The sequence below is a fragment of the Thermobia domestica genome, chromosome 2, assembly GCF_964235325.1.
Source record: "Thermobia domestica chromosome 2, izTheDome1.hap1.1, whole genome shotgun sequence".
Classification (NCBI taxonomy): Eukaryota; Metazoa; Arthropoda; class Insecta; order Zygentoma; family Lepismatidae; genus Thermobia; species Thermobia domestica.
In genome coordinates this window covers 378,019,932-378,575,932 of record NC_137455.1, presented here as the reverse complement: position 1 = coordinate 378,575,932, position 556,001 = coordinate 378,019,932, and the positions used below count along the sequence as shown (strand labels likewise).

Below are 556,001 nucleotides of genomic sequence, written 5' to 3'. Positions count from 1 at the left end.
GGGTTAGCTCTTGTCGGGTCACTCGGGTCGGGTCGTCACATTCTTCACTTATTTTCTATACGGAATACTATAAAGAGCTTTGTTGTGGAATTCAATTCGAAGTTGGTGAATGAATGATAAATGTGACTAATTGAAGGTGAAATAGTAATAAAATTTTAATTTTACCCTATATTAACTAATTGGTATTGTAATTGTAATTAATATTACTACTGACTTTTTTCCTTTCTGCGTTTCTATGTCAAGTTAAATGTCACATTAAGTGAAATTGAAAGGAAATATCTAGTTAACGTCCCACGTTATGCACCAACGCTAAGAGAGACAGTGATGATGAGAAATAATTGAAGTGGTTGAATGAAGAAAGTGGGAGGAAATGGGAGAACACCGAGAAAACCCATGCACATGGGGTTTGTCCACCAGAAAACTTACTTGGTACGAGCTGGAATCAATACCCATGGACCTTCGGGTCAAACATCTGCCTTTGGGCAGGACACATTATTATTATTATTATTATTATTATTATTATTATTATTATTATTATTATTATTATTATTATTATTATTAGTAGTAGTAGTAGTAGTAGTAGTAGTAGTAGTATGTACCACTTGTAGTCCATAAATATTGATATTTTATATTATGTATATAGGTTTTTCCACTTGACAGCTTTTTTAGGCAAATTGTCCTCTCACGTGGTGTAGTGGCTAGCTCTCGTTCCTTTTGTGTTCATGGTCGCCGGTTCGATTCTAGATGGAAGAGCATTAAAAATATGAATGCATTACGAATGTTCGGGTTCCACCTTAAGAGGCCCCATCACAGCGAAATTAAAATATCCCTAATTTTACAATAATTATGTGATATCTTCAAATAGATAAAAGATTATCGAAAAGTGGAACAAGAGCTCCCTAGACAATATTAATTTACATGAGATATCATTATCACGACTCATTTATCTGCTTTAGATTTCCAGCCATTCAGAAAATCGGTATTTATTTTCGCGTTTCTAAATGGTTACAAACGGAAACCCGATGACTCGTGATAACAGTACGTCATGCAAAACAACATTGACTAGGAAATTCTTGTTCCACATTTCGATTATCATTTATCTATTTAAAGATATCACATAATTACTGTAAAATTAGGGATAATTTCTCAATGATTAGGCCTCCTAAACGATTTTTTTTTGGTACAAATTGTTTTGGCAATTCATTTGTACATTTCTTCCATAGTGCAGATATCTTTTAAGATTCATTCTTTTATTGGAACCCAAGGTAGCTCAGTGGTAGAGTGTTCATCTCTAGTGCATGGGGTCCTTGGTTTGATCCCCCTTGCGCCAAGTGATTTTTTGGTGGACTAACACCGTGTGCGTGGGTTTTCTCAGGGCTCTCCCGTTTTCTCCCACCTTTTTATTCCACAATTTCACTCGTTTCTCATCATCACCGTTTCCTTTAGCCTAGCCGACATAACCGAGGGACGTAAAACTTAAATATTATTTTCATTTTTATTGTTATCTAGCTATGTTTATTTATGTGTTGAAATTTAGTGTCCTACCGGGAATCAAACTCTGAACACGTACACCAAAGGCAGATACTCTAGCCATTAGGCCAACAGAGAGAGATATACCGTGTCATTAAACTTTAGATTTGAACACAAATAGAAGAAACTATAATCCAGAGATTATAAACTAACGGAAAGGTTTGTATATGTCTACAGTATTTTTTTTAAAAAAAATGGAATTTCGTGTTAAAAATTGGAAGTTTTCTATTACAATTCTCTACAAAACATAATTGGTTCTTAATTAAGCAATAATCATAATAATACGTGATTTTCTTTAGCAATACTTGATCCAAGGTTAGTTAACCAATCCCGTATTAATGATACACATACATAACGTTAGATAAATCATCGGTTTGTTGAATGGTCAGAGAAACATATATATTAAAATATAGCTCCAGTATATTATCTTCTTATACGTAAGAGAGTGCCAATAGGCTAATAAATAACGCGCTTATTCACTTGGTATGGTCTTTAAGAATACATTAGCCTAACGGAACGAGTCGTGACTGAGTGGAACTAAGTAGAAGAACGTGCTCGTATGCAGTTGGAATGGCGGAGATAGTGCGAAGTTACAAATGTCGCTCATCAGCTGAAAAAAAAAGAAGTAATTCTCAAGGTCATAGCTTAACTTGCATTTCTTTTAAAGCTGCAAAGCATCACGTGAAAGTATTTATTGATGATTACGTACCCTCCAATCACAGTTCTTTGACACCAATTCCGAGTTTGCAATACCCTTTGATTAATATCAGTGATGACGTAACTGGTTAGTATCGACTACGTAAGAGAATACAGTTTTAAAAAAAAGTCGCACGAATGCATGAGATTCATATTGTGTAGTTCGTGTATGAAAATAGTTAAGTTAAAATAAACGGTGTTACAAAATTGTGTCAGAATAACTCGAGAACAGATTTCTCAAATCAAAATAAAGAAAAAAAAAAAAATCGTATAGACCTGTGCTCAAAAGTGAATAGTTTTCGGAGTTATAGGTTGCCGAAAACGTGAAACAAGTGAATTTTAAAAAGTTCATAGCTCCACTTCTATGGGACCTATCGTAGTCAGGTCAAGACATTATTAAGGAACTGGTATGTGAATTAGCCAAATACCCGTGTTTAAGAGTCTTCATCCCGGCGAAATTAAAATACCGCTAATTTTACAGTAATTATGTGATATCTTCAAATAGATAAAAGATAATCGAAATGTGGAACAAGAGCGCCCTAGACAATATTACTTTACATGAGAAACCGTTATCACGACTCACTTATCTGCTTTCGATTTCGAGCCATTTTGAAGATCGGCATTTATTTTCGCGTTTCTGAACAGCTGAAAACGGAAAGCCACTAGGTGACTTGTGATAACGGTACCTCACGCAAAACAATATTGTCTAGGGCGCTCTTGTTCCATATTTCAATTAACTTTTATCTATTTGAAGATATTACATAATTACTGTAAAATTAGCGGTATTTTAATTTCGCCGGGATGAAGACTCTTAAGAATGCTCTAGTAGTTGCACAACATTTTTCAGAGAGGTGAGTGGAGTGTGACCAAGTACTTCCAAACAGTCTCTCTAAAAATAATTGAACAAGTATCGGAGGTTTTGAAAGGTGGATATTTGGATGGTTCACTTACTAGTTCCTCAGTGATGTCTTGACCTGACTACGATCGGTCCTATAGTAGTGGAACCATGGACTTTTGAAAGTTCAGTTTCTCACGTTTTTGGTACCCCATAACTACGAAACAATGCACTTCCGACCACAGGTCCATATAAACTTTCTTTTCTTATTTTGATGTCAGGAATCTATTCTCAAATTAATGTGAAATTTTTTTTGGTAACATCCTGTATACATAATACAGAACGAGAACTTTCCGCTACCTAAGCGGCATGCAATTTTAGATTTTACCAAGAAGAGGGGATGATGTTCTCCATCGATATAAATAAACTTTCAATTTTATGATTAGTACGTTTCTGCAGGACTACTATTCATTAAAATGTTTATCTCACACTCAGGGGAGATAATTGCCCTCTTGACCTCTAAAATGACACCCCATCACCCAATATGACGTTTTCTAGAAACATTTTATCGGATTGAATTAATCCAAAAAACTTATAGTAAACACTACTTTTGTAACATATTTCTAATGACTGAAAGATCGATCGGGCGAGTTACGATATTTCTTATACGACAAGAAATCAATCAAATTCGACTCTGTGATACGTAGGGAAACCATTTCTGGTGTGAATTGTATGAGACTAAGGAGAAAACCTAAGTTAAAGATGTTCGTTGAAATAGTAATGGTCCGAGAGCAAGTCCTTGAGGGACGCCAGAATAGTAAAGAGTATTGAGACACCGGAGAGTAATGTAACGGAAGCGAAAAACTTCAGAAATGGGGAGAAAAGTAGGAAAAGCCTGTAAGATCGATCAGGAAGAATCCATTAACCCCCCCTAATCACTTTTCTGGAAAGAACTTTGAGTGGAAAAGTAGGGGGTTCTCAATTCTTTTTCTTTTCTTCTCCACGTCACGACGAGAAAAAAAAAACACTTTTTGGTGCTTTCTTTTTCCCTAACGTTATTCCGTAAAAGGAAACGAATAAAAAAGAAGAAAAGAGATTTGGTGAAGCTGAGTGCACAAGAACGAACGAAACGAACGAACGCAGAAGAAAACGACGAAGAGAGAAGACGGCTCGTCGAAACGAACCCTCACCCTGCTCTGTGTTACTTCTTCTTTGCTTCTTTTTCTAACCGCCTCCACACACACACACACACACAGACACATACTCACAACATATCTACTTCCCCCTCCTCTTCCACATTTGTAAGCTTTTCTCGCAGTCGACTGACAGGCCTTCAGCAGAGATGCTATTTATTTTCCTGACATGGTTTTCAGGGACCCAGCGCCATAAATCTTCGCTTGAGGTCTATCGCACATGGTCTTCTTCTCCTCCTCCTCCTTCTCAGCCCACCCTAAAAATCCTACCCCCTCCCCACTTTTGTGCTTGCTTCCCTTCTCTCAACATCCCCCTTCATACAAGGGCGGAAAAAGAACCTCCCTGGTTTTTCGATTTTCTTTTTGCCTTGCAGGATTTTTTTTTTCGGAGTAAGCTTGCTTTCAACCTCTCCCGGGACGCTGGTCAGATTAGCTAGTCCATCATTGGTCAACGGCACTGTCGGACTTTTGCCTTACCAGTGACGGATCGTCGTCTTCTACAGACCCCCCTGAAGTAAAAAAAAAAATCCATTTTTTGTGGTTCTAGATACTTCCTGTTTCAGAAGAGTTCCTCAAAGGATGTGGCATTCCTTCTTATCTATGTTACTATCCTGACAATTTTCAGTATGTCCTTATCTACACTATACCCTGCCTTTGTGCTTATATTTTGAATTATGTTAATACCAAATTCTTAGAGCTTGGCTTGGTTATGTTTCGGAAGATGAATATCATATATCTCCTATAGAATATGTAAATTCTAAGAAATAGTGGTGATAATGTAGTCCCTTGGGGAACACCAGTATTTGAGAGCAATTAAGTTATATCTTTACCTTGACGTTTTATTCATTTTCAACAATTTTATGGGAAAATAAAAATTAGCTTTATTTTCTATAATTTCTATAGTTATCACCGGCCCAGGATTCGATCCTTGGCGGTAAAATTTCCATGTTAAACTGGTGTATGTCTTCGCATTATATAGCTTTAGTGCTGTATTATACAAGAATAACGATGGACATTTTATGTAACTCAAATATATTCAACAGATTGTTTCTGCTAAGAGTATCGTGAAACTAACCAATCACGGTGGTTCAGAAGGAAGAACGCCTAATTATGATGCATGAGCTTACTGGTTCGATCCCTGGCGAAGTAAGTTTGTGGTGAACAACATTTTGCCCATGTGTTTTCTCGAGGTACTTCGGTTTCCTCCCACATTATCAATCTACTAATTCTACCATCATCATTCACTTGGCTTAATTATCCGTCTCCCTTAGCCTAAAGGGTAATCGTAGGACGTTAAACTCAAAGATTTTCATTTACTCAATCAATTCTTAATTGATTTCGAAGACTGTTTAAAACATAATTAAAATAAGAAACATTGAAAAGAATTAAGATGTAACGTACGCGCCTTTGGCGCGGAAGATCCGGGTTCGATCCCCGGCGGGAGCTCATGTGGTTGGGATTCCACGTTAATCAGTAGGTCCCGTCTCATATAGCCTCGCTGCTGAAAAGGACGTTAAACTCAAAATCAACTCGAACTCAGAATTAAGATGTCGATTGAAATTTCATCAATCTTTCTACGATACAGGCCGTTCCCCATAATGTTATCTAGCCTTCTGGAGAGCTTAATTACAGGACTACCACGAGTTCTCAAGTATACCTAATATCAAGACAAATAATGCAATATGGCCAGATGAGAACAATTATTCAGGTCTCGCCCACCTTTAAAAGATGAATTGAAATCTTTCAGTTTAACGTCCCACGATTACGCCCTCTAGGCTAAAGGAGACAGATGATGAAGACAAGTGAATGATGATGGAAAAATCGGTGGAATGAGAGTGTGGGATGAAATAGGAATGCACCCGAGAAAACTCACGAGCACGATGCTGTCCACAACAAACTTACTTTGACGGGGATCGAACCAGGGACCTCATTTACCAAAGGTAAGCTCTCTATCAATGACCCACCGTGCTGCCTCACCCCCTCTTCAATTTAAGTTTTAACCTCAACTAGGGATGCGCACGAGACGAGTAGAGACAGGATTTTCCTGACAAAATTCGAGTCGAGACACGGCTATTCCAATAGTGAAATATACATTTTTCGAGCCGAGACATCAATTTTACAGCACATTTTCGAGACGAAGCAGCCACAAATCTTGTCTCGTGCACATCCCTAACCTCAACTTTAATCCTCGCCTTCAAAAAATTAACCTCTCTGGAAAATCATTACCGTACGTATTTGATCTATTGTGTACAAATCATGAACACATACGACGAATACGTATAATTTTAGCTAGATAATTTATTTCACCGTCAACTCTGTTATTGCAAACAAATAAATATTTTAAAAAGTTCAAAATTACAAGTATTGATTGCTGTTTGTGACTGTAGCTGACAATTGTAGTTTTCCATTTACAACTATAATCAGAAATTACATACCAACTTCATTTTTATAATCCAATAACCTTAATAACGATAATAGACCAATTTTTCGTTATCTCAATAAAATATGACATTAAACTGAATTTTGTACTAAATAAGGAAATTAATTATTCTAATCTACATTCAAAGTTGTCAATTTCTGTGAGAATCGACTTCCTGATTTATACCTTGGTTATGACAACTGATTTATCGAATCACATTATTAAAATTGACTACATTTGGACCTAATTTGTCCAAATACTATCAAACAAATTGTGTAGACTTTTTTTAAAAAAATATATATATATATATATAGTTAATAAACATGTTGTGTAGGGAAAAGCTTTGCTTATGTTATACGCAGATATACATATCAAAAATCCAGATAATACATTAAATTGCATTTTTTAAAAAAAATAGGAATTCATGCTTATATGAAACGTTCATTTTACTAATCAAATGGTGTAAAATTGATATGTTTGGTTGTACTTTCGTTTCAATATTTCATATATTATAGAAGAAAATATTCACTGATCAAACTAAGTATATATAAAAGAAAAAGTGAAAGAAATGAGCTACAATACTTCACTTTGTGATTTTCTTTTTGGAGCATTATGATAAATTCAAATATATATTAAGGATAGTGTAAAGCCACAAAAATTTTGTTTCTGTGATAACAGATGGCATTGCTTTCGATCTGCCTGTACAATGTAAATTAATAGTACAAGAAATGACAAATATCTTCCTATGAATATTAAATTATGTTGTTCGCTCTCAGTCTATTTCAAGATAATAACTGTACGCAACAATTGTTCCGTGCAGATTTTCGAAGTTCTGACTCATTCATTGTTGAGTTTAGCTAATTGTTGCAGAGGAATTCAATGCCTCTACCGTTATCGTTTGTTCTAGGATTCTGAATTTCTAGCATTTAGTACAATATAAAGTAATCTAGAGTTCCCAAGGTTAAAAATTTTCATTTTGCCTTTTCCATTGTTGTAAGCTTTTAATCGTTGTGGAAAAATCCGATGCCTCTTTCATTATCGTTTGTTCTAAGGCAATGAAATTCTGTCATTTAGTGCAAAATGTGGACTTAGTACAATATCTAAGAGAAAACTATGATCTTATTATTATTTTAGAAAAATATTTCTTCTATATATCCTTTCCTCTCTTGTGTCTTTTTTTTTTTTTTTTTTTTTAATTTTACTTCTGATACGTTAATTTCCCGTACATACATTCACCTTTACTGTTGTGGCGTCCCTTAAGGATTTGCTTTAGCACCGTAGCTTTTCCAAATATAACACCTTAAGCTTCTGATTTAAATTTATCTCATATTTGAGTTTGTGATGTTAATTCATTAGAGAATATAGTTGAATTGGATTGATTTCTTATCACATAAGAATTTAATAGTTCATTTTTTAAAATTGATATGAGGATATTTTCCTACACCAGACTAACGTTTAATTTGAAAGCATTTACATTAAATTTTTAGTTTTATTCAAAAAGATAATTTTATTGAAAAAATATCGTGTGTTCGAACACATACAGTATAGAACACATCTTATAAATAGTTGTTGTATACATGAGCTTTAATAAGCATTTATAATATTAGGGATTCTTCGTCGTACAAAACGACTGTTGTCTGTATGACCTTTCTGTCATTGACTGATTGATGTGTGTGTACGTCCGTAGTCACCAGCAAGGATATATGGGACAATACCTCAAGTTAAAATTGGATTTGAACAACTGAAGCGTGTTTGATTATTCCCCAACGGCAATCGAATTTGCGATTTCTGTTCTAAAGACTTTAGTGCTAGCCACCAGACTAGCGTGGAGGGTAGGTGGCAAATTTGGTCTAATTTCTTCCTTAGGAGGCCTAATCACTGTGAAATTAAAATACCTCTAATTTTACAGTAATTATGTGATATATTCAAATAGATAAAAAGATTATCGAAACGTGGAGCAAGAGCACGCTAGACAATATTATTTTGCATGAGGCACTGTTATCACGAGTCACCTAGCAGCTTTCTGTTTGCAGCCATTTATAAATGACGATTTTCTAAATGGCTGGAAATCGAAAGCAGATAAGTGAGTCGTGATAGCGGTATCTCATGTAAAATAATATTGTCTATTGAGCTCTTGTTCCACTTTTCGATTATCTTTTATCTATTTGAAGATATCACTAATTACTGTAAAATTAGCGGTATTTTAATTTCACCGTGACGGGTATTTTAATTTATTTTGGTTTGCAAATAGCAAATTCATATGAGACGTAAACACCTACAGTTTATCGTTCTCTTCGAGTCATATGAACACGCTCAGGATCGAACTTGTGTCCAAGTTTATAGAAAATATACCTACTAACTAATAATTAAACTACTCTGGAGACAATGATATAGAATACCGCCTTCATTACTAATTTCAAGGAAAGTTTGCATATACCCTATGCATATAATTTTTACTGTCCAGTACATGTATATTTGTTTACCATAATATGATAATGTGCGTTTTGTATAACCACTTTCCATATCTTTATAATGGTACAGTCAGTTTGGTTAGTTCGTTCGGACCTATTTTATTCTCCGTCTCCAGTCATTTTTTTTTTAGTTTCTTCTGTCTTTAGTGTTGTATCTATGTTCCCTTCTCGTCCTCTTCTTCCACTGCTGAAGGTAACCCTTCCCCTAAAATCCTTCCTGGCTCTGAAAACACCTTTCATTTTTTTTTTTTTTTCGTTTTCCTTCTTTCTGAGATCCATTCGTGACGAGTCCGTGAACAGGCAGTTGAGATAGAGGTTTTGGAGTTTTAAAGTTTGATTAGTATTCTGCATGTGGCAGAAGGCCTTCTCGAATGCGTCTTATTCCCATCGGTGCTGTCTGCCCTTAATAAGATTGGGGAATAGAACCATCCGATATGATTACTATGTAAATCCATTTAAATCCCATAGATAAAAAAAAAAAAGGAAACGAAAAAAAAAACATATAACTCGAACATTGTACTTCAAACTCTGCGCAATCATGTAAAGAATCGGAATTGCAAATAAGCTGTCACAAAAGTTAGTCTTGTGTTGAGGAGGTTAACGGTTCTGTGATGAAAGATTAAAAAAAAAAAAAAGTTTAGAAAGGGGTGTATGATGTTTGGATGAAAATTCAAGCCAATTTTAAAATATGGGAGGCAAGTTGTTTATGCATAAATCCTGGCTAGTTCGATGACGGGGCGGGGGGAGAGTTAAAGTGTTTAGCATACAGTAGAGTAAATACCTCCACAAAGATTGTCTTCTTGAGTGTAAGATGCGCTCTATATTGGAGTAGTATTGATCGACCTATGCAAGTGGATACCTATGTAATAAAATCATAATTAGACCTACTCAATCTTTGATATAAATACAATGTTAAAAATGAAATGAAATTTCTAATTGTACAGTCAGGGACAAAAGTTCTTTCCGTTTAAAAAAAAATATTTTAGAATAACGGTAGTACGGCTGGAACGTACAGAAAATTACTTTTTAAAAATTTACAAAGAACTGTACTCAAATTGTCCTTCCATTCCGAGGTTATTTACGAAACTAATTTTATCAAACGGAAATAACTTTTGTCGCTGACTGTATGTTCCTTGTCTTTGACTTGTAAGCTAAAGGATGCGGTTGATTAATGATAGCGGTTGATACTAAACTGAATTGGTGGAATGAGAATGTGGGAGGAAATGGCAGAAAACCCACGGATACGATGATGTCGAATACAAATTCACAGACTTGGGATTGAATCAGGTACCTACTGCACGAGGGGTGTGCTATCTACTACTGAGCCACTATGCTCTAATATAATAATCACAATGATGTTCATCGTCACAGAACCAGAAGAACACGATTGTATCATATTCTGGGTCAAGTTATCCAATTGGCACATGTACCTCCTCAAGGTCCTATTTTATATTACGTACCTTTACCCATTTGGTAGAAATTCTTTACCCATAGGTTTCAAATTAACTCTGTATTACCCTGTTTGAATTTCCTATACGGGCAACTTAATCCATTCATTTTAAGCGCCTTTATTTAATTCCTAATTTCATTATCATGCAGACTTTTGAATTACATAGGAAAGAAACTAGTCATCTTTTACCTGTCCTATTGGCTTAGTATCCTTGATCTTAAATAAATGGTTTAGGACCTGTCTTCGGGAAGAATACTCAGACAATACTACTACAATCAAGTGTCTGTTGATTGATTGGGAGTTTAACACCTCTGTTTTGAACACGGAGGCTATATGAGACGGAGTCTAGTATGTTTAAAGTAGGTTCTCAACCGTCATTTTGATTTTATTCGAAGGAAGTACTCCTATTAAGAATCAATCCTGGGGTCTAGATCATTTGTGAATCACTCCTATTGAGAATCATTCACGTAACCCATTTGGCATTAAAGTAACATGTAAAATACCTGTTGGACACATTTCTTCGAAATAATCACAACTTAGTTGGAAAAGGCAAGAGTTAAATATGTCAAATAGGAAATGAATGGCAGAAAATGAAGTTCTTCAGAAATATCCTTGGAATTTGGCGCATTAACGAGAATCATATTACAACGGTATTTCCATTATTGTTAACTTCAGAATTCATACCATTTTACTTCTAATTCAGTAGAATTCCTACCGTTTTAACTCAAGTTTAACAAAATTCATACCATTTTAACTCTAATTCAGTAGAAATCCTATAGTTTTAACTCTAATTCAGTAGAATTCCTACCGTTTTAACTCTAATTCAGTAGGATTCCTATCGTTTTAACTCTAATTCAGTAGAATTCCTATCGTTTTAACTCTAATTCAGCAGAATTCCTGTCGATTTAACACCTGTTCAATAGAATTTTTATCATTTTATCTCCTATTCAATAGAATTCCTATCATTTTAATCCCAATTCACAATAACTTTCTTCTTCATTTAATTTCATCTCAGTCTGATTTTGTACCGATTTAACCCCATTTCCTCTAGTGGTTAAAATATTTTAACTCGCATTCAGTCTATTCCTTTCCATCTCTATTTTAACTGTTATTCGGATCAATTTCTCCTTTTGTAATTACTATTTACTAAGGTATAATAATGAATTTTAAGAATCACGCAGCGCAGGTAATGACATTTATATCATCAGGCAAGCATGCGATAGTGCAACATCTAGTAGCATCGAACAGGCATGTGATAGCGCAGGCAGTGACATCTATCAGCAAGATTAGGATCAGCATGGTGCATAGAGTAGACATTTATCGTTTATTATTAGGACTAGATAGTTATTCAAGTTAATAACATTTATTAAGTAAATAAACTTCATAGCAAACAATTCCGTGGAGCTGAACAATTTGGGGGCCACCACATAGTGAATGCAAACTTATTGTTTTCATTACAAAAAGAATCATAGTATATATTGGCTTTAAAAAAGTGTTTAGTCAGCAAACAACTTTCCATTTCTACTTCAGCCGTTCTGGTATAGGTAAAGAATATTGGTGTCTCCATAAAATTACTGTTTCTTTACTTGATCCACATTGCTTTCCAATTTTGTATGGTTATATTAGGAGGATTTACTTCTTCATCCACCGGTAAGGGCAGGAATCGGAATGTGAGAAAGCAGGCGATCAGTATAGAGGGTTAGGCACCCAAAGGAGTAGAGGCGGCGCTATTTGCTGTCACTATGAAAATACCTTAAGAGTCCCTATCACTGCGAAATTAAAATACCGCTAATTTTATATTAATTATATGATATCTTCAAATAGATAAACGATGATCGAAAAGTGGATCAAGACCTCCCTAGACAATATTATTTTGCGTGAGGTACCGTTATCACGAGTCACCTAGTAGCTTTCCGTTTGCAGTTATTTAGAAACGCGAAAATAAATGCCGATTTTCAATATGGCTGGAAATTGAAAGCAGATAAATGAGTCGTAATAACGGTATCTCACGCAAAATAATATTGTCTAGGGAGGTCTTGTTCCACTTTTGGATTATCTTTTACCTATTTGAAGATATCACATAATTACTGTAAAATTAGCGATATTTTAATTTCGCAGTGATGAGGCCTCTTAAAGAAGTTCATGTAAGGGTTGGAGCGTACTGATTATGTAATGTTTCCCGAATTTAGTGCATTGGAAATGACCCCTTCATTGCTTAGGCTACTTCTACCGTATTATTGTAGTTAGAAATATGTCACCTAGATAAATAAGTTTCTTAGACATCAGTATTTCTTTATGAAATAACAGATTTTATTATAATTCTGGCTTCCATAGTGTCCACCTGCCTCAAAAGAATATATATATTTTTTTAACGATTCTGCTTATATTGTATACGTATAACATATTCAAAGTTGAACAACCTATATTTTCATCCGAGAGCTGCCAGCCATAGAGCCATCCCTATCGTCTGTGAAACGGCCATTTTTCATCCCGTCATGCTTATTAGTGATCAGTAGCTCCTGGTTTAGGCAACACGTGGAACTGACGTGATCGATGCATCACTTCAGAATGACGTCATGAAAATGGGTTTTCGTGCCTCGGGGATTGACAAAATGATGGAATCGACAGATAGACACTTCGCTGGGTGCTCTTCTCTTCAACGTGATGTGCTCGCTCGTTCCATCTGAAGAGAAGACTGATGGGAAGATGTTATATATATATATATATATATATATATATATATATATATATATATATATATATATATATATATATGGGGATGCCAGGATAAATTTCAAGAATTTTCGATACCTGAACACTGAAGAAAAAAACATGTTTTTATTCTCCCTGAAAATATTATTTTATACTTTCAAAACGCAAGAAACATAATGATCAAAATTTCAAAATTTAACTGGTGAACTTAGAAGCAATGAAGAGCGTCCATCAGACATCAAACCTAAGGCTGTAATGTTACAAAATCCCGCAACGATTAGAAAAAGAAAAAACAATTTTAATTCTATAATAAGCGAAATACTATAAGATAAAATTAGAGCCATAGTAGCTTAATCGGTAAAGAGTCACTTGCCTATTAAGAGGTCCGGGTTCGAAACCTGTGGTGGCGATATTTTTTCTCCTATTTCATTCCAATATGGTCCTTAAGTTCACCAAGTCTTCTTAAAATGAATCCCTGGGGAATACCTGGCGAAGTTACATCCCGAAAAAGGAGTTTCTAGGTATCTGTATACTGCCGTTCCTCGTGATAAATGTAGATCTATATTCGTTCAGACGCCGTATTATTTAAACTAACAGGACCAATGTATATAAGATTCTCTAGGAGGGTATTCGAATTTTCCTCCTAACCTCATAAATAAGGGTGAATGTAAAACTAATTTCTTTTTTTTTTTTTTAATGCGACTTTTGCGAAAAAGATCAACGATTCTCTTTATTTTTCATAAATCAGTTTTCCAGTGATTTTTGAATCAGTATTCTACTATCCAATGATTCATTACTCAATGGCGTAACCTCTATTTGATTCTCCTCCAAACTTCTTCGGATCCCTTGTGAGGTTATTCCCCTTTTTTGTTGATATTTGTGTATGGAGTTCAGTTCTCATTTTCTTTACCAAGACCATGCAAGACGTATATATATATATATATATATATATATATATATATATATATATATATATATATATATATATATATATATATATATGACAGAAATTTTACTTGGAATCTCTACCACTAGAATTTCAACTGAAAATCGAACAGAAAACGTTTACTATTTCCACAGATACTATACTTACTGATTAATCAACAAATTATCACATCTTTTTTAAAAATTTTTTTAAAAGAATCATCCGAATATTTGCCAGGTAATGAAAAATCTCATTACAGATTGCCATACGCGGAATTCCAACTCAACACCTGATTACGAAGTAAAAATGACAATCGTTTATCTAATCTAGAATGGAAATTTCAGTCCATAAATTACATACAATATTTCCGTTTCTATTTCATATATAATTCCTCATTATTTAGTTAATTAGCTATTAATTATAACCCATCTGGCAACGCTGTTTTTCTCAACTGCTTGAGAAGACAATGTCAAGAGGCTTCGTTGATCCCAGATCCAGTCACGTGAGATGTTGTGCTTTTATTTTTAAAGGTTGGGAAGTAGGAGGGGTGTATTCTCCTCCGCCCCTCTTGATACATACACACATTCACATGTACTCTCGAAGATAGGTTTTTGGCATGGGAAGGGATTGGGAAACGTAAGAAAACCCGTAGGCAAAACGGGTTGGGTAGCTAAACATAGTTCTTGAGTTGCCTCCCCCGACATTTTGTTTGCTACCAACATATGGTTTGGGATTTTGGTCTCTCTCTCTCTCTTTCTTTCTTTCTTTCTCTCTCTCTCTCGCACACATATCGCCGCCATGGCGTCTCCACTATTTTCATACCCTCATCAGAAAGAGCTAACAGCAACAAAGGAAGACCTGAAAAATTTCATTCTTGAAACTCGACTGTCAAAGTTTAGGGCAACACAGCGGAAGTTGGGACTTCAGGGCTGATCCCAAAGAATTCAGCCTGTCGTTGTTATTTTCCAAACACCACCCCCTATGATTTTTCAGAAATTCAGGCTCTAAGATACCGGCCGCCGCCAAAGTAAATCCACTTTCTGTGATTGGCAGGACCAACCCATATACGATGTGAATAAAATTTCATCGAGAAACAAAACAAGAGAACATATGTTACGTGATTGTTTTCAATTCTAGGTACTACTTAATGTCTCTCTGTCTCTCTCTCTCTCTCGCTGTGTGTGTGTGTGTGTGTGTGTTCAAAGGTAGTTCATTTAGAGACGTTCTTTCAATATCTTTGATTCGCCAATGCCTTACATCATTTAATAATTTTTATGAAATTTGAACCTGATATTTTATTAAAAAAGGATAATTCATTAGAAAGGGGTTCAGTTCCTAGAGAACTGCTCAGATGATTTTTTTTATTGTATTTCGTAAATAATTATTTCATTGATAAATTTAATAACATTGCATGAATCATTTTTCTTGTATAAAAACCCAGAAAAGTTTTGTATGGACAACCTTCTCAAAAGTGGTTTTAGCTATTTTGCAGATATGGCATAGTTTTTAATAGTTCAGTAATATGGCATAATTTATCACTCAGTAAAAATAGGCGTATAATCATAGAATTGAATTTCTCTTAGATCCTAGATAAAAATTCCAGTTTTCATGAAAAATCCAACAACAATAATAGAGTATGATTATAGAATTTAATTTATCTATTCGTGTAGATTAAAGTTCTGGTTGTCCCATTCAAGAATCACTTACCTTTGCAAGACCAAGCCTCAAAGCAGTTTGAGATACCATTTTTGAACTCTATTATTCACAAATAAAACAGAGGGGAAAAATTTGTCTCGTGGAAACAAATATTTTATAAACTTGTTAACACGAAATAAAAATATTAAGCATTTGATCACATGCATTCACGATTACAATCCCAAATTTCAAAAGTAAGACACTTTGTAGCAACCCTGGTTCTGCTTGGGTTAACCAAATCAAAATACTCGTATGGTTATAAAGTTGAAATTGTCTAGGGTCCTAGATCAAAATTCTAGTTATGCCATTGAAAACTCTATTTAAATACATCTCTATTCAGTATGGAAATCACAAATTTGATACTTTTAAAATTATTAATCACAATCATTATTATAATAATAAACCAATGTAAACCCATTGCTGGATGAAGATGTCTCCAACTCTTCTTCAAAAATCTTAATTAATTCCTTTCCACGTTACTGCACACTATTCCATTATTTAGTTGTAGAAGAACGGTTTCTAGATCTCTTCGTGCCTCTTGGTGTCCAGTCAGTAGACACTCGTATTCCAATTTCTTCAACTTAGCAAGATAACATTAATGCATGAATGTTGGTATCATCAAATTTTTGATTTTCTTTATGTTCAAGACGACCAACTTCCAGTGACGTAGTAATATTAGTTTTTTACGCGTCCATTTTCTATCGTGCGAACGCCTGAAAAAGAAAGGTCAATGGAACATGTCTTTTCCTTTGATTTATCAGTCTTTAATATATGCCTTTCCATTTTCTTCCGCTGATCTGTGTATATATAAATGGGGGACCATACATTTGTATACCTGCTCTGTAATAGTAGCACTACTATATGCTAGCATTAGCATGACGAATCAAGACGTTACATTACTATTAAAGTTTTTTTTTTTTTTTTAAGAAAGATTTGAGAATCCAAACAAAGACGACGAAAGAAGATAGAAATGTACAGAAAAGGAGAAAAGAGAACCCCAACAATGGAAATATCATGTGGAGTAATTTTTCTCCTGATTTTTCTCTTAATTCATCCATCTAGGGACTTTTTTTATCTGGTTTCTGAATCTTAAAGAAAGAAAAAAAGAACAGAATGTGATATTTGTGTGTGTGTGTGTGTGTGTGTGCAATCCTTTTCCCGTTTTCTTTTCATCTTTCTTCCAATCCAATTCGTATAACTGAACAGTGTGGCCAACTGCTAAGTATTTAAAAATATATAGGTTTATAACTAAATGAAATGAAATCTTCGAGTTTAACGTCTCATATTTATGCCCTTTAGGCTAAGGGACACTAATGATTAAAGTAAATGAATGACGTTGGAAGAATTGGTGGAATGAGAAAGTGGGAGGAAACGGGAGTATACCCCGAAAAAACCCACGGGCACAATGTTGTCTACCACAAACTTACTTTGCCGGGGATCGAAACAAGGACCGCATGCACCAGAGCTAAGCGCTCTACCACTGAGCCACCTTGCCCTCTTAAACTAAATAGACAGAATTTTTGAACTAGTAAATTTTTCCTATTGCGGAGAAAAGCATTCTTAATTGATTTTTTTTTACTAACGATTTTTTTTATAATATTGCACATTGCCTTAACAACATACGGAATCAACTGTCTTATCATTAACTTTGTTAGTCGCCAAAATTAACGTTAACTAACGGCTTTGTTTACCTGAAGTATATTTTGTTCTAAATAGTAATTAGAGATCCCTCTCCCGACGTTTGATTAATTCTGAGCCATAACTTTGCTGTCCCATAACTCGGGTACCAAAAACATATGTACCATTGTATTTTATATGCTTACTAAGCTCGTTCAGATCTACCACCATGCCAAACGGTCTGGTCAAGATCGATTGCGTATGATATATAGCTACTATCCTTTGTGACTATTTTTTTTAATAAAAGACAATTTCTCTTTCAGTTTAACGACTCACTATTATGCACCGAGGCTCAGCGACGATAATGGTGAAAGTGGGAGGAAACGGGAGAACCGCGACAAAAAGCCGTGCACATGGTACTTGTCCACCACAAAAGCCCACTGGGTGGGATTTGGGATCGAACCAGGGACCCCATGTGTCAGATCTGAGTGCTCGACCACTGAACTACCGCAGTCCCCAAGACAATCAAATTCAAGACGAAAAACATCCTCTAATACAAGGATTTTAAACACTTTCGAGGTTCTGGTATATTAAAAGATGCATTAAATACTGTGCGATTATTCATAATTCTTTAAATTTACCGACGAAGCATACGTAAACAAGTAGTTAGGGTTTAGGATAGAGAAAGTTGGGTTGATAGGTAGGAAGACGTTCGAGACTTAAATTCCTCGATTGAACATCATAACTGAAGTTTTCCAGGATTGTCCCTCAGTTCAACTAGGAAAATGATTTGATGGAACCTTCTTAAACCATGGCTAATCTTCCAAAATGTTATCTTATTTTGTTATTAGTTCCTTCCAGTTCAAACTCCCATGGAACTGTGATAAATGAGTCCTCATTTGTAATCTTGTGATTAGCAGACGCGGGTTCGATTCCCCTTCAGACATGGATCCGATGTTAAGCTGTAGGTTCAGATCTCATGTAGCCTTGGCGCTGGAAAGAAACTTCAAATAACAAATCAATTCACGTATTTGCCACTACAAGTAATTTGATTTTGATTTGATTTGATTTCAGTTTAGGGTCCCTTTTAACAGTGAGGCTATATGAGACGTGTTCCTCTAGCTTAACGTGAATCCGAATCACATGAGCTCGAACCCGGGTCTCCCATGCCAAAGGCGCGTATTACGGTAACCGTTTAGCCAGGAGAGAGCTGACCATAATGTAATTGATTTCTTAATTAGTTACAATCTCTTGAGTACCGAGGCTATATGAGACGTAAACCCAGTTTAAAAGTGAGATTTGAACCGTCGTACTCATATTTATATCAAGAGCAAGTACCGGTCTCTACCGGGAATCGAATCCAAAACCAAAGAAAGTATGAGTGTTGTAGTCACTTTTCCAAGAAAGGACACATAATTGATTTTATACTCATAAACATTTATACAGAAACCGTTAGCTAAGATCTCAAATTATAGGAGGTTAACGTTAAAATGACAGGAGTCACAATTAATTCTAACAGTATTTATAGGAAAGTGTTTTTAAAATTGATCTCGTGAAAGTAATAGACCTAATAACAGAATAATGGAAAAGGATATTATGGGCAAGCCTGAGATATTTTTTGCAATTATCATTAGCTAAAATTGTATTTTTGCTTTATCAAAAATTTGTTTTCATATCTTGGCTTTGTTTTTCTGATTTCTGAACTTTCTCCCTCTCCGATCCCAATCAGGTTAAGAACATGAGGTTCTCGTACAGTCAGTCAGTCAATGCAATGTTATAACGTAAAAGTCACCTTTGTTACGTTAACAAAGTGTGAAAAGTAACGATTAAACAAAGAAAAACTAGAGAAAATCCATGATTAATGCAAGTAAAATACAGTTAATTGCACAATATTAGTTGCAATGTATGAAAGTACAATAACTAATTGGTTCATACTAGCTCTGGTATCTTAAATAACACACTAAAAATACTAATCGCTGAGCAAAACAAAGTTTATTTAAAACTGTCACACATTATTTTTTTTAAAATAAACGTTGCTTTGTTCAGAGATTTGTATTTTTAGTGTAAATGTAAAAAAATAGTGTAAATTTTTAATTTTAGTGTAAAAAAATTAATTTTAATTTTAATTTAGTGTAAAAAAATTAAAACTAGCCATTTATCTTCCTTGTAATGATCATATTATCGTAACGTGTAGGGGCCATTGGCGCTGAAGACCCGGGTTCGATTTCCGGTTGGAGCTCATATGGAACTCATATGATTAAATTCAAATCAAACTCAAAGGGGACACGGTGACTCAGTGGTAGAGTGCTTACGTCTAGTGCGAAGGGTCCTTGGTTCGATCCCCGGACAAGAAAGTTTGTGTCGGACAACATCGTGTCCGTGGGTGTTCTCGAGATACCCTCGTTTCGTCACATATTCTCATTCCACCAAGTCGTCCATAATAATTGACTTCCTTTAATCATCGTCTCCCTTAGCCTAAAGGACACAGTCGTGGGACGTGAGATTTCATTTCATTTCATGTTCAAATCAAATCCAAAAAGCAACTGTACATGGTTGCCTACGACATGAGAGTTGAATTATCATTTAAAAAAATAAATAAATAAATAAAAGTTCTAAGAGAATCTCGTCTTGAAAAGCGTATATTTTTCTATCGGAAGAAGCCTGTTTGCCTAGTATAAGGTTTTGCAGCACCAAATAAAAATACTAGGCTATCAATAATCGACACCATAAAATAATAATAGTAATTATAATGATACATTTTTTTTAGTCTATTGAGATATTTGCTGGCAAAGTTCCCGGTTTTTTCAAATGACTCCCTGGTAATACTGTTTCACGGTGTGGCTTAAAATGACGTAATTTTGCACTAAATCGCAAAAAATCGCTAAATCTGACGGGAAACTGTTGATTTTGGCAACTCTGCGTATAACAGCATGCATATATGTGTGTGTGTTTGTGTATTTGTTATAGTGCGCGCGCACCATAGAACGACACACAGAAGAAAAAAAACTGATTACCTGCATTAGTTCAGCGTTCTCATTGACATTTTTATTAATGTTTGCGCCCGACCCACAGCTCTCAGTTTATTGTGTAACCCGGAGTAAAATCGGAAAATGAAAAATACGCCGGCGTCTTCTTAAAACCCCCCTTTTCTTTCTTTAAGGAATGGTTGCTCACCCCTATCCCTTCGAACTGACGAGGAAGAATATAAAAAGAAAGCTTTTTTCCCCATTCTTTTTCTGTATATTTTTTATGTTCATCCTGTACTTTTTTTTTAAGCTTTCCCTTTTTCTCCTCACATCTCTGTGACGTATATCCTTCTTGGGAGTTTTGCCTGGTGATGTTCGTCTCTTTTCTAGTAGACAAGCTGACGTTTACAGTGCTGCCACCTAGAATCATGTAAATTTCCTATTTATAAATGAGGTGATAAGGCGATACCCTGAGGTACACTATTATTCATAGCCGTCCTAAAGTTGTTTTTTTTTTTTTTTTTTTTGGTTAACCCTTTTATTTGAACCACTGCAGTCTTCAGTTTCATTATTGTCTAAGAGAGAGAGAGAGAGAGTCAGATTGTGATTTTATGATGTATCACATTAGGTTAAACTAGTGTATTATTTTGTCCAGGGAATATTTACATTTTTCTGTGTAAATTTAGACTGAAATACTGACGATTAGAGACATGGAATTTTCACCGTAAAATTTCTTGTATATAGTTTCTCAGAGGGTTTAATATTGTTTGAAAATAGGAATGTAGTTTCTCGCAATCAGTTTAGTGTGGTCACTCAAGAGCCCCATCACTGCGAAATTAAAATACCGTTAATTTTACAATAGTTATGTGATATCTTCAAATAGATAAAAGATAAGCGAAATGTGGAACAAGAAATCGCTAGACAATATTATTTTGAATGAGGTACCGTTCTCACGTGTCACCCAGTAGCTTTACGTTTGCAGCCATTTATAAACACGAAAATAAATGCAAATTTTCTAAATGGTTGGAAATCGAAAGCAGATAAGTGAGTCGTGATGGCGGTATCTCCTGTCGAATAATATTATCTAGCGAGCTCTTGTTCCACTTTTCGTTTATCTTTTATCTATTTGAAGATATCGCATAATTACTGTAAAATTAGCGATATTTTAATTTCGCAGTGATAAATAAGAGGAACTGGTGTTTTCATTGTGTAGAGAGGCAGAGAGAGTATTTCCAAATAGGTGACTAATTAATGTTACTTCATCAATCTTTCCTTTAAGTGAACACCTGTGAAATTCCCCACCCTCCACCCATGATTTTAAGAGGAAAATTTCAAACCCATAAGCAGACTTAGTTTAACACCTCACGATAATACACCGAGGCTAAGGGAGACGGTGATAATTAGATGTATGGTAATGGTGGAATGAAGAAATAGGAGTTAAGATAACAGAGGTAATCCATGCACATGGTATTTGTCCACCTCAAAGTTTCCTTGACGTGGGCTAGTATCGAACCAAAGTCCCCACGCTCTACAGGTGAGTGCTTTAACACTGAGCCACCGCGGCCTCGAAGTGGAAAGTTTGAATTGATGGCAAATATACATTGCATGCAAGGAACTACAATATACTTATGTCTATAGTGCATACACTTTTGCCAATTATAGTAGAGGTTATTACATGGATACGTCTAAGTTACGTTAAAAAGTCTGTGGAGAAAGACCTTCTTGTGGATCTAGGGTTTACAAGATAGGAAGATAATGTAATTAATAGGAATACTAAGCGGATCGTTTTGACACAAAAAATTCAAACTGAAAGGGAAATGGGAAAGGGTAGTGTTTCTCAAAATGGGTCCACAGATCGAACTAAGGGAATTACAAACATTTATTAGGTGCTAACATAAAATAATTCTTTTTTTGTAAAGTATAGGTATTCTACAAAAAGTACTTTTTCTTCACTTTTATCATTAAATGCTCTATAAATTGCTTGTTGCTTTCCTCTGTGGTAGAGAACTTACCTCCAATACGTGGGTTCCTTGGTTCGATCCCCTGTCAAGTAAGTTTCTGATCAACAATTTTGTATCCGTGGGTTTCCCCGCGGTACTTCTGTTTCCTCCTACACTGTCATTCCACCAATTATTCTTTTATCAACCACTTGCCTAAAGGAACTAATGTTTTCATTATTTTGAAAGTAAATATATGCGTATATATATTTGTAAGCATTCCTTCTACGTATCTTTGAATTCAAATATGAATACTTGAGTGACATCATTCTTTGTTTTTCCTTTTTAAAATTACCATTCACTGCTCTTCATTTTAAAAAACTAACCATTCTTTATTTTCTTTAAAAAATTATCATTCTTTGTTTTCTTAAAAATCACCATTCTTTCTAAATTTATTCTAAATTTGCTTCACAAATTATAATGAGGAGTTCGTTTTATTTATTCTAAAATTATTTTTGAAGATTAAACGATGCAGTTTTTGTCACTATATGTCAGTAATTTTAAATATCCATCGTAATGGGTTCGCAAAACAGTTTTCGAACTAATCAAGGATGTCATCTAACCGAAAAGTTTGAGAACCACTGCCCTTCAAAGTTTTCAAATATGGTTGGTACGGTTCGTTACTACGGGAAATTATTCTCGCAATATAGGTGAGAGTACTAGACTATTAAATGCAATTATGCTACAATATGATGGCAAATTTTTGTTTCCGCGACGATGAACTTTTGAGCTCTTTAAACCGTAGCTACAATTAGTTAGTTATATTTAAGAAACATTTTTTTCTTCTTGTAATTTTATTTTTTTTTCGGAATTATATGTAATTTACATGTAGTTGTCTACACTGAAGTTGGATTTTCAAGAAAATAAGTGACACCGAAGAAGACTGCGTGTATGTATCCATTCTCAGTTTGTGACTCTAATGTTCGTGTTTGAATAATGAGAGTCAGCATTGCAAAAGACCTTGCTATTCTTACAGAGGGACCTTAATTCAACATTCAAGGGAAAGGAGGGAGAGGGGGGAGAAATATGATTAAGAAGCCAACGGATGTTTTTGTGCCCATCAAGCAATGTTTTGTGATTTCTTTTCTTCCGCAATTTTGTCATCATCATTATAGTGACGTGTGGAATTTCATTTATGTGTATGTGTGTGTGTGTGTGAAGAAATGGGCAGATGGAGGAAAGGAAAAAAGAGTCACTGTAAATTTTAGACTTTGGAAAATCATTTTCCAAAATTTAAAAATTCATTTTTTTAAACGGATGTTTTCGATAATGCTACACCTTAGATATGCAATGGGCGGTAAATAATGTGATTTTTTTAAAAAAAAATAAATAAAATAAAAGAAGAGAAACGGTTCCCAAACTGTTGTTCACGTTCCAGTAAAGAGCTGCGAGTCATCTTGAATATACTACAACAAAGCTTAGAGACAGAAATGCAATGAAACTTGAATTAGTTGTTTGAGCAACGCGACTTGTCCATGAAACGCTATTTTCTATCCAATAATAATAATAACAAGTTTCATGTCTTGGACTACACTGCAAAAAATACAGAAACTAATTTTAGGCACAATAGGATACTGTACATATTACCGACACTCTTTGAAAACCTTCAAAGGCTCTAAGTGCTAGAACACTTACTTCTGGTGCATGGGGTATCTGGTTTTATCCCCAGCAAAGTAAATTTGTGGTGGAGAACATCATGTCTGTGGATTTTCTCGGGTACTCCTGTTTCCTCTCACATTTTCATTCCACAAATTCTTTCATCATCATTCACTTGCCTTAATCATCCGTCTCCCTTAGCCTAAAAAGAACATAAATCGTTAAACTCAAAGATTTTAAAAGATCACTTCTAATAGTACTTGAACAAGTACAGTTTTACGAGGCAGGCGATCAAATCACTTTGTGTTAAAAGGGACTTGAACAAGTACAGTTTTACGAGACAGGCGATCAAATCACTTTGTGTTAAAAGGGACTTGAACAAGTACAGTTTTACGAGACAGGCGATCAAATCACTTTGTGTTAAAAGGGACTTGAACAAGTACAGTTTTACGAGGCAGGCGATCAATTCACTTTGTGTTAAAAGGGACTATTCAAACATAATAAATCATACCTTCTTTCAATAGTGGTCGATTCACTTGTAAAAATAAATAAATAAATAAGTATCTCGTATCTTGTCATTAGATATTATAATATCCTTATAACTTACCCGTTAAAATATATATATATATATGTGTGTGTGTGTGTTTGCGAAAATAAAAATGCATTTGTATTTTACTTCAAATGGTGTTTATTAATAGTTTATATTTTTGAACGGTAGCTATTAATCCATGTGTTCTGAACAGAGTAATATACCAACCGTGTTCCTGATATTACTACTACGTGGCAAGCTATTCTTTATTCTACCCATCCCAGTGGCTGTGATGTAATAGATATACGAGGTATCATAATTCATCAGTGTTATTGTTTTTTATTTCTTTTTTTTTTACACAACACAGTTTTTTGTACTTACGATATGTGTCATTTTCTGATGCTCCACAGTACCATTGTTGCCAGAGACACGGTGAGGAATTGTTTTGTCCGTGGCCGCCATTGGTAACACCCGAGTGGGTCATTTGTACCCGCCAAAGGGTAATAATAAGGTGATATTTGTTAACCTAGTAATCAATAACAACCCGTGAAAGTCCAGAGATTATATATATATATGGAGAAGCAAGCGAAGAGGATAGATTGCAATTTGGTTCGTGAGAGAGATATGAACAAGCGAGCCTACAGAGGTCTCTGCTATCGCTTGTTGTTGGATGGTAAGTGTGAACAGTGTTACAAACTGCGCCAAACAATCTCTGCAAAACAATTGTGTTAGCCGTGATAGACCAGGAGATCAATTTCAATGAATTAATGTACATAATAAACGTTTGTAATTAATTTTATTCTGATAAGCTGATTACACCGACAGAAACACTATCATAAAGACAATACACAATATATAAGTTGATGAGATGGATTATTAGTCAATGAAGTAACTAGGGGGGTCATAGGATTACAATTTCCAAACCTAACAGTTGGTATTGTATATTTTCGTATGGGTAAATAAATTTCTATTATTTATTGTCTATAATTGCTTGTAAATCTTATTCGAAAGGTTCTGAAATAAGATCAAACTTGATAGAGAATTTTCCAGGGGTCTGTCATGGATACTTGTGCTGGATTGGTTACTACAGAAATTCAGCCAGGTATCTTTGAGCGGCCAAAAACATTTGGTTCAGTGGCGTAGGCAGAATTTCATCAAGAGCTCCAACCTCAATATCATATTCTTTCAGGACAATTATTTTTTCATAATATCTTGCTCAAGAAGGGTTTAAGCCTCAAAACCTTCTTTTGCTACGCCACTGATTAGATTGACAATTATAAAATCTATAGGTTAAAGTAGATAGTGATTCTTAAGAATAGAGAATAAATGAAATGATGTAATGAAGAAAGCGAGAGGAAACGGCAGAACCCTGAGAAATCCCTTGCATACGGTTCTTATAATACTTCTTGAAGTGTCGTGCATGGCAAATATTTGTTTCCTATAATAATTATGGAGCGGTAGAGATATTTTTAAACAGTAACTTTCAGCTTTGAAAAAAAAAAAAAAAAAAAAAGGAGATTTACATTGGACCCATATAATAATTGATATATTCTAATTTCAAATCAAGGACCTTTATAAAAAAGATCTGTGCTACATGAAAAGAAAAATTTACTTACATTACAACGAATCACTAACAAAATGCATGATGTTATATATTATCATAGTTAAATTACAGTGATATTTTTACGAGATATATCATTCACTTTATAATCAATAATGACGAAATTACTGTAATTTAACATCACAAAGACAGACTGGCAACTTGTGTGTCAGCGATCCAGCGCACCTGAATTCAAACGCAAGCAGGTGATCAACATTTTTAAATTTATTTATAACAATTCAAATCGAAATTGTCGTTTGTGTAAATACTTATCCAATAGTTCCTAATAAATTGAATTCAAAGCGTAATATTCTTGATTTCAGGCTACGGAAACTCGTATTGTGTACGTGATTAACCTAATTAAATTTTGTTTTGAATTTTTGCTTCGCCAAGCATGGGAAACTCCGATTTGCACATGTTGTTTTCGAATCCTTTGATCTGGTGTTTTTGATTCATACTCAACTATGTTCTGTGTTTAAAGGAAGATGCTTCTCGTGTAGAGAAATGACAGAATGTGTGTGTGTGCTATGGAACTCACCACTTAGTTACTTTTTTGATTAGTTGTGTTGATCAAAGTGTGTCGCTTCACTTGAAGGATATTAATGGGGTTTGGCTGGCTTTATCGTCGAGTTCTCATATGTGAATATGTGTGAGTGTGTGTTCGGAAAAGAAGGGTTATTTAATGACCTCATTCCATAGCTGATAAACTTTTTATTTTATTTTTTTTAAAAAGAATTTATTTATCAGACAAGACGAGAGACTAATTCGATTTTAAGTTTCAAAAACGTAAAACAAATGAAAATTTTCAGCTTTATTTTATATTTCTCATAACAAATTGAAAACAAAAAAAGCACACGAAACCTTTAGTTAGTTTCACACTGAACTCGCAACATTAGAACAACACCGTTTCCCGCTCAAAGATACGGCCATAGGGCATAGTGTTATTAAAATCAGAATTGGATATCAAATCCGTTGGTCGAATGTATTTTTGAGACGCTAGAATGAAGGAATTTGTGGCAGGGGTTAGTAGGTTTGTCTGTCTCGTCTCATACAGGGTGGCACACTTAGTATTCGGACGGACATTACTGATAAGTATTCTATTTATTATTATGTTATGGACGTATTAGTTTGGTTTCCATCGGGTGGCACTCTCAGAGCTCCGGGGGAGGGGGGGTAATGCTCGTCTCATATCTCCTCACGAAAATTATATGTCGTCGACAAGCCTAAGGAGAGGGGTTCCCAAATAATGTTACTTACAAGACGAGACAGATCTCTTTCAATAGAAACATAAAGGTTTTGAGACGAGAAAATGAAATGAAAATGAAATCTTTGAGTTTTACGTCCCACGGTTATGCCGATTAGGCTAAAGGAGACGGTGATAAGGAGAGATGAGTGAAATGGTGGAATGAAGAAAGTGGGAGGAAACGGGAGAATCCCGAGAAAACCCACGAGCACGGTGTTTGTCCACCACAAAGTTCACTTGGCGGGGGCTGGGATCGAACCCGGGACCCCAAGCACCAGAGGTGAACGCTCTACCACTGAGCCACCGCGCCCCCTGGTTTTGAGACGAGATATCACCTTCACGGTACATGTTCGAGTCGAGGCAGTCTAAACTCTTACCTCATGTACATCCCAATTCACAAGAGTATTTTATTAACTTATCTGCCAAAATTTAATTTAGTTCATATTGTTTCTTTGGTTTGAGTAATATCATCCTTATGACTACGCCACTGAGATACAAGTACCATGCAAAAGTCCTTGGAAGAAGGTAACAATGAAGAGGATTTAAAGTATAATAATAGTCTCCAACAATGAAATTAGCAACAATGTAAAACGAGGACATGTGTAATTCCTCAGATATTTCAATCGTAAATAGGTGTGCAAAGTTTGGTCAGTTTCTGGTTCGAAGTGTGAGATATACAGTTGAATGTCTCTTTCAACAAAGATAGTCTCCAACAATGAAAGTAGCAATAATACGTGAAATCGACATGTACCACTCTTTAGATATTTCAAAAGTAAATGGGTGTGCCAAGTTTGGTCAGTCTCTAGTAGCAAGTGTGGAAGATAAAGTTGATTGTTTATTTAACAATGCTGGCCTCTAACAATGAAACTAACAGCAAAATGTAAAATTGGCATGTATCAGTCCCTAGATATCTCAATCATAAATGGCTATGCCAAGTTTGGTCAGTTTCTGGTAGCAAGTATGGAAGATAAAGTTGATTGTTTATTTAACAATGGTGATCTCCAAAAATGAAATAATAATAATAATATGTGAAATCGGCATGGCATCATTCCCTAACATCCGTTAACCGGACTGTATCCGTTTTTGCTTAGTTTTTGAATTATTCATTTTATTTTTGATTGTTTTAATCATTGGTGATGGTGGCGCCATCGCCTGTGTTAAGACACAAACTATTTGGACGTTAATTGAGTTCATAATGAATGACAAATATTAAAATCAATTTTCAATATGAAGTGGAACTAAATCTGTTCCAAAATTTGAGAGAAAAAAAATAAACTAATCGATTATTTATGTCTTCACTTGATTGATGTGTTGAATATTTCCTACTGTAACAATTATTTGTTTTGAAAAAAAAAGGTTATCTTAATAATACCAGTAAATCCACATCGTGTTAAAAATGGAGACCTTTCTGCTGCGATTCTCATCCAAGTATTTACTAGTTTTTAAGTAGCTGACGTCATGGTTTGTATCAACGAGGTTTTGGACAACTCTTACTTTCGTCGCAAGAAGGTAAACATTGCTGAAAAAAAAAAAAACATAAAGGGTGTCCCATATAGAACGCAACTTTTGAAATACCCGCCATTTCTGTTCTAGTAAGTTGGCAACACTGAAGTTACACGATTTTCATCTTTTGGATTTATGACTAGTACTCACGAAGCACCGAATAGCGCTTGTTTTCTGTACCGGTATAGGAATGGAGCGGTTCATGAAGGAAAGCGTCTTGTCACAGTGAGAACTTATAAATGTAGTGAATTCCTATCCTTAAAAAAAGAACAGATGATGATCAAGCGCTGATTGGCGTTACACGACTTCTAACAACAAAGACATCGATGAAAATCGTCTAACACTCAGTGCTGCCAACGTACTAGATCAGAAATAGGCATTTCAAAAGTTGTTGTCTTTATGGGACACCCTTCATAAATAGCTTATATCATTTCTTATATGTCTTTAGATGATCCTAAGAAGAAATGCTGCAAACTTCCCAACCGTGCACGTTAAACTAGTTATGGATGGTGACACTGTTTGGTAAGTACATATGGAAATGTTGTTCACTTCAGCGTCTCGTGATGTCATAACTAATCATTGATCAGTTAACGTATAATTTTACTTATTGTAAAATCTCTGGTTTATGTCTAGTGTGAACAGGTGTCTAACAAACTCTGCGATGGCCATTTATGGTAACAGACTTAAATCACATGTAAGAGGCAGGATATTTCTCCCATTTTCGTCTTCTTACAGCTTTATCTGACGTTTTTTTCTTTTTCTAATGAAGATTTATAAGAGCTACACAGCAAAGTTGACGAGGTATCATTGGTCCTTCCATGATATTGATTTAAATTACAGTCCAACATCACCAACGAATATATTTGTTTTATAGAAAAATAATGATTGGTCGTTATTCTAATAACAATCATTATTAACTTAAAACTATACATGCTTATTGTGTTACACTCATATTGACAATAAATTTGTCATAATTTTGTAGTAATTTCAATAAAATCTATTACAATGTAGTTGACTTGAGTCGAACTCTTGACACGACTGTGGTGCTGTGTGATATGTAATAAAATTTTATTGGTTGTTAATTAACACCTTATGATCTTGCAGGTAAACAAATGGTAAACTTTCAGACAACCTGTGCTCTACGGTCTTCTTTAAATAGTCACAGCCACCGATCTCACTAACAAAAAGCCATGTATTAATCCGTAAGTTAAAATAAAGAAATTTTTAAACCTTTTTACGGTGTTTATTTTAAAGCAAAATATAGAATTCTCCTACGTACGGACATTAGAATATGTTTCCTTAAAGCGAGATAGGTGCCCAAGATTTTTTGATCAAGACTATACATTGTTCCATAAATAGTGGCCAGTTGGTCAATTGTTTCACAACTAAAGAAGTGGTCAACTTGAGATAAAACCACTTGAGTGGTCAACTTGTAGTTAATTTTGTGTGAATACAGGGCAGTGACGGGAATTAGACTTTAATTACGGGGGCAAGACATAATCTTAATATTTGTGTATCAATGTTAGTATTCCTGTTTGTTTCTAACGCTTTGTTTGACGAAAGGTTGTATAACTAATAGGATACTATCTTTGTCAGTTAAAATACCGTATATCGTATTTCATGTTTTATTTAGTAAATTGACAAGAGCAACGCAAGTAAGTACTAACCCTTTGTATTCTTAAACAACGAAAGTGTAAGAAGAGATTTTATTCCTTGCTCATGAATATCTTAAAATTCTGTCTGGGAAAATTGTGTAATCAGATTATTTAATAACAAATTTAGAAAACAAATAAATGGAAAGGATAATATTAATCATAGTAATGAATAATGAGGCTTGTTTTGTAGAAGTTACATTAAAACTAGGGGATTAATAAACAATTTTTATTTTTAATTCCACACATGCTATTAAATGTATGTTATTACTCTTAGAAAATGAAAGTAAATACTACAAGCATATGCTACGACATTTAAAGAAATACGAAATTGCAATATTAATTGCTTTGAATTGCAATTAAAACGCAATTTCTGTAGCTTTCTTAACTGAATGAGAAAACAAATAACCAATACGTACTCAAGCAAGGACAAATATTATATGGCACCACTTTTTTTTTTATGAACCAATAATATATACAAAAACTTTACATTTGCAAATGAAACTATATACATTAAAGGATCATTTTAAAAAAGGGGGGGCAACTACTACCTCTTGCAGCCCTAATCTCTGCCTCTGATACAGGGATACGATCAATATAGGTTTCAGCTGTAATTGAAAAATTAGTATTATTGATGTCAAAATACAGCTGTACAATATTTTTTTTTCGGCATAAATAAGTGAAAACAAATTAAAAAAAAATTGTAAATAAATAAATAAATAGATAAATAAAAAGGTGCACATGAGGAGATGTACAGTAGACCGCTTTATGAGTTGCTTTCCTTTCAGCCAGTTGCTCAGCCTTAAGTGAGAGGCTGTAATGGAGAAGAGTGGAAGAAATCCATTGCGTTTTGCGCTCGGAAGATTTGTTGCTGTAGCTACGAGCAGGAGGTAAGGGTATTTGACCTGAGACATAAATAATTTTCAAAGAGGCCGCAGAGAAAAGGAAAAATGAATAAGTTCTGGTTTGCGTAAGGACGTAATAGAGACGTGTGTGAATATATGAGCTCTTGTATATATTAACTTGCTCTCCTCTATATCTGCTATATACGGAAGCTTCACATATATGTGTTGTGTATACGGATAGGTAGTTATAATAACCATATTATACTTACATATGAAGGACATCTTACATGTTTTTAATGCGATAATTTGTATAATTTATCTTCCCCTTTTTAAAATAATATTTATGCTTTTTCCTTTTGATATGATACTACGACATTAATTTCAAAATCAAACTCTCCAGAATTTCTTGTTTAATTTTGATTTGTTAATGTGGTCCCGTTAAGTGAAGTGGTGAGCCTATTAGCAATTAAAATCTTAAGGTTGTTGAGTAAGTGCGCCATCTTGTTTTTTTTAACTCATTGATACACCAGATCCGCGGATGTAGACCTATAAGCTACGGTGACGGATCTAACCTGGGCCGGAGGGATCTAGACCCCCCAGTTTTTTGAGTAACAAAATAATTTGTCGTATTATTTATTTATTTTTCAAAGTTTATGGTAAACTCATTATGTACTTATCATAGTCTGGGGTCTGGCTGTCATCCTAGTTTTTATATTCTAAATCCGCCTCTGGTAAGCCGCACTCTTTAATTTTAATAAATACTAATTTAAAGATACTGAAGAATAGTTTTGAGAAATATGTAGAAATTGAGCTAGGTGGTATATACAAAATGTGATTAAACAAACTAATAACTATTATCAAAAATTTTCTTGTAGAACAGAAATTTGGGTGTGTAGTTTATGATGTCATAATAGATCCCCAAATTTCTGCATTATAGGACAGGTTTTAGAAACAACTCATTAATAGAATTTTGAATCATCCATTAAGAAATGTATTTTCCTTTACTGTCATTTATTTTACTGGAAAATAATAAAAAAAATCGTGCAAAATGTAGAGAACAACTCTCAACACATAGTTGTGTGGTCCAGTGTTCGATTCCTGGTGAAAGTGTACGTAGTTTTCTATGATGTCTTAGATTATTGTGAGTTACTTGTATTCAGAGGGAGAAGAGTCTGATCTCAAGAGTTATAGATAAGAAGCTGTGCTGATCACTTCTTATCGAATCTGAAAAAACCGCAACAGTTTTACGATTAGATCATAATTAATTTCGGGTTATGGATCTTCTTTTTGTTCCAGGAACCTTTTGACTGGTTTGCAGCAGTTTTCCCCTCTTCTCTATTGTGTGTCAGACTTTCATTTGTTTGTAGATTTTCATCCTTATATCTTGTATTATTTGGTCCGTATATTTCAATCGCAGCCTTCCTGTAGGTATTTTTCCTTCTGCCATTCCGTCTGCCTAACTAATAGGGCGATTTCTCAATGCCTCATAATACGAGAGTATTCCCAAAAAATTCCCGCCTGACACTGTAAATACGCGACACTCTCAGATAGTGCCATCTATGAAAGAAATAATGCATCAATTCCAACTGTCTAACTGCGTCAATTCAATGGAGAGAGTGATTTGAATCAGTCGCTACGTTGAGCTCGCTTAATATTACTGCATGATAATGCTCCAGTCCACACGGCTGCAGTGCTGTCTTGGCAATACAAAAGTAGGTGTTGAACCTAGAAGCTAGTCTTTCACTGTGCCTTGGCGCTATATGGACTAGAGCATTGTCATGCAGAATGCGACCTGAACGCACAACGAATTTCAAATGACTTACTCCAACGAACTGACGTAGCTATACAGTTGAAATTAATACATTATTTCTTCCATAGATGGCACTATATACCATAAAACAGTTTATTGCTGTTAGTCCGAAAACTTTTGGAATTAACCTCACATGTTATGGATGTTTTCGTAGAATAAATGTGTTATTTTTTCTCTAACCTATTACAATTTACCTTTTATTTATTTTTGTTTTGCAAAACATGTGTTATTTCAGCTATTTAATAAACATGAAACTTCCACTACATTTGGAATCAAGACGCAAGGTAAGTCACCAAGGAACTACAAGGTAATAAGGTAATGCTACTGTACCCAATGTCACGTGAAGACCTTTGGAGGCAAAGAAGACATCACCTGTTGATGGGAGAAATGTGTAAGCTATTTAAAATTATGGTTATGGTATGGCGTACCAACATTGTATAGTGAAGTGATCCTCAAATTTTTTTGACAGGCAACACACTGCCTACGACATTGCGACAAACAAAATTTCTTTTTAATTTCTAAAATTTCGAGACACTTATCATGGGATTGAGCGTCATACCTGTTGAGACTCTCTGGCGTAGTGACCTGCTGGAAGTCAGAAAAGAAGTTTTCCCTGATTTCCTCTATTATGCCAGTTTCAAATTCTAATCATAAGATTGATTAGGTATACAGAAGTGAGAAAGGACATGTTTATTTCAAGTTTCAAAAAAATCAAAACAAAATTATAATCCCATAATAATCGAATAATATATTTCAATATTAAAAGAAATATCATTCAAGCATTAATTAAAACAATAAATAAAAATTCAAATAAATTGTTCGATTAATAAGTAATTTTTTTGATCAATTGTTTGATTAAGAAATAAATGTTTGAATAATTTGTTTGATAAATACTTATGTATGTTTTAAAATTCGAACAAAATAATAATCCCAGATATAGAAAACATACCAATTTAATACTCAAACAAAGTATCATTCAAATAATAGTTTGAACAATAAATAAATATTCAAATCATATGCTCAATTAATGACGTCATTTTCGTTTAGTTGTTCGATTAATAAATAACTTCACAAAATGTGTTCAATTCATGAATTAATGTCAAATAATTTTTTTGATTAACAATTGTGTGTTCGAACAATTTGATTGAGTGTTCGAACAATTTGTTGATTTAATAATAAACTAATTGTTTGAATATTAATTCAAAATTATTTAAATATTCAAACAAAGTATCATTCAAATAATATTTCGAACAATAAATAAATAAATATGTAAATAATTTGTTCAATTAATAAGGACATTTTCGATCAGTTGTTCGATTAATGAATAATTGTTCTAATAATTTCTTCAGTTAATGAATTAATGTTAAATAATTTGCTTGATTAATGAATAAGTGTTCGAAGAAAATATCATTCAAATAATATTTCGAACACTAAATAAATAAATATTCAATTAATTTGTTCAATTAATGACGACATTTTCGATCAGTTGTTCGACTAATGAATAAACGTTCGTATAATTTGTTCACTTAATGAATTAGTGTCATATAATTTGCTTGATTAATGAATAAGTGAATTATAACCTAATTGTTTGAATATTAATTAAAAATTTTCCAACATTAACGTACATGCTCTCAATGATAAAACGGCAATAGGTTACTAGTTTTCAAACAAAAAAATATGAAAATTTAATGAAAAAAAAAACATCCAAGATATACAATATTTCATGAAATTCACAAATTACAACACTCTTTTATATCATTGCTCTTCTTGCGTTCGGGACGGTTGTTTACTCCACTGAAGGCAGCACTGAAATAACTATGAATGTTAAAGGCTAATACAGGTATGTCAATACTATGCACAGAAGATTGTCAAGTACGCGTTGAACGGAACAAGAAAAATGATGACAAATTTGGGAATTTGGTAAGGCATGTTTACTGAAACAGATAATTGACAAGAGAGAAATACCGAAAAAAAAGTATTCAAATGACTCGAATAATTTTCGTATCGAAGTTATTTGTTATTTTAGTAATTATTCAACACTTAATTATTCGAACACTTAGTTATTAGTTATCAGTAATTGGATATTAGAAGAGTACTTATTAGTTATTCAAGTAATATTATTCGAACAGAGTGATTATTTCCCATAGGAGAGATTAATAAGAACATATAGTTATTCAAGCAATTATTAAACTAGTTTTTTATTCATTACTCATATTAATTATTAGAAGAGTTATTTCTTTTTCCATTAATATTAGAACAATTTGTTTCTAATCTTTCTTATTAATTAATTATTAGAAGATTTAGTTATTTCTCTTTCGATTAATAATTCGAACAGTTAGTCATTAAATACTTAAATAATAATTAGAATACTAGTTATTCACTATCCGAGTAATTATGAAAACAAATTTTTATTTATCATTCTGGTTATCAGAATATTTAATGATTTATTTTTAGCAATTACAGTGTTAGAACAGTTGGTTATTCCTTGTTGAAGAGACAAATCGGACATTTAGTTATTTGATATTTGAGTAAATTTTTAGAACAATTGATTATTTCAATAACGTTCAAACAATTGTTCATTGCTTGAATAAATGGAATAATATTATTCAAAAAAATATATATTAAATTACGTTTTTAGATAAATTTCTTGAATCATTATTAAAGATGTTTATATTCAAATAATAAAGTAAATGTTGTTCAAACATTCGAATATGTGAATTTTCGAAATGTAAGAAAGCTAACAATGAAAATTGACATAATGTTGTTATAAATTCTATGAATAATTACTTGAATACACGTTTGTTCCAAAACTTATTATTATTATTTTACTTGAATATTGAACGAATAAATGGTTTAAATATGTCAGCATACGAGTTTCAACTGCAGATAGTAGAAACCATCCATTTTTGTTTAGGTAAACATTTTTCCAATAAAAAGTAAATAAGTTAACAAGTTCACGTTTAGTGTGTTAATTATTTTAAACTGTAAGATGTCTATCACCTTTCTAGAAATTCATTTAAGTGTGTGGCTTCTTCATATAAGCATTGTTCAGCAGTTATGATTCTCTTGAAAAATAGGTATGTAGGGGCCAGCAAAACCTGTTAGGGTGAAAGCTACGGAAACTTCACCGGCGAACGATGGCTTCATAACAGGCGGAAGATTTCAGAAGGACTCCCGCATTTCTCGCTCAGAAAGTATGGTGGAGAACATGGAATCATGTAATTAGGTTTCTCAAGTATGGTAAGAAAAATGAACGGAAGTCTTATATTTTTTCTTAATTTTTATTAGCAATAGAAAGATAATAAATGGTAAAAGTATTGTGAAATATGTTTTTTAATTGGAAAATTCGATTGGAAAAAGCGCACAGAATGATTATGCGTAATGTTATTGAATTCGCAAGTTTACATACAGCACATCCAAAATTGTAACTATATTATGTAAAGACCATTTCAATTGTTTATTAAGTTTTCTAGTTTGTTGGCATATTTTTCTGATAATAGTAGTTATAATAATAATAACAACAAAATTCTTTAAAGTACCCTTTCAGTACAAACAAAAATAGATAAATAAATTTAAAGATATGCGTAAAATATACCAAGAAATTTTTAGTACTGATAAAATCCAATACCTAATTTGTCCAGTGTTTCAAGGATATTTTTCGATTTAATAACATAAAAGAAATTAATATTTTACAACATAATTTTTTAGTATGAAAAAATGTTGAAATCTAAAGAAAAAAGTTAGAACGTAATTTTTAGCCTGAAATAATGTTAAAAAAAATTAAATAAAGAAATAACATTAAAGTTTTACAACAGATATTTTTAGTTCTAACAAAATAGTATAAATAAAACTGTTTTGAACGAGTTTGTTATTTGTTGACTAGAACGTCACAAAATATATGACACCCTACTTAAATTATAGTAGTATTCATGAGCAACATGTGATTCCCTTAAAAAAAAAAAATAAGAAAAACTATTTTAAATTGGTAAGTAGTTTGGTTGTAATAAAAGATCACATTTTAAAAATTTTATCTTGAGTTCAAAGCACTTTGTTTGTACTAAAAGGCTACGTCGTAAAATTTTATTTTAAAATTATAGCAATTTTTTTGTATTAACATATTACGTTCTAAAATTTTATTTTTTGATTATAGCATTTTTTTTGCACTAAAAAGTTGTCATAAAATTTTATCATAAGATTATATATCATTTTGTTCATACTAAAAAGTTACGTTGTGAACTTGTACTTTTGGATTGTAGCATATTGTTTATATTAAAGAGTTACGTCATAAAGTTCTATCTTCAGATTATAGCATTTTGTTTTTCATTAAAAATTTACGTAGCAAAATTTTAGTTTTAGGTTTCGTCATTTCGCTCACACTAAAAATTACGTTGCAATTTAAAACCATCTTTAAAGTATTGCGTTTTGTTTGCACTAAAACATTATGTTGAAAACAATTTAACATTGTCTTTTTTTAATGTTTGGATAAATGTGAAATTACGTTTAATAATTCAAATTAGGGTTGCCAACTGGGCGGTTTTTCACCTGCTGTTTTTTTGACTAAAGCCGGTGACATGTACAAACTTCTTACCAGCCTCTTTATGGCCCGTTTTTTTAATTGTATCTAGTTCGAAGTAATTTACTCTAGTACGAAGTATAGAATTAAAAAGTAACTTTCATTCTGTAAATCCAAAACTGACATTTTTCACCATCTATCAACAAATAGCATATTTTGTTCATCCGTTTAGATAATTTTAAAGAGATGACAGGAACTGCATCAGGGACAGTTTAAAATTTACTTGTAAGAAATTTTATACATTCACTGAGAGTGACAAAAGGCTTCTTAAGAAGCTTTATCACTGCGAAATTAAAACACCGCTAATTTTACATTAATTATGTGATATCTTCAAATAGATAAAAGAAAATCAAAATGTGAAACAAGATCGCCCTAGACAATGTTATTTTGCATGTGGTATCGTTATCCTGAGTCACCTAGTAGCTTTCCGTTTACAGCCATTTAGAAACGCGAAAATAAAAGTCGATTTTCTAAATGGTTGGAAATCGAATGCAGATCAGTAAGTCGTGATAGCGGTATCTCATGTAAAATAATATTGTCTAGAGCGCTCTTGTTCCACATTTCGATTATCTTTTATCTATTTGAAGATATCACATAATTACTGTAAAATTAGCGGTGTTTTAATTTCGCCGTGATAGGGCCTCTTAAAGCAATTTCCTGTAGTTGAAATATAAGTTTAAAGAATAAATTTCATTTCCCAAATCCAAGATTGTCACGTAAAGATTAATATACTTTTGTTCATCTGTTTCGATAATTTTAAAGAAGTGGTAGTTACTGGTAAATACAATAAAATGGTCAATGACGATTTCAGTTTCTCATTTATAGCACAATGTATCTATTAAGCTTATTAGTGAATGTACTAAGAATATGCAGATTACAGGTGTTAATGCACTTTTGTCCACGATAATACATTTCCTTCCCATGTATGAGTCCGAACAGAGATACTTCACACTTACACCTATGTCAGAGGAAATTTTGAGGGGAGTGTCGGATAGTTTTATTTTCCAGAATTGGCAACCCTAATTCAAATACCTTTAATTTTTCACACAGGGATGAATTGTTGAAACAGAAAAGAGTAAACTCCAAAAATATTTTATAACCTGCAGCAAAAGCTTCAGTGTGAGCATTTCACAACTTTTCCAAATGTCATGTGTTGAAAAACGATGGGTAGTAAACTGGTAAGTTTCCTGAAAGAAGCAAGAGTAAGTAAAATTTGAATTTTTGCTTAGTAGTTTCAATACTATATATGTTATAGCTTATTGTGTGTGCATTGTTAAATAAAGACTCGCTCAAGATAGTCTATATCGCATAACAAGAGCTTGTGTTTCCAGGAAAGGAAATTTTGCTTTCTACAACTATCAAAGTTTACTTTAATAAGACTTTGGATCTCGACACATTGATCCACTCCTGTCTACGCCACTGGTTAAGAGTGGCACCATTCTGCATAATATTTGACCTTTGAATATTATCTATATATTTTACGATGTTCTCCCATGTACTGTAAATTGTAAATGGTTATCAGGCATGTTTTTGGTTCACGTAGTCCGGAGTTCAATTACTGATAGAGACGCAGAGTTCTTGGCGTAAACCCATCAGTTAAGGGAGGTGTTATTTGGATTCAGATTTTTTTTTTTTTTGTTCTGGAAAATCAAAATTAATGGCTATGAGAAATTTCCTAGCTGGACTAGAATATTGTTTCTCGTGTAATCAACGAAGTCAGTGTTGGGTCTGGTCATTGGAAACATGAGTGATCGTTCGTACTCTCTAGATAGCGTTGGCATTGTGGCATCGTGAGGACAATCGGGGAGCTAGAACTTCTGTCTAGAAAGCTAGGTTTAACGGGGTGATAGTCGGTGTACTGACCACACATCACTCCAAAGACAAGAGTGTCACAAACCGGCTCTTATAAGCCCTGGCTCCTTCAAAGCCAGGAGTTTATTTTTTACTTTTATTGGTATTGGAAAGTGATCCCCTAACATCACATTGTCAGCTGAAATCCATTTGACCAGCAAATATCTTTGTTCAGATATAATTACTTGCATTTTCTATTCAAGTCAAATTTTTACGTGTGCAGCAGCGTTATTTGAGATTTTGCTAGAGGAGCGGGAAGGCAATATTATTCACTCAGAATATCAGCCTTTCTCTTAGTGTATTACTATACGATTGATTAAAACATTTTCTCAAACTTGAGTCAGGGGCAGTTGTTCCCGCCTGCTTCCCCCAAATGACAATGTAAATTTGGATGTTTTTAGTGAAATAAAGAGACACTCAAATATCTGTACTAAAACTGGAAGTGATAAAATTAAACTTTAGCTTTTAATATTGAGAATATATCACGCCGTACAAACCAAACTTCTTGCCGTGGTGTACTGGCGACACTGCTACTTGTTAGTTAATCCGTATAATTACTTAAGTATATATATATATATATATCTTTGTAGCAAATTCAATAGTAATTTTGTTCATTAATACCGTAGGTGGCAATATTTTAAGCTGGTAAGCACTACACCTCATATCTTGTAGTTTGTAGTAACACATAATTGAGGCGAGCGGGTGGGCAACTGAACAAACCCCAACTTGTGCAAGGCTGGAAATTTCAGTTCATTAGGCCTATCTAGATTTAGGCTTTCTCTACCACGTCTCAGGGTCTGGTTTCTCGAAAATCGCTAGATAGCACTTGCAGAATTATTTAATGGAACGAACTGTTTTTTTTTTCTTTCTCTCCCGAACAATTTGCTGTGTGGCGCTTGTTCCATTATTCGACTTCACACCTTAATTGTGGCAAGAACACTTTTTCAGAAATAATGGTTTGAGGAATTTGTACTGTAAATACGTAATTGATGTAAGTAGAAACAATGCTCGTAAGATATGAAATAAAGAAATAAACTTAACGAGAAACTTCATTATACCGGGTGTATCAAAACTCTGGGACTATAGACTATATGTGAGTAATCACCATTATAGGTATTCTGCCATTATTGCCAAGCTTTTGTTGCAGGTGAGAAGCTTCCATGCTCCACAGTCTTGCGCTAACCGCATCATTTTCGCGTACGATTTTTCTGTGTTGATACTGTTCATGAATTGTAGTATCCTCTGCCTCTCCCTCCCTTTCCTGCCACCATACCCTCTCTCATGAATTATTATACAGTTCCTTCTCATTCAATGTCCTAACCACTTTCTTTTCCTCTTTTCACTCATATCTAAAATTGCTCTCTTCTCCCTCAGCACTTCTAGCACCCTCATTTCCTCTCAACCCCGCCAATTCTCTTTATTCTTCTCCACACCCACATTTCGAAAGCTGACAGTTCTTTTAATAGCTCTTGCGTAATGTTGCTTCCCTCATGACTAAAGATATATAAAGAAATATAAAGGAAAGGATAGTTCCTGGAAAAAATAGTTTTCAATCTACAACAGTTGATTTTTTTTTTCAATTGCATCTATTTTGGCAGCACATTAGTAAGTGCATGAAATTTGGCCACACTGTAAAATATAAAGAAACTACTTTTAGTCACAGTTCGACACCCTACACATTACCAACACTCTTTGAATACCTCCAGAGTATATGTATTCACCCCTTGTAGATACTGTGTTGTCCAAGTATGTCCCAGATGTATGTACAAAATATGCAAAATATATGTCATCACTTTATTTTCGAACTGTTTGCCGAGAAAACGTGTTTTAAATATGTCAAACTAGATTTTTTTTTTAAAGTAACGCTTTTAGACACGCGAAGCACACTTTATAAACACTATTTCATCAATATTTCCCCTCTGTCCTAAAATTGTATACATGGTGTTTCATTTTATACAGTGTCGGTGGAGAATGACTAGCCGGACATACCCTCACGTTCTATTGGATAGACCTACTGAAATTGGTAGATCTAGGTCAAGTTTCACGACTCGTAGAGTTTTTACACTTACCTTAACAATTTGACTGACGCCTGTGGGCTGCTAAGATAGACTGCTGAATTTCGAATTGTTTTTTTATGGGGTTTTCATGTTATGTATACTCAATTTTTGAAAAAAAAAAAACGCGGGCATCGATAACGAACACTGCGAGCTATGTTCAGAAACTGCTCAATTCTAAGGGATTTTGTATTAACTTCACTACAGGACAGAATTCTATATAATCGCAATTATACTCATTATGTTGAAAACGTATTTAGGGTGTTCAAATGTCAGAAATAAATTAGTAGGTCATCACACTAAATGAGGGAAAATATGTTTATCAGGATACATCCGTCAGTTGGAATGGTGGGTACAATGCGGAAATAATTAAGTTAAACACTTCAATAGAAGAAATGTACTAAAATATTGTATTTTATTTTTACCACTATTATTTAATTTGTACAGCATTAATTTAGCAAGGTAACTGAAGATATATTCAAATATTCAATTCTGAATAAGAAGTATGAAAAACGTCAATCATAGTAGATACTATAGTCTACATATTTAGAAGTAGAGTAAAATAGAAAATTAGGTCTACACTGTAAAATTACAACGAATCGCTGATAAATTTACTTCTGAGATAAGATTGTTAAATATATGTTAGCTTGTTAAACATTGGAAAACAAATAAAATAATAATAAATTGTGTTTGAAAGGACGATCAACTAAGGTGTTTTAACTTTAATATCGACAATGTTCCTTATTGTCCCAAAGTAATTTTGTAGCACTATACATTGGCAACATATTTGTCGGATCTTCATTGCAACTTTACAGTGTAAGTATTGGAAGTCAGTTATGGGGTGTAGTGGCATGCATTTGCGTCAAATGATCCTGATATTTATGCCAAGAAGGAACATGACGCAAGATGAGTCATTGAAAATTTTATGCAACCAAATTGAAAATTTAGAAAAGAGTATTGTAGTAACTATTAAAATTTTCAGCGAAGTGTGGACGTGTTACTTCCCCTGAGTATACAGAATAGTCATTAACATAAATAATACAGTGATAATTTAATAATTATAAAGAATACTAAAACTGATACATTAAATATTAGAATAAGGTATTAAAAGTAACAGTCCCTTTTAAGTCGAAACCACACAACTTTGTCGAAAATATTATACAAACATTTAAATTTTTAGATAGTTTTAAAATTAATGGCTTTTTCATGAGGTAGAGGAGTTATGGAAGATCAACAGTCTACTGACACAATAAGTACACTGCAATAAATAAATAAATAAATGTTTCTACATTTTATAGAAAAGATTTTTGTTGATGGTTTAACATACCAAAAATGCCTGAAAGTGGCGTATCAATATAACATAATGTCTAGAATGCATCTCAACAGTTTTTGTTACCAAAATATACGTGAACATTTGATGTGTCTAATGTGCAAATGGGCAGAAACGATTTGTAAATGTGTAACTGGTAATGGTTAAAGTGTCCTAACACTATTTAAAAGTCGTTTGTTTCTGTGTCCGTATACTCATTCGACCCATCAGAAGTTCAGGTACATTTTGAACACTCTAAGGGCCATTCTTATTAACCTATTGTTATCAGTGGCGGATCCAAGGGGAGGCTATAGGGGTACATTGGATAAAATGGGCTTCAATCCTGCTTTACACTGGATAAAACGGCAAAATATGGTTTAGCCCCTCCCTTGATCATATCCTGGATCCGCGCCTGATTGTTATTAAGCATTCTAGACATTAGGTAATGTGTAAAGTTTTGTAACAATGTTTAAAAGGAATTTCTGTGATTGTACACTCTTTGTACACATCAGAAGTTCAGTACATTTTGAACACTCTGAGGGCAGTATCTATTAAACCCTGTTAGAAAGTATTGTAAAAAATTTTGTTCACAGATAGGAAACTTCAGAACTCTTTTTCACACATTTAAAAATGATCAAGAAAACTTCCCTGTATTTCTAAATTTTGTCCAAACAGTGATTTGTTTTTCGCAGTGTAGATATTGCCTTAGTGGAAACACTTTTATTTGAAAGTATGTAGAATGGTCATTGGGGAAGATGGCATCTGTATACTTATGCCAAGATTAAATTTGTGTTTTGGATTTTAGTTTTGCTCCGTTTTCGTAGTAGTAGTGTCCATTTTGACTCCTGTTATTCAGACATTTCTCTGTTTTTCAGGTTCTTCGATGTTCGTCATGTGGAACTGACATCAAATTACATTAAACAAATTTTTTTTTTTTTTTTTTTTTAAGGAAAGAACTTGTAAAATCTTTTGTACTCCATAAATGTCGAAAATAAAGAAAATAAACAAGAAAAATATAGTTGTAATGTATTATTCGATACCCATTTCAGACCAAATTGCGCAGTTGGTTGACTCAATCTAGCTGGGTTTACAAGTTATCAATAGCACTTAATATGTAATATGTACAGTTTTGTTTAAAAAAAATATCCCTATTTAGAAACGTAGTAAACCAATGTGTACAGAGGAACTCAAGAACGTATATACACTTTCCAGTAGCAGCTATCTATGTCCTTTTGAAAAGCACAGGTTGACTTATGGCGGCAATGTGTAGTGTTATTCTGTCTCTAAAGATGTCGCTAGTGGCAAGCTCGTCAGGAGAGTGGTAAAAATGGCAGAAGCATGGAGAGATGGTGCATATCCCTACTGAACGACGCCCCCCTACATTACGTGAGGGGGAAATAAATAACATATACCGTACACTGGTTGTATTATGAGGTAAAATCAAACTATTATATACAACAATTCCTAGGAAATTGTAGTCAGTGTTGTTTGTACAATAGGTTGACGAAATCAACAGTGTCTGGATGCTAATGGTGCAAACAATGCATGAGTCAAACAATTTCGTCATTGTCAATGGGAAATGAATTGAAGGTTCCAAAAATTGCATTTTCGGTTTCAAACAGCATGGGTATGCACATATTATGTATGAAAACGTAAAGATGATTTTTTTTTTTAATAGCACTTCACAAAGTGTAGGATAATAGTGTAGTGAACAGAAGGACTATTTGGTATGCACTGGGAGGTGTGTGGTACAATTATGCAAAACATTTGTTCAAACCCTTATTTTCAACAGACTTCTCCTACTTCTTCTTTATATTCAGGGGCCACGGTGGCTCAGTGGTAGAGCGTTCACCTCTGGTACTAGGAGTCCCGGGTTCGATCCCAGCCCCCGCCAAGTGAACCTTGTGGTGGACAAACACCGTGTGCGTGGGTTTTCTCGGGGATCTCCCGTTTCCTCTCACTTTGTTTATTCCACCATTTCATTCATTACTCATCATCACCGTCTCCTTTAGCCTAACCGGCGTAACCGTGGGACGTAAAACTCAAAAATTTCATTTCCTTTCTTCTTTATATCCATTAAATATATCATCATCATCATAGGTAATCTACCATCACTGCACAAATTTATATTCTACAATGCACAATGTCTTCCTCTAATGTTAGTTCTAACATAAGATTTATTCTATTTTAAATAGAGACTATCAAGTGTTTGTTTCCCTCTTTTACCTTCCACCACAGTTTTTTTTATCTCATTCCTGATAGAAACATCTCTTCTCAAATAGTGGCCCAACCACTATCCTTTCCTGTTTGTAATCATCTTCAACATATGAAAGGTGCATATAGGGAATAATACCTGATAAAAATTTGATGTCATAAGAAGGGACTAGTGAGAATTTCTCTACACAGAGGAAGAAGAACGCTGTGGAGAGTTGATAGCCCTACAAGAATCATCATGGATGTACAAAAATACTTAGAGTCATGTATGAGTTGCAAACGGGAAAACGTTCTGGTATACACCTAAATCAAACTAAAGAAACCAGTTATACATTTTCGATACAGAATGGTGGTTAGGGATGCGCATGATACAAGTCGAGACAGGATTTTTCTGACAACATTCGAGTCGAGACACGGCTCTTCCAATAGTGAAATATACAGTTTTCGAGACGAGACAGCCACAAATCTTGTCTCGTGCGCATTCCTAATGATGGTTTACATATTAACTCAATATTCCTATTTTATTCTTGTAAGATCGCTGAACACAACACACTTTTTCCTACTTTGTGACTTCCAGAGTAGGACCTATGGCAGAGCCACACTTTGAGCATTTTAGTATGGCTCATGCAACCGAGAGAACTGTTTTCAACTTACCGTTAGAACATAGGAAGGAGTACGCCCGTATGTTTCTTGTCTCTGCCCATAGAACTTTAATTTCAATGGAGAATATAAGAAAAACATGACTGTGTATTCCTAGTATGTGCCCATAAAACTCTAATGTCAATGGAGAATGTAAGAAGAGTCTCAAGGGCTCAAGGTGTCTCAAATTCTTCAAATTTTATTTAGTAAATAAAAAGCAATCAGTCGAAATTATAAGAAATATAGGCGATACTCAAATGAAATAGAAATCGATTTATAGAAAGATAAAATTTGGAGTGCCACAAGGCTCGGTTCTAGGTCCACTCTTGTTCCTACTATATATAAATGATTTACCTACCAATTAGATACCAAAATTATACTGGATGCTGACGATACTTTAGTTATTATTAAAGGAAAAGAAACAAAATCTCTTGTTAATAATGTACAAGACAAAAAAAATAAAAAAAAAAGCTTCAGTTTAATAACACGAAAACACAATATATACTTTTTCACTCACTGCATGCTAAAAATATTAATAAAACCACAATAAATCTAAAGGACACATTCATACAGCTAGTCAACGAAACAAAATTTTTAGACATTATAATAGATGGAGTAGTCATATCTGAACTCGAGGGTATATGCTCTAAGAGTGCTAAAAGACACATTAACTCTAAAAGGCATAATACAAATCTACGATAGGTCCAGACATCTTATCATGAAATATGACGTTCTATTTTGGGGAACGCAGTTGAAAGCAAATTTTATGTTTATTACACAAAAACAAGCCATCCATACCATTGCGAACTTACATTACACAAACTGCAAATCGTACCTAGAAAAGGATGATATTACAGTTCCGTCTGTTTACATTTATAAACAGTTTCGAAGTGGAGAAAAAGCAGAGGTGGTATGTTTTATTACGATTTTGACTAGACATACCAGCTATCTAAATATTGAAATACAGTGACTGTATGTTGCCTAAAAGATTGCGTTTCTATTTACATAATGACTCAAAACTATGGGAGAGCCTCTCCGCAATTATGTGGAGAGAGCTGGGAGATCCTTTGCCCTCGCCCCCAACTCAGAAAATATATGTATATATATCCTTCCGTTGTATTATAGATAATTTCTAGGTATATTTCTATACGAAAATGCTCAAAAACCGACTTTTATATTAATAATTTTTAAACAATTTCCCACAGGAGAACTCCCAAACACCCTACTCGACTCAGGGGGCATTCCAAACTGCCGGACGGTCTATGCCCACAGCAGACAAACTCTAAATCCGCCCATTCTCAAAACATGTCATTTATATGCATTAAAGGAAGAAGACACACATACATAAGAAAAAAACAATTGAGTATGGCACAGCAAAATAAAAAACAAGATATAACTAGGTGACCTTCTTTGTAGACACCTCATTTTTAAAACAAAGGGTAGGAAAAAGATAACAAAAATATCGGTATTGGCATCTTAGGAATTATTTCTACATAAGAAAGAGCATATTTTTACATGCGAAGCTATTCGTCAATTACTGTGTATAAAAATGGATTTATTAAAAGTATATTAGCATTCACTTTCCAGTGACGGTATGTCTTGATCACTGAAAAACCAGAGGCGGTAAGTCTTCATTATTGAAAAACCAGAGACGGTATGGCATACCATCGCATACCATCTCACTTCGACTACTGTTTATGAAGCATCTGTTTTCAGTCTAACATAAAATGAAGATGAGGTAAAAAAAAATCATCATTATAACACTATATGAATGAATGAATAGGGGGGGGGGTAATTGGGACGTGAGCAACGAGGCTATATATAATAACGAATAGTCTTACTTTAGTAGATTATCACTGGTACAACAGGGTCCCAGATATATGACAATGGGGCGAACCCCTCTAAACGCTACGTTTTTTTATAGATCTATCTAAAAATTATTGCATTACTTTATTTTGATTTGACGTAAAACTCCGTATTTCAAACCCGCATTCATCATCCAAATGGCCATCCGTTCCCTTCATATGACTCTTCTGGTTTACTTAGTGTCACAAACTTACATTGTGTGGGATCAAACGAGGGACCTATCATAACAGAGGTAAGCGCCCAATCGCGGAGCAACAGTTGCTGTTTTACTACAACGAAGTTCAGTAATTCTAAATCGAATTAGTCCCTCAACTGCCTCACCGAAGACTTTATGTCCTCAGCAGGAATTGAACATGAGATCATCTTCTCTAATCATTGTTACCAGTGTCTCAGTAATAGAGCGCTTATATGTGGTGCGTAGGGATCCTAGTTTGATCCCCGATTAAGTAAATTTGTGGTGGACAATATCGTGTCCGTGGGGTACTCCCGTTTTCTCCAACTTTCTCATTCCACTAATTCTTCCATCATCATTCACTTGTCTTAATCATCATCGTCTCCGTTAGCATAAAGGGCATAATCGTGGTACATTAAACTGAAATATTTCATTTCTATTGTTACCTCCACGTGCCTATATTATATTAATGTTTCACGTAATATAAACACTTCCGACAAACACATTTTAACTAAGAAGTAGTTCTTACATAATTTTAAACATAAACACACAGTGTTACTTCTTTTATTCATTGTAGCATTATATTCAGCGACATCTTTATTACGTGGTTATGAGGAGCTAAACAGTTTTATTTCCTGCGCTATTCTTCAACTGAAAATTATGGCAAGTACTTTGATCGTTTAAAAAAATTTATGGCCGTTGGAAACAGTTTTGATTATGATGCTGTGTATAGTGGTTTGCTAGACCTAAATACTGTTTTGAACCATCATATTTTCTGTAGGAGAACTAAGGAAAAGAAAAAACATCGTGCAGTGGTAATATAAAAGAATAATTCTAGAGTTGAGATAAGACGAGATCGACAGAATGATATTTAGGTCTATGTCATTTTTCTTGCTATTTGAATGGAGTACCCCAAGGTTCCGCTCTAGGGCCTCTGCAATTGTGTACCGATACTGAATAAGCCAACACGAAAAGTCAGTGATGACACACCAAAGTATAAAAGATTATTTTTCACACTAAAAGAATATAGAAGAAGCCATCTTTATAGTCCTTGCAAGGATTTTGTAAGCGTATTTTCTTGTTCCTCTACTCAGTTTCTTTACCCTCAACGAGATATACAGATAGGGAAGAAAGGTTGACGTAAAGGAATATTTTTCTTTTTCATTCAGCTGAGTTCGATCTCCCGCCCCTTTAGAAATGTTTCGTTCCAACCTTGATGGAATTTACCGCACGGGTGTGTTCCAACAATGGTGTCGCCGTTCATCCCTCTGGGTCTCGAGGAAAGACTTTTTGGCTTCTTTGTGTGTTGTCCATGTCACTCAACAGAGAATGGAAACTGCTCACTGGTGCTCTTGCTGTGTGTGACTTCAGAGAGATGACCTTTGTCAATCGACCAACGACCATTAATCATTTTTTTTTTTTTTCGTTCTTCTCCTGCTGTTGGCTGTTACATGTATGGTTTTCCTTCTTCTCCCCATCCTCCTCTCGTATAGCCCAACCTGCAAAGACGACAGAAAATGATTTATAGCAGATTGGATTGGTGGTGCAGCACCCATGTGCATGAATTAAAGCCGTTAGAAAAAAAAACTGTAGACAGATAAATACAGTGGCGTCTCGTGGAATAAAAATTTGGTAGTTCACCATTAAAAGCAATACAGAAAAATCAAATAGAATATTACTCTGATTACATACGAACTTATGCCACTTTCTACCAGTTTAAATGTACTCGTAAAATAGATTTAAAAATGAAAACCATAACTAAATATTAAATCACTACAGAAATAATATTCCTTAAGAGGCCCCATCATGGCGAAATTAAAATACCACTAATTTTACAGTAATTATGTAATATCTTTAAATAGATAAAAGATAAACGAAAAGTGGAACAAGAGCTTGCTAGACAATATTATTTTACATGAGATACCGTTATTACGACTCATTTATCTGCTTTCGATTTCCACCCATTTAGAAAATTGGCATTTATTTTCGTGTTTTTAAATGGCTGCAAACGGAAAGCTACCGTACTAGGTGACTCGTGATAACGGTATCTCATGTAAAATGATATTGCCTAGCGAGCTCTTGTTCCATATTTCGATTATCTTTTATCTATTAAAAGATATTACGTAATTACTGTAAAATTAGCGGTATTTTAATTTCGCCATGATGGGGCCAATTAAAAATGGAAACCGTTACTAAATATTCAATCATTGCAGAAATAATAGCATATTCCTTAAACACTCCATTATACTAAAGTTCCTACATATTTGTAAATGGTAAACCAAAGAGGAGTTATACGGATTTTCTCTCTTTCTGAACATCAAATTTATAATGAACTAGCGTCAATTACCGCTTCACTGGGTTAAAATAAGTAATATTAGTAATGTGTACCGTTAGTCAGTAACTTTTTGCTATTCTTGATGTGCTTTGAAATCGATAGAAACAAAGAAAATATAATGAAAAATCAGAAAATAGTAAATAATCTATAGCTAATTTTTTTTTTTTTTTTTAAATAAATTTTACTTTTGTGGGCTGAATTTGGATTTAAACGGCATTTGAAGTGTCACTGTTCATCTCAGCGATCTCAAAAACTATGGATTCGACATTACAATCCGTCATTATAGATCATTTTTATATATATATCTCCCCCTTCCCCAAGTTGCGGAGATTGCTCGCACCAGATAGAGTCAAAATAAGAATTATTCAATCTTTTGGGGTCTAGTTTACTTAATTTACCACATTTGACCATACAATAGTTGTTTTATGCTATTGAAAAGAGTTGTTCCAACAAAAATTTACACTATTTTCCTTTAGTGGAATATGATGCAATTATTAATTTAGAAAATAACTTTTTGGCCTCGAGAAATTTTAGACGTGGCCGACAAGCCATGATCAGACTGTTTTTTCTTGAAAGGGGCCTGTTGAGAACGGCACATCATGTGTCAATTTAAAAAAAGCAATGAATTTTCAATGTCGAAGTTTGAAAAGAAACTTTGAAGACCACGGTACGGATGTGACACTTCACGTCATGTGTGAATTAAAAATTACAATCCAATAAAATGTCAATGTCAAAGTCTGAAAAGATACTTTGTGGACCACGGCACGGACGGAGTACGGCACGTCATGTGTGAATTAAAAATTACAATCCAATAAAATGTCAATGTCAAAGTCTGAAAAGATACTTTGTGGACCACGGCACGGACGGAGTACGGCATGTCATGTGTGAATTAAAAATTACTATCCAATAAAATGTCAATGTCAAAGTCTGAAAAGAAACTTTGTGGACCACGGTACGGACGGAGTACGGCACGTCATGTGTAAATTAAAAATTGCAATCCAATAAAATATCAATGTCAAAGTCTGAAAAGAAACTTTGTGGACCACGCTACGGACGGAGCACGGCACGTCATGTGTGAATTAAAAATTACAATCCAATAAAATGTCAATGTCAAAGTCTGAAAAGAAACTTTGTGGACCACGGTACGGACGGAGTACGGCACGTCATGTGTGAATTAAAAATTACTATCCAATAAAATTTCAATGTCAAAGTCTGAAAAGATACTTTGTGGACCACGGTACGGACGGAGTACGGCACGTCATGTGTGAATTAAAAAATACAATCCAATAAAATGTCAATGTCAAAGTCTGAAAAGATACTTTGTGGACCACGGTACGGACGGAGTACGGCACGTCATGTGTGAATTAAAAATTACTATCCAATAAAATTTCAATGTCAAAGTCTGAAAAGATACTTTGTGGACCACGGTACGGACGGAGTACGGCACGTCATGTGTGAATTAAAAAATACAATCCAATAAAATGTCAATGTCAAAGTCTGAAAAGAAACTTTGTGGACCACGGTACGGACGGAGCACGGCACGTCATGTGTGAATTAAAAATTACTATCCAATAAAATTTCAATGTCAAAGTCTGAAAAGAAACTTTGTGGACCACGCTACGGACGGAGCACGGCACGTCATGTGTGAATTAAAAATTACTATCCAATAAAATGTCAATGTCAAAGTCTGAAAAGAAACTTTGTGGACCACGGTACGGACGGGGTACGGCACGTCATGTGTGAATTAAAAATTACTATTCAATAAAATGTCAATGTCAAAGTCTGAAAAGAAACTTTGTGAACCACGGTACGGACGGAGTACGGCACGTCATGTGTGAATTAAAAATTACTATCCAATAAAATTTCAATGTCAAAGTCTGAAAAGATACTTTGTGGACCACGGTACGGACGGAGTACGGCACGTCATGTGTGAATTAAAAAATACAATCCAATAAAATGTCAATGTCAAAGTCTGAAAAGAAACTTTGTGGACCACGGTACGGACGGAGTACGGCACGTCATGTGTGAATTAAAAATTACTATCCAATAAAATGTCAATGTCAAAGTCTGAAAAGATACTTTGTGGACCACGGTACGGACGGAGTACCGCACATCATGTGTGAATTAAAAAAATACAATCCAATAAAATTTCAATGTCAAAGTCTGAAAAGAAACTTTGTGGCTCACGGTACAAACGGGACACATAGTATGAGAACGGCACAGTATGTGTGAATTAACCTTTACAATCACACACACATACACAAAGATAAGCTACAGTTTTAAATAAGTGATCGTCAAAGTTTAATCGAGTGAGCTTGCAAAACTTGACAGTAGAATACAAGATATACTGCTGAGCTAAAACAGCGTTTTTTTTTTTTTTTTTTTTTTTTTGTACAGTCGATGTTTAAAGACCACTATATTATTTTACACTGTGGTAAGGAGAATTAACATGAAATTACATCTACAATGTTCAAGATATATTATCTTGATCTTAAGAAATGTCACGCCAGGAACCAAACAAATTAATATTGGAGCTCGAGTAGTGAACCTCATTAGTCAACTACAAAATTGTGCAGTAATGCTGCAGATATGATACATCGGTTGCTTCTGGATCGCGAATCCTTTCGGGTCACTGGATCTGTCTAGATCACCCGGTATGTCCATGTTACTAGATCTGTTTTGATCACTGAATATGTCCATGTCACTGGATCTGTCTGGATCACCAGGTCTGTCCAGGTCACTGGATCTGTCTGGATCATCGGATCTGTCCAGGTCACTGGATCACTGGGACTGTCCGGGTCACTGGATCTGTAGGTCACTGGGTCTGTCCGGTCACATGGATCTGTAGGTCACTGGGTCTGTCCGGGTCACTGAATCTGTTTGGATCACTGGATCAGTCTGGATCACGGGTCATACAAGATCTGAGTAACAAGACCCAGCATCATACGTCATGGACAAAAGTCATGACCTAAGTGCTAACCCATGACTCATTCCATCAACTATTTTACTGAGACCTTTTTCAGCTGATTGGGATTCGGATGATGCATGACAATAATGTCGGACCTGCAGATTAACCTCCAAACAAAACAAAACCACTTGGCTTAACTGCCCGATTTGTGGGCCTGAGCTGCTCCACGCCATCTGTTAGCGGTTAGTGGGACTACGTCCAGTCTAGCAATGAACCAGTGGTCAGCGCGCAGCGTTCCTCATCGCTAAACGGCGTATTGGGAGCTTTCCAGACCTACTGGCTGTCACGTGACTTCCCAGTTTCCCTCACGACGGTGCGTGGACGCCGACAATTGGGGGAAGCATTGGCCGGGAATCGAACCCGGGACCATACGACATGAATCGAACGGTCTAACCACTAGACCACGGTGTCCCCCCCAGATTGACCTCACCCTGGAAAAATGAAATGACTTCATCGCTAAACAGAACATGCTTAGGAAACAAAAACTGCTCATTGTACAGTGCCACGTCCTGTTCTTGCTTTCCTGAGTCATACTTGCTTAGCTGTTGTTTTTGTGTGCTGCACTCGTATGTACAGACTTCCTTTTTTAGGCCTGTTACACATGATAACTATGATCAAAATTCTTCAGAATGGCTGCCACAAGCGATGTTACCATCTTCTCAGTGGTAGACGTCTTTAGGAGTTTGTTGCGGTCACAACTCACTAGCATTACCTTGATCCGTTGTAAATCAGTTGACGCCATGTTGTATTACCTGGAAAGAGGCATAACAAACCATTATCTTTCGGAAATTTCCAATTTCGACAGTCAACATTTCCTTAAATAACAATAGGTTATCAAAATATTCAAATTTGGCAAAAACCTAAAACAACATGTTACACATCACCTTCATATTCAAAATTTGAGAGCTAAATTCAAGATGTTAGCTTTCATGATTTTCGTTATGGTACTAATACCTCATATAGTAGACCCAAATTCTTGGCACACATCTTTTAACTTTTAAGAGTTCTCTGTTGCCTATATGGTTAGTGTAGGCGCATTCGGCATATAAGATATTGATTCGGTTCCCGGTTCATGTCTCATAGAGTCTCTATACTGAATGGGGCGCTACATTCCAATCAATATATCCACGTTTTAGTATCTCAATTCGTGTTTCTGGTTTCAAATTACATTGGCTTGACCCAGTATCATTGTTATTGTTACATTTATTTTAATATAATTGATTGTGATTTCTATACGAGCATTCGAATTACGAAAGCGATTGTAATTTAACACCTTGTCATTGGCAAAGCATTTGTCAGTGAGACATAATTTAATGGTTTGTGTTTAGTATATAGAGTGAATTACTTTATTATCCAATGGCAAAATTTTCATTTCTGTAGAGATGAAACTTGAAATTGTCTTTGCCAGTGTTTCCTGAAACAAACATTAGAATGAAGCACTTTCCTTAGAAGCAAAATTATCTCCTTTCGTAGCGTGAAACTTAATTGATGGTCAAAAGAATTTCGTAAGATGAGTCTCGGCCATAATGTAAATCCCGCAGTGGTAAACCAAACGACCGCTTTTGTAGCAACTTACAGGCTACAATCCAACAAGTAGCTAGGCAGCTTCCTTCTTTTCCTTTAAAACACGAACGCTATGAGCATACATTGTATGTAATAATTCAAAAATAGTAGCTGCATAAAGCGTAGAAAACTTAAAAAGTACGTATAATTCTGCCCGTTTGCTTCCACCATAAATTTGAATGTTGGTCGCTAACTTGTATACAGAGCAGAGACTGGAGGTTTTTCAAATTAAAAACCTTGAGGAATGATTTTGAGATTGCGAAATGTCATACAATGGAAATGTCACAAATAACTTAAAAAGCCTTTAGAAAAAATCACTGAATATTGTGCTGATAACTAGGCGGGACATATGCATGATGGTACGAGTAATTTAGGTCATGATTCGTGCCCGATTCACCGGTTATAGGTATCGCTTCTTAGTCGCAGTGTCATCCAGTGACCGGAACAGCTGAAATATGAGCTCTATCACAGTAGAATTTTACATTGGATTACTAATGTACACTAATCGGACTTGAATGTTTGTTGTTTGATTAGTGTTGTGAAGTTATTAACCAAGGTACCATGTTCATGAATATCTCATATGTAATGTCATGCTCATTCGTCTTCCCGTGCTGAAAAATTATGCAGTAGTTTCAAGCACAATCTATACAAAAAGATTTAACAAAATACTGTTTGAGCTTGGAGCTCAGCGGCACCTCTTAGAGTCTACCCAAGTTTTATTGCCTCGCTCGATTAAATTTTGACAATCCCTCGTAGGAAAAGCGTGAATGTTTTTTTTTTCTGTAGTTCTCGCTAGCTTACATTCTAGTAAACCTTACAGTTATCTTTTAGTGCAATCTTGTTATACTCACAGACGAACACAATAAGCGAACGAAATTGTAAATTTAGTGAGGAGAGTAAGACAGAAACGATTTTTTTTAAAAAAATAACGTTAACTACTTCATACATATTTCTCCATGTTAATGACGATGTTTCATTGTTCTCTAGTTGCACAGGGCCATAGGTCGATCCGATCTCAGTGCTTGCATCACTGGTGAATATGAAACTTTGCCGGGAAACGGATCTCACATTTAATAATAATAATAATAATAATAATAATAATAATAATAATAATAATAATAATAATAATAATAATAATAATAATAATAATAATAATAATAATAATAATAAGAGAAGTATTGTTTTAATTGAGGGGACACTGTGGCTCAATGGTAGTGCCCTCACCTCTGGTATATGGGGTCCCTGGTTCGATCCCAACCAAGTATGTTTGTGGTGGACAATATCATGTCCGTGGGTTTTCTCGAGGTACTCCCGTTTCCTCCCACTTTCTCATTCCACCAATTCTTCCATAATCATTCAGTTGACTTAATCATCGTCTCTCTTAGCCTAAAGGGCATAATTGTGGGACGTTAAACTGAAAGATTTCATTTCACCTTTTCATTGGTCAAATAAAATTCGAAGTTATTGCTAGGCGAATATCTAGCTTTGAGAATACTACTGATTGCGACTGTACTAGACCAACGAGAGTGGTATAGATTAAAAAAAAAAAAAAAACAGAATTGTTATTTGAACGTTCCATGATTACGGTTTATACTTATAGGTTAAAGGTTTCCTGGAATGAAGAGTATGAGATAAAGTGAAAAGATCTTATAAAGGAGGGTAAGAAATGAAAAAAGGTTGGAAACCTTTGGGATGTGAACATTTTATATAAACACCGGGTGCATGGGTTTTTACTGGGATCTCCCGTTTCCTCCCACTTGCGTCATTCCACTATTTCATTCATTTCTCAACATCACTGTCCCCTTTAGCCAAAGGCGCCGATTTCAGGGGGGCTTGCCCCCTTCCCAAAGCTCATGTGGGCCCCCACATTGAATTTATGAATGTACAATATTTGGTACGTAGGCAAGTCAAGAAAGACTTGGACTGATTTTTTTCCCGGCAGTTCTATTAACGCTAGAGCTTCATAGTTTGGCATACAAGTAGGGTGGGTCTTGCTGTGCATATATATAAAATGTTGTTAAGGAATCATTGTATGTTTGGTAACCACGACTTTTTATTGCAGGTGATGTTCTGCGCCGCCTCTAGAAGTCGTCTGTGGAAGAAATGGAGTCATTACGAGATGAACAATTTGCAGCTATACGGTTCTGCTATCGCCTGGGGAAAAGTGCAACAGAAACTCTAGGAATGTTGAGAGCAGCCTACAAAGATGACGCTCTGCCACGAAGTACCGTGTTCTGGTGGTTCAAAGAGTTTAAAGAGGGCCGAATGACAATCACGAAAGCTGGTGGACCAGGTGTATCAGCGTCAGCTGTTACTGAGGTGAACATTAACACGGCAGCAGTCATTGTTAGATAAGATCGCCGCATCAGTATCGACGATCTGGCAGCCGCACTACGCATATCTCATGGCAGTGCCTTCACAATTTTGCATGACCACCTCCACATGAGCCGAGTGTGTGCTCGATGGATTCCGCGACTCCTGACACCAGAGCAGAAGGCCGTTCGAGTGGAGACTTGCAGGGAGCTGTTGCAAAGGTTTGAGGATGGTGGAGACGCCTATATGGAGTCAATTATCACCGGCGATGAGTCATGGCTTCATCATTTCGATCCTGAGGGCAAGCAAGCCAGTACGCAGTGAAAGACACCAGGTTCGCCCACACCAAAAAAGGCAAAGATTGTGAAGTCGGCAGGCAAGGTGATGGTGATCTCGTTCTTTGATCATCTTGGTATGGTGTATCAGCATGCTGTTCCCTCCGGCACTACTGTAACTGCAACATATTACGTGTCAGTCATTCAGACCTTACGGCAGCACATTGCGAAGAAACGACCAAACCTTCGCAATGGCGGCTGGAGACTCCACCATGACAACGCGAAACCACACGTGGCACATGCTGTCCTCGAATACCTACATCAGCACAATATCAACTGTGTGCCACACCCACCGTATAGCCCAGATCTCGCACCGTGCGACTTTTTTCTATTCCCTGCCCTAAAATCCAGACTGCGTGGACGCCACTTCTCCGATAATTCCGAGGTTCTGAAGGCATCGGATGCGGTTTTGAAGGACCTCTCAAAGAATGGCCTGCGACACGTGTTTGAGGACTGGAAGACTCGAATGAAAAAGTGCATTCAAATGGGCGGGGACTACTTTGAAAAGGATCATGTGCCTGTTGCTGAGTAATAATAAATTGCCTAGAAAAAAAAATCAGTCCAAGTCTTTCTTGACTAGCCCTCGTATAATTGGTAAAGAAAAAAATCGTCATATTTGCCTTCTGCATCTGAATGCCTCCCTCCCCCCCCCCCACACACAAATTTATAGAGAAATCAACGCCCTTGCCTTTAGCCTAGCCGGCGGACGTAAAACTTAAACGCTTCATTTCAATTTCTTTTCAGGATAACGCGAAGTTCAATAAATATTCTAATTTACCTTATTTCAAGATTTAAAATACTTTATTAGTAAAAGAAAAAAAAAAAGAAAAAAACTTTTAAAGGTCTCTTATCATCCTTGTAAAACAACAGTTGTTTTGAATAAGATGTTTACATTTGAACTGTTATTTGTTAGCTCATGTAATATTTCTTCAATAAATAAGAAGGCATTGGCCCCTCTGTAAAATTTTTATATCAGTTTAGAATTAAGAACTGACAAATATCCTGTCATCACATTATCGTTAGATTTACCAACAATGTAACGACATTGTAGTTGCTAGTTATTCATTGTAAAAATAAATTAAAGCGTTCTAGTGTGTTCAGAAATATGATCAAAATTGTTTATTATATTATGATGTGAAGTCATTTTGTTGGGTAAACTAATGTTATGAACTAAGGGTATATATAAAAGTAGAATCGTACTCCGCCCAGATGATCCAAAGGGTCCATCCAACAGCTTGGAACGCTGCCAATGGAAACCAAGCAACGGCAGACGAGCTAGTTGGTCTCTCGTTGTAGCCAGACCGAAAGTGGGATGGCGGGGGGAGGGGGAACAACTCTTCGTTAAAACAGCATTCACTTACCCTGTTACTCATCACACAAGTATTTGATTGGCCATAGTTTCTTCCTGATGGGATTAAGTTCCTAATCATTGCATTAATAATCAAACTGTTTCATTATTCTTCTTTATCAAGTTTACATAATAAAATGTTCACATCCCAAAGGTTTCCAACCTTTTTCATTTCTTACCCTTCTTTATAAGATCTTTTCACTTTATCCCATACTCTTCATTCGTGGTATAATCTTTAACCTGTAAGTATAAACCGTAATCATGGAACAATTCTGTGTTTTTTCTATGCTACTCTCGTTGGTCACTTGGCGCGAGATGGGATCGAACCAAGTACCCCATGCACCAGAGGTGAACTCTCTACCATTGAGCCACCACGGCCCTGTGTTATCCTGCAATTCCTATAAAAATGCTGTTTTAAAATTCGAATATTCGAATCGCGAACAATTGTTCGAACAAATTTGAGTAACGGATAATTTTCCAAAAATTTTCATGTAACTAAAAGTTCTGCGTTTCCTTTTGTTTCGGGTGCCGGGTTCGGCTCATGGCGTGTGCATTTGTGGTTCTGATCCCACGTTCGGCTCTAGGTACACACATTATATAGCCTTGATGTTAAGACTGGAATTTAAACTCACAACGAAAAACTAATAGGTCTACATGTTTGTGTAGCAACTGTTCCAACAAACAAGTCAATTATTCGAATTACAAGCATTAACATATGCCTATGCATCTAATCGTAGGCTTAATGATGTAAAAATTAGAAGCCAACACAACACAAAACAACATAATAATGAATCCTAATCCTAAACGGAATAGATTGATTTGATTTGATTTTGAGTTTATCCTCCCATTCAGCAGCAAGGCTATATGAGACGTGAACCTTCAGTTTAACATGGGATCCAAACCACATGAGGTCCTGCGTTTAATCGAACCCGGGTCTCCCACCCCAAATTGCGTACGCTAAATGCTTAGCCATGAGGGAGTTCCCTAAATGGAGTAGAGTATTCATATTTGTCCATTAATTTTCCTGTTATGCTATAAACGGCAGTCAGTTATGCTATAAACGGAGGTATTATTATTATTATTATTATTACTTTCTAATTTTGATACACAAGTTACATATTTTCGATTAATACTATAAAATTGTTGAAATCTTTAGGAAACAAAATTTCTCATGTAAAAAAATCTTACAATTTGTTTTGAGTGTTTTGACACTAAACATGTGCCCATGGACTACAAATTGAACCATGTATCCATCACAATCATCTGTATAGCAAAGGCAAAAGTATTATGAAGAATTAATTATTAATATTTTGATTTACAATTTCAGTACGCTTTGTATAAAGACGAATCTAAAAAATATCTATCAATTACTTTAAAAAAGAAGCATTGTGCTTTTTTCTCTTAAAATAACACGAATATCTAAAAAATATCTATCAATTACTTTAAAAAAGAAGCATTGTGCTTTTTTCTCTTAAAATAACACGAATATCTAAAAAATATCTATCAATTACTTTAAAAAAGAAGCATTGTGCTTTTTTCTCTTAAAATAACACGAATATCTAAAAAATATCTATCAATTACTTTAAAAAAGAATCATTGTGCTTTTTTCTCTTAAAATAACACTAGCTTTTCAGAACGTTACCCAATTAGCATTGTAAATATTGTAAAGTATGAGTGAAGGGTATTTTTTTTTTATTTAACTATTCGCAACAATAAAAATAATGTAAAAATATATTAACAATAAATATGTAGTCTCAATAATGTGTCCTTTTCAAGTATAAAATCACATTGTTTGTGTATTGGGTGTAGATGATCTGTTAACGTTCTTGCTTCGTAATTCCGAGTTTTTTGACTCCTACAGACTATCCTGATTAAGAGTTTTCCTAGGGCTTTCTTTGCCTAACCGACCTATTACAAGTCTTCGATACATTTAATATTATTAGTCTCTGGCCGATGTGCTTTCCAAAACTCCTTTCTGTTTTTCATTATTTTTAATGCTTAAGAATGAAACTGTCCGTAACTTTTTCTGTCTTATTTGGAGCTATGCTAATCGCTGTTAATTTTGAAAAATAAGCGTAAGTGGATAAAAAAAAATGTTCGACATTGTAGCTTTGAATTCTCGAATTAAACTTTACTTGGCTAATGTATAATGCAGAAAGTTGTAATTTTCCTTGTCATTTTGTCGATGACTTAGTTATACGTGGTAGGATGAGGTCTGTTTATAGATGCAACGTGAAGTATTACCATCTTTCAACAAACAATCTAAGATCCATCTACTTGTATAAGTACTTCTTGACAACACGAAACCAGACACATGTACAAAAGTATCAGACGATCTTACACAAGATACAGATTAATATCTTGAATACAAAATCTGCTCTTTACTGTTTTAGATTACATTTATCTATACGGAGCCCAAATAAATCTATCTGCATAAACAGTTTTTCATCCGCAGCATCAAATATATATTTATATTTGGTTTTATTTAGTTGTTTCCATTCGTTCTTGATTCTTTGCCATTTGTTTACACGCGCGTTTTTTTTGAATTTTTGCTCTTTTTTCCTCTTTCCTCTGCGCAAATGAGATGATGGTCTTCTGCCCACCAAAAATGTCTCTCTTTTTTTTTTTACTTTTCCTTTTGACCAATTCATCATCTTATTTTTTCCCTTCCGTTAACTTCCTTCCTTTTACTCTTACTACATCATTTCCCTTTCGCCCTTGCAAGTCAGCAAACATTCCCTAGTCATCACGGCTGCCCCGTCTTTATTTTTGCCCCATCTTACCCTTTATAAAAAATATACTGTATCTAGAAGACAAACAGTCCAAGAAAGAAAAATCAGTTCTGCTTTCAAAAGAGGAGGGATTTTTTTTGATCTAGGAGGGAGTAGGATTGAATAGAAGAAAAATAAGCAATGTGAATATTACCAGAATATGAAGGGCAGTAACTCACACTCTTTGCTCGAACCATCAGCACCCTCTTTTTACATTATTATTATTTCTTTTTCTTCTGTCTTGCTTTCACAGACGAAAAAAAAAAGAACTGACTTACATTCAGAAATCTTTTGTCTCCATTTGAGCTAAAGGTGGCGGCAAGTCTGGTGTATATACTGAAAGAAAACTGATAAAAAATAGCGTGATTGATAAGAGAGCTTTAGTGCTAAATCAATCATCATCGACATGCATTTCTTCAGCTATACTTATACTATTATTTTTTTTAGAGATTCTTTCTATGTAAACTACGAATAGAATATTAAATGATAAAAGCAAAGGGAAAAATGGGATCTTTTAGTTTAACGTCACACGATTATGCCCGTTAGGCTGAGGGAGACAATGACTAAAGCAAGTGAATAATGACATAAGCATTGGTGGAACGAGAAAGTGGGAGGAAACGGGAGTGCCCGAGAAAACCCACGGACAACCACAAACTTACTCAACTGGGGATCGAACCAGGGACCCCAGACACGAGATGTGAGCGCTCTAACACAGAGACACTCTGCCCTCCAATGATAAAGGAGCAAATTATCTTTTATTATTATTATTATTATTATTATTATTATTATTATTATTATTATTATTATTATTATTATTATTATTATTATTATTATTAACTGACATTTGATTGCAGATAAACTATACGGAAACAACGTTTGTTGTAACGTTGATTCTGGGCATGGGCAGATCCAGGGGAGGAGATCGGGGCGATTGTCCCCCTTCGTTGAAGGGAAAACTTTCTTAATTTATATATAAATAAACCCATCCATAAAACGTTTGTAGCTCTTAAAAGTAGCTCTAAGTATCAGTATTACTACCGACCGCCCCTCCCCAGAAGTCCGTCCTGGATCCGCCCCTGATTGTGGGAGGGTTATTACGGAAATTAAACTTACATCGTGTCTGAACTTTCATACATTTTCGTTTTATTACGGATAGTAATTGTATCTTCTTTGCAATTACAATCGGATTGAGATATGAACTACAATCTTAGTCTCTACACACCAGGGGCGGATCCAGGACCGACTTCTGGGGAGGGGGCGGTGGGTTGTCATACTGCTACTTTTAAAGGCTCCAAACTTTGGGATGGATTTTATTTATATATATATCATCATCATCATAGGTATTCTGCCTTTATTGGCAGGTCACTTGCCGCAGCTGAGAAGCTTCCATGCTCCACGGTCCTCCGCTTACCTTTTCGTCTTCGCGTATGATTTTTCTGTTTTAATATCATCCATTAATTGTAGTCTCCTTCGCCCCCTCCCTCTCTTTCCCGCCACCATACCCTCTAGGACGTCCCTCATGATACAATCTCTTCTTAGGCAATGTCCCAACCAGTTTCTCTTCCTCTTCCTAATAATATCTAAAAGTGTTCTTTTCTCACCCACCATTTCTAACACTCTCTCATTCGTTTTCCGCTCTACCCAACTAATTCTTTCCATTCTTCTCCACACCCACATTTCGAAGGCTTCCAGTCGATTTTCGTCACCCTTACGCAATGTCCACGTTTCCGCCCCATACAGCACAACACTCCACACGAAGCACTTTATGAGTCTTTTTCTCAACTCTTTGTTCAAGGTCCCACAAAACAGACTTTTCTTTCTTTTAAAGGCTTCTTTCGCCATTCCTATCCTTGCTTTTATTTCACGTTCGCATTTCATGTCATTACTAAGAACACTACCCAGATATCGAAAACTATTCACTTGTTCTATTTTCTCCCCTCCTACTTTTATATTTGACACAGACCCCTTTGTTCCAATCACCATGGCTTTTGTCTTTCTAACATTTATTTTCATCCCATATTCTTCAAAGCCCCTTCTCATTTTTTCTAACATTTTATTGATTTTCTTTTCAGATTCTGCAACATATATAATAAGAAAGTTTCCTCTTCTGGGGGGGAAACGATCGCCCCCCTGGATCCGCCCCTGCTACACACTAGGATTAATATAAATAAAACTTACAAAAGAAAGGTTTTGAAGGAGATATGTTCTTTGATTCTACTTTTCTTTCTTTTTAGTTTAACGTCCCACGTTTGTGCTCTAATGTTAAGGGAGACGGTAATAATGATAAACCAAATAATGGTATGCAAAAAGTGGGAGGAAACGGGAGAATCCCTAGAAAACCCATTCACGTGGTATTTTGTCCACCACAAAACCCACTTGACGCGAGCTGGGATTGAACCGAAAGGACCCAATACCAGAAACGAGCTCTCTACCCCTAAGCATTGAAGCCGCAAAGGAGAAAAGTGTAGGATGGTTCGTATAATATTCTGATTAATAAAAATAGTCCCCAGTTTTTTTTTTTAATGGAACAATGTTAGGATATGCAATCGGATATGCAATATTAGGAAATTTTGGAATCTAAATGTTTGGCACAATTAAACTTTTGTAGTATTCAGTGGCGCAGGTAGAGTACTCGATTAGGTTTTGAAAATCTATTAGCCTAACGTTGGAGTTAATAGCAATCAGACTGAATACACCATTAGTGAGGCACGTGTCATAACCTCCCAAAGATCCCTGGACAAAAGTCCAACTTCCAGAGCAATACGCATGGTAACTGTTGTTTCCTTCGCTAAGGCTATACAACAGCGTCATTTCATATTTTGCTTTCAAAGGACATGAGGTGAGTGGACATTTTTCACCGATTTGAAGGGGGCATGATGGCTTAGTGGTAGAGAGTTTATTTCTAGTGTGTAAGTTCTCTGATTCGATCCCCGGCCAAGTAAATTTGTGGTGGATAACATTATATATTTGGGTTTTCTCGAGATATTCCCACATTCTCATTCCACCAATTATTCCATCATCATTCACTTGTCTTAATCATCCGTCTTCCTTAGCCTAACGGGTGTAATCGTGTGACGTTAAACTGAAAGATTTCATTTCATTTCTAACCACCGATATAGAAATAGACAGTTTTGTGTTTCTAATGTTTTATTTTGTTTTGTGTCCTACGATTATGCACCGACCCTAAGGGAGATCGTGATGATGATAATGAATGAAATGGTGGAATGAATAAGTGGAAGGAAACGGGAGAACACCTTCACGCACAAGTGTCTGTCCACCCCAAAATCCACTGGGCGCGAACTTAGATCGATCCATGAACTCCACGCACCAGAAGTGTCATTTTCATTAATATATTACAATACTGTTTATTTATTTATACTGACTCCAATTGTCCTCCTGCCCTTCCCACATGACTCTTCCCTTAGACTACACACTAAGTCACAACAGAGAAGATGATGGTTCATCTGTCCAGGGACGTACACAGGGGGTGGGTCCTGGGGTCCGATCCCCCGAAATTTTGACTTTGGTGTAAATTTAGCCTAATTTTCGGGGTGATTTTAGGAATTTTAATTTAAAATAGCCTCATATTGCGTTTGAACCCCCCCCCCCGAAATAAATTCCTGCGTACGCTACTGCGTCTGTCCTTTCTTTCTGGATTTTTTTTTTTTTTTTTTTTTTTTTGGTAATAGAACTTCTATCTTACTACACACAGAGAATAATACTTAATCAAAATAGGCGTTGGTAAATATAAGTGAAGTTTCTTTTGTAATTTCTCCCCAAGGAGTTGTCTGATTACACTATTGGTATTAAGGTACCCAGTAGTTAACTATTCTTCCTGAAAGATCCTATACATGAGACAGGGGTGGATTCAGGTGGGGGCGATCGGGGCAATTGCTTCCCCCCCAGAAGAGGACACTTTCTTATTTTATATATAAATAAAACCCATCCCAGAATTTGGAGCTCTTAAAAGTAGTTCTAAGTAGCAGTATTACAACCCACCGCCACCACCCCCAGAAGTCCGTCCTGGATCCGCCCCTGATATGAGAGAGAGAGAGAGAAATTTAAATTCCCTATCAAAAGCTACTTGAGGACAATTTCCCATTTATTAAATAACTGTTTTCCACAGAACATCTTAATTCCTGTCGGGAAAAAAGAAAATCTAGAAAAGCTTGTCTGTGAGAGTATAAGGAAGAGACAAAAGGTCAAACGAATAAATCCTACTAACCGTAGTCCTTGTACACAAAAATTTATAATACGCTTGACATAATCCAGAACTAATGATAAGGTATAACTCATTTTGGTTCATTTTTTTTTTCTGGTTGTATATAAATACATTCCGTTCTTTCTTTGCAAGTGTCACCCTTGTCGCCTTCACATACAACCGGATCTTATATGATGCTACCATTGGTTTTCTCTTTTTATCTATTTTTCCTTTCTAAATAAACCCCATGGCTCGTTCTTCCCTGTGGACGCCATGTTTATTCCTCTTTGCTGCAGCTCCTACCGCTGCAGATAAATTATGGGGAGGCATCTCTCGACAGGACATATATTAATTAGCGATCCTGTGTATATACCTGCTAACCATGTACTGAAGAAATGCCAAGAATTTGACGTCGAAATATGCTGATGCGTTCACGTGGACAAATGAGACATAGGTCATATGTGTCCCTCTATGTGTATGTGTGTGTGTATGTATTTGGTTCGGGGGAGGAGGGGAGAGGGAGTATATGTTGCTTGGTTGCTCGGTGGGCGACCAGGAAACTGTTGTTGTACCTACGAACATATTCAATTAAAATACACTGTTATCAGCAAATGCACTAATTTTTTTCATCCTAACAGCTATAAGAGAGGCTGGGTTCTGCTCAAAGATAAAGATGTGAATGCGAATAATTTTTTTAGAGGGTAGTGGTTGGAGCTAACACTTTATTTCTGTATACGGAAGTATGAGGGCATCTTATTATGAGTGGAAAAATCTTTATTTTTTTGGTAATTTGAATAAACATTAGTTGTATATAATCTGCCACTAGAGGGTTTCGCCCTCTCTCTTGGCCTGGGGTTTGAGATCATCAATTATTCTTTATTCATATTATGGTCGGTCAAGGAGCTGTGAAAGAAATATTTATTTTAGTCGTTAACAAAATCAAAATACAAAGATTATATCAAAATAAAATATTAACTTTATATATTAATATCATAAACAAAATGAAATATGTAAACAAAATGTTATTAAACAAAACAATATTAAACAAAGTATGAAACTAGTAAACAAAGGTGCGAGTGCAGAAAAATAACATAAGTGCAAAAAAGTGATAATAGAAGTAGAGCAGAAAAAAATTTTGTGAAATGTATAGAAGGTACTGTTGAAAGAAATTATAGTACAAATTTATGACAAATGAATAGTGATGAGTGAGGTGCTCTGGACGTCACAACACAGTAGATGGATTTTTTCATTCTAGCTAGTATGCTATATAAGGCAACAAACTAGGTATCTTCCAGTGAACGTTAAATATTTGATATCATAGTCTTTTTCGTATCTATGTAGTACATTCTGAAAATTAAGTTACATAAAACTTAATTATTTTTGTTCATAACCTTTAGTTTAATTATTCACAATTCTTATTGACAAGTTAGCTTAGTCTAAAAAAAAAAAAAAAAAAAAAAATCATGCGTCTCATAAAGGAAGCCTAATCTCCTATTTCTGAACGGTGATTTAGTTATTGACCATACTTAGTGGCACATATTAAAAGGGCACATTTTAAGACATGAATAAAAAAATCTTTTCATGTTTTGCGTTAGTGACGTAACTAAGAGAGACAAAAGGGACTTGTGTCTTGGGCTCCGGATTTGGGGGAGGGGACGCAAAACTTGGAAAATATTTGTTTTCACTACAAGGCAAGGAAAGGAGTTTTAGCAAACTAAAGATCATAAAAATTACCTCAGAAACTTAACAGGACAACAACCTTAGGATCATATCCATGGAGCATAAGTTAGTTTCTATGCTATCTTTAAAGGGAATTGTAAAAGCCTTTGCAGCCAAAAGAGCCCGCAAAATTAAATTTTAGCTCCAGCTTTTTGTGTTTTCATTTACCTAACTTACAGCGATTTAAGAGTCTTCATTCCGGCGAAATTAAAATACCGCTAATTTTACAGTAATTATGTGATATCTTCAAATAGGTAAAAGATAATTGAAATATGGAACAAGAGCGCCGTAGACAATATTATTTTGCATGAGGTACCGTTACCACAAGTCACCTAGTAGCTTTCCGTTTTCAGCCGTTTAGAAACGCGAAAATAAATGCCGATTTTCAAAATGGCTCGAAATCGAAAGCAGATAAGTGAGTCGTGATAACGGTTTCTCATGTAAAATAATATTGTCTAGGGCGCTCTTGTTCCACATTTCGATTATCTTTTATCTATTTGAAGATATCACATAATTACTGTAAAATTAGCGGTATTTTAATTTCGCCGGGAAGCAACAGACTGTTGATTCATTCTTCACATATGCATATCTCGATATAATACCAAAAACATTGTTATTTGCATTTATTATGATAAGACTATAAGAATATGTCAAGCATGCTACTCTCAGATTATTTGGCAATCAAATATTAATTAGTTTGGCGTTTTATCATGTATTAAAAATTAAATTATGTACTGCAATTTTGAAATCAAGTGTTATCACTTAAAAGAAAAAAATGCAATAGAAGAATTACTATGTGATGCCAATATCAGGTGTAGTCGAGTAACGTTTTAGTTTGGTTGGTCAAGGGGATAGGGGATGATAAGGTAAGTTCTTGCCCCGGGGGACAACTAGCCTAATTGCGTCGCTGTTTTGCGTACAATAACTAAAAATATTCGTCCCGAGCGACAGCAAAGAGGATAAGACATAGCAAACAGAATTAATAAAATATCATCTTTCACGATAGATAAAATATGCCCCAAAATGATTAATTGTTAAAAAGTATACCCAGAAAAACAATTAATTTGTTCTACTTTTATGTTTGGTAGTAGATAAAAGCATACACCAAAAATGAGTTTAATTTCTTGTTTCACTATAACTAAACATTTTCCCTTTTTTTTTTTTTTTTTTAATGAATTTGATTTCATGCTTCGTAAATGCTGAAAGTATTCCCAAAATGAAGTTTAAATTAGCGTTTCACAATAAGATTAAAAAAAAATATATACACCATAAATAATCAAATTTCTATTTCATAAAAGCTAAAATTATACCTAAAAAGGAATTATAGGCTACTTAATTTCATATATGACAAACAGCTAAAATTATACTCTGAAAAGACTTTATTGAACTTTTTTAATTTACAATAGCCTGAAATATTGTCGGTGGAGAGGCGTAATGACGTAACTCAAAGACATGATTTTGAGTTATGGCCACCATGTATCCTTATTTAACTTGCTCCTATCAACCAGAAAAGGTTCATAGCTGGATTTCCAGATATTAACCGAGATATGGACTTTTTGAAAATGGTGTATCTTGAAATAAGTAGTATAACGTTAAACGAATCATTTTAAATCTCACTTCTGTAAACTTATAAAAATCAGGATTCGCCATTACGCCCCTTCACCGAGGATATATCCAAAGGAAAATGAGGGCTAATTAATTTAATTAGATGCTTTTATGAGCAGTCCATGCTTTTCTATATTGAAGCATAAAGGCTCTGGGTGAAGCGCTCACCTTTGGTGCGCGGGGTTCATGGTTTCATCCTAGTCTATGAAAGTTAGTGGTTAACAACAGGTTTTCTAAGCTGTTTCCATTATAGCACAAGCACGCTTCGCCACTATTGCTTCACTTCTACACTGTATGCAATACTTCATACAACAAGGCTAGTAGAAATTGTTCATGCTTTGTTAAGCGTTCCGCCATTTTTAGCTTATCTTCTATCCCTGGAAAAGTAAACAAAACATGTATCATTAGATTTCTGCAATTGGAAAATACAGTTTATTTAGTGTAAAATTCAGTTTGAATGAATAAAACTTCGAGTTATAGAGGTTGAATGAACAAAACTTCGAGTTATAGAGGTTGAATGAATAAAACTTCGAGTTGTAGATGTTGAATGAATAAAACTTCGAGTTATAGAGGTTGAATGAATAAAACTTCGAGTTGTAGAGGTTGAATGAATAAAACTTCGAGTTATAGAGGTTGAATGAATAAAATTTCTAGTTGTAGAGGTTGAATGAATAAAACTTCGAGTTGTAGAGTTTGAATGAATAAAACTTAGAGTTATAGAGTTTGAATGAATAAAACTTCGAGTTGTAGAGGTTGAATGAATAAAACTTCGAGTTATAGAGGTTGAATGAATAAAATTTCTAGTTGTAGAGGTTGAATGAATAAAACTTCGAGTTGTAGAGTTTGAATGAATAAAACTTAGAGTTATAGAGTTTGAATGAATAAAACTTTGAGTTATAGAGATTGAATGAATAAAACTTCGAGTTATAGAGGTTGAATGAATAAAACTTCGAGTTATAGAGGTTGAATGAATAAAACTTCGAGTTATAGAGGTTGAATGAATAAAACTTCGAGTTGTAGAGGTTGAATGAATAAAACTTCGAGTTATAGAGGTTGAATGAATAAAATTTCTAGTTGTAGAGGTTGAATGAATAAAACTTCGAGTTGTAGAGTTTGAATGAATAAAACTTAGAGTTATAGAGTTTGAATGAATAAAACTTTGAGTTATAGAGATTGAATGAATAAAACTTCGAGTTATAGAGGTTGAATGAATAAAACTTCGAGTTATAGAGGTTGAATGAATAAAACTTCGAGTTATAGAGGTTGAATGAATAAAACTTCTAGTTGTAGAGTTTGAATGAATAAAACTTCGAGTTGTAGAGTTTGAATGAATAAAACTTAGAGTTATAGAGTTTGAATGAATAAAACTTTGAGTTATAGAGATTATATAGTCACTTTTCATGAGAAACGCGAAACGTCCATATCTCGAATTTTTGTCGTGGCAACCTTGTTAACTCGAATCTTGGTTATTCAAAAAAACTCGATAACTCGAAATTTTATAAATTCCTTTCAGCTTCGAGTTATCGAGGTGCTACCGTATTAGATTCTAGTAGAATATTGAAGTTCAGAATAAAGTGTTTCCTCAAGTGGAGAACGAGATTAAGTGAAATTTTACACCAAAACAAAAATTGGTTTTGTACCTATTTATTAGTTTGGGGTACATTTTTTCTTGTCTGACAGTTTGAAACTTAGAAAACTAGCGAGAAAACATATATCAAGATGTATAGCTTCCAGAGACTTCACAAGATGATTAGGCAACCAATATGACATCTGTGATGTGATGGGTTGCATAAAACAGTCTTGCTGGTTACGAATGCAATGCCAATTTGAAAACCACTGAAGACAGCCAGCCCTGGACGGAACATATGATTGTTCCGTACATAGTCACAGGTAGGTAGTGAATATTGTAAATGTAGGTCTGGTGTCTTAACATAGAAGAATTCACTAGAAAGAAATCAAAGTCGCATTTGAATAAGAAAGTTGCAAAAAGGCAACAAAAGCAAAAATTTACGTACTTTTGGGCAGTGGCGGATCTAGCCTGGGGAAGGGGGGCGTTTTTTCAATGACAAAAATAAATGAAGTTATTATTTATATATTTTCGAAAGTTCATAGTAAACTCATGATACACCTATCATAATATGGGTTCTGGAGGGTCCCCCTAGTTTTTAACTTCTAGATCCGCCACTGCTTTTGGGTCTGCATAACGCATACATAAATAATGCAATATGATTTAAGAATAATAAATTAAAAAAAACAGTTCTCCCTAAGCACGAAACCATGCTACACCTCTCCTGCAAACGTTGCGTTCATTAGGCACTAGAAACGTACTCAGGGTTTAGGTCCTGAGGGTCCGAACTCCCGCAGAAATCCCGACTTTTCTGTAAATTTAGTTTAATTGGAGGAATGATTTTACAAATATTAATATAATTTATCCTAATATTGAATTTGGAACACCCTCTAAAAGTTTTGGATCCCCCCCGAAATAAATTCCTGTGTACGTGCCTGATAAGCGCTAGGGATGGCCACCTTTTTTCGCAAAATACTTTTTCGAAAACAAAAAACGAAAAATTTTTCGAAAAACGTAAAACGAAATTTTTTTCGGAAAACGAAAAAACAAAAAATTTTTTCGAAAAAGCGAAAAACGAAATTTCCGAAAATCGAGAAAGAGATTTTTTGAAAAAGGCACATCTCTAATAAGCACATTTTTTCTCCTACTCTTAGGTTAGTTTTGCAAAGTGATACTAGATCCTACTCCTAACTCTATTATTATTATTATTATTATTATTATTATTATTATTAATAATAATAATAATAATAATAATAATAATAATAATAATAATAATAATAATAATAATGTATAAGAGCATATTTGTATGTAAAATTCTTCGCCTACACAATGACTTAACAATGGAAAAGCGTATTTCCCGCGTAATCTAAGCATGAATTGTCAGTCCCCTCTGCCTAAGCAAAAACAAATGGAAATTCTTGATGTCTTTTGGCCAATATAAGAAACTAAGAAATATTAGCCGGTGTTAAAGTGACGAACGGACAGCGTGTGTCACATGTCGTCTTCGTTGAATGTATTGGAGACTCCTTGACAGACAGACTTCGAAGATGAATTGGAACAAAGCAGCTTGAAATACACGGAACTGTCTTCCCTTTGACACGTACAGCAGCCGCTGAATTGTTTTAACATCTCGAAAGGCGTGCCGACAGTATATATATATATATATATGAAGTTACAAGAACACATTCACGTTTTGTTTATCCATGGATGCGAAGTTTTTCTAAGTTACCACAAATAGATTATTAGGAAACAGTTGGTGTAATTAATTCAATATGTTCCAGTAATTCTAAGAAATGATTTCATGTATAAAATTAGTTTAATATCTCTTCGTTTTAAAGTAGTATGTGCCCAAGCACATTAAAAAAAAAAAAAAACAGTGAGTTGTACAGGGGCGGATCCAGAACCGACTTTTAGGGGGGGCGGTAGGTTGTCATACTGCTACTTTTAAGGGCTCGAAACTTTGGGATGGGTTTTATTTATATATATAAAATAAGAAATTTTCCTCTTCTGGGGGGAGGGGCGATCGCCCCCCCTGGATTCACCCCTGGAGTTGTATTAGTTTGTGAAAACAAATACAACAGAATTTTGAAGCTACGGTAAATCCAATACGAAACGAAAGGCTCTACTACTTCCGGTTTCAATATAAGGATAAGGACACATCCGATTCAAATAGATGAATAAGAGATACTTCCGGTTTCAACCAAGGAATACGAACACTTCCGTTGAGTTGATTTGAAGTTTAACGTCCCTTTCAGCAGCGAAGCTATACGAGGCGAGACCTACTGATTAACGTGGAATCCTAACCACATGAGCTCCCGGCGGGAATCGAAGCCCGGTCTCCTACGCAAAGGACAGTTGTGGTTTAAATAGATGGGTAAGAGTCACTTCCGGTGTCAATGGAGGGATAAGGACACTTCCGGTTTTAATAGAGGGATAAAATTTACTTTCAGTTTGAATGGAGAATTAAAAACACTTCCGGCTGTTCAACGTTGTAAAAATAATTGCAACAGAATTTTAACTATAGAAAATCCAATACGAAACCAAAAGGTCTATTACCTTCCCTTTCAATATACGGATAAGGACACTTCCCGTCTAAACTGAGAGATATAATATACTTCCGGTTTCAACATAGGGATAGGGACACTTCCAGTTTAAATAGAGGGAGAAGAAATATTTCCGGTTTCAATGGAGAGATAAGAACTGAGAGTTAATATACTCCTTGGATGATGAATCAATATATATATATATATATATATATATATATATATATATATATATATATATATATATATATATATATATATATAAAGTTGGGGTGACATCTCTTTATGGGCCTGAGCTGCTCCAACGCCATCTGTTAGCTAGCGGCTGAAGTAAGTCCAACCTAGCGACGAACATGTGGTCATAGCGCTGCGTCGCTTTGTCACTAACAGGCGTATGAGGAGCTTCCTAGACCTAGTGATTGTCACGTGTTTTATTCAGGTGACTCCCCAGTTAGCCTCACGCCGCTGGATGGATGCCGAAAATTGAGAAGCATAGGCCAGGAATCCAATCCGCAACCACACGGACATGAGTGGCAATAGGAAGGTTGAGATCTTCGCTAGCCAGCCCCTCGCTGTAGGCCTGGGAAGGAGACAAGACTCTTCAGAAATGTAAGCATTTTCACGTTTGTCATTAGTATATCAGTACGTTATTGGTTTTATATATATATATAATCAGACGTGAACCCAGAAATTTTTGGGAGGGATCCAAGTTTTGCGGGAAGGTCCGATACTAGAAGCCACTAAGTCTATGTAGTAATGAACGTGTATTATTCTGCACCCAAAAGACGATAAGTAATTGTAAAATACTTCCACCTATATTTTCAAAAAAAAAAAAAAAAAAAATGATTGTTTTTATAAAGGAAAGAGTACAGATGAAGTGTAACACATCAAATTTTCGTTCTATAGCAATCATTTCCCCCACTTTTTTAGAAAGTGTACAAATATATGTTGAGTTAGGAAGTTTTTCTGGGGGGGGGAAGGTTCGAACCCAGTGGATTCGCCCCTGGCAATAAGTCATGAAGACAATAGCAAGATCTTCTTTTTTGAGAGTGTGCTGCGGCATGAAAAATATTTAGAGACGCCACTGTTTTTAAAATAAACTTATGCAAAAGATGAAAAGTAATACTGTAGAATATACAGTATTTCCGAAAGGATTTGAGAGGAATACAATGCCGCTGTCAATATGACTGCTTTGAAACATTAGCCCTAAAACCGGAAGACAAAAGAAAAACGCCAACACACACACACACATACATACATACATACATTTTAGTTACAAAGGAACAAAGAAAGAAAGAAAGATGTTGAATAAATAAAAAAAAACAAGGAAAAAAACAATTGTAAAAAGAAATGTATGTTGTTTCTGTCTTTTGAAAATTTTTCACATCGTTAGTGAAATAATTGCAGAGTCGACAGTTTTTGACACAGACGAAAACGCTCCCGAGGACACGAGCACACACTATTTGTTTCCTGTGAAGAATCGTTGTACGGTCTCTTGTTTTGTTTCTTGCTTCTCAGAAAATGAAAACAAAGACATGGCAAGATTAAGATAGAATGCTTACAAGTTTTCTAGAAGATAGAAAGATCTTTTTCGTCCAGTGAAAAGAGCTTTTTTTTTATTTATTTTATTTTTAATTCTAAATTTCCACAAACACCTTCAGAACAAAAATAACACGAAGTCCCAAGATTGATTCTTAAATTGTGGTCATGCTGTGTCTCTATGCTTGACAAGCATTAACATTTTCCTTACAAAAATAAAGGAAAAAAATGTTTGTTGTATTTGTTTCAAAGATACTTTATAGTCAAGACAATGAATCTATAGAATATGTAGAGCCGACACTAGCGCGGCGTGTTGGTATTATCTTGAAATAATCTACTGTATAAACTTCTGAATGCGGATACGCGAAGAATTAAGAAAAATCGCCTGCTGCACTCTGAAGAATTCATGAATTCTCATTTACATAATAATGAGCTTAGATGGCAGGGGAGTTTCACACCTTTCAATTAACGTATTCCCGATGCTTTCTTGTTTCATCCACTAGGCGTAGCCATTTTTTGTTTCAAGTTAACAATTGTGGAATTGGCCATGTGCAATGGATAGTTTACACATACAATGATTATATTGTTGTTTCCACAGGACATTAATCTCAAGCGTGAAACTCGGACTAATCTTGTCCTTGAGTTTAGGTAAATAATAATGTTTTTAGCACACTCTATGGTCTATGCAGATAAACATGGTGTTAACGAAAGCAAGATACCCTAAGGAGCATTGCACATAAGTTATGAGGAATTATGTCTATAGAGCACTGGTTCCCAAACTGTTTTTGACTCACGACACAATTTATCTAACGTTCCTGCATCACGATACATTTATTTGATTTTTCATTTATAACAATATATTTCCAAGGGCGCCCATCAAAGAGGGCAAGGTGGGGCGCTTGCCCCCTAAGAGGAAATTGTTCTTGGGAATATCTAAAACCCAATAGAATTTTTACATTAGTTACAGCAAAATTTGAAACTATATTTGAAACTTTGCTTACTTGCCCCCCTTGGAAACCACAACATGGACGCCCTTGTATATTTGTAAAATAGAATAGTGTAACACTATAATTTTGTGTAAAGTAGGGACTTTAGTACTAAGCTTTGTTAGTGTCGCTGGAGGCATTGGGTGGTACAATTTGTCTCAAAATCGACATAAACTAATTTTTGTTTCAATATTTTTACATGCAAATATTTCGCGACACACTTCATGGGGTTGAGCGATACACCAATGTATCGCGACAGACTTATTGGGAACTACTGTTGCGTACCGTTTCATTTTGACGTAACTTCATTTGAATACAACTTGATCTGCCGCACTCAATTCTCTGTTGAGTTGAGTTTACCATAATTTTTTGCGAGAGTGCGAACGCATTATTCAAAGTCTATACTGAAGTTGTTGCGAGACTGCGTACATATTGTTGACAGGGCCGGATTTAGGGGGAAGGGGTGAAAAGGTGCACGTATATCTCCCCTTCAAAGAAAGCAGAACTTTGCAAAAGCAAAAGTTTAGTCGATTTTCTAAATGTATTAGGAAAAGGATTCACCAAGCAAAATAATATAACATTGTCAAGTAGGGAAGAAAACATAACCCAGAAGGAGATAATATTTTTTTCCTGCAATCCTCCGTTCTGCAAAACACTTTCCTCCGTTCTATGCATCAGTGTTGTCAGGAGTAAAGAATATTGTCACATGTCACTTTGAAGAGTTTCAGTGTGATTGGTTATTTTGGTAATTATTGGTGCAACCCCTCAGACAATCCTGGATCCGGCCCTGTTTGTTGAGTTTCTGAGTTCACCGTGAGAATGAGTAGGCATTATTGAAAACCTTTGAGTTATTGTATTGTTGGGACAGTGCGCACGTACCGCTGAAAGTCTTCTGTATTTGTTTGTGAGAGTGCACACGTGTTGTTGAGAATCTTCCTTTCTCATAGGGTTACAATTTGACAGACTTTAGAGAAGGAATACATTTTTAGATTTCATAGATTCACATTACTCGACAAATCTCATAATTAAGGCACGGTAACTCATTGGTAGAGCGCCATATCTCTGGTGCTAGGGGTTACTGATTGGATCCCTGGGGATATGAATTTGTGGTGGACAGCACCGTTTCCCGTGGGTTTTCTCGGGTTTTGTTCCGTTATCTCCCTCATTATCATTCCACCTTTTCCTTTTATTTCACTTTTATTAATCATTGGTTTCCCTTATCCTAAAGAGCTTAACCGCGGGAGGTTAAATTTAACTCTTGAAGCCATTTTGACGTAAACTTGTACGGATCCTTATAGTGCTTCTAGAATCGGTTCGACGTACACGTATACGTCCCTTGTAATAGTGATGAAATAATGCATATCCTGTCATCTGTTATTTTCTTACATGAACGAAAACGCATGTCACTCAAGAGTAGACTGCAATATGCTGCCATCTTTTGGTTTTACAAACTGCACCATTCAAAATTTGACTTCTAAACTAACAAGAACACAAGACAGAAGGAGTACTTTGAAAGTGCAACATGTAAGATTTTGTTTTATTATTATTTTTGTTATAGCATTAATGTTATTATTTATACATTTTGTGTAGTATAAAATTTCGTTTACAAGTCCTGAAAATTTTATAGTATTTGAGCAAATGTTATTAAAGATATGTTGAATTTTGTGACAAAATTGCTGTTTTGGTCATTTAAAATTACCGCCTCTCGCAGCGGCTGATGGGTATTTAACTCCCGGCTCAAAGGGTTAAAGAAAACATTTTACTGGCATAGGGAATAAAATTTTGGTAATAAGAGCTGTAGATGTAGTATTTCCTTGGAAATTGAATGTTGCAATAACATTAAAATGAATATCTGTATCCCAAAAAGAGGATGTCTAATAACCCTTCTTTTTCAAAATTTGATTGGGGAGGAGAGGTTCCATCTCCCAAATGGGCGATTGATACATTTCATTGTGTCCTGTGAGGTATCTCAGCACGTAAAATTGAAGTACATCGGGCTAAGGTTATGGCCCCCTTGACTTTCAGGGAATCCAAATCATGGTTAGATTTTCCCAAATTGTGTTCATACCGTGGGATTCGGTATCTTGCAGTGTCTCGGCACCAAAAGGGGATGTGAGCCTGCCTTAAGAGACTCCATCACGGCGAAATTAAAATACCGCTAATTTTACAGTAATTATGTGATATCTTAAATAGATAAAACATAATCAAAAAGTGAAGCAAGAGCTCGCTAGACAATATTATTTTACATGAGATACCCTTATCAAGACTCACTTATCTGCTTTCGATTTTCAGCCATTTAGAAAATCGGTATTTATTTTCGCGTTTATAAATGGCTGCAAACGGAAAGCTACTAGGTGACTCGTGATAACAGTACCTCATACAAAATAATATTGTCCAGCGCGCTCTTGTTCTACATTAAGATTATATTTTATCTATTTGTAGATATCACATAATTATTGTAAAATTAACGGTATTTTAATTTCGCAGTGATTAGGCCTCTTAACTCTTCCATGCCGAAATTTGAAATGTTGGGGACTCGCTAGGAAACTGGCCTTGGTTCATTGCGTAAATAGGAGTAACCAATTACCATTCTTCAGGTATGTTCTTGTGCTTAGCATGCACTTTAGAACGAGCAACCAGTAGTACAGACTTGCGAACACAGGTCGGTTTAACGTTTTCAGGTACCAGTCTTGAACGAAGGTGTTTTGTCCATTCTACCACAGGTAAATAAAGTGGAGTGGACACTTTCTCCTAAATGTATATTCATCACACACACTACTTTCAGATTTTGTTTTCAGTCAAACTACAAAAATAATCTTATCTTCGCAGGGAAACAAATATGAATTGTCTTTAGGTCATCTGGTGTCTTGGACATAGACAAACGGACGAAACAGTGCTTCCTTACACTTAATACACAAGAAAAAATTTTTGTATTACATCACGAAAGTAGATTTTCATAATGTAAAATTTATTGATTCTTCTTTATGAAGAAAGCAAGGGGTAATGCCTTCGCTAAAAAAAAAATAAAAAAAATAAAACTTTTTCATCCCAGCATCTTTCCTCGAAAAAAAATCTTCATCTCTGCATTTTTCCATTTCTGTCTGAAGTTTTCATCAAATGTTTCGTCCATTTCCTTCCCATTTCCCTCATCATCTATTTCGTGAAGGAGGAGGTAATGGCATTGCTCAATGATAGGGGTTGTATATTCCCCTCCCTCCCCTCTCAACTCCCCGTCCTCCTTTGAGAATCTCCGAAAATTCAACCATCTTTCTTCTTCGGCAAAACTGGAAGGGAAAGGAAGAAAAGAACATATAACGAGAATTTCATTTGATTCTTGAAAGAATCGAATTTCAAAATGTGATTCTGTTCCGGAACTTTTACGAGAAAGAAAGGGGCATCAAAATTGTATATATCAAAAAAAGTATTTTGGGGAGAGGTAGTGATACAGAGATTTTTCTCTTTGTAAGTAACACATCATATCAACTGTCTTGAGGCTTTTCATTGTAGACATTTAGAATCGTCTCTGTCATAACGGAGGTAAAATTTATACAAATAGATATTTTAGGACATATTTTATAGCCTACATGGAGCTGAGAATTAGAGCGCCCTAGACAATATTATTTTGCTTGAGGTAGCATTATCGTAAGTCACCTAGTGGCTTTCCGTTTTCAGCTGTTTAGAAACGCGAAAATAAATGCCGAAATTCAAAATGGCTCGAAATCGAAAGCAGATAAGTGAGTCGTGATAACGGTTTCTCATGTAAAATAATATTGTCTAGGGCGCTCTTGTTTCACATTTATCTATTTGAAGATATCACATAATTACTGTAAAATTAACGGTATTTTAATTTCGCCGGGATGAAGACTCTTAATGCACATGGAAGCAGGCCATCTCAGGATTAAAGGCGAGATATTGGATTCGAATCCTGGTGAGAATTTTTGTAATTCGGAGCCTGGGTTTTAAACTAGCTGAAGAGGTTCACATCTTATATAGCATCGGTACTAAATGAAGCTTTAAACTTCCAAATAAGTAAAGTCATCATGGCGCTCCAGTCTAGTGTCTACGAGATGAGACTAGAGACGAAGGGTGCCTTTCTAAATTCGAAGAGATACAAGAAATTTCAGGAGCCTCGTCAGCAACACTAGTTCACCAGAGTCTTATATCTCAAACACTGTTTTGGGGGAGGCACGGTGGTTCAGTGGTAGAGCGCTTACTTCTGGTGCGTGGGGTTCCTGGTTCGGTCTCCGAAAAAGTAAGTTTTTTTGATGATCAACATCGTGTCCGTGTGTTTTCTTGGGGTTCTCCCGTTCCCTCCTAATTTCCTCATTCCACCAATTCTTCCATCATTTTTCCCTTCCTTTATTCCATTTCTCTTAGCCTGAAAGGCATAATCGTGCGACGTTAAACTTACAGATTTGTTTTCATTTCATTTCAAACACTGTTTAAATATTTTATGACTCATGGTAATTCTAAAGCTCTAAATTTGATAAAATGGTTGTGAAATAATGAAAGAGCATTTATCAACGATATTAAAGATACGTAAGTTATTATACAACATAGTCTGTTTTAATAATAAACATAATTTACATGTTGTTATACCACACCCTTACTGGACCTCCTGTGACTCAGAAGGGTTAAAATCAGGGCATAAATTTTCCACATAACGAGACGAGACGAAGAAACCATATTTCTCGTCTCGTCTCGTCTCTTGGGCAATACTATTCCAGCCGCCTTTACCCCCAAGTTTCTCTAGCTACCTAGTGATAATTTCAGGATTCCCCCAGGGGAAATTACAGTACACTGGGGGTAAAAAGTAGTTATGCAAAAATACTTCGAATTCGTATTGAACACAATAGGAATAGTATGGCCCCTGGAGAAAAGGAGGAATTTGTAGCTCGAATTTAAAATTCAAGAGCCACCCCCTCAAGTCCACCACTGCAGGTACCCATTTTACAGACACAATTGTTGACAAAACGAGAAAAAAACTCCCATCAAGAATAAAATCTAGATTGTTCAGTTAGTAGCTAGAGGTCATATTGACCACATTATCAGGACTCTTGGAATTCAATCTGAATTCATAGGATGTGTGGCGCACCGCGTTTTTTACTAGAGGTTCTGGGCTCATTCCCGAGGAAAACATAACCAAAGGTTGGGAAGTAGAACACATATAGGGGTCTATATTATAAAACTAAATAATTGAGTGTACTTAAGTACTAAAGTAGTTCGCGATTGTATGTGTGTCGTTCAGTTCCGTTAATATAGTTGCTAAAGACAACACCGTACTAGCACGAAAGTTTCTTCTAAAAAAAATTTACTTTTGAGGAAAACGAAATGAGGTAACACTGAAATGCACGAAATAGAGGGTTGGCTGGTTCGAAAGGGGTTGTTGACTCACAGAAAGAAAGGAGCGTGGGGGTTTCCTTTTTCTAGAGGGTTTGTTCTAGTTGATGAGACGAGATTTAGAATACAGAAAGAGACCAGCAACGAAAGAGTTTTCTGTGTGTCTCTGTGTATGTATGTATGTGTGTGTGTGTGTGTATTTGTAGGGTTGCAGGGTCTGGAGATTTGAGAGACAGAAAGAGAGGGTGAAAGAGTGAGAGAGTTTTGTCTGCAGAAGGCCATTCCCTGATTGGTTCTCGTGAAGCATCATCCATCATCAAGTACGGAGCAAAAGAAATAGGAGGGGAAACATGAGGGATTTGGGTGGGTGGATGGAAAGACACACACACACTAACACACGTACGCAAACTCAATACACACACTTTACAGAAACGGAAGATGATGCAGTTTTTTGTGTGAATTACGTAGTTCAAGCTTTTGCCTCATCTACACTCGGCGCTACTTGATCTTGTCACTTTGATTGGCACATCCTTTTGTTGGTAGAGATACGTTGGGAGACATGAAGGAGCGCGGCGAGAAGATTGAGAAACTGAACGCATGAGGAAAAAAAATAGATGGATCAACCCCCTTCTCTATGTTCTGTCTGAGCCTCTTCCAAACTCCATAGGCTTCAAGAAAACTTACGAAAAATACAAAAGAAAAATGGAAAAAAAACATACCAAGTAGAATGAAAAAAATATACTAGGAAGCTCCTAGTCTTTCTTCTCTGTTCTCGTTTTTTCCCTTCCAGAACTTCCTGGAAAATGACTAACATTTGTGATGTGAGCTTCCAGTAATGGAAAGTGCCAGACACTACTAAGAGGAAACGGATCGATCTATATGGAAGCAGTAGGATGAGGTAGAAAAATACAATAAAAAAAAAGAAAATAGTACTAAAAGTAGAAAGATGGAATGGGGAAAAGCACATATAGACAGTTACCAGAAAACGTGGCCTCAAGGGAAAGAGAGAAAGAGGGAGAGAGAGAGAGGAAGAAGAAGAAGAAGAAGAAAATATACCAAAAAGCAGTAGCATCAACTTTTGTGAAGACGAAAGAGGAAGGAAGGAAAAGGAAGGAGATGGAAAAGTGGAGATGATTGATGAGGATACACAGAATGTTGATGGCAAGAAATTGAGGCAAAAGTAAAGGAAAAGAGGGACAAACGGAAACAGGAGTGGGGGAGTGAATTGTAATGTGTACTTATCATTAATCTGGTCCTTTGGTTAACTCATCTTGGTGGTAATGACACTTGTTACCGATTTCTCTTCTCCAGCTTTTTCAACGTTAATGAAAATATCGTAATGTGTATGTTTGGTAATTGTAATATCGTCAAAGTTGTTGGCTTTAGTCTCCGAAGAACCCTGTCTCTCTTGCAAAATAGAGAGGCTTTTACCAATTTTTGGAACCAAATTTTCATTGAGATAAATGTGCTTTAAACTTCATCCTAAGTATGATTCCTTAAGAGTCTTCATCCCGACGAAATTAAAATACCGCTAATTTTACAGTAATTATGTGATATCTTCAAATAGATAAAAGATAATTGAAATATGAAACAAGAGCGCCCTAGACAATATTATTTTGCGTGAGGTACCATTATCACAAGTCACCTAAAATGGCTCAAAAATGGCTCGAAATCGAAAGCAGATAAGTGAGTCGTGATAACAGTATCTCATGTAAAATTATATTGTCTAGCGAGCTCTACTGTAAAATTAGCGGTATTTTAATTTCGCCGGGATGAAAACTCTTAAGTCAGAGTTTCTCAACCTGGGGGTCGCGAGGTGTTTCATGAGAGGACGCGAAGATAAGAGGAAGAGATAAATATAACTAGAATCTAATACCGGAAAATATTTTTAAACATTTTGAATTTTGTTCTGATAAGCATATTTTTGTTTTTATATATACTGTTAAGAACAACAAAAAAAATAGGTCTACTAAACATTTTCAGCAGGTGCAGAATTGTTTAAAAATCAATTTAAATAAAAGAAGTACGATATTAAACTAATGAGAACTGCATATTGAAATGCCAGAAAAATACAAATGCAACAAAACCTGCATATTGAAAAACAATTAAAATTGAAAGCTAGTGAGATACCTGAGCGTGTGATTTCACAAGTGCGGGAATATCCGATTCAATCTTTTTCTAACAACTGTCCAAGTTTTTTTTTTAAACCGAAATTAGAAATCACTTTATTTTTTTATATCATATGATCCACTTTATTTATTTATTTATTTATTTATTTTAATCAAGGGAGTTATGAAGTTTTAAAATTTTCAAACAGCCTCCATTTTGAAACAGTATGACGGATCGGATTCGATATTTGTAATATGAATGAACTGACCAAATTTGGTTTTAATCCATTCGCTTTTAGGGAAGTTACTGTATCCACTATGTACAAGAAATCGATTCAACTATTATAGAAATAGGTGGATATCGTGAGAACTCCGCAATAGGTATATTAAAGATCTTACACCAACTTATTACAAACCAGAAATCATAAGGGGGTCGCTGGCAAGAGGATGTGATAAAATGTGGATCGTGATAGGAATTAGGTTGAGAAACACTGCTTGCTCTAAGTGAACTGTAAGATCTTCAGTAAAATTAACAAGAAATTATTGTTAATTATTTTGTCATATAGTCATTATTAAATTATTATCCATCATAGACAAGAAATGCAGTTCATATTAAATTAAATTAATTATTATTATTACTATTATTTGAATTTATTAAGCGTGTCCTCCGTATGACGTAATTGTAATGTAACAGTGATAATATGTCTTACTCGTTCAGGCTCTGTGACTCAACTGCTGCCACCTGGTAAACTGAACCTATGCTTCTTAGAGGCGACGGATGCATGCAGGTCTTCGATGTTGCAATTGCTTTCCTGAAATGACAAAAATTGTGGACATTAGAACAAAGCACCATGTACTTTTGATGTTCACCTCGTATTTCTGGTTTTCAGCTAATTTTCTCCATTCTTTTTCATAACTACAATTCGAAAGCATTTGAGTCATTTTTCATTGGTATTATGTAAAGCGCGGTGAATTGTAACCAGGGGTGTAACCAGTAGATTTATTTGGGAGGGATCTGTCATTTTTGATGGAATGTACAAAGCCAAAATATATATTTTTGAGGCCTTAAAAACCAGAACATTTTGGTTTCCGTCCGCAAAACTAAAAACACAGTTTTCTAAGCTTTTATTCTCCATAAATATTATGTACTAGGTAATTTTTATTATGCTTTCCTGTGCACAAGATAAACAAGCTTTTCTGCATGGATTACTGAGACCACTGTTGCCAAACAACAGAAGTTTTCCCATGTCAAGGAATTTGATACATCCCTGTTCTAAAAATAACCACAGTGGTCACGTTTCCGTTCACGATACTAATTCTCGTATTGGCATAGATTGATAATTATTTTAAAATAGGCCTATATAAAATATTTTCATGCTTCATATTGGACATTATCTGCACAGAAGCACTCGATCAATCGATTGTAGCAGATGTGGTAGCAAGCTGTGCATTTGGTCATTCCGTACACGGAAGAGATACCATACTATTTTTCGATCGGTAAATAATTTACCGTAAATTTCTAATAATAACTTATGTAAATTTTGTTATTTTCAAATGATTGAAGCGAGGTAATCTTACGATGATGTTTTAAAGTTGGTCATTTGGGGGAACCAGGAAATCATTTGGGGGCCTGGCCCCGATGGGCCCTCCGTGGCTACACCCCTGATTGTAATGAATAACAAAACATTGATCACAGAAGTAAAGAATCCTTCGTATTACGCAATGAGGCTTTTCACTCTAACCGACAAGTAACTGCGCATCTCAATTTCATAGCCCATTCAAAATAACCGGCCTATACAGGATGGCCCAAAAGTAGGTATACAGTGCCGTACTGATCAGCTCATTGCATTTTATATTTCTTATTGTTATCCATCAGGTGGACTTAGTTTCTTCATTATTTGTTCTTAGTGTGTTTTTACTTACATCTTAAGCTCGGAAGAGCCGTAGCAAATAAACTCATAAACTAGAATGTTATACTTGATCAATGCAGGGGTGTATACCTACTTTTGGGCCACCCTGTACATTAAAACAGGTAGAATGTTGTACTGCATCTATCTATAGCTACAAATGAGGATGGGAATTCTAAACATAATTATATATCAAGTGTAAGGCAGTCTTTCTCAAACTGTTCTCCTCGGTTCGTTTGGAGATTCGCCATCTCTTTTTCAACACTGAGGCCTTATGGGATGCGGACCTAGAATTTACTGTGAGTTTCGAACAACATGAATTCTCGCCGGAAATCGAACCCGGCTCTTCTTCACCAAAGGCGCGTATGCTAACTATATAGCTACGAGAGATCCTCTTAGATTGAACATTAGTACTTTTAAAAATAAAATTAAAGTGAATCCCGTATCATACACTTTTCTTCAGAATCTCCAACGTATTTTGAAAATTACGAATATGATTTCACTTTCTCACCCAGGACTGACATTTTATATTGTCCCTAGAACATTCTGACTAATAAAACTGGACCCCGTTTCAAGAAAAGTTTTATAAAAACTGCTATAAAATAAAGCTAAAGTTATACCTTCAATTCGGGACAGGCCAGTGTACCCAATAGGTGGTGCTAAAGCAGCGGTAGGCAATCATTTTAGGTTTTAGGGCTATTTTTAATTTCAGAGATCACTGGCGGTCTGCTTATCTGCTCACTAAAGGGCGAGTTAAGCAGTAACAGACGATCGCGGTCGACACGTTGGCCATCCCCTGTGCTAAGGTAATGTTCTATACTTTCATTACCTCGGTACACAGAGGAAGTGACATAATCTTGGTCATTTTAACCCAAACTTTCCCCAGATACCCAATGTGACGTCTACCCCGTAAGCCCTTAATCAGTATTTCAATAAGGGTAAAGGAGAGTATAAATTCCGCCGTCACCAGAGGTCGAACTAGGGCCGTTCGGCTGATGACTTGATGGCTTATTGACAACTCTACATTATTTTACTACCAATTAGAGTATTACACCCAATAAAAAAAAAAATTCTAATATTTTTAAGAAAGTTGATATCTTTTCAGATTAGAACACCAGTGTTCCAGTGATAATTTGGGGTTATGAATTCGTTTAGGGACAATCCTACAATGGTGACAAGCACCAATCAAAGACCACTCACAGATGTCGTTCTTGAATATAAGATGTAATGTCAGGATTCTTTACTAATTGCTTATGCAGAAATGGTAAGTACCTAGGTAAACACAAATGAATTAACATAGAGTTATATAAATAAATAAATAATGAACTTCTAAACTCGTCCATTAGTGTACTATTGAAACGGTATTGTGTAGTTTTTATATAATAACTTGTATTTACGGGCAAAATGTGCTTTTAAAATATGCACAAGCTGTTCAAAAGGAAGAAGAAGAAAATATAAAGAGAAATAGATGTAATTTCTTTTCTGTTATTATGATTGATGTTCTGTTGTGATAGTGATATGACATGTTTTGTAAATCGTCATAGCAACGGAAAACATATAATATATAGAGAATCCATCTTGTGATATATACATGTACAATATTTAAAAGTGTGTAAATGCTTAATTTATTACGTACTACAATAAAAAAAGGTAATATCTAAATGAAGTGGGTTTTGATAAAACAGTAACCTAGATTATATATACGGACTGAGGGCTATAACGACATTTAAAATATGCAAAACAAGCATTAAGCTAATTACAAACTGGTATTTTTCATAGTAATACACCTTTAGTGGTCGTTATACTATCAGCAAGTTTTTCAATACAATATCTAAGCAGGGAGCACAACATTTACGCTGTACGCCTTTGTATTATGGAATGGAATCTTTGAATTTTACGTCCCACGGTTATGCTGGTTAGGCAAAAGGAGACGGTGATGATGAGAAATGGTGGAATGAAGAAAGTGGGAGGAAACGGGAGTATACCCACGAGCACGGTGTTTGGCCACCACAAAGTCCACACGGCTCGAGCTGGGATCGAACTAGGGACCCGAAGCACCGGAGGTGAACGCTCGACCACTGAGCCACCGCGTCCCCCCTACCCTTTGTATTAAATCTAAGTTAATACTATTAACATCATGTTCTATAATCTATACATAATTTCCTTGTTTCTTTATAAATGAAAGTATTTAATTGAAAATTGCATTGCTTTGTAACCGTATTTCACTAATGGACATTTTGGATTAATACTCTACATTTATCGCTGTTATTTGTGAGGAAAAACTACATGCGTTCTGTATAAAATTCCATTTACGGTCGAAACCAGTTATAACGACTTCTAAGGGACTGTAAATTTACGGTCGTTACAGCTTATAATCGTACAAACTGTTTTTTTTTTTTTTTTTTTTCATTTCTTGCTCAAAATTTCGTATCTAAGTCTTAGGTTGTACTATAAACTTACATGTTAATGAACAGAATAAAGCTAAAAATTAATAATAATAATAATAATAATAATAATAATAATAATAATAATAATAATAATAATAATAATAATAATAATAATAATAATAATAATAATAATGTACAGTACATACAATACAATAGTTGTGGAGTGGTACTGAAGAGAATTTTTTTCTTCTAATGTTTATAGAGTACGTACACCAATAATACTGTATGGCAATAAAATATAAAAACTTATAATAAGTGAGGAAAAAGTAACAATAGTGAAAGTGCGATGTCTGCCTGGACAATTTAACAGACATATTAATTTGATATTTATAATATGTACTGAAATCAAGAGTTTGAAAGCAAACTTTACATTGTTGTCAGCAATCTCCAAACATGGAACAAACAAAGATCAACATTGAACGTTATAGCCGATACATTTCTCCTATAATGTGATAAAAATACCGTATTTACTCGCGTAATTTTCGCACTTTTTTAGACGAAAAAAGTTGCTTTGAAACAAGGGTGCGTAAATTATGCGGGAAAAAATTAGCCACATCAGTGAACATCATCTAATTTTTCCCCAGTCAAAATAACACGAAAATACCGGTACACATTTTCTTTGTAGCAAGAATTGACAACAAACAACTAATTCTAAATTTATAGAAAAATAACATTAAAAATTGAGGAAAATAAAATATACAGAAAATACCCTTCAAGATTGGGATGCGAAAATTATGCGGGGGCGAAAATTACGCGCGTATTTACGGTAAGTCGTTTTATAAGTTCGTAATAAGCAATGTACTTAGCGATTTTTTAAATACAGTTTTTATTTAGGGTTTAGACGGGACTATATGATTTCGCCGTTATACCCAATACGTCGTTAAAAACGATGTAGTTATAACCGGCTTTGACTGTAATTGATTTTTATATTAGTATTTTTGGGAATGTTGAACAAACTAATGGGCTCTCCATTATTTTAAATGGGAATTAATGAACGATTATTACCTCTGGTTTCATCCTCAGTCAAGTAAGTTTATGGTGGGCATCCTGTCAGTAGGTTTCCTCGGAATACTCCCGTTTCCTCCCACTTTCTCATTCCCTAATTCTTCCATCATCATTCACTTACTTGAATCATCGTCTCCCTTAATCTAAAGGACATAATCATGGGAAATTAAAGTGAAAGATTTTATTTCATGAAAAGTAATAGAGTACGGTATCCATTGTTTTATGTGGGAGGTAATGTAAGCTCCATTATTTTATATAGGAATTAATTCAATCTTCATTTTTTATATAGGAATTAATTGAATCTTCATTATTTTATATAGGAATTAATTGAATCTTCATTATTTTATATAGGAATTAATTGAATCTTCATTATTTTATATGGAAATTAATGGGATCTCCTCAGGGCTGGATTAACTCATCTGAAGGCCCGGGGATAGAAAAAATATGTGGCCCCTGCTGACTACACATAAGTACATTTCTATGAAAGTACAATAGGAAAGTTAAGGGAATATATTTCATATTTTTGGTCATATTTTATTTTATGATGATGATTTTATCTTCAAGATTTTTTCTAGAAAGCCAGTTGAGATTTTGATAAGAGTTGAGGTTCCTCTCCACCTAGAGGCCCCCCTAAACCCCTCCCTCAATATGGCCCTGGATCTCTGTTATTTTATATGAAATTATATATGGGAAATCTGACATTTTCGTGATGAAAATAACTCCCTGCTGCGGATTCTCCTAAATTGAGGTATCAATATAATATATTGTCCCATATTATTAGGCAAAATTGGTAATCATTAGGAAAGGATCTAGTAGGCTAACGAATTTCAAAACAACCTCAAAATACACTCCGTTTCTCTATTTTCCAGCCCTGTTCAGTTCTTAGATAGAAAACAAAGTCATAGGTTAATTGTTTCATTGGAAAAGTCAACTCATTAGTTTAACGTCTCTTGATTAGGTTCAGTATGCTAACTGATACAAATGATAAACGCAGGGCGCAAAATTTCAAAATCAGTCGCATTCGTCAATCCAAAAATCATGCTAGCCAGTATCTCTCACATACAAATTATGAGAGTTTCTCCCCTCCCCCGGCCTTTGGTTTGACAAAGTAAGAGATTACATCAGGGCATAAAATTTCAAAACTAGACAATTCGATTATTCACGATTGGATTGGACAATTTGAATTTGACAATTCATATCAGTGATAATTATTTTCTCACTCAGTCACAATTATTTTCGTGCGAAACAGAAACTGCGCTGTTCTGTGAGTTTAGCGAAACAGAAACCATTCCCACTCAATACTGGTCGCCAGCTCTAAATTTCTAGTCGCCAATGGCGACCTGGCGACAGGAAATTTTGCGCCCTGATAAATGTATTTGAATTATAAGGGAGTGATTGAAATTAGAATGATAGAACGAACAACAGAGATATGAGAAAATCTCCAGACACGATATTGTTTACTGGTGATTCACATTGCCTTGAGTGGGCCCCTGTAGCTCAGTGGTAGAGCACTTTCTTCTGGTGCGTTGGGTCTCTAGTTCGATCCCCGGCCAAGTAAGTTTGTGGTGGACAACAGCGTTTCCGTGGGTTTTCTCGGGTTACTCCTGTTTCATCCCACACCATTCCACCATCATCATTACTCATCTGTTTCCCTGAGCCTACACAAAGACGTAATCGTGGGACGTTAGACTGAAAGATTTTACATCTCCTTGAAACGATTCAGAAACCGTTTATGCAGAGCGACAGTAGAAAAATTCAAGTTAATTTTACGGTACTACAGCATGCAAGATCTTAATTTCCGGGTATTTTTTACAGAGGAAGTAAATTGAAAGTATGATATCCTAATCAGGGGCATACGGAGAGAGTGTGTCCTGAGGGTCCGGATCCCCCCCCCGGAAATCCCGACTTTTTTTCTAAATGTAGTCTACTTTTAGGGGCAATTTTAGAAATGTTTATATAATTTAGCCTCAAATTGTATTTGGGCCCCCCGAAACGCTTTAGACCTCTCTCGAAATAAATTCCTGCTTGCGTCCCTGTTCCTAATTGCCAGATATTTCACAGTAAAATTAATTTTAAATTTGTATGATGTGTTGATGGTATGAGGCTAAATCTAATTAGCTGTTAAATCACCAATGGTGTGGGACTGAGGCAGGGGCGGTTCTAGAAGGTAAAAATTTGGATGCCATCCAGACCCTAGGCTATCTATGATAGGTACAGTATTATTTCATGAGTTCATTATACAGTTTCAAAAATATATAAATAATAGCTTAAATTATTTTTGTCACTCAAAAACTGGAGGGCCTAGGCCCCTCGGCTAGAACCTCCACTGGACTCAGGTTGTTAAATGAGGTTGAGAGGGCCAATATGTGATTTAAGATAGAATTTGTTGCTGTTTTTGGAAAATAGTCACCTGTGACTGTTTCTTACAAAGTAAAAGAAGAAAAAAAAAGTTACGTGGACCATAGTTTGAGAAGAATTACACAAAATCGACAAGTTACATACATATTTACAATGAAAAGAGTTGGATAGCGTTACGGTACTTCTGCTTTATCCAGCCATGGAAAGCGATGGTATCAATTAATTTCATTGACTCGTAAGAGATGCAATTCCGCTCCCATCACTCATTAGCTTTACAAATACGTTATCCTCTAGATTGGCTTTTGTTCCAGTGTGTGTGTGTATCTGTGTGTGTGTTTTTGCGTGTATGTTTGTGTATATGAAACGAGTGTTTTACTCTAATCCCACATTCCCATTAGTTCGATTCAGAGTATTACAGCGCCTAACCAGGAGACAATTAAGGTATTGGAACAGACCAACCGACTGACCAATGTAATTGCCACGATTAGCATTTCAATCAACAGATTCCGAGAACTCGCGAGGGTCGTGCTCGGAGGGAGGGGGGGAGACCAAACTCCTGGACAAAATCAAACGAATTAATGAGACAATCCTTACAATCCGTTTTTAGCTTTCTGCACTATACATACGTATATGCACACACATATACACACACTTGTAAATACATATGTTTATAGATCATATGAGTGATTGGTTTCAGTATCTGGTATCGACCTATAAATAAATAAATCTATAAATGCTGGTGGTGTGAGGTTAAGCCTTCTATAAAGCTAGACATGTGTAGGTACTGTGAGGTTTTGGTACCTGCTATGTGCAAACTATACTGTATATATAAGTTATTACTAGGCTAATGCTTTTATAAATGTATAACATTTTTTTGTATCTCTTAGAATTCCTTTCTCCTTGCTTTGACTCGGCAAAATCTACAATCATATCTTCAGAAGTCCAGCTTCCTAGCCAAGGACTATTCGAAGGATAGAAATGTTAACCCTTGTAGTAATTCTTTAACTCACGAAATTTCCCAGATAAAGTACTATTATTATTATTATTATTATTATTATTATTATTATTATTATTATTATTATTATTATTATTATTATTATTATTATTATTATTATTAGGTATTAGATATACAAATCCCAGGTAAGTAAATGGAAACAAATAAAAAATTAAGAAGAATGGAGGCCTTGTAAGTAAAACGTAGGCTATACAAAGTCATCAGTGTTCAAGAAGATGCTGTCTACAATGCACTGAGAAGAATGAGTCGATGGTCGTAGTGAGTCGGTGGATCATAATGTGTCGAAGAGTCTGAGTGGGTCACGGTAGGTGGTGGGTCGGAGTGAGTCATGTCCTGTTGACCAACGACCAAAATGACCCACTCGTTCTCTAGACCCTATAGCTTGGGATCCTAACTACATGCTCTCGTATGGAAACGAACCTGGGTCTTCCAGTTAAAGATGCGTATGCTATCCCCATTGCCACAAAAGAGCTCATAAACCTGAAAGAACCCGGTCAGGATGATTGGACATACGATTCGAACCCAGTACTTTCGATTCAGAAATAAGAAATGTCATCAACAGACTATGCTGTTCGTAACATGTTTGTAGCCTACGAGGATGTCCATTTTTTTTGCAGGTAAACGAGTGTAAACCTCTTTGAACCCCTCCGCAATATTAGCACATTTATTTACATGTTTACTTAAGTCAAACATCACCAAACTATAACGATAAATAATTCTACAATCACAGACACGATATCTTAATTGCTGTTTCAACACGAGTTAAAGGTTTATAATGGAAAATTCTCCAGGGGTACTGAATACAACAAACTTATAACACGTTCTTGGTAGAGCATTTATTATGACAGAAGAACAGTGTATCTTTGACAAGCGAAACGCTTCTTGTGATTTAAGTAACAACCTTCCCTAATAACGTCTGTACACGGAGTCGCCTCTGTTTAACTGCAGTGAGCATATTTTGCCGAGGAACGCGCGCTCGCCATCTTGGATTCAACACAGCTGGGTTCCCCTTGCGCCTGTAGAAAAACAAGCAACTTCGTTTCACGACCACTATAGCAAGAAACGAGAAAAGAAAAAAATAGGTAAGTTAACACATGTTTTAAAAATATATAGAATTCGTCTAGTTTTCTTTTTTTAATATCTAAGCCTGTTTTTGCATGTTTAGCACACTGTTTGATTATCTTCATCTTCCTTCTAGCCGTATTTCGTCATGCGAACGTGATATTCTCATGTGATTTTAGTGGTTTTTCTTTCTCTCTCTGTGTGTGTGTTTATTTCTTTCAAATAGGACACGTGTATAGATTGTAGCTTGTGAATACCGGTGACCAGTTCCTGAAAAATCAATATGACGTTATCACTAGAAAATGTGACGTCCTAAGCTATAAACAATAATTCAGTTAAAAATAAACTAGTGTTTTGATAAAGAAAAACCATTGTATTATTATTATTATTATTACTGGATAGCAAAGTCCAAAGGTGAAACAGACACATGTAATCGTACTGAGCAGATCGAGACCGCCGTGGCTCAGTAAACCCTAATCCCGGGTTCGATTTCCGGTGAGAGAGCCTTTGGAATTTTTTGTTCTTAGTCTTTCTGTGTTAATGTCTCTCTCTTCTTTACAACTCCTGAACAGTTAACGAAGATTAAAAATAAAAACCTAAACTTCTTTTATTTTTTTTAAAAGAGTAGTAGAGCTCAACTCTGGTACATGAAATACCTGGTTCGATCCCAGCTCGCACCAAATGAGCTGTGGACAAACACCATATGCCTGGGATTTTCTCGGGGTTTTTCCGTTTCCTCCTACTTTCTTCCAGGGCCGGTTCCATCATATGCGCAACACGTGCATTTCCACGGGGCAGCAGGTTCCGAGGGGCAGCACAACTATATTATTTAAAATAAATATTTCTTGTTGGAAACAGACTTCGTGATGATGGTAATTAAATTTACTAAGCTGAACTTCTATTTGAATACTACATTCATAAATCATGTTTAGATCGCATTAGTTTACGGGTACATAGACAGTGCTAAAGCAAGTGATCAAACAAATTCCAACATGAATTACTTGATTGTTGTCAAATACAAGAACACAATTCTCGAACAGTAGCGAACACCTGTTCCATTTAGTTAGTTATCACAGTTTTGATATGAAAACTAATCTTGTCTTTGTCACAAAAAAGTCCGAAACAAGTTTTTAATTTTTTTAACAGATGTAGAAGGAAAATCAAGAAATAAAGATAAAAGAGCTAGTTGCACTGGAATTGCAAACTAATTTATTGAGATTGAAGCTCTATATTGACTTCTATAAAAAGGATTACAATATTTCCTCTGCAGGTATGTTTGCTTTATCTTTCACTAACATAACAGATTATTATTTAAAGAAAAAACAGACACAACGAGATTACATTTGTAGTGTTTATGCCTTTCTGAGTGCGAGTGCATTTACCCTGTCCTTCGTTGTTAATGTTAGGCTAGCATACTTAAAATCGTAGCTTTTAAGATTTGTCCTTTCTAGAGAAAGGGAGGGTGACAAATAATGCCATTGCAGGGGGCGGTAAATTGCGTAGGGCCGACCCTGATTCTCATTCGAGAAAATTTAGAATACATGCCGTACAATAACCACCACACGTGTTAGAATAGTATGAAACTGATACTTAAAATATGTCATCATCAAAGTTTCCATTTTGACATTTGTAAGACGACAGAGTGCGCAGTATACTGTAGTTAATGACAAATAACCGCAGATGGGACGTATTTCAATCAAAATGTCAGATTGAGCTTAACAAAATAACACAGTCAAAACGTAAATTCACATGCGTAGTTTTCGAAAAGAACCAGAGAAACTAATATTTATGGCCCTAAAAATGTCTATCTTTGCTTGTCTAGCTTTTTTTTTTTTTTTTTTTTGGTGTAGCAGATTGTTTATTTGCTTATGACTGTTTATATACTATTTAAAAAACACTGTTATATAGCAGATAGACCCCTAGTGTGTACCGCTGTTGTTTTCTTCCATCGATAGCACGTACAATTCTAACAATGACACAGATATTCCTAATATCAATACACATGTTACTTGTAAGATACGTGTCTAAGATCAAAAATCAAATTTAAAAAAAAAAAATCTCTTTGTATTCTCATTTAGAAGTAAACGGACACGTTGGCTGAGTAGTACAGAGTTCTTCTGTCTATCAAAGAGTTCTTAGTACGATCTCCGGTACGAAAAGTTCATGGTCGTGGTCAGTAGCGTACGCAGGAATTTGTTTCGGGGGTGTCCAAACTCAATAGGAAGGTATTTTATATTAACATTTCTAAAATTGCCCCTAAAATTAGGCTAAATTTATAGAAAAGTCGAAATTTCGGGGGGGGGGTCCGGACCTCCCAGGACACACACCCTGCGTACGTCTCTGGTCGTGGTGTTTCAACTTTTTCTCATCATCCACTTTTTGGTATCATCATCATCACCCCTCCCTGTTTCTCCTTATTAAGCCTACAAGGCAGCGTTTCTCAATATGTGGTTCTAGAGGTTTGCACTTGTGGTCGTTTTAGATTGAAAATTAATTTTTGAAAAATGACAGCAAACATTTTAATAATTACGTATTTACTTGATAATATATTATACCTCTAAAAATGACTTAATATGTATTTTAAAACTAATAGGTATTAATTTTACACCAAGATAAAATTAATGGAACCCTAATTAATATTATTTAAATATATAAATATATTGCTCAGTATATGCTCAGAACATTTTTAAAATGTTAAAGTTTTTGAAGGGTATAAAAGTAAGGTGGTCCGTAGAATTTTTTGACTTATTATAAATATAGCCTCCAGTTGAAATAGTTTGAGAAATGTTGCTATAAGAAACAACCGTGAAATATTGAAGAAAATATTTATTTATTTATTTATTTATTTATTTATTTTTTATCAGTGCGTATGACTGACTCAAATACACCGTAGATGCTGCTAGTTGACACAATTACATTTACTTTACGGAGAGCTTATCTTTTTTCTTCTGCTTATTTTAGCCAAATACAGACAGTACTAGTTTGATAAGCTTTCTCTTCAATATTGAATAAGTACTTTAAGAAAATTTTAGAAACAGCACGAAAGAACGAAAAGACCTCGAAAACAGACGCATCATTTGGGGCAATTACCTCCTTGATTTTGAGGTATATATGCATTTCAATCAATAAAATAAAATAAAATATTTAAGTTCGACGTCCCACGTTTATGGCGGCTAGGCTAAAGAAGACAGTGATGATAAATGAATGAAATGGTGGAATGAAGAAAGTAGAAGGAAACGGGAGAACTCGGGAAAATCCATGTACAAGGTGTTTGTCGACCACAAAGTTCACTTGGCGCGTGCTGGGATCAAACCAAGACCCATGCACCAGAAGTGAAAGCTCTACCACTGAGCTATCGCAATTTTAATCAATAGTATGTACTAATGAAAAATACTACGGTACTTACCATGCTTACCGTACCTACTTATCGTATATTGAAATCTTGCTTTGTTATGGACCATTGGAGTTGGATATCCCGAATTCTAAAGAACCTGACAGAGGATATGGTGGAAAGGAAAAGGGAGGAGGGAGAAGCGTAATGCAGAGAGGTATTTAAACAGATATCCTCCACTAAACTACCCTTATTCATCTTATGAAAAGCTGAAATTTAAAAATTTAGTCAAGACACGTTGAGCGGTGTGGTCTTTAGGCAAGAACATCAGGGCGAACAGAATCTGAATTCTTTTGATTGTGTAAATTCATTAAAACCTGGAATTCGGATTACTTTATGATCACACTCTGTGCTTGCCTATAGTCGCTAGAAAGTAAAAATAAGCAGAAAAATTAGTAACCTGTATCTTGGGTGTACCAAACAATTCGTGGAATATACCTGCAACCTTTATTTTTTGGCGCTGTAGAGTGCAATGGTTGGCTTTGAATTGCACAGGTAATGTCCAGGTATAAGCGTCTCGAGTATTGTTACAAATCACAAATCGTGCGAAGCCCGAAGAGGTAAACAACAAATAATTGACAATAATGCCAGAAGAGGTCATTGACTGTCCTTATACACACCTTTATTGCTTTGCTTTCATGAAAACAAAGTTATACTGAGGAACAAAGACACGGAAAAGAATACGCAAAGGAAACACATTCAATGAATTCTTGGTTATTTCTGTAGTTGAAGGACAACTACAGAACTCCTTTCCAGTTTTATAGATATTTTTGTATGCCACCTGTAAAAGGAAACAAGTAACAAATAGGTGCAAAACTGCCTTTCTGAAAATTGTCTTTTTTTTTTTTTCGTCTGTCAACTGTCACAAACGCGATACAAAACGTTTAGGAATGGGCACGAGTCGAGCTAAAACTCGACTCGACTCGAATTAGACTCGAGTTTCGAGTCGGAATCAAAGGCAATTTTTTCGAGTTGAGTTTCGAGCCTAGTCACTGTTTTTGATGTCGAGTTTCATAAATGACTCGCTCGTTGAGCTCGTTTTAACTTGTTTTGTAATCCTGGCCTGATTAGACTCGAAAGCGAAACCCATGAGAAATGTAAGCAGTAATGTGGAGTACTTTTAGTGTTACTCACCAGAGGGAATACTAGTCGCGTCTTGTCTTGTCTTGATATCGAGACGATAATATATTTTTATAAAGAGACAGCCTCAAATGTCATGAGCACCAATTAAGTACTAGGTCTATTGTAGCTCTTACCATCAAGACTGAAAATGAAATGAAATCTTTAAGTTTTACGTCCCACGGTTATGCCGGTTAGGCTAAAGGAGACGGTGATGATGAGAGATGAGTGAAATGGTGGAATGAAGAAAGTGGGAGGAAACGGGAGAATTCCGAGAAAACCCACGAGCACGATGTTTGTCCACCACAAAGTTCACTTGGGGGGGGGCTGTGATCGAACCCGGGACCCCAAGCACCAGAGGTGAACGCTCTACCACTGAGCCACCGCGCCCCCCTACCATCAAGACTGAGACCTGCAGGTCGAATTTTTGAGGCCAAACAGAAATCCAACCCGGGCAGTGATGTCAACCGTCTCGGCTCGGTTCAGCTGAGCGAACAGCTCCAGCCTCTCAATTGGGATGAGCCATCGACTGGGCTTAATTGAGCCGATGTCTCGAACCGGCTTGGTTAGGATAAGCCACCTACTTAGGCTCAAGTGTGGCATCGGCTCGATCCGGCTCCGTTGAAACAAGTCCATCGACTCAGCTCGACTCGGCTCAACTAAGCCGGCGACAAAAGCGGCGTCGTTGGAGTGAGGCATCAGCTTGGTTCGGTTCGGCTCGGATGAGCCATCGGCTCGAGCCGGCTCGGTTGGATGAGCTGTTGGCTCGGCTCACTTCTCGGTTCGGCTCGATAGTGAATGAGTTGTGAGCCGACTTTTAACAACCCTAAACTCGGGTAGAGCAGTTTTGAACATGTTTGGCCAGTGGCCTATAATTTTAAACAATTTTTGGCTCGAGCCCAAATACTTGCTCCTCCTGAACTCAAACCCACAACCTGGTAAACGATGTCATTGCCTCCTGAAGACTTCCAGACGACCGAGTTCGTCAGGTAACTAGTTTTTAATATTCAGATACAAACCGCATATCTTTCATGGTTACATACGGTGTTATAATAATAATAATAATAATAATAATAATAATAATAATAATAATAATAATAATAATAATAATAATAATAATAATAATAATAATAATAATAATAATGTAGTACTAGTAGGCATATCATTCATAATTATATTGTCTATGTAGTATACTTAAAGAGAGTACTTGTAACTACACACAAGATTTACGTGCCTGAAGTTGTCCCCCCCACCTCTCCCAAATTACACCAAACGTTGCACATCGTTAGTGCATCGTTAGTGCACGTTAGTGCACTCAGAACTAACGTTAGTGCTATCAGCGTGTACAACATATTGAAGATTTTTGGTGGGGGGGCCAACTTCATATGAAGTTAGCCCCCCACCCACCTTTATGCAGACACATTTTCACAAAACTTAGCACATCGTTAGTGCATCGTTAGTGCACTTAAACACACTAAGCACTACCGTTAGTGCTACCATATTTTAGGATTTATTCAAGATTTTCGGTGGGGGGGCCAACTTCAGAAATATCAAATTCTATACAAATAGAGGTAGAAACATGGGTTTAACGACAATCGTTAGTGCATCGTTAGTGCACTTAAACGCACTAAGCACTAACGTTAGTGCTACCATATTTTGGGATTTATTCAAGATTTTTGGTTAGATGTCAACTTCAGAAATATAAAATTCTATACAAATAGAGGTAGAACCATGGGGTTAACGGCAATCGTTAGTGCATCGTTAGTGCACTTAAACGCACTAAGCACTAACGTTAGTGCTACCATATTTTGGGATTTATTCAAGATTTTTTGTGGGGGGGTGCAACTTCAGAAATATCAAATTCTATACAAATAGAGGTAGAAACATGGGGTTAACGGCAATCGTTAGTGCATCGTTAGTGCACTTAAACGCACTAAGCACTAACGTTAGTGCTACCATATTTTGGGATTTATTCAAGATTTTTGGTGGGGGGCCAACTTCAGAAATATCAAATTCTATACAAATAGAGGTGGAAACATGGGGTTAACGGCAATCGTTAGTGCATCGTTAGTGCACCTAAACGCACTAAGCACTATCGTTAGTGCTACCATATTTTAGGATTTATTCAAGATTTTTGGTGGGGGCCAACTTCAGAAATATCAAATTCTATACAAATAGAGGTAGAAACATGGGGTTAACGACAACCGTTAGTGCATCGTTAGTGCACTTAAACGTAGTAAGCAATATCGTTAGTGCTACCATATTTTGGAATTTATTCAAGATTTTCGGTGGGGTGGGCAACTTCAGTAATATCAAATTCTATACAAATAGAGATAGGAACATGGGGTTAACGGCAATCGTTAGTGCATCGTTAGTGTACTTAAACGCACTAAGCACTAACGTTAGTGCTACCACATTTTGGGATTTATTCAAATTTTTTTGGTGGGGGCAACTTCAGAAATATCAAATTCCATACAAAGTGTCAGTATTTTCAGGAAGCACTAACGAATGCACTAATTACTTTGTTAGTGCTTGAAGTGGACGCAAATTCACGCTGACCACCAAAGATATTTTACTTGTAGCACCTACACTAATTTAGCACTAACGTTAGGGGTTGGTGCACGAAGAAGCACTAACGATGCACTAAGGATTGTACTAGGAGTGATCATTAGTGCTTTTTAATTTGGTAGAAATTTGACACAGTGAAAAACTCCCCTTAAATTTCTTATGCGTTTTTCCTGAGATGTAACTGGCCATAACTATACTAATAGTGTTCGTTATTGGTTGAAATGGGGGCGCCAAGTTCATGAAGGCTTCCAAAGTTTTTTTTTTTATTTACTTGTAGGACCTACATTAATGAAGAAGTAACGTTAGGTGTTAGTCCACTATGAAGGAGTAACTATTTCAGTAGAAGAGGTCATTAGTGCTTTTGATTTTGGCGGAAATTTGACGCAATGAAAAATTCTCCTTGAATTTCTTATGGAATTTTTGTGGCATAAAATTGGCCATATCTACAGCATTAACAGAACTATGAGTGTTTTGCAGAAGCGCTAACGATACATTAACGAATGGACTTATTTTTCGTTAGTGCTTGAAGTGAGAACCAAGTTCACGCTGGCCCGCAAAGGTTTTTTACTTGTAGCACCTACACTAATGAAGCACTAAACTTACGTGTTGGTGCACTAGTGTGTCGGTTTCTTAAAATAATAGAAGGTTTCTTTAAAAAGTTGACTTGCTGTCATATCTTACATTATTCAAATATGTGGAGGTTTTAAAAAGGAAGGAAAACGTTACTATTTCATTAGTGATATTCTAATGTGAGTAATTGGTTAGAAACCTGATTTTGGTAGTATAGTGGTTTATTATTTAATCTTCATTAATTATATTTCAATTTGATACAGATTTATGAAATGACAAATCAAATATTATAAAAATAAAACTTCACCAAGATCTGAAGGATCTGGTAGTATGAAGTGGCCTATCTGGAGACCTCCATGAGAAATGATAAATACATTCTCATATCAATAACAAATTCAACTTAAATAAAAGGTTAACTTACATGAAATAAAACGGATAATTCTCAACTCTCATCAGCCAGAAGTACTTCATGTTTCTTTCGTAGCTATTTCGTCGCTTCTCTGTCCCTTCTCTGTCGCTTCTCCCCGACAGTAAAATTTGGGAAGTATTTATATGAAAGATGAAGTACTTTCACTGGCTTTTACTACAAAACAACTAGGACGTCATACATCCTTGAGTTCTATTTCTAAGTTGTTTTTGTATTTGAAAGTTTTCTTCACAGTCTATCTATACACTATATATATAATATCTGTACATACATGATTAAAAGTTTTTTTTTTATGCCTTTAATTTTAATGATAAAAATTTTAATATTTCATAGATTTTTAAACGTTGTTAACAATAGTTAACACATAGCCCTCTCTTCGTTTTAAAAGTTCTCTTATTTGTATAATTTTTGTATCAAATAACGAAGAGAACGACTTTTTAATATTTCATAGACAACATACACTATGGGTGGTGTCTATGTAGTGAGGTTCCACTGTATGAGATGTTTGTAAAAGCACTGAAAGCACTAGAAAACACTTTCACTAAAGGAAACACTGAACACAAGTGTTTGTAAACAAGGAGAAAGTTTGTTGACAACCATCAATGACGTCATGTATGCAACGGTAGCTGGAGGAACAGCAAGAGTTGTAAATGGTGGAGTGGGTGATACTTGCCCATCTGAGAGGATGAAGATAAAGATGATGATGACGCATCTAATCTTTGATTGAAGAACCTTGCAGTGAATCTCATAACGTCTGATTCTATGGGACGTCTTCCATGAATCACGTGGAGAAGGCTCTGGCAGGGGCGTCGACTGGGTGAACGTTGGACACATCTAATAGGAGGCGGTGATCTTCTAAGATGGCCAGTCTCGAAGATAACTGCGACGAGCGATGTGTGAGGAGATGTTGTAACATCGGTAGGATGCGAAGAATCAAAGTCTGGACCCTTGCTGGAAACTTGTCCTTAGCTGGAGAACCAATAATGACGAAAGGACTAGGTTGGAAACACTGCTACAGTTGATGATTCTGTCCTTAGCGCGCTTGTCAGGAACAGTGATGCAGGGTTGTTAAAGATGCGTAGAATCATGGTGAGCGAGAGATGATGAATCGGAAGCTTGGCGTGATACGATGCAGATGTAGTTACTGCCTTGCTCTCAGGCTGTAGATGATGCTGGAACCGGAAAACTGGAACAGCGGCTGGAAGGAGCATCTTCTTCTCACTGGAACTAGGAGTCAAACCTGGTAGCGGAATGACGATGGAGAAGACATCTTCTTCTTCCTGAGACCATGTGTTATCAATCTTGGAAACAGATTGATGGCGTCTCCGGGGCTGTGAAGTTCTCTGAGATCTGCTACTGGAACTGCCATGAAGTCGGTTGAACTCTGGAACTGGGTCTGGAACTACCATGGAGTCGTCTGGATACTGGAATGGCGTCATCTGGCGTCTGATTGCGATGGACATCTCGTCTTGGGAAGAGGTCATCCGAGGTCAAATCGTTGTCCCCAGGAAGGCTAGTTGATAGCTTCTTATTGCGGTACTCATATAGCAGTTGAGTGTGTAGAGAGTGAGATATGAGAATTAAAATTCGATAAATACTAATATAAAATATATATATATATATATATATATATATATATATATATATAAGGAAAAAGGAAAATTGGGAATGGGTTGGTGACCCGATAATGTAACTAGGATGGGATAATGGGATATTATTATCAATATCCTTATACACATAGTAACTCAATATATGAATGTGTTATATATTTACATCACATATTACACAGATAATACATTCTGTGCAAAGAATCTCAGAATTGATATATATGAAAATTAAAATTGAAAATATATAAATAGAGACATATTACACTAAAAGATCTATATATTTAAGAATATAGTGAATATAAATTTCATTTCTTTGGTTATATTATTGAAAGTAAATATCAGATGCGATAACTAGTAAAAATGAAATAGGAAAATGAAAATTGAAATTTTAATGAATTGAAATAAGCTAAATTGTAATGTAAGTCACTTAAATTGTAATGAACCTTTTCTAAGGAATATTTATAACAAAATATTCGTATTAATTTTCGTAAAATTTTGTTTTGCATAAAAGAAATAAGGCATTTAAACAAAATACTATTTTAGGGTGGGAAAATTAACCTACTAAGTTTTGGGAATTGAACGAAAAAGAAATTATAAATAATTTCGCCGAAAGTGAAAACTGTATGCGTGGACTGACTGAACGCACGTGACCTAGTTAAGGCGTAGAACTTTCGAAACTATGACTACAAACATTACTTATTAAAAGTGAAATGGCTATGGAAAGTGAAAGTATGTGATAATATGAAAAGATATACGAAACAAAATAAAAGTAATCCAACACCATAAAAAAATTACCATATATATATAGATAAGAATAAATGATTAATAATAATACTAATACTAAAATAATCTCATCTCTACTGAAAGGAAATATCTATGTATTTCTATAAACAAGGAATAAATTAACATATTATGTTTAGATGATTAGAGATAATATATGTGTTTAACAGAAAACACTAAAATAAACTCGATAAAAGAGTTTTGTTTGAATAGGATTATTTCGAGGCTTGATTCGCCATAAATTTGCGATATTTGGCCTGAAACAATGGATCATGCGGAACATCTGGAATGTATAACTTAAGACGTTCCTGTGCAATATTCTGTAAATTGCCGTCAATATCTAAAATATATTGGTTATTGTCATTCGTCTTGGCTTTAATGGTATAAGGCCCTTGATATTGTTCTCGAAGACTAGGAGACTCACCACGTTTTGTATAGAGACGTCGAACCATGACCTGATCACCTGGTGTGTAGGAAACTGGTTTGTTTTTTGACTCTATTTTTTGTTTAAGTTGTTGGAAGGCCCTATGCTTATGAAAGTTAACTAATGAACGTAGTTCATCCAATTGTAGTAATCTGTCATTTACATCTGGATCTTCCTTAGGAATTCTTAGAATATTGTCTACTGGATATCGAAAATTCACTCCAAAGAGGAGGGAAAAGGGCGATGTTCCTGTCTGAGTATGCGGGGTATTATTGCAGAAACTAACAGCTTGTTGGAGATAATGTGACCATTTTTGATGGTCTAACTTCGTAAGAAAACGAAGAGCGTTTTGTATCTTTTGTGCTGTTTGTTCTACAGAGCCTATAGTTTTGTGTGATGCTGGAAGTGCATAACAAACCTCAATATTTAATGATTTTAAAAATTCTTGAGTTTTCGCTGCATGATGGTTTGGACTTTTGTCAAGATATAATTTACGCGGAACCCCATATTTGAGAATGATCTCATTCTGTACGAAATCTATAAAAGTGGTAGCCGTCATATCTTTGACAGGTTTACAGATGGAAAATGACGTTATAGCTTCAGTAGCTATGTAAAAATAATTATAACCATCTGAAGTTGGTAATTTTCCTACAGCATCTATAAAGAACGTATCAAATAGGTTGGTGTGGTTGTGAGTTTGAACGTGAATATGGTTGGGTCTATAATTTCGTTTAAATTTATTACAGTCAATACAAGCATTTATCTTCTTATGCAGCCATTTTTGAAGATTGGGAATGTAATAACGATCTTTTATAAGATATTTTAATTTTTGAAATCCAGGGTGACTGTCAGCATGAAATTCTTCAAAGATGGTATCTTTGAGAGATGCTGGTATGCATAGTCTTAGTTTAGGAGCGGACGGTGAGAAAAATAGCTTATAAAGTTTGTGATCTTGTATCACGTATCCTTTAGACCATTTTGCATATTTAGAATGATCTTTTTCATCATTTTGAAGCACTCTGTATATAGTAGAGAATGTAGGATCCTCTCTTTGTAATGCTGCTACATCTGTGCTGCCATCTAACACAAGTAATGTTAGTGGATGCTCTTGTTCATCTATCAGCTCATATTCTTGTGGAGAGAGATAGAGCGGATGACGAGACAGATAATCTGCTATGTTCTTAGATGAACTAATGTGGCGCACTTCAAAATCAAATAGCTGAATAAAAGATAACCACCTTGTCATTTGACTTGTCAAATTCGTGGTCTTTTTAACGGCTGTTAAAGCAAGGTTGTCTGTAAGTAATGTAAACTTACCACCTATCAGATATTTATAAAACTTCTTAAGGGCAAGAACTACTGCAAACAGTTCGATTTGATATATAGGTCGAGCTTTAATTCGTGGTGGAAGAGTAGCACTGGCGTATTGAACAACAGACCAATGCTTTTCATGGGGCAGTTTCTGAAACAAAGCCGCAGCCGCGCCTATCTGAGATCCATCCGTTATGACCATGTGTTCTGCAGCTGGATTGTATATTTGCAGTATTGGTGCTGTTGTCACCATCTTTTTAAGCTGCTCAAATCGATCCTCTAATTCAGGAGTCCACTGAATTATCTTTTGTTTGCTAGCTGCTAATTTATGTAATGGTGCTGCTACTAAGCTAATTTTATTATAAAATGCACGATGAAATTGCATCATAGCAAGGAACGATTTAAGTTGCTTTACTGTCTTTGGACGTTCTAAGGCGGTGATTGCTTTAACCTTATCTGGATCTTGAGATATCTGTCCTTTATTTATTATATGGCCGAGAAATTTAAATTTTTGAACACCAAATTGAGTTTTCTTTAAATTAAACAAAAGACCATATTTTTCGGCAGTGGTGAGAGCACGTTCTAACACACGCAACATGCCTTCAAAGGTGCTGCTTTTAAATATTAGGTCATCAATGTAATTTAGAAAGTCTTGTTCCGAAAAATCTCGGTATATTTCTTTTATGATTCTATGTAAAATTAAGGTAGAAGTTCGAAAACCTTGGGGCAATCTACGTAGTTTTAGCAATGTATGGGAAAAACCTAATTGACTAACACTAAAACTAGTTAGATCTTGGTCTATTTCATCAAGCGGCACTTGGTAGAAAGAATTCGAAAGGTCTGCTAGACAACAGAAATTTGCATTGTATAACTGGTCTAATACATCTTGTGTCCCAGGCTGTACTCATTGATAGGTTGCGACCTCTGTGAAAGAACGCGTAAATCCAAAACAACACGAACATCTTTCGAATTTCTCTTTGGAATCACCAATAAGTTATTACGATATAAAGCATTTGATGGAGCTAAAATGCCATTATCTAACATTTCTTGTATCTTTGCCCTAGCTTGCTCACGAAGCCTAAAAGGTATCGTATAAGTTGGCACTGTCCACGGAGTACGATCCACGATATTAAGGCTAGCAGAAAAGCTATCAATGCTTTGAAAATCCCTATCATGCCATTGAAAGCAAGTAGGATGCCTTTTGAGTACATTCAAAATTTTATCTTGTTGTTCTTGGGGCAAATCAGGGTTAATTTGAAATTTGGAATGATCTATGTGCTGCTTAATTTTTTCAAAGCGTGCTGTGACTCTCTGTTTGACCTGTTGTTTAGTAGGTTCAAATAATTTCCTAACTGTATATATTTCTGATGTTTCTACATCTTTTGGAAGAAAAGCGCCTTGGGCTATATGCAACCCTTTTGCAAAATACTTCCTACATGGAGTATGATTAACTATTGGGAGAATCAAATTATTCGAACTTACTGCTGTGTGAACAAAAACACATGATTGCATATTTTTGTATATTGGTGTATGTACAAGAAATTCTGTGTCAGGAATATGCGTATCTAATGTGAGCCTAACATACCGCACTGAATTGGGTGGGATAACGACACCGTGTCGCACACAAAAGTTAAATTTACAATTTTTACAGACTTTGGCCGAAAGTGAAGTTTCTTTATTGAATTCTTTTGGCAATCTTTGATTATTACCGAAATGCACTAACTGTAAAGAACCGGCCTGATAATTTATATTAGCATTATGATGCAACAGAAAATTATTTGACAAAAGAATTGGAATATTTGCTATTGGTGAAATTCTAAAAAGTACTTGAAAATTTTTGCCTTCTATCTCGATTGGAAGAATTACAGCTTTTGTAAGATTTAGGGGAGTAGAAGATATTCCATATACTTTGGTATGTAATGTAAACTTTTTACAATTCTTAGGCACTAACGAATAGTGAAGCAACGAGGCTTGTGCACCTGTATCAAGAAGAAAATTACATTCTGTACCATTTATTTTTCCTCTAATATACGGCAACTGATTTTTAAACAATAATGGAACTGTAACCGTATTTCGTTCATTAACCTCCTGTTTATGAGTTTTATTATTACAAGTAGTCATCACTACATTCTCAGCGGATGTTTGAGTAATAGGAAAAGCATTCTTAAACTGTTTATCTTGGTCATTAATTTCAGGCGTCCCGGAGGAGATAGTGTGGTGGGGAACGGCCTTTTCTATTTTATTGAGCTCGGTATCCACATCTATAGACTGAAAATTCGTTTGCGTTTCAACACTAATTTGTTGCTTAGTATTTTGTTCTAAAGGCTTAAAAGTATGATTAGTGGCTTTTGCACTAAAATTGTGGGAAACACCACTAACAAGGGAATGGTCTACTGATGACTCTGTTACACTAGTGTGTGAACCTGAAACGGATTCCTGAGTACTTTTTGTGTGCAGATCAGTGACCAAGTCTTTAGTCACAGTGGTAGGAATCGCCACGGAAGTGGGAAACGCCACTAAGGTAGACTCTTGTGCTTGAGCCTTGGTGCTAACAAATGCTGGTGCATTTGGGTTAAGCCTACTGAACGAAGTATGTGGTTTGTTCACAGAAGGAACCGAAACAGAATTTTGCCTAAACGTGTTAGAAACTGTATAAATGGGTAATGTATTGGAAAAACCCAGGGGTTGCATCCGAGATTGGGTAAAATCAACCCCTAATGGTACTCGTTTTTTGTTGTATCCTCTATGGCTAGAAAATTATTCCTATGGGATGAAGGCGGGTGCATCACAGGATATGTTCCTGTATTATACAATATGGGATGCATATATTGAAATGATTGAGGTTGATGTACAAAATATTGAGAATAAAAGCGTTGAGGGTTTTGTTTTCCTTTGGAAAACTGGTTGTTAACTTTTGTCGTCTTCCTATTATTTTTGTCTGGTCCGCAGTTATGTTTACAACACGTATGTGTCTGCTGTATAGAACTGTTTTTGTGAGTAGGTGATCGTGACCTACTTTGTTTCCGTAGTTTGTTTTTCTTCTTACCTTGTTGTATATGCCTGGAGGGCTTTTCAACCGCTACTGCAATTGTGTTTTCATCTTCGTTTTGCTTATTGATTGCTATCTGTAAAGCTTTTAACTGGTTAGATATCGATTCTAAAGGATCTGTGTTATTTTCAGTATTAGAAGGAGGTATCTGCAAAGGAACTTCCTTTTCTTTCTGCATGCGATATTTGACTAATGTCTCGGATTGTTCTATGATTTCCGCTTTTGATATAACCTGAGAAAAGTTGTCAAACGTATGCTGGCTAAATAACGGAATATATCTAGGCAACAAGGAAAGAATAGTTTGCAGTACAAATGATTTGAAAGGCATTGGGGGAGAAATCTTTTGTGAAAGATCATATTTCTCGTATAGAAACTGGGTTAACCGGTCTCCTTCGGACTGATGTCGTTGCTGAAATAGCAATGTAGCCTGAAGGGCTGAACGGGTTGGTGAGAACTGATCCAAAAATTTCTCACGCAAATCTTTCCATGATAAACTTAAATATTCTGGATTATTAGCTAACCACGTATAAGGGAATTTACTCAAAGAGAGTTTAAATACCTGTTTCTTTGTGTCTTCATTCCAATTGTGAATGAGCGCAAACCTATCAAACCTTTGTAAAAATTCTGAAGCATCTTGCCCGGCTTCATTAGAAAAGGTTTCAAGAAAGGAATTATACGAAACAGGAGTCTGTACGGAAGTACTGGAAGGCGTACTTTTAGAAGTTTGATTCTTATTTCGTGACATTGTGATGAACTCTAATGATAGACACTTTCTCTAATAAAAAAAAAAAAAAAAAACACACACACACAAGAAAAACAATCTATGCAATATAAGATGCAAAACTAACACTACATGTATAAAGACATTGATAAAACGTGTTGAGTTTGCTTGTGTGAGAATGTATTTGTCTTTTTATATTATAAAGCATGAAAGTATCATATCAAATGATCACATCACACCACAATAGCTGAATGCTAATTTCAGTGGTTTAGTCTAAAAAATTGATTATAAAAATTGAATTTGTCTTTTACCATTCGCGTCGGAGCCATGTGTCGGTTTCTTTAAAAATAAGGAAAGTGTTTTGATCTTCATTAATTAAATTTCAATTTGATACAGATTTATGAAATGACAAATCAAATATTATAAAAATAAAACTTCACCAAGATCTGAAGGATCTGGTAGTATGAAGTGGCCTATCTGGAGACCTCCATGAGAAATGATAAATACATTCTCATATCAATAACAAATTCAACTTAAATAAAAGGTTAACTTACATGAAATAAAACGGATAATTCTCAACTCTCATCAGCCAGAAGTACTTCATGTTTCTTTCGTAGCTATTTCGTCGCTTCTCTGTCCCTTCTCTGTCGCTTCTCCCCGACAGTAAAATTTGGGAAGTATTTATATGAAAGATGAAGTACTTTCACTGGCTTTTACTACAAAACAACTAGGACGTCATACATCCTTGAGTTCTATTTCTAAGTTGTTTTTGTATTTGAAAGTTTTCTTCACAGTCTATCTATACACTATATATATAATATCTGTACATACATGATTAAAAGTTTTTTTTTATGCCTTTAATTTTAATGATAAAAATTTTAATATTTCATAGATTTTTAAACGTTGTTAACAATAGTTAACACACTAGGAAGCACTAATGTTACAAGTAAAGAAAACTTTCGAAATTAGCGTGAACTTTGCTCCCACTACAAGCACTAACGAAAAAATTAGTTTTATTTGTTAGTGCATTGTTAGTACCTCTAGAAGATACAAGTAGTTTCGTTAGTGCTTCACCATTAGTGTAGATATGGCCAATTATAAGTCACAAAACTCCCATAAGAAACACATGGGGAATTATTCATTGTATCAAATTCCCGTCGCATTCAAAAGCACTAATTACCTCTGTTAGTGCATCGTAAGTGCTTCTTAGAATACAAACGCCTAACGTTAGTGCTTCATTAGTGTAGGTGTTACAAGTAAAAAAAAACTTTGATTAAGTCAGCGTGAATTTCGCACCCACACTTTAAGCACTAACGGAAAAAATAGTGACATTCCTTAGTGCTTCTATAAAGCACTAACAATTTAGTTAGTGCCTCACTATTAGTGTAGTTATGGCCAATTACATATCACGAGACTCACAAGAAATGTATGGCAAATTTTTCATTGAATCAAATTTCAAATTCAAAATCACTAATGATCTCTTCTAGAGCAATCATTAAAGCATTGTTAGTGCTTCTTAGTGCATCTACACCTAAGGTTAGTGCTTCATTAGTATAGGTGCTACATTTAAAATACCTTTTGACGCCGGAGTGAACTTAGCGCCTCACTTCAAGCGCTAACTAAAAACTTAGTGCCATTCGTTAGTGCATTGTTAGTGCTTCTAAAATACACTAGCTGTTTAGTTAGCACTTCACTATTAGTTTAGTTATGGCCAATTACATGTCACAAAACTCACATAATAAATTTATGGGAAATTTTTCATTGCATCAAATTTCCGCCAAATTCAAAAGCACTAATGATATCTTCTAGTGCAATTGTTAGTGGTTCTTAGTGCACCAACCCCTAAAGTTAGTACTTCTTTAGTGTAGGTGCTACAAGTACAATATCTTTGGAGAACACGATGAACTTGCCCTAACTTCAAGCACTAACAAAAAATTAATGCTATTCTAGAAAGCACTAAAGGTTTGTATGGACTTTGATATTTCTGAAGTTGGCCCCACCAAAAGTCTTGAATAAATCCCAAAATATGGTGATGCTAACGTTAGTGCTTAATGCATTTAAGTGCACTAACGATACACTAACCATTGCCGTTAACCGCATGTTTCTACGTCAATTTCTTTAGAATTTGATATTTCTGAAGCTGCCCACCCCACCGAAAATCTTGAATAAATCCCAAAACATGGTAGCAGTAACGTTAGTGCTTAGTGCGTTTAAATGCACTAACGATTGCTGTTAACCCCATGTTTCTACATCAATTTGTAAGGAATTTCATATTTCTAAAGTTGACATCTAACCAAAAATCTTGAATAAATCCCAAAATATGGTAAAACTGACATTACTGCTTACTGCGTTTAAGTGCACTAATGATGCACTAACGATTGCCGTTAACCCCATGTTCCTATCTCTATTTGTATAGAATTTGATATTACTGAAGTTGCCCACCCCACCGAAAATCTTGAATGAATTCCAAAATATGGTAGCACTAACGATATTGCTTAGTACGTTTAAGTGCACTAATGATGCCCTAACGGTTGTCGTTCACCCCATGTTTCTACCTCTATTTGTATAGAATTTGATATTTCTGAAGTTGGCCCCACACCAAAAATCTTGAATAAATCCTAAAATGTGGTAGTACTAACGTTAGTGCTTAATGCGTTTAGGTGCACTAACGATTGCCGTTAACCCCATGTTTCTACCTCTACTTGTATAGAATTTGATATTTCTGAAGTTGGCCCCCCACCGAAAATCTTGAATAAATCCCAAAATATAGTAGCACTAACGTTAGTGCTTAGTGTGTTTAAGTGCACTAACGATGCACTAACGATTGTCGCTAACCCCATGTTTCTACCTCTATTTGTATAGAATTTTATATTTCTGAAGTTGGCCCCCCACCAAAAATCTTGAATAAATCCCAAAATATGGTACCACTAACGTTAGTGCTTAGTGCGTTTAGGTGCACTAACGATGCACTAACGATTGCCGTTAAACCCATGTTTCTACCTCTATTTGTATAGAATTTGATATTTCTGAAGTTGGCCCCCCACCAAAAATCTTGAATAAATCCTAAAATATGGTAGCACTAACGTTAGTGCTTAGTGCGTTTAGGTGCACTAACGATGCACTAACGATTGCCGTTAACCCCATGGTTCTACCTCTATTTGTATAGAATTTGATATTTCTGAATTTGGCCCCCCCACCGAAAATCTTGAATAAATCCTAAAATATAGTAGCACTAACGGTAGTGCTTAGTGTGTTTAAGTGCACTAACGATGCACTAACGATGTGCTAAGTTTTGTGAAAATGTGTCTGCATAAAGGTGGGTGGGGGGCTAACTTCATATGAAGTTGGCCCCCCCCACCAAAAATCTTCAATATCTCGTACACACTGATAGCACTAACGTTAGTTCTGAGTGCACTAACGTGCACTAACGATGCACTAACGATGTGCAACGTTTGGTGTAATTTGGGAGAGGTGAGGGGGCCAACTTCAGGCACGTACAAGATTTAGCTCAATTTGGCTCGTTTTGACTCGAGTCGACTCGAAACTCGACCCGAATTCTAGTCGAGTTGGAGGAGCCGAGGGCGGACAAGAGAGGTTCTAGTGTAATTGAATCATGCCTTTTCAGCGCGAATCTATGTTATTAGGCGGTACATGGTACTTCAACTAGTTCCATCACTGCTTTGGCAACATCCACACCAGCAGGACCATATCCACAGAGGCATGGGGGCTGGGCCCCTTTAAATTTTCCCGGTAGGCATGCAAATGAACTATAATATGGTTGGATCGGGCTCTCCCTACATTTTTGGGCTGGCTACGGGCCTGCACACCAGGAATCGAATCTGGCACTACGGACGTAGAAAACACACTGAACGATAATCACATTGCCACCAAGATTTGTCATTACTATTGTAAATATTATTGGTAAAGTTTAGAGTCCCCTGTATTTGGGAGGGCCATTGAAGACACAAGAACTTGATAGCTCTCCAATAAGTGATGTAGTGAACACCACGATCCACTCGCTTCTATTCTGTTGGGCTCTCCAAATACCTATTTTACAGAGACTGGGTGAATCTTTGATCTACAGTGGAATGGCGATAGAACGAGAAACGTTTTCGGTCCCCACGACGAATTGAACCAAGTTCACTGAGTCAGAAGAAAGATACATTACCAATTACGCTAAGTACGGAAATTATCAATGAAATTCAACAGGCTACATGGCATAAGTACGAATCATACCCAGGTAATCTTTCGAGTATGTGTTTTACAGGTCACTAAACGAATAATACTACAGTATCATCAAACAGTAGGATAATTGAAAGATCTTTCAGTTTAACGTCCCACGCATGCCCTTTAGGCTAAGGGAGACGATAATTAAGAGTCTTCATCCCGGCGAAATTAAAATACCGCTAATTTTACAGTAATTATGTGATATCTTCAAATAGATAAAAGATAATTGAAATATGGAACAAGAGCGCCCTAGACAATATTTTTTTGCGTGAGGTACCGTTATGACAAGTCACCTAGTGGCTTTCCGTTTTCAGCTGTTTAGAAACGCGAAAATAAATGCCGATTTTCAAAATAGCTCGAAATCGAAAGCAGATAAGTGAGTCGTGATAACGGTTTCTCATGTAAAATAATATTGTCTAGGGCGCTGTTGTTCCACACTTCGATTATCTTTTATCTATTTGAAGATATCAAATAATTACTGTAAAATTAGCGGTATTTTAATTTCGCCGGGATGAAGACTCATAAGACAAGTGAATGGTGGTGAAAGAATTCGTAGAATGAAGATGTGGAAGGAAACGGGAGAAAACTCACGGACACGATGTTGTACACCACAAACTTGCTTGGACAAAGATCGAACCAGAGACTTCACGCACCAGAGACGGGCGCTCTACTATTGAGCCACCTTGCCTTCTTAGTACGATACTTGTTAAGACATTAAAAGCTATAATAACGATATTTCCTTTTTAAAAATTAGTCTTAAAATGTGAAAAAAATATTATGTTTTTATTATGTTTAAAAACATATAAATATTAGGTGTTTGTGCATTTGACATTGAATTTCCTACTACCAGGTAAACGAGTGTTAATTTATGCAAAGATGGTAAAATTTCAAATTACAGTCATTATGTACAGATCAAATTACGAAATTATATGGAAAGAGGTTGTCGCTTTTTTTTTTAAGTACGGAAGAGGGTTAACTTACGGCTATTTCATTACAAAATTCTCCACCTTACTTCAGAAGATGCTTCCAACAGATTCTTTTTTCCTTACTTGAAAGATAAGTTAAAAAAAAAAGAAAAGCGTCACGACCATGTCCCCAACCCAAGATAGTGCGATTCCCAAGCAAGTCCCCTCTACCTGATCAACATCCAAGGCAATTACCTGTGCGTAGTGAACCATGTAATTAAACACGCCCTGGCAAAACTGTTGGACCAAACGGTGCGTTTTGGATGGCTTACGAAAGATGGGCGTTGAGGCAAGGCTTCAAACCACAAGCAAAAAGGATTCAAGATATTTTAAAAATGAAGCGAAGAAGAACTACATGTAAAAAAAAATAACTGACGTAGAGATTGCAAAAAAATTAAAAAAAAGATATTGATAGCGCTATCATTTTTAAAAATATATTTACCTACTATCCTTTATGAACGCATATCTGTAAAAAAATAATAATAAAACCTCTTGCGCAACTATCTTTAGGGTCCTACTAGTCAACTTGAGGTAGAGCTTCTTCATGGCAAAGGTGTTAGCATACGCGCCTTTGGCGTGGGAAACCCAGGTTCGATTCCCGGCGGGAGCTCATGTAGTTCGGATTCCACGTTAATCAGTAGGTGCACGCCTCATACAGCGTTGCTGCTGAACGGGACGTTAAACTCAAAATCAACTCAATTCAGGCACTCTTACCTTCTGGACTATGTGTGGTCAGATCCCTTCTCCGATAATGCTTGCTTTCTAGACGAGAGTTCGCCACTTCTTTCTTTGAATTACCTCCGCATTTGTCCTCTCGACAGTGGCTCTGGGCGTCGCAATACCAACACCATTTGGTGAACAATGTTTCCCACAATACTAGTTGAAGAGAGAAATAAGGTTTTCTAATCTCGTGTCTATTCTCGGATAATACTTTTTCGTCATGTCTCGATTCTAGAAGAATTCTTTCTCGTCTCGTCTCGATTCTAGAAGAATTCTTTCTCGTCTCATCTCGACTGCAGAAGAATTCTTTTTCTTCTCGTTTCGATTCTAGAAGAATTCTTTCTCGTCTCGACTCGACTCTAGAAGATTTTTTTTCTAATCTCGTTTTGATTCTAGAGTAATTCTTTCTAATCTCGTCTCGATTCTAGAAGAATTCTTTCTCATCTCGTCTCGACTCTAGAAGAATTCTTTCTCGTATCGCCTCGATTCTCGAAAAACTTTTCTCTTCTCGTTTTGTATATGTCGTATGTGTAACTTGTCTTAGTTTTTTTTTTTTAATTTCATCTACAACTTAGAATCGTTCTGCGTCATGAGAGGTCCATGAAGGGTGTGATATAACATTTAAACCATATTTATTATAGGTGTATATTGTATAATGACTTGCGTATCTTCACGTTAATGAAGACTCTTCATTGTATTCGTACAATACGCAGTAGAGCCATTTCAAATTTTGCCATTTGCCAAGGGGGGTAAGATTGACCACTGGCAAAAAATTTTTCCCAATATTTATTAGTATCTTAGCATACAATTTATTGGAAAAGATGCGCTTCTGAAACTCAGAGAGGGGGCGATTACTCACCCTTCATTCCCTAGATGAAGCCCCTCTCGTACAATCATATTATCAATTTGTATTTAAACACTAAAACCAATTCTGAGATCTAACAATTGGGTGCAGAGCCGATCTTAGCCAATTTACTGCCCCGTGCAATGGTTTAATTTGGCGCTCTCCTTTCTCCAGAAAGAACAAATCTTAAAAGGCACGATTTGAAGTATGCTACCCCATCATGAACAACGAAGGGGAGGAAAAAGCACTCGTACTCAGAAAGGCATAAATACTACAAATACAATCTCGTTGTGTCTGCTGTTTTTTTCTTTAAATAATAATCTAATATATTAGTAAGAGATAGCAAACACACATGCATAGGAAAGATTGTAATCCTGTTAGTAGAATTCAGTATCGAACTTCAATCTCAATATATCAGTTTGGAATTCCAGTGCAACTTGCTCTTTTATCTTTATTTGTTGATTTTCCTTCTATGTCTGTTAGAATTTTTTTTTAAAAAAACTTGTTTTTTCCTTTCCATGATAACGAATGACAAAGATAAGAGTAGTTTCCATATCAAAACTGTGATAACTAACTAAATGGAACAGGTGTTCGCTACTGTTCGAGAATTGAATTTTTGTATTTGACAAAAATCAAGTAATTCATGCTGGGATTTTTATGACCATTTGCTTTAGCACACTGTCTATGTGATCTTAAAGTAACGCAACCTAAACACGATTTATGAATGTCGTATTCAAATAGAAGGTCAGCTTCGTAAATTTAACTAGCATCATCATGAAGTTTATTTCCAACAAGAAATAGGGTATATTTATTTTAAGTAATATAGCTATGACAGATTTTGCAGTCTCTCGAAACTTGCTGCCCCATGCAAATACACGTGTTGCACATATATGGTAGAGCTTGGGTGATCTAGTGTGGCTCACGAGAGGCATGAAATTTCTAGTCCCGTCTCGAAACTGAGACGAGAATTTAAAAAGGTACTCCTCGTCTCGATTCTTTTGTAGTTTTTTAAATACAAGATTCGAGAACTAGACGATAAATTTCCACGTATGCAACACTGTTGGTGAGTAAAAACGGTCATACATCTTTCCTCTGACCAGACATGACTGCATAACTTCGTTGCTCTCACGAAAAGCGGTATTCCTATGCGAATAATACTATAAATATCCTTTGGTTTGGTATTAAGCCTACTTGTGTATCTATCGTTATTCATTTTTTTATTTTATTTCATTTTATTTTTACAGTGCAATCAGTAGCACATCTTGCAACAAGCTGTGTGTGTTTGTGTCTTTTAAGATCTGTTAATAAAGATGTATTTGTTTGTAGTTTAACAGAGTAGGTTTTCTTCCTGCAAATACGGAAGACATCTATCATGTCTTAACTTATATCAAAAGCATTAACAGAATTCTTAACACATCTAACATGCTGGACTAACGAAATGTATATAGCAGCTTGCATATCTAATAGTTCAGTCTCCAGTTCACAGAACCAGATCAAGCTGATACCTCTCTTGAATTCTAAGAAGATTATTTCTTATAAATTAGAAAATAAAAAGACGTTTTACAATTTTAAAGTTCTAAACATTCATTAAAAAGTTTGATTAAAGACATATAACCAGTCCTAACACGAATAAACACTTTAAGGAGATGCTAATCTTACATTCAATATAATAATAATAATAATAATAATAATAATAATAATAATAATAATAATAATAATAATAATAATAATAATAATAATAATAATAGCAATCAAGAAATAGCAATGAAACAGAAAATGATAGCAGAAGAAGTACCCTATTACAAATATCAACCGAAAGCCATACTAGAAACAAATAGAAAACAGTTATCATGACTCACTTATCTGCTTTCGATTTCGAGCCATTTTGAAAATCGGCATTTATTTTCGCGTTTCTAAACGGCTGAAAACGGAAAGCTACTAAGTGACTTGTGGTAACGGTACCTCATGCAAAATAATATTGTCTAGGGCGCTCTTGTTCCATATTGTCTAGGGCGCTATTTGAAGGTATCACATAATTACTGTAAAATTAGCGGTATTTTAATTTCGCCGGGATGAAGACTCTTAATGGTCGTTTTCCGATTCGTCTTCCAGTTAAAACTTTGAAAGCGTTCCTACTTTCTTCCATTCTGGCGGCATGACCTGACCACCTAAGCTTCCTAAATTTCATGATCTTAACAATGTTTCGTATAAATTATGTAGTTCCTCGTTATGAAGTTTCCACCACTTTCTATTCCTGTTCCTCTTGGGTCCGAATAAGTGTAATTATATATTAGGACTCTTTGAATCCATGATAGAAGACACTGACGAATGTGATATTCAAACCAGAGTTTGTGCAGCACAATATTATCGAAATCTTAAAAGTTTTGACTTCAACTTTTTTTTTTTATTTCAACCGTTTTCTGTTATAGTATCAAGTTTTTAAAAAACGCTCAATTTCTTATAAAAGAAAATTCATGGTGTGGGTTACTGCAGAAATAAAATAGATGAGTTTGAAGAACATCTAACAATGTTGAGAGACAGTTTCGATTATTTTTGGTAGAAAATGGAAAGCACTGAACAATTTGAACAGCTACACTGCTCAAAAAGTTCAAGAGCAAATGAAGTTGGGTTTGACAGAAAAAAGAGAAGAAAAAAGAAAATAAAAGTAGCCAATGTCTGTACTTTGAAATTGTTGATAGGAAGAAAGAAAAAGTGAGCACTAAATTTTGTGATGAAAATTAAAGAAAATGAAATCTCCCAGTTTAACATCCCAGGATTATGCCCTTTAGACTAAGGGAGACGATAGTTAAGGTAAGTGAATGATAATGTAAGAATTAGTGGAATGAGAATGTGGGAGGAAACGTGAGTAGGTCCGAGAAAACCCACAGACACGATGTTGTCCACCAGAAGCTTACTTCACCGGGATTCGAAAGAGGAACCCCACACATCAACAGTAAGCGCCTTACCACTGAGCCACCATATCCCCCTTTCCTGATATTAAGAAAGTAGCGTTACTTGCAGTATCAACAACCGGTATAATAATTGTCAAAGCGTCACGCTACGCCACTGCGGTCGATCATCGGTTGTGCTAAATCGGTTTGATATAAATTAGCGTAAGAAAACACACGTTGAGGAAAACATGAATATATGTATAACGGAGGGAAATAGTAACACAATTGATTTCCCAGGGGTATTTCCTTGCATAAATGATAATCTTCAAAAAATCGTACTAATGTAATTCGGTATGTACGCTTCAACCCAACTGTACTACAAGTTCTTACCTCCCTGTGATCTAGTTTGTATAACCTGAAATCAGTACAAACGATAAATAAGAGAATATTTATAGTTTTTCAAGGAGAACATTTGGAATTCAAGGGGGGGTAATTAATCAAAATACGAAGTTAAATAGATATTCACACAAGGTTGAGTAAGTGAGAACTCTCTAACAACTCTTAGAAAAATCAAACGAAGATCAAAGAGAATGAAAAACTGAGGAAGAATAGATAAGAAACGAGAGGAATGGAAGAAAAGAAAGAAAAAAGGATATCAAAAGAAGCTTGAGAGAAAGAAAAACGAAATCAAAAGAAACTAAAGAAGAAAGAAGTAGAATTGCATTGTGCTGCTCTGGGACACCGAGGCTGAAGCAAGTACTAGTGGAGGCTAGAGTGGGGGAATTTGTGACGTTTGGGAATGACAGGCTCGTTTCTTTTTCTGAGCTTTCTCGTCAGGTTGATCGATGTGGTCTCCAAGAAGCAGACCCGCACCAGAGTTAAGACGGAATTAAGATCTTGTGTTCGGTTCCATAGCTCCACCTGGGACTAGCGGATACACTGCGCTCCTCACCATTTGTATTAATACCCTGGACCCAACCGCATTTATCTATGTCTGCCGGATTCGTTCCGACGAACAGCACACAAGCAAGGAATGGGAATAGAGATGGAAGCGACGGAGGAGGGGTAAAAAGGGAACATGCCCCCTCCAGGGAAGGGGGAAAACAACATTTGAAAATAATGTTGAGTGTGATGGGACTAGTATACAGCTCCCTCCCTATCTTCCGTACTGCTTTATGCTTACGCCATGCAGCATTAATATATCATGATTTTGTGTTTATACTGCAATAATATCTACAACATTTTAGACATTTATTTATTATTAATGAGCATACTGTAGCAGCATATATTAATAGGCCAACATATATTATTTATAAATATGGCCAACATAATCTCCGGTCGAAAAAGAAAGAAAAATACAATGGAAGACAACGTGCTGGCCACATATTATTGAACCAAAAAGTTATTGTGGCCGGCCATACCCTTTCACAGCTCTAACGATACGGACATTAATAATTACTATAATATATCCATATACGGAGATAGATTAACCATGAAGCAGATTTGTTAACGTACTACATGTATTTGGAATTTATTTTTCAATTTCTGTCCATATTCAAAGATTTAAATTTGTAAATAATTACGAATGATAAAGTTAGTATAGCGAGTATCTTCGTAAGAAAGTGTAGAGACACGCAAAGACAATGTGCAATTGAAATTGTACTTAAAAAAAACGGAAACATTAAAACCAATAATAATATTGGGAATAAAAGGAAGATAACGTCATTTAAGTTCCTAGGGTAATTGTGTTAGACACTATAAAAGTTCACGATAAAAAACAGGAAACAATAAAAACCGACAATAATATTGACAATAAAAGAAGATAAGGAATTCAAGTTCCTAGAGTAATTGTGTTAAGCACTACAAAAGTTCACGAGAAAAAACAGGAAACAATAAAAACCGACAATAATATTGACAATAAAAGAAGATAAGGAATTCAAGTTCCTAGAGTAATTGTGTTAAGCACTACAAAAGTTCACGAGAAAAAACAGGAAACAATAAAAACCGACAATAATATTGACAATAAAAGAAGATAAGGAATTCAAGTTTCTAGGGTAATTGTGCTAGGTACTACAAAAGTTCACAAAAACTTTTGAGCAATAAAGGAAATTATAGAGTTGACTATCAATTATCCAACCTAATTAAAAATATATCCAAAATAAATTAGTATTTTTTGTACAATCTGCTCGACTTTTAATGCCTTTATTTCTCAAAAACTAAAAAAGAAAAAATGTAAGCTTTGACTTTTTATCTTAGGATTGCCTTTTCATATTTATGTAATAATTTATCAGGGGACACTTTAATCTAGTGGTTATATCATTAGACTCACATCTACGTTATTCTGGGTTAGATTCTCGGCAGGTACTTCCCAATTATCGGCGTCTATCCAGCGTCGTGAGCCAAACTGGGGAGTTATGTGAACAAAAGATGTGATAAACCTGATAGAGACATTCTGACCATGTGTTCGTCGTAAGGCTGAACGTTGTTCAGCCGATTGCTAACAGATGACGTTGGAGCGGCTTAGGCCCACAACGAGCTATCACGCCAGTGGTTAGTTAATAATCAAATGGATAGTAAAATAGGTTTATTTTTTTTTCTAAAAGTCTGGCATAATTTTACGTTAGCATTTAGTTTATTTTAAAAGTATATATATTCATATTGTAGCTTCATATAATGTACATCATACTATTTTTCGTGCAATTAAGTTAGATATGATAAAATGTATTTTAAAACGTGTACTTTTATTAATTAGAATTCCTTTTTCCCGAATAAGTTTTTAAAACACATACTATAATATGTAACGAACATTTAGACCCGTATCAAGAACTGGCCTGTACTAAGAGATCAGAAAGCATGAATAAGAGTGGGTTTTGTTATAAAAAGTGCGTTTTTAATTGTACGAGAGTAGCAGGAAGTGAGTAATTACAAAACTACGGCCTATCTGGTTTCCTTGTTATCCGGTCCTGCCCTTCCTGACCGGACATTAGACCAGACAGACAGGAGTTTACAATATTAGAAAACAAACTCAAAAAAAAGAAAAGAAAAGAAAAGAAAAGAAAAGAAAATTCAATGAAATACCTACCTTAGCATAAAGAAATAAAATTGAATAGAAACATATGCGTTAAGCGTAACTGTTTGCAGACAGTTTTTAAAGTACCATGTTTTTTTCCTAGCAGACAGAGGATTGTTGGTAGTTTTCAAAAACTCATATAAAACAATTCATTTAAGTTGTTTTCATTTTAAAGGTATTTATGACGTCTTTCAGTTTAACGTCCCACGACTATGCCTTTTAGGCTAAGAGAAACGAATGATTAAAACATGTGAATGATGATGGAACAATTGGTAGAATGAAAATGTGGGAAGAAACGGAATACCTCGAGAAAATCCACGAACACGATGTTGTCCACCACAAACTTACTTGATCGGGAATCGAACCAATGACTCCACGTACCAGAGGTAATCTCTCTACCATTAAACCACCGTGCATTGTTAAAGGTATTTATAAAATTTAATGACAAGCAGCCCAAAATGAGGACTAACTTCTTTAATTTTATATTTTACCACTGTAATATTGTTCAAAGATAAAACGTATACAAGTCGATATATTACACTGAGCTGAACTAAATGATATTAAAGAAGATAAATTTTTATGAGTACTTTTTGAGAAAAACTCATTTTTATGGCGTTAGAAAAGCATGTCGTTCTTTGCCAATCGAATACAATTATATTATCTTTATTATCTGGAATATTTTTTAAAATTCATTTAAGAAAAATATACACTATTGTATTATTATCTATTATTATTGTTATTTCGTTTCTTCTAATAATGGGACACTAATAGAAAAGCATGTTGTTCTTTGCCAATCGAATACAGTTATATTATCTTTATTGTCTGGAATAATTTTTTAAATTCATTTAAGAAAAATATACACTATTGTATTATTATCTATTATTATTATTTCGTTCTTCTAAGCTTTTTCTCGTCTCGTCTCAAAATTTTTTCTCTTCTAATTTTGTAAGTTTATGTAAAAGAAAAAATACATCCCCTAATGTCTTCTCAATTTCACTTAAAATTCATCAGAAATCCTCCGCGTTACAAGAGGTCCACGAAGAGTGTGAGATAAACATCGTTTAAAAACATATTTATTATTGGGGAATATCGTCTAAATAACTTACGCATCATTAAACGTTGATAAATACTCCTCGCTATGTTCGTCGAATCACTTTATCAATTTATAGTGTTTCTATAGTACGGATCGTGTAACACTAAAACAGTGTTGTCCACACGAAACTCGAGAAATTTCACGTTTCGTCTCGAATTTGGAATTCACTTGAGTTAAGTTCCGCAGATGGCTCCCCCAAAACTACAAAATTTACGGAGAAATTGAGAGATTATATGAAATTTAAACATCAGGCAAACAAAAAAGGTAAAGAAGGCCATCTTTGTACGGTAACTAGTTACGGAGAGAAATGATGCTTAATCTTTCACTGTATGAAGGTGCGTAGTGAGGGCATATTAGGCAAAGTGACAATAGAGCATAACATGTCAGTGTTACAGACCCATTGTCTTAGTAACTAACCTAGGAAAGGTGTGATGCAATGAGGTAAAGAAAGGTGCCGATCAATTCTAGCAACACTTCACAGTTCCCAAAACATATTGTCCCTTCGAGATTCCACTGCAGTTAACTTGACTCGAATACTCCAAAGATTAGTTTCAGTGTGCGGCGGTTTGGAAGAGTAGCGTTGTTTTCGTGATTTCTGTGTATGACAGAGTTTGCAACACTCAACATTTGAAAAATGCTGCTTTTGTTCAGCTATACAACATATGTAAACGCATACATATATATTTAGGAAATAAAGGAAAGCAGAAAGTTAATAAATATTTACGAAATCGAATTACTAGGGATAGGGATGCGCACGAGACAAGATTTGTGGCTGTCTCGACACGAAAATGTGCTGTAAAAGTGATGTCTCGACTCGAAAAATATATATTTTTCTATTGGAAGAGCCGTGTCTCGACTCGAATTTTGTCAGGAAAATCCTGTCTCGACTCGTCTCGTGCGCATCCCTAACTAGGAAAGTAGGGGAATGAAGCAAGAATCACTGTGAGTACGGTATATTAACATAACCATAAGTAATCACGAAAATAGCGTTTAAAACAACTTCTTATGTTCCTCCGATAATGAGGGATGGACATCAGCGAAACCGGAGCCATGCACTTCTCGCTTTGTGGGAACTACTCCTTAGAGTGATACACATACTCCTATTAGTAGGGGCGTGCTCAGGAGTGGGCCTTAAGGGGTACGAAACCCCCGAAATCCCGACTTTTTCTGTAAATTTAGTCTAATTTTAGGGGTGACCTTTTACAGATTTTAATGTAATGTATCCTTATATTGAATTCAGACCCCCCACACACACAATAAATTCCTCTGTACGCACTTGCCTACCAGTATACTAACACTTATTCTCACTTGTCAAAGGTAAAAGTGAATCTGAAAAGGTAGGGGGCACATGACGTCAAGCTATCCCCCGTGCCTATCTTTGTCCATTGTAACTTTTTAGGAAGTAGAGGAACGCCATACCCAGTGGCGTATTTAGGGGGTGGCTTCCGGGCTTAAGCCCCCCCCGAAATCTTACTTTAGTAAAGTATATGAAATATCTTGCAGAATTTTCACATTTTCAGGCAAATCCCCCCCCCCCCCCGAAAGTTAGCAAAGCCCTCCCCGAAACAAAATCGTAAATACGCCACTGGCCATACCTATAAATATTTTTCGGAACAACGTCCCCCGCGTTCCCCTCACTTTTACCCCTGCTTATACTGCACGTAATATACTCATTAAATTCTTTGTAACACTATTTTGTTCAATTAAAAAAAAAAATGAAATGTTATACGTATATACGTGATGTTTATGAGGGAACTTTCACATATTCACTTCTTATGATTTTCGTCCAAAGATGTCGCCGCACAATCAAATTCTAGTTAAAGCAGTCAACAACTGTAAATACAAATAAGAACAAACATCGCGCCATGGATGGACACGCTTAATTATAACCACTGTCATAAATATCCTGAAAGGTCAAGGTAAAACAATGAAAGAGCCACAGACGTCAACGAAAGACAAAATCTAACTCAATGGTGCATAACATTGTTGCAAGTGTTTTGTTTACCCACCGATAATTGGTTTTTAACATTCTCTGGCAACCAAGAAGTGTTTAAATTAAAAATCCTGGAATGCCTCAGCACCTTGTAGGAACTCATGCACAGCTCAGTATGTTACACACGATCAGTAGAATAATGGGTACAGCATTTCGTCAATGCAATGTGTTTCACATTGGAAAATGAAAGATTTATTATACTTAACACCGTTGTTGGATTGTTAAAAGCTACGCGGAATGAAGCATGTTAAGTGCTACTCGTTTATCGTTTCTCTCTTTTTCTAATCTATCTTTTAAATGTAAATTAAGGATGTTTAGATGGGAGGGAAGGTCCTGTGTCCTACATCCTGGATGTTTGAATTCTACAACCTTTCAGTTGATTTGGTTCAGTTTCCCTTCTTTCCTATTTTGAGTCAGACTTTTCATTTTCTTGTAGTTTTTCTTCCCTATATCTCGCATTATTCAGCACAGTTTATCATTCTTCCCTATTCTGAGCCAGATTTTTCATTTTATTGTAGTTTTTCTTCCCTATATTTCGTATTATTTGGCTCAGTTTTACATTCTTTCTTATTCTGAGCCAGACTCTTTATTTTCTTATAGCTTTTCTTCCCTATATCTCGTATAATTCGGCTAAATTTTTCTTTCTTCCCTATTCTGAGCTAAAGTTTTCATTTTCTTGTAGTTTTTCTTCCCTATATCTCGCATTATTCCGCACAGTTTTTCATTTTTCCCTATTCTGAGCCAGATTTTTCATTTTACTGTAGTTTTTCTTCCCGTATTATTTGGCTCAGTTTTACATTCTTTCTTATTCTGAGCCAGACTTCTCATTTTCTTGTAGGTTTTCTTCCCTATATCTCGTATTATTTGGCTGAATTTTTCATTCTTCCATATTTTGAGCTAATGTTTTCATTTACTTGTCGTTTCTCTTCCCTATATCTCGTTTATTCTTCTGTTTTTCATTCTTCCTTATTCTGAACCAGATTTTTTAAATTTTATTGTAGTTTTTCTTCCCTTTATCTCGTATTAATCCGTTCAGTTTTTCATTCTTCCAGTTTCTGAGCTTGACCTATAATCAGTAGGCTAGCCTGCTGAAATTAATCGTTGTATGGAGCAGCATATTAGTCTTCATTTCTAGCTTTCCTAAACCAAAATTGTCTTACCTCTTAATTTAAGTAACACCCGAATTAACAGAGTTAATTCCGAAAAATTGTGCCTGCTCCAGGAATTGAACTCGAAACCACTCCTAACAAGAACTACGCTGAATATAATCAGTAATAATATTGTATAGTATATAGGTCTATTTTAAGAGTAAAAATGGCTGTCAAAGTATCTGTAACTTCAGAGAATAGTATAAAATTAACCTCAAGTTTCATGTTTACCCTGAAGATACTAATGTGATAAATCATTCGCATGCAAGGAAAAATGATGTATGTGTATTTTAAATCAAGTGCATTTAAAAATGGCATTGCATAATCTAATAAGCATATTGGTTACAGAAGCAATTCTGCTGTTAGATATATGTTTGTATATAATGGCAACCGGTAGCTATGGTAGGGGGTGAAGAACGTATAGGAAAAGGCAGTCACATGCGCTGACGGAACAACCTCGCCAGTGGTAGACTGCCGGAGGGTAGAAGGGGAGAGGTCTGTGACGTAAACATGAACAGACTGAAAAGATCCAGCGAGCGGCAGCCCTTCAGCTGAAAAGGGACCTTTACAAAAAATGTTGAATGCTATGCTTCAAGGCGAAAAGGGTCGGTTCTTCATTACTTGGGTTAGAGTGTGTGGGGAGGGAGTGAAAGGCAGAGGGACAGTCTGTCTGTGATGTGGCACTCGCGGTAGCCATAGCAATCCCATGAGGCTCTAGGCAGTTAACAAATCACTATCGCCCTGCACTTGCTATAATTCTTTTCCTCACAGAGCACGTAAATGCATGTTTACCCCTTTCCTTCGACCTTAAAACGATTATTATTTAACCTTTTTAAACGAGGAAAACATTTATTCTTAAAATTTCAGTGGAAATAGTAAGAGTTTCGTTTTTTTTTTTTTCTATAATTTTCAAAGAAAATAAAGCTGAAGAAACATAAACCCAAAAGTTCAAAGTAATGAGGAAAGAGATCTAATATTAAAGTACTGCATAGAAAATGGCCACTATAGGCCTATTTGAGATATATTTTATTTCGCCTCTTAATAGTTCCAATTCAATCATCCTCTTTTGTTTATATACATAGGGTGTTTCAAAATAACATCCACAACGTTTGTGAGGTGATTCCTGACACCAAGATAAGACAAAAAACATAGACCAACGTGGGTACACAAATGCTCCCTTTCGGAGTTATAGGCTGCCGAAAACATGAAAAAATTAACTTTAAAGGTCCATAGCTCCAATACTTTGGGACCTACCGTAGTCAGGTCAAGACTTCACTTAGAAACTAGTGTGTGCCCTATCCAAATATCCAAGTTTAAGAATTCTGTGGTACTTCTTGAACAATTTGGGTAGAAGTAATTGGAGGGTACTTAAAATTCTATGCCCGTAGCCAAACGCCCTCTATAAAAATTACTACACCCGCCAAATGCACCGGTTTGCCTTGGGGCTAGTTAGAAGCCCACACTAATAACACCCCTGGCCCTTTATAACATAGTAGTGCATAGTTAACAAGGGAGGGTCACGAAGTGGCTCCGCTGAGATTCGAACGAAACAATTGAGTTTGCATTTGATATGTTATAAATAGACGAATCCCAAAGTCATACGTGCAACCGGGCGGGATATCGTGAGTTACAACACATTTTGTAATGTAGAAGCTACAAAGCTGGCAGAATAGTTTGAACCGAGTGATTTCTTCGGAAACGGTTGGGTAGATGGTAACCTCGGCGAACACGTATCTTACCATTTTCAAGGGCAAGTTTGCACCCGGGTCCCCCACAGGATCTCAGACGGGGTCCAACTCAAAAGTTTCAAACTGCAAGGGGGATTAAGTAGCACAGCATTTGAAAGCTGTTGTTAAACGAAAGAAGATCGAGCAAGTCTCGACTCTCTACGATAATCTTGTGCAAAACGTTGGCGGGTCAAATTGTAAAAACAAACTTAATTAAAAAATCTATGACCACCTTGAATTCAAGATGGCCGCTTAAAACCTATGTCATTCATAACAGTACAAATCTAAATCTCTATTTTTCTCCATTATGTATTAGAAACAATAAGAAGACTAAAGAACAATTTAATTTCGATTCACTTCAACTGTTATTTCATTCCGTAACAACACTCGCTGATTATTTCAAAAGTGACATAACTCAATAATCACCCTTATTAACTTATGGGCAGAAAATAAAAGGTAATCTTGATGTCTAGGTCTGCTAAAAATTTCACAGATGTGCTTCCAAAACTCTGCGCTAGAGAGCTGAGTTCTTGCGCCCTCATTGCGTTTTGAAACTTTAAACGCTTATCCTGAAAAGTTAGGAATTTTGAGTTATGTCATTCTTGAAATAAACAGGCGATGTATGTTTTGTTCCTAATGCACTTTCGTCACAGTTCTCTCGATATCATTTACGTGAATATAACAAATATGCGAGGAACACATAACTCTAACTCCATATTCATACTGCGAAACAAAAGTTGAATACCTTCGGGTATTTTTCTAATTTTATCATACGTAATTGATGCATAAAGGACTTGCTGCACCAGTCAGGTTGGGTTCTCTATTGGTTACATTTGTATACCATTCGTTGGTTTGATCGCAATATTTCAAGCAATACGAAATATACAAAAAACGTTAATTTATAAGATTAGCGAGCAGTACCAAACCACGTGTAAATCATTTCAGTACATCGAGCTGCGTCAAACTTTGTGGTTTGGTCACAATATTCCAAGAAATAGCATATTTATATACAAACTCATTTTTCACGCTGTCAGCCATATTGGATTACAGATGATACTCTTTGATATTTTGTGGATATCTACTATTGACCATAAACGTAAATACCACATTTCGCTTCTCCAACACCATTGGTTTGAGCTGGATATGCGTTCGATACATATTGCGGCATTTTGAACTCAAGACGTCGCGTTTTTCGTCACCTACTGATCAACATTCATGCCAAATTTGGTTTTCCTAGTTTAGCAGTATGGTATGCCCATCCTTTCGATATAGGTTTTAAACGGCATCTTGGATTCAATGTGCCCATAGATTTTCCAATTAAGCTTTTGTTTACATTTTGACCCGCCGCCATTTTGCACAGGTTTGTCGTAGAGTCGAGACTTGCTCCATCTTCTTTCATCAAACAACAGCTTTCAAATGATGTGCTACTTAACCCCTCTTGCCATTTGAAACTTTTGAATTGGACCCCACCTGGGACCCTGCGGCAAACTCTTTTACCCTAAAAAGTGTGCCGTTGAAAATGATGTTATGTGTGTTTGCCGAGTTTTCCGTTTACCCGATCGTTTCTGAACAAATGACTCGGTTCAAACTATTCTTCCAGGGTTTTTCTTTCTCTTTTTCTTTTTCTTTTTTTAGCTTCTACATTACAAAATATGTTCTAACTCACGATATACTGCCCGGTGACACGTACAACTTTGGGATTCACATAGTTATACAGTAGACTAACATATCAAATGCAAACACAATTGTCTCATTCGGATCTCAGCGGAGCAACTTCGTGACCCTCCCTTGTAAGGATTCCAAGTCAAAAACAAAGTTTCATTGTTTAAAGAACCATCTTGTTTAAAAACTAATTACAGTTTTTTCATCGACATACGATACAGAATAATTACTGGACGCAGGAAAGAATTTTTTAAAAATATCTGTTTCAATAAAGTACAAAGAAAACAAATAATAATAATAATAAAACTATTATAGTTGAACTTGTTCTAATCAGATTTAAGAAACAACTAGAGAAAAAGACTTATGATTCAATCCATTCCAACAAAATGGATATAAAGAAGCTGAATAAAACAATACAAACTATTATCAAAACAAATTATTTTTAAAAATCTTGTTGCAACTTGTTTCCGTAACATAGAAGCATACTAAATTATAGACAAGGGTTTCCCAAACTGTGCGTCGCGGTGTCCTGTATCTTGACTGATTTATATGAGCGCGGGTACTTAGTTCACAATGATTTCGAGCTCAACCATATTTTCACTAATTAGATGTTTATCTTCTGAACATTATAACGATAACATTCATAAATATGCATATGTTGATATGGACAACCGTCTGTAACGTATGATAGCAATTTCTTCTATGTCCCAGACCTGAATATTGAACTTGTTAAGTTGTGCGGTCAGACATGTATAAACATGTTTTTCTAAACAGTTCTGATATAATACGTAAAGAAGCCATTAATAGTTAGTGGGTGTATTTTCAATTACAAAGAAGGAATTTTCTGTAAAAGAAAAGGTAAATGCAGAAAATCTTCGGAAAAATATATCAGTTTAAATATATTTTATCTTTAGTGTTATTATTGTTCATTTAGTGAGTATACGACGTTTCAATTAGTTACACAAATTCTAATACAGGGTGGCCCAAAAGTAGGTATACACTCCCATATTGATCAACTCATCGCTTTTTATATAATTTCTTATTGTTATTCATCAGGTAGACTTAGTTTCTTTATTATTTTTTCTTAATGAGTTTTTACTTATATCTTAAGCTTGGAACAGCCGAAGCAAATAAACGTATAAGCTAGAATGTTACACTTGATCAATGCAGGGGTGTATACCTACTTTTGAGCCACCCTGTATTACGAACTTAGGGCTAATATATAGATGTTATAACCTATGTATAACCTATGCAATTTTCACAAAATGTTGTTAGTTTCAGACATACGTATGTTTCATTACGCATGAATGTGTGTGTGTATATTACGTGCTTCTATGTCATTCTAAGTTGGGATGCTGTTGAAAAATCGTGGGACATCAAGGGTGCCGTGAGCCAAGAGTTGAGAAGGTATAGGCTATTACGTCCCAATTTATTTGAATAAAATAAAAACAAACTTAGCAAAAAAAAAGTTAGTATTGACATTGTTGAAACAAGATAGATATAAATTCAATTTCAAAAATAATGAGAACCATTTTATAAAAAAACATACACAGAAAAATATAAATCAACAAAAATTTTAGGAATGATCCAAAAAGTGCATCAAAAGATTGCGATCTTGACCAATACTTAGTTTTTGAATCAGGGACCACAAAATTTTTGAATAGCCCCTAAATCGAGTTTTCGTACTTTTTACGGAATAAGCATATCATACTGAGTTAAGTGATAGTTTGGGTTTATCTACACTATATGTAGTTCCCCAGATATAAGGCGTACAAGAAAATTTTTGCCCGAAATATAATGGATCTTTTGATCCAAAAATATATAACTATTATTATTCATGTTATCTCAATAAGATTAAAATAAACTAAGCTACAGAATGAATCATTAGGATACATTATGTTATTAAGATATATTTAGGTAAACATATATACACCCAAGCTCATTACAAATCAACACAACGATAACTTACTAAACAAAAATAAAATAAATAAATATTCCAACTTGTTCTTTACTATAGCAACAAACTAAACAAAATCATACACTATTTGGTCTTATACTACTAAAATATAAACAAATGAAACAAAATTAAACTGCTATATTCTAACATATATTCAAAAAAAACGTTGTACTATCATGTACAGACATGTCCTCATGACATTAAAAATAAACATTAAAATGTATGTTTGAACTTGAGTCATCAAAATAGAAACAAATTAAAACTAGTTTAAAATGCTTACAAACTAATATGTTTCAAACTTGTTCCATTTACATATAAACAAATTAAGCTACAATTATGTTGTGACTTGTTTCATTAAGACAAGGAAAATTTTCATTCAAGAATTACCGAAGTTTACCTTCGTTGGCATTCTTTGAATGAAATTTTACACACAAGAAGATTCAGTTCTCAAGGATGAGAGAGAGAAAAGAAATTAATGGTTGAAAGGAATCCAGTGGCAAAACTAATTGTTAAAATTTGCCTTTTAAGAAATGACGTTTACTGATTGGTTGATGAGAGAAGCCTTCAACAAACATTTTCCCTCATTTTCTTGATGATTCAACTTTCTTTAGCTTTAACTTCAACCACTAATAATGCTACTTCTTTCCAGAGAATGTTTTTTTCTCTCTTGTTTTCCTTTTTCGTCGCAAGAAGGCCTCAGAGTGACAAATGTCTAACAATCATCATTTACGTCTAAATCTGCTCCCCATCATATTTTTCTTTACGAATGCTTTAATTGTTTCATTAAAGAACTTCTTTTCCCCTCCTTCTCTCCTCTTTCCGAATTCGTTCTACGGGTATCTATCTATCTATCTTAAATACCCCAACCTTTTTATACTTGCAGAAGCGGGCAAGGAGGATGAGGTAAATTGTCTTTTAAAAAATGATTATATTTTTTAAAAAAGAAAAAACCTACAGAAAGGGAGACAGACGATCTGTTATGAGGTTTGAACTCTTTTGGCCTTCCATTTAAAAACATCAACTCTTTTGCCTTACGTCTTATGATGATGACGATGAGCTTTTTATTTGTCGAAACGTCATCTTGTAATAGGATTCCATTATCAAAAAACACACCTAACACCCATACTAAAACACAATATATATACATAAGTTATGTACAGTTTAACGTGAATAACATGTTTTTAATGATTTTCTAAGTGTCTAATATTTATTTTCTAAAGTTAGTCTTAAGAGGCCTAATTACTGCGAAATTAAAATACCGCTAATTTTACAGTAATTATGTGATATCTTCAAATATATAAAAGATAATCGAACGTGGAACAAAAGCGCGCTAGACAATATTATTTTGCATGAGGTACCGTTATCACGAAATACCTAGTAGCTTTCCGTTTGCAGCCATTTAGAAACTCGAAAATAAATGCTGATATTTTAAATTGCTCGATAAGTGGATCGAAAGCAGATAGGTGAGTCGTGATAACAATATCTCATGTAAAATAATATTGTCTAGGGTGCTCTTGTTCCACTCTTCGATTATCTTTTATCTATTAGAAGATATCACATAATTACTGTAAACTTAGCGGTATTTTAATTTCGCCGTGATGTTGCCTCTTACTGTTTCTCCCCTGAAATTTCTTCCCATTTCCTGTCTTATAATAACTGGGTACAATATGACTTGTCTATATATGTAGCCTATTCATTCCCACTGCTCTTTCTTCATCATCCTTGCGAAAATTGTTTCCCTTACCTATCTTTGGTTGTTTAAAAAGTAGATCTTGGAAACTTGAAGACAAATTTTCAAACTCATTAAGTTAGAATTTATTAATTGACGATGCTTTTCGTTAATGGGTCAAATTAAGGAAGAGATGATGAGAGTCCTCTTTCGTAACAAATGTTGCCACCTTTATGTTTACAAGAATGATTCCGATTTCTTCTTTAGTGTGACATTCTTCTATTTTCTATAATTATTCCTTATTCTTGTTTCAGTTGGTATTGAAAACATTTGCCTTGAATGATCAAGTGATTAAACAAAACAGCAAGTGTTACTTTATATAATCACTTAATGCTAACAAAACAGTTATTTTTACTTTTCGTGATCAAGTAATTTAAACGAAACAATTATTATTACTTTTGATGAAAAGTGAGCCAAACTAAACAACTAGTTACTTTTTAATAATCAAATAATTTAAACAAAAACAATTATGGTTACTTTTTGATCAAGGAAACTAAACTAAACAATTATTTTTACTTTTTATGATCAAGAAATGTTACAAAACGATTATTTTTAGTTTATGATGAAGAAATTTAAAGAAAACAATTAATGATATTTTGTACATGTGGAAATAAAATTTAAAGAAGCTACAGATGTATAGATTTCAGAAAAATTCTTCTGACAATTATTCAAGAATCATATCACTAGCTCTATGTCTCTTTTACATTTTATTTAGACATATTAAGAGATCTCATCACTGCGAAATTAAAATACCGCTAATTTTACAGCAATTATGTATTATCTTCAAATAGATAAATGATAATCGAAAAATGGAACAAGCGCTCGCTTGAAAATATTATTTTACATGAGATACCATTATCACGACTCACTTATCTGCTTTAGATTTCCAGCCATTTAGAAAATAGTCTTTTATTTTTCGAGTTTCTAAATGGCTGCAAAGGGAAAGCTACTAAATGACTCATGATAACGGTACCTCGTGCAAAATAATATTATCTAGCACGCTCTTGTTGTTCCACATTTCAATTCCACATCTTCTCGTTCCACATCTTTTATCTATTTGAAGATATCATACAATTACTATAAAATTAGCGGATTTTAACTTCACAGTGGTTAGACCTTTTAAAGGTCTTTGAATTACTTGACCATGTAAAAGTAACGTTATTCATTTTCTGATAAAGTAACACTAATCTTTTATTTACATTATTTGCTTGAACAAAAGTAATATTATTGTTTAATTCTTGCTCATATTATTTGCTTGTATTACTTTCTTTAAATCACGATATTTGTTTTAGGATATCTTTGCCATAAAAATTATCATTTTATTTGTATAGAAGTAATATTAACATTTCAATATAAAATGCTTGAATGAAAATAAAGTGGAAGCAGACATAGTTATAAAAGAAGACAAATATATGCCCATTTATTCTTTAATGATATTTTTAAACCTAAACAATAAGTTTTGTTGTATACTAAGCAATAATATCCAATATAAAAATTAAATGCGTATCATAAAATCTACTATTTCTACGCACAAAGACATGTTCAAATAATATTTTGTTTTTTAAAAGGAAAGTTGATGTTTAATATTTTCATATTTAGTAATGCAACATTTTCTATAACAAATTGCTTATGTAAAATAATGTTTTTTCTAAAAATTGTTAGTACACTGTTTTTTTTAAATAAAAACAAATAACCTAAGTTCAACATGAAAGAGTTATTTAAAATACTTGTTCAAACAAAACTCTTATGATTTTGTAAAGATCAACTAATCTAGAGAAAATAAATATTGTTACTTTTGATGATCAAGTAATTGACAGAAAATAATTATTGTTACTTTGATTATTAAGTAATTTTAAGGAGATGATTGAAACTAACGTGGAACGTTATCTTGAAAGCACTATACTCGTACAATATTAATTAATAATTTTCTATGTGCTAGTTAATTAGTGTCTTTCAAGTATTTGCTCATTAGAGGCTAATTAATATTACTTTTACTGTAGTTGGTCCTTCGCAGTATCACTGTATTTTGCTGTTAATAATGTAATTGTTTCCTTTAAATTATTTACTCATATAAAATCAGTATTAAATAATTGTTCCCTTTAAATTATTTACTCATATAAAATCAATATTAAATAATTGTTTCCTTTAAATTATTTACTCATATAAAATCAATATTAAATAATTGTTTCCTTTAAATTATTTACTCATATAAAATCAATATTAAATAATTGTTTGCTTTAAATTATTTACTCATATAAAATCAATATTATATAATTGTTTCCTTTAAATTATTTACTCATATAAAATCAATATTAAATAATTGTTTCCTTTAAATTATTTACTCATATAAAATCAATATTATATAATTGTTTCCTTTAAATTATTTACTCATATAAAATCAATATTAAATAATTGTTTCCTTTAAATTATTTACTCATATAAAATCAATATTAAATAATTGTTTGCTTTAAATTATTTACTCATATAAAATCAATATTATATAATTGTTTGCTTTAAATCATTTATTCATATAAAATCAATATTAAATAATTGTTTCCTTTAAATTATTTACTCATATAAAATCAATATTATATAATTGCGTCATTTAAATTATTTACTTATATAAAACCAAAATTAAATAATTGTTTGCTTTAAGTTATTTACTTATGTAAAATCAATTTTAATTACTCATATAAAACAAATATTAGTTGTTCATATGGGACCAATATTAATTGTTTTGTTTCCTTTTAATTATTTATTCACATAAAGCTAATAATAGTTATTCATGTAAAACTAATATAAAATAATTGTTTCTTTTAACTTATTCAAACAAAATCAACGTTAAATGTATCTTGAAATGTCAATAGGTTACTGTATAATTGTTGTCTATAAATTAATTATTTTGGTCATACAAAAGATATAGGTCTATTGTTTTCTTTGTATTATTTGCTCATACAAATCCAACACCGATATTAAGCTTTATCTTTCCAAATATAAAGAAGCTTACTTCTATCTTTAAATCAGTTTTAAAGGTAAGTTTAGTAAAATTGATTTTGAAGTTATCTTTAAAATTTGATCTTATGAAAATCGGATATTAATTGTGAAAAAAAAGTACAGGAGAAACACTGATGTTATAGCATAAAGATAAAATCAACCTACGCCAAAGAAATGCGACGATCATTTGTCAGTTTCATAAGAATGACAGAGAGAAACACAAGGGGGGAATACAAGAATATGTCAAACATTCGTTAAAATAATCAGTGAAATAATATATATAAAACAGACGAGAGGTGAGAGATATGTTTAGAAGATGATTGGGCTAAACGCATAGGGTTGACAGTGGCATGGAGGTTGAGAAAGAGGTGAGCGGAAGAGCTGAACAGTTTTTGGTCAATGTAACAGATCGACAGAGTGGATAAATGGATAAATATATGTATGAGATGAATTGCAAAAGGGATCGTACGGTCAGAAGGTCTTTGTGGGTTGAAACGAAACAGTTAATGAGGGGTGATTAAACACTCGCTCCCCCTGTTTCCCTTCATCTCCCTTTCCTCGATGGAGATAAGAACAGAGAGTCAGGAAGTGTTCACAATTTGAATGAGTAAGTGATAGACAACCATAGTGCATTTTTATTTACATGTATTTATGTTCTTGCGGCTCTGTATGCTTTGTGCGAAATGCGTTGATTGATTTCATGTCATGTGCATGGTGCAAGAGAAGAATTTATTTATAAACAATAGTGAATGATTGTACTGATTAAGATAGCGATACATGCAAACGAATGCAGCAATGAACAAACGTTATCTTTAACAGCAAAATATATTCATGTATACACCTAGAATCAATAGAATGCGAAGTGAGAGTTTTCTAATCATCTAAATATAGATATAATAAATGGTTTTACCTGTGTTCCTCCTAACGTGTAGAAAAAAATATTCAAAAGTATATATAATGTTCGGATTCAGTCTTACAAAATGTAGGTAAACGTCTCGTATAGCCTAGACACTTAAATGGGAATCTAAACTTTAATAAATAAATAAATAAATAAATAAGCAAATAATAATAATAGTAATAATAATGGAAAATGAACTGTCTTACAGTAGATCCTAATTCGCTTGTTCATGACTAATGCTTGAACCGTACCATATCATATTTTATACAAATAATTCAGGATAATTATGATTTTTTTCTATATATCTATATGAGGCGTTCAGACTCCAAGTGATTAAAAAATGAAATGAAATCTTTCAGTTTAACGTCCCACGATTATTCCCTTTAGGCTAACGGAGACGGATGAATAAAGCAAGTGAATGATGATGGAAGAATTGGTGGAATGGAAAAGTGGGAGGAAATGGGAGTATCTCGAGAAAATCCACGCACACGACGTTGTCCACCACAAACTTACCTGGCCGGAGATCGAAACAGGGACCAATACACCAGAGGTAGGCATTGTACCACTGAGCCACCGTGCTCTCTCCAAGTGAATAAGTCCAATTGCTGAAGTAGGAAGAAAAAGAGACATTAAGTTTGTACAGAACACTTAAGTACATGCATAAGTTATTGTTTTTTTATGATGTTAGTGAAAGTTATTAACAATTTCTGGACATAAATCTTTTATGATCTGAAAGCAATTTCAGAAAGAGATCTTTTTATTAAAAAATGAAATATATCCAAAGTGATTAAAAAGTAGATCCATGTGTTCTCAACTCGACATATCAAGTTTTAATGTGTTATACAGGGTGGACCAAAAGTAGGTGTACAGTCCCTTACTGATCAACTCATTGTTTTTTTTTTTACATCGATTCTTATTGTTATCCATCCGGTAGACTTAGTTTCTCTATTTTTGTTCTTAATGTCCTTTACTTATATCTTAAGCTGGGAACAGTTGAAGCAAATAAGCCTATAAGCTAGAATGTTGAATGCTAGAACAGTTGAAGCCTATAAGCTAGAATGTTATTACTTGATCAATGTAGGGTGTATACCTACTTTTGGGCCACTCTGTATAACTAAAACAGGTCACAAAGGTTTATTCTGATCACATTAGTTCTCATAAAGTTTAGTAACATCTATTTGGTTAACACAGACCTTCGAATAAAGAAATTGGGCGCGATTCTCGGTGGGGGCAATTGTTGTTCGCATCCCATAATATTAAGCTGCAATTCTATATATTATATATTCCTAGTAGTGAAAAGGAATATGAACTTCAAATTAATGACTAATATTAACTCTCCTAGCAACTATTTGTGATTTCCTAGACTGAATTTAGTTATTCTATTAATTAGTAAGTTTAAACGTTAATTTTGGAAAAGATGTGCTCCATTGAACACAGAGGTTAGGATCTCAGGAACTATAAAAGCGACCTTACTGCTAGGGATGCTTATAAAAACCGGAAACCGGTTTGTAGAAAAACCGAAAAAATCAACATTTCCATATTCTTCAAGACCTGTTCGTTTTATTACCGAAATCGATTATTGACAGAAAACCGAAATCGGTTTTGATAGACAATTGAGCCCGATTTTGGATAGAGAACCAAAACCGGTTTTCTGTCTTTCAAGAACTGGTTTCGGTATCTCTAAAAATCGAAATCAGAAAAACCTGTTTTTGTGCCCACCACTACATTTATTTTTTCTACTACTCATTTGGGTTTACAGATTATATCTGCAATACTACTACTACTACTACTACTACTACTACTACTACTACTACTACTACTACTACGAATAATAATAATAATAATAATAATAATAATAATAATAATAATAATAATAATAATAATAATAATAATAATAATAATAATAATAAATGCTGCGAACAGCTTTTAGGCAAAATAACTTTGTAAGATATCGAGTACGATAATTCTGTAACAAAACAATCAACATTTCTAATCAGACTAAACGAAATGTATGCGTGACCGTGTCATCATGCTTATTTTTCGAGACAAATCCTGCTCCCGCCAAGTGAACTTTGTGGTGGACAAACACCGTGTGCGTGGGTTTTCTCGGGGTTCTCCCGTTTCCTCCCACTTTCTTCATTCCACCATTTCATTCATTACTCATTATCACCGTCTCCTTTAGCCTAACCGGCATAACCGTGGCACGTAAAACTCAAAATTTCATTTTTTTTTATTTTTCGAGAAAAATCGACTTTTAAAAAGAAAATACTAAAAATTGATGTTTTATGATAGCCTTTCTACATACGAAGACGAAAGTGATGCTGAAATATACCTTTATGAAAGTTTTCATCATGACACTCGTAAACGAAATCATATCTTTCAGTTGAACGTCCCACGGTTATCTCCTTTAGGCTAAGGGAGACAATGATTGAAGTAAGTGAATGATGATGGGAAAAATGGTGGAATGAGAAAGTGGGAGTACCCCGGGAAAAGCCACGGACACTATGTTGTCCTCCTCAAACTTACTAGGCCGGGAATTGAACCAGGAATCGCACGGACAAGGGGTAAGCGCTCTCTCTACCTCAGAGCCACCGTGCCCTCATTATGGACACTCGTGATAATATATTTATTATAATCTAGTTGTCAGGTGAGCAAGTTAAAACTCTTTTGAAAATGAAGAATAAATACAAAAATCTTAAGTTCAAAACGATTTTAACGTCAAGGTTCAAATAAAAAATGGTTAATGTTTTATTAGGATACTATTTTCGTTCAAAGTAATGTGATTAGAACTGCATGTAAAAGGAATGAGTTGAACTTCTTAAAGTTTCAGATCCCGGAAATAAATATAACAATAACATCAAAGGTTAGCAGATAATTACTTGTCTTCGGTCCCGGGTTCGATTCTCAGTGGAGACACTAAGTCGCAAAACTGTAAAAGGTTTTTCAGGACAGCCATTCTCAGCAAGGTTTTCCTGGGTTTTCCTCATTCAAGCCAGGCAAATGCCCGGATGGTACCCTACATATAGCTCCCTGGTCGCTTTCTTCCTTTCCTTTCCTCGGATAATGTGATCGCTGAGGGACGTCATCCCTCGCACATGACGGGCTAACATAGGCATAGATGCCGAAAGCCTAGAAATCTAATTTCTAATCTTAACTACTTATCTTAATCAGGGACGGTTCTACCATATGTGCAACACGTACATTTACACAGGGCCGCATGTTTCGAGGGGCGGAAAAATCTGTCATGACTATATTATTTAAAATAAATATTTCCTTGTTGGAAACAGGCTTCATGATGACGGTAGTTAAATTTACTTTGCTGACCTTCTATTTGAATATTACATTCATAAATCATGTTTATGTAGTAATGGTTTAAGGTCACATGGAGAGTGCTAAAGTAAATGGTCAAACAAATCCTAGCATGAATTGCTTGATTGTTGTCAAATATAAAATCTCAAATCTCGAATAGTAGAGAACACCTGTTCCATTTAGTTAGTTATCACAGTTTTGATATGGAAACTAGTCTTGTCTTTGTCACAAACAAGTTCCTTATCATTGAAAGTAGAAATAAGTTCTTTTTTTAAAATCTTTTAGCAGATGTAAAAGGAAAATCAAGAAATAGAAATAAAAGAGCTAGTTGTACTGGAATTACAAATTGATATATTTAGATTGAAGCTCGATATTGAATTCTATAAAAAGAATTACCATCTTTCCTCTGCAGTTGAATTTGCTTTATCTTTCACTAACATAATAGATTATTATTTAAAGAAAAAACAGACCCAACGAGAATTGTATTTGTAGTATTTATGCCTTTCTGAGTGCGAGAGCACTTTCCCTCGCCTTCGTTCTTCATGATGGGGTGGGGGTAGTATACTCGTGGCTTTTATGATTTGTTCTTTTTGCAGAAATGGGCGGCAAATAATGCCATTACATAGGGTGGCAAGTTGTCTAGGGCCGGCCCTGATCTTAATACATTCTATTTAATATGTCGATTTAACTAACATTCTGAGTTATATTTTTTATAATAATAATAAGTTATTTTAATGTTATGTTCCTTCTCTAGCGTTTATATATATTTAAGATTTTTTGTTGAAAAATAAAAGAAATCGTTGATAAAGTACGAGCCGACCTTGTACAGTAACTACACAGAATTTAAAGTGACTGACAACTACGCTATCTCAAGATGGATGACTCAATTTCCAAGTCTAGCTTGCTGAAAACACAAAAAACAAAAACAAAAAAAATTTCTTTCTTGCGGTTACTACTTCATCTTCCTTTGATATATGATATCAGCTGAACAGAACTGGACAAAACTTGTTTTTATTTGTATTTTTTTTTAATTTTATTTTTTAACCTTCTGGTCGGCGATAATAGCTGGGTCTCTGATTGAAGGTTCGGGTTTGGTGGTGTACAATATCAGAAAGCCATACTTAACGCAAACGCCGAACCTAGCTATTACAGTTGGTAGATACAGATATATATATATATATATATATATATATATATATATATATATATATATATATATATACTCTCGTTCCGAACAAAAAAGAAACACCATACACTGCTCTAAGCGAATGCTAAGTAGGGTGAGTATGATGGATGAATCGAAGTTTTTTTGTAAGAAAGAAAATAAGAAAAAAGTAATAAAATTCATGAAATGATTGTGTACGATTGAGTATAAACATTTTTTTCATTTCTCGATATTTTATACAAATATTTCCTCGTTTTCAAGTAAAAATAATACACAAAATGATCTCTATATTTACGTGGTATTACTGAGAAAATTGGATGATAAGCATCTTCAAATAGATGCCCAGATTGCTTTATTTTGTGCGGAATATATTTCAGAAATATGTGTGTGTATAAACTTCACGGATGAACGGAATAATAATATGATAATTTGTAGCGCTTAGATTGCGGTGATAAAATTACTGTTATGGGTGGATATTATTTCTTTATATTCAGTGTAATACTTTCAGACAGTGGCGTATAAAGGGTTTCATCAGGAGAGGTTTAAGATCTGAAGTTCATATCGTTTCAGGGTTTTTATATGCATATCTTAATATATCTTCTAATGCCATAAATTGAGTGGCTCCGCCGAACAACGTTGCCAGTGACAACAATCCAAGTTTACAGAAATAAAAAAATAAATAAATAAATGTTGATTATGTATAGGCTTTAAATTTACTTTTTAAGTTTCAAACTATGCTTTTACATCAAATGATGTTACATAGAATTGGAACTTCTATTACAGTGCCGTTGTTCTGTTAAAATCTCAATGTGACAGAAATTGTTGTCGCTTGCAACGTTGTTCGGTGGAGCTATAGAATTTTCTTGTTTTTTAATTTAAATCGAATACTCGATAAAAAAAAATATCATGTTTTGACTCAAAAAGATTTTTTTTTTTTTGAAAATTTATCACTTAAACTAAATATTCGATAGAGACAGGGGTGTAGCCAAGGAAGGGCCCATCGGAGTCAGGCCCCTCAAATGGTTTCCTTGACCTCCCTTGACCCTTTGACCAATGGTAAAAAAATAACCTTATGTAATTCAATTTCAATTACATTCAAATTGGATGGAAAAGTTTTACGTAATGGAACTATATTATTCCACATATTTTATAATACTAAATATTTTGTGTGTGTAATTCTTCTTTAGATTTGTGTCACCATAAACTGCATAATAAAGAAATGGACTTTGAAAAATACTTTTTGTTTGTGTGACAGCAGATTACACAATTTACGATTTATATTTGACAGTTTGAAGTTAAACATTTTAAGAAGCTACTATAATTACTGCCATAAAACAATGGTACTTAACTGGTAAGTACATTATATTTTATATATGCTATAACTAGTGTTTTCCTTTTCTAAACATGTTTTCTACTAGATGGAAATTTTGGTAAAAAACAACGTTTTTAATAAAATAATTGCGGTGCTTCTCAGTCACATATAATAAATAAATATTTTTCTCAGGAAATAAAGAAATTAAGCAAAATTTCAAAGAAAATCAATCTTCAGATAGATAGGTTCTGTGTACTGTACAAGGACTTAAATTGAAATAGTTATGCACAAAGTAGTTCTTGGCTGAGCATAATAGAAACTACCTGGTATATAATATGTAGGGAGAGAAAGAAGAAAAAAGCTTATAACAACAGTGCTTTTAGTTTTCCGGACGGAAACCAAAATTTTCCGGTTTTATCAGGCCTCAAAATAACTAGCTGTAACACTTTTTTGGGGTGGGTGGGAGGGGAGCTTTGTACGTTGTAGCTGCCTCATAACTAAACTTGCTGGCTACACCCCTGAATAGAAATATATTTCTCATCTCTTGATTCACAATTTTTGTTTATTAACACAAATCAAACATTCGATAAATGTATTTATTATCTCTTGAATTGAATCAGTCTCGAGATCAGCCACAGACGTTTGAAGGGGCCATGAATATAATGTGGGGGGGGGGCAAGTAATTAAAAATTCTCTTACAAATATCTAAATTGTGTACGTTGTATTAATAATAGCATTTTGTATTGAGGTCTGGAGGGACCACGAAAAGTTTATGGGGCACCAGGCCCCCCTAACCTTCCTCTAGTTGTGGACCTGATTTGAATCGTCTTTTATATATGTTTTATTGTTATGTGATATTATATAAATAAAGGATTGCCAACCTCTTGATATAAAGCTTCATTCTTGCCAATAATGCCAGACATCATGTAGAACTACATTTATGTACTGAGTCGTGGTGCTAAAGCACAAAGAGGGGGAAAAAGTGCTGAATTTATATTCAAGATAGTAAGCAAACCCCACCTTCGTTGCAATCTATTCTGCTAGAGAAGGAAAAACAAAATAAGGGCTACTTTCATACATATTAATTAGGTACAACAGCCCCCGTCTCTGTTGTATCCGGAATATTTTTACCCGTAGAACAATCTTATTTTGTGAACAACATAGAACTGACTCATGACGGAAGAGTCACTCAGAAAGGTCTTTGCAACCAATGACTCATGGAGAAAACCAAGACAAAGATTTAAGGGGGTTTTGAGAGGAAAGAGGGTGCTTCCGGAACAAGGGAGGAATCAATAAAACAAAATGGCGAACTGAAGAAGTGAGAGAAGTGTAAGCGAGAATTGATCAATGAAGCAAATCTGTCACTTTTGATCGTTGAACGAAACAGGAAGTTTTCCAAGAAAAATACGATGACGTATAAGAGTATAAAAATATATTACTTTTCTTAAATCTATTTTCTATTCCTAACTACTTACTGTACACTCATGTCCAAAATGATTGTCGCATATCTATAGCTGTCTTCTTGTAAGAATATAATTTGATAATGATTTTGCAGGGTACTTTTGATACTGATACTACATGTATAATCGGGAAATGTATATTTGTAGTAAATTTCAGAGGAAAAGAATTACAAATACGAAAATTAGAATGAGTAAAACAAAATGTTGCTAAATGGACAAGAAAGTTTTATTTTCGTTTAATTGTTCTTATTTACTGCTCTTTTGACATGAAATTTGCCACATACATGTCTTTGCTGATTATACACATACTAACATTATGAGAAATACCGGACGAATTCGTTATCAAATTATATTCCTACAACAACATATTTATAGACATACGACAATAATTTTGGACATGAGTGTACATATCATCTTTTTAGAGACCGGATGATTAGGCATTAAAATATTGGAAAATAGGCAAGCAAATAGGCACTTAAAATTTAAAAAACAGGCACTAAATTATAACTCGAATTAATACTCAATACAATTAATAAACAAATTCAAGTCATAGATAATGTTCAAAGAATATAGAAACATGCCTGTTTGTTAATATCTTCTTTTACTGTATAAATAAAAACTAAGCTTAACACGTATTCCATGCATATTTGATAAATACCTTCTCTACACCACTTTATCACTACACATAACAGTCCAAATTTTATACACTTTATCAGTACTCATAGCAGTCCAAAGTTTTACGACATCTTATCACTACAAACAACACTTATTCTATACGGTATTGCTCGGAAGAGGCAGAATCCTTTCCTGAAATACTAAATTGTATATATTTTCCCCAATAAAATCTTATTTTGAAGAAAATACATAGAATAGACAACATTAGGCACTAAAAAAATTATTTAGGCAGGAATGGGCGAAGTAGTCAAAATAGGCGTTATAAAATTGGCTTAAATTGAAACTATAACCCCCATATAAACTTTGAAACGTTATTTTTGATCATATCTTATAGGCACATATAAGAATATTAAAGAATAGGCATTTTGCCTAACATACGGTCTCTACTTATAATAAAAGGCGAACGTTTCAGTGTGTGTGTGTAACGCTAAAATGTAATTCTTTGTGAACAACAGATATTTCATTTTATTTCTGATCCGAACTATTTTAATGAAATGAAATATTGTATAACGTTTCACAGCTCAGCTCTTTAGCCATAATGTACTGTATGATTAAGGCAAGATTGTGAGTAATGAGGGATATTATTGAAAGAATGTGAAGAAAATGCAAGGAAAATAGTCTGTGAATCCCCAGGGACATCATAATTGTCTCAACACACCATCCAGTAATATTTTTATTGACAAATAAACTGTTGTGCTATATGATTTGTTTATTATGTTTCAAAATTTCTGGTTTACTTTATTATTATCTAGTATTATTATTGTTAAGGGGCTTCTTAGTCTAGTAGTTAGAGCGCTGGACTGATATTCGCGTGGTCCCGGGTTCGATTCCTGCCCAATGCTTCCCAACATTCGGCGTCCATCCAGCGTCGTGAGGCAAACTGGGGAGCCCCATGAATGAAAGACGTGACGGCCACTAGGTCAAGAACGCTGCTGATATGAGATCGAATGCAACGCACTGCCCATGTGCTTGTCGTTAGGTCGGACAAGTTCAGCCGATCCCTAGCAGATGGCGTTGGAGTGGCTCATGTCCAGAAAGGGCTGTCACGCCAGTAGTTAGTTAGTTAGTTATTATTATTATTTGTTGAAGTTTAGCGTTTCCTTTTCGACGATACATGGGTCCAGGACCTATAGTTAAAGGTGGAATCCGGACCATCGAAACGCGTCGGATGTTTTCCAAGTGGGAATCAAACCCGGGACCCCTTATACCGAAGGCGCAACGCACTAACAACTAGACAAGCCTGAAAGGATTGGATTTATTATTGACTTAAAAGCAGAGTATAATAGAAAATTATCCGCTTTACATCACAGATAATCAGCCATAACGAAGAAGAGGAGGTCTGGAGCTTAGTTCAATACTGAAATCTTTCAGCTTAACTTCAACGATTATGCCTGTTAAGCTAAGTGAATGATAATGGGTGAATTGATAGAATGATAATGTGAGAGGAAACAGGAGCACCCCGAGAAAGACCATGGACACGATGTTGTCCACCACAAACTTACTTGGACGGGGACTCGAACCAGGAATCCTACGCACCAGAGATAAGCGTTCTACCACTGAGCCACCGTGCCCATTGAAGAGCTCAATTCGTTACATTAGAAGGTAAATTGAACCATAATTATAACTATGGAAGTAAAGGCACATCTCTTATTCGGAATGGCCATTGTGGCTGGCCGTCAATGTGAAAGTAAGACGTCATACTTCCTTAACCTGGCTACAGAGATAAAGTGATGTGGCTAGCATCAGCTTCAGCTATCTTTATCAACCCTCAAGTTTGGTCAGGTATAAAGTTTTACAGATGCTAGATAAACTCTTGGCCTCACTTGGAAGAGTGTAGAACGCGAAAATGTATCACTTCCCGCTGAGATCGAAGTCGGGTTCGGCTGGTTGGTAGGTAGAAGTAGCACAAACTATAGCATCGGTAGTCTTTATAAGTGTAAGTAAACATCATCAAATAGACAACTAGTTTTTCCGAAAGAGATTGTATCATTAATTTTCTATGCAACATCACCAGGAAAAATAATACTTTACGAAATCAAATTTGCGTCACGCAAGAAATCCATCATGATTCATCTTTTGGTGCCACGACTAGTCCGCTAGCATTTTGATACTATATCACTAAAATGTATTGTGTTTATCCTGACAAGTAGACAACCAAGTATACTCGTATGGATGCGGGTTGCGGACTCACAATTTTCATTAAAACATCATGTTGAATGATAGTGTAATACCAGAGAAGCTGTTGTATTTTAAAAGCATATTTTCTCTGGTGAAAGTGTAGCATTTATTGTTAGAATGTGTTAATTCAGTTATTACAAGAGGACTTGGGGAAATTTAATAAACATGGGAATTCCCTCTTGCAGTTTTCTTAAATTCTCTTCAAATCCCTTCCTGTCCCATGAATCATCTCTACTTGCCGCCTTCTTTACCCTATTCTCCTTTCCCCCCTCTCTTCTACCTTCGTTTTCTTTCTCCAGTTGTTCTTCCCCGTTATTTTCATCTTAATTCCCTTGTTTATCTCCTCGTTCTTTACAATTTATACGATGTTTGCATATTAATCCCTACTTCTTCTATTACTATATTCTTTGTTTCTCGCTTGTCGTAGGAGGTTTTTGAAGAAGTAATAGCTGTCTACTGGCCAGTGGCGTAGGAAAGGGAACGGCAAAGAAAGGATGACACCTCAAGATTAAACAAATATCTATGGAACTTAAGTAATATTGTAATTTTACACATTCATAACTGTCCTACGCACAACTTCTCTCAATTACCTACGTTACCATCAATAATTTTAATTCTCTGTTAACTATACTTATATTAGTCGAAGACAGATGTTCCAACTATCTTGGGCCCCTGAGAATCCGATGATTTCTTAGTTGGTTAATTGTTTTACTATTACTATCATTGTCACCTGATTCCCCAATTATAACCTTCATCCAAGTAACTTGAGCCGGAACCGGTGACATGGTATTGTAAACCCAGCTCTTTTGGAGGTGATTCGAGGTGGTGGGGAGCTATCTATTCTGTGAGAATTGATGTTCCGTGATAGTCTGTTAACTGCGAAAACAATTTGGCAATGTGGTAAAAAAGTTCGAAAATTTTACACAAAAGCATTGTTTGAAAAATTTTCGCAGAATTTTGTAGTTAGTAAAATTTTAAAAAAACAAAAAAGTTTGAAAATTTTACAGAAAAAAATTAGTTTGAAAAATTCAAGCACAATCTTTTAGTTTTAAAAATTTTAGTATATTTTTTTAGTTTGTAAAATTTTACAAAAATTAAAAATTTTACACTTTTGAAAAATTAAAAAAATACACAAAAATATTTAGTATGAAAAATTTTAGCACAATTTTTTAGTTTTAAACATTTTACAAAAATTAGAAAAGATTACATTAGATTGAAAAAGTAGACAAAAACTTACACAAAAATAGTTTTAAAAAATTAACAAAATCTTGTTTGAAAAATTTGCACAAAAATTTGAAAAAAAAATCACAGAAATTTTACTTCAAAAATTAATTTAGGACCTTTAATTTGTAACCTTGGCATTGTATAAGGCACAAAACACAGAAACTCAAATCAAAAAGTCTAAAATTGATTGTTGTGTAGCTAGTTTGTTCTTAGCTTTAAAAGTAATTTGAATTTATGTTACAAAAATCAGCAGAAACCTTATAACAGAAATGAGAATAATTTGCCACACTACAAGGTAGGAAAAAATATTAAATTTTTCCTTTTCAGGCACAACATAAATTGTAGACTTATATATAGAGTAGGACTAATACGTCTTGTACTTCGAAAATAGATAGAAGTTCTGGTACAACTCTTACAAATTACTAAGACAAAGTGGGAAAACGCTAACACACTTACATTAGAAATTGAAACCTTCAACATTTATGCATAAGGAATTGATAAAACGAAAGAAAAAAAATCATATCGTATAGTTCTAATAAAAGGGATCGTCTGTAAAGTGACACAGAAACAAAAGTAATTAAGAATTCTTAGATATTGCGGTAGAATTTCGTTTGATGTCTCTGATGATCTTATTGTAAAAATGTTCTTATCACATATTCTTGGTAAAATGAAAGACTTCTTCAGGCAAAACTGAAACTAAGAATAAAAAATCTGATTAGCAGTTATTGAATGAATTATTTATAAATAGTTCTGTTTTATTTGAAATCATCTTTCCTACAGCAGTGACTTTAAAGTTTAATGTCATTTTGTAATTAAAGAGTCACTGTCATATTCACAGTTCGAGCACAGTTAGTATAAGGACAGCCGGTCTGAGACCTTTGATATGAACAGTACGAAAAACTGTAAGATCTTAATAATTTATGGAAATTATATCTTAAATGAATGAAAAAAAAAATGGGAAAACTAACTCAATATTCAGGCCCTACTCCTATAGATAGAAACGTGAAATTTGGACAAAATACTCGTTTTGGCACGGAAGTAATGGAAGAAAAATGATTTTTTTCTAAATATACGGATCATATAAGGGAAGTAGAGCTTTTTTTTGGGGGGGGGAGATGGGTCAAGGATAGAATATCTCACAAATTCCCGTAGTTACGAAGATGAAAATCGCCACACAATTTCATTAAAAAAAAAGTGTTTTAGCGTTTTAGAAAATTTGGTTTTAAAAGGGGAAGAGATAGATGGTTGGAGTTTAGCTACCCCTAATTTAAAACGGAATCTGAACTAGCGTTCAAATTTCAAGAGTTTCTAGCGGAAACCAAACTCGGTACTTCGTGTACCAAGAGCACAAGCGCTAGCAACTAGATCAGTGGATAGCATGTAAAAAAACTGAAAGGCCATACATTTTGTAATGTTATAATTCCAGCTTTTATATTCAAAAGATATAGAATATGAGGATACGTCTAAATGAAATGAAATCTTCCAATTTAACGTCCCTCGGTTGTGACTGTTGGGATAAAGGAGACAGATGATTACGGCAAGTGAATAATGACGGAAATATTGCTGGAATGAGAATGTGGGAGAAAACGCAAATCTATGGACACGATGTTGTCAACCAGAAACTTTCTTGGACGGGGATTGATTCAGAGACCTCCTCCGCTCCAGAGGCAAGCGCTCTACCACTGAGTCACCGAGCTTCCCGATAATTCGTTGAAGTTGGAGCTATGAAGTTCGGTACGTACGTAAATTATTATTCATTGAAAATAAGAGAGAACGTGTTTCAGCTTTTTCAAAAACTCCGCTTCTAAATGGGGAATGAACGCCAATCCATAATAGTGCTTCAAAATCATAGCGTACTACATATATATATATATATATATATATATATATATATATATATATATATATATATATATATATATATATATATAGTGGCGGATCCAGGATATGATCAAGGGAGGGGCTAAACAATAATTTGCCATTTTATCCAGTGTAAAGCAGAAGCCCATTTTATCCAGTGTAAACCTGAGCGTCAAGGGGGGGCTATAGCCCCTTAGCCCCCCTATATATACAGTGAAACCTCTCTAAAGCGGACAGCCGTGGGGAATCAAAAATTGTGCGCTATAGGGAGGTGTCCGCCTTACAGAGGTTTCAATATTTTCTTACGTAAATTAGTAATCAAGGTGATATGTAATTAGAAAAAAATATTTTTGCATGAATCCTGTATTTACGAATATTACCAAATGTTACGATACCTGCATTATCCTCCGCCATCCATCGAGGCATAACATTGAAATAAGATGCTATAGTTCTCTGCACTTTACACTTATTACTACTTACTACGTTTTCAGTATGTCGCTTTAATTTGTAGGTTAATTGCAGACCAGAAGTGTCTTTTTGAGACAATATGCGTACTCGCGGGCAAAAAAAAAAGAAAAGTGATCTGCTAGGTTAGAGATTCCAGAGGGACAGTAGCATAACATGTCATCCCAAACGACGGGCAACTGTCAATCACTTTTGTGTCTAAAACAGCTTGGATGGGAGTAGGATGTAAGGAAAGGACATCAGAATGTTGATAAACAGAGACGCATCATCTGGGTTGCTGAGCAGACAGTTAAGGAAGCTAAATGTCACATTGCTTCCTTGGTGACACACATATGAATTACTAAAAATGAATTTTTACTATACTTTTTAACTTGTTTCTAGAGAAAGTGTCCGTAATTTGAAGTAAATAATACATGTAAAAGACTGAAAAGAGTGTCCGTGTCCGTACTAGAGAGTGTCCGCTTTATAGAGGTGTTCGTTAGTAGAGGTTTCACTGTATATATATATATATACATATATATATATATATATATATATATATATATATATATATATATATATATATATATATATATATTCTTTTTTAAATTTCGGTGCGAATAAACGATTTATCTTCTCAACCTTGATAGAGTTTAACTCCATGCAATGGCGTCAAAAAGCCTTAAAGAAAGCACACATTACATTATATTAAAATTCTAAGTGAAACTTAATGAGAAAAACTATTTTCTTATCGAATTATTTAAATAAGGGAACTTCGAAGTTTGGAAGAACTCGTAACCAATGAGAACAATCGAAGTGCGTTAAAGCAACTGTATTTGATCCACATTAAATCTTCTTATTTTCGTTATTTATGCTGCAAAATTATTTTTTGTGTATATGTGCAAATTTTCAACATAGGAGAGATCTTACCTCTTTATTCTTAATGGATTGCAACCTCAAACTATGAGTTATCTTTGCAAGCTAAGGAAAGCACTTACCAAGTTTCTTTAAATTGCAATAAGTTTTGCAAGAGTTATCGTGGGCAGACGAACGGATAGACACACAAATGCCGACCGTGTCAATGCTAGAAGCTTCAGTACACTCGCTTCAGTATTACTAGGACCATGCATTTTATGATGGGTAGTTTTAGGCTATGAAATTGATTTTTTTTCTTGTTAATTTACTGATCACGCTGGGCGTTATTATGAAACTCCTGAAAGAGCTCGCTTGTCCTTTCTTAGTCGTCGTTTTCATTTCGTTTCTAGTTTTCTAATCAAGACTCACAGGAGGCTCCCCGTTCGGTTAGTCCCACAGTTTATCACCTGAGGAAACCGCGTAGATCAGGCTTAACACCTTTACATTTCCCAGGGTGAGTAATCTCCCTCGCCTTGTCTTTCGTTCCCCCCATCCTACCCCCACACCACCTTTTTCTCTACAACACCGTTAAAGAAACTGCCTATGAAGAGAAAAAGAAAAATAAATATACAAAGTTTTTTTTTTTTAGTTATTTCATTTTTAAGTTCAGTGGCGAAGTCTTCCTTCAACCAAAAAGGGACATCACCCAAGCTAGAACTTGAAATGAAATAAAACGAAATTTCCAGGTTTGCGTCTTACGATTATGCCCGGTGGGCTAAAGTAGACAGATAATTAATGCAAGTGAGCGATTATTGGGTTGGATTAAATTTGAGTTTAGCGTCCCCTTCAGCAATGAGGCTATATGAGACATGGACCTAGAGCTTAGGGATCCGAACCACATGAGCTCATAAGTGAATGTTATGGGATAATCATGTGGAGGAAACAGAAGAAGCCAGAGAAAAAGTACAGATATGATTGTCCACACAAACTCAAAATCTTAGAAATCTTTGACTTTAACGTCCCACGAATGTGCTCTTTAGGCTAAGAGACACGATGATTATTATTATTATTATTATTATTAAATATTCTCCCTTTCGGCAGGTCCTGAGACTAAAGAGTTTTTTTGTTTTTTTTAAATTTTAGATTTAGGCCTGGAAATGTTTCTTCCACGTTTTTCGATCCTCAGCTTCCTCTTTTAACTCCCAATATTTTCTTCTGTTTCTCAAATCATCGATCGGTTGTGTTCTTCTTTCTCCTATTCCTCGCTTTCCTTCCATCTTTCCTTCTATGGCGGTATGAAGAAGACAAATTCTTCGCAAGATGTGTCCAATCCAATTGGTCTTCCTACTAAGAATACTGGTTAGAAGTATCCTCTTCTCTCCTATCCGTTTTGAAACATCTTCGTTTGTTGCTCTCCCTGTCCATTTTATCTTCTCCATCTTCCTACAACAGCACATTTCGAAGCTCTCTAAATATTTCTTCTCTAAGTTCCGTAATGTCCAAGTCTCTGAACCATACAGTCCAATGCTCCATATATAGCACTTGACCAACTTCTTCTTAAATCCAATATTGAGCCTGCTAGTTAAGAGTGATCTTTCCTTGTTGAATGCCTCTTTCGTTGCGGCAATTCATAACGTGATCTCTTTGCTGCAGTAAGCGTCTCTTGTCAAAATACTTCGCAGATACTTGAAATTCTCGACGTCTTCAAGTTCTCTTTGTTCTACTTTGACCCGTAAGGACGCGTTTCCTTAGGATATTCTCATAACTTTCGACTTTTCGATGTTGATTTCCATTTCATATAGTTTTTCGGTATCAACTATTTTGTCAATCATCTCCTGTAGTCCTTCGACTAAAGCAAGTGAATCATATTGGAAGAATTGGTGGAATGAGAAAGTGAGAGGAAAGGGAGAAAACCCACGGGCACGATGTCCACTACAAACTTACTTGACCTGGGATCGAAGCAGGGATCTCACGCACGAGAGGTGAGTCCTCTGCCACTGAACCCCTTCCACACAAAACTCACACGCCCTGGGGTTGAACTACGGACTTCTTGCACCAAAAGTGAACTCTATACCACTGACCTACCATGCCTCCAGGGTTAACTTTCGTAAAGTAAAACTATCTTATTATTATAGATATATGAAGTTCATGGAATTACATAGGATGCCTAAACATGAATTAAATAACGATTTCTATAGTAATATGGCTACCATGACATGCACGGCACGTTAACCGAATCGATCTCTGAATAGGATAGCGTCTATTTAAGTTCAAGTTTCCACATTGCCTTAACATACTGATTCAACACCAACATTAAACGACTTGTTTTGTTATTTCAGTAATATCACATTGATCCACATCCTTCATATAGGACAAGCTCAAGTTCTGAAACTGTTTTACAAAGACCAAGGATTTTCATTCAATAAGACCTTAGATTTTATTAGTTTGTTGATTGGTTGAGGTTAGACCCTTTTCAGCACGGAGGCTACATGGGAACTGGACCTACAGTTTCAGGTAGAATTCGAACCATCATAAAGTTTTCTTTGAGTTTAACGTCCCACGATTATGCTTGTTAGACTAAGAGAGATGATTAATGCAAGTGAATGATGATGGAATAATTGGTGGAATGAAAAAATGGGAGGAAACGGGAGTGCCGCGAGAAAACCCACGAGCACGATGTTGTCCACCACAAACTTACTTCTCCAGGGATCGAACCACTGAGCCACCGTGACTCCATTCCACCACAAAGCATTTAAATTTTAAGTGTCTCTAAGCGGATATTGAACTCTGAACTCCGAGCATCAAAGACGTACACGCTAGCAACTAGACCAGCTGAAAGTGCACTATTTGTTGTGTGTCCTTGAAAGTATTCTGCAGGAAAAATGGTCTAGATTTCAGGATAAAGAACGCAAACGTGTTTAAGCGTTTTAAAAGTTTAGTGGAAAATATACCAATTCAGATTTTTGATAGACTGCGCTTCCAAAACTGGTACGGTTTTCTGAAAGGAATAAATAAATAAAATATATGATAAAACTGTTGGAAATACACAATCTCATGAAATCCGTCTTCAAACTCATGAAGTTTAACATAGGGTACGATTAACCTTACATTATCACTCATAGATTTATGACTTAACATATATATATCGCAATCAACTACGGATGATGTGCACCTAATCGGAATTAGACTAAGGTCGCCTCGCACCAAAAGAAAGCTTTGCTTCTCAAGACAGTATTTCCAAGGATAGTGCGATAATCTAGGAAGACCTAGGCGTAGATGAAAGGTCAACATTAAGATGGATCTCGTATAAATAGGAATATAAAGTAGAAACTGGATTCAGTTGGCTAAGGATGGAAGTCAGTGGAGAGCTTTTGTGAACGCGACATTGAACTACCGGGTTCCATTGGCCATACATGCATATACACAGTAAAGCATGGGTGTTTTTTGATTGATTAAATCTTTTTTTCTTTTTTTGTATCTGTTTGAAGGGATTGGTTCGAATGTAGAGATTTCATACATATTATTCGTTACTGTTTGGTAATGTGTACTAGTCCTTACGTCAGTTCCCCCCCCCCAAAAAAAATATTAAATTTAATAGTAAAATTTGGAATCAATAATATTAACAATCAATTATTGTCTAGTATCATTTACTTGCCCTGTTACGGATGTTGTAATTTTACAGCGACATAACGGCAAATCATTTGACACATTGTCGCTGCGTCGCAATGTGACATTTTTGTCGAAAATGAGTTATGCCGTGCACATGAACCTGAAAGCTGTCAGGCAGCGTCCCTTATAATGTGATAAGTGAATATTCAATTGTTTCGCCACAACAATGAAAATATAATAGATTGAAATTAAAGTCTTCAGGTTCTCATCACGTACATATTGATTAATGTATACAAATCCTCTATATGCTTATCCTCTAAGGCGCATAAGGTAAACCGACATGTGTCACATAAACACAAAAATAGTAAAATAATATTGTTGAAGCAAGCTACAACAATGTCCAGTGCATAATATACGCATATTTTTCAAGTGTTTCCGTGTATTTGGCAAAATTTTAAGAGTTTGGAATGTTTTTTGCTTCCCCTGAAAAGTTGTGGTTTTTAACACATAACCGTTCTTCGAAGCGCAGCAATGACATACTCGTTCTAATTTTATCGAAAAATTGACAGCGTTAATGTTTTTCAAATTAATATTCTAAAAACAAATAAGAAATACTCTGTCAAAACATAACCTGAAGCTTCACTAGTCGTAAACTGCAATTAAACATACATCCTGGTCGAACATTTCTAAAAGTTCTCTCGTTACAGTTCGATTAATTTCTGCTTACATGAATACAATCTAAATATAAATTCATTATATCTTGGACGGTCTTACACTAATATAAATACTATAAAGTTTTTTTATTAATAAAAAAATCTTCTACATCAAACAGTGCAAACAATATAAAGTTTTAATCATTTGAACGGTCTTACGTTAGTATAAGTATTATAACATTCTTTTCTAACGTAATGTAAATATTATAAATTCTTTTTTACTTGAACTTAATGTAAATAGTTCATTATTATTAAACAGTATTACAACAAACATAACTTAAACATCACAAATTCCTTATCACTTAGACAGTTTTAGTTTAACATGAATATAATGACATTTTTATAGCTTGAACAGCTTTATATCAAATATAACGTAAACATGATAACATTCTTTATCACTTGAATAGTCTTACATTAACATGAACATAATAACATTTTTATTATTGTAATACTTTTATATCAAATATAATGTAAATATGATAATATTCCTTGTCACTTGAACAGTCTTACATTAACATGAATGTAATAACATTTTTATTACTTTAATACTTTTATATCAAATATAACGTAAACATGATAACATTCTTTATCACTTGAACAGTCTTACATTAACATGAATATAATAACAATTTTATTACTTTAATACTTTATATCAAATATAACGTAAACATGATAACATTCTTTATCACTTGAACAGTCTTACATTAACATGAACATGATAACATTTTTACTATTGTAATACTTTTATATCAAATATAACGTAAATATGATAATATTCCTTGTCACTTGAACAGTCTTACATTAACACGAATGTAATAACATTTTTATTACTTTAATACTTTTATATCAAATATAACGTAAACATGATAACATTCTTTATCACTTGAACAGTCTTACATTAACATGAATATAATAACAATTTTATTACTTTAATACTTTATATCAAATATAACGTAAACATGATAACATTCTTTATTGCTTGATTGTTCCTGCATTACAGTGTAAACGTATTTTAATAAATTTTATGCAGATGGCAATAAATTAGCTTTCAGCACTCAGAAACAACTACAATCCCTTGTTGACACGTGCAAGGGTAACTCACAACAATGAACTTACAGGGATTGTTTTGAAAAGAGATTACAACGAAACTTAGGAGAAAAGTTTATGGTGTTAACAAAGGGCGGAAGGAAACGATCTCTCTGTGTCATCCTCCCTCCCCTTCTCTCCCGCTGTACAATCTCCTCACCCCTATCCCCCTGCATCTTTACCCCAATTGGGTTTGAGTTCTAGACCGATTGTTGTTGTTCCAGAAAGCGGGTAATGTATCAACCTGAAGAACGCATGGAATGTGCGATCTACGACGGGTAAAGAATGCGCGGGCATTATCAGAAGCCACTGAACCAAAAGCCGATCTTGATTAGTTTTGCTTGGATTCAATTACGCACTCAATATGGATTGAAGCTACTGGAGGGACAGGGGCGGTAGTAGAAGAGTGGTATGTCGGTCGATATACCAATGGGATAGCGAATAGCTGACTTGTATTGCGTATGAAACACGGGGAAGAAAAACACTGAATTGGGGTTGTTAGATTAATTTCCTTCGGTGTATGTGTGTTGTAACTTGCATAAGAATTAGATCACTGGAAACTTTAAACAGAAATATTTATTCATCACTTCTTGTTATTGCAAGATATGTATCTATGATGCTCTAACGTATCCTCTGTAACCATTCATGATTTATCCTAACTAATAATTTAATGACCTGTATGGTTGATTACGTAATATACAGTGTTGTTTATTGTTCTTTCGTCTACAATAGTTTCTTTTGGTTGTCGTGTATGGGTTCGATTACAAGTCAGGTCATATTTTCTCGTCTCGTCTCGTCGCCTTTTGTAAATTTATGTATGAAATTTGTACCCTGATTTTATCTTAAGTTCATTTAGAAATTATTAGAATCCTTCCGCGTCGCAAGATGTCAGCAAAGGGTGTTATATAATCAACTTCAAACCATATTTATTGTTGGAGTATATTGTGTAATGCCTTGCATATCTTTAAACGCTGATACATGCTCTGCATTTAGTTCCTACAATCACTTTATCAATTTATACTTTTTATACTCTGAATTATATAACACTAACACGTAAGACAGTGTTTCAGAGCGAAGAGTTGAGTGAACTAAGTTACCCACAAAACTCAAGAATGTCTCGTCTCGTGGCAACACTAATAGTGGGAGCGCGATGCCTCAGTGGTAAAGAGTTCACCTCTGGTGAATGAGGTCTTTGGTTCGACCTTAGCACGCGCCAAGTGAGTTTTGTGGTGGACAAATACCGTGTGTGTTGGGTTTTCCGGGGTTGTCCTGTTTCCTCCCACTTTCATCGTTTACTATTTCATTCATTTTTCATCATCTTCGTCTCCTTTAGCCTAGCCGACATAAGTGTGGGACGTATTACTATTTCGTTTCATTTCATTCCATTTCAACACTACTAGTGAGACGAATGGAGAGTTTCTTTAATTAGGAGGTAGCAAAATCTAGTCTAGGAAGCCAGGTGTATCGATGATGGAAGTCGACACTACCTAACAGACCACCAAACGCTTTTTCTCTGATCACAGTCCTTTATATAGTACCAGACGATTTATTTGAATGTTTCGTGTCAATAATTAAGCCACAACTTTATTTATTATTGAACAATCACCCTTTTCTGCTAGTCTAGTGGATAGCGCTTGTGTGTGGTCGATTCTCGGTTTGAACGCATTGAAGGCATGACAGTGGTTCGGATTCTACCATAAAATGTAGGTATACGTCTCATATAGCCTCAGTGCTCAAAGGAGCGTTGAATTTCAACAGATATACAACTATAAATTTAACAAACAAACCATTATCTAACAATCTTACATCTCACAGTTATACTTTAGACTAATGAGTCACAGACACAATGTTCTTCACTACTACCTTAAAACTGGGTCTCTTCTTAACAGAAATACGATATCTATCGTTAGATTACCGTGTCTTCTCAAAACGTTATAACGTTTTCTAATAACTTCAACACGCATAAATATCACGCAAATATAGCAACTTTCTTTATCACTTGAACTGTATTACAACAATATTATAACCATTTCAAATTTTTTTAACATAAACAGTTTTCACACGTAAACACTCCTTTTATCATTTCAATAATCTATTATTAGACACTGTATAATGTAAATATCATCTTGTATAAGATTCTTTATCACTTGAGCAGTCTTACAACAATATTATAACCATTTGAAATTTTTTAACATAAGCAGCTTTTACATGTAAATACTCTTTATCATATCAATAATCTATTATTAGATACTGTTTAATGTAAATATAATCTTGTATAACATTCTTTATGATTTGAACGGTCTTATATTGACAAAATCTATTGTGAAAAAATGAAATCTGTGAGTTTTACGTCCCACGCTTATGCCGATTAGGCTAAAAAAACGGTGATGATGAGTGATGAATGAAATGGTGGAATGAAGAATGTGGGAGGAAACGGGAGAACCCCGAGAAAACCCACGCACGCGGTGTTTGTCCACCACAAAGTTCACTTGGCGGGGGCTGGGCTCGAACCCGGGACCTCAAGCACCAGAGGTGAACGCTCTACCACTGAGCCACCGCGGCCCCAAAATCTATTGTAAGGACTAAAAATTTGTTATACTGTATTCACATGTAGGTGACAATTCTCTTGCGGATTCTGTTTGAGTGCTGAACGTAATAAGAATAAAATAAACTAGCAGCAACGTAACACGAAACTTAAGCATCTGTTCATAAAACAACCTAAGGAATAGTAGTTTAAATTTTATGGATACTAAAAGAAATTTTGAGTAGATATTAAAGCTCTCGGTATTTGCACGTTAAGGAAGAATTAGTAGGGACTACTATAAATTATTTCATGTTCTCCGTGTTATCATTTAGATATTGTTGAAACCATGGTGTTCGCGGCATACAACGATTTCCTGATGAGAAAGACGTGTGAGCTGTAAGATGTAACCTTCTTTTATGATGTAAAATAATAAAAGTTTGTTATTTGATAAATAGAAATGTAATTCACGAACGAAATCCGTACTATTCTTTGATTGTATTTCATAATCATGATTGTACGAAAACAGAGATTATACGAGAAGACTGGATGTAAAAGACTTTTGCATCTCAATACAAACAGATCAAGTGTATATAAAGGAAATTGTAGATGGTTTCTTGAGAAAGTTTGTGCCTCTCTTCATGCAGATTTGAAGAAAGTGTTGGGTAAAGTATTAAGAGAAGACAAGGAGGCATATCCTCGTGGAAAGTCTTGTGCATTGGAAGGGGGGAACGAATAAGGATGGAGAAGGGGTTATTAATACGAAGTTTGTGACGAAGAAGAATTTGTTAATATCATCCTGGTCACGTCTGAAAAACCTGCTCGCGGTGAAACATCTTCCTTTACACTTCTTACTCCCCCCTCTTTCATCTTCTCGTTCGGTCTCTCTCTCTCATCATCATCATCTTTTCTTCATCATTTCTTCCGTTTTCGACTCTTGTAGCTGTTTCCATTTCCTCTTCTTTTCACACGTCCGTCTCGCTGAGACGACATCTTTTCACAAGTTAATACCGCTGAAGAATTACCTTAAAATCCTGGTTCCCTGCTTCTCATCTCCAGCCACTAACAGCGGATACAGTAGCCCCCGAAAAGACTTTTCCTTTATTCAGATGCATCATTCCTTATTTCATATCTTTCTACTGTCGGAAAGGTTACCGCCCTGCTCCATCTTTTCACAGAGAAAGAGAGACTTAACACCTCAAGGTTCTCTACACAAGAAGAATAATCTACCTATTTATCTTAAGGCGGTGTTTAGAAGGTGAAGATGCGACATACATACTCACTCTCTTTCTACGGGGAAGACAGGGCTCTGTAACTTAAGCCTCCCCCCTTCTCCCGCACATCAGATCTTGGTGCCTCCATCCCAGAACCTATCTATCTACATTCCAGTTCACTCTTTATGTCTAAATCTGCTTATATTATATACGGGAGTAAAAGATGTCAGGTCAGCTTATATTCGAGTTGTATAATTCTTTATGAATAATGTACTGGAAAAGACAAATTGAAGACGTGCAAAGTGTTTCCTAGTATCAAAATTTCTTTTTTCTCTCTCTTTGCCTCTATTTACATTATCTTTCTTCTATCACTTTATCTTTCTTTATATTCTTTTTGTTCCTTTATATATCTGTTTACCAACAAGATTTTATTATCATACTTTTCCAGAATGAGAACCCGTGCTATAAAATACTATAAGATAAGTATTGTTGAAGAATAAAAATAACTAGCTATGTATATGGAGGACACCATAGTCTAGTCCGCGTGGTCCCGAGTTCGATTCCCGGCTGGTGCTCCCTAATTTATCCAGTGTCGTGAGGATAACTGGGGAGTCACGTGAATAAAAGACGTGACAGCCACTAGGTCTAGGAAGCTTTTGATACGCCTGCTAGAGACAGGACGATACAGTGCCCTTACCACGTATTCACCGCTGGGCTGGGCTACTGGAGTTCAGCCGCTCGTTAACAGATGGCGTTGGAGCGTCTCAGACCCATAAAAAGGACTGTTACGCAAAATGGTTTGGTTTTAGCTATGTATAGGGTTTAAGCCAGTGTTTCTGAAATTGTGGTTCTACTTGATTGAGCATGAATTCAACAAGAAAAAATAACATTGAAGTGAATTGGGATTTACACGCTATAGGTGGGAATCTCTAACACGTATAAATTACAGCTACATTTTGATAAGGCAAAGATATACTATTTCTAATATCTGTAGCTTATATACAAAAATTATTTTTAAAAAAATCTTCATGCTCTTCAATTATTTTCCCAAAAAATGTGTATTTCCTTGTATAAATACCAATATAGAATTACTGGATTTAATTATAGTATTAAAAATACTAGTATGTTACTGGTATAGTACTATATACTCAGATTTTTTTTGGATAAATTTGCTTGTGAAGAGAACAAGGGTGCAGTGGTCGGTAGAATATCCTGATTAATAAAAGTGGTTTCCACTTAAAAAAAAAAAAAAAAGTTTGAGCAACGCTGTTTTAAGAAATTCAATGGTTCATCCCTACAGAAAGAAAGATCTATAGTTCAAACAGCTTCTGTCCCACACTGCAAAAAATAAAAGAGTAATTTAAACACTTTTATAACAGATTTTAATGAGAAAATCGCAGACTCAAAAAAGTGTTCAGTACTTACCCAAACAATTGCTAATTCTTGAAACTTTTGTTCCATCAAGGTATAAACTTTACCATGTTGAGTACTAGAGCTCCTTCGTGGCTAAGCGCTTAGCGTACGCGCCTTTGGCGTGGGAGACCAGGGTTCGATTCCCGGCGGGAGCTCGTATGGTTCGGATTCCACGTTAATCAGTAGGTCCATGTCTCATATAGCCTCGCTGCTGAAGGGGACGTTAAACTGAAAATCAACTCAACTCATGTTGAGTACTATGAATACAAAGGTATGTTGTATTATTACAGATAGTTAAACATATAGGGTGTCTTGGACACAGAGCCGTAGCTAAGGGGGGGCCAGCGGGGCGCCCGCCCCGGGCGCTGATAGCAAGGGGGCGCCGAACGAGCAAGGAAAAAGAAAAAGTGGTGTTGGACATGAGTAAAAGATGATTCGCGCCCAGAAAGTATTGGCGCTCTATTAGATTAATATTGCTGTCGGTTATCAATGAAATATGTAGATTTCTTTAAAATTTTCTTGCTCGCTTCGCTCGCAATCCAAGAGATTAAATAAGTCACAAGTTTTTACTTATTACTTGAAGAGTTATTATAGATTATTTCTTAATGACATGTGGTATACAAGGTGCCGAGTAATGACTTATAGCGTACGCAGGAGCATTTTCAAAACCAGAAACGAGCAAAGTCATATTCGGCGTTTTGACAGTGATGATTTTGCTCAGTTCAAAACGTTTTTCTACCCAATCGGATTAATCACGAAGCACAGTAGGGCCAAAGCACTGAATTCTTGGCAAAAATAAGAATTCGTAATATGAAGCAGAAAATTGAAAGAAAACCAATTAGTTCGGTGTGTGCAGTGGCTACAATAATGTTATTTCGACATTATTTCATCAAAAACATAGTTTTACATCATAAAAGGAAATATTCCTTATATTCGCTCTTAAATTATGTAACAGATTATATGAATGGCTTAAACAAACGCGTGGGCAATATGCCTTGGTTTGTCAATTTACGATTGGTTTACATTCTTACGCATGAAAGGAAAAAGTGTACTTATTCATTTTACAAGTGAAGAGTAATAAAATTGAAGAGAAGTTCTTGCTTCTCAAATTATTTCAAAGTTGTGGAGGATTCGTTATGACAATGAAGATGCAAGGACGCTTCAATATAAAAATTATTTCATCACAAGTTCTCGACATGAATATATTATCAGATGTATTAAACATATTATGATTTACACGCATCAGTAACCTGTTTCATATATTGCATCGTGCATTACGTGAGCTCATTTCAGGGCTTGATTGGAACACTCTGAGTTCGAGCGAGCGGAGGCTCATTATTAGTTGATTTCAATGTCACTTCTGTACACGCATCACAAAAAACACAATACTGAATTGATAAACATCATTTTTAATATTGATCTATCTTATGGTCCATAGATTGTTTATATGCTTTCAGTACCACAGTATTTTCCAAATATGATATTAAGTAGGGGATTATCTTAGTGATGTGAAAATGATATTAGCATTTGAAATATGATTATTGACTACACATCACATCAACATTCTAAATATACAAAACGATACATACATATCGGCTGTGTCACCATTTTCGCCAGCCGCTGAATATCTACATGCAATGGAGGAACAGTCGCATTCAAAGTCAATTTCCTATCTTCTGTCACTAAGCAACGCCTCTCCGGCTTCAGCGGATAACCAAATTTACACGTCCCATGAGTTCATTGTAAACTGCTATCACTTCTTTTCCTGCACACTATCTTATGTGTACACTATTAAGGTTTCATTATATCGAGTCAATCTTTTATTTCATTTTTCGAGTTTTTGCTAAGAATTGTCTGGTTTGGCCCCACTATGCGACGGTGAGAATGAAGGTATGAAAGTGAGAAGAGTGAAGAGACACATTCAAGCTGCTGTTTGCGCGGGAAAATTAAAAATAAAGGTAAACGAGGGGAACAATAACATTTTCGAATTTCAAACAGTTGTAGAATAGGGGCTTAAGGGGTCAGAACTTAGCCAAACGAAATTCGACTTTTTCAGACTCTTATCACTACCAATGATTTATTTTTAAATTCCATTGACATATCAAATGCTTCCAATTTGGAGGTATTTATTGAGGTCATTTTTCATCAATTTTTTTTTTGTATCGCCAGCATATTATTTTGTGCATAAGTGTCTAGTTGTGTGATGTTTTTACCTATCTACATACATATAAAAGATAATTACACACACTCTTTATGTATGTACGTGTTAGTGTATTTTAATATGTTAATTAATAATAAATACCTTAAATTCAGAACTTTCGTTCATTAAGAAATTAAGTAATTACTATAATTTCAGACATTTTAGCAGCCAAAGTACATTTTAGATTTTAAGTACAAACATTGAACATATTCTTCACCTCCATCGATCAATATTTAGAAATTTACAAAGAAGGTTCCTTCTGAATTTTCATTACCTTTCACAAAATATTTCTTACCGTAAAAAGATTGAAATTAAAATACTATTGATGTGATCACATACAGAATAAAATTAAAATTTTACAATTATTACTGGAAATTAATACTGTCACCCATTTCGAACAATTTAAAAACACATAGTTTTTAATATATTGAAATTTCATTTCTTATCGATAGTATGAAACGCTGTAAATAGTCGTAACATTCCATAACTGTTCTCCTAGTGAATCTGTATACAACTAAAGGTAGTTTTCTCAAGTTTACCAAAAAGTCCAAAATAACACTCTTGAAAACAGCTCTTATTTGAAAAAGGATACATAATGATCGTTTTTAGTTGTTGCAATGGTCTTCTAAGAAGATTAATAACAACAAAGGCTTCTTTTCTTATATATATACAGGGCCGGTCCAGGATTGTCTGAGGGGGAGTGCACCAACATCCATAGGCGCCGACTTGAAGAAAATATTGGGGGGGCCAAACAATGAATAAATATAGTGTCTATCATTATATTCAGTCGTTTTATATCAACTGCTTGATGAAGGCCCCTTCTCCCCTCCCCCCACGGACCTCTTTCCGCTGCATCCGCTCCGCTGGGAAATTCACGACCTAAGTCAAATTTGTCTCAAGGCATTAAAACAAATTCAAGTTCAAAATTTGGGAACTTCACTGGAAGTTTACACACCACATTGATCTTCACTTTTCATATCAGTGCTGCCAGAGTGTTGGTTGAAGCTTCAGTGCTCTATTAAACACAGTTTTGAAAATGATGTTTTCTATCGAATAAGAAGACTGTTCTTAATATTGAATTAAAGGCACGACAAAGTTTACGACAGAAATTCTTGCTCCTCTTTGTTAATTTTTCCTCGACTTTTTTATATTGGGGGGGGGGAGAGGACCCTACCTTTAAATATTGAAGGGGCCAAAAGTGTTCTGCCCCCCAAAGTCGGCGCCTATGCCAATATCTACCAAAATAACCAATCACACTGAAACTCTTCAAAGTGACAGGCGACAATATTCTTTACCCCTGAGAACTGATCCATAGAACGGGGGAGGGGGGAGTATTTTAAAGAGGGTCGCAAGTCTTATGCAGGAAAAAATGTTCTCTCCTCGTGGTTTCTGTTTTCTTCCCTACTTGAGAAATGTTATATTGTTTTGCTTGGTGAATACTTTCCCTTCAACCTTTAGAAAATCGACTTAAACTCTTTTTTTTTTTTTTTTTTCAAAGCTCTGTCCAAACGGAAACACGATAGAAGAAAGTTTCGGAAAGTGTTGCTATTTTCACTGGTAGCTTCTCATTTTAGATACTGTATATTTACAACGAAGGGGGTTGCACGTGCACCTTTGCACCCCCCTAAATTAGGCCCTGGATATATATATATATATATATATATATATATATATATATATATATATATATATATATATATATATAATGATTGGTAAGATGAGTGTAGGGGGCGCCGAATTCTACTTCGCCCCGGGCGCCGAAATCTCTAGCTACGGTTCTGCTTGGACATAGTTGGAAAACACAGTTATCATAACACTATTTTGGCCTAAAGATAAGATCAGTATATCTAAAGATGGTAATGTATTTTGCAGAGATATAGTTGGACATATCTTTGACATAGATGGAAAACAGCAAAACACAATTATGGTAATAATGATTGACTTCTTGAACTGTGAAATTTTTGTATGTACAAGGCAAGCTGACATGATGGTGATTTGTGTGTAGAAGCAACGTACAGACAAGAACTGTACGCAACGTCAGTCGGGCCGTGAACTGCGCAATATGTGGCACATTTTATCCTGACGATGACAGGCCGTGCAGAGTCGTCTACTGTGTCCGCTGAGCGCTGATCTTTTGATACATACTTTTGAGTTGACTTCAGCTGACCCAGAACCACAAAGTCCCAGGCTAAAGAGGCTATAATGGGCGCTTGAACACCATTGGAGGTCGTGTTTTCAGACGAATTCCGATTCAAATTGTCCTATAATGTCCACATATATCTTTGGCGCTACTGTAATGAGTACAAGCTACCAGCGTATATTGGCAAGTATCATAGCAGCCGATCGATAGATATGATGATGTGGGGCGGTAATTGTGCAATATCGCTAGGGCCTCAGAAATGACTGCAACGTCAGGGAGATTTTAACAACAAGACCATATTCTTTCTTCTGTCAACTCCGGACGCCATATTTCAGTAGGAAAATACCCGGCCTAATATATTACGCAATACGCATGTCTTCTTTAAGCGGATTGCACACTACGGTACAGCTGGTTTGCTGGCCTGCATGGTGGCCTGACATGAAGCCAACGGAACGTATGCGAGATATGAACACCATGTTTATTAGGATCCTCCAGAAGTCTCTCCATGTCTTGTGGATTCGCATACAAGAATACATTCAGTGTCCACTTCATTCGATGCCACGACGTATACAGACCCTGATCGCAGCACGTAAGAGGTCTAACGCTATACTGATTTATCAAGATTAGAGATGTTTACAGCTTTGATGTTCTAATCATTTCTAATTAATAATTTTATAACATATTTGTGATGTAAATCAGTGGCACGTGTCTTTCTTAATGTTGCAATGCTGACAAACAGCAATGCATTTTAAAAATGGATTTGACAGGCTTTTCCTCTTAAACCCTTCAATTACAATGGTTGTATCAGTCTGCAAATGCTAGCTTAAAACGTACGGTAAATACAATAGCTGATAGAGAGAATTGACAGTACTAGGACACAAAAATTGTAATTTCTGTCATTGTTTTTTTAAAAATAATTATCAAGAGATCATTATTGCGTATTATGTTATAATATTAGTTAATAATTATAAAACGCCTTGAATTTGGGCTACTTAGATAAGTTCGAACAAAAATAGCGGTAGACAGATGAGAAAATTGGGAACAAAAAAAAAACTGTTTCTTTAACAGAAGTCCTTGGCTTTGTTCCTTCGTTGTTCACAGTGTGACAGTTCCGTTAGAATCGTTTCCAAGCGTCAAATTAAAAAAAAAAAAAAAAAAAACGCAAAAGTTTTTACATTACGAATCCTTTGACATGCGTCTTTTAAATAAATTAACAAATAAATAATAAAATGAAACTGATATTAAGAAAAGTATGCAATTATTTCATTTATGATTTTTGGTACTTGAATTACGCAAATTTCACTCTAATATCCTGTTTGTAATTTATATTCTTTCTGCCCTCCTATGAATGTAATGGAATGGAATTACTGTAATAGGAAAAAAGAAATATTTAGTTTCACGTCCCACGACTATGCCGGTTAGTCTAAAGGAGACGCTGATGATGAGAAATGAATGAAATGGTGGAATGAAGAAAGTGGGAGGAAACGGGAGAACTCCGAGAAAACCCACGAGCACGGTGTTTGTCCACCACAAAGTCAACACGGCGAGAGCTGGGATCGAACCAGGAATTCCAAGCACCGGAGGTGAACGCTGTACCATTGAGCCAGCCACTGCGCCATTAATAACTATGCTTCAAGTATGGATGTATCAACTGAGTGGTGTTGTATTGCCAGATAGACAATCTAGTACGCATAATTTCGTCAACGGGTGTTTAAGCACTCAATTACATAATCTTTTAGAACAAGCATGATCTTTGTTTACAGAGAGTTTCTAAACAACACCGACAACGTTTGGGAGGTGATTCCTGACACCAAGATAAGACAAAAATCATAGACCAACCTGCCGAAAACATGAAAAAATTAACTTTTAAAGATCCATAGCTCCAATACTATGGGACCCACCGTAGTTGGGTCAAGACTTTGTTTAGGGGTAGTTGGCGAGTTCTTCAAATTACATACCCATAGCCAAACTGTCTCTATAAAAATTGTTGCTTGAATACCTTAGGATTCTAAAACATGTATTTTTGAATAGCGCAAATATTAGCTCCTAAGTGAAGTTTTGACCCGATTACGGCAGGTCCCATAGTTTTGGAGCTATGGACTTTTAAAGTTCATTTTTCATGTTTTCGGTAGTCTATATAACTCCAAAACGACGTATTTCTGTACCCAGCTTGGTCTATACTTTTTGTCTTATCTTGGTGTCAGGAATCACCTTCCAAACGTTCTCGGTGTTGTTTTGAAACACTCTGTATACATAGTATTCGTTTATTTTTGCATACCTAGTTCTATAAAACTCCTTATGTACGTTATTGGATGCACAAAGTTCTCACATTTGCGTATATAAGCCTCTATCGTAATTTTTGATGATCTTTAGAAATGTGGTTAATGCGCAGTGTATACAGGATTGGCCCAAAAGTAGATATTCAGTCCCGTACTGATCAACTTATTGCTTTTTATGTAATTTCTTATTGTTATCTATCAGATAGACTTAGTTTGTTGATTATTTGTTCTTAATGTATTTTCACTTATATCTTAAGCTCGGAACAGCCGAAGCAAATAAACCCATGAGCTAGAATGTTATATTTGATCAATGCAGAAGTGGATACCGACTTTTGGGCCACCCTGTATATTAAACATTGCTGTAGACACGAATACTTCTTCCAAAAATATTTCATAATTAGAAACTTGAAAATAAATGGGCTAACACAGTTTGGTTATTAATTATTAACCAATTATGCAATTAACAATATTATAGTTTATACAGATTGAAACCGGATAAAAGCTACCTAATTTTGATGATTGATTCACTGATTATTAAACAAAGAAAGAAAAAAAAGCATGGTGTACGTCTATATTTCTTCGATGTTTAAAAGTAATCTGTATTGTTTAAAGCTGAAGTTGATCAAGGACAAGTATATAGGTCTACTTAATTGCTATTCATTGACAATGTTTAAAAATAAATCGGTCAGGAGCTATGTATAAAGTTACGATTCCATCACACGCCTGTTAAAACTAACAAAGGACCTTGAAAATAAAATGAGTCCCAATGGCCATTCTCTGGATTCAAACTAAGGGTCTACTGATTGAGAAAAGAGAACGCAAATTCGGAGAAAATCAGTTGCATTATGCAGTTCTTTTGTTTTCCTACAGCTATTTTCAATTAAAATAATTCATATCACACCAAAAATTTTTATCATTTCTCTTGAAACATCCTGTATATTCTTCTCGTTGTCATATTGGCAACCTATACAGCATTTACTGCTGCAGGATTATATGTGATAGAAATATACCTAGGTATTCGTCTCATATGTACCGGTATTGGTGTTGTGTAGTGTGTGTATTTATGGTATATATACTATTCGGTTTGGTTGGATCATTGCACTGTGTATAGAAGTTTCGTCTTTTGAAAGCAGAGCGTGTTTCTGTGAAATCCACCAGCAGATGTTTGTTCATTGCTAATAGAGAATGAGATCCAAGAAGACTCAAACACACACATACACAAAGAGAGAGAACATTTTGTGGTGAGAAATGAAAAGAAGTTGACAGACCCAGATAGACGATGGAATTCTATCTTTTCTTTTTTTTGTACGTTTCAAAGTTCCTTGGTACCTTTTTTTCTTTCTTTTTTTGTTGTTGTTTTGGTTGGGTCGCAGCAGCATCCGCCATCTTGAGTCGGCATGCAAGCGCTCTTTCGGCTGCTGTCACAGAACCGACATTGATCATTGCCACAGAGCGAGATTTAGGGGTTCAGCTTCTCCTGTCAGTCTTGAAGCGTTCAAAAGGGATGAAGGATTTCTCTTCCAAGATACATGCAAATGAATTAGGATGGGTTGGAAACGGGAGACGAACGGGATTTTTTCCCCTTTTTTTTCCTGTGGAGAGGAATTGAACTCCCTCCCTAGACAAGGTTCTATCCCGCCCCGTTTCTGAAAGATCCAAGTTGTTTTTTTCTTCTCTCAGAACTCTGAGTCTGTAGGGTAGTCAGAATGACATTAGCTCCTCCTTATTCCAAGAGGCACTCTATACAATATTTTTATCTCTTTTCTCTGAATAAGATTCAGATGGGTGGCCAAGAAATTGTAGATTTTAGATGAAAGATATTTTACATAAGGATCTACATAAAAACAATTATGAGACTGAAAAGTATGTATATATTACCCTTTTACTTTGCTCTACGAAATGATAATAAACAAATTTAACGTTTCGTTCTACATTATTATTAACATCTCATTAAGGCCATTGACTGTTTATTTACGTATGTTTCTAATTATTGATTTAAGAGTGTCAATTACTCGTTTCGTTGGGTTAAAATAAAAAGTTAGTAACGTGTTTCGTTAGTCATTCATTTTTCACTATTATTGAAACGCTCTCTGATATCGGTCATTTTCGATCATTTTTATATATGTCTTACTCCTTTTCCTCCCCTACGTTGAATGATAAAATCCATCCCAAATCCGAAGCTCATCTATGTTGAAAATTTGATCGAGATCGGTCCGGTGGCTTAAGAGGTATGACGTCACAAACATGGTCACTTTCATATGTTTATTTATAAGTAATATGTGCGAAACTACTATGAAGGCGTGTGTCCCTGTTAGAAATACGTGTGTCATTGTTAGTAGAAGAGAACAGTAGATACATTCAACTACTTAACAGCTTATTTTTTTTATACAGGGTGGCTTAAAAGTAGGTATATAGTACCGTACTTATAAGCTCATTGCATTTTACATCATTTCTTGTTGTTATCCATCAGGTAAACTTAATTTCCTTATTATTTGTTCTTAATGTCTTTTTACTTATATATTAACCTCGGAACAGCCAAAGCAAATAAACCTGTAAGCTAGAATGTTATACTTGATCAATGCAGGGGTGTATACTTACTTTTGGACCATCCTGTACGTGTAATAAATAAAAAATAAATAAATAAATACACAATCTGTTCGAAGAGAATAAAACTACTATTGGGAAGGGATGATCTTTTCTTTAGCGCCACAAAAACTCGTTTTTAACTCGATCTTGTCGAGAGCTATACATGAGAATTCATGGTCAAACATTTCATTTTGTTTTGATCAGTGTGATCTATCGATTAATGCAATATCGGGTGTTCTACTTAAAACCGTTGAGTTGAGTTGAGTTGATTTTGAGTTTAACGTCCCGTTCAGCAGCGAGGCTATATGAGACATGGACCTACTGATTAACGTGGAATCCGAACCACATGAGCTCCCGCCGGGAATCGAACCCGGGCCTCCCACGCCAAAGGCGCGTACGCTAACCGCTTAGCCACGAAGGAGCTCTCTACTTAAAACCGGTACACCTCACTTCCCTTCTGGCGTTCATAAATAATTGGGCGTTGGCCTCACTGCTTGCCAGGCTAATATAGTTTGCTACACTGAAATATCGCATTACTTCTAGGGAGACGTAGATGGAAATCGATAAAATATTAATAGATGGCGCTGGACAACTACATGCACCGTACTTTTTGATCATATCTCGTATTTTATTCAGCTCAATGAGATTTATCGTATGATATTTCTCTCGTTTTTGGACTTTTTTCTTTTCGTTAAACAGTAATAATTATAATTGAAACCGTGACTTTCACAACCGCACAAGTCCAGCTGAAGAGATATTGAGAAACTCAATAGAAACTGAATATTTGTTGGAAATCTGAACTTGGAAATTATTATTTTTTTAAAATACTTAGTGACATTTGTTATTGTATGAAAAAAGTCTGATTTCCAAGTTCAGATTTCAAACAAATATTCAGTTTTTACTGAGTTTTTCAGTATCTCTTCAGCTGGACTTGTGCGGTTGTGAAAGTAACGGTTTCAATTGCAGATTCTTTCTTACTCCGAGGTTTTGAAAGATGAATTTCATTTCTTATACCAAGTCTAGTACAGTAATTTTAAAGTATACTAATAAGTTTATTATTATTATTATTATTATTATTATTATCATTATTATTATTATTATTTACTTAAAGCAATGCCGGCTGCAACCATGATATGTCATATTAGCAGTAGGAAGTGAACAGGAGGTCTCGAAGGAAGATGACCAGGGCCTGTGATCGATTGTAAGTACAATTAATTATGTTTCATTTCGGGTGGCAGATATGGCATAAAAAGTACGCAAACATTGTTGTTTATGTAACAGTAAAAAAAAACTCAAAAATCCTTGCTTGTCTTTCAGTTTAAACAGAAAATTGTTTTTTAGCGCCCTCATCTACTCAAAATCTCAAAAAGAAGTTGAAAAAGAAAGAGAATTATGATTCCTCCCTTTGGCAATTTAATCAAAGTTAACTGTGTAGTTCTAGTTATGTAATTATTTTGTAAAGACCTTTGAAAATGACATATTTCAATTTAACGACACACGATTATCCTTTAGGCACGTCCCTTTATGCCCATTAGAACATAGCTGTTTGACGTAAAACTAGAAATTTTATTTGATTTAATTCGTTTAACGTAAAACTAGAAATTTCATTTTATTAGTTCGTTTAACGTAAAACTAGAAATTTCATTTTATTTAACTCGTTTAACGTAAAACTAGAAATTTCATTTTATTTAATTAATTTAACGTAAAACTAGAAATTTCATTTTATTCAGTTTGTTTAACGTAAAACTAGAAATTTCATTTTATTCAGTTTGTTTAACGTAAAACTAGAAATTTCATTTGATTTAATTTGCTTAACGTAAAACTAGAAGTTTCATTTGAATTAATTCGTTTAACGTAAAACTAGAAATTTTATTTTATTTAGTTCGTTTAAGGTAAAACCAGAAATTTCATTTTATTTAGTTTGTTTAACGTAAAACTAGAAATATCATTTCATTTAATTCGGTTTTACTGCATTTCAGTAAATTTTAGGAGATGTGTAAAATAAAAAAGTTGGATATTCTGCTCCACACTCCAGTCTATATGTAACAGTGTGTGTGATATGAGTCAAGTCTTTGAGCTTTGGAAAGGAATCCGCTTTGCCAGCCGAGTACATCTTCAGCTTTCTTGTGATCCAGATCGGCAGTACGACTCCATTTATCATTGGGTGCTCGTCCTGTTCTCAGCGAACATAGGGGCCTTGTCTTATTTTCACAAGGAGAAGTATATTGCTTGCAAACACACGTGGTTCCTCCTCATATATAACTGTTCAAATTGGGAGACAAGGGGGGAAAGGAGGAAGATCCAACCAGCCAAAGGCGGAATTCCTTTTATACTCTTCATGCAAAAAGAATTCCATCTTCCTGTCAAAACATTTGGATCTGTCGGTCTACTTTATCTATTCCCCCCTTCCTCTTCTACCTCCCACCAACACACAGAGACTACGCATGCAATTAGGAGTTAAATGTAATGATGCCAAAAATTCATTTCAAGGGAATTATTTTTAAAGCATTCGCACGCTTCTTAACTCTAAAAATAATGGAATGTTTTCAAGGGTTTTGTAGACAAATCTCTATTGATAAGACAGGATGTGCTGTTTGTCGTAATAAATCAACTAAGCCTCGCATTTTATAGATTAGATTCGAATTTAGGACTAGGTAGGAATTTATATACGTATTACTTCTACTACTACCACTATTCCTATTACTACAGTATTATAATTATTAATAATAATACTGTATAACATTTCTCTTCTTTGTGTGGCTAAGAGGTTATGCAACCCGAATGATATTATGTATAATGGGTTATATAAAATCTCAGGCGTATATTCAAGTATCAATGGACATTTCGATTGACTTTTTATTATTATTATTATTATTGCGCTATAAAATACTTCAGAGCTAGCTGATTACGGAAAACTCTTCCCTCATAAAATGATTCTAACTTGCCGAAATTTGCAATTGAAAAAAAAAAGCATTGCATTTCTACATAAAATACAAACAAATGTTGCAATTCTAGGAAGAAAATTTTATGAGTGGAACAAAAACTCAGTGAGCAAAATGGTATTACAAGTCTTAGAAAGGAGGACGATATTGAAAATAGCTAAAAAGGACAGAAGAAAAGCTAGTAAGGATATTATTTGAGAAAAAGAAGTTATTTTCGAGATGTATACGAGGTATTGTAGATTAAAAGAGGGAGGAGAAGAATAATTCTACAATTAATAAACTATGTTAAAGATGTAGTTCTTATAGCAAAGCTAAGAGAAAAGCGACGGACCTTCTTGTATGGTAGCCTATCTACTTATTTGTAGCACTGACCTACTGATGATAATGACAATGATGTATCTATTTAAAAGAACAGTTCTGGGGCAATAATCCTTAGGGGACCAGATTTAATCAGCCGTCTTATGGCATTAATCCCTTTGCGAATGTGTGGTCAACACATCGGCTTCCCTCTCCGTTAAGAGGCCTCATCACTGCGAAATTAAAATAACGCTAATTTTACAGTAATTATGTGATATCTTCAAATAGATAAAAGATAATAGAAAAATAGAACAAGACCTCCCTAGACAATATTATTTTGCGTGAGATACCGTTATCATGACTCATTTATCTGCTTTCGATTTCCAACCATTTAGATAATCGGCATTTATTTTCGCGTTTCTAAATAACTGCAAACGGATAGCTACTAGGTGACTCGTGATAACGGTACCTCGTGCAAAATAACATCGTCTAGGGAAGTCTTGATCTACTATTCGATTATCTTTTATCTATTTCAAGATATTAGATATATAATTACTGTAAAATTAGCGGTATTTTAATTTCCCAGTGATAGGGACTCTGAATGCTGCCTTTCTAGACAGAAGATCGCTACTGCTTTCTTTCATAGAGCCTATTTCAGGTGTGCCCTCGAAAAATATGCGAATCATACTTCGACCCCGCCCTCTGACGGAGAAAACCCTCCCTTTGTTTGGGGAAAAAGAAGTGAACGGCCTCAGCTGTGTTGCCCATTTGTCATTCAGTCGTTCGGTTTTGATGACTGAAGATCGTAGGCTACTTAGAATGACTAACAAGACAGAGCAGAGACGCCCCGCTTCGGCATCCAACAATTGAAAGATCTTGACCGCAGCAACTTGTCTCTCCGCTTTCGAGCGGGGCACGGGAAAACGCACATCAACAGCAACGCCAGAACGGGCACACTTGAAATACAAAGGCTCTAGCTCCCCAATTGTCCTCACGACACTGGGTGAATGTCGTATTGCTAACATTGCCCGGTGAGTATATGAACAGTCACTCATTTTTTCTCTGACCAGACCCAACATTGCTTGATTCTTCGCTGATTTCACAAGAATCGGTTCTCCAGTGCGCCTAAGGTGTTCGTGGTGTATGTATTTGGATGATGCAAACCATTCAATATTATTGGACGGCAGCTCATTGTGCCCTTCGACTAGATACGTAAATAAATAAATAAAGACCAAATTAAACTATCGGTAAATATAAAGCTCCTTTTTTTTAAAAAAAAAAAATCTTAAGCTTAGAATCAATTTTCGACGAGGGAAAAGAAATTATTTACTTGGTTCCTTGTAAATCTTGATGATGAAAAAAAAAATATATGTTAGTGGTTTCAAATAGCGTCCATGAATACTTGGAGAATAAACTGAAGGGACATATAAAGAATAGGCATTGAAAGGGGGGAGGGGGAAACTTGTTGGCTCTAAGCCACCCTAGCGCCACCGGAAGTTAACGGCGAAGAAGAGAGAAAGGAAATGTTTGGCAAGAGTACAGACGTTTCTCTTCATATCTTTCTTTCTTTCTTTCTTCAGTCTTTTTTTTTTTACCTTCTCCCTCAGTTTCTCTCCATGATTTTGCCATCTTTATTCTTTCCTGGGGAAACATGCGGGGGTAGCGGTGAAGGAAATCAAACAGTGAATCATAGACCAGATAATTTACGTTGCAACGTAGGGAGTTGCCAGAGAAGCAAAATCTATTATGTTACAACTATGTAGTCTTCTAGTGGCCGTCTTGTACGGTTTATTATTGGAACTTCATTGCAAGAACAGATAAAATGGCATTATATACTAGATATGTATTTCAGTAGAACATCCAGCATGCTCTGAAACTGTCTTCCCATAATATAATGTTTCAGTAACAAATTAACCTTATTATAAACGAAGGACAATATATTTCCTAGTGTTAAGAGGCTTCATCACTGCGAAATTAAAATACCGCTAATTTTACAGTAATTATGTGATATCTTCAAATAGATAAAAGAAAATCGAAAAGTGGAACAAGACCTCCCTAGACAATATTATTTTGCTTGAAATACCATTATCATGACTCATTTATCTACTTTCGATTTCCAGCCATTTAGAAAATCGACATTTATTTTCGCGTTTCTAAATAACTGCAAACGGTAAGCTACTAGCTGACTCATGATAACGGTACTTCATGCAAAATAACATCGTCTAGGGAGGTCTTGATCCACTTTTCGATTATCTTTTATCTATTTGAAGATATCGCATAATTACTGTAAAATTAGCGGTATTTTAATTTTGCAGTGATAGGGACTCTTAAAGCAGGAATTTGTTTGTTTTAATATTAGCATTTGATTGATGAAAGTATAAATTAACTGCATTTGATCATCCTAAAGAGAGATCGAAAAATCATATTGGTTTTGTAAGTATTTTTTTTAAAATTCATCTCGTGTTAAAGACACGAGCGTCGATTTAAACCTTGATTTTTAGAAATTCATGCTGTAGTTCGTGTAGTTGGAGTGTAATGGTTGAAATTAGGACGTAAAAAATACTGTGCCTATTTTCTCATGTATAATGTCTACCTGAATTGAAATATTTAAGTTTAACGTCCTATCTTTATGCCCATTAAGCTAATGAAGAAAATGATTAAGGCAAATGAATGATGATGGAAGAATTGGTGGAATGAAAAACTGGGAGGAAAGGAGAGTATCCGGAGAAAACTCATGGACAAGATGTTGTCCACTAGAAGCTTACTTGGACGGAGAAATGAACCAAGAATCCCACGCGCTTTACCACTTAGAAACCGTACCCCGAATGTCTACCCGCCCAAAGACAAGTTAAATCTATGTTCACAGGATAGTCCGTCATTTAAAATCAAGAGGTAAATGTTGAAACTTCTTTTTTTATTTTTGAAGATAAATCAATGATAAATTGTTCTTTAAATTCAGTTTGAGAGACTATGTTAAGTCTTAATCCCGGCGAAATTAAAATACCGCTAATTTTACAGTAATTATGTGATATCTCCAAATAGATAAAAGATAATTGAAATATGGAACAAGAGCTCCCTAGACAATATTATTTTGCGTGAGGTACCGTTATCACAAGTCACCTAGTGGCTTTATGTTTTCAGCTGTTTAGAAACGCGAAAATAAATGCCGATTTTCAAAATGGCTCGAAATCGAAAGCAGATAAGTGAGTCGTGATAACGGTTTCTCATGTAAAATGATATTGTCTAGGGCGCTCTTGTTCCACATTTCGATTATCTTTTATCTATTTGAAGATATCACATAATTAATGTAAAATTAGCCGTATTTTAATTTCGCCGGGATGAAGACTCTTAAGTAAAATCTTTCAGTTTAACGTCCCACAATTGGGCTATGCCCGTTAGGTTCAAATAATACTTTCGACAAAGTGGATACAGTAGGAAGTCGAAAATCCGAACTAACTGGGACCACAGGTAGTTCGTATTTTCAAATTGTTCGGATTTTCGAAAATGACCAAGTAAATGCCATTTAGGCTTAAATATACTGTACGGTATGCTCTTTTATCGATATAGTGCTTATACAGTACATGCAGTAATTACAATACCGTAGGTAAGGCTACTTACATTTAATGTTTCTGAAGAACCTGCTCTTATAGTAAATTACACTGTTCTTGTAAGTCACGCTTAAAACTTAACTTGTATAGGCCTAAGAGAAAATGACCTACAATTACATATAAATGACCTTTTGTAAAAACACTGACTCCACACAAAGAAAATTAAATTAGTGTACTGTCACTAGCTTCTAGGGACCGCGTTCGGATTTTTGACGTTCGGATTATCGACGTCCTACTGCACTTTCAAATATCTAGGATCAATATTAACAGACGAAAATTATATTCACGAAAAAATTAAGTGTCGACTAAAAGCAAGGAATTCGTCTTATTATTCAGTTCAAAATCTCTTATCGCAAATACTGTCGAGGAATTTGAAGCTTAAAATATATAGGTCTAAAACGATAATCATGCCTGTTGTGCTGTATGGTTGTGGAACGTGGTCGCTTACTCTGAGGGAAAAACGCAGACTGAAAGCATTTGAAAATAAAATCCTGAGATGAATATGAATACGGGACGAGACGGGAATGGCGGAAGCTCCATAACGAAGAACTGCAAAATTTATAGTATACCGTTTAAAAAACATTCTTAGGGTCATGTGGGCTAGGAGGCTCAGGTGGGCAGGTCATGTGGCCAGAATGGAAGAAAGTAGGAACGCTTTCAAAGTTTTGACTGGAAGTCCAATTGGAAAACGACCATTAGGAAGACCTAGGCGCAGATGGAAGAACAACATTAACATGGGTCTCGCAGAAATAGGAATACAAAGTAGAAACTGGATCTAGGTGGCTAAGGATAGAAGTCAGTGGAGAGTTTTTGTGAACGCGGCATTGAACCTCCGGCTTCCATAGGCCGTAGAGTAGTTAGTTAGTTAGTCAGGCTAAGATAGACGACGATTAAGGCAAGTTGATGATAATGGAAAAATGGTGGAATGAGAAAGTGGGAGGAAACGGGAGTACCCCGAGAAAACCCAAAGAAAATATGTTGTCCACCACAAACATACCTGGCCGGAGATCGAACCAGAGACCCTCGTTAGCTCACTCTACCACTGAGCCGCTGTACGCCTAAGATTACGTTAAGAAATACACTTTAATTGACAGGTCAGGCGAGCCCGCTGAAAAAGTGGAGGAGACCGGTTATTGCACATGGCTAGTCCACACAGATAGCAAAAGTATACGTAGAAGGATGAACCAACTAAGATATTTTGGCGTATGTTATTATTCTACGAAAGTATAAGATATATGTGGTGCCCCTGTGAGTATCTTTAATAAATTATTAAACCGTACATATATTTTTCACTAGAACTGTCCTGTAGATTTGGTGTTCATGGTTCTGTTGTGACATTGGTCTGTAACTCTGGAGAGCGATGTTATCGAAAAACCTTGACTTTTAGAAGTTCGTCTCGCCAAAAAGGATAAGACAAAACATTGTCTATTATATTCACTTCTCGTTTGCTTCTTTTTTCTTTGAGACTGAACAAAATAAGAGAAAAGAATAGGGCAAACAACAAAGTAGCTCTTCGTTCAGTTACTTCAACAAAGTTCAGTTGCTTGTTTGGTTGGTACCTGTGTATTCTTGAGCGGGGGGATCTGAAGGAAGAAGGGGGGGGTTGCCACGACACTCGAATGAAAAGGCAAACTTATTGAAGTCGGAGTTCCTTCATTGTTTCTCAACAATAGAAGTGTACAGAGAACAATGCTGAAATGGAAACAATGACGAAACAATAGATTACTGCCTGCGGGGGTGGTTCTTTCTTTTTTTATTTTTTCCTTCTTCTTCTTTATTGCCACTCCAGTTCCCTTTTTAAATCAAATCAAAAGGAACAAAAGCATTTCGTGGACGCGCCGGGAGACAGGAGGTGGATGGTGTTTCTGAGGCGGGGGTCGTATAGATTGGGAAGAATTTGCGATTTGTCAGGAAGTGCCAGTAGGGTGTCTGCAATAAAAAAGTACGAATATAGTCTAATCTTATCTTCTTTTCCTTTTCTTCTTTCATGTTTAGCTCGTCTTAGCTATTCCTATTTCAAATCAACACTTTCGATAACGTATTGCAAATTCAACATAAGAGAACTGCATTTCAACTTTATATACTATTTACTGAAATCCAATGGGCATCTAAATTTTCAGTATCTTGAAACCAGAAGAAATAGTTCTTGCTGGCAAATATATCCCCTCAAATTTACCATTCTTTCCCCAAAATGTATCATTCTGACCCCGAAACTTACCATTCATGCCCCAAAATTTATCATTCTGACACCGAAATTTATCAATCTTCCCCAAAATGTATCATTCCGGTTCCGAAATTTACCATTCTTCCCTCAAAATGTATCATTTTGACCCCGAAGTTTACCACTCTTCCCTTGAAATTTACCATTCTTCCCCCAAAATTGATCATTCTGATCCCAGAAATTTACCATTCTCCCCCAAAATAATTTATGTGATCCCGAAATTTACCATTCTTCCCCGAAATTTATCATTCTGATCCCGAAATTTATCACTCTTCCCCAAAATTTATCATTCTTTCCCCAAAATTTACCATTCTTTCTCCAAAATTTTTATTCTTTCCCAAAATTTATTACCTTCCCCTTAAATTTATTATATGAAAAGGAAACAAAACATTTAGAACCTGACAGAATTGTGATGAAAAGTTAAAAATAGAATGTGACAGGATTGTAATGAAACATATACAATGTGACAGAATCGTAATGAAAAGGAAACAAAAATCCAGAATGTGACAGGATTGTAATGAAAAGGAAATAAAAAATTCAGAATGTGATAGAACAGTAATGAAAAGGAAACCAAAAATTTAGAATTTGACAGAATTGTAATGAAAAGAAAAAAAAATAGAATGTGACAGGATTGTAATGAAAGGAAAACAAAACTATAGAATGTGGCAGAATTGTAATGAAATGGAAACAAACAATAGAATGTGACAGAATTGTAATGAAAAGGAAATAAAACATTCAGAATGTGACAGAACAGAATGAAAAGAAAACAAAAAAATTCAGAATGTGACAGAATTGCATTGAAAGGAAACAAAAAATTTAGAATGTGACAGAGTTGTAATGAAAAGGAAACAAAATATTTAGAACATTACAGAATTGTACTAAAAAATTGAATTGCAAAGGAAACAAAAGAAATAAAAATGGGACTGAATGACATTGGAAACAAACAATATTGTAGCATGACTTTAAAAAATATTGAGGGGAACATATTTAAGATAATTTGTAAAATATTCGTATTTTAAGTTCGAAAATAAAACTGTGAACATTCGCTGGTACTGCAGAACAATCATATAACTTCTAAACAAACAAGGAAGCTCAATATATATATATAAAACTTATATGTATATTAGTGATATGACCTGTCCCTTTACATCTGACTCAAAATTATGGATCTTCTTTTTATTCATATTAATTAATACACATATAAAACTTAGTGGGAGTGTTCAAAATTTCAAAACTTGTGTTGTTCCTTTCAATTTTTTAATAAAACTTGACCCAAATCCGTACTTCACTTGGAGTAGCACTAATTTAAGAAATCTCCAGAGTGCAGATTTTGAAGAAATAAAAGAAGAAAGAATGAAAGAAAGAGAAAAGAAGCAAAATATATTTTACAGAAACTGAACATATTGTTTAGACAGAATGCAATTATATTGTTTCTAAGGCATAATCTTCATTGGTTACTTGTGTTTGTTGTTCGTTCTTAATACTATTGAATATGTAGACCCTATACATTGTGTTTAATTAATATCAATCAATGGGTTCAAAAAATGGGATGGTGCAGATCTTGAACAGTCTGAAGCTTTATAAAGATGTTTTACAGTGCCGGATCTAGGAGGTAAATCTAGGGGAGCAGCCAGATCCCAGACTATGATGGGTATATCTTGAGTTTACTATAAACTTTCAAAAGTATATAAATAATAACCTAAATTATTTTTGTAACTCAAAAAACTAGGGGAGGCTAGGCCCCCTCCCCCGGGCTAAATCAGCCACTAATATTTCAAGAACGAAACATGCAATTTTCCATAGATAATTTATCCCTAAAGATTCATACATTTTCTTTTAAAACTATATCTATTAACACCAGACAATATTGCTACGAATACTATCCTACATGATTTGAGATGAATTGAAGTGTTTTGAAGAGTTTCTTTTTACTCTTCTGCCTTTCTTTTTCCTTTTGAAAAAGATGTTTTAATATTAAGTACATATAATAATATTGATGTATTTGAATCGCTATTTTCTCTTTTTGAATATTTTGGTGTACATTATTATGGAATGTTTTAATCGGAATGTTTGCTCTTTTTGAATATTTTCATGTAGTCTGCATGTATTCGTATTGATATATTTGAATCGACATTTTCCTCTTTTGTGAATATTTTGATATCATCTGCATACATTAATATTAATGTTTGTTTAAGTTGAAATTTTTATCCTTTTCGAATATTTTGATCTTATGACATATGTTTGAATCGGCATTATTCTTTTATTGAAAGTTTTAGCCATTGATTAGTCAGGGGTGCCCACAAAGGGGGGCTATGACGCAAACTGCGTCATTGAAATATTTGGAGGGGTTAAAAATCTATATAAATATGTTTGAGGGGGTGTAAAAATTAATCGAAAAGATTTTTTTTTCATGGAAGAACACCTATGAATAGACAATTGGGGGGTGCGTCATGGACATAAGGGGGTGGGCACCACTGGATTAGTATTGCTGTACTTGAGTGGATTTTTTTCTTTTCGGATATTTTGTTGTTATCTGCATGCATTAGTATTGATGTTTTTGAATCGGCATCTCTCTCTCTCTCTCTCTCTCTCTCTTTTTGATATATTGATGTCATCTACATACATTAGAATTGAATATTTGAACCAATATTTTCTCTTCCTGAACATTTTGATGTTATATTTATGTTTTAAGAGGCTCCATCACGGCGAAATTAAAATACCGCTAATTTTATAGTAATTATGTGATATGTTCAAATAGATAATCGAAAAGTGGAACAAGGGCTCGCTAGACAATAATTATTTTAGCTGTGATAACGTTATCACGACACTCTTTTTTCAATTTCCAGCCATTTAGAAAATCGGCATTAATTTTTGCGTTTATAAACGGTTGCAAACGGAAAGCTACTAGGTGAATATTGTCTAGCAAGCTCTTGTTCCACTTTTTGATTATTTTCTTTATGTATTTGAAAATATCACATAATTACTGTAAAACTAGCGGTGTTTTAATTTCACAGTGATTAGGCCTCTTAATGGCGGTTTTTTTCTTATTGAATATTTTGTATCATGTCCATACGTTTGTATTAATATATCCTATTTGAAATTGCAGATTCCGAATCATTAACCCCGGGTTCGATTACGGATGGGAGAACATTAAAATTTGAACTCATTACGGTGATCCGGATCCCACGTTAATGGTGTAGGTTCATGCCCTATATAGCCTTGGGGCTGAAATGGACGCTATACTTCAACAAATAAACAAACCATTAATGAAAATTGGGAGCTGTAGTGATTTTAATGGAAGCTCTGAAGTGTACTCTTTAAGTAACTTTACTCTACTCCTGTATTATTATTATTATTATTATTATTATTATTATTATTATTATTATTATTATTATTATTATTATTATTATTATTATTATTATTATTATTATTATTATTTCTGTACCATGTATACAGCCTATTGGAAAAACATACAGCACTTCATCAGTCAAAAATAGACATATATTGCATACAATATAGCCTACTACTGAAACTATAAAAAATAATAATAAAATAAAATAGTATCCGATTCCTTGTCAAATTAATACCAAATATTTTTAGTCTCAAAATAGATACATCATGAAAAATCCTACAAATAGGGTCTAATATTTGCCGAACTTTAAAATTTATGCTTCTGTACTGGTAAAAATAAATGTTTCAAATTAGATTAAAATAATTGACCATTTTTAAAATTCAAGGAAATTGAATCTTACTATTTTCGATTCAAGGAACCTAATTTTGATCCATTTCTCAAATTGTTCATTGGTACCCTTATATCTATGTTAAATAAGCAGTATTCACTATGGTATCCATTAGCTAATATTTTCTGAACAAAATCTCTTTCAATAAGTTTTTTCCTGTCACCTAATGCTTGTTAATTCCCAAAATTGATTCCAGTATTCATAACTATGTGAGTAATAATCTCTATTCATTTTACGGCATAGTAGCCCCATAAAATAGTTTTGAATAATAATAATAATAATAATAATAATAATAATAATAATAATAATAATAATAATAATAATAATAATAATAATAATAATAATAATAGGTCCGTATCCAGGGGGGTCTAGGAGGGGCCGGGCCTCCTAAATTTTTACCGGCTCCCTAAAATTTTCACGGTAGGCCTGAACAACAACAATAATAATAATAATAATAATAATAATAATAATAATAATAATAATAATAATAATTTCTAAGCAGTAAGCATACACCTCTCCCTCGTTAATGTCAAGGAAGAAAATATTGTCTGCTCCTTACGAAGTTTCTTACATGTGGAATTTATGAGGGTTTTGAAGCATCGTTATGTTAACAGTTGCAAGTGGCGAAGGTAAATAAAATAATTGCGCTCTCTCACAGCGTACTGCTGTTTAACAGATCATTATCTCCTCATAGCTATATTTCTTTATTACAAGAAGGCATGAACTTGTAGATGGCCATAAATTTGCACACACGCTTTGCACGTAACAACAAAAAGGAGTTTGCTAGACGTCAGCCATTGGTTGAACATCCATCTAAATTGGCAACACTTGCCGCTAATGAAAGAAGCAGCACCATGCGAGACGAAGACCGATGTTGAAAACGCCAGGAGCTTTAGGAGAGGGAAGGAGGAGGGTTGAAGTGTCGTCAAAGGAGGGATGGGAGGCACCCTACAGGGACCACGGACGAAAACATCTCCCCTGTATGCCGCCGATTTTCTCTCGCGCGTCACTCCACGTAATCCCTCCTCCCTCTCCCGGTCCCAGGTTCCTGTGGTAGGAGTGAAAGCGAAGGAGACAGATGAGTTCCCCATCAAATCCCCTGGGAAACAGACACCGCTCCAGAACTTCCAGCTCCAGGAGATTCTGGAAGAGAGACTATGAAGAATCAGAAGAGATGCTGAGCTTTTGAAAAAGAGACGGCCGGCCATGATTGCATAGTTCTGTCTAGGGATTGTCGGCATTGGCATCCCCTGCTGTGGGAAATTGGATTTCGGCTACCAAAATGCAATGGATGCACGGCAGGGGAACAGGACAGACGAAAACCAGGAAATCATGGGGGGATTTGGGAGGGGGATGGGGGGAGATCAAGAATCAGTAACCAGAAAGACGGAAATGGAATACCGGAGCACAACAAAGTAAAAGAAAAATACGAAACAATACAACTGCCTTTCACGTAAATGGAACATATTGTCGCGCCTGGTAATTCGCTGAAAATATGCTGATGGAATGGAATATATAGCAATTTTTCTTTTTGTACAAGCTTTGCTTCCTTATTGCTATATCAGCAGCACTCCCAGCTATAGCCTAGGAGATCCAGGTTCAATTCCCGCTAAGACTTCTTGTGGCTGTAGGTTCATGTTTATACAGCTTCGGTGTCTAAAGTGACAAAAACAAATTAATCATTTAGTACAAATAAAAAAATGATAATCAGAAATCAGTTTGTAAGCATTAGGTGTCTAAAGTGACAAAAACAAATTAATCATTTAGTACAAATAAAAAAATGATAATCAGAAATCAGTTTGTAAGCATTAGGAGATATTAGATATGAATACACACATGTTTAATTTTTCTTATCATGAAAATAATATTAAATTAAACAAAATTATTGTTTATTATTAGAAGTATGAAAATTTTGCAATTTCTATTCAATAACGTGATTACGGCTTTAACATTTAATCCAGCGTTTCTTAAGAGTCAGCGGGACTCAAGTGACCTTGACAAATCGAAGATATCAGCCTTCCTCAGTTACAAAGTGTTTCCTTATTTTGGCAACAGATGGGGTTGTTGCTGAAATGCCGTCAAAGCAAATGGCACCATTCCTTTTCCTTCTTTACCCTCCATGTGGTCAAAGTTGGACAGCGCAGGAGGGGGTGGTTACGGCTGCAAATGAGACAGAAGAGTGAAATTCCTTGTTTTGGTTAAAAGAGAAACAGAACTGAAGAAAAAGAAAGAGGGACCAACATGATATCAGCCCTCAGCCCCGTGTCTAGAGAGCCACTCAAATATCTACAACGATCACAAACATACCATAGAGAACTAAAGCACTTGTCGCCTGTCTCTTTCTCAAAGAATTCTACCTATGGTAAATAACAGAATAGTGCGGGAAGAGTCTGATATAAAATGAAGAACCATGCCAATATTAAAAAAAAAAACAAAAAAAAACGGAAGAGTCGATATTCTAATTTATTTAGAGCCTTCGTGGTTTAAAAAACTTGGAATTGAAAGGCAGAAAACCCAGGCAAAGATTTGAAATGTATTGACAATGTGACTCTTTTTTAGTGGAATCCATTTCCTTATTTTCTTTTCAAAATATGACCACCAGATATACCCTCTCACCTTCACATTCGATACCAGTGGCCGACAATCCTGAGTTTTTCCTATCACAACAGGAAAGGGCCCCAATGTTACATTCAGCCTTGGGGACCGGCTTAGAAGGACAGGAGGGAGCATATGTCCTGCTTGGTGTTGGTTTTTATTTGGGGAAATAGACCACTTCATTAACAACAGAATTAAAAGATGTGTCACCTTCTTCAGGAAGGTACACTCATGTCCAAAATTATTGTCGCATATCTATAAATATGTTGTTGTAGGAATATAATTTGATAACGAATTCATCCGGTATTTCTTATAATGTTAATATGTGTACAATCGGCAGAGACATGTATGTGGCAAATTTCATGTCAAACGAGCAGTAAATAAGAACAATAAAACGAAAATAAAAGTTTCGTGTCCATTTAGCAACATTTTGTTTTACTCATTCTAATTTGCGTGTTTATAAATATTTTCCTATGAAATTTACCACATATACATTTCCCAATTGTACACATAGTATCAGTATTAAAAGTACCCAGCAAAATCATTATTACATTATACTCTTACAAGAAGACAGTTATAGATATGTGACAATCATTTTGGACATGAGTGTACAATGACGTAACAGGTGTTTGTTTCAAACATTGAATAAGTGTTCGTATAAATTGAACTTATTTCCTAACGTCATAGAACTAACAAGTAAGAACTGTTCCAGAGCGACGTAAGTCCGATGACAATACAACATTGCATTGCTACTTTCATACTTTGCAATATATCTATTTATTTTAAAAGCAAATTTTAATATGTTTTTATTTTCAACTTCTTTATCCTAAAATAAATAATAGTCTTTAACCAGCCCTGGTTTCCCTGGTTGCATATCACTTTAGGATTTGGAAAATTTGTCCAACGAATAAAAAAATGATAAAACACCTTTTAAACACATTCTTTTGTTAATCAATTCGTACTAAAAAGTTAAAAATAATTTTATTTGTGCAAGACTAAATAAAAAGAATGGGGCGCGTCATTTTAAGAATTTATAAAGTAACTTTAAGCCTATGTTAGAGAGCATCTCTCTCTTTTTGGGGGGTCATGCATAATCAAAATTGTTTTTTAATTTTAAGTGAGACTTGATTAATGAAAGAATTTCTTTAAAATGTTTATTATTATCTTTTTATTATTGTTAATGTTTCCATCCTTGGCATAGGGTGTTTATTTTGGTAAGGTACCGTATGATGCGTTTCTATACTACTAGAGTATATTAAAATTTAGTTTCCTATGCATTACTACATACATTAAACAGCACTTTTTTTTTTTAAAGAATTACTACCGAATATAGAGTGTTTCTCCGCCAATAAGAGGGAGATAGATTGAGGATACCAAACACCCCTACCGTTGATTGAGAAATATTTAGGTGTCGACACTGATGAGCAACATCTACATTTGAATTTGAATGTTTTATGGGCTTTAGACAATTGATTCAGACCGGGATACATAGGGGACAGAATGTTGGAAGCAATTAGCCCAGTCCCTAGTTTGAATGCCTGGAATGAGTAAGGACTTTTCCCCCCTTGGTAAAACCTGCCGGAATTGGAAGCAATATCAAAGAAACACTCGAAAAGAGAGGGAGCAAACATGCATAAATAGATAGTCAGAGTCGGATTTAGTTTTAGTGGGGCCCCAAGCTGTTTAAGGTAATGGGGCCCTTTATGTGTCCAGATGAATATAGGCACCCTACATACAAAAATAAAGAAACTAGAGATAATTTAGGAAGGAGACTAGCAGAAGGAGCCCCATTATTTACATGGAGCCCCATGAATGTAGGGTACACAGTAGGAAGCACTGTTGCTACGTATATTTAAATTTAATTTAATTTTTTTTTAATGTTCTTATATTGTAGAAATGTATATCCAGTTTTTCTTTAGATTTTGGTGCCCCCAAGAGAGCGGGCCCCTAAGCTATAGCTTGTTTATCTTATACGTAAATCCGGCACTGTAAATAGTATACATATACAGGCGCGGATCCAAGAGTGGCTATAGAGGCTATAGCCCCAACCCCCCTTGACGCTCAAGTATACACTGGATAAAATGGGCTTCAAGTCTGTTTACTCTGAATAAAGAGGCAAACTATGGTTTAGCTCCTCCCTTGATCATATCCTGGATCCGCCACTGTATATATATATATATATATATATATATATATAAAGGCTGGCCTTGGACCGATTGCTCCCAATCGGGCCCCGCGCTAGAGTCGTCTACTCTACTGTCCAGTCTAATCTACTCTCCAGTACCGTTTTAACAGTATATTAAGCTCAAAGCAAACAAGTGTGTTGTGGTCCCTATGACTAAATTTTGCTCCTAATAAATGCCATTATGTTCGCGAGGACCCGTCAAGTGAATCTGTTCTGCTACTCTTGGTTATCAAGTACACACAACAGCATATTACAATACAGGTATATCCATGGATCTCCCTAACAAGTAAATGAATAGTTTATATTAAGTTTCCCGGCATAAGCAAATATTTTCTGAATTTAATGCTGAAGTAGTTTCTTTAGTTTGTTTTTTTTTTTTATGTTTATAACTTCTGTTGTAAAAATAGATATTATGTCTAGGGAGTATCTTGCACGCCTTAACACTCCCCTAAATTTCCTTACACGCATCCCTGGGCTTAAAAATATTGTTTTCTTTGAGTTTGTGTAAAAATGTATATCATTATTCTGGGTGCACACCCTTTTTATTTTGAACACCCCACTAAGTAAAAGTTCCTGGCATTTTTACTGATTACGTCATGTCATACTACCGAGATAGTATCAAATAAATCAGCCTCGGTGCGAGCTCTTTGCATATCCTTTCTCTTATTATAGCTATATTAAAAATACAAAACCATAGGACAAACTTTGCCCTCTCCTGCAAAAAATCCCGTGGATTTTTTTTTTTTTTTTTTAATGAAGTCAGGAAAAGCGAATGTATACTCGTGCATACTGAATAGGTGGCTGCTTATGAAGGTTTGTGTTCTAACTCAAAGAATCCAATGGAAAATGTCATTCATCTGCAATCAGTTCCTTGAAGTTTGTAATCCTCTCATCACCATTTTATTTTGTCTACAGTCGATGACGATTTCAAGCTGATTATACCTTTCATAATTAGCTACCTACGATGTTCTCACTAGCGTACTTTAGGTTTCCCTGACTTCAATTGTTTTCAAAAAGATACAGCTGTTAAGGAATCTTTGAACCAACTAATTTATATCAATGTGTATTTCAGTATGTCTTACAAATATAAACTTATGGAAACATAGACTGCACCACTGTATTTCTTGTAAAAGTCTACCCCAATTTGATATATTACATGTGACCACCTTCCTATTAAAAAGAAAATAGAAGTTAAGTGAGATACAAGATGGCAGCCATGATAAGCATACCCTCAAATAGATGTCTACTTCCCCCGATGCCGGTTAATGTGGTTTTGGTTTTCATCCGTTTACCCGTTTTACAAATAAAACGAAATTTTCAAATTTAAAACGCATTGTTATGGCTTGTTCTGGTCAGTCAGGTTTTTCGCCACTGCGGCTATCTTTATGGACAGAAGCACTTTAAATTTTGCTTACGCTCGTTTCTTGATATTCTACATTTCTCCGCCAAGTTGATCAAGAAACTAGATTTCGACATCGATAATTTTACTTGTAAGAGATGAAAACTATGAAATACTGGTACAGAACCTTCTTTAAAAATTGCAAAGCACAAGGGTGAAACGTATTTTAAAAATTCATTCACTGTCTGTATTGACATTTGAGTTAGACCCTATATATATATATATATATATATATATATATATATATATATATATATATATATATATATATATATATATAGGCTCTACAGACCTTGGTGCAAATTAGTTATAAACCCGGTACCCCACAAAATGTTCCCAATCGGGCCTCGCACCACCTAAGGCCGGCCTTGATGTATATAATATGTGTGTGTCTAGTATTGTACGATGGAAGCTGATGAAAGAGCTCTATATTATTCTTGATTTTTTTTTGACAGGTAAACAAAGAATATTTCGGGGATTAATCTACCCTAAAGATTATACTAATGTATCTTATCTTTTCTCTTGCATGTATATTCTCAGTCCTGCAGGAAGTTTTCATTTCTTTCTTGGAATACATAAACGAAGACTTTGGTTCAGCTTCTCCTTCACAAATCTTTGTCGAAGAGTTGACTTCCTAAATTACTTCTTATAGAAACCATCTAGAAATACACTGTACTGCTGAAACAGAAACCATCAACTAAAGAGGTCATAAATTTTGCCATTCCTCGTGTTTGAAGTTCCCGTTCTTCACAATGATTTCCTTCCTCCCGCCCCTATTGAGAAGTTCAAAGTAGGTTTTCAAAAGGACTGGCTCCCGCTGGGAAGGAAAGTGGGATGAGGAATGACTATAGTGCCATCTAGCAGTTAGACGGCCAAGTACGTGAACACGAAAAAATCTGATTTCTGATTTCTGTAGATTCAATGATGAAGGATATAATTTCTTATCGATTGTGTAATGGATGTATTTGGAAACAGCGAAAAGATAGTACAGTAGCGCACAAATACAAAGATAGTACTCCATTCTCAAAAAAGTCCGAAGTTTTTAGCTCTTTTCCTTACTGTAAAAAAACAGAAGAATTTTCCCCCTAATTTTGATCATTTTCTTATGGGAATTTGGATTATAATTATCTGTATTTATAAGAAAAAAATATCACGCACAGAGTTCAAATTGCACCTTTAAAATGAGATGCATCATATTGAGTGAGCTATTGAGACATTTTTGCGAAACAACGAAATGAAACCATGATTTCCCTAAAAAATGGTTGAGATCCCATGTTAAATTGAACACCAATATTCCGGCCGCTGTGGCTCACTCCTTCTCCCTCTTAAGAATTGGTGGCAGTGTCGTGCCGTGGAAAATCAGCGCCCAGGGCGAGAGTATACGACGGCGCCCCCGTACATACGCGTGAAGTCATCAGACCAGCCGCGAAACGTCACCATGGTTGGCGCGAAGCGTAAGAAAAATTTCAAAAATAAACTCCGCTTTTTCCTAACATGAGTAATATTATAGGACCACTTCCTAAAGCAGGAAAAGGATTTAATTACATACTAAAGATATACCACATTGACTTGACACCTAGTCTTCCCTTCCAAGCGCTGCTATCGGCTGAAGGAATTCCTCTCTCTTTCGCTAAGGCTCTCTAGCTTAGCAACAACTGAACCTCTATTGGCTTATCGCTGGGTGTGTCCAGGGTGTGAGCTTTAGTTCGCATTTTTGCCACGTCTCAAGACATTTTGGCAGCACTATAGCAATATTTCAAGTAATTTTTCCTCTCTTTTTTTCTTTCCTTCTTTTCTTTTTTCCTCTCTAATTTCGTGGGAACAAAAATAAGTTTCTTTTTGTTTTGTTTTTAGTTTCCAGTTTTTGGTCAGCTTATTTTTAATTAATAGTTTACTAGTGGTGTCCAACACATCCAAGTGAGAGAATGAAGTTTTTAAGTAGGGATAGGGGATATGATTCATCGTCTTAACCTTGACAAGTTTCAACTTCAAGCAATATGTGTAATTATTCATTGTTATAAAAATCAGAAAAAAAACTACCGTTCTGGGATCAACAGGAGAAAAATTACTTCAAAGTTGGGGTAGTTGAACTGCTACCCAAGTCAATGGTAAACGTACTCAGGTTTCAATAAATTTCTAATTTTTGTACTAATTAGAGGACACTGAATAAAAAACAAACCACTTGGAGTAGCAGCCCTTTTGTGGGCCTGAGCCGTTGTAGGACTATCTGTTAGCGACAGGCTGTCCTACGTCCAGCTCAGCGACGGACACGTCGCCTTGTTTCTCTAACACGGATGTCAGAAGCTCTCTTGACCTAGCGGCCGTCACATCATTTGTTCACGTGATTCCCCAGTTTGCCTCACGACGCTGGGTGGACGCTGAAGGAAGATGGACAAAATGCAGTATGAAATTGTTGTTATCCGTGAATGACAACAAAATGGCGATCAAAGCAAAGTGCACCTACCATGATTGTACTAACCTCCGAGACAGTGTGGGAATTAAAGGATATTTTACAGACAGGCTGAAGTGTAGACCCTACATCCGAGAAAATTAACATGGGGAAATTCAAAACTTACGGAAAACATACAGTTCTACAGAGGGGAATTTTCCTCTCATTTCCCTGACTTTTATGTATTTCTCAACATCTTTCCTAGCTTCTATCATTATTCCGGTAGGCAAGTGTAAAATTCCTTTCCTCCACTTTCAGAGCTGTCTAGCCCCGCCCCTGTCAACTTCCGGACTATATACCATATAAACTTTTTTGCTTGTTTTGGTGCCAGGAATTTGTGGTTTCATTTTTCGCCATTACTTTTGGGACATCCTGTATAATACAATGTTTTTTTTTTAAAAAAAAACATTGCAACTGGAGGTTGTAGAGGTGTATATAACATTGATTTTTCTGCTTTTAAGTAACACTTTACAAAATATTTCAATAAAACAAAAAGAGAAAGATAATGAAAAAGTGTTCATCTAGAGTAAGAAGGAAAAAGAGAAAAAAGTAAAAATGGAAAGGAAATGGAAAATGATATTTTATATAAAACAATTTGTGAAAAGAAAGCTTGTATAGGGGGACGTGGGGTAAATCGGTGCAGCATTGAATTTGACGAATGGCGCTCGCGAGGAGAAAGGAAAGGCACTGCGACCAAATGGAAAAGAAATGAACAAACTTGGACAAGATCAATGCGTAGCCATTACGAAGATGGAAACTGCGTATTTTCGTTCTTTTGTAAAAGCTTTTAGTGTTCTATATTTCCACTTTTTACCTCTCGTCCTATCATTCTTAGAGGAAGGAAAGAAAGAAGAGGAGATATTTCTTTTACTTTCAGCAATATTTTTTACTTGTTTCCTTCAACGTTTACGCAAATAAATATTTTTGTTTACTATCGAAGATAAATTTCATTTTGACTGAATAGAAAGTTGGATATCAATTTAACTCATAACAAAAAAGAAAAAAAAAAAGGTTTACTTTCAGTAAAGGTTACTACAACAAGCTACTAGTGAAACTTTCCACCATTTTGTTGTTATTAGACTTCAAAAAACATGAATATTAAAGTGAAACATGATTGATTGTTATCCTAACATCGACCATTGTTTACTTTGATGATAACACAGCCACACACACACACACATAATAAATAAACAAAAGTTCTGTACACCGGACCCCAGGAGATGAATTCAATGTATTTTGTTATGTATTACACAGAATTCAAATTTCGAAACCCCAGGTCGATTGAGCGTGTCAATTTTTTTTGTCGGTGAAAAACTTGAGCAATTTTGGATAAAGAGGATACATATAAGACATCAATACAAAAAACAAAAGTTCTGTTCTGTGTACTCCAGAGTATGGATTCAATGTATTATATTATTCTGAGTCAGAATCCAACTTTCGAAACTCCAGATCGATGGACCGTGTCAACTTTTTTATGGACGAAAAATTTGAACGATTTTGGGTAGAGAAGACGCACGTTTTTTTAATCCATAAATAGGATTTGACAACCGTCAACCGTCCTGGGGTTTCTAAATTTGGATTCTGTGTAACAAAATACATCGAATCCATACCCTGGGGTTTCTAAATTTGGATTCTGTGTAACAAAATACATCGAATCCATACCCTCGGGTTTCTAAATTTGGATTCTGTGTAACAAAATACATCGAATCCATACCTTGGGGTTTCTAAATTTGGATTTTGTGTAACAAAATACATCGAATCCATACCCTGGGGTTTCTAAATTGGGATTCTAAGTAACAAAATACATCGAATCCATACCCTGGGGTTTTTTAATTTAAATTCTGAGTAACAAAATACATCGAATCCATACCCTGGGGTTTCTAAATTTGGATTCTGAGTAACAAAATACATCGAATCCATACCCTGGGGTTTCTAAATTTAGATTCTGAGTAACAAAATACATAGAATTCATACTCTGGGGTTTCTAAATTTAGATTCTGAGTAACAAAATACATCGAATCCATACCCTGGGGTTTCTAAATTTGGATTCTGAGTAACAAAATACATAGAATTCATACTCTGGGGTTTCTAAATTTAGATTCTGTGTAACAAAATACATCGAATCCATACCCTGGGGTTTCTAAATTTGGATTCTGTGTAACAAAATACATCGAATCCATAGCCTGAGGTTTCTAAATTTGAATTCTGTGTAACAAAATACATCGAATCCATACCTTGGGGTTTCTAAATTTGGATTCTGTGTAACAAAATACATCGAATCCATACCCTGGGGTTTCTAAATTTGGATTCTGTGTAACAAAATACATCGAATCCATACCCTGGGGTTTCTAAATTTGGATTCTGTGTAACAAAATACATCGAATCCATAGCCTGAGGTTTCTAAATTTGAATTCTGTGTAACAAAATACATCGAATCCATACCCTGGGGTTTCTAAATGTGGATTCTGAGTAACAAAATACATAGAATTCATACTCTGGGGTTTCTAAATTTAGATTCTGTGTAACAAAATACATCGAATCCATACCCTGGGGTTTCTAAATTTGGATTCTGTGTAACAAAATACATCGAATCCATATACTGGGGTTCGGTGCACAGAACATTTATTTTTGTGTGTATGGCTGTGTAATCAACAGCATTCACCATGGTGTAAGGAACATGGTGATGATGCAATGGTAGAGTTCAACTCTGGTGTGAAGTTTCCGGGTTGGACCTCAGGTTACTTGAGTTTGTGGCATTTCTTGGGTATTCTCCCACATTTTCATTCCATCAATTCTTTCATAATAATTCAGTTTCATTAGAGAATACCTGAAAGACATAATCACATGACGTAACATTGAAGATTTTAATCCATTTTCATCTGAATCGCTTACAGAATACTACTGAAGTGCTTTCTTGTACTTAGCGTACGGTTAGAATACACTTTTTCGAAGTTGAGAGCTGTTTCGATTCCCGGTATGTGGCTCGGATCCCAGTATTTGGGCTCTGAATGTTGCTGTTCAGACGACAGAAATACTAATTTTGATTTTTTTTCGACAAAAGTTTTTTTAAAAAAATAGTTCTCAAAGATTTTCAATTATTTCTTCAGTCTGGACATAAATTCTGACTAAAATCAGAACTAATTTAAGGTCAGCCACCTTGTCATGAAATAAAATTTCAATTAACATTCATAAATTAAACTTTTGTTACATTGTATTGCAATTATCATTTATTTATTTCATTGTCTTTGTATTCAATTATAGTTGCGTATTATTTATTCATTTCAAAAAGTTTATTTAATTTTTCTCGATGTTCAATTCTTAATTAAAATTAGTTAAAACTTTCTGGATGAAACTTGGAAATGAATGATTGGTTCAATCTGGTAATTTTGTCCTAAATCCTCAACGGGAAGAGTTTTAAAATTTACTTTATTGTAAAATTAAAATTGGTTAAGAGCATGGAGATCTCCTCCTCAAATTAATGTATTAAAAATTAAAAATTTTTGTTAATTTCATGGGAAATTAAATCTTGTAATTAATATCATCTGATAAAATCTTGGTTAGAGCCCTCTTTTATTTTGAAATTTAAGTCTTAACTAAATTGGTTAAAAGTTTGGTTCGACGTCATAACATTAGACACACATCTTTCTTCTCTGTGTGTGGTATCCGTTAGGATTTCCTGAGAAATTTTGAAGTTTTCTGTAAAGAAAATATAGTGGACGCTCTATAATGCGGCAGATATTTTACCAGGTTTTACCGGATTATGGAAATCGTCAGATTATAGGAACTTTAAACTGTGGACTCTCACTAGTCTGCCAGATATTAGATAAGGTTTTTACCGGATTATTGAAATCGTCGGATTCCAAGGACGTTGAAATGTAGACTCTCACTAATCCGGCACATATTAGATAAGGATTTTATCAGATTAAGGAAAAGTTCCAATCCAAGGAATGTTAAAACTCTCAGTTATCCGGCAGATATTATGTAAAGTTTTACTAGGTTATAGAAATCGCTGGATTTCCGGAACGTTGAAATGCAGACTTACTAATTTGAGAGATAATAGAACAGGTTTTACCGGATTATGGAAATTGACGGATTACAGAAAAATGTTGCATTTCAGAATAACATATACTATTGTGTATAAACGGTACAGTAAAGTACCTATTCTTCTTAGAAAATGGCAAATAAATTAAGGAAATAAACTGCTATATATTACTGTATATAGATTCTCTATACTCTGGCTGTGCGTAACTCAGGTGCTTGAGTTTCTGCAGCGATATGTCCTTCATCATTCAGTTTCTCGAAGACCCACCAGAAAATGCCGGAGTATTGAAAGGCTAGAGCAGTGGTTCTCAATCTTTTATAACTGACGACACAGAGTTTGATATATTTATTGTAAATAATAATAATAATAATAATAATAATAATAACTATTATAACAGTGAAACCTATTAGTTTCTCTAATGATTCTATATAGCACTAAGCATTATTGCTACCGCTAGAGGTGTTGATTGGTACAGTCTGTCTCGATTTTAATTAATTATTATTAAATTCTTCATGACTTCTAAATGACGGGGTTAGCGCAACAGTGGTCTAACTCACATTTTTAAAAATGGAGAAAAATCAAGTTAAACATGTTTTTTTTTTTTTTTTGTACAATATAACAAAAGCAATCACAAGTGGTTGAATGTGTCATGCATTGTACATACATATATTGTACAAAAAACCACATGTGTTTAAGTTTAACGTGATTTTTCTCCATTTTTAAAAATGTGGGTGAGACCACTGTTGCGCTCACCTCCTCAAAACGTTAAAATTTTGCGACACGTTAGGGGAGTGCTTGACACCAGTGTGTCGCGATACATCGATTGGGAACTACTGGGTTAGAGTCGCGTGAAGCCGGATTATTAAGAGTTTACTGTAATTTTATTATTATTGTACCAATGTCAAATATATGATACAAAGGACATTGGCTTATTGGGAATTCTGATTCAATCGATTATTCTTGGTTTCTCTTCCCACTGCATTAAAAAAAAAAAAGAAAAAAAAGAAAGAGAAGGTAACTTGCTAACCACATGCTGTTTTTCCTCACATTCCCTTCTGCATGTTATTCACCTGACTGTTTATTATATCTGTTATTCGTCCCATCCCACTAGTCTGCATAACAATTCGTGTTTTCCAGTTTTTCCTTCCAGATGTACAGTACGCGAGGACAATACTTACCTCTGCTTCTTGTTGCCAATCATTATTCATGAAGCCAGAAATCAATTTCCATTATAAGTCTCTCCTACCGGTCTATGACCTCCCCCCTTTCTTACATCAAGGTGAGAGAGAGAAAAATAAGGTGTGGTAAATAACAATATATTCCCTCGTCGATATAGAAGACACACCAAACACAACCCACGCGAACACATAAGTAACACATTCAAGCGACACAAGCAACACATTCCTCATAGAAATACATTTTCACCCCCTACCTGAAACTAGTGTTGCCATATTTAAGAAGATAGTGTTTATTCACAGTATGGTACCGCGTACGAGGATAGTTAGTTCATGTTTCCAGGATAATTTCAAGATTGGAATAGAGTTTTCAGATTCACGAGGTCAGAAAAAAAATCAAAAGTTCCGTGAGCAACACTACTTCACTCAAATCTTTGATCTCAGATATTGTTTTAGTGTTAAATTATTAATAATATAACAACTATAAATTGAGAAAGTGTTTGTACGAACATAATGAAAAGCATTTATCAACGTTTAAAGGTACGTTGATATAATAATAATAATAATAATAATAATAATAATAATAATAATAATAATAATCTGGTTTTCTGTCTGTGGACATATTTTCTCCTATAAAAAAATCATCAAAATGTTGTACGCAGATAGATTTTCACTAGTTCTAATCCTGTATGAAACTTTTTTTTTTTTATTTATTTTAGGTTCCGGAGGGTGAAATATATGTGCGGAAACTTATGCGAGTTTCTCGGTTTTCTAAGAATGCCTTGCCTGTATGCAACCCAAAATACATCATGGTTGTGCGGGCTTATATAACAACATAGGGTAAATTCCGGGGAATGGAATAAGGACCTTCTTTTCCCCTCTTTTTTAATCGTGATTCTGAATTAAAGAGTTGAATGATTACTTCTTTTAACAAGGCTCTAAATTAAGGCTCCTTACAGCTAATAATAAATATAGTTAAAATGCTGTTATATCACATCCCTCATGGAGTTATCATGACGCGAAATGATTCTGATATCTCATAGATAAATTTAAGAAAGCCAGAACCAAACCACTTGGCATAAAATACCTTTTTGGGGCCTGAGCGACCCCAACGTCATCTATTAGCGACCACCTGAACTACGTCCAGAATAGCGACGAACAGGTGGTTAACGCACTACATCGCCCTCTCTCTAACAGGCGTATCAGAAGGTTTCTAGACCATTTAAGAAAAGCATCATGGCATAAACTTACAAAAGGAGATGGTAAAAATTTCGAGACGAGACGAGACAAGCTTTTTTTCCAGAATCGAGACGAGACAAGAAAGATTTCTTGAGGAATCGATATTTCTACAAAAGTTTGCGAGACGAGACGAGGAAATTCTATTTCTCTTTTCGTCTCGTGGTCAACACTTGTTGGAACAGAATTTCTAATTTCACTCAGCATCATAAGGCGATAGGAAATCTATTGAATTAAAAAGGGTTGCGAAACTAAAAATAATGGTAATTGAAACCGTTGTGCTGTTGTGCTGAACACACATTAGGTAGCCAAAAGCAGTCCGGGCAGCCATAACCTCAAGAAAGTTCACTTAAAAGTTATTTTCCAACCTGAACAAAATTTTTCATCTAACTATAATGACTATATATTACCATAGAACTATCTATTAGAAAAACGGAAACAGCTGTCAGCGTTACTAATTTGAAGTTTTTATACCTAATTTGGTGGTTTTTGGAGGACGCCGTTGTTCAACAGAAGCGTACCTGCCTGGAATCGAACGAGGGATCCAGAAGTATGCAATTGACCAATGAGTCACAATATCCCTCATAAAGTAAGTGCAATTAATAAAACCTAATAATTATCTAATTAATAAACTAAAGTGTGCCCTTATTCAGGACGGGCCATGTGAAGCCAAAGCAATGTTCTTTCACGAGATGAGAAATTCTAGAGTTCGTCTCGAAAAGGTGAGACGAGATAAAACAAAGAAATTTTACTAGTTTCGTAGACAACACTAGTTGATCCAAGTCTTAGATATCAAACGCTCTTTTAGCGTTATCATGATTGATAGTATAAAACCTATAAATTGATAAAGGGTTGTACGAACACAATGAGTTGAGTTGAGTTGATTTTACTTTAGCGCCCTTTTCTGCAGCGAGGATATATCAGACGTGGACTAATGTTTAACGTGGAGTCCGAACCGCATGAGCTCCCGCCGGGAATCGATTCCGGCATTTGTCAACGTTTAGCGATACACACATTACACAATATATTCAATATGGCTGAAATGCTGTTATCTCACACCCTTCGTAGACCTCTTATAACGCGGAAGGATCCTGATAACTTCCGGATAAAATTAAGAAATATCAGACCACACATTTTGTACATAAAATTACAAAACGGACGAGAAAAGTTTTTTTGGGAATCGACACGAGTCACGAAAGAATTATTTGAGAAACGAGATGATACGAGACTTTTTTTTTAATAAATTTTACGGGACGAAACGATAAAATATTATTTCTCATCTCGTCTCGTATCCTTTTATGGGCAACACTTAATTAGTAAAGAAAACCATAATTATGGGTTTACTTAAAACCATTAATTACCATTAATTGATAAAACCAAGTAAGACAATAACTGAAAAGGATTTATTTCTTGTTAGAGGGTGATTATGCTGGATTTTAATCAGTGGGGGATCTAGAAACTAAAAGTTAAGGGGGGAGCCAGCTAGAACCCAGACTACGATAGGTTTAAGTACGTCATAAGTTTACTGTAAACTTTCAAAAATTATAAATAATATCTTCAATCTTCAATTATTTTTGTCATTCAAAAGTCTCGTCGCGGTGTAGCCCCATAGCCCGGCCTCGGGCTAACTCCAGCACTAATTTTAAACTTTACCTAGATTGCAAGATTTTGTTGGATTTTAAGCCTTAACCTAGTCCAATGGTTCTCAACCGATGTGTAGCGACACACTGGTTTGTCACGCACTTCCCTAAAGTGTGTCGCGAAATTTTAGAATTTAAAAATCATGAACAATTTAATAATAATTAGTTAAAATCGAGATAAATTGTACCAGTCAACATCTCCAGCTTAGCAATAATGCTCAGTGCTATATAGAGTCATTATAAAAACTAATTGATTTCACTATTATAAAAGATATTATTATTATTATTATTATTATTATTATTATTAATAATAATAATAATAATAATAATAATAATAATAATATCAAACAAATGTGTCACGATGTCCAGAAAGTTCAGTAAAGTGTGTGACCAGTTAGAAAAGGTTGAGAACCACTGGTCTAGTGGGAAATTTTCATGATCGGCTAGAAACACTGATAAGAAGAAGAGAGCTTCGATCAATTTTTCTGCATTATTTCTATCAGCTTTATAAAACTGCAAATCAACAAAATTTTGTAAGTTGGAAAAACCTATCTTTTGTCCTGCGTAATAATGATACGTTTTCATATGGTTAGACTGTTGTTCGCATACGATAATACTGTACGATAAACACCAAGAAAATTACAGGATCTGTTCCTCCCCCTTTCACCCGTACCCCATGAAATGTTCGGGATCAACTAAAGAAAACATGTTTTCATACAATACAAGAAATTGAAATTTCAGCGCTATCGGAAATTCTTCAAAGCTTAAAATAGAAATAAAAAAAATACTGTTGTATTGTGTGCTTAACAAAGAGGAATCAATATATAGGATGGAACATATGCTGAGACATTTTCAGCATTTTGCATTTAGTATTAAATATTGATCGTTCTTCTTGTTTTGAAACTGAACTCAAATAGTTATTGACGCACAACATTTTTAGTAATAGTTTAAAAACTATCAGTTAAAAAACAAAACATGGTATCAACATACATACGTCTTCACAAGCCTATTAGAAATACGTGCGCATAATCTATTATTTTAGGTTTATTTATTTGTTACGGGCACAATGAGTGCACTATTTTTTTATAAAACTATTAACATTACATGCGCACAAGTGGTTGAATACTTTTTGACACGACTAAAATACAGTTAGGCCTTTGTAATTCGAATCTGAAAGGAATAGACAAAAATTCAAACTATCGAATTTTTCGAGTAATCAAGGTTCCAGTTATCAAAGTGACTACAACAAAAATGTGAGATATGGAAGTTTCGCGCTCCTTATGAAAAGTGACTACATAACCTCTATAACTCGAAGTTTTGTTCATTCAACCTCTATAACTCGAAGTTTTATTCATTCAACTTCTATAACTCGAAGTTTCATTCATTCAACCTCCATAACTCAAAGTTTTATTCATTCAACCTCTATAACTCAAAGTTTTATTCATTCAACCTCTATAACTCGAAGTTTTATTCATTCAACTTCTATAACTCGAAGTTTTATTCATTGAACCTCTATAACTCAAAGTTTTATTCATTCAACCTCTATAACTCAAAGTTTTATTCATTCAACCTCTATAACTCGAAGTTTTGTTCATTCAACCTCTATAACTCGAAGTTTTATTCATTCAACCTCTATAACTCAAAGTTTTATTCATTCAACCTCTATAACTCAAAGTTTTATTCATTCAACCTCTATAACTCGAAGTTGTATTCATTCAACCTCTATAACTCGAAGTTTTATTCATTCAACCTCTATAACTCAAAGTTTTATTCATTAAACCTCTATAACTCGAAGTTTTATTCATTCAACCTCTATAACTCGAAGTTTTATTCATTAAACCTCTATAACTCAAAGTTTTATTCATTAAACCTCTATAACTCGAAGTTTTATTCATTCAATCTCTATAACTCGAAGTTTTATTCATTCAATCTCTATAACTCGAAGTTCTGAAAGATGAGTAGGTCTAGTAAAAATAGGGGACATCTTAGTCCAGTGGTTATAGCGTTGTACCCACTTGGTCCCGGGTTCGATTCCCGAACGGTGCTTTCCAATTTTCAGCTTCCACCCAGCGTCGTGAGGCAAACTGTGGACTCGTGTGAATAAAAGACATGACGGTCACTAGGTCTAGAAAGCTTCTTATGCGTCTGTTAGGACAGGACGTCACTAGAGTGGACGTAGTTCAGCTGGTGGATAGCAGATGGCTCTGGAGCAGGATTACGCCCACAAAATGGTTTGTTTGGTTTGTTTGAGTAATAAAAATAAAATACTAGACATGAATGAAACACAATGACAATTGCGCAAAAGCATATAGCTATAGTTTTGAGCTATTGAGGTCACATCAAGAAAAAAATCGACTTATAGAAGGAAACTTCGACTCTTAGAGGTTCGCAAATATGAAAGTTCTAGTTCCCGAGGTTTTTGAATATGATTGTGAAACCCTTAAAATTTCGATTTATCGAGTTTGTAATTTTTAAACAATCGACTAACAGGGGTTCTTTTAACATTGAGTGTTATGGAGAGTTCAAAGGAATGTGACAAAAATCGAATTATCAAGGAGTTATCGAGGTTCGGGAGTATCCCGGGTATCGAGCTATTGGAGGAAACGGGTGTACCCCGAGAACACCCAGAGGCATGATGTTGTCCACTACAAAGTTACTTGACCGAGGATCGAATCAGGGACCCCACACACCAGAAGCAAGCATTCTACCACTGAGCCACAGTGTTTCCCCTATTTAATATACCAGCGGGCCAAAGCAATGGTAACATTATACGTATGTTGGATACTTACAATTAAAGTACGTATAGATATGCGTGTAGTATGTCATGAAAAATTTAACATTTATTAAATTTACAAGTGAAGATTTAAGGGTTAAGTCTTTTGCAGCGTATTTAGATATTAATAATCCATCCAAGGGAATTATATTCGGAATAATTCATTAAAAGACGCAGTTGAGAAGCGGGGGTAGAGTGGGACGAGGAGGGAGGAGGAGAAGAAGAATATACATCTCGCGTCATCACCATTGATACAAAACTAAAGAAAAGTTTTCTCTTCATTATAAATTTTCATGCGCTCAACTTTAAATGAATGAAAAATCTTCTTGTAGGAAACGCAAGAAAGAAAAAGTTCGTACTGTAAGTTAAAGAGATAAGATGGAAGAGCAAGGCACGAGGAAAATATGATTAATCTACCAATCTGAGAGCATCATCGTTAGCAAAGGCAAAATAATTACATTTTCCCATGCTCAAAGAAAAAGGAAGAAAATATATAGGGGAAGTCAGGGCAAGATGAACAACAGGGAATTATGGCAATCAAAATGGAAGAAACAGTTGAATTCGTTCTCTTCCTTCTTTTTCTTTTGTTTATTTTTCTTCTTTCTCTTATGATGTTCGGATAATGTTGTTGTTCTCTTTGTTTTCTTTTTTTTCTTTACTTCTTTAACTCAAATCGAAAATTTCGCCTGTTTCTTCTATTGAAATTTCAACTTGTCTTACTTTCTTGTCGCTGTTACGCCATCATTTGTTATTCGTTTTTCTTTTCGCCGTGTGGTGGAGTGGTTCTAATGTGCTGTTTCTGCGTTTTTGGAGCATTCCGCTGAAATTAGCGAATACATTTAGTTAACCTTACACAACCCATTTTACGGGTAGTGTCTGTGGGGCGGGGGAGGAAGAGGGGCAAGCAAGGTTAGAGAAAAGGCAAAGTCAGCGTTAACACAAAACAAGCTTTGGAAAAATGATTGACGCTAACAAATATAAAATAAAATAAGGGCGCCAAGAAAAGAGGGAAAGGAAAGGGTTTAAGAGTATGTATTACGGATTAGACTTACAAAAAGAAAAACTTGAGATGAAAATAGACCCAATCGAAGAAGAAGAAGAAGAAGACGATAATTCTTCTACGTCAAGTAAACTGTGCAAAAATGTACAAAGAAAATGCAAGAATGAAAGTTGACTTTTAGAGTATAGAAGAAGGCGAATGAAAATGGTAAGGAGAGGAACGTATATATATATATATATATATATAAAGCAAAGTGGTGGGGAAAGAGAGAAAGCAAAAGACCTGGGTGTGGTGCAAAAGTGGAAAGATACAAAGGAAGGAACTTTAAATAGAAAGAGAAAGAAAGAAAGAAAGAAAGAAAGAGAGAAGACTTGAAGAACAACAAGGAGCAAAGAGAGAAAGAAAGATAGGTTGAAGGAATTTTGAAGTGGAAGTCTAAAGAAGGTGGCGAGAAAATGAATATAAATTATATAGTCGTTAAGGATTCAGATTTTAGACAATACGGTTGGAAGGAGGCTGACAAAAGGGTTTTAGAAAATGATGTACGACCTCGCTTATAAATCGCTTCTCTTCTTTATGTATTCTATTTTCATGAATTTTTAGAAACTACTATTTTTTCACCTTTTATTTCTTTCACCTACCGCCATTTCTATTGCTTCACTTTTATATATATATATATATATATATATATATATATTACAGTTTTCAGAGATTTTGATAGAAAAATTCTATCTTGGTTTTCTTTCAACACAATGCATATATATATATAACTCTTTCATCCCTCCCACCATCAGTGGGATCCCTACATTCCAGCGCATATTTGGGGTACAATAAACTGAAATAGATTTGAAGAGGCTCTGATATTTTCATAACAATATACATACGATGACTCCTTTTTCTATGTTTTGCTATTATTCTCAGGACCTCTATTTTTCATTTCTGAAAAACAAAGTGCAGCACTTTTATTACTGTGTATGTGTGTGTATGTTATATTATCTCCTATCGCTAATGCCAAAGCCTTTTTCGCCTACGTAACAATACATATTGTTAGTGAGGTCTTTACAGGGTAGAAAAAATATTTTAGTTTAAGTTTTTCATCATTGTTGTATTTAAAATCTGGCTTTTCTGACAAAAGCGAATACTTCTCATTACTAATTTGTGGTACCGTTTCGGTAAGATCCCATTGTCTTCATCAAACGAACGATCTCTAATGTGTCTGATAGTAATGGCATGTGTTGGCTTTGGCTAGATTTTATTTTATTATTTAAATCATTGTTGTATTGCTGGAGTTATTTTCTCTTGAATAAAGGACAAAAAAAAAAAAAAATGAAATCTTTGAGATTTACGTCCCACGGTTATTCCGGTTAGGCTAAAGGAGACGGTGATGATGAGTAACGGATGAAAATGGTGGAATGAAGAAAGTGGGAGGAAACGTGAGAACCCCGAGAAAACCCACGCACACGGTGTTTGTCCACCACAAAGTTCAGTTCACTTGTCGGGGGTGGGATCGAACCCGGGACCCCAAGCACAAGAGGTGAACGCTCTACCACTGAGCCACCGCGGCCCTTGAGTAAAGGACACTGTAGTCCAGTGGTTAGAGCGTTGTTCTCACGTCCACCCAGCGTCGTGAGGCAAACTGGGGAGTCACGTAAATAAAAGACGTGACGTAACGGCCATTAGATGTACAAAGCTCTTGATACGCCTGTTAGAAATAGAGCGACGTAGCGCGCTGACCATGTGTTCATCTCTATACTGGACATAGTTCAGCCGGTCGCTAACAGATGGCGTTGGAGTAGCTCAGGCCGATTAGGGCTGTCATGCCAGTGGTTAGTTTTAGATATCCTGATTGGAAAGCTATTCAATGATCCCAAATCGATAGTACGGACAGAAAAATGACCTTAAAGCTGGAAAGAATCCTTAGATTTGTAACAAGTGAATAGATAATCAAAGCATAATGTTAGGGAACACTTGGCTCAGTGATAGAGCGCCCTCGTGTATTGAGTCCCTGGTTCGAATACCGCCCAAGTGAGTTTCTGGTGGACAACATCGTGTTCGTGGGTTTTCTTGAGGTACTCTCATTTTCTTCCACATTCTCATCCCACTGATTCTTCCATCATCATTTATCTGTCATAATCATCCGTCTCCCTTAAGAGTCTTCATACCGGCGAAATTAAAATACCGCTAATTTTACAGTAATTATGTGATATCTTCAAATAGATAAAAGATAATTGAAATATGGAACAAGAGCGCCCTAGACAATATTATTTTGCGTGAGGTACCGTTATCACGAGTCACATATTAGCTTTCCGTTTGCAGTTATTTAGAAACGCGAAAATAAATGCCGATTATCAATATGGCTGGAAATCGAAAGCAGATAAATGAGTCATGATAACGGTATCTCATGCAAAATAATGTTGTCTAGGGAGGTCTTGTTTCACTTTTCTATTATCTTTTATCTATTTGAAGATATCACATAATTACTGTAAAATTTGTGGTATTTTAATTTCGCAGTGATGAGGCCTCTTAAGCTAAGGGATAATTTTTCTATAATCGTTGCAAGTTAAACTGAAAAATTTCATTTTCATTTAGCACATAATATTAATTGATGTTTTCAGCTCAAACCAGTGTAAAGGATTTATCCTCGATTTTATCACTTATATCCTACTCATGCTGAATGAAGAAGAATTATAAACATTCACATTGGAGATCAAAATCGTGTCACTAATCTTAAAAAATCTGAAAAATCAAAAACAAAACGAATTTGTTAAAAAAATGTATTTTGTCACGAAAAAAAGGCCTACATCGTTGAAAAAAAAAAGTTTCCTGACCGAAGTCAATTTTACCAATTATACTGTAAAATCATGCGAGTGTGCTTAGCAGTCTAGAGTTCATTGGTGTTAAACTACTTACATCATGAGTGCACAAGTTTTATTTTAACGTATTTCGAAAGCCACAATGCTGACAGAATACTGAGTTTTGCTAGCATTTGCTAGAAAAGCAAGGAATTGAAATAAATATAGAAGGATTGAAATGTGAGTACTATCTAGAGTACCTAAAGTACTACTAGAATACTATCTCGAATGTTACCTACAAGACGAGACGAGGCAGCTTTTCCAATAGATACTTACGAGGTGTGATCGAAAAGTATGATGAATCATTTTATTACGAACAAAGTAATAAGCGCATCAAAAAGTACGATGAATTATTTTATTACGAACAAAGTAATAAACGCATCAAAAAGTACAATGAATCATTTTATTACGAACAAAGTAATAAACGCATCAAAAAGTACGATGAATCATTTTATTACGAACAAAGTAATAAACGCATCAAAAAGTACGATGAATCATTTTATTACGAACAAAGTAATAAACGCATCAAAAAGTACGATGAATCATTTTATTACGAACAAAGTAATAAACGCATCAAAAAGTACGATGAATCATTTTATTACGAACAAAGTAATAAACGCATCAAAAAGTACGATGAATCATTTTATTGCGAACAAAGTAATAAACGCTTACATCAAATATGAGTCTTCAAAGTGCTTCTCCCTTGGTTTGCGATGCTCTTATTGCAACGTTGATTCCACGATTGGATGTACTTCTGGAAGTCTGCTTTCTTCAGGTTTATCAACTGCACTGTCGTCAGTCATTCTCTCAATGTTGACATAGGCACCGAATTTGGGGGCGGGGAGAAAGACGCTTTTGGCCCCCTAATATTTATAAGTAGGGTCCTCGCCCCTCCAATATAAGTAGGGTCCTCGCCCCTCCAGTCGAGAAAGAATTAACAAAGAGGAGTAAGAATTCCTTTCGTAGACTTCGTAGTGCTTTTAATTCAATACAACAAGAGCCTTTTTATTCGATAGAAAACGCCATTTTCAAAACTGTGTTTAATGAAGCACTGAAGTTTCAACCAACAATCTGGCAGCACTGATATGACAAGTGAAGATCAATGTGGGCGCATCCTTGCAGTGAAGTCCCCAAATTTTGAACTTGAATTTGTTTTAAAGCCTTTAGGCAAATTTGCATTAGGTCGTGAATTTGGATGCAGCGGAGTGGATGCAGCTTACCGAGAACTTGGGGGGGAGGGGGGGAAGAGGGCCTTCATCAAGCAGTTGAGAGAAAACGGCTGAATAGGATAATATATTTATTCATTGTTTGGGTCCCCCCAATATTTTCTTCAAGTCGGCGCCTATGAATGTTGGGAATGGTGAAAAAACGCCTTTCTTTTAGCACAGTTTAGAAAAAGACTCCCTAGACTCCTACAAAGAGTGAGAAAATTGCAGGGCTCACTTTGCTGATGACCAAGATTTTTATTTTGAAGAATATTAAGTGTATTCAAAGATTTTGTAAAATAAAGTGTGTTTTCTATAACCATTCTGCTTACGTTCAAGACAGACCCTATATATGCACAAATTTGATGTTTAAAAACTAGACAACTCATGTCCTTATATAGGTAAACAATAATGTTTTTAATCGTACTCGGTTCCAGGTTTGATTCCCTTCAGGGGAATTTTCGGTATTCCTCTACAGATCGAAAGGTATGGAGAAGAGTAACTTACGTTTAGAAATATCAAATCCGGACCAAGAAGTCAGAAATATTGAAGTCGGAAGTCGATGCACAGACCACTCACTATCCACTTGAACGTGCGCTAATTGACCGGTCGTAGATCTTGGTAATGAAGAAGCGTCAGTGATGATTAATTAATTTCTGTTTATGTCTTTTATCAACAGCGAGGCTGTACAAGACAAGATCTATGGATTGAAGTGGGATCTGAATCAATCTAGTGCATTCAACTCCTTCACACAAGAATCAAACCAAGGACTTAATGCTTCAAACCAGGCCATTAGGTCAGGAAAGAATTTAGTCTATAGACAGAAGATAACTACCAACTTCTTCTGATCAAGTTACACTTGATAACATATTTTGTTCTCTATTATACAGGTTACACCTGGTAACATATGTTTCTGCTAAATACTAAAAGCATATTAAATGTTCTCAGCTATACAAGTTACACTTGATAACATATGTTTCTGCTAAATACTAAAAGCATATTAAATGTTGTTCTCAGTTATACAAGTCGCACTTGATAACATATGTTTCTGCTAAATACTAAAAGCATATTAAATGTTGTTCTCAGCTATACAAGTTACACTTGATAACATATGTTTCTGCTAAATACTAAAAGCATATTAAATGTTGTTCTCAGTTATACAAGTTACACTTGATAACATATGTTTCTGCTAAATACTAAAACCATATTAAATGTTGTTCTCAGTTACACAAGTTACACTTGATAACATATGTTTCTGCTAAATACTTAAAGCAAATTAAATGCTGTTCTCAGTTATACAAGTTACACTTGATAACATATGTTTCTGCTAAATACTAAAAGCATATTAAATGTTGTTCTCAGTTATACAAGTTACACTTGATAACATATGTTTCTGCTAAATACTAAAAGCATATTAAATGTTGTTCTCAGTTATACAAGTTACACTTGATAACATATGTTTCTGCTAAATACTAAAAGCATATTAAATGTTGTTCTCAGTTATACAAGTTACACTTGATAACATATGTTTCTGCTAAATACTAAAAGCATATTAAATGTTGTTCTCAGTTATACAAGTTACACTTGATAACATATGTTTCTGCTAAATACTAAAAGCATATAAATGTTGTTCTCAGTTATACAAGTCACACTTGATAACATACGTTTCTGCTAAGTACTAAGAGCATATTAAATTTTGTTCTCAATTATACAAGTTACACTTGATAACATATGTTTCTAATTATTGGTTAGTAGTAAAAACAAATTAAATCTCGTTCTCAATTAAGACTTGAACTATCTATGTCATTGAACACCATACAGTTTTAGAGGTAAGAGAAACTAAGGACTGTCTTTTCATACATTCTAATCACATATGAAACTTAACGTTCAGAAAAAGAATCTCATTGGATACTGCCCTCCCTTTCCTGATCATTATTATCTGACAACCAATTGCTTGTTTTCTTTTGTTAGCTAATGACAATTCCACCCTCTCCTTCTTCACAGAAAGTTACCATACTCTCTCCTGTTGACCGTTAAGCAATTTTTGTCCGTGTCCCAATGGAATGTACATTAATGCATTGTTTCATTTGAGTTTCACGGGGATAGGTGAGTGGAATGAGGGAGTATTCACAATCCGTCTTTCCCCTATAGCGTCACTAACCATCAAAGTTAATACAGAGAGAGAGGAGAGATCCTTGGGGAGTTAAGCAGAGTAAGGGAAGATCCATTATCACTTAACTGAAACAGTATTTCGTCACTGACAATGGCAAAGACGAATATCTCACGGAATAAGGTCGAACGTGTAAATTGATGTCATTTGCCAAGTGTCTACCATGTTCGCCTCACAATCAACGGTAAAGCAACACTGAAGCGTAGGACCAATTACGGGAAACGGTTTTATGCAATCTTCCCCCTTCAGCAGGCGTAATGCCTGAGTTGCTAATATATACCAAAGAAATCATCTCACACTTGAGGTCTTCCTTCAATTTTACAGAGTTTGCTAATACACACCAAATAAAATATCTCACATTTAGGCCTGTTCCTTCAGTTTTACATGATTTGCTAACGCATAGCAAAGAAATAATCTCACACTTACGGTTTTTACTTCAGTTTTACGTAATTTGCTAATATCAAAGAAATCACCTCACACTTGAGGTATTTCCTTTACTTTTATATAATTTGCTAATATACACCAAGGAAAATATCTCCCATTTAAGCCTTTTCCTTCAATTTTATATTGTTTGCTAATATATACCAAAGTAAATACTTTACACTTCCTTCAGCTTTACATGATAGAGTATTTTCAGTAAATGTTCAAAATATTCTTACGCCAAACAAATAATTATCTCGTACGTACTTATACTTTTCCTTCAGTTCTACATGATACAATATTTTGAATAAAGGTTAAAAATATTCTTACATCTAAGAAATAATAATCTCACACGTATTTAATTTTTTCCTTCAGTTTATATGGTAGAATATTTTCAGTAAAGGATAAAAATACACTTACAATCTATAAAATAATAATTTCACACATATTTAAGATCTTCGTTCAGTTTTGAAAAAATGAAATGAAATCTTTAAGTTTTACGTCCCACGGTTATGCCGGTGAGGCTAAAGGAGACGGTGATGATGAGAGATGACTGAAATGGTGGAATGAAGGAAGTGGGAGGAAACGGGAGAACCCCGAGAAAGCCTACGAGCACGGTGTTTGTCCATCACAATCGTTCAGTTTTCAGTTGAGCTCAGTTGATTTTGAGTTTAACGTTCCGTTCAGCAGGCTATATGAGACGTGGACCTATATGAAAAGTGGAACAAGAGCTCGCTAGACAATATTATTTCACATGAGATACCGTTATCATGACTCCTTATCTGCTTTGAATTTGCAGCCATTTAGAAAATCCACATTTATTTTTGCGTTTCTAAATGGCTGCAAACAGAAAGCTACTTCGTGACTCGAGATAACGGTACCTTATGCCAAATAATATTATCTAGCGCGCTTCTGTACCATATTTTGATTATCTTTTATCTATTTGAAGATATCAGATAATTACTGTAAAATTAGCGGTATTTTAATTTCGCCATGATGGGGCCTCTTAATAAGCTACTAAGTATGAAGAAAAGAAATTGAGACTTAGTTATTTCTTATTTAATTCTTGTTAATTTATAATAGGTAAGGTATTGCATCAACTAAAACTTACTTATGTACGTTAGTTACAAAACATATAGGAATAACACTGCAAGAGAATATGAAGACAGTGGACAGACACGTCAATGAACGAGAATTTAGTGGAAAAAACTTAAAGGGCATAATGTTCAACGACATGTAAAACGTAATATTGATATTATTTATAAATCAACTATTATCCTGAAAATTATTCCAGTAACATCACTGAAAGTAGAATGTATTGCATATATTATAGGATACATTTGATTGGGTTTGCTTGAAACAGAGAATATTAGTGAACTATATTAGCAAACTTTACAGGAAATTAATAATATTCATGTGGACCAGTGGGGGAACGTTGTTGAGTTGATTTTAACATCCCGTTCAGCTACATGGCTATATGAGACAGGACTTACTGATTAACGTGGAATCCGGATCACATGAGCTTCCGCCGGGAACCGAACCCGGGTCTCCCACGCCAAAGGCGCGTACGCTGACCGCTTAGCCACGAAGGACCTCTGGTGAAACGTGCATAATTTCAGAGCAAGAATCATTTAAATGCATGGGTATATACATTGAAACACACGATGTTCCGAACACGAAGAACTATGAATTTGGTGATCCCTAATACTTCTGACTTCCCCTCCCCACCCGCCGACGAACTTAGTGATCACTGCTGACAAGGCTTGCTTTCTGCCTAGTTTGGATCCAGCTTTAAATCCGAGAATATATGAGAATTCTTTTGGTAGCATGTCTGGTAATTAAGTCGTGTAGGAAATTCCTTGCACATCCATTGCACATTGCTCGAATATCTATTTTTGGATGGTGTGTGTGATTTTCTTTACACTGATATGGAGAGTTCTCTCTTAGCTAAGCGGTTAGTGTACGCGCCTTTGGCGAGGGAGACCCGGATTCGATTCCTGGTAAAAACTCATTTAGTTCGGATTTCACGTTAAGCTGTAGGTTCACGTCTCATAGCCTCGCGCTGCTGAAAGGAGACTAACCTAAAAATTAAATCAAATACATTGATATGGACTGCCTCTTCATGGTTTCTCGTGTTGGAAATAACGAATACAAAATAAAATATTGCATTTTTCACGTTTTTGGACGCCCCTAGCTCTGAAACCGTACACTTTTCCCCGTAAGTACTCGTACATATGATTTTTTTTTCTAATTTTAATATAAGAAATAACCAATCACAGTTTGTCGGTGTAGTTCATTAATACCCTGTATAAAAATTGCTTATCTTTACATAAACATTCTGTAATATCAGAATTTGGCTAAAGTTGAGTGTTGTACTTGAATAGTGTATTTGGGAAGAGAGAATCACATTTTCTTGACCTAGTACAAGGAAGCGAACTGTGGCCCTTTTCCAGTTCTCGTATAAAGTGAGCGAAAAGGGTGCCCTGCCAGAGGATGCTCGCACATTTCCGTGACATTTACGATCACTTGACTCAAAGTTAAGAGGCCATAACACGACCCTTGGGTTCTTCACGTTACCACTCCACACTCATCTTCGATAACGACTCCGAAGAGAAGGATAAAACGATAAAAGATTCTTCCCAACCCACTTCATTCCTTACAGCTACAGGTGTTTCCAACAACATTTGTAAAACTATTTATGGTTTTCGCTTTTATGCCCTTTCACTTTTGTTTTTCTTCTTCTTTGTCTTAAGTGTTCCAAGCGAAAGAAATTTTTATAGCTGCAAGAACAGCGACAACAAAGCATTACAAACAAGCTCCTTTTAACGCTCGTAAATCTTAAACAATATTATCCAGTCAAACAGAGAATCGAATTTACCCTACATTGTATGCAACACACAATACTTGCAATGATTCTGATTGGAATAATTTTCAGGATAATTATTGCAACAAAACTAAAATCAATATTTAGTATGTCCGTTAAAGCGTACGGGCCACGTTAACGGTATGTCCTGTAAGCTTATTAATGAAGTATAAAGGTAACCAAGGAAGTTCTGTTGCTTTTTCACCCACCACATTCGAACATCAATATGCCACCTAAGATGTACCTGGAAGATCAAAAATAGTCTCCGTCAACATCGACGACCTTCTGCCAATGTTCTAGAAGGCCATGGATTCCATCGCAGTAGAACTTGGTGGGCCGCGAAGCAGAGAATGTATCAAGTGCATTCTGCACCTCTGCTAGGGACATGAACTGACGTCCTCTAAGGTGAGTATCCAAGGAATGGAACAGGTGATAATCGGATGGTGCAATGTCCGGGGAGTGTGGCTAATACAATAGTGTTTCCTATCCAAGGCGTAGAATGGTGTCCCGGGTCATTCTTGCCACCAGCTGGTAGCAGTTCCCGATGCACGATGCCGCGAGCAATTCACCAAACACACAGAAGGAACTTCTTCTGGTGCAGTGCTGGTTTCATCTGTTTTAGAAACGATCCATGGTAGACTAAGCAATGATTACAGCGCCGTGGAGTTTCGTACAGGACCCACTTCTCATAACGTGTCAACGCCTTGTAGAGAAATGGCTCCTTCCTGACATGGAGACGAGACAGCAAAGAAATACAGATGTCTGCTCGCGTTGCCTTCTGGCCCGGAGTCAAATCATGTGGGACCCATCGACTTAACTTGTAGTACTTCCCAAGTTGATGGAGCTGCTGCCGAATGATTTCTCTACTCACACTGAATTGTAGTCCCAGTTCCTCACATGCCTGGCCACTGTTCGCCTGAAATGCTACCTGGAGATCTTCATTTTGTACATGTGTTGGTCTTCCTGCACGTGGTGCGTCTTCAAGTGTTTCGTCACCGTCTTAAACTTGTTAAACCTCCGCTGCACTGTCTGCCTAGTCACGATCCCCTCACCAAAAGCCTACCATATCTTCCGCCCCACTGCAGCAGCGTTTGACCAAAATTTGAACTCGTACAGCATACACGCCCTTATGACGCTCTGTGGAGGTCCCATGTTCACTCTGTCCTTACGCAAGTTCACGGTGTAAGTGAACTGCCACAACCAGGTAGTACGTTGGATATATCCATACCAATAACTGACCTTCGCCTTATCTTAATTCGCCTTCAACTCACGGTGTGAGGGCCAATCGAACACAGACCTTCACAAAAAGCGACAGAACTTTCTTAGTTACTTTTATAACAATTCTATTAGATTCATTTTAAACATATATAATAGAACTAGTGTTGCTCAGTCCATGAGATGTGACTTGAGGCTGTCTCGTCTTCAAAAAGTATTCACGAAACTGATGTCTCATCTTCTAATAGAAATATTTCTATTTCTATTAGAAGAGTATCTATCGTCTCATTTCGTGAGCAACATTAATTAAAACAATGAGAATTGCATCTTAAAAAAGATCGCCCGGTACTCTCTCTTGGTAACTTCGAAGGGAAAGCGATGAAAAATTGCAGCAGTAAGGATGGCCAGCTGCGGGATTCGAACTCTAGTCAGGAGTGGATTAGTCATTAAGCAAAATAAGCACGTGCTTAGGGCGTCAAGTGATGAGGGCACCACAAGAAATGCCCATAGCAGAATTTAGTATTGTTCATGGATCATATGGTACAATACAGCAAATGATGCAGCTGAACTAGGATCCTCACAAGGCGCCTCCCCCAATACAAATATATATATATATATATATATATATATATATATATATATATATATATATATATATATATAAAGGGCGTCTCATAAAGAATACAACTTTTGAAATGCCCGCCATTTCTGTTCTAATAAGTTGGCAGCACTGAACGTTACACGATTTTCATCTATCTTTCTGGTCAGTAGTCATCTGTTTTCTGTACAGGTAGGAATTCACAACATTTATCACATTTGAAACAAGTTTTCACTATGACAACACGCTGTTCCGGCTTGGAGCCACCCACTCCTACCCATGCAGAAAACAGATGACTACTGACCAGAAAGATAGATGAAAATCGTGTAACGTTCAGTGCTGCCAACTTATTAGAACAGAAATGGCGGGCATTTCAAAAGTTGCGTTCTTTATGGGACACCCTATACAATAATAAAAAGAGTGCTCAGAGAGTGCAAACATCTGCCAATAGTCATGAAATCAAGGGACCCAAACACATTAATAAAAGCAAGTGAAACTTTGTGTGCACAGTGTGTGAAATTTATATAATTTCTTTACAACGTCAGTTGGGGGAAAATAATAATAATAATAAACATATACACATTCTCTGCCCGAAACATAACCTGCTTGGCGGAAGTATAAATGATATAGTAATTATAGGGATAATGACTGATGATTGTTCTAGAACTTTCCAACTTAAGAAAAAGGAAAAATCTCTTTAAATGAAATCTTTAAGTTTTACGTCCCACGGTTATGCCGGTTAGGCTAAAGGAGACGGTGATGATGGAAGATGAGTTAAATGGTGGAATGAAGAAGGTGGGAGGAAACGGGAGAACTTCGAGAAAACCCACGAGCATGGTGTTTGTCCACCACAAGGTCCACACGGCGCGAGCTGGGATCGAACCAGGGACCCCAAGCACCGGAGGTGAACGCTCTACCACTGAGCCACTGCGTCCCCCTTTAAGAAAAAGGAGAAAACTTTTAAAATATAAATCGACTGGAAACTAAATGTTATTTTCCATCTTACTCTAAGTTTCATTTAATTTAGGTAAATAAAATTTTACTTCATAGTTTGTATATTTTGACGTACAGTCTTGTTCTAAAAATCTTGACCATCCACTTAGCTTTAAAATACCAAATTATGGCAACGGCACGTAGGAATTCAACATTCTTTGGCTCTTAATAAGTATCTCAATCTGCCACGGAATATTGATATATTCCTACATACTTACAAACAACACCATATGCTTCTGCACAAGGATCACTAAGCATCCGATAGATGCATCTCCGAAGAAATACGAAGAGAACAGGAAGAGTCACGAAGAGAACCCCTCCACATTCTCCGCCTCCAAAACTGGCTACAAAAGAGGACACCTAGGGGCAGAAGACATCAGCTATCAACTGGTCACATCATATCTTCTCTCCAAGCTGCTCTGGGCGGAAGAGACTCCCCTAACCTTACCTCTGCATTGCTTCGGACAAGAGATTCTTTACCAATCTCCACGCTGCACTGGGCAGGAGATAGTATCCCCTTCTGCGCTGCTCTGGGCAAGAGGTTCAACTTACAAAGGATTATTCGAGACATTATTTATTTGTAACTCTATGTACAAAACCATATAGACACTTTTATAATAAAAAAGGTGAAGAAAAAAACCATGTACCGTTTCTCTACCATACATTATAATAACCATACTTGTTTGATTTAGTTCGAACTGTAAGTAATACTACAGGAATTTTCAAGAACAAGTGACTGGCCAGTTTTTTGGAACAAGATTGTACATATATTTTTCTACATATGAGGCGTTGGATGGAAAAATGTCGTAACTCATTTTTTTTATTTAAAAAATGATATTAAGTCATTTCCGTGAACTTGAAACCATATCCTGTTGTATGGCAAAGTTGCGTATCTCAGTGCTAAAAGACCAGGCCATAGGGCCAAAACATGGCAGCACAAAGAACCGATCTTGTCCGCTTTTTCTATATCGATTCTAATAAAAAGTCTCAGCATCTTACAATGTCCCTAAACTGAGTTAGGCCACTTTGACATCCAACGCGTCATATATGGGAGGGCCTCTAAGGGTCTTAATCCGGCCCTGACTCTAGTTCTTTTGATCATGATAGGAGAACGCAATCACTCTTATCCCATTGAAGCAAGTGATTGTGTATACCTAATAAATACAGGGCAAGTCAAAATGATGGACCCGTTTTCAAGAAATGTATTCTGTGAAATCTAATAAACGAATGTTATTGTGAGACATGTACTAAGAAAGACAACTGTCAAGGTTTTCTACAAACACATCACAAATATTCCATGTGAGCACCTCGCGACAACACATATCAAACCGATAGTCTATCTTCTGCCAAACCTTTTATGGCATATTCTCAGGACAACACCATTTTCCTTAAGAGGCCTCATCCCCGCGAAATTAAAATACTTCTAATTTTACAGTAATTATGTGATATCTTCAAATAGATAAAAGATAATCTAAATATGGAACAAGAGCGCCCTAGACAATATCATTTTACATGAGATACCGTTATCACGACTCACTTATCTGCTATCGATTTCGAGCCATTTTGAAAATCGGCTTTTATTATCGCGTTTCTAAACAGCTAAAAACGGAAAACCGCTAGGTGACTTATGATAACGGTACCTCACGCAAAATAATATGGTCTAGGGCGCTCTTGTTCCACATTTCAATTATCTTTTTATCTATTTGAAGATATCATATAATTACTGTAAAATTATCGGTATTTTAATTTCGCCGGGATGAGGCCTCTTAACCGCTCGATGCTGACTCTTAGACAGTGGAAAAAGTGCGTGGAAACTAAACTTCGAAAGTTAACATTTGGAAGCACCTGTCTCACAATAACATATGTTTGTTAGATTTCTCAGAATAAATTTCTGAAATCAGATCGATCATTTTGACTTACTCTGTATATTGACCAATTTCTTCTGATATGTAAAGTAGGATGGGAACATAGTTTAAGCACTCACTAAAGCAGTGGTGCCCACCCCCCCTTATGTCCATGACGCACCCCCCAATTGTCTATCCGTAGGTGTTCTTCCATGAAAAAAATCTTCTTTTCGTTTAATTTTACCCCCCCCCCATCAAACATATTTATATAGATTTTTAACCCCCCCAAATATTTCAATGACGCAGTTTGCGTCATAGTCCCCCCTTGTGGGCACCCCTGCACTAAAGAATGCTTACATAGAAAAAAAAGACGTCTTGTGACCTGAAAACTGATTGGTACGAACCGAAGAAGTTTCTTTCTCTGTATAGGCCACAGGTAAACATTTTTTTTTTAAATGTAATGTTGCATCACGTGTCAAAAAAGATATGAATATAGAAATGAATCGGAACAAGTAGTAAAATTGTTCTTTCAGTTGTTATGATATCGCTATTAAATTAAGTATGAGTTTGATTTTGAAATGATAATATTAGTTTAAAAATCAATAATAAAAGCATTAGGGTCTAACTGTTTATTTTAATCACCAAGACTGTCATAATATGCTTGGACAGATGCGGTCTCCCGCTTAGCTGGACAAAAAAAAAAAAAAAAAAGATCAATTGTTTTTCGTCTAGCATCTCTATGTCCTTACACCTAGTTGTTATTGCAAACAAAGCCCAACAAGAAACTGTAGTCGCTTGAAAAGCGGGGCACATAGACATCAAGTCAATTTTATAGAAACCTTGATTGCCTTTGATGCTCTCAAAAAAGACGAAACCAAACCACTTGGCGTAACAATCCTTTGTGGGCCTGAGCCACTCCAACGACATCTGTTAGCGATCAACTGAACTACATAGTGCCTAGCGACGAACTGCCTAGTGGTCAGCGAGCTCCGTTGGTCTGTCTCTAACAGGTGTATCAGGACCTTTCTAGACCTAGTGACCGTCATGTCTTTTATTCACGTGACTCCCTAATTTGCCTCACGACGCTTAGGTGGACACAGAAAATAGAACCCAGGACCACACTAACACGAGTTCAACGCTCTAACCATTAAGACAGCGGTGTCCCTCTAATGCTCTCAGGTGATGTCAATTCGATCAGCAAAGCAGAATGATAAAAGGAATACCTTCATGGTAAGCACTCATACTATAATATACTGGAATTTCTTGACAAATATTTTTGTAAAGCTGTTATACATATAAAATCCTGGTTACTTAAATTTTATTCATTCATGAGCGGTCCTGGGTTCGATTCCCGGTGGGGGTTCTCGGTCGAAAAAGTGTAAAAAGCTTTTTCTGGTTAGTCATCCTGAATGAGGTCTTCTTGGGTGTTCCTCATTCACACCAGGCAAATGCCGGAATAGTACCTAACATACAGATCCCAGGCCGCTTCCTCCCTTCCTCAATCCTTTCTAGCTTTTCTTTCCCCGGATAGTGTGTTCGCCGAGGGATATCATCCTTCAAAACGTGACGGGCTAACATGACCATAATGCCCAAAAGCTCAGAAATCTCAGTCCTAAATCCTAAACCAATTTTATTCATAGATATTGTAATTTAACAACAAACTTATTGCAGTATATTTGTCAATAATTCACTGTAATTTTACTAAAAGTATCCTATATTGCAACCAAAAAATGTAAACTTTTTTTATTTATTTTTTTTAATATAAATGAACATAAAAAGAAAGATATATAGTGCACAGCCATAGTGTTAAGCAAGGCAAGCATCTTTTCAGGGTGGAACAAAATAGCTGCCATACATCATTAAAGCATCTTTCTGGAAGATGATTTTATTAAAAAAGAGAAAAAAAACTATAAGTGATGAGAGAAAAGGGAAAGAAGCGGGTTTCATGGCTGCCAGAAGAATGGCTGGCGATGAAAAGAGGCGGAGGAATGATGATAGAAGCAGGGGAAGTAGAAAAGAACGAAGGGAAGTTATGATAAAAAAAAATATCTAAAGTCTTAAGACGGAAATAAGATTTTTCTATAGCGAAAACGAAGAAGCTGACGTTTTAGGACCAAAGTAATTAAACTCTCGTTTTTTTTTTTTTTTTTTTTTTTTTTTTTTTTTTTTTTTAAGGCAGGGAGATATGAAAAGAAGATGGATGGTATATGATGTCTAACTTGATTGAAAAACCTATTAGCTTCCTGCAAAATCAGCTCTCTTCCTCTACATTGTTTCAGACTCAACATCACGCCCTTGTGATAATAATAAAATAATTTTCAAGAACTATGATAGTCCAAAGGCTTTCATAACCATAACATAAAAGAGAATATTTTATTACAAGATTTTTTTTTTAAAAAAAAGTTTGGATATCTTTCTTTAAAGTATAAACAACTTTGGTATTAATAATTGGGCAGGTTAAATTGTTACCACGACTTTATACTGGTATCCAATACAAATGAGAGCAACGTCGTGGTGTGAATCCTCAGAGATTTGGAACCTCAGTCTTCCATTATTGAAACATTTTAAAATTGTATAAATTGCAGTTACAAGGCCAATAGTGTGTTAGAAGTGAGTGAAGCTGATTTCACGTAAGTGCTGTGAAATTGAGTGAATATAATGGTATAAGTGTGCTGTGAGATTGAGTGAAGATAACGGTATAAATGTGTTATGAGACTAGGTAAAGATAGTGGTATAAGTATGCTGTGAGATTGAGTGAAGATAATGGTATAAGTGTGCTGTGAAATTGAGAGAAGATTATGGTATATATGTCCTGTGAGATTGAGTGAAGATAATGGTGTAAGTGTGCTGTGAGATTGACTGGAGATAGTGTTATAAGTGTGCTGTGAGACTGAGTAATGGTATAAGTGTGCTGTGAAATTGAGTGAAGAAAATGGTATAGACCCTAAGTGTGCTGTGAAATTGAGTGAAGATGATAGTATAAGTGTGCTGTGAGACAGTGATATTTTAAGTGCTGTAAAATTGAGTGAGAATGATGGTACGTAGGTGCTCTGATATCGAGTGAGAAATCATACGTAAGTATTGTTGGTACATGAGTGATATGAGATCCAGTAAGATTGTGCTGTGAGATTGAATATGAATTATAATACGTAAGTGCTGTGAAATAGAGTAAGATTGATGATATGTAAATACTGCAAAATTGAATAAGATAAGTGGTACGTAAGTGCTGTGAGTTTGATTGAATTCATGCCACGTAAGTGCTGTGAGTTTGATTGAAATTGATGCCCCGTAAGTGCTGTGAGTTTGATTGAAATTGGTGTCATGTAAGTGCTGTGAGTTTGATTGAAATTGATGTCACGTAAGTGATGTGAATTTGATTGAAATTGATATCAAGTAAGTGCTGTAAGTTTGATTGAAACTGATTTCACGTAAGTGCTGTGAGATTGAGTAAGTTTGATGGTGCATAAGTTTTGTGAATTAAGGTAGATTGTAGGTAAGTACTATAATATGATTGATTTAAATGAAATTGATGCTAAGTAAATCTGTAAGACTCACTAAGTCTGATATAATAAGTAGCTAAGTTCTGTAATTAAGGTAAATGATATGTACGCGCTCTTAAATTGAGTAAGGTTGATGGCACGCAAGTACTGTGAATGTGAGTGGTACGAAGTAAGTGCTGTGAACATGGGTGATAGTGATGGTACGTAAGTGCTACGAGGTTGATAGTATGAAAGAGCTGTGAGAGTGAATAACGTTGGTTGATACGCAAGTGTGTAACTACTTAAAGATACACGTACTGATGATAAAAATTGTATAATAAGTTATGTAAATTTGATATTTAATACATGGCCACAATTTTGGCAACTGTTAGGAAATGTATTAATACAAAGGCTAAAAAAATCTGCTTAAGGGGATGTCTGCCCATCATCACAAGCTTCAGAATCTCCATAAGGTAATATGTAAAATTTAATTCATAAATATCTTACAAAATACTGCACCTAGAAACTTGCAATTTTCTATACGAATGCCAAAGAGCAATACAAAGGAGGTGGTTACCTTAATTTTAAACTTAATAACTTAGATTAATTGTAATGATTACTTCCGTAATGACGGAATCATTACTTCAGATAAAGGATCAAAAGACTACTTTCATACCTCATAAACTACTACGGGTGACACTCTTTAAAGAACACATGCTGGGAAGGGATGCATTGTGGCAATTTGAAAAGCGAAACTCATGTCCACCACCTCCATTTTCATAATCATTTACGCTTTGAGCAGTTTTCCTTCCCAGACCCCCACCCTTACTTCCCTACTGAGTTCCTACAACTTTACGACGGCAACTTTAGAACAAAAATAATGATCTTTGAAACCTCAGTATCGAACATATGTTTCCGAGTGCTTTTCTACATCTTTTGTTGCTTCAAGCTGACGGATTCTCTCTGCCACTGACAACTATAGTATACTATACGGGTTACATGCACAGGACCGACACGGCGTAGGATCGACACGGCATAGGATCGACACGGCGTAGGATCGACACGGCATAGGATCGACACGGCGTAGGATCGACACGGCATAGGATCGACACGGCACAGAACCGAAACGGCACAGGATCGACACGGCATAGGATCGACAGCAGAACTTTCATACGATCGAAATAATAAAAAATACATTATTTTATAATTACGCAATATTAAGTAACAATTATTTTCTCAAGGATATATAGGAGAGAACCGTCATACGATCGAAACGGCATAGGAACGAAACGGCGTAGGATCGACACGGCATAGGACCGAAACGGCACAGGGCCGACACGGCATAGGACCGAAACGGCACAGGATCGACACGGCACAGGACCGAAACGGCATAGGATCGACACGGCACAGGATCGACATTCTGTAGGGTGGTCAACACTTTCTGAAAATATCAATATCGCATATCCCTCACCTTGAATTTGTGGATATAAAAAATTGTAAGGATAAATAATTCTAAATGGTCTATTTTTTAAAAAATTATATATATATATATATATATATATATATATATATATATATATATATATATACAAATTGTATAAAAGTATTGTGCGTAATATATCCATGCCGTAATAAATACACCTTTAATTTTGTGATATTAAAAAAAAAATACGCTAAATAACTCCAATAGTTGATTCGAGGTTTTCAATACCGAATAAATAATATTATTTGTCTGATATTTTTATAATGCTGTAATTTTTTATGGATACTAAGTTGAATTATGTACATGTAACTGCAATTTTAAAACTGTAGGCTTAGAATTTGCGTTTGGATTTTTTTTTTTAAGCGAAGCAATGCACCTATGTTAAGTTGCCTCCTTTCAAATTTCGAATTGAAATCGGAAGCCAATCGTTTGTTTTTCGTTTGTTATTGACTTTTTTGAAGAAAAATAGTAAAAATCGTATCTTTCTTAAAACATAAAGAGATGTTTACAAAATAAAGTTGGTATATGGCCAAATTTACCCTTGTTCCTCCACTTAAAATTTTGATTGAAAATCAAAATCAATTGTTTGATATGCGTATGCTACTAATTATTTTGAAAAAGAATAGTCTGTTTCGAAAAACATAAAGAGTCTTTTCAAGAGAAATGGGTGATGGAATTTCATATTGGCTCCACTTTAAAGTCTCGAATCAAAACCGAAGCCAAGCGTTTCTTATTGGTTGTTTTTAAGAGCAAATCGCTTGTTTCGAAAAAATAGAGAAAGAGATTTACAAAATAAATTTAGAATGTGATCAAATTCAATCTGATTCCTTTACTTACAAATTTCGATTCAAGACCAAAATCAGTCGTTTGATATGGATTTGTTGTTGCTTGTTTGGAAGAAAAGTAATTTGATTCGAAAAACATAAGAATATAATTAAGAAATAATGTTGATGAAGGTGATTTGTTTCGGGGCGGTTTGCTTATTTTGAAGAAAAAATCACTTGTTTCAAAACAACCAGTAAAATATATCTATTTCCAGGATACATTTGGTGGTTAACTTCATACTGTTTTTTCTGCTTTTAAATATCGATTCAATACTCAAGCTAATAACATGTTTTCCTTTCTTATTGATTGGTTTGAAGAGGAAATAGTTTGTTTTGTAAATTATTAAGAGTCATTTACAAAATAAGGTTGGGTGGGCCAACTTTTTGGTGGTATTTCAAATTTCGATTTAAAATCAAACTCAATCATTTATTTTTCGTTCGTTATTGATTGTTTTGAAGAAAAACTAAGAACCATTAAAGAAATTTTTATAGTAAAGGTGGTCACCTTCACAGGGTTCCTGCACTTCAAATTTCGTTCAAAGCATAAAACGGTTAAAATAATAAGAGAAACACAATCAGTACTCTACGCAAATGTTTAGGGGGTTCAGGGGCTTTAGGAACACAAGTTTATATAATATCAAGTGTTTATATATATAAACGTGCTAATATGATAAACGTGCTTAATTTTGCATAATACCTTGCTCAAGGGGGGTTTCAAAGTCCTTAATCCCTTTACTTCAGTACGCCACTAAACATCAATTATAAGTCATTCGTTATCCAAATTGTACTTCTTGTACTGATTCAATCCTTAATTTTAAAGTTCAAAATTATATGAGCACTTATTATGCTATTGGAAAAGAGCACATATTTTATGACAGTGCAAGGTAGTTTCTTGTTTTAACAATTGAAAGAAAGGAAAACACCAATAAAAGTAATAATAATACCTGACACGAATTCCGATAGTAAATCATATTTTATTATCTTATTTGAAACTTTGAGAAAATTGAAGCTCTACACCGAATACAAATTGGATAATAAGCAATGCTTTATAATTGCTTGATAAATTTCAAATTGAGAACAAAGAGAGTGATACTGTTTAAAAGAAAGATTGGATAAAAACAAGAATTTTAGGAATGATCTAAAAAATGGATCAAAGTATTATGATCTTGGCTAATATTAATTTTTGGATCATTTACCATAAAATATTCGAACGGTCTCTAAATCGAGTTTTCTCCAGATATGTAGTTCTCCAGGTATAAGGAGTACAAGAAAAATTTCGATTAATTAAATATTTTGGATTTTTTTTTATAACGGGCCACAAAATTTTTGGACGGTCCCTAAATCGACTTTTCATATTTTTTACGCAATAAGCATATCACACTGAGTTAAGTGATATCTTGGGTTGGGTTACACTATATGTAGTTCTCCATATATAAGACATACAATAAAATTATTGATTGAATGAAATATATTGGACTTTTTGGATCAGGGGCTACAAACGTTTGGACGGTCCCTAAATCAAGGTTTCGTATTACTTTCGGAATAAGCACATCATGCTGAGTTAAGTGATAGTTTTGGTTTGGCTGCACTATATGTAGTTCTTCAGATATAAGACGTACAAGATTTTTTTTTTTTATTGAATGAAATATATTAGATTTTTTGGATCAAGGGCAACAGAATTTTTGAATGGCCCCTAAATCGAGCTTTCGTTTTATTCAGGCACTAAGCACATCATACTGAGTTCAGTCATAGTTTAGGTTTGGGTACACTATATGTTGTTCTCCAGATATAAAGCCTACAAGAAATTTATTGTCTGAAATATATTGGATCTTTTGATCCAATAATAGTCCTTCATCCTCCATTTATACATTAAGCAAGTAACAGTATAACGTGTACATTACGTGATACACTTTGTATTTTATGGTGTGATGTTTAATAATAAATTATTAACAGAATACCCGTTCTTCGCACGGGGAGAATAGTTTCATTTTGAGCATAAAGGGCAATGGAATCTGAGTATGGATTTAAACTGCATCGGGAGTGTTACTGTTCGTCTGAGTGACTCCAAATACTATTTCATCGACACTAATATCGGTATTATTTTTTTATCATTATATATATAGTGTGTAACTTCATTAATGTAATGAACGTCTGGAGGTGATTCCTGGACTCGGAAGAAGAATTTAAATGAAACGAAGTCTTTAGCTTATCATAATTATAACTTCTATGCCAATGGTAACGGATGATCAATCAACGGCTTCCTGTTCAACTTAAGAGTGTGTAAAAATGAGAAAAAAATAACTTTGATCCAGAGTAGGTTTATAACGACTGTGCATAAGACAGTCAGGGGCAAAAGATCATGTACGATGAACTAGAGTATAAGGGATTCTTCACATAACAACAGTGATTCCCACAAATTATGTGAATATAATTTGAGCCAAAGTAAGCTAGATTAAAAGATTTCCTCCCCGTAATGCGTAAATTCGTGGAAGATAATAACTACGAGTACAGAAGGAATGAAACTCGACGATACTCAAGGTTTTGTGCGTGTTGCACAAGGAAAGAAAGAAATACAATTTCAAATTATCGATTTATTCTGTTTCGGAGAAGGTAGGATAACTGAAATACTCAGAGGTACCTTGTACAGTATTTGTGCAATGCAGTATGTGTACACGAGACAGCTATGAAGAATAACAGTTCACAGTCTGATATTGTCGACCGTTGACCGCATTGCAAAGATGACATCGGCGAAGCAAATTTTTCCGCGTGTGATCAAGCACATCTGAAATTTCGTAGATGATTGCCGCAGCTATATTACATCGAGCTACAAGTTCTTCGACTGTCGTGGCCGGAGTTTCATACGTATCCCCGAAATAAAAAATCAAGCAGCGTGAGGTAGAATGAACGAGGTTGTCATAACACAGGTTTTTCTCTCCCAATCTGGGAATGTTTCATTTAGGTAAGTCTGCATATTCCTGTCAAAATGTGCAGGTGTACTATCATACTGAAATCACATCTGCTGTCTTATGTTCAAGGGCACATGTTCTATCAATTTTGGGAGAAAATTACGTAAAAATAAAAGATACGTACTCCCACACAGGCAGACCGATAATAAATAAGATCCTACCACAAAATTATCCACCACACCACACCAAATTTCTACTGCTGATCGTTTACTAGAGTTGCATGTGGGTTTTTATGCCATACACATGATAGTTTCAAGACGGTTTTGATCATTCGACGTACGCTGTCTTCAAGTTCAGCTGTCCATATGGGGCTATTTCCTCCGATTTCACGTACGAGAAACCGAAGGGACCCCTCTCTCGAAGTCGAATATGGAGGCGTGGAAAAATACAAGGAAAGTTACTCTCTTTTGAGGGCGACGGTCACGATATAAACGCCTCACTTCTGGGCTATTGCCCTTTGCTACTCCATAAATGAGTTGCATATCTGCCAGCTCGTGGACAGGGTAATCTTCCATCGCGCAGGCGTGTACAGGTTAACACAATCAATTTTACTTAAACACCAACGTCTACACTTTTACACGACCTTAAATACCTGGACACAACCCTCTACCGTTGAACACAACATTTCCCATCCTGTTATACAGCAATTACACGTGTAACAGTAGAGCATCTGACTATGTATATCACTCACAAGTTGCGCAGATGCTTATTACAACTCAGCCATGCTAACTGAAGCCATTCCACAATAAAACTTCAAGACAGCCTTCTGTAAGCCACTCGCAATTGGCACACAAGGGACGATAGTTCCGTAGGTATTCCTCCGTGTAGGTATTCCATACAGCTCTAAGGTATGTACATTAGAATGTCGAAAAAGACTATCCTTTTTTTAAAATGTACTTTCAACGAGCTTCCTTTGAGAAAATTTCTCCGGCAATGATAAAATCAAAATGTAAGTGGTCTACACTAGGATAGTATTTTGGTATATTCACAATAGCAATGAAGTTTTTCATAGCTCAGGGAAAAGTTGAGGTTTGCCAACTCGAAGGAAGGGGAAAACGCCATCAAAAGTATTCCTGGGAGAAGATTCATCTAACGGATAAATCAAGTATACTATTCCAGCGCACTTCTTGGTATCGTTATGCAACGTGTACAACATCCCTTGTTTCTCCACTTTTGTTGCTTCTGTGCACAGAAGTACCATATTCCACGGAATTACATATTACGAGGAAGAAACCGTTTAATGCAGCTTACTTTTGCCCCATATCTATTCACACAATATTTGGAATCCCTGGGTCATGTGGAGAATTCCTTGTACACTCGTTCATCACATATGATCTTTGCATTTTTCGATGTTATATTTATTTACATGCCGCCTGACTGTCCTATGCACAGTCGTTTTAAACCTAATCTGGATCAAAGTTATTTTTCCTTTTTCACACACTCTTGGACAGGAAGCCGTTCATTTATCATCCGTTACCATTAGCCTAGAAGATATAAGTGTGATACGTTAAAGATTTCGTTCCATTTAAAATCTTCTTCCGAGACGTCATTATGTACTGAGACAAAATAGATGAATCACACATGTGTATCTCTCTTTCTTTCGAATTCTGAGTGTTCTTCTAACTTGAACGATGCACTATTATTTTTTAATGTTAAATCTTGTACTTGATTGATCATTTCTTCATTCAACGTTTGATAAAATACTCAAAGGAATACTCCAGTTTCTTTGGAAGTCATCCTTGCATCGTCACTGTACACTAATCGAATCTACGACTAAAAACAATGGACATTCTTTTGCCCGATTTCAATCCGACGTTTTGTTCATGAGTTATGGCGGTTTATACATTTTTCCGACAAATTTTCGGGTGTTACACCCAGGTTGTTGTATAGTTTTTGTTTTATTTTGGTGTCAGGAATCACCTAACGACGTTTGTTATATTAATTAAGTTACACCCTATATATATACGGGCACCATTTTATGTATTAAAAAAACCAAATTTGTTTAGTAACGTAAATAGCTAAACTATGAAAACGTATTTACTAGAGAAACACTTTTTAGTTCTTGTAATAATTTTCTCTCAAACAAACTGAAGGTAAATATATACCAATAAATCAATACAGCTATATTTTAGAAAATGAAATGAAATCTTTGAGTTTTACGTCCCACGGTTATGCCGGTTAGGCTGAAGGAGACGGTGATTATGAGAAATGAATGAAATGGTGGAATGAAGAAAGTGGGAGGAAACGGGAGAACCCCGAGAATATCCACGCACACGGCGTTTATCGACCACAAAGTTCACTTGGCGGGAGCAGGGTTTGAACCCGAGACCCCATGCACCAGGGGTGAACGCTCTACCACTGACCCACCACGGCTCTAGCTTTATTTTAGAAATACAATAGGCACTGATTTTTCGAAGACTGCTCTAATACATAGGAACAATCAAATTTGTAAATAGAGAGTTTTCTTTTTAAATGAAACAAACTGAATTGCTTAAACTGCGCTATATCGATTGGTTTCAGCATCTGATTTTTTAAAAATAAATAATTAGCAGCACGAAAAAATCCTATATTATCTTCGAAAATAGACCTACATGTTAATTGCTTTACTGGCTTTATACATTTTTTTTTTTTGAAAAAGTGATTGTAGGGGAAGATGGGGCTAGTTGCAACAATTTTCAGGTCTGTTTTTTTACTCGAAAATTATTATAGATATAAAAACTATATTGAGTGTACTAAAAGGTACATGCCTTAACTACATACCAAAAAAAGAGAAGTGCAAAACATCGAACGGCAGTTTTGATAGCATCCACTTTTTGAACTAAGTCCGACTGTTGACACTTGCCCCACCCATGGGGTAAATTGCAACATCATCTGGGGTAAGTTGCAACAATCGGATTTGATTCAGAAATTTAATGCTGTCAAATCTACAGCTTGAACATCGCTTCACTCATTTTCACTGTGGCAGTCAATGTCTATAATCTATACAGATGTAGTACGGATTTCTCTCGGAACACGACCAATGAGACCACTTCTCACAACATAAACACTGTACCCAGTCTTCTTCTGTATCCTGTTCTTCGTACGGTTCTTCAGAAACCAAACAGACGACTTGAGAATAAATTCTTCTCAGCTGATGATTTTACGTTTTCGGTTGCTTTTAGATGCTTCTTTTTCATTTCGAAAGTACTTTTTTCTAGAGTGTCTGTGAGAATAGCACATCTCTTCCTTTTCCGAGCTGTCAGTTTTCTAGTTCCAGGTTTTGGATAGAACCATACATGTTCAGGAGATCATCTGAAGGATTCTACACTATCTTCTTAGATGCATTTGCAGGTGATCCATGAAGCTCACTTTGACCTGCAGTCTGAAATTCTAACTGAGAAGATGAAAGGAAACAACTACTACTAGGCACTGCAAGCAATAAGCCATCACTGTTGTCCTATAATAATAATAATAATAATAATAATAATAATAATAATAATAATAATAATAATAATAATAATAATAATAATAATATGATAGTTTTTACGTCCGAGCCATTTCGGGTACTGTGCATTTGCGGTAATGCTCGGAAAATAGAATAGAAACTGGACCGCACGTTGGACCGATATTATATTTTTACCCGTATGAATCGGGTTTGCCCGATTGAACCGTATGAATAGGGATGACCTGATAATCCCGTTTTTATGAAAAGTTTAGTCTGTCATTATGGTAAATGATGTGTTGTTTCACTTTATTATCATAACACAAATTGTTCTAATTATCATGTACGAACTCATAACGAGTCTATCGGTACAAACGGTACAAACAGGACAAACACGGGTCAAACGGGTTTATCAGGTCTAAGGATCGAGTATACCAAACGCAATGGGTATCGGGCTGATACAGTTTACCCGAAAAGTTCAAGCACTAATTATAGGTTAAAGTCAATACTTAAGAGCTCTAATTGTTTGCATTCACTTTTTTCTTTCTTTTTTTAGGTAGCCGACCAACGAACTTGAGGATACATAAATATAAATGCTCAAATCTAAATTATTGTATTATATTATTGCAATGAGCATCAACGTGATTTACTATTAGGAGTTAGCGTGATGCACTAATGTTAGTCTTATAAATGTTATTATTATTATTATTATTATTATTATTATTATTATTATTATTATTATTATTATTATTATTTGTTTGTGCCCTTCATGCAACTTAGAATCAATCTCACATAAAGTACTATATCAGACCTGATTGAACATTATTTTGAAAATTCTCATATAAATAGATAAAATTAACAATTGGAACTTAACACTTCAAGAGTTCAAAACATGTCCTCGTTTTCGTTTTCCTCAGTTTCTGAGGACGATTGAACTATCTCGATGACAACATGATCTTTGTCTCCAACAAAAATATTTTGCAAGACACGGTAACTTTGTTCAATGTCCTGGGAAAACTATTATTATTATTATTATTATTATTATTCGACAGGCCATCTGTCTATAATGACAATTTAAAACTTTATTTTTAAAGAAAGAAATGATTAAAAAGCATTCTATTAAGTATCTAAATCTTATATGTATTAATGTATGCAGGTTAATATCTGAGTAATAAAGCTATCATTATTAATTTCCTGTGTATAATGTTAGTATCCTAATTTGTAGTTTGTCCAGTTTTTATATACGTGACGAATCACATTAGAAAGAAACTGATCAATTATATAATGACCTCTATAACTATATCTTAAAGTTAGAAATAATATACTTACAAGCAGAGCACATAAACAGGCAGAATCTTTATTAAGCCTATTACTAATATTACATATTAATATTAGCAATAATAATAATGATAACTAAATTCATGGCGCAACAGCCTTTAGAAGGCATGGACTTATGGCACTCATTTCTGTGGGGTAATGTGTTTATAGGTCTGCACGGGCTCGGGCTACTATGATAACCGTAATGGGGTTAGCCATACTGAGAGCTTTATACAGTTCTACCTGAGTTAGAGCGGCAACGCCGGAATCTGGTTACAATGAAGGATATATGGTAGGGACAAGTTAACCCTTAGATCTTTACTTACTATATATATATATATATATATATATATATATATATATATATATATATATATATATATATATATATATATATATATATAGATAGATAGATAGATAGATAGATAGATAGATAGATAGATAGATATCGAGTGTTGCAAAATAAGTGTTACAACTCTTGAGAGGTGACTCCTGCCACTGAGACAAGAAAAAAAGTTCTCTTGAAGTTTCGGCTATCGGACATAGTTTCGGATCTACAAAGCGTGGAAAAATGAGTTTCGGACGCCAATAGTTCGGAAGCTAACCAACATAAAGAGGGCGGGTAAAAAATTCACTGAAGAAGTCATACCTGCTCCATTGAATTTTGCATGTTTCACAATCCTACCATGCACGCGCAAGGGTTCCCCAAAGGAACGTAGGGAGTCCCGGATAATCTTCCAAGTGAAACTTGGTCTAAATGGATATGAATTGATAGGCTTGTACCAGGTAACAATAATTCGTTTGTATTAAGTCGATATCTGGAACAAATATAAAATGGCGGACACCATGCCCGTTGTGTGTGGTTGCATAATCGCCAGGTATGGATGCCGGACAACAGTGATGTTCTGAGTATTAAGTATAGCGAATTTGTACTCAAATGCTCTAGAAAGACATCTGCAGTGTCGGTAGAGCATAACAGTGAAGCAGGGTGATTCAAATGTGTGGAAACACTTTACGAAAAATCCCCAGAATGCACTCATACTCAGTAAACGTGAGTTCAAATCGTCGGAAATGTAAGGATTAGCGTCAAGAACATGAAAGCCATTGCCAATTCATCAATAATATTCCCTCAAACTGATGCAATGTGATGTGCACGGTTGCATACCAATAAGGATGCGATAACTGAAGCCAAGTTACTTTACATATATATGATTGTTATTAGTAAGAAGATAAATAAGAAAATAATCAGGCAGTATATTATAAGGAAAGAACATTAATGATCATAACGAAGGATTAGGTATAGAATGCACGATACGTATGATATAGTAATGGGCGTGAGTGATGTGGCGAGATGCATACACAGGACAACACGTGGGTGATATTAGTTAGACAAATGAGCTTATCTTTAGCCTAGAGGTTGCTCTATTCAATGATGAAAATGAATGAGTCCCATGTTAGTAAATAATGGTAATCACTGTGCTGGAAATGATGGGTGAATGAGAGGAAGATGTTCATGAATGACGTAATCGGCGATGATAAGTAAAGAGGGATCTAACGGTGGTAGATTATAGGAGCGAAAGTGGAGAATGATAGTAACGGTGAGGTGTTGGGTGAAGTGCTAAATAACGCATTGTATCCTGAAGTAAAGGATGTCGGTTTTCGAAACGTCTGGTGATATATGTTAGCCGAAGTTTTCCAAGAAAGTATTGTAAGGTCGGAAAGGTAATTTGGCGGAGTGTGCAATTAAAACAGTTATCGTGGAATATGAAAAGAACACGAGAAGCTGACTTCCAATACGAGGCCGAAACGTGTAAGTAGCCAGTAATGAAATTTAATGCATAAATGATATATTTACTCTTAAAACAATTCTAAGCGATATAGCCCAAGGCTTATCCTATGTCTGGCGTGTTATTTCAAATCATTTTGCTAATATGATAATCTTTGTAAGTCAAACAAAATATCTATTATTATTTTAAACTCTGTTAAACTAACCTTTGTGACACACAGAGTTTGACCCTGGTTTAGCAGATACACAGTAGTGACCAACAGATTCCCTTTTGTTGTATGTATACCTTATGTAAATAAACTATCATCATCATTATATATTTTCTCTCTTATTCCATTTTGCAATTGTTAAATAAGATTAACAAAAGGTTGTAAGAACTAATAGCGTTATATTAACAAAGGTTCACCAAGTAGTTTATAAAATAATATCGTCCTTATTTGTAATGGAATTGCAGGGGCTTATCGCCCAGCCTTGTTAGGAAGAAGAAGCATATACAGTTTATTGCATTGCAGATAGCATACCCTACAGGGAAATAAAATCATAGGTCACACACTATCACTGTACTACCAAACCAAACTAGTAATATTCCAAGACAAGAACCATTGTCTTGTTCTAAAAATAACACTAGACTAGTAAGTGATAACACAATACGTGTACAGAAACCAATACATAGTCATTCAGGGTATAGCCAGCAAGTTTTTCTAGAGGGCCTTCATTTTTACAAACTAAAAACAAATCAAAAGTTTCTTTCAAGATTATGAAAGAATTAATAACACATAGATGCATATGTATTTCAGAAGTACATATTATTATTATTATTATTATTATTATTATTATTATTAATAATAATAATAATAATAATAATAATATTATAATTATATTATTATTATTGTTATTATTGTTATTATTATTCTTATTAATATTTAGTAGTAGTAGTAGTAGTAGTATAGTAGTAGTAGTAGAAGTAGTATATTTCATATATGCTACATTTCTGAGACTTGAGTCTTGATAGTACGTGAAGTTTAAATCAAAGGTTATGTTACGGACGGCAAATGATGGCTTAACACCAAAAACATATTCTGGCCGGGACCGGAGGTTAGTCTGTTTTATGTTTATTAAACGTGTTTAATAATTACAGCAAATGAAATATGTTTATAATAGAATGTGAAAGAATACAGTTTTAAAAGAATTAAACTACGTCAACATGTTAAAATAATTAAAAGAACCTAATTAATCAGCCACTTTGTACTCTCGTTTGCTTAACTGGATGAACCGAGGCCTAAAGGAAAAAGAGTTTTCTGCCCAAATCTCATAAGCAGTGGGATATTTTAATATTATAGAAACTGACCCTCCTTTCGCTTAGAAGTGTAATTTTCAAGACGCTGAAACATATAGTATTTTATTACTTTTAGTTAAAAGTTCAAATGCCGAGTTTCACGCATCTAGCTTAAACAAATCCTTCCTTAATTTATTTACATATTTTCTGAGTAAGTAATGGGGAAATCGAACATAAAAAAATGTGCTCCCTTTGCTCTTTCCCTTTTATGTGTTCAATTTTCAATTTTCAATTTTCAGTTTTTTTTTTTAATAGGAAAGCTTATATGCCAAGTTTTATTTTACTAGCTTTAGAAACTTGCGAGATACACTACCCTTTAAAAAAATCTTACCCCACCCTTTTTACGATACTTATTTCCAAAAATTCTTTCTTATGTACTGCTTTCATAAGAAAATTATATTTTATAACTAAAATTTATCGACTCTACTTGTAGTAGTATGCCCAAAAATCACTCATCTTTACTCTTTTATATAAGAGTACAGAAGATATATACAGTCAAACAAATGGACTTCCATGAGCAGTTTTCGATTTCTAATAACTAACTTATTCGTACATTTCCCACAAGCTGTGGTTTTAAATTTACGCTCTGTCAAGGTCCAGGTTTCAAAAAGGAAGTAACTGGAAATACAATAATATTATGTACTTATGTACATGTGTAATATGTATAAATTTATTGTCTTATTGAAGCTTTCGTAATCTGAAAATAAACTTTTGATTTGCTTTTAATATATAAAAATCAAGCTCCCCTAGAAAAAATTGCAGGCTACACCCCTAAATGACTATGTAGTAATTTCTGCAAAAATGGCACAGGACCTAAAATTTAGGTCTAGTGCCTATATTTTTAGGACTTGTGCCGTTTAGAACTTATGAATGTCACCCAATGTATTGCATAGTAAATGTTCTTTGTTCAATTTTAAATCTACTGCGTTCTTTATGTATACCGTTGGTATTTAATGTTCACTCGTGAAATGTCTAGTGAGCTTTTGTCTTAATTAAGTAAACTTTGGTGGATTTTTGTCTTACTCTTAATAAAATTCGCTCCACACAGTATATATTGAAATTCTGAATGTTTTCTTGCTTTCAGAAGTCTGGTAAAATATGCTTTTTAAACATTTTTTCAATTTTTTATTTATTTATTTTTGTTTTAGGAATTTGTCTTGGGATTCTCGTATCTCCATTCGAAAGAAACGAATTTCTTAACTAATTATGTAATTAATTCTTAGAATGAAATAAGTTGTATTATGTAATTCACGTATAAGTGCAGAACAGATAGTGATAATAATAATCTTAGTAGTACAAATATAGCTGTTATTGTTGGAATTAGCTACGTTCGTGACATTATTGCCAACTTTTCGTGGGGTGGTGGCGAATTTCAGAACTAAAGCAAGTGAATGAAAAAGGCACAAGACCTAAACGGCACAAGTCCTAAAAGGCAGAAGTCCTAAACGCCAGAAGTCCTAAAAATCATATCGCGGCACAAGTCCTAAACGGCAGAAATCCTAAAAATCATACCGTGCCACAAGTCCTAAACTGCAGAAGTACTAAAATTCAGGTCTAGTGCCTATATTTTTAGGAGTTCTGCCGTTTAGGACTTCTGGATGACACCCGACACATCATGCTGCCTCAGTGATGGTTTGGTGGGGAGTGAGCTACTCAAGCACAACCCAGCTGTATTTTTGCGAACAAGGTGTTAAAACATCTGCCAAGGTATACCAGAACACAGTGCTAACACCTATAGTGTAACCACTATCTGCTACCATGTTCCCTGGAGAAAGATGGACCTTCCAACAGGATTCCGCTCCAGGCCACACAGCGAAACCAACTTAGGACTGGCTGGCGCGGAACGTCCCTCACTTCATTTCTACCACTGATTGGCCTTCTAGCAGCCCGGATCTTAACCCGTTGGACTACAAACTTTGGGCAGTACTTCAGGCAAAGGTCTGCCATAAACGGCATCCATCTGTCGACAGTCAGAAACAATCTTGGCCCGAGCAGTGAACAATTTTCCCATGGACAGTTTTGGGTAAGTTACATGTAAAAATGTAACGCGTTACAAGTTACTTTACTTTTTCCTAAAATGTAACGCGTTACTTGCCCCCAAAAAGTAACTGTTACTTTACTTCGAAAGTAACGCGTTACTTTTAGGTCTGAAACTTAGAATATGTGAACAAATGTTATCACTTCAATTTTCCGTACTACTATTACTATCGCTTTTATTATTATTATTATTATTATTATTATTATTATTATTATTATTATTATTATTATTATTATTATTATTATTATTATTATTATTGCCCTTTCTGAATTGCTTTATGTAAATGCAAGGACACATTTTTACTTGACAGCTATAAGTTATGAATATTTTCATATAAGGTAACATTGGCTAAAATGCCATACTGCGTTACTCGTAGAGATGGGCTAGGGTAACCAGACGTACTGATTTTCGCAGTACAGTACTGTTTTTCAAAGAGCTGTCCTGCGTGTTGCGAAGATGTCTAGGAAATCGAGAAATATCCTTCTTCTTTAAAATGTCCTGCGAAATGTCCAGAGTTAATTTATTTGCAATATCTTAATGTTTCATTCTTTATTCACAATATTTTGAATCAAACACACTCTTTTCCTGAATGATGAACCGCTGTGTTTTTTAACACTCCTCAGAAGACTAGGGATGGAGAACAATCAACAAACCATTTTTTACAATGCATCGCTTTTACTGAGAAGGCCTTGTTGAGATATCGGTAAAGTAGGAAAGGTTTCTTATTGAACTTATGACAGTGATGCTAACCAAGTTAAATAGAAGTTCCTTTGTGCCGGTCTAAATTTTCTTTCATTTCTTAAAATAATACCACGCTTCGAAATTTATTATTATTATTATTATTATTATTATTATTTAGTCCAACACGAACTTTGACTGTACGTTCATAAAATAAACCAATTTGTTATTCATCAAAGCATTTGGAGTTGTGTTTAATTCCTTTAATAATTTTGTTCAGTGCTTCTTCTTAACAAAAATGTTCATTAACTTAAGGTTAACATTAATTGAAATAATGATATGCGTATTGCCGACGCAGTAAGATATCATATACAGTACTATTATACTTGTGTCCTACTTTTCGATTGTTAGAGTGTGGTCATCCTACGATGGGCACGAGTGAGTACGAGCGAGTATTCTTTGAAACTCGATTCGACTAAAAACAGACATCTTTGAACGCGATTCGAAAAATTTCCTCCAACTCGACTCGAATTCGGGTCGAGTCGAACCAAATCTGGTTTGTAGTTTCGAGTATTCTCTTCAAGTATCTTGCATAGACAATATAGGTTATCAATGATACTAGTACTACTACTAGTACAACTTTTATTATTATTATTAATAATAAATAATAATAATTATAATTATAATTATAACAACACTGTGTTTAAACATGAAAGAAACGCGGTCTGTGTTTGAATACTAAAAAACTAGTTGATTGCTAACCTCGGTAGTCGTGAATTCTAGGAGTCAAGGATATTGTTCACGAGCTTGTGAATTTGGGTTGAGGGTTTAGGTTGAGTATTCGGGCTCGAGCCAAACATTGTTAAAAGTTATAGGGCACTGGCCAAATATCTTCAAAACTGTTCGGCCCGGGTTTACAATTGTAAACAACTTGAGCAGCTGGGCTCACAGCTCACTCACTATGGACCCGAACCGAGAAGTGAGCCGAGCCAACAGCTCACCGAACCGTGTCAGCAAGAGCCTTCGGCCCAGATGAGCCGAACCGAGCAGATGGTTCATCCAACCAAGCCAGCTCGAGCCGATGGTTCACCCCAAGCGAGCCGGCTCGAGCCATCGGCTCAGTTATTACTTCCCAACTGAGCTTCTTATTAAAAAAGTCTCTTGTGGTCTCGATATCGAGACGAGAAGACATGCGAGCATGTTTCCTCTAGTGAGCAACATTAAAAGTATTCCATATTACTACTTAGCTTACATTTCTCATGGCTTTCGCTTTCTAGTGGAATCAGGCCATGATTTCAAAACGAGTTAAAACGTAATAATAATAATAATAATACTAATAATAATAATAATAATAATAATAATAATAATAATAATAATAATAATAATAATAATAATAATAAATATAAGTATTCCATACATATAGAAATGCTTTTGACCAAGCACACAAGAAATTATATTTTGTCCATTTAGCACTATCATTCTTTTGTCACTCACAATTATTAATATTCATATAGTAAATATCTTATAATTCTTATATTTTAAAATCAATTGACAGGTCTCTGATTGCTTTTATGAGAAATAAATATTTGGTTTTATAGATACTACGCAGTGGGGATGATCGTGCGTCGTTTCGGTCCTATGCCGTTTCGGTCCTGTGCCGTGTCGATCCTGTGCCGTGTCGATCCTGTGCCGTTTCGTTCCTATGCCGTGTCGATCCTGTGCCGTTTCGGTCCTATGCCGTGTCGATCCTGTGCCGTTTCGGTCCTATGCCGTGTCGGCTCTATGCCGTTTCGATCGTACGTATTCTATGCACATAACTTGCACAGGCATAGAATCGACAGGAGTTTATAATTTGTAAGAGCAAAGATTAAACAGATAATAAAAATATTATTTTTTTAGGCACATGATTAAAAGTTAAATTATTTCAGAGCAGCGGCGTGAGAGCAAAACGGCATAGGATCGACACGGCATAGGACCGAAACGGCACAGGATCGACACGGCACAGGACCGAAACAGGTTTCTGAGCTGAATTGTCGGTCGTATGCCGTGTCGATCCTGTGCCGTGTCGATCCTGTGCCGCATCCCCTACTATACAACCAAAGAAAGTCTACATGTTTCTTATTTGCCTATTTGTTTTGTTATCTGGTTGGATAGGTTTGTTTTCGTTTTACATTATTCATCACTGAAAACCACAGTATGATATTTCTGCGGTTAGAACGAAATGAAATGAAATGAAATCTTTAAGTTTTACGTCCCACGGTTATGCCGGTTAGGCTAAAGGAGACGGTGATGATGAGTAATGGATGAAATGGTGGAAGAAAGTGGGAGGAAACGGGAGAACTCCGAGAAAACCCACGCACACGGTGTTTGTCCACCACAAAGTTCACTTGGCGGGGGCTGGGATCGAACCCGGGACCCCAAGCACCAGAGGTGAACGCTCTACCACTGAGCCACCGCGGCCCTCCGGCGGTTAGAACGAATTAATTGTATGCAGGGGTGGCAGAAAACAAGTTCGCAATTTCAAATCTAACTTCTTATAAATCTATGAAATTATAATTCAGAAGATAGATTCCACGTTCATCTTTGAACACATGAGAATCCTATTGTTGTAACTAGTTAAAAAAAATAATAATTTCTCATAATTGAAAATACACTGAAGAGATTTTATGAACTAAATTTTAATTAAGTTAATTTTTTATTCACAACAAATTCCGGGACATTTTAAAAGAAAAAGAAAGTTTGCAATGAGTTTCTAATGACAACTGGTCTAGATTAATTTACAATTTCGTTAATAGTTGTCGCTGTAATCGATTAGTGTTTACACACATAGTTTATGAAATATTTAATTGTTATTTTCTAAACATGCAATGTTAATTAATATACATACCAAATTCAAAATAGGGAAAAACCTTGAATGCTTTCTACACATATTATAACATACATAACCACTTTATTTTAATATTGACTCATACATAAATAGTAATCTCGTGTACTATTCATATTCTATAATTCACATTTCATTTCTTATAATAATTATCGTAAAAAAAATCATACTTATTTAAATACATATCCATCTTTTCTCGATCACTAAACATGGGTCTGTACCAGGAACTAAAAAAGAAGGTAATCAAGTCTAAATATTTGTGAGACTTATTTTTGCGAACACCAGCAAAGAACAATTCTAAATAAAAATAAAAGTATCCGTTAAAACTGTATTTGTTCCATTGATATTTGTCTGTTGTGAAGACATGTGCAATTATAAGTATTATTATTATCAGTGGCGTGTTTAGGGGGAGCGTCCGGGCTTATATTAAAGTACATGAAATATCTTACAAAATTTCCACATTTCCAGGAATAAAGTTAGCAAAGTCCTCCCACCGGAAACAAAATCTTAAATACGCCACTGATTATTATAGAACAAAACTAGTTGAAAGAATGTTATCATTAATATAAATTTCAACTCATTCAATGAAAACACAAAATTACATTTTTTGTTAACCAACACTTTTTCACTCTGACAAAATATTTATAGTTTTGATATGCAGCAAAATATTGTGCAATGCTCGGAAATACAACCATTTCACTCTGTGGATGGAGGGAGTAAATTGAATTAGCCACAACTCATGTTCGTTGCCTTTTCCATGTACCCAAAATTCAACTTCTGACTAGCAAAATTAATTTGAACTGCACTATTAAAATCTCCACAACATTATATCTAGTTTACTGTAATTTTGAAGAATTTTTCAACCAAAAGAATGTTTCAGCTTACGGTACTGGCCAAGATTCACTAATCAGCAAGCAGATGAAACAAGTTATGTCACTGGTGAAATCTTCTCACAAGATTTCACAGGTACTTGTGCACTTGAGATAATTTCCCAATTGTTTTATGTAATAGATTTCCAGCCACAATTTCAGTTCAGTACTTACTTTTGATTTTAATAATTAAATTTCAAGTGTCTAACATACTTTACTTCTGCCAAAAACAGTTAAATTGCAATATATGTACAGGAGCTGACAATTGATACCAGTGGCTCCATTTACAAGCCATCATCTTGTACCAAATCTTAATCCCAGCAGTTCAGTAAATTAGGAGTTGACACGCCTGTTTTCATGGCGAAGTTGCATTAAAACATATGGGAATGTAAACATATACAAAGGCTATGAATATTGTAAAGTATTGTCCCATATTGGTATAGGTAGAGCGTTAATAAAAAGAGTGTCCGGAATCGATCTTCCACTACCAATTTTATTAGAAAATTTCTCTATAAAAGTATTTCCACAAAATACTGTACAAACTAATCTCTCTAATATCAAAGGTTAGCTATAGGTGATCTTTGACCGTAAGGTCGCAGACAGGATCTCTGCAGAGCCCCGTGCAGGCTAAGCGGAGTGGTATTAGGTGCCGAAGCAAGCAGTGGCTCAGGCTAAGCGGCTGAGGTTGGGATTCCCAGTCAGAGCCTCGAGCAGGCTAAGCCAGGAGATAGGATAGGAGTAGTCCCGAAGCAGACTAGAGGCCCTGGGGTTAGGACACTCCTAAAGTCCCGAAGCAGACTAGAGGAGGGTCACCAGAAAACTGGTACTGAACTGACTTTGTCCATCCAATTTATAGGGTTCCTTGGGTGGCGGTGGCGCTGCTGCTCCGATGTCGTCTTCTGCTCCGTGGGAGGGGCCAGAAGCCGTCGTCTGCAAGTGATTGTAGATTCATCTGGTGTGAGGTCTTCTTGCCGAACCACGTGGTGGTGTTTGTAAACACTGACATTTAGAATTGTTTGTTTGCAACATCACATGGTATATTACAATATAATCCACCTATTTGTAATAATCATCGAAGTTTCTGATTAAATAATTTTGAAAATATTTATCACAATTAATTAAAGCGAATATTTAGAATAAGACAATACTAAAGTAATATAAATTCACAGAATTTAGAAGAATTTTCCTAAATATATGATTTTCAGTGGGAAGCAAACTTGATCGTTAGTATCACTACGCCCACATATAGACCTAAGCTAGTTAAATAACGACATGACTAACTAATTAGCATAAACGAAACTTGGAAAATTAAATAATTATTATTAATATACGAAACTGACAACAAAATATATTATTTAAAAAATAAACACTATGGAAAAAAATTAAAAATGAGATTCCCACAAGGCTGTGAAATTGAGTGTGGCTGTTGGTACGTAAGTACTATGAAGTTGTTGGACTTTGGTAGTACGTAAGGCTGTGAGATTGAGTGAGATTTTTGATACGTAGACAGTATGCTTATCGAATCCGAAAGGAAGAAATATCGCTGAGAAGAAACGGGGAAGATAATCATTTATAGTAAGACCTTTGGGAGGTGAATGAAGAATCCTCACTGGATTGTTTTAATCAGACAAAATAAATAAACTTTTATTCCTGCGACGATGAAAATTCGAATTTATTAAGCTAAAGAATTAATTAGTATGTCTACTTAATATAGCACTGAAAAATACTGTAATACCTTCATCTGGAACACTGTAATCTGTTGCTTAAAAAATTACTCTTTTTGGTTACCATCATATTCGCTCTTTATCATGCACTGCTGGTTATAATGTCTCGCCACTTTCGTAGCAGATCTCTCTCAGCTGCTTTTCTCGTTCATGTGTAATTCTTGCAAAATTAATTACTTTATTTACACATCTTGTGCTGCTTATTCAATCCACCTAATGGAATATTTTATCTTCTTTGTCTCATTTCATTCACCTAGTCATTTTTTACCTTCTTTCTCTCATTCCATTCACCTAATAAAAATTTGATATGTGTTTCATTCCATTCACTCAATGGAACATTTTACATTCTTACTCTCATTCCATTCATCTAATGAAAAATTTACCTTCTTTTTCTCATTCCATTCACCTAATGAAACTTTTTATCTTCTTTCTCTCATTCCATTCACCTAATGAAAGATTTTATCTTCTTTCTTTCAATTGTTCTTTAATTGCTTTGACCTGGTTATTTCCAAATTTGTGTCCTTATGATCTTGATCACGACTTTTACCTTTATTTAAAAGTAAATCCACTTTGTTGTTTTCTTGTCTCTTCTAGTCCTTCCTCACATATGCCTTTGGTAATAAGACAGGCACATATAAATAATGAGAATAGCCATGCATAAACAAATTTAAAGTAAGAATCCATATTTTACAACTTACGAAATATTGGAAATCTAAATAGGAAAGAATACAGTATATGTATGTATAAACAAACGTTACAAATAAATCTGCCAGAATTTTATCCGAAGTACATAAAACATACAGCTTGTAATGGCTAAAATATACATACATAATATCAGTTAACAAGCTTTTTATCACTTTGTTTTTTTTAAAAAGGCCATATATTATTACAACAACACTTTTTTTTTTGTAATGTCTTGTGATAACATTTTCATTTTAAAAGCCGCAAATATAATTTATTATGGGTTATATAGGCTCATAATTGAAATGTTTGTATTATTGAATCATCATTCCTTTGGAAGAATTGATAACATATATCGGAACATGTATCTATAGCCCCTATGTACGGATATGGAGGGAAAAAATGGGAGGGAGGGAGGGGAAGAGAAAAAACTCAATACCGAGAGAACCGGAGGAGAGCTCTTTTGGTAGCTGTATACGTAATGATTTGTGTTTCTGTTCTGCTGACAGGTTTATGTTTCGGTTGAATGAATGTTGAATGGAGATAGTCAGAGTTAAGGCTTTCGAACTCATTTGTTAACTGTCTATAAACACAGAGCTCTAACAATGTATTTACACAAAGATCTATCGTTTCTAATAGCGCTGACACTCAAATGAGTTTACGATGCACGTAAGTGATATTTGGCCAGTAGCGAAACGGATTAGGCTTGCAATAATGTAATAATGCAATAGCTGGTTTCACTACGGATGTGTGTTACTGAAATTTTAAAGGCAAGTTTGAGTTTCCCTTTTTGCATCCTTATGCAACATCAACAGTGGCGCCGATTTCTTTTTAGAACTTTCGGTGTAAGAGGACGTCCAGATACAGGAATGTTTCGTGTTGCAACACCAGCAGTGGCGTCGATTTCTTTTTAACTTTCGGGGGGAGGAAGGAGGCGTCCAAGTACAGGAATGTTTCGTTTTCAAATATCAAAAGATGCAAGTAACAATATCCAGTTTCTGAGGGACCCAAGCTAACTTTGCGAGGTGGTCGATATCTGATGATCGTCACTCTCGAACGCCGAGGTTATTAAGAACTAACTTACTACTATCGTGGGCTCTGAATCACGAACGGGCTTCAGTTGGCGAACGCATAGACCATTATACAAGATCCACTCTCACGCAATTACCCATCACACTATTGGGGCAGCGGTAGCTCAAGTAGAGCGTTTTACTTCTGGTGCATGGGATCCCTGATTCTGGTTCAATCCCAGCTCACGTCAAGCGGATTCTGTGGTGGATAAACACCGTGTACGTAAGTTTTCTCGGGATTCTCCCGTTTGTTCTCATTTTCTTTATTTATCATCATCACCGTCTCCTTTAGACCAGTGCTATTCAACCGGGGATACGCGTACCCCTGAGGGTACGCGAAGATGCTTCTTGGGATACGTAATCCTAAAATAAATATTTCCAATATTTATTGAATTATTATAATTGGAGAAATGTTGTTCTTTCCAATGGTTTCTCCGCGTTAACATCAATAAAAACGAAGCACAGAAATTGCTTGAATCCAGAATCAGCTCTGATTCTCGCACTCTCAAACATTCGACCAAGAGTCGAAGAGTTGGCGTTCTGGGAACAAGCTCAGTCATCTCATTAACAGGTTAGTTCTAGAGTTAGTTTAAGTTTTTGAATTATTAACATTGTCCTCAGTGAGCGAATTATCAGGGAGAATGAGAGGAAAATCCTCCTCAGTAGAACTGAATATCTCCTATATGTTACGAGATTTCCTATGTTAATTTTTTCGGATATGCACTTTATCCCCCTGTAAGTAGTCTTTTGATTGGCACACTGATTGTCCTTTTGTTGGGTCTTATTGGTTCCCCTTTTTAATCAACAGAACACGTGTATTAAGTTTAATAAGTTCATTTCGATTTAGTTTCTTTTAAACAGCTTCAGGGGTACATAATTGGATGGTTAATTATGGCTAGAGGTACGCGAGGGGAAAAAAATGGTTGAATAGCACTGCTTTAGACCACACGGCATACACGTGGGTGGGACGTAAAATTCAAATATTTCATTTTGTTTCATTTCCATCACACTATTTTGCCTACAAGAGAAAAAAAACGAAATCTTTAAGTTTCACGTCCCACGGTTATGCCGGTTAGGATAAAGGAGACGGTGATGATGAGAGATAAATGAAAATGGCGGAATGAAGAAAGTCAAAGGAAACGGAACCCCGAGAAAAACCCACGAACACGGTGTTTGTCCACCACAAAGTCCACACGGCGCGAGCTGGGATCAAACCAGGGACCCCAAGCACCGGAGGTGAACGCTCTACCACTGAGCCACCGCCCAAAAATAGGTATATAGTCCCTTACTGATCAGCTCACTGTATTTTATATAATTTCTTATTGTAATCAAACAGGTAACAATTTCTTTATTATTTGTTCATAACGTCTTTTTTTACTTACAACTTAAGCCAGGAACAGTTGAAGCAAATAAATTCATAAACTAGAATGTTACACTTGATCAATGCAGGGGTGTACACCTACTTTTGGGCCACCCTGTATTTCATTATTAAATATCAAAGTTTTTGCGCCCAAGCTTTCGTCCCACTGTGTATTATATGTTATGGGTTAAAAGGTATAATTGTTTACATGGAACAATTTTAAAATTATTTTGAGTTTCTCCAACAATCTAAAATTCCATACCATACCGTATTTTTTTAATGCAATTGTTCAGAAATTTCGTTACACAACAATGCTACAGGTAGCACTATCTGTTAGCAGACAAGTGATAATGCACGTCGTGACACCTTTTAGCGCGAATATTTACTATTAACAACCAGTATGAAGCTCTAAATAGTTTTCCATATAAGGTATTCGCATTTAGCCCCATGTCTTTCTGCAACCAACATTACAAATCTCATAGGCAAGGATGTATAACATTGCAGGATAGATGACATTAATATCTGCTACTTTTATAATTAAGATGCGTGTTTACAACTTTTGCTAGTTAACTTTAAACAAATATTATACCTAATCACAAAGGATTTATTGCACTTCCAGGTGTTTTATAGGTCCCTATATTCACAATGTTAATGCTTCTGGTAAGTCTGGCGATAATGTAAAGTTAATCTGAATTCTTTTAACGGATTAAGAAATCTGACAAGTCTATCACAGGGGGTAAATTCCTCCTCAACCTCCGTTGATTCCAACCCTGCCTTTCCTTTTGTGTTCCATCTTCTAAATGTACATGGCGAGCATTGAATCTCGTACTTTTAAATCAGAAGAAATTCTAGTTTCTACTTAACTAATATATCTATTTTGCCTTATGTGCGAAGTTGAGAATGGATTTTGTTGTTGTTGTTGTTGTTTTACATGATCAGATGAGAATTTAACTTAAAAGTGAAAACGACTTCTTTTATTATCGAATTGCCAAATGCGCAGAAGCGGACACTTCTTTATGTTCGAGGACAATGATGACCTGGCAACACTGTTCTTCTCAGTCCACCTACCTCTTCCCTTTTGCCACGTCGGAACAAAGAAGAAGACATTTGTTAGATTCGCCCAGTGGCGTAAAGAAAAGACAGAAGTTAGGAGAATGAGGATGAGGAGGTAAAGAAAAAAATAGACAGTTGAAGATCGAAAAGCGCCAAGAAAAGAATGAAGATACGGTAAAAAGAATGACCAAGAAGACGAACTTGTATCCCTCCCTACCACCGCCCCGCGGAGCACTTCCAAAAAAAGAAAATGTACAGAAACAGAAAGAATCGCGAAAAGATCGAAAAAGCAGAAGTTGGAACTTCCGCCCTTTCCCATGATGCAACGCGCTCTTTTCTTGTCCTCCTCTATAGCTGGAACCAAGAAGCGAATAAAAAAGAAAACATCGCCCCCCTTGCTCTTTTATTCTTTGTTTTTATTTTTCTGTTGCTCCCGAAAACGTTCCATCTTCAGTATAGAATTTCCTTGAGACTTGGGAGCTTCTGTTGTTTTGCTTAGATCGACGCCTCACTGCCTCTCATAGTCTATTTCGAGTCTTTTGTTAAAGCACAATGGATGAGAAGACGCCATCTTGAAGAAGCTTTTGTGTTTATTTATTACTTGTTTTTTTTTATTTCCCCCCAAAAATCAAAATCTTGTTGTTTAGTTCCTCAGAAGAATAAATATGTTCAAAATTAATATGAAAAGTTTCTTTTTTTTTAAATTAAGAGGCTTTATCACTGCGAAATTAAAATACCGCTAATTTTAAAGTAATTATGTGATATCTTCAAATAGATAAAAGATAATCGAAAAGTGGAACAAGGCCTCCCTAGACAGTATTATTTTGGGTGAGATACCGTTATCACGACTCATTTATCTGCTTTCGATTTCCAGCTATTTAGAAAGTCGGCATTTATTTTCGCGTTTCTAAATAAGAGCAAACGAAAATCTACTAGGTGACTCGTGATAACGGTACCTCATGCTAATTAACATCGTCTAGGGAGGTCTTGATCCACTTTTCGGTTGTCTTTTATCTATTTGAAGATATCACATAATTACTGTAAAATTAGCGGTATTTTAATTTCGCAGTGATAGAGACTCTTAAGACCACTGTAAAATCTAATAGTATTATTTATTCGATAGATGACACTCAATTTCTTGTTATTTTCATGAAATATCGTTTTGATAAAGCAGTGTTTCTCAAAATGGGGGGCTTGACCCATAGAGGTGTCACAAAATAGTTTGATCGGGGTCGCGAAGATAAGCGAAAGAGATAAATATAATTAGAATCTAATACCGCAAAATATTTTTAAACATTATTTTGAATATGTTCTGATAGGCATATTTTTATTTTTATTCATACTGTTAACAACAATAAAAAATAGGTCTGCTAAACGTTTTTAACAAGTGCAGAGTTGTTTAAAAATCAATTTAACTGAAAGACATACGATATGAAGCTAATGAGAACTGCATTTTGAAATACCTGAAAAATGCAAATGAAATAAAACCTGTATACTGAAATACAATGAAAATTCAATGCTTATGATATACCTGAGCATGGTGTGATTTCACTAGTGCGGCAATGTCTGGTTCAATCTTCGTGACGCATATTATCAAGTCATTTAAGATACTCAATAACTTTTTTAACAACTGGCCAAGTTTTTTTTAACGAAGATTAGAAATCACTTTGTTTTTTTTTTATCATATGACCCAAAATTAAGGGAGTTATGAAGTTTTAAAATTTTCAAACTCTCTCCATTTTGAAACAGCATGACTGATCAGATTCGATATTTGTAATATGAATGAAGTGACCAAATTTAGTTTTAATCCATTCGCTTTTAGGGAAGTTACTGTATCCACTATATACAAGAAATGGATTCTACTATTATAGAAAAAAGTTGGGTATCGTGAGATCTCCGCAATAGTTATATTAAAAATCCCAAACAAGCTTATTACAAACCAGAAATTATAACGGACGTCGCTGGCAAGAGGATGTGATAAAATGGAGGGCGTGATAGGAATTAGGTTGAGAACCACTGTGATAAAGCATCGTATTTTTTTGTTTGTTTGTTTTCAATAACAGTTTTTTTTAAATAATAAAATAACGTTAACACTGAAACATCCCTGGAGATATAAGTGTCATTTCTTATAGAGACGTGTTTCAATTACACTATACTCTATAACAAACATTGCTTTGAAAGTACTGAATAATGCCAGAAAAAGAAAACATTTCTGTCTGCTTTATGATTCGCATAATTTTTTGTATCTAGCTTGTGTATTGTAGTTTCGCATCGAAATTCCAATTACCCAACACTATGTAGGAATAAAAAGTGATTGAAGAATTTTACACGATCGATATTAAAGCCGATACCCTCCAGCACTGCTAAGTGGGATCACTTACAAATTTTACCACTACTTATATAAAATACTGCTATGCATTACTATAAATTCCCTACAATTATTGTGTATTCTTCCTGATGGCAGGTCCTGGTACTAATGAGTTTTTTTTTCTGTCTTTATTAGAATCAGGCCTGAAAATGTTTCTTCCACGTTTCTCGCTTTTCAGCTTTCTCTTTTAACTCCCATTGTTTTCTTCTGTTTTCAAATCCTCAAATCTTCTGTTGTGTTCTTCTTCTTTCTGCTTCACGCTCTCCTTCCATCTTTCCCTCAATAGCGGTATGAAGAACACAATTTCTTCGCAAAATGTATCCAATCCAATCGGCGTTCCTACAAAAGATGCTGGCTAAAAGCGCCCTCTTCTCTCCTATCCGTTTTTGAACTTATTCGTTTGTTACTCTCTCTGTCCATTTTATCTTCTCCATCTTCCTACAACACCACGCTTCGGACGCTCTAAATATTTCTTCTCTAACTTCCGTAGTGTCCAAGTCTCTGAAGCATACACTCCAATACTCCATATATAGCACTTGACCAACTTCTTCCTAAGTTCAATATTGAGCCTGCTAGTTAAGAAAGATCTTTTCTTGTTGAATGCTTCTTTAGCTATGGCAATTCTTGACCTGATCTCTTCCGTCTCTCGTCAAAATACTTACCAGATACTTGAAATGATCGACCTCCTCAAGTTCTCTTTATTCTACTTTGACCCGTAAGGGCGTGTTTCCACGAGGTATTCTGATACTTTCGATATTTCTGCGTTGATTTCTGTTCCATATTGTTTCCCCTATCAACTATTTTGTCCATTATCATCTCCTGTAGTTTTTCTTCGGTTCTAGCTGCATTAACCATGTCATCTGAATACTTGATCTTGTAAATGATCTGCCCTCCAATCTTGAAATGTTGCTAGTATTGTCGTCTCCAGTAGCCTTCTTCTTTCACAGGACTTTGATGGTTTGTACTGCTTCACTTTTCAATATACTGGACACTTCTTTTTTTCATCAATTACATCTTGCTCTGCTTCGATCGAGTCGAGTATCTTTTCCCTTGATGGTACAACGAGATACTTTGTATTGTTTAATAATTACCTGTACCTTGGGCAGAAAGTGCTCATACTCAAGCACTATACTTGATATAATGTTAATATAAAATAACAAAAGAAGAATGTTTTTAATATATGTAAGAAATATACATTATTATAGAATTCGTTGCTATGTAGTTGTTTATAGATACCTAATCAACATGTATGTTTGCAAGACAGTTTGAGTGAAAATACGTTAAAAGAGTATCAACTAATAAACCATTTAATATCGATCATCGACTTGTAATTTCGATAGAAAAGGTGAGAATAATAGTGTATATAATTATTGAAGATATTTTTATGTGTAAACAATTAATACCACTCAAGATTTACTTATATCATTAGCCGAACCAGGTTGACGACTACCTTTGGTGAGTCGTTGTAAAAATTTTGGCTTACCTCACCCGGGATATTTGTAAATTCATATCCTGAAGTACAAAGTAAGGGGTGAATTTACTTCAGTAATAAGGTTCATGTCTACGAACTTTACTGTACTTAGAAGTGGTAGAATAATCACAAGAAAAATGATGATCGGTGAGGCAATGGACAAAGAAACTGGTGACAATGGTAACGAAGAACAAAATACAGCTCCTGTTGTACCTGAAGTGTTGACCTTTGAAGACAAAATCTTAATGGCTTTACAGCGACAAGAACAAAATTTGGCTCAAATGTCCAATGAATTAAAGCAGACTTCCAGCAAACAGTATGAGGAATTAAAACAGACGATGGAGCGGAAATCCGAAGAATCTAGCAAACAGTATGAGGAATTAAAACAGACGATGGAGCGGAAATCCGAAGAATCTAGCAAACAGTATGAGGAATTAAAACAGACGATGGAGTGGAAATCCGAAGAATCCAGCAAACAGTATCAGGAATTAAATAAACGATTGGAGAAGACATCCGAAGAGACGAAACAATTTATTATCCAGGCGGTGAGTGACATCACATCACAGTTCGATGAGAAGTTAAGAAGAGTATCAGAAGATTGCCAAGATAATTACAACCATACAATTCAAGAAGTCAACTGTGTAAAAAAGGATTTGGAAGTAATAGAATCTTCTGTACGGCAACAAAAGATTCAGGTCACGGATAATTCTACCAAAATACGTGCGAATACTCAGTTGATATCTGCATTACAAGAGGAAATCAGGATGCTACAGATTAAGGACAACGCATACCACAACATGGTTAATGATCATCTGGAGTTCCCTTGTTCACAGGAGATGACCTCGCATTCACCCGTAGCAGATCAACGTGGACCTCACATTATATCATCTTCAAGTAATCCATCCGATGAGGACATTATTTTGGAAGGAATTCATCCAAGGAATACAGATGGGCGTAAAAGAGATGGTGGAACTACACATCCCGCAGTAGATAGGAATTGTTACTCAACACGAACACGGAATGGTGAAAGAAAGGTAAAGTTAAGTGTAAAGATGAGTGAAATACGTGCTATGAGTAAGTTCAGTGGTAAATGTAACGAAAATGCTACTTCTTTCCTAGAAAAATTTCAGGATGAGTGCAATATAATGTGTATAGATAAATCGCAATATATGAAACTAATCCCTCATTTATTACTCCCACCATGTTCTTTATGGTTTAAAGCAGTACGAGATCACGTCAATACATATGAGGAATTTAAAGCTGCGCTGATTGCAAATTACGAAAATGACTTTTTGCTTGCAAACAGAGATGCCACGATTAGAAATCAACCTTTCAATCCTCGGTTGCACAAATCTGTTGTTGATTTTGTTGTAAATACATATAACGAATTAAAAGTCGTAAATCCGTTGCAATCGGAATCTAGAGTAATTGCATCAATTCGAAATTTGCTACCGTTTAAACTACAACAGATCCTGTTTTCTACCCAGTGTATGAGTTTTAATCATTTATTAATGCTTGTACAATGTTATGAAACTCAATACCACGCTCAGAATCATCAAGCAGGAGAAGGGAAAATTAAAAACAATCCAGATCACTTTGTACCTGTTCGTAATCTAAATATCCGTAATGCGAACGGTACGGAACACAACCTAAATCGAGTGAATTTAAGCAATCAGAACGAGCAAAATAGGCAAAGATATGTTGGGAATCAACTTAACCTAACCAATCGTGACAACAATTATGTCAGATCACTTAATCGGAGTAGACTTAAAAACAGTCAAAATACATGGCGAAATTCTAGGAATGCTATCAATCCTATGGATAGACATAATCGTAGTGCAAGAGATGGCACTTCATATCAAAATCAAAGTCATGACGCAATACATGTACAAAATAATGTGGGACATAATAACGATTGTGCAGTACAATGTACTTTATTAGAATCATATGCAAGTACGAATTTAAGCTGACTACAATTGATGGAGTAAGGGTTAGACCCATATCAGCTATAGATTCTCATGAACATTTATCTTCAAATTCAAGCGATAATGTCAAACCCATATCAGCTATAGAATTCCTTGACTACCAAATTGATGCGTCTAGTGAAAAAGATTAGTTGCACCTGACATTCTTGCTCAAATTAATAAGAATGAAGGAGACTCAGAGAAAAAAAATAAAAGAGTGTTTTCTGTTTGTGTAAAAATAGATTTATTTTCTTCCTTTTGTTCGTCCGAACGTAGGTTACGTTTAATTTTTGATTTTTACTTAGTTTAATTTTCTTTAATTCTCGTTAACCAATGATAATTTTCAAATGATTTTAATTCTGTCTTGTTAATGTGAAGAATTATAATTTGATTCATAATTGATTAAACACAAAGGTTATTTACATTATATTGATCTGTGTTGAAACTTTGTTGTCAAAGATGAATATTAATAGAATGAAAGATTTATTATGAATGTATCTATATATATGAAATTCAATGAAGATACATACGAGGGGCGACCAAAATGTAAAGGACATAAGTAATGTAATACTATTATTGTAAACGGACCAGTGGTTCTTAAATATAAAAGCCAAGCTCGCTTGTAACTTTTATATTCAGTCCCATCGTCGGGCGACATTTTTATACAACGAGATACTTTGTATTGTTTAATAATTACCTGTACCTTGGGCAGAAAGTGCTCATACTCAAGCACTATACTTGATATAATGTTAATTTAAAATAACAAAAGAAGAATGTTTTTAATATATGTAAGAAATATACATTATTATAGAATTCGTTGCTATGTAGTTGTTTATAGATACCTAATCAACATGTATGTTTGCAAGACAGTTTGAGTGAAAATACGTTAAAAGAGTATCAACTAATAAACCATTTAATATCGATCATCGACTTGTAATTTCGATAGAAAAGGTGAGAATAATAGTGTATATAATTATTGAAGGTATTTTTATGTGTAAACAATTAATACCACTCAAGATTTACTTATATCATTAGCCGAACCAGGTTGACGACTACCTTTGGTGAGTCGTTGTAATGGGTTATTCAGGACATATAGATCATTTATGTATTCCTCCCAGATTCCAAGGATGTTACAAAATAGAGGATCTGCCCATACGTATCTTCATCATATGAAATCAATGAAGCCAAAAAAACAACCGAGCATCGTCTGATTGGCTACTCTCGTTTCCGGCATGATTGTTGGCTCGAAACATTGCGATCTTAGTGGCGCGGAGTGGGCAGAGTAGGGGTGGCAAAGCTGTGACGTATGGCTTCACGATTTTGTTGTATGGGCAGATCCGCTATTTTATAACATCCTTACCAGATTCTAAGGGTTCTTTGTTGGCCAATGGCTACATGACCTTGATGATATTCGATTCCAAGCGTTCGTACACTTTTGTTAGCTTTCCCTCCTAATTCTTGTGCTTTCTGATATCTACCGAGATATCTACAGATCAGATGATATCTACCGAGCCTGAACACTCTGTATAATTGAAATGAAAGAGTATCTTTTCTTTTCTTTGGGAAGGGGGAGATAAAGCACGATATCCACATAGTAGACTACTGTTTAATGCTCTATGTCTGAGATTATTATTCTCTATTTTGTGATCGGGGGCACAGTGGCTTATTGGTAGAACGCTCACCTCTGCTGCGCGGGATCCCTGGTTCAATCCTCGCCCAAGTAAGTAACTTTGCGGAGAAAAACATCGTGTCCGTGGGTCTTCTCGGGAGTACTCCCGTTTCCACCCACGTTTTCATTCTACTAATTTTTCCATCATCATTCACTTGCTTTAATCATCCAGCTCGCATCAAAGTCGAGAGCATTAGCAACTATGCTACGCGGGGTCACTAAAAGTCATCTGTAATTCTTTAAGAGGCCTAATCACTGCAAAATTAGAATACCGCTAATTTTACAGTAATTATGTGATATCTTAAATAGATAAAAGATAATCGAAATGTGGAACAAGAGCGCTCTAGACAATATTATTTTGCATGAGATACCGTTATCACGAATCCCTAGTAGCTTTCTGTTTGCAGCTATTTATAAACGCGAAAATAAATGACGATTTTCTAAATGGCTGGAAATCGAAAGCAGATAAGTGAGTCGTGATAACAGTATCTCATGCAAAATAATATTGTCTAGCGAGCTCTTGTTCCAATTTTCGATTATCTTTTATCTATTTGAAGATATCGCATAATTACTGTAAAATTAGCGGTATTTTAATTTCGCCGTAACGGGGCCTCTTATAGTAAAAGCTGGCAGGTGCAGCTATTAGATTGTTAGAGGTGTTAGGTAACATTTTTTCGTTCTTAAGGAAAACTCCGTAAAAAGAAGGAGAGCCTTGTTCACTTCCAGTTTATCCTCAAATACTACCTCTCTTTGCATTCTGGATAAGGACCATTGTTCATTCCTTAAACACACGAAAAAGAAAGAATGTTTAGGGTTGAGGGGGAAAGAAAAGGGACAGAAAGTGGACAAAACTCGAAGAAAATGGTGACAAAAGAAGCTAGGTCCAACAAACCGGAAGTCGCCTCTTTTGACTTATTTCCTTTGTCCATCCTACTTCTCATGGACTGAAAATCTCTCCGCCCCTTTTCTCTTTTCAGCAACAAAACGGAAAAAGATCCTTTTTGTGAATTCTTCCTTTGCACCGTCCCATTCTCCTTAACCCTTCTCTGCCCTCCAATCCGTGGATGCATCAAATCTTTTTTGGAAACATTCTGACCAATGAGCAAATAAAAGTGTTCACGACATAGTCTTCCGACAGAAGAAAAAGAAAGTTGTCGAAAATCCTTTTGTAAGATCAGTGTGATGGTGTCTTTCATCACACAGAATTCTTGATATTTCGCTGTTGTTTTTATTCTGAAGATGCGATTTTTTCCTTCTGTTTTTGGGTTTTGATACTTCAATAGACGTCAGAGTGAGATTTTGTCACGAACTTGTACATCATCAACCCTCGTCTTCCTCCCTCACAGCCACGACAAAAGGAGTCTACAAAAATACAAAAAGAAATATGTGGTTGAGATCGATTTCAACCGTTGTTTTCATCTAACGTAAGTCAAAGAATCAAAGTGGAATCCGTCCGGTAAGTATATCTGTGCGTGTCTGATTGAGAATTCCATGTAGTGTCCACAAGAACTAAGTCTTCTTTCTTATGTCTCACATATCAAACACCCATTCATCATACACACATAGGGTCTATATATAGGCCTACAAACATAGTGAAATTTGTCTAAATTGATGGCTTTTGGTAAAGAATAACCAACTTACACCTGAGGCCAACTTTATAGAGTATAGGACTAATCTGGAATCTGCATCTAGAGAAATGGGCAATTTAAACATACAGTAAAACTCCAATTATCTGTACTCTAGTTATTCTAATCGCAAATTATTCGGATCAATATCACAAAATGAAAAATTACTCCTCCCGAAAAAACACTTAAAAATGCGAACTGTGTTGGTAATCTCGTCGCAAGAACAAGAAAGCTCTCCGTGGGTGGTTTCGGCAATGTCCGAACACTCGTATCCCCTTACTAGTGACATTGTAAGTAAATGTGTATCCACCAACGTTGCCATAGTTTTGGGTCTCTGTTATACTCTGATTTATGACTTACACATGTGGGTTTAAGAGGTCACTTTCCTCTCTTTCTTTTTCCCCCTTGCCGTGGATTTGGGATTCCATTTTGCTCTTTTCTCCCCCTCGCAAACGAAAGGTACATGCTCTATTTTGTGTTAATGCTAGTTAAAAAAAAAAAAAAAGAAATAAAAGATTTTTAAGTACACGGCCACATCGCATATAATGCAAGAAAATTAATTAGGACGACCTATGCTTTGGTGTAGAATTTTATAAAAATAATCGATGTAATACGCGTATAATGTAATTATGTAATAAAGTAATTGAATATAATGTAATAAATGCAAAATATAATTAAAATACATTATTCATAATTTTCTGATCTCATGTTGCCCAGTGGCGTAGGGAAGGGGGGGGCAGCCCCCCCCCAAAGAGGTCCGACAATGTACTTTGGTACTTTGATGTTTGTAATTTTTTATATATTTTATGTTTATATATTTTTGTTTGTAATTCCTCTATATGTACCTATAACAGCACTTGTCCCCCCCAAACACACATCCTGTCTACGCTACTGATGTTTTAAGTTTTACGTCCCACGCATAAGCCGGTTAGGCTAAAGGAGACGGTGAAGATGAGAAATGCATGAAATGGTGGAATGAAGAAAGTTGGAGGAAACGGGAGAACCCCGAGAAAACCCACGAGCACGGTGTTTGTCCACCACAAAGTCCACACGGCGCGAGATGGGATCGAACCAGGGATCCTGAGCACCGGAGGTGAACGCTCTACCAAATGATTTATGAAACACGAAAAGAAATTCGTTAGAGTAGTTTTTGAGTTTGAGTAGTTTGAGACAAATTTTGATTTTCATCTTTCAGTAAACTACTCGTAGTTTTAGAGGTGTTAAGAAAATTGGAAAATGACGCTAGAGAATCTTGTAAAAAACCTTAAGTTTAAAATTATGTCTCGATACGCTGAACCGTAGACATGCCCTCTAGGCAACCGAACATATTTTCACTGGGACGAACAGAACTCCGTTTTGAGACATGTAGGGATCATCTAACGTACAAATCCGTTTAAATCTAATTTTTTTTCATGATTGCTATACTTTCTTATTTCCTATCGTCACTCGAAAGTAAAAAGAAAATTTTGTAAAGAAGACAATCGAGACTATCTTCTCATCATCACGAGAAAACTGCTGAGCCGTTTGGAAAGAATTTTGGAACATTAGCACTTGGCTCAAACTGGGCTTTCCAGGTCTCTTTCATTATAATGAGTTTCCTAAGAGGTATGTGTCCTCCACACTTAAAATGATGTTATTTGTCATCATCATGAGAAAAACGGATAGATTGTTTCAAATGGATTTTGCAAAGTAGGTAACAGTTGACTGGAGTCGGATTTCTTTCATGTCACTTTCATTAAAGGCGTATCCTAGGGGGAAAGGGTTCAAATATAGAATATGTCAAAAGCTGTTAAACAGTTTAAAATCAATTTTTGAAAATAGCACTTGGGTGGCCTAACCTTTTATAATTTAATTTCCATTTAAATACCTAAATGCGAAAAAAGGGTTCAAATATGATTAACATTTCAAATATTCTCCATAAATCTACTCTTCCCGTGAACACCGGTTCTTCAGCCAGTTAATAAATAATTTTTTGATTAGCGGTAATAAAAATAATAATTTAATGTTACAACGAAGGCAAGTTGTGTCATGTGTGGTTATCACTTGCTTTCTTTATTGTTGTTCTAGGCCAAGGTTCCCTCTTTCTTAATTCAATTATCTAAAGATGTAGATTAAAAACTGAAAATTCTGTGTTTGATCGGGAATCAATCCGAAACAAAGCATATTACATTAACTATAATAGTAAAACAATAAATATTTCCTGGTGCTAAATTTCACATTACAATTGGAAAGTTTACAGAATTATGCAACGAGAAATCTTGACAGAATTGTCCACGATTTTCGTTTTCCTCTCAAACGAATTGTGAGATACTACCTTTTACTTATTATTTGTCAGCATCCTTTCCAAAATATTTCCCCATTTCTCATTATAATGTTAAAATTCATTCAAACTATACCTAGATCACTATTAAATACGTAAATACCTCTCAGCAATAATAATAATATAATAGATGAGAATAGTTGTTCCGCTAATAACTAACCATGGTCATCCTGGGTAACTCGATCTAAACCCCGTGGCCTATACATAACACTGTCAAATACCGAAGAGAAAGAAGAAAATTTAATATTATGCCTATGTTCTTCCGGTGTCATGAGGAAAACTCAGTAAAAGAAAATTAATTTAGACGGCCTATGCTCTAGTGAAGAATTCTATAAAAATAATCGATGTAAAATATAGTGTAATTATGTAATAAAATAATTAAAAATAATGTAATTTAATAAAATGTAAAATATAATTGAAATACACTGTTTGTAAATTTTTGATATCTTGTTGCCTTATCTATTATGTAAATGAGAAAGTTACTTCTTCATCATGCATTTCAGATATTATTATTCGACTAGAATTGAAGATACTTTTATATAGATTAAAATCTTCCTCGTGTTTTTTTTTTCAATAGATGCATTCATGTTTATCTTTTAAAAAAATGCACAGTCCAAAATGTGTTTCTTGCCTTCTTTGTTTATTTCATTCTTTCTATATAGAGAACAGGGAGATGAACAAACATTGACCAACTGGCAGGAAATATGGTTCGCTCCTTCTTAACGGAAGAAGAAAGATATTCTGTTGAAGTGTCAAATAACAAAACAACACGAAGGACTCGCAGCACGCAGGACTTTTTTCTTCGCCAAAACATTTAAAACATTCCATTCCTTACTCAAGTAACGGAGATCAGCTTTTACTCACCCCCTCCTATTTTAGCTGAGAGCTGTCATGGAGTTCGAATTTGTTGGCAACATCGGATTTCGGAAAAAATATCTGTTTCACTACCATGTAATGGGCGGAGAAGGGTAATAGGTCAAGTTTCTGGACCTCACCCTAAGGCCGTCATGAAATTTCCAATAGTATATGTACAGTAGGTCTATCCATTTGTAACAGTTATGATTTTAGGTGGGAAGGCAATTACCCCCATGAATTTAAGAAACACATACCTTTTTAATAAATTATATACTAATAAACTAACAAAAAATGTAAAACTCTTGTATTGGTGGATGATCTTGACTCCTGGCAAAATCTGCGATTATCCTTAATGTAAAATTTCCAGCGTACTTGCGTTCCACTTCCAGCGTACTAGAATCTTGCCTCTGCTGGGAACGCTGAAAGTATTGTGACTCTACATGTGAACAGAACGTGTTCTATTCTGGCCACCGAGACCACCTGACCTAAACTTCTATTATTCTATTTCTTTCTGGGCTGATAACAAAGAAATATATACGCCACGTGACGCAAGAATGGTTCGATAGAGCGTCAATGCGTACAGTTACTACAATTGACCAATAGGTGTTACAGAACTTAAGGGAGAAATTAGAATGTAGCAGCCCACCCCACTGATCTAGTGACTAGCACGCCTCCCGGCAGGAGCAGTGTTGCCAAAACATTGAAACAAAACGTATCTAAACGAGTAATGAAATGACTCCAATTCTGGGTAAAAGTCACCAAAAAACGTTTCGTGAAATTCCGTGACTATATACAATTTCAGTTTTTGGGATGTAGTTTGTACAATGACTTATATTTTCGACAAGGTCAACTAATTCCACAAGGACACACACTCTCACACACACACATTATACATATAATGCACAAAAATCAGTCCTAAAAAATAAAATCTAATATCCACTTCACTTTATGTCACGCTTCTCCCTTCCTGTCGGTATTCGGTAATCCTGTATTACTTGTGCTTTGTAAAGAGCTCCTCCGTGGCTAAGCGGTTAGCGTTCGCGCCTTTGGCGTGGGAGACCCGGGTTCGATTCCCGGCGGGAGCTCATGTGGTTCGGATTCCACGTTAATCAGTAGGTCCACGTCTCATATAGCCACGCTGCTGAACGGGACGTTAAACTCAAAATCAATTCAATCAATTGTGCTTTGTAAGCTATGCAAACAAAAGGGCGTTAAAGGTCGAAATTCTTCTCCGTTAGAAGGCAGGAGTTAACAGAAAACAAAGCAGGATTATGGAGAGGTGGTCAGATGCTGCAGCCCAACTAGCTGTCGTTTGCACTGATTAAAATAAACCAAAAGAAAACAACATATAGGCTATCAAAATTGTTTCGAATTAGAAGTTCTTGATTACAGGACAAGTTGTTTGCAGCAGAAAAGTTGCCAATCGGAAGATTTTTTTTTTTTTGTATCTTGGAAATTAAATTCCCTGATTTTAGCGACTTTCCCCCCAATTGGCAACACTGAATAGGACTGAATAGACAACAGTGAATAGGCCTTAAACTTTGAAACCACTTTGGTGGTTCGCATTCCACTTTAAACTGTAGGTCCATGTCTCATACAGCCTTGGTGCTAAAAAGGGACGTTAAACTCCATCAACCAACCATCGTGCGTAGTGAAGTTCTGCCATCTGTTGTGTCTGGAACGAACGATATATTGAATGTCTATCACATACACGGACTTGGTGAGCTTGTGCGTAAAATGATAGACCTACACATTTTTCTCTTATGGACGTCTGTTTTTATTTAGTTCGGAAATATCGAAGGAAATTACGTTACTGTATAGTATTAGACCAGAATAAAGATAAGAGTAACGAAACCACTTCTGGTAGAGAATTTTAAAGATGATAAGAGAAATGAAAAGACATGCAAAATGTCCATTTCTTCAGTTATCAATTTCATTGTTTTAATTTTTGATCTGTTAGCATAGCATTAAACTCACTACGGCTTAATGAACTGGGTCAGTTCTCATAACAGCCAGAAATTAACAGAAAAAGAGAAGCCGTACATAGTAAGAATCTCCAAATGACAGAGCAAAGTCCATTTAATAATAAGGTTCTCAAAAACCGATCATCCTACGAACGGAAAAAGGAAATTCTAATTTTTTTTTATTATGTTACTCAAACAAAAATGGCAAGAAGAAACGGTTTTCTCTCATCATGAAAACTGAAGGATGTTTTACCTCACTTCTAATTAGTTTAAACAATATTAAAAGGGTCAAGGGATCGTAATGAGGGACTTAAGAATCTTTTGTGTCTATTCTGAATTATAGATGGCACTAATCATTCAAACTTCCAAACTAACAAAAGAGAATACCAGCTAGGTCTTTCAACAAGAATTTTCTCTTGATATTTCGGATTAAAATAAACCTATGAGAGGATAACCAAACAATTACGTCATTTTTTGGCCATTTTCTGACCTTTTGCTCCGGTAGTTTGTCACACTGATATCTATCTGATGGAAAATTTTGATAATAGTTTCATTAAAAATTTTAAATTTAATTCATAAGGTTATAAATTTGAAAACACAAAGAAAGTTAATCCCTGCAACAGACACAATTTTAAGCTTTTTGGTTTACATCTCGCAGCTTTCGGTAGAAAATCTTTCCTCAAAGTTCTATCTCAGCTCTTACCAGGCAAATCCTTGGATGGCTCTTCGAAATTCATGCCCTATCAGCATGGGTGGAGTTATGAGGGACATTGCCCCCCCTCCAACTTTTTGACCAAAAAAAAATGCCACCTATAAGAAGGCCACGTACCAAGACCTCCGAGACCGACCAAAAGGTCTGCCCCCTCCACTGCCCCGAGCAGACAATTCCTAGCTCCGCCTATGCCTGACAGACTTTCCGCCCCCCTCAAAAAAAATTTTTACATTTCACTAATTGTTTGCAGCATAAAATAATTTCCGAAGGTATCCGAAATTTATCACGGGTTTCTGACAGCGAAACACAAGCACCTTTGAACACATGCTTACATATTTAGTTTAATAACGTACCTCACAACTATGCTAACCACATCTATGGGAAATATTATAAAAGGGTATCCCATAAACAGTGGCGTATTTAGGGAGGTGACTTCCGGGCTTAAGTTCCCCCCGAAATCTTACTTAGTATAGTAAAGTAAATGAAATATCTTGCAGAATTTTCACATTTCCAGGCAAAGCCCCCCCCGAAAGTTAGCAAAGCCCCTCCCGATACAAAATCGTAAATACGCCACTGCCCATAAAGAACGCAATTTTTGAAATGCGCGCCATTTCTGTTCTGGTAAGTTGGCAACACTGAACGTTACACGATCTTCATCTGTTGTCCTTCTGGTTAGTAGTCACGGAGCCCCAAATAGCGCATGATCGTCAACTGTTTTCTGTACGGGTAGGAATACAGGGTTTCACGACAGAAACGCGTGTTGTCATAGTGAAAACTTATGACAAAGGTAGTGGTGAGCACAGAAACCGGTTTTTCGGTTTTTAGAAAAACCGAAACCGGCTTTTTAAAAATTATTCAAAACCGGTTCGGTTTTAATCGAAACCGGTTATCGGTTTTCTCCAAAACCGGCTGTTTTTTTTAATTTGTTCTATTTCTGACGAGAATAGTGTTTCGTTGTTATCCGGAAGCAGAATCTGTTTCCACAGAAATAGTTTTATGTGTTTTCCAAAAGTTTTTACCGAAACCAGTTTTGGTGAAAACCGAACCGGTTTTGAAGCAAATCGAAACTGGTTTCAGTGAAAAACCGAATCCGTTTTGAAGAAATCCGAAACCGTTTTCGGTGAGAAACCGAAACGGTTTTGGAGAAAACCGAAATGTCGTTTTTTCGGGTTTCGGTTTTTCTAGAAACCGGTTTCCGCTGCCGGTTTCCGAAACCGGTTTTGCCCATCCCTAGACAAATGAGATGAATGTTGCGCAGGGACTATTCGCAAACCCCGTGGAATATTTGTTAAAAGTAATGCACCAAACAAATCGACTGCGATTAGCTTGATTGCTAAATTTAAGGAAACCGGTTCGGTTGTGGACATAAACCCTTGGAATGTTCCCGTATTAGTTGTTCTGCGGAAAAACATCGCCAACGTTCAGTGATAATGTTGCTATTAAGTCCGGTTCAGAAAACAGATGACGATCATGACGATAAGAGGTAAGTGCTCTAATAATGAGCCACCGCGACCCCGTTTTTGATTTGTAAATTTATGAATAAAAAATGCCTTGATTTTATTCTTAATTTCGTGTAGAAGTTATCAGCCTCCTTTCGTATTACTGGAGGTACACGTAGGGTTTTATATATCAACATTTGAACAATATTTATTATTGACGTGCCACATAAGTGTTGAAAGACGGAGACAAAGAAGATTTTGTAATGACTTTGGTGTCTTAAAACGTTGATAGATGTTCTTCATTATGTTCGTACAATTACTTTATCAATTTTTAGTGTTTTATACTATGACTCGTAACACTAAAACAGTGTTTAAGATTTGAGACTTAGGAGATCTAATGTTTCCTAAGAAAGTCGAGAAATTTCATATCTCGAACCTGCAAATGGTCTTCGCGTCTCGTTTTCGAGATGAGAATCGAGACAAGACGAGAGATTTTTCGTCTCGTAATGAACACTATTAATACCTGTGATATTTTTTTTATATTTATATATAATTGATTAGACTTGTACCGACTGTAGGCTACGAAAGTAGAAAATAGCTTATATGTCGTCAGGATATCCGGTCTGATAAGACTGATTTATCAATGTATTTCCGGTATTGGTATACACTATGTTATAGAGACCCTATGTTTTTGATATCAATGTTTTCCGGGTGTTGATAATGATAAAGGTTAATTGGATGTAGTGGAAGGGGGTGAGTGGTATGTTGTTGATAAGTAGAAAATGATAATAATAAATTATACACAAGATAAGTTTCGGAAAAACGAAACGCGGCGCGGGGGTGTGGGCGCAGGGACGCGAACAGTAAATATCCGCGGGCGCGGGCGCGAGCGCATGACGTCATTGAAAATTTTTCTTTAAATATTACTGTTAAAATTTGAGTGTATAGTTTTGTCAGCCATGGACAAGCATCACTTGGTTGAAGAACTTGTTGAGAAGCGAAAGTCTGAAGATGAGAATGATACATCTTGTAAAAAGAAATTAAAAATAGAAGACCATCCAGATTCTCCCGATTCATCATTTAATGAAACGTTGTTAGAAAGATATGCAAATAATGTAGAAGTTTATCCTTGCTTATCATCAGATAGTGAAGAAACAAATGATTTATCCGATGACGAAGTATACGAGTTTTCGGAGGATCAATTGGATTCTGAGGCGGAATCACACGAAGCCGTGGTATCAAATGTGGATACGTCGGCACCATCACCTGCTGCATCGGAATTAGCTTGGAATTGTGAATGTAGTGATAACCAGGTGGATGTAAACTGTATTAGAGATTGTATTGTGAAATGGATTCCCGATGGTTATGTGATATGTTATGCATGTTATTGGAATGAAACATTTCAGTGGGCTCATGAATGTTTTTATTGTGAGGATGACATTTTAGGTATACGTGCATGGTCTGTGTTGATGACTCCTCGTGTACAAGACGAATTGTTTTATATTTACGGATTAACTCATGCTATTGGTCCATTAACAAGAGACTATTTTAATATTACATATGGTGAACTGACGGTTGATATGAATGCACGAGAAGATCTCGTACGCATATTACTTGAAAAAGACAGATATAATCCTGATAGTGAATGTGATTGAACTGTGTTAACAAAATGTCTTGCGAAAATAGTATATGTGTATATTGTAGTGATGATGAAATTAGTGAACAATGTGTTTTGAGAACTATAAACGTATACTTACTCTTTAATCCAATTGTACTGAATTCTGAGAACGTTGGTGATTTTGCAGTGCAGTATTTATCCAATGAAATAACTCTTATTGATTTGTTTGAAGTGTTTGAAGAAAGACATAGTGAAATCTCAAGTATAAACTTTATACGAAAAACGCGTGAATGTTTAAAGAACACTGAATTTGTTGGACAAATTATTCCATTTTTATTGCAACGTAAACATGAAATTTCACCATTTGCTAATGAATACATTATTGACATACAAGGTTTCAAGATTTCAAATCATGAATTTATTATTCGTGAATTTTGTTTAACTGCATGTGATGATACAGTAAATTTGCATTGCTTAATAAGATCACCAATAGAATATAATTTACTACCGTTAGGTTGTCAAAAACAAATTGATTGGTTAACATTACACTTACATGGACTAAGTTGGAATGATAAATGTGGTTATACTGTATCACACATACGTAACCTTGTATATCAACTTTGTAAACAAGATGCAACCTTTTATTCCAAAGGTGCAGAAAAATCAGTTTGGATTAAAAAGATTTTTGCATTAGATAATGTTATTGATTTAGAAAGGAAACAATGTCCATCATTAAACACATTGCATGCGAACGTATTTAATGATTTGTGTTCGTTTCATGAACAAAATATTAAACTTGAGAAAAAATCCGGATGTGCATTTCGTAATGCACAACAATTATGTTCTTGGTGGAAACATGTAAGATCAACATCATTAACTAATGCATTTGCAAGAATGTGATTATTGTTGTTGTTGTAAATAAAAACACAAGATTTAAAATTGTAAATAAAACATTTTATTAATCTAATCTACTTGTTTTATCTTTTTTAATATTTTGGTTACATGGTTAAATACAATTTTATCATTTTGTTTAAGATTATTTTTATTGAATAAATTTAAACATGCTTCAAAACTTTTCTTGCGTACAATATGATGAAGAAAATATAGAACGAAATATCCACACAAGATTGAATTTCCATCTTGATATGCGGAACTGTTTGTAAAATATATTTTGCAATTTTTATTTAAAAACGTTTTTATTTCTTTTGGAATTGGTAATGCCAGGCTATCAAAGTAATAGCCTCTTTGATTTTCATCAATGAATATACACACCCAATGTGATCCAGTAGAAGCAGAACTGTCCAAGTTTATGATAAGTCCACCCGGTGGTTGCACATTTTTAGGTATTCTATCAATTGCATAAATTCCAGTAACACTTGCACCAGTGAGTTTATCACGAAGTAACACTTTTATTATTTCGTCCGTGTACATGACTTTTTGGAACACATCACATTTTATACATACGTGCGTATATGTTGGAAGACTTAGTGACGTATATGAAATATTCTCATGAATTCAATTAACATATTGAAAATATTATTGACAGATATTTTTATAACTTTACCAATAATTATAAATGGTGCTAACGATAGGAAAATACTTTTCACACACTTCATGGTATGACACCTTGCAAACTCTTTTAATAATCAGACAGTATATTACAATATAGAATGTCTAGCGCCAACTTTGTACCAGTAGAACACATGTAATTTGATTGATTGATTAGAAGTTTACAGTTATACTTCTTTTAGTAAAATGATAATTTTAAAAAGTATTATCGGTATATATATTCCTATCTTTATCAATTTGAATTAAGGAATCGAACTGTGCATATACAATACAAGTTATAGGTTCAGTTAAATTTTCAGAAAAAGAAACTTTGATATTTACAGGTGCATCATGCACAAGGTCCCAAGTGCAGTCATCTAATGTTGCTGTAGGTGATAGGATAAATGCATAAAGAGTATAGCCGTGTGGATATTCTTCAGGAGTAATAGTATGTGCATCATCTTTATAATATAAACCAGTACCGGAAAACAGAGAATGGTAGCTTAGAAGGTACAAATCATTTTTAAAATCAGGGGTAAGAGGGTTGGGAGGAAAAGATTTTGATCCGACCTGTAGCTGCAGTTTGTTGACGTTAAAGTGTTGAAAATGAAATGGATTTAGTTCAGATTTTCCATTAAATGCCGAATTAGAAACAAAGCCAATAACGAGACCTTTAGGTACGTTACCCAAGAAAATATTATCAAGATTGTATGAATTAACATTTGCAGGAATAGTATAAGATCTGGTTTGAACTCTTGTGAGAGGATATTTTGTTGTTTCCCGAACCATGTTAGTATTAATTTCCATTGCTAAATGGGGTGCAACATCTATACGTCGAATATGTAAAGTTACATCTTCAAGTTTTACTTTATAAGAAGTATTTGCAGGAGACATTAAACAAAAAGCATCTTTAGTACGATGCAATTTTATACGAAGACCTACTTTATTTACCAGTGCTCGTGGCAATCCAGCAATGTCTGTATACAAACGACCATACATTTCAAACGATTTACTATTTTTAACATAATTAGCACGTTGTTGAAAACCTGTATTATCAGCAGTTAATGTATCGAATTGTTTTGCGGTATCTTTGTACCACATACCTAATTTTAAATGTGTATCAGTAGCATCACGGGAATAATTTAATAATGTTTCAATGTATGCACGATAAGGATAAAATCCTGATGATGAAGTAATTAATTTATCATTTAATGAAATGTCAATTTGACTAAATAATGAATGTAAAAAATTATTGGTTGGTGCTACCTTATCATTTTCACCTAAAGGTGTATCATCGGGTTTTGTAATTTTACAACGAACATATAGATAAAGATATGCAGTATGAATAAATTCACCTGTTTCACCCGGTATAAAAAATTCAATAGGACCATCAGAAGTTAATGTAGAAATAGGACGATATTCAGCATTGATTGAAGACTCAATTGCAGTTTGTGTCATTGGCGTACTAAATAAATCAAAATCATTGGTGCAACATTCTACACTGCCTGAATTAAGTAATGCCATTATGAAAATATATCTTTAACACGTTTTATTTTCCTTTTTCGTTTGCTTTTACTTTTGTTTGTGCGTTTATGTTTTGTTGGAGGCCCAAATCGAATAATGGTCGGAGCTTTACGTTTGCGTGCCCGTCTCTTACCACTTCCAGTTAATAACTGACCAACTTTGTTAGCAGCTTTTGTCTTTAATGTTTCACCAGCTTCTTTTACACGTGCGCGAACAGACTCTTTAAACGGTTTATTTTGTAATACATCACCCGCTACTTGTATTCCCGTTTGTAATGCTTGACGACCTATCGTTTTTGCACCTTGTTTAAGAAATGGTAATGCAAATCGAAATAAACCTTGGAAAAAACTACCTATGCCATGTCCCCGTTGATATACAGGTCCTGAAAAGTATGGGATACCATGCCCGTAATGTCGTCTAAATTTCATGTTTTAAATAAATTATATTTTATTAGGAGCACGCTTAAAATGAAGTGTTACACTCAGCGTCCCAGAACGAAATGGCAAATTTCGCCCTGCATGGTCTTTTAGTAGTATTTCAATAGTGTTGAAGGAAAATTTTGCAAGTGGTAAATAATGAATATCTTGAAATGTTAATGTTCGCACTTTACCGTATTTCACATTTGATATTGTTCCAATACGTAATAAAGGTGCTTTTGTATCACCTAAAAACTGATATTGTATGATATCAGTATAAATAAAAATTTGATGTGGATAACCAATATCAACGTACGGTTGTTTAATTCCGCGAGGATAAATTACAAGATTTTTATTTTCAGGAAAACCTAATTGTAACGCTAATGTTGGTGACAAAGTAACCGATTCAACGCGTTCATTACAATCTACTTGCACAATAGTTGATAGAGAAAATTTTATATCTTTTGATACTTTATTTAATTCATCAATGATATGATGTACAGATGGATAATATCCACTTACAATTTTACTTTTTTGCGGTTCACCGTTCTTTAGTTTATACCAAATAACATTTTCACCATCGGTAACATTATAACATGTTAAAGGAACGTGTAATTCAGTTAATCCTACATACCAATCGGTTTGTGATAATTGAATATTATTTTTTAGTTGATTTATAAAATGTGACGGATTATTTTTAGGATACACATCGGTACTAGCATTTGAAACTAATGTGATGTAAAAACTATCATCTATACTTTCAGAAATCATTTTCGTTTAAAGTGAAGTGTCAAGTTTGAAGTTCCAAATTGAAATGGCAATTTTAAACCGTGCTCATCTTTTAAGTTTACTTCAATTGTGTTAAAATATGATTTTTCAACTTTTACATAATGTGGTGTGTGAAATAGAAAACATTTTACATGCCCATGTTCAATATTATACGCACTAATTTTACGAAGTATCGGACCAATATTTTCTTGCTGTTTTACAATATCAACACAAACATTAATAATGTTTGGTATATTGTACTCTAAATTACATGGAAATTTTGCTCGTGTTATTGATGGAACTTCTATATTAAAAGGTTTTAGAAAAACAGTATCGTGAGCATAGCTTGTATTTTCATTTAGAAATCCAAGGATATGTTGTAATCCTTCTGTTATACCAATTATACATTGATCTTTTAATTTTAAAGAATGCTTAATGTTAATTTGATTTTTATTTTTATAATATTTTAACATGCGTACATGTTCCGGAATCATATCTAAAATAGATTGAACGGAAGAATAATATCCTGGTATTATATGAATATCATTAATTTCAAGTTCATCATCAATGATGCTTTGAATTACAATTTTTTCCTTTTCACGAACATTATAAAAGCTAAATGGTATATTAAGTTGTGTTAATGCAACATACCATTCTCCTTCATTTAAGTGAATAGGTTGTGCAAGCTTTACTATAAATGATGACGTTGTATTATTACTAAAAATGTCACTACTAGCATTTGAAGGAAGAGTAACATAGAAATCATGTTTTATCGTTGAACTCATTTTGAAGACTGAACAGAACTTGTTTTAATCCATGAATTCATACTTGACGGATAACCTAACCATTTTACATACATCATATCTTTCTTTCGTTTTAAGACTTTTTCAATTAAAAATGTTTTGTTTGAATTAAGATTTACATTTTGTAATTCTTGTGTATAAAATATACCTTTAATTTCTTCCCCATTCCAATCTTTTAATTTATACGTAATAGGATTTGTTGGAATACATTTATCAATAATAAAAATTTCCTGTGACCATTTTGGTAAATACCCCTTTTCAAACTTATGTTTATATTTACTAACACGTACATAATCACCTGGATGAAATTTACATATTAATTTCTTTTTATCCAGTTTATCACCGTATAACGTATTCCACACTTGATCTACATTAGAATCATTTACTTTAGCAGGTGCCATTTTAATACTTCTGTGATACGTATGATTATAATTTTTTACAAATTGATCTAAAACATCTATATAACGATATGTATTTTTAGCAGTAAAATAACGATACAATTTTTCTTTTAATGTTCTTATAAACCGTTCTGCTAATGCACATTTAATTTCTGAATGCACACTATAATGATTAATTTCATAGTCTTTAAATAAACGTTTTACATGACGATTATAAAATTCTGTACCTAAATCAGTTTGTACATTAAACACGGGTAGTTTAAAGTTTTTTAAAATTTTTGTGATTGCTTTTACCATTTCAGGACCTGTTTTTGTTTTTAAGGGAACACAATACGCGTATCGTGAAAAAATATCTATACAACACAAAATATATTTATAATTGTTGTTATACTTTGCAATATTTTGCATATCTGCTAAATCCATTTGTAATGTTTCATTTGGTGCACTAACATAATATTGTTTACGTTCAAATACTTTACGTGCTGGTGCATGCAATGTATAGGCATCTTGAGAAGCTAACCAATCTTTAATTTTCTTTTTTGATAATTTGGTTTTCTGTTGTATTGTTTTAATACTAGATAAAGAAGCAGGATTGGTATAATCATAATATAATTTTGATAATTTTACCATTTTCACATTTTATAATCTTTCCAATTTTTAAATATATTGGCTACTATTGACGGACTTTGTGATTTTTTAATTTTATTATGTGATTTTACTATAGGAGTAGAAATAAATTCACGTGGTACATTAAGATCATCTAATAAACTTTTAAATTCATGAATGCCTATTGGATTTTTTGAATATTTTCATATACGTACAACATCATTTATTAAATCTATAATATTAGAACCTGGTATTGTTTTTCCTTGAATACGCACTGTTCCTGATTGATCCCAATGAATTTTATTGGAACTTGTTAACTGTTTTAATAATAGGTCTGTTTTCCTTCGTTGTGTTTTTGGTACTGATTGTAAAATATCAGATACAAAGGGTAAAATAGAATTATTCTTTTCTTCAGTTGTTGTTTCAACAACATCTTTTTCAATAATAGGTAATGTGATAGGATTTTGTGAAACTGATGAAGTATAATTTAAGTACTGTTGCAATGCTTGTTGATACAATTTCCATTTTTCATCAATACTAAGATCATTACGTTTTAAAATATTATTCATATCTTCATCTAAACGAGATTGATGTGAATCTATTGATTTCATATTTGTATGCATTTGTTGCATAGCATTTTCAGGAACTAATATCATTTTACGAAATTCTGACATAACTACCTTCCAAATAAACTACTTGCTACTGCACCAAGTAATGGTCCTAAGATTAATGGTAAAAATGCACCTCCTTTTTGTAATAAAATTTTCTTTTTCTTCTTAAGTGATGAACGTTGCGCAGATAAAGCACGCAAGATCTTTTTATGTCTACGTAAACGTTGCTTCTGACGCGAATTTAACGGAATGTTTCCTTTTATTGTATTTTTAGCAACTTGTGAAATAGTACGTATTAAATCACCAGACGCATGTTGAATCATTTGTTTCCGCTTTGCACTTTTGCATTTGCACAAAGCACGGAGACTATCAATGTGTTGTTTCACCTTCAACATCTTGAACTAAACTAAACGTAAACTACAGAATTACTGTCTTTTACATTTGCATATACGTGCAGTGTTTCACCAGGAAAAATATTTGTACGTAATCGTAATGCATCACTTGTTTTTTGCGTTAAATCAAATAACAAATAAGTGTGAGGTTGGCGTGTTACTTCTTCGAACACATTTACAACTTGTTTACTATATCGGGGCATGATTTGTCTAGCTAAATATTGTATTTGTAATTTATCACGTGGATTTTTAAATACTATAATATAATGTGCATTTAAACTTATATCACGTGCATGTTTTCCTTTTGGAAATAAATTTTGTACGATGAATATAACAGTTAATTTTTTATGATGTGCATATTTTGTGAATAAGTTTGCAACATCACCATTGGTTTCAGACATTAAGTCATCTAATATTAATAATGAATTTTCTTGTATTTCAAAATTATTCATATCTGGAATTCCTTCTACGAATCTAATTTGTGCACTTGCATCCAAATTTGGTATTACTGCACCATAACACCATACAATTTCATTAAACTTTATAGTAAACATTTCATTGCGTTCATTTAATAAACGGTTCACAAAACAGGTTTTACCTGCACGTGAAGGACCAGCAATTAAAATAGTAGAAGGATGTTGAAACTTTAACATCTTGTATTAAACTGAATGCATACAACAAATACCTTACTTTATATACATTCAATCAAATACATATACACTCACTCAGAAAATGAACAAAATAATGACACTAAGTGTTCTTAAGAGTTTGTGTAACAAACGATCCGTGAAAAATAGAAAAATAAAATATAAAAATAAATTAAAAATAAATTAAAAAAATAAATATTAAAACTTCAAATGACTAGAAACACAGCATAGCTGTTGTTATGAGTATGCTTTGGCCTACAATTTATTTACAAGTTCACAGAAATTTTTAATATTTTTGTAATCAATTTTAACAAGGAGTTTGCACAGCAAACGATAAAATGAATAAATAAAATAGTAACACTTTACAAATGTTCTGTTAAAAATAAATAAAAGCAATCACTTATAAGCCATGCTAAAATTATTATTGTACATATCCATGAGGTAAACTTCGTGTCTTTGATATAGGTCCAGTATAATGTATGTCGTCAATTCGTTTTCGTTTTTTGTTTACTTCCTGGTGTGTTTTTGTTTCTTTACGTGAAAAGATCCTGAACCCCTGTTTCCGCACAATACTATTTGGATTCTCTATAGTTGTTGAATTTATTTCACCACTAACTAATGCATAGAAGCTCTCAAAGTTTATTTTTTGAGAAGTTCTTTCATTCAATGTAATTCCCCTAATTTTGTGTATATATCGAAATTCCCCAGAGGCATTTTTAAGCCTAATACTGTAGTTTTTGGGCCCAAGACCTATAAATGTTACAAACTCCCACCCTTCTTCTATTTCATCAGTGAGATCACCCAAATAGTTTCCAAGCTTTAACGGAGGTTCCTTATCTTTTCTGCACGTAAACATAATACTGTCAGTGTCACAGTAAATAGCGTCATCAGGTCCTACAGTTACAAGCAAGTCATATAATTCTAGCCTAGCCCATGAGGTAATAAACCCAGCAAGTATGACGTTGGAAAATTCCAGAGGTACATTCTCAGTTTCCAGGTCTTTATATGTGAGAATAAGATGTTCGTCACCAACTGGAATAACACTATGAACCTCATATCGCGGTGTTGTAAGATACCTATGGAACTCTGCCCCACTATCAACAATCACACACTGCGTCATATCTGTACGTTGTCCCCATTTTCCGTATAAGGAATTGAGGTACAACTTTGCGCATTGCCTAAGTCCAGGGTTCGTCCTAATATTTTCTTTATTTAATTTGATGCCTTCATGAGCATAATAATCGTCAATGTATTTTTGTTTGTCTTCTTCAGTTTTGCACCAAGCAGGATAGCCTGAAGCTTCCTGCTTCATTTGAAGAAACGTATTCACATAGTCCCGGAATAAACTAGGTGAATTCCGATCTTCTGAACCCATAAGTTCGAATTCCCAAATTTCATATATTTTGACGATTTGATAACCGTTTTCAAGAGCACGGTGAAGCTCTGGTGTACAAAAAGTTCCAGTCATTGCGCGTTCAGAATCGCTATGTGTGCAATTGTCAATACTTTCTTCTTCCATACATGTTTTACAAAGTCCAAATAGTAATCGACCTTGTGCCACGTACGGGAGAATGGGAAAAAAGAGTTGTTTTGGAGCCAATACAGTACATTTTATAATCCCATTTGTTTTTCCCACATCTGGGAAAACTGGCCCCTTATGCACCTTAGGTGGTCCCACCGGAAGAGGTTTCCTTGCCATGACATGGGGGTATAACGATGTAATATCGTAATATTTTACGGTTTCATTATCCGTACAATCCACATACGAACGAAAGACTTCTGTACGTCCTCCGTTATAGCAACTCTTAGGAATAAGAAAGTCGCTTGCATTAGTGCAATGTTCTTTAAGGAACTTTTGCAACTGTACATCTGTGCGAACTTTATCATCCCAAGAGCACTCCCATATTTCATACAAATTCATTTTTAGAATTTCCTTGAAATATTTACGACGGAGTTCCGTATGTTCGTATCTTTTTTCGAATGTGCTATACGGTCCATGTGTGTTATCTACTACGGCATTACGGTTATACGGAAAACAAAGCCGGCACCCGTGCCAAAAACATCCCAGAAATTCAAAAACAGCGTTAAGCTCTGCGTGGTATCCGTCAACATTATACCTTCCAAAAGATTGTTCTCCATTTCGTCCAGCATGCTGGATTTCTATACCCAATTGGTGTTCCATATATGTTAGCCATTTTATTGCTTTTTCACTAGTTTTAGTTTTATGATGGAACCCCAAAGGTGGTATAACAGAAATACTTTCTTCAGGAAGATATGATGTACGATACGTTTGCATGGCTAAACTTGCAATTGTAGACGAAACAAGAAAACACTGTAACCCATCCGTTTTCTCTTCTATAATATTAGTAAATTTGATAACAGCTTCTGTGAGAATTCTCACATCGTTTTCACAGTACTCCAGCATTTCCTTTTGCAAATTAAATTGCTCTCCCAAACGCACACGTTCTTCGTGCCATGCCTCCAACCGCTGCTTTTCTTCAGCACTCCGCGATTCAGGGTCATAGTATTTTATTTCCGGATATGGTCCTACATAATTTTGATTTTCTAAAGTATTAAACAAATATGGGAAATCTCCCTTCTTCAAATTTTCAGAAAGGCCTAATGTCTTTGGTAATTTGCTTAATTTGCATCCAAGGAAAAGAAAAGAATCTCTAAAAATGATTTTATCTCGAATAGAAATACTAAAAATCTTTTGACCCTGAATTAAAGTTTTTGGAATAATATGCTGGGACTCAATGAGAGATCTCAAACAGAAAATGTTGTCATATTTACCTCCATTATGTGCCACTACGCAAATCTTAATAAATAGAGGTCTATCTAATAAAATATGCGTAATAAACTCATCAATGGTTTTATAAGAAAACGAACGATTACCGTTTTCATCACCACATGTAGTGCAGGGCTCATCAATGTTTTTGTTTATGCATACATGGCAAACATGTCTAAGGCAAACTAGGCAAACTTCATGTTCCCTTTCCCCACGCTCATTTTCCGGCTTGAGCATGGTTTCCACGTCATAAACAATATAAAGAAACCTCTTGATATGAGTTGGTTTCAGTTTCTTCACATAACATGTGTGACCTTCCTGTACATGTTCATGACATGTACTACAAAAGTATTCCCCACATGTATGATCCGATTTCCGTCTTCTTAAATCATAGATTGCATTACAGTTGGTGCAAACTTTAACATATTCACACACACTTTTGCCAACTTTATTACCTTTTAAGTGATTGTCAAAACATTCACCTCTAGTAAAGTATCTGTTGCATGCATTACATTTCATTTTATACATGTTAATATCTCGCTGATGACAATGTTCACAAGATGAACACACTACTTCACACTTATGTGTTCGAGGATTTCCATTATAACCAACTAAACAATGTAAACAATACTTTCTCCTTCTTAAAAATGAAGTAATGGTTCTAATTGGCCTAAAATGACCAATACTCCCCCTTTCGTCATAATAAATGTAAATTGGTTTTGCACCCTGTAAATCTGTTCGCTCTACTTCTGTTCTTGGGTAACGTACTCTAAATTCCCGTATTGTTTCCGGAACTTTTTCATAAATAATAATTTGATAGTTTGGACTTAAATGTTTTTGCAATAGTTCAACATCATTAAAATCACAACCATTTCTTCCTTTAACACTAACACCTGCACGTGTACAGAGGGCAATAGCTCTATGCTTTAATGTGTTTCGATCCGGCTTTGTTAAATTACTTAAGTTTTTCCGGTCTTCAGTATGCTTAGCTATGCCCCAAGCGATACTCTTTGGCAAACAAAGTTTGTCCGTATCGCTCCCCGGAAGATCTACTAAATGCTGAACTAAAAATTCGTTCAGGGGTAAATATTTGTTCAGTGAGGAATTATTACTTCTACTTTTTCCAGCACCAAACATTACGTTTACTATTTGAAAACGAAACAGGACATGATGACCTAAAAGGAAGTCTTCATTACTATTTAACACTCTAGTAATAGAAGCTAAGATGGATTGTGCAGAAATATCTTTGCGGCGTCTCCACGGAACATACATTGCCTTGTTATCCTTACTATTTGAGGAATCAATGTACATCCCAACAAAATCATTAGGTCTCGCATCAGTAAGTACATTATTTAATGCGAAGTTCATTAAGTTTTCAATATAGGCCGCAGGATTTCTAATGTCTTGATTTCCCCTTGGCCTAACCGCAATTTCATGTCCCACCAAGTTAAACTTAGTGAAACTTTTTCTGCTTTCACGTACCACTTCGAAGTTACCTTCCCCTGTATTTTCAACATCTTTTTGTGCGCTACGTTGCACCATAGGGACGTACCCAGACGTCCCGGGCTGTGAAGACCTCATCCCGTAACCCCGAGTATCGCGTGAACATTGTAAACTTGATTGTTCTATTTCTTCAGGTACAACATTCACTTGATTTTGTCCAATTTCAGATAATTCATTAAACAAGGCCTCCACATAGTCAGATGTTCCGTATTCATCACGATTCACAACCACAGCGGAATTTTGATTCATGTGTGTACCATCTGTTTCATTTACTAAATGTTCATTAAGAATTTCATCAATTAAATTAAAGTCTTCTTCTTGAAGTGTATTTTCCAAGGGTTCACTTTCTTGGTGGACCGAAGTTACGGGATTCTGAACAACAGATGGCACCACGTTATTAATCGAAATAAATCGCGAACCATATCTACAAAATTCGGCTACCTCCGCTGCATTTATTCTATCAACCTGTCCTTGATTAAAATAATTTAAATGTATAAATTTGTCATGTGCCCACTGGTACATAACTTGTTCACGGAAAAATCCGTGTGTAAACAAATCAACAATGTCAGCACTAGACATTGCGTATTGTAAGATTACCGCCTGATCATTTTGATAAAAATTAAAAAGAGTGGAAAGCAAGGTATCATACCTTTCAGTTCCCCGTAGGCCTTGGCGTTGCTTGTCCATAATACGCCACCAAGTCTCCAACACGCGCTCCTTCGTGTGCAGGCCTTCTATAACAGCAGCCAGGTAAATTTCGTCGATTTCATTAAACTCGTTTACCATCGATGCGCCGAGGAATTCCATCTGAAAATATACATAAAATAATTTTGAGTATTTTATAATCAAATACATACAACATATACAATAGAATTTTCATCTTAAAAAATCAACATCAAAACAGCTATACTGTGAAAATATTAAAATTTTTAATAAAACACTTAATGAGTGTCAACCGAAAAATATTTAAAAAATATGATTTCAAAATAATAAATACATGTGTTCGCTAAAATCGTTATACATAAATGTATTAAGTTTAAATAATTGTATTGCATTATTCAAATACTCGCATATATATCAAACCTAATAATTATAATTTGCATTAACATTCAATATTTCTTTCAAAATCAATATTAAATAATCAAGTATGTATAATATAAATGTATTTACGATTTTCTTCTAATTTAATCTGCTAACTCTGCTGGAAGTCTGACAACAGTTCTTCTTTTTCCCCTTTAGCGTTTTTTTTATGATGTCTCTTACACTCTCTGCTATTCTTAAAATCTTCCTTTTATATGTACAACTGCAAATATATAATGAATATTACAATACTTCTTTTATGTATTAACTGTGATATCTTTATTATAAAATATTAGCTTAAATTTGCACAAGCAATAAAACACGTCATGCAGTTGTCCTCGCCAACAAATCTATGATAACATTCCCTGAACAATGCAATATATATACACTACAAGATAATAAACTGGTTCAAACCAGTTTCAGCATGTTTCAACACATCTGCCAACACAAACAAAAAAAATCGCTGATAAAACAATAGTAGGGGAAAAAACAAACAAATGCCGCGCCAATAAAATACTTTACTGATAATAAGGAGGAAAATACCAAAACAAGCATTCTTTATACCGTCAATCAAAACTTTATTAATGGTAGAAAAAAACAAATTATTTGTTACTTTACTATTACAACTTTCAGTATTTTTCAACCTTTTTTCTTTATGAGCTTCTATACAAGCGATTCAACTATTTGTAGGTTCACACTGTAAGTGTTCTTATGAGTTTCTATAACAATATCAAAGATTGTTCAGAGCTTCTATAAGAAGCGATTTATTTACAAGTTCGAAACGTAGTTTCTCTTTATGGACTTCTATAAATAATCACAATCTGCGATGGTTCTGAGCTTGCTCTGCAAGCGATACGTAAAAAATTAATGCAAGCGCTATTCTTAGGAGTTTACGTAGTAAAACGATCCAACTAAAATTCGAAACATATAATTTTATTCGATCACAATCAAAGATTGTTCAGAGTATGCCATGCATACGATCCACCTAAAATTCAAAACGTATTTTCTCTATATGAGCTTCTTCAGAAGCGATCCAATAAATAACCACAATCTACGATTGCTCAGAGCTTCTATAAAAAGCAATTCAACTATTTATAAGTGTACAATGTAAGTGTTCTTACGACTTTTTATTTAAAAAAGGAGAATATAAAATATAAAAAACGATCCGTAAAAAAAAATAGAAAAGGACTTATTTATAATTTCGGAACATATAATTTTATTCGATCACAATCAAAGATTGTTCAGAGCTTCTATAAGAAGCGATTCAATAAATAATAACAATCATAGATTGTTCGGAGCTTCAACATGAAGTGAACCAATTAAAATTCAATAAAATACTAAAACAGTATTAAATAATCAACTCGATTAAAATATATATATGTACTACATCCTATAGTACGCACAACATTCACATTAATACTAACCGGTACGTATCCTGTGCATTCCACTTACAACAAACTAATATATTCCCAATACAAATTAATATGCACTGTACGTATTTGCTATACGTACGATAATTAAAAATCAAACGTAAAATAAAAATGGTGGAAAATTAACTAATTTATACTGTACATATACCAATCACTATGACTATTTTAATACGTACAACATATAAAACAAATGAATATAAAAAAATGGCGGAACATGAATACTAATTAGTAACCAGTTGCTATACATAAACAGAAGTTAATATTTATTTACTATAAATGTTATCGTTAACCACTACAGTGTATAATATATCGGATAAAAAAGTCAATAAAATATGTTTGCCGTATAATAAGCCAATAAACCTCATACAAAGTGTTAGTGTGTATACGTGCAATGGTATATTAATATATGTATTATAAAATGAACATGTAAGCTTCATACAAAGTGCTAGCCAACCATTGTATATATTTCCTATACACATAAAATAAAAAATCTGTTAATATTTCCTTGCTGTCTACAATATGAGTCGGTATGTATTAAATAAAGTGGTAGCTGGTATACGTTCATTCAAATAGTAATATATGTATGCTGTAAACCTAATACAAACTGTTTTGCTATCCATTCACTGACATAGTAAAATTATATGGCCCGTATGCCAACCACTACGGTTCTGTGCTGTGCTTTATTCCCATTAATATTAGTACTAACTGATATCCGGTATGCATTAATCATATCTACTATACTTTATTACATATAGCGCCTAAAAACGTACTAATATAAAAATGGCGGGAAAGTTTCACAATTACTAAAAGCTAGCCGGGCAATGTGTCAATGTACAATGGTCTACTAATACATTATTATAGTAACAAATCTCCAATACTTTATTATATTCTAATATAAACCCTTTATGCTAATATTACATATTATGCGGTATATTTCCCATGTATTATGTATATCAATATATATACGAGGCATAAAAATCAAATTGTGCCAATACTAAGTGGTAACCGCCCCTATTTGCTATACATAAACAAAATCAAACTAAATTATAGGGTATCCATCCCACCCAGTGTACACCAATGTCTGTATTATGCATGGTCGCCATGTTTATTACATATAATGCATATAAGGAAATCCTCACGCTATTCTTTTCTTATGTTATACGTTTACTGATCATCCATTAGCAATAATGTGTACTATGTACACGATACCACTCGCTAACATTAATAGTGTGGCACCTACTGCGTATACTATCAGCTATACGTCTACTTTCCGCATCCATAGCATCTAATGTATACTATGTACACGATTGCAGTTGCTAACATTAATAATGTGGAAGCTATTCCATTTAGTACGCGCGTTGCGTCTATTTTCCGTATTCATAGGATCTAATGTATACTATGTACACAATAGCAGTCGCTATCATACCGCCACTGTACTAATGCTGTATCTTTCATACCATGTTACTCTCACCCTCTATACAAGTAAATTACATATCCATAAGTATAATTATATACGTCATCCCTTAATATCATTCTCAACCATCATATTTACTAAATGCCATGCATCTATTTTGCATTTTTCGTACGCTATATCCGCCTTCCGTTCATGCTGTTGTCACCCATTACATCCATCTATTTTTTACCCTTCCGTACGCTATATACATCATCAATTAATACTAGTGTCACCCAACACGCATTATACATGTATTTTGCATTTTCCATACGATATATACAACACATCATGCCTTCCCGCTGTTATCCATTAAATTTGCTATACACTGTTCACCCATTTGCAATATTGTATGCTGCATATAGCACAACATCTATTGTTGTGGTCATTTATTACCATTACTACTCACGATGTACCTATATGCAATATCGTATACTGCATATAGCACAGCATCTATTGTTGTGCATATTTAATGCCATTACTACTCATTATGCTCCTATACGCAATATAGTATACTTTTTACAATGTGACATTTCTTGCCAATAATATTTACTGTACATAAAACTTGGCAATGTCGGCCATCTTTGTTTTAAATCTGCAGCTTTGCATGCCATAGGCGGTCATTTCCACAAATATCTCTTACGCACGCTTCACCATAATACGCTACCGTCAAAAACCATATACGCAATGCCCGCGTTTTTTTCATCGCACCGCGGCAAAAGGCGGGTCGCATATACTTCGTCACAAAAATGGTAATCACGCAAAACAAATCAAGTTCCGTACACAAAATCATTCACAAAAGTATATTCCGCATGCATATAAAATCAGTTTACTATAAATCAAGTAAATTTCTATGTTCTTTCATTCAAAACATGCACAGTTTCTACTATACATTAGTATCAGTTACCATAACGTAAAGTGTGTTCTGCCATATGGACATTAGGTAAGTAAACTATTTCTTGTTTTATTCCACTATTCATAAGTTCGGACCAACACGACAACATACTAACTTAAATTTCATTATTGTCTGCAAGCTCGCGTAGCGTAATGACACTCAACACTCTCGTCTTTGGTGCTTGGGGGTTCCTGCTTTGATCGATCCCAGCTCGCGCTAGGTGAGCTTTGTGGTGGGCAAACACCGTATGCGTGCATTTTTTTTTCGTGGATCCTTCCACTTTCTATATACTTTTTTCTTTACAAGTTTCATAAAACCATTACTGCAAAAATTAGTGTCTCCTTTTACCTCACCGGCATAATCGTCGGACGTAACACAATAAAATCATTACATAGTTCTCTCAATATTTCCCCTTCTCCGCCCGTCATCGTTCACTTACTTTAATCATACGTCTCCCGTTAAACTCACACATCTCATTTCGCAAATGTACCATACTTTGTATGCCAAAACAGTCTCTTTTTTTCCCCCTACATATTTAAATAAGGCAATGTCATTTAAAACTTGTACACCATTTATTCATTCATTCAAAATCTTTATGTTCGCCATTGCTTCTTACTCTGCTAAAAGAAAAACAAAATGGTGGAAAACCACCAATGACCAATTTATCTTAACCGACACTCCACCCATTAAAGTCAACCCTTCTGTCAATGTCTTCAACACCCTCTGTAAGATAGCACTATTTTCAGCCCCGCCTTCCTGTCAATTTTCAACAGCTTAAAACTCCTTCAGGTCAATTTTCAAGAGCTCTGCAAGATACCAGTTTTCAGCCCCGCCTACTGTCCTTTCAACAGCTTAAAACTCCTTCAGGTCAATTTTCAAGAGCTACGCCCTCCTGTCATTCAACGCTAGTGATAGTTAACAACACTTCAGCCATTTTAAAAATCAAGCAAAGTCTCTTCATTATTTTTATAATTCTGTTTTAAAATTACATGTAAATAGTTTCTTTTTCAAATAAAGCTCTTTTAACTTCCGCGCTTAGCTTCAAACCCCAACACCAAAATAAACATCCGTTGTGGCTAGCGTACGCATTTTTTCCGTAAAAAATCCAAATTCCATTCCCCCGCAACAGCTAACATACGCATCTTTGCCGTTGCAAAGCCGGGTTCCATTCCCGGCATTAGCTAACGTGCGCGTCTTTGCCGTACAAAAGCCAAGTTCCATTCCCCGCGGCAACGGCTAGCATACACGTCTTTGCCGTAGCAAAGCCGGGTTCCATTCCCAGCGTTAACTAACGTGCGTGTCTTTGCCATAGCAAAGCCGGGTTCCATTCCCGGCATTAGCTAACGTGCGCGTCTTTGCCATAGCAAAGCCGGGTTCCATTCCCGGCGCCATCTTATGTCTTTCAAATTGTTAATATAATCATTATAAGCAAAGTCTTGTAAGCATATACAACAATATAGCCTCGCTGCCAATAATTAATAATTGCCAATAATTGAGTTAATTCAAAAGCAACTCAACAATCAAAGTACTACCATTATATATCTAATAACAGGGCATTTATCTCATCTTATATTTTTTTAATATTCAATTCATATAAATAAATAAAATTCCTTACCTTCAATAATAAATCCAACCGTTCCAATCAAATTACACCGTCTACAAACAACTTAGCACTTAAAAACACAACATTAAAATCATGTAAGGCAATATACTTTATTTATAAATCAGTTTTTGCTTCTTATCCACAAAAGGAGGAGGGATTTATCTTCGCCCACGTATTTCATCCCACGTTCATGCAAACGAAATCAATATCTCTATGCTTATTATCCAAAACTTCCCTTTTGCCCACGCAAAAGGAGGGAAGTCTGCTCCAATTAAAACAAGATGATACACATATCATTACTTCCTTTGATATTCTAATCAAACACACAAGTTACGTGACTCAAAGCATATATTGCTTTCCGTGACTTTATTCATATCTTATATTCAGTTTCCGCTACAAAAGGGGAGAAAAGAAATCATATCACAGCCTCTTCCGCTCTAATTAAAATTATCATAAAAGATTTTTTCAAAGTATCAAACTTTCTTCCGCTCCAATTAAAAATTATCGACTCACAAAATTAATCATTCTTGATAATTTTTATCACTTCCGGGTCTAATCTCCCCCAGTGCTATTCAAGGGGAACACAGTGATAATTTCCACTGTACACTATACGATTTAATATGGGAATTAAAGTCTTATCGAACCCGGACTTCCTGACGACATATAAGCTATTTTCTACTTACGAATTCCTTCGAAACGGTCAAAATGGGAAACTTAACTAGAGTGACATATCGTAGATCCCTTGACACTCAGAACCAGAGGAATTATTTGGTAAATGCTTAGGACTTGTGCTTTATTATGGAAAGCGGAAATTAAAAGTGATAACTCATGCATTCAACAGATAACTCTGGCGCTATGTTTCATGAACATTTCCCGAAAAAAAAAAAATCCATACCATTCCTAACTACCCCTCACCCTCCAACTCTCCGAACTCTTTTTACACCCAAACCATTCGCTTAATACGTTCATACTAGGGCACTCAAACCCTTTCCTATCCTTCCGCCAACTAGGATATCCTCCCACCATCCACCCCCTCCCAAACCCCCAGCTTAAGCACAACCTCACTCAACCAAAATTTATCTACTATACGAGTTTCAAATTCATGATTTAGAACTTATCTGATGTACGTCATTTGAGCAGAGGGAAAAATGTTCCTAGTTCATTTTTTTTCGTTTACATTTGAGACACGTAAAATGTTTTAGACATGGTAGATTTACACAGCCGTGATATATATATATATACATATATATACTCTTTTCCATTTTCATATTACGATTTTTACGAATGTGCATATATCTTTTTTGCACACACACACTCCAATGAATTGTTATATTATTATTATTATTATTATTATTATTATTATTATTATTATTATTATTATTATTATTATTATTATTATTATTATTATTATTAAATAAACTTTGTAAGATTAGCCATTTCTATTTTGGTTTCCCGTCTTCCTTGACACCTGAAAATTCTAAATGATAAAATGAAATTTTTCAGTTGAATGTCCCACATTATGCCATTCAGGTTAAGCGAAATGGATAATTAAAGTGAATCATAATGGAAGAATATGGTGAAATGAGATTGTTGGAGGAAACAGGAGTACTCCTAGTAAACTCACGGACACGACCTTGAACAGGGGCGGCTTTAGGAGTTTAATTTTGGGTAGTCCCGCTGTCTCGCTTATGAATATATAGGCTATACAAATTTGATTGATTAATGACAGTAGGAAATTACTTTTACAGTAGTGATTGATGCTATTTGTAAAATAATTATCTACCATTAATATAAATAGTGCAATACTCTTTATTGTATCTTCTAGCGTTTATATATTTTTCAAAATTTTTGGATAGGCACGTGCCTACGTGTCTTACCCGCTAAAGCCGCCACTGACCTTGGAATTTGATTACACTACTTTCTGTACATAAGACACTATAGGGTTGCGTATGACGAAAGAGTTGAGACTGTCTCGTCTCGGAAAGATGTTGTGAAAGTATGTTTCGTCTCGGAAATCTATTTCTGTTGGGAGAGCTCTGTCCTGTTCCAAAAAGTCTGTTTCATTCTTCTCGCGGGTAATTCTGTAGTACCCTTACTAGATTCTAAAATGAATAGTTCGACTATATATATATACAGTGGCGTATTTAGGGGGTGGCTTCCGGGCTTAAGCCCCCCCCGAAATCTTACTTAGTATAGTAAAATAAATGAAATATCTTGCAGAATTTTCACTTTTCCAGGCAAAGCCCCCCCGAAAGTTAGCAAAGCCCCTCCCGAAACTAAATCGTAAATACGCCACTGTATATATATATATATATATATATATATATATATATATATATATATATATATATATATATATATATATGTAGGTGTTCTAAAAATGGCGCCCACGGATCACAGAGCGCTATTCTACAGGCCAAAATAAAGCGAAAATGTTATATGGTGGTATACCCTCCGGGGCCTCCTTCAGCTTCTATGGGGAATCAAAATTTCACAATGTGGCAACGTCGCAGATTAACTTGGAGCTATTAGCATTACTCTACAAGCAGTTGAATAGATTGCTACACTAATAAGTGGTACTAGTGTCAATCAATATCGACTTTAGCTGCCATCTGGAAAGAATCGATATAACTATTTGATAGATTGATAGATATAATCTATGGTTCTTTATTTGTGACGTTGCCACATAGTGCAATTTGTGTCTCTACACGAGAACTCGAAAGGTATACAAATATATATTTGACTTGAAGAATGATGCTCTGTGGTCCGTGGGCACCATTTTTAGAACACCCGATATATTTATATATATATCTTCAGATTTAAGGCTCTTTCACCGGAAATCGAACCTACCTGCCGAACGCGCGCTAATCACCAGACAAGCAAGAGAGAGCACCTTTATTATTGTTATGCTTCAGGAGACAGAAAAATGAGAATAAGTAACCCACTGAAAGTGACTTGCCCCCAAAAAAGAACAGGTGAGGATAGTACTGTTCATTCATTTTTATATTTTATCGTTGGAAAGCGTATAAATAGATCGATGATATTAAACCGTTCTAGTCGTATTTTACAATTGGTACGGAAGCTGAATTTGTTTGAAAAGCCCGCCATCTCCTCTCTTACCAATCGGTACTTTCGCTAAATACTTTATCACGTTGCCAATAAATGAAACAGCTATAAATGTAATCCAGAAAAGAGATGAATGTTGCACATCCAAAGGTGCCCAGGGAAGAAGGTGGGGCGCTCGCTCCCCCCCATTTAGAGGAAATTGTGCTTCGGAAGATGGAAAACCCAATAGATTTTTTTAGAATGGCTACCGCAAAATTTGAGACTACATTTGCAATGTCGCTTATACTTGCCCCCCCCTTGGAAACCACAACATGTGCGCCCTTGTACACATCCCAGCATTCGTCTGGTAGAACTGAGAGAAAACCGTGAGATAAGTAGCTAGGATGTAGAGCGGGAACCTCGGAATATGTGTCATGAATTGTAGTAGCTAGCATCTGTGTCAATTGAGTTGATTTTGAAGCCACAAATAATGGCGAAATCGCCCAACTGAACGTACGTCATCTGTCTGGCCACATACCTTTTTCTGGGTAGCATAAAAAAAATACACATTGAGAAGATATCTTTAAGATATTCAAGAAATTGGTTGAATTTTTAACTTCATCTTATATTGAAAATAGCATTTTTTTTTTTTTTTTTTTATCTAGCCATCATGGTAATACTTGTGCAACGAAACTTATTTACAAACCAATGACTTAATCTAACCTTATACATTCATTATCTGGCGAAAAGAAATGATAAATATTTTGTTGACTTCCCCTTTTTCACTTAAGGGCTATTACTAACAGCTTGTAATTACAACATTTCATCACAGATGTCACTGCAGATACATTCATCAACTCTCAAAACTTCCCTTATCTTTGTCTGAAGAAACTTTTCCCATTACAGCATCATTTATTTCCAAGTTTCATCTCATCTGTTGCTGGGATACTTAGTGTATCTTGTTCTTAATAACCAGTTTCTAAAGTTCTTAATTACAAATATATTTTTACATATGAAACAGTGAGATTAAAAAATAAAGAACTAACTCAGATCTCAGTGCTTACAATACATACAGTTTCAGTTTAAGTGTATTTATCAGAAAGTAGCTACCATATAGTTAGATTTCTAAACTTTTGCTATATACAGTTATCGAAAATGTATTATGGAAAGGCTATGTTTGCCCTATATCGACAGGCAGTGATGCCAATCCGTGACAAAATTCCATTTTGTGGGATTTTTTGACACTTAATTTTTCGAATAGGGAAAAAGGGAATTTTCGTCAAAATTTGCATCGTAAGTATATGGGATTTTTCCTATATTTATTTCAACGACGCCAACAGAGTTCTCTCTGATCAGGAAATATGTTAATGACGCTTTAATCAACATGTAATCAGTGTGTATTGTCAAATTTTGTTATTGGAAAGTGTATGTTAGTGGGAAAGTATAATAGGCCCACTAGTTCATTAAGTTCAGTAGAACAAAGGCTCGCAACCAGAGGGGAGCTATGGGGACTGCTCCCCCTAAACGTTTCGTGGCCCCTCCAGACCTCATTATAAAATGCACAATTTAGATATTTGTAAGAGAATTTTTAATGACTTGTCCCCCCTAACATATTCATGCCTCCCCAAACTTCTGTGGATGGTTTCGGGCCTGGTAGAACATTACGCAGTGGCGGATCAAGAAGGCAAAACCTGAGGGACCAACCAGAACCCAGACTATGATAGGTACCGGTATATCGTGAGTTTATTATATCTAAACTTTAAAAATATATATAAATAATAGCTTAAATTGTTTTTGTCACTCAAAACATTGGAGGGACTATGCCCCCCAGCCCTTGGCTAGATCCGTATCTGACATTATGGCCCCAAAACGTGATGGATATACTAAATTCTGACAACAAAAATGTGCTTCTTTTCATTAACAATTTTAATAGTCTCTTTTAATTAAGGAAAATATTTATTAGGGATTTAGTAGATCGGAATTTATGAATAAATCATTCAAATATTGGAAAATAAATTAAGTGTCGTATAGTAGTTTCAATGTTTATATTTTACAAATTTTGACAATTTTGTAATTAGTATAGTGCGTGAGAAGTTTAAGACCAAAATGGGAATTTCTGCCTTTCAAGATGGGATTTTATAAGGTTCCAGATTGGCAACACTGTTTACAGATATCAGCGAGAGAAAAAAAGGGCAAAGGGATAACAAAAAATAATTTTCTTGTATGGATTCGGCGTCCCAAAAATAATTTCCATCTTTTTAATTGTATCTCTATTGCAGCCGGAAGTGGTAGACATCTAATATTTCCGATTTTGATATTGATCACGAACATAAATGATAAAGGATAGAGAGAATCGTTGTTGTGATGTAAATTCTGTGTTCAAATAACCCTTTCAACTAAAACCGGAAGTTAATAAGATATACTGTAACTTCCGGTTACAATATTTATACCCACAGGGCACACACAGTAAACTGTACTAGAAACAGCATTTGATATTAATTTAATGGTCCAAAAGTACGTTTTATCTCCGCTCTAATGTCTCTATTGTCCCCGGAAGTGGCAAAACAAGATCAGTTTTCTACATGGTGGCCGCCCATAGAACTCATGACAACACAACATCGCTGAAGAGTGTTAGAAATTTGTCACGTACGCCTAATCAGTATTTCATATTATCTCTCACTGCCATTTTAAATGGTCTAGTGGCTACCGCGCTCTCGGGTTGGACTCCCGGTGGGATAGCATTGGACACATTATAGTAATATGCAGGGCCGGCTCTACCATAAAATTTGCAACATGTGCACTTGCACGGGGGGGGGGGGCAAGTTTCGAGAGGCGGAAAAATCTACCATAACTATATTATTTAAAATATAAATATTTCTTGCTGGAAACAAACTTCGTGATGATCGTAGTTAAATTTACTAAGCTGACCTTCTATTTGAATATTATATTCATAAATCATGTTTATATAGCATTAGTTTAAGGTCGCATGGACAATGCCAAAGCAAATAGTCAAACAAATCCTAGCATGAATTGCTTGATTGTTGTCAAATACAATAACTCAATTCTCGAACAGCAGTTAATACCTGTTCCATTTAGTTAGTTATCACAGTTTAGATATGAAAACTAGTCTTCTCCTTGTCACAAATAAGTTCCTTATCATTGAAAGTGGGAATTATTTATTTTTTAAAATCTTTTAGCAGATGTAGAAGGAAAATCAAGATAAAAGAGCTAGTTGCACTGGAATTACAAATTGATATATTTAGATTAAAGCTCGATATTGAATTCCATGAAAATGACTACCATATTTCCTCTGCAGGGTGTTTGCTTTATCTTTCACTAACATAATAGATTATTATTTAAAGGGGAAAAATAAACACAACGAGATTGTATTTGTAGTGTTTAAGCCTTTCTAATTGCGAATGCTATTTCCCTTACCTTCGTTGGTCATGATGGGATAGCAATTAAAGTCCTGGCTTTTAAGATTTGTTCTTTTTGGGCAAAGAGGCGACGGAAAATGATAGCATTGCACGGGGCGACAAATTGCCTAGTACCGGCTCTGATGCTATGCATTCCACTTTAAATTTTAAGTCCACATATCATATATCGTTGATGCAGAAAAGAGAAGCTAAACTCCCCCCAATCTGTTAATGCTCCAACTTTGAACTACCGCAGGATTCGATAATATGAATATTTTTAGATGGAGATTATATCAGTTCCTAAGTAATACTTTAATATACAGGGATAGGACATATAGCTTTGGCGCTGTGCAGCACTGTAGTTAGGAATGAGCACTGGAGAAAAATTGAGGATGCCTCTTCTCGAAAATTTTGTTTGTTTTTATTGGAAGAGAATCGCCTCGTCTCTTCATGAAAATTCTATTTCGTCTCGTCTCGTCTCGTGCACAATCCTACTTAAGATTCATTTTCCTCGATGTTCGGCAGCCTGTAACTTGGAAAGGATGCTATTTTCGCCCATATTTACTAAACATTCTTTGCTTCTTGCGGGGTTACCAACATGATGGCTTCGTTGTCACCATTATTTCAGCATATGTGTATGCATTATTTCTTTAAGAAAAAATGTTCCGTTTGCGGGGGGGGGGGACGCTTAGTATTCGGAGGAGCACATACTATTTTCACACAGTGCTATTATATTTATTATTATACCCTGAATTGGCAACATTGCTGATGTTTCAGTGCATCAAAAGGTGTGTTATAAGAATCTGTCTACATTATTCAATTCCTGAAAACAACGAAAAAGAAACTTTCAAATTATCATGATAAAACTTTTACTTACATACACTCAACAACACTGCTACTATCAGAAATGAATTACCAGCTCTGCAGCAGATGCTAGAAGTGTCCCTGTTTTGATTCAAACCCTGGTTCACACGTTTCACCAGGTTGACAGCAACTTTACGAAGATTAGAAGTGTTAATTTTCTCCTATCACTATGAATGTTCGTTTCCATGTCTTGAATAGTTCGAGAATTGTTCTTGTATACCTCTTGCTTTAAGTAGCACCATAGAAATGAATAGCAGTGTTGCCGGGTGCATGTAAGTAAAAGTTTTATCATGATAATTTCAAAGTTTCATTTTCGTTGTTTTCAGGAATTGCATAATGTAGACAGATACTTAACACACCTTTTGATGCACTGAAACATCAGGAATGTTTCCAATTCAGAGTGTTAATTTATGAAAACTACGATTTCCTTAGTTCTCCCTTACAAAGGCATCATCCGATTAGTTATCGGTGGAAATGAAAAATTCTTTTTTCTGTGATATAGATTACAAGCTACTCCAACTTAAAAAATATATGCATGAACAAGGCTTCCGTTTGGTATAACCATTATTTGTGTATCACTTCAGGTTCAAAAGTTCTACTATCCCAAACTCCGGGTTGCATTGTATATTGGACACCCTGTATTATAGACGTATTATTTCGTTCTTTTCAGGGGTGCAGTCTCAGAGCTCCGGGGGGCAGTGCCAGTCAAAAGTATGTCTGGAAGAAACAGCATGTGTGTGTGTAGTGCGTATTGAATAGAGATCATACAGAATGCACAGAAAACAAAATTAATTCATTGGGCAGTTTTTCATGTCTTGTGTTGTTGTAAACATTTCGGATACATCTTACTCCTTCCTTCTTCATGGTTTCGTTATTAGAGGAAAAACTAAAAACTAAGGCAGACAAAGGAAATTGTACTCAATGTATTTATTTAGTTTTCTAAACAAGTACCTTTCATTCCGGGATAAATAGAAACACAGGATAACGTGTACCGGAAGTTTATACATATATATATATATATATATATATATATATATATATATATATATATATATATATATATATATATATATATATATGGGTGTGTGTGTGTGTGTGTGTGTGTGTGCTTTTAACTAAAAAACACCAGATAAAGACTAAATGCCCGGAAGTAATTATAGAAATGGCTTCGAAAATCGATATGTATTAAGTAAATACATATGCAGACACACATTACACATACATACGAGTTGGATGGTATATGACATTTAAAAATACATCACCATATCCAATATTTTGTACTATTGACGACCAAGAATCCAATTGTTTGTGGAATGTGTTATTTTATTTCCTGGCTTTAGTGAACACGCATTCTGAACATTAACATATAAAGTCATTTGGACACATGTTCTTCCACTTCTTTGTTATAAGTAAAATATGCAATTAAATGGAGACTACGCCAGGACAGTGTCCCCATTACGTGAATGAAAAAGAAATGTTTAATGCATAATGTGATGTCACATATATGTTAGTAGCTTATTGCGAAGGAAGGCTGGATATTATATATTTATTGAATGAAACTGTTCCAACAAAATGGTAGAGATATTAACCCAAGGGCAGCGTTTCTAAGTAACGAGGGATTCATGATATTATTATTATTATTATTATTATTATTATTATTATTATTATTATTATTATTATTATTATTATTATTATTATTATTATTGGGAATCGAACATTTAGTGCAGAAAGACTTTTAAATAGGCTCAAATACTTTTGAACAACAATTTTAAAATATTACCTTAATATTTTATGTACTACACATATTTTGACAATTTGCAAGCATTTTCTGTTCTTTTGTAAACTTATGTGTACTGTCTTCCTAAATAAAAACCAGGTCACTTGCCTGTCTTTAAAAGGTTCTGAAAGTAGACGAAATTTTGAACTTGAGATTTTTGTAAGACTCCCCCCAGTTGTTTTACTCGAATTTTATTTCTATTCCGAAAATGAAATAAAATCTTCCAGTTAATGTTCCGCGCTTATGCCCTTTCGACTAAGGAAGACGAAGATTAAAGCAAGTGAATGGGGTGATGGAAGAATTGGTGGAATGTGAAAGTGGGAGGAAACGGGAGTACTTGGAGAAAACTCAAGGACACGATGTTATCCGCCACAAACTTATTTGACCGGGGATCGAACCAGTGACCAGAAGTAAGCACTCTACCACTGAGTTACGTACCTCCTCGAACACTCAAATATTAGAATAACAACACTATGACATATAGCTAGCTAGAATTTACTGTATTAGATTTTCTAAAGCCAATTTATCGCTTTTTTTCGTTTCTAGTTTTTTTAAACTATTACATTTTACGAATATCTTAACTTGCAGAACCATTTTTCTTTCCTCTTGTGAATACAAATTGGTTGGACCCATCCTCCCATACAAGCGTTGCAGACAACACAAACAAACAACCAGTCATTTATCTATCTTTGTTGCTTCCTTAATTATTGCAAATGTTTACCGTTAAATGCTTAAAATAGATAGGCGCCATTTTACTTCCAAAAGAGGATGAATGTTTTTTTTTTCTTTCTTCAGTATTATTTTCCGAAAAAGAATTTCACATCCAATGAAACTTTTTTATTTTTTTTAAGTTGGTGAGAACGAGAATAATTTTTGCAGTTGTCCTTCTAACGAATTGCTGTCATGAGTAGCGTTTTTTTTTTTTTCAAAACTAAAAGTTTGCTTTTTTTTTTTTTTTTTTCAACTTCGTTCGCTCCTCAACAGCGGAAAATCTGTAAATGTGATCATTTTTGTACGTAATTTTTCATACGTGGAGTTTTGGGAATCTTTTTATTATCTTCTCTCCTTTTTTTTTGTCATAGTATTCATATGTTCTAAGCTTCTTTTGTGCTTCTGTTTCGTCCGTCTAACATTCCTCCTTCCCTCCCTCCCGAAAACTGACAGACGCCATTGCCCCTCAACTATAACACAATATAGAAAAGAATGCGAAAAAAAAAAAGCAAAAAGCTTTGGGGGTTGGAAAAGAAAAGCAGGGAATGAATCTCGACACCAGCCTATGCAAGCAAAGAGATGTGTCGGGTGTCGAGATTAACATCTCTCGTTATTCCAGCGAGAATGGTTGAAAGTAGTATGAAAAATTGCGGTATTCTTTTCCTGGCGTGTATCATAGCTTACGAGGTAACTGACTGTCCCCGTAACAGAAGAATTGTCATGCTTGCTGCGTTATATTTCCTTTTTCTTCTTCTCTCTTTGACTGTCCTGGTATTTCTGACACAGACATACACACACAAAAAAGATATTCAACTGTTTGCTAAGCTTATTGTAAATGAGCGAAATGTGTATTAATAATTCAGAAAGATATGAAAAGAAAGCAAAGATGGTTTCAACCATTTTTGGTTGTTTTCTACCGTTACATTTTGCGCTTCTTTTCTCCTTGGATTGATACTCAGGAGAGAGGAAGACAGAAAAATAAAAAAGTATGGAAAATTTGTGGTTCAATGTGCGAAAGGATGACAAAGTCGCACAATCGCAAACATGACGTAAATACTTCAGATTTTATTGGCTTTTTTTCTTCTCAAATTTTTATCATTTATCTTTTCAAATTAGTTACTTTTTCTTTCTTTTTAAACTTTCCAGCAACTTTTGGAATCAAGAATATTGTGCAATGAAAATACTATATTTCGAAATATTTGAATACATTCAGACGATCTTCGAGAAACATAGATGGAAATTTTGCACTGGTCTTGCTTCGGCTCGCGTTCACTTCTTTCAACTGTGCTCATGCACATTCGGGCTCGCACTCACCTGTCTCAACTGGGCTCACGATCACTCGGGCTTGCATTCACTTCTCACGATTGGGATCACGCTCACTTCTTTCAACTGGACTCACACTCACTTATTCCATTGCTGCTGGGGCTCACTCTGGCTAGCTCTCAATTATTGAGCCCGAGTCCGGTTGATTGTGAGTGCTGAGCTCGCGAGTTTGGACACTTATTCTGAGAAATTCTATAATCGGAGGTGATTATAAATTAGAGCATCTTGGAAACATTCATAAGGTACATATAAAATTAAACGAGCTCTAGGAAAGAGACCTTTGGGTTGGCCCAGAGAAAGATAGGGCGAATAATATAAACATGAATATTAGAAAGATTAGGAGCAATTAAGTTGATTAGCATAGTTTGGCATAGGATAGAGTCCAATCGTGAGCAAGATTGCCAATTTAGTGGTTTTCCCACCAGATTTGGTGAACTTTGATGTTTAAAAATATCCAACAATTAGCATGAGGGCAATCGTGCGCGCCGACTATGTTTTTGCACGTAGAAGATTGAAATTTTGCACAAATATTCAGTCCGCCTAGTAGTATTTACCAGATTTTTTTCAGATTTCTGCGTTAAAACAGGGGGGTCCAGAGGGGTTAAAAGTTGAAAAAGGGATATATTTAGACCCAAAAAATTCCTTTTTTCGGGATTTTCCCGCCTTAGATATATGATGGAGACATGTGGATGGTACCGCCTGAAAGGCAGTTCTATTCTGAAGAGAATGATTGGCGGATTATAGTCCTAGGGTAAATAGAGATGTCTCAGGAATTTTTTTACCCGAGATCATGGCGTTTTGCGGTAATTTGGGGCATTGTGGGGATTCTTGATAAAATTTCTCCCGCCCTTAGTATTCAAGATAGAAACTTGAAATTTGGCACACACATTCAGTCTACGAAGTACTATTTATCAGATTTTTTGAGGTCTCTACGTTCACACAGGGCCGCGCCAGAGGGTCCCAAAGTGTGAAAAAAAATTCCCTCTGAAATTTTCGCTTTGACATCAATTTTCCCTCTTCTGGTATATGATATGGGCATGCAATTGGTACCATTTAAAAGCCAGCTTCATTCTGAAGCGAATGAGGTATGAACCATGATCCTAGGATAAATAGTGACGATGCAGTAGCTGCTTGACTGAAAGTCTAAAAAATACCCCAAAAACCCCGAATCTCCAAAGGGTTAAGAACCATATAAACTGGTCCTTTAGAATATTTCTGGTTTACAAGCAATGAGCTTTGGCCGGTCAAGCACCTTGTTAGCTAGCACATAAGCCACTATTATTACTATTTTGAGCTTATCACAAGAAGTATTAAATTTATGTAACACCCTGTACTTGCCTCATGATGTTGCTTCGAACCTAGAATCGCATTTTAATGAGATATAAGTTTTACACGAAAAAAAAAAGTTTCATTGTATATTTTCCTTACATACCCCACAAGAGCATTAACTTATAAATTTGTTTTGACCCGAACACCACTCTTAGCTTCCGTTCTGTTCTCCTACAAATTATGAGCTTCTTTATCTAAATTTTTGGATTATAACGTCTCTACTTTACACCGTAGTCTAGTGGTTATAACGTTGGACTTACTTCTGTGTGGATCCGTGTTCGATTGCTGGCCAGTGCGTCCACCCAGCGTCGTGAGGAAAACTGGGGAGTCACGTGAATAAATGACATGGCGGTCATCGTTCTTAGAAAGCTCCTGAGACTCGTGTTAGAGATAGGGCGACATAGCGCACTGATCACATGTTAGTTGCTAGGCTGGACGTAGTTCGGTTGGTCGCTAACAGATGGCGTTGGAGCAGACCAGTGCCACAAAGTGCTGTTACGCTAAGTGGCTTGGTTTGGTTTGATTTGACCTCTCCTCTTTGTGAGGGTGGGCATTCATATCTGCATTCATGTCATTATAAGAAGTGCGCCGATTTCTGTAAAACTTTGAGGGACAAGAGGATCCTTCGGGTATGTGGTTTCGTTGTCAAATATTTCAACAAAGATACCAAGATCCTCTCCAAGCAAACTTGGCATGGGGCATGGGGGCATGGGTCACTCGTGCCCCTTCCCAAAAGTCATGTCCGAGTCCGGGACCCTCACACCTATATAGGATAAACGTAAAAGGCGACTTTTCCCCGCAGTACTTTCACTTAACTATTTGGAAGACATTCTAGAAACACAGGACCTACGTCTACATAAAATTGTTAATAAGTATAATAACTTACAACTGTGTACCTTATAACTGTGATGTCAAATACGCTCTGTACAAAAAAAGTTTTGGAGACAGTAGAAAAAAAAAGCAGTAATTTAACAGCATTTAAAATTGATTTCCAATATCTTCTTAATTGCTGGATCGCTTATTCATATAGGAAGTTTTTTTTTCTACGGGGGCGGGGATAGAATTAGCCAAACTAAAGTAATTAAATCATTCAACATAGATATAACCGAGTTGGAAGAGATATGACTAAATGAACTAATATTTATTCATTAAAAAAAAAGAGTAAACTTAGTATCGTGGGGTGGGGGTGGGTGGATGAGAGTAAACTGAGTTTCCAGACACTGATTGATTGATATTTCTGATTACATCAAACTAATTACCCTGCATTGTAGCTTATATAGAAATCTCATTTCGTTTGGAGGAATACATCAATATATTGAAAAAAATGATGCTTTTTACAACATTCTGTCGAATTATTTCTCGTTGAACAGCGTTTTATCCCTAAATATTTAATCTGTATAAATGTTGCTCCAAGCAAGTTAAGCTACGTGGAAGGAAAGCCTATAGTCCCGCAGCAGACTAGAGGCTTTGAGGTTGGTTTTTCCTAGAGCTCTAAGCAAGCTAGAGGAGGGGAGGCCACAGGCCCGTATCCAGGGGGGTCTAGGGGGGGCGGGCCCCCCATAATTTTTGCTGGCCCCCTTAAAAGTTTCACAGTAGGCTTGCAAAAGAACTATAATATGGTGATGAACTATCATATGGTTAGATCGGCCCCCCTAACTTCAGCCGGGCCCCCCCTAAGTTTTTGGGCTGGCTAAGGGCCTGGGAGGCCAATTGAAGACTGGTGTCTATTTGTTAATTTTTCCGCTCCGGAGGCAATGGCGCTACTGCTCCCATGTCGTCATGTGACTTGTAGGTGGTGCTAGTGGTCGTCGTCTGCTTCTTGTAGTAATCCAACTTGTAATGTACTCTTGTAGTAAACCAACTTGTAATGTATTCCAACATAAGTACATGTGGTTAATGTTTACAAACAGGAGCACGTGTGATTGTTTCCCGTCGTACATTACAATATATATTAGATCACATAGAAAGCCACTTATGTTATATTCATCCAGGGTTGCAGACAAACTTTACATGGTAGTGAAACTAGGAAGGCTTAACTTAAATGAAAATCATTACATCTTAGCTCAGAATACTCATACATTAAGCTGAGTTAGTTAGATTTGAGTCTAGCGTCCCTTGCAACAACAAGGCTATATGATACATGGACCTACAGCTTAACAAGGGATCCAAACCACATGAGATTCCATAGGGAATCGAACCTGGGTCTCCCGCTATCCACATCCACGAGCGAGCTCATATATTAAGACACAAGAGTCGTCTTTTTTTTTTTTTTTTTTTTTTTTTTTGTACTTATTGACTTATGCAAAGGTAAATCTTGAGGGTAATGTAGAGCAAGGTTGCCTGCGAGACACATTATAATTTTTGTAACTAAACGGAGCTCTTCTAATAGATATACATCATACTTATCGAAATGAGACATTACTTTCCTGATACCTTATCAAGACTAGACATCAGTCTCTCTTAGCCTAAAGGGCATAGTAATCGTCAGAGGTTAAACAGAAACACTTAATTTATTTTTTCGAGACGAGACGGCATCAATCCTTCACTTGACAGTAGCTGGGTGAAATCCTACCTATCATTCGTACTATGCAATGCGGAGGAGGGAGTCGGTAACTCAGTGGTAGAGCACTTCCTCTGGGGCAAGGGCGCCGATCGTGGGGGGTACGAGGGGGCCCGGGCCCCCCAAAAGCACATGTGGGCCCTCGCATTGTATTTATGAATATACAATATAATGCAATTTGTTTTAAAATCCCCATATATATGCCTTCTGCATCTGAATGGACCCCCCCAAATTTACAGAGAAATCGGCGCCCTTGCTCTGGGGGCGGGGTTCCTGGTTCGATCTCCGGCCAAGTAAATTTGTAGTGGACAACTTCGTGTCTGTAGGTTCTCTCGGGTACTTCTATTTCATTCCATATTTTCATTCCATAAATTATTCCATCATGATCCACTTGCTTTAATCATCCGAGTCCCTTAGTCTATAGGGCGTAATCGTGAGACATAAAACTGAAATATTTCATTTCCGTAATATACAAGAACGTCTTCACCAAGAGATCGTCCAGTTGATGGATAGACGTATTTTTTAACTAGTGTTGCACAAGAGACGAGACATTTCTCGTCTCATCTCGATTCTCGTCTCAAAAACGAGATGAAACTCCAGGCGAGAATTACATTTTCAAAATCGAGGCGAAACGAGATGTTTCACAAGTCTCGCGAGTATCTAATACTAGTTCATTGAAGTTTGAGATTCTACGCACAGTTCTAATGTCACATAACTCATATAAAACTTTAAATTGATAAAGTTATTTTACGAACACAATGAAGAGCTTTTATCAACATTTAAAGATACGCAATCCATTACAAAATATACTCCAATAATAAATATGGTTTTAAATGTTCTTATTTCAGACCCTTCATGGATCGTTTTCAAACTTCTAAGTGGATTTAAGAAATAAGCGGGGCATAAATTATGTACATATAGAAAATATTTACAAAACGAAACGACAAAAAAAAAAAAAAAAAAAAAAAAAAAGAAAAAGAAAATCGAGACTAAACGAGAAAAACTTTCCGAAAACCGAAACGAAATGAGAATGAATTCTTCAGAAATCGAGACATGACAAGAATTCATATGATGAGACGAGAAAACGTTTTCTATCGTCTCGTCTCGTGAGTAATAGTATTTCAAAGAAACCACCATCGACTCTCTACACTGAATTACTTATAGTATGATCTTATATACGAATAAAATAAATATGGGGGAAGCGTAGTGAAATGACCTTTAACAAGCATGTAATAAGAAGAAAAAAACGCGTTGGGTAAACATAAACAATGAGGTGATATTTGTCTTGTGTATGTGTCATGGGCACACACGTAGTCAGTCATAAACATGTATTGTGAGGGCGTTTAGGAGCATTGACATTGGACGATAGATTCCTAGATAACTTAGTAAGATATGGCCATTGTTAAGTAAACACTAGAACAATCGTCATATATTACTCTATCTGTTTACATTGTTATTTGGGTGTTGAGTATGTGCAGAGGGAAAAACATAGATTTAAGGAGAAAGTTCGCTTATAATAAACAAATGATACTAAATGTTTAGTAGACCAGAAACGTAAATATGGACAATTGTTTTGAGTATAAATAAATCAAGTGAATCTAAACTATTCACTCGTGTTAACAATAAGTAATTTGAGAACGATATTTTGACAATTTTTTTGTCAAACCTTTCTTGTAATTTTACTAAAATTTTTTATCATTGATGAAATGCAATATCTTCTGGTATCAAAGCATGTAAAATTAATTTATAGAATGTAAATATTCTTCATCACCATTCTGTTCTCATTGGCAGATCATTTGCAATAATTGACCTTTTTTCTTCTTTTTACAAGCAGTTTCAAGGTTACATGACGAATTGGGATTTAAGCTATTGTAGTATGTTCAACACTCTTCCATCTGGAATCGAATCCAGGATTCCATGTGTTAAAGACAAGCACATAACTAGTATGGTTTAAGAATTTCGGTTTTAACATGGATCATTGATACATTTCAGTACATATCTCGGGTTTTTTGAAGTATTCCAAAAAAAAAAAAGTACACTAGTTCTATGTAAACGATAGATTCAGATACTGCAACTGTAATTTCTTATGTTAAGAGTCAATTACTTTACGGTCTTTTTAATTAACAATATAATAAATTGAAATTTTAATATACTCATGTGAACTTTAATCGATACAGTTGGATCAGCCCTTTTATTGGGTCACCTGCTGCTTTGAACGATTGACCATAATTTGGGCATTTTTAGAAACAACTTTTTTTGGTCATGGTTTAACACAGTGGTTCCTAACTTTTTCGACTGAAGACACACTTTGCTGGACGCCAATGACTCCACGATGTACTTACTTGATCTTTTTATTAATTATAATATAAATTATTGTAGAGTAAGATTATAAATTTCTGTGAAGTAATGGCTCTATGTAGTACGGAGCACTGTTGCTGTCATTTGGTACACTCTGTCTTACAATTGATTTTAAGTAATTATTAATTGCTTCATAATTTTTAAATTCTAAAATTTTGCGACACGCCTTATGGAACTACGCGACACACCGGTTGGAAACTGCTTGGGTTAACATGTCTAAAAACATCCTAAAGTGTTCTATCGGTGATCAAAAATGTTTAGAATGCATTCTAACAGTACTTTATAGGAACTGTCCTAAGAGTGTTCAAAATGTACCTGAACTTCTGATGTGTCCATTGAGTGCACGGACACAGAAGTGACTTTTGAATGGTATTAGAACACTACAAATCATCATTTACACCCTTGCAAGTCGTTTCTACCCGTATACATTGTACATATTAGAAGTTCAGGTTCATTTTGAATACTCTGTGGTCAGTTCCTATTAATCAATGTTAGGAGGCATTCTAGATACCAGGTAATTTGTAAAGTGTCCTAACATTGTTTAAAAGTACTTTCTGTGACCATATACTCATTGGACATATTAGAAGTTCAGGTACATTCTGAAAACTCTTAGGGTAGTTTCAATTAACTACTAATAGAAGGCATTCTAGACACTAGGTAATATGTAAAATGCCTTAGCACTGTTTAAAAGTCACATCTGTGACTATACTCATTGGACATATTAGAAGTTCAGGTACATTTTGAACACTCTGAGGGCAGTTCCTATTTATCGCTGTTAAAAGTTATTCTAGGGACTAGGTAATATATAAAGTATCTTAGCACTATTTAAAAGTCATTTCTGTGGCCCATTGGATATACCAGAAGTTCAGGTACATTTTGAACACACTAAGGGCAGTTCCTATTAACCATTGTTAGGATTCATTTTAGGCATTTTTTGTTCACTGATAAAACACTTCAGGACATTTTTGAACGATATAAGCAATGGGCACAAGTTGTTTGTAAAATATGCTCGAATATTGATGTTTATTTCAGTAAATAATAAGTCTACATCTAAAAGACTGGATCTCTATCCCTCGAGATCGGAGAAATCTTTTATTATTATTATTGAGAGCTTCTCTAGTCACTCTCTCATATACATTGTAATCTTCTATTGCGTCTAAAGACGTGCTTTCCATTAATGGGGACAATGTGTTGATCAAATTGAACTATTATACCATTAAAAAAATAATAATAATTGCCCAAGATACATAACGAAAAGGTTTAGGTCCCATGATTAATAGAAGCTGCAAATCCATACGAACTGTTATCCACTCTTGCTTCCTTTTAAGATAAATTAAGTGTTCGTTATTAACAGGGCGTATGTTAGTATAATATGTAGATATACTATTTGCAATAATTAGCAATAATATATATACAGGGTGGCTCAAAAGTAGGTATACACCCCGACATTGATCAAGTATAACATTATAGTTTATGGATTTATTTGCTTCGACTGTTCCGGGCCTATAAGTAAAAAGACGTTAAGAACAAACAATAAAGAAACTAGGTCTACCTGTTTGATAACAATAAGAAATTATATAAAATACAGTGAGCTGATCAGTATGGGACTGTATACCTACTTTTGGGTCACCCTATATATATACTACTGATGATATATATATATATATATATATATATATATATATATATGTGTGTGTGTGTATATGTGTACATATGAAGATTCGTGTACATACATCATAGAGAGTAGGATTGAAGAGAGCAAATCAAGATTTCCCATCAGCTGGCCTTCGTCCCGTCCCCTTATATCATATCTGCGTTATTAATCATGTTACGTCCATCCCAGGAAAACTTGTACCAGTAAACCAGTTTAGAAAATGAGTCCCATCATCAAAATATACTTTTACTTTCTACGATTTTTTCTTTTTAAATTTGTGTAACAACAATCCGTTTGATTAAAGTTTTTAAATCTCCCTTTCTAATATATATATGTATATTGTTTGTGTGTGTACTTGTGTGTGTGTGTGTGAAGTTAATAAAGATATCAAGTGTAGGTAGGAAGAAATTGACAGAGGGAAAAAATATATATAAAAAAGAACATAACAAGGAGTTCATCTCTGATGAAACAGGTAGTCTGTTAAAAATATAGGAACACAAGAATGTACGATGATATATAATCAAAATATACATACACTAAAAAATTGGTTTTATAATCATGACTAACAAACGTGGGTTCAAAGTACACGGAAAAATGATTTAAAACGAATGATTTTTTTTTTCTTTTAATTAGCGGCGAATAAGTTGCTTTTGCAATGTAACTCTTTCTACTGTTATTTAATTGCTTTCTACCGTTACTACAAACGTAACTTGCTGCCGTTACATTCCTCACGGAAAAGTTAACGTGTTATGTCTATTTAAGCTTAGGGTTGAAAACTTTTGAAAATGGAAATAGCGGACACCCTCCTGGAGTACGTATACTCTTAAGATTGTGACATCATTGCTCGTCAAACATTTGAACAACGTGAAAGTGCTTACGTCACATAAAATTGAGCGACTCAGAATTCGAATTTTATTAACATCAGTTACTTTTGAAGGGGCCGCAGTGGCTCAGTGGTAGAGCGTCCACCTCTGGTTCTTGGGGTCCCGGGTTCAAACCCTGCTCCCGCCAAATGAATTTTGTGGTGGACAAACACCGTGTGCGTGGGCTTTTCGGAGTTCTCCCGTTTCCTCCCACTTTCTTCATTCCACCATTTTCATTCATCTCTCATCATCATTGTCTCTTTTAGCCTAACCGGCATAACCGTGGGACGTAAAACTCAAAAATTTCATTTCATTTCATTTTTCAGTTACTTTTGAAGCATTTATTCAACTTATTTATTCCGGTTTTGGTTGAGTTGGCATATGTACTTCTGTGGTCTGTCATGAATAAACATCACATTTAAAACAGAAATGCAAATGAAATTGGCAATATAATTATGACATGTACAAAATATGATTATGACATGTAAAAAATATAATTATGACATGTAAAAAAAAAGCCTTCCAGCTTCGTAGGGGCTGATAATGTCTCACAATGCCTACATACTTTTACTGGATTCCGATGCATTATTTAATTGGAAGATATAGTTGAGGATGAAACAGTGTTAGCTGCGCTCTTGAAAATATACTTTTGTTGATCTTTAGCAGTTTTGATAAGTTCAGTAAATTTTTCTGCCTCCAACTCTTCAGCAAATTCCGCGCACAACAGGTCAATATCAATATCAAAGCGAATTATTAGCTCTGCTTTAACTATGTTCATCTACAAACGATTCGTTTCGTCACTCCAAAATCATCTGAATACAACAGAGAATAGGAGTAGTAACAAGGGAAATTTACCGATCATTTAACGTCCGGTTTTGAGGTTGTACCGGATACCGGACAAGGAGGTCAAAAACTAAACCATCCGGTAAAATACCGGACGGTTGCCAAACCTATTTAAACGTTATGCCTAGTTGTTAACTTTTTGAGAAAACTTCTTCAAATTAAATCTAGATGGAAAAAAAAATCTTTTGTTTCTACATTTTGGCGAAGAATTAATCGTAATTACAAATATTTTGTGCTTACAAACAAACATTGTTTTGCTTTCAAATTTCCTTTACTTACGTAATCTTGTTATGAAAACACATTTTTATTTATTTATTAAATTATTTTTAATGATTTTACTTTCAATCATTAGAGATTGACGCGGACATAAAATATCGTATCTGCATCCGTGTTCGCTAACATCTCTGCTTCTTCAGATGACGAGATATTCAGTTTATTCATTTTTTTTCTGTGTAGAGCGTAGAACTCTCATCTTTGGTGTGAAGTCTCTAGTTCAGTCACGGGCCATGTGAGTTCTTGGTAGGCAACATCATGTACATGGGGTTTTCTCGGGTTTCTCCCGGGTTTCCTCTAACATTTTCATTCCACAAATTCGTTTTATAATCATTTAGTTACATTAATTGTCCGTCTGGTTCAGCCTATGGAGAAGAAACGTGAGACGTTAAACTGAAAGATAACATTTTCATTTTTCTAGCAATTATTATTTCAGAGACGTAATAGTTCTGAATACCTTCTTTCTAGTTTTGTGGATACTGTAAGTTATCAATCAAATTCAAGCTAAACATTAAATGCTTGATTACAATCAAAAGGAATAATAATAATAATAATAATAATAATAATAATAATAATAATAATAATAATAATAATAATAATAATAATAATAATAATAAATTATTCACATCGGGGAAATCTCAATCATGCTTAATAATTTCACTTTCTTTGGCAACTCGAGAGTAAAGTTAAAAAAAAAGAAGAAGAAAAAGAAAGCTCGACAAACTTTTTTTTTTAAAAAAAAAAAGACTGTATATCATGTGTAAAGAAATCTCACAATAAATAAAAATTTTGGTTTGTATAAATATAAATTTGTTTTATGTAGGCTTTTGGGATTAAGCATCTACATTCTTTACTTATAAGTGTTTTTCACCACTATGTAGTATAAAAAAAATTAATAATAATAATAATAATAATAATAATAATAATAATAATAATAATAGCTTGCATGTAGAACCTTGGTATTTAGCATTGCCTTTTAATTTTTATTAGTGCAACAACGGACATTTGACCTTTTAATTGCAAAGTAGAATCTGCATTGACTTCCCGCAAGGAGAGGGGACGAAGGGGGACCGTGAGTCGTTTTCTGAGAATCAAGTGAATCAATAAATTTGGATTAGGTTTCATAACAGTATCGATATTTTAAAAAAAGTTAATTCTTTTTATTTCTGTATGTTTCCAACTTCTGTTGTTAAAAATATCTTTATGACATTAACTGGACACCAAAATAATTAAGGACTTCACTTTTTGGTGAAACTTATGCCGTTAAATACCGAGATGGTACCTTGTCTCTCAGCGACTTCATTAAACGTCTTTTACCCTTCTCCTATTCGGAACTGAGAGAAACCATAAATTATTTAAAAAAAAAAGGTACTAAAACTTTGCCCCCTTCTGCGAAAATCTCTGCACCCATGTTCATATGCATCTATAGACTATTCATGTTCGTCTTATTCATGAAAAGTAGATAATTATCTGCAATTCTAAATAATCAAAACATTTTAGAATGAATATGCATCATTTCTCTTTTTATCAAGCTGAGTCAGTCACCAATTTAATGCTTACTGCTCTAATGTTTCATTTGCGAAATAAGGAACCATATTATCTTCTATTAGTATTTCAATGTAATAAACAAAATAAAAGAAACGTATTTACAGAGAGAAAAAGAACATGGCGCACGGCTTAGTTCTGTTTCGTTTACTGCACACCTGGCAGTGAACAGTTATCGGCGAACGTCCATAGACACTCCCGCCATCTCTGTTTCCCGAATCAGCGCGTTCGTTTGGGAAGTTCCAACAAGGAGAGGCGTTTCAACCGGTTTTTTCAAGCTGTTTTGTCAAAACATTTCAGATTATTTTAATTTAAAAAATCTGAATCTTTAGGTGACTGTTTTACCTTATAATTTATAATATTTTTAATTCTTTTTTTCTAAATAAATAAACTTTATTTTGTCTACCAAGTACTGCTTTCTAACCTAAAAAGACACAAAAAGAAATTTAAGGATTTACTTACAGAATTATAAAACAACTAATGGTGATGTAAAAAGCTCGTAAGTTTCCTTTAAATATGTGTTGGGGAATAAATGTTTTGACTTCGTTTTGTTGAAAAGCTTCATAAAGCTAAACAAACCAATGAGAGATTGTGAATAATGGCTTTTTAATGTGAAGTCAGCATTTGACGAATAGGTCCTATCTTTGGTGTTATTGGATCAAACGACAAACATATTTCAGGCAAAAATTTTCTTGTAGGCCTGATAGCTGGAGCCAAACTCAAACTATTACTGAACTCACTATGATGTGCTTATTCCGTAAAACAGGGGTCGGGCCTTTCAAAAACTTTGGGGCCCCTGATCCAAAAACTAATTATTCGCTAAGATCGCAATCTTTTGTTCCATTTTTTTGATCATTCTTAAAATTCATATTACTCTACTGCAACCAGTAGTTATAGATGTATTACTTGAAGTTTCACTATTGAATTCTATAGTTTGGAAGTCTACCATAATTTCACACTGTGAAACAAACATTATTATTATTATTATTATTATTATTATTATTATTATTATTATTATTATTATTATTATTTTGATTAACTAGCCAGGAGTCGTTTAGACCTGTATATCGACCAAGAGATAATTTTGATTAATTTTTTAAAAGTTCTTTTTGGGCATAAAATGTTTTTATAAGTATTAATCATTGAACGATTAAGTTTGGTGCTTTGGATTTTGAGCATCCTATGTTCGAATCTCGGCGTCGGTCATGTTCATTAAACTTGTTACTTAGTCTCAGTAGGTGATCGTAGAGATGGCGTCTTTCTTCTAAAGTAATACTTTGAAATAATATTGTAATGTTCCATTATATATATGGTCGGATCCAGGATTTTCTGAAGGTGGGTGCACCAATAACTACCGGCACATTTGAATTGAATTGGAATTTTTAAAATGTCTTTAGGCATTTGTGATGTGAATGAGGAACTGCCCTCTAAATGCTAAGTGTCTGTTCTCGGTGAATTCTTTATATATATATATATATATATATATATATATATATATATATATATATATATATATATATATATATATATATATATATATATATATATATATATATATATATGCCGGTACTTTTTTGTGTAATCTTTAATGGAATAAGAAAAACAAAGATGTAGCGTGCATAAAAGTTGTGGAATCGCCGTTTCTCCTCAGAAAATAGAAAAATGTATTAAAATGAGTAACGCAGTAGTGGTTTAAGAATAATGCATTACAAATAACAGCACATTATCTAAGCAAAAAATAAATAAATAAATAAATAGATAAATAAATAAATAAATAAAAATAAAAAAATATACGCCGCAGATATGAAGACAAATACAATAGATAATTTCCCTTTCTGTTTTCTTTCATCCACATAATATATCTTGACAATGTTTAAAAGAAGGAATATTTCCAAAACGCAGGATTTACAAGGGAGCAATCGCATTTTCTAACAGACAAGTTTTGCTGTATATAAAACGAGTCTAATGATAAAATTTTATCGAATAAAAAGAAATGCCGATATCTGTTGCCGATGTATTGTTATACACAACATTACACCGAGCGAAGTAGTTCAAGTGGTAGATTGTTCGCTTCGCATTCGGGAGATCGTGGGTTCGATTCCCGCTGCCGATCATTCTGATTGGAATTATCCAATTAAAAAATGAATATTAAGAAAACAGATATTGCACCTCATATGAATCCTACTAAGTAAGAGTACAGACCAGCACTCTAAACTTTTTCCTTCCATTTTCTTATGTTGAATCAAGTCATCGTCCAGTTATTACGGAAACACGAAATATGAACAAAATTAGGCCTATAATAGACTTTTTTTTTTTTTGGAAAACTTCATCTGAAGAAAATTCGGCATCCAAAGTGCAATCAACCTTTATAGATTTTTTTTTAATGAGGATTCACTTAACCGATATCATACCGTTATTAATGAAATATTTACTGTATTTTTGAAACATTAACAAACAATCTGAGTCGAAAAAACTCACCCACAAAGTTAGACCTAAGTCACGTCTTCTGAATATTTTTTTTTCCTTCAGAAAAATGACTTCATCATATTGTAAGATTCTTGATGCAAAAAATTTATTTATGAAAAATAGACGTTAAAAAACAAACGAGAACTAAACATAAAAACCAGAAAACAAAATAGATCTGTTTTTGAGAAAATCAGATTTTTTTAAAAAAGAAAAATGTTCATCCATCAGCAAATTACTCTTATTTTTGGGAATAGGAAGAAAATAGGCGAAAAACTGATAAAGATAAGAAAAAAAGAAAAATTATCTTTTCGATATATAGGGGCTATAAAACGTGTAAATAAGTTCAAATTTCAAATTCTATTTTTTTTTTTTTTTTTCATAAGTATCATATCTCTTATCATTGCTTAAAAACAACAACAATAAAACAAAATGGTAATTATTTCTATAGAATAGTGTTGGCCAATTTCTAACGCTCCGCGGGCCAGAATAAAATAAGAACTAAACTTAGGAACTATTTTCCACTTTCCTTACCGCCTCCCTCCCCCATTTAATGTTACAGTTCGCTACATGTGCCGTGAGTCATACATTTTCTGCTTCTTTGTTATATTCTGGGTACCCCCTGCTTCTTGTTTCATTGTTCTATAGGTCTAAATTAGGCCAATTAGAGTTTGATCTATGAACATTCGAAAAAGTAACTATGAAATATCTATTTTTCTTAAAAATCGGGCCTGGTACCAAAATCCTATTTGTAGGGTGTTCTAGGTAACCAAAAGATAAAAAAAAAAAAAATACTTGGACAGTTAAAAAATAAAATCTTGATTCAGTTATATTAAATCATGATGGCTTGTCCCGCATGAACGTTAAAAAAAATCCATTTTGATTCGCATGCCGCCATTTTGTCATCACTGCTGTAGAATATTGCTTTGAAAAGTAGGCCTATATTTCCCTGAAGTTTTTTTGTTTCTTTTTTTTTACCGGAGATTTTCTAGACGGTCTAGCTAGGCTTTATATAAATAAAACAAACAAACAAACAAACAAAATAATCAACTAATACGTCAAACTGGTTGTTTCTAACCGCTGTGTCCCTCATCCCATGGGATATGACGCGAAATATTTGAATTTTAAAATTATGAAGCATTTAATAATTAGTTAGAACTAATTTTGAGACAAAAGATACGAAATCAACGTCTCCAGCAGCATCAAAAATGCTCAATATTACTCAAATATTTCAAAGAAATTTGAACTATTTTAATTTATATTATTATTAATAATAAATTAATTAATAAAAATCAGAAAGTGTATTGTGATGTCGTAGATCTTTGGTAAAGTGTGTCGTGAGTCAAAAAAGGTTGGGAACCATTGCGTTAAATTATAAGAGGGCAGAAATTTGACCTCCAATAAAGTATAAGGTCTAAATGTGTTACTTCATATTTCGTTACAATCAATTAAGTTACAATCAAGTTTTCAAAAATGTCTTTTATGTTGATGATTAAGACTTTTAACATATTTTCAACTTCTAATGAGGCATGCTGGGAAAAATATAAGTATACCCAGGGGCGCAACCACGAGAGGAATCCACCGCACCCCGCCCTGCCAAAACTTCCTAACTCAACATACATTTAGGGAAATGATTGATGTTTCATGAAAATATGATCTTACACTTCATCTGTACTCTTTCTCTTATAAAAACAATCCAGTTCTATCATTTTCCTTCTGAAAATATAAGTGGAAGTATTTTTACAATTACTTACCCGGTATCGTCTTTTCGGGTGTAGAATAATACCCGTTCAATACTACATAGGCGTAGTGGCATTGGACCCCCTCTACAAAAATTTCTGCATGTGCTCCTGAATATGCTAATTAACAATCTATGCTATGATGATTTTTTTCTTTGTTCTTTTATGACTACTACTGCTAAGATTTAATACATTAAAATAACAAGAAGAAGAAAACAAAAGGAAGAGTTATAAAACATATCTAATTCGTTTTTTTTTTTTTTTTTTTTGGTTCGGCGAAGTTTAGTATTTCAGTTAAGCACTGTGGCTATACAATTTGTGTGAAATCTAAGTTACAAGTATTCCCACCGAGAATCAAACCCGGCTCATCTTTACCAAAAGGCAAGAACTCGAACCATTTAACTATGAAGAGATTCTTAAATATATGACCTCCTTCTTCAAAGAAATGAATTGTATAATCTTCAGCAAAATAAATATTAGTTAATAGTTATGTTTGTGCATCGATATTTAATTTTTTTTAAAAAAAATCCATTTTTATCACATATTGTACAGTAAATGAGATTTTGTTACTTTTAAAATACACTGCAAAAAATAAATATTTGGACTTTTTTTTTTAAGAAACGAGTTTCGATCGTTATTTAACATGGTCAAAAATATTGTAGTATTCTATGTTAAAATAAAAAATGAAGAATGTCTCCTAACGGTGCTTAATAGGAACTGCCCTCAGAGTGTTCAAAATGTACCTGAACTTCTCATGTGTCCAATGAGTATACAGGTATAGAAAAGATTTCCAAACAGTGTTAGTACATTTTACCTACACTGTAAAAAATAAAACAACATTTAAACACTTTTAGTACAGATATTGAGGGGAAAATTGATGAAATAGTGTTTATAAAGCGTGCTTCGTGTGTCCAAAAGCGTAATTTCTCTAAAAACAGTATCTAGCATAACATATTTAAAACACTTCTTCTCGGCAAACAGTTCGAAAACAAAGTGATGACATATTACAAATACATCTGTTACATACTTGGACAACATAATATTTGGAAGGGGTGAATATGTGTAATCTGGAGGTATTCAAAGAGTGTCGATATTTTGTAAAGTGTCGAACTGTGTCTAAAAGTAGTTTCTTTACTTTTTGCAGTGTAGTATCTGGAATGCCTCCTAACAGTAGCTAATAGGAACTGAACAGACTGTTCAAAATATGCCTGAACTTCTGATGTATCCAATGAGTATACGGATACAGAAATTACTTTTAAACAGTGTTAGGACACTTTACACATTACCCAGTTTCTAGACTGCCTTCAAACACTCGTTAATAGGAACTGCCCTTAGAGTGTTCAAAATGTATCTGAACTTCTGAGTGTACGAATAGTACAGGTAGTACTATACGGGTAAAAACTACTTGTAAATGTATAATTATATTGTGTAAAGTGTCCTAACCCTGTTTAATAAGTCGTTTCTGCCCATATACTCATTGGACACTCAGAAGTTCAGAGACATTTTAAACACTCTAAGGGCGGTTCCTATTAACAACTGTTAGGAGGCATTCTAGATATTTTTTGTTCACTGGTTTAACATTTCAGGAAATTTTTATACTTGCTAAACAATGTCCAAATACTGATTTTTTGTAGTGATAAAATTAATTCATTTTAGACAGGACCATTAGAGATGAGTATTAATTCTTGATGACTTCAAACTTACTGACTAGTATTAAGCATCATACGATACATATCTGCTGTATAAGATGGAGTCGCAAGTCATTTTAGTTTTGTTGTCATCAAACGTCGATATAGCTAAAAGCAGGGGTTACGCATTTTGAAACGTGTCCGAGATCACAGTTCTCAACATTTCAAATATCTTAGATACAATAAATGTAACATTGTATGCACAACAAAATCTTGTTTAGTGTTCCATGATATATTGTCTTTCCTTAGTAATATTGTGTACGAGAATATATTTAGTGCTGTTTCGTCTCGAAATGGTGTCGTGAAAGTATTATCTCGTTTCGAAAAGTGTATTTGTTTTTATTGGAAGATACCAGTCTTGTCTCCTAGATATAGTCATTCAAGGATTCTTCTCGTAGACAACATTATGTCTGAAGAGTTCTCTATAGCTAAAACAGTTTGGGGTCCGCCGGTATGACCTTTACCCTTTAATTTAATGCAAATAAGAACCACTGCAAAGTCATCCACGTAGTTCTTGAGCGCGTTGGGACACTGTCATCGAGAATATTCTTAGAATTGATTCCCGAGTCTTCGGTTCCTAATTCACCTGGCATTATTGACTCAATTTGGTAGCTATTTGTATACAGTGGGGTACACAGCATTTCATCAAGGTGGTTCAATTATTCAATTTCATATTCTTTGTGATATATATATATATATATATATATATATATATATATATATATATATATATATATATAGTATTTTTTACATAATCTCTTGTTTAAGGGGGTTTTAAACCCCATTCACTTGCAATTTTGATAGCACCTACTGCGCTAACCATAAAGGGTAGCCCAAAAGTAAATATACACCTCTGCATCGATTAAATATAAAATTTTAGTTTATGGGTTTATTTGTTTCGGCTGTCCCGAGTTTGTGTATAACTAAAATACATTAAAAACAGATAATTAAGAAACTAAGTATATCTGATGGATATCAATAAGAAATAATGTAAAATGCAATGAGCTGATCAGTACGGTACTGTATACCTACTTTTGGGCCACCCTGTATATTGTCCAATTGCAAATATCTCACCAAATGGGCAGCCATATCCTTGCATGGGCTCTGTAGCTCAAGAAAGATTCATTTTTTGAAAATATATTCTTGTTAAAACCTGGTAAATGTAGATATTGCACTTGTATGCCATTTTGAGCTGTATCGTGGTTACACTGTTAACATACGTGCCTCATACAGTCTCGGTGCTGAAAAGTAGCATTGAACTCCAAACTAGGGATGCACACGAGACAAGATTTGTGCCTGTCTCGTCTCGAAAATGTGCTGTAAAAATGATGTCTTGACTCGAAAAATGTATATTTTTCTATTGGAAGAGCCGTGTCTCGACTCGAATTTTGCCAGGAAAATCTTGTCTTGACTCGTCTCGTGCGCATCCTTACTCCAAACCAACCAAAAATATAATTTCGTTTATATTTATCGAGTTTCATAATTTTAAATATACAGTAAAACTTACGTTTCACGGAACTTGTATTCGGTGCAAACCTATCTTTATATATTTGATACTTCCATGTGTTGTGAAAACAATGCAATTGCAGGAATTGTAAGGATGCAGGAGAAGTAAGAGGAGGACACTGCAGTCTAGTGGTTACAGTGTTGGACTCATGTCCGCATGGTCCCGGGTTCGATTTCCGACCGGTGCTTCCTAATTTTCCGCTTCCATCCTGCATCATGAGGCAAACCACTAGGAAAGTTCCTGATGCAGCTGTTATTAGAATTTATTAATATGTATATGAGTACAAAACAGTTACTTCGCCGAGCTTCTGCTGTTTGTGGTTCTCCCTTTCAGAATTTATTTACATATTATAGGATGGCGGGTAAATACTTAATATATGTAGATAACACAAAGTTACATGAGGTTATAAATACTTAATTAGTTCATAATAAAAATAATAGTAATAATAATGACACATTAACATGGTATTGTTAGGGTCAGGGCGTTGCAACACTCTGACCACATGCTCGCCACTAGATTGGTCATAGTTCAGCCGGTTAGAGGATGGCGCTGGTGTAGGCTTAGGCTCTTAAAATGAGCTGTTCCGCCGTTTTTTTTAGAAGTAGGAGTATGCATACAAGAGAAATAAAATTCCATTAAAGACTAGTTTTACTGTATTTTTGATTGCTTTTTATTTTATTTAACTAGGTTTTAAAGAAAAATAAACAAATCAAAATTATCAAAAAAAAAAAACAAATTTCCTCCTACTATTTTAGTTAAATACTTGATATTTTTTTTATTAGCTCATTAATTCTATGATATATGACAGATAATATATAAATGTACACCAGTATTCTGTATATCTTAACACATCTGAACTGCAATAACAATTATCATCAATCACGTATGATCATATGAATTCCTTTCTTTTTTTGCTGTGGTCGTGTCTCATGGTAAATGTTTATAATACAAACAATAGCTTTAAGTTTATATTAGACACACATTAACGCGTAATTGTAGGACTTAAAAGTGATTCAAGATGACACATGGGAGCTATAATCGCGTCTTCAGCAAATATGGCACGTGTTCTTTGTACGTTATGGCTTTTAAAGTGGCTATAAAAGCAAGCCAAAGGTCTTATAGAATAGAAAAAAGAAATCACATAATTCACAAAAGCTCAACTACTACCCTCTACCGGCAATTTTTTTTAGCATTGAGATTGTCTTGTTATTCAAACTCAAAACACATACACGCGCGTCCCATAAACAACTCTTTTTCTTCTTTTCTCACTAAAACATTACATCTTTATAGCCTCAACAAGACGATATGTTATATACTAAAGTAGTAAAATAAAACCCTGACCAGCCTCAAATGAACTGTTGAGGTTTTTTGTGACGTCATCATTGTTTTACGAGCCAGAAGAGGGCGTTAGTGATTTTGCCCGGAATTTCTCTTCTCTCGCGCGCGCTTCTACTCTATTCACGGTGCTTTCGGACTGTTTCTGTGTGTGTGTGTGTGTGTGTGTGTGTGCTGCGCCCGCCAGAAAGAGAGAGAGAGAGAAAAGCCGAGCCCCATATTATGGCCCCATAAAGATGTCAAGACGGTTTTTTTGTGGTCGTAAACTTAACTCAAAATAACCACTTTGCTCTTAGCGCTATCGTAGCAAAGTCTGTGTTTCATTCTGTACTACGCTTGTTTATGAGGTGATACTACGTTCGTCTTACGGCTTTTATAATGGCTGTTGTAGTAGAATGAATGAAAAAAAAAATAAAGAATGAATGCATAGAAGTAGGAAGGGGGGGGGCTATCACTTGTAGTAAAATATCCTGACCTTTCTCAAACTTTATTGCTCGACCATATGATTCTAATAGCCCCTTCTTTTTTTTCTTTTTTTTTTTCAGTATATAGACATTTAAACACAGAAGCCATGTTGTTTAACTGCTTTTGATCTAGGGAGGAGTCTAGCCACCTCGTATATCTTTGGCACGTGGGTCGTTTATCCTTTATTTCCCTTTTCTCTCAATGGATGTCGCTTTTATCGTTCCGTTCCCTTTTCTTTATTATCTCTTTCTACTTTCAGACAGCAATAACACTCCGCTGCCGTATTTCAAATCTAAAATGTGTTTTGTAACTTTATTGACGAAATAATTAATTAGATAATTTTGATATCTTTATGGTTATGTGCTACTAATCACTTCCAGGTGAATAATATAAAATTCTCTTATTATTTTAGATCTACAATTATGAGAACATAGCAATTCAAATAAATTCTTTAGGCCAACATATTTAAAATTATCAAAAAAAAAAAAAAAGCTTCGTACGCCCGAGCATCTATTGATGAAACAAAAAAAAAAGTACAACACCAAGTCTGGTCGGGTTGCACACAAATTTTCGAAATCCAGTTTCAAAGGGTAAACAGAAACCGAAAGTAATTGTTATACAGGGTGGCCCAAAAGTAGGTATACAGTCCTATACTGATCAACTCATTGCTTTTTATGTCATTTCTTATTGTTATCCACCAGGTAGACTTAGTTTCTTTATTATTTGTTCTTAATGTGTTTTTACTTATATCTTAAGCTCGGAACAGCCGAAGGAAATAAACCTATAAGCTAGAATATTATACTTGATCAATGCAGAGGCGTATATCTAGTTTTGGGCCACCCTGTATAGTAGGGATATTTTGTATATTGTGAATGGTATGCCAAATACTGGTGTTGCCATCTAGTGACTGGGACCGCTGTTTTGTTACTAGTCTCAGACAAGTAATCCCATTGCAAAGTGAAAGAATACATTTGATTGGCTCATTTTTATAATGAACATCTTTCCCGTATATTTAATTTATTTGTTCTGATGCAGTTGCTATAACAGAGAAAACAATATACATTTGAATTGAAAATAATATGAGTGTTTATGTATAAACTCGACAATTAAAACATTAGACTGCTTCAGACTTAAGCGCAACATTTTCCAGAATTCCACGCAAATGAAACAAAGTTATTTTCTTTCTTTTAAACGCGACAGTAGCCTAATTCCAACTCATCTGCTCATTTGTATTAAATTTTAAGTTGATCTTATGCCGAAAAATATGATCCTTGATGTATCTATTACCTCTCATAAATAACTTAACATTTCATAGGTTCAATTCATATTTTCACAAAGCCTCAAGAAATATGTAAAATGAATTAGTATCACTGACTGCCATTTGTAAATAATGTTTCATTTTTATTTTCATACTAGCAGCGTTCACCCCGCTTCGCTGCGGTCACCCCGGAACGCAATAAACTTTGTTACTTAGATAATTTTTACTTTTTCGCTTTCAATTCGCCTGTCATTTATGTTAACCCGCCGAGTGACACGGTCATGCGGGTTGCATATACATACGTTTATTTTTACCTATGATGAACTAATAACAAAGGATTTGTACGTATGGACACTTGAATGGTCAATTATCTCAAGACACTGGTAATTAAAAATTAAAGTGATATGATAAAAACCATCTAGGGTCCAAATCCTAATAACCCCCCAAAAATAAAAGAAATTGGTTCAGCCGTATTAGCGTGATGAGCTAACAAAGGATTTGTGCGTTCTCTTTTATAATATAGATTTACAGGTTAGAATTATAGAAGTATTAATCTTCATATATTAAATATTGATTATTTCTTTTCATATTATAATTGTTCTAAATGAATAAGGTCTTAATAATTCGTATTTTACCATTTTGGAGTTAGTTACTTAGTTTTCCCCAAGTTTCTTTTCTTTCTTGATAACTTTTTTTAAATCAAAAGATCAATTATATTTCAATCAAAAATTTTCTTGTGGGTCCTTTTATCTGGAGAACAACATACAGTGTAGCCGAATCCAAACTATCACTTAACTCAGTATGATGTGCTTATTCCGTAAAAAATACGAAAACTCGATTTAGGGGCCGTTCAAAAATTTTGTGGTCCCTGATCCAAAAACTAATTATTGGTCAAAATCGCAACCTTTTGATCCATTTTTGGTTTCCCTAATTTTCTTGTTTGATTGTGTTATTTAATTGATGACGATGATTTAATTAACACAATGAGATTATTTATATTAAGGTTGGATGAGAAAAAAATATAAAAAATTATGTAGATAAAATTACTAAACAACCTCATACACTTCACGAACTCGACTTTCATGCCTTGTTCATGACTTCCGGACTTGAGCTGCTCCCCCCTTCAGAAATCTTACTATATTAGAGTAAACGAAATATCTTGCAGAATTTCCACATTTCCAGGAATAAAGTTAGCAAAGCCCCCTCCGAAACAAAATCATAAATACGCCACTGCCTTGTTGTAATGTCCAACTTCTAGGACAAACTTAATGTCGAAGAGGAATAAACGAAACATAGATTAAGAAACCGGCTTGGGCCACAAGATGGCGCTATTGTCAATAGAAGGCGGAAATAGTTCGTTCAGTGTGTTCCAGTCTATTATTCCGTGGGAAAAGTACAAAGCAACTTCTACTAACATTTTTTTCCTCTCACTTTGGGAAATGTCAGTGCAAGAATTATTTAATTGAAATAATGTAAATCAAGAAGAAGCTAAACTAAAGATTCACACAAGTCTTTGGGCAGTTCTAGCTACAGTGCTATTCAACCAGGGGTACGCGAAAATGTTTCTGAGGATACGTAATGCGGCTTCTAGGGGTCTGCTAGAAATGTCTCTTGACAGTTCACTGCAAATGAAATTCGATAACTTGTCAGTTTGTGACTTTTGTATTTATGCTCGAATAGAGTACAATGAAATTAGTGATAGTACTATTTCACAACTTCTTTCATTTCCACCAACATATTTGTGTAAACAGCTTTTCTCTGCATTGTCAATGAAATCGAAGTACAGAAATTGCTTGAATCCAGAATCAGCTCTGATTCTCGCACTCTCGAAGATTCGACCAAGAATCGAGGAATTGGTGTCCCGGAAACAAGCTCAGTCATCTCATTAACAGATTAGTTCTGAAGTTACTTTTAGTTTTTGAATTTTGTAACATTGTCCTCAGTGTACGATTTATCAGGGAGGATGAGAGAAAATCCCCCTCAGTAGAATTGGATGTCTTCTACATGTTTTGAAATTTCTCATGTTAATTTTTTCGTACACTTTATCCCTCTGTAAATAGTCTTTTGATTAGCACACTGATTGTCCTTTTGTTGGGTCTCTATTTGTGTCCCTTTTAAATCAACAGAACATGTGTGTTAAGTTTAAAATTAACTTCTTTTCAGGAGCTTCAGGGGTACACAAGAGGATGGCGAACTGTGTCTAGGGGTATGCGAGAAAAAAAAAAAGGGTTGAATAGCACTATCTTAGCATATAACATTTTCTGGTTTTAGAAAATATTATAGGCTAAGGAAGTGCTACAAAATAAAGTGAAAGCGTCAACGATATGTTGCTTCGTTAACGAACAGCTTATCACGGAATGGGTGCAATAAAGGTGAGGGGATTCCGACCATATATTACTTGGGGTCGCAAAATACCTAAATTCGCCACTGTGTTGGTCATTTTATTATTCTGTAAATTGTTTACTTGTCCACGAAACAAAGATTGCCATCTTAGACAGGTTTCACTGTATACTTTCGTGTGATTTACTTTGTATTTTATATGTAGGTTTCCAAGCTAGTAAATTCACGTCTAAAGGAACAACTACAAATATATAAACATTAAAAAAAAGAAAATATTACAGACGGAAAGAAACGTCACAAAAACACAAATAAAATGAAAATATCGTAGTTAGCAGTAAATGATATAGGAACGTCCCCCCTTCATATTGCTTTTATACGAAACCCACAGACGAAAAAAAAAACACAAATCTGTTTTTGAAAACAAGACATGCGAAACAGCATAAATTTATGAAAAAAGAACATGCATAGGCTAAAAAAAAAAAAAAACTAGAAACGTACAAAAATTGAAGATTTATCTATGTTTTTCATTGTAAGCGGGGTTGCAAAGAAAAAAATGGGGGTGAGTAGGGTAACTTTCGCAAGATAAATAGAGAAAATCCCCCTTCTGGGCCTTACTTTTGCCAACCCCCCCCCCCTTTCAAGAAAAGAAAAAATCAGAAGGTATACACACATATATTTCAACGCCCCGTAAATACTTACATCTTTATATTGACGCAGTGTTGTGAAAACTGTTTTTAGATGAGAATGCTACTAGTATATATTATGGCTGGCATCTCTTGGAAAAAAATGGAGAAGGGGGACAAAATATATGGTAAGTTGGTGGATAAGGGGTGAGTTGGGGGCAAAAGAAGACGATCAAGCATAAGTGGATTTGTGTGTGTGTTTTTTGAGTGTGTGTGTGTGTGTGTGTGTGTATGAGCAACAAGAATATTACGAGCTGTGACTCCGAAGGTTGGAGCAGCACGGAGCGAAGACGCTTAAGACGCCGTAAATCAAGTGTACGGCACTCACCGCACAAGTCCTGGGTAACCCAACCCTAATAAAAGTCTAGAACTCCTGTTTTTTTGTGTGTGTTTCTTTTCTGCTACTTCCACGGGTTTAAAGAAATATATAGAGCAAAGAAAGCTAAACGAAAAACTTTGGCTTGAAAGGTAGAGCGGGTTGGAAAGGGGGAGACAAGGAGGTAAGTGTGATCACAAAAGCAGGAGATACCAAATATTTTATTCCAACTGTAATTTCCACGTTAAACAGCCAATACCAAATATCTGTAATTGCTTCATAACTAGATATAGTGTTAATATTGAAACCTACACACAGAATAAAACTTATGTGCCGTACGTAAAAACGTATGTTACCTGTGTAAATCTTGTAGTTTTTGGACTTACTTTGGAAGTACGACAATATACGACAATATATAATATCCTACAACAAACACATAACTAAAAAGTATGTTTTATAATACTTTTTGTATAAGTGTTCCATCTATACGTACTTTCCGTATGATTAAATGTAGGCGGTAAGGATCTCATATACAGATGGACGTATATAACATATAGATGACGTAGATATGTAACATACGTATATGTGTGTAATTTAAAGAAGATTGTTAAATGTTAGACATCCTGCAGCTGTATGGTGTAATATCTAAGAGGGAAAAAACAGTACGTATGTACCATATGGATCATGTATGCTCCGTAGATTTCTGTAGTAAACATATAGATTCCGTATATTTGTACAATTTACCGCTGTCCGGATAACGGATTTTTCTCAGTGAATGTCCGTCTTTGGTATTCGACTTACAAAGTGCAGAATGGTATTTTTCCTAGTGAGAGGAATAGAGACTTGCTTTATTCTTGGTTTATTGTCCACACAGACTACTTTCCTATCACTTGTTTTACTGGTTTTGTCGACATCTGTACTAAAAAAAAAAATACAAGACCGTACTATTTTCCCTTCATATAACGACCAGCTAGAACACGGGATAGAACACATAATAAAACAGGGCAATATATATATATATATATATATATATATATATATAACTCATTTTTGAATGAATGTGTCAAACAAGGTGTGTTGTAAAGGACATTCTTAAAGAGCACAATTTTGTTTATTTGAAAAATTATTCAGAGCCGTGGTGATGTGCTCAGGAAGGCATCTATCTATAGATTATTACGGAATTTTACAGAAATTTTCCCACCCTCTTCCCTTAGAAGCCGGGACCTGTACAGTGAGCGATAAAAGTCATTTCCTTTTGATAAAATTTATTTTGGAAATAATGGTGGTATGGCTAGAATGTACAACGATGGTATGCCTGGAACGTAGAGGAAATTACATTCTTTATAATTTACTGAAAACTGTGCTCAAATTGTCCTTCCTTCCAAATAATTCTGGTTATTTGCGAAGCTAATTTCACCAAATGGGAAGAACTTTTGACGCTGACTGTAGAATCATTCTTGAGGAGTTCATATTACTGGTGGGCACAAAACCCGTTTTTTTTTTTTTTTTTTTTGGTTTTCGGTTTCCTCCAAAAACCGGTTCGATTTTTCACCGGATCCGGTTTTGGTTTTCTTCGAAACCGGTTCCGGTTTTTTCGAAAATTTGTTCTATTTCTGACCAGAATAGTGTTTCGTTGTTCTCCGGAAACCGAATCTGTTTCCACATAAATAGTTTTATGTGTTTCCAAAAAGTTTTCACCGACCGGTGAAAACCGAATTGGTTTTGGAGAAAACCGAAATGTCGTTTTTTGGGTTTCGGTTTTTCTAGAAACCGGTTTTTATAAAAACCGGTTTTGCCCATCCCTAGTTCATATACTGAGATAGATATCTCTAATTTGAGGGCCTCCTTCTAAGATAATTACTCAATTTTTGGCATACAGTTTGTACATTTTTTCCGCTCTTTCCCTAGAAGACACATTTTAATCAAAGCGACATACCGTAGTAAAAACCCACTTCAAGGTAGGTACAAACTATCGCCCAACATTAATTTCAAACTGTTCAATTGTGTGAATTTGTATATCGTTCAAACAAACTAACTAACAAATATTCAGCTTTACTTATAAATTTTGGTGAATTCTACAAGTTGGAAACAGGCGCGCACCGAGAATTTTTTGTCGGGAGGATACCAAGCTTTAACAGGGTGGTCCAATACTAAAAGCCACTACATCTAAGTAGTAGTGAACAAATAAAAATGAAATGCAATCTTAAAAGTATTACGTCCATAATTATGCCGGCTAGGCTGAAGGAGACGGCGATGAAGAGAAATGAATGAAAATGGTAGAATGAAGAAAGTGGAAGGAAACGGGAGAACCCCGAGAAAACCCATGCAAATGACATTTGCCCACCATAAAGTTCATTTGACAAGAGCTGGGATCGAACTGCGGACCTCATTACACCAGAAGTGAATACTCTACCATTGAGCCACCGCGATCCCACATATTGAACACGTATTATTCTACACCCGTAAGGACGATAAGTAATTGTAAATTTCTCCTTTTTTATTTTCAGAGGGGGCTACAGTGGCTCAGTGGTAAAGCGTTCGTCTCTGGTGCATAGGTCCTTGGTTCGTTCCCAGCTTATGCCAAGTAAGCTTTGTGGTTGACAAGCTTCGTGTGCGTAGATTTTCAAGGGATTCTCCCGTTCCCTCCCCTTTATTCCACCATTTCATTTATTTCTCATCATCACTGTCTCCTTTAACTTAGCGGCATAACCGTGGAACGTAACACTTAAATATATATATTTTCAGAGAAAAAAATGAAGCAACTAGGTTGGATTTATGACAGAAAGAGTACAGGTGAAATGTGAGATCAAATTTTCATGCTACGCCAATCATTTCCCTGTTAAACAATTATAGTTTTATTGCGAAAGTGTACAAATGTATGTTGAGTTAGGAAGTTTTGAGGAGAGGATCTGAGCCCTGGACCCGCCCGTGGGTACGCCCCTGGTTTGAAAACAAACATTGTTTCTCAACTAGACATTGAGCGGCAGTAAACATATTTGTAAAGAAAACATAAGCTACTCCGAATTCCACATAATTTAATATTACATGTGTTGTGGTACCCATGTACACAGTAATTACATTTTCTAAAAAAAATAAAGACTAACTGCTAACTACCATAATATCACAATAATGCATTCCTTCACTCTTAACATGTACTTTCTAAATATGTGAAAAATAATTTATGAGATTCCATAAAAGAGTCTCATATTTTCTTTTTCACTATTTTGAAACATAATATTTATTAATTTTCTCTACCACAAAATTACCAGGGGAAAAAAAAGAGAATAATACTGGAAAACAGACCTTCCGTTATATTCATCACTCGATCACGACCTGCCATGGTAAAAAAAAAAAAAAAAGTAACCTAGAACAGCAGGAGAAAAATGATAACACGCCTATTATTACTATTACCCTTATTACACTGCATTACTCTTATTTTTGGAAAATATTTATTTTAATGCGGAAAAATAAGTCATCATGAATATTATAACTTAATTTTCTTTTTTGTTGTTGCAACACATTCCCGCTACTATAATAATAGTAATATTGCGACATGCCAACAATTTGGCCTACAAGAAAGATGGGTTTACATTATCATTTGTGAAACAGTGTTGCAAAGTGAAAAATTGAGTGGAAAAGAAAATATTAATAATAATCAGTATGATAATATTCAATAACACACACACACTAAATTAGGTTATATACATGAGTATATGTGTATATAGCTGACACACATACTGACTGAAACTGTCAAAATATAACGATGTTATTCATTGAAGTTATATTTTCTTTTTTGGGGGGGAGGGGGATGTACCTATGCGTATATTTACTACATATCTGGTGTTGATAAACAACATGTTATGTATAGAGTGATTTCAGGAAAGAAAATATACATAAGTCTTCATTAATTTTTGAGAAAATCTAATTTGAACTCTGAAAATTATAAAAAATACCTGTGTTTTTTCTTTCTTTTTCTTTTTTAAAAATTTATTTCCTTATTATCTTTTGTTGGTGGTTGTTAGGGATAGGGAGAACAGTGAAGCCAGCTTGTGTACAGGTAGAAAAATCACGCGATTATCAAAATGGTCATACCCTTACGTAATAAACAGACAACTCGCAGAAATATTCTACGTATGTGAGTGTGTGTGTGTGTTGGTTTTGTGTGGCTTTTGGATATACCAAAACGAACTGCCACCATTAGTTATAACTCAAAAGTTCATAAAACATCCACCTACACACATGCAGACCCAGTATATCGTATATATAAAGTTTATGGTAATGTAATAGAGCTACGTTAATATCGTTGGTGGCTGCAAATTCATATCAAAAGATATTTTCCCGGACACGAACAAAGAAATATTTCATGTCGTAGATTTATATGTTTATATATAATAAATGTATTAATAGGTCTATTGGACTTTGTATGTAGTATGTATACCTTTATCCCTACTCATTCCACACTCTTATACTTAAATTGTGATATATATACATACTCGCCCCCTTCTGTGATTGGTATTTATTCTGTGAACCGGTCAGTTGTGTGGAAAAGCAAAGTGGTGTCCTTATATTTCATGTATACAGTGAATTACAAGCCCCTTGACGAAAGCCGTATGTATTCTTATTAATGTCTTTTTTTTATTATCATTATAACTTATATGAACTTTATGGTAGTAAAAGGCTAAAAGAAGTACTATTTTTTAATATCTTGTTGGTTCAAGATTATTTATATACCTTTAAATATACATTTTTTATCATTACTTAATTATCATGCATGTAAGTCATAGACAATATGTACGCTCAAAAGTCTCAGAAGAGAATAATAATTTCTGAGTATTATGACAGAATCCTCAGTGACGTGAGATCATGAGTTCGATATCAGATTACTTTAGCCAGGACCACATTTTAACGTTTTGACTGTTCTAGGTCCCAAATGATATCCCACTATAGAATTGGGTCAGCTGAAAAAATGTGAGAACTAAACAGCATACAAAAAGCTGCATGTCCACTACAAGCATGCACTGCAAAAAGTAAATCAGAGTTTGAACATCGTTTAGAAAATACTTTTGATCATTGTTTAACATATTCAAAAATTCGCTAAAGTGTTCTTTCAGTGAGAAAAAATGGCAAGAATGTATCCTAACAGTAGAATAGTTAGAATGTATCCTAGTAATTGATAAATGTGGAAATGGTAATGTGTGAAGTGTCCTAACACTGTTCAAAAGTACTCATATCCCTAATGAGCATACTGTGTCCGCACCTTTATTGGACCCATCAGAAGTTCAGGCACATTTTGAACACTCTGAGGCAGTTCCTGATAACCAGTTTTAGTAGGCATTCTAGACACTAAGTAATGTATGAAGTGTCTTAACAGTTTTAAAAAGTCGTTTCTGTGACCGTATGCTCATTGGACACATGAGAAATTCAGGTGTATTTTGAGCACACTGTGGGCAATTCCTATTAACCACTGTTAGGAGACTTTTTTTTTTTTTTTTTTTTTTTTTTTTTACTGATAGAACTTTTCAGGGAGCGTTAAACAAGGACCGAATGCGTTTCTTTTAATGTCAAACCATATTCAAACATTGGTCGATGTTTTGAGTGTGTCGAAGTTCATGAAGTTAGTCAACATTTATAAGCATTTGATATTGAGAAAACTGTGGATCTAAATACGGTGTGTAGGTTGGATGCACAATTTTGTGCATCGCAAAAGAGCAGCCGTTAAGGATGAACCTTGGATCCGCAGATAAGAAATATTCACCCGTAGATTCTTTTCGTCACATCTTATTGGCTGCATAAGTAACAGCCAATCAGATTCACATAAGATAGAGATAGAGTGGTGCTGTTGTCGGTTACCTATTAGGATTTGCAACAAGCAAGGACATGCATGCATTCGAACGTGAGAGAATCTCCGAAAATATTTATCCTTTTTTATAAGTGGACATAAGAAATTATATTCCTGGGCATTACTGAAATTTATGGCCTAATTCAGTCACGTAAGAGGGTTGATGTCTCTCGACGATCATGATAGCTGGAAAAGTGAGGAAGGAAGATAGCGGCCCGGGGTCTTTATGTTATGTACAGTCCCGGCTTTTGCTTGGTGTGAATGAGAACATCTCTGGAGAATCTTCACTCAGGATGACTGATCTATAAAACCTTTTACATATTGTAATGACTTTGGTAGAGTCAATAACGGACCGAGATTTATCCTTTCACTCATTTTATTATAAAATTGAGTCTTTTGGGTTTACAAAAAGTTCTAACAATAAAGTGTCTCTTTAATGACCTAGGTATACAGGTTATAGCGTTCTGTACGGGTAACCTCTTAGATTCATAGCAGCCTCCGGAATTTTCAAGGATTTGGTTTTAGGTAACCTCGGCTCATAGCAGCCCTCACGAGGTGTGGTATTTAAGGTGATCTCCTTAGCTTCATCGCAGTCTCCAGGGATTAGTTGTGATTAGGATGACCCCTTAGCTTCATAGCAGCCTCCAGGGTTTAGGACAAGTTACGATCAGTTGGTCGACTGATGCTTGGTCTCTTGGTGGTCGGGCTTTTATCTGCCTTCTTCGGGTCCTTCCGTGAGGTCCGTCTTCTTTCGGTGAGGTCGGTCTTCTTTCGGTGTTCCTCGGTGTCTTTCATGTGGGCTTCTCTTCTGCTACGCTGTTTACAATCAATAGCACGTGTTGGGTTGACATGTGCTTTTGTCGTAATGTGGGAATCCTTACAATATAGGCCCTATTGAACCGAGTATCTCCAACGTGAATGGAAGCTGGAATCGCTCGCACCAAAGTCGAAAGAGCTAATGACTATGAACAGGTGGGATTTGTTTTACCTTGTAGAACTACGGTAGAGTTTCAAACTATCGGGATTCAAGATTCAACCATAAAGGGTAGGCCTATCAATTTCACTTCCAATAGAAAAGTAAAATTTAAAGGTAGAACGTGTTCTTGGGACGTTGAGTCCATAAGAGAAGCAGTTTCCAGCTATCACTTATTTTTCGCTTTATGGGAATCAATATTAAAACCGGAAGTTGTAGATTCCTACCACTTCCGGTTTGAATAGAAAGCTAAGGGTGAAGACAGAGCAATTTTTGGAACTTGTTACTGTTTCTGTTTTGATAACTATCGGCAGACAGACGAAGGGACGGACATAGTTGTTGTATTTAAAAAAAAATCCCATGTAGAGCAGTTTACTAAAACCTTGCGCTAACGCATTCTGAAACGATTTCCATCTTGTAGGTTCCGTTTAGGGATGTACGCAGGAATTTATTTCGGGATGGTCGAAATTAAATCTGACGATAAATTATATTAAAATTTACAAAATTATCTCCAAAATGATACTAAATTTACAGAGAAGTCTGGATTTCGATATGAGCCCTGCGTGCGTCCTTGGGTCCATTAAATTGTGTAAAAGAATTGATAGGGCTATTACTTCGTGATGCGCAGTTTATTTCTTTTCACCAGAAAAATATTTTTTGCTTGTATTTAGTTTTTTTCTTTCTTCACGGCACGATTCTAGTTCTTTGAACACGACCGTACATATTGAAAACGATTTTTCACTAGTGTCCACTCTCCTTATACAAAAAAGGCAGGCTTAAAGTTGTACCTATTTTAGTTTTAAAAGAACTCCAGTACAATACGAAGTGACCATTACAACAAATGGATGACCTCCAAGGTGCTTTCATGGGTAGTTCGGGAAGTTCCAATGATTGTGTAACACTCAAAACAACTTTTTGGACTTTAGCCTACATAATAAGGAAAGAAAAAGAAATTACCTGTATGTTTCAGAGTACAAAACAAAATGTGTCTTCTTTGACGAATTTCGGGGTGGTTGAACTTTGAATGTTATTTTGGCTCTTTCACAGGTGACTATTCCCACGGATTTTTTTTTTCGACGTACAAACACATGCAACTAAAACATTTTCTATACAATAGGAAGACTCAGACTGAAATCAAAGAGAACGCAGTTAATGTAACAAGGAGTGTCTGATTTTTTTTCAACTTTCAGTTCGTAACTTAAAGCTAAGTTCGTGTCTTTGGAAATACTCTCTGCGACTTTTACTTTTGAATACTTACTGCGCCATCTATGAAGCGTAATTAAACTACAAACAAAAGAGTTACGTTTCACACTGTGAAAGTACGTTTGAATTTCAAACAATACGAGATTCAGTTCTAAAACAAAAGTTATAGATTTGTCAGTTGTGGTTCCAATAGCCTGATAACGGAAGTGGTGGAACCCAGTAGTGGACTGCCCGGCAAATTTCCGGGTGGGCAATGCTGTTATAATGTACCTATTTCTTAATTAAGTACCTATTTCTAGGAAAAATATTTTATTTGAAAATTTTACCTTAATCACTAATGCTAGATAAATATCAGGCAGGATATTTAGTCAGTAAAGATTGTACTGTGCTTAACGTTTGGAAATAGTGCAAACAATAGTCTTTGTAGATTAACTTACTGTTAGTAATAGAGCCAGTGGCTGCCGGTGTCTAAATCCAGGATAACTCACACGGCGCAAAATTAAGTGACAATTTTCCTCGAGGTTTCCAAGCCAGGGGCGGATCCAGAGGGGGGCGATCGGGGCGATTGCCCCCTTCAAAAGACGAAACTTTTTTATTTTATATATAAATAAACCTATCCCAGAGTTTGGACCTCTTAAAAGTAGCTCTAAGTAGCAGTATTACAACCCACTGCACCCCCCGAAAGTCCGTTCTGGATCTGCCCCTGTTCCAAGCATATAGGCTAATATTCTAACGAACTGGAGGATATATTCGTATCCTATTTGATTGGGTTGCCCAAAATTAATGTAGAAATTCGACGATCGAAACAAGGACCGCATGCATCATAGATAAACGCTCTACCACTGACCCCCTTGCCCCCCTTGACGTAGGTACATTATAACACACGTCCGGGAGAACAGACATTTCCACAATAGAAGGGCGCTCGACCCCTTCTGTCTCCTAGCGTCGTCACTGCTTATCTATAATATAGACTGGAAGTCTAAAATGAAATTAAGTGTGAGAATTTTTGTTCCTAAGATGGAGTCCTGACAGCCCTAAAATACGCAAAACAAAGAAACGCATAACAGCTAATTTTGTATTTGCTTCGATTTTGTGTTTTTATCATTCCATGTCGTTTCCTAAGAGAAGAAAACAAATAAATCCTGAGAAGTTTCGGTTTTTTTTGTTTTCCCTTTTTTCTATTTTTGAACAATGCTTTAAATTTATCCTGCTACAGAACAAACCATCCTTTTGTTAGCATATACTGTATATTCATTATTTAAATGAATATTATCTTTATATAATATCTTTTCACCAACGTGGTTTCATTGATGTTGAACAATTGAATGTAATATTAACAAAACATGAGCTTCGTCGAACTGATAACCTTCATTTGTTGCCAAGAGATGGCAGCACGATTTGCAATTCAGCGCCTCAAAGAATGTATAATAATTATGATCATAATTGATGCTATTCATTAATTATCCTGTTCTATTGTAGTACAACCGACACATTGTTCATTTTTCATGTTCTGGCAGAATACAACAAGCAAACAAAGCCAAAACTCTAGTATACATGAAAGTAATTATTTGTTTCACACGTTTGGCGATCGAGAGACAGAATAAAGTTATTAAAAGACTAGTGTTTTAGCACAAAATTTTGATCTAAGATGGCGCACTAATAAAATTATCAATACCAATTCACTAACTACAACATTACAACGTAATATTTGTATTTAGATGTGTAATAAGAAAGACAATTTTATTGTTTGCTGCCAACTGCGTTCATTTTTTAAAAGATCTTTGCTGTGTAATTGATTGGAAAAAATATATAAAAGAATTGTTTAACTATATGAAAGGAATAGCCTATATATTGGGTCTAATTGAAATCCTGTTACGTGTGTGCTTGTATTTTGCAGTGATAGAAAAAATTAAAACGCTACTACTTTAATCAAAAGTATAGTAATGAACAAAGGAAAACAATTTACTATTAACATGATTGTTTTTAAAGTAGGCTATTGTTCTTTTTCCGGGTTCAATTCCCGGCCAATGCTTTCCAATTTCCGGCGTCCATCCAACGTCGTGGGGTAAACCGGGGAGTCACGTGAATAAAAGACGTGACGGACACTAGGTCTAGAAAGCTCCTGATTGGCCTGTTAAGGAGAGGGAGACGCAACGCGCTAACTACGTGTTTATCGATAGGGTGGACTTAGTTCAGCCGGCCAGTAACAGATGGCGTTGGAATTTGCTTAGGCCTATAAGAGCTGTCATGAAAGTGAATAGTTATTACTTTTTTAAAAAAAAAATGAAATTAAGTTAAATTTTCTGTTCAACGTCCCACGATTATGCACTTTTGGTTAATAATATCAGTGAATAAATTCTCAAAAGAATTGGTGGAATGAGAAGATCGGAGAATCTCGAGAAAACTTTATGAGCACGATGCTCTCCATCACGATTACTCAGGGTCCGAATCTGGGAACCTCATACCAGAAGTAAGCGCTCTATTACTGACCCACTATTCCTTCTCTCCCACTACATATTACACTAATCAGCATTTCTTGACTTGTTTTTTGTTTTGAAATAAAAAAGGTGTAATATCGCAATGGATTTTCCCCCCACAAATTCCGAAAATTACCATAATTCTGTATTACGAATGGTTTTTCCACAAATTACAAAACTGTGTTTTTTTTTTATTTTAAAAAACTGTAAAAGATATTTTATTATATAGTAATAACATCCACTCCTACATTCTAGTTGCATTCTCCACGACTTTGAAAGAGACGTACGAAAACCTTAATTTTTTTGTTAGAAATGGAATATCCTTCGGTCTACAAACAAGTTACACCAAATTCCCTTGCTTTTTGTGTGAATTGGAGTTCAGAGCAAGTACGAAACATTGGGTTGAAAGCAGTGGTAAACTTCGACAACCTTGTTGCCAACTTACACATATAACTTGGATTAATAAAGCAATTCATGACAGATTTAACCAGCGACAATAAATGATTTCAGTATCTTGGTGTTTAGTTTCTATCAATCACTTCTGAAAAAGTTAAAGCTAGCATGCATACAGACTCACAAATACGAATACTAATGACATTCGAAAACTAAAACCTATAAGTGAGTCCGAATTGCAAGCATGGATATCATTCATAAATGTGGTACAAAGTTTCCGTGAAGGCTGCCAATTACATCATTTTAGTCGTCGAGATGCTGGAATCCTATAAACTGCTTGATTGCAACAGGAGCGTCGAAGTCCACTTTCTTCATGCTCACCTAAATAACTTTCCTGGCAATTTTGGTAATTATACGGGAGAACATCGCGACCTCTTCCATCGGAATATCAAAGTGATGAAAAAGAGATACCAAGGAAAGTGGATTCCGTATATGATGGCTGACTACTGTTGGATGTCGAATAGAGGTTGTACAGTAGAATACCGAAAAAAATCCCAAGACGAAGTTTTAAGGGGAGCCTAGTGACGAATATTAGGTATATTTGCTTCAAAATATTTGTATTTGTGTTTATCTATTCCTTATAATTCGTTCTGTTCGTCCTAAGACATATTTTCATGCGTTACAAAATGTTGCCATGTATCAATATCATTAGAAAATTACGTTTTTCTTTCAATTTTTACTTTTTCGTGGTTTTTAGTAAAAAAAAGAAAAAAGAAAGAAAAAGAAAAGAACCCTCGGTGCAAAATTTTGAAGGTCATTTTCGGAATCTGTGACGAAAAAAAAAATCCATTCCGATATATCTCTTCATTTCAAAACAACAAAATGTTGCATGAGCAGGGAAGTAGGACATTTTCTGTGAAAAAATAAATATTATAGGCAACTTCAAAATAGGTGCACTCATGTCCGAAATGATTGTCGCATATCTATAACGGTCTTCTTGTAAGAATATAATTTGATAATGATTTTGCAGGGTACTTTTAATACTGATACTATGTGTATAATCGGGAAATGTATACTATATTTGTGGTGAATTTCACAGGAAAATAATTATAAATATAAAAACTAGAATGAGTAAAACAAAATGTTGCTAAATGGACAAGAAAGTTTTTTCCCGTTATATTGACCTTATTTACTGCTCTTTTGACATGAAATTTGCCACATACATGTCTTTGCCGTCCATTCACATACTAACATTATAAGAAATACCGAGCGAATTCGTTATCAAATTATATTCCTACAACAACATATTTATAGAAATGCGACAATAATTTTGGACATGAGTGTACATTAAAAGAAGTTTAGTTGAAGTTTTATGAATGAATAGAAATTCTTTCACGTAAAACTAATTCATTAATCCAAATAAACCATCAAATGATCTTTCAACAACCAGATGATGAAATACGTTCTCATATAAAAGGAGGAGAGAGAAGAAAAAACTGCCCTAAAGAAAATCTTGAAAAATAAAAGGAAAGAGATGAGAACTAATGAAAAATAAGGATAAAAAGAAGCAGTCTTGTGATAAATTCAACTGAACCAAAACCGTTACGCTTCGAGGGTTATTACCTACAAGCGTTCTTAATATCTGTTGTCTACGTCTACTCTACTAAAGAGTGTTTAAAATAAAAGAGAAAGAAGGGGATTGTGGCTGTGTTCGCAGCATACAGTCAAATATTTGAGACTCTGTACTGAAACGAAATCATATCAAATGAAATGAAATCAAATCACATCAAATGAAATCAAATCACATGATATAAAATCAAATGAAATCAAATGAATTGAATTGAATTGAAGTTAAATCAGATCAAATAAATTCAAATGAAACGAAATCAAATAAACAATCTGTTTCAGCTGAATAAAATCTATCAATTATTATTGGGATCAAACGAGTTACTGAAAGTGCTATCATTTCAATGCATCCTTTACAAACAATAGTCTATTTGTATCGCTGTTAGGTCTATGTGTGTCACCATTAAAGAGTAAACAACAGTAAATACAAATTCAGTGCCGTGCCATGGAAAATCAGCGCCCATGGCGAGAGTATACGATGGTGCCCCATACATATATTCCAAGTAATTTTTCCTGTCTTTTCCTTTTTCTCTCACGAATTTTGCGCCACCTTATTTTGGCGCCTGGGGCCATCGCCCCGCTCACGACACGGTACGGTACAAATCTACTACTTAACGCTGTTTGTTTGTTTGTATGAACAGTACATGAATAAACAATCTGAGCTCCCTCGTGGCTAAGCGGTTAGCGCACGTGCCTTTTTTTTGGTCTGGGAGACACGGGTTCGATTATCAGCTGGAGCTCATGTGGTCCGTATTTCACATTAAGCTGTAGGTCCACGTCTCATATAGCCTCGCTGCTGAAAGGGACGCTAAACTAAAAATGAAATAAAATCAAAATCAAATAAAATGAAATCAAATGTAATCAAATGAAATGAAATAAAATCAATCACATGATATCAAATAAAATAAAACAAAATAAAATAAAATAAATTACATGATATCAAACCAAATGAAATCGAATCAAATTACATGATATCAAATACAAATGAAATCAAATCACATATCAAATCAAATAAAATCAAATGAAATCAACAATTTGTTTCGGCTGAATTCTTGTTTTTATGATAAATAGTATGAGGATATGGGGGGATGGGGTATGTAAGGGAGTATATTCGTGTGTAGGGGTATATATGTGTGTACATACATATGCATTAATGTAGTAATTGTAATCTTTATGGATTAGATGACAATGGTAGTATGTATATCTTGTATACATTTTAGTTGGTTGAGTGTAAGAAAAGGCAAATATAGCCTTAACTCTGCCGTTAAATAAATAAATAAAATAAATAAAAATAAAAAAATCAATTATTATTAAGAACAAACGAGTTAATTTTAAGTGTCACAAAAGTTCGTCGTTTTTTTATTTTCTCAAAAACTACACATGAGAATTTACGCTCAATCAGCTCATTTTGTTCAGGTCGATGAGATCTGTGGATTGGTATATCTATCATCTTTGCTATCTATATCATCATTTCAGCTTTTGGCAGGGGAAAGGGGTAATATAAGGGTTTTCACGTTTTTAATAGTATATTAGTAAAGATACAATTTATTAAAAACCATGTCTTTCTCAAACTCAAGGGCAAATTGCCCCTCCTCTCCCCAAATGACGCCACTGCGTGGAACGTTAAACTAAAACTTTTATTTCATTTCAATTTCAAAATGCAAACATCATGGAATTTAATTTTGAATGTGCTTACCGAAAGATAGAGAGCTTATACATATTTTCCCAACCTATGAATACTGGATGGAAGATGGTTTTAAACTTCCAAAATATGGACGGAGAGTCTTTGGGGCTTGACTTGGCATTCCTAAGGGAGATAATAAATATTTCAGTGTTTTATTTTCTTTTTTTGGTTTGTGAAGATTTTAGTTCAAAATCTGGAAGAAAAAGAAATAAGTTTTGTTGCCTCGTTTTTTTTTGTTTTTTTTTTCTGAAACGTCAATCACGAGAGATCAACACGGAACCTTACCTTTCTGATAGAATTGTTGATGCTAGTGGCCTCTAGTGGTTCAGATAAGAAATAGGAGAAACCCTCCCGCGGATCACGAAGTTAGAAATTCTTTGTTTTTCATTCCTTACATCCTTCATCAATTCTGCCATTTCCGAAGCTCTTTCGTTTGTTTGTTTTTTTTTTTTTTTGACATTTCTTTCTTTGGAAAATAAAAATAAATAAAAAAAAAATACAAAAGTTTTGCTATAAACAACTTTGGGGAAAACTCACGGAAAACAGCCAACTGTGTTTGGGGGGAAAGAGCTTGTGAAATCTTCTCAGCGTACTGAAACAGAAGCAGATGCTTAGGGTATTTTCTTTGTTTTTATTTAACGAAAAAGTTTTTAAAACAAAAGATATTGAGAAAGGCTTTTTTTCTCTATAAACTTATGGTATTTTCAACGGGGAACATCCACAGAATATAAATAAAGAGATTTGCTCAAATACTTCATATATACCGTTTATATGCCGTATTTATTGCTTTTTTCCTTTGTTTTCGAAACAGATTTACGCTTCAATCCATCTTTATGCACCAATACCAATTGCTGTTTAGTGTACCTACATTATATATGTAAGAAATTTTTTTGAGGGTATAATTTAAAAAAAAATGTTTTAAAGGAAATTTCAGTTTCCGTTCTTTTTCAACTATAGTTTATTTTACTTGAGTTATACTGTGCAGCCCCGGATTCAGAGATCCAAACAGGGCGAATAGGCGAATAGAGGGGGGGTGGCACGGTGGTTCAGTAATACAGCGCTTATTCTAGTGCGTGAGTTAATTGGCTCGATTCCCGTTCAAGTAAGCTTGTGGTGGACAACAACGTGTCTGTGGGTTTTATCGGGGTACTTCCGTTTCCTCCCACTATCTCATTCCACCAATTCTTCCATCATCATTCATTTGCCTTAATCATCGTCCCCCTTAGTCTAACGGACATAAACGTGGGACGTTAAACTGAAATATTTCATTCACAAGGCCAATAGGCAGTTAACAGAGTCGGCGCCCTTTTTGGTAGTTTAACAAAAAACAAACTTTACATTTATTTATTTAACGTACTTTGACTAAAAAATAGGCAGCCAAACGTCGTAATTCAGTAGACTACACTTTTTTCTTTCTGCACTTTACATTTTTAAAGTTGTTTGTCTGTTTTAAGTTGTTTCAAGTAACAAAACTTCCTTATATATTTTTGTGTCTGTCTGTGTGCCGGTCCGACCGTTCGGGACACAAGAAATCTCAAGAAGTACGTACATGATGGATCATTATCGATTTCGTCCAAGATTCATTGGTTTAGACAATATTCAAATTGGCTTTCTTTATTGAAGCAACACAAGTGTTGCACTTTAAACATACTAATTTATCTTTTGGCATAACAAAGGCAGTGTTTCTTCCAGGTCCCTTTCCCAGGTTGGAGATAAATTGCAATTACATTTCCTTTTGCATCCCAGTGAATCCACTCACATTTTAATTTTGGCCCTGCCTCCCTGGTCAACATTTTTTGTAAGAAATCCTGAAACAAGGAGAAACAGTGTCCCCATTCTTTTTATGAAAGTAGTACTTTATTGACCTTTGATTTCAACTAATTTTACCTCAGTTAAGACTTACAATAAAAGGCGATTGTTGTGTACGATTCCTTTTAAGATAATATCACTGTTTCTAAAATGTTTCGCGATGTAAACAATACTCAGTAGCCATCGACTGTCTGGGCAATTCTGCAATACACCATTGTTGTTTAAACTGATGCCCGACAGGTGTGCTGCCCAAAGGTTAAAATATCTTTTGGTAATCCTCAAAAATATTGGTGAGGTTAAAATTTCACACACTTGGAGTATGAGAGGCTATATGTCTCACATATTTTATATATGAGAGGTTATGTCTCATATTCTATACTTCAAATATGAAAAGCTATTTGTCTCACATTCTTGGCGTATGAAAGGCTACTTGTCTCAGATACTTGGGATATCAGAGAGTATATAAAACGTAGAGTATTATCATTGTTTGACACCAGTCTAACCTCAAATATAAGATTTTTGGTTAAACTTTACAAAATATTGGTGAGATTAAAACCCACATACTTGAGGTGTGAGACAAGTAGCCTTTCACATTGGCCTCACATACTTCGGATATGAGAGACCTTATATCTCACATACTTGGGATACGAGAGGCTCTATGTCTCACATACTTTGGATATAAGAGGCTATATAACTCGTATACTTGTGGTACTTGAAGTACTTGAAGTATGAGAGGCTATATGTCTCACATACTTGAGGTTTGAGAGGTTATATGTCTCACATACTTCAGGTATGAGAAGATGTATGTCTCACATACTTGCGGTGTGAGATGGTATATAAAGCCTAGAATATTGTTGTTGTTTGGTATCAGTTTAACCTCAAATATAAGATTTTTTGGTTAAACTTCAAAAAATATTGTTGACGTTAAAACCCACATATTTCAGATGTGAGAAGCTGTCTCACACACTTGGGTTATGAGAGATTATATGGCACACACACTTGAAGTATGAGAGGCTATATATCTTATATATTTGGGGTATAAGAGGCTATGTGTCATATAGTTGGGGTACGAGAGGCTATATAACTCGTATACTTGTAGTATGACACGCTATATGACTCACATACTTGGAGTATGAGAAACTATACGTCTCACATACTTGGGACATGAGATGTTATATGCCTCACATACTTGAGGTAACAGAGGGTATATAAAGCTTAGAGTATTGATGTTGATCTTTGGCATCAGTTTAAATTTAAATCTAAGATTTTTGATTAAATTTGAAAAATTGATGAAGTTAAAACCCACATACATGGAATATGAAAGGATATACATAATACTAACCGATTCAATTACCAGCATATCTTCATTTATAAATTTTAAATTTCACATAATCCACTTGATTACTTTCCCTAAGTCTATTCATAACGTAGTTTGGAAGTCTGAAAACCAATTTGACATAAAATGAAACATATTTACTGTTTTACATTCTTGAAATACAATATTAACCAAGTATGTATTACTTTATTTAGCAAACACAGTATTTCATCTGTAGTTTTTTTTTTTTTTTTTTTTTTTTACTTTTTGAAAGAGAAGCCACGTATATTGTATATACCCATAACGAGATTATTATTCATTTTTCTATTCTAAGTGTTGGAACAAACACTAGATGGCAGCGATGTCGAGGTAAAATTCCCGAGGTGTCTCGTGTAAAAAGCGAGCCTTCAACGTCATGTTGGGCTGACAGATCTTTAATGACATTTCGTGGTCCCACTATGATACACTGACAGCCGTTATTGATGAGAACGGAAAACAAATGACTAACTGTCACTGGCAGAAAGACAGATACGAGAACCTATCCCCCTCCTCCACCAACCCTGCTCTCTCACACACACATACATACGCCCTTCCTCTTCTGTTTTACTATCCCTCACACGCACGCACACATTCATACATATAAAATTCACCCTCCAACCTTTTTAAAAACCAAATCCAGCACCATTTTCCCCACTTTCAAAATTTGCCCCAGCCTACCCTACGCATACTCAACACACAATCGTAGTCGAAAAAAAACCTCATACATATCTACACATACCTAGTTTTGTATATACGTATATGTGTGCACAACAAGAGTGAAAAATTTCACACACTAACACTGTGACAGTGTCCCTAGCTAGGGCTGGCAATGATGGAAAATAATCTGCAAACAGCACACATGAAGATGAGTGCATTTTTTGAGAGGAGCCGTGAAATCAAGTGTAAAGTATTTTTAAAAGTGATCAATAGTTTGTCTCCGAATTTCTCTTCGAAACTTTCGAGGAAAAAAAAATATTTGTAGCTAATATTGCCCGCGAGACAAAAATCTCGTCTCGTAATTTATCTGCAGAAATACCGTTTTGTCCCGATTTTTGGAAAACTTTTTACGTTCTTGTTTTTAAATTTATGTACAGTCAATGACAAAAGTTCTTTCCATTTGGCAAAATTTATTTTTGGGAATAATTTTTGGTATGGCTAGAACGCATAAAAATTACATTGTTTTTAATTGACTGAAAAATGTATTCAAATTGTCCTTTTATTTTGAAGTTATTTATAAAACTAATTTCATCAAAAGGGAATAAGTTTTGTCGCTGACTGTACAATATTTATACCCTGTTTTTTTTTATTTAATCTAGAAGATACCAGTATTTTTCTGCGACAGGAGAGGCCCACGAAAAGTGTGATATAACAACATTTAAATTGTATTTATTATTGGAGTATATTGTGTAATAATGACTTGTGGAGCATACTGTATCTTTGAACGATGATAAAAATTCTTCATTGTATTCGTACAATCTCTTTATCAATTGAAGGGCTGAGCTCCTTCGTGGCTAAGCGGTTAGCGTACCGGCGTGGGAGACCCGGGTTCTATTCCCGGCGGGAGCTCATGTGGTTCGGATTCCACGTTAATCAGTAGGTCCACGTCTTATATAGCCTCGCTGCTGAACGGGACGTTAAACTCAAAATCAACTCAACTCAACTCAATTGAAGGGGTGGATTCCAAAAGAATCAATTTTTGTCAATTTTGAGATATTGGTTCTCTTAAGTTCCATTTCAGCATCTCCGTATATTAAACTGGAATTTCATGTCAAAGCTCCATAAATCAAATTAATTGTAGGCAAAAGAAAACACTGTTGTTTTCCAAAATATCCTTAGTCAACAGTATTCTCTGAAGTTATTTTCTGACTCATGCCTGAAAACGCTTATATAACTCTTGCTACAGATGATAATTTCACCGTTATCTTACGAAAAGTAGAGAATTACAATTTTCTTTTATGTAGATTACTTTTCTTTCACAGAAATAGAATGATAGAAACACACACAAAAAATTGTCTCCTGAAAAACTGACTTTTTTGACAGGCTATTTTGAAATCCACCCCATCAATTTATGGTTTCTATATTATGACTTATGCAACACTAAAACAGTTTTTGAGGTAAAAAGACTTGAGTGAAATAGCGTTGTCCATGTGTGTCGAAAAAAATGTCTCGTCTCGTCTCGAATTTGAAAATGTGATTCTTGTTTCGTCTCGTTTTTGAGACGAGGATTTTCTCCCTTCGTTGGCAACACAACTTGTAGCTAAGTGATGCGTATACGCATCCTTCCAACTGCATATAGACTCTCACATACGTCTGCATGTGATTGATTGGGAGGTTAACGTTGGTATTCAACACTCAGGGTATATGAAAACATTTTGTCTACAACTTATGTGGAATCCAAACTGTATCAGCGAGCTCGAACCGGAAGTCAAACCCGGTTCTATTGCGCTGAAGGCTCGTGTTCTAACTAATTAGCCACAAAAGAGCTCTAATTTTTCTATTTATACAAAGTGTGTACATATATCGCAGACACCCAAAATCATGCTTATCTAATTGTATACATGGCCTGTGATATGTTTTATTAACATTGGATGATATTGGAAAAAAAAAGTAATAATGAACTGATTGCATTGCAAAAAATACAGAAACTACTTTTATATACAGTAGGACACTGTACATATTACCGACACTCTTTGAACACCTCCAGATGACACATATTCACCCCTTGTAGATACTGTGTTGTCCAAGTATGTCCCAGATATATGTACAAAATGTGCAAAATATATGTCATCGCTTTGTTTTCGAACTGTTTGCCGAGAAGAAGTGCTTTAAATATATCACACTAGATACTATTCTCAGAGAATAAACGCCTTTGAACACGCGAAGCACACTTTATAAACACACACTTGATATACAGGTTGGCCCAAAAGTAGGTATACTGTTATGTACTGTTCAACTCATTGCTTTTATATATTTTTTTATTGTTATCCATCATGTAGACTTAGTTTCTTTACTATTTGTTCTTAATGTCTTTTTATTTATATCTTAAGCTCGGAACAGCCGAAGCAAATAAACTTATAAGCTAGAATGTTTTACTTGATCAACGCAGGAGTGTATACCTAATTTCGGGCCACCCTGTACTTCCCTCTCAACATCTATTCTAAATAAAAAGTGTTTAAATGCTGTTGTGATGAAAGGACAACTCAGAGCACCCATATCCGGAACGGGATTCGAACACATGACAGACAGGTCTTATGATCACCAGAGTAATGGTTTGGACTGCGCAATCGTGGCAACCGACTTCAAAAATTATAATATTTTACCCCTATCTTTTGGAGTGCAATACTAGGGAATAGGGCTTCCTCTCCTTCAAATTCTAAAATTTACACAAAGTATAAATTCTAAAATCACTGTTCAAAATGATTCTCAAGTTTCCGTAATGTTCTCTTGCTTTCCTTTTCTCTCTTAATGAACGACAATTTCCTCTAAACTCTTTCTGGTTACGATTGCCTTACTGTTAAAAAACAAACAAACAAATAGCTACTTTCAATATCCCGCCCATACAGCTCAGTATTGAAACAAAATTCGTAGCTGAGGTACCATTAAGAGGCCCCACCGCGGCGAAATTAAAATATCGCTAATTTTACAATAATTATGTGATATCTTTAAATAGATAAACATAATCGGAAAGTGGAACAAGAACTCGATGAAAATATTACTTTACATGAGATACCGTTATTACGACTCACTTATCTGCTTTCGATTTCGAGTTAATTTGAAAATCGGCATTTATTTTCGCGTTTATAAATGGCTGCAAACGGAAAGCAAAAGTGACTCATGATAACGGTACCTTATGCAAAATATTATTGCCTAGCGCGCTCTTGTTCCACATTTCGATATATATATATATATTTTTGTCTATTTGAAGCTATTACATAATTAGTGTAAAATTAGCGGTATTTTAATTTTGCGTTGATAAGGCCTGTTAAGCCACGGATGACCAAGCTGTCGATCGCAAAAATTTTTAAGCGAAAAAGCAACATTATCTGAAAAGAAATCTAACTCAGCAATCGCTTAGAAAAGTTCCAACCGAGAGAAAATGATTTGCAATACAAGAACGAGAAAAAAGCTTCCATGTAAAATGAAAACACTTCTTTGTTATGTTAAAGGATAGACGAGTGTATTTGTTGTGTGAGGCCTGTGTTGCTCTGTTAAAAAAAAAAAAAAAAAGGCAAAGTTTGGATTGGCGTTTGACCCTCCCCACTTCGCGAAGAAGAAATACAGCTCCGACTTCTCTCCTAAAAGCGAATTAAGAGAAGTGAAAATGAAGTGCCAGTTGTAATTGCGCACAGGTAGATCGTCAGAGATATTTATAGCCTGAAGTAGATCACTAAATAAAAATTAATTTTCAACCCCTGCTTTAAGCTATAGGCTAGGGTTATTGTATATAGCTGGACAGCTATATGTTTCTGCGCAGGTCACCAGGTTCTATTCCTAGATGGAGCTATTATGGTTTAGCCAAAGCTAAACTAATTCCACGTCTCTTATAGCCTCAAAGCTGAAAAGGAGCTTTGAACTTCAAATCAATCAATCAATCTAAACTTCTTAAAAATTATATATAAAAAAGCAAACCACTTGGCGTAACAGCCCTTTTTTGTAGGTTTGAACCGCTCCAACGCCATCTGTTAGCGACTGGCTGAACTACGTCCAGCCTATAGCGACGAACACGTGGGTCAGTGCACTGCGTCGCACTGTCTCTAACAGGCGTATCAGGACCTAGTGACCGTCACATCTTTTATTTACGCGACTCCCCAGTTTGCCTCACAACGCTGAGTGGCAGTGGCGGATCTAGCCCGGAGCCGGGGGGCTACTTCCCCCCACTTTTCAGGATGAAAAAATTGTTTATATATTTTTGAAACTTTATAGTAAACTATTGATATACTTCTCATAGTCTGGGGTCTGGCAGGTCCCCCCACGTTTTTACCTTCTAGATCCGCCACTGCTGAGTGTACACCGGAAATTGGGAAACACTGATCGGCAATCGAACGCTCTATTACTACGCCGCTCTATTACTACGAGCCATACTGTTCTTATGGTGTAATACAAGAAGATACTTTGGTTCTGCAATTTTACGAGAACTCTTTTTTACTTGTTAAATATCTCCATTTCGACTAAAGAAATCAATAGTTTTTTCGAAAGTATGTATATATTTTTTTTAAAAAAAATATATATGAAATATTATGGTAGAAAATGCAACAAACTTATGTAGCTATATTTCTCAGCCCTAACTTAAAAAAAAAAAAAAAAAAAAAAAAAGTAGCGAACATGCATGCGTTAATGTCTGGTAATCATATGATTGGCAGGAACAATGTATTCTCAACACTGGGTCGCACGGCGTCCTCTCACAATATGCATTTGCAAATACACATATATATGTATATATATTTCTGAGTATGTTAAAAATTATATATGTGCAGTATATATGTGTGTTAAAGGGCAGAAGGAAATGTATGTGTATGGTACATGAACAACCATTAAATATACCAGGGACCTCAGAGTATTGGAACATGGGCTTGCCTCTGTCGGAACAAATGGGTGTCCATTACAGTTAAATGATGTGTGGTCGTTTCAACCCTCCACCCCCCAATTCTTAATTTACACTAACCTTCTCTTCTATGTCATGAATGTACAGGACAAAGTATGTACTAGTTTCTGCTCTCATGTACGTACGTACCTATCACCCTCTCCTCATCCCAACCCCCCAGTTCTCCTGAATTTTTCATTTTTTAAAAGCACTCTTTCAGCAGCCGTACTTTTATCCACTAAACTCACGGTAGATAATGTATTTTTTGTATGTATCTGCTATAACAAACGTAAATTATTATATTCCTTATTTGAAAAGAAATCTCGGAAGTTTGCGGAGGATACTTTTTATTTAGCTTCTTATATATACATATTAGCAGTAACAAGTATTCTTACATTTCTTATTTGAGGGAAATTTAGGTCTGTAGTTTGAGCTGGCCACCTTTTATCTACCTTATTTCATCTATTGATAACTTTTTTTGTTTCTTATATTAGCAATCACAGCTATTATTATATTTCCCGTTTTAGGGGAAAAAAAGAAGTACGTCTGGAGCTTGTGCAGGCCATTTTTTAAAAATTTTAGTTTCTTTTATTTGTTGGTAACTGATTTCTTACTTCTATGACCAATAAAAGTAAACCAAGCATATCTATGGACACTCTCAGCTCCAAAGTCTCATAGATTCATGGAGGCGCAAACGTAAAGCTTATATCTAATTGAATCCTATCCTGTGATTAACCAATGTAATCGAAGCTCTTACTTACCTCCTTCCCTAAGATTCAACTATATACAAGGTGAGCACAGAAACAATCCCTGATTTCAAGATGCCATATAATTAATAGTTATAGGAATATTTTGGTCATATTTTGTTGGCAGTTCTGTGAATTCAAAATAATTTCATACTTTTCTCTTCGGAATCTCTAGTTCAGATTTAGATAGGTAGAGGGCAGTGATGTCGGAAATGGAGTTTACTCCGCAGCAAAGAAGCTGGTATGTGCTAGAACTTGCCAAAACAAGCAGGGTTGCGACAGTGCAGCGTGCATTTAAGCGTTTTAACGAAAGGTTGATGTTGATCCACCTACACCCAAATCTACTGTGAAGTGGCATAAAACATTTCTTGGAAGTGTATTCGTGTTTTTTGTGCTGTGTCGGACAGTACGTTCTTCTTTGGGGAACAAACAATCACAGATGAAAGATGTTTAAGAGTGCTACGTGAGGGTTAATTCCTCAACTTGCTGCAGAGGAAGTGACTACATTTTACAGCAAGATAGTATAGAGCATCTCCACACTCTAATCAATCTGCATGCAGCTTTCTGAACAACAACGTGCCAAACCCATGGATCGGACGAGTTGGACCGAATGATAAGCATTTATGCAAGTGGTCTCCACGATCACTGGACTTAAATGTGTATGACTTTTACCTCAATTACCACCTCCATGTTTGCCGCGTGACAGGTGGAGTGCACATCGAGTGTTCATGTTTCTAATCAAAATTACCAAAAACTTTTTTGAATTTTGTAAATATTGCAAAAATGTGTACAGGATAGTCCCTTCGGTATTAAAGTTGTGTTCTTTCAAAATTGGAGACTGTTTTGGTGCTCATTCTGTATATCACCTACTATTTTCTTGGATTAGGTTACTTTACCACCGGCATCGCAATTAGCCGAGATAGGCGTACACTAGTTGATCGCAATCAAGAAGCTACGATTCCGAATCCTATGTGATGGAAGGTTATTTTGAATGTGAACAATGTATGCTAACCGTCTTACGTGAAACGTCTCGATCTTGTTACCCGAATAGTATTCGGTGAAGCTTCAAACTGCATCTTTTACCATTTACCACTTTATTTGTATATGTATTTCTTTTTACATAAAATATTTCCCTATACATTAGTCAACACATCAGAAATGATTTTTTCTTATTTTACAGGAAACATCGAATTCAGATCTGGAGTTTGCGTTGACCACTTCTTATGGTACTTTCGTCCTTTACCTGATCTGGGATTTCCTAGTTCCTTGATAACTAAGAGGTAAATAAAACAATTTGGAGTGTAAATATACTAATTGAACATAAATATGAACAGTGAATAAGGAATTCTGAAAAATGTAGAAATGCTAAAATCATGTGGTGAATAACTTGAGACTGAGAAATGTTAATTAATATAGGTAAGAGGAAATCTGCCCGATGTAGTATAATCATAGAATCAATTAAGCACTTGGCATGTTACCTTCGACTTAGATGGAATCAAATAGTTCTCATCGCTATGGCGCCACAAGTGGTAGTGCATCACTGCCATCTATACGTGTATATATTAACTATTTTTGATACACCAATAAGGTCGTTCACAACAGAGTCGCTACTATCAATTGAAAGCAAGCGAAATATTGTTTATTAGGCTTTATAACTTTTACCATTGTTAGAATTTAACATCAATAAGTTTAAAGAAAAATATCAACTTGGATAGTGGATCAACTCTTGAGAGAAGTCCCATTAAACTTCTATTGCTACAAGAAAAGGAAGAAAAATTTTCTAATGTTCTAATTCTAGTATACATGCATGAGAACATTAGGTAAGTCAGCGTTTCCCAACCGGTGTGCCGCGGCACACTGGTGTGCCGCGAATAGGTCACTGGTGTGCCGCGAGGAAATCGAAACAAAATTGTTAATTCTATAGGAATCAAATTGCAAGACATAGGAAAAAATATATTTGTATTTCACATTACTATGAACCTCTACTATGAATCTACAAAAGTTTCATACTGTGTTACTTTTCTGTACATTTTTAATGTTGAGAAAAGTATTTGTTATCATTGTCATGACCATTATTGCTTCATTGTTGTTGCAGTTTATTTCGTAACTTGAAATTTTAAAATATCATTCAATCCTTTTGACAAAGCAAACATGCGTAAAAATTACCTACATTTGTCTTTAAATGTACAAGAGACATATTTATTCGTTCGTTATTTAGTGATCTTCCTTTCTAGTGAAAGGTTGGATACAGTTTTCGAAAGAGAAAGTGGATTTTTAAGAAAACCCGAGTCCTACTGCAATTGTTTACTGTTTTAAAATTAGAATGAACAATAAGCATAATGATTTGCCACAAAGAAAAACCAGTCATCGAGCTTTCTTGTCTGTGACAAGATCAGTAGGCCTAATCACAGAAAAAAAATATCACGGTATTTCATATATACAAATAATATATATATATATATATATATATATATATATATATATATATATATATATATATGAATGTGCCGCGAGAATTCAAGTTACACTTGTAGTGTGCCGCAAGTTGAAAAAGGTTGGGAAACGCTGAGGTAAGTGATCTTCCCTTGGTTTATAGGAATAAAAGAAATATTTTTTTACTGATATGACATCTCTCAAGAGCCGCCCCTGAACATCAAATTATTTTTTAAACACATTTTATTGAAATATTATAATTAAAGTAGAATTGTATGCATGCCTAAACTGTGGGATTTGAGACCTTGTACACGTTAACGGATTGAATTATTTAGAGAATCGGTAGATACTAATGCAAGCGGGGACAAAACGTCCTTAGGCGCCAGAGGCTAACTGCTTCGTATATGCAGTCACTAAACCTAACTGCTGAAAGCATCTGGGCCTTGCTCCTGGTGAAATAGATTATATTAGCTAATCGTAAAGGGTAAATAGAAATTAATAACCTGAGTTATTCTTCAGTAAAGGTATCTGGTTACATCTTTACAGATATCGTTGGATTTTGTTATGTGGTATTACCAAAGCTTTTGTATAAATAAAAGCGATTATCGCGGTAGCTCCTACAATTTAACTATTGATGCGCTCGCATGTCGAGTAAGGCCCTCACAAACTTTTCTATTCACATAGCCTATGTGTGGGGGCAACCGCGACAGTAAATGAAAAAAAAAAAAAAAAAATCCGAATGAATTTAGAATTAACAACACAGTGCGTTCAATTACTATTTCACGCGTGTCAAGTTAGACCAACCACCACCACCAAAACGACCGGAACATATCTCAGAATTATGGGCTATTTATGGGCTAATTAGTTGCTCCAATCCCGATTTTTGGGCTCCTACTGTTTAGCGGGAAATCGGATTCAAAGTGGGCGAGTCCAGCTTGATGTCAAGCTAGAACCCCCCATATGGTTAGAATGGCCCGATCGAAAAAATTCAAACGCCAGAATTATGGGCTATTTATGGGCTAATTAGTTGCTCTAATCCCAATTTTTGGGCTCCTACTGTTTAGCGGGAAATCGGATTCAAAGTGGGCGAGTCCAGCTTGATATCAAGCTAGAACCCCCCATATGGTTAGAATGGTCCGATCGAAAAAATTCAAACGCCAGAATTATGGGCTATTTATGGGCTAATTAGTTGCTCTAATCCCAATTTTTGGGCTCGTACTGTTTAGCGGGAAATCGGATTCAAAGTGGGCGAGTCCAGCTTGATATCAAGCTAGAACCCCCATATGGTTAGAATGGTCCGATCGAAAAAATTCAAACGCCAGAATTATGGGCTATTTATGGGCTAATTAGTTGCTCTAATCCCAATTTTTGGGCTCGTACTGTTTAGCGGGAAATCGGATTCAAAGTGGGCGAGTCCAGCTTGATATCAAGCTAGAACCCCCCATATGGTTAGTATGGTCCGATCGAAAAAATTCAAACGCCAGAATTATGGGCTATTTATGGGCTAATTAGTTGCTCTAATCCCAATTTTTGGGCTCCTACTGTTTAGCGGGAAATCGGATTCAAAGTGGGCGAGTCCAGCTTGATATCAAGCTAGAACCCCCCATATGGTTAGAATGGTCCGATCAAAAAAATTCAAACGCCAGAATTATGGGCTATTTATGGGCTAATTAGTTGCTCTAATCCCAATTTTTGGGCTCCTACTGTTTAGCGGGAAATCGGATTCAAAGTGGGCGAGTCCAGCTTGATATCAAGCTAGAACCCCACATATGGTTAGAATGGTCCGATCGAAAAAATTCAAACGCTAGAATTATGGGCTATTTATGGGCTAATTAGTTGCTTTAATCCCAATTTTTGGGCTCGTACTGTTTAGCGGGAAATCGGATTCAAAGTGGGCGAGTCCAGCTTGATATCAAGCTAGAACCCCCCATATGGTTAGAATGGTCCGATCGAAAAAATTCAAACGCCAGAATTATGGGCTATTTATGGGCTAATTAGTTGCTCTAATCCCAATTTTTGGGCTCCTACTGTTTAGCGGGAAATCGGATTCAAAGTGGGCGAGTCCAGCTTGATATCAAGCTAGAACCCCCATATGGTTAGAATGGTCCGATCGAAAAAATACAAACGCCAGAAGTATGGGCTATTTATGGGCTAATTAGTTGTTCTAATCCCAATTTTTGGGCTCCTACTGTTTAGCGGGAAATCAAATTCAAAATGGTCAAGTCTAGCTTGATATCAAGCTAGAACCTCCCATTCGGTTACGGTTAGATGGTCCGATCGAGAAAATTCAAACGCCAGAATTATGGTCTGTTTATGGTCGTCTAATTTGCTCTAATCCCAATTTTTGGGCTCCTATTGTTTAGTGGGAAATCGGATTGAAATGGCCGAGTCTAGCTTGATACCAAACTAGAACCCCGCATACGGTTAAAATGATCCGATCGAAAAAATTCAAACGCCAGAATTATGAGCTATTTATGGACTAATTAGTTGCTTTAATCCCAATTTTTGGGTTCCTACTGTTTAGCGGGAAATCAGATTCAAAATGGGCGAGTCCAACTTGATATCAAGCTAGAATCCCCAATACGGCTAAAATGGTCCAATGGAATAAATTCAAACGGCAGAATTATCGGCTATTTATGGGCTAATTAGTTGTTTTGGTCCCAATTTTTGGCTCCTACTGTTTTATCGGGAAATCGGATTCAAAATGAGCGAGTGCAGCTTGTTATCAAGCTAGAACCCTCCATACGGTTAAAATCGTCCGATCGAAAAAATTCAAACGCCTGAATTATGAACTATTTATGGGCTAATTAGTTGCTCTAATCTCAATTTTTGGTCTCCTACTGTTTAACGTGAGATCGGATTCAAAATAGGCGAGTCTAACTTGATATCAAACTAGAATCCCTCATATGGTTACGGTTAGAATGGTCCGATCGAAAATGTTCAAGTGCCAGAATTATGGGCTATTTATGGGCTAATTAATTGCTCTAATCCCAATTTTTGGGCTCCTACTGTTTAGCGGGAAATCGGATTCAAAATGGTCGAGTGCAGCTTGATATCAAGCTAGAACTCCCCATACGGTTAAAATGGTCCGATCGAAAAAAATCAAACGCTAGAATTATGGGCTATGTATGGGCTAATTAGTTGCTCTAATCCGAATTTTTGGGCTCCTACCTTTTAGTGCAAAATCTGAATCAAATTCTGCGAGTCTAGCTTGACATCAAGTAAAAACTCTCCATAAGGTTAGACATCTCGAATCGAAGAAAATCAAACGTCAGAAATATGGGCTATTTATGTTCTAATTGATGCTGTAATTCCGAGTTTGGGGCTGCTACGTTTTAGCAGGAATTCCTTATCAAATTGTGAGATTTAGCTTAACTTCTTGCTATAAACCTAGGGCTATAACACTCCGATCAAAAGAATTAAAACGTCGTAATTATGGGTTATTTGTATTCTAAATTTTTGCTCTAATGTCGAGTTTTTTCTTCTATCGTTAGCAAGAAATCTCAAGCAAGATTGGTATTGATTTTTAGATAATTTGGGATGATACTTTCAAAGTTGCAGTGAGAAAACATCGATGTTTATTAACTGAAAATTGATTTATTTGCACTCTCCGCAAATGTAAATCTATATCTCTACAAGTAAATCCATGAATTCTTTTTTCACGTGTTTATGTTCATTATGTTTTTAAGTAAATAGTGTATATATAGAATTTATATAGTGAAATATCATTATTTTTTAAATCAATTTTTTTTCTAAGGAAAAGCCTCTTTGCCGTTGTTGGGGGCCGCAGTCAGTGGCACAGTGGTAGAGCGTTTGCCTCTTGTGCGTGTGATTCCTGGTTCGATCCCAGTTGATCTTTGTGGTTGACAAACACCATGTACTTGGGTTTTATCGGCATTCTACCGCTGTGCCATATGATATTTCACCATATAAATCTATATTATAAAAGAGAACGTACAAATCCTTTGTTCCCTCATCACGCTAATACGGCTGAACCAATTTCTTTTATTTTTGGGGGGTTATTAGGATTTGGACCCTAGATGGTTTTTATCATATCACTTTAATTTTTAATTACCAGTGTCTTGAGATAAGTGACCATTCAAGTGTCCATACGTACAAATCCTTTGTTATTAGTTCATCATAGGTAAAAATAAACGTATTTATATGCAACCCGCATGACCGTGTCACTCGGCGGGTTAACATAAATGACAGGCGATATAATGTTAACATTTACTGCAATTTGAAAGCGAAAAAGTAAAAATTATCTAAGTAACAACGTTTATTGCGTTCCGGGGTGACCGCAGCGAAGCGGGGTGAACGCTGCTAGTTCTATATATACACTACTTGCTTCCAGACATACTGAACATATAAACTTGAAAAGCCATTTCATAAATTTACTAGTAGAGATATATATTTGCATTCGCGGAGAATGCAAAAAAATCAATTTTCAGTTAATAGATATCGACGTTTTCTCACTGCAACTTTGCAACTATCATCCCACGTTATCTAGAAATCAATACCAATCTTGCATGAGATTTCTTGCGAACGATAGAAGAACTAAAATCGACATTAGAGGAACTAATTAGAAAACAAATAAACCATAATTCCGGCATTTTAATTATTTGATTATTTATAGCACTAGATTTATAGCTAGAAGTTATGCCAAATCCCACAATTTGATGAAGAACTCCTGCTAAACGGTACCAGCCCTAAACTCGGAATTAGAGCACCAATTAACCCAAAAATAGCCCATAATTCCGGCGTTTGAGTTTTTTTTTTTTTTTTTTTTTTTTTTTTTTTGGATCGGACCATTGTTACCGAATCGGAGGTTCTAGCTTGATGTCAAGCTAGACTCGCCTGTTTTGTTTCCAATTTCCGCTAAACATTAGGATCCAAGAAATAGAATAACAGCAACACATTAACCCATAATTCCGGCGTTTGAATTTTTTTGATCGGACCATTCTAACCCTAACTACATGGGGGTTCTGGCTTGATATCAAGTTAGACTCGCCATTTTCAATCCGATTTCCCGCTAAACAGTAGGAGCCCAAAAATGGGGATTAAAGCAACTAATTAGCCCATAAAAAGCCCATAATTCTGGCGTTTGAATTTTTTCGATCGGACCATTCTAACCGTAACCGAATGCGAGGTTCTAGCTTGATATCAAGCTAGGCTTGACCATTTTGAATCTGATTTCCCGCTAAACAGTAGGAGTCCAAAAATTAGGATTAAAGCAACTAATTAGCCATAAATAGCTCATAATTCTGGCGTTTGCATTTTTTCGATCGGATCATTTTAACCGTATGCGGGGTTCTAGTTTGGTATCAAGCTAGACTCGCCCAATTTTGAATCCGATTTTCCGCTAAAAAGTAGGAGCCCAAAAATTGGGATTAGAGCAACTAATTAGCCCATAAACAGAACATAATTCTGGCGTTTGAATTTTTTTCGATCGGACCATTCTAACCGTAACCGAATGGGAGGTTCTAGCTTGATATCAAGTTAGACTCGCCCATTTTGAATCCGATTTCCCGCTAAACAATAGGAGTCCAAAAATTGGGATTAGAGCAACTAATTAGCCCATAACTAGCCCATAATTCTGGCGTTTGAATTTTTTCGATCGGACCATTCTGTCCGTAACCGTATGGGAGGTTCTAGCTTGATATCAAGCTAGACTCGCCAATTTTAAATCCGATTTCCCACTAAACAATAGGAGCCCAAAAATTGGGATAAGAGCAAACAAGTAGACCATAAACAGACCATAATTCTGGCGTTTGAATTTTTTCGATCGGACCATTCTAACCGTAACCGAATGGGAGGTTCTAGCTTAATATCAAGCTAGACTCGCCCATTTTGAATCCGATTTCCCGCTAAACAGTAGGAGCCCAAAAATTGGCATTAGAGCAACTAATTAGCCCATAAATAGCCCATAATTCTGGCGTTTGAATTTTTTCGATCGGATCATTCTAACCATATGGGGGATTCTAGCTTGATATCAAGCTGGACTCGCCCACTTTGAATCCGATTTCCCGCTAAACAGTAGGAGCCCAAAAATTGGGATTAGAGCAACTAATTAGCCCATAAATAGCCCATAATTCTGGCGTTTGAATTTTTTCGATCGGACCATTCTAACCATATGGGGGGTTCTAGCTTGATATCAAGCTGGACTCGCCCACTTTGAATCCGATTTCCCGCTAAACAGTAGGAGCCCAAAAATTGGGATTAGAGCAACTAATTAGCCCATAAATAGCCCATAATTCTGGCGTTTGAATTTTTTTGATCGGACCATTCTAACCATATGGGGGGTTCTAGCTTGATATCAAGCTGGACTCGCCCACTTTGAATCCGATTTCCCGCTAAACAGTAGGAGCCCAAAAATTGGGATTAGAGCAACTAATTAGCCCATAAATAGCCCATAATTCTGGCGTTTGAATTTTTTCGATCCGACCATTCTAACCATATGGGGGGTTCTAGCTTGATATCAAGCTGGACTCGCCCACTTTGAATCCGATTTCCCGCTAAACAGTACGAGCCCAAAAATTGGGATTAGAGCAACTAATTAGCCCATAAATAGCCCATAATTCTGGCGTTTGAATTTTTTCGATCGGACCATTCTAACCATATGGGGGGTTCTAGCTTGATATCAAGCTGGACTCGCCCACTTTGAATCCGATTTCCCGCTAAACAGTAGGAGCCCAAAAATTGGGATTAGAGCAACTAATTAGCCCATAAATAGCCCATAATTCTGGCGTTTGAATTTTTTCGATCGGACCATTCTAACCATATGGGGGGTTCTAGCTTGATATCAAGCTGGACTCGCCCACTTTGAATCCGATTTCCCGCTAAACAGTAGGAGCCCAAAAATTGGGATTAGAGCAACTAATTAGCCCATAAATAGCCCATAATTCTGGCGTTTGAATTTTTTCGATCGGACCATTCTAACCATATGGGGGGTTCTAGCTTGATATCAAGCTGGACTCGCCCACTTTGAATCCGATTTCCCGCTAAACAGTACGAGCCCAAAAATTGGGATTAGAGCAACTAATTAGCCCATAAATAGCCCATAATTCTGAGATATGTTCCGGTCGTTTTGGTGTTGGTGGTTGGTCTAACTTGACACGCGTTACTATTTCACACAAATAAATATTGAATAGGAATAGTAGAAAATAGCTTAAATTCATACAAGAAATTTATGATGTAGATGACAATAGTGCTTGACTAAATATTATCAAATTGGATAAGGCGATTGCCTATATCTTTATAACATACCTATGGAGAATCGCATCAAATTTAAAATATAAAGAATATAAAATTCACACCCATAAAATTTGTTTTTGAAAATTAAAATAAATTTAAGCGCAATAATAAAATTTAAAACTGTTAATTATTTTGAATGGATATTTTTATGAATAAATCAAAATGTTGAAGGTTACGGAAAAGCTAACAACCAAATAAATCATACATTTATTTATTTTTCATAATTCATTTTTGAAACTAGCAAATAGAATAATACACTTGGATTATGTCATGAAATTCTATCGAATTAGTTTTGAAAATACAGTCTTGTAAACAAATCAATAAATAAAATGTAATAAAAAAGTTGGCCTCATTCAAGAAATAATTCAACTAAAACAGAGTTATATATTCTTTTTGGTCATCCGAAATCTTTTTCAGACCAAAATATTAAAATTTTCTACATACGGTGAAAAGAATATGGTGACGTGCCTATTTAAAAACAAGGCAGGATTGTAAAATTCAATTTAATATCTTGGTGGTGTCACTTAGCAAGAACAAGACTTTTAAGGGGAAAAAAATGATCAAAAGATTGCGTTCTTGACCAATAATTAGTTTTTGGATCAGGAGCCACATTTTTGAACGGCCCTAAATCGAGTTTTCGTAATTCTCCAGATATAAAGGCTTACAAGAAAATTTTTGATTGAAATATATTGGATTTTTTGGGCCAATTGCATCAGGGTCCATAAAATTTTTGAACGGCCCCTAAATCGAGCTTTCGTATTTTGTACGGAATCAGCACATCATATTAAGTTAATTGATAGTTTGGGTTTGCTTAGTAGCTCTCCAGATATAAGGTCTACAAGAAAAGTTTTCATTGAAATATATTGGATCTTTTGATTCAATTACTTCTTTGTACATGTCCGCTTTACTTGATTAACACTGTAAAATTTAAATTAACTGGTAAAGAGCCTTTTGGCAGCAGAAATTGACAGTATAAAGGCACTAAATTAAACTGCAGAGCACGCGTATATTTATTTATTTATGTTAATGTCTGTTCATAAATTTATCTTTAGCAATTTCATTTCTCGGAGACATCCATATATTGTACTTTTGTTTAAATCCTAAATGCCTGAGAAACTTTCTGATTAATAATAATAATAATAATAATAATAATAATAATAATAATAATAATAATAATAATAATAATAATAATAATAATAATAATATAAAAAATTGTGATTGTATAATATTAATAGAATTGTATATCTTACTATGTTAACATTATTATTAGTATTCAAACACTCAAATATCACTCGATATTTCTTTCAAAAGCTTCATTATTAACAAATAAGAAAATAAACATATAGGGTTTAATTTATTTAATGCTTACATGTTCATTTTAAGTTCCACGTCTATTGAACATGATTCTAGAGAAATAAGGTCAGAAATAGATCACTCCTACTGGATTGTATCAAGAATGTGTTCGGATGGTTGGCTCACGTTCATCTTGTCCTGGGTTTGATTCTCAGTAGGGATATAAAAGTAAGAGTCCTAGATTCGATCCTTGAGGTACTCCAGATCGAACGTCTATCTACTTAAAAATGTTCATCCATGGTTGTTTATTTATTTATTTATTTATTTGCCATCAACACAACAGGCATAAGCCCAATTATAGTGTTGGTGTATTACATAATACATTTACAATAGTTTTCTTAAACATAGAGTTCATATTGCAGATGTCAATTTCTTTGTGTTTGATACATATTTTGTTGTAAGTAGAACACATTCTCCAAATTGGTGATTTCAATAATACGTTGGTCCTTGCTTTTTTGCAATAAAACAGACCAGAGTTATTAGCACGAGTTTTAAGTGTCGGGACATGAAAATTTAATGTTGATATGAGATCCGTACAATTAAATTCGTTTTGGAGAAAAATCAAATCTGTCACATTTCACCTTTGCTCAAGTGTAGGGATACAGAAGTTTTCTATTAATGTTAGATAATTTTCATAATATGGATAGATTCCAGTTGTCTTGTACATCAAGTATTTGATAAATTTAGATTGGACCTTTTCCACTTGGTGTCTGTATTGCTGTTGTGATGGGTTCCAAATCACAGCAGCATATTCCAGTTTTGATCGGACATAGGCATAATACATTTTTGTTAGTGTAGTACTATTGTTAAATTCCTTTCCAGTTCTAATTATGAACCCTAACATTTTGAGAGATTCGTTAACTATGTTCTCTACATTGTTAGGCAATTGGGAAGCTATTTAAATTAAAGATACTTCATTGGTTGGTTGGATTATTATATAGCGTCCCTTTCAACATCGAGGGTATATGAGACGTAGACCTACAGTTTAAGGTGAAATCCAAGGCACTGTAATACTTTCCCACCGGGTTCCCGTGCATCAAAGATAGCAGTCTACTATCGAGGAAGGAAAAATTAAAGATGCAGATAACTTGATACAAGCTTCTACATCTAGTATACTTCTATACTTGTATAGAAAGTAATGCTTGTGACCTAGAGCCACTAAATGTAGTACACAGACAGATTTTCGTCAAATCTAATTCTGTACGAAGCTTTTCATTTCGATTTTCGACTAGGGGGTCAAATTTGGGGGCTGAAAATGCATGCAAAAACGTATATACGTTTCTCATGATTTCTAAGAACGCCTTGTATGTATGAAACCCCATTACACCGTAGTTGTGCAGGCTTACATAACAGCACAGGATAGAACACCGGGAAGTAGAGTAAAAATATTTTTGTTCTCCGTTTTAATCGATATTCTGAATCGGGAACTAGGATGCAACGCCTTTTATCCAGATTCTAAATTAAGAACCTACAACAAATAATAGTGACGAGGATTAAATGTGCTAATATGCGGAGCACATGTCATTCGGGTGGAACATGTTCTTTTCATGGTGGTTAACTAGTGGGTTCCTATTCAAGGGAGATTTAGGTGTCCACATACATGTTCCAAGCTCCTTTCCAAACCAATAACAACATAGTTATATACACTTTGAATTCCCAGTTGTTGTACTGAAAGTATTGTATTTAAAAAGCTGATTAAAAAATAAAAGATGTTCAAGGTTGAGAAAGCCATAAAGAAATAAACCGAAACGTACTCATGAGCCTAATCTTATTCCATTTTATGTTGTAAAGGAGCTACGAGAAGATATTAAAAACTCCTATCCACATAATAAATGTGTAAGTTAAAAGTTCGAAATTTCCGACTAGATGGAAGGAAACCATTGTTTGTCCTATTCCGAAATTCTGCTCTGAATGTGAGATAAACAATTACAAACTTATTTTTATTCTTTCCTTCTTTGGAAAAGTCTATGAAAATATCTTATAGAATTGTCGTCCTGCTATCTCGCCATATTAACATGGCTTTTTAACACAAAGATCAAAAATTTCAAGTTTAACATTAATTATATACCTTTTGGTTACAATTCTAGATAGTGGTGAACAAATAATGTTATATGCACTGATATAGCAAAGGCATTTGACACTGTCGATCACGACATAAGCTCAGTCTCTTTAATTTTATAAAACCTGCTCTAAAGCTTCTGTGTTCATATTTAAAAGATCGTAAGCAGTCTATCCTTTATCGTGAGCACATATCTAAGTTGATAGACGTTCGATCGGAGTACCTCAAGGATCGAATCTAGGACCCTTATTTTCATAGTCTTTAATAATGACTTACCACTTCTGTTAAAACATCAAAACAGTTATTATTTACCAATGATCTTAAAATATATGCAGAAATTAAATTGATTAATGACTGTATCAAATTACAAGATGATTTGGTAAACGTATTTAACTGGAGAATAGAAAATAAACTAAATATAAGTATTAACAAATACAAATCCATTTCCTTAACGCGTAGTAAAAGTAAATTCGATTTTTTCTACATGTTAGCACTTCATTCAGTAAAGAAGAGATGGTTAAAGATCTTGATATTATATTCGATAGTCATTTGTCATTTGCAGTACACATTTCATTCATAGTAAACGAAGCTTTTAGAATCTTGGGTTGGATTAGAACAGTTGGTAAGGATTTCAGAAAAATTGAATCCTCCAAAATACTTCATTTCGCGTGCAACAGGTCAAAAAGGGAATATGCTTCTCAAATATGGGATCCGGAGTACATAATATATAGCACTAAGATCGAAAAATACAGTCCAAAGTTTTAAGATTTTTTAACTTTCAATCAGGTTGAGAACAAAATATCTCAAATATGATTCAGCTTCCCAACTAAATGCTAATTTTCTTTTACCAACCTGGGAAAGAAGAAAATTTACTCATTATCTTTTGTTTTTACATAAAATTGCACGCAACAGAACTGACTTTACTGACTTGTAAGAAAAGATAATTTTAGGGTTCCTCATCGAAACATGCGAGATCGAAATAAACCTTCTGTTCTTTTGGAATAAAGCTAAAACAAATATCTTAATTAAGAAGTTCGCTACATGGCGGATGTTTGCTTCCTACAACAGGATTCACTACTTTGGATCGCCAATACATATTCTTAATGATAGTGAGAGTATATTGAAAATACAACTTGATGAATTATATTTAGATATGTTATAATCAGTATCTTGAGTATATCTTATATTCTAATAACATACATGAGTAGTATTTATTAATCAGGGGCGTCATTTCAGACTTTACTTGGGGGGGGGGATAAGAGCACCACCGAAGGAAAACTTTCATGTTTTATACTAGTATATTAGTATTATGATCGACTAAAGTATATGTATTCCTCAAACTCTTGGAGGGGCAATTGCCCCCTCCTGCTCTCCCTAAATGACGCCTTTGGTCTTAATAAAATTGTGTTACTTTCTTATATTAATTAGATAATGTATAATTACTGTAACGTAGAATACTGTAATTGGGCAGTATGTTGTATTGTTCTTTAAATAAATAAAATAAATTTTCTGAATAGTTTCATAAGGTAAAATTATGTTAGTTACTTTACCAAGCTTTTGTCCACAGAATCGATATATTGTAACTATGAGGCTGTATTTATCATAATTATTACATGGATAGGGTAATAATATTAATAATAATAATAATAATAATAAGAAGAAGAAATCTGTCACACGATTATGTCCCTTAGGCTAAGAGAGACGCAAAGGCAAGTGAATTACGATGGAAGAATTGGTGGAATGAGAATGTGAGAGTTCCTTCGAGAAAAGCCACAGATACGATGTTGTCCATCACTAACTTACTTAATCGGGGATCGAACCAGAGAGTCCACGTACCAGAGGTAAGCGCTTTACTACTGAGCATCCGTGTCTAATATGTAAAAGACATTTCATACATGAAAACTGAAGACTTATGTAGATGTTCCTATTGCCGAAGCCTCTGAAAGGAAAAATCTGAGTAACATTATTAGCTCGTTACTTCAGAGAGTTAAGAGTCTTCATCCCGGCGAAATTAAAATACCGCTAATTTTACAGTAATTATGTGATATCTTCAAATAGATAAAAGATAATCGAAATGTGGAAAAAGAGCGCCCTAGACAATATTATTTTACATGAGATACCGTTATCACGACTCACTTATCTGCTTTCGATTTCGAGCCATTTTGAAAATCGGCATTTATTTTCGCGTTTCTAAACAGCTGAAAACGGAAAGCCACTAGGTGGCTTGTGATAACGGTACCTCACGCAAAATAATATTGTCTAGGGCGCTCTTGTTCCATATTTCAATTATCTTTTATCTATTTGAAGATATTCACATAATTACTGTAAAATTAGCGGTATTTTAATTTCGCCGGGATGAAGACTCTTAATTAATAAGGTTTGAACCCAGTACAGGACTTCATGCATACAAACCCAGCTTAATAACCACGAACCGCTAGTGTTGATAACATTAATAGTAATTAAGGGTACTTACCTATTAAAATATGTTCTCTTTATAAACACATTCAAGAAGCTAGAATGAAAATCGAAGGAAACAAATACAGTTCGAATATTTTAACACTAAAAATAAACATTATATTAATTGAAAACCGTGCGAGTATCGCTTACACCAACTGCAATGTAAGCTCATCCGAACACAACTGAAGAACAAGGAAATTTTTAGTAAAACCCCCCAAAATACAACAGAAAACCCCTTACTCCTCCAAAACAGAACATTTATTTTCTTGTAATCTTTTTTTTCTTTTATGTTTCTGTGTTGTGTGAAAACAAGCCATATTCTGTGAAAACACAACACAAGTCACATTAGCCAGCCCCCCTTTTTTGGAAACTACAACCCATTTTTGGACAATCCATATATATTGTTCGTTGTTCCTCTATTGAGGGGAATATAACAGTTGTGAGTCGTGCCGCACTAAAACCATTTTCGGTAATGGTTCTTTTTTTTTTCTTTCTTTCTTCCTGAACCCCCATCGATGGTCTATTACCTTTAGCTGCTCATAAACTAGAATTCTTACGTAATTGCCTTTCCAACTTTATGACCTAAACGGTTCAAAGAACCACATTTTCAATTGTAGGGTTGCCAGATATCGCAAAGTTACTAGGAATATTTAATACTGACAGTTAACCAAATTCCAATAATTATTCAACCACACTATTTTACACCACAGTTAACCAAATTCCAATAATTATTCAACCACACTATTTTACATCACCTTATTTGAACAGTGGCGTCATTTGGGTCTTCAAGGGAGGGGCAATTGCCCCCTTTTTTGAGATATGTATAAATTTTCATCAATAGTATAAGAAAGTACTAATGAAAAATGAAAATTTACTTATATTGATGGGTTTTACTCTCCCCCCCCCCTTCCCAAGTAAAACTTGATGTAACGCTACTACATTTCACAGCAATATTCCAGTTCTTGGAGAATGAGACAAAGGGGGGGGGGGGATATATGCAAAAACTTCATTTACTGTAATATTCAAAGTTCAAACTGTGGCATTCTAATAAAAATTTTGCCAATTCATGTATTGGTATGGTATGATTTTGAGTTTAGCGTCCGTTTTCAACAGCGGAGCTACATAAGACATGGATCAAGAGTTTAATGTGGGATCCAAACCACATGCAGTCCAACTGGGAATCGAACCATGGATGTCCGTGTCTGGCGTGTATGCTAACAGTGGCGCCCGAAGAAAATTTTCTAGGCGGCATCTCCAGGGTTGCTTGTAGGGATGCGCACGAGTCGAGTCGAGACAGAATTTTCCTCAGAAAATTCGAGTCGAGACACAGCTCTTCCAATAGAAAAATATACGTTTTTCGAGTCGAGACATCACTTTTACAGCACATTTTCGAGACGAGACAGCCTCAAATCTTGTCTCGTGCGCATCCCTAGTTGCTTGCTATATTATGTCTGGTATTTCTGGTTGGTATACATTTTCGTGACCCAATGTGGCAGTCCCCTGCTTCCCTTCTGGCGCCCATGTACGCTAACCATACAGTCAAGAGAGAGGTTCTGATTGCTGAATTGTAAAGCATTCATGCTCACTTATAACTATTTATTTATTTATTCCTGTTCGAAGTTTAACGTCCATGTTCAACACCAATTGTTTATGAGACACTAGCCTACAGTTTAACATAATATTCGAACCACAAGTACATCACTGGTAATAAAACACACGTATCTCGTCCCAAAGTCCAGGAGTCGATTCCCGTTAGAAGTTGGTTGGTTTGGGAGTTCCACGTCCCTTTTAGCACCGTGGCTATAGGAGACGTGGATCTAGGCCCTATAGCTTAACGTCGGGTTCGAATCACATCAACTCCCACTATGGGAATTGAACTAGATTTCCCTTCGTTGAATGCGTGTATGCTAACCATATTGCCGATTAAAAATGCAAACATGGCTTTTATACTCGTATCCCTCACCTTTTGTTTTCCCTGTTAAAGAAGGCCGTTTGGTTGTTAACAAAGTGGTTAATATTATTATTATTATTATTATTATTATTATTATTATTATTATTATTATTAATAATAATAATAATAATAATAATAATAATAATAATAATAATAATAATAATAATAATAATAATAATAATAATAATAATAATAATAATAATAATAATAATAATACAGAGAAGTTGTAGTGCGACATCTTCAAGTTTAAATTTTAACCTTCACGGTGACTCAATGGTAGACCGAAGGGCCGCGGTGGCTCAGTGGTAGAGCGTTCACCTCTGGTGCTTGGGGTCCCGGGTTCGATCCCAGCCCCCGCCAAGTGAACTTTGTGGTGGACAAACACCGTGTGCGTGGGTTTTCTCGGGGTTCTCCCGTTTCCTCCCACTTTCTTCATTCCACCATTTCTTTCATTTCTCATTATCACCGTCTCCTTTAGCCTAACCGGCATAATAGTGGGACGTAAAACTCAAAGATTTCATTTCAATGGTAGACCGCTTACCTCTACTGCGTGGGGTCTTTGCTTCGATGTCCGGTCAAGTAGGTTTGTGGTCGACAACATCGTGTCCGTGGCTTTTCTCGGGGTATTCCCGTTTCCTCCCACTTTCTCAGTCCACCATCATCATATTCTTGCTTTAATCATCGTCTCCCTTAGCCTGAAGGTTATAAACGTGGGACGTTAAACTAAAAAAAATGTTATTATTAACTATTGTGTTGCCAAAATGTCTTGAGCCATGGCAAAAATGCGAACTAAAGCTCACACCCCCACTCGTTGAGCCAATAAGGGTTCAGCTGTTGCTAAGCGAGAGAAAGGGAGTGGAATTCCGTCAGCCGATAGCAGCGCTTGCAACGAAAGATTAGGAATCAAGTCAATGTGGCATATCTATAGTTCTCAGATTTTTCAAATCATTGCGTCAGTAATTGGTCATAAAGAAAACGAGACATTCTTTCACATGAGCATGTAACTTTCCCGCTACTTAAAATAAACCTGTTAAATTGGTCAGAGAGGCAAAACATCTTTCATGACAGTGAAGTGCTCGCTTCTGGCCCTAGAGGTCCCTGGTTCGATCCCTGACTTTGTGAGTTTGTGCAAGACATAATTGTATCTATCGGTTTTCTCAAGACTCTCCTGGTTCCTCCCACATTTTCATTCCAAAGATCCTTTCTTCGTTAAATATTCGTCTCCATTCGCCTAAAGCGCAAAAGCCTGAAACGTGAAATTAAAAATTTGATTTTTTTACTTTCATTTTCTTAATTTGATCGTTTTCTAACTTGGCTCCCTGCGTAGCTTGGCCATATGTCCTTAATTCGTTCATTCACCATCATTGGTTCTACTAAAGAAATGGTCAGGATTCGTCTTGTTTTGAAAATTTTTGCCGACTGCTCATCTCGTCTCGTTCTCCAAGAAGTTTTCTCGACTCGTCTCAATTATCGGAACAGCTTTGTCGTCTCTATGCTTAAATTTCTTCACAACATCTTTGCCATGATTTTCTTTCTAAATTTATCTAGAAGTTTTTATAGAATCCTTCTTTGTCTCGAGAGGCCCACGAAAGGTGTGATATAACAACGTTTAAATCATATTTATCATTGAAGTATACTGTGTAAAAACTTGTCTATCTTTAAACGTTTATAAATACTTTTCCTTGTGTTCGTATAATCACTTTATCAATTATAGTTTTTATACTATGAATCACGTAACACTAAAAACAGTGTTTGAGATCTAAGACTTGGTTGAATTAGTGTTGCCGACGAGACTCGAAAACTACTCGTCTCGTCTCGAAAAAGAGACGAGAATTATCATGTTTCTTGTCTCGTCTCGAATTTGAAATTAAGACTTTTAATCTCGATCCTAGTCAGGTTTTCGAGGCAAAACGAGAAATTCCTCGTCTCATGAAGAACACTAGCCAGAATTGTCCATGATATAAAAATTCAAGCCGTCCCGTCTCAGGAAGTGTCTGTTTCTATTGGAACAGCTACGTGTCGTCTCATATTTCGTCAAGGTAATTCTGTCTCGTCTCGTGACCAAGCCCTAATAATCGTGCATACCTATATGAAGATAGTTGTATGAGGATATGTAGCCAAATAGATTTTAGTGTATTTGCTTTCCGATTCCCATCCAAACACGATAAAATAATAAAGAATGGCTGGCAACCTGTGTAGTTAGGTAGGAAACTACAAGAAGAATTGGTTGAACACCCGTCATTCAGTCCAGCAACATTCTAAATGGTTTAAATAGGCTCCATAAAACCAAACCCAACGCTTCCCTCTCGGCGTGAACAGTCAAATTGCCCATTTTGTCCTGTTGCAGGAAGTAGGTTAAAAGGAACAACGGCGAATATTTATAGCATACCCACTGAAGAAATTGAATATTTCTTTTGTAAAGAAATTCTTTTGCTTTTTCTTCTCTCTCTCTCTCTCTCTCTCTCTCTCTCTCTTTCTGGAACTGTTTACCTAATTTTAACCTACTGAAAACACTTGTTGGTTGATACCTGCCTTGTTTAGTTCTTGACAAAAAAATATTGTCAATGTTATAAAAATGCTAATGTTGTTTTGTGTACCTATTTGAAAGTTGTCCAATAATTTTAATAATTTTCTTGTTCTTTTTTTTTAAATGAATAATTACAACTGTTAAAATTCTACTCGTCTTATAATTGAATACTAGAAGAACATACACTATTTCAGTGGCGGCTCTTGAGAGAAAGCATATCAGTGAAAATTAACCTTTTATTGCTTCAAATTCAAAATAAGGGAACAAAATAACAGAAGTGTGCTTAATTTAGTCTTCCTCCATTAGTTTGACGCGATACAAACGACCTAAAAATAAAAGATAGTTAAGAGATAAAGGCAAAAAACACTTTCAAGCAAGATATACCTAATTTTCACTGCTGTGACTTTCTTCAATTAACGCCACTACTTTAGAATATTGACTTTTTCAGGGTCAATTTAGGGGAAGGTTGCCTATACGGCACCACTTTTAGTAAAATTGAATCTAAATGATAAATATGGTCGCAGTTATACAATATAACAACAGTATAACAGAAAGACCAGTATCTCTGCTATTAGTGAAACACATGTGTGGGATAAAGATAAAAAAAAAAAAAAAAAAAGTGCCTCGTTTAACTACTTTTCTGAAAGTTTGCAAACTGTGCCATTTAGGCGTAATGTATGCAAAATCGCATGAGGGAGCCAAAATCGCACTCAAATTAAATTAACAAGAAAATTATCTGTAAACATAATAATAAAAAAGAAAATCACAAAGTAAGAAATATATGAGTATATTTGTCAATATCTAGAATCTACACAGTAAGATTATGTGACTACGAAGCGTTCGATAGACTAATACATATATAATTTCCTAGAGAATATCCGTCTGTTATTTAGTTATGTACTCATCGTAACTGTAAAGTATTGTCGACCCTTTGTGACCAAAGGTGTACCTAGCAATAGAAATGTTTTCTGGTTGCCTTAAACTTAATACAATATGAGAATTCATGAAATTAATCCATTTTTGCCTACTATTTTATTTTCTCTATTGAAAGGATTACGCAGATGAGGATTCGCTTCCAAAATTTTGTATGCTAATCTGCTAATATCATCTCCTCAAATTCCAATATTATGCCCACCAATTCATTTTTGGCCTGTGTCTCTTCCATTTGCTGCATCTGTCCAGGTACCACGTGTGCCCCCCTGAACTTCACCTTGGCAATGTCTTAGAAAGTCTTTTTTTGGTATTTCATATTTTCTACACACTTAATTTAAACCTGCTTCCTTATCCAGAAAGTCTTCGAAAGCACGATTCATGTCCTCTGCATTCCATTTACCATACCGTCAATTTGCCATTCTGAGATCAAATTAGTAACTACTGAAACGAGACAAAAATAAAAGCATAATGTAAACAATTGCGTAAGATTTCAGCAACCCTTGACGGTGCGATTTCAGACAACATGCTATTTTTCGAATTTACAATTTTGTATTTCTTTGTAATCTAACCATACACGTATCAAGAACACTACTGTAATTCATAATGCTCAATAACTTTAAATAGCACTGCGAAACTCATAAAACAAAACATAACCTTGTTGTAATTTGCTTACTACGAACGTCAAAATCTTCTATCGCAATGGCACAAAATTTTTCATTGTTGATATCAACTTCTGCTTCGCACTCCTTCTTTCTGAAGGATTGTGGTAGTAGGTTAAGCTTTGCCTTGCGCTCAATAGATTGTTCGTATCATTTTGTAATGTGATCGAAGTGGCCAGATATTGAAATGGCCGTCCCTTTTTTATTTGAATGACATATTTTTTTTCTTGGTTGAACAAAAATGGACAAAAATTGGACAAAATTCTGAGCTGGTAAAAATTGAAATTTGAAGATGTCCCACTACAACTAAATGGATCCACTTTTTCAACAGTTCTCCCAACAAAGAATACCTGTTTCAATATTTACGGAATAATGAACGAAGTAATTGATTATTTGCTCAATAAGAAACTACGAAGCGAATATTTATTTGAATAATGAACAATTGGTCAAGTAATTATTTGAAATAATTTAGAAATAATGTTCTACAATACTGTAAAATTTTACAGGTTTGATAGTAGGTATTGTTTTATCTCCAACAAAGCTCAGGAAACAAAATGAAATATGAAGCAATGAAACAAACTAAATGAAACTTGTTTCGAAGAATTTGTTTATTATTGTTGAATATCGTACGGAAGAAAATAACATTAAAAATAGAGAAAACAAACTTAAACTAGTATCCTATATTAAACCTTTGCGTATAGTTGTCATTAACTATGAGGTGTATTCAAATTGTAACACCTATTTTTCTCGCACTAACTAACCACACGTGTGACACTCGTGTCTCTTCTCGATGTAATCTCCTTGCAGCCATACGCATTTTTGTTAACGTTGATGCCATGATTTCATGGTCGCTGTGAATGTTTCTTTAAGGAGTTTGTTTTGATCACTGGGAAATTGATGATGCAATAGCGGCACGGCTAGTGAGTATGCAACCATAAAGAGTGTCTTTCATTGTTAGAAACAGCCAAAAGTCTCCTAAGAGTCAAGTGAGTAGGGAGCATGAGAAGTCATTTCGAAGTTCGCATTCATGACACCCACCTGGAGGACACTTTTCGTATTTTCAGATATTTATGCAGGATTGTGCACAGACACCACGGAAATGCCGACTTTGAAGACGATGTGTTCTACATTCATTCGGCAATCCTCGAAAACAACTTTCTTCGTGGAGTGGCTGACATTTAACATGCGATACCTTGCAAACGGTACAAGATACGAGAAAACTCACTACATCAGTGAATTTCCGAGAAAATCGTATATACATTTGATGTATCACTTGCTACCTAATCCCATTTGGAAAAACGAAAGTTGAATTCAATATGGCGAATCCAAGGTGGCGACTGGGGTGTGAACATATGTCAGAGAAGCAGTACATGACAGAAATTCTTTTGCATATCTCCATATGCATGTTCATTTACATCTGAAGAAATTAAAAGCAAATTTGTGTCCGAGCCTTATAATAGTTTTATGATTGAATTTCGGATATATGAATTTTCATAAATAAGCAAATTACCAGTATGGGCCACTAAAATTGGTACAATAGACATTGGACCGCGGAGAAGTTTGCATTTGAATCAATTTTACATGAATCCCAAGGCGACAGTTTGCAAGTATGCCTTGTAAGAATGACACACTACTTTTAATCTCAAATTCTTTTTCAATTGAAAAAAATCTTAGTATTAGAAATATTCCTAGTCCCTAATAAGTTGGCGTATTATCTAACAAATTTGTTCTGTATTTAAATTTACATACTTCTTCGTTGATCAGACGTGAAATAATTTACTTTGTTTAAAAAGGGAAAAACACAAAGAAAGGCGAAGATAGATTTTTTTTATAATGACAATTTTAGTGCTTTGGAATTAAGTACAAAGTTGAGAAACGAAGAAAAGAAGTTTGTAAAAAATTACAACGCTTGAAGAAGACAACAATGCTAAGAAAACTTCAGTTGTAGCTTTTTTCCCTAATCCTTCTTCGTTTCTCAGTGTTCTTTCGAGTCACAAGAGTAAACACTGCAATTCATCTTCTTACTTACGCCTTCTTTTTCATCTTCTAGTTTCTTTCCTTTTTTTTCTCCTCTCATCCACATCTTTCTTCCTCCTATTTCTTCCTCAATTTTGGTCCCCTTTTTATTTTTATTTTTGCAGTTACTGCAGTCGCCTTCTAGTCATTTCCCACACAGTTCATCCTCCTTCCTAGAGTAAAGTAGCTTTTCAACCAAGTGTCGTCCCCAACAACGTCCTCGCTCCACGAAACAAACGAAGAAGGATCGTAACGAGAGTCGATGCACTGTCCGTCATTCAAAAGACGAAGACAAAAGACTTCGTTGCTTTCAAACTAATAGAAAACAGCCAAGAAAAATTGAAATTAAGTAAAATGTTCATCATTACTTATAACACCACACTTTTTCTAAGAAAAATCTTCAAAAGATACAAAGAACTTTGTTAATAGGTTATTACTTATAATATCATCCTTCAATATAAACAGAGAACTATGTTCTTCATTACTTGGAACACCACATTTAAAAAAATCCTTCAAAATAAACAAAGAATTTCGTTCTTCCTACTTATAACGAAAGTTTCTTTCAGAAAAACATGTTCTAGGGGGGCACACTTAGTATTCGGGGAGGGCACTGCTGGTACTATTCTATCGAAAAATATGTCTGGAAGAAACATTGCTTATAACACTACACTTTTAAAAGATCCTTGAAACTAAACAAAGAACTTTGTTCTTCGTTACTTATAATACCACACTTTTTTTTTAAAAAAATCCTTCAAAATAAACAAAGAACTTTGTTCTTTATTACCTATAACACCACGCTTTTTTTAAAAAAAAAATCCTTTAAAATAAGCAAAGAACTTGGTTCTTCATTAGTTATAACACTACACTTTAAAAAAAAAACCTTCAAAATAAACAAAGAACTTTGTTCTTTATTACCATAACACCACACTTTTTTGGAATATCCTTTAAAATAAGCAAAGGACTTAGTTCTTCATTAGTTATAACACTACGCTTTTTAAAAAATCCTTCAAAAGGAACAAAGAACTTGGTTTTTCATTAGTTATAACACTACACTTTTGTAAAAAAAAAAAATCCTTCAAAATAAACAAAGAACTTTGTTCTTTATTACCTATAACACCACGCTTTTTTAAAAAAAAAATCCTTTAAAATAAGCAAAGAACTTGGTTCTTCATTAGTTATAACACTACACTTTAAAAAAAAACCTTCAAAATAAACAAAGAACTTTGTTCTTTATTACCATAACACCACACTTTTTTGGAATATCCTTTAAAATAAGCAAAGGACTTAGTTCTTCATTAGTTATAACACTACGCTTTTTAAAAAATCCTTCAAAAGGAACAAAGAACTTGGTTTTTCATTAGTTATAACACTACACTTTTGTAAAAAAAAAAAATCCTTCAAAATAAACAAAGAACTTTGTTCTTTATTACCTATAACACCACGCTTTTTTTAAAAAAAAAATCCTTTAAAATAAGCAAAGAACTTGGTTCTTCATTAGTTATAACACTACACTTTAAAAAAAAACCTTCAAAATAAACAAAGAACTTTGTTCTTTATTACCATAACACCACACTTTTTTGGAATATCCTTTAAAATAAGCAAAGGACTTAGTTCTTCATTAGTTATAACACTACGCTTTTTAAAAAATCCTTCAAAAGGAACAAAGAACTTGGTTTTTCATTAGTTATAACACTACACTTTTGTAAAAAAAAAAAAATCCTTCAAAATAAACAAAGAACTTTGTTCTTTATTACCTATAACACCACACTTTTTTTTCGAATATCCTTTAAAATAAGCAAAGAACTTAGTTCTTCATTAGTTATAACAATACACTTAAAAAAATCATTCAAAAGGAAGAAAGAACTTTGATTACCGATAATCTTTAAGGACTTTGATTTATTGAAAGTACTTTGCGTATTTATCGTGTCTGTCCGTGCGTTCGTCCGTCTGAGAGACAAAAAAAAACCAAGAACTACTTGATGGAGAGTCATCAATTTTCACCAGGATACAGATGGTGAAAAATCAGGAATCGGGGTCCTTGATGAAGGTTCTATTGAAATCGAAAGAAGAAATAATCCATTTCCAGTTTTAACGTTGATCACTATAGAGCAGAAACGATCATGGATAGTGAGAGCTGGTATCTTCGAATTGAATAAGAGTCCCAAAAATACATTTCATTTTCATCTTTAAATATTTTTTAAAATGCTAGCATTAAGACTAGCTCCTCCAAAGAGTTATGTTCTTTATATGGGAAGAAAAGGAGGAAAATTGTGGATAAAATGTATACACTGTGATTCGAAGAGTGTATTCTTTATTTATTAGTTGTTTAAATAACAAATAAAAACAAACAAACAAATATTCACATTGTAGGTAAATATACAGGGTGGTTGTAAATTCAATAACTATTTTTAATTATCCTAGATTATCCTAGAAACTAGCTTCAGCTCAAGGTGCTGTGTAATACTGTGTACTAATGTGAGGTTTACCATTTATCATTTTCAGAAGTCCATCCAGTGAAAACTGCAAAATGGCTGGTGTATACAGCGTAGAACACAGAGCTAAAATTGCCGCCAGGTATGAAGGTTGGAGGTCGGTGACGCAAGTGCAGAGATGTTGAACGATATTTGGAGATGCTTGGAACGGCTGTATGGCCTGTGATTCAAGAATGAGAAAAATGGAAGGGAATTGCTGTTCGTGCAAGACGGAGCTCTGCTCCAATTCCAGTGAGAGCATGGTTTGATGACGATTTCCCTGGCAGATGGATTGGTCGCCGGGGACCTACAGAATGGCCTTCAAGCAGCCCCACATTGAAATGTAACTTAATAACGAGATGGAACACCCAATAATGTATTCAATGAAAATAAAGCTGTAATACACTGAGAAAAAACTAGAAGGTGGCGTACTTAAAAAGGTAGGTTACATAGGTGTCCATTGGACAATGGAAAACAGTGTATGTCCTCGTCTGCCAAGCACCCCAGTGTGGCAGTATTGCCAACCGATCCGAACATTCAAGATTTTCGCATGAAGTCTACCGCATTGGCAAACATAACAACATGGGTGCTTGTGGGTTCACCAACATACTACAAACCTAGTATGGGCCACAGTCTAATTATATCTGCCACAGCGAGGTGTTTGGGAGATGGGGACACTCACTATCTTTTCCATTGTCCAATGCTGCTTCTATCACTTTTGTCATATATTCGTTCAATGACATTCATGCCATTTTCAACATTGTGATGTTTACACTTGTTGGCAACACTGACAACCTAGAGTGGTTTGGAGACGGCCATACTCAACATCTTTTTTCTATAGTTCGTGTGATGTTTCTGCAAAGCTTGGTGTATAAACGTCTCATCGTACGGAAAGTGCTTTACAATTTCTTATTTTTATTCTTGGTTAGCAACACTGATAAACTGGGGTCCTTGGAAGAGGAATATGTCCGAAGTATATTTTCTCTAGTGACGAATGATGTTTATGCTGCATTTTCATGGATATACATCGAGTGGTACAGAAACCATCTGCCACGTTGTATTTACAATTCGTTGGCAACACTGACGAAATGGTTACGTTTAGGTGCAAAGTGATATTATCAAACCCTTACCCGAGTCACGTTCTAGCAGTGAGATAAAACAGGAACATGATGGGCTCAGGGGCTTACGTGTGATGCATTGTAATATTCATTTTTATTTCTGTCGAATATACCTTACATAGGGTCACAAACACCAACAAACTGGCCCTATATAGGGTCAGTTTGCGGGTTTGCCCGTGATTTGAAAACGGTTTCGTACTTCTCATGGCAAGAGCTTTCAGAAGATATATAGGTTTTCCCCAGGTACTTGGTCCCGGTATGGAATCATCCCTAGTTAGTAAGGAGAGAGAAAATACAAATGGTTACGTTTCTACTTTTCATCTATCCGAAATCCTAACTTATGATTAAGAATAGTTTCGGTGTAGCATCTTAGTCTTCGTCTGTGAACATCGTCTCGATGACATCGTAGTTTCGATTCATCATGATATCAGGAACGAAGCTACTGCGAACTAATAAAAGCACAACCTCAAATACTTGTGAATTTCGGTGTCCTTCAAGTATTTTTGGACGTATAAAAAAAGGATGTGGGGTTTTTAAGACATGCAACCTTTATTAAAATACAGTTAAAAGACAATGAAAGTTTGTGTAATATACGATGAGTGATCGGAAAGTAATGGAACGTGCATATGTCATTTCATACAACTAATGCAGCCAACAGGTAGTACGTACATTAGGTAATAATTCGACAGAGTCTTCATATCGTTAGAGGTACTTATCGCACCGTGAGATGAGTTTGAAGATTCCCTCCTGGTAAAAATCCTGTTCTTGCGTGTTCAGCCATGTTGTCATAGAGTGTTTCACCTCCTCGTCTGAAGTAGGGCCGCGGTGGCTCAGTGGTAGAGCGTTCACCTCTGGTGTTTGGGGTCCCGGGTTCAAACCCTGCTCCCGCCATGTAAACTTTGTGGTGGACAAACACCGTGTGCGTGGGTTCTCCCGTTTCCTCCCACTTTCTTCATTCCACTATTTCATTCATCTCTCATCATTACCGTCTCCTTTAGCCTAACCGGCATAACCGTGGGACGTAAAACTCAAAAATTTCATTTCATTTTTCCTCGTCTGAAGCGAAGCGACGGCCTCCTAGGTGCTCCTTCAAACGCAGTAGCAGGTGAAAGTTCCTTGGAGCGAGATATGGACTATAGAGAGGGAGGTTGATTGTATCCCAGCTGTGTTCAAATTTATTAATGCTGCGCTGGGTCGGCCACTGCACTTCTCGTTGGTGACGTTTTCTCTACCATCCGCAAACTTTCGACACCATTCTGTAACGTGCTAACAAGACATTACAGTCTCTCCATAAACTTACACCAGCTGCCGGTGAATTTCAGCCGCGGTTACAAGTTTCGTTCACAGAAATCGAATAACTAAGCGGACTTCTTCGCGAGACCAGTTTTGCAAGCGAGTTGCCATTTGTATTTATATACAACTTGCGCCGTAGGTGATGGGTGGCTGAAACTCGGCACAGTTGCTAACTCTTTGTATTAAAATTACCGCACACTCCCCATTCCTCTACAACTAACGAAACTCCAGAAATATCGGCACTGTAACCTTAGTTTTTGATCCTCCCTCGTACTTGGTTGGTTTGATTTGAGTGTAGTGTCTCTTTCAGAACTGAAGTTATATGAGACGAGGACCTAGGCTTAACGTGGAATCCAAGTCATATGATCTCCCACCGGAAATTGTAATATACTTTGTGTGTGTGTGTGTGTTTTATATTTTACAACTGTTTTTAATGGAACTGCCAAATTTCAAATAAGAATTATTCTACCTTACTACCTGAAACTGTATATTTTTGTACGTGTAAATGCTTAATACTACATGTCTTTCTTTCTTTTTTTTAACCTAAAAGTTGTAAGATATTCCTGCTTTTTTCCTCCTTGAAAAATCTGACAATCCTAGCTCATGTATCTGATCTTGCTAGAATCGTAATAATAAGCTTGGAGAAGATATACTTCAGCATGTCATTAAGCATACGGTATACGGTTATCTTGCTAGAATGGTAATGAAAAACTTGGAGATGATATACTTCAGTATCTCATTAACCATACGGTATACGGTTATTTTGCTAGAATGGTAATGAAAAGCTTGGAGATGATATACTTCAGCATCTCATTAACCATATGGTATAGGTTATCTTGCTAGAATGGTAATGAAAAGCTTGCAGATGATATACTTCAGTATGTCACTAACCATACGGTACACAGTTATCTTGCTAGAATGGTACCGTAATGAAAAGCTCGAAGATGATATATATATATATACTTCAGTGTCACTTTTATAGTAGTTCTCGTACTGCACCAATTTTCAGGTTAACAATATTATTCGTTCTTTTTTCTGATTTCCTCAAAAAATTACGCATGAATTTCTATACTCATGTATCGTATATCACTTCATTCTGCTCAGTAATATCTTTCAACTGGTATGTGTCTCACATTTAGACTACTTTCTCTTTAGGTAAACGCTAAGAGAGGTACTATGGCTTTAGTGGTAGAGTACTTACACCTGGTGCGTGGAATTCCTGGTTCGGTCCCCGACCAAATAACTTTGTGGTGGACAACATTCTACTCGTAGGTCTTCTCGGATACTCCCTTTTCTCCCACATTATCATTCTACCAATTTTTCCATAATTATTTACTTGTCCTTGTCAACATAATCGTGGGACGTTAAACTGAAAAACTTAATTTATTATTTTTAAAACCTAAGAATAGTATAGATTTAAAGTAATGAAGGGTGAATGAGTAGGTACAGGTCAGGACACCTCGACTCGAATTTTGTCAGGAAAATCCTGTCTCTAGGGATGCGCACGAGACAAGATTTGAGACTGTCTCGTCTCGAAAATGTGCTGTAAAAGTGATGTCTCGACTAGAAAAATATATATTTTTCTATTGGAAGAGCTGTGTCTCGACTCGAATTTTGTCTGGAAAATTTTGTCTCGACTCGACTCGAGCGCATCCCTACCTGTATCGACTCGTCTCGTGCGCATCGCTAAATGTCTCTAGGTATAACAACTGTTCCTTGGTACGTATTGGATATGTAGCTAGGGATAAAATGACTTCGTAACCAAAAAATGCTCTAGTGTTCTTCTCATTGGTGCAATTCACCTGTTATTTTTACAATAGGCTATGAATCTGAAATAGCAAGCTTTTAGGATTTTTCCCATAACTTTCCACAAATGTACCCATTTCTGTAAAGCGAAATACAATATATATCCATAGGGTAAGCAACTTTCTATGCTATGTGGACTACAGAAGACGCATAATTAACGAAAGTTAAGGCTTGTGAAAAAATTATGGTGAAATGAGAATGTGGGAAAATCCCGAGAAAACTCGGGAAAACACAAGGTTGTCCACTACAAAACTCATATAGCCCGGATCGAACCAATGATCCTTCACATCAAAAGTGAACGCTCTATCATTGTTCCATCTTGAATGAAATTCAAGTATTTACTCCAGTGTAAATCTGGATTCCGATCGACATAGTTTTCTTTTTCTGTCTAAGATGAAGTACTTCGGTTTCTACTTGTAGTAAACACAGTGGTTCTCAACCTAATTCCTAACACGACCCCCATTTTATCACATCCTCTTGCCAGCGACCCCCTTACAATTTGTGGTTTGTAATAAGCTTGTGTGGGATTTTTAATATACCTTATTGCGAAGATCTCACGATATCCATCTATTTCTATAATAGTAGAATCCATTTCTTGTATATAGTGGATACGGTAACTTTCCTAAAAGCGAATGGATTAAAACCAAATTTGGTCAGTTCATTCATTTTATAAATATCGAATCCGATCTGTCATACTGTTTCAAAATGGAGGCCGTTTGAAAATTTTAAAACTTCATAACTCAATTAATTTTGGGTCATATGATTAAAAAAATAGTGATTTCTAATTTTGGTTAAAAGAAAACTTGGACAGCTGCTAAAAATGTTATTGAGTATTTTAAATGACTTGATAATAATGCGTCACGAAGATTGAACTAGACATTGCCACACTAATGAAATCACACGATGCTCAGGTATATCATAAGCTTTCAATTTTAATTGTATTTCAATATACAGATTCTGTTGCATTTGTATTTTTCTGGTATTTCAATATGGAATTCTCATTAGTTTCATATCTAGGGGGCCGCGGTGGCTCAGTGGTAGAGCGTTCATCTCTGGTGCTTGGGGTCCCGGGTTCGATCCCAGCCCCCGCCAAGTGAAGTTTGTGGTGGACAAACACCGTGTGCGTGGGTTTTCTCGGGGTTCTCCCGTTTCCTCCCACTTTCTTCATTCCACCATTTCATTCATTTCTCATAATCACCGTCTCCTTTAGCCTAACCGGCATAACCGTGGGACGTAAAACTCAAAGATTTCATTTTTTTTTCATATCGTACCTCTTTCGTTTAAATTGATTTTTAAACAACTCTGCACCTGTTGAAAATGCTTAGTAGAAATACTTTTGGTTGTCCTTAACAGTATGTATAAACATTAAAATATGCCTATCAAAACAAAATTCAATATAGTATTTAAAAATATTTTGTAATTATATTTATCTCTTCCGCTTATCTTCGCGACCCCATGAAACCCTGATTTAATCAGTTTACGCATAACGCTTGTCATTTGTTCTTAAATTAAGTGCTGATAAGTGATTACTCAGTGGTGCCCACCCCCCTCATGTCCATGACGCACCCTCCCTCAATTGTCTATCCGTAGGTGTTCTTCCATGAAAAAAAAATCTTTTCGATTATTTTTTACACACCCTCAAAAACATATTTATATAGATTTTTAACCCCCCCCAAATATTTCAATGACGCAGTTTGCCCCCCCCCTTGTGGGCACCCCTGGACTTAACCATGTATCTAGATCCTACTGGATGAGCTATTAGCATTCTTCTGGACGTTGTCCACCTGCTCAAATTGGGCATTATTTGTAGAATCAGGAGTATTACACAAGACACATTTTACTGTAATTTTCTACTGTGAACAACATTCATTAAATTCCAATTGTGATGTTCTTTCATTTTTTACGTTTGTGTTTTAGCTGCAGAAAGTGTTGACCATATACCATTGCAAACATACAGAGACATCTATCGTTATTTTTCTATTTCAAGTTCTAAAGAATGTAACATGATTAAAAAAAAAAAAAAGAATGAATCCAATCCAATCTACTTGAAGCGAACAACGCACAAAACAACCCCTGGTGGCGTTTGATAGATCACTGCATATCCGTCTGAACAAAGACATCAAAATGATAGATTTCGTCCATCTTAAGTCACGACGAGATACGGCCATATTTCATGTTCTTAAGGTAATCCTAAGCGGGAAGGGGAGGGGAACAGGCGGAAATTAAAGGCGATGCAGTGGGAGACGAACCCGTAAGCAATGGTGGGAGGAGAGCTTGATTTTAAACTTTCACGGCAGCAAAACAAAGGAATTGTAATGCAACGGTTGTGTGATGCCTTCTGCCTTTTAAACTTTCATTACATTCTTGTTGCAGTGTGGACTGACATCTGTCGGCCAGAATTTAAAGTATGAAGTTTTAACAACCACTTACGTTACTTACCTGTATCTTTGTACTATGAAATTTTCAAAGCTGTTTTATTCAGTTTTACAGTGGGAAAGGACTAAAATCATTACAGGTAAACGGTTAGTGCTATTGCTCTCCAAATGGGTGGTTCCTGGCTCGAATCCTATTGTCAGTAGACATTCTCATTAAGGTTTTCCTTAATTTATTGAAGTCCCAACAAACAAATACTTTGATGGCGATACAAATACAATAGAGGACTTGGTCGACTTTGTTTCAAGTCCATTAACATTGAGTCATTGTAAATCTACTGATGGATAAAGGTCTCCACAACTATCTCTCCAGCGAACCTGTTTTCCATCTTATTTGTCAATGTTTCTTGATTTCGTTATGCTGTCTTGTATGATTTCATTTCCTGGAAATACTTTCTGTCTCTTGGTATCCATAGTGTTACGATATTACAAACCTTAAAACGAGGATTTTTTTTTTTTAATATTTCACATATTCACAAATATAATTAACCTACATTGCTTAGGGAGTCATGTAGGAGGTGGGTCCTTGGGGAGTGGATCCCCCGAAATTCCTACTTTTCTGTAGATTTAGGGTAATTTTAGGGATGATTTTTACAAATTTTAATATAATTTACCCTCATAATATATATAGGCCTATTGAATTTGGACTTGCCCGTTGCCCCGAAAACCTTTGGACCCCCCATCGAAATAAATTCCTGCGTATGTGCCTTTTTATTACTCAACAAACCTCTTAATGACATTTTGGAAAAATTAAATGTGTACAACTAAACCTCCACAACACCGATTGCGAAAATATTAAATTCCTTATCTTCGAGCTTGCAGCTGGATATGTCGTATTTTCTTGGAAATTCAACATCTATATTAACATATACATACAGTGGCGTATTTAGGGGGGCTTCAAGGCTTGAGCCCCCCGAAATCTTACTTACTATAGTAAAGTATATGAAATATCTTGCAGAATTTTCACATTTTCAGGCAAATCCCCCCCCCCGAAGGTTAACAAAGCCCCTCAGAAACAAAATCGTAAATACGCCACTGACATATATTGGGTACTCGAGAACCAGTCCCCCGGCCCCCTTCTACTCTAGGCTTCAGTATCAGAGACAGCATTGTCAGTACACGTTTAGTTTATTTAATTAGTACAAAATGTAGTTAAGTAGTTTTATATATCAACTATGTATCTAGTGGACCTGTATGTGCTCTATCATTCTATATGCGTCTCCAAGACATCTTTCACACATTGAGAAGCACTTGATTAGTTATTATTCGAAAGGCTTGTTCGACACTTCCGAGCAATCTTCCTCTGTCTTGTATTGAGGATGGGAGATATGCAACTTGATTACTATACCGCACAATGAATTGTCTAGTGTTGTAAGGTCCACTCTTCGTGCGGGCCATTTCTATGAAGATAGAAATGTTAGGGAACCACGTCCAATCCAGAGGTCCAGAAACTGTTCATTATGGAAAACATGCACCTGGAGAGCAAGGAGTCGAACCATACGAGCTTCCACCAGGAATCAAACCTAGCACTCCAAAGGCACATATGTTAACCACATCGGTAAGTCTGTCCCTCTGCATGTTCACTACGAAATGTTTCTTCGCGATCAACTAGCCAAGTGGGTAATTTTTGCCTAACTTCGAGTTCGACACCTGACGAGGATACTTACGTCGTTTTGAATGGTACCGGTACTGTGTGTCCTCTATGCTCTATACATAGTATTCTCTATGCTGAAACCAGATAATTTTTACTAGGCACAAATAGGAATTCAAATCATTTGATGCATTTCCAATATCCACGTAAGTGAATGTGTATTTGGAAAAACTGATTCTTATCACTTATATTCATTATTGTTCGTATTATTTTCAGAATATTGTATATGTAAGAATGTACTCTTTATTCGCGGTAAGTTAGTTTATGAGCCATCTATTATCTTTATAACAGGAAGATCAGGCGGAGTCTGAAAAATCTCATGTGTTGAAATCAAAAAAAGTGTATATATTCCTCAGAAATCCATATAAAATGGAAAGAAAAAAATACATTAACATATACGATATAATGTGTTATTTGATACTAGACGCTATCCACTTAATACGGTAAAACGTTTTTATTAAAAATTTTGTTACTATACAGTAAATCATGTTGATCACTTCGAGTAATAGCTGGCAACACTGATTTCTTAAATGGATCTAATGCATTCAACGTTCAAGTTGGTATCATGACTGATTCAAAATGACAAAAAATGCGTCTCGGATGTATTTATTAGAGTGGCACACGAGCACGACGAATCTAATGATGTAGGTCGAAACTTAATAAGAAGGAAAGGAAGTAGTAAAAACCAGAATTTGTCAGGAAGCCTAAGATGAGAGGGTAATAACTGCAAGTGTACCCACGAGAGTATTTAAGTTAAAACGATATTTTCCAGACAAACAACCGAAAGACACGTATATGTGAATTTCCTATAGAGACCTCGCTACTCCCCTTAGAAACAAGTGGAAAAAATATCTTAGAGGGGGAAGGAGGGAGTGTTTTGTGTGTGTGTGCATTTCTAGGAGGAGATAGATACAGTGAGACCTAAAAAAAAAGAAAAGAAAAAAGCTCATTAAAGCATACATGCAAATTTCAACTTTACGAAGTTCCCTTGATGGACGTTTAACAATCAGATTGCGTGTTACATGGGTAAATTCATGCACATACTGTTTTTTTTTCTTTTATGCATTGAATAGTATGTGTATTCTTACTTATGTAAATTATTTGTCGATTAATTAAGCTAGTTTGTAAAACTTTTCTTCCTTCATAGAGTTTGCTATACACAGTGTATAATTTCATACAATTAAAAATGGTTTTAAATTTAGAGAAATCTTCCAGATGGCAGCATTTTTCTCCAAATTTATTTTTGTCATTTCACTTTTAAAAATAAAATGAAGTCCTAAATTTTACTTCCCATGGCTAAGTTCTCTGGGATAATTGAGACGGATTATTGGTGGAAGTGAATACTTATGAAAAAAATGGGTAAAATGAGAATGCGGGAGGATACAGAAGAACCTCGGGAAAACCCACGTACACAATGTTGTTTACCATGAACACATTTCTACTTTTTGCCAATATAACTATATCGTTGTCTCAAATTAAAGTAATCTACATTAGTCTATTAGGAATAATCGGAAAGTAAGGTTACAAACCCTGCAATGTATATATTATTTCATACAACCAATACAGCCAACAGATAAAACAGACATTAGGATACTTTTCGACATAGTCTCTATATCAGTTAGACAGATGTCACATCGTGGGATGAGTTTGGAGACTCCCTCTTGCTAAAAATCCTGTCCTTGGATTAGAGGTCTGCACGGGCATGAAGTTTTAGCCCGAACCCTGGCAACACTGATTTCTTAAATGGATCTAATGCATTCAACGTTCAAGTTGGTATCATGACTGATTCAAAATGACAAAAAATGCGTCTCGTGTGAATTTATAAGGTGAGGCCCAACCCGAGTCCGAAATATGTTTTAGTCTTGAGGCTCGAGCCCGGTCCGAGACTATGTGATACCCAAATGAGCCCGAAATAAACCCGAATTACAGAAAGTTAATGATTATCATAAAATTGTATTTTCATTTACAACAATTAGAGATTTAATTTTGCAGTTCTGCTTTAAATGTTCTTCAGAAAAAACGATCCGATAAATATCGTTGTAGAGCATATTTACAAAGTTAGACCCGAAAAGACCCGAGAAATATTGTTGTATATTTAAAAATTTACGGCCCAAGCCCGAAGTCATATTTGCTTTGTAGGCCCGAGTCCGGCCCGCGTGCTCTGTCCGAGCTCGTGCAGATCTCTACTTTGCGTGTTCAGCTACATTGTCACCAAGTGCTTTTACCTCCTCTTGTGAAGCAAAGTGACGGCCTCCGAGGTGCTCCCTCAAGTGCAGGAACAGGTGAAAGTCACTTGGAGCGAGGTCCGGGCTGTAGGGATGGTGGTCGATGATGTCCGACAAAAGTGCTTCCACAGCGTGGTGGTCGGCCTCTGCACTCCTCGTCGGTGATGTTTTCTTTACCAAACCGCAAACTTTCGACACCATTCTGCGACATGCTGACGAGGCATTACAGTCTCCCCGTAAACCTCTATCAGCTGCAGATTAATTTCAACCGTGATTACATATTCTGTCCACAGAAATCGAATAACTGAGCGTAGTCCTTCGTGACCGCGAGACCAGTTTTCTAAACGAGACACCATTCGTGTTTACCGACAACTAGCGCCGTAGGTGGCGAGTGCCTGAAACTCTGCACAGTTGCCAACTCCATGTATTACAATTATCGCACACTCCTTATTCCTCTATAACAGAAGAAACTCCAGAAATATCGGCCTTGTAACCTTAGTTTTTGATTCTTTCTCGTACATGCAAGTAAAACAATAAAAAAAAAAAATGAACGGTCCTTACGTTAGTCAATATGTAGGAAATAGAGGGAAACCTTGAAAACGTTTACGAATCAGAGCACCATTCCGGTTCGCTCTTGTTCATTTCGAACCCTGATAATAAACACACATGTATGCCCCGTTCTGTTGTCTTAACCCAAGAGAATCAAATCATTTCGTTCAAATTTTCAACAAAACTCACTACTACATTAAGGTTAGTGTAAAGGGACAAGTTTTGCCGATAGATGTCACTACAGTCTTCGTATCCCTCCCATTTTACCTTTCATGAAAATTTATAATTTCTTTTACAAATTTCAACTTAGAGACTTCAATTTTTTAGAGAAGGAACTTCGTAACCTATTAAAGGGAACAATCTGTGCCGATTTTTTTATTTAGAATTTTCTTCACTGTTGAAACAGTTCGATTGTTAAAGGTTTGGGTATCCATTTCAACAATCAAGTCATTTCAACAATGAAGAAAATTCTAAATAAAATATCGGCACGGATTATTGCCTTTGAAAGATTATGAAGTTCCTTTTCTAAAAGTGATAAGGCTCTAGGTTCAAATTTATAAGAGAAATCGTGAATTTTGGTGAAGGATAAAAAATACATGAGAGAGATACGAAGACTGTAGTGCCATATATCGGCAAAACTTATCCCTTTAAACCAACCTTAAACTATATCTTTCTGACTAGAAATCACAGATAGGGCCCGCCGTTGGCAATTCGCCACTCTGAGGAATGGAATCATTTGTCCCCCCTTCTAGAAAAAGAACAAATCTTAAAAGCCATGAACAACTCATGGGGAGGGAAAAGTGTACTCGCACTCAGAAAGGCCTAAATACTACAAATACAATCTCGTTGTATCTGTTTTTTTTTTTTAATTATAATCTATTATGTTAGTGAAAGATAAAGCAAACATATCTGCAGAGGAAAGATGGTAATCCTTTTTGTAAAATTCAATATTGAGATTCAATCTAAATATATCTGCTTGCAATTCCAGTGTAACTTGCTCTTTTATCTTTATTTCTTGATTTCACTTCTGCATCTGTTAAAAATTAAAAAAAAAAAAACTTGTTTCTACCTCCAATGATAAGGAACTTGTTTGTGACAAAGACAAGACTAGTTTTCATATTAAAATTATGATAACTAACTAAATGGAACAGGTGTTCGAGAATTGAGTTCTTGTATTTAACAATAAATCAAGCAATTGATGCTGGTATTTCTTTGACCATTTCCTTTAGCACCGTCCATGTGACTTTTGAACTAATGCAACGTAAACATGATTCATGAATGTAGCATTCAAATACAAGTTCAGCTCAGTAAATTTAACTACCATCATTATAAAGTCTGTTTCCAACAAGAAATATTTATTTTGAATAATAGACCCTATAGTTAGGGTCTATGACAGATTTTGTCGCCCCGTGCAAATCCAAGTGTTGCAGATATGGTAGAGCCAATCCTGATCACAGAATTTAAATTCTTTGTGGATTTTCAATCCAGAGTTTGTATGCTCTTGAGAGGCCTCATTCCGGGCGAAATTAAAATACCACTAATTTTACAGTAATTATGTGATATCTTCAAATAGATCAAAGATAATTGAAATGTGGAACAAAAACGCCCTAGACAACATTATTTTGCGTGAGGTACCGTTATCACAAGTCACCTAGTGGCTTTCCATTTTCAGCCGTCTAGAAACGCGAAAATAAATGCCGATTTTCAAAATGGCTCGAAATCGAAAGCAGATAAGTGAGTTGTGATAATGGTATCTTATGTAAAATGATATTGTCTAGGGCGCTTTTGTTCCACATTTCGATAATATTTTATCTATTGAAATATATTACATAATTACTGTAAAATTAGGGGTATTTTAATTTTGCCGGGATGAGGCCTCTTAACAGAAAGTTATTGAATTTAAATTCGGTACTACGTACCTTCAGCAGTGAGGAGTACCTTGACAAGTTACAAGGAGACCAGTTCCATCATCTTGACTACAACGAAAAAGTATCATTAGAACAGTAACTTGATGGTAAAGTTATGCCAGTTAATTCTATGCCTGTATGACTAATACATTTGTTTTGTTTTTGTTGCATGTAATTACGTCATTAATAATTTAATTATAAATTTTCCAAGTGGTGAAAATATGCATAAACATTAGTCAACAGGCAGACGTAACTAATGGTTTGTTTTCAATAAGCGTGATTGTGCCCTTTGTTCCAGTTTTACCCGAATCCTATGAAAGCTTTTAGTGTGGAGTTAATGAGCGTGGTTTTGTTCAGACACTGGGAAATATATATCCACCAAAAGAGGAGGGGGTGGGGTTGCGGGGAGAGATGCCTCTATAGGGCTTTTTCCCCCGTCATCCATAAATTTGAGATTACGTCACTGGATTTGCAGGGACCCGAAGTGTCGATATGTTTTAGAACTGAACCTGTGCACCCTCAATAGGTTTTGTGTGTGCTCTCTGTTCCCCTTCTCCGAGCCAACCCTATGGTCTTCACCGGTTTTACACATACATACAACAAAGCTTTTCCGAACGCTAATTACAACTTGTTAACAACAAACGAAAGCTTTTCACTCGCTACATTTCTAGGTTTATCAGATCAAATGCAATTAACTGATTTCGTAGAAATGCTTAAAAACAAAAATAATTCATTTCCTATAGACATTTTTTTAAAAAAAGTATTTTGTTTATATACGAAACTAGTGCTACTAATTTTAAGAAAAATACCATTATCATCTACCAATTCTCTACTTTTCATATAGTTACAAACAGGGGTAAAAGTGGATCTGTAAAGGTAGGGGGACGGATGACGTCACACTGTCCCCTGTGCATATCTTTGCCCATTGTAATTTTTTTTTTTTTGAAATGAGAAGACGCTATAATTTTTTTTGGAAGTAGGGTAACGGCGTCCTCCCGCGTTCCCCTTTACTTTTACCCCTGGTTGCCAACAATATGAGAATTAGGTTGCACAGTGGATCACTGGTAGAGTGCTTACTTCTGGTGCGTGGGGTCCTTGATTCGATCCGTGGCCAAATGAGTTTGTGGTGGACAACATCGTGTCCGTGGGTTTTCTCGGGGTACTTCTGTTTCCTCCCACTTTCTCATTCTAACAATTCTTCCATCATTATTCACTAGCCTTAACCATCGTCTCCCTTAGCCTAATGATCATAAACGTGGGACGTTAAACTAAAAGATTACATTTCATTTCAATATGAGAATATTTAAGTGTAGGTTACTTAAATCCTCTCAAAATGGTATTTCTCGTAAATAAACTAATATTTTTGTTCAAGATTTTCCATAGTAGAGACATTTGAGTTCCGGAACATTATGACGTAATTAATTTTGCACCGAAATTTCTGGCCAATCGAAGAGACCCACAAACAGATATTAGTTAATTTGAAGTGAAATGAAATCTTTCAGTTTAACGTCCTACAATTATGCCCTTCACGCTAAGGGAGACGAAAGATTAAGGCTAGTAAATGGTGGGGGAAAGAATTGGTGGAATGAGAAGGTGGGAGAAAACAGGAGAATCCCGGAGAAAACCCCCGAACACAATGTTGTCCTCCCCATACTTACTTGGTCAGGGATCGACCCAGGAGCCCCAACGGACCAGAGTTAAACGCTCTACCACTGAGCACCATGCTCCGCATTCTTTTATTTAATAAAATTTGATAGATATTGCATGACTATAGATAATATATTTGATTTTCACTCCTAATAGAATGGAAAGTGTCAAAGTTTGGGAACGCTGTGCTAATTTCGAATTCGATTGAGTTAATGAAAATAAAAAAAAAAAATAAACTGAAATGATATCTTCGTAGTGAAGATGCGCACGAGACAAGATTTGAGTCTACTCGTCTCGAACATGTGATGTCTTGACTCGAAAAATGTATATTTCTCTATTGAAAATGCTATGTCTCGACTAGAATTTCGCCAGGATAATTCTGACTCGTCTCATATCGTGCGCATCCCTACTTCATAGGCGAAAGCTATGAGTGTCTTGATGTTTGCACAATGGCCACTTGGTTCTCCCGATGTAACTCCTTGTGGTTTTCTATGTAATTGTATCAAGAATAGTGTGTACAAAACAAAAATGGGGTTTATCCATTCATAGGGGTATATCAATGATAGTATGTAGAAGACAATGGGTAAGTTTATCTAAATATAGTTTGTACACTTCACAAAAGTACACACTACTGTTCACAAAAACCTAGGCTGTCTTACAGAGCCCCAGTCCAAAAAGTTGAACTTAGATCCTTACGTCCCTTGTGTCTGCTTACTAGGGAAATCTGTTTTAATTTCATATATGGAGTAGTATGCGAATTCTTTTAGACCCTGTAGAAGTAGATTTGTACATTGTTCTTAAGTAAATATACAAGTAGCAATGTAAAATATGACAAAAATGGTCTTTAACACTTAGACTGGCGCCATAAGAAATTTTTTTTTGATCCTCCCAGGTCATGAGCAATGCAGTATTTATCATCCTGCAGTGTATAATCAACATGTATTACTCTTCTGATTAAATACATTTTGTATATTTTCCTTGCAAGTGTTTATTATATGAGCAGGCCGGCTAAATAAAGCTATCATAAAATCCTGGTAATTGATGTGCACACACCGAGGGCTGCTTGGCCTGAAAAGCAACATTTCTATGTGCCCACATGGTGGGATGCCCGGCATCCTGGTATAAAACAGTGGTAGCCCATGATGTGGGCAACACGGTTTAAATAAAGTAAGAAACTGGCATTCTACATGTTACCAAATTCAAGGTTGTAGAGAGTAAACCGTGAAGAGAACAGTAACAGAAGCAAACGGAAGATAATCTGAGTCATAAGCTCTCAGTGTGTCACTTTTCGTTTTGGAATGGGTTTGAAAAAATGAAATGAAATCTTTGAGTTTTACGTCCCACGTTTATGCCGGTTAGGCTAAAGGAGACGGTGATTATGAGAAATGAATGAAATAGTGGAATGAAGAAAGTGGGAGGAAACGGGAGAACCCTGAGAAAACCCACGCACACGGTGTTTGTCCACCACAAAGTTCACTTGGCGGGGGCTGGGATCGAACCCGGAACCCCAAGCACCAGAGGTGAACGCTATACCACTGAGCCACCGCGGCCCTTGGAATGGGTTTGAATCTTTGAATCTTATCTACAGAAAGTAGTTTACTTTTTCAAAATAAAGGATCTCCGTTTTATTCACAAAGAGCATCTATATACGAATGCAAGAAATTTATATCACAGATAAGTAATATAGCATATTAGAACACTTATTATAAATATACCAATTCCTTCCCCTTTAGTCTCTAATAATACTATTACCCCCCCCCCCAAAGAAAAATGTGGAAACATGTTTTATCCTAGAAAGTATTTCTTTGGTACTTCGCGCTTGGGGAATCATCGTATAGAAGAAAAATGACCATTACATTACATCAATACTAATAGAAGTGTTCGTTCTGAGCACGAAAAGAATAACACCCTCCTTTCCCCTTTAGAGTATGCATTTTACTAAAAGTAACATGATAGAAATACATTCCAAGCCTAGCTCTAATTACATTCAGAAATTCATTTCAAACGTGTCACCTGTTTTGCTATGATGATGAGGCAGACAGTCTTGATATCATTTATAGGTATATTGAGAAAAAAAATTAAAATTCCACTTCAGGCTTGGTTACGCTCGCTTCAATTGCTTTTTATGTTCATCAAATATCAGTATAATAATGTTTTACAATGCTCTAATGCATTAATCTTCGCAAAACACGGTTATATAACTTTGTTTCGCAGAACAGCTTTACAAAACTTGGAAATATGTGTTGATTTTGTTACGTAAAAAAATACGCTGTCTTAATATTGCTTGTGTTAAACTTTTGATTGGTTCAAACAGAAATTCATAACATTTATCAAAGAAAAATAGTAAACAAGCTGTCAACAGGACCAGTGGAATGATCGTCAGTTGTAAACGAAGTACTACCTGAAAAAACAGAGAAAAAGTTGAAAAGTGTTTGCACGCAGCATAATGTCAATATCATACAGGTATTGGCATAAACTTATACATACAAAATATTTTCTTAAAATAATTGAAGGAATTGTACGTAGTAGCTTCACCTAAACAGATTAAGCTAACACAATTTCCATTTATAACTTGGAGAAAACGCAATAAAATATCCTTCGTTTTAATATAGATACACTGAGCTTTAAAAATGTAAGGTGTTGAAAGCAATCTTTATGCACAAGAAATTTCATAAATTGATAACATCATTAGTGTAAAAAAAAAATCATTGTTTTTATTTAAGTCAATCCTTTAAAAAGTATTATGCGGAATTTATTTTATATATGTACACCAGCCAAATATAATTAAAACTTTACTGAACGAGTAAGTTTTCGAAAGTTAAAGAAAAACATATAAGAGGGAAATTGAATTGGAATCTAAGAGTTATAATGCAAAAATCTATATCTTACATTACTGTATTTGAGGCTACTAGAATTGTATAAACTTTTTAAATGACAGTTTTGCAGTTTCGAATGGTTTAAAAGTAATCATCTGAAGAATAGTGAAATACATATATAATTGAATAAAGATCGTCAGAAACTTCTCATACGTATGAAATCTTTGATGTTTTAATTTATTATTATTATAAACATCATTAGTGCTTCAAACTTAATACTGCAAATAAATAACTTTAAATCTCAGTTATACCTTGTAGAAAATTAAAATATATATATAAGAAAAACAAAATGGGAATAAAAAACATAAAATGGTACGCCAAAAAAATAGCATCACATATTCACTGACACCCTGCTACCTAGGTTCGAAGCCTGGGCAAGGCAGAGCCTAACGTCCAGCGTGAGTTAAAACTACGAAGCAGTGTGTCAGTAAATATGTGATGCTATCTCTTTTTATGGCGACCCATTTTAAGTTTTTTATTCCCATTTTCTTTTTCTTATATATTTTTAAAAAATTTCTACAATTGGCGACCCAGCCAGGATTTTTTAATTTCCATTTTTAATTAATTATTTTTAAACTTACTATAACCTGTTTGATGATTAACATTGTTACAATGTAGGTACGATCAAAAGTGATTCTGAACGAGCTGCAATCACTCACTTCAACAAACATTTTAAGATTTTATTTAAATATTTTTTGTTTTTATTGTATAGGATAAATTCGAACACAATCGAATTGAAAGTTTTTTGTATGCTTCTGCACATCAGCGCTTACCAGCTTATTGTACGGAGAAACTTGGTGTCGATCTTCACGCTAGATGACCGTGCATTTTTTTCACGTGTATGAAAACCGACAGCATTTAACGGAATACAACTTTTATTAAATGGGTTATTAAGTGTTTTACATCCTTGTACAACATCGAGGCTATGAAGGACAAAGGTTTCTATTAGCGTGATCTCCGAACCACGGCCGAATTACACTATCACTAGATCAACTCTCACTGAATAGATTGTGCCTACCAAAATGAGGCTAATGCTATAACATGCATGTGTCTAGGTAATCTTTGATCAAAGAACGTTAGTTTCCCAGATTCACCGAATATTCGTCAATAATTATACGTATTTCGTGTCTGATTTCTTCTAATTGGGCATATGGCTGACGCCAAGCTCTCTTTGCGCGCGGTGCCCGGTTCAATTTCCGGTGTGGATACTTGACTAGGATTAAACCCTGATCCCAACCCTTTGGATCCCAGTTCAAAGAGACAGATGCGTCTCCCATACAGAAATATTGAATTATTGAAATATTGAATAAACTATTAAAACTGTTAATAGGTACGAAAGCAGTTTTTATTAACTATTAGAAGCATTGAAGATGCAAAAACTTCACTTAATAATTTTCAATAAAATTACGTCAATAACTGTCAAATATACTGCCATAATATTATTGTTAAATTACATCGTAACTCCAAGAATACTTGTGATAGCAAATTAATAGTCTACTATTTATCACAATATTAAAATAAGATTAATTATAAACACAATCCATCATTATAACTTACCATAATCAGTTAATACTTTTGAGTTATTCATTTTAATATCAACTGTATTGTTCTTGTCACGTCACGTTGTGATAGCACAGCTGTGCTATGCTAAGGAAAAGTGTTTATGACGTTTAAAGGTGGACCTCAAATTCCCTTTAAACACTATTAGGAAATAAGAAGACTGCGGTGTTGCCACGTGTTTGTCAACCCTCTTAAATCAGAGAACGAGATGTATCAGATTTTTTTTTTTTTTTTAGAATTAGAATTAGAATTAGAATTTATTAATATGCATATGAGTACAAAACAGTTACTTAACAATCTTTATAGCGATTCAGAGAGAGGGCAAGCTTCTGCTGTTTGTGGTTCTCCCTTTCAGAAATTATTTACATATTATAGGATGGCGGGCAAATACTTAATATATGTAGATAACACAAGGTTACATGACGTTATAAATACTTAATTAGTTCATAGTAAAAATAATAACAATAATAATGACACATTAACATGGTATTGTCTCAATTTTTTAAATACTCGTTCAGCTGTTTTTTTTTTTTTTTTTTTTTTTAAATTTGCTAAAAGTTTGTAGTTCTCTGATACCTAGGGGAAGGGCATTCCAGGCCTTAATACATTGGTACCTGATGCTTTTGATGCCATAATTTAATCGTCAGTCAACCTGCTTGCGCTGCAGTGGGTCTTCTTAACCGTTTGGCAACGTCGCATCACATCATTTTGTTTCACTTGCCGAGCTCATACATCATCCACTGTGTCCTAAGCTTTAGTTGCTAATGATTCAATGCAATTTACTGTGAATCTTATTCTAGACTAGCAGCGTTCACCCCGCTTCGCTGCGGTCACCCCGGAACGCAATAAACTTTGTTACTTAGATAATTTTTACTTTTTCGCTTTCAAATTGCAGTAAATGTTAACATTATAGCGCCTGTCATTTATGTTAACCCGCCGAGTGACACGGTCATGCGGGTTGCATATAAATACGTTTATTTTTATACCTATGATGAACTAACAAAGGATTTGTACGTTATGGACACTTGAATGGTCAATTATCTCAAGACACTGGTAATTAAAAATTAAAGTGATATGATAAAAACCATCTAGGGTCCAAATCCTAATAACCCCCCAAAAATGAAAGAAATTGGTTCAGCCGTATTAGCGTGATGAGCTAACAAAGGATTTGTGCGTTCTCTTTTATATAATAGATATGACCATATTCTATCAGTAACTTCTTCACTAGTCTAGTAGTAACTTCTTCACTAGTAGTATTCTATAGAACTTCTTCACTAGTCTAGTAGCTAGTGTACGTTCTTTGGGTTTACGGAGTCCTGGATTCGATTCCCGGTTAAAGAGATTTGAACACAAATCTCGGTGGTTTGATTGTACTTTAAATTTTATATTCGTGCCCTAAAACATATACCCTCGGTTCTACACTTCAGTAAACAACAACGATTATTAATAACTACTATTGTGTCCAGAAATTGACTACGTTCGATGTACCTGTTTTTCAGATAGAAGAGTGCCTAGTTTAGACAGGTTTTACTGTAAATAGGGACACCGTAGTCTAGTGGTTAGAACTTTAGACTCATGTCCACGTGGTCTTGTGTTCGATTGCCGGCTTGTGCTTCCTAATTTTTGGCCTCCACCCAGCGTCGTGATGCAAACTGGGGAGTCAGTGATTTAAAAAAAGCTAAGGCCATTAGGTCTACAAAGCTTCTGATACGCCTGTTCGAGACAGAGCGACGCAGCTGGACGTAGTTTAGCCAGTGGCTAACAGATGGCGTTGGAGCGACTCTGGCCCACAAAAAGGGCCAAGTGGTATGGTTTACTGATATATATTCCAAATATATTTCATTGAATTGTATACATCAAAATAAAGCGTGTTTTAAACTAATTATTTAGTTCAATCTAAATTCCTGATCTATGAAGGCGCTTCCGTATCGTTAATATTATAAATGAGAATTTTCATCTTTTGTCTTTGACCGACAGTGTGACAGGAAATATTATTTTCCTAGTAGTAGAAGATGATAGCTTGGAGACAAGTGTTGTTCTTTTAGAGAAAATAGACCTTGTTCAGGTCCGCACCTAGAATTTTTTGCTGGGAGAGGTCCGAGCTTTGGAGGGTGGGGCACAACATCAGAAGCAGCTACATCTATGCAGTATTGAACGGGTATTATTGTGCACCCGAAAGACGATAAGTAATTGTAAAATACTTCCACCTATATTTTCAGATATGAAATTATAGAATTATAGAATGTTTTTATAAGAGAAAGAGTACAGATGAAGTGTAAGATCAAATTTTCATGCTACATCAATCATTTCCCTGTTAAACAAGTATAGGTTTATTGAGTAAGTGTACGAATATATGTTGAGTTTCGGAATTCTGGAGGGGTTTAAGCCCATTGACCACCGGTGGGTGTGCCCCTGCCCTTGTCTCTCGACTGTAAATGGTTTCGTTGTCGTCTGTCAGAGTCGAAGAACTGTTATTGAAAAGCTTTGGGTATATACTTCCAATAGCCCAGGGGTGCCCACAAGGGGGGGCTATGATGCAAACTGTGTCATTGAAATATTTGGGGGGGTTAAAAATCTATATAAATATGTTTGACGGGGGGCCGGGGTAAAATTAATCGAAAAGTTTTTTTTTTTTCATGGAAGAATACCTATGGATAGAAAATTGCGGGGGGTGCGTCATGGACATAAGGGGGGGTGGGCACCACTGAATAGCCTATTTATAAATTATAACATTTATTTTTGATGTTTCTAATCTCTTGTCGGAAAACGAACTTGGGTTTCCTGCCTCGAAGCATTTAGCGACGTGGGAGCTCGAGAAAGTTTTCTCTAAAACTTGAAACTGTAATAAATGAGTCCTAGGTAAACCTCAATATTGTCTAAAATTTTCAATACTTGTTCTGAGGAATTTTGTGAAAGTGTTATGAAAAATTCGTTTATTTTAAGGTCTTGTGAATTTTACACACACACACACATACATACATACAGTATATATATATATATATATATATATATATATATATATATATATATATATATACAGTGGCAGATCCAAGGGGAGGGCTATAGGGGCTATAGCCCCCCCCCCTTGACGCTCAGGTTTACACTGGATAAAATGGGCTTCAAACTTGGTTTTCACTGGATAAAACGGCAAACTATGGTTTAGCCCCTCCCTTGATCATATCCTGGATCCGCCACTATATATATATATATATATATATATATATATATATACGTATATATATGTATATATATATATATATATATATATATATATATATATATATATATATATATATATATATCAGTGGCGTATTTAGGGGGGGGCTTCCGGGCTTAAGCCCCCCGAAATCTTACTATAGTAAATTAGATGAAATATCTTGCAGAATTTTCACATTTTCAGGCAAAGCACCCCCCGAAACCAAAACGTAAATACGCCACTGATATATCTATATATAGGGATGGATCCAGGATTTTCTGACAAATAGTGCAATAACAATCACACTGTAACTCTTCAAACTGACATGTGACAATCTTTGCCCTGACAACGCTGATGCATAGAACGGAGGAGGGGGGGGATATTTTAAGAGGGTCGCAACTGGCGTACAGGAAAAAATGTTCTTGTCTCCTCCGGGCCTCTGTTTTCTTCACTACTTGAGAAGTGTTATATTGTTTTGCTTGGAGAATCCTTTTCCCTCTACGTACAGAAAGTCGACTTACACTGTTACTTCAAGTCCCAAACGGAAACATGACGGCAGAAAGTTTCGGAAACTGTTACTATTTTCACTGCTAGCATCTCATTTTAGATAGTGTACATTTACAACGAAGTGGGGTGCATGTGCACCGATGCACCACCCCTAAAACCGGCCCTGTATATATATATATATATATATATATATATATATATATATATAGTCGCGGATCCAAGGGGAGGGTTATAGGGACTGACTGTTAAGTTATGAGAAAGAAACACAATATACTGCATTCGGAAGTTGAAAAATACCTCCAAATGCCATATAATAGGATAAAAAAAAAAAAAAAAAAAAAGACTCCAGAAGGAACTCTTACCACACACCAAAAACTTCAGCAATTTCGGGAGGAAGTTTCGGAACAAGTCAAAACAACTTTGAAGGAAGAAGGATTTTTCGACAAAGTGTCAAAAGTTTCCAGGAAGAAGGCGAACTTTGATGGATTTTAACACTATCAAAAATCTTTTCTTACATCTTCCCTATTTTTTTTTTCGGAGAGTTGAGTTTGGAAAGTGGTGGTGGGTGGCGAGAGGGTTTTGTATTCTCCCCCCGTTTTTTGTTGTTCCTTTTTCTTCTTTGAGTACTTTTGCCTTTCATCCCTCCACACAATCTTCCAAAACTATCTTCTGGGAACACATCTGGCCTCAACTTTTCCATTGTGAAAGGGGGGACGACTCTTGTGAACATCTCAACAGCTGGCCTGATCTATAGAAGTAAAGTCAAACTGTTTCTTGGGAATTTCGCCCCTTCTCTCTCTCTCTCTCTCTCACTCACTCTGAGTGTGAATGTGGCAGAGGGAAGGATTGTGTCTTTGATATCAAACTTCATTTCCAATATGTTTTGTGATATGTATATTAATTAATATACGTACACACAATTTCCGTATGTACAAGTGTGATGCACGTGTTCAAGAGTTCAACTCCCGATGGGATCACAGTATATTCCAATGTAATGTCGAAATTGGGGACCTACTGGAATTAAGAGGTAACAAACTCAGGTCTAGAAAGCCAAAAAAAAAAAAAAAGAAAAAAAAGAAAAACGGCCTAGGGGAAAACGTGTTGACTGCATATCTTCCCATGAAAGTCGTTTGGGGGCACACTCAACTCTTTTAAAGGTACTGTTCTAGCTTTCATACTCTAGGATAGTCTGAAATTTTAATAAGTAATTTTACCAACAAAGATCTCGTGGCCAAAGAAATTTCAGTTTATTTAGTTTAATTTAACCTATAGATAAAAAGTGAAATGAAATCTTTTAGTTTTACGTCCCACGCTTATGCCAGCCTAAAGAGGCGGTGATGATGAGAAATGAATGAAATGGTGGAATGAAGGAAGTGGGAGGGAACGGAAGAACTCCGATAAAATCCACGAACACGGCGTTTGTCCACCACAAAACCCACATGGCGCGAGCTGGGTTAGAACCAGGGACCCCACACACCAGAGGTGAATTAAACCACTGAGCTACTGTGCCCCCACCTATCAATAAGAGTACAGAGCCTTGCAAAGGAGATAGGTGGGAAACATGTTTTGATTAAGGCTCATTTTGTAGATATCCAGTGAATGTTTTGAAGCTTATATCTCTAGCCTCATGGCTACTGCTGTGTAATGACACATGTCTAGTTTAAAAAGTGTATCTTCCAGGCGTACCTGCTGGCAAGGGCTCCGATTTCTCTGTAAATTTGGGGGGGGGGGCATTCGGATGCAGAAGGTATATATATGAAGATTTTAAGACAAATTGCACTCAAATTATGCCAAATATTGTACACTCATAAATACAATCGGGGGCCCACATGAGCTTTGGGGGCTCCCTTCGCCCCCAGGATCGGCGCCCTTACCTGCTGGGGAGCTTTGTCTTTATCTATAATACCTTCTCCTCTACAGAGTTGGCTCCAAAACTAATATAAATTAAATGTTAATTACATTTTATTTTCACACCTTCCCTAGCCAAACTTTTCTAGAAGAAAACATGCTTCCAAATCGTGCTAAAAGTACATTTCTTATATCTAAACCTGAGTAGTGGTGTTGTTGAGTCTTTCACAACCGTGCTATTTCTTCTGAACATACAACATAGAATCACAATATCACGCTAAACTATCCAGATTGGGTAAGTGTGACATATTTTCGTCTCCTGAATACTCAGTCAATTTTACTCTCAAAAAGAAGAAATAGGTGAAAGACGAAATCACAACCTGTATTCAGTGCGCGAGGAGAAATAAGAGGGAAAGAACCAAGGTCACCGATCCTTGGGGTAAAGGGGGGGCGGGCTCCCCAATGCTCAAGTAAACCCCCATATAATTTTATGAATATGTATTTTTGGATCAAAAAATCATATATATATAATCTAGGCAAAAATTTTCATGTAGGCCTTATATCTGGAGTAGAAATACTACACATAGTACTACAAAGTCCCAAGAATATGGCTTATAAACTAATGAATGCTTGCCGTTGCAAGGAGTCGAACCCTGGAAACAAAGGGATACAATAAAGGAAAACACACAGGCAGCAAATATGCTATTCGTACAGTGGCGGATGTAGAAAGTAAAAACTGTTGGGAGGAGGGTAGCCAGACCCCAGACAATGATAGTTTTACTACAAACCTTCAAAGGTGTATAAATAATAGCTTCAATTAATTTTGTCATTCAAAAAACTGGGAGCCTACGCCCCCCGGCCCCGAGCTAGATTCGCCACTGATTCGTAATTACAAATAACATTTCAAATATTGCTCCAGGTACATGACAGATGATCAAGAGAAAAAGTAACATCAGGTTAATAAATAAATAAAAAAAAAAATTACACTTATATTGCATTCCTTAAATACGTAAATCGAATATAAACAACTTGAAAGACACTTTTTTTTTCGCTTTTACGAGTAATGAACTTTACATGAGTCATTGAACGTAAGAATCTGTTGTTATTTCGTAGTTTGGAAAGCCGTAAATATGAAGGCGAAGACCAAATCTATAAAAGAAGAAAGCGAGACGGGTTTGAGATTAAGAGGAGTTGTGGCAATCGCGCACGAGGTTTGCCCCACCTCCTGCATCCAGTATAAACCTCCAACGCGAACCTGACACACCTCCCACAGCCAGAATCCCTCGACCTCTTTGGTTCGGCTGGCGAGCGATCCATCACCTGTCACTCGCTTCCCGTCCCCTCGGCGGTCCGCGCTGCCTGCCTCATTTTTCTCCGCAGTCGGTGCGATCACTCTACGTCACTCGAACCCCCGCCTCCAGATCCTCCTGTGACGTCAGACGACGTTGCCACTTCGAACTAAAATTATGAGCTCAGATGATTATATTGTTACGTACATAATGTATGGAGAACAACAATCCAACTTGCAACAATGTTTTCGTAGGGGGACAAACATATCTTTGATTTGCTTCATATATATACCGTGTGTACGAAACAAAATATTAAATACAAACCAATAACAAAGTTCTTAATCATGACACGCCAATAGATTATAATCAAAAATATATTCGTTTCTGACGAGTCGTTGCGTCTGTGAAGAGAGGGGACAATGTCCCTAACCTGTCCTGTCCGTTCGTCTGTCAGAATGATTTATGTTTAAACTTGAAGATTGATCTCCAAGAAGATTATGATGTTGGATCTTACCCCTACTCAAAAATACACAGACGATACATTATTATTCTGGAATTCTATACTGAAGGGAAATTTATCTTTATTTGTGGAGAATTTTCAGGAACGTTACTCAGCTGTTTCGCGTCAGACACACGGAGGTAATAGAAATTAGTTGCATGTTCCGTTCATACATAATAAAGAAACGCTATAGTTGCGTCGCTAGAAATAAGATTTTGGGCAGTCAGCGTGAACGTAGGATAATAATAATAATAATAATAATAATAATAATAATAATAATAATAATAATAATAATAATAATAATAATAATAATAATAATAATAATAGTCTACTAATTATAGGCCTGGAGTAGCGGCTAATCTTCTTGGTTTTCAATCGGAAGTTCCGGGTTCGAATCGAACCCGCTCGTTGAGGCTATCCTTACTTAAGTTTTCCAGGTGAACACCGGGACTTCGATTTGGAAAAGTTTTCTCTGTTTGACAGATTTCCATTTACTCTCCCAATACTGTTTACGTGGGATCATTATTGTAATTTTTAGCATCAATTGGCCTCAAGTTGTCAAATAATAAGCAATTTCAAATTGAAATGAAAATTAAATTTTTGAATTTAACGTTCCACAATTATGTCCTTTAGGCTAACGAAGACGGGTGATTTGGGCAAGTGAATGATGAAATCAGAAAGTGGGAGGAAGCTGAAGTACCTAGAGGAAATCCACGGACACGATGTTGTCCACCACTAACTTGCTTCGGAGAGAATCGAACTCGAGACCCCACTCACCAGAGGTAAGCACTCTACCGCTGAGCCACAGTGGCCCCCATAATTTCATATATCTTTATTATGCTTTCGAAATACTTCGAATGAAATATTCAATCTACGAAGGAAATGTATTTTAATAAATATACAGTGAAAAAATAGTATTTAAAATATTTAATCAGTTCCAAAAAGTGTTTTTGTGTTACTACAATTTATGTAGTTAATTTGAGAAATTGTTTCTGTGTCGCTGCAATTTACGTACTTTATATGAGAAATACTGTCAAGAACCTATTGTAACTGCTGTTATTTGAAATATCCTATCAGTGAAATTCAAAGTCCTAACAGTAACACATATAATCCCAACTCTCAAAAGTGGCACTTCTCTTCCTAACAATGACCCAACATCTACTTGCAAGAGAATAAATAACATGGAGATAGCCCCTTAAGTTACAAAGACGGAAAACTATATTTCCTTGTTTCCAGACAAGGTTGGTTAGTCAAAACAATGTGGAGATAAAAGTTACAGATACAGCAAACTATATTTCCTTGTTTTCAAATAAGGTTGGTTAGTCGAAACAATGTGGAGATAAAGTTACAGAGACAGCAAACTATATTTCCTTGTTTTCAAACAAGGTTTGTTAGTCGAAACAATACATGAATATAGTTACAGAGACGGCAAATTATATTTCCTTCTTTCCAAACAAGGTTGGTTATTCGAAACAATACAAGAATAAAGTTATATAGAGACGGTAAACTATATCTCCTTTTTTCCAAACAGGTGGTTAGTCGAAACAATATGGGGATAAATTTACACTCGGTAACTTATATTTCCTTGTTTCCAAATAAGATTGGTTAGTCGAAACAATATGTGGATAACGTTAAAGAGACAACAAATTATATTTCCTTGTTTATAAACACGGTTGGTTAGACGAAACACTATGGGGATAAAGCTAGAGAGACGACAAACTATATTTCCTTGTTTCATAAGGTTGGTTAATCAAAACAATATGGGAATAAAGTTACATTGACGGCAAAACTTAATTTTTTCGTTTCTAAACAAGGTTGGTTAGTTGATTAAGTTTAAGCATACCGTTCAGCAGCGAAGTTATATGAGACGTGGACCTATAGCTTAACGTGGGATCCGAACCACATGAGCATCCGTTGGAAATCGAACCCGCTCTTCTGCGCCAAAGTTTTCAAACAAGAGTGATTAACTATAGCAAATAGTCATATAGCAGAGGTGGTCTAGTTTGTGGATTTTACTGATCGAAACATATTTAAGTTGGCCATGGTAACTTTTCCTAGAAAATTATCAACTTACAACGATCACACTACATGAGTATTTTACAGTGAATGAAGTGGAATCTTCCAGTTTAACGTCCCGCGATTTTACCCTTTAAAATAAAGGAGACGGGTGATTAAGACAAACGAATGATGATGAAAGAATTGGTGGAATGAGATAGTAGAAGGAAATGGGAGAACCCCAAGAAAACCCACGGACAGGGTGTTGTACATCACGAACTTACTTAACCGGAGATCGAAACAGGGACTTAACTCACCAGATATAAACCTTCTACCACTGAGTCACGAAGCCTCCCAGTATTTCACTCTAAATCCTCAAGTGTATATCTAGGTATATTGTCTTTCTTTCATATGCTTTTCTTCTTTTGAATTCAAGAATCAATAGTATGATATGTTGGATATAAGCCCTTATTCATGCAAGGACCCCACAGTAAAAACATTATTTTTCATTGAAAATGGCCAAGTTACAGAGGTACATACAACTTAGCCAGGCTTTACTGTATATTCACTAGAAATTTCACTTAGGAATTATGAATTTACTTTTTGTAAGTGTATATTTACGTATTTTTTACTAGGTTTTTCTTTGTGTGAAGCTTTGTTCGTTTGTAGTTTTCTTTGTGGTTCCGAAATAAGTACCTAGGTGCATAGGAAAGAACTAAAGGCCTGTTATTTTTTTTTCTAAATATGGAAAGAGAAAAAAGCTAACATATGAAAGAGGAAAAAGAGGTGGGGTGAGCTCTGGTCACAAGGGAGGTTTTCATCACGGAAAGCCATCAGCCAATGGCAGCAAATGAGAATTTGATTGCGTTCTTCCGTCTCTTTTTCTCCTCCCTTGATTTCACCTCTTTGCATCACGTGCAAGTACATTTTCGTTAAAAAAAAAAAAAAAAAAAAAAAAACTACATAATATCGACTCCCCATCATTAGCATTTTCCCTAAATTTGACAACAACTTACGTCGTAGTTGTTCCTTTTACATATGCTTTCTTCTTTTGTATTCAAGAACTGATACTTACGATATGTTGTATGTAAGCCCTTATTTATAAATGAAAAACCCTTTCTCCTTTGAAAATACATGATTTAACACTAAACTAACTAACTAACACTATGGTCTATGGAACCCGAAGGTTCACACCGCGTACACAAAAGCTCTCCACTGACTATTATCTTTAGCCAACTGGATCCAGTTTCTACTTTGTATTCCTATTTCTGCGAGATCCATCTTAATATTGTCATCCCATCTGCCCCTAGGTCTTCCTCATGGTCGTTTTCCGAGTGGTCTTCCAGTTTCGACTTTGAAAGCGTTCCTTGGATCCGAATATTCGTCTCAGGATCTTGTTCTCAAATACTTTCAGTCTATGTTCTTCCCTCAGAGTAAACGACCATGTTTCGCAACCATACAGAACAACAGGGTTCTCAAATACTTTCAGTCTATGTTCTTCCCTCAGAGTAAACGACCATGTTTCGCAACCATACAGAACAACAGGCATGAGTATCATTTTATATATTTTAAGCTTCAAATTCCTCGACAGAATTCGCATCGACGAGATTTTGAACTGAATAATAACAGGAAGTCCCTGCTTTTAATCGACATTTAATTTCTTCCTGAATATGGTTTTCATCTGTTAATATTGATCCTAGGTATTTGAAAGTATTCACTTTATCGAAAGTATTATTTGATATTTTAACGCATCCATAATTTAACACTAAAATAACTGATAGATATTTATGTTCACTTTGTTAGATATACATCCAATAACTGCCACAGGGACTTACTGAAATATCAAAGAGATGACCTGCATTTTGTCTTTTGCATTGTTCATAGTAAACTTACGTCGAAATAATGGCAAGTTTGCTGTTACTAAACTATTCTTAAATTTCAATTAACCGCAATACTTTATTTGATTCATGTTAACTACTAGTAATGTAAATCAACCATATTACTCTTTATTGCAGCGTTAATTTTTCATGTTATGCTTTGTTACTCTTGATTCTAATATGTACACTTGATTCTTTGTATCGGGCTTGATTGTAAAGTATAGGTTCTCGCTTGATTCTTAGTGTCAAGTTTAGTTGTGATGTATACGCTTGGTTAATCGTGTTAGGCGTGATTGTAATACAGGGTCTACACAAAATTTATCGAGTTTCATGCACTCTTTCTGCAGTTCACATGCAAAACATTCTATTATTGAGCTGGTGCGATGAAAGAATATACCTGAATTTTTTTTTTATGGGGGGCATATAGATTTTCATTTGTGCACCTTTGATGGCATTGTATATGTCAACGATTGTGTTCGTTATTCGTTGTCTAAGCTTATTTAAATCTTGAATTTCTGAGCACATACAAGATCTTTTAAATGCTCCTAAAAGAAAACGTTGAAGGGCTTCATGTCAGGGCTACGAGGAGGCTAACGAATTAGTCCTTCTCTGCCAGTCCGTCTGCCAGGGTATAGTTGCACAAACATGACAATTGAACTAGTACTTCCTGTTTCTTCATAGGGTCCTTTTGTTTGGAGGCTCCTTTTGTTTCAACCACTTCCTATGCTCTTATGTGTTGGTGGGGTAATACCCAATACTTTGCGACGAGAGTAACCTTGTACAGTGATCACTTAGTTTGAATTAACCAAATAACACACTGTACTTTCTCGATTGGATTCGCTATTGCACTACCCGGCGAGCATCGCGACATCAAAATATTTATTCGAGTTGAGTGGAGGTGAAACCTGAAAACGCAACAACCCCAGTTTTCCAAGGAACTAATTTGATGCATTTCTTCACAGCCTGCAAAAAGAGAAATGCATTAACACACAAGGCAAATGATAAGCATTTAGAATTCCTTAATTCTTTTATAAAAACTACGTTTAAGCTATATGCTTGATTCCTGGTGCAAATCTATTTGTAATATATCTATACCCTTGACACCAGATGTTAAGCTTGGTTGTAATATATGTTATATAAACTTGATTCCTCATGTTAGGTTTGATTGTTATATATACGCTTGATTACTATGCTAAGCTTCATTGTAACATATACGCTTGATATACAGTACAATTGATTGTAATTTGCAGTGGCGTAGCGTGGTTCGTTCTTGAGGGACATCTTATTCTTAATCCTCAAAACACCAAACCTAAGTCGTCAACGTTGTTTGTCGAGATCCTCGAATTTTTCTTTTCTTTCCTTCAATTGTTGGTTGTGGTAGAGTACTCAAACTAGTTATTTTGAAAGACGAAGGGGGGGGGGGGGAGGTTAAAACTATTTTTCAGAATATTTTGTTCAACACTTGACAATGTTTAAAATCTGTAAGAGAACACAAAAATTAACCACCCGAATTGGAAACGTAGTTAGGATTAGGATTAGGAATTAGATTTCTGAGGTTTCGGCAACTATGATTATGTTAGCCCGTCATGAATGAGAGGTTATGTTCCTTGGCGATCACACTGATCCTGGGAAAGTGGGGAAAGAAGAAACCTAAGATCCCACATAGTGGGATTCTTCCGGGACCCCAAGTGTATTTTATTTGTTGATTTTCCGTTGTAATGAAAGAATTTTGTAGAATGTAATTATTTTTTCTGTAAGATGATGTGGAACACCAACAAAAATCAACAATAAGAAAAGTTCTTTCTCTTAAGACCCCGATTGGTATTAAGGATTAATGCATTTTTCTCGATATTTAATGCATTATTCGAAATATTTAGTGCATTATTCTCATTGCTGGGGATTATTTTAAAACCATTATTGCCATTATTTTAAAACCATTATTGTTTATTTTAACATAATATCTTGTTTATACAGGAGAAGTACTTCCACAATTTCCATAAACACTGTTACTAGTGTAGCCATATGTTTTTGAGGGGGGGGGAGAGGAAGGATTTCAAATTGATATTTTTCTTTACAAATCTCATATAGTGTAATGAGGATTTGGATACAAGTATTTGTTTCATAGAGATGTACACTCATGTCCAAAATTATTGTCGCATCTCTATAAATACGTTGTCGTAGGAATATAATTTGATAACGAATTCGCCCAGTATTTCTTATAATACTGGTATGTGTATAATCGGCAAAGACATGTATGTAGCAAATTTCATGTCAAAAGAGCAGTAAATAAGAACAATAAAACGAAAATAAAACTTTCTTGTCCATTTAGCAACATTTTGTTTTACTCATTCTAATTTTCGTATTTATAATTATTTTCCTATGAAATTTACCATAAATATATATATTTCCCTATTATATACATAGTATCAGTATTAAAAGTACCCTGCAAAATCATTATCAAATTATATTCTTATAAAAAGACAGTTATAGATATGCGACAATCATTTTGGACATGAGTGTACATTTGATATACTTATGAATGTTATGTTACGTATTTTCTTATCTGCTATCACTATGCTCTAAGAAATTCTTTGTTTGTAAATTCACTAATATTTCACAGCTAAGGAGGAAACCATTTTTTGATGCAACGTTACGTAATTAAACAAAATGCCTTAAATACACACACACTAAAGCTTTTTTTTTTTTTTTTTTTTTACCATCACGGATGGTGTATTCAGTAAATTGCTCTATGATATATTACTGTTTCCCTTCTTTGGAATGTTTTTTTTTTTAAAAAAAAAGCTTTTTAATATGAATTAAATGAGCCTAACAGGAGCTCATACATATATGACTAAACTTTCAAATATACTGTATATATATATATATATATATATATATATATATAAAACTTTTCTATATCGTATGGTAAAATCAAACAATTCATTCGTCACATGATGATGCATTACTTACAAGGTTAGAGTATTAATAGCCTTTGGAGCATAAATATGCACGCTTCTGATTTTTTAAAGTGATATTTTAGGAGTCTATATGCTTCACCAACTCACACTTTTCCCTTGTTTCCTGCAAAGTAAAAACAAGCATTTTCGTGTTATTACGTTGGACAAACAAAAGTATATTCTACCTACACTTTTTCTAATGTCTGAGCCCATATGTATATGAACATTTTTTTTTTTTAACAGGCAAATATTGTTTCTGTATGGAGAGAAAATGGGTAGATATTATCTTCAGGTAATTTACTGGTACATTTTTTCCCCTAGTTCTCATATCGTTCCGTTGCATACCAGGTCTTTTGTTTTTTCTAAGCTTTTTTTTTTTTTTTTTTTTTTTTAAAGGCATGGCACGAAAGTTTCTGGAACCCTATACACATTAGAAAGCTCATCAATATTTTTCATATATGACAACAATGGATGACGTAGAATATTTAATCATTGTTAACGAAAGATATATGTTTTGAGATTTATTTGCATAATTATCTGCTAATCACGTTTCTTGTAATGTTATCAAAATTACTTATCAGCAAATTATAAAAGAATTTGTCACAAAATAGCCAAGATACCATACAAAGAACAAGCGATAATGTATTCTTTCTTCTTCTTCTTCTTCATGTTTGTTTATCTGTACTTAGAATCGAATCATTTAGGTGCAGGGAATCAAGAGTCATTATACAGGGTGATTCTTTCAGTACTAGAACCAAGGGCGCCGATTCTGCGGGGACGGAGGGCCCGGACCCCCAAAAGCTCACGTGTGCCCACCCTTTTGTATTATGAATATACAATATTTGGCATAATTTGAATGCAATTTGTCTTAAAATCCTCATATATATACCTTCTGCATCTGAATGCTCCCTCCCACAAATTTACAGAGAAATCGGCGCCCTTGGACTAGACCCTAGAAAATTCTAATGTTTCAATGATGATTTATTGGATTTTGAATATGTATATGTGGCTGCATATCTTGCTCATAAGAAGAATGTGCTCACGCCAACTGAACTTTTTGTTGGACAAACGTCGTTTGCGTGAGTTTCCTCGGGGTTCTGCTGTTTCCTCCCACTTTCTTCATTTCTCATCGTCGTCATCTCCTTTAGCCTAGCCGGCCTAACCGTGGGACGTAAAACCTAAAGATTTCATTTCAATAGAGGAAATATTGGAAATATTCTTCATTACTCTTCACAGAAAGCTGAACGCAACACCTCATGTTTGCGAAAAGTGCCCTCAAATTTCTTCACCAAATTTGCAATGGCCTACTTTTCTAGGGTCTTCCTCTGTATTGCCTCTAAAATCTTGCTTGACATTATTTAAAGAAATCCACCACGCAGTAGTTACGAATAGCCGCGCACCTAGAAATTTTAGTTGGGAGGGGTCCAAATTTTTTGGGGGGAGGGGTCCAATATTACAAGCCAATACGTCTATGTAGCATTCAACGGGTATTATTCTGCACCTGAAAAAAAAATAAATACAATAAGTAACTGTAAAATCCTTCCACCTAAACTTTCAGGAAAATGAGAAAACCAGATTGTTTTTATAAGTGAAAGAGTACAGATGAAGTGTAAGATCAAATTTTCATGCTACATCAATCATTTGGTAGTTAAACAAGTATGGTTTTTATTAAGAAAGTGTTCAAATATATTTGGGTTAGGAAGTTTTCTGCGGGACGGACACTGTAGATCCCCGTGAGCGGGAACGTACGCAGGAATTTATTTAGGGAGGGGTCTAAAGCGTTTTGGTCGGGTCCAAATACAATTTAAGGCTAAATTACAAGAGCATTTTTAAAATTGCCCCTAAAAGTAGACTACATTGCAAAAAAGTCGGGATTTTAGGGGGGGTCCGGACCCCCAGGACCCACTCCCTGCGTACGCCCCTGACCGTGGGTGTGCCCCTGGTTAGAACGATAAATACACGCTGCTCAGTAATGTACACCATTCTTCTTTACACAACGGAATAACAATGTCGTTGCCCCATGATCCAAGGACACTGATAAACAACGTTTACGACTTAGGTTTGGTATTTTGAGGGTTAAAAATAATGTCCCTCAAGTAGGAACCACGCTACGCCACTGCAAATTACAGTCAATTGTATATCAAGCGTATATATTACAATGAAGCTTAGCATCAGGAATCAAGCGTATATATCACAATCAAAGCTGATATAAGGAATCAATATGTCCCATGCTTCTTTGATGCAAATTTAGCTTGCTGAGGTATTTACAAATTTCTTGGAACTAATATCGAAATAATTCCCCTTTATAAAACACTGCAAGATTTTCCTACAGTGTTACTTCTCTGACATAATATAAAGCTAATTTGTAGAATTTTAGTTGGGAAGCCATGGAATGTATCATATTACAATTAATTATTATAGCTTATCACACAAAAGACACTTTTCAGTAGCCACTGTATATATGTACTAACTAAATGCCAGGTCTTTCCGCGGGAAGAATAGGTTTATGCGAATTATTTGAAAGATGTGTATGAAGCCGTTCCCCCTTGACATTGCTATTTCAATTGAAATGAAATAGTGATAATCCAGCTCGATCCAAGTGCAAAAATATGTTCTCTCTTTCCTTCTGATTAACCACTTCCATGTGATTTTGTCTTCTCCTACTGCACAAAGTCTGTCGTTGGTCAAAGTATGCTTGGTTTTCTCTTCCTAATTTTCCTCGTTTCCTCGGCTACATTGCATAGTTTATGTTCCTTCTTATTAATATATTTATTTACACGTTCTGTTTTACACGGACATAAAATAATAAAAATAAACAATGTTGGCGTATCAAATATATACGATAATGAAAAGCAATTTATAAAAGACAAACCACTTGGCACGACAGCAGTAGTAAGCCTTGTACTATATCCAGCTGAGTCAGCAACAATTTTTGAGAGGTTAGAGGTCAAAGGTCAAGGAACTTTGCCCAGGGTTAATGACTTAGGGGTAGTTAGGACCACCCCTCTATATTTTGGCAGGGGTACCTTGGCCCACCCCCTAAATTTTGGCAGGGGTACCTAGGACCACCTCCTTAAAATTTGAAAATTGCCCCCCTCCCCCCAAAAAATTCTATAGTATCCTAGGACTAGCGTATGTACCTCTGTATGTTTTTGGGGTGCATCTCGTTCCCTTTCGTGGGTAAAAAATTGTCAAAAATTCAAATTTCTCAGGTTTTTGACCCAATTTATCCGCTTTAATGAGGTCTTATTACCTTATATGGTTATATGGGTATGCACAGGAGTCTATTCCCTTTCATAAGACATAGGTACAGTGGCGCACGCGCTATCTATTAGATGAGCTTTCAAAATGAAAGTAGAATTTTTGTGCGTGCTTTGAACATAGCTACACATTAAGATACAACTTCTAAGTCAGAAAATATTCTTTTTTAAAAAAAAATAGGAAATGTTTTCAAATGTACACACTGTTCGTAATGTAATTCTACATTTACATATTAGGTACAGCCCATGAGCGATGTTAGTTTCCATCAACCAACAGCCATGAAAGATAAAGTTGTGATGATCTATTTAATCATCCAAAACGTCACTGATTAATTATCTGTCTCGCGGTGTTGTTGTCTCCCTTTCGCACGCGCTTTTCTTCATCTGTTTTAATTAATTTCAATTCTCCCGTTCTCCTCCCCCCAACCTACAACAACAACCATGGCGGAAACCACACACACATACAACCCCTTTCATAACCTTAGCCTCTATCCCCCCCTCTTTGTTTTGTTTTGTTTTATTTTATTTGTTTTTCAGCAGCTGTGAATCTTACTTGACAGAAATCAGTCCTCAAAAATACCCACAATTCTACACAGACAGAGGAATATTGTTAATTGATCTTGGAAGTCAAGAGATAGGGACGGCTGTCAAGTGAGAATTATCTCCTCCTCGTTCCCCCTCCCTTTTATCTTTTGGAACCGTCGTCAGGATGTGGAAAACATTATGAGAAAGTTCAGAGATGGTTCAAGCAGACAAATGAGAAATGCTGCTTCGAACACCTTAACCAGGCATGCATTGACATTTTTTTTAAAAAAATCTTCATTTCATTTTTAATCCTCTTTTGCTACTTTTTTTTCTTTTTAAAAAATAAGGAAGACCAGGCACCGCACTTTCTTTTTTATGAAAAGGTCATATGTGTCAGAAAATTAAATTATAATTATGAGTTATTGGCTATCACCGTGTTTAGAAACGGAAAAATAAAAATGGCATCTGTAAAGTTTGAAATCGTTGACACACATGCATAAAACAGCAACCAGCACGAAGCTTTCTTTTCCACGTTCCTGCAAGTGATCTTTCGGTTCTTTATCTACAGTAGTGAGTACCTTATTACGGAAGTAAGCACTACAATTAATCTAAATGATTAGGTACAAAATTGAGACAATCATCTGAATTGAATTGGTCTTTGGCATTCGTGTACAAGATTGCAAGTTCCTAAGTGCAGTATTTTGTAAGATATTTATGAATTAAATTTTACATCTTATCTTATGGAGATACTGAAGCCTTTGATGATGGGTAGACATCCCTTTAAGGTCAATCTAAAGCCACGAAATAGTGTCGTCAGAAAGAAGTACGATTTTTCACTAGCAGGGGCATACGTACGTAGGAGATATGAGTGAAATGATATTTTTCAGTTTAACGTCCCACGATTATGTCCTTGAGGTTAAGGGAGATGGATTATTAAGGCAAGTGAATGATGATGGAAAAAAATGGTAGAATAAGAAAGTGGGAGGAAACGGTAGCATTCCAAGAAGACCCACAGAAATGATGCTGTCCACCACAACTTACTTGAGCGGGGATCGAATCAGGGATCCCACACAGCAAAGGTAAGCGCTCTACCACTGAGCCGCCTTGCCCCCATGAAACGTTTGAGCGGAAATAGTGTTCGTGAATGAACACCTTCTCCTCTGTTGTAAACAACATTATCTTTGCGTCACTTTGGATGTAGCTAGTCCACACACGATTGAGCACACGTGTGGCGCTCACAGCTCATACCACGTTGTATCTGTGCGCCATCCATGCATGAATTTCAGTACTGTTTGTGTTGCCGCATACTGTATAAAGAAACAGAGATACATCCGAAGTTTGAGAACTACGAAGGTCTTCGAAGCAAATATTCATTGCAATCACTTGAAAGCAGAACTCATTTCATATTATCTTTCTGACATAAAATACTTCATGGTGCAAAAGATTCAGAATATTTGTTATCAGAAATCAAAATTAACGTCTCACACTGAGAAAAGAAATTGTAGGTGGCGAACTTAAAAAAAAGTTTTTGGACTTAACGTACAGCAGACGTATAACTGAAAACGTATGTTTTATAATACTTTCTGTATAAGTGTTCCATCTATACGTACTTCCCGTATGAAACAATATAGGCGGTTAGGATCTCACATACAAATGGACGTATATAACATATAGCTGACGAAGGTAACATAAGTATATGCATGTGATATACGGAAAACTGTTAGATGTCAGATATCCTGCAACGGCATGATGTAACATCTAAGGGCAGTGCCTATGTAGCATACGGATAACGTATGCTCCGTACTGATTTCTATAGTAAGCAACAGGATTCCGTATATTTGTACAATATACACCAAGAACGGATTTTTCTTTGTGCATATGGAGCAACAAGATGTCATAATGCCATATTGCATCTCTCAGTGCAAAGAACTAATACATTGGATGTTTCGCCTGTCAGAAAAGTGTGTTTATTGAAAATATAATGTCACGTTGGTTCCCAGAGATAGATTTTTTTTTTAGTTGTAGACAAAATTTGATTTTAAATAAATGAGCTGTATATCGTGGTATAGATATTTTAAAGTATGAAACATAAAAACCTTTGAGTTTAACGTCCCACGCATATGCTCGTTAGGGTAAGAGAGATGACGATTAAAGCAAAGAATGATGCTGGAAGAATTGGTGGAATGAGAAAGTGGGAGGAAACGGGAGTACCCGGAGAAAATCTACGGACACGATTTGGTCCACTTCAAACTTACATGGCGGGGGATCGAACCAGGGACCTCAGGCACTTGAGATAAGCACTCTACCACTGAGCCACAGTGAACTCTTTATGTGTGAAACATTTTGCTATCGTATTATTATGCTATTATATGTGTATTTTAACGTATATTATCATTTAATGATGAAAAACTGTAAATAGGCATTTGCCTATTGTTTTCCAAAATAAAGAAAACAAAGGGAAGAAAAGAAAATCCACGGTGTGAAGTTCGGTGATAGTGATGGCCACAAAAATGTGTTCAAACAGCACTTTTTAAAATTGGTTATGCTTTTGATAAACGTGGATAATTTTTAAATATTAACACACGAAAACCATATTCACGAAGAAATTAAATATCAACTAAAAGTAGGGAATTTGTGTTATTATTCAGTTCAAAATCTCTTGTCGTCGCGAATTCTGTTGATGAATTTGAAGCCTTAAAATATATAAAATGATAGTAGTCTCGCCTGTTGTTCCGTATGGTTGCAAAACATGATCGCTTACTCTGAGGGAAGAACATAGACTGAAAGCATTTAAGAACAAGATCCTGAGACGAATATTCGGACCTAAGAGGAACGATAATGGGGAATGGCGGAAACTTCATAACGAGGAACTACATAATTTATACCGTTTACCAAACATTGTTGGGGTCATCAAATCTAGGAGGCTTAGGTGGACAGGTTATGTAGTCAGGATGGAAGAAAGTAGAAATGCTTCCAAAGTCTTAACTGGAAGACCAATCGGAAAATGACCATTAGGAAGACCTAGGTGCAGATCGGAAGATAATATTAAGCAGACATAGGAATACAAAATAGAAAGTGGATCCAGTTGGCTAAAAATAGAAGTTAAAGAACTTTTGTCAACGTGACATTAAACCACCGGGTTCCATAGGACATAGACCTCTGGAGTTAGTTAATTAGTTAGTTAGTTAATACAAGTATATGGAGATTAAAATACCTTTCTAGCACCGAGATCATATAAGTCTTGCACCTTCAACTTAAAATAGGTGTAAGATATGAACTTAATTGTCTTCTAGTTGGTATCGAACCCGGGTCTCCAGCACACTAAAGAATTACATTATTTAAAATAAACAGTGAGTGAGTGCGAAAGGAATGGAAGGAGGGTAAGGTCAAAGAGATTTGAGAGAACCATTCTTTTTAACAGCTTTTTTCTCGTTCGATTTTTCGTAACAAAAGACGGAATCCCTCCAGAGAGATTGCGCATAATCGATGGAAACATTTTTTAATCTCGAGGATTCTGTAATCTCTCTTCGAAACGGGGAAAGGGAAGGTGGTAGTGGGGGAAGGGTCTCTCAATAAAGGAACAGGGTTATCGAATGAGAAATGGAGGAAGAGAAGGAGAACATAGATGAATTTTAGATTGTAGAAGCGATTTTAGATTGTGTGGCATCATCTGAATCATCAGCAGAAGGAATTAAGAGATGGATTTCTTCCTTTCCTCTAGTTCCTATAACTTTCTTTTCCCCCCCAAAAAATCGTTCATCTCTCTCTCTCTCTCTTCTTCCTTCAGTGACTCATACTTTCTCTATCTCGTTTTGAGATAAATGTTTTTTTTCTCCTTTTGTCTTTCATTTATTTTGTTTAATAAAAATTAGCTGTGTCACGTGTCCATAACGTGAAGGAGTTTCTATTATAAAGGTAACCAAGAAAGTTCTGTCATTTTTTTCACCCATCATCTTCGAATATCGATATGTCACCTAAGACTTACCTGGAAGGTAAAAAATAGTCCCATCAGCATCGACAACTTTATGCTAACGTTCTGGAAGGCCATGGATTTCATCGCGGTAGAACTTGCTGGGCCGGGAAGGGAAGAAGGTATCAAGTGCATTTTGCATCTCTACTGGGAATTTGAACTGGCGTCCTCTAAGGTGATTGTCCAAGGAATGTAACATGTGATAATTAGACGGTGCAATGTCTGGGGAGTATGGCGGATGCAATGGTGTTTTCCATTCAAGGCGTAGAATGGTGTCCCGGGTCATCCGAGCCACTTGGGGATTAGCGTTATCCTGTAACAGGAGGATTCAGAAGTGCTGGCTCAAGAGGCATGAGTTTTTCTTGAATACGACTAAACTGCTGATAGTAAACAGTTGCATTGATTCTCTGACCAGCTGGTAGCAGTTTCTGATGCACGATGCCGCGAGCAGTCCACCAAACACATAGGAGGACCTTCTTTAGATGCAGTGCTGATTTCTGCTGTTTTGGAACCGGTTCACGGGATGCTAACCAATGATGACGGCACACAGTGGTCAGAATGACGAGAAAATATGGCGAAACTATTTGCGGGCGTATTGAAAGCGCGTTTTTTTTCTATATGATATTTTTTAAAGACACATTAGGCAATTTCCGATTGTTCTGCTGTAATGTGAATAATAATTTACCGTTTACGGTCAGTGATGCGGGCTGCGTACGTACGTGGCGAAAAAAGACATTTTCAAAATCAGGTTTACAAATACCATTTTAGTTCGTTATGAAAGAAAAAAATAGAACTTGTGGTAATATTATTCTTATTAAAATTGCAGAGTAAATTTGTCATTATAAACAAAATAAACATATTTTTGGACAGCAACGAAAAATTACATATAAATCTGAATAATGAATTTAACCAAAAGTCAGTCGGTGTAAGAAATGTTTACAGAAACAAAACTCTCTCGCAACATGCATATTTGAAAACAAAACAGTGAGAATTGTCCTATGAAGTACAATAAAAACCACACACTTCGATTGTGAAATTTATCACTTTCAAAAGTCTCTGGTGCCCAAACATAAGATTGAAATTGGCAATGGCTATTTAAAAGTTCGTAAATGTTTCATTCGGCATATTGTTATGATTCGGGGCATACTAGATCTGAACGATGAAATTGTTGGGTCAGACGATGACGAAAAAAAAAAAAAAAAAAAAAGTAGGAAGTCTAGATTTATACCTTTCCTAGAGTTTCTCCGGCATCATTTCTCGCGATACCTGCGGAAGTCAGATTTGAGACTTCTGAGCTTCCTCATTTAGCATCTCTATTGGGAGAGGAGTCAAGGGTAAATTCTCCAGCTACATGTATTTATCATGTGAGCGAAGACTTGTCTAGGTGGCAAGCCCACACGACACAACGGGACTATAGATATGCCACATTGACTTGATCCCTAGTCTTCCGTTGCAAGCGCTGCTATTGGTTGAAGGAATCCCACTCGCTTTCTCTCGCTTAGCAACAGCTGAACCCTTATTAGCTCAACGCGTGGGTGTGTGAGGGTGTGAGCGTTAGTTCGCATTTTTGCTCAAGACATTTTGGCAGCACAATAGCAGTCAGTGTCTGTGAGCATTGAGCGCGTGCCCAGACTCATTGAAGCTCACTTCGTTTGCCAGGAAGCAGATAGAGCAACTAATTCTAACAAATATTAATTGAGGGACCACAGAAAACATTAAAATCAAAATGAAATCTTGGACTTGTTAGGACAATTTTAAAAGCCTACAAATATTTAGCCAAGTATTGATTTTGTATATAGTGTTGTGAAATATCCCCAGTGCACATATGAAGTGCCTCAGAGGCCTGCTATTGGCCTTAAAGGATTGCTTTTGCTCTAATCAACAATATATCTACTAATATTTAGATTTCATAACTATCAACATACTTAAGAGTAACAAGTCCGTCATACAGAAGTGCTGACTTCAGAGTTTTGAGTTTTTTGAACACGGCTTAACTACTGACAAACAGTTGCATTGATGCTCTGATCAGCTGGTAGCAGTTCCCGATGCACGATGCTGCGAGCAGTGCTCCAAACACACAGGATGACATTCTCTTCTGGTGCAGTTCTGGTTTCGGCTGTTTTGAAACCGGTTCATGGGATGCTAACCAATGATGACGGCGTAGTGGAACTTTGTACAGGACCCACTTCTCATCACATTTCAACACCCTATCCAGAAATGGCTCCCTCCTTAGACGAGACAGCAAAGAAACACAGGTTCCGTTGCCTTCTGCCAGGAGTCAAATCATGTGGGACCCATCGACCCAACTTGTAGTGCTTCCCAAATTGATGGGGGTGCTGCCGAATGGTTTCTCACTGACACTGAATTGTAGTCCAAGATCCTCACATATCTAGCCACTGTTCGCCTTAATTGCTGCCTGAAGATCTTCATTTTGTACATGTGTTGGTCTTCCGGCACGTGGTGCGTCTTCGAGTGTTTTGTCACCGTCTTTAAACTTGTTAAACCACCGCTGTCGGCGTAGTCACGATACTCTCACCAAATGTCTAGCATATCTTCCACCCCGCTGCAGCAGCGTTTGATCCCAGTTTGAATTCGTACACCACACACTCCCTTATGACGCTCTGTGGAGGTCGCATATTCACTCAGTCCTTACGCAAGTTCACGGCGTAACTGAACTGCCACTTCCAGGTAGTACTTATGTTTATACCCACATCAACAACTGACCTTCACTTTATCTCCATTCTCATTCAACTTACTGTGTGAGGGCAAATTGAACACAGATCTCCACAAAAAGCGACAAAACTTTCTTGGTTATCTTTATATATAGCGTTATATTTTCGCAATTAATATTGAAACCGGAAGGAGTAAAAATTTCTACCACTTCCGGTTTTAATAAGGAGATTAGAGCAGAGATGGAGAACATTGTAACGTTCTCCCTATACATGAGTAGGTAGAGCTTTGGTAGAGTAAATTATAGTTCGGAATCAATTCCCACCACCGTTTTTTTTTTTTTTTTTTATTACAAATCTTCTATAAACAGTATTCTACAAGAATAGTACAATAATGTAATTTCTCTTATACAAGGTAGAGAAAGGTGACTCAAGGCCCGAACGGTCTAGGACAGGATCTCCACACAATTCCGAAGCAAGCTAAGTGGTGTGAATTAGGGATCCCCAATGTTCCGAAACAAGCAGAAAGGGTTTAAAAAAAAAGAAACAGAACCCCGAAGCAAGTGAAGTGACTGAGGTTAGGAATCCGAGCTCCGAAGCAAGCTAAGTGGGAAGAAGGAAAGCCTAGAATTCCGAAGCAAACTGAGGCTTTGGGTTGAGTATCTCTAGAGCTCCGAAGCAAGCTAAGTGGGAAGAAGGAAAGCCTAGAATTCCGAAGCAAACTGAGGCTTTGGATTGGGTATCTCTAGAGCTCCGAAGCAAGCTAAGTGGGAAGAAGGAAAGCCTAGAATTCCGAAGCAAACTGAGGCTTTGGATTGGGTATCTCTAGAGCTCCGAAGCAAGCTAAGTGGGAAGAAGGAAAGCCTAGAATTCCGAAGCAAACTGAGGCTTTGGATTGGGTATCTCTAGAGTTCCGAAGCAAGCTAGGTGGGAAGAAGGAAAGCCTAGAATTCCGAAGCAAATTGAGGCTTTGGGTTGGGTATCTCTAGAGCTCCGAAGCAAACTAAGTGGGAAGAAGGAAAGCCTAGAATTCCGAAGCAAACTGAGGCTTTGGGTTGGGTATCTCTAGAGCTCCGAAGCAAGCTAGGTGGGAAGAAGGAAAGCCTAGAATTCCGAAGCAAATTGAGGCTTTGGGTTGGGTATCTCTAGAGCTCCGAAGCAAGCTAAGTGGGAAGAAGGAAAGCCTAGAATTCCGAAGCAAACTGAGGCTTTGGATTGGGTATCTCTAGAGCTCCGAAGCAAGCTAGGTGGGAAGAAGGAAAGCCTAGAATTCCGAAGCAAACTGAGGCTTTGGATTGGGTATCTCTAGAGCTCCGAATCAAGCTAAATGAGAAGAAGGAAAGCCTAGAATTCCGAAGCAAACTGTGGCTTTGGATTGGGTATCTCTAGAGCTCCGAAGCAAGCTAGGCGGGAAGAAGAAAAGCCTAGAATTCCGAAGCAAACTGAGGCTTTGGATTGGGTATCTCTAGAGCTCCGAAGCAAGCTAAGTGGGAAGAAGGAAAGCCTAGAATTCCGAAGCAAATTGAGGCTTTGGGTTGGGTATCTCTAGAGCTCCGAAGCAAGCTAGGCGGGAAGAAGAAAAGCCTAGAATTCCGAAGCAAACTGAGGCTTTGGATTGGGTATCTCTAGAGCTCCGAAGCAAGCTAAGTGGGAAGAAGGAAAGCCTAGAATTCCGAAGCAAACTGAGGCTTTGGATTGGGTATCTCTAGAGCTCCGAAGCAAGCTAAGTGGGAAGAAGGAAAGCCTAGAATTCCGAAGCAAATTGAGGCTTTGGGTTGGGTATCTCTAGAGCTCCGAAGCAAGCTAAGTGGGAAGAAGGAAAGCCTAGAATTCCGAAGCAAACTGAGGCTTTGGGTTGGGTATCTCTAGAGCTCCGAAGCAAGCTAGGTGGGAAGAAGGAAAGCCTAGAATTCCGAAGCAAATTGAGGCTTTGGGTTGGGTATCTCTAGAGCTCCGAAGCAAGCTAAGTGGGAAGAAGGAAAGCCTAGAATTCCGAAGCAAACTGAGGCTTTGGATTGGGTATCTCTAGAGCTCCGAAGCAAGCTAGGTGGGAAGAAGGAAAGCCTAGAATTCCGAAGCAAACTGAGGCTTTGGATTGGGTATCTCTAGAGCTCCGAATCAAGCTAAGTGGGAAGAAGGAAAGCCTAGAATTCCGAAGCAAACTGAGGCTTTGGATTGGGTATCTCTAGAGCTCCGAAGCAAGCTAGGCGGGAAGAAGAAAAGCCTAGAATTCCGAAGCAAACTGAGGCTTTGGATTGGGTATCTCTAGAGCTCCGAAGCAAGCTAAGTGGGAAGAAGGAAAGCCTAGAATTCCGAAGCAAACTGAGGCTTATGGTTGGGTATCTCTAGAGCTCCGAAGCAAGCTAAGTGGGAAGAAGGAAAGCCTAGAATTCCGAAGCATTGAGGCTTATGGTTGGGTATCTCTAGAGCTCCGAAGCAAACTAAGTGGGAAGAAGGAAAGCCTAGAATTCCGAAGCAAACTGAGGCTTTGGGTTGGGTATCTCTAGAGCTCCGAAGCAAGCTAGGTGGGAAGAAGGAAAGCCTAGAATTCCGAAGCAAATTGAGGCTTTGGGTTGGGTATCTCTAGAGCTCCGAAGCAAGCTAAGTGGGAAGAAGGAAAGCCTAGAATTCCGAAGCAAACTGAGGCTTTGGATTGGGTATCTCTAGAGCTCCGAAGCAAGCTAGGTGGGAAGAAGGAAAGCCTAGAATTCCGAAGCACTGAGGCTTATGGTTGGGTATCTCTAGAGCTCAGAAGCAAGCTAAGTGGGAAACAGGAAAGCCTAGAATTCGGAAGGAAACTGAGGCTTTGGGTTGGGTATCTCCTAGAGCTCCAAGTAAGCTAGAGGGGGGGTGACCAATCACAGACTGGTAGCTGTGTGCTGCTGTGGTCTTCGTCGTCGGCAATCGCAATATTCCAAAGTGAAGTACACGTGGTTATTGTTTATAAATGGGAGCACGTCTAGAATGTTTGTAAATGCAAGCACATGGTACATTACAGCATTCTTGGAACAACACTTAATTGATTACAGAAAATCGCTTATCGCTATCTATTACCGTTTTTACTCTATAACGACCAACATTAAAACCGGAAATGGTTGATTTCTACCACTTCCGATGGGTGAATTACTTCCATCAATGAACTAGAATCCTCTGGTATGCGAGGTCCCTGGTTCGATCCCCGACCAAGTAAGTTTGTGGTGGATAACATCGTGTCCGTGAGTTCTTTCAGGGGTCCCCCTCCCGAATATAACCAATCTAATTCGCACAGTAGTGATATCAAAGTTTAGTACTCCCTCTCAACAGTTAATACGAGGTATATTCAAATACAAACAGAACTTTTGAAATAGCGCGCCAGCCGAAAGAGGGAGCGCGCTCCGGCTACTGTTTACACCTAGCTGCAGGTTTAGGCAACAAACTGCCGTTTACCTTGTTTCACTATGACCGTTAGTCGCTGAACAACATCCGCTGAAGTGAACACGTGCACAAGCTGTTCGTCGTAATAATGATACACTGACATTGAAAGAACTTGCAGAACAACGTGCATGTGTGAAATTATGCTACAAACTTGCCAAAACATTTACAAAGACATTTCAATTACTTTTCAGTTCATTCAGAGTCTCCTCGTCCACAAAAAGCACACATGAGTCAGTCTAAGATTAAGATGATGTTGGTTGTGTTTTTTAATTGGAAAGGCATTGCCCATCATGGATTTGTATCGAGTGGTCAGATGATAAACAAACAGTTTTATCAGGATATTTTAGTTCGGTTGAAGGATTTTGTGCGCAAGAAGCAGCCTGAATTGTGGCAAAACCAGAATTGGATGGTGTACCGCGCCAATGTGCTTACTTACGTTTCGCTCCTCATCCGCAGTTATCTGTCAAAATATCAAACTCCAGTTGTGCTCCATTCACCATATTCTCTGGACCTAGCCCTAGCAGAGTTTTTCCTGATTCCCAAACTTAAAATAACTTTGAAAAAAAAAACGTCGTTTCCAAACCATAGAGGAGATTCAAGACAATGCAACAAAAGACCTACACACCACTCCAGAAAGTGTGTTCCAGGAGGCTTCCTAAAAAAGAAAAAAGTTGGGAACTGTGTGTTGCCACTAGACTGGACTACTTTCAAGGGGACAGTACTTAAAATGTTGTACTGTACAATCAGCTTAAAGATGTTATAGCAAAAATTCGGTTTCTTTTCAAACACACTCGTACACTTGTCACGAGGAGTTCCTGATTCGATTCTTGTGGCGAGAATAAGGTTTTTGCTGACACAGCGAACCAGATATCACTTTGCTATTTGGACATACAATGCCTTTCGTGCGATCAGGGGCGGATCCAGAACCGACTTCTGGAGGGGGGCGGTGGGTTGTCATACTGCTAGTTTCTAGGGCTCCAAACTTTGGGATGGGTTTTATTTATATATATAAAATAAGAAAATTTCTTCTTCTGGGGAGGGGGCGATTGCCCCGATCAACCCCCCATCTGGATCCGCCCCTGCGTGCAATTATGTTTGTTTTTTAATCTTAGAAGTTAACTCCAGAAATAAAAGGGTAAATTAAACTAGGCTGCTAAGCAAGGGCGCCCATGTTGTTGTTTCCAAGGAGGGGGGGCAAGTATAAGCGAAGTTTCAAAAATAGTTTCAAATTTTGCTGTAACTAATGTAAAAATTCTATTGGATTTTCGATATTCTGAAGTACAATTTCCTCTAGGGGGGCGAGCGCCCCACCTTGCCCCTTTGATGGGTGTCCTTGCTGGTAAGGAAATTTTCATTACAGTACAAAGTAGCACAAAGAAAGACATATTTTAAAAAAATGTTTATTGTTATTGTTAAGGTTTATCATGGCGGTTTCCTTCCTTTCTCAGTTAGTTCATAAACCTTGTAACATATAATTAATGCTTGCCGAAAGCACTAATTCGACAAGCAATTAACAAATTCTTTGTCACAGATTTGCATTTTCTTCAGCAGAGATCATTCGTTCTTGTATGTATTGTATGTAATGCAGAGTGATGATAACATTATGAATAATACGTTTTATCTAAATAACGGCTCTTTGGCGCCGCTATGGCGGAAGCAAACAATGCAAAAGGAAGAGATGGACGGAGTGGGTTTTATTATCTGTCCTGAGAAGATGCGTACGCCCACGTTTTCACTCGTTATGTGGAGAATTTTTTTTTCTCCATAAACTTTCAAAACTGTTTTTTTTAAATATTCTTTTAAAAAAATATATTAAAGATGAAGGTTCTACTTTATGAATACAGCAGAAAATAATCCATCATTCACTTTGTCCTCACGAGCTCCTTCGTGGCTAAGCGGTAGCATACGCGCCTTTGGCGTGGGAGACCCGGGTTCGATTCCCGGCGGGAGCTCATATGGTTCGGATTCCACGTTAATCAGTAGGTCCACGTCTCATATAGCCTCACTGCTGAAAGGGACGCTAAACTAAAATCAACTCAACAACTCAACTCACTTTGTCCTCACGTCCCCTCATCCTCAATCACCCTCAAATCAGTACATGAAGAGTAAGGGTGAGTGGTAGTTAGAACAATTTTTTCTTTTCAGGGTGAGTTGTGTTGTCTACTAGACGAGACGAGACTATATACAAGATTGTCTCGTTTCGTCTCGTAAATTTTGTAGAAACTTTGTCTCATCTCGTCTTGAAATGAAATCTTTAAGTTTTATGTCCCACGGTTATGCCGGTTATTCTAAAGGAGACGGTGATAATGAGTAATGAATGAAATGGTGGAATGAAGAAAGTGCGAGGAAACGGGAGAACCCTGAGAAAACACACGAACACGGCGTTTGTCCACCACAAAGCTCACTTGACCCTAGCTGGGATCGAACCAACGACCTTATGCACCAGAGGTGAACGCTCTACTACTGAGCCACCGTGGCCCCGACTCCTCTTGATCTTGTCTTGTAATTTAAGTACAAAATATGAGCTCCGATTTTTCCTAATTTTATCTAGAATCCTTCCACGTTACGAGAGGACCACAGAGAGTGTGATATAACAACATTTAAACTATATTATATATGCTGACTACTTCACAACACTCGGGTTCATGTGTTCAGGACTTCTACCGGTATCTTCACATAGCATATATACACAAACACACGTATATCCACGTATAGGATGCACAAACGTTCTCCACCAACCGGTCGTCTATTAGTTTCAAAGCACAACTGTGCCCCACTTCCACACTGTACGGCTTCCGTGTTTGACGTAGACATATACTACCATGTAATACCTAGTTTTCGCCGCATTTCTGGTTCTGCTTCTTTACACTACAATGTCCTTGAGCCAATGTCTCTCTTCAACTTTCTGGCGTGTCTGCAACCAGCTCTACAACACTGATTGACAGGTTGCCTCTCACACAGGCGTTCACATCTTCATATTCCCAGTTCTCCAATCTTTCGACATTGAAATAACGATGCATCTATTTACGTTTTTTTTTTTTTTTTTGTCTCATCTTGCAAAAACGAAAAAACACGTATCACTTATTGTTTATCATTCTTTATTCTTACCTACGTTATTTGAATTCCGCGTAATAGATAGAGCTCTGTGACTGCTTTTCATCCCTGATTGGTCCATTTGCGGATGTTGTGTGTTATCCCCGTGGAAGCGCAATGTGTTATTGAAATGCTTATCGTGTCATGACAACTTGCTCCTTTACAACGTTTATCTATCTCTTCTTGTTTTCACTCTATTACCTAAAGTATGCTTTGTTGTCTCAATTTGACAGCCCCATTATACCGCCTAAATATGCGTATGGGCCGCTATAAAAAAAATGTCGCTTATTTTTTGCTGTTCTACAAACCTGTGAAGTTTGATTAAAATCGGCGTGTATCACCTGGAAAACCTTACTTGTAGGTGACTCGTGATAACGATACGTCATGTAAAACAATATTGTCTAGAGCACCCTTGTTTCAGATTTCGATTATCCTTTATCTATTTGAAGATATCACATAATTACTGTAAATTTAGCAGTATTGTTTCGCAGTGATTAGGCCCCTCTTAATGTGCGACAACAAGTGAAAGTTAAAGCCAATATCACTATGTTTGAGAGAGAGAGCAAGTGATGTATAAAGTGTGAACAGTAATGACACTGGTAAAGGGGTATGGAGGTTACCATATAAGTGTTCAGGGGTAGAGCGCTTACATCTGGTATGTGGGGTCCTTGGTTAGATCCCCGGCGGGCCAAGTATTTTTGTGGTAGACAACATCGTGTTCGTGAGTTTTCTAGGGGATACTCCCCTTTCCTTCCACATTCTCATTCCACCAATTCTTTCATCATCATTCACTCACTTTATTCATTGTCTCCCTTAGCCTAAAGGACATAATTAGCCTAAAGGGCATGGGACGTTAAACTGAAAGATTTCATTTGTGACACTAAAGGAGAGCAATTTAGAAAATCGAATGGAAGTACGAGTAAGGCTAAAAAACATCAAAAATAACACTAGTCTTGTCCTACTCTTCCGTACTGAATGTCTGGAGCAAATGCGATTTCATTTATGGAGCTCCTTTGTGGCTAAGCGGTTAGCGTACACGCCTTTGGCGTGGGAGACCCGGATTCGATTCCCGGCGGGAGCTCATATGGTTCGGATTCCACGTTAATCAGTAGGTCCACGTCTCATATAGCCTCGCTGCTGAAAGGGACGCTAAACTAAAATCAACTCAATTCAACAAGCAACTTCATTTATCACGAAAGAAAATCCCTAACTTTATGCAGAAGACCAGCGTAAATATGAGCTAAACCCTGTTCAGCCTAAGCTCTAAACTGTGATAAACAAAGCCACGTGAAAACAAATCTCGATGATTTGCTGTTGGCCTACCGACGCTTGTACTCCTCCGCAAAATAGTTCATATGATTTGATTATTAATTTTACAATGAAGCTCCATATAAAACTGCTACATTATTATAAATGACAAAAATATAATACGGATTATCTAATAAAACTGCAATCGAGTGTGGTTAATGAAACAATAGAAATAAACACTAAGCATGCGTAGTAATTATGGCGCCAATTCAACTGTGGACGCGTGTTCTGCATTTAAGTTTGAAAGACGGCTGGCGTGAATCCCGGTTCAGCGAGTGTTGGGGTGAAACACCAACAAGGTAAACCTTTACTCACTAAGCAACAATTGTGTACCAGCAAAATTCATTTTTTTTTTAAATCTTTCGAGTTTTTTTCTTTCTTTTCTGCTGCTGCTGTAAGTATCTGGACAACACGAGACAGTATTGTCAAAATGCACGTGTATAATTTGCTCTTCCCCGTGGGGAGTGGGAGTGATACATTACTAGCCAATCGTATTTGTGATAGTCAGAAGGATTACAAATATTTTGTTTATCGGAGTTTAGAACTTACGCTGAACAGGGAATAGTATGGTGATTGGAATATACATTAAGGAAAAATGTATAGGTACGAAATGTTTGTTTTCTTGGGAATGAGATGGCGCTGATTTTACCCTATCTTTTTCACGTGAATTAATTTGTACGGACAATTCTTAATAACATCTATAAATACTGAATTAACTTGTTCGTTTTCAGTATAATTCAAAGTAATATGGCTATATGCAACAATTAATACATACTTAAGAAATTTCATGGTCAATTCATTACCTTTTGCTGTAGAACTTCGAAATTTTGACATGTTGTAGAGAATCAAAAAACGTGTTAATTGTGTTGTAACTATTTTAAGACACTTTATTATCTTAATGTTTTACAAACTTTCAATCGTTACAGAGGAACTCATATCCATACTCCTTATCGTTCGTCCCAGGACTCTGATATTGTTCGATTTCTGATCGCACGTTAACCTGTATCACAAGGGAAGAGCAGATAATATTTCTGGGTTTTTAAACCGAAATTCACTATCTCAAAATCTCTTACTATCTAAAGTAACTCCTTATTTGGTAACACTGCATGATTAAAATCCGCAAATTATCCCCAAACGGGAATCGAATCCATAATCACACTTAGGAAAGGCAAGCACGTTTAATTTTGAGCTAAATAGAAGTACATAAAATATCCATTTGAGTGATTTTATTTTGTAGTACTATTTGACCCACATTTAGTTTTCAGTGGTCACGGCATTTGGATTTTAGAGAAAAAGAAGTTTGTCGCTTTAGGGTACAGACCGATTGTAAGAACAGAATAAAGAACATTCATCCACTTTTAAGATTGCAAATCATTACACAATATACTTCAATAATAGATAAGGATTCAATGTTGTTATATCACACCCTTCGTGAACGTGGAAGGATTGTGATGACTTGTACATGAAATTAAGGAAAAAAATCTGGGCAAAAATGTTGTACCTAGGTACATGTCAGAAATTCAAACTCAATCATCTTTGACTTCTGACAGTACTCGTGCCGGGCGCATTTTTGCCGATCCCAGATGTTTCAGTATTCGCGCGCTACCCTGTTTTAAGTTGATCATGTAAAGTATACAGAAAAAATTGGGCAAGTCTTTAATTTGCCCATTTAACGTCGAGAACAGAACCCAACCAACCCCTGCGGGGCTTCTAACTCGTTCCTACTACTACTATTACTTTTACTATGGATCCGTATAGTAAAACTGCACACTTATTTTAGTGAAAAAAGTGATACGAAAATTTAAAAAAATAATCGGTAAATCACTTTTTTGAGTATTATTTTCAATCTTATTTTAATGAAAAAGTGTTATGAAAATTTAAAAAATACCTTGGGCTGGGTTTGAACCCACGAAAAAACAATTTCCATTACTAGGCTCCTCAGTGGCACGCTCAGCTACAAGGGCCGACAGCAGCTGGCCTTTACTTTCTGCTATACGTAAGTCATGATTCTTGATGTCCTATCTGTATCGGCCAATAAGATCAGAGGATACCTGAAACGTTTGGGATCTGCAAATATGGGTGAAGGGCAACAATGTGGGTTGCATATCTTCCAGGTGTATCCGACTTCCGTTTTCCTCATTTTACACCAAGTTATAGGTACCAAACCATGGTCAAAATATATTATGATGATGCTGCTTTTATGGCGGAAAATAAAAGGTGGTCGCTCAAACTTCAAGCAAAAATAGTTGAATTCAAATAGTTTCGACGCGTTTTCGCTAGAAATTTTAAGAGTGATATGCATTGTTTCTTGTTTTCGGTAAGGTCCTTGAAGCAAAGTATATTTATATTTTGCTTCACCTTCGTAACTAAAGTCTTTTCCGACATTTAAACAATTTTAGATTTTCGAATTTTCAAAAATATCTTCGAAATTCGAAGTAATTTGAAGTTGATTTTCTGGTCAAAGTTACCTCTGGATATGGGATACCTCTGGTATAAATCTCATAGCAATTTGTGCAAGGACACTTTTCTCTCCCGTATCCCGCTATACCCTTTAGAAAACGAAACAAGGCGAGAAATAATTCTTCGAGATTGGAGACGAGATTACACTTCTAATAAATTTCCGAGACAAAACGAGAAAACCTTATATCTCGTCTCGTCTCATCTCGTGGAGTTATTAGTGATGAGAAAGTTTGTGAATTAAAAAAAAAACATGTCTGTCAGTTAAAATATAGCTTGAGAAAATAGTGTCTCAAAACTTTTTTATTGATGAACTAACTAAACTAACTCTATGGCCTATGGAACCCGGAGATTCAATGCCGCGTTCACAAAAGCTCTCCACTGACTTCTATCCTTAGCTAACTGCATCCAGTTTCTACTTTGTATTCCAATCTCTGCGACATCCATCTTAATATTGTCCTCCCATCTGCGCCTAGGTCTTCCTAATGGTCGTTTTCCGATTGGTCTTCCTGTCAAGACTTTGAAAGCGTTTCTACTTTCTTCCATTCTAGCTACATGACCCGCCCACCTAAGCCTCCTAGACTTGACGACCCTAACAATGTTGGGTAAACCATATAAATTATGTAGTTCCTCGTTATGAAGTTTCCGCCATTCCCCATTCCCGTTCCTCTTGGGTCCAAATATTCGTCTCAGGATCTTGTTCTCAAATACTTTCAGTCTATGTTCTTCCCTCAGAGTAAATGACCATGTTTCGCAGCCATACAAAATAACAGGCATGATTACCGTTTTGTATATTTTAAGTTTCAAATTTCTCGATAGAATTCGCGACGATAAGAGATCTTGAACCGAATAGTAACACGAATTCCCTGCTTTTAGTCGACATTTAATTTCTCCGTGAATATGATTTTCCTCTGTTAATATTTATCCTAGGTATTTGAAAGTATCCACTTTATCAAAAGCATTATTTAATATTTTAACGCATCCATAATTTGCTGTATTCCGGTCCCGACGCACTTCCATGTATTTAGTTTTCTCTGCATTTACTTCTAAACCCATGTCCCTGCAAGCGTTTAATAAGATCTCTGCATTTCTTCCTATTGTTTTCCTATCATCACCTATTAAATTTACGTCATCAGCATATGCCATAACCTGGTGAATACCGTTCAATTCTAGACCCTGGTTGCTATCTTTGACTTTCCTTATAGCGTATTCCAGAACGAAGTTAAATAATAATGGCGACAACGCATCTCCTTGTTTCAGGCCATTTTCGACGTGGAAGCTCGTGGACAAAAATTTTCCTACCCGGACTTTACTTTGGGATTCATTTAAACATATCTTAATTAATCTAATTAGCTTTCTCGGTATTCCAAGTTCTGTAAGAACGTTGTATAATGTTTCTCTCCTAACCGAGTCGTACGCCTTTCTAAAATCAATAAATAGTTGATGTACCGGGGTATTGTATTCCCACTTTTTTTCGAGTATTTGTCGAATGGTAAATATTTGGTCGATAGTTGATCGATTTCGTCTAAATCCGCATTGATAATCTCCAATAATTTCATCTGCGTATGGGGTCAGTCTTACTAATAGAATATTTGAAAGAATTTTATAGGATGTTGACAGAAGAGAGATGCCTCGATAATTATTACAGTCAGTTTTGTCGCCTTTCTTGTGAATTGGAACAATGATTGATTCTTTCCACTCTTGTGGCAATTCTTCCTTGTTCCAGATAAGGAGAATGAGTTTGTGTATCTTGTTCCACATTCTTTCTTCTATATTCTTCTGTATTCTTTTTATTAATGAATAAATGAAATTTGCATTGACACAGTTGTTTATAGGGACCGGTGATTTACGTGTTCATTGCTTGGCTGAACTAGGTCAGCTGGTAGCTAAAAAATGTCGTGAGAGTGGCTTAGGCCCACAAAAAGGTATGGTACGAGAGGTGGTTTGGTTTTGGTTTTAAATATACAAAAATCACCATTATTTCCCATCTTTATGAGTTCTTTTTTAAATAAAAAAAATCGATAGATAAAACTCTAGAGTCTTCGTCCCAGCGAAATTAAAATACCGCTAATTTTACAGTAATTATGTGATATCTTCAAATAGATAAAAGATAATTGAAATATGGAACAAGAGCGCCATAGACAATATTATTTTGCGTGAGGTACCGTTATCACAAGTCACCTAGTGGCTTTCCGTTTTCAGCTGTTTAGAAACGCGAAAATAAATGCCGATTTTCAAAATGGCTCGAAATCGAAAGCAGATAAGTGAGTTGTGATAACGGTATCTCATGTAAAATAATATTGTCTAGGGTGCTCTTGCTCCATATTTCGATTTATCTATTTGAAGATATCACATAATTACTGTAAAATTAGCGGTACTTTAATTTCGCCGGGATGAAGACTCTTAAGCATATGTTTACCCAAATAAATAAAAACAAATAAACTATACTTGTTTCCTACATATAATAGATAACACTGCAAACTCAAAACTGTGCAAGGATAGAATTGACTCCATCTCTTTTTGGACCTCTACAAATGTTGTAAAATTGACATAGTATAAAATGTATAAGATAAAGGAGTAATTTTATGTATGAAAAGGTTTTGTTTTTAATGTTTTATAATTTTGTTTCTTTCTATTTTTCATTCCAGACTCGTCGCTGTACCGTTAGAGGACTCCGAAGTGTGATACTATAATCTGAATAATCTGATCCTTAAATTCCGAAGCGTATGCATTGTATGTCAGAAGATTTAAAATAAATTGTAATAAAAATAAGTGGAATTAGCAGATGTTTATTTTCTTAAAAAAATAAATATTTCTATAATTCCTTACAGTTTACTGTCAGCTCTTCACTTACGGTTGTCCACGGGGTCACAAATTTCTCATCTCGTCTCTAAAACGAGAGAGAAGTCCGCAGTGGTGTATTTACGATTTTTTTTCGGGAGGGTTTGAAAACTTTCGGGGGGGCTTTGCCTGGAACTGTAAAAATTCTACAAGATATTTCATTTACTTTACTATAGTAAGTAAGATTTCGGGGGGGGGCTTAAGGCCGGAAGCTCTTCCTAAATACGCCACTGGGAGAGGGAGTCCGGAATAGAATTACGTTTCTAATTCGAAACCAGATGAGAAATTTCACGAGTCACACGTGGAACACTAGTACAACCTAACAGGCCCGTATCCACGGGAGGGGGCTAGGGTAGGCCTCCCCCTAAATTTTTACTGGCCCCCTAAAATTTTAACGGTAGGCTTACAAAGGAATGATAATATGGTTGGGTCGCCCCCCCTAACTTCTACCGGGCCTCCCCTACATTTTTGGGCTGACTACCGGCCTGTCACCTAAGTCTTAGATTTCACGTAGTGTTTAATGATTCGTAATATAAAATATATATGAATTCATAAAGTTATTGTACGAACACGATGAACAGTATTTATCAACGTTTAAAGATAGGTTGATCATTACACAATATAGAATATTCCAATATAAATATGGTATAAATGTTGTTATATTACACCCTTCATAATTACTTTTTGGTGTGATTACTTCTTGGTGAAATTAAGGGGAAAATTGCATTAATTTTGTAGGCCTACATAAATTTACAAAACAAAGTGAGAAAACCATTTTTGAAAATCGAGATGAGACGAGACGAGTATATAAAACCTTATTTCTCGTCTCATTTCCTAATAGACTTGGGTTCTAATGCGTGCGGCAACCAAATTCACGTTTGACTTGCAAGCTGCTCTTACGGCATATAGTATTTTTAGCTCTACATCCAATGGAAATATTTTGTAGACTATAATTGAACTATCTGAAGCCAGAACGAACTGACTACGTTTCTCTGCTGCGGGAAATTCGCCCTTGTGGAAACTGTGGTAACTTGACCCGGACTGCCGCCTAAACGAATGTAATATATAAAAATTGTTTGCTTTTGTTATTTTGTGTCCATATAACTAAGTAAAATAAATAATAAAACATTCAATGATACTATTATTATTTGACTTGTCAGAAACTATAAGAGGAGCCATAGACGTAAACACTTGCATGACCAATATGCAAGAAAGATTTGTTTCATCATGCATCTTGGAAGAATTTTTGTCCACACACGTACCAATTTGCTATGCAACTTACTAGAAGAATGAATCGGAGGAAAGAGTCACGTGATTTCTTCCTCTGTCCGCTGTGATTGGTGGACCTAATTATAAAACAACCAACTTGCATGAACGAGCACATACACGGTAAATATGCATGAAGAACGGGAAAACCATCATGCATGTTTACAGAAGATTTTGGAAAACTCTCAACATGCACGATCAACTTGCCTGTGGTTTTTACCATTTTTCATGCATGTTGGAAGGTTTCTTCATGCATGTGTCTACGTGTATGGGTCCCTTAACGCTCTAACTATAGTTTCGCCGATCTCTGAGCTTAACCATGAAATCGTCTGCGTTTCGCAAGGAACCTTATGATACAACAAACTAAATGTAGAAATTTATGCAACAGTCATGTGAAGTCCATTTGTTAATGGCAGGAGGTTGTGTGAAGTTGTCGGCTTTTCCATAAAGGCCAATTTCCCTCAGCACGAAAAAAAAAATAAACAGTTCGGTCTGGCTTCATGCAGCTCAATCAGTAGAAGTGGATGATTGTAAAATAAATTCATAAAATGGGACTCTGGGAGAAAACGGGAGACCCCTGAAAAAAATCCACGGACACAACGTTGTCCGCAGTTTTACCATGGCTTGGAATTGGATCAGAACCTCTCGTATCAGAGGTAAGACCTCTCCTACTCATCGACCGTGCGCCTTTACATAGATCAAAGAAGTTAACGCTAACAATATTGTTCCTAAATTTAATCAATCTAAAATTATCCTTATTATTAAAAACTTGCTTGTATCATTGTAAATAATTATTAAATTCAGAGTTTCACCGTCTGCAGCAGTGTTTCTTTCAGACATATTTTTGGGGGGCACTGCCCCACGGAGCTCTGCGAGTGTCCCCCCGGAGTAGACCAAAATAATACGTCTTTAATATAATAATAAATAGAATAGTGTCAGCAGTGCCCCCCGGAATAGTAAGTGTGCCCTCCCGGAACATATTTTCTGAAAGAACGACTGGTCTGTAGGCTACACACACACACAAAAAAAAAAGGAGAACTTTTTTCTATGCTGGAAGTTACCAACAGAATTAAAGGACCACACGAATTGGAAAGAAGACAGGAATAGAGGACATTAACGTGAAAATAAAGCCAGTGTGTCAGCCATATTACAAGAAGAAACATCTTAATAGACCCTAAATCTAGACTGCGCGGTTGTAACAGTAAAGTCAAAAAAAAAAAATCCAAGAGGCGATTTTTTATTTTACCAAGCATAAGTATGAATCACTTATACTAACAGTACCAAGACACGATTATTCAACTCACATTTAGAATTGACTTATAACTCGGACGTGGAGCATGACACATAGATCTCCAATTTTGACTTATATCATTTTGGCCACTTTCTGACTCTCCAGCGCACTCTAGAAATAAGAAATGTATTTTTATTACTTTTATAAGCGCCACATAACCGTTCATACGTAAAACGAATTAGTCCCAGAAGCGACAGTCCTATTAGCGACAGGAACTGTTATCTGTCCTATGAGTGACCGATTCATTTACATTGAGATGATGGCAGATGATATGATTCCATCTCGTAAGATATGTTTGCCTCTGGCGTTATTAGCGCCCGAACAACCTTGGTATGAAATATGTATGTGCCAATGATACTGTTCCTCAAATATATTTTTCCTCTACTGTGAGTGCAAATAAAAGTTATTTTAATTTTGAGTTATATTTGACATAAAACATATCAAGTAACTTAACGAGACAACAGGGATATTTCCATGAAAAGTGTATTAATATGTAATTATTGAAAATCCAGTTGTAATATCCCCTTTCTTCAAAAGCTCTGTTTTCTGTACTTAATTAGATTCTAATCTAATTACTCACTGAGCACAGTAATATATATTATTTTGAAAAATTTAAATGTCTAACAGTTTCGCCAACTATCTACTTTTTAGACTTTCTAAGACACTGTGAATAAAATGAAAAAAAAAATGTCAATGATGAAAGACAGCTTTTGAGATCCCTTACATCTGATTGGCTATTCTCAACCAATCCCACCAATTACAATGTAGTTCACTCTAAACAATCCAAAAGGTAAACAAACTCTTTAAACTATCTTCCCCCAATATTGTAAACTACTAAAACGTATACTAATTGCTTAATTTGTCTTCCTCCCTTGTTTCGACTTATACATAAAAGCTTGTCGTATAGCAATCTGAAATAATCCCTTATAACTAAACAAACTATTAAGTCCTGCGAGAGATTTGTAACTTGTGTAATAATTTCTTCGAATACACGATGTTTTCAGATTTCTTTGATATCCTCAAGTGGTGAACACCCTCTTTCCATGGGCGCCCGATGGGAAGGCAGGGATCGTGTATTCGAAGATCATTACACAAGTTACAAATCTCTTCGAATCACCGTCTCTACAATAACCGTTCATACGTAAAACAGAGACATATTTTTATTACTTTTATAAGCGCCACATAACCGTCTATACGTAAAACAAAGGCATATTTTTATTACTTTTATAAGCGCCACATAACCGTTCATACGTAAAACAGAGACATGTTTCTCTCAGTGATTTTGATTTTACTATAAACAAACAAAAACAGAAGCAAAAACACTATTAGTTGCTGTCTGGAACTTTGATACGGAAAAACTAAACAAATCGTTAGGAAACGTATCTCAAAAGAAACATTTATCTAGACGCATATTTTATCTGGCTTTTAAATTGATGTTATTATCCCTATGCTTGCTGCGAGATGCTTCCTGGTGATTAGAAAGTACCATGGTAAAGAAACGTAACAAAGAGATTTTTTTTAAGAAATGAAATGAAATCTTTAGTTTTACATCCCACAGTTATGCCGGTTAGGCTAAAGATGGTAATGATGAGAAATGAATGAAATGAAGAAAGTGGGAGGAAACGGGAGAACCCCGAGAAAACCCACGCACACGGTGTATGTCCACCACGAAGTTCACTTGGCGCGAACTGGGATCGAACCAGGGATCCCAAGCACCAGAGGTGAGCGCTCTACCATTGAGCCACCGCGACCCTTAAATCTTTGAAGACTTTTCAAGTATAAAATAAACTGCTTTCATAGAAAACATGCTAATTCACAGCAGATGTTAAATCCAGTGTTTGAAGGGTTAATTCTGTTCACCAGTCACGCCTCAATATTCTTCGTTTTTGTAAAAGTACTGTAATAATAATAATAATAATAATAATAATAATAATAATAATAATAATAATAATAATAATAATAATAATAATAATAATAATAATAATAATAATAATAATAAACTGGAATTTCTCTGCAGTACTCTTAAGTATTAAGAAATCTATCAATTTAACGTCCCACGATTATGTCATTTAGGGTAAGAGAGATAAGTGATTAAGACAAGTGAATGATGACGGAAGAATTGGTGAAATGAGGATGTGGGAGGAAACTGGAGTACCCTGAGAAAACCTTGAACACGATGTAGTTCACCACAAACTTAGCCGCGAATCGAACCTGGAATTCCACGCACCAGAGGTAAGATTTACCACTGAGACATCGTGGCCTTGTTTTTAGTATTTGGAAATTCATATCCAGTGAAATGGCTTTTGTAGCGAACACGTTCGCTATTATTAAAGAATGCTATTGAAATAAATTGTAAAAATATGTATGCTTAGATGAATTTCTGAGTAACAACGAAGACAATCTGAAAGTATTACTAGTTTACACAACAATACTTTGTACTTCTTACAAAATAACATACTTATATTTTAGTTTTTCTTTTCTTTCTTAAGTTTCGCAATATTTTGCTTTTTTTTTTCAACCTTATGCAAAAGCGAAGCTATGATTAACAGGACCTATCTATTATTAATTTGCGCTCTGAACCACGGCCAGGGTTTAAACCCGATACACCTGGCAAGTACATATACAGATCAACCCTCAGAGTAACTACATGCCGTTCCCCACCACGTTTTGTTGCCTTCAACAGAGCTGAATTACTTGTGGATTACAAGATCACGAATAACGTAATAATTTGGGAAAGCGTCACAAAGTAAGAAGTATGCGTAATGAGCACCTTTAAAAAGAACTTATTTTCAGTGCTTGCAAGAAGAACAGGAAGATTGGCATTCATTTGACCTTCAATAAAACCACTGACTAATACAAGTGTTTTCTGTGACAACAGTTCAATAAATGTTCATATTATTAAAATTCGTATTTTGTAATTAGTTTATTGGTTGATTGATTGATTTGTCCTCAGACAGCAGCAAAGAACATTGATCGAGTCACACAATTTAAAATAGGATCTCAGCCACCTCATATAGTACTGATGTCCACTGGACGTTCTTTGGACGTCTTACAGGTCTCATTCTTGTCAAGAAACATTCAAACTCTAAGAATAATATAAATAGAAAATATTTTATTAGCAGTTCCATCCCTAACATTCAGGCTTGCACCAGAAACTTTCAGGATAACGGAAATATCAACGGCTTCAGTTTCAATCAATATTATACAGATTATATCAGCAGAAACTTTAAGAATAATGGAATATCCACCAGATTTCCCACGAGTTTCAATCAATGACATTCAGAGTCGCAGTAGAAACTCTAAGGATTATGGAATATCCACCAGATTTCCCACGAGTTTCAATCAATAACATTCAGGGTCGCAGTAGAAACTCTAAGGTTAATGGAATATCCACGAGATTTCCCAGAGTTCCAATCAATAACATTCAGGCTCGCAGTAGAAACTTTAAGGATAGTGGAAATATACACGATGATTCCCTTGGCTTTCAATTCCTAAGATTCAGTTTCGCAGCAGAAACTGTAAAGATAATGGAAATATCAACGGGGTTTTCCTAGGATTTGAATTCCTAACTCCAATCTCGCAGCAGAAACTTTAAGTATCACAGATATATCCACGTGATTTTCCTTAGGTTTCAATCAATAAACTTCTGACTAGCAGCAGAATCTTTAAGGATAATGGAATATCGACGTAATTTCTCAGGAGTTCCAATCAATAACACTCAGGCTCGCAGTTGAAACTTTAAGGATAATGGAAATATTAATGAGGTTTTCCTAGGATTTCAATTTCTAACATTCAGTTTTGTTTCAAAAACGGTAAAGATAATGAAATCCCCGTAGGATTTTTCTTGGGTTTCAATCCCTAACATTTAGACTCGCAGCAAAAATTTTAAAGATAATGGAACTAACTGTCTACTATGTTTTCCTTCGATTTCAATCTCTAACATTCAAGCTCGCAGAAAAAAAAAAACTTGAAGAATAATGGAAATATCTTCGAGATTAACTCTAGATTTTAACGGGATGTGTCTGTCACAGGACACTTTGAGGATATCCTAAAATTGCTCTGTAGTTGTCACAAAGAGCTCAGACATGTCGTTCAGAATTCAGCCAGGAAATCTCATTATCTGGACGTAAGCGAACAACTGTGTTTCTACAGGATATACACTGACAAAAATAGGACGTACCATTTGCATCCTGGACTTCGCGCTACGTTCGACTGTTACATCTCATGTTCTCCATCGAGAATTGAATCGGAACCTCGTGCATCAGAGGCACACGAAGTAGCCACTAGACTATGGAGAAGGGCTTTTTTTTTTTTTTTTAATATCTTTCAGTGAATATCCCAACAAGATGAACTGTAAGTAAATTCCTTAGAATATTTGTGTCATTGCCTTCGGTGAGTTTGACGCAATAGTACAGTCACCCCAAAATGTCAAAGAGCTAAGAAGACTTGTTTTGCATTAGGTATGTTAAGCGTATTATATTACAGACGTTATGTTATCCTTATGGCATCTTAATAAGGTATCTTGATGTGATGCACTTCAGAGAGGTAAAATACCTAAAGATACAACAAATAAGGGCGGACATATACACATATACATATATACACATACATACAAGGTTCATGCTGCGCCGGGATGGGTGGTGGAGAAAAGGGGTTAATGAAACAGCAAGATGAGATAAAATGGCAGACTGATGGGACACGTAACTGTGTTGGTGAGGAAAAACAGAAGGGGACAGGAAAACGCCAGCACGACATTCCATCATTATTGTGTCGTAGTCGGAGTCCCTCTTGACTTTTCTTTAACGTTCAGCGAATAAAAAAAAAAAAAAAAAAAAAGTTAATGGAAAATTTCCTCCTGCATCTAACCATAAATATAATCAACCTATCCTTTTTACCGTTTCAGAGCTACAGGTGAGGGTTAAAAGAGATTTGTTCCCTCCTCTCTTCCAGAGAAAAGCGAAAAAAAAAAAAATAATAATGACCAATCAAAGAAGACGACACTTGAATGGCTACGTCTATTAAGCTATTACAATCTCATCAGCAAAGAACTTAATGAGACTGATGCTGCCTTGCTTCGGTCTGGAACAAGTGAGAGCTGATTGCGGTTGGCAAAACAAGAGAATAAAAAAAAAAAAAAAAGCCAAAGGTTATATTCGTTGTCAAATGAGATGGCGGTCTTTCTTTTCCCCTTTCACTCTGTAAGTCATTATTTTTTTTAAATCAAAAAGAGAGAATGAAAAAAAAAAACTAGAGTACCATTTCTTCCTAATCATAATACCAAATGATATCAAATGATGTTTCAGGTAGAAGAATTATAATTTTTCAAGACTAAAATATGAAAATGAGGTAATAAAAAATATGAATTTGGCTACCTTCATACACTATAAATAATAACAATAATAATCAGTAGCATATTTAGGATTTTGTTTCGGGGGGGCTATGCAGAATACAGGGAAGCAGGTCTACATGAGATTGAGAATTAAATATATTTTAATCGATTGTCTACTAATATAGGTCTACTAGGAAAAAACGTGAAATTCATATGTCGGTGGAGGATCTTATCCACCCGCCACCCACAAGCAAACCTGAAATGACGCTTCTGTAAACACACGTTGAATATTATGTTATGTCATTTCAACTTGACTGAATTCATTTTAGAAAAAAAAAAATGGAAATATTCAGTTTTATCTGTGTCCGTTTTTTACCTGAAAGGAAACGTTGAGACAAGTTGAAGCTGAAATATACTGATTGCAATTTTAATGACAAGAATTGATGACCGGTGAATCTTATGTGATATAATACAAAAATTTAGCAGTGAATCTAACATTTTATTCTATTCATAGAAGAAAAAGGAAGCATCCTCTTGGCATACATAATTTCCCGGGCTACATATTCCCCCCGTTCTGATTTTCTTTAATTCAAACATTTATCTTTCTCTATAACTAAACTATGTAAATATCCCTTTGCTATAATAACTAAAGTCTCATTATAGATATTGATATCTGTGTAAGTTAGTGTGGAACAGCAGTTTCGCTTTTAGCTCCTCTTAGTTTTGGTATTACTAACGACGACCGACTTGATTCACAACTAACAACGATCGAAAGTATGATAGGAGAAACGAAAGAAAGTAGCAATTAAGAAAAAGAAAAAAGAAGAGTAGAATGGACGAAAGAAAGGAAGAAAAAAAGAACTCAATTCTTACATGGAAGAAATTTGTCAAATGCAGTATTATTTCTGAACAAAGAGCATAAGAAAATGGAAAGTCAATGAAATTCTTAGAAATGGTAAAATGTATTATTGTTGTAAGTACATATAATACGAAAACCTTATATTGTAAAGGAATCAGTGTGTTTGTGTCGGGGGTGGGTTGAGTTCGATAGACCCCTAATATTACTTCAATACTGTTAAGTCATGTTCGCAGAACAAGAATACTTAAACAGGGTCGTAAATACGGCATGTCAGGCGGCATTTGTTTCATGTACTTTCAGTGAATTTTGAACTTATTTCGTATTTTATTCGTACATTTCTAAATTATTTTAAATGTAAAATGAAAAAAAGAATTTTAAGAATATTCCAAAAATGGATCAAAAGATTGCGATCTTGGTCAAGAATTTTAGGAATAATCCAAAAAAGTGGATTAAAACATTGCCATTTTGGCCAATAATTAGGTTTTGAATCAGAGGCCTCAAAGTTTTGAACGGCCCCTAAATCTAGTTTTTGTATTTTCTACGGAATAAGCACATCATACTGAGTTAAGTGATAGTTTGGGTTTGGCTACACTGTATGTAGTTCTCCAGATATAAGGTCTACAAGAAAATTTTTGATAGAAATATACTGGATCTTTTGACAGAAAAAAAAAAAAACAAAATTTCAGGAAACAATTGTGGAAACTTACCGTAGTGTTTAGATAGAGAAGCAAATATATATATAAATTATTTAAAAATGTTAACTATTTAAAATATTAATTTTATATATAATATAATTTTATTTCCGGACAATGTACAAAATAATACTTCTCCAAAACACTGCTGTAAAAATATCGTGTCCACCAGGATGGATGATTTGATATTATTATTATTATTATTATTATTATTATTATTATTATTATTATTATTATTATTATTATTATTATTATTATTATTAACTCTTTGGTGTGTTCATAGTGATCCTAAAGTTACACTTATGATTCAAGCAACATGGACGCTGCGATAGGGTGACCAAACAAAACTCCGAACTGCCATAACTTGATATTCTACTTAGGATAGTCATTGTTGGATTGCTATTCATGCCTAAAAGGAAGTTTTTTTAGTTTAACGTCCCACGTTTACGCGCCGATGCTAAGAGTGACGGCGGTGATGATAAAGAACGAAATGGTATTGAAATGATGAAAGTGGGAGGAAGTCCACACACATACACGTTCACGGTATTTGTTCATCACAAAGGCCACTTGGCGGGACCTAGAATCGAACCAGGGGCTCAAGCACCAGGGGTGAGCGCTCTATCACTGAGACACCGCGGCCTCTCAGTGAGGAAGAAGACCACTGAAGTATCGATTGTACCCATAACCTTCGATTATTATCGACTCACGGAAGAACATCGAATATCGAAACATAATTACTACGAATTCATCTGTCCGAAAAATAGGAAATTATTTTATAAAATTTCTGAATCTTTCGAAACGAAAACTAAACTTTGGGGTAGGGTTAGCATATTCTGGAATACTAAAATGCGGACATACTTTTGTCTAGCTAATTCGTTATATAAACATTAACTTTCAACATAAGAATGATACGTTTTACCTTTTACTTTCAAGTTACTTTAAAAACATTATGAAAATATATTGAAATGTACGGAAAATAATAATCAAACATGAGCACACATACATCACCATGTTGACTTTGTCCATTTAATATTTTCAGCACATCTGACCTTTTTGACACTCCTTTGAATACAAATAGCCAAATGTATTTTTACACGTAAAATGTATGATATTGAATTGGGAATACACTTCACTTAGGAAACGTGGACAGATCATTGAATTTTGGGAATTTTTACTCTCAAAATGCGGACATGTCTGTTTAAATGCTGACATATTATAACCCTAACTACGGAGTTTAAGAAGACCTAAAAATTATAGTCTGCAAGTCGAAAAAAATTGGGACACTTCCTTTTTTTAAAAAAAAAAATCCGTCACCGTTTCCGTTTCCATCGAGGCACTGGGCTACTATCTGAAAAAGGGAGCAATCCCACTAAAAACACTACGAACGCTGTGAACGAATGTAGAGACCAGTGCATGTTTCACGGCTATTTTTATGCACAAACACCTCTCCTTATTTAATACTTATCTTAGAACTATGTACTTATCTTTATAAGTGTCTTCTGGAATTTAAACAGTTACTGTTTTTTTTTTTTTTCATTATAATGTTCATGGTTGCTGAAAGCATATCGTCCAGCGGGAAACGTAAAATGAAATGAAATCTTTAAGTTTCACGTCCCACTGTTATGCCGGCTAGGCTAAAAGAGAGTGATGGTGAGAAATGAATGAAATGGTGGAATGAAGAAAGTGGGAGGAAACGGTAGAAGTGTCGGGAAAAGTGTTGGTAAAAGGCTAACTGGTGTGTCTTGATTTTTATAATTTTACAGGAGAGCGATTTAAAATGTCTCACTTAACATAACACCGTGTGTTACTCATTTCAGGATACGCCATTTTCAGAAAGTTCATAAATTTCCAAGGTTAAATAACGATGAATGGTGGTCGTAACCCAAAATCATGTTTTTGAGTTACGCCATTTTACCCTTCACCGACAGTTTGACCCATTTACTAGGAGATCCGGGTTTCAAATCACACACCCAGCCATTCTTACTGTAGTTTTCCCAGGACCTTTCTCAGTTCCACCAGAGAAATATTAAGAGTCTTCATCCTGTTTGCCATTCGTAAATTTCACCGACAAGAATGTTCAAGCATTTCATCTTGCATTTATTTCCAAACTGTCACCTTAAGTCTTCATCCCGGCGAAATTAAAATACCGCTAATTTTACAGTAATTATGTGATATCTTCAAATAGATAAAAGATAATCGAAATGTGGAACAAGAGCGCCCTAGACAATATTATTTTACATAAGAAACCGTTATCGTGACTCACTTATCTACTTTCGACTTCGAGCCATTTTGAAAATCGGCATTTATTTTCGCGTTTCTAAACAGTTGAAAACGGAAAGCCACTAGGTGACTTGTGATAACGGTACCTCACGCCAAATAATATTGTCTAGGGCGCTCTTGTTCCGTATTTAAATTATCTTTTATCTATTTCAAGATATCACATAATTACTGTAAAATTAGTGGTATTTTAATTTCGCAGTGATGAGGCCTCTTAAGAAATTTTCTTTACTAAAAATACCTAGATAGATTTCCTTCCCAAAACTCCCTTTCGTTGCTACTTTTTTGTACTCAAAATGGCTTCACAGTTGCAATACTTGAGATTTTGTAAGTAAATCGACGAATAAACTAGATATTTAGGGGGAAAAGTAACATGTACCATTTTGGTAGATCATACCTTTTATTTCATGAGATAACTTTATGTACAAGTGGGCGAGAGTACGTAACACTTAAAACGCAATGCACCATGGGAGAAACAAGTTCTCAATACACATATGTGCTATGGTGTATGTAGTAAGAGTGTGTGCAAGTGAGAGTGAGTAGTTTTTCTCAGTTTTTTTCCCAAAGTGTGTGTGTGTGAGTGTTGTCTCTTGAGTGTTCCTGAGCTGGGACCGTTGACTAAGTGAACTTACTTGTTCGTCTGACTAAGAAAAATGATGATTTCTCTAGAGCCTCGCTTGGGACTAAGAGCAAAAGAGTAGCTAGTTGAGAAAAAAAGAGAGAGAGCACTGAATGGTTAGAGGAATTGCAGGGAGGAGGAGAAAAGGTGAAACCAAGAGTAAAGAGGGGAAAAAGGATACGAAAGAAGGAGGCGGAGGCAGCTTGCTACGATAGCAAAATTTGTCAAGTTCTTCCATGATCAATGACTGAGTCCAGACGGCCTCTTGTGTCGTCTTGTGACCAAAAAAAAAAAAAAAAAAAAACTTTGCTAGCTATCTTTGCGTTTCTTCTTTGTCCTGTCTTTGCCCTGAATTTTCAGATCACTTCTGTCTGACCCGTTGATGACATTTCTTACTTCAACCCCAGCCTCACTGCCCCTGTTCCAGCATATCTCTTCTCTTCTATCAAATATAGAAATCTCAGCATGTGTTCTTGTTCCATGGACTTTCCAAAAGCCTAAACCATCTGTTACCTTAAAATAATAATAATAATAATAATAAAAATTCAACAGATGTTTGATACATTTAATTGAGCTAAATGAATAAAATTATTGCATTAATTTATTGGATGAGTATATCACATTGAATATTACAAGCATTATGGGACCTTGTTTTTCTATATTGCAAAGTTTCAGCAACTTCTGAAACCTTGTTTTCGATAGTTAGAAAGTCTTGTTTAGTCAACATTCATATGATAACAATTAAAACTGTACAGAAAATTGGTTACAAAATGAATCTGTTCCAGTACTTTATAAAGCCTTATAAACAATGTGATAACATTTCAACATTATACAACCTTGTTCGTCATATGATAACAGTTGAAAACTCTATAGAGATATGTTTACAAAACGAATTGGTTTCAGTACTTTATAAAGCCTTATTTACAATGTGATAACATTTCAACATTCTATACAACCTTGTTCATCATATGATAATTAAAACCCTTTAGAGACTATTACAAAATGAATTTGCTCTATTACTTTATAAACCCTTGTTTACAATGTGATAACATTACAACATTCTATACAACCTTGTTCATCATATGATAACAATTAAAACTCTATAGAGACTTGGTTACAAAATGAATATGTTCTATTACTTTATAAAGCCTTATAAACAATGTGATAACATTTCAACATTGTATACAACCTTGTTCATCATCTGATAACAATTAAAACTCTTTAGAGACTTGGTTACAAAATGAATATGTTCTATTACTTTATAAAGCCTTATTTACAATGTGATAACATTTCAACATTGCATACAACCTTGTTCATCATATAATAACAATTAAAACTCTATAGAGGCTTGGTTACAAAACTAATCGGTTTCGGTGCTTTCTTATGTAAAGCTTTATTCACAATTCGATAATATTTCAACATATGTATAGCCTTGTTCATGATATGATAAGAATTCAAAATTCTATAGAGACATTCAAAAGGAGGGTGGTTACAGGATTGACAGTTTCCAAAAATGATAATGATACCTAGAAATGGAGATACATAATTTTTATTTTATTCTGTTTCAAACAAATTGCAAAACGTTTTGAGAAAGCATAATTTTAATACAGCATAAGTGGCCTCCAAAGGGCATCGAGAAAATCTTAACAGGTTATAAAAGTTTCTTCATCAATATGGTTGAGTTTGCATGTGTCTATGAGATTTCATCCACATGTTAAGACACTTATAGATTAATGGAATAGTTGAATATACTCACTAGGATGATAGAACATATTTTATGATGCCAAATTCCATGTTGTTTCAACATCGGGCTTTTCAAAATACCTGAAGGACTCAAATCGTAACATATGTACCCATAATGACATATTTTGATAACTTACGGTATACTAGTTATTAAAAGATATCTCTGGAAAATAATATCACTTTCGGAAAGTGTTTTCAATATCGTCATTTTGAAATCAAGATATCACAAATATTAAATGCCCTATAGGATGTTGTGATTTAAGTGCTCGACGTAGGAGATCTGTGTTCGCTTTCCGGTGCAACATCATGTGGTTAGGATTCCATATGACATTGTATGTTCATGTCTCATATAGTCTTGGTGTTGAACGGGACGCTAACTCAAAATGATCCAAAACTTTGTACACAATACTCAAAATGCCAATACTTTATATGATCTATTTTACAATGAGACATTTCGAGACCCTATGAGGCAATTTTTGAATAAAATGTTAGGAGTATCAATGTTCAAAAATGTACACTCATATCCAAAATGATTGTCGCATATCTATAACTGTCTTCTTTTAAGAATATAATTTGATAATGATTTTGCAGGGTACTTTTAATACTGATACTATGTGTATAATCGGGAAATGTATATTTGTGGTAAATTTCATGGGGAAAAAATCATAAATACGAAAATTAGAATGAACGAAACAAAATGTTGCTAAATGGACAAGAAAGTTTTATTTTCGTTTTATTGTTCTTATTTACTGCTCTTTTGAGATGAAATTTGCCCCATACATGTCTTTGCAGATTATACACATACTAACATTATAAGAAATCCGGGCGAATTCGTTATCAAAGTATATTCCTACAACAGCATATTTATAGACATGCGACAATAATTTTGGACATGAGTGTACCTTTGTTTATAGTTTTAATCTCTCGAGGTTTTCCAATCTTCTTCATAACATGGTAACCTTTCAACAATGTGAACGATTTTGTGTACAATACTCAAAATGCATCAATGATTCGTAGAAACTTCTTTAAACAGTAATATTTCGGTGACTAAATACGGCTAAGACATTGTTTAACACGTTGTGTCCAAGTGGGCACACCACGAAACCACCTTCTTGACTGTTTCCTGATGCTTACATGATGAAATCACATTGTAACATTTATTGCTCCTAATCTGCTATAGAGAAATATAAATAACTTTCACCTAGACCAGTAAAAACCAAAGAAATCCATATACAGGGTGTTAATGAACAATACCGACAAACTGTAAGAGGTGATTCCTCACATCAAAATAAGTCAAAAAGTTCCTATGAACCTGTGGGGAAAAGGGCATAGTATCAGTGCTATGGCTGTCCAAAATCGTGAAAAAGCCAGATTTCAAGAGGTCCTATCTCGAATTCGAGAAATCGTGAACTGGTGGTCCTTATCAGCGTAAAGGAAGTAAGGAATAGACAATCCAAAAATGCATATTTCATTAATTTTCAATGGGTGTGCAGAGTATTCCTTGCAGGGTGAAATTCTCAGGCATGCCATCAACCGAATTTTGAGATATGTTCTGATTTTATGATTGGTCCAAAGTAGGTAAATGATAATCCTTGACAGCAGTGAATACGGAATCCTTTGGCGCGTTGTCTGAAATGTTAAGAATCGTCAACAGTACGGTCTCTCGTACACGGGAAAAAGCATGCTGTGATGTTTTCTTTCACGCTTATAAGTGAAGTAAACGTGAAATATACCGCGATGAAACACATAGCATCATACGTTATTCCGAACACAAAAAAACATGGAAATGCGAGTTCCTAACAATTCCGACTCCCCTCCGAAGCACTGGATGTCGATTGTTGTCAAGGCTTAACTCCTGCCTACTTTGGACCCTCCTTGAAATCAGGATATATCTGAGAGAATATTTGAGAATTACACACTGTACCTAATACCCTGCACACCGATTGAAAATAGATATAATATGCATTTTTTGGATTGTGTATGCTTGACTTCCTTTACGCTGATAAGTGCCACCATACACAGTTTGTGGGATTCAAAATAGGGCCTGTTGAAATTTAGCTTTTTCGCGATTTTGGACAGCCCTAGCACTGAAACTATGCACTTTTCGCAATAGGTCCATATGAACTTTTTTTTTTCTTATTTTGATGTGAGGAATCACCTCTTATAGGTTGTCGGTATAGTTCATTAATAACCTGTATAAATCAGTTACGATATCTTAAAAAGGTTATTTCACTTAGTAATCACTGCGGCATAAAGGGTTAAAGTGTGGTAGAATTTCAATGCTAAACCTCGTTTTCAATATGGCAATATTTTACGATTGTGTAGGATATTGATTTTAAACTTAAAGTTTTACTACTATACGCATCCTTGTGTATATTTGCTGTGGAGCAGGAAGCAGATTTGAAGCCTGCTCCTAATTGACCGATTTTCTTAAATTTGGAATATGTTATCTCTTCAATAAAACCATGAAAAGTACCTTATATGACTGAGGTGGAAAAGTATCTTATATGACCATCTATTGTCTAAGTTACCACGTATCTTTTCCTAAACAGTTTACTACAGGTTAAAACTTCTTGCATAGATACGAAACATGTAGAGATCATCTGAATATTTAATCTTAAATTTTCGAATTTCTTTAGAAGTTGTAATAGATCGAATTTCTTATTTTTTTCTGAAATTTTTGAATTTTGAATATTTTATTATACTATATTTGAGATATGTTTGTAAGCAAAAAAAAGTAAAATGAAAGTGTATATTCGTTTTTTCTCTTTCCAAATTCCAAAATTAAATTTAATTAGCATTGTTGAAAAAAGAAATACTGTATTTCATGCTTGACGAAAAATGTTTTTGAAAATTGTTTTAAGTTTGATCGCGAAATTACAAACTTGAACAGGTCTGTCTTTTTTCTTTTCTTTTCTTTCTTTTTCTTTTTTTTTTTTTTTTAAAGCGCGAACATGCAAGAAACATGAGATATTATTACCGTTCTAAGATAAAATAGAGGCTGAAATGCAAGTAACACTTCTTATTTTGTCCAGCTGCAAAATTTAAGGATTTACCTGTAAAATTATATGGATGTAACCATATGTATGCTGGCATTAATTGCTAATTAATTTCGCCACTTAAGAAGTTAGACACTTTAAAAAATCCGAAGTGGCCAATTTAGGAATCTTTCACTTTAGGAAGATCACAAAATGTAGAAACGATCAAAAGAAGGCAAAAGAAAAAGGTTTAAAAATTGCAAGCGACAACTGCAGTTTTTTTTTTTTCAAAGAATAAGATTGATGTGTGAAATTGTAGAACATGAAATCTAAACCTTTCAGTTTTTTTTTTTTTTTTTTTTTTTTGTTTACGACCATCCAACATTGAGATACGTACATTTACATGTTGTCGGTCTTCAACCGAGCTTAACTTGTCACATTACTTTTCTTTACGACCGTCATATGTTTTGTAAGTAGACACATTAAAGAGGTGATGGAGGAAGAGAGAGAGAGAAAGAGAGAGAGAGAAAGAGAGAGAGAAAAGATGAAGGTGCTGATTGGTCCTGAATTGGTTGACAAGTTAGAACATGACCAACGTCAGAAGCTGTCCCTTTTATCACCGTCCGACTCATTTCGTTAATTGGTTCATCAAACAAATGTCACACAAAAAGTTTCAATAATATACAGTATGTATATAAAGCTTTTGATACCAGAGCCATTTATAAAATGTCTAATTTAGAAACATTTAGCTTTTAAAACAATATTTTAGAAATCTATTTCTTTGTTTGTCTAATCTGTCGTAGCGTTTAGACATTTAGATACGTTATGTCATTTGTGAAGTCTAATAATAAAAACAACAATCATAATTCTAAGGGAAGATGGACGAATAATTTTTCTCTATTTCCCAAATAATATATAACAAAGTTGTCTTACATTCTTACGTACTTGTACAGTCAGCTACAAAAGTTCTTTACGGTGGTATGGCTGGAACGCACAGAAAACAGGAATTTTAGGAAGACTTCTTGATCTTAAAAAAAATTTTGTTGTTGTTAAAAAAAGGATCAAAAGATGGCGATCGTGGTCAAGAACTTTAGAAATGATCCCAAAAAAATGGATCAAAAGATTGTGATCTTGACCAATTATTAGTTTGTGTATCAGGGGCCACAACATTTTCGAACGGCCCCTAAATAGAGTTTTCGTTTTTTTTTTTTTTCGCATCATACTGAGTTAAGTGATAGTTTAGGTTTGAGTACACTATATGTAGTTCTCCAGATATAAGACTTACAAGAAAATTTTTGACTGAAATATATTGGATCTTTTAATCCAATTACGTTCGTTTTAATTTACTAAAATCTGTAGTCAAATTGTACTTCCATTCTGAACTTATTTACGAAACTAATTTTATCAGATGGAAAGAAATTTTTTCGCTGTCCGTACCTAGAGTTACCTATGAGAAGAAACGAGTCAACTCTACCAATTAGTTTTGCCCATGAGACCAAATGAAACGGGAAATAAGGCTTTTTCGTCTTATCTCCTAAGTTTCGTTTCGTCTCTTTTTGTTCTAAATTTACACCCTGATTTTTTTCTTAATTTCATCTCGAAGTTATTAGAATCCTTCAATTTCACCAGAGGTCTATGAAAGGTGTGATATAACAACATTTACATTTAGGGCCGGATCTAGGATTTTCTGAGGGGTGTGTGCACTAAACAACAGCCAGTACATTTGAATTAAATTTGAGTTTTTTAAATGACTTTAGGAATCTGTGATATAAATGAGGAGTTGCCCTGGAAATGCTAAGTATTTTCCTTCAACCTTCAGAAAATTGACTGGAACTATTGATTTTGCAAAACTCACTGCTAGCTTCTCACTTTAGTTAGAAATAGTGTATATTTACAACGAATGGGGGGTGCACGTGAACCTTTGCACCCCCGCACTAAATTCGGCCCTGTTTACTTCATAATTATTATTGCAGCATATTGTAAAATGATTTGTGTATCTTTAAACGTTGATAAATACTCATGCATTATGTTCATACGATCACTTTATCAATTTATAGAATATCGGAACATCCATCTGCATCATATTATGCAAATATGGATGAATGTTCAAATTATCGATAATTTCATATTGAAATCTTGTAGTTTTACGTTCCACGGTTATGCCGTGAAGGCTGAAGGAGACGGTGATAATGAGAAATGAATGAAATGGTGGAATGAAGAAAGTACTAGGAACCGGTATCGAACCAGGGACACCATGCACCACAGATGAACACTCTACCACTGAGTACCCGCGGCTCACAATTTAATATTGAAATGTATACATTTATTTCCACTGTTAAAAAAAATATATATATCCCTATTAAGACTGAAGGTTAGGAAAAGGAAACATCTATCTTTATGGTTGAAAAGGTTTTCTGAAGGAAATAAGTTATGAAGTTTGAAAAGTAAGTACTTAAGCTCCTATCAGCAGCTGCGTTAACTTGTTCCCCCACTTTTAAAATTTACTCAGAAAAGAATGTCAAAGTTTTGTACTAGTTTTGTACCGTTTTGTACCACCAATAAAAAGTTTTGTACCACGTCCATTAACCAGTAATGGACGATTCAAAGTGGGGGAACAAGTTAACGCCTGTCCCCCCACCATGACGAATTTTCCCGAAAATAGTGGCAAAGTTTTGTACTAGTTTTGTAACGTTTTGTACTACCAATAAAAAGTTTTGTACCAAGCCCATTAGCCAGTAATGGACGATTTAAAGTCTGGACCTAGCGTTAACTTGTTCCCCACTAAAACGAATTTTCTCGAAAATAGTGTCAAAGTTTTGTACTAGTTTTGTACCGTTTTGTACCACCAACAAAAAGTTTTGTACCAGTCCATTAGCCAGTAATGGACAAAACTTTTTATTGGTGGTACAAAATGGTACAAAACTAGTACAAAACTGACATTATTTTCTGAGTAAATTTTAAAAGTGGAGGAACAAGTTAACGGAGCTCCTATCAGCTCCTTTACCTATGCTAACTAACGGCTGAGGAAGATATAAGATTTGCTGTCATCTGTCTTTTCTCAATGTCTGATGAAGAGGACGTTAGGTCCTTGAAACTGTAACAAAAATCGTATAGTTATTAAATAATTCATTTTGTTCTGGTCAGAAAAATGTGTTTTAAGAAGTATTTTCTTAGAAATGAGATTTGGCAATTCTCATTCATAAGGAAAGTAACAGAATATTTTTTTTTCTTTCCGCTTTATACAATCTCATCTACTTTTCTTCATTTCTCATTAATGAGAGTTTCAAAGTCTTGTTTCTAAGAAAAGATATTCTCGGTGCACAGATAAGAAACGGTTTCTCAGATTTAAGAAAGTGTTTTTAACAGTGTAACTGCTATAGATTCCACAGAGACACAAACATAGAAACACTGAAGATAGTTAAAAAATTGGCCACATCTCTGAATGGGTTCCGATCACTATTGACCACTCGACCATCTGCGCCCCATTCTTCAATTGTAATTAATATCTTCATATCACAAACCAATACTCGATTAGAATCATTTACAGTGTTGCCATGTACACATTATTTGATTTGATTTAATTTTTTGTTTAGTGTCCCTTTCAGGAGCGAGGCTATAAAAGACGTGGAGCTACTGCTTAACGTGGGATCTGAATCACATGAGCTCCCACCGCACGCCTACCTATATATGCATACATGCTTTGTTAACAATAAATGACAGAGTATTGTTGACTTAATTTCAATATTGTACATATCTAAGATCTTCGGAATATTAAAAATAGAGCTCTCTCTTGGCTAAGCAGTTAACGTACTCGCCTTTGGGAGACCCGGGCTCGATTCCGGGCGGAAGTTCATGTGGTTTGGATGCCACGTATCATATAGCCTCGCTGCTGAAAGGGAAGCTAAACTAAAAATCAAATCGCTCTCATATAGAAACGCTAAACTCAACATTACACTTAAATTAATATAAAAAATGTCTTAGTTTTTATATGGTTGTTTTCAAAAATTGAATTTGAAAACACGTCGCCATTTTGTAAATATGTGTAATTCTTCAAATATTATTAGTATTTAACAGAAAATATTTTATTCAAAGATGAGATGAGATAATGGACAATATCGTGTCGGTGGATATTATTGGGGTACTTCTATTTCTCGTTTCACCAATTCTTCTATCATCATCCGGAACCACTTGCCTTAATCATCGGTATCTTTTAGCTTAATGGGCATAATCGTAGGACGTTAAACTAAAAAAAAATCATTTTATTTCCAAAGAGAAAACACGTACCAATTGATAGAACTCATGAGCTGAACAAAATGATAATTAGTGAATATAAAAGCTCATGCCCAGTTTTGGGGAAAATGTAGGAAAACAAGATTTCTTTGTAAATCTAAAAATTGATGCTATGCACGGACCATGCCATTCGTATGGAAATTTATTTTCTGTAACCTCTTCATTATGTTACTAATACAACGATAATACATAGTAAAGTTAATGAAATATAATCTAAAGATATAATTAACACTTAAGGGTTTTCACTACAGCGAAATTAAACTACCGCTAATTTTAGAGTTTTTTTTTTTGTAATATCTTCAAAACAAATGAAAATACTCGATAATTAGAAATGTTGTTAACTAGACAATACGATTTTGCATGTGGTACCTTTATCACAATTCACCTATCTGCTTTTGATATGCCGCTATTTACAGAATCCGCAAAATGATGCTAAATCTACCTACAGCTTCAAATCGAAAACAGATAGATGAGTTATGATAACGGTTTCACACCAAAAATCGTATTATCTAGTTCACTACGTTTCTGTTTTTCGAATATTTTTTATTTGTTTTAAAGATATTACAGAAAAACTCTAATATAAGCGGCACTTTAATTTCACTGTAGTAAAGACCCTTAAGAGGCCTCATTCCGGCGAAATTAAAATACGGCTAATTTTACAGTAATTATGTGATATCTTCAAATAGATAAAAGATAATCGAAATGTGGAACAAGAGCGCCCTAGACAATACAATTTTACATGAGATACCGTTATCACGACTCACTTATCTGCTTTCGATTTCGAGGCATTTTGAAAATCGGCAATTATTTTCGCGTTTCTAAACGGCTGAAAACGGAAAGCGACTAGGTGACTTGTGAGAACGGTACCTAACGCAAAATAATATTATCTAAGGCGCTCTTGTTTCATGTTTCAATTATCTTTTATCTATTTGAAGATATCACATAATTACTGTAAAATTAGCGGTATTTTAATTTCGTTGGGATGGGGTTTCTTAAATATTAATTTGGGGGGCGCGGTGGCTCAGTGGTAGAGCGTTCACCTCTGGTGCTTGGGTTCCCGGGTTCGATCCCAGCCCCCGCCAAGTGAACTTTGTGGTGGACAAACACCGTGCTCGTGGGTTTTCTCGGGGTTCTCCCGTTTCCTCCCACTTTCTTCATTCCACCATTTCACTCATCTCTCATTATCACCGTCTCCTTTAGCCTAACCGGCATAACCGTGGGACGTAAAACTTAAAGATTCCATTAAATATTAATTTATTTAATTAACACTTGAATAAAGGAAAATGGCAAAATCATGAAGTAAAATACAATGAGCAGGAAAACTCTATGGGGCCCTAAACAGAGGATTAATTGGCAAAAGAAAGGAACACTGTAGCTCAGTGGTAAAGTGCTTACTTCTGGTGCGTAGGGTCTTTGATTGGATCCTCGACCAAGTAAGTTTGTATCTGTTGGTTTTCTGGGGTTACTCCCGTTTTCTCCCACATCTTCATACCACCAATTATTCCATTATCATTCACTTGTCTAAATCATGTGTCTCCCTTAGCCTAAAGGGCACAATCGTGGGACGTTAAACTCGAAGATTTCATTTCAACTGGCAAAAGAGAAATAAGCAAGAAAAACAAAAATAGCTGTGTACAAATTAACCTTTGAATACACCCTATGAAGCTTTGAAACATGGTCATTAGGAACAACACAACAACGTTAGGTACAGACAGACAATGGAAATGAGATACCTAAGGAGAATAGAGAATAAACGAAGAATGGATAGAATTAGAAACAAGATCACTAGAAAATCACTACAAGTAACAGCTCCTAAAAAGTACATAGAAAATACAGCTATTCCGATGACTAGGACATGTATACTAAGAATAGAGGAAAACAGGATACCACGAAAATTACGGGACACGAAACGCATTGCAAAGGGAACCAGGGGAAGACCACGGATTGGGATGAAAATGTAAGAAGGATTCTTGAGGAAAGGAGGGTTAAATGGACATACAGGGTAGGGATGCGCACGAGACAAGATTTGTGGCTGTCTCGTCTCGAAAATATGCTGTAAAAGTGATGTCTCGACTCGAAAAATGTATATTTCTCTATTGGAGGAGCCGTGTCTCGACTCGAATTTGGTCAGGAAAATCTTCTCTCGACTCGTCTCGTGCTCATCCCTAATACAGGGCGTCAAAAATCTCGGAGCAGATAGAGAATCATGGAGATCTCTTCAGTAAACCTAGACACCGTGAAGATAGAAGAGAACGACTAATCAAGTCAATCAGTAAGTACGTAAGTAAGTAAGTAAGTAAAATATTGTCCAGAAATAAGATGTATCAGTTAATTACATTGAGACGAATCAATTAACACGCTTGTGGGTAAACTTAAGAGCGTAATTGTCGAGAAAATCGAAACAGAAATGAACTTTCGTGTCGCTAAAAAGTATATATATATCCTTCTTTGACAATAATAATAGTGAGTGGACAGTTTTTATTTTGGAGGAATAAACTGTTATTTATATACTACATATAAAGCAAATTACATTGTCGAGGAGAGGAGTATGGTAACTCAGTGGTAAAGGACTTACCTTTGGTGGGTGGAGTCCTTGGTTCGATCCCCGACCAAGTAAGATTGTGGTGGATAATATCGTGTCTGGTGGGTTTTCTCGGGGTACTCCTGCTTCCTGGCCCATCTTCATTCCACCAATTCTTCCAATTCGTAATTGGCTTATCTTAGTCATCGCCCCCTTAGCCTAAAGAATATAAACGTGGGACGTTAAACTAAAAGACTTAACTTTTTCATTTTGTAAATTACATTGTTAACGTAACAGATTTATCTATAGTTGATTATACAGTATATCCCTAACCAGTGGCGTATTTAGAGGGTGGCTATCGGGCTCAAGCCCCCCCCCCCGAAATAAATTTGTTATATGCACAACTTTATTAAACAAAGGAAAAAATAAAAGTGCTTATTCACATGTTGTGCATAGTCTCCCCTCCCCCGAAACAAAATCCTAAATACGCCACTGTCCCTAACAGTGACATACATACCTATTCTTGTACGCGCCCGTATTCAAGCAGGACTCGCGTTATGTAAGATATTGCTGTAATTTAAAAAAAAAGAAAAAAAAGTTAGTGCTCTTGAATCGTTATATAAGTAAGGCCTTCTGACTCGAGAGTCTGGAGCAAGAGGTGTTGCAAAGAGAGTTTGGCGTCTTTATCTAAAAAGCGATGCATGACAGCAGATTAATGTTACGGTGACGGTTGTTGGACGTTATCAGGTCTTGCACTGGCGTTCCTCACTTGTCACCAAGAACAAAGGATCACGGGAAGACGAAGACGACGACGACGAAGAAGAAGAAGATCTTCTCACGACGACGAATAACAAAACACATCCCAACTAAACGGCAACGAAAAACGCTTCGGCAGAAATTAATACGGGAGGACCCTTTCAAATGAACAGGTCATATTTAAAGAGAGAAGTCCATTTTAAAAAACATGTTTCTACATGAGAATAAATGTGTTGTTAAAATCGTCATCATCATTATTATCATCAAGAAGGGGTAGGAGGGGGGGTTAAGACGTAGAGGGAAAGCGAGGAGACTTGTTACTTTGGTTCCGTGAACAAGGCAGTGGTCAGAGGACCAGAAAATTGGTCTTTTCATCCTGGAGACAAGCCGTTCTTATCTCTTCTTCATCATTGTCGGCAAGTAAGATCCACCGATTTATTTTGTAGTCTTTGCATATCACCAAAATGCCTTGCTTTGACACCTACTTTCCCTCCTCCCTGTCTCCTTGTCAGCTGTTGCAAGACATGTATAAAACAAAATGGCTCCTTTTCTCTGTCTTGTATACATACATACATCACACCAGAGTATCATACATAGATTATTTCTCGTATTGTGGATGTGTAAAAATACAGTTTTTAATGTTTCAAACTGGTTGAGCTAGTTGCATTTATTACAGATAAAATCTATCACTTTCTAACAAATCTTCAGCATAGATTTAGAGATTATTGTTATAAGACCAAATACTAGCTATGAATTTCTAATGAAATAAAGTTTTTGTCCTTTAGAATGCATGCATATGTGCCTAACCAAGAGTTTCTCAACCTGGGGGCCTCGAAAATAAGCGAGAGAGATAAATATAGACCTTCTAGTTAGAATCTAATACCGGCAAATATTTTTAAATATTATTTTGAATTTTGTTCTGATAGACACACTTTTATTTTTATACATACTGTTAAGAACAACAAAAAATAGATCTACTAAACATTTTCAACAAGTGCAGAGTTGTTTAAAAATCAATTTAAATGGATGAGGTACGACTAATGAGAACTGCACATTGAGATATCAGAGAAATACAATTGCAACAAAACCTGCATATTGAAATACAATTAAAAATTGAAAGCTAATGAAATAGCTGAGCATGGTGTGATTTCACTAGCGCTGCAAAATCCGGTTCAATCTTCATGACGCATATTATCAGGTCATTTAAAATAATCAATAACTTTTTTAACAACCGTCTAAGTTTTTAAAACCAAAATTGGAATTCACTTTATTTTTTTTATCATATGACCCAAAATTAAGGGAGTTATGGGATTATAAAATTTTGAAAGTTCTATGACTGATCGGATTCGATATTTGTAATATGAATGAACTGACCAAATTTGGTTTTAATCCATTCGCTTTAAGGGAGGTTACTGTATCCACTATATACACGAAATGGATTCTACCATTATAGAAATAGATGGATATTGTGAGATCTCCCACACAAGTTACGGGAGATGGTAGGTATGTTAAAAATCCCACACAAGCTGATTACAAACCAGAAATTATAAAGCGGTGGCTGGCAAGAGAATGTGATGAAATGGGGGTCATGATAAAAATTAGGTTGAGAACCACTGGTCTAACCTAATAATATTGTTGACATGTTTACACAATAGTAAAATTTACTCACTAAAAATGAGTCGAAAACTGTTCTCGTATATCAAATAATCGCTCTTGAGTATCAAAATTTAGTCACAACGTGAATCAAAAGTTGCTTGCGAGTATCAAATAATTAAAAATAAATAAATAAACTTCTTCAGAGAATGAAAAATATGCACATTTTGTTGTTATCGTTAAGAAACTTACATTTAAAAAAATGTCCATTTGACTAAACTAGAAAGAGCTTCTATAAAATAAAAATTTTAGAAATGATCCCAAAAAGTGGCGATCTTGTCCAAGAATTTTAGGAATGATGAAAAAAATGCATCAAAAGATTGCGATCTTGGCCAATAATTAATTTTTGGATCAGAGGCACAAAAAATTTTGAACGGCCCTTAAATTGAGTTTTCGTATTTTCTAAAAAATAATCACATCATACTGAGTTAAGTGATAGTTTGAGTTTGGCTACACTATATGTAGCTCTCCTGATATAAGACATACAAGGAAAATTTTTGAATGAAATATATTGGATCTTGGATCAGGTGCAACAAAATTTTTGAACGGTCCCTAAATCAAGTTTTCGTATTTCCTAAGGAATATGCACATCATACTATGTTAAGTGATAGTTTGGGTTTGGCGTAGTTCTTCAGATAGAATATATGGCGTACAAGAAAATTTTTGATTGAAATATATTAAATCTTTTGATCCAATTCTTCGATTTTGGTCAAATTCAATTTTGATCCAATTGAAATATATTGCATCTTCTGAGTATTTGATTAAAATAAAAAGCAGCTTATACCATATAATACTCTATTACTGTAACTTGATTTGATAATTTTAGTGTCTTACATAATATACTGTTCATTTAATCAATCTAAAACTAACTTTCTTAAATAGTTCTGTATTTTATTCATTTGATTGAACTAAAATTAAAATTCAAGAAGACTTAAGAATTCAAAATTAAACTCAAGAATTAATTAAACTAAAAAAAGGCAACTTACATAAAATTATATTCTGTTCATTTTTAAATCTAAAGTAATATTTGAAATCTAAAGTACTTTGCCTAGTATTTTGTTAATTTGATTAAAGTTTAAGTAAACTTTCAAAAAACTATCTTGTTTATGTAATTAAACAAGAGAATTTTATATAAATTATTATTGTGCTAATTTGATTAATCTAGACTAACTTAAATAATATTTTTTTATCATTTGAATAAGCTAGAAACAACTTGCAAAAAATGATATTCTGTTCATTTGATAAATCTATAATAAATTACTTAATGTTTTGTTCATTCGGTTAACCCAGAAGTAATCTTCTCAAATAAAATTTCATTCATTTAGTTAAATTAAAAGAACCCTTATATAAAACAATATTCTGTTTACTTGGAAAAAGTAAGTTTATTTTGTTCATTTGATTAAGCTAAAATTAACTTACATTAAAATATTCTACTCATTTGATAAACCTAAAATATTTTATTGAATATGTTGTTCAAATGATTCAACTAAACAATCCTTCATAAGCAATATTTGATTTATTTGATTAACTATCAGTGACCTTCATAAAAAATGTTTTGTTCATATTGTAAGTTAAAAAAATTAAAAAAAATAATATTCCACTCCAGTGGTTGTCAACCTAATTCCTATCGCGACCCCTATTTTATCACATCCTCCTGCCAGTGACCCTCCTTATAATTTCTGGTCTTTAATAAGCTTGTATGTAATTTTTAATATACCTATTGCGGAGATCTCACGATATCCATCTATTTCTATAATAGTAGAATCCATTTCTTGTATATAGTGGATACAGTAACTTCCCTAAAAGAGAAAGAATTAAGACCAAATTTGGTCAGTTCATTTATATTACAAATATCAAAGCCGATCCTTCATACTATTTCAAAATGGAGGTCATTTGAAAATTTTAAAACTTCATAACTCTCTTAATTTTGGATCATGCTAAAAAATGAAGTGATTTCGAATTTTGGTTTAAAAACTTGGATAATTGTTTAAAAAAAGTTATAGAGTATTTTAAATGACTTGACAATGTGCATCACTAAAATTGAACCGGACATTGCCGCACTAGTGAAATCACACGATGCTCAGGTATCTTATTAGCTTTCAATTTTAATTATATTTCAATATGCAGGTTTTGTTGCATTAGTATTTTTCTGGTATTTCAATATGCAGTTCTCATTAGTTTCATATCGTACTTATTTCATTTAAATTGATTTTTAAACAACTCTGAACTTGTTGAAGACATTTAGTAGATATATTTTTTTTCTTAACAATATGTGTAAAAGAAACATATGCATATCAGAACAAAATTCAAAATAATATTTAAAAATATTTTTTGGTATTAGATTCTACTTACATTTAAATTTATCTTTGCGACCCCTAGATTGAGAAACCTTGTTCTACTCAATTGACAAATCTAAAGTAACTTATATAATATCTTGTTCATTTGATTAAACTATGATTAGCCTTAATAAATAATATTTTTATTTGATTAATTAATAACTAATTATATAAATAATATTCTGTTCATTTGATAAATGTAAAGTAAATTACATAATACTTTGTTCAACTGGATGCAACTATATAAAATTACATTTTGGACATTTGGAAAACTAAATTAATTTATGTAATATTTTGTAGATTTGATTACACCGAAATTTCCCCTATTAAATAATATTATGTTGACTTAATGAACTTAAATAATTTATATAAGATCTGTTTATTTCACATGTCTGAGGTAACTTACCTAACATTTCGTCTAATTGATTTAACTAATGTAGCTGTATAAATATACTCGGTGTTCATTTGATAAATTAAAGTAACACAGAATATTTTGTTCATTTGATTAAACTAAAGCAGCCTTCATGAATAAAATTGTGTTCACTTGATTCAACTGCAAGTAAGTTATATAAAATGATATTTTGTTTCTTTGGTAAGTCAAAACTAACTTGCATTATTTTGTTAATTTGATGTAACTAAAAGTAACTTTAAAATATTTATTCAATTGATAAATTTAAAGTAACTTGCATTGTTTTGTTAATTTCATTTAAGTAAAAATAACTTTAAATATCTATTTAACTGATAAGTCTAAAGTAATTTGCATTATTTCGTTCATTTGATTTAACTAATAGCAACTTTAAGAATATCTATTCAACTGATATATCTAAAGTAACTTACATTATTTTCTTCATTTGATTTAATTAAAAACAGTTTAAAATATCTATTCAACTGATATATCTAAAGTAACTTACATTATTTTGTTCATTTGATTTAACTAAAAGCAACTTAAAAAATATCTATTCAACTGATATATCTAAAGTAACTTGCATTATTTTGTTCATTTGATTTAACTAAAAGCAACTTTAAGAATATCTATTCAACTGATATATCTAAAGTAACTTACATTATTTTGTTCATTTGATTGAACTAAAAGCAACTTAAAAAATATCTATTCAACTGATATATCTAAAGTAACTTGCATTATTTTGTTCATTTGATCAGATATTATTTTTACATCAGTACCATCTTTAAAATACTTAAAGCATGCATACCACAGTCTAAAATGAAAGTAGATTTAATATGAAAGATTCCTAATAAATTTAATTTTAAAAATGCTACGTTAATGAGTAAATACTAGATTTTGCAGCTGAATTTCGATTAAAAAAATTAATATCATTAACCTCAAAAAATGTTAATGACAATTTGAAAACGGGGTATTTATATAATATTTGGGAACGGAACAAAGCAAATGACGATGAAATTAAAGAGAAATAATAATGCAACAAGGATCCCCCCTAAAAAAATGAAACACCAAGCACGTTTCGGAGGGTGAGTATATCATCATCAAGATCCGCCAAACCCTGCCTATTGGAAGTGGAAACGAATTAGAAGTTGACACGAGAATGCTCACTTAAGGGCCAGTCATTATCAAGACCTAACACGAACCCCTCTTTAGCGTAAGAAGAATATTACCCTTTTTTTTTTTTTTGTAAAACATGGAAAGAAGAAGGCGGTACACTAAGTATCTGGAGAGTAGACGATGGGAGGAGACAGCACGAAAGCAAGGAACGAATTTAAAAAAGCTTCAGTGTTTGAACTAAAAGAAAAAAAAACATGAAAGTACGCACAAATGAGGGGAAAATATTTGACTTTTACGTGCCATCAAGGTCATTTGATATCCTTTTTATATATCATTAAGGAAAGTCATTATCCGCATCAGCAAACATTAGTCAGTTTTTTAAAAAAGTGTTTTTAACCCTTTAATGATCGAACACAAAAATTTTTTACCCAAGATCACAATTTCGTACAAAGGGAAAAATTTGAAAATAAAAAAAAAAAAATTCTTCTAAAAATTTTTTTCCTGTTGGTATTGGAATTTGATTGTTTGTCAATACAGACGACCTTAGAATGGTCATCCTTCTATTTAACAAAGAAACAGAGAGAAAAAAAGGAAGAGTTAGTACAACACATAAAAGAAAAAGGGAAGGGGAAAAACTAGAGTATAAGAAAAATGGAAGTGCTTTTGGGAAGGGTTGTTTTGACATATTATGTCGGTATTACTTTAATAGCCAAGAATATTTTTCATTTCTCACAATGTTGCAATGTAATGTACGGTTAGGTGGACATAATGCTCTCAAATTGGTGCGCCTAAATTTCCATTAGTCTTACACCTAATCTGCCTTGACAAGCGTAAAAATAGTCATATATGATGTTTAGCATGAACTAATGGTAATCGATTTTCGCTCATTTCTTATTCTTCCGTCTTTTTACACTAACAAATATACGAGGGCGGTTCTACAACTATTACGTCAATTTTTCTTAACCTTATCTGCAGTAAAAAGCTGTTTATCTTCTCACAAATAAAATTTGCCATTTTTATTAACCTGCTTTTGCGTTAAAAGTTACTCAGCATATAATTAAATAAATGAGCCACTTTAGAACTGCTAACAGGTCTAATTTAGCAAACAAATAAACAAGAAATTTAATGCTAAAATAATTGTGCGACGTTCTTTGATAGAGGAATGATAAATTAATAAACCCAAAGGTCGCCGTAGTTTTACAATTAAACATCTTTGCTTTCAGTGTGTATTTCTACAAATTCGCTTAAGAGGCCTAATCACTGCGAAATTAAAATATCGCTAATTTTACAGTTAATTATGTGATATCTTTAAATAGATAAAAAATAATCGAAATGTGGAACAAGAGCACGATAAACATATTTTTGCATGAGATACCGTTATCACGAGTCACTTAGTAGCTTTCTGTTTGCAGCCATTTAGAAACGCGAAAAATAAACGCAGATTTTCTAAATGGTTGGAAATTGAAAGTAGATAAGTTAATCGTGATAACGGTATCTCATGTAAAATAATATTGTCTAGCGAGCTCTTGTTCCAAATTTCGATTATGTTTTATCTATTTGAAGATATCACATAATTACTGTAAAATTAGCGGTATTTTAAGTTCGCCGTGATGAGGCCTCTTAAGGTACAATGAGATAAAGAGCCCCCTAGTGGCTATATGTTAAGCCACCTAAATTCGATTCCTGATGGAAACTCCCGCGTTGCTAAGTGATTAGCGTACGAACCTTTGGCGTGGGAGACCCAGGTTCGATTCCCGGCGGGAGCTCATGTAATTCGGATCTACATTAAGCTGTAGGTCCACATTAGATATAACCTCGATTCTGAAAGGGAATCTAAACTCAATAAATAAATAAATAAATAAATAAATAAATAAAAATAAAATAAAATAAATCGATTGCTGGTGAGAGTTCGGCTGGCTTTAATTCCACTTTAAACTATAGGTTCAAGACTCATATAGTATTGAACCTTTAACTCCAAGTCAAGCAAACTAACCAACGTTGGATATTAAAACGAATATGATAATAAGAATGGCTCAATTATCTTGGAACGTACACATTAGAAGTTAGAGTTCTTGCCTAATAATTTGGAGATACTTGGTTCAAATCCAGCGGCCTGTGACCCGGTGGTTCAGTGCTGCGCTCCCTGCTGGTCTAGTGGCTACCACGTGCGTTTTTGGTGTACGGGGTCCCGGATTCGATTCCCAGTGGAATTTTAACTATCCTCCACTGTTTCTGTGTTAGTGTCCCTGTCGCTCTAGGTTATTGGACAAGCGAGCTAAACGAGTAGAAAGCAAGTAAAATAAGTAGAAACCTAGTAATAAGTAATTAAGCAAGTTAATGAGGTACGTTTTGTGAATCAGTTAACCTTAAGAAAAAAAAGAAAGATGAAAGTGGTAGAGCTTTTTCGTGGGATCCGTGGCCAAGTAAGTTTGTGGTGGACAACAGGTTGTCCATGGGTTTTCTCATGATACTCTCGTTTCCTCCCACTTTCTCATTCCACCAATTCTTCCATAATTCCATTCACTTGCCTTAATCATAGTCTCCATTAGCCTAAAGGGCATAATCGTAGGACGTTAAACTAAAAGAAAGATAAACCCCATACCCAACTGTCTTGATTGAAATTACAGCATGGTTTCTTCTCAGTTCTACCATGGGTAGCCAGAATGGTACCTTTAATTGTATTTTCTTGCGGACTTCGTTCCCATTATTGTTATGATTTGCTAATTGTTGCAATCTTCTTTGTTCTCCCCCCTCGATTTGTTCCTTTCAGCGAAATATTGCCTCAAATCGTTCAGAATGTGCTTATAAATTGTTCCCAAATTGTATACTGGACAGTTTCTTCAGTAATAAATAAATAAAATTAGTTAATTCATAATTTTCTTTCCATTCCTATGTCTCCTATGTTTTATGACTTACCATATGGAATACCATTTCATTTTGCACAAATAACTTATATAGAAAGAAAAAAACGTAAGGTATGTAGAGTACGTAAAATGTAGGTTACATGTGTAAATCTTGTAGATTTTGGACTTAACGTACCACTATATATAACATTCTGCACCAAACATACAACTGAAAACATGTTTTATAATATTTTCTGTATAAGTGTTCTGTCTATACTTAATTCCCGTACGAAAGAAAGGCGGTCAGGATCTCATATACAGATAAACGTATTTAATATATAGCTGAAGTATGTAACATACGTATACGTATATGTAATATACGGACAATTGTTCGATGTCAGACATCCTACTGCGGCATGATGTAATATCTAAACGGGAAAGAGGCAGTGTGTATGTAGTATATGGATAGCGTATGCTCCCTACGGATTTCCGTAATAAACATATGCATCGTGTATATCTATTTGTGCAATATACCGCTGACCGGATAACAGATTTTTCTCAGTGAATTCATGTGTACCGGTATTCATTATGTAATCACTCATATGATATAGGTATTACTAGGGTCAGTGTTTCTTTCAGACATGTTTTCAGAGGGGCACTGCCTCCCCGGAGCTCTAAGAGTGCCCCCCCCCCCGGAGGAGACCAAAATAATACGTTTATAATATTATAATAAATATAATAGTACCAACAGTGCCCTCCCCACTTGGAATACGAAGTGTGCCCTCCCGGAACATAGTTTCTGAAAGAAACACTGACTAGGGTTAAGAGAAATTCAATGGTCTGTAGTTTTATAAGTACAAGTCTCTTACGTGAGAGACCCGGCTTTGATTCCCAGCGTCGGCTCATGTGGTTCAAATCCCACATTAAGCTCTAAGTCCACGTGTCATATAGCCTCGCTGCTGAAAGTGGCGCTAAACTTAAAATCAAATCAGTCTAGTTTTACAAATTCTCCGAAAGCAATAAATTATTTTTTTAAAAAATGAACAAAATTAATAATTGGTGTTGTAGAATAGTACAGAGGATAAGGACTTACAAATTCTGTATTGTTATAAACAAAATGAAATGAAATCTTTAAGTTTTACGTCCCACAGTTATGCCGGCTAGGCTAAAGGAGAAGTGATGATGAGAAATGAATGAAATGGTGGAATGAAAAAAAGTGGGAGGAAACGGGAGAACCCCGGAAAAACCCACGCACACGGTGTTTGTCCACCACAAAGTTCACTTGGCGCGGGCTGGGATCGAACCCGGAACCCCAAGCATCAGAGGTGAAGGCTCTACCACTGAGCCACCGCGGCCCGCCGTACAATTATAAATAATAAACCCAATAAAAGAGCATTGCTACAAGTGTTCAATGTCAGCGCCATTCGTCAGACGACAAACATCGAGTCGATAGGCAAGTTCTCCCAAACCTTGATCAGTGTGTCTGGAGTAATTGTTACAACTGTTTCAATCCTCTTTCTTAAATTCCTCAATCTCCTTAAAATTCTCCACACAGACGTCACTGGAATTACTAATTCATGACTAGCCTTCTGAATTGATTTCTTGGGGCTACGCGTCAAAGACTCTCTCATTCGTTCAATACGTTCTTCAGTCACTCTTGGTCGTTCTGTACTCTTCACGTTGCACAGACAGCAAACTGATGATAACATCTACGGATGTTATTAACACTTGGTGGATTGCAATTGAACCTAATGCGGAAAGTACGTTGCACTCTAACTGCAAATCCAATCTTCGCAAAATGTAAAACATACAAAAGCTTTCGCTCACTAGTCGCCATCTTTGTTACTAGCGCTTCCTAACGGCAGACAGAGAAAACAGTGCATGTACAAGCGTGCCTACAAAACTGTTTGAGTTGCTCTTTCATTTATTTATAGTCGTAAGTTAATTGTAATAAATACTACAAAACCTTAAATCCCCCATATTTTTGTTTTGAAACACCCTGTATAATAGCGCTCGTGAAATCTGAAAAAGTCCTTCTTTTCAGTCTTTTATACAGGATTGACAATTCTGAAAAATGAAAGTTTCCACATCCCACTCATAATTCTCTAAAAGGTGAAGTATAATTGTATTTTAAAACCTGAAATATATATCTATAGATGAGCTTGACAAAAATACCGATCGACTGCCAACCCTACTGTCATTTCAGTAACCGTATTCATGACAAAAGAAATTTCCTGGTCAAATTTCATATTTCTATCTACAGTGGTAAGGTCTTGGTGTTTGTGAGAGGGTCACTTTTACTTCTTTATGTTATGGTATAGATTGGGGTTTCTCAACCTGGGGGTCGCGACTCCTATAGGGGTCGTTGAGAGGCTTTCATGGGAGGCGCGAAGATAAGCAGAAGAGATAAATATAATTAGAATCTAATACAGAAAAATATTTTTATTGAATTTTGTTCTAATAGGGATATTTTTATTTTTATACATGCTGTTAAGATCAACAAAAGATAAGTCTACTAAACACTTTCAACACGTGCAAAGTTGTTTAAAAATCAATTTAAATGAAAGAGGTACGATATGAAATTAATGAGAACTGCATATTGAAGTAATAGAAAAATACAAATGCAACAAAACTTGCATATTGAAATACAACTAAAATTGAACACACTAATCCGCAATAACTGTGTTGTGTTTGTTGATAAATCAATAATCGACAAATTATTTTGTCTGCAACAAAAGGGACTGCTTTTCTTAAGGATTCTTTGTTGTTCGTTGCAGAATTATACACGTATGTGTGTGTGAATGAATAGTCATTTTTCCAGCTGGCCACAATAAAGGTATATTTTTGGTGTGGGGTTTTGTTTGTTTCCTAAATTTTAAATGTAAAGAAGTTGCTCTTTGACAGCTTTTAGTGTTACTGAACACATACACAACAATGTACCAAATTAACAACAATATGAGGTAACTCAAAATGGCGGCCTCTCGAAAATTAAAATACTCAATAACATCTGTTAACAACTATCCAAGTTTTTGCTAACAAAAATTAGAAATCACTTTATTTTTTAAAATCATATGACCCAAAATTAAAAGGAAGTGATGAAGTTTTAAAATTTTCAAACGGCCTCCATTTTGAAACAGTATGACGGATCGGATTTGATATTTTAAGTATGAATGAACTGACCAGATTTGGTGTTAATCTATACGCTTTTCAGGAGAAACGGATTCTACTATTATAGAAATAGATGGATATCGTGAGGTCTCCGCAATAGGGATATTAAAAATCCCACACAAGCCTATTACAAACCAGAAATTATAAGGGGGTCGCTGGCAAGAGGATGTGATAAAATGGGGGTCGTGATAGAAATTAGGTTGAGAACCACTGATATAAATAAATAGATGAGAGGGAGACAAATAGAAATATAAAAGTTTTAGCAAGAAACGCAACTAAAAAGGAAAACTCAGAACAGAAAGAACAGATTTTTGCCAAAGTGTAACTGAGCAGTGTTTCTATTTGACCTTAATTTCAAAATCAATAACAATAGCCATTCAAAACAATAAATCATTTGGAACACGCCATCACAGAAAGGAGTTTCAAAGAATTCATGGAAACTTTTTAGTTTTAAAAATAACTCTGGATTTCAAATGACGATTTATACGTTTTAAATTCGCATACATAATGATAATCATTTTCCCACATCCTCTCTCCTTCTCCTTCCAGAATCTACCGCATAGTTAAACTTTAATTTGTCCTGAAGTCAACCAATCACGTTTTAAAAAGACGGACCTCCAGGATTGCTGTGACCTTTTGCGAGACCTCAACACATAATTTTCTACAAGTTTCATGAGGCGTGTCCACATTTGCTGGCCACACAAAACACAACGTGTACGAATCAAGCACGCCCAGACACGTAGTAAAACCAGAACAAAAACAAAAAAATCTTAGTTGCAATTCAACCGAGAGAAAATGATTGTCGAACGGGGTGAGAACACTTGTTTTTAACTCTTAAATTGTAAAATCGTTAACATAACATTTTGCCCCTTCTAGTACGACTATTAAGAAGTACTAAGATACCAGGTCGGAAGGGAAACGGACTGATTTATCACATGATTGGCTGATGTAGTTATGCCTCCTGAGAAGGGGGAAGACGGGGGAAACAGCTTTAATGAAGTGAAAATACCAAAACAGCTGCTTGAAGCTAATGGTTTAATGGGTCGAGCTGTTTTCGTCAGAAATAACGAGTTTGGAAGGTGTTCAGCTGTCTCGAATGAGGTCCTAAGGTAGCGGATGTTTGCCCTCAGAGGTCACCAATTCCATTATCTCACTCTCGCCGCCATTTTCTTTTCTTTTTCATTAACTTGAAAAAAAAAAAAAGTTTTCCAATCTAACGCCCAGGAAGCGTGGTTGTCTGATAGCCAAACAGGAAACTGTGAATCAAATTGGGCAACACAATTGGAGGAAAACAAAATGGAAGGGTTGAGATTCTCATGTATACAAAGATAGCCTACACGCCTTATTGTTATTTATTTTCACTCTGATTGGTGACCATTTGTTTATTTTGCAAGCGTGTAGATGGGTGGAATTACAAAAACGGATGTTAAATGACGTAATCTCTAAAAGCGTTGAAGCTATGACAATTTTTCATGATTAGGTTTGCGAATAGTCTCCAGTCCACATTATGCTATTTGGTTGCTCTGATGTTACCATTTTTCATTTCATAAAATTTTAAGAGAATTTTGTCTTTTGAAGACAGACATGCTTTATATTCACTCGATACAATTATGTATTCATTTTAGAATCAATTTTCGATTTTCAGAAATTGTTAGAATCACATTAAATTGTCCTCATTGTACAGTCAGAAACAGTATTAGGTTCACTGCCGTAACTTGTGGGGGAAGGAGGAGCAACTGGCCCTCCCCAGAAAAGCTGCCCGCGTTCGAGAGGGACCCACTTTAAGACTTTTTTTTTTTACTTCATATACGATACGAACATGAAATTATAAATGAAGCATGAAACAAAACAGCATACAAAAGTTAAATAAAACAAAAATGAGTCACGAACCCATTTCAGTAAAAAAAAAAAAAAAAAAAAAAAAAAAAAAAAAAAAAAAAGGTCTACTATTAGGAGTCCTAGAAATAATATTTATTCTTATGGCTTTCAGATTTGTCAATATTGTTCCCTTAATTAATTTGTCATGTATATAACGGGCCCCAGTGGAGTGACTAACGACCTCGCAGACCTTGTCATGCGGGAGGGGAAGGGTCCACAGGCTCTGCGGGCCCATAAAGAGTAAGAGAAAGTCGGAAAGAGGGGTCCCAAGAATTAGAAAAAACAACATGCATCCCCCAGAAAAATCTAAGTTCCTGATTAGGGTGTAGGGAAGCAAACTGGATCCAAACTGATATTCATATATTTTGTAAACTAAACCATGAGGAACAAGAATCTGAAGGAATTTTAAAGATCCAACTTTTGGAACTCGAGATATCCGAAAATAAAGTGACCAGGTAAGCAAACTGGACCCCACCTGATTTTTATACATTTTGTAAATTAGACCACGAGGAGAGGAGAGAAAGACGAAGCTTGAGAAAATCTAGAGTGTAAGACGATTGTATGAGAAAGATCACTGTTTATGGATATGCATGCCAGACGTCCTGTTAAGAAGGAATTGATGAGGTGTATATAGGAAATACGTAATATACCTAGTTACATTGATGTAATTTGTAAAAAAGCCCATGATGCCAAACTTTATCAAATGCTTTCTCGAGATCAAACGTGACTACACAAGCAGGAAAACTCCGGTTATATTGGCTACAAACGGCCGTGGTAAGACGGAATACCTGATCTAGGGTACTGGAATGAGACCGGAAACCAGTTTGATGGAGAGACAGAAGTTTGTGACGTCGGATATGATCATGAAATTAGCGAACAAGGATCCGTTCTAAGATTTTACAGAGGCGAGGAAACGGGAGAGCCCCAAGAAAATCCATGAAAACGGTTTGTCCACCACAAAGTTCACTTGACGCGAGCTGAGATCGAACTAGGGATCCCAAGCACCAGAGATGAATGTTCTACCACTGAGTCACCGCGGTCCCCAAAGAATAATATATTTACGAATAAATTAGAATAATAAAGTCGGATAATAAAAAAAATCCTTCAGATTCATATTCCTCGTGGTCTAATTTATGAAATATATGAAAATCAGATGGGGCCCAGTTTGCTTCCCTGGTCAATTTATTTTCGGATATCTCGAGTTACAAAAGTTGGATTCATTAAAATTCCTTCAGATTCGTGTTCATCGTGGTCTAATTTACAAAAAAATTCTATATGAAAATCAGTTTGGGTCCAGTTTGCTTCCTTGCAGGCCAATATTAAGCATAGGTTGAAGCTATCATTTCTTATACCTCCAATGTATACTTAATATTGTTTCCAACTGTACAATGCGTTTCAAATGATTTTGATTCTGTGCAGATCATTAGGGAAAACCGTACTTCATTAAGTTGCCTGCGAGGCAAGGACAAGAAGTGTGACTGACTCGTCTCGGAAAGATGTCGTGAAAGTAGTGTTGCCAAATAAAATTAGATGAAACGAGAATTTTTTTCGTCTCGACTCGTAAATTTTATAGAAGTCTGGTCTCTCGAATTTTTTTCATCTCGTTTTTCAGATTTATTTGCAAAAATTTATTTATTTATTTATTTTTGCTTAATTCATGTGGAAGTTACCAGAACCCTTCTGCATAACGAAAGGTCGATGAACCCGGACATGTTCTCTTAAACATTGAAAAACTCTTTACATTATGTTCGTACAATCAATTTATAGTTTTCATGCAATTAATCTTCGAATTCTTTAAGTTTAACGTCCCACGATTATGCCGTTTAGGCTAAAAGAGACGGATACTTAAGGCAAGTGAATGATGATGGAGGAATTGGTGGAATGAGAAAGTGGGAGGAAACGGAAGTACTCCGAGAAAACCCTAGAACATGATGTTGTCCACCACAAACTTAGTTGGGGCCGGACATCGAACCAGCGACCCCAAGCACCAGAGGTAAGCACTTTACCACTGAGCCACCGTCTCTCTTCTGCCTGAATCAAGTCGCACGAAAAAAAAAAAGTTTGAGATATGAGACTTGGGTAAACTAGTGTTGTATCAGGTGACTCGAAAAAAAATCTCGTCTCATTTCAATCGAGACGAGAATTATGATGTTCCTCGCTTCGTCTTGAATTTGAAAAATGGTCTTGGTTTGGTTTCGCTTCTTGTCTTGGTTTCGTGAGCAACACTGCGTGAAAGACACCTCTCATGTCGAAAAATAAAAGCACTGTCACGTCTCGTTTCGTAGGCAACCCTAGTATGTCATAATAATAAGCTTTTATGATCTAGGAAACTGTGAATGTAAGATAAACTCAGATTAGCTCCAGTCATAAGCTTCTTGTCTTAGTTTCCCAGCTACGAGCCTGCCACCATAGTTCTTTCTCTGTGTTATAGCTCCGAGCGTAAATTGTTGCTTTTACATCATACATGAGTCAGTTGGAACCACAAACACATGTAGTACCAGGTAATTACTCTTATACAGTCACTGAAGCCTTTTTTTTAATTACCTATAATATATTACTGTTTTCATTTAGAATGTTAATTATGAATATGTTACACTCTAACATGGTTGTTACATGTAGGTAAGTTGTTCCGGTAATTTCATGCCGTTTATGAGCTTCTTAGGAAGCAAGAGTTGTTAAGGAAAGAAAAGACAGATGCACGAATTAACAACATTAGATCATTAGTTTACTGGGTTTTCTGTGTTCGTGTAAACTTAATAACAGAGCGTTTATAATAAAAGTAAATGTGACGAAACCTTAATATGATTTGCATGTTTATACTTCATAAAATATGAAGTGCAAAAGTATCGGAAGTCTTATAAGTAGAGACCGGATCTTAGGCAAAATGCCTATTCTTTAATATTAGAGATATGATCAAAAATAACGTTTTAAAGTTTATATGGGGTGTTATAGTTTCAATTTAAGGTGGATCACTAGATGTTCTCGGTGCTATGCTAAACGCTGCTTGAATAGTGCGGCGTTGTCAGGTAGTGTCGAGTGTTTACTGATGCCAGATAATAAAGGAAGTAATCATGGAATTATGCCTGGATACGTACTGCGAAAATTAGTTTTCAACCCTTACCGCAACTCACAGCTCTCGAACTGCAACGCTAGAACCCAGGAATTTTCTTATTATGTCTACCACAGTAAACGTACAAACTCGGCAACGACGCATTATGGCGTTCTGCGCAAGTTCCTTCTCAAAATCTATTTCCTTAAATATAGATTAATATTCAAATAAAATGTGAAACACAAAACGAAAAACGGTCAAACAATGTATTTGTTTCATAATGAGACCGTTATTTTAAAATACTTTACATATACAAATGAATATTTCATAAAACTGCGCAATTCTAGTAAGATCTAACAGTAAGTGCCATCTTGTATGTTTATTATAAAACGAATCAAATATTTTCTTTTATTTGTTACCTTTTTCGATATCAGAAGACACAATCAAATGAATCAGTCTTGTGTTGTAGCTGAAACATAGCTCTATTTTACAGTACAATATTTATAATAGTATGTAACATTGACTTCCGGGTGGTGATCCACCTTGCCTATTTTGCCTATTTCGCACATTCCTGCCTAAAAATTGCTTTAGTGCCTAACGTTGCATTGTATGCATTTGCCTATTGTATGCATTTTCTTCAAAATAAAACTTCATTCGGGAAAATATATAATTTAGTATTTCAAGAAAGGATTCTGCTTCTTCCGAGAAATAAGTGTTGTTTGTAGTGATAAGATGTTGAAATTTAGACTGCTATGTGTACTGATAAAGTGCTCTAAAACTTTGGACTGCTTTGAACACATATAAGTGTATAAAATTTGGATTGTTATTTGTAGTCATAAAGTACTGCAAAGAATGTATTTACCAAATATACACGTTAAGCTTCGTTTTTATATAGCCTATACAGTAAAAACTATCTATTAACAAACAGGTAGGCCCTATGTTTCTATATTCTTTGAACATTATCTATGACTTGAATTATTTTTTAATTGTGTTGAGTATCTATCCTCACTATTTCGAGCTATATTTTAGTGCCTATTTTGCTGCCTATTTTTCTAAACTTTTACGTGCCTATTTGCCTGTCTATTTCCCAGGTTTTTAGTGCCTAACATCCGGTGTCTACTTATAAGAATTGCCCCGTCCATCTAACTTTCAACAAGTATTAGGGTAAAAAAAAAAAAGTATTCCATTTTTTCCTATCTGAAGTGGTGACAATGTATCATTTAATGTTTCCCCCATTGATCACTATTAGTACCACAGTGTAAACACGGTAATAGTTAATGAGAAGCTACGTCTTTGGCGTGGGAGACCCGGGTTCGATTCCTGGCGGTAGCTCATGTGGTTTGGATTCCACGTTAATCAGTAGGTCCATGTCTCATATAGCCTCGCTGGTGAAAGGGACGCTAAACTAAAATCAACTCAACTCAACGAGAAGCTGTTTTATGTTATGGATTCAGTACTTCAACAATACTGAATCCATTTCATCCTATTTATTGAAATCTTACATTATAGTGCTACCAAAATGCCTTGAGCCGTGGCAAAAATGTGAACTAAAACTCACACCCACGCATTGAGTCAATAAGGGTTCAGCTCTTGCTAAGCGAGAGAGATTCAGCGAAAGGGAATGGAATTCCTTCAGCCGATAGCAGCGCTTGGAACTGAAGACTAGAGGTCAAGTCAATGTGATATATGTATAATATGCAATGTTTTGTTGTTTTAATGTCAAAAGGTGTATCGGAATGGATTTTGTTCGTAGATTCCGAAAATGACCTTAAAATGTTGTATTACATCAGGTTTTGACAGGAAAATGTGAATGTTGAAAAAAAGTGCATTTTTAAAATAATTTTGATATATGACAAAGTTTGTAACATGTCCAATAGCATTCTAGATGGACGGAATAATTACATATAAAGGGCATAAATACATATTTCAAAGCATGCATACCTAACATTTACCACTGGGCTCCACTTGAAACTTCCCCTTTTTGGATTTTCTTCGGTGTTCTTCCGTATTACAGTCTCTTTTTAACATCCAACAATAGTCAGCCATCATGTGGACAGTCCACTTTTCCTGTTATCTCTTTTCCATCACTTTATGTCCTCATGAAATGCTCGCCATGTTCTACCGTAAAATCACCAAGATTGGCGGAAAGTAATTTAGATGAGCATGAAGAAAGTGTTCTTTCATGCTCATGTTGCAGCTAACCAATTTATAAGATTCTAACATCTCGTTGACTAAAATGCTTTAATTTGCAGCCTTCATGTTCCCCAACAAGTTTTGTACCATATTTCTAAATGCAGTTCATGCTTGTAATTCGATCTCAGTCATAGTTTTCCCGAATGTTTTGTCCGCCATCAATTTTCTTATTTATGGACCTGTAAAAAATGCCAGGCTTGATTTTTTCAGACGTGATTCATGGAAACTTAGCACCAAGGCACTGAAAGCATTTACTGTCTCTACTTAAAGCTATCATGAATTGCTTCATTAAACATAGTTTTATATGTAATGGTGGCAATAGAATTTTCGAGAGATCAACCAGTGGAACTGAAACAATGTTATTTTCTCCAGGTATAAATGTACATTCGTCTAGCCACTGCTTTCGAACCCAATGTTCAGTCTGGAATAACCTCCACACAAAAAGCAAAGATATTTTGTGTAACATGCTTGTTGGCCGAGCAATATTCCAATCACCTTGAAATCCACACACACATACTACTTATAATATTTGTACTGCACCTTTTCCAGCAGAAATTTGAGATTTTCATAAGAAGCTTTCATGGTCAGCGAATTTCAACTCAACCAAGAACCCCTTCATCCCTCTAGAGCATATTTTAACATGTTATAAACGTTAAGATATATATATATATATATATATATATATATATATATATATATATATATATATATATATATATATATATATATATATATATGTGTGTGTGTGTGTGTGTGTGTGTTATAAGAAAGCGTTTTTTTTAATTTTCACATTTTCGTGATTTGTGGAGAAATTTGACGTAATCAACTTTGAAGGTCATTTTCGGAATCTGCAGACAAAATTCATTCCGATACACCATTCTATTTCAAAACAACAGAAGAAATTTTAAAAACTGCATATCAAAGGAGATCCAACACACATGCAGAAGCTTGACTGAACTTTAAGGTATAATTTTGCAAAATTTCAAGCTTCTATGTTCACTTTCAATTTTCACCTTTTTCCTGATAATGACCTGAAACGACTAATTTCATCACTGAGGTGCCCAATAAAAATGGAGTCAACATTTATGAAAAATGTATCAATATTAATCGCCAATTAAAAGGTGTTTGTGAACAATGTGGGAGTATTCCCTGCTAACTGTAGTGTGGTGTAGTGGGTGCATAAACTTACGGGGGCCGGGGAGTCAACTGAAGATCTGCCAAAATCCGGAACGGAACCTTGCTCCTGTTGAGGCTTTGATCATGGAGGGCAGAATACTAACCGTTGAGAATTATCTCTTTGCATCGTGGAAAGAATTTTAACAGACCACTTGAAGGTTCCTTTTTTTTTTTTTTTTTTTTTTAGCTGGATGAAGAGAACATGGCCGCCCAAATAAGAAAAAGGCTCTTTACAGAATAAGAACACCGAAGTGGCCCCACATCCATTCTGCTCCCAAGAATTATCTCCCAATGATCTCTGTTAGTTTTCAAAACTGAATGATTCATTCAAAGGGAGACATTTTCCAGAAGTGCTATCGGAAGTTACATTTTTCAGTGTCTAAGAACATACTCAACAAAGAGACTTCTCAGAGAGTCAGTGAAGTACAAAGTTTGCAGTGGTGTGAAGAGGTGTACGGACATTACGTTGAAGGTAACAGAAAGGTCTTACCCAAGCATTGAACATATCTGGAGTTATATGTAAACGACACGTACTTTTGGAGTGCGTCTCGTATTCTTTATTCTTTTTTTTCTTTTCTTTAACCGGTGGATGTGAAGACCGAAAAATATATAGACACTTCATGATGCACAGAGTACAAACATTTGATTCAGTGGCGTGAATTTTTCCAAGTCTACCTTGAGAGGCATAGAAAGAGGTAAGATTCATACTCTTACAATTCAGGAAGCCAGCATACTAGTTTCTAATGTTTAAGAAGGCTCTCTTTGAACGCGTGACGCGTTGCTAATAGGTAAAGCAGAAAATTCACAAACCCACTGGCAAGAAAGAGATATTCTGATGTACAAATTATAAAAAGATCCAAAACTCGCTTGTTTTAGTAAGGAAATCCTGACACTAGTAGAAACGCAAATCCCTCAAAGGAATGTGAAGGAAGAAGCCCACTGGAGACAATGACATAACACCGGATTTACTCATGGGATCAGGATAGAATGCAATGAAAGTACTGATTTCACTTATTAACAAGATCTGAGTGGAGAATGACCAAAGGATTTCCTTGATGTTACAATGATTGCCTTGCCCAAGAAAAAACCAGCAAGGAAGTGCAGTGATCACAGAACCTTATTTCCCACACTGAAAAGATTATTGTGCAAATACTAAACAGGCGGTTGGAAAGTAAAATAGAAGAGGTGTTGGAGGATGATAAATTTAGGTTCCGGAAACGAAGGGGCACCAGAACTGATATTGGATTGGTGAGAATTGTATCAGAATAAGTTCTTGATGTAAAGGGAGAGCTGTGTTTGTGCTTCATCGACTTGCCGAAAGCTTTCGACCGGGTCAGTTAAATATTTAAAGAAGTCGGGATTGGAGAGATCGACCAGTCATTCGCAATTTATACAAAGAACAACGAGTGAAGTTACGCTTGAATAAAGAAGAAACCAATAGTGTGGAAATTGGAAGAGAAGTCAGACAAGGATGTAGTATGCCATCCCAATTTTTCAACATTTACAGTAACTGCTTAACGAAGCGTTAATGTGAATTGGAGATTTCAAGATTGGGGGGCAGATCACTAACAAGAGCAGCTATGCAGATAATACAGTTACTATAGCTAGAATCGAAGAACAGGAGATGATGAACAAAATAGTTGACACTGGAAAACTATATAGAATGGAAATCAACATCTAAAAGTCGAAAGTCATGCAATATCTAGTCCTATAGATCACAGAGTAGAATAAAGAGGGCTTGATGAGGTCGATCATTTCAAGTATCTAGGAAGTGTTTTGACGAGAAATGCTTACTGTACTAAAGAGATCAGGTTAAGAATTGCCATACCGAAGAGGCATTTAATATGAAACGATTACTCTTAACTAGCACACTTAATATTGGACTTAGGAAGAAGTTGATCAAGTACTATATGGAGTATTCGGCTCTATGATTCAGAGACTTGGACATTAAGAAAGTTGAAGAACAAGTTAGAGGAGTTACTAGAGATCTTCGAGATGTGCTGTTGGAGGAAGATGGAGAAGATAAAATGGACGGACATAATAACAAACAAAGGTGTTTTAAGATGGGTAGGAGAGAAGAGGATGCTTTTAGCCAGCATTCTTCATAGAAAGATCACTACACATGTTGCGAAGAAATTGTCTTTGTACCGCCATAGAGGGAAAGATAAAAGGAAAACGAGGGTAGGAAAATAAGAACAAAACTTACCGATGATTTGAAGAAAATAAGAAAATATTGAAAGTAAAAAGAGGAAAATGATGGTCGAGAAACGTGCGAGAAGTATTTCCAAGCCCGAAACTTAAAAAGAAAATCCCATAACGTGCCATCAGGCAGAATACTTATTAATAATAGTAGGAAAGCTGAAGTTAAGTAAGACCAGAAATTTCTCGTCTCGTCTCGGAAACGACACGAGAAATAAATATTCAAATTCGAGACGAGAACAGAAATATGATAATTTTCGTCTCCTTTCTAAAAGAAAAATACGAGAAATTTCTCTAGTGGATAACACTAGTTCACCCAAGTCTCAGATCTCAAACTCTGTTTTACTATTACATGATTCATAGTAGAAAACTGTGAATTGATAAAATGATTATGTGAACATAATGGAGAATATTTATCAAAGTTTAAAGATATATACGTCATTGCATAATATAATCCAATGATAAATACGTTTTAAATGTTGATAATCACACTTTTAGTAAAAATGTCGTGACGGGGATTAACCATTCTCTCTGATTTTGATAACTTCCACACACGGATGAATTCAGGAGGTAACCCGGGAGGAATCTCTCCCCGAAGAAAATGCATTCCCCCCTGAGAAACTCTCAAAAATTCAATCATAAAATGTAGAAATTACTTCACCCAATTACATGCTTTTCTTTTCGTGCACGTGCAGACGAAATCCCATCTCTTAGTATACATATAAATGACGCAGATCCATTCTATACAAGTATTAAACATGTAACATGTAAGATAGAATACCAAATAGTCAATACAACCTATGTTTCTTAACTCTATGAGTGAATTTGTCAGAACATGAAATTGTCAACTGCAGAGGTGGATCTACAAGGTAAAACCTGGAGGAGCCAGCCAAACCTCAGATTATGAGTTTACCTGAGTTTACCATATCATGAGTTTACCATACACTTCCAAAAATATATAAATAATAGCTTAAATTATTTTTGTCACTCAATAACTGGAGGGCTAGGCCTCCCAGCTTCGGCCTAGGTCCACCACTAGTCAACTGTTGAACGTTTTGTATTTTAGTAGGTACTGTACTCTACTCTATATTATATATTACTAGATAGCACTAGCACAGATTGAGATAGGAAAGGAAAGATAGGGAAGATCCTTCGATCATTCCATATGATCTCTGATGCCAGCACACTTCAGTTCTTGAAAATCAACAGTTCTTGCATTATTTGTAATACATCGACCTAAATCAAATTTTTTGCATCGGAGGTAAATGTGTTTGCATGTTTAATCGGAGGTTGCATAAGAAGTAAATGTGTTTTACGATTGTTAAAGTCAACACACCTTTCTTTAACTAAATTGAAGTCAGGGAGTGGGATTCAGAGGACGTCATTTGGAGGGATCAGAAGGAACAGTTGTTCCTCCTGGGTTTGAGATTTATGTAGATTTTATCAATAGAATAATAGTATATCAGTGAAAGATTGCTATTGAAGGTGACGAAGATCCTACTGAAGATTTCGTGAACAAAGTTACTGATGTGTATGCAGCGAAGAAGCCAAGGCAAATATGCCTTAAAATCAGAAGTGTGAAAAAGAATGAGAACTTTTTGTTAAAATGTATGTTCGTATGTATGTTTGTTTTAGGAAAATTAAAATATTTGATTTTATTAAATATTTATCCGCAATTAGTCTGAATATTAGGTAGGATGTGCATGTGAATGGAATTGTTAAATATGCTGCTTTTTTTGCAAAAAATACAGAAAAACTTCTCTCCTCCTGAAAAGTTCATATTTCCCCCGGTTGAAAATGTCTGAATTCAACACTGCTTCCACATGAAAGTAAGAAAAAAAACGAAGCTATAAGTTTTGTATATAAAATTACAAATGGAGACGAGAAATTATTATTCGAGAACAAACAAGGAAAGAGACGAGACTTCTATAAAATTTATCAGACAAGGGAGAAAACATTATTTCAGACTGTTAGACGCCAGACATCCTGTAGCAACATGATGTAACATCTAAGCGGTAAAAAGGAGTATGTAAGTATCATATAGATAACATGATACATACAAATTTCCGTAGTAAGCATAAGGATTCCGTGTATTTGTACAATATACCGCTGTCCGGATAAAGGATTTTTTCTCAGTATGGGCATGAATTCTAGTGAGGGTGAATTTTATGTTCAATTGATGTTGTGAACGGCGTGATATCGAAATCATGTGAAATAGAATAAGCGTGAATGTAAGGTCAGATTTATGCCATGAGGTTAAACGAGGTTAGGTCAACCAGGACATGTCTACTGACAACACCCTTTTAAAAAGAAAAGGCGTTATTTCACAATCGTTCTGTAGAACTAAAGACGTTACTGGAAATGAGGGCTATCTCCTGTGGCTCTCACACAATGTAATGGAAACACAACCGTGAACGAAAACTAATCCTACCTTACGTTTTCATATAATTCTTCAGAAGAGTGAAGTAACAAAATATTTCCTACACATAAACAATGTTTGTTTACTTATTTTCTCTTCTTCCCATCAAACTTAATGGGTCTTTTGTTTACACCCAAAAGGAAACAAAAGAAAGAAAAACATATAACCATTACACAGTCATTTACTTCCTTGCTAATGAGAGTCTGTGGCCTTAATTGTACATGCTGTGTATCTATTGCTTGTTGAATTGTTGACACAATAGATACAATATTCTTTCACCAGCTATTATATCCTATTCTTTGTATTTTTGACGAATACTTCCTGTAAAAAAAGATATCCTTTGACACAGAGCAAAGTCTGAAACATATTCAGTACTTCCGCAGGTTATAGTATATAATGTATATTGTACATTCTAATATTGGGTCAGCGACGAAGCCGCTGAAAATCATTTGGCAAAATGTTTCGACGATAAACCACAGAAGTTCTACAGCGATCGAATTATGAAGCTACCGGAAAAATGGCAAAAGATCGTAGATAATAATGACCAATATGTACTTAATTAAAATTGATTTTCAATAAAGATTTTTGTTTGTTCAAAAATGTACCAAAAAACTGTGGAGACTTTTTATATTACATTTCATTTACTTGAAATTCTGTTACTTATCAATACTTATTACATCAGCTGCAGTTGAAGGGAACCAGGAAAAGAGTTCCCATCATAATTTCTACTTAGACCACTAACTATAGTGTTACTTACGAGATGAGAAATAACGTATTCTTGTCCCGTCTCATATATTTTGGACAAGGTTCGTCTCGTTTCGATTCTCGAAGAATTCTTTCTCATCTTGTATCGCTTCTCGAAGAATGCATATTTTCTCGTATTGTATTCATTCTTGAAGAATTCTTTCTCGTCTTGTATCGATTCTCAAAGAATTCTTTCTCATCTTGTATCGATTTTGAAAGAATTGTTTCTCACCTCGTATCGATTCTCAAAGAATTCTTTCTCTTCTTTCATCGATTCTCAAAGAATTCTTTCTCTTCTTTCATCGATTCTCGCAAAGGCTTTTTCTCGTCTCGTCTCGTTTTGTAAATTTGCTCTGAGAGGTATTTGTTAACAATGATTTCCTCAAAGAAATCTCATACACACATGTAGTGATTTCTGCCTGAATTTTGGTTACCAATAGTTGCAGTGTAAACGCCTTTCAGTTGTATAAATGCTCCAGTCAATTTGATCAACATCAGAAAGTATACAGATACAGAAAGTAGACTATACAGAAAGTGTATTCTTCAAGTAGACATCATCACATCAAGTCACTCGTAGGTACTCAAAGAGAATTGTAGAGATACGCCAAGCTCTAGTATGGATCTCTACGCACTTTAGTAGTATATTCGTGATAGTACTTCAATAGTCAAGCAAATATTCGTCCAGACCAGCATTTACACAATATTAACAACTTCACTCATTTGGTGGACATCCAAGTTTTGGCAAAATTCACCAATGGCGTCAGGTATGTGTCCTTCCCTTTTATTGCTAGAGAACAGTCACTTAGTTAGATTCACATAATTGACATATTGTTACACAAACAACACTAAAATACGAGCTCCTCCGTGGCTAAGCGGTTAACGTACGTGCCTTTGGCGTGGGATACCCGAGTTTGATTCCGGGCGGGAGCTCATGTGGTTCGGATTCCACGTTCATCAGTAGGTCCACGTCTCTAATAGCCTCGCTACTGAACGGGACGTTAAACTCAAAATCAACTCAACTCAACTCAACAACACGTAAATACGCATGTCAATGACTCGAAATACAAGTTGTCAATATCTTTAAATAGGATTTATCATTTACATTCTTGATTCTGATTGACCGTGAACAATCAGTGGTGAAGATTCCCTAACAGCACCTAAGAGCATATTATAGGTGCGTACTTCTAGGAGTAACAACATGGGTAATATAAGATGTACCCTGTGTTAATGAAGAATCTGGGAGTACTCGAAGTAATCTACGACAGTTAATACTACATCTCAAACTAAATTTAGGAGAGTATTAATCCAGATTGGCAGTACATACAAAATTTATGCTCTGTTGTTTTTCTTTATTTTATCTAGGAGTTATCAAAATCCTTCCGCGTCACAAGAGGTCCACGAAGGGTGTGATATAACAACATTTAAAACATATTTATTATGGAGTACATGAAGGAGAACGGATAAGGGCGCCCATGTTGTGATTCCCAAGGGGGGCCAATATGACCGACGTTTCAAATATAGTTTCAAATTTTGCTGTAACTAATGTAAAAATATTATTGGGTTTTCGATATTTCCAAGTACAATTTCCTGTAGGAGGGGGCGAGCGCCCCACCTTGGTCTCCCTGATAGGCGCCCTTGAGAACGGACCAATCGCACCACGATAAGACAACCTACACCACACATTCACCATCACTAAATTCATGACTTTGTCCACATTGATTTCCGAATTTATAACGGACCAGTAGACACAATTGTGTTAGTTTACTGTGCCACTGAGTTTGGATGTGGCTTCATTAGACCACACGATGATCTCTGCAAACATTTCGACGTTGTCCGCCATGTTGGCTCAGCTCGGCAACAGAGGCAGTTCACATCTTTGCACGCGAGAAGCTTGTCAGTTCGGTTCACTTCAGCTTGTTTTATCTTTTCCGTCCACTTAAGAGTCTTCATCCCGGCGAAATTAAAATACCGCTAATTTTACAGTAATTATGTGATATCTTCAAATAGATAAAAGATAATTGAAATGTGGAACAAGAGCGCCCTAGACAATATTATTTTGCATGAGGTATCGTTATCACAAGTCACCTAGTGGCTTTATGTTTAGAAACGCGAAAGTAAATGCCGATTTTCAAAATGGCTCGAAATCGAAAGCAGATAAGTGAGTCGTGATAACGGTTTCTCATGTAAAATGATATTGTCTAGGGCGCTCTTGTTCCACATTTCGATTATCTTTTATCTATTTGAAGATATCACATAATTACTGTAAAATTAGCGGTATTTTAATTTCGCCGGGATGAAGATTCTTAATACCTTTGAGACTTGTTATAGCGTATATGGTGAACATATTTGTTGACTTACATTCAAATTAAACAAGCGAGCACTACATCTCTTGGAAACAGTTTTATTTGCACCACTTGACTCTAGTCCGTATCGGGACAAAGACGGTTATCGAATAAAAATTAACCTTACTAACTAAAAACAAAATTTGAAGGGTAAGGGAAAAAAAACATGGAATGTCACAAAGCTGCATTTTCGAGATAACGGCGTTTTAATATTTTAAATCCTGTACAAAGAATAGGATTATGAAATCTTTTGCCACTTTTTACATGAACATTTCTACATCTACGCATGCATGGCATAGATAGTCAAATAGTGCCAATAGTCACCAACAGATAGGGCAAAGCACCCGAAAAAGCACATACATGGACATTCCTTGTTTTTTCCCCGTACCCTTCATTTTTACTCTGCACGTGTGCAGAGAGGAACATCCAAGGTATGTGTGTATGTGTATGTGTGTATGTATGTGTGTGTGTGTGTGTGTATAATGAATGTATTATCTAGGGTTTCCAACCGTCCGGTATTTTACCTGACAGTTCGGTTTTGATTTCCTTGTCCGATCTCCGGTACGACCTCAAAACCGGACGTTAAATGTCTTGTAATTTTTCCTCTTACTAGTTCTATTTTCTGTTCTATGCAGATAATTTTGGAGTGACGAAAGGAATCGTTTGTTGATGATCGCTTTGATATCAACCTGTCGTGTGCTGAATTAGCTGAAAAATTGAAGGCAGGAAGATCTACTGGACTTATCAAAGCTGCTAAAGGTCAACAAAAGTACTTTTTCAAGAGCGCAGCTAGATGTAGCTGAGTTTCATCCTGAGCTACATCTTCCAATTAAATAATGCATCCACATCCAGTAAAAGTATGTAGGTATTATGAGACATTACCAGCCCTTGCGAAGCTGGTAACACTTATTTTTCAGGAATATTTTTTGCATGCCATAATTATTTTGCCAATAATTTTTGCTTTTCTGTTTTAAATGTAACGTATTATTGATGGTAGACCTACAAGTGTCGACTTAACCAAAACTGAAGTAAATACGTTTAATAAATGCTTCAAAAGTAACTGAAAAATGAAATTTTTGAGTTTTACGTCCCACGGTTATGCCGGTTAGGCTAAAGGAGACGGTGATGATGAGAGATGAATGAAAATGGTGGAATGAAGAAAGTAGGAGGAAACGGGAGAACCCCGAGAAAACCTACGTACACGGTGTTAGTACCACCACAAAGTTCACTTGACGGGAGCAGGGTTTGAACGCGGGACCCCAACAACCAGAGGTGAACGCTCTACCACTGAGCCACCGCGGCCCCATCAAAATTAACTGAAGTTATTAAAATTCGAATTCTCAGTCGCTCAATTTTATGTGACGTAACCACTTTCAGATTGTTCACATTTTTGTCGAGCGATAATGTTACAATCTTAAGAGTATCTATACGTACTCCAGGAGGGTGTCCGGTATTTCAATTTTCAAAAATAGGCAACCCTAGTATTATCCATTCATAAATTAAACATAACTTTCTTACAAGGCCGTCTATATTCTTTATTATAAATTAACGAGAAATGTAACAGTTTCGGAAGTATATCACTTCCTTCTTCAGACTACTATTCCAACTGAAATCATAGACAACGTAACATAATTTGTTATCTCTGTAAATTATACTATTCTTACAAGGCTGTCTATATTCTTTATTATAAATTAACGAGAAATGTTACAGTTTCGGAAGTATATCACTTCCTTCTTCAGACTACTATTCCAACTGAAATCATAGATAACGTAACATAATTTGTTATCTCTGTAAATTATACTATTCTTACAAGGCTGTCTATATTCTTTATTATAAATTAACGAGAAATGTTACAGTTTCGGAAGTATATCACTTCCTTCTTCAGACTACTATTCCAACTGAAATCATAGATAACGTAACATAATTTGTTATCTCTGTAAATTATACTATTCTTACAAGGCTGTCTATATTCTTTATTATAAATTAACGAGAAATGTTACAGTTTCGGAAGTATATCACTTCCTTCTTCAGACTACTATTCCAACTGAAATCATAGACAACGTAACATAATTTGTTATCTCTACCAATCAAGAATAGACAGCCTTGTAAGAAAGTTATGTTTAATTTATGTTTAAGATGGACACAAGGCCTTTTTCAGGGTTGCCACACTCGAGACTCGCGATGATGCCAAACACGGGTCTGAATTATGCTAGATTTTTGTAAATTATGCCAGATTTTCAAATTATCTTTCCTAACTAATTTTAAAGACCCGCCCGTACTTATCTTCATTATTTCAATGAAGTGCTTCAGCTGTATTCATGTACAAAGCTAATATGACGCTGTCAGGAATGATAATGAAATAAATTGGTAAATGGCACATTATAGAGAAGGAAGGTCGAATTTATTTTTTTATGAATGAATAACATTTTAAGAAATATATACACAACATGCCGCTTCTGACACAGGCTTGAAGCATTTCTTTTAGTGTATTACTAGCTGTCCCCTGACGTTTATATCCCTCCCCTCTCAAGTTGTAAATTGAAAGGGACAGAAACTTTCCAGATAACCACACATTCAGGTTTGATTGATTGATTGATTGCGTTTGAGTTTTACGTCCCGTTCAGCAGCGAGGCTATATGAGACGTGGACCTACTGATTAACGTGGAATCCGAACCACATGAGCTCCCGCCGGGAATCGAACCCGGGTCTCCCACGCCAAAGGCGCGTACGCTAACCGCTTAGCCACGGAGGAGCTCTCACATTCAGGTTTGAGTTGACAGTAATAAAACTATGGGTAAGTAAATGTTTTGTAGAGTCACGTTTTGCTATTTTTGAACATTTCTCTGAATTCAACAATAAATTATAACCGCGAAAATAAACTGGTTTCATTGCTCCAACCATCGCTTCAACTAAGAAGAATAATTCCCGACGGTCCTTGAACCATCTAAATCTTAGTACTTTTTCTGTTCATCAGAGGGAAGAATGAAATTATGCTAGATTTGGCCAAGATGCTAAAGTCAAGATGCTAGATGCTAAATGCATGTGAATTATGCTAGATCTAGCACCAAGATGCTAGATATGGCTTCACTGGCCTTTTTATAAAAATATCTATATTATCCATTCTTATTATTCGTCGTATTAACAATTCTAATAACATCACAAAATATTCGTGATGGTATTAGAATGAAGAAACACTTGTAGCTCTTGCATAAAATTTGGTAATACTTACACTTATACAACAAATAAAACTTGGGAGAAATATTTATGCTCATAAATTTAACATTGCAAATTTAATGCATAAAGAAGAATTAATTATTCAGTCTTAAGGTATGCTGATTATAAATACCACGAAAAAGAATAATTAAATGTATCGTCTCCCATCTAACAAAAAGCGAGAACTTAACTTTACAGAAATTTAATTCTTATCAAAATATGTTTAACAACACAGATCTACGTAATTGACGTTTTCTGAAAATACAAAAGAAGTTTTCGCTGTATTGTATGAGATTTGGTGTACTGATTTCGAAAATGACTTCCATTTTTTTTGTCCATCACACCAGAATTTTTTTTTTTTTTTTTTTTTTTTTTTTGTAAAATTGGTTTGATATTTTTGCTTAAAATCCTATTTGGAAAGGAATTATCTCGAACAATGTTACATGTGGTATTTGGCAACAGTGGTTTCTATCCATTGAAATCTACGTAAAAGACTCGATTCTTGGATAGACAAATTGATTTATCAGCAATCGATTTCTTATGATAGTGTTAAATGGATGAAAACCACTGTTGTCACGATCCCACGTCCCGCCTCTGGTCGAGAGAAAGAGAGAAAAAAAGATTCCTTGTGTTTAATCTTTTAACTTCAAATTATGGTGTACTTTCTAAAATAAAAATCACCAACATAAAATTGTAATTAGGTTATATTAAGATAACTTACATAAAACAGACGATTGACCAAGAGAGGCAAGTACGTAAAAGTACATCAAACTTTGAAACAAATTTTTCATCGTGCAAAAAAACAAAACAACCAAAAGCGTCTTTTTAAGTACGTGCTATCATTGCTTTGAAACTTCCTTTTGGTGTTCTTCTTTTATGTTCAATCTCAGGCCTATCTCATATTAACATCCAACAATAGTCAGCGAGCATGTTCTTGTTCCACCTTCCTTGATATTTGCGCTCCATATCTTTGAGATCTTCGTAGAACCTTTCACCCTGTGTGCTTCATTGACAGATCCTAAATTCTCAGGGAAAAGACGAAGTGATTGAAGAAAATGTAGTTTGACACTCATGGAGTAACCCAACACTTGAAATTTGTCCAGCATATTCATAAGAATTGTTTTATAGTCAGGATCCCTGTAATTATCCAGAAATTTACTGACGACATCTCTGAAGGCACTCAAGCTTCTTTTTCTTTTGTTTTCATGTTGGTTTCAAAAGTCTTTATTCTTCACAAGCTTGCTGAAATCTGGACAAACAAAGATTCTGTCTTTCAACTTGGCTTCAGATAAACCTAGAAACTTTCTGCACAGGCATTTGAAACAATCGACATCTTTTGGAATAGCCTTCACAAAATGCTTCATTACACCTAATTTTATATGCTAGACTTTTTTTTGGATCAACTAAGCTGTTCCGAATAACATTCTTGGTACCTGGTTCAAGAGTTTGTCTTTTTGTCCAGTCTTTTTTTGACCTAATGGTGAGTCTTATTACGGGTGTCCGACTCACAAATGAAATATGCGTACTTTGTATATCAGCCTTATTGACCAAGAAACATGGCTTAAGCCAGAAACTTGAAAAATACAAAATCTGTTATTATAAACCAAATATTAGGGAAAAAAAAGGTTTCAAAATTCACCTCAAATTTTGATGACTGAATTAATATAAATATAGATTAGTGGTATTCTATATCGACAATTTTGAGAAAAGTGTTGAAAGAAATACAAGCTTAGCGATTGTGTTCCATATGCTATGACAATATCAAGTAAGTTTACAACGTATGACTAGCAAAGTTCTTGCCATTGAATCATTATCAAATTACGATCAAGTTTAACGCACTGAATACGGTTGTATTTACGCGCAATACAATGGACCCTTTTAAATTGCTTATTACTTGCGAATGTCTTTACTATTTATTGTATTAAATATCTTCTGGAAGAGTTGTAGTTACTCTACAAAACGAAGTTAGAGAGTTTCAAAAAGATCTTTTAAAAAAAAAAACTGCTGTTAAATGCTGAAGAATGAGAAAGATGCATATCTTACACAAGAAAAGCGAACAATTTCAGTATCCAAGAGAGTTCTACAATATAAAGACATACTTATTCTTCTTTGATCAGCAATTAGGGGCATGGTGTCTCACAGGTAGAAGGCTCATCACTGATGTGAAGGGTTCCTGTATCAATCTCCAGCCATATGAGTTTGTGGCGGACAATTTCGTGTCTGTGAATTGTCCTCGAAGCCTTCCCGTTTCCTTCAATCTAAAGCGGCATACACATGAAACGTGCAACTAGAAGTGTAGATTCTTTCTTTTCTCTCTCTCTCTCTCTCTTTTTTTTTTTTTTTTAACTTTAGAGCGATATAAGGACAGAAGAAAATTTGGTGATTGTGAAAAAAAAAAATTCTAGGTTTCAACGGATTTACATGTTACATGGGCGATATACATCGAAAAAGATTTTTCGAAATCTGTAAATCTTGTTCGTTAGTTCTTCCTGATGTACACTTACATACAGCCATACCAATCAACGTATCTCAACCATAGGCGCCGACTTGAAGAAAATATTGGGAAGGGGGGCAAACAATGAATAAATATATAATCATATTCAGCTGTTTTCTATCAACTGCTTGATAAAGGCCCCCTTCCCCCTGATCTCGGTCCGCTGCATCCGCTCCTCTGCGAAATTCACGAACGAAGTCAAAGGCATTAAAACAAATTCAAGTTCAAATTCTGGAAACTTTGCTGCACCACACTGATCTTCACTTGTCATATCAGTGTTGCCATAGTATTGGTTGAAGCTTCAGTGCTATATTAAACACCGTTTTGAAAACGGCGCTTTCTATCGAATAAGAAGGCTATTCCTAATATTGAATTAAAGGCAAGACGAAATTTACGATAGAAATTCTTGCTCCTCTTTGTTAATTCTTCCTCAACTGGATATATGGAGGGAGGCGAGGACCCCACCTTTAAATATTGCGGGGGCAAAAGTGCCCTGCCCCCTAAACTCGGCGCCTATGATCTCAACCATAAACATCAACTTTTATGTGATCCCTGCAAGTGGTTTCAAACGGTGAAACATAGAGCTTAACAAAAATTCTGAGTTGGAGCAACCAGGAGTGTAGTGAACCGATTCCAAGGTCAAAAGTCATACTTGAATTTAACTGCAACAATGTGTTCTGTACAGAAATAAAGCTAATGTTTACAAAACCCTGTTTATTATACAACACTTTTGACAGTAGTTGTGGAAAATATCGAATTAGAAGTTTCAACGGTTTATATGTTACATGGACAACATACACTATACATCTCGAAAAGGATTTTTGGAAATCTGTATGTGTGTTCGTTCGTTCTCGTGATGTACACAGACCTAGAACCATACCAATTAATGTATCCCAAACACGAACTTAAGTGATTCCAGCAAATGGTTTCAAACGGTGAAACACGCAGCTTAATAAAAACACTGAGTGTGGAGAACCAAGAGTGCATTGAACCAATTCCAAGGTAAAAAGTCATATTTGAATTTAACTGCAACAATGTGTTCTGAACAGAAATAGCCCTAATGTTTACGAAACCCTGTTTAGTCTACAACACTTTCGACAGTATCTTCTGTCTGGTCATCTATAATCTAGGATAAAAATGTGCTGCACATGATCTTACTGCAAACATACATACTTTCCGAGAGGTAAGACACTAATTTAAAACCCCTGTTAGTTATACAACTCCCTCTCACAGTACAGTATATCTGGTCATCTAACATAGGGTGAAATATTGCACATGATCTCATACCAGAAGCATATTGAGATATTTCTGGCGTGAACATAGTAAATTTATGAAATGTAATTATAAGATTACATTCTGATGATCGTTAGACAGCACTAGTTATTTTTTCTTGTTTCACCATCTTATCTCCTATCTCAACGAAAACTAATGCGAATTGGTTTTGTGAATAAACAGCGAGTACATAGATTTTCCCGGAGTTATCCCGTTTTCTCCTACTTATTTCTTTATCATCGCCATCTCTCTTAGCGTCGGAGCATACTCGTGAGACGTAATATCCAAAACATTTCTAAAAGTTGATATGACCACTTTTGACCCTGGCTGTTCCCAACTCAAATAAATACAGCTAATTAAGAAGCATCAAAGAAAGCCATGTTTCATGAATTCTTCTGAGAAAACTTGCAAACATTCTTTTAATTTAGGTAAGGATGAAGTAACCTTCTTCCCTGTTTTAAATGTCAAGCCCCAACCAATACGAGAAATTCCTGACCCTTTTGTTCCATAAAAATTAAAGATATATATATATATATATATATATATATATATATATATATATATATTGTCAAGACCATAGATAATTATCAATTATTGGTTTAATTTGTTTAGTTTAATTGTAGTATGGTCTTGAGTTTCAGGAGACCTAATTTACTCTTGTTTATCTCTAAAGAGATATGTGCAAAGAATACAGTATGTGTATACTTCAAATTGTATGAATTCTAGTCTATCAACAAGAGCTTGTAATGTTATGTAATAAATTTGTTAACATCCACACTTTTCTTCGGACAATGAGGACATCAAGAAAGTGACATTGTTTCGTGTCATCATGATTGAATTGAGGTTATGAGAATTTGGTTGAATAAGATCTTTTTAGATCTGGGACGCACGCGGATGAAAATCGGCCCGAGTGCTGAAACCGTATTACTGGATCGTCAGCAGTTTGAGTTGTATAAAAACCTTTTTATTTTATTCAATGGTATCATTATTAGAGCATCATTACAAGAGGATCAATACTTGGAAAAGTAGCATTCAAAGTTCTGTCAAGCGAGTTAAGCATTATTAAATTTATTACTACGAGAATCGTCTAAGGCGTAACAACGTTGAAATACAACCGACTGCTGTTACTGGTATACGATCATTCAGTGCTTGGTTCGAATATCATCACCAACAGGTATGTGTCACAACCAATTTCTGTGCTAATCCAATTCGTTATACATGATTCACACATTAAATTACACTTTCTTAAGTCTTCATTACACAAACAACACTTTACACATAAATGATTACTAGTTCTGTTAAAATACACATGTTTAAGTAGACATTGTTGTTATCATTTTAATAGGGCTCTGGTTGGCCCTCAATCAATGCAACCAGTAGTGGAGTATCCCCAAACTTACCTCTCATATAAATGCAAGTAGATATAGATTTGTTTCATGCAAATTAGATCAATCTGGGGAGCTCAGAGTGCTCTACATATTCAAGTTTTACCAAAATTTTATCAAAAACATTGCGACTTTTTTTTTTTTTTTGTGAGTGATGTATTGGGAAAGAAGAACAATTGTAATGCTAATTGGATAACATTACCATTGGTTAGTTTTAAATGATCATCTTTATTTTAGTACCCGGGGACACTGTGGCTCAGTGGTCGAGAGCTTACGTCTGTTGCGTGGGGTCAGTGGTTCCATCCCCGCCCAAGTAAGTTTGTGGTAGACAACATCGTGTTCCTTGGAGTATTCCCATTTCATCCCACATTCTCATTCCACCAATTCTTCCATCATCATCGTCTCCTTCAACCAAAAAGGACATAATCGTGGGACGTTAAACTGAAAGATTTTTTTAATTGTTATTTTAGTGTCAATGAATAGTGCCAGACTTAAGCCAATCCGACCGAATGCTCCCAATTGAACTTGAAGCAACAGTGTAATATACTCTTGACTTGTTGAGTACAGACTTAGGGATGGCCACAAAGTTCCGGTTCCGCGAGGAACCGGATCTCGGAGATCCGGTTTTCAGAACCGGTTCCAGACCTGGATCCGAAAACCCGGTTCCAGAACAGGATCTAAGGAACCGGTTCCAGATCTGGATCTGAAAACCCGGTTCCAGAACCGGATCTTAGGAACCGGTTTCAGAACTGGATCTGAAAACTAGGCATGGGCGCGAGACGCGAGAACGCGAGAAGTCTCGTCTCGTCTCGTCTCGCAAACGAGACGAGAACGCGAGACGAGACTTATAATATTTTGCGAGACGAGAACGCGAGACGAGACCTGATATCTTTTGCGAGACGAGAACGCGAGACGAGACTTCAGCAAGTCTCGCGCGAGAAGTCTCGCGAGACTTCTCGCGGTCTCGCATAGTTTACATTTGTGATATTGATATGGTATTCTTTTCCAAGTACCATCATACATATTGAAGAGAAGATAGTTAATAATGTCAGGATCGAGTTTTGTAATAAACATGGGTGTACCGACAGTAGAGCGCCAGCAAAGAGAGTGATGATAAAAGAGCGACAACCAGGAGAGCGTTAGCCAAGAGATCGACGGGTCAAAAGGCGACGCACAAAGAAAGCGACAGCCAGGAGACCGACGGTCCAAAAGGGCGACGCACAGAGATCGATAAACTATGGATCAAATGCTTGAAACGTGGTCATAATTCAAAATCAGTAAAAATGGACAAAAAATTGCTATAATGAGGCTTTTGATCTTGTTAATTATCAATTTGATATCAAATAAAAAAAAATGGAGGACAAAATTTGGAAAAACTAAAATTGGCGAACTGGACTTGGTACATTGGTGCATTTGACTTTGTTGATTACAAACTTACTAACTTGACATTAAAATTTAAAAATTCAAAATTGCGGATCCATATAGCGGACTGCGTCTGAAAAAGTTTGAGATTCGAGAGGAAAAGATACTTTGTCTACTTCAATAGCTAGGACAGAGTCAATCTACCAGTCATTTATTAACTAAAATATAACTTAATGAAGTCATTTTAATTTTTCAGTTAAACAATTGTTCTTCTCCTTTTTCGAAAGCTTAGTCCTCAACCATATAGAGTCATTCCACCTGAAAGCGAAAAATCGAGCAAGACGGTCGATTATGTGAATGATAATAACCAGAAATATTTATAAAGTTCTAAACCGTGTCGAACAAAAAGGCACAGTGGAATACTAACAATATTTTGATTCCAGCAAGAAATATGCTTCCTCCACAAGTGGTGAAAATTTCAATTTGTATTTCGACTTACTTCTGTCCCGGCATGTGTTTACGTGGCTGCACGTTCCTTGCTGCTTCACGTTTCTTAGCAGCTGTAAAATTACACAAAAACATTCTTGTAAACAAAGTCCGGGTGTAGAAAGGAATGCAATCACAAACGAGAGTCGTGTTTTTCTGTTTTCACTCCTTTTAGTAGACTCAGTTCACGATTGTTTGTAATTATTTGCAAAATTTGATTTTGTTTGTAGCGGTTTCAGACCCTGGAATGCAGACAACACAACAATCTTGATGTAGCGTTGGAGCTTCAAAAAGTTGTAATGGTCACATCTGTTTTAGAGATTGATATGTATTGCTTTCTTTTCTTTCTTTCTTTCTCTCTTTCTCTCTTTCTTTCTTCTTCTTCTTCTTCTTCTTTTTTTTGAATTTTGGAGCAACAACAACAATATAAAGTGACAACATGAAAACAGATACTTTAGTGAGGCTCAGAAACACAAATTTGAGCGTTTTAGTTATTTCCGATCAGAAGTTAGAGGGGGCATAGCTCAGCATCCGTTCTCTATGCACTATATACTTTATACCACTAGCACTAATCGGAATTAGAAACACAAAAGATGATTTTTTTTTCTATAGAAAATACAGATGATACTTATTATTCTCTCAAAATTACGTTCCCTTTGACACAACAAATTTTTCAATACTTCTTCCGAAAATATAATTTTGGTTTAATTCATCGACTTGGACTAAAAAGATCCAAATATTTCGTAACCCAAAATGTGTATTTGCGTCACTACTACGTGGTAAAAAAAAAAAAAAAGGACTGTCCACATATCTATAGTGCAATTTTGAATTTATTTATTTTTTTTTTTCAATCTCGATAGAGCTCCAAGAAAATGAACATAACTTAATATTCAACTATGGTCGTATCTTCAACATGAATGGCGTGCATTACAAATCATTCCATTTTCCTTCCTATCATATATTGATAAGTGTTCAGACAAATACTCAAATCTCGAATGCGACCGCACGAAGATTTTGGCATAATTTGTCGTTTCCACATGGAATAACTCTATAGGTATTGTCTACATGTTCAGCCGAATCTCCATGGAAGTTATTCCCTTCATCACCTTCGTTTGAGTCGTCTAAATTTTTGTCAGCTTCCGTGTTGGAAATAATTAAAAGGTTTACAGCTTCAGATGACAAATTCTTCATTTTCTTATGAAAGGATTTGCCTAAAGAAGAAATGAAAGGATCTGTTGTTGCCAAAAGCCTTCGGAACTTATCATCCATGTTTCCAATACGAAAACAGATTCGAGAAAAGTTCTGACAAGCTGACAAGAATTTAAACGGTTCAGACGATGAATTCGATCAGATTCGGCTGAATGTGTAGACACTTATAAGGTTGAGGATGAAGCTTTCGCAAAAGAAGGAGAACAACAATAATTGTTTCGCTGAAAATATCTTCAGTAAATTGTCCACTGATTTCGCATATTTATTCTTTATATAACTCCTCTTGTACCATTACCACGCTAAATAAACACCAAAAATGAATTGAATTCAGGCCTGGCCATACCGAAAGTGAAAATGTTTACTATTTGCCTAAACAAACAGCTAAATTTCCGTATTTTGTTTTGTTTAATCTTGTTTTTGAGGCGAGAGATAGAGATTGGGCGAGACAAAATCAAATCTGTCTCGCTTCGTGACCAGGACTGGTGATATTCAAGAAACAGTTCACATTTGTTTCGAGATAATACATTAACGACATCTCAAGATAGACTAATTTTTCCTCTTGTCGCATCTCGTGAGCGCATCTATCACTAGTTAATATAAAAACTACTAATACTATAGAATTAAATTTGTTTGGTCCCGACACTACTCGAAACTTGAGCAAATATCGAGTCGAATTGGAGATTTTTTGAACTGAGTTCTCGAGTGGATATAACATATTTTTATTTCGAGTGAAGCCAAATTTAAAGAAAATTTGTTTGAACTTGCTCGTCCTCAACCCTCGAACAGAATGGGTCCAGAAAAGGTAAATCAATATTGTGCGTTCGTGCTGTACGTTGCAGTAAGGAACAATGCTGTCATAATTATGAACTCCCCAAACATGTTAATGTTCTACAAAATTGATACCTTAGAAGTGCATGGTTCTCATCGAAATATCCCTTCCACACAGCATCATCACCTGAAATCGTAGAGACAATCGCAGACGAAGGCAAGTCAGTAACTAATAGTTTATTTCTAAACTTTTGGGCTAGCATTTATTTGAACATTTACTATAAATTATGTCGACTAGTGGAAATAAAAAAATACAATTTTCCTTTGTATTATGAAATTTCTATTGATTTTTTTTTTAATGTTTTACTGTTATTTTGGAAGTTTCAAAGTATCTAGTTAACGGGGTAAGTGTTGTGACTTTTCGGCAACACTGATAGTTGCTTAGTTAGCTGTTCTTGCTTCTTGAAATGGTTTGGTCAGATTGTCACAATTACTGATTTCATGATAGGTTTAAGTTAACAAGGTTAATCAAAATCTAATTATTTTAGGATATTTCCTCATGACAAAAGATTCAAGAAATAAAGATTGTGTTAGTTTTTTTTTTTTTTTTTTTTTTGTCAGTACTTTCCCAAAATGTAATAAAATAGATTCTTCCATTATCTACACTGTTTTCTTTATTTTCTCTTTGGGGTCGTGAGCCAAGATCTTTGGTCATAAAGTTCTTGAGGAGGGGGAGGAAAATCGGGGGAAAAAATGACACGTTTTGCCTTGTGTATCCACCCTCCTCCTGATGATGAGACTACATCTTGACAAATCATAAAAACAGGATAGCAAACACCACTACAATGCATTTTTTTTTTTATTTCTTTATGGAAAACATATTTGAAAGACGTCTTTTCGGAAAATTTTGTAGACGGAAACAATGAACTTAGGTAACATTGCATATTCGCGGCTGCGGTCTTCTGTTATTGCACCCTCGGTAAACATATCCTAGTTCAAAAATATACGGCTCGCTTTGATTTTTCCTTCAGTGCAGAAATTCGAGGCGTCGGTCAGAGGATACCATATCTTCTCTCTCTCTCTCTGTTTCTGTCTGTCCCTGACACTCTGACTTTCTTCTTCCTATTTTCAATGCATTATATATATGAGGGAAAAAGGCAAGTGTTTAGTTCCAATGTGATGTAAAGCCTCTGGGTTTAGAACAGATTTGTTCCCCCTGCCCACCAAATTGTTTTCTTACGGTAACTTGTTTAATGAAGGCAGAAAAAGGGCCTATTGGCTTATTTAAGAAGGAAATTTTTTTAGTCAAAATAAAGCAGTTGTTTCTTTTCGTAAACATAAAGTTAGGATAAATGAATTTATGGCTGCAAGACGGATCCTCTCACCAAAACCAGAACTGATATCTGATTAGCTTTTATTCGTCAGAAATTGAGGGAGAGAAACAGTGACGACGCCAGAGGGGGGCAAGGGGGGCGAGCGCCCCCTAGTAGCTACTTCTGCTTTCTGACTGCTACCTAGACTGCCCCCCCCCCAAACTCCTACAATCTTTAAACATTCTACATGTAGTATTTTATATCAGTATCATAACCAATCTCATTGTCAAATTGTAGTCTACTGTACTTTCCATGAATTTACTATGTGGTAGATAAGTCCTCAAGCTTTCTTCTTTGAGCGTCTGAGTATTTCTGTTTTCTAATTCGGCGCCTTTTGAGGTAAATTTTAGTTATACTTCTTATGATTTTTAATTATTGTGCCTAGCGAGCAATAGTAGATTTGGTCGACTTGTTTTCTTCTCATTGGATCAACTTCGATTGGAAACAAAAGAAAGGTAAAACCAGTTACATAACTTGTTTGTATTTATCCAGGTTTGAAGTTTTCAGTTTCATATTTTGTTTTATTTAAAGGTTCTATACTTATTTTTTCTGAAACATTATTCACAGCTTTCAATATTCAGAGGATGTGCTTATAACAGCTTAGTTTGCAACTACCAGGGCTTAATTTTTTTGAAGGGGATAAAATGAGTTGTGTTTTCCCTTCCTGCAAATGATAATAATAAATTTATGGAATTAAATTGATTCCCAATAAAACGTATTGTCAGAGTGCTGATCTTTAGTTACACTATTGCTCCCTTACTTATTTTGTTTCAAAGTAGTGACGTGACGTCTACCATATTGACTAGGAGCTGCTGAAAAATTCGTTGCCCAACCCAGAAAGAGTGCACGTGGAATGGTAAAGTTTTACTTCTTCTACACTTTCCCCGAAAGTCAATATACTACCTTGTGCAGTGCTCCAGTTTTTCCAGAAAAGTTAAAAAATCTGAAGATTTGCACCACTGTTCGTAGCACTATCCCTATCAGATCTAAAATGGCGTCCTTTCAAGTGTTATTTAGGTTTGGGAAATAAGTACACGTAATAGTTAGACGGAGCTAAATCTGCGGAATAAGAATGATGATCTAGACATTGAAATCCTAGGTTATGCAATGTCAGTTGTGTTCGCAGGGGCTTGATGGACAGATGTATTCTCCTGAAAAAAAAAAAGAGAGAGAGAGAATTCCTTTCTTTTCATTTTCCAGAGCGTTGAAATTTGAATTTTTCTTTCAGTTTTGTAAGTAATGTAGAGATTCTGGATTAATTATTTGACCGTTGCGGAGGTAGTCTATGAGTACGACTCCATACTTATCCCAGAAGAATGTTGCAAACAGTTACTCAACCTACTTCTGTGTCTTGAACTTCTTGGGGCGTTGGAGAAATGAGCGCTACTACTCAATTGACTGTTGTTTCGATTCAGGATCATAGTGGTACAACCATATTTCATCTATGGTTACTATTCGTGAGCGAAATTGATCAGCATTACGGTCAAATTGAAAGAAGACTTCTCTTAATGCCGTCACTCTTTTATTCTCCTGACAGATATTTTGGGAACCCATTATGTCGAGAACTTGAGCATACCCAAGCCATTCTGAATTATGCTACCGACGAGTTCCAAAGAAATGCCCAGAATCTCTGACACAAGTTTTGCTGAGAAGGTAAAAACTAAGAAAGCGGGGTGCAGCCAGACCTCAGACTATAATATGTATATCGTGTGTTTACTATACACTTTAGAAACTATATAAATAATAGCTTAAATGATTTTTGTCACTCAAAAACTGGGGTAGCCTTGGCCCTCCAGCCCCGGGCTATATCCACCACTGGCTGAAATGCTGCAATTTTCAAGAATAATGTCACAAATTGCATCCGTGATTTCGGGAAGAGTCATTGCTCTTAATCATCCTGGATGTAAAGCATAATTTGTTGAGAAATCGCCACGTTTATACTAAGCCATTTAGTTCTTCACCACTGTATATAACGGAGGAGAGTCCCATGGTGTTTCACTGATTTCCTAATTAATATACTTCGGTGACTTTCCTTGGTGGAACAAAAATGTTATAACAGTTAGGATCTGGATGTTCGTGAAATTATCTGTTTGGGCACACATAATCATTTCAGAAGCCTGAGAAACAATAAGAAGTTCATTATTAATATGCAAATTTGTATTTGTACATACAGAGATATGTTTTTCTAAACTGCGGTTTCATTTTTCTACCTAGTACCTACACTCTTTCTGGATTGGACTAGGACATTTTCAGCAACTCCTCGTAAATTCTCTCTCTCTCTCCGTATATATATATATATATATATATATATATATATATATATATATATATATATATATATATATATATATATATATAGAGAGAGAGAGAGAGAGAGAGAGAGAGAGAGAGATGCGTAGCATATAGTACTGGGCGAATGTGTTACTCGTAGCATACGCGAAAGTAATTCAATTTATGTTTAGATTTCAAAAGTTTCATTGAAAAATATTTCATATGCAGACGTTACTTATTTGTTAGTTACAAACTTTACCTGAAATAAGTTTAAGTTATAATCATATAGGTCTAATATAAAAACAGCAACGAAATTACACAATATAATGTAAAATAAGTCAAACGTATTAAATATGTCATATTTGGCATGGCAAATAGCCGCCCCCTGAAAATGTATCTGCCACCTTAAGAACTTAAAGCTAGCGTCGTCACTGGGGAGAAAAATGCTGTCGGTACTCCACTACTTTTTTATGGTTTTGTTTTGATTTTGAGGAAAAAACTAGTGTTTCAGATTGCAAACAGTTTGAAATATTATTTCAGATGAGCTTGGTTCGTTGCGTGAATTTCATTCCATTCCTCAGTTTGCGAAAGACGGTTTGTATTGAGTATAAGTGGTGCTAATGAAATTCTGTTTTTGTGATGGAAGGGTATTTGTCTAAGAAACATACACATGATCTGAATAAATTTTTATTTAAGCTCATTGTAGTCTTTCTTGTAGTTATTAAAGTTTAATCTCTTAACTCCCAATTGTTAAAAAAACGTTTAGATGAAAGCGCATTTAAGTTGTGAAATATATATTACTAACGCTGCATGTTTACTATAAACACGGCTATTTGAGTTACCGTCTTACCAAGTTATTTGAAAGCTTTTATCTTGCAAGTAAGATTACTCAAATGTAACGTGCCGATTTCATTCATACTTCACATAGACAGAGACTACAGATAACTGGCATTTTTTAATATCGAGAATGTGGGGTGTAAAATCAAGCATTGTGAATCGGAATGAGTGGATAAGCATTGTGTAACAATGCAACTATGAAACGAAACTATGTAAACTTTGAGTATACATTATTTTAAAAGGGTCGAATGAAGACTACATTATTCCAGTATTGATTTGCGAGACCGCGAGACCAACGCGAGAAGTCTCGCGCGAGACCGCGAGACGAGACTTCCAAAATTTTGCGAGACGCGAGACGAGAACTTAGGTCTGCGAGACGAGACGAGACGCGAGACGAGAACAGCTTTTGGTTTTGCGAGACGAGACGAGACTTGTTTCAGTTCTCGTCTCGTTTGGTCTCGCGCCCATGCCTACTGAAAACCAGGTTCCAGAGCCGGATCTTGGGAACCGGTTCCAGACCTGGATCCGAAGAACCTGTTCCGGAACTGGATCTTCTAGAACTGGATCCGCTCAGACCGGAACCGGTTCTGGCCATCAGACAACACATTGAAAGTTGGGAGGGGACCTGCACTAAGAAAAATCCGTTATCCTGACAGCGGTATATTGTACAAATATACGAAATCCTTATGTTTACTACCGAAATCTGTACGAAGCACCATTATTCATATGCTACACATGTACTGCCCTTTTCCCACTTAGATGTTACATCATGGTGCTGCAGTATGTCTGATATTTAACAGTCTTCCGTATATTACATACGTGTAAGTATGTTAAATGCTTCAGCTATATGTTATATACGTCGATATGTACACTCATGTCCAAAATGATTGTCGCATATTTATAACTGTATTCTAGTAAGAGTATAATTTGATAATGATTTTGCAGGGTACTTTTAACACTGCTACTATGTGTATAATCTGGAAATGTATATTTGTGGTAAATTTCATAGAAAAAGAATTATAAATACGAAAATTAGAATAAGTAAAACAAAATGTTGCTAAATGGACAAGAAAGTTTTATTTTCGTTTTATTGTTCTTATTTACTGCCCTTTTGACTTGAAATTTGGTACATACATGTCTGTGCCGATTATACACATACTAACATTATAAGAAATACCGGGTGAATTCATTATCAAATTATATGCCTACAACAACATATTTATAGACATGCGACAATAATTTTTGGACATGAGTGTATATGATATCCTTACCGCCTATATCCAGTCATACGGAAAGTACGTATAGCTGGAACACTTATATGGACAGTATTATAAAACAAACCTTTTCTGTTATACGTTTTTATGCAGGATGTTATATATAGTCCTACTTTAAGTCCAAGAACTACAAGATTTACGCATATAACCTGTTTTTACGCACGCCACATACGTTTTTTCCTCTATGCATGTTGGATCGAAATTATTCCCATTTCGGCTCTACACCTCCTAATGCCGGCCATGACAATGAAGTTACGACGTACATAAGACAAAGACATTTGATTCTGTTTTTTTTAAATCATTATTTCTATAGATTTACTTATAATATATAAAATAAAGTTTTTACAATTCCTTTTAACTAGACCAGAAAATTAAACGTTCTGCTTTCTTCCCAACTGTAAAAGATATTATTTGAAACTAAAACCCGTTATTTCACGCGTGTTGTGCTGAATGAAACACAAATTCATCCATAGTAAGAACACAAATGTTAATAAAATTTAGTTCAGTGATTTATCACAATTTACTGTCCTTTCCGCTTTGAAGAAAATAAAATTTGTTCTGTTCCATAAAATATGTTTTGCACAATCTTCCGCACTGTTGAATCAAAAATTACTATAATTTTAGTCTGGTCAAAATTGAAGGACGTTCAGAGAGAAAAATCCAAATTATTTAATATTTAGTTTAAGAACCAAAACTTACTATAATTTTAGTCTGCTCGAAATTGAAGGACGTTCAGAAAGAAAAATTCAAATTATTTAATATTTAGTTTAAGAACCAAAACTTACTATAATTTTAGTCTGCTCGAAATTGAAGGACGTTCAGAAAGAAAAATTCAAATTATTTAATATTTAGTTTAAGAACCAAAACTTACTATAATTTTAGTCTGCTCGAAATTGAAGGACGTTCAGAAAGAAAAATTCAAATTATTTAATATTTAGTTTAAGAACCAAAACTTACTTTAATTTTAGTCTGCTCGAAATTGAAGGACGTTCAGAAAGAAAAATTCAAATTATTTAATATTTAGTTTAAGAACCAAAAATTACTATAATTTTAGTCTGGTCAAAATTGAAGGACGTTCAGAGAGAAAAATCCAAATTATTTAATATTTAGTTTAAGAACCAAAACTTACTATAATTTTAGTCTGCTCGAAATTGAAGGACGTTCAGAAAGAAAAATTCAAATTATTTAATATTTAGTTTAAGAACCAAAAATTACTATAATTTTAGTCTGGTCAAAATTGAAGGACGTTCAGAGAGAAAAATCCAAATTATTTAATATTTAGTTTAAGAACCAAAACTTACTATAATTTTAGTCTGCTCGAAATTGAAGGACGTTCAGAAAGAAAAATTCAAATTATTTAATATTTAGTTTAAGAACCAAAACTTACTATAATTTTAGTCTGCTCGAAATTGAAGGACGTTCAGAAAGAAAAATTCAAATTATTTAATATTTAGTTTAAGTGCCACATTTCTCTATGTCTCTTTTTTTTTTTTCTTAGATAGTGAAAATAAGCTGCTAAACAGTTCTAGAAATTTATACACCGTAAATTGAAATGTCTCTCTTCCTCGATACTAAGTAAATAGACTATATCCGCCCCATCTATGAGTGAACTGCTAAATTGCTGCATCAAAATATTAACGTCTGAAATTATGTACATTTTTATACGATTGTTTCAACTAGGGTCAATGGAGGCTATTGTGACACTCTAAAAACAGGGGTTATTATGAGACACTCTCACAGAATTAAAACGATGTATACTAGAGACTTCTAAAAAGTACTAAATGTTATCCCATTGAGTGATCTATTTTATTCCAGTGAGTGATATGAAAAGTATTCTTGAGCACTGACTAATTCTTTTAACCCCTCCAAAAAAAAAAAAAAAAAACTATATTTATGGGATAACAACACAACTTATGTTTTCTGTCAGGAAACACTTATTGTAACTCTTGAACTATACATGGTATAGTGCGTTTCCTCAAGAGAAGTGCAGTTCGGCAAATTTCTTTGAAGTTTCCATGTTGATTTTTTTTTTACAAAAGCATCCCTTCCTCCCTCCATCCCTCTTTTGATCACATTTGTGGGGTTGCAACGCCTTAACACCCCGTATGTCTGTTCTGTCTTCCCAATACTATGGTTAATATGAAACAGATGTCAGACAATGCAAAAACAAGGAAGCTGGTTTTGGGAACAGGAAATCGAGCACTAACTTGAAGGACAGCATTTGAAACTATGGGGAAATGTGGGTCCACGTGGAGTTGACAAACGACTGTCAATTGTTTCAAAATGAGAGTTCTGGTTGTCCCATTTAGTTATCGGGGGGTGTTTTCCACAAGATCCCTCGTACGATGACTTATTTATGGCATGAGCCACCACACGTAGAAGGAGGCATTCTTTATATAAGAACTGCACTCCTCTTAAAGAAAAGAACTATAGTCCAAAATTCAAAATATTAGCAGTAGCAGACATTTAGGAGTACCAGAATTGTACCTTACGCTTTTCAGGATAGTTACATTTATTTATTTCTAATATTTTACATTCTATTTTTTTCGTAATTTTCTGAATTTTGTTCGTTTTATTAACGATTATAATATTCTATATTTATTAATATTTTGGAAAAAACATGGCTTCTTTTTAAGTTTTATTCAACATATAGGCCTATAATTAGTTTCATAAAAGAAAATGCTCAACAGCAAACTTCCATTGTTTCTTATTTCAAAGAAAGAAAAAAAAAAAGATAACCGAGAAAATTTCCCTCATTTTGTCAATAACTCTTATATTTCATAAACTTCTAAATCATTTTCGCCCTTATTCGTTCTTTCGAACAGAGGAAAACTTGTATTTTTATCATTGTATCGTGTAATCCCTCAAACCCTCGTAAGAGAAGCTTCAGCAAATTTTACTCCCTCCAATTCTCGAAATTATCCACCAAATGTGTAATTGATCTATAAAATGGTTATCAGCTATCTAAATTTGTTTCTATAATTTCATTAGGTTTCTTTTGTAAAACTCTCAATAGTTTTTAGCAACTTATGTATTTATAATGCTGTTCGAACGCAGTCTTTTAATCTCTACTACTCGGTTAAATTATCTGAGTTCAAGAATTCACGATCGCTATTTGGAGCACTTGCTGAAAAGACGCATTGTATGCAGCGTTGCCACACTTGGTACAATTGTACCAAATTCAGCCCTTTTTGTCATTCATCGGCCCCTTGGTATCACGCTGGCATTTTCAGCCTCTTTTATGAAAAAGTTGGTACAATTCTACCCAATTCAGCATCATTTAACAAATACTTGTCACAGTTTCAAAATTGTCAGTGTTTTGGACTCTTAAAAATGCTGTTGATAATTTATCCTGTGAAGTTACACCCCATAACACTACGAATTTTGTGTGCAAAATTCGTAATTCGAACTATACCTGGAAACAAATGATGCTAGATGGTTCATGAAAGAGGCAGTGTGGATTAAATTTTAGCTTCAAATCTTAAAAATAAATAAATAAATAAATAAAATAAACACGTTGAATAAAGTGTTGAATATTCTGAAGAAGACCAGCATGTGCTCAAGTAAATCTATAATTTATGTGTCGTAGCAAAGATTCTACACCAAAACGATAATAGCATGAAAAAATACATTGACGTAATTGTCAGCTTACCGGGCTAAGTTGTTTACGAGTGATACCATATTGACGAAGATTTTGGACTTGTATGAAGTATCAAGAAACTTCTACGATTATTAGGATTTCAATCTCCTGAGACATGTGATGATTCATTTCAGTTTATGTGTGGTGTTCCCTTTTTCCTCTGTACTGGATTTTACAGGGAGAAATAAGTGATTAGTTGGACAGTGAATGAAGTGAAATACACGAACTGTAACCTGTATGTATTCTGAGGTTCAACGCAGCAGAACAGGTAATATTGTTATTGCTTTATTCTTCAGTGATTTGGACGATGACATAAGAAATTTGATCTTTTCTTTTTGTTAAGTTCTTCTTTCTAATGGCGGTAAATTTAGCAAACATTATGTAGTCTTAAATTAGCCCTAGGCTATCCCTCCAAAGGGGGGCTCCACCACATAACCAAATTTTTCAATGTAATTTTATAAGGCTTTACGTTCATCTCGTTTTCTCCTGTCGCTTGTCCCACCACGTGCGATTCGGGAAAGCTAGACACACACAATTTTATAACCTTTAAACTTTATATGATATTTTTCTAATACTAGTCATGCATTTCTAAAGTGTATCTTACAAAATCCAGGTTTCTTTTGAATTTGCCAAATTATCTTTAGTTAAAAATTTCTATTATAACTACAGCATCAAATTTTGGCATTACAGTTTCCTCCCACATTTGCATGGCTGTCTAACACACTATATTCTTATAGTGATAGTTTATAAAGATACCGAATGATTCTCTCTCCCATATATTTCATTCTCTTTAGTGTGTTAAGCGTATTTTAGTATACTTTGGTTGTCCCTATAAAATACTACAATTTTGGTGCTTATTTGAGTGTCATATTTGTGTATTATGTTGCGCCTTGACGTACCCCGTTTATTTTTGTGTAATTATATATTTCTAATACTAAAGAGCTTCATGATCTTGGGAGAGTTGTTATTCTCAAAAGGGGGTTACGATCTATTTGTTTCTTTTCAAGGGTATTTTGTTTCATGCGTGTGTTGTAATGTAAAGGGGACAAATAGTAAATGAACACGCTAAATATTTCTTATTCATAAATTTTATTTTGGGAAATAATTTGTTAATTTAGATATTCCGAAAGGCTTTCGACCGCGTGAATTGGGAATTGTTGTTGGGAGTTCTAATGAAGATAGGGTTGGAATGGAAAGATGGAAGACTCATAAGAAACTTATACATGAACCAACAAGTAAGTGTTAGGATAGGGGAAGAACTGACAGAAGAGAGTGCAATTGAAAGGGGAGTTCGACAAGGATGCTGCCTCTCGCCAACACTATTTAATGTCTATCTAGAAGAGATACTGAAAAAGAGTTTACATGATGATGACGGCATTTCGATAGGAGGTAGAATGGTTAGATGCATAAGATTTGCAGACGATATGGCGCTTGTGGCAGAATCTGAAAAGAAAATCAATAAAATGTTAGAAAAAATTAGAAAGGGATTTGAAGAATATGGGTTGAAAATAAATGTCAGAAAGACAGAAGCCATGGTGATTGGAACGAAGCGGTCTGTGTCAAATATAAAAGTGGAAGGAGAGAAAATAGGACAAGTGAATAGTTTTCGATATCTGGGTAGTATTCTTAGTAATGGTATTAAGTGCAAACGTGAAATAAAAGCAAGAATAGGAATAGCGAAAGAAGACTTTAGGAGGAAGAAAAGTCTGTTTTATTTCCTTCCCGATATTTCTTGAAAATGGTTTTATTTGAACCATTAGACTCTCGGTATCAGAGCAAAGCCGATTATCGAACAAAAACTAACCTTACTAACTAAAAACAAAAATTTTACTCTGTATGTGTATAGACAGGGGCGTCTAGAGTGTGTGTATGTAGGGTAACTAAGGCGAATATCGCCATGTCTACAATATCGCCACTAATACGGAAAATTTTAGTTTGAGAAGTTACTTACACAGTTGAAGAGCTATTTTCTTCTACGTGTATTTGTTGGTTGTCTGCTGGTACGTGCTGACTCGTTTTCGGAAAATTCTCGTTCCTTTAGTTCGCCTGAGACCCTGTGGAAGAATGCATGTTGTGTGTTTTGAAGCCACAAATCATTGTCAATTTCCGAGAAACTTTTTTAGTTAGGATTCTCCTACTCTCTTTAATTTTTAGGCACAGATCTCTAATATACATTTCCGTCACGTAGGACTTTAGCTCATTGAGGTGATGAAGAAACTGTATTTCCTTTTAACAGTAGAAATTTAATAACGAATAACTGAAATAGTATAATGCAGGCAATACCGCCACATACTCTTGCTAGCAATATCGCTAACGGACATTGCAGTCACCTCGATGCATCTGCACCCAAATTGGTTGTCAAGTTTCATATTGTGATGCTTTATCTTCCCTCCCATTGTAGCCACGAACTGCAACCACTTGATGTGAGCTGTTTCAAATTCATCAAAGTAGTCTGAAATGAAGCCACAGATGTATCCTGCGAAATCATTAAGCACGCAACAGTTCCCTAGACTTTTCGCTCGAGCTTGGTACAGGGCCGCAACTCCTGAAAATGCTATTTCAGGGTTTAGGGCATCAGGAATCAGTTTCTATAACCCAAACATGTTTCCAGAAACTGCCTTTTCTCCTATCTTAATCCCCGTAAAAGATCGAATGTTCCAAAGACTATAGCTGATCATGAACTTAATGATTCCATTTTAGAGAAAGGTAAACTTCCAATTGCGACAGACTTCCATGGAATACTACAAAGTCTCAAGGGTAAAGTCTCATCTCAAAAGATAGTGGCTAAGATTTTGTCAACTCCTAAAATTAAGATTCCAAAAGTTTGCAGAAAATCATTTAACAGCAAAGCAGTTTTCTGAGGCGGGAATTGTTGATTGCAGCTTCCAAAGGACAAAATTCAAAGAAAATCGGGAAGATGGGATTAAATATAGCTGGACAATATAGACAACTAGAAAACGATTATCATCAACCGAAGTTGTTTGTTAGCCAAAATCAGAGTATTACAAAGAAGAGGCATCAGAAATACAATTTTTGCTGTGATTATGGGGAGTTTTAGTCCCAACAAACAGACAAAAGAATCTAGATCCAATGTGTGTAATGCAAGATGTGGTTTCATGAAAACTATGAGACAGTGAAGTCTGTGTCAGTAGCTGGACTGTCAGGAGTGTGAAGACGACTGTGGACTGTTAGACGATGATTTATTTTTATATTACATCTTCATTATATGAATCCACAGAGCAAATCTGTTGTTTTAATACTTACTGGGCATATTTTTTAAATTAATGTTTCATTGTGTATTATTATTTGTTTAGTTTGTTTCCAATTTTGTTCTGCTAATATTGGTTTGAAAACCTACCCTGTAAATCCTGAGATTTGTAAGTGGCCATATTATGTTCAGATGCTTACAATAGCGCCGTTTTGCTTATTGTAACAAAAGTATTAGTAAACTGTAGATAGTTTCTCATATTGAAAATTCAGGTGGTTATTTTACTGTAAGATCCTAGATAGTTGACATAAAATTTATTTTTTCTTGTTCAAGATAAACGAATTATTTTGAATATTCTGAATGGGCGGCGATATTCGATTGAGTTACTCTCTATATAATGAATGTGTTAGCCATAGTAGCCATTTGCTATATTAACCATTCTAATATCAAAGAATATTTCTGATACTATTAGAATTAAGAAACACTCATAATTCTTGCATGAAATTTAGTAACACTTGCACTTGTATAACAAACGGAACTTGGAATAAATATTTATGCTCATAAGTTTAACATGGTTAATTTAATGCATAAAGAAGTAATAATTAGTATCGTCTTAAAGTATCCTGATTATAAGTACTGAGGAAAACAACAACTAAACGTACTTCCTGCCACCTAACGCAGAGAGAGAGAGAACTTAACTACATAGAAATTTAATTATCACCAAAATATGTTTAAAAATAAGCCAGAAACCAGGAAAATAAAAAATCTATTATTATAAAACGAAAAATAGCGGAGAAATTTGGTCTCAAAATTAAACTTAGATTTTGATAGCTGAACTAACATAAATATAGCTTGAGTTTTGAAAAATAAATGTTGAAAGGAAAGAAATATAAATTTATGCTTTACGATTGTGTTCCATACACTATGACAATATGAAGTAAGTTTACAACTCATTGCTAGCAAATCTCTTGCCATTAAGTCATTATCAAGTTACGATCAAGTTTAACGTATGGAATGCGGTTGAAATTGGAACACTTTTTTGTTATTTACGAACGACATAATATCACCTTTTAGATTGCTTATTATTTAAGTATGTTTTTCTCTTGATCGTAATAACAACTTCTAGAGGAGTTGTAAAATCTTCAAGTTTTATGCCAGCTAGGCTAAAAGAGACGGTGATGATGAGAAATGAATGAAATGGTGGAATGAAGAAAGTGGGAGGAAACGGAAGAACCCCGGGAAAACCTACGCACACGGTATTTGTCCACCAGAAAGCTCACTTGGTGCAAGCTGGGATCGAATCAAGAACCCCATACATATGCTTGAAAACTGAGCCACCGCGGCTCCCTGGAGAAGTTGTAGTTACTCCACGAAACGAAGTTAGAAAATTTCACGAAGCTACTGCCAAGAAAAAAAAAATACTGTGAAATGCTGAATTAATGACAAAAAACGAACTACTTGCAATCTCAATATCAAATTGATAGTCCTACACTATAAAGAGATGTCTTCTTCTTCTTTGTTCAGCAATTAGGAGAATGGTGTTCCACAGGTAGAACCCTCACCATTGATGTGGGGGGTGCCTGAACCGATAACCAGATATATGAGTTTGTGGTGGACAGCTTCGTATCTGTAAATTTTCCTCGAGGTCTTCCCGCTTCCTTGAACCTAAAGCAGCATAACCGTGAAAGGTACAACTAGAAATGTCGTTCCTATCTTTTTTTCTCTTTTTTTACCTTACAGCGACGTAAGGAGAGAAGAAAATTTGGTGATTGTGAAAAAAAATCGAATTCAAAGTTTCTACGGATTTACATATTACATGGGCAATATACATCTCGAAAAAGATTTTTGGAAATCTGTATGTCTGTTCGTTCGTTCTCCCGATGTACACACACCTAGAACCATACCAATCAACGTATTTCAAACATAAACTTAAGTTTTTATGTGATCCCTTTAAATGGTTTCAAACGGTGAAACATACAGCTTAATAAAAACTCTGAGTGTGGGGAACCAAGAGTGCATTGAACCGATTCCAAGGTCAAAGGTCATATTTGAACTTAACTGCAACAATGTGTTCTGTACATAAATAGACCTGATGTTTACGAAACCCTGTTGAGTATACAACATTTTTGACAATACCTTATATCTGGTCATCTATAATCTAGGATAAAAATGTGCTGCACATGATCTTATACTGTAAACATACTTTCCGAGATGTAAGACACTAATCTAAAACCCCTGTTAGTTATACAACTACCTCTCACAGTTCAGTATATCTGGTCATCTAACGTACGGTGAAATATTGCACATATCTCGTACTACAAGCATATTGAGATATTTCTGACGTGAACAGTAAATTTTATGAAACGTAATTATAACATTCTGATGATCATTAAGAAATAATGTGCCTGCTGTCAAGTCCAAATACTGTAGAGCTCTGAATCAACCGTATTATTACAGTATAACTAATAACAATAACTAGAGCTCCTTCATGGCTAAGTGGTTAGTGTACGCGCCTTTGGCATGGGAGATCCAGGTTCGATTCTAGGCGGGAGCTCATCTGGTTCATATTAATCAGTAGGTCGCATCTCATATAACCTCGCTGCTGAAAGGGATGTTAAACTCAAAATTAAGAACAATAACAACAATACTAACCAGTGATAAAATACAGTACATTGTATAAGATATTTTTTTTTCGTTTGTTTTGCTTTTAAGTTACAATATTTTACTATCTTATCTTGACCTATTTAAACGCAAACTAATACGAGTTAGCTGTGTGGTGAACAAACAGTGCATGCATGGATTTTTTCTCGTAATTATCCCGTTTCCTCCTGGTTTCTTCTTTACATCACCGTCTCCTTAGCCTCGGAGTATAGCTAATTGGGAGATGTGAACGTAATAATAATAATAATAATAATAATAATAATAATAATAATAATAATAATAATAATAATAATAATAATAATAATAATAATAGAGCGAATAGTTCACAGAAAAAATAAGTTATATTCAATGAGTTCCTTTCTTCCTCTTTTGCAACGAAAATTATCTAGATTAAAAAAAATATATATATATATATATGTGTGGATCTTCGGTAGTTCCGAAACAATCCTCGGAAGCCTCAAAGAGAACACAACGCAATGTTTTATTAGAGACCAGTGATTTTTATGTTACTCACAATGGGAATATCTTTCCATATGGGGTAAACTAAGCCACTGAACTCCAAGCAGTGAATTAATTTGATTACAAAGATTTATATATATATAGTGCGTGTGTGTTTGTGTGTGTGTGTGTGTGTGTGTGTGTGTGTGTGGCGTGTTGCTTCAAAATCGAATACGTAAATTTAAGAAAGTTAACTTAAAAATAGTTTTGCTATTAAAGTAATGATGTAATTGTAAAATAAATTTTTAGAACAGGTTAAGTAATACGAGAAATAAGATTTATAATGCAATCTTACAGCCCTTTCCCATTTGGCGGTGAACTGCCGCGGGCGGCGGCGGCGAATTGCCGCGTAGGGTAGAAAGACATTGCAAGCAATTGAGCTTTTCATATATGCGCGGCGGTCGCCGCAAATTTTCGCGGCGAGGAAAAACAGCCGCCTCTCCCTGCTAGAAAGCGGCGCGGCAGATTGCCGCGTACAGCCAAGCGGGACATTGCAAGCAATGGATCTCTTTATATATAGGCGGCTATTTGCCGCTTGGGTGTTGGAGGGGGAGCAAGTGTTGCCAGGAAAGAGTAGAGAGTGGTTGCGATAATTTGTATCTGTGTGTATTTTACGTATATATATGTGTATTTATGTACAGTATGTTTTTATGTTCTAGCCTAGAACACCTCGAGTGCTTTTAACCAAACTTGTTACATACAATATGTGGGAAAAGATGGCATGTAAAAATAATCGAAAAAGACCGATACTACCGAAGTGTCGAATCCAAAGTTAGTTGATTTAAAAGAGTTCAAATCAATACAAATTATTTTTTCTATGTAATAGAAGATTGGGATAAATGTGCGGACAACGCTGGGCAAACGAGCTTCTAATTTCATAAATTTCTGGTACCCCAGAATTGAAATATGTACTATCAAATATTTCAACAATATTACATATTTTACAGTCTTTTGCTATATATATATATATATTGTTACATAAAAATTCGTAGCCCGGATTTTAGTAATAATACAGTAATGTACCTTAACAAAGCAAGAGACAATTCATTATGTGATATTTGATAAATGTACCGTGTTTTATATATTTTATAACTATTTTAAAACTTCTGTGGTTGTAATTTCTTGAATAGTCCTTTTAATTCAGGGACTAGAGCAGTGCTTTAAAGAGACTTGAGTCAATAGTCGGAACACTTAAAACAAACGAATAAACCTGAAATACTATAATAATAATAATAATAATAATAATAATAATAATAATAATAATAATAATAATAATAATAATAATAATAATAATAATAATAATAATACCAACAGACCAGCCTTAAGTTTAGAGGTTGAGTGTTGACTTGGGATTCTGAGATAAATCTCAACCACCGACTATCTCGAAAGGACTTTATCCTTGTTTTCCCAGTCACAACAGGTAAATATCGGGATGGTATTTGAAATATCCAGAACCATGCCGCTATTTTGCTCAAGTCTATCAATTGTAGAAACAGTATAGAAAAATCTCTTTCAAGGTACCACTTCTCTTAAAAAAAAAAAAAATTAAAAAAATGAACCCATATGTTTCTCTTACTGTTTTTTTTTTTTTTTTTTTTTTTTTAATTTATTTATTTCTCTCTGTCTTAACAAGGCGAGTAGAAGACACTTTTTGCGTCTGGCCATTGTTACCATCACAACACGAAAAGAGTTACAAGGTTTTGTTTCTTCAGTTGCACAGCAACCCTGCTCGCATATTTTTCATTCGCGGCAAAAAGCCGCGTTAATATGAAAGGGTACACTTCTCACGCGGCAAACTGCCGCGAGCGGCGACGGCAGATCGCCGCCTCAATGTGAAAGAAGCGATAATGGTTAATAAGAAGACTACTACAAATGTAATGTTACGAAGATTGGCTTGCAGTACGGTTGCTACTGATTCATTGTTATTTCACTAAAATTCTTAACAGTAGTGGTAACATGCATTGAAGTAAAGAGGGTATATGACAAACGTTACAATGTAGCGCTAAAAATTAATTTGAGATGCGTGAAATGAGGCGTGTTAGTCTTCTTTAGAAACTTGCATATTTTCTAAAATGATTGTACAATATAGAAAAATATTTTTTGAGTAGGAATATTTCGAAGCAAAATATGAGAGAATTACAAGGTAGGCTTTCTTAGCAGTTACATCAAATCAATAGTAAATTTGCAACAATTACATTCTTGTTAAACCACAATGCAATACAACACAGTGAAGAGGTTGTAATTAAAATGCGCGATGCCCTTTACAATAGAAGCAAGGAAAAAAAATGTTCAAGATAGTAATTAAATTTGACCGATTTCAATCCCTACAATAGGAGTAAATCTTCAGTCCCTCAAAATGCGCTTCTTATTTAATGATGTTCGATTTTAAAAATAGAAGAAAAAAAAGTAAAAAAGAATCTTGAAACACCTTTTACAAGTTGGAACGACCACTTTTGACCCTGGCTGTTCCCAACCACAATACGTAGACCTTAATTGGAGGCTTTAAGGAAAGCATACACCATGTTTCACGAATTATTCTTAGAAAAGTCATAAACACTGTTTTAATTTAGGTAATTCACATAACATCTCTTCCTGTTTTAAATTTCAAGCCCAACCAATACGAGAAATTCCTAAGCCTTTTGTTCCATAAAAATTAAAGACGAAATTGACGGTTAATAATTTTGACGATCTATTTCTTCATGAGAATATTGTTCTAAATTATTTACCGTCGTTAAGAAACATTACGATTTTGTTGGTGAATGATGTACGGTATTGCGATTTTTTTTTCAAAGAATAATTGTAATGCTAATTAGAAAACATTGTAATTGGTTGGTTTTAAGTAGTTATCTTTATTTTAGTGTCGGAGGTCACTGTACCTCAGTGGTTGAGTGCTTACCTCTGGTGTGTGGAGTTAGTGATTCGATCTCCGCCCATGTAAGTTTGTGGTGGACAACATCGTGTCCGTGAGTTTTCTCAGGGTACTCTCATTTCATCCCCCATTCTCATTCCACCAATTGTTCCATTATCCATTCACTTGCCTTAATCATCGTCTCCCTTAGCCTTAAAGGGCATAAACGTGGGACGTTAAACTGATTTTCTTATATTTTAGTGTCAATGAATATTACCAGACTTAAGCCAATTCGACCTAATGCCCCGAATTGGACTTCAAGCTATAGTGTAATATACTCTTGGCTTTTCAAGTATAGACAACATATTGGAAATTGGCTGGGAACCTAGGTTCGAGCGAAAATATTCCCATTAGGACTCCACACTTCCTAATGTCGGTCCTGGCAATGAAGTTAGGACTTCCATACAGGCCCGTAGCCAGCCCAAAAATTTAGGGGGGGGGGCGGTAGAAGTTAGTGGGGCCCGACCCAATCATATTATACTGCATCACCATATTATAGTTCATTTGCAAGCCTACCGTGAAACTTTTAGGGGGCCAGTCAAATTTTAGGGGGGGGCCAGGCCCCCTAGCCCCCCGTGGATACGGGCCTGCTTCCATAAGCAGGGGAGGTACGCAGATTTTATTTGGGAGGTGCTCCAAGTTCAATATGAGGACAAATTGCATTAAAAGTTTAAAAAATTGTTCCTAAAATTATGCAAAATTTACAGAATAGTTGGGATTTCGGGGCCAGGGGGTCCGTGCCCCCATGAACAACCCCTTGCGTACGCTTCTGTACATAAAGCACAGAGAGATTTGATTCTGTTAGGGGAAAAAAAAAGAACGATATTTTCAACGAAGTTTTACTTAGAACATATTATAAAATAAAGCATTTTTATAGTTCCTTGTAACTAGTTCAGAAAATAAAACGTTCTGCTTTCGTGCTAACTGTAAAAGGTATTATTTAAAACCAAAATCTATTATTTCATGCTTCTTATGCTAAATAAAACACAAATTTATTCATAGTTAGAACAAAAATGTTAATATAACTCGGTTCACTGTTTTTTTCTTTTTCTATTTTCCGTTTTGAAGAAAATAAAATTCGTTCTGTTTCACAAAGTAATTGTTTCCTCCAATTATTCCTATTTTCTCTTCCGTAAGGCTGGATCAAAGATTACTATAATTTTAGTCTGGATAAAATTGGAGGGTATTCACAAAGAAAAGTTACAATTATTTAATATTTTGTTTAAGAACCCAATCTCTCTTTTTTTTATGTGGTGAAAATAAGTTGCTAAAAAGAAGCTAACAATTTATACACCGTAAACTGAAATGTCTTTTTTTTCTCGATACTAAATAAGTAGACCATATCCGCCTCATCTATGAATGAACTGCTGAATTACTGTATCAAAATATTAAAATCTCAAACAATGTACCAAGATTATACTTTACATGAAAGACGATGTTCTGTTTCAAATGCGATCCGAACTCTAACTTGGGTTTGTATTCGATGTAAATACCCCCCGGGAATCGAAATTGAGACCACACTTACAGACAACATACGTGTTAACCACTGGGATAATCAAATGCAATATACTTAAGGTTTTACTGCACTTTCAAATAGTTTGTTTCTAGCCCAATGGATGGCGCCACCATTACCAAAATACAATATGGAAACAGTTACTTAAAAACAATCAATGAAATATTGAACAATTAAAGAATTAAACCAAAACAAACTAAGGAGAATCTACACAACAATATTTAAGGAATATTAAGCTTCAATTTCCCATATTAATGTTTCTACCATTGTTGAAGGCACTAGTTCCTCATGATACAGGTCTGCACGGGCCCGGCCCAGCCCGTGAATTTACAATGTGAGTCCGAAATATGTTTTAGCATTTAGACCCGAGCCCGTCCCGAGCTCATGTGATAATCAAATGAGCCCGAAAAACGTCCGAATTACAGAAACTTAATAATTAACGCAAAATTGTATTTTTTACTTACAGCAATTAGAGACTTAATTTTTCAGTTGTGCTTTAAAAGTTCTCCAGAAAGAACGATGCAATATATACCGTTGTTAGGGATGCGCACGAGACAAGATTTGTGGCTGACTCGTCTCGAAAATATGCTGTAAAAATGATGTCTCGACTCGAAAAATGTATATTTCTCTATTGGAAGAGCCGTGTCTCGACTCGAATTTTGTCAGGAAAATCCTGTCTCGACTCGTCTCGTGCGCATCCCTAACCGTTGTACAGTATATTTACAAAGTTAGGCCCGAGAAATATGGTTGTATATTTAAAAATTTACTGTCCGAGCCCGGCCCGGGCCCGAAGTGATGTATGCTCTCTAGGTCCGAGCCCTGCCCGCGGGCCGGGTAAAGCTTAGGCCTGTGGGCTCGGCTCGAGTCCGTGCAGACCTTTAGTCCATGAAACAACCACTTTTTAATTGAATACTGTAAAAGGAATTAAATAATGTAATCTTAACATATATCTAGAAAATGGACAGTGTGAAATTTCAGTATTTTATTTGTGTTTATTTTTGAAATATTTTATTGTTGTGAAATTATGTGCAACTATTTCAAAGTTATATAGTAAGTTTATAGTAAAAAAAAAAAAAAAAAAGAAAAAAAGAAACCATAACTTCAGAAAAACGAATTCATGAGTTTCCAAAGGCTTTCATTCCGTCATACACTATGTGTGACTAATTTTAATTCATGAATGTTGTAATTAATATGACGGAATACTTGAAAAGTGTTTTAAATCAGATTATATCTGCCTTACTTTGCACTAAAAAGTGACGAGTAGACCCTTTACCCCTAATAACGATATCCAGTAAGTACTGTACGAAATTTAGGTACAGTGCTTTTTTCTTGACCATTGTAAGAAGCAGCTAATTGTTGCGAAATGGGATCGAACCATCACAACGTTTCATTATGTTAACATTGGGTGAGAAACGTTAGCTAAATGACTACTAATAAAAAGCCTTTTGGGCAGTGGCGAAGCCAACTTTAGTTTCCTGGGGGGGGGGGAAGAAAAAAAAGAAGAGAAAATTCTGGGAAGCAACTACCTTTTCGTTTCCCGAAAAGGATAGTTTTATATTAGTTAATCTCTTATATACGTCATGTTTTGGGGGATGTAGAAAGCAGGGGCGCCCACCTCCTTGACTTTTCTGGCATCGTCACTGCCTGTGAATAGCCTAAAGAGAAATAAAAATTAGCATGTTTCTGAGATAGTCTTTCTTTCTGAGATAACAATTCTGATATTAAATTTTAGTAGTCTACATTATAACGTCCTGCGCAGAGATGCCCATTGGGTCTCACTGGGGCTCATGGGGACTGAGGGTCACTATCCTGAACGGGATCGCTGTTACTAGTCTCGTTCCCGTGTGCACCAACAAAGTTTAAACGAGTGTTCACTTAAACGCGTTGAACAATAAACTTTCAAATTTAAACGTGGTTCCCGGACTTTTGTTGGACCATTGAAAGTCGAAGTTCAGTACATCTCGTTTAAGCAAACTTCAGTCAATGTGTAAAATCGACTGTGATTGGTTGTCGTCTTTTGTCCCTAACCTTCGTTTAACAAAGTAACAAATGAAGAAAGCATACCGTGTGCTTGGGTTTTCGACTTTCGAGATTGTATGCATCTCGACTGAATACATCATCAAAGAATGGACTAGTAAATTCTACCTGAAATAAAATAAGCGAGTAATACTTGGTGTTGCAATATTGGTAGTAGATTTTAGATTAGATTGTAGCGTGTAGTTTTACTATACAGATCCATAGTATAAGTAGTAGTACTACTAGTAGTAGGAAAGGGTTAGAGGTCCCGCAGGGGTTTGTTGGGTTCTGTTCTCGGTCCAGTTTTACTATACGGATACACAGATTGCAAAATGTATAGAGAAATATGGGCAAGTCTTTAATTTTTCCATTTTATGTCGAGAACAGAACCCAACTAACCCCTGCGGGGCTTCTGACTCGTTCCTACTACTACTACTATCACTATTTACACTGTGGATCCATATAGTAAAACTGCACCATAAAGATTACACTAAACTTATAACAAAGAACAAATATAATGTAAATCTATGTGGGCCAGTGGTGATTTCAGGAATTGGCAGGGGGGGGGGGAACTTCTCTGTGAGAACCATAAAATTCCCTCGGGACCATATATCCTGACATGCTCAATGTGGATTCCTAGTATTTACATTACTAATACATTACTACATTACTAATACATTACTAATACATTCCATCCCCAGTATATTAAAATTCGCCACCACTAGAAAATAAAAAATAAAAAAAACTTCTGGAATTCACTGATGGGAAAAATTGATTCAACAGTTATACATATTTCATCGTGAAAACTTTATTCTAATGTGTTTTACATCCTTTTCCCTGTTGGCGTTTGCCTACAGTTCCTAGTTAGCGTACGTAAAGTTGAGTAGCGCTACCATTTATTCTTTCCACTTATGATCTAACGACTTCTGCATTTTTAGTTTCTCACCTGTCCACCAGTTACGCAAACATTTATAATATGCTTGCAAACTTATATGTTATAAATTCAATAAGTGCAAAAACCGCGCACGAACCTGTGCTAAATGGCCAACACAACCTAAGTTTGTATCTATTCCGATTCGAAGCAGGGCACAATTTGAGGGATCGCTTGTGATCGAAAGCAGGCACATTAGCGATTATGGTGTGTGCATAACGAAAGACCAATGTGGAAAATATCAACCTCCTGTTTTGTGGTGCAATTTCTCAAAATACATTCGTTACACATGTAAGTAATCTGTGATTATAGAAACAGCGTTAAAATGTATGGTTCATAATTATGTAATTATAATGCAAAACTAGCTTGTAGTGATTATCTACTGCAGATTGGTACGTATTTTTTGTACTAATTTGTTCATTACTCGAGCAAACGGTTCTACCAAATTTTGACACTTTTTTACATTTTCAGGTTAGGTTAGAAATTTCTTTTCGCAGAGCACGCACTAAAAGAAGAGCTCCATTACTACTTGCGGATTGACTTCAGGATGGCTCAGTATCGTATAAATAAAGTGTGGACGAACAGTATAAAACATGAACCAAGTTGTGCTAGGTGGCCTCTAAATAGCACGAATGCTATCTAACCGAGTTAGAGTAGGAGTGCAGTAGGGAGGCCCGAACGGTTGCGTCCATAGGGAGCAGGCGCGTCAGTGACGGGGTATACGCATAAACGAGGACAGTGGAAGAGCGCACTTACACATACAATAATTTCTTTATCACTAATAATTCATTTCAATATGATGTGATAGATGGTAACTTTCATTCCTTCAAGAAAAAATATTTCACGTCGTATTTTACCTATAAATTTTTACCCTTACCCTTAATTTGCTTACCCTTAATTTGCCTATTTTACCCTTAATTTGCTTACATGTATACCTACCATCGCAAATATGCCTGTTCCCTACGGACCCACCTTGACTATAGCCCACCAGCTTCACCTTGGCGTAAACCGTGATAGGTTCAAAAATAGCTTGTAATGAGCAGCTTGCAAAGTTTGGTGCGTGGTTTTGAGACGTGTGGCTTTCACTATATATAGTTAAGTTTCTATGTGTCTTATACAATTGTACGCAATTGGTTGATAACACTCTAGGAATGACTGGAGAATACGTTTTACTTTGAGTAACTGGATAATAAGTTTTACGCTGTTTGCATGGAATTTTGACGAGAAAATACTGTATTTATAGACATAACTTTTATGCCCTCCTAAGGTTAACCTTTACTGGAAAATTGTTTAGAAAATACATTGTCGAAAATACTATGAGCTGATTTTGTCAAAATAAATAAATAAATAAAAATAAAAATAAAATAAAACGCACAATAGTTTATTCCTAGTGGGTTCTCTATTGTAAAGCTACAGCCTCGCAGGTTTTCTACCTACATATCCTCCTTATTTCTTTTTGCGAGTTAACAGACTTTACCTGAAAATTAAAAAAAGAACTGTATTCCTAATCTACACAGTTTATTTATTTTATTTTATTTATTTATTTGCTTTTGTATTTCAAGAACAAACTTCAGAACATTTATTTCATTTTATTCATATGACATAGGGGGTCTACATTGTATCTAGGAAAAAATAATGAAACCACGAGCAAAAAATTATTCCGAACACGAGAAATGTAATGTAATTTAATTAGTGGCAAAATACAGACATTATTGAAATGAAAACTTTGAGTTTTACGTCCCACGGTTATGCCGGTTAGACCAAAGGAGACGGTGATTATGAGAAATGAATGAACTGGTGGAATGAAGAAAGTGGGAGAAAACGGGAGAACCCCAAGAAAAGACACGCACACGGTGTTTGTCCACCACAAGGTTCACTTGGCGGTAGCTGGGATCGAACCCGGGACCCCACGCTCTACTACTGAGCCACCGCGGCCCCCAAAGACATTATTGAATGTAAACGGACTGACTTGGATCAACTTACGTTAGTTTAAACCCCCAAATTCGGCCGTTCAAGCTAAAACCAAGTTCATCCACCATTTGACCGAGACTTAACCTTGAACGTTGTTGGTGCAACAGACATTTTCACCGAACTTGGTTATGACCCTCGTTCAACAGTTGAACTTCGTTGGTGCACACGGCCATCGATGAGGTTCACGCTAGTTCAGGTTTGTATTTGCGTGAGCTCGAGTTCGCTGTCCCTAATGAGACCCTCGCAAGCTTGAACTCGGGCTCTGGACCACTATTTTTATTTATTGAACTCATGGTCATACAGGCTGGAACTTGGGTTGACAATTGACCGGTGGTTTACAGGCAGACCAGTATTTACAAGTATGTCTGGCTCAACTGTATATTTCAAGGTATTAAATACAGTTATTCTAAATCTCTTCTGAAGAAATTAGGCGAGTGCGGGTATTATTATTCCTTAGAATTGACAACCTAGTACGAAGTCATTTAATAACTGGTGCTCATACGGGTTGGAACTTATTTATTGAACTCATGTTTATACGGGCTGGAGCTCATTTATTGAACTCGTGCTTAAACGGGCTTGATTTAATTTACTGAATTCATGTTCATAAGGTTTAAAGCTCATATATTGAACACTTGCTCATACCTATAATTATATTTCTATTTCTCATTTATTAAAGTCTTGCCCATACGGGTCGGAGCTCATTTATTGAACACGTAATATACTCATACCTATAATCATATTTCGATTTCTCATTTACTGAACACATGTTCATACGGACTGGAGCTCATTTATTGAACTCATGTTTATTCGGGCTGAAGCTCATTTATTGAACTCGTACTCATACCCAGGTCATAATGCAATTCCTCATTTATTTAATCCTTACTCATACAGGCTGGAGCCCATTTACTGAATTCGTGCTCATACCTACACTCATGTATCGATTTTTTCATTTATTGAACTCGTGCTCATACGGGCTGGATCTAATTTATTAAACTCGTGCTCATACGGACTGGAGCTCATTTATTGAACTCGTGCTCATACCAATAATGATGTTTCGAGTCCTCATTTATAAAACTCTTGCGTATATACTACGGGCTGGAAATAATTTATTGAATTCGTGTTCAAATATATAATCATGTTTCGACTTCTCATTTATTGAACTCGTCCTCATACGGATTGGAGCTCATTTATTGAACTTGTATTCATACCTACAATCATATTTCACTTCCTCGTTTTCTAAGCTTTTGCTTATTCAGATTGGAGCTCATTTACTGATTCGTACTCATAATCATATTTCGGTTTTTTATTTATTGAACTCATGTTCATAGGGCTGGAACTCATATTTCGATTTCTTATTTATTTAACTCTTGCTCATACAGCTGTGGCTCATTTTTGGACCTCACTTTCATACCTAGTATCATGTTTCGGCTTTTCATTTATTGAACTCATGTTCATACGTGCTGAAGCTCATTTACTAAACTCGTGCTCATACCTATAAACATATTCGGATTTTTTGTTTAATAAGTTCGTGCTCATACGGGCTGGAGCTCATTTATTGACTCATGCTCATACCGACTGGAGATCATTTATTGAACTTGTGCTTATAGAGTTGAATTTTATTAATTGAACTCAAGGCCAATTGAGACCGAGAGCTGAGCTCGCGAGTTTGAGCATCTGTGTATCCAAGATGATACCCTTGTTTCTGCGGCGATGAAGATTATTATTTTAAAGTTCAAAAAGGGTGAAAGAGTTAGCACACTGAATCTAAGAATATGCTGTTTTAGACAATCCCTTTCTTCCTTCTTTTTTAAAACAATTAATTTTAAAAACTAAAATTTCGAATGGATAGAGTGAGTCTTTGGAAAACTGAAAATGATTATATCAATACAACGGCAAGAGCTCTAAGTGAGAAGACAGGAGGGAAGAGACTGAAAGTGAGAAAATGGGAGGAAGAAATTTTTGGATACTAATATTATTATATCTATCTGTTTGTATCTAGAAAAAAAAAAGAGAGAGAGAGAGAGACATTCGAGGAAGGGAAACAGAGAATTTCTGAGAACATACATCATCGCTGTACCGGGAACACAATATCCTGAAAATAACAGGATCATATCCTGTTCAGGATTAATGTTCTTAGTTTTCTTAATAAGAAGAAAGAGAGAGATACTAAGAATCGGTGAAGATGTAGAAGGAAGAAGGCGAAAGAAAAGGAAAGCGAAGGAAGATGAACAGGACGAAACACAAATGAACCAACTCCATTTAGAAACTTATACATTTGTAAACCTTAAGAAATTCCAAGGTTTATCCCCAAAAGAGCAAAAACCTCGTCACTGAATCAGCTCCATAACTTCAAACTTTTCCTGAGGGTTGGGAGCAAATATAAACAACTATATGGAACTCCTAGAAAAATGTGAAGTTGGTCCCATTTATGAAAATGTCTAATATGACATTTGTGTCTCCTAGAATTTAGAGCATTAATAAATATTTGGAATTCCTAGAAAAATGTGAAATTGGTCCCATTTATGAAAATATGTAAAATGAAGTTTGTGTCTAGTAGAATTTAAAGGTTTAATAACTATTTGGAAATCCTAGAAAAATGTGAGGTTGGTGCCATTTATGAAAATATGTAATATGAAGTTTGTGTCTAGTAGAATTTAGAGCTTTAATAACTATTTGGAAATCCTAGAAAAATGTGAAGTTGGTCCCATTTATGAAGATATGTAATATGAAATTTGTGCCTCCTAGAATTTAGAGCTTTAATAACTATTTAGAACTCCTAGAAAAATGTGAAGTTGGACTCATTTATGAAAATATGTAATATAAAATTTGGGCCTCCTAAAATTTAGAGCGCTAATAAACATTTGTTACTTCTTGAGCCTCTGTTGGTATTTTTCTTAAGTATAGGGCCCCAAATTCTATTTATGTTTATTCTTTGTGAAATATATTGTGTCCAGATGATGAAGCAACAGCAAGATCTTGAATTGCTTTCAGGTCTTTTGGAAATGGTATACATCGGGCCCATTCTAAGCTTCACAAATTAAACAGAGGGGACATCTTAAAAGATTTAGAAATATATATATTATTTCTGGGGATCCTAAAATTAAAATTTTCCTGGAATGGACCTAGATCATATTATTCTTTCAGTTAGATTTATAATTGTCATTTTATTTTATTATAGATTTTATTGATTATTTATTGAATATTTATTTATGAAGTAAGGAAGTTTTATCTTGAAGTGGACCCCTCTCCAACGTTGTGGAGCTTAAGTGAGGAAGGGATGTTGGTTCCTCACAAGCTACTATGTTGCACTGAATGTTATGCTATGACTACCATTCATAACCGTAAAACTACTAATCCTTATTGTAATTTAAGAATGCTGGAACAACATTCGTTTGTCGGTGCTTCCTTGTAATTTTACACTAACATTTTACGATATGGTATGCAGAATATAACATAAAGTAACATTGTTCATTAGAACATCAATTATCCAAGTTGGATATAGACTAAATTAAATACAGTTTTTTTTTATTATATTCACCAACTATATTTAATTTACTCATATTATTTGCTCATATCCAACCAGTAGAGGGATGTGAATCAAGTTCTACATAAGCTGTTTCTATTCCTTATTAGTGTTGGATACGTGCGCCATCTTTTTTTTTTTTTTTAACTTTTAAGCCCATGAAGAAATATTTACCCCCGTTTTTCTAAACGAACTGGAATTTTAAATCTTTCAAATTTATTTCTTAAAATCTATTTAAATGCCCTTTACTTCTTGAATATAATTTTAAAATGTAATAATCAAACTGAATTAAGTAATTAAGTCATATAAACGCAAATTAAATTTTGAAAAACGAAGTAATATATAACTAGTCAAAAGTAAATTAGTAAAATCATATAATTAGGATCGAGTTCATTTCAAAGAAAACAGAAAAAATATTTCACCATATAAAGCAATGGACTAAAAGATAGTGACGGCAAAGGGCTCTCAACATCGTTAACAGTGTATTTTGACCAGCTATCTCTGAAGGACAGGAGTCTGAATATGTATGGACCAGCTATTTCTATAGAACAGAAGTCTGAGTATATTTTGAATAGCTTCCTCTGAAGGACAGAAGTCTGAGTATATTTTGACCAGCTACCTCTGAAGGACAGGAGTCTGAATATGTATGGACCAGCTACTTCTATAGAACAGAAGTCTGAGTATATTTTGAATAGCTACCTCTGAAGGACAGAAGTTTGAGTATATTTTGACCAGCTACCTCTGAAGGACAGGAGTCTGAGTATATATGGACCAGCTAGTTCTGTAGAACAGGAGTCTGAATATATTTTGACCATCTACCTCTGAAGAACAGAAGTCTGAGTATATTTTGACCAGCTACCTCTGAAGGACAGGAGTCTGAGTATATATGGACCAGCTAGTTCTGTAGAACAGGAGTCTGAATATATTTTGACCATCTACCTCTGAAGAACAGAAGTCTGAGTATATTTTGACCAGCTACCTCTGAAGGACAGGAGTCTGAGTATATATGGACTAGCTAGTTCTGTACAACAGGAGTCTGAGTATATTTTGACCAGCTACCTCTGAAGGACAGAAGTCTGAGTATATTTTGACCAGCTACCTCTATAGGACAGGAGTCTGAGTATAATATCAAATCAATTAGATAATCAATCGAACGGCCTCAGTGTAATCTCCAGTATTTTCTCTTTTTACTATTGTCCAATTGCTGTTCAAGGGCTCACCTAACCTCTGTCAAATGAGTACCGGAGAAAACTTGGAAGTAAAGGTGGCTAAATCATGTTGTCCGCACATCATCTCCTTATAAGTCCTGAGTTCATAAAGTGCCTTACCTTAACATCGCCTGTAAACTAGATTGACTTGCCCTGAACGGAAGCACGATGGCTCAGTGGTAGAGCACTTATCTATGGTGCATGGGGTTCCTGGTTCGATTCCCAGCCATGTAAGTTTGTGGGGACCATCTTATCCGTGGGATTCCTCAGGGTATTCCCGTTTTCTCTCACTTTCTCATTCCACCAATTCTTAAATTATCATTCACTTGCTTTGATCATTGTCTACCTTAGCCTAAAGGGCATAAATCTGGGACGTTAAACTGAAACATTTAATTTCTTTTACTTTTCCCTTAATGTAAGTTCTTTTACTATATCTCTAAGATTTATCTCCCTGAATGTAAGTTCTTTTACTTTATCTCTAAGATTTATCTCCCTGAATGTAAGTTCTTTTACTTTATCTCTAAGATTTATCTCCCTGAAGGTAAGTTCTTTTACTTTATCTCTAAGATTTATCTCCCTGAATGTAAGTTCTTTTACTTTATCTCTAAGATTTATGTCCCTGAAGGTAAGTTCCTTTACTTTATCTCTAAGATTTATCTCCTTGAATGTAAGTTCTTTCACTTTATCTCTAAGATTTATCTCCCTGAATGTAAGTTCTTTTACTTTATCTCTAAGATTTATCTCCCTGAATGTAAGTTCTTTTACTTTATCTCTAAGATTTATCGTATTCGCATTTTATTTCCTTCGCTCCTTTCATACAATTAATTAGTGTACAACAGGTTTTCTATGTCTCCTAAAGCAGGGCGCAAAATTTCAAAGTCAGACTCACTCGTCAATCCAAAAGTGATGGCCGCCATTATCTCTCACGTACAAATTATGAGAGGTCCCCCCACCCCCGAGCTTTGGTTTAAAAAAAAAAAAAAGATTACATCAGGGCACAAAATTTCAAAACCAAACAATTAGATTCAGGATAATCAATTTTGAATTGGATAATTCATATACATATTAGAAAATATCTTAAAAGTTCACGTTTGTGTAACACTCTCTGTATCCGTTATGAAGACTTCACATTCTATGTTTTCTCTCACTCGTGCGAATTATTTTCGTGCGAAACAGAAACTGCGCAGCCTTGTGAGTTTAGACAGAAATTATTTCCACTGAACACTGGTTGCCAGCTCTAAATTTCTATTCGGCAATGGCGACCTGGTGACCGGAAATTTTCCGCCCTGTCCTAAAGTGTAAATATAGTTAACATACCTAAGTCTTCGGCCAGGGAGACTTAGGTTCGATTTCACGATAAGCTCATGTGGTCCAGATACCACCATAAACTGTAGGTGCACACCTCATATAGTATACTCTTGCTGGTAAAAGGGAAGACAAACTTAAATCCAATCCAATATCGTTAAAATAAATTCCAAACAAACTCATGAAATTTCTAATGTCGTTTCGTCTCGGAAACAAAACGAGAGTTGAGACGAGACGACATAGAGTGCCTTTTTAAGGTTAGTTTAAAGGGACAAGTTTCGCCGATAGATGTCACTACAGTCTTCGCATCTCTCTCATGTATTTTTACCTTTCACGAAAATTCACGATTTCTCTTATAAATTCCAACCTAGAGATTTCAAAGTTTTAGAGAAGGAACTTCATAACCTATCGAAGACAACAATCCGTGCCGACTTTTTATTTAGAATTTTCTTCATTGTTGACATGGCTTGTTTATTGAAAGGGATATCCAACCTTTAACAACATAACTGTCTCAACAATGAAGAAAATTCTAAATAAGAAATCGGCAAGGATTGTTGTCTTCGATAGGTTATGAAGTTCCTTCTCCAAAAATTTAAAGTCTGTACGTTAAAATTTGTAAGAGAAATTGTAAATTTTCGTGAAAGGTAAAAAAATGCATGAGAGAGATACGAAAGACTGTAGTGACATCTATTGGCAAAACTTGTCCCTTTACACCAACCTTAAATTGGAGATGAAATGAAGCGAGAAATTGCATGAGTTTTGGCGGCAACACCTGTTCATTTAAGTCTTCGATAACAATCCCCGTTTTAGTGTTAAATGATCCATAGTATTTAAAAAAAATAAAAAATGATACAGTTATTGTACGAACACACATATATCAACGTTTAACATTGGCAAGTTATTACACAATATAATAATCCAATATTAATTATGCTTAAAATATTGTTATTAGCATCAAAACCCATCATAGCCTCTCATGTGAAGGATTCTCGTAACTTCTAGATTAAGAAATTAATATATATATAAAAAATCAGGCCATATATTTTGTACACACATTTACAAAAATCAAACCAGACGAGACTTTTAGTTACGAGGAGCAACAAAATTTACGAGGGGCAACATTAGAGACAAGACAAAAAAGGGTTCTTCGAGGATAGAAACGAGACTTTTAGTCTATAAAATGTTTACAAGACGAAATGAGAAACCATAATTATCGTCTTGTCTCGTCTTGTGTTAATCACTATTGAATACAGACAATGAGCCGCGTCTTACGCATCAGCAAATATCGTTATTTATGCATTTATTTCAATTCAAAGTGTTAATAGGGCAACCCAAAAGCATAAAAAGCATAATGGCAATTTAGACATATAGTTGGTACCTTTCAATATGGTTGTGGTTGTTTAAGGGTCCAGAAGAAACTAATTTTAAAAGCATAATAAAGCATAATTTTAGAAAATAAAGCATAAAACGTAATTTAAAATATATAGCACAATTCTTGGAAAATTCTGTTTAATTGCATGTTTAACATACTGTATTAGTATTTTTTTTTTTTTAAAAAAAAAACAATATTTACAATGCAAAAGTATTGAAAACATAACAATGCAACAATAAAAAAACTTATTTTTATTTCTGCAAACTTTTCGGTGTAATCTTTTAATATAGAGAAAAGAAAAAGAAGAAGAAAACTTTCCGCCAACAATGAATAGTACACAGGAACTCCACACTATATTGTTGTGTATACCTCTTGAACTTGAGCACTTTTCGTACTTTTTGGTGGCATCTTTTATTTTCCCTTTCTGTATATATATGCACCTCTAAGGCGCACACAAGTGATAAAGAAAAAAACTGACTCGAGTAAAGCACATCTCTTTACAGTGCATTAAGTAGAAAGTTCAGTAAATATGAAAGAAACTGGTTGCATAAAATATTAATAAATAGATCAAGATATTTAGAATATTTAATGTATAGTAAATATTACACATTATACACGATTAATGTAAAACAATGATTGAAATTAACAATAAAGCATACTTACACAAAAAATAAAGCATAATGTGGGTTGCTCTAGTTATTAAGTATTTTGCTTAAGAATACAAAAAAAAAAAAAAAAAACGACCTTTTACAGAAGCGGAGAGACCGGGCTTTATTGAATAAAACTGTACTTTCAAAACATACGTTACGTTATACATGCATTTATGATTCAAAATGTAACATTTTTTTTTTTTTTTTTTTTTTTTTTTTTAGAAATCCAGAATGGTTTCTCTAACACCCTATACATGTTGCAGCTAATGACTAATTTTGAAATACGCAGCAAACGAACGAGGTTATGAGTACTGCATACAGTTTTTAAGGAAAAAAAAAACTTCATTTTGTGAAATATCTTCATTTAACTTCGTACTACAATATGTTGAGGAGGCGTGGTAGCTCAGTGGTACAACGGTTATCTCTGGCGCGTGGGGTTCCTGGTTCAATTTCTCGCCAAGTAAGTATATGGTGAACAACATTGTGTCCGTTAGTTTTCTCGGGATACTCCTGTTTCCTTCCATATTCTCATTCCACCAATTCTTCCATTATCACTCACTTGCCTTAATCATCCGTTTCCCTTAGCCTAACGGCAGGGGCGGATCCAGGACCGACTTCTGGGGGGTTTGTCATACTGTTACTTTTAAGGGCTCCAAACTTTGGGGTGGGTTTTATTTATATATATATAAAATAAGTAAATATCCTCTTCTGGGGGAAGCGATTGCCCCCCTCTGGATCCGCCCCTGCCTAATGGACATAATCGTAGCACGTTAAACTGAAAGATTTCACTTTCATTTCATGCGAAAGGTTAAAAAGTAAAATAATAACAAATATAGGGGTCTACAAATTTTACTATTTTCGAAATGATTTTAAAACTAAGATTCACATAAGAATCGTAAATTTTCAAAACAATGTAATTGGATTTTTTTTTAAATTTAAAATAATTAATTGGGTGGTCCCATGCCTAAACGGACTAACTACCATTTTTGATGAAAGTGTTGAGAGCTGAAAAGTTCATCACTTGCCATAGAATCCATTCATTACAACAACTTACTCCATCCCTTGGCAAACTAAAGAAGTTACTAACTTGGTTCATCCTAGCATGATAAAAAATAAAAAAAAACTCTCAGTTCACAAAATGTCACTCCATCTCAATTTCATCACAAATGTAGTTAGTCCGTTTCAGCATGGGACCACCCAATTAATCTTCTTAAAGATGAAACCTACCAGCTAGAAAATATGAAAATTTGTTGTTATATTGGTTACATGTGCTGAATATACAGTAAATAACAATAATACAAAATTTCTTCACAAGCTAAATACAACTTTCTTAAAAGGCTGTCCATAATCTTTATTATATATTAATTAGAAATGTAACAGTTTCGGAAGTATATCACTTCCTTCTTCAGACTACTATTCCAACTGAAATCATAAATAATATTATATCATTTGTTATCTCTATCAATTAGGAATCACTTTTCTTTAAAATTCAATATATATGTCCATTGTCGTGACATTTAAATTCTTAACAGACATAATACATTCTGTTTATTTTTTTTTTTTATCAGAATATTAAAGAAAAGTGATTCCTAATTGGTAGAGATAACAAATGATATGATATTATTTATGATTTCAGTTGGAATAGTAGTCTGAAGAAGGAAGTGATATACTTCCGAAACTGTAACATTTCTAATTAATTTATAATAAAGATTATAGACAGCCTTTTAAGAAAGTTGTATTTAGTTTGTGTTTAAGATGGACACAAGGCCTTTTTATCATAAAATTTCTTCTAATGAAGTTCACCGTTCTGTAAAAGAAATTTTAGATTTCTGCTCTTGTTTTGATTATCAACTTAGATTCGTTATTAGAACATCATTATCTTTTATAAAGTGAATCAAGCTTTTGAATAACACCACACACATGCCTCGCAAATTCAAAATATAGAGAACTTCTTGAGTTTCTCGGATATTTTCAAGGAAATGAGTAACCTATTTGGGCACTCCTTCTTGACTCAAGATGTAAGTACCTCGAAAAATAAGGACGTGCCCTTGCCTCGAGACATTTTTTTCGAGTTATTGAAATACCGATATTAGAGTCGAAGATAAGAAATACCTCCCAAGATTCTACCCGTTCGAAAGACTATATTCGCCAAGTTTCATTGAAATGCAGTTTGTTAGGTATGAACAGCGTATATAGATGGTTTTCGAACCAAATAATGTCAAGGTTTGTAAGAAATATCATTTTTAAGAGACGACGAGAGAGTAAGTGAGACAGAAGAAGAAGAAAAGAGAGATCAGGATAGCAGTGGCGTATGTAAGTTGGGTTTCCCGGTTAACCGTTTCTCATTCAAGTTATTACTCAAAAAGCAATCATTAACTATATTAACATATTTAAACACATAAAATAATAAGAACCTGGAAGCATGAATTCCTCCGTCTTCTTTGACGAGACTCTGCGTACGTGTATGATAATAAAAATATATAACTTTAGGAGTAAAAAAATGTTGCATAACCCTCACTTTTAAATTTTTAAGAATATGTAAACACCACTCGGATGATAACATATTTCTGAGACCATATACTCTGGCTCTTAAAAATGCTTGATTTGATTTTGAGTTTAGCGTTCCTTCCTGCAGCGAGGCTACATGAGACATGGACCTACAACTTAATGTGGGATGTGAACCACATGAGCTCTCACCAGGAATCGAACCCGGGTCTCCAATGCTAAAGGCGCTTATCCTAACCGCTTAGCCACGAGGGAGCTCTAGAAATTTACAATGGTACGTTCTTTAATCTATATGACTAACGCTTGTGAGTTTAATAATAATAATAATAATAATAATAATAATAATAATAATAATAATAATAATAATAATAATAATAATAATAATAATAATAATAATAATAATATGCAGAATTAATATGTCTTCCGTTATAGAGGGAGAAATCCATTTCAGAATGTGTTTAAACATATATATTTCTTTTGTTCGTGGCATGGAGTTAATCTACTTCTGGCAAAGTGAAACAAGGAAAGGCATGAGAGATTAAAGAAACAAAAAAAAAAAAAAAAAAAATCATACAATTTTCTCCGTGCCATATACAGACTACTACAATCATGACAATTGTTGAGGAGGGTCTTTCGGGGGGGAGTGAAGTAGGGGTGGGGGTAAGTTAAAGTAAGAGAAAACACAATCCATGCCGATTAATCATGATTTTCGCGCAACGGCCTGACAGCAACTGACTGGTTCGCTTTTGCCTGGAGGCGCCAGAAATCCATCTCCGTCACTTGCAAGCCAACAGAACAACGCCCAATGAAATACACGCAAACAGAAACAAGACCCCACCCCTTCCATACTCCTCCCTGACTGAATTTTTTTCCCTTTTACTAGTTTTTTTATTATTAATTTTCTTTCCTGAATGTTGTTCCCCCTAAACCCCCCTCCCCACTTGATCACGAATTCCTAAGTTCGTTTCTTGCACGTCAACATGTATTGAAGTTTGTACGTGGATTACTGATTCCCATGCTGAAACAGTAATATCACTTACGTTGAATATAAGAAGTAAATAATCAGACGACATTTTTCAAACGAATATCAAAAATCAACCAAGAGAACTAATAAAATTATTGAGAATATAAGAGCAAAACCTAAAATTAGTCATACTTTCTTGATTTTTGACTTCAATTAGAAGATATAAACTTAATCAAATATAGATTTGAAACTAAAGTTGCTTATGAAACGGAACGATCAGTTCTAATAGAAAATATATACATTGTTTCTAGACGAGACAGCCTCTACATTTGCCTTGTGCGTTTCCCTATTCTCAGTCATAGCAGATATAACGATAACAAAGAAACCAATGCAGTCATAAAAGATATAACGATAACAATGAAAACATAGAAACCAATGCAGTCGTAGAAGATATAATGGTAACAAAGAAATCAAGGTATCCAATGCAGTCATAGAAAATATAACGATAACAAACCATGGAAACAATACAGTCATAAAAGATATGACGACAACAATGATCGTATCAATGTACCGTTGAGAAAGTGAGATTATGTGACCCAACTGAATTGAGTATGTTGTAGGTATATCTCAACCTCTAAATTTCCTCGCCATAGTTCTTACAAAAGGAATAAATATTTCTGATACTTCTGACAAGAGAGGGTTATTCACTGGCTCCGCTGAGATCCGAACGAGACAATTGTGTTTGCATGTGATTTGTTATAACTAGATGAATCCCAAAGTTATACGTGCCACCGGGCGGAATGTCGTGAGTTACAACATATTTTGTAATGTAAAAGCTACAAAGCTGGCAGAAGTTTGAACCGGGTCATGTGTTCGGAAACGGTTGGGTAAATTGAAAACTCGGCCAACACATATCCCATCATTTTCAACGACAAACTTTTGTGGATAAAAAAGTTTGCCACAGGGTCCCCTGCAGGGTCTCAGATGGGGTCCAACTCAAAATTTTCAAATGGCAAGGGGAGGGGTAGCACATCGTTTGAAACCTGTTGTAAAATGAAAGAAAATGCAGTAAGTCTCGACTCTACGACAACCCAGTGCAAAATGGCGGTGGGTCAAAATGTAAACAGAAACAATTGAAAAATTCATGGTCACCCCCTATAAATCGAAATGGTGAGACAAATGTGAAAATAGGAAAGGAAGTGTGGCATTATTTTCAAAGTACAACAATTTAAGTTAAAACGTCTTCTCCCAGGGTCCACACAGGGTCCCAGGTGGGGTCCAACTAAAAAGTTTCAAATGGCAAGAGGGGTTAAGTAGCTCATCGTTTGAAAGCTCTTGTTAAATGAAAGTAGATGGAGTAAGTCTCGACTATCTACGACAACCCTGACCAAAATTGCGGCTGGTCAAAATGTAAACAAAAGTTCAGACCCCATAATTGAAAATCTATGGCCACCTTGAATCCAAGATGGCCGCTTAAAACCTATGTCATTCATAACAGTACAAAAATAAATCTCTATTTTTCTCTATTATGTATTTAGAAACAATAGGAAGACTAAAGAACAATTGAATTTCGATTCACTTCAACTATTATTTCATTCGGTAACAACACACATATGTTTTGTTCTTAATGCACGTTCGTCATGGTTCTCTCGACATCATTTACTTGAATATAACGAATATAAGATGAACACACAACTCTGACTTCTAACTCATACTGCTAAACAAAAGTTGAATGCCTTCAGTTATTTTTCTAATTTTGTCATACGTAGTTCATGCATAAAGGACTTGCTACACCAGTCAGGTTGGGGGCTCTATTGTAACGTATTAGTGATAGTTACATTTGTATGCCATTCGTTGTTTGATCGCAATATTTTAAGCAATACGAAATATACAAAAAAAAAAAAAAAAAAAATCATTTGCAAGATTGGCGAGTAGTACCAAACTATGTGTAAGTCATTTCAGTACATCGAGCTGCGTCAAACTTTGTTGGTTTGGTCACAGTATTCCAAGAAATAACATATTTATATACAAACTTATTTTTCCACGCTGGCAGCCATATTGGATTACAGATGATACTGTTTGATATTTTGTGGATATCTACTATTAACTATAAACGTAAACACCACATTTCGCTTACCTAACACCAGTGGCTTGAGCTGGACATGCGTTCGATACATAGTGTGGCATTTTGAACTCAAGATGTCGCGTTTTTGAACATTTCGAATATTTTCGTCAACTACTAATCAACATTAATGCTAAATTTGGTTTTCCTAGCTTCAGCAGTTTGGTATGCCTATCCTTTCGATATAGGTTTTAAGCGGCCATCTTGCATTCAAGGTGGTCATAGATTTTCAATGAAATTTTTGTTTAGATTTTGACCCGCCGCAATTTTGGACAGGGTTATCGTAAAAAGTGGAGACTTGCTCCATCTACTTTCACTTAACAATAGCTTTCAAGCGATGTGCTACCTCTCTTGCCATTTGAAACTTTTTAGTTGGACCCACTTGGGACCCTGTGGGTACCCTGGAGCAAGACGTTTTAACTTAAATCGTTGTATTTTGAAAATAATGCCACACTTCCTTTACTGTTTTCACATTTGTCTCACCATTTCCGATTTATAGTGGTGATCATGGACTTTTCAATTAAGTTTTTGTTTACATTATGACCCGTCGCCATTTTGCACAGGGTCGTCGTAGAGATTTGGGACTTGTATTTTCTTTCATTTTACAACAGCTTTCAAGTGATGTGCCATTTATTCGCTCCTTGGCATTTGAAAATTTTGAGTTGGACCCCGTCTGGGACCTTAAGGCAAAGTTTTTTTACCCCAAAAAGTTTGTCGTTAAAAATGGTGGGATACGTGTTGGCCGAGTTTTCCACTTACCCAACCGTTTCCGAACAAATAACTCGGTTCAAACTATTCTCCCATGTATTTTTTTGTAGTTCTTACATTACAAAGTATGTTGTAACTCACGATATTCCGCCTGGTGGCACGTGTAACTTTGGGATTTATCTAGTTGTAACATATCAAATGCAAACACAATTGTCTCGTTCGGATCTCAGCGGAGCCACTGCGTGACCCTTCCTCGTGAGTGGTCATGGCATAATCTCATTAAAACTATATAGATTTCATTAAAAAAATGTTACTGGTGCACTCTCATTTTAGTCCTTTCCTAAAATTACAATTACGTATTTTGCGTTGTGGTCTGCCACCTCGTTGTGGGCAGCCCTGTATTATATTTCTGTATATCCTTTCAATAGCATAGATAAATTTTCTGTATTGAGAAGTGTTTATAAGGTTTCTAAAGAAAGTTAAACTGCAATGGAAGTACCCAATGCTTGTAAAGAATTCACGTACTGTATGAATAATTAAATAAAAGATAGCCTACGGAAGAAACGGAAGTGCAATTGGATTGCACAGTGTCGCCTATAAGAGCTGTCTTCGAGATCTTGAAACGCAAAGAGAAAAGTTAAAATGGAGATATTAGAGAACGCCACTGCGAAAAACTTTTAGTTGAGAACAAAGATAATCTACTCTTGAAGTTCATTTTCTGGACATTAACGTGTACTGAAGTCTGCAATTAGTATTCCCAAAAGCCGATAAGAGACGAGAAGTAAAGTTTTATTGTATCGTCTCATAATTTTGTAGAAGTCTCGTCTCGTCTTGATTTTTGGAAACCTTTCTTACCTTGCAAATTTAAGTAAAAATTTATCCCCTGATTTTTTTTTTTTTTTTTTTTAAATTCGTTTAGAAGTTATCAGAATTCTTCCGCTTCACAAGAGGCCTACGAAGGATGTGTATAACAACATTTAAACCATATTTATCATTGGAGTATATTGTGTAATGATTCGTTTATCTTTAAATGTCTTCATTATGTTAATATCAACTCTTTATCAATTTAAAGTTTTTATACTATGGATCGAATTCATTAAAAATATAGGAGACAAGGGAAAGAAAGAATTGTTGCGACTATGCAATGAAATATATGAAACAGGAGAATGGCCAAAAGACTTTCTGAAAACGATCATGATACCGATGGCTAAGAAATCGAACCCAAAGAGATGTGAGGACTATAGAACTATTAGTCTCATATCTCATTCAGCTAAAATTCTGCTCCGAATACTGAACAGAAGGTTATATGGAAGAACAAATAAAGATGTTGAGGAGGAGCAGTTCGGGTTCAGAAGAGGCAAGGACACAAGAGATGCTATTGGATTATTAAGGGTGATCGGTGAAAGATTTATAGAAAAATGGAAAGAGGTGTATGTTGTATTTATTGATCTAGAAAAGGCTTTTGACCGCGTGAATTGGAAATTGTTATTGGGAGTTCTAACAAAGATAGGGTTGGAATGGAAAGATAGAAGACTCATAAGAAACTTATACATGAACCAACAAGTAAGTGTTAGGATAGGGGAAGAACTGACGGAAGAGAGTGCAATTGGAAGGGGAGTTCGACAAGGATGCTGCCTCTCGCCAACACTATTTAATGTCCAGTTAGAAGATATAGTGAAAAAGAGCCTACATGATGATGATGGCATTTCGGTAGGAGGTAGAATGATTAGATGCATAAGATTTGCAGATGATATGGCGCTTGTTGCAGAATCTGAAAATAAAATCAATAATATGTTAGAAAAAATGAGAAAGGGCTTTGAAGCATATGGGATGAAAATAAATGTTAGAAAGACAAAAGCCATGGTGATTGGAACGAAGGGGTCTGTGTCAAATATAAAAGTAGGAGGGGAGAAAATAGAACAAGTGAATAGTTTTCGATACCTGGGTAGTATTCTTAGTAATGACATGAAATGCGAACGTGAAATAAAAGCAAGGATAGGAATGGCGAGAGAAGCCTTTAGGAGGAAAAGAAGTCTGTTTTGTGGGACCTTGGATAAAGAGTTGAGAAAAAGACTCATAAAATGCTTCGTGTGGAGTGTTGTACTGTATGGGGCGGAAACATGGACATTACGTAAAGGTGACGAAAATCGACTGGAAGCCTTCGAAATGTGGGTGTGGAGAAGAATGGAAAGAGTTAGTTGGGTCGAGGGGAAAAGGAATGAGAGAGTGTTAGAAATGGTGGGTGAGAAAAGAACACTTTTAGATATTATTAGGAAGAGGAAGAGAAACTGGTTGGGACATTGCCTAAGAAGAGAATGTATCATGAGGGACGTCCTAGAAGGTACGGTGGCCGGGAAGAGAGGAAGGGGACGAAGGAGACTACAATTGATGGATGATATTAAAACAGAAAGATCATACGCGAAGACGAAAAGGTTAGCGGAAGACCGTGGAGCATGGAAGTTTCTCAGCTGCGGCAAGTGACCTTCCAATAAAGGCAGAATACCTATGATGATGATGATGATACTATGAATCATGTAACGCTAAAACCGTACTTGAGATTTGAGACATTGGTAGACTAGTATTGATCACGAGACTCGAAAAATTTATTTTCTCGACTTAGTCTCGTTTTGAGACAAGAAGCGATATCAGACGAGAAATTTCTTATCTCGTGGACAGCACAGAGTATGCTATAGGCCTAGTAAAATGATAATATAATTGATATTATATAGGGCAGGGCAGAAGAAGTAAATAATCATATGACATCATTCGGATGAACATCAAGAACAAGAAAAGAAACCAATGCAGTCATACAAGATACAATGATAACAATTGATAACAAAGGAACCAGGTGTAGTCACAGAAGATATAATAGTAACAAGGAAACCATGCGATCATGAAAAATGCGACGATAACAATGAAACTAAGGAATCCAATGCAGTCATAGAAGATATAACAATAATAATGAAACCAGTGCAGTCATAAAAGATATAACAATAACAATGAAACCAAATAAATCAATGTAGTCACAGAAGGTATAACAATAATATTGAAATCAAGGAAACAAATACAGTCACAAAAGACAAAATGATAACAATAAAACCAAGAAAACCAACCCAGTTATAGAAGATATAACGATAAAAGTAGAACTAAAGAAACCAATACAGTCATAGAAAATATGAGGATAGTAATAAACCCAAGGAAATCAAAGCAATCATAGAAGATATAACGATAACAATGAAACCAAGGAAATCAAAGCAGTCATAGAAAACGTAACGATAACAATGGTACCAACAAATGTAGTCAAAGAAGATACAGCGATATGAAACCAAGGAAACTAATGCAATCATATCAAGAAAGTTTACCTCAGGGGCATCATTCGGGGATAGCAGGGGAACAATTGCCTCTCCCTAGATTTTAGATGTATATACATTTTAATCAATAGTCCTGAAACTGTATGTATATCGGGGAGTCTCCCCCCTCGGAGCAAAACCTAAAAAGACGCTACTGGTTTACCTCTATAGTTTCAAGCGAAAACAGTACTTTTTTAAAAATCAATATGCGTTCCTTCACAAGCCCCTCTGTCTGGAAACGCTCAAGAAACCTTTAAAACCTCACACTCAAATGTTGCATACATCTGAAGTATTTCTATTGGATAATTATGAAACTTGCTTTGATATTTTAGCTTCAGTTTTAACACTAACCAATTTGTTTGTAGTTAATAGCGAGTAACCTTATCGGTAAACAAACTTAAGACCATACACATACTGAGGAATAGTATCCTAAAAGTTTGCAAATCTCCGAAGTATGAAGGAGGATCAAGGACTCAAATACATATTAGATTTGTAACTCAATGCATTGTGATACATAATTATTCGCTTGGTTTCTTCCATCGTTAATGAACTAGCTAAACAATTGGAGCAGGTGGAGAATCTGATGATTTGTAAATTTATTTCATTAACCTTCTTAAAATTAATATGTAGGAGAAATATCATAAGGAAAAAAATAAGAAAGAAGTTTGAACAAAAATACAAAGTCCGTGTTCTCAAAGGGATTTATTCAGAGTTACATTGCCAATGGCTCCAAAAGGTAGACGTTGACAATAAGTCTAATAGGAAGTACTTGTGAATCCCTATTTAGAGGTACTGTTATTTTGGCCCTAAAACCTCAGGAAGTTGGTCAAAAAGGAGAGCAAATCGAAGGGGATTTTTGGTGATTTAGAGCAGCTGAGAGGCTTTAGAAATGAAATCAAGACAGGAATAAGATCAGGATGCAACCGCATTTTGGATATGTGAAAAACATCCATAGAGGATAGCGCTAAGCTGAAATATCGGCATAGGTGATGGGCCGAAGATTTTTTTTAAAACTAGATATCACGAAAGAAAACAAAAGTAGACGAAAGAAAATGTATGTCTAGTATAGAATATTTCAAAAACTTACATATGACATGCAATTTGTGTCAAGGAAACTTCAGGAACAGGGTGAAATTAGAGAGAGATCATTCTTCATTAGTGGTTCCATTTTGACTAATTGGGAAGCTTGCCCAATTAGGTAGCTATCAAACGAAAACTTGGTTAGCGGATTCCTTAGAAGAATCTTGAACCTATACTAACCTGTGCAAACAAATGTAAACAAACTGCTTTCTAATCACCAATGATTCCCTCTAAATCGCTAATGAATCTCTTGCCTTTGCTGCTCTTTTTGACCAACTTTCTCAGGCTTTAGGGCCAAAATAACAGTACCTCTAGATAGGGTTTCACAAGCACTGCCTATTACACCTATTGTCAACGTCTACGTTTTGGGGCCTTTGGCAGTGGAACTGTGAATAAACTCCTTTGATGATATGGTTTGTGAAAATTATGTCTTTTAGAGGATAATTCCTTCATCGTCATCATCTAAGTCTCGGCACTATCTTCATTTTGTAGTGGTGATGTACTTAAACGATGAAGGATATAAATGATCCTAAAAGTAAAGAAAAAACACATTATAAGTTACTATTCCAGTCAATAAAAATATGTCAACAGGTTGTGGATAAAATTTCTTATAATTTATGGGGTGACTCTCCTCAGCGCCAGTATTACTAGTATATTTCATTAAATATTAATAGTTTACTTTTGAGTTACCGTATTTTTGGGGGGTACAAAGGGTAACTTCCAAAACAATTATACTAGGGATTTCCGTAATTACTCACTTTGAGGTATCTCAAACGTGACCGAGTTGCTAAAGAACGTGATTACTGTAAGATTCCTTTGGGAAAATTTTTACCTCAAATAGAAACCCGAGTAATCTTTCACATTTCACTTTAAAAAGTAGGACTCGTCTCATGCAGCTTCGGTGCTGAAAAGACACGTTAAGTCAATTAAAGTAGCTAAATCACTTTGACCTACGTAATTCCACAAAATTGCACAGGATCAATTTAATTCCAGAATTTTCTTCCATGTCTTTCACTGAATCAATGGGGAGAGACTAACTAACTCTATGGTCTATGAAACCCGGAGGTTCAATGCCGCGTTCACAAAAGCTCTCCATTATCTTCCATCCTTAGCATACTGGATGTAGTTTCTACTTTGTATTCCTATCTCGACGAGATCCATCTTAATATTACCCTCTCATCTGCACCTAAGTCTTCCTAATGGCCGTTTTCCGATTGGAATTTTAGTTCGGACTTTGAAAGCGTTTTTCCATTGTGGCTATATGGCCTGTCCACCTGACCCTCCTAGATTTGATGACCCTAACAATGTTCGGTAAACGATAAACTATGTAGTTCCCTGTTATGAAATTTCCCCCATTCCCGTTCCTCTTGGGTCCGAATATTCGTCTCAGAGTGTTGCTTTCAAATACTTTCAGCCTACGTTCTTCCCTCAGAGAAAGCGACCATGTTTCACAACCATACAGAACAATAGGCACGATTATCGTTTTTTATATATTTTAAGTTTCAAATTCCTCGATAGAATTCGCGACAAGATATTTTGAACTGTATAATAGCACGAATTCCCTACTTTTAGTCGACGTTTAAATTCTTCGTGAAAATGGTTTTCTTCTGTTAATATTGGTTCTAGATTTAGAAAATATCCACTTTATCAAAAGTACTATTTCCCAAGCAGCACACCAACGTTGAAAAAGACGTGCTTTTATTATTGGTGTAAAACACCGTAAAATACACCGAACATAATGTGATTTACACGTCTTTTTCCACGTGGAAATGTCCGGGAATATGACGTGATTTTTATAACGTCTTTTAGACGTCATGGAAATGATGTATGAATCACGTCTTTTTCACGTGATTTTCAAGTGTAAATAACGGCTTTTCTCAAGTCATTCAGCCCTTTATGTGACCTTGGAGGAAGGAGGAAGTTCTCAAAATGAGGCAGTGAGAAGCAAAGGGGTGTAAGTGACATTTGTAATAAAGTATGGATGTCTCAAAAATGGATTCTCCGCAGCTAAATATACAAACGTCACTGATGGCGAAGTTTGTCGCAGTCTACTAGGTCTACCCATGAGTGCTCCAAGACGAACTTCATAATCCAGTTTGTATATTTTGTGGTTGAGAATTCATTTGAGACATTACTTGGCAACTGTCCCCGTCAGAACGGTGTTTAGTGTTTGGAAGTACATGTAAAGACATATTCATTTCTTTATTCACATACTACAATATAATATACTTATATTAAGTATATTTACTGTACAGAAAGTTGTGGACTGTATATCCGACCATTTTCAATTCGGTGCTTCCACCTGGCGTATTATGCTGCAACGATGGTTTTGCTGGAGGGAGCAGTTTTGTGTCTGAGTGAGTGAGTGTTATCAAATGGCACCGAAAATAAACCGGTGTTGGAAGAGTTACGTAATGGCCCTTTACCATGTTAAGTTTTCGTGAAACATTGTGAAACAGTTTCAGTAGCATGGACTAACTCTCAGAGTGACTATTGCAAAAGCTATTTTGACCCGTTACACACAACAAGCTCTTCTTGAAAACATTTACCCACGAAAACTACCAGGTTGAAAGCAAAGTGACGTCCGTAGAGCTAATTGGGACCCGTCAATGGGCGTGCCAAGAAAATCCCTCGACTTGATGCGATATGGGGCACAGATTATACCTCGCACCATCAACTGTGAACAAAACAATTCGCAAGTGCCTCAGGTTGAAGTGTGTGTGGAAGACTTGTGTTGCTTTCCACCTACTACCACTTCACATTGCCGAACGTAAGACGAACTTCAGGAAACTGTTTGACAAATACCTGGCAGGTTCCAAATGGAAGAAAGTTGTCACAATGGATGATTCATATGTCCATCTCACTGCTGTGGTCACATTCGGGCTATCGCATGCCGTGACATCGAAGGCAAAGGGCGCAGCAACTTTGCTTGTCAGTGCAGGCAAACTTTCCCTTGTGGTATTATGATTGTTACGGGATTCGGATAGTGCAAGTTGATGATATGCAAGGTGGACAAAAACGTGAAGATGAATGCAAAATACTTTCAAGAATCCATTCTGACTCCTACCTATCTGAGAGACATCCCTCAATTGTATGGAATGGATGGGAACCAGGTGATGATCCAGATGGGCAAGGTTTCGAGTCATACTTCCAGAAACCACTACAGTTCTATCAGGAAATGGCAGATGAATTAGGAACTCGTGTCATTCCGTTTGAAGACATTCCTGTGAAAAGCTTAGATGTCAGTCCAATGGATTTTTGCGCATTTGGACTGTTGAAACGGCGACTTCAATATCGCAATCCACTAACCCTGGATGTCTATGGAAAGCATGCAGGGAAGAGTGGGATAGAGACTTGTGCTTGTCCTACGATGGAGCGTAGGACAGACATATGCTTGTCCTACGCCGGAGCTTGCTGCAATGGAAACTGGAATGCCGTGTGATAGCCCACAATGCTGGAGGTCCAATAGAATATGATCAGTATCTCTTAAGTGAGAACCCGTCAAAAATGGTCGAATGTAAAGCGAACAACTTTCTGTAGATAATAAGGATATGTGCGTAAATAATTGTTGTTTCAAATTTTGATGTTCGTACTATAATGATTTACTGTTTTATTTGTTCAGACATATTCACACAGGTTGCACAGCAACCAGTAGCGTAGCCAGAATGTGTGTTTCGGGGCGGACAAGTGCTGTTATAGGTACATATAGAAAAATTACAAACAAAAAATATATAAACATAAAAATATATAAAAAATTACAAACATCAAAGTAGGGATGCACGCGAGAAGAGACGAGACGAGAAATGGAAAAGTATCGTCTCGTCTCACAGTCTCAAGTGTTGGTCTCGTCTCGCGCCTCGTCTCGTCTCGCAAATGTGAGGTCTCGTCTCGCGTCTCGCATAAAATTTTGAGTCTCATCTCGCGTCTCGCGCTCGCATGCTCTCGCAGTCTCGCATATATTCTGGGACAAAATTTTGCAATGTGTTATTCTATGGCTGTTAACGAATGATGATGGATATTCTGTCCGAAGGCAGGTATTTGACCTAAAAGTCCCTTGGCAAGGTGAATCCATGGTGGTTTGGCATTGCTTTCCATGGGATGAATGTTCATAACATCCATTTCATAATGTTCATAAGACGGAACCTAGAGTTCAAGATGGTATCCGAACTTGTGTCCTCTCCGCTCCAAATTAAAAGAAAAGTTGTGCTGGAATTTGATTGCTGGACCATTAGTTTTCGTCAAATTAATAGCATAATTTACAGCAAAACCAGCATAAATTGTTACTGGACCCAACATTGTTTTCCAGCTTAGAGGTCTCCAGCAATATTTTCCAGTATGCCATGCGGGCACATTTTTGCCCCGAAAAAAAGTCACCAATGTAATTAGGATATAAAGAATATAACGTTTCCGTATATGTTTTTCTGAACTCATTGAACCAAACCTGGATCCTTTTACTATATCTATATGTAAATTTCTTCGTCTTTATTTAACCGGATTTCAACCTTGTCTTTGCCTGCTTCTAGTCCGAGGAATGCTCTAACGTCACAATATCCAAAATTGACACGGATTGTTCCCTTAGAATAGGTTTGAACTTTCTTTTCAGAAAGTTTAAACTCTCTAACATTAAATTTGTAGAAACAGCAGAGAAAATATAAAAAATACGTTACTTGTCTAGGAGAACAGTGCTGCCATCTATTGTCGCCTATCTCCCTTTACACCAACCACCAAGGAATAGCATTACTTGTGTCAACGGACTTGTGGATAACGCAATATGTTAACAATTGCGAGAATCCAAATATCCAGCAAACTATACTTGATACGAAAAAAGCTTTCTGGATCAATTTCCAGATCATACAGTTGAACTAACTGCAGTATTGCCAGAATTCGCATTTTATCAACCCTTTCGCTTTCAACTTATATAGTGTTGCCAGATCTAGAAAATAAATTTACTGACAGATATAGGGCCATTCCTACCATCTCCCACCAAACCTATGGGGCCATCCTACCAAAACAGTGTTTGAATTAAACCTCCGAATTAGAGGGGGATGTTTTTGATAAATATATGGAAAGAAAATACTTATTCCATGTAAAATATATATATATATATATATATATATATATATATATATATATATATATATATATATATATCAACTTATTTCTGCGAGCCTGGCCGGGGATAAACTTTGACAAGAGGGGATTTCCCCGCCATCCCCCAACATTAATCGCTAGTAGTAATGTGAAAGAGACAGAAACAACAGAAATATCACATTTCGAAGCAATAGGGAGTCTTATTCAGTTTTCAGACCAAAAACAGAAGTTCATGTATTCGCGTGCACCCGCGTGTATGTGTTTGTGTCGCAAAATAAAGTCCTAAATCGATGCTGTAATAAATTTCCAATTTACAAAGTTTTTCTTTTTTAATGATGTTTAGAAACTAAAGAAGGCTTTGATTCTGAAAATCAACCTTGAATAATAATAAATCTCATAAAATGTCTATTTCCTCAATCACTTTTTTGTTCCTGGAGGCATTAACGCTCAACTTAGAAAACTCAATAAATGTAAAATCACTAAATATACAATTAAATGTAATTCGTAAATGTTGCGATACTGCGAGAAGTCTCGCGGGACTTCTCGTGCGAGACTTAACCGAGTCTCGTCTAGCGTCTCGTCTCGCATGGTTTAGTCTCGTCTCGCTTCTCGCATAAAATTTTCAGTTTCGTCTCGTGTCTCGTCTCGCAAATGCGAGACGAGACTTCTCGCGTCTCGCGTGCATCCCTACATCAAAGTACCAAAGTACATTGTCGGACCTCTTTGAGGGGGACCCTTTTCCCCCCTTCCCTACGCCACTGACAGCAACTGATGTGTCTACCTTCTCAATATAATCTCCCTTCATCTTTATGCTCTTTTGCCAGCGGGGTGTCAGCTTTAGAAGACCCTCCGGGAAACAATGGTTTGGAGTCCCACACACCCTGTTTGGACATCTTGTTCAAGTTCATGAGTATCTGCAAACTGACGACCATGATAATGTTTTCTTTTTTCATTGCCGCGAACAGGTGGTAATAACTGGGAGCCAAGTCCGGAGAGTAGGGAGAACATGGCAGCACTGTAAACTGTAATTGATCAATAGTACCAGTGGTTTCCCTGTTGGCGTGAATACGTGCATTACAGAAGCACTCCCTTCGACCATTTTCCTGGCCGTTTCTATTGAATAACATTACGTAAGCTCCTGACGCTTACGCTTTCCACATACGCTGCACTGTTGAGTCGTGGTTCTAACTTCCAACTAGTCGATCAGCATAATGGCTTTAGTGTACCAGAACACTGTAACCACGCTTCCCAAGTGAAAGTATTGTTCGAAATTTCAATGGCGGTGGACTGTCGTGATGTTCCAGTGCTTTGATTGCATTGTCGGCCGCATGGTAATGGAGTCAGGTCTCATCACCACAAACAAGCCTAGACACGAGATCTTCGGAATCAAGATTATGGCACTGCAAAAAAGTTCTCTGCAGACGCCCAGACCAAATCGTTTTTGCTGTGCAGACAAGAGTTTTGGAACCCATCTTGCATTGATCTTCCTCACTGTAAGAAATTGTGCACAATGAGCTTTAGGGTGTTTCTGGTTAGTCCTGTGGCAGCCTCCATTTCAGAAAAAGTAATCCATTTGTTCTCTTGGATGGTCCTTTCTACCACAGCGATGATGACTTGTGCTGTCACTTTCCAGAACTGCTCCTTTTCTCATCGAGGTGCTACCCATTTTTCAACATTCTACCCAGTTATACACTGTTATCCGCGACAGTGCAAGTTCTCCAGACACACACTACCAAAATCGGCTATGAGTTTCAACAGCTGCCAAGCCCTCTTTCCATAGAAACCAAGGCGTCCAGCGCAGTTCTTTCACAATCACTTTTCAAGCTGTGCTTTAGTAACACTCACAGGGGTTCAAGAAATTGGCTGTAGAGGGTGCTGCTGTCGTCCCCATTGTCCACCATGCACCCAAGGTGCATGTGAGTGCCTTCCCAACTTCATTGGTCCACTGCATCTGGAACGAGAAAAAAAGTGTAAATTATTATATTACGCCCCTTGTATTTTGTGTATACATGATCAAAATGTGTGTATATGTATTCGCGAGTGCGCTTGTGTCGGTTCCTTCCCCCCTAATTACTATAAATATTTTGTCCACCCTTGAAAGAAATCCTGCAGACGACCTGGCATTAGGATTTAAAGTCGCTCTTATCACTTTATTCACTTCCAGGATATTGGTCGATTGGTTTATGTCTCACCTTTGGATTTTATTTCGTTAATCATGAATAATGTTGCGGAATTTTATTCTAGGTCATTATCATATTAGTTCATAAATGTGGTTTGTATTGTCTTCTTACGAATGGTTATTTATGGGGTTTTAGGATATTACGTGTGTATCATGTACATCACCGTAAACTCCTATCGTGTAGCGTTATCTGTCATTTTTGATGTCACATGCACATATATAATATACATGATGCTACTGACAACACGCATTCAATTCAGTGTAGCACATCAAAAGCTGATTAAGGAAACGGGCAGGGCAGGTAGTTAAACTCATGACAAACGCCCATTTTTTAAAAAAGCTACAAAACCATGCTAAAGGATAAATCTCCACGCTTTCAAATCAAAAGCACAATGGCTTCTGTTTAATGTCTTCTACGAGGCCAGCATACTGTGAACTTCTACATGTATGCTTGTGTATGTGTGTATGTGCTAACAATACACGCAAGCAAGCAATGTTTAAACTCATCATATGTACACACATGAGCGTACGTGATATTACCTTCCTGTCTACATACGTTTACACATGCAAACACACCCATATATTCAGTATCATATCTATAAACTATACCACATCGAAACGCTACCGGAAAATACTTTTTTTTTTTTTTTGCCTGTGAAATCGTTTTAAAGTAGAAATTATATTTTCTGGTCTTTTTGATTTAAAATAGGGCTTTTGAAAATTAATTTCTAGGGTTACCTCTTCTAGGCTAAAATATACAGATGATTAATAATAATGAACGATGATTAAACAGTTAGTAGAATGAAAATGTGGAGGAAATGGGAGAACCGCGAGAAAATCCATAGACACAATGTCATTCACTACAAATTCACTTGGAGTGCGGTCTAACCAGAGATGTTAAACATAAATTATTACTGTAGATTTTTGATAAAAGTTTGAAAGTTTGAGTTAGATGCTATAGGAGTTAAATAGAAAAAAGTATTGATGTTATAGAAGATAAAATGAAAACTTTTTTTTATGTTCTAGATGTTAAAAACAAAAAAAAAGTTTTGATGTTCTAGAAGTTACAAAGAAAGCTGTTTCTAGAAGTTACAAAGGAAACTGTTTTCAAGTTCTAGAAGTTACAAAGAAAACTCTTTTCATGTTTTAGAAGTTACAAAGAAACTGGTTTCATGTTCTAGAAGCTACAAAGAAAACTGATTTATGTTCCAGAAGTTACAAAGAAAACCATTTCATGTTCTAGAGGTTACAAAGAAATCAGTTTCGGGGTTCTATAATTTACGAAGAAAACTTTTTTTTATGTTATAGAAGTTACAAAGAAAACTGTTTTCATGTTCTAGAAGTTACAAAGAAAACTGTTTTCTTGTTCTAGAAGTTAGAAAGAAAACTGTTTTCATGTTCTAGAAGTTACAAAGAAAACTGTTTTCTTGTTCTAGAAGTTACAAAGAAAACTGTTTTCATGTTCTAGAAGTTACAAAGAAAACTGTTTTCTTGTTCTAGAAGTTACAAAGAAAACTGTTTTCTTGTTCTAGAAGTTAGAAAGAAAACTGTTTTCATGTTCTAGAAGTTACAAAGAAAACTGTTTTCTTGTTCTAGAAGTTAGAAAGAAAACTGTTTTCATGTTCTAGAAGTTACAAAGAAAACTGTTTTCTTGTTCTAGAAGTTAGAAAGAAAACTGTTTTCATGTTCTAGAAGTTACAAAGAAAACTGTTTTCTTGTTCTAGAAGTTAGAAAGAAAACTGTTTTCATGTTCTAGAAGTTACAAAGAAAACTGTTTTCTTGTTCTAGAAGTTAGAAAGAAAACTGTTTTCATGTTCTAGAAGTTACAAAGAAAACTGTTTTCTTGTTCTAGAAGTTAGAAAGAAAACTGTTTTCATGTTCTAGAAGTTACAAAGAAAACTGTTTTCTTGTTCTAGAAGTTACAAAGAAAACTGTTTTCATGTTCTAGAAGTTACAAAGAAAACTGTTTTCTTGTTCTAGAAGTTACAAAGAAAACTGTTTTCTTGTTCTAGAAGTTACAAAGAAAACTGTTTTCTTGTCCTAGAAGTTAGAAAGAAAACTGTTTTCATGTTCTAGAAGTTACAAAGAAAACTGTTTTCTTGTTCTAGAAGTTACAAAGAAAACTGTTTTCATGTTCTAGAAGTTACAAAGAAAACTGTTTTCTTGTTCTAGAAGTTAGAAAGAAAACGGTTTTCATGTTCTAGAAGTTACAAAGAAAACTGTTTTCTTGTTCTAGAAGTTACAAAGAAAACTGTTTTCATGTTCTAGAAGTTACAAAGAAAACTGTTTTCATGTTCTAGAAGTTACAAAGAAAACTGTTTTCTTGTTCTAGAAGTTACAAAGAAAACTGTTTTCATGTTCTAGAAGTTACAAAGAAAACTGTTTTCTTGTTCTAGAAGTTACAAAGAAAACTGTTTTCTTGTTCTAGAAGTTAGAAAGAAAACTGTTTTCATGTTCTAGAAGTTACAAAGAAAACTGTTTTCTTGTTCTAGAAGTTAGAAAGAAAACTGTTTTCATGTTCTAGAAGTTACAAAGAAAACTGTTTTCTTGTTCTAGAAGTTAGAAAGAAAACTGTTTTCATGTTCTAGAAGTTACAAAGAAAACTGTTTTCTTGTTCTAGAAGTTAGAAAGAAAACTGTTTTCATGTTCTAGAAGTTACAAAGAAAACTGTTTTCTTGTTCTAGAAATTACAATGATAACTGTTTTCATGTTTTGGAAATTACAAGGAAAACTATTTTTGTTCCAGAAGTTAAAAAGAAAACTATTTTGATGTTCTAAATATTAAAAAAAAGTCTTGATGTTCTAGAAATTACAAAGAGAAAGTCTGATTATCTAAATTATTGATAGTGAAATAAAACTCAAAGATACATAAATATTGCAGATGACTAAATATTTTAACCGTTTCTATGATTTGTATATTTGATTTCCTATTTACTGTAGATGCTAAGGATTTGAGTTTTTCGTTAACGCATAGTGATTTACTTTAAAATAAATTTAAACAGTTTACGTTAAATATTAGGTAATTAACATTTAACAGTTATTAACTTAATTGAACCTTAATTACACGTAATTTAAAGCATTAAATTTGGACATGTACTAACAAAGAGAATATTAAGTTTGAAACATAAATTTTGTTACTATTTTCGAGTGTGTCGAAATCCAGACATAATTAATTTTTCAACAATCATTATAAGTGCCGGAAAAGGAAATGAAATATGTTGTCTACATGTATTAAAACGTACACGCATAATTCCTGAGTCCAATTTAAAGGCAACAATGCTCCACGTTAAGAGAATATGCAATATGTCGCGTCGCCATCAGAAAAGAGAAATTGTGGTATGTTCCATCATCCCATTATCATGAAAGATCATCTTGACATCATATCACAAAAGCAATTTGCCTACACTGAAAAGCAACTACGGTGGGCTTTTGAATTTCAGTATATGAAAAACGGCTCTCTTTTTTCCCCTTCCTACTCGTTGTTTTGTAATCGTTTAGAAAAATCGCTAGTTTTCCAGGTAATTTAAATCTCGTAAAAGCTCATCATCCGTCACGCACACTTTTACACATTGAAGAAATCAAGGTTTGATAACGTTCAATTATTTCTACGTTGAAACCCCAACCAATAGGCATGTCATTAGATCAAGTACTCAAAGACGAGTTACCTATCACATTCTAGGTTAAGTTGGGGAAGCAAACCACTACAGGGCAAAATGGCATTCAGAGTCAGAGTTGCGAACTCTTAAAATCATAAAACCTTCGACTTGAGTCATTGTGTTCAAAGCTGCAAATATAAATTAATACAATATTTTTTTAAAAAAATAATGTTTTTTTTTTTTTAAATAAACAACAAATAAAATAAAATTGTAATAAAAATTTTTAAAAAAATCTACTTTCAAACAAGTTACTTTTTAAAAAATATTATATTTTTGCATCATGTAAATCAAGGGATTCTATATGAGAGTGTTCCCCATGCTTTTCAGAAATGCATAAATAAAAATATAAAGTGATTTTCTTAAAAGCAGAATTATTTCCTTAGTTTTTAATACGATTTATTTTATTTTGTTTCTTATTTTACTCAAGAAAGCATGTTTTTAAAAACATTTTTTAGTTTAACTTATTTTTTCATTTTTAGCGCAATTTCTTTTATCTTTGTTTGTAATATTTTTTTTAAAAAAGTATGTTTAAAATATGTTTTTATTTTATTTTCAAATCTGTTATGAAAATCAAGGAAATCTGAAATTTTGCTCGACCTTATGAATGTTAACCCCTATGTACTAGATAACCCCACCTTACTCAAAAGTAAAGCTGCTTTCATACGGAAAACTGGTATTGATCTTTTATGATTGAACACGAGATCATACGTAACGAACACGATATATATATATGTGCATATGAATAACAGTAACAATGGAATATATTTTATTGTTGTCACCCAACTTCTGTCGCCGTGCAAAATCTCTTGATTGTATGACTTCGGGAAATAAGTTAAGGTTTTAAGATTTGGAAACAGGGTAGAGCCATTGTAAGATTTTAAAAAAAAGCGTTGTAAGTTAAAGAAAAATATCTAAAACATACAGAACTAACGGTTGAACCATTGTAAATTGAAGAAAAGCATGTAAGACAAATGGAACTAACGGATGAACCATTCATTGAAAGTTAAAGAAAAGTATGTAAGACAAAGGGAACTAACGGATGAACCATTCAATGTAAGTTAAAGAAAAGCATATAAGACAAACGGAATTAACGGATGAATCATTCATTGTAAGAAAAGCATGTAAAGACAAATGAAAAGTATGAAAATATATTCTATATTTAATTTTGCAACTTCAACCAAAAAGCTGTAGAATAATATGGTACAGCATTATGTTGGTAAATTATTATGCTTTTGACGTTTTTGAATATGAATTTTGAATTCTTAAGCAACACCAAGGTTATAAAGGAAATTCCCTATTATTATATAACGTGTTCTCCGAACCATGAACACGATTTAAATCTGGTGAAGTTTACCGGCTACACAGATCATCGTGTAAATCAACTGTCGCAGATAGGTCGCTTCGCTGTGACGCCTTTCTAAACATCAAAAATATGTCTTGGATATTTGAAGCCCTTTTTAACGATTTAAAATATAAATCATCGTGAATATTGAAGTATTTTTAGCAATGTATATCCTATTTCTTTTCCTTTTATTAAAAAAAAAAGAATTTCAGCTTCCCATTTTACTATGGATAAATCTGTACAAAATTTTAGAAGAATTTGTACCAAACAAGTTTATTTTATATACAGAGTGTTTGTGGAAAAGTCTACAATATTTTAGATTACCTATATGGGTAATTCTAAGAAAACAAAATAGATATATGACCATGTATTCGATTTTGAACGGTTAATTCAATTTGTTGGGAAAAATGTCACAATGTCTGTGGCTTCATTAAAAATCAAAGTCATACTCTACAGGTGCAACAAGTACCTTGTAACACGTTCACAAAGCATTGAGATTGGTGGTAGGATATATAAATGCCTGTTATGAAATGCATTAAACATCAAGGATGATTGTTCTTTGTCTTGCAGCTCATCAGAAACTCAGTTGTGAGATCCTGTATGTGTTCTTCTTTGTGATTCAATGTGATGTTGTTTGTTACTGTTCGTGCTTCTAAACAGATCCGTATGCTCTTTCTGCTCTATCTTAGTAACCATTCGAAATCTAACTCATGTTTATATCACATGTTTAAGTTAGAATTATCGTACATATCATTTCCCGGAGTATTGTAATTTTCTCCTCAAACTTCATATATATGTATCATTGCAAACCTCATTAATAACATATTACATACACATGGACTTTACTCTGTAAAAATAAATAAAAATTAGACAAAGAAACCTTCCAGATCCACTATACTTACGCTCCATCAACTTATCAAAAATAGAAGCAATAGGAATTTAAAAGAGAATTAAAGAATAAACTAAGTTATACAAATAAGTTAACTTAGCCAGAAGGAAACATTGCTTCTCAAAAAGTTCCTTCTATCGGTTCCTTGGCAAGTTTTCCACAACAACACAGCCACTGATGTTGGTTAATAGGTAAAATATTGTTACTTGTAGAACCTGTTTGATAATAGGTAAATATTCCTGCTGATATTGGATAATAGACAAAATACTGCTCCTGAAATTGGATTATAGATAAAATACTGCTACTGATATTGGATACCAGATAAAAATACTGCTATTGGTATTGGATAATAGGTAAAATAGTGCTTCTGAAATTGGATAATAGATAAAATACTGCTACTGATATTGGATAATAGATAAAATACTGCCACTGATATTGGATAATAGATAAAATACTGCTACTGATATTGGATAATAGATAAAATACTGCTACTGATATATAAAATACTGCTAGTGATATTGTATAATATACAATATATTGCTACTAATACAGTACTCTGATACTGAAATTGGGTAATGGGTGACATACTACTACTGAAATTGAATTAAACCTCAATTCGTAGTAGAATTTTTGGTTGCTTTCATTTGTAGCAAAGAAATGTACAACTGTTTGCAAAGTAAATTGGGAAGATTATATATGTGAATTGGAGAATTATATGTTAGAAAATTCGAAAACACTGAAACGCATTTAAAGAGATATTTCCTCTGCGATGAATGGTGAAATGTGGGTGAAATATAGTACAAACAGAAGCTAGTATGCGAAACATAATCATATTAAACTTCATTTAAAAAAAAAAACATGTAACAGAATATTTCCTCGTAATTACAACACTATGTCCGACATTCTCCTGCGTCCACCGAAAAGAGAACACCCTTTTTCTAACCACAGACGCTATTGACCTAATAGAATCTCACAAGATGACTTCTTCGATTTCTTGGGACCTATCAGCTTCACTCTAAACCTCATCTGTCACCATTGACTCCATTGTCGACTTCTTTGGCTACCATCGACCTTCGATCTAGCCCCTCATCGATCTTCTCTGTCACTAGCGACATGTCGATCCTCTGTAAACCTTCTTGCCCATCATCGACTCGTAAGTCGCCCAAACTGACTTTTATGTTGACCACCGATTTCTATGACTTTATCGATTTCGGTTCTAATGGACTTTCTTGTCGATCACATGCCGATCTCCCTGTCCTCTTCATCAATCTTTCTGTCATAAATTCAAGCATTAGTAAGCGTACTTACGCACAGCTTTCTGTGCGACATTAATGGTAATTTACAAACCCAAGGTGTGACCAAATATATATAAACTATTATGTTAATTTCTGCCAAAATACAACTCATGTTCCACCAAAATATATATATAAAATAATCACAATATTAAGAGGCCTCATCCCGGCGAAATTAAAATACCGTTAATTTTACAGTAGTTATGTGATATCTTCAAATAGATAAAAGCTAATCGAAATGTGGAACAAGACCGCCCTAGACAATATCATTTTACATGAGATACCGTTATCACGACTCACTTATCTGCTTTCAATTTCGAGTCATTTTGAAAATCGGCATTTATTTTCACGTTTCTAAACGGTATTTGAAAACGGAAAGCCACTAGGTGACTTGTGATAACGAAACTATATAAAGCATCAAACAATACTATCATCATATTAAATTTCATTTTTCAAATAATAAGCTAGGTTTGGAGGCAAAAATTTAAAAGTGGCAACCTTGCTCCTTATATTTTGGTTGGTGATGACGCCTTGCAAATGGAGGAACCTTTATTACGAAACAATGGTGTTAAAAATGTAAGATTGGTTTCGAAAAGACGAAATAAAAATTGATGGTTAGAGACCAACAAAAGAGTTAAGAACAACAAAAAATTTTAACATTATTTTTTTTAGGTTTTGAGGGTACAGAACAATGACGAGGGAAGGTAAAAGGGGAGGGGGAAGGAAAGATACATGACAAAATAATGACCCAACGATTAAAAGCTCATCATAGTTTTCTTGAAGTCATCATGCGCATCGCACACACAACGCCAAGTGAAAATTGCCTTTCTTGTACTCTGTAATAACAAAAATAATAATAATATTCGAAAAGATCACTGGTCGTTCATTGTTGGAAGGCATAGTTATAAATCCCCCCGGTCACCTCCTTCTCCTCACACCAACTTCTAACAATACAACCTCTAAAATTTATTCCTTGTATATAATCATTTACAAATGTATTCAAATCTCATTAGATATTAGGAAAGAAGTTTTTTGTTTTTGTTTTTTTTTAAAGTCTTGTACAAGTGATTATTAAAAGTCAATAAAGAGTGAATGGCTTCTTCATAAATGCATTTATATTTCTTGTTTCCTAAGACGCGTAATTTTCTTTTTTACCTTTAGGCGTAGAAAAAGAACTAAGGTGTGTGTGTGTGTGTGTTTAGCGGGGAGGGAAGTAACAGCCATTTTGTAAAATTAACATCAGTGATGCTGGTCGTATCCACAGCAACAATGGAAATATATACAATTTTACTCACCAAAAGATGAAAAAAATCTCTACCTATGGACCATATTCGCAGATTTTTATTTTTTCATAGAGTTATGACACATTTAAAGCTATCTTGTAGTTTAATGCAAAACACACCAGAGAGATATTTGAATATTCTAAATAAATATACATTCTAAGAAGTTCAAATACGTCCTTCATTGATTTTAGCGAATGTTTATAATAAGTAGACACGTCATTCATTGATTTTAGCGAATCTTTATAATGAGTAGACACGTCCTTCATTAACTTTAGCGCATCTTTATAATAAGTAGGCAAGTCCTTCATTGAATTCAGCGAATCTTTACAATTAGTAGGCACGTCTTTCATTGATTTTCGCGAATCTTTGTAATAAATAAACACGTACTTCATTGATTTTAACAAATTTTCATAATAAGTAGAATATATTTATCATTGATTTTAGCAAATCTTTATAATAAATAGATACGCTCTTCATTAATTTTAGCTAATTTTCATAATAAGTAGACAAGTCTTTCATTGATTTTAGTGATTTTTTATAATAAGTAGACAGTTCTTCATTGATTTTAGCTACTCTTTATAATAAGTAGATACGTTCTTCATTGATCTTAGCTAATCTTTATAATAAGTAGACATGTCCTTAATTGATTTTAGCGAATCTTTATAATAAGTAGATACGTTCTTCATTGATTTTAGCTAATCTCTATAATAAGTAGACATGTCCTTAATTGATTTTAGCGAATCTTTATAATAAGTAGATACGTTCTTCATTGATTTTAGCTAATCTTTATAATAAGTAGACATGTCCTTAATTGATTTTTGCGAATCTTTGTAATAAGTAGATACGTTCTTCATTGATTTTAGCTAATCTTTATAATAAGTAGACATGTCCTTAATTGATTTTAGCGAATCTTTATAATAAGTAGATACGTTCTTCATTGATTTTAGCTAATCTTTATAATAAGTAGACATGTCCTTAATTGATTTTAGCGAATCTTTGTAATAAGTAGATACGTTCTTCATTGATTTTAGCTAATCTTTATAATAAGTAGACATGTTACAACGACTTATCAAAAAGATAGTCGTAAACCTGGTTCGTTTGCTGAGATAAAAATCCGAAGTGGTAGTAATTCTTTGACATAAAAAATATTAGCTTCGATATTTAAATACCATTAATCTCACCTTTTTAATAAATATGACAACGTCTATAAACGATGTTAAACTGGTTTATTATTTGATATAACTTATAATATCCTTTTCTTAAAGTTTGTTAAGTACACAAACTCACTGACTAGGTAACCATAAAACATGTCCATATCAACAACTATCCCATAATAATCTTACATATATTAAAAACATTCTTCTTTTGTTAATATGAAATGAACATTCTACTAAGTATAGTGCATATGTATGAGTACTTTCTGCCCAAGGTACAGGTAAATATTACACAAACCAATATATTTTGTTGTATAAAATGTCGCTCGACAAAGGGACTGAATATAAAAGTCATGAGTAGGCTTGGCTTTTATCTTCAAGAACCACTGGTCCGTTTACATTAGTGTTGTTTACATTACATATGCCCATCATATTTTAATCGCACCTTGTATATCTATTCATTATATTTCACGTATACATATACATATATATAAATACATTCATAACAAATCTTTCATTTCATCAATAATTATCTTTAATTACATTAATTATATTTATTTCATTATTATCTACTATATTATCATTACATTTTCTTTATTAAAATATCGTCGCTCATTTAATTCGTCGTCGAAGTGTGCGATTTCAAAAAATGTAAAGGACAAACGTGGGTTACAAATAATATTAATCTTTGCGGGCGCATTAAATAACAAATAAATCAGATGTTGCATTTAAAGGTATACATCGTAGCACTAAGATGTTATAATAAAGAAGAATATCATTCAAGGTAGTCGTTGAATAATTAATTTTATAGAATAGAGCTTCTCTTTAACATAATCTTTGACAATTAAGTTTTCAACACAAATCAATCTAATATAAATAATCTTTGCTTTTAATTAATTATAAATTGAATTATAATTCCTCATATTAACAAGAAAGAATAAAAATCATTTGAAAATTAATTTTCCAATCTACCTAAACTCTACTTAAGCATTTCAAGTATTTTTAAGAATCGTTTTCATTATTGATATTAACACATAAACTTTAAAATGAAAATTTACAAGAATCTACAACTAACATGAATTTAACCTAATTTCAGTAACGGGTAATCAGGTTACATTCGAACTTGCATACGGTTCTAATAACGTACACTGTACTGCGCTATCATGATTAGGTTCTACATCATGTCGTACACGTCTTTCATCGTGATTTTGATTTTGGTATGAAGTCCCATCTCTTGATCTCCAATTACGTCTATACACGTAGTTCGCTGTGTTTCTGGAATTTCGCTCAGTACTTCGACTATTTTTATATCTACTGCTGTTGAGTGATCTGACATCATAATTACCATGATTAGTTAGGTTAGGCGGATTCTCTACATAACCTTGTCTATTTTGTTCATTCGGATTGCTAGAGTATACTCGGCTTAGGTTAGGTTCTGTATTATTCACACTTCGGATATCTAAATTCCGAACAGGCACCAAATGATCTAAATTATTCTTATTTTTACCCATTCCTGATCGTGGATTCATGGATTGTGGATTCATAGCATGGTATTGAGTTTCGTAGCATTGGACAAGCATCAATAAGAAACTCATACACTGTGTGGAAAATAAGATCTGTTGCAATTTAAATGGAAGCAAATTTCGAATCGATGCTATTATTCTCGATTCCGATTGCAAAGGATTAACGACCTTTAATTCGTTGTAGACATTTACAACAAATTCTACAAGAGATTTGTGCAATCGAGGATTGAAGTGTTGATTTCTAAGGGTGGCATCTCTATTTGCCAGCAAAAAGTCATTTTCATTACACTTACCAATGAATTTGTTCATAACTCGAATTTCACTCATCTCAACACTAGACTTTACCTTCTTTTTCTCATTCCTTGTTCTTGTTGAGTGATAGTTCTTATCCATGACATGCTGTGTCGTCACACCATCTATGTTTCGCTCATCAATACTCTTCGGACAACTTTCTTCATATTGCTTGTTAGCTTCGTCATACCTCAATTCTATCTTCTGTTCCATGGTCTTGTTAGATTCGTTGGACTTCTGTTCCATGGTCTGGTTAGATTTGTTGAACATCTGTTCCATGGTCTTGTTAAATTCGTTGAACTTCCGTTCCATGGTCTGTTTTAATTCTTCTGTTTGCTTCTTAGCTTCGTCAAACTTCTGCTCTATGGTCTGCTTTATCTCGGTAGTCATCTGCATTATTTGTCGCTGTACAACTAACAAGAGTCGATCATCCCATGTCAAACCTGGTGTTACACTCGTTTCACCTTTGTCACTAGTATTTGATTCCTGCTGCATTATTTCGTTGACCATTTTTCTTATGATTACTTTACCACTTCGCAATATGGTTAAGTTCTTATTCATTAACTGTAGTATAAAAGTAAATTCAACCTTACTCTTCTTCTTCGGGAACTGAATTTACAAGGTCCCTGGTTCGTTCCCGGGTTCCGGCACCAAATTTTTACAACGACTTATCAAAAAGATAGTCGTAAACCTGGTTCGTTTGCTGAGATAAAAATCCGAAGTGGTAGTAATTCTTTGACATAAAAAATATTAGCTTCGATATTTAAATACCATTAATCTCACCTTTTTAATAAATATGACAACGTCTATAAACGATGTTAAACTGGTTTATTATTTGATATAACTTATAATATCCTTTTCTTAAAGTTTGTTAAGTACACAAACTCACTGACTAGGTAACCATAAAACATGTCCATATCAACAACTATCCCATAATAATCTTACATATATTAAAAACATTCTTCTTTTGTTAATATGAAATGAACATTCTACTAAGTATAGTGCATATGTATGAGTACTTTCTGCCCAAGGTACAGGTAAATATTACACAAACCAAAGTATTTTGTTGTAATGTCCTCAATTGATTTTAGCGAATCTTTGTAATAAGTAGATACGTTCTTCATTGATTTTAGCTAATCTTTATAATAAGTAGACATGTCCTTAATTGATTTTAGCGAATCTTTATAATAAGTAGATACGTTCTTCATTGATTTTAGCTAATCTTTATAATAAGTAGACATGTCCTTAATTGATTTTAGCGAATCTTTGTAATAAGTAGACATGTCCTTCATTGATTTTAGGGATTCTTTATAATAAGTAGACACTGGATTTACATATTAATTAACATGGGTATTTTTTATCGGAGTAAAAATGTACGATCTTCTACCTGGAGCTGAATTTTGGTGGACAATGTTGGTTATTTTTTAAAAGTGAAATTTATATTAGTACAATTGACTTTGCCATCACACGAATCGTGTCTCAATGTTTGGTACCCAAACTTGTTCCTTGTATGGCTGTCATTCTAGAATTCTGTCCCATTTTTTTCTAAGTTACCGCTGTTGTGTATCTTCCATGATGATAAATAATGCTTAATAGATTTCTCCTATAATTCTTGTTCTAAATAGCAATTAATATAAATTTTAGTGCTAAAACCAAATTCGACCTTTAATGGCCAAAGTAATGGACTGCACAGGAAAATATTTGACATTAAGGTCTACCTCCATTCCAAATTTAGTAAAAATCGGTTAAGTGCTGTAGAAAACTATATATACTTTCCTTGTGACTATTTTTTAAAATCAAATATTGTTACGTATGAGACGAGACAAGATAAAATTTTCGGAACAAGATTTGAGACGAGATAGAGCTCTTCCAATAAAAGTGTTTTGGAAAGAGTCCATTTTCGAGACGAGACTGTCAACGAGTTCATGAATCATGACACACCTTCGAAATGAGACGGCCTCAACTCGTTTATCTCGTGTGCATTCTTAAAAATCAATTGAACGTTAAAACAAAAAACTAAGACACATCTAAGCATTTAAAGAAGTGGTTTCCAACTTTTTTTAGCTGGAGTTCCCTCATCTTCATGAATCTTGAATACTTAATGTCCCCCCTTCTTTGCTACACGTTAATCTGACCCCT

General features: G+C 35.2%; 1 protein-coding gene and 2 long non-coding RNA genes across 17 annotated transcripts in view; 2 read left to right on the top strand and 1 right to left on the bottom strand.

Moving 5' to 3' along the window:
- Window positions 1-44,207, top strand: part of LOC145678864 (uncharacterized) — a 544,231-nt gene extending 500,024 nt beyond the window's left edge. For 10 of the 14 annotated variants that reach the window (XM_081749437.1, XM_081749435.1, XM_081749439.1 and 7 more), the window contains exon 3: window positions 31,418-42,145. In XM_081749437.1, the coding sequence (XP_081605563.1) occupies window positions 31,418-31,449 (32 nt within the window). In that variant the 3' untranslated portion in view covers window positions 31,450-42,145. Of the gene's footprint in view, window positions 1-15,938; window positions 30,180-31,417; window positions 42,146-43,946 lie in introns of those variants that run through there. The other 4 variants (XR_014130444.1, XR_014130445.1, XR_014130443.1 and 1 more) reach the window with 4 other exon arrangements.
- Window positions 44,208-68,885: 24,678 nt separating this feature from the next.
- On the bottom strand, window positions 68,886-359,783 carry LOC145678871 (uncharacterized). Its single transcript, XR_014130467.1, has 4 exons — window positions 359,636-359,783; window positions 137,396-137,487; window positions 83,914-84,015; window positions 68,886-69,497 (listed from the first exon to the last, which is right to left on the bottom strand). It is a non-coding gene; the product is annotated as an uncharacterized LOC145678871 (long non-coding RNA).
- LOC145678869 (uncharacterized) lies at window positions 92,444-428,066 on the top strand. 2 transcript variants are annotated; one of them, XR_014130464.1, is made up of 5 exons: window positions 92,444-93,017; window positions 172,237-172,326; window positions 345,244-345,343; window positions 370,208-370,616; window positions 426,753-428,066. It is a non-coding gene; the product is annotated as an uncharacterized LOC145678869 (long non-coding RNA). The 2 variants fall into 2 exon arrangements; XR_014130463.1 differs by lacking the exon at window positions 370,208-370,616 and having other exon boundaries at window positions 92,739-93,017.
- The last annotated feature ends 127,935 nt before the right edge of the window (window positions 428,067-556,001 follow it).